The 511,942-nt window shown below is 37.7% G+C and overlaps 1 protein-coding gene, 1 long non-coding RNA gene, 1 other non-coding gene and 2 pseudogenes across 6 annotated transcripts; 2 read left to right on the forward strand and 3 right to left on the reverse strand.

The window, feature by feature from the left end:
- Positions 1 to 18,434: 18,434 nt before the first annotated feature.
- Positions 18,435 to 326,975, reverse strand: Pde7b (phosphodiesterase 7B). 3 transcript variants are annotated; one of them, XM_070010919.1, is made up of 14 exons: positions 326,580 to 326,974; positions 230,400 to 230,460; positions 121,251 to 121,528; positions 95,312 to 95,395; positions 58,267 to 58,418; positions 56,205 to 56,268; positions 53,384 to 53,479; positions 52,048 to 52,148; positions 50,038 to 50,169; positions 38,655 to 38,746; positions 32,691 to 32,835; positions 30,088 to 30,184; positions 25,762 to 25,842; positions 18,435 to 22,144 (listed from the first exon to the last, which is right to left on the reverse strand). In XM_070010919.1, the coding sequence occupies exons 3-14, from the start codon at positions 121,252 to 121,254 to the stop codon at positions 21,909 to 21,911; spliced, it is 1,284 nt and encodes a 427-aa protein (XP_069867020.1). In that variant the 5' UTR covers positions 121,255 to 121,528; positions 230,400 to 230,460; positions 326,580 to 326,974; the 3' UTR covers positions 18,435 to 21,908. The 3 variants fall into 3 exon arrangements, with proteins under 3 accessions (XP_069867020.1, XP_069867019.1, XP_069867021.1); XM_070010918.1 differs by lacking the exon at positions 121,251 to 121,528 and having other exon boundaries at positions 326,580 to 326,975; XM_070010920.1 differs by lacking the exons at positions 121,251 to 121,528; positions 230,400 to 230,460; positions 326,580 to 326,974 and adding an exon at positions 164,831 to 165,279.
- On the forward strand, positions 231,000 to 231,106 carry LOC138819561 (U6 spliceosomal RNA). The gene has a single exon (XR_011369484.1). It is a non-coding gene; the product is annotated as a U6 spliceosomal RNA (small nuclear RNA).
- Positions 326,976 to 396,398: 69,423 nt separating the features above from the next.
- On the reverse strand, positions 396,399 to 450,873 carry LOC138819182 (uncharacterized). 2 transcript variants are annotated; one of them, XR_011369346.1, is made up of 4 exons: positions 450,676 to 450,873; positions 400,253 to 400,509; positions 397,753 to 397,846; positions 396,399 to 396,600 (listed from the first exon to the last, which is right to left on the reverse strand). It is a non-coding gene; the product is annotated as an uncharacterized lncRNA (long non-coding RNA). The 2 variants fall into 2 exon arrangements; XR_011369347.1 differs by lacking the exon at positions 450,676 to 450,873 and adding an exon at positions 406,146 to 406,229.
- On the forward strand, positions 446,648 to 447,370 carry LOC138819314 (phosducin-like protein 3 pseudogene; annotated as a pseudogene).
- A 3,811-nt stretch (positions 450,874 to 454,684) lies between the features above and the next one.
- On the reverse strand, positions 454,685 to 454,783 carry LOC138819545 (small nucleolar RNA SNORA40; annotated as a pseudogene).
- Positions 454,784 to 511,942: the final 57,159 nt, after the last annotated feature.

Consider the following 511,942-nt stretch of genomic DNA (forward strand, 5'->3'; position numbering starts at 1 on the left):
TGTGTGTGTGTGTGTGTGTGTGTGTGTGTGTGTGTGTGTGTGTGTGTGTGTGTGTGTGTGTGTGCCTGGGTACTATCCCTCAGCTCTTCAGCTCAATGCTAGCGCTCTACCACTTGAGCCACAGCACTACTTCTGGTTTTCTGAGTGGTTTATTCGAGATAAGAGTCTCACAGACTTTTCCTGCCTGGGCTGGCTTTGAATTGTGATCCTTAGTTCTCAGCCTCCTGAGTAGCTAGGATTACAGGTGTGAGCCACTGGCGCCTGGCTTTCTGCCATTCTTTTACTAGGCTAATTTAATTTTTTTTTCTTGAAAATGATTGCATTCATGAAATTGGGACTAGAATGATGTAGAGAAGTATTTGTCTCTAAAGACTGTACAAGGTCTCAAAGCAGTAACCAGTTTTAATATCCTAGAACAGTAACAGGAGAATCAAGTTGTCACTTCTCTGGACCTCCAACTTCTCCACTGTAAAATGAGGCCAAATGGAATATACTGAGGAAAGATATCTAATGTCATGTTCTATGGTTTGCCTAATCAGTTCAACTGGGTTGCCAACTAATTGTACCACAGTGATTTGGTCATGAGCTGACCACAGGTGGGGAAAGGACTGAATTCTGTTATATTGTCCTTGCCTGTGGGCTAGTTTACCTTGAAGGCTACAATAGTAGTATGTTGGGTGACACCTGCTGTTCCTAGTGCTTCCCATATGTTGCTTCCCTTCAAGCCACACAGAACCCAACATGGTATAGGCTTTGGTTCACTTGGCAGATGAAGATCTAGGCAGAGAGAGTGCTTCTCTAGCTCAGATTCTCATTGCTTTGTTAAGTGGCAGAGCTGGACTCTGAACATTAGGCATATGGACTTTCTAACCTCCATTTAAACCCAAGATAGGGTCAAATTTATCATTTATTCACACTTTGCATTATTCCAGAAAGTCTTTAAAGCAGTTTATGAAGTTATTTAAAGCATGCAAAAATCATGTTGGTAAGAAACTGAAAGAGGGTTGCCAGGTGCAGGTGGCTCATGTTTGTAATCCTAACTACTCAGGAGGTTGAGATGTGAGGATCATGGTTCAAAGCCAGCACAGGCAGAAAACTCCATGAGACTATCATCTCCAATTAAGCACTAGAAAAGCTGGAAATGGGGCTGTGGTTCAAGTGGTAGAATGCTAGCTGTGAGCACAATAGCTCAGGGACACACACACACACACCCCAGAGGAAAAATAAATATGTCTGTAATTGTCCATCTATACCACAAGAGGGAAGTATAACACCAAGCACACCTTAGCTAATAACATGTTGCCATGTTCATATGACAAATAATTAGAAATTTTAGACAATTGCAAAAGCAGCTTATTAAGTGCCAAAGGGCACTCATGAAGTATAAATATCCACATCCTTGATAGATTACTTTATCATTAGGCTTATTCAACTTGCTCCCCAGCAAAGAGAGATTCTGTAAAATCCAATGATGGAAGCAAACAAAAATTTTGCTTATTGTTAAACTTCAAGATTGCATTTGGGATTCTCCTAAGTTCTTTGGCTTGAGCTCAACTATTTATTTCACATGAGGCTTATTTTGAATTATATGGGTATATATATATATATATTTTTGTCTTGTAAGGACTGGTAAATTAAAGATAGTGGATCTTCCATTAGGCACACCATAACTCATACATGCAAATAAATGTGTCCAAAGATACTGTCACACAGTTTAAAGATCACCCTTCCATCATGTTTTTCCCTTGTTCTCCCCATGTTGTTTCACAGGTTGGATGTCAGTATTTGGGCCCCTGTCCTGAGGCATAGAGTTAAGATGGTGCCGTGGTCAGTGTGTAAAGGTTGCGCTGTTTGGTGACTCCCACTGAAAACCTTTTCCATTCACCTTACTCTGCTCAGGTTTCCAGCCCTGGTCCTAACAGCAAGTAGCTAAAGGACCTGTGCTGTGCTTATTTATGCTAGTCCTTCCCTGGACTATGTATGCCTTCTGTCTTCCATAGCCTTGCCGCCTGTACTCAGGTGTTGATGCAACTTAAAGCCCAGGCCCATTCTATCCCCGTAGTCTGAGCTCTTCCTGTTAAACCACCTGTCCCAATGGCAGCTACCTCATCTGAAGTCAGAGGTGTCTTCCATTCTTAAGAGCAGCACACACCTTCCAGTTCCCAAAGCCATGTGGTAGCAAAACCTTGCATATGCAGGAATGTGGTGGCTCTACCACATGGGAGTTCCTACTCCTTCCTCAAGACACCGTTAAAAAAGTGATTTCCCAGAAGCTTTCCTTCCATCTGCCTGTCTCTCCTAGCAGCAGATAAGACCATTTCCTGCTTTGTTTTATACAGAACCATGAACTTTTCTCTGTAGTTATAATTACTTCACCATCTGTCACTCCTCAACTTTCCAACTGGGCTCTTTTGAGCAATTTGCGGGTAGGAACTGTATCTTATTTATCTCACTCTTTTCTGTATCCAAACAACTGTGGCCACTTGAACGTGTTAAGAGTGGTTCTAAGTATATAGGTGATCTCCTCAAAACAACCATTCAAGGGAGGTATTATTAACTGTTGCAGGGAACTTGAACAGAGAACAGAGAACTTGAACAGAGAAGTCACATTTTGAAAGGGTGAATTGGGAGTCTTTATTGGAGAGTTGGTGACCACAGATGGACACTTGTCTCAAAGACCTGCAGCCGGCCGGACGCGGGTGGCTCACACCTGTAACCCTAACTACTCAAAAGGCTGAGATCTGAGGATCACGGTTCAAAGCCAGCCCAGGCAGGAAAGTCCATGAGACTCTTATCTCCAATAAACCACTAGGAAACCAGAAGTGGCGCTGTGGCTCAAGCGGTAGAGTGCTCGCCTTGAACTGAAGAGTGCAGAGACAGTGCCCAAGCCCAGAGTTCAAGCCCATGACCACAGAAAAAAAAAAAAACAAAGACCTGCAGTCCCTCGAATACACTTCACATGGTCAGAAAACAGCCATGAGAGCAGGAGAGGAAAAAAAGAGCAGAAAAGCAATACCAACAAACCAGATAAACTCCAAGGGAGAGCTGAAGTGGGACGCCATGGTGATTCAAGGCGAGCCAGGAGACAAGAGATGTGAGGCACGGCGTCATGGTGCCTGAACTGGTCCAGGCCTGGATAGCATCAGGGGCAGCACAGGATTGACAGGTCCAGTAACCTCTTATCCAAGTCCCTGCCTCTGGCTCTGGGAATTCAGGTATATCCATCACCTGGGGGTGGAACTTCCTTGCCTCTACTATGAAGACAAGATGGCACCTGTTAAACCCAATTATTCCCTATCATCTACCACGTGGCCAAGATGGCGCCCATTCGACCCAGTTTCCTTATTTCAAACCAAGGCAGACAGAGAAAAGAGGGTCCGTGGCTGCCATAGCCACTTGTAAAACTGACTCATCTATCTGCCTTTGCCTGAGAAATACTCCAACACCCCTTCTAACTTGTTGCCTCATGACTATCAAAAAAGTACTGATAAAATGTCTTGTGGACCAGACACATGAGACCACATCTTGATAACAAGGATGCTTGCACAGCAAAATGAAATTTCCTGTGATGAGACTGGTACTGTCCTGGGCTCTCCTTTACACTTTGGGGAGAGACCTCCTAACTGAGGCCTTGGGCTTATACATTTCATATAGTTAATATCATTACAACAAAATTCATTGTAAAAAGGGATGTAAACAGTTACAAAGCTGCTCTGTAACCGCCACCTGCCACTGAAACCTGCCCATCACGGAGGTTCTCTCCTGTGGGAAGGACCCTTCACACTTAAAATTTTTTTTTTCTTCTTTGTTTTTTCTTTTAGTCTATTGTCAGGTTTGAACTCACAGCCTGTTAAATGTCCCTGAGCTCTTTTGCTCAAGGCTAGCACTCTATCAGTTTGAGCCACGATTCCACTTCTGCTTTTCTGGTGGTTAACTGGAGATATGAGTCTCATGGACTAGCTTGCCCTAGCTGGCTTTGAGCCAAGACCCTCAGATTTCAGCCTCCTGAATAGCTAGGATTACAGGCATGAGCCACCAGCACCTGATCTAAACCAATCTTAATTTGTCTCAAATACCATTGCTTGGGGCTTTTGAGCTGTCTCAACCAGGCCTGATTCCTTTTGTGGAGCATAATCCCCTCTACTTCCTCTTTACTAAACCTGTCCTTCTCTCATTACTCTTGTGCGTTTTGCTCAATTCTTTGCCCAAGACACCAAAAGCCTGGGATTACACCTAATCAAAACCACTGTCCAACTGGAGTCTACAGTGGAATTTCTAAGAACCCAACTAGCTTGTCTGAGGCCATTTCTGCTAAGTGTGAGAGCTGGGCCAGCCTAGGATGTCCCCATGGAGCCTGGGAACACGATAGTCAATGCAGCCTCTGCGGATGGCCGGTGCAGGAAACAAACAGACCTGACATGACGTGTTTAGTTAAAACTACATCCGTTATTTAGTAACAGCTTTTATCCAAGGTTAGAAAGCAAGTTACTTTCTCAAATTCTCACAGCCAGAGGTTTACAGAGCTGGGATTTAAACGGACTGCCTGAGGCCAGGGCCGTTTCTCCATGTGTATGGTTTTATTTGAAGTTTTGCAGAAGTCTCAGCCTTCCTGGCTCTGTTGCTCACTCTGGAACCATGCATGCTGGGTCATCCAGGAATGAGATGACCCTGTCCACGCAGAGCAGGACCTGAACAGGGCCATCAGCCAGTCCTCAGGGGCCTGGTTAACATTTCTGACCACACTGTAGACCTGCTGAGCCGGCTCCTTGCTGGGCTCAAGTATTTTTCTCCTCTAGCTTGTTCTGTGCTCTGCCCTGTGTCACGAATCTGCCCAAGAATTGCCTCAGACTCTTTGAGAAACTAGTTCTGTAAGAGTAATTATTTTTTCCTTGAGGATGAATTTAATTTCTAAAATAGCCAACTGAGTACGAAGTCTGATAAAGGAGTGAATAATCAGGTGGGATGATGTCACAGCTGGCTACAAATTGGGTGTAACTTTCAAGTGATTTAAGTGGGGAACGTTTATCTTTTTGTTCGTTTGTTTGTTTGTCTCAAGGATTGAATTTTGGCTCTGAGGAGTCTTCTAAAGACTAATTCCAAAAATATTTTGAGCGATGGGTACATTGCTGCTATTACCCTGGGGCAGTACTCATTTGATTTCATGGGGGTGCTGGAGTAGAACCTGAGGTCTCACACATTGCAGGCAAGTTCTTTCCCACTGAGCTTCGCTCCTAGCTCACAATCCTCATTTTAGTTTAGAATATCTGTGAAGAGTGTCTGTCAGTCACAGGAACTATAAAATCATCAATACACAGATGTTATTTCCCTGCCTTAGACAGCAATGCTTCTGTCAGGAATCCCTGACTCATATCTGTGTTCTCAAAGGGGTTGGCAGCATCGTGCAAAATGATTTGAGTGCTGAATGGGTGTAGAATCATTCTTTAGCACTTGGAAAAGAATTTCTGTTCTTAAAAGTAATGACAATTTTCAGTGTTACAAAGGAAACAAAGGCACTATTTAAAAATGAACACATCAGTAGTGAGTATATAAACATAATCTGAGTGGCAGAACAGGCCATGGAGGACCTTATCCACACAGGAACTGATTTCGGTGTATTGGCTGTGTAGCTCAGGGAACCAGTATGTTTGTACCTTGTATAGTATTCTTTTGCAGAGTGAGTGTAGGTGTTTAACACAGTCAGATTTTCTAGAAGCCGTGTGAACCTGTTTAGACAGCCTGTGAGAATTCTGTGTAAAGTCAGTGTGGGTTCCCAGATCTGTCTGTGGCCAAGCAGGTCCCATTCAGCAGGTCAGAATCACTTTATTTGAACTCAGATCTTGTGTCAAACACAGTTGTGCCCTTTCTATAGTACTTTATTTACTTTCCCTGTAGTATATACCTTTCAATTTCCAGCCTTACACTTGCTAGGCATGTGCTCTATTATTTCAGCCATGCACCCAATCCCTTTTTACATTGGTTATTATTATTGTTATTATTTTGATGCCAGTCCTGGGGCTTAAACTCAGGGTCTGGGTGTGATCCCTGAACTTTTGTGCTCTACCACTTGAGCCATAGTTCTCCAGTTCTGGCTTTTTGGTGGTTAATTGGAAATAAGAGTCTCATGGACTTTCCTGCCCGGGCTGGCTTTGAACCACTTAGATTTCAGCCTCCTGTGTACCTACATTGGTTGTTGTTATTATTATTATTATTATTATTATTATTTGGTTGGTCGTGGGGCTTGAACTCTGGGCTTGGGAGCTGTCTCCATACTCTTCAGCCCAAGGTGAGTGCTCTACCACTTGAGCCACAACACCACTTCCGGTTTTCTGGTGGTTAATTGGAGATAAGAGTCTCACAGACTTTCTTGCCCAGGCTGGCTTTGAACTTTGATCCTCAGATCTCAGGCTTCTGGGTAGCCAGGATTACAGGCATGAGCCACCGATGCCCAGCACATTGGTTATTTTTATGTAGAGGCCTGAGCTGCAATCCTCCTACTTAGGCTTTCCCACGTTGGGATTGACAGATGTTTCAACCAGTCACTGCACTTTCTTGGTGGTGGTTGAGCTATCAGGCATGTGCCACGGAACCCAGACATTAGTTGAGATGGAGTCTCTCTTGAACTTCTTTCTGTGCCCAGTTGGCAATCCCTTTAACATCCTCCTCCCAAGTAGGTAGGTAATTTGTGTTCTTATTTTAAAAGGTCAATCACTTTTGTTCTCTGATTGCCTGATAGGCATAACAAAGACTGTGAAGTCTGGGGTAGGAAAAAATGTTTACATGAGAAAATTAAAAAATGATTTTTCCTGGAAATCACAAAGATAGTACAAAACATGGTTTCCCTACTGAGAAGATTCTTGATCAAACCTATATACACTTTGTTTTTAACCATGAAGGGTCATTTCATAATAATAAGATGGTGAGGTAATGATTCATGTTTGTAAATGTTGTTCTGTTTCTAAGTCTCATACACACAGCGTCACTTATCTTCCTAATTGCATTATGAAGTGAGATTAGCTGGAGTCAGAAAAATGACGTGTGTGTTTTTTGACCTAAAAAATAAAAATTAGCGTGGCTCAGTGGTAGAGCGCTTGCCTTGCATGCATGAGGCCCTGGGGTCAATTCCTCAGCACCACATAAGCAAAAAGAAAAAAGCTGGAAGTGGCGCTGTGGCTCAAGTGGTAGAACGTTAGCCTTGAGCTGAAGAGCTGAGGGACAGTGCCCAGGCCCAGAGTTTAGGCCCCATGACTGGACCCCCCCCCCAAAAAAAAGAAATAAAAGGCAATTAAAAAAGGTTCCATTAAACAGAAAAGTTTGATACTAAAGACCACTTCCAATCCTACACCATAAAGCCAAGTTTGTTTTTAAAATCTGGAAATATTGAATATCTGAGCTTCTATATTCTCCAGGATTACCAAGCACATGGGTTTTCCCAAGACCAGGGTATGTGTGTGGTGGGTCCAAGGACATAGGATTTTCCATTCTGAAATGGGGCCAGATCTGGCCAGAAAGCCCATCACCCAGCCACTCTCTGTCACCCCAAGGAATACCTGGTGCCCCTCAAGCTAACCTTGCTGACCTGTCTCCTTGACAGGCTGCTGCAGCTCTGTAAGAACAGCCTCCCAGCCCCTCACCTGTGCTCATCCTATTTGTTCAGAACCACACTTCAGTCATCCAGGTCTCTTATTACAGGGAAAAGAGAATGGAACTTGAAATCAGAATTTGCCCCTGTCCATGGTTTATACTCTGTGGGGCTAATGTCTATATTCTGTAATTTCCTTACATAGAATGGGGGCAAAAATTCGTACCCTATCTATTTGATAGTATCGTGTGTGTGTGTGTGTGTGTGTGTGTGTGTGTGTGTGTGTGTGTGTGTGTGTAGAATGGGGGCAAAAATTCGTACCCTATCTATTTGATAGTATCGTGTGTGTGTGTGTGTGTGTGTGTGTGTGTGTGTGTGTGTGTGTGTGTGTGTGTGTGTGTGTGTCTTGGGCCTTGAATTCAGGGCTTGGATACTCTAAGCTTTTTTGCTCAAGGTTAGTCATCTACCACTTGAGCCACACCTCTGCTTCTGGCCTTTTGGGTGGTTATTTGGAGTCTCATGGACTTTCTTCTCTGGACTGGCTTAGGTTTCAGCCTCCTGAGTAGTGAGGATTACAAATGTGAGCCACTGGCAACCTGGCTGATAGCATATTTGAAATGACAATGAATAAGGTTCTGAAGCCTGAATTTGCTTCACTCCCTGCAGTTCTGTGCTAGAAGCTTGGTAGTGAGGCAGTGCTGAGGTATAATATATCCTGAGCTTACAGGAATGAATAAGAAAGAACACAGAAGACTAGAACTAGGAACATCAACTCCAAGGTCATGGTAGTAATCTTGGAACATCTACTGAAAGAGAAAACTGTTTCTAAGCATGTAGGGGCACATACAGGAATATACCCTGAAATTATTATGTACAGGGATCCTCCTTATTTTAGTTCTGAGTAAATTGTGAACAGGCCAAGAGGGCTTGATTTTGTGGTTTCTATGCATATAGCACATACCTTGAAAAGGTATCATGATGTTAGTAGGTGCCGTGCCTGTTCTAAATCATTTGATCTAACAACTCTATAAGAGGTGCAATGAATAGCACATTGAGGCACAAAGAAATTAAGAAACAATCAAGGGATGAACAAGCCAGTAAGTGACTGATCCAGACTCCAAGTTCAGGCAATCTTCCTCTAGTTCTACTATGCTTCTGTTGATTCACCTTAGAAACTGCTGGTTAATTGTAACTACAAATCTGTACTACTGTAAGGGAGGCAAGTAACTTCCAAAAATCTATAATTCTTTTGGTGAAACGTTGGTGAAATTTTAGTAATTACCAAACCAAGCCATCTTCTTATTTTTTTCCCCCTAAAGTTCTATTGGACTAACTCAATGTGTAACTTTAATCCATTGGTATGTTTCAACATGATGAGTAATGATTAAGTCTCAATTTGGAAATTAAAATCCAATTGAAATTGGGGCTTGTTGTGGACATGATTACCTATTACTCTTTTCATTGTAGAACAATGGATTCTATACCTTTGCATTCTAGGAGGAAGAAGGGGTCTGCATGTTATGTCAGCAGAAGATGTGGTTACACATTTCTTCATTGAACTTTTCTGAAATTCTAAACAAAAATTCTAGGAAGGCTTTCACCAAGGTCAATTTCAGGGAAAAAGAAATATTTAATCTCTAGCAAGTTCTCAAATTCTGAGAATGATCTCTTTGAAATTAAGTGTTAACGAAAAAAAACAAAGCACAATAGGATGCTCTCAAAGCAATTTCTTTTTCTTCTTTGTCATTTAGGACTTGATTTTGATCCAATGTAAGAGGATTTGAATAGAATCATTCTAGCAGTTTTCTAGTCCTTTGTAGACACAGGACCCTAAACTTTGATTAAAATATAGATGTTGTTTGATTATACATTACAAAGAAGTTGTCTATATTTGTAAAAAATCAATTACCTTTAGTACTGACTTTTGGTCTTTGCTGCTATATGACATGCTTTATTATTCAAGAATGGCATGTTTGGATGGTTAAGGGTAGATTTCCTTCCATTTTTCAAACTTATCATGCCTCTTCGTTTCATCAGAAAAGTGACAGGTCTGGTGATCTTTCTCAAGCAGCATACTTCCTGGGTTCTTGGTTGACTTCTGGGGACATGGTAGGAAAAGGAGCTAAAAATTAGTCACAGATCCTTATTACTGCTTTCAGATTGCACATACACTGTCTAAAAGTGGTCCCTGAGTCTGGAGCTCGAAGGGGAGATGCTGAATGGGGTCTGTGCTGTCATGGCTCCTTAGAGAGCCTGTAGTCACCACTGCCCACAGCCCAGGCTCTGGGGGGGGGGGAGGTGGGAGGGTGAGCTTTCTGATCATTCTCTAGGTACCTGAGTATAGGTTGCCTCATAAGGGCTATCCTAGTCAATCCATACCAAAAGCCATTTCTTCTAGTAACCCAGTTTCCTTTGAAGGTTTTAATTTTCATCTAAGGGGGCTCTGACAACCCCATCAATATGCAGAATGTTCCAACTAATTTTCTGGACAATCTAATAGTCAGCTTAATATCCCCTGCAGCCGAGTTAAGCACTTTCATCCAGTATCTCCGCCCCAGACATTCCTTTGTCCTCTGTGTTATTTGAAACCTGTCCCTTGACACACTGCTTTCTGAAAGTCTCTCAAGTGCCGGCTACTTATCTCTTTCTTGTCAGAGTTGGGAAATGGGATTAGAGTCTCACACAAATCTTAGTGCCCTTAGTCTTCTATTGGATCATGATCCTTCTTTTTGGAGGGATCTGCCCCTTCCATCCTTTCCTTAGCATTCTTGTCACAAAACATTACCACTTTCTGGTTTCTGTCATAATCTGACATTCTGTTCCCTCTACTTCAGTTACTGGAAAAGCTCCAGGCTTCTTCTCACCCCAAGTCCTGCCAACACCCAATGTGATATCAACAACAAAGTAGATAACTCATCTATCATGTCCTTAGGCTCCTTAACTACAAGACCCTCCTAAAATTCACGAGATTCCATCTCCAAGTGAGAAGGAAAATGCTAAGCTAGAAGTGTGGCTCAAGAGGTAGAGTGCCAGTCATGAGCAAAGAAGCCAAAAATGTAAGGCTCTGGATTCAAGCTCCCGGTACCAGCCCCACAAAAGACTAAACAGACTAATTATATACATAGAAGAAGGCAATAAAGTGTGGGCTAAAGACATAAGAAATGTATTCAAAATAGTAAGAAAAACATTCTCAGATCTTTTTTTTTTTGTTGTTTTTTTTTTTGGTCTGGTCGTGGAGCCTTGAACTCTGGGCCTGGGCTCTGTCCCTCAGCTCTTCAGCTCAAGGCTAGCACTCTACCACTTGAGCTACAGTGCAACTTCTGGCTTTTTTTCTTTTTGCTTATGTGGTGCTGCGGAATTGACCCCAGGGCCTCATGCATGCAAGGCAAGCGCTCTACCACTGAGCCACCTTCCCAGCCTCCATTCTTAGATCTTAAGAAGACCAAATAGGTACAGGGAAACACAAACAATCAAGACCAGAAAAAAACTGCTCCACAGAATATTATACTTGAAATATTAAAATACAGCTGGGTGCTGGTGGCTCACACCTGTAATCCTGGCTACTCAGGAGGCTGAGATCTGAGGATCACAGTTTAAAGCCAGCCTGGGCAGGAAAGTCCATGAGACTCTGATCTCTAATAAACCACCAGAAAACTGGAAGTGGTGCTGTGGCTCAAGTGGTAGAGCACTCACCTTGAGCTGGAGAGCTCAGGGACAGAGCCCAGGCCCAGAGTTCAAGCCCCACAATGGACCAAAAAACAAAAACAAAAGCAAAAACAAAACAAAATCAAAATAGAATGATTAGTAAATAACTTTCAATTATAACGCCAAATGTCCATTTTCTCAATTCTACAATGAAGAAATACAGACAAGTGGACTGGATTTAGAAACAAAGCATGATCTTTGGCAATATTTCTGGCAAAGGAAATCACAGGTTTAAAATGAAGATGGGAAAAGATAAGAAAATGAAACCCTAAATAAGGGAGCAGCACCAATGTTCCTAGGTGAGAAAGCAGACCAAAGGTAGCCAGTGGAGACAAAAATGGTCACTTCATATTGATAAAGCTAACAATGTACCAAAAGGATAAAACAACTGTAAATAGTTATGCACTGAATACCAGTGCACCTTATTTTCTAAAATAAACATTACTGGACCCCAAAAAACCCCACCCATGATTTGACTCCAACATGATAATGCGGTTGACTTTAATATCCCACTTGATGAACATATAAGTCTTCTAGACCAAAGCCCACAAGTATCAATGTTTGCACTCAAACATAGGGAGGCAGGGACGGCTTCACTACACAGTGATGAAGGCCTGGGGTACACGTGGGGGTTTCCTGCAGTGACAGTTGGCAGTCTACGCCCAGGCCGTCTATTTTACCTGCAAGCTCTTCAGCTTCTATATATGCCCCTCCTGGGAAACCTGAGAGCTGCTTTTCTTCTGCTGGGTTTGTTTCTCTGTTTTTCTGTAACTTTCTTCCTCCATGTTACCTCCTGATTCTCTTCCTCTTCTCTCTTAGACTTTTTCTTTTTTTTTTTGGTCAATCCTAGGGCTTGAACTCTTGGCCTACGTGCTGTCCCTGAGCTCTTCAGCTCAAGGCTAGCACTCTACCCTGAGCTACAGTGCTACTTCTGGTTTTCTGGTGGTTAATTGGAGATTGGAGTCTCATGGACTTTCCTGGCCTGGCTGGCTTTGAATTGGGATCCTCAGATCTCAGCCTCCTGAATAGCTAGGATTACAGGCGTGAGCCACTGGTGCCCGGCTTCAGTAGGTGCTTTTAATCAGCCATCTTACCCTGCGTCTTATGAGAACTCTCTGTAGTATTCATCTCAGCAATGTCAGAACTAGAAAATTTGTAGTTTCTGTAATTACATTATACTATATGCCATTGCATAACATTACAGGTGCTTTGTTTTCATTTATAAATCAAGTTCTTTTTACATTTGGTTGGAGTCAGATGGTCTGAAAAAATGAGTCTGATAGTCTTTTAAACCATTTTTCAAACTAAAGTATAGCTATGGTCAGTTGTGGTGGTATACACCTGCAAATTCAGCTATTTTAGGGACAGTGTAAGAGCACTGCAATCTGAGACTGGCCCTGGGAAAAAGTAGCTCAGGGTTAGCCATATAGATGGACATATTGGTATGTCTACAGGCACACACACACACACACACACACACACACACACACACACACACACACACACACACTCATGGGAAATAGGAAGTAATAACCCCTCAAATGAATCTGCCAACCTTAGAAATGTACACATACTGTTTATTAGGAAGAAAAATGTGAGTAAGTTTTGTATGACATAAGTATTTTTATTTTTTAAATTTTATTTATTTATTTTTCTTTTGTGTTGGTCCTGGGTTTTAAACTCAGGGTCTGGGCATGTCACAGACTAGCTAGCTCTACCACTAGAGCCATGGCACCACTTCTGGCTTTTTTTGAGTAGTTTACTGGCGATAAGAGTCTTACTGACTTTTCTGTCCTGAGTAGTTTACTGGCGATAACAGTCTTACTGACTTTTCTGTCCTGGCTGGCTTTCAACCACAATCCTCAAATCTCAGCCTCCTGAGTAGCTAGAATTACAAGCATGAGCCACTGGTACCCAGCACCTAAAATATTTTTAATATTTTAACATAATGAACCTCACCTGTCACTATTATTATTATTGCAGAATTTCTCCACATATCCTAAGCTGTCCTTGACCTTGTGATCTCTTGCTTTAGTCTCCCACTTTCTGGGATTACAAGTACATGCCACCATGCCTCGCTCACTCATGTTTTTTTTGAAATATGAACCATTGGAATTTATCTCTGTCTTCTTGGGTTTGGCATTATAACAGAGGGATAGGTATACCTCACAAAGTCAAATGATACTTCTGTAGGCTTCTTTTCCTTTTGAATATCAAAGCTGTTGGGGAAGTTATTTTTTGTCTTGTCACTTAGAAAAAAAAGAGTACGTTCATAAGCTGGAAGGAGAAAACTATTATCTTCTTAAATTATGTTTCTTAAAACATCCTACGTATTTTGAGTAATTGTGGACCTGAATTTAGGTACTGGGATATTTATTGCTAACACGTTTGTTTTGTCTGCTTGTTAGGATTTAAATGTTAACATTATTTTGATATCGTTTTCAATCCATCAATCAAGCACAGAGTCTTTAAGAAGTCTTTCTTTAATCCTCTCTGTGCTCCAACTGGAGGCTTTGTATCTTCCTTATTGAGGAGCTTATAAATCAGGTTTGTGAGGGTGGTGTGTGTAGATATTTGTTTTCACCAACACTGTTTTCTAGCAGGAGGCACTGTTCCAAGTGCTTATACTGTGAACTCTTGCAGTCTTCAAAAGCCCTTTTCATAGGTCATATTATTATGTTATCATTTTACAGATGAAAAAGCATAGGATATTTGTAAACTCACCAAATCTTAGTAAGTGGCAAAATAAAGCTATAGTGGGTAACTGACAATGTTATAGAATGCCCAAAGTTTGGCAAAACACACAAATAGACATGGACACCAATAAATAATAACCACTAGCAATACTAAATCAGTAAAATGATAAAAGGGGTTATCTTTCTGGGTTGGGATAGTTAGTTAAAGAAAACTTCCTGACTTGAAACCGAAACTAGATACAAACAAGCGATATCCTCAATATTATCTTCTTGGAGTTGCTCATACTGCACTAGGGCTCCCAGAGGAATAAAGGATAGAATCAAATCTGTCTGGCCCATTCTTTCTCAAACTTCCTTGATCTAGAAGCCATTATTTTTCTAGGAAACAGTTAACATAAATCTTTGGCATATGCATTCTTGTATAAGTTGTGAAATGATAGTTTAGGTGAACTGGATCATCTATCTGCAGAGACTAACCTGAAGCTTTATGTGGCTGTTAATAACCAGAAAAGACCCAGTAGAGAAGTTACAAGGGGAAGGCTGTTAGAAACTTGGGCAGATAACATGTGTGAGATTTGAGTGGAATTCATGAATAAGGCAGGCTACCACATTTTATTTTATTAACCCTTCTGTCTATACAGAGCTGAATTCTTGTCAACGCTAAGAAAGTGTTAGAATAACTAGACTGGTTCTCTGTGGCTGAGTTGAGGAGTATTTATTTAAAAAAAAAGCAGCATATCTAGGGCTGGGAGTGTGGCTCAGTGGTAGAGCGCTTGCCTTGCATGCATGAGGCCCTGGGTTCGATTCCTCAGCACCACATAAGCAAAAAGAAAAAAGCCAGAAGTGGCACTGTGGCTCAAGTGGTAGAGTGCTAGCCTTGAGCTGAAGAGCTGAGGGACAGTACCCAGGCCCAGAGTTCAGGCCCCACGACTGGGTAGGAATGGGGAGATGTAGCTCAGTGATAGTATGCTTAGATAGCATATGTGTGGTTCTTGAATTCAGTACTCAAAACAATAGGAAAATATATATATATATTTGGAGGGCTGGTTAGGTGGCTCAGTGGTAGTGCTTAGCTTGCATGCATGAGGCCCTGGGTTCGATTCCTCAGCACCACATAAGCAAAAAGAAAAAAGCCAGAAGTGGCACTGTGGCTCAAGTGGAAGAGTGCTAGCCGTGAGCTAAAGAGCTGAGGGACAGTGCCCAGGCCCAGAGTTCAGGCCCCACGACCGGACCAACGACCGGACCCCCCACCAAAAAAAGCATATCTATTTTCTGTCTCCAATCTTATCAATGAATCCTGACTACTCAAAAGCACTGCCTTTTTTTCTTTCATCATTTTGGACAGTATTTTGTCTTTAATATTAGGCTGATTATATGATCAATCTAGCTACCTATAGATATAATCATGCTCAATGTCTATTAACAACTCTTGTGTTTTTATTTGCACAGAAATGGATCCAACTTATAAAAAGATACATTGCAAACTCTCAGGTGCTAGGTTTGTTTTCCCCTTAAATGATGTAGGAATTTCCATTTGTCAAAACACCTAATGTAATGAACTTATACAAGAAAGGTTTGTTTTGGCTCATAGTTTACAGTCAGTTGAGACTATGGTGGGAGTTCATGGGAGGTACAATTGTTCACTTCATGGAAGCTAGGAAATGAACGGATAGGATGAGGTCAGAGCCCTACATGCCCTTAAAGAACCTGCTGCAATGGACCTTCCTTCCTTCCACTAGGCCCCATCCATAAAAGTTCCACCACTTCCCAATGTGCCCAGTTGAGGACCAAGCCATAAACAAATAAAACTTAGGGGAACATTACAGGTCCAAATCACAACAACCCCATTTCTGCTAGAAATTGTGCTGTGCTGTGCTGTGTGTGTGTGTTTTCTTGTGCCAGTCCTGGGGCTTGAACTCAAGACCTGAGTGCTGCTCCTCAGCTTTACGTGCTCAAGCCTAACGCTCTACCACTTAAGCCACAGCTTCACTTCTGGTTTTTGTGGTGGTTAATTTGAGATAAGTGTCATGGACTTTTCTCCATAGGCTGGCTTTGAACCATGGTCCTCAGATCTCAGCCTCCCGAGTAGCTAGGATTACAGGCATGAGCACCCAGTTTGTGCTTTGTGTTTTATATTTGTTACTTAATTTTTGACCTCATAGACATCCCAAGAGGGATATATTAGTATCATTTTATACATAAAGGGATAGAGACTCAGAGATAATAAATTATTTTGACTAGCATTAAACTAAAAATAATAAGGAATTTAAAATCTTTGTCTATCTTACTCCAAAAGCCATACTTGATAAACTCTACCACATTGCTTCCCTAAAAAGGAACAAAAAACCCCACTGGAGATTAAACCAGCACTTTCAGTATTAAGATTTGGAGCACTGCAGGCAATTGAATCAATGATACATCATTGCTTAGAGAACTAAGACAAGGCAATTTTCAAACCCTATCAGCTGCAATGTAAAATTTTGCTAATCATCTCTCTGGCTTAACTGAAAACTCAAAACTCCTTGTGGATGGAACTAAGTAAGGAGTTAAAAGCTTCTTACTTGGTTACTACTGGAAGGTTCCATTGTCCATTGCATTCTCTGAGAGCAGGAAGGAATTTTCTCCTTTCTTTCATAGGATCCTCACAAGTGGCTCTGCTTTGTGTACTCCTAGAGTTCAGACAACAAGGAGTAGCTGAGAACATGTGTGTGTATGTGTGAGTGATTGGATCTCAGTACACTCTGAAAGCTGTTGTTTGTGTCCTATCTGTAAAAGTCTCACAAAACCACAAGGCCTGCTCTAGAGAACCAGAGCTATCACCAGCAAAAATTGGGCTTAGGTGGTAAAAAGCATTAGGGAGATAAATGGTACTCATTTTGTTTTTCAGGGCTGTTTTCTTCACAGAAACATTTGTGCAGAAACATTTTCGCCTTTGACTCTATGAGACTAAACAGAAAAATAGGCTGTGGTTGGTATAAAGCTTGTATCTAGCAACAAGTTGAAGGGCTCACCTATGTGCTCAGCCTTGCAAATTCACAAGCACATAAATTAACCAATCTGTCAAAAACTTTGTAATGAGTTTGACTAGAACTTCCTTAGTGTCCCGACCCTCCCACTAGACTCTTCCCCATTCTTACTAACGTGTGAGTGCTTATTTGCCAAGCCTTTTGCAATTTGAGATGAGGGAAGTTTTATGCATTGAAAAGTCTATTGTGTATTAACAAGAGAGCTTTGTGCTTTTTTAAAAATATGAAGCCTTTTTTAATCACCATAATAATACTATGAAAGCTATTACTGTGTGGAAATATTGTAACTTCCCTTAAGTCACAGAATAAATTAGCAACAGAAGCATAGTTGGGATCCACTTTTGTCTTTGAAGCTTATCTGCTTTCTAGTATTTTGGGCTCCAGGAGGAAGCTTTGGTGCATTTGAGCCCCCTCTTTGTGAAACCCTTAGAAGCGTTTCCTGTTAATGGCCTAGGTCCAATTTCTCCTGGAGGGCCCAGGTCTTTTGATATCTCAATGCATAGTGCATCATTGGGCATGTGGTTGGGTCTTCAAGCAGCTTTTGTTTTCTTGAGATTTAACAGATCATGTAGCTTTTGCCTAATTAACAATGCTTCTAGCTAGGGTTCTGTGTCTCTCTGAAGGTCACCTTTGACCTTTGCTTAGAATACCACCTAGTTCTCTCTTTTAATTATCATCTACTATGTCTACAAGTGCAAAGTAGCCTTTCACTCCAACATGGGGAAGCATTCAGGAATCAGTGTATTTGAATAGAAACATTAATCAAGTAGCTATGGGAGAATCAATAGAGATAGGATGAACAAACACTATAAGGATATGGAGAGAGGAAGAGAGGGGAAATACTGTATATGTGTAAAGATTGAGCCAAGTAACTTGAGGAGATTGGTGGGCTTGGAGAGATGGGGTGGGGGAGACAATGGGAAGAGTGACATGGATCAAGATGCATTGTGCTCATTAATTGTTATATTGAATTGGACAAAATATATAAGGCTGTTTCTAGGAAACAAAGGTGGTAATATTTTCTTCCTGTGTTTTAGATGGATTTAGTATACACAGTTGTCCTGACTGACCTGTTTCATTGTCCTTATGACCTCCAATCCCGAAATGTGTGACTGTTTTTCAACGTAATCGTTGAGTCTGGCACATTTTCGTAACCTAAAACATTGTGTCTTATTTTCATATATGTGTGCATTTCAGAAGTGTGAAGTTGCAGAAATGTAGAGCTGAGAGAGGCCCATTTCTCTGCCTAGGTAGTAATTGTTGAGTAATGTCTTCATTGAAATGGGTGCTTCTACGGCCTGTCGATGGGCCATGTTTGCATCTGGGCTCTGCCTTGAACTGTTTCTTCTCATGAACATTCCACTTGGTTGGCTTGTAGCATGCTTCCCAGTGAGAGTCAGAATATTTTCATGGTGTGATATTTTTAAGAAATTCTTTTTATTTTCAATTGTTCATCTAAACATGCCAATGGATATTTAGGCCACATTTTGAGCAAAACTCACAAGGTGTAATTTTTTTTCCTCAAACTTTACATGTGTACACAAGATGACACAACTGAAAGAATTTGCCAAAGAGAACAAAGCATGAGGAATACCAAGGAATACAAGCTGATAACCAAATCCAAACCAGTGAGCATATCCGATTCAATGCAAGAAAAGATTACAAAACAAGCCTGTGTTTTGTCGGAAGCACTATCTAAAGACAGAGTTGCAGGATGCGCTCCAAGGCCCTTTGGGAGAAGGTATAAAAGCAGGGAAAAACAGGGATAGTCTTTACTTAGTCTAGCAGGGAACTATGGATAGGTTCTGTGAATTGGATCTGACTATTCATTGCTGCTATTGCAAGTCAGGCCTGGCAGTGATGTACATTCTCTCTCTCTCTCTCTCTCTCTCTCTCTCTCTCTCTCTCTCTCTCTCTCTTGCTCATTCTCTCTTTCTCTTTCTCTCTCTCTCTGATCTTCACTTTAGCTTACTAAAAATAGCCCTTTGAGACTTATCTTCACAAACACTAGAAGAATTAAACTTGGTAAATCAACAAATTGATGATCCATGGAGTAGCAGAATATGACTACACATAAAATCCATGGGCAGTCCAATAATCATGTCTCAATTACTAACTCGACTCCATCTTTTGGACCAGTAAAGCCACTGGTAGGCAAAAAAACTGACATTTCCACAAAGGAAGAATCAGCAATTGCTAGATCATTGAAAGAGACAGATGCATCTAGTTGATATATCATGTCTCATTTTACTTCAGATTTGTATTGTACTATTAGATAGTTCATAGACTTTACAGGTGGATATCTGGAAGTTTTCTCTGTGAGCTCTTCTTCTAGATCTAATTGTAACATGAACACTTGTGTCCTATAAACTTCAAACGACTAAGAATGCCCTTGATCTTACTTATTTAAATTAGGATATAGTTATAATTAAACAAAATCCAATTTCTAAAGTCAAGATAGAAGCTTCAATGGCAAAAAAGTCTCCTTTTGCATCTCAACTTTCTTATCCCCGACATTTACATTAAAGACAGACTGTTCAGAAGCCCTCTCTTTCAGTGACCCAAAGTCAGAGTGGTTTAGAAGCAGGAATTCATCCAACATGTTTTTTTTTGGGTCTTACCAAGCTCCAGAGCTTCAGAATATTACAGTGATAAAGCAACATGTGTTGGTTCATACTTACTCCAAAAATAAAAGTTAGTATTGAGTTTCTAGAACTTCCCTTCCTATCCCAATCAGCAATTTCACCTTTTCATCTTCCCATTTCAAAATACCTTCACACTTCCCTTACTACCATCTGACAATCTACTGATTTTAAGGAAAAATACAACCCACTTTCCAGTTCTCCCTGCAAAACCTTAACTGCAAATCTCAGTCTCTCCATAGGAATATATTAAAGGCCAGCCAAGTATCTAATGATTCATTTGATTGTTAGGAGGAAAAAAAGGAAAATCAAACCCAGTTATGCTTAGAAATGAGAGCTAGCTGTCATTCACATGAGCTGGAGAAACAGCTTGATCCTGGCAGCAATGACCACCTTACAGTAAAGAGAAAGGGGCATCAACAATTTCAATCTCACGTTAGTTATTAAGAGTTATAAAGAAAAGGTTCAGCACACAGAGTTTAGCAGACCAGAGAAGAATGCAGTAACAAATTGGATCTTACAGCCAAGTGTCTACAGAAAAAAAAAAGCAACAAAATTTCAGGGTGACTCTGCTGGTTATAGCCACAATGACCTGCCAGGAAGGTAAAGTCTGTCGTAAAACCGAACTAGTTGCATTACTTAAATAACATTAACTTCAGCCAAACAGTCAGGTAGTTGTTCACATGAAACTAAGGAAAGTAAAATATCCAGTTTCTATTAACACTAAAAGGAACGCACGCCAGCCATGATGGACCAAGGTACTTTGGTACAGTAGCCATAGCAGAGACATGAGTGGCCCGAAAGCGGGGAGTCATCCCCGGATGCTTGGGTGACAGGGTCATAGATGGTTTTTGAGACTCCTTACATCTCCTTTGAGGTTGATGCACTGCCACATCCTGTCACAAGAGTCACATCAACAACTTAAGGTTATCGGTTGGCTTGTTACAACTGTGTGCAACATTGCTGCGTTGAAAAGTGACTTCAGGCTTGTTGAAAAGTCATGGTCATCTGAGGAAACAGTGCTTAGCGCCACAGATGAAACACTGTGGTCTCAAGCGGAATGCGGGAGAAGTTTCCAAAAATGCTTCCTTCAAGAATGTATTCAGTTTTGGTGTCAGACCTTAGCTGGAAAGCATAAAGTTTGTCAGGGGGTGGGGGTGGGGGTGGGGAGGAGGGCAGGCAGGTCAGAAAGACATCTATGAGGAATTAAGTTGGGCAGCTTTCAGAAGATGAAAGATGTTTAAAGTTAAGGCCTTTATCTGCAAAACAATAGTATATTAATAAACTCTATACCATATTTACAAATGCATTCTGGTATGAAAACTAACAGTATTCTGTTCACAGTGCCATTGTTTATACAGGTAGCAATCCCATAATAATACTAACGTATTTTGGCATGGGACTCAGTAGCGCTTGGTATTTACAGAAAATGTACACGGGTGAATATAAACAGGTCGTTGAATCCAGAAAAGACAGATTGGTTAATGGTGCAAAGAAACAAACTGTACAGCACCTGCCCTGGATGGCATGAGAGACACGGTTTCTGAAGTTGAGAGAAGATACCAGATCTCTGACCCAAAGTGGCATAAAGTCATTAACAGAACAACGAACCCCCTTGTTGAAATTTGGGTACACTTGAGTAATCGTAGTCCCAAGTTTTAGATCCATTGTGTAGTGTATAAAATAGAAAAGTTAAAAAAAAGATTTATTATTATTTGTATCATCATCATCATCACCATCATCGCCATTATTATTATTAAAATAGAAGTTTACTTTCTGCCAAGCTCTTACTTGTGCTCTTGCACTTTAAACCCAAGTCCTTGGAGCTGCAAAGATGCTGGTGTGTTTCTCTGCGGTGGGAATGGCGAACACGGAGATGCTCTGGATTCAGATGCTGCTGGCTTGAGTCACACAGAGCCACCCAGGGCCTGGGCGGGCCGGGGAAGGGGGGACAGGCAGAAGCACCTCTTTCTCACTCCTGATCTTCCGGGGGTGGGGGGGGTTCAGCCTACCCCCGGGGTGGGGGGCAGGTTTGGGTTCCCACATGACCAAATGGAGTCGCTCAATTCCGGCAGCGAATGCTGGGGTGACACATGGCTTCTGTACACTTGGAGAAGAACACGGGGCAGGGAAGTGGCAGGCGGGAGGCCTGTGAAAGAGCCCGGGGACAAAACCCAGGACGGCTGGGCTGGCCGGCCCGGCCTCGGGGAGGAGGCCTTCCTCCAGGCCAGCCGCTCCTGTGGTTCTGCGGGGCGCCGCCCTACGGAGTGTGGCCTTCAGCCGCCGTCTGCTCGGCCTTCTCGGCCTTCTCAGTCCCCGGGCTCGCGTGGTCCGGGCCGCCGGCGCTGCCCCGGCGTCTGTGCTGCTTGGACTGCAGGCTGTGCCATTGGGCCTTGTTGTAGGCCAGGTGGCCCAGCATGTTCTCCGACAGGGCGCTGTGCCCGGTGAAGCGGGCCCATTCCCGGAAGAGCGGCTCCACGATGTAGGTCATGAACCCTGCAACAGGCAAAGGCACTCATCACCACGGGACCAACACCGCTTCCCCTCCGCCTCACGAGTGGGCACCCCCGGGGGTGTGACCCGAGGGACCACCGTCCAAGAGCCGAGGAGCTCGAGACGCGACTCACGGGTCTTGGGCCTCAGTGTCCTCATCTGTGCAAAGGAGCTGAGAACCCAGGGGTTGTGAGGACCATGAAAGGAGTCAGCACGCGGAAAACACGGAAATGCTCCGGGCACAGAGGAGACAACGGACACTGCTCGTATTCTGTGCAGAGGAAGAGCCGGCTGGACCTAAGCCGGGCCTGCGGAAGGGGCCTCCAGTGTGGGAGGCGTCCTCGGCCCGGACGCCACGGAATTCATCATCAGCCCCCTGTAGAACTGTGTTTTCAAGACGATTGACTCACAGTTTGGTCTTGTCTTCAATTATGTTGTTAAGCAATTACAATTAAGATAAACATCCACTGACAGAACCGATTTTCCTCCCCAAATTACTGATCTTTTTGCTATTAGACTTCCCTATTTGTCTATTTTTTCTCCCATTTGTTTGTTTCATTTTGAGACAGGTTCTCTCTAGGAACCCTGGGCTGGCCCCAAAGTCCAGTTCCTTTTCTCTCAGCCTCTCAAGGGCTGGGACTACAGACATGTTGAATGACTGATGACTCATTGTTTTCTAGTCCTGTTTTATTGTTAATGTGCTTTCCAAATTAATCATGATTTGTTTAAAAAAAGAAGATAGTAACTTTCAGACTAGGTTGTGATTATTGGAAGTATCACAAACTGGGGGTTATTTAGATTTCATTTCCTTGAAATGTAAGTATGGGGAGGGAAAAAAAAAACCTAAATGTTTTTCAGCATAATACAATTTTTAGCTTATTCACCATTTACGTAATTATAAAATCTACTTTGATGAGTTTATCATCGGACAAATGGCAAACATTTAATCCTTGAGGATGCTGGAGAGATAGGACAGGATGCAGCGATAGAAAATGTTATTGTGTACTTCTGCATATTTTGTCATATATGAAATACGATTTAAATATTGTGAGATCATTTTAGATAACCTGAACCCCAGAAATAAAGAAGAGCCAATGGGCTTAGGATAAAAGGAGACAGAAAATTAAGATTTCCCATTTTACTTGCTATTTTTTAGTTTTCTTCATCTTTTGAATTTTCACCATCCAATATCTTTTACTTTGACAAAAGGTTAGATGAGATAAAAAATAGTCTGTAGTGGGTACCAGTGGTTCATGCCTGTAATCTTAGCTACTCAAGAGATTGAGATCTGAAGATTGCAATTTGAAGTCAGCCAGGGCAGGAAAGTCAGTGAGACTCTTATCTCCAATTAATTACCAAGAAAGCTCAAGTGGTACAGTGCTAGCCCTGAGGGGGGAAAAAAGCTCAGAGATGGAGCGTAGGCCCTGAGTTCAAGCCCCAGGACCAGCACACACACACACACACACACACACACACACACACATGAATGAATCTATAAATATATGTTCTACAAAATGATACTATCCTAATATTGTAAGTGTATCAAATTTATGCAAATATAACAAAGTTACAGGTATTTAAAATAATTAACTCATGTTCTTGAAATTGCCTGGTATTTTACATACACTTTGCATATATACATGCACATATATACTTGTTAGATACAAAGACTTATTATGCTAGGAGGTTAAATGATTTTAAAGTCTGAATAGATCCCAAGATTCTCCAAGGCTGAACTGACTGCTAAAGTTTTGTCATCCCAGAGGGATTGCAGAGGGGGAAGGGAGAAGTGGTAGCCGCAGAATAAACAGGGATTACAGAAAAATCTTTTCCTCTTCATTTTCCTGTAGATTTCACCAGTTCAAGATTAATTTGATTTAACATCTTTTTCAAATGCAAGCAGGGAAGTGAAAACAGGAGAACTGAATGGGGCTAGGGAAAGGATATTAAGTCCCAAGTCCTCCTGGATAAATTACTTAAATAGAAAATCAGATGTAAGCCAAACTGAGATCTGCACTCAGGAAATTCTCCTTCTGGATTGCAGTGGGAGAAATGAGAGGGGGCATTGTCAGTCAGAGAGGAGTCAGGACAGAGGAAGTAGCTGCATTGTGTAGGGACCCAGTGGAGAAATCATTGTGTGGGTGGGTGAGGGAGCCTGTGGCATCCATTAGATTGTTTATCTATTTGGCTATTTCCAGTTTAGCTTGAGGTGTGCTTTTCACATCTCCCAACCCTGGGCTGGCAGATGTCGAACAGAGGCAGAGAAGGACTTATGAACTGAGCATTGTTTTATAATCACCTTATCATTCTCTTTAGCACAACACGGGTATGCTGGTATAGCATCCACTGGAATCCCTAGTTACTCAGCCCCTCCCCTATCCCATTTTAAAAAATGGTATCTATGGTAACCACATTTTCCTGAGCTGAAAATCAGGACATATGATCTGACAAAATCAGTGTGTTCTCATGACAACAACAGGACAGAATCTATGAAATCAGGCCAGTCTTGCAAATCTAGGTAGAGTGGTTAACAGGGTAACTACTTTTGTCTAGGGTGCATGTGGTTCAAAACATTATTAACAGTTGCCTGGCAAATTTCTTCCCAGCCAGAGCTTAACTCAGTGAGTCTCTGGATTAGACACAACTGTAGAACTAGACCACTAATACACAGGACAGAAGTGAACCCATGGAGGCTGAGGCTGCATTTCTGTTGGGTTTTCCTTGTCTCCTAGATTCCACCCAACCTTGCAATAATTCTGAGTCCTCCTCTGTCCTGGGAATTACTTTTTAGATCCCTTTCATTGTTTGTTTGTTTTTTTTTGATAAAAGAATGGTTTAATTGTTAAAATAACCAAAAATTATTAAAGGATACTTTGAAAAAGATGGATTATCTTTAATCTCATCATTCCAGCATGCCTATTTGAATAGGTGAATATTCATTCAAATCTTTGTAGCTGGGTGCTTAATTCAGCCTGGTTCTTGCAGATGACTTGAAGACTCTTTTGTGGAACAATTACCCTCAATGGTTAGAATTAGATTAAAATAGATTAGAATGTCATTCTAATTTACTCTGACTTTCTTCATTTTCAGCTGATCTCTTTTAATACCTATTTTCCTCCCAGTGTTAAGGCATTAGGTATTAGATGTCTGTCGCCATATGAATGCGTGAAGCTGACTGAGGACTGTGCAGACAGATAACAATATGAACTGCTACACAGCAAACCCAGAGTTATAAGGAAAAGATCCATGCTTAGTTCCAGGGGAGGAGAACAGCAAGGGAAAAAGGTTGGCTTTTTGTGCAGATGGAATTACTGGAGGGAAAAATCTCTTCCATTTGATTTCCTTAATGGTCTTATGTCTACTGCAATTAGATAAAAAGAATAGTTATTTGGAATGCAATGATACTACTCTTTTACAGTTTACTACAATTGACATTTGGAAGGGAGAATGGCTTTAAGAGAACAAGACTGAAAATGTAGTAGCTCAGTTATGATGAAAGTGTTTGGGTGGCTTCAGCCATTTGGACCTTCAGTGTCGACCTGGGAAAGCTGCATGTGTATCTTCCATTTGTGTCTTTTCAAAAGGTGCCAAATTGTAAACTGACATGCAGTGTAACTCACCAATTTGTATACTAGGGATGGAGTCTTTCTGTTGATTACAAAGAGGACTGATTTCCAGTTCAAATTTCTGTTCAAGGTCACCTAAGAAGAAGAAGAAGAAGAAAAAAAGGACAGATTAATTATACCATGTGTGTCAAGGGTTTTAATGACTGTTGGAAGAAGTTGTGGTAGGGATTACAGTTCCCTGCTGTTATCATCAGGAGCCATTTAGCACCAACTTGCTCTGGTAGCTTGCCTGAAAATTTAATATATCAGAGTGTCAATGACCATATATAATGGGCTTATTGCAAATGGATGTATTGTTAGATTGGACTAAACTTTTGCATAAGGTCTATACAAACAGGAAAACAACTCAGGGGCAATTGTCTAACATGAAACAGAAGTTCTGGCTTTAAGTACAGGTTAGGTGACAGATTTTTATCCTCCTTCCCCTCTACTTCTCCACCTTCACATATCGTGACCCTGCTTTGGTTTTAAGAATACTAATTCAGGAGGAAATGGAGGTAAAGTAGGGAGATCTTCATTTGTAGTAACCATCTGAAACTACAAAATCAGAAGCAAGGGCAAATATCATTAAGTATTAAGTTAGCTGAAAGCCAGCTTCACTCCTCACCCACCTTTGTCTATGAATAGTGATTTTTCAGGCAGGTGTGACATTCTGGAGGAGTCATCTTTGATTTCTACCTTCCCTTCACCCTTCATTTCAGGGCACTCAAGTCCCTTCTTCCTGTCTTAGAATATCTTGTTTTTCCTCTTTCACACTCTTTGATCTTAGTCTGGTTTTATAATAAGTCATTCTTAGTTTTTGCTTCTAAGTTCCTCCAGCATTTCTTCTACTTCAACTACCTACATAATATAAGGTCTGCTCCTGCATGGCGAGCAGACTCCACCCTCCTCGCAGCAAAGTCTCTGCCCAATACCTGCGTTACTTAGGCAACTGGCACACCTAGAAGGGTCACATCTTCATCCGCTGAGGTCATATCTGGATTTGATGTAGCCATACCCCTTCCCTTCCCAGGGCTAGAGTCTCTCTTTCCCAGGCCTTTCCTAGCTGTGTGGAGTGCTAACATGGCCTGGTGCCAGCCGGAACGATGAATAAACCTACCCCTGACCTGAATACCACGTGCGTGGTGTGGTTCTCTTTTTAAAAACCTAACACATCCTGTGGATGTGTGCTCTACTTTGGCTTGATGTACAGAAGCCTCTAAGATTCTTTCATTCTTAACCTCTACAGCCTGAGCCAGACTACAAAGTGGGACACGCCCCCATCACACTGCCTTTTCATCTCCATTGCCCTCACTGGACCAGCCCCATCTAGTGGGATGCTGTGCAGTGATGGAAATAACTCTCTGCACGGCTCACTTGGGTAGCCCCTTGAAAAATGATCAATACAACTGAGGGACTGAAGAGTTAATTTCATGACATTTTAATTAATTTGAATTTGACCAGCACTTGTTTGTTTTGCCTACCATAGGAAGCATAGAGCAACACATATCCTTCAGTACCCAGTTCAAATCCCATCATCTCCAGCACTAATTCTCCAGCTCTAAACCTTTTCTGTCATCTCTCTAATAGGAGCTCTTCCAGTTATATCACTTACTTAATAGGCAGTTATATAACACTGCATACTTTAGGTACTTTTCTACTCAATGTAAAGAATATGAACAGAAAGAAACAAAAATGTTTCTTCTTCTCTAGGAACCTTGCTGGTTAGTATTTTGAGGGAGCAAAAGATAAACTAGCTATGTTAGGATTCTTTGCATGAATTGTAACATCTCCTGGGTGGCTTTGCTCATAGAAAAATTAGTTGAGGATTAAACAAGGCTGGAAACAGATGGTCCACTAAAGCTTTTGGGAAACTAGGTTGATGGGGTAGATATGAATCTATTGTCACCACAGGACAGAAATTCTACTTTCTTAAAGTGTTGACGGGTGGGGAGGCAGGTACATGGTATTTAAAATCCTAGTCTCTGAGAATGGAACACTTTTTCAAATGATAGGATATAGTTTCCTTCAACCTTGATTTTAAGGGTTTTCCTTTTCTCAGCATTATAAATCATACTTTTTTTGTCAGTTGCAGGCCTGAACTCTGGGCCTGGGCGCTGTCTCTCAGCTCTTCAGCTCAAGGTTAGTACTCTACCATTTGAGCCATAGTGCCACTTCTGGTTTTTTCTGCTTTTGTGGTGCTGAGGAATTGAACCCAGGGCCTCATGCATGCAAGGCAAGCACTTTACCACTGAGCCACCTTCCCAGCCCCTATAAATCATTCTTATGATATTTGTCCAGGACTTGGATGAGTTGGAGTCTGAGTCCAAGATCCAAACAGAAAGCCCTATCTATCAAAGTGATACAAATTATCCTTAAAGAATTTTTAAAAATTACTAAGAATAAAGGATAGTTTGGATGACCAGAGAGTGCAGCGATCTCTTCTCAAAACAGGTTTAACTTCCCCTGGGCCATGAGGACTGTAAATAGAAAGGATCAGTTGCCCTCTCTGTTCCTTTGTTAGAAAACATGCTAGAGTCTTTGTTAGAAGAAAAAGCCAGTGGCTCACGCCTGTAATTCTAGCTACTCAGGAGGCTGAGATCTGAGGATTGCGGTTCAAAGCCAGCCCAGGCAAGAAAGCCCATGAGAGTCTTATCTCCACCAGAAAATGGGAAGTTGCACTGTAGCTCAAGTGGTAAAGCGTTAGCCTTGAGCAGAAGAGCTGAGGGACAGCCCCAGACCCAGACTTCAAGCCTTCTGACACACACACACACACACACACACACACACACACACACACACACACACACACGACATGCCAGAACAAAGGGGGTGAAAATTCACCTTCAGTGATCAGAGCAATTCTAAATGATTCCCAGCTCACAGAGCTCCACGTGTGTATCTTATTAGGGTTCTATCTTATCAAGGACCTCTTTGTGCAAGAGGTTACTTAATTGATGCTATCTGCCCCACTTAGTTAACAACTTTAAATAATTAACTCTACCACCTTACTATCTACCCAAGTGACATGGCTTCTTCTCCAAGTTGCCCAAAATCTAGATGAGCAAATAAGAGGAGGTTCAATGGCAACTGACACCAACAATAATCCAGAATTGAGTCAAGAGAGGAGGACCTTGTCTCTATTCCATTGTTTGATTGAGCTTCTTGTCCCCTCTTACTGCTGTTGCAGTAGTTTGTATTTCTTACAGGAAAGAAAGATGATCATACCTAATCTAAGACCTCTTTGCTCCAATTTCATCATATTTTCTTTTGTTCTGTCCTTAGTGGAGATTTTTATAGCATAGGCAACTAGAACTGAGCTTTTGATTTCTAAGCACTCACATTCAATTCAAATGAAATTACCCAGAGTTTCGGGAGCTACGTGAGCACTTGGATTGTGAGTGAGAGAGAAAGCGTGATGGCAAGCAGAGCCTTCTGGCCCCACATGAACTCAGTTCCTCTTTGTCTTCTGTCTTTGGGGCCATCCCGATGTCACTGACACATCTTTCAGTGGAGACTTCTTCAAAAGGCTCACTGTGGCTGTCTGCCCTCCCTACAGAGCTGGTATGTGGGACACTTCAAACTTTATTTGCTCTCAGTCTTTCAAACACGATGCTGTCACTAGCATGAGGGGACCATTGCTGCCTGAACAAACATCCTCAACATTGAAATGGAGCCTGAAGAAACAAGACTATGTTTTAAAGGCCCATATCCCACCCAACGTCAGGATCCTGCATCTAATGCATTGCCTTCCTGATGAAGGAGGGTAATCTTTGTAAAAATTACACCCTCCCTCAAGACCATTTGTCTTTTCACAGAAAATTCATCTACCTCACTGCTGAAATTGTCCTGGAAAGGTAGAACGGAATATTTGGAGAACTGGGAGCTTTGCTGAAGAAACCAAGGGGAAGGCAGACAAAAGGATCTGAGTCCTTTGGTCAGGAAGAGATTGACCCCTAATGGTACTTGGCTTTTAGGCTCTGCTTAGCTCATTGAAGAGAAAGTCAGAGTAGAGATCAAACTGTACATCACATTATTATATCTGCATATGTATCCTGAGAGGCACGTATATAAACAACTACTTATCTATTTCCTGTTTTTGCACATGTTGCTAATTTTCACTGTGCATTATTATTACTTGTTTCTTCGATATGCCAATGTTATTTATTAAAATTCTTTCTTTTCTTTCGCACAGTGAAGATGGATGATTTGCAAGACAGTTAAAGAGAAAGGTTAGGATAATAAGCGTTGATGGGAGAGCAAACATCACCTTCATGAGCTGTTTCCTGTTTTACTAGGATAACTCTCTGGAAGAATCTCAGCTGACGGGTCACCACTAACCTTGCCGGTAGAACTCTTCGCAGACTCTTTCACTCCACTGTTTGCTCATCTCCCAGATTCGACAAGGATTGCAAATGTCTGCACACTTCAATGCGATCTGAAAGAGAACAGGGCAAGGAGAATTTGTCAGTAGATGACCCTTCAGAAGGCTGAAAATGTCCCCAAAGCCAAAGGGATGCCTGGCCGGTAAGGTACCAGGCCCATATTTACTGAGGGCCTTCCCAAAGTGTCCCTCCAGGAAACAGCCCTTATTCATAGGTTTTGTGAACCCTTCATCCAAAACCCCTGCTTTGTAGCAGCCAGAAGGAGAGAAGAACCACAATACAAGAACACAGAACTTCCTGGAGGAGACTGGAGCCTTTTGCTTCACCTTTCTCAGGCAGAGCAAGATTGCAGGGACATGGCCAGGATCAAGGAGAATCATCAGGAATTGATTCTATGTACACCAACTCTATACATTATTTATATTACGTGTGTTTACATTGATGTTCCTATGACTGAACAAAATGAACTCAAACTGCCAGTCAAGATGCCAACGTACCCCAAACTTAGGTGCACAAACTTAGTTTGCATAGCTAACTCCGAGTGGTCTTGACTTACTTTATACACATCTGGATCAGATACTGATTTTTGCTAGCGTGATGATCCTGGAGGTATTACCCTGAGTTCCCAGATAACTTAATTTTCCTGTTTAACAACCACCTGCCAAGAAATCTGCAGTACCAGTTTTGGGGATCATAGAATAGTGGCATGTGTTGTGGCCTCAGACAACGGTGGATCATGCTAAGCTGCAAATTTTGTCATTTGTTTCCTACCTAGTAAGGCTATAAGTACATGTTAGGATGCAGGTTTTCAGGTTGAATCTTGTAGTTATACCATGGCTTAAGTCTCTCAAGCCAAATGTTAGGTTAATTTTTGAGCATTCAGGGACTAGAAGACCAGATTGGAAAGAAAGTAGAGCTGGGAATAGGGTGTTTCTTGGCAAAGATAGAACACTTTGGACAGCTACAAGGGAAACTGAAGACTTGTATGAATCAGCCTCCAGTTCCTCATTAAAGCTGGCCTGTCTAGATGAGTCCAGGGCCTAGGCTTGTAGTCTTTCGTGCCAACAGGGAAGAAGGAAGACAAAGGAAAAGGAAGATTAAGATGGTTTGGAACTGCATTCAGTGATGTAGGCCTTTTAATCTCAGCTGTTCAGGAGGCAGAGGTGGGAGAATCATGGGTTCTAGACCAGCTTGATAAAATTAATAAGACTTTAACTCAGAAATAAGATTTAAAAACAAAAGAACTGGGGATGTTGCTTAAGTGGCCAGTAAATGCAAGGCCTAGATCTCTAGTGTTATTGGCTTAAAAAAATACTGGCTTAGATTCCAGATCAGAATTTTATTTGAGGCCTACACTGCCTGTTTTTCTCCTGACACAAATAGGTTCTTGCCAGAGGAAAACAGAAATTGTTGGGCTTGATCCAATTCAATCTGATTCAGTTCAATTAAACTTAAGTGAACATATCTATTGGTGTTTAAAGCAGTAGGGCTCAGATGAAAATAGGAATTTAAGTAATAAAAAGAAGCAAACAAAATCTACTGAAGTAAATTTTAGGAAAAGGAAAGCTACATGTTTTCCATTTTGGTGGTACTCTAACACAATATATTTATGAGTAACAGAAATAGTTTTGGGCTGCGAAGGTGGCTCAGTGGTAGAGCACTTGCCTTGCATACATGAGGCCTTGGGTTCGATTCCCCAGCACCACATAAGCAAAAAGGAAAAAAGCCGGAAGTGGTGCTGTGGCTCAAGTGGTAGAGCGCTAGCGTTGAGCTGAAGAGCTGAGGGACGGTGCCCAGGCCCAGAGTTCAGGCCCACGACTGGACCCAAAAAACAAACAAACAAACAAAAAACAAATAGTTTTTGAGCCAGGTGCCAGCAGCTCACGCCTGAAATCCTAGCTACTCAGGAGGCTGAGAGCTGAAGACTGCAGTTCCAAGCTACCCGAGGGAAGGAAAGTCTGAGAGACTCTTATCTCCAATTAATCACTGAGAAAGCCTGAAGTGGTACTGAGGCACAAGTGGCAGAGTGCTAGCCTTGGGCAAAAGGAGTACAGGATTAGTGCCCAGGCCTAGAGTTCACGTCCCACGACTGGAAAAGAAAAAAAAAGTTTTTGAAAGACTGCATAGCAATCGTACTGTTCAGTAAATCACAAAGCATTGTAAATACTCGGTCTAGGAGTATAGCTCAGTGGTACAGTACTTGCTTAAGAATGCCAGGCCTTCCTGGGTTTGATCTCTAGTACCATCCATCTTTCCCTTGTCCCCAATAAATACTGATAGACTCTTGTTGTAAGCAAGCAACCTTCCAGTAGGGATTGCTTTGTAGTTACTGATCAAGGAAAAATGAGATAAATGGATGAAAAACCTAGATTTTTTGCTTGCCTGAAAACCATTTAACAATTTTACCATGTGGCAAAGCTTTTAATAAAATAAGTCACTACTCAGTCTTCTGCCATAGACAGACAACTCCTTCTCAAACGTGCTAAAATCATCAATCATGCCCCAAGTGTTTTAACTTAGTAAAGCAAATGGCTTTTTGTTGTTGTTGCTGTTGTTTACCTGAAGCATAAAGTGTCTGTCGTGTGCATCTTCCAGTCTCAAGTCTTTATTGTGGAGGTGAGCTTGCAATCGGGTCAGAAATTCATTCTGCCTGTTGATGTCTGTGGCCAAAATCAGGGAGCCCAGCTGCTGTTCAATATTCTGTCTGCAGCCACAAGAATGAAAGAGAAAAACATACAAAGCCAATCCCTTTGAGGAGGATGATTGATTCTCTCATCACAGGTGGCTTGTCATCTCATTTATGCCTTTGTTTCTGTTTATTACACAGGGTTTTAGTCCCTTACAGCCCAAGAGTGAGTCTCCGCTCTTGGACAGGAGGTGTCGTAGACGTGTATGGAGTTATTGAAGCCTTAGATGAACAAGGCGGTGGAAGTTTACACATCCCCACGGTTACTATGGGGGGAAATTCAACGTCAAATAGGAATGTGTGCAGGACACAAAATGTCATGCAGAATCACAGGAATTTGGGTTGTGCCTTGTGAGAGCTCGTTCAAGAATTCTTTTCATGGAGAGAGGGAAGTAATAGTCATAATAATGATGAGAGTAACAATGACTCACTATGGAGTGGAGAGGTCCAGTAATAGCACAAAATACATAGTCCAGAAAAAGATAATGGGACCAAAAGGGGGAAAAAAGGGTAATCAGACACCATTATCAACTAGTGGGCAAGAGATGTATTAGTCAATTCGAAGTACAGGGGAAATGTCAGATTTTACAAGAATAGCATGTTAGGACTTTATTCATATGTATAAACTAAGTAATAGAAGAAAGGGTTTATAAGTATGTTTAAAATTCACCTCTAAAAATGACATATATGTAAGTAGAATACATAGAACATACATATATAGTTTAGCGAATAAATATAAGCATCCTATAATCACTCTCTGGGTTAAAAGCATTTCCTGCTAGTTCCCCAGAATACTCCCTATTACTTCCCCCATTATATCCTTCTCCCCGCGGTTTGAACAGACTATCCTCTTGCTACTTACAAACATTTTTGCTAGCCAGGGACTGGTAGCTTACACCAGTATTCCTACCTATTCAGGTGGTTAAGACCTGAGAATCATGGTCCAAAGTTCAGAAAAGTTCATGAGACTACTGTCTCTAAATTAACCACCAAAAAGCTAGATGTGGAGTTGTGGCTGAAATGGTGGAGTGTCATCCTTGAGCAAAAATACTAAGAGATAATGCCCAGGCCCTGAGTTCAAGCCCCAGAACTGGCATACACTTAATTTTTCTTTTTATTACCTGTGAATACATACTTAAGCAATACAGTTTTGAGCTTTAAGCTATATGACATGTATTAAACCATGTCTTGTTTCTTTTTTTTAGTATCATACTAAGAAAAATCTATTTGTAGCATTTGTTTTTTGTATATATTTTTTATTGTAAAAATACTGTACAGAGGGGTTACAGTTACATGAGTAAGGTAATAAGTCCATTTCCTATCGAGCATTGTTACCTCTTCCTTTGTTTTTCCCCTACCATCCCTCCCCTCCCCACTTTACCAACTCCTCTCTCCTCTCCTCCCCTCTGAAGTTGTAAAGTTCGTTTTCAACATAGTGTCTTGTACATCTCATTGTTACAATGGGCCAAACTGTTTCTCTAGCTTAAAAATATGTTTTAAAATTCTTTCATGTAGATGAGCAGGCTACAGTTCATTCACTATTATATTGTATTATACTATGACAATATTCTACAATGTCTACTTTTTTTTTTTTTTTTTTTGGTCGGTCATGGGGCTTGAACTCTGGGCTTGGGCGCTGTCCCTGTGCTCTTCAGCTCAAGGCGAGCGCTCTACCGCTTGAGCCACAGCGCCACTTGCGGTTCTCTAGTGGTTTATTGGAGATAAGAATCTCTCGGACTTTCCTGCCTGGGCTGGCTTTGAACCGTGATCCTCATATTTCAGCCTCCTGAGTAGCTAGGATTACAGGCATGAGCCACTGGTGCCCGGCTACAATGTCTACTTTTGATGGTCACTTTATTTGTTTCTAGTTTTTGACTACTATGCAAAATGCCTCATAAATATCTTTACATGCCCCCAGTTATGTATGAGCAGAGTTTGCTCTGAGGTATATGTCCAGGAACAAAATAAATAGATACCAAGGTTCATCTACTCCAATTTAGTAGATATGTTAGTGCAATGCTTTCAGGGAGGTGCTTTAGGAATTAAGATTAAAAGTATTTAATGGCAAAAGTAATATAACCATCAGTTCATCACAGTTAATGTTAGTAAGGATATAATTAGTAAGAATATTTGTTCTATAAACACTTATCGTAGTGTTTATAATAGTGGGTCATTTTAGGAAGGAAAAAGTCACAAAAATTCACAAATAGGTGCTCAATAACTGCTACATTAAAACTGTGAAGCTATTAAACATGATGAAGTACATATTTATTAATCTAAATGTCATGATTTATTATTATATTAACTGACACAACACATGCACACTGTGATCCCAATGGTCACAGAAAAGAAACTGGAAAGACATAGTGGGATTATAGTTTATTTTGTTTTTTTATTATATTTCTCAATAATGTATAAATTTTTCTAAAGTATGAACATATATGTATATAAATACATATATCATGGTCAGAAAATATAATTATTTTAGTTAGGGGAAATGTTTCATGAATCTAATTGAGACAAGTTAAAAAAGTAATATTTCAATATATAACAAATGGTTACTAAGCTAGGCATTAGTGGCTCTTGCCTCTAATTGTAGCTACTCAAGAGGCTGAGATCCAGAAGAGGACAGTTCAAAGTATGTCTGGGTAGCAATGTCTGTGAGACTCTGTCTCCAAAAAAATCAGTAAAAGGTATGGCTGCAGGCATGACTCAGGTGATAGAGTACCAGCTAAATAAACAAGCAAGCAGAGTAAGCACGAAGCTCTGTGTTTAAACCCCACTACTGAAAAAAAAAAAGAAAAAAGCTTACTCTACATAATATACAAAAAAGATCTTAAAAATGCATAATACTGATTAGAAGACAGAAAATGAGCAAACACAAAATTTATTCTTTAAATAACAGTGGCCACTAACTATATGAAAATTTTCAATGTGACTACCTAAAAATGCATAGTAATTGAATTAAAATTCTTTCTGTATAAGATGTGTGTCTATGTGTGTGTGTGTGTGAAAATTGTAAATATCTAAAAATATGAAAAAGGGTAAGCTCAAAGTAGGTGATATGTCATGGGTGTATTTTCTTATAACTCCTTAATGGAAACATTAGATACAGTGCTTTTTGAAAAAAAAACTTGAAAATAATCTGAGCAATAATTTCTATTTACAGATTTGGTTTTAGAAAATATAGTTTGGGGTAGAGATATATGCTTAAAACCATTTGTGGAATGTTATTGTAATGAAAAGATTTATTGACCACCTAGTTTCAAACAATAAACTCCAATTTATGCATAATAATGCCATAGAGCCAATAAAATAATTTTTTTTTTTTTGGTCATAAGGCTTGAACTCTAGGCCTTGGCACTGTCCCTAAGCTCTTCAGCTCAAGGCGAGTGCTCTACCACTTAAGCCATAGCACCACTTCTAGTTTTCTGGTGGTTAATTGGAGATGAGAGTCTCGTAGGATTGAGCTGGCTTTGAACTGCAGTTCTCAGATCTCAGCCTCCTGAGTAGCTAGGATTATAGGCATGAGCCACTGGGTGCCTGGCCAATAAAATACTTTTAACCTAAGTAGCCGATTTAATGGTGTGGAAAAACCTTTATAGTAGTGAATAACATCAGAATACAAACTTTTTTTTTTTTTTTTTTTTTTTGTCAGTTGAAGGGCTTGAACTCAGGGCCTGGGTGTTGTCCCTGAGCTTTTTTGTTCAAGGACAGCACCCTACTACATTGAACCATAGCTCCACTTCCCATTTTCTGGTGATTAACTGGAGATGAGTCTCACAGACATTCTTGCCCAGGCAGGCTGGCTTCGAACTGCGATCCTCAGATCTCAGCCTCTGGAGTTTTACAGGCATGAGGTATCAGCACCTGGCTGCCACAGACTTTTAAATTCCCTCATTTTGCTAAAACATGGTTATATTGAAAATGGCTGAAAGGAATTAGCCAACCAGGTGAACATGAGCTATTCTATTTGTCAGGATTCCACCTTTCCTCTTTGAATCAGATTGAACCACCTGAAACTGCTAATGTTATGCTGTTTTTGGCACTTCAAAAACAGTAACTTCATAGAATTCAACAAATTCTATGTTTCATTTTCTTTTGTTTCTATAGTTAACCTCTCTTGTTTTTCTTTAAATCATAAAATGATTTAAGAGCATGTGTGCATGAGGATAGAAGAATTAATAATGATGATCATGATGATAACCTTTGTTATAAAGTCCTTTCACAATTGTTGTTGAATAATTATTCTTCTAGCAAAAGCAATTTATAACACAATGTCTCAGGAAGACAGTGATATAAATGGTATTTTATTCAAAATCCATATAGATGAGGGAGAGTATCTGAAAGTAAATATGAAGTGATTAACAAGCAGGATTAATGTGGGTGTTCACCTAGGCAATCACCAAGTCTGGTTAAACTTGGATTCTTGCCTCTTTTTCTCCCCTTTTATTCTTTGTCTTCTCCCTTTCCTCCTTTTCATTTTTCTTTATCTCTAATCCCTCTCACCTCCACCCTTCCCCCACCTCTCCTTACTTGATTTTTTGCTCAGCCTTTGTTCTTTATGCATTTCATTCTTTCTGTCTTTGCAGTTCATTATTCTGCTAAAGGACACACATTTTTACACCATGTTGTGAGGGTAAAAAGTTAGGAAAACCGCAAATTCCATATATGGCTGGGTGTTAGGAACCAGCAGGAGATGGTAGAGAGGACCAGGAACAAAGCCACCACCCCAAAGCCTGCTGCCTGGTCTATGGAGAAAACTCACTTGGTCCTTGACTTCAAGTTCAGTGCTTGTCCTTAGGAAGGGTGCAGTGATCTATTTTTGCCCCTCACCTGGCTCCCATGGCTTCTGTACACTTTCATTAAGCAGATGGGAAGCAGAGGTAGCCTTGGGGGACAGTATAGGAAATAGCCTTGAAGTTAGTACAGTTTGATCTACGCACCAAGCTGATTGATAAGACAGTAGACCAGGAAAAGTCATGTATTTTCTCCTATTTAAAAATGTAAGCTGGGGCTAGGAAGGTGGCTCAGTGGTAGAGCGCTTGCCTTGCATGCCTGAGGCCCTGGGTTCGATTCCTCAGCACCACATAAGCAAAAACAAAAAAGCCGGAAGTGGCGCTGTGGCTCAAGTGGTAGAGCGCTAGCCTTGAGCTGAAGAGCTGAGAGATAGTGCCCAGGCCCAGAGTTCAGGCCCCACGACCGGACCCCCCCCCCCCAAAAAAAAAGTAAGCAATGTTAGGCAAGGTAAAGGTGAAAAGATTACTCAATCCAACCAGATCACAAAAGGCATTTTAGAAAAGAACTTCTGAGATTGAAGGTGTGCCTCAAGTGGTAGCGTGTCTATCTATTCAGCTCAAGGCTCTAAGTTCAAGCCTTAGTACTGCAACAGACCAACAAACCAAAAAGAACTTTTGACTGCTACTTTTGCCATGAGTGGCAATTACAAAACACACTTTATTGAACTGGTCTTGAACCTAGCTTGAGAATTCCTGTGTTCTTTCTGGACAAATATTTATTCTTTGGATCTAAACAGGGGGACAGTTTTGCTAACATAAAGGACAGGAATTTGGCAAAGCAGAGTGCTGATGTTGAAGACAGTGGACTCCAAGAGTTGTTTAGTATTCGTTTTCCTGACTTTAGGTCATTCACTGTCTAAGTACACACAGTGTCTGGTTTCTGGATTGCTACCTGACACAGAGTCTCCTGCTAGACAACCAAACGCATGCAGGCAGCGCAGGACCAGGCCTGGTCCCCTGCCACTCAAGCAGGGGGTCTTGGACACCACTTATCTTTACTGAGTGCCCATCAGTTTGCTTTATCTCAGCAACACTTACGTCATTTCCTTTGGCAGGTGAGCCAGAAGCCTTGATTCTCGAAGCATGCCGATAGTAGATCGCCAGTGATGATTCTCCAGCACAGACATATTCTGCAAAGGAAGAAAAGAAACGCACTCATGGAGGGAGGAGCAGATAGTAATCTTGAAAGGCAACACAGTGCCAAGGTGGCCAGCATCTCCTCTTCAGCCAGATTGTAGCTGGTGATACAGAGGCAGACCTGAAAGGAAATCCAAACTGAAAGCCATTCCAGGCCTGTTCTCAGAGTTATGACCAGGCAGGCAGAGTGCGAGAGCCTTGCAGAGGCTCTACTGCCCCGTTGAGTGAGGTCTGTATTTCCAGTACCTTTGTGGGAAGCGTTCCATAGCCTGGTCGGACAACACTAAAGGTAGGAGAGTTTTAAGAGTTTTATGGGAAACACTTGAAGCCAGGTAGTAATGGGATCATGACTGTGGTCATGACGTCAACCAAGATTATCTGACTAAACTGAGCAGAGGCCAGCATTACCACCCCTGGATCGAATCACCTGCACTGAACCTGGACTTTCAACTTTGATTACAACCTCCTGGGGCAGCTCTGACAGTTCAGATTCCTAAGCTTGTGGAGATGAATTCAATGTCCACCAAAGTTTGAGAAGCACCATCATGGAGGCAAAATCTTGGCGTTGAATCCATTAGGTCTATATGTTGGACTCTATAGTGGCTTTCCTTATTTGATTATGTTGGTATTTGTTGCCATGTGGGAACCTCTGCTATGTTCAGTCTCCCCTTTGATGTTGCTGCTATTATAAATATGCTTCCTATCTGGACATTTAACTAGCCCTTTAAATAGTGAGTCTCTCTGACAACCCATTGCATCTTATTTCAGATGAGCAAATATTATGATCTTACTACTGACTTGATATATTTGATATACACACACACACAGAGAAAGAGAGGGAGAGTCAGAGAGAGAGAGAGAGAGAGAGAGAGAGAGAGAGAGAGAGAGAGAGAGAGAGAGAGAGAGAGAGAGAGAGAGGATAGAACTCTCCATTCCAGACATCCTTCTTCTTACCTGTTTTTTTAAATTGTTTGTTTGTCATATTGTTATAAGAGCAGTTATAAATTTACCAAAAATATGAAAAGGTAACATCTTTACAAGTGAGGACGAACTGTATAATTTGATTTAAATGAAGTATCTAGAGTAGTCACAATCAGAGACAAAAAGCAGAAGCATGTTTCCAGCTGGTGTGTGTGTGGGGAGGAATCCTCAGATGAGTAGCTAGGATTACAGGGTGAGCCTGCAAAATAATATGGACATAGGCAGGCACAGGTGATCACACCTGTAATCCTAGCTACTTAGGAGGCTGAGATCTGAAGATGAGAGTTGGAAGCTAGTGCAATTAACAAAGAGAATGTCAGGAGTAGAGTTGGGGCTCAAGTGGTAGAGCCCCAGTAGCAACACACACACACAAACATACACACACACACACACACACACACACACACACACACACACACACACACACAAATGAACACTTAATGGAACCAGAAGTGGCATAAATTACCCTTTCTTAATGCTTCTACTGTATTCAGATCATTCATATAACCTTTACCTTTTTCAGCAAATGAAAAGAGAACCTTCATGAACAACACATCTGGCTTCATACAGGAAAACACCGTCTCAGAAAAACTGTAGCTATTGGTGAATTTTCTCAAAGTGTGCCATGTACATTTTTTTTTTTTTTACCACAAATAGATGGTAAGTCAAACATGAATTAGAAGAATAAAACCAGACAAAGATTTCTCTGCAGGACTTCATTATAATGAATTTTCTGAGTCTGTGCCTCACACCCCTCCCTGTATGGCTATTACTTAGCTCTTTATCTCTCTCATTGCCAAAGAATCATTATTCTTTATTCACAACTTGCCATGTTTGAACCAGTGATGAGATTTTATTACTTTCATCCACTGGTCTATTATCTACTTTTGGGCATGAGCCACACACAACACAAGAGAAAGTTTGTTAGAAATAACATGCTAGACTAATTTGTTTTGATTGTAAAGATTTATGAGTGCAGACAGTGATAGGTTAGTGTGATGTAACAGATGCTCAATCTTGCAGTGACATTCAGTTCAGTTACTTATGAGTTTGCTTGCAAGATTAATTCAAGTAGATGTGAACAAGTGAATGCTCTCATGTGAGTTTTTCAAGGGACCAGAAAACTGTAACAAGACCTGATGATAAATGACACTAGATCCCTGTTGAGTGAAACAAAAATGTCAGGAGGATGGCCTAAAGCATTGTTATTTATGCCAGCCTGACTTAACATCTTCATTAATAATCTTCCTGCAGACAGGACACCAGGGTACTTGGGAAATGTGCTGGTGAGACCATATTTGGAGAGAAGCAGCAGAAAAATGGAAGAAAATGGAAGCTGATACAGAATAAAAGGCAGTGGAATTTAGGATCACAAGAATACCCTATTATAAATGAGTCTTTATGCAAGCAAGTGAGTTTTGGGCAGAGCCATGATGGAAGCAAGGGCGTCCCAGTGGTTTCCAGGGAGAAAGAGAGGAAGGAGGTAGAGGAGGAGCACATCAAATAGGAGCTCTGTTATGACCTCATTTCACTCTCATCCATGCCTTTTCTATTCCTAAATGAGGAGAGCTCAGGTCTCCTAGAGTGGCTACGCAGCTTGGGAAGGGTTGAAGAACATTGTCGACTCAGGTTAGCAGGAATTAAGACTTGTACTTCTTGCCTCTCAAGCATTTCCTCTGTGCTACCACATCAAGGTACAAAGAGTAGGAAATTTATAAGATGAAGATTGCCACAATTAGACTTAGCCCGACCCCCTGCTTTTTAGAGTTGGTATCAGAATTTTAAAAAACATCACTTTAGGGGCTGCGAAGGTGGCTCAGTGGTAGAGTGCTTGCCTCGCTTGTATGAGAGCCCGAGTTCGATTCCTCAGCAACACATAAACAGAGAAAACCAGAAATGGTGCTGTGTCTTAAGTGGTAGAGCGCTAGCCTTGAGCTGAAGAGCTGTGGGACAGTGCCCAGGCCCAGAGTTCAGGCCCCAGAACCCCCAAAAAACATTAATTTAAATTATATTAAATTAAATTTATATTTGTATATTAATTATAGTTACAATATGGGTATTAAAATCTCCCCTTTATGTTTTATTTTTTTATTTATTTTTATTTTTTTATTTTTTTTTGGTCCGGTCATGGGCCTGAACTTTGGGCCTGGGCGCTGTCCCTCAGCTCTTCAGCTCGAGGCTAGCGCTCTACCACTTGAGCCACAGCGCCACTTCCAGCTTTTTTCTTTTTGCTTATGTGGTGCTGAGGAATCGAACCCAGGGCCTCAGGCATGCAAGGCAAGCCCTCTACCACTGAGACACCTTCCCAGCCCTATATTTTATTTTTTTGTGTTAATTTTTTAAATAAAAATTTTTATTATTATTATTATGTCAGTTGTGAGGCTTGAACTCGGGCCTGGGCGCTGTCCCTCAGCTCCTCAGCTCAAGGCTAGCGCTCTACCACTTGAGGCACAGCGCCACTTCCGGATTTCTGGTAGTTTACTGGAGATAAGAGTTTCATGGACTTTCTTGTCCGGGCTGGCTTTGTACAGCAATCTTTAGATCTCAGCTTCCTGAGTAGCTAGGATTACAGGCGTGAGTCACTAGCACCAGCAAAAAATTTTATTATCTTTAAGTAGTTGTACAAAGTGGTTTCAAGTCATCCTCTCAATTTATGAGTACAATGCGTCTGGATCAGTGTCACCCCTTCTATTATTTCCCTCCATCTCTCCCAACCCCACCCATCCCCTCAAGTTACCTGGTTCCATTTTTATATATGCATATTGAATATCATAACTGTATTTGCCTACTCTTCCTCTTGCCATTTGTCTGCTTCCCCATTTTTGTTTTCTAAGATGGACTTATTTTGGTATGCTGTTTATGCTGATCTTGGACTCTTGGACTCAAGCAATTCATCCAACCCCAGCCTTGTGAGTAACTGGGATTGCAGGCATGTGTCACCATAACTGGCTAAATAATTTATTCTTTAAGTCAAAAGTTTTAAATAAAAACTTGAGAGTCCATTATTCATTTTCAGACAACCAGGATCAGGTAAATGACTATAGATGTAATGTTTCAATTAGCATTTGTCATTTGTAAGATGCAAATGAGATCATTATGAAGAATTTAAAATTCATTTCCATTCAATTTTCGAGGTATACTCTTAGTCAGAATATACTATCCAGTATGAGATGTTCACTGAACACCAGACCTGTGCTGAGAATAATCAGGAAATAATTGCAAGTTAGATTGACACATATTGTCATAAGAAAAGTGAGAGAGGCTGTGAAATCATATAGGAAGATAGATTGTGGAGGGAAAGGGGGCTCCCGGGATAAAAAGATGGCCAACTTGAGATCAAAAGGATGAACAAAACTTAAAAAAATAAATGCATTGGGTGGAATCTAAGCACATATAAATGCACTAAATACAGTACTGAATGCACTGAATGTATAAATATACTGAAATACAGTAGATTCAAGGAAGAACTCAAATACTGTAATTCCTTAGAAAGGCAAAATCAGGGCTGGGAATGTGGCTTAGTGGTAGAGTGCTTGCTTAGCATGCATGAAGCCCTGGGTTTGATTCCTCACTACCACATACACAGAAAAAGCTGGAAGTGGTGCTGTGGCTTAAAGGACAGAGTGCTAGCCTTGAGCAAAAGAAACTCAGGGACAGTGCCCAGGCTCTGAGTTCAAGGACTTACAAAAAAAAAAAAAAAGAAAGAAAGAAGGAAAGGAAGGAAGAAAGAAAGGAAGAAAGAGAGAGAAAAAAAGAAAAAGGCAAAGTCAAAGTTCTGCAAAATAAAACACTAGGAAGCAAGTACTAGAAAGGGGTGGGGTTAAAGGGAAAGAGGAGGATAAATGAAGAGGAAGTTAAGAAGAATATCTTCACAGAAAAAAGTCAAGAATCCAATATATATCCTACAAAATTAAGAAGAGTGAAGAAAGGGGTGTGTGGGCAAGGGATGGGCGAGAATGTTGAAAGGCAAGACCTTGATCAAAATGCATTGTATTCATAAGCCACTTTGTTACATGGCAACTCCTCTGTACAACTACTCAAAGATAATTAAAAAGAGAAAAGCGAATCCTAATAAAGGAGGAGCAAGTTATGAGTCTGAGATTATAAGCAACGCACTATGTTGTAGATTATATGTGAACAAAATACACAGCATTTGGGTACCATGGGCAGAAGGAAAAACATCTGTGAATGGTACATGGAGGGACATTTACAACTTCCTTCCCTGGCTTGTTATTATTTTTCATCTATAGAATCGATTACTTTCTAACATAGACTGCCAATTTTACTTTTATTATTCTGTTTTCCCTAGGAGGGGAAGGAGGGATTTTTATTTGTCTTGCTCATCTTCGGGGCTGCCAGCACCTGGCATGCATTAAGCCGTAAACATTTGAGCAATGATAAAGGAATGAGTGATCTGTTTGGGAAACTGAAAGTAGTGTCGACCTGACGATGGATTGGAAAGACTGCGAGGAAAAGCAGGGCTCAGATGAGAACCTAGAGAACGGGGCTGCGCCCACGGCGTTTGGGCTACGTGCTCAATCTTGGGAGCAGTGGGATTGTGAGTAGGAATGCATGTGGTCAGATTGGAGTTTCAGTGCTCTCTCTGGCTGCGCTGCAGAGACAGGGTTCAACCCTGGAAAGGAGGAAGGAGGATGGGAAGCTGCTCTGAATTGGGGTGAGGCAGAGGCTGGGCACAGGCCAGTCTATAGCCTGCCAATTGGCCCAGCCAGTTTCCCTAGCTAGCATAGAGACGGCCCTACGTTCACAGGACGCATCTGGTTTTCACAGTGGCTCAGGCCACTCGGAACTCACCAGAAATGGCCAGAGATAGGACTCTAGGGTGACGTGGTTCCCTTTGAAGTCCCAGCAGGTTTGGGAGGACACCACAGGTTGCCCATCTGTCCACAGGAAAGCATCGCTCAGCAATTTCACATTACCCAGGGGTAAAATGTTCTTGGGTTTCAAACAACACACTTGGAGCAGTTTTAAGAATCAGGGTCAAGTTTAAAGAGGAAATACCCATCTTTGTGGCCACAAGGCTTATTAAAGTTTTAATTTGGAAGAACCCCCCCCCCACACACACACAAATCTTGTCAATTCTAAAGGCAAACCCTTTTCCTTTTTGTATGAATTATGAAGTAAGACCCAAGATAAGAACAAAGCAATTCTTCGGCTGGCTAAGAGAAACACGTCTGACATCTAACAAACCAATCACACAGGTTTTCTGCTTAAGTCAAGAGGTTATCTGTTAAGAAGAATCTAGCATGGCCACTCCCAAACAAGGATCTTTCCTTCTCTTGTTTTGTCAGTACCGGGGTTTTGAACTCAGGGCCTTGCACTGTGGGACCAGAACTCTTACCATATGAGCCATGTTCCTAGCCCTTTTTGCTTTTATTTATTTTTAGATAGAGTCTTGGCCTTTTCCAGTGTCTGGAAGATACTCCAGTGTCTGGAGATAGCCTGATGCTATCTCTGCTGCCTGAGTAGCTGGGATTACAAGAGTGCTTTACCAAACCATGCCTGGTCATGTACAAGGAGCTTTAACTGGTTCCCCACTTCTATTTATTGGACCCCTTCTTTGATTAGAGTGATCTTGATAAACTGAGTCTGTTGCAGATGAGGAGCCAGAAGTTATTGCATCTTTTAAATCCAGAGGATAAAGAAAAACCACAATAGGAATGTGATGGGTGTTTTCATTTTTAATTGCCCCTCAACATTCTGGGACATAATGGATCTTACTGAATTCTCCCCTTACACATCAAGTCATCTTCTTGGTGACACTCCACATCACAGAGGCAGAGAAACATCTTGAATCCTGAACAGACTTTGACCCTTGAAAGACCTATGGCCCTGTCTTGTTTACAGCCTTGTTTGATGATGTCTCTCTTATTTTACCCCAAGATTTTGGCCTCAGAGCAAAGTGTGTGGAATTGTCACTTGCTGCCCCCATGGCAGGCCTGGGTTTAGATCACTTCATGAACTGAAAATCAAACCCAAGGCTCCCTTCTCAGATTTGACTACTATTTTGGTATTACACCTTCCATTCTGTAGAAGAGATGAGCTTGTGCAATTTGATGATCACAGGACTATACAGAAGAGGCATTCCTCTTGCTTCTGCTTGTGTGTGTGACTCAGTCATGTAGAAAAGAAAGGGTTAAAAATGCTGACTCCTCTAAGTGCCTGAAGGTAATTTTAAAGAAAAAAATGGTAATTTTTTTCCCAGTGCTGGGGAGTGAACCCAGGGCTTCATGCATGCTGGGTAAGTGTAATATCACTTGAGCCATATCCCTGGGCCTTTTGTTTATTTTTGAGATAGGGTCTTCCCAATTTTTCCTGTGAACCTCCTTCTTCCACCTCCCAAGTAGCTGAGATTACAAGTGTACTAGCATGTCCATCTTAGAAAAATGATATAAACTTCTGCAAGACATCATAGAATGTCATATGTATAATTCTTTATGGAATAATTTTTATTCATTATGTGATTAATGTAGTATGACCTATGTCTAGTTCATATATAGTTGGACTCTATCAAAAGCAATTGAAATTCAAATTGAAATGAAAGTGTATGATTTTATGCTTACTTTGTGTGTGAGCGTGTGAGCGTGTGTGTGTGAGCGTGTGTGTGTGTGTGTGTGTGTGTGTGTGTGTGTGTGTGTGTGTGTGTGTGTGTGTGTGTGTGTAGTGGGAGGGGGAATGCAAGGAAGGCTGATACATCGTAAGAATTCTCAAATGTTCCTTCTGTTTTGGTGTACCTTGAGACTTGGCTGGATTCCAGTCTGATGAGCAAAGTGTCAGGTGGAAATATCTGCGGGGCCTTCAGGCTGAACTTGGTTGGCAGTTCAGCTTGGGCCAGACAGCAGACATGAGAAGGTGGCCTTTGACCTGACCTTCACTCCCGGTGCACTGGCTCCCTCTTTATCTCAGGGCAGAAACACATGTGCACATTATGTAATGATCCTATTTATCCGAAATAAAAGAGCACAGCCAACAGGAGGGAGAGGAAGCTCTGTTGCATTTTATCTCATTTATAGTAAGCTGGCTTGCAGTGCAGTCACGCACAGGGCGTCCTCAAAGCCCCAGAATTCCTGGAACATCCTCCCGAGGGTATACTTGTTGATTGTTGGGCATGTGAGTATATAATTTTTGTGCATGTATGTACACATGTTTATTTCACTTGTTACCATGGTTCTTCTGATTTCCTGAATCTGAAATTCCCTTGAAAACGTGACAATAGATTCTTTTTCCTAAGAAAATGTGTATATAGGTACAGCCTGTAATTTGCACATGGTTTCCGGAAAGTCCAGTTATGTCTCAAATAACAAGCCCTTGATCACCCTTGTAGTTAAAAGGCTACATTGTTAAAGATTTGAAAATAGCATATGTCACTCATGACTTATTCAGTGGATGGCTTTTTGTCTTAGATCAAAAACCGGAAGGATTATGCCTTTTTTTTTTCCTACACTTAACACAGAGTGATTTGTACAGGTCATGTCCTGTACAAGACATTTGCAATTTCTACTAGAAACACAATATACACCTAACAATAACATGTCCAGGACACCATTCTAAGAGCAGGGGACTTGCTGGCAGAGCCATTCCATCTCACCTACTAAAAAGTGTACATATTAAGCTGAAAGGAGTAAGGCAGATGCTGGCCCTAATGTCCACTTTTCATCTTTGTTATTTAAAATAGTACTCACACTTGAAGGCTCCATTTAAATTATTCTTCCTCCATCACCTACCTTCTCTAACTCATCTGCAGGACAATTTCCCTCTCCTCTCTGTCTTCCCATCACGACTCTTTACAGCCATATACTTTAAAGTGTTTATCGAAGTCTGTAATGCTCTTCTCCCCCTCTCTAGAAGGAGGACTTGGAGGACAGTACTTAGCTTCTTGCACGTAGTAGGTCATCAGTATGAGTAGCATAGGCAGTGTGTATAGTTCTTACACACTTTAGCTCTGTAGATAAAAGATTTTAATTCTAATTCCAGTTTTTCCATTAATTAGCTGTTTAATCAGGAGGAGTATTTGAAATTTTCCAGTATGAAATTACCTGCTTTCTGAAGAACAGGCATGTTAATAATACCACTTCACTGGGCTACTGTGGAGCTTAAGCATGATAATACATAGAATGTACTTAGCACAGTGTTTGGGTCATAATAAGTGTTGAATAAAGATTAGTTATATTATTTACTGAACAGGATTTTACAATTATTTTTATTTATTTATTATTTTTTTTTGCCAGTACTGGGGCTTGAACTCAGAGCCTGGGCACTGTCCCTGAGCTTCTTTTGCTCAAGGCTAGCACTATCTTTCTTGAGCCACCGTGCCACTTCCAGCTTTTTCTGTGTATGTGGTGCTGAGGAATCGAACCCAGGGCTTCCTGCATGCAAGGTGCATGCTCCACCACTGAGCCACCTTTCCAGCCATTTATTTATTTTTTCTGCTAATGTGGTGCTGATGAATTGAATCCAGGGCCTTATGCATGCAAGGCAAGCGCTCTACCATTGAGCTACCTTCCCAGACCCCTTTATTTATTTTTGACTGGTCATTTCCTTGGTGTTTTTCCAGCCAGATTTTTTTAAAATAAGGAATTATCCTTATCTATTTTGAATTCCATAAAGTGAGTAAAGAACAATTACAGTCAGCCATAAGGTATAAATTATTGGATGAAATTGAAGATTTTATATTTTTTTCAGATTTTTAAAAATAATTTTTACTTTCAATATGTAGAATATCAATTTTGCTTATTTTCAGCTTTTTAAAATTAAATCTATTTTAAAAATTATCATTAAGTAGCTGTACAAGAGGTTTCAGTTTATCATATCAGTTCATGAGTACAGTGCACCTTGATCAGTTTCATCCCTTCCATCTATCTCAATTCCCCCCACCCCAATCCCCTAACGTTACTAGATGCCATTTTCACGTAAGTTTGAGCTTTTATTCTAGTGGCTTTAGGATACTGGGTGTGTGTTTGTGATATTGATTTGTTTTGATTTTGATCCTTAAAATTGGAAGACAGCTTCCAAGAGATCGTAAGACCAACTGAGTAGGTGGCTGACAAAGATAATATCTTGAGCGTTGATTTTGAGCCTAGTATTCCAATTTCTCCATTGCCATATCTTTCTCTTTCCTATTTGGGGCCAGGCTAACAGTTCAGATGATATATTTCCTCTGGGAAAAAAATAGCTCGTTTTATTGTAGTAACTAGCATTTTTTCTCATTTAAAAAATAGCTCAAGGGCTGGGAAGGTGGCTCAGTGGTAGAGGGCTTGCCTTTCATGCCTGAGGCCCTGGATTCGATTCCTCAGCCCCACATAAGCAAAAAGAAAAAAGCCGGAAGTGGCGCTGTGGCTCAAGTGGTAGAGCGCTAGCCTTGAGCTGAAGAGCTGAGGGACAGCGCCCAGGCCCAGAGTTTAGGCCCCATGACCATACCCAAAAAACAAAACAAAAAAAAAAGCTCAAGTATTTGCTCTTTAAAGAGTAAAAAAAATCTATCTATAGATGTACCTTTATTTAACTCCTCAAACCTTTTTCAAACTGGAATTAAGTGTATCTGGATTTTGCTAATTTGACATTTGAGTTTGACCAGATGTTTAATAACAGAGATTGTTTTGTTGATTTTTGTACCTATACATCTTTGTATATCATTCGATGTAGGCAGTGAATAGCAGCTGATTAAAAACATATAAGATCATATGTTGCAAAATTTGTAGAAGCTGGTTATATTGGAATGCTTATTTTTAGAAAAGAGATTAAATTCGCTGAAAAATATCTGAACTTAAAATTGAGTAAGGAATTCCTTGGAGACTGTTATTCTAAACCATGAGAGAGTAGGATCAGGGATCATGTTTGATTTAGGACAATTTCAAACCTACTTTGGAATAAGTTGCTTGCTTATTTATTTATTTTTGCCAGTCGTGGGGCCTGAACTCGGAGCCTGGACGCTGTCCCTCAGCTCTTCAGCTCAAAGTTAGTGCTCTACCATATGAGCCACAGAGCCACTTCTGGTCTTTACTGTTTATGTGGTGCTGAGGAATTGAACTCAGGGGCTCATGCATGCAAGGCAAGCACTCTACCACTGAGTCACCTTCCTAGCCCTAATTTGCATTTTTGATACCCTTGCACATAAGTTTAATCTTCTTTGAAGGATAAGCTGGATCCATGGGTTTCAAACCCATGTTCTTTGGATGTGATCTGCATATCCAACATGAAGTTATCTGCACTGGCAGAATCCAGACTGGAACCCTGGACCTCGTGCAATTGACTCTACAGGATCTGATGGCATGCTGGGCTTCCTTACCTGATACAGGTTGGCAAGGTGATGGTTAGTTTTGATCAAAAATGGCTGGTTCACCCCTGGGTGGTCAACATCATGAGTTGCTGCAGCCAGTAGTCCGAGCATGATGTCCAGAGGAGTAAGGAAGCTGGCCAGCTGTCAAAAAATAAAAATAAAATTTGGGGATTGATGAGTGTGCTTCCATAAGTGGTGACATTTGTTCTGGCTAAATCAATCACAATGAAGTGTTCTTCGGGCCTATCAGCCAGACCTCTCCTCTGAGATATTCATCGAGGTGATATCCACATAGAACTGTAAGGACCAAAGAAAAGGCTCTGTGGAAAGTAACTGCACAAGGTGAAATTGTGCAGATTGTTCCAGTGCCTGCTTTTGACTGCCACTCAATTTTGTTTTGTCGCAACAGCATGGCTTGTTGGCAAACTGCTACTTGGTGGGCAAGGAGAAGGCAGGAATTAACATCAGCCTTGTTCCTAAAGTTGTAAATCAAGGAAAATGTTGAAGCCCAAGTAATAGACACATTTGAGGAATTACTTGTGTATTTCAACTCCTGTATCTTTTCCACTTCCTTGAAAGAAGTGGGCCGAAATGTCAGTTTTTTGTGTGCTGCTTTTATGTGCAATAAATAGTTGGGGGAGGGGACAGGATCATTAATTTGTTGGTTAGCCAGGAAAACAAGCAGAAAAATGGGAAGCACACACAATTAACTATGTGATATATTGCAATTTTTGGACTAAAAAGAGATTAAAAAGTAAAACCATTAATGCCTTTGGGATATTGGAGAGGGATGAAGCATCTACTTTATCTACTCATCATTGTCCCAGAGTCTACCTACTTGACATCTGTATTTTTAGTGGTTGTTGTGAAACATCGGTAAATTTAATGGCTTGTTAAAATTGATCAAAATAAGGGAGTCTTAGACTATATCATTTCCCCCCAAAATCTTAAGAAAGCTTACACTGTACATTCTACCAAACACCCAATTCATTCTGCAGCAAAGAATTGCCTAGATTGTTAATAATAGGCATTACCATTTTGTTTTTATTTTCTAACTTTCGATTGGTTTATTGAATCAAAGTTGGCTTGCTAAGACAATTTTGAATCAGGATTTCTCGTTAGCTCAGTACAGATGGAGCTTTAACCTTGAGGAATTCTGAGGCTATTTGTTGGTCAAAAGCTAGAAAGTAGGAAGTTTTTCCTAGTAAAGCTCAGTGCCAGTGCTATTTGTGACAAAAGAGCTGGTCTCTGGAGCCGCTGAAGATGTCTCGGAAGATTTGTCTGTCCATAGAGAGGGTTGCTTTTTTTTTTTTTGGGGTCCGGTTGTGGGGCCTGAACTCTGGGCCTGGGCACTGTTCCTCAGCTCTTCAGCTCAAGGCTAGCGCTCTACCACTTGAGCCACAGTGCCACTTCCGGCTTTTTTCTTTTTGCTTTTGTGGTGCTGAGGAATCGAACCCAGGGCCTCAGGCATGCAAGACAAGTGCTCTACCACTGAGCCACCTTCCCAGCCGGAGGGTTGCTTTTTGTCCTTATGCTGCCTTGAAAATAAATATGGTATGAGACGGGCATTGGTGGTGTATGCCTGTATTACTAGTTATTCAGGAAGCTGAGATCTGAGACTCCCAGTTCAAAGCCAGCCCAGGCAGGGAAGTCTGTGACATTCTTATCTTCAATTAAGTGGGAAGTGGAGCTGTGGTTCAAGTGGTAGAGTGCCAACCTTGGAGTGAAAAAGCTCAGGGACAGGAAACACCCAGTCCCTGAGTTTAATCCACGCAATGGGCACAAAAAGCAAGAAACACATAAAAATAAAAAAAAAATACAGTATGAAAGGGAACGTCAGCAAACCCGCATTCTTTTCCATGCATCTATTATCTCAGAGCTGACACGGAAAGTTCAAAAGCAATGATTTGCATGCCTTGTTGTAAATGACTACTAACAGAGTTGTTCAGCTACATTGTGTAACGTGGAGCGAGGGAGTTAGTGGCTGAGGAGGAGGGGGATGGCTGGTGCGTGCTTTACCTTTGGCTCCCTCAGGTAGCAGTGCATGGCTTGAGTGACATCAGCTGCATGAACAGCGTTGTGATATGGATTTTGACCATGGTAGTCTTCTTGAACCATGACTAGGAGGCAAGCAGATAACTCAGTCAGTTAAAATCTTATGAGAAGGGCATAGTAGGTCAGACTTTTTGAAGGTGCTTTTTGCTGAAAAATATCATTGACCCCACCAATGTATAGCCGGTGGATCCTTGGAAGGCCATTCACAGTTTTGGCTCTTCTGCTAAGTTATCTGTAGTGAGGAAGAGAAGGAGAGATAAGCAGAGAAAAGCTAAAAGGAATTAGGAAGCCTTTGGGATGTTCCAGCTCCCTCACAAATCATTCTTTTCTGGCATTCCTGAAGGCTCTCAATCATAGGAATAATAAACATGTAGAAAAAAAGAGACAATATTACTTTACAACATAGTTTAATTATTCAACGGTGCTGCCATATGGCTTAGGAATACTAAGTCATAGATGAAGCTTCCATTCAAAATCTCGGGAGGATCAGGCTCCTCTTCTCCAGGGACTGGATTATCTCTTGACAGTATTAACAAATACTTATCCAAACAAATTTGGATTATCTTCAGCTTGGACCGACCTGAGGCCTCTTTGGCTTTGTCTACCTTATTCAAGGTATCATTTTTCATGCCCCTCCACTGTAACCCAAGACTTAGAGTACTCTTAAGCTCAAATAATAAAACAGTCCTAGATTGTGCTGGTCATTCATTTTTTTGAGACTATTTTCACATGTTCTCAGGGCACAAACATGTGTCCAAAGAATCTTTACAAATCATAACTATGTGGACCTATTCATGGTCATTATTTTGCTCATGTAATTGAAATACTATCAGCCATGGGAAGAAGCCATGTTGAGGCTAGATCCAAATATTTCTGTTGTGCTTCATATACTTTTTTCTCAGTGTGTAGGCCCATAGTTCAAGGCCTAGGCATGGCAAAAAAAAAATTAAGGTAAGATCATTTAAGATTTGAGGCCTTGGCTGGGAAGGTGGCTCAGTGGTAGAGCACTTGCCTTGCATGCATGAGGCCCTGGGTTCGATTCCTCAGCCCACATAAGCAAAAAGAAAAAAGCCGGAAGTGGCGCTGTGGCTCAAGTGGTAGAGTGCTAGCCTTGAGCTGAAGAGCTGAGGGACAGTGCCTAGGCCCAGAGTTCAGGCCCCACGACCGGACCCCCCCCCCCAAAAAAAAGATTTGAGGTCTTTATCTACCATGCTGCTGTTCTCCATGCTTCATATCAAAGACTATTGTGTTCTGCCAGTTTTCACAAGACTGAAGTAGAAATCTGGAAAAATAGACTTACCTAAAAATCTATGCAAGGTCACCATATCCAGCTTGAAATGGTGAATGAGTCCATGGGTGTTGAAGAGGTGGCACAGCAGTGTTACCAGGCTGTTTCCTAGAGAAAAGCAGTCACCTGTTTTGACTTATTTTGTCACCATTAAAGTATCAAGACTAAAATAAGATCTAGTCTCTGTGATAATATCCTCTGATTGGATAATTTTTCTTCCTTCGTATTTGAAATGATTCACACATAGAGGATATTATCACTAGGATCTGGTCCTAGGTTTGTCTTATTGTAGAAAAAGATGAGGCTTTCTCCCTATGCCAGAGGGCATAAAAAAGTTAAAAGGAGCTTGCCTACTGACATATGAAGAACACTCAGTATATGGGAATATATAAGCATGTTCTTTTAAACCACAGTTATAACCACTTGAAATGTGCCGTAAGTCACTTCCTGCTGACTGTGACATTTAGTAGGGTATCCAAAGAAATGTATTGATTAACAGTGATAGGCTATTTATTCTTATTCCTATGAAAAATATTGACTAAGAGGCAATTTGACTAGGAGGTATTTTAGAACTCAAGCAAGGAGAGATGAAAGCTATAACTGCATGTAAGCATTTAAGACATATTGTTAATTTAACAATAATAATTTTGAATATGAAAAGGATTGTAGAGTTTAAGACTTTGAAATGGGCCAAGAAGATGCCTGAGTTTAGTGAATGAAAAACTACTTGCTGTCTAAACATGTATTTCTGGTATTCATAATTTGCCTGTTTCATTGTGTTTGAATTATTTCACAAGTCTCAATTTAGAGTTAGTTTAATTAATCAACTGCAAATGATTCTTGTTTATGGACTGCTGAATGAACTTAGTCTGCTAGCAATAGATTTCATTTCTCCCTCCCAGTTTTGCAGCTAATTAGGAACTCATTTCTTTGTTTATTTTTTTTATTAAAAATTGTTATTATAAAGGTAATGTACAGAGGGGTTACAGTTATGCAAGTCAAGTAAAGAGCACATTCTTTTAGGACAATGTTATCCCCTTCCCTCTCTCTCTCCCAGTTTTTCCCTCTCATTCTGACCCATAAGTTGTATAGTTCATTTTCAACAGTGTCCAGCGAGTACCATTGCTGCATCTGTTTACCCTCTGTCCCTCCATTTCTGTGCCTCTATTACTCTCCCAAAGACAGATAAATGAACAAACAAGACAAAAAGAAAAGAAAACAAAAACAGCAACAAAGATTTAAAAAACCTCTCATTTCCATTTCCTGGAGTTCATTTCAATAACTATTATTTTATATGATCAGCTGCACATAGATGTTGCACCTTTGTGTTCCTCTCCTAAGAGTACCCTCCTGTGATCTCACTGTGAGTGAATGCCTAGAGTCCTGTATAATTCATCAAGTCCTCATGTATTTTAGATCTAGCTTCTGCATATGAGAGAAAACATGTGCTATTTGTGTCTGCACTTTGCTTACCTCACTTAACATGATTTGTTCTGTGTCCATCCATTTCCCTGAAAATGATATAATCTTATTCTTTCTAGAAACTCATTTCTTACTGCATGTGTGCATGTGATTCATCAAAGTCTCCTTTTGAACTAGTTGTAGCATCTTATTGGACCTCAAATGTACTGAGTTAAACTAAATATTTATCATGTTCACTTTACTTTCGATGATAGTCATGACGACATAATTTTTTAATTAGCACTATTAAACAAGTTCTTTTATTCGCAGTTACTTTCATTTACCAGTTTCTCCATTAATTTGAGCAAAGTAAAATGCAATCTTAGGGGATCCATCCATATCTGGTCAAGTTATAAAGTTATATTTCCACGGAGTAAAGTCACATTTCATGATTCTAGGCTATATCCTTTTGACTGCACAGTCTCAAGTCATCTATAATGACTTAATGTAAAAAATAACACCAAACATGATGGTAGATGACAGGAGAGAGTAACACCAGCACCAAATATGAGGTCCTTCATAGGTTTCTTAAGCTTGCCTAGGCTTGTTTAGTGGCCAGATGAAAATACAATAATAGTGTATTATTATTATTTTTTTGGGTCCGGTCATGGGGCCTGAACTCTGGGCCTGGGCAATGTCCCTCAGCTCTTCAGCTCAAGGCTAGCGCTCTACTACTTGAGCCACAGTGCCACTTCCGGCTTTTTTCTTTTTGGTTATGTGGTGCTGAGGAATCGAACCCAGGGCCTCAGGCATGCAAGGCAAGCGCTCTATCACTGAGCCACATTCCTAGCCCCTATTGTATTATTTTTGATAAAGAAGATTTTTAGAGGCACAGAACCTTAAAGCAAAACTCATGAGTATTCCCTTTTCTCTTTGGCTACGTGTAAGCATTTGCACTTTCTCCTTAGCAGTCTTTTTGCTTGTGGTGATTGCAAATTTATCTGAGCAACACCTGCAATATGTGGACTGAGCTCACTAAAAAAAATTGCACAAGGACCCTGCCTTGTAAAAGTTAGGACTAGACTGAAGTGCTCTTGTGTTTTTAGCTTTCCAGTAGCAATAGACGTGTCCCTTTAGAATGTAACATAAGTATTCTTCAAGGAAAGGAAGGTGATCTGCCAGTTCCTAATTCTTTTTAGGAATTCATCATAGTCAGGAGGAAACTACCTTGATTCTAAAGTCAAACTCTTAAGGTCTTATTCTTGGTCTGAATTAACTTTTCTTCATCCTGGTCTTTCTTGAGAGGTGCAGGTTTACAAAAATGGGTAAAGAAGAAAAAAAGAACAGTAGTGTTTAAAAATAAACTTTAAAAAATGCAATGATTTCCCCTTTATCACGTGCATTTTGGTGACACTTCTTCTGGGTAACTTACCATTTGTCAAACGATCAAACAAGAAAATGTCAAAATCCCACATTCCCACTTTGGAGAGCATGTGCTGCAAAGGCAAACAGAAAATAGCGCCACATGAATCACGTCTGACTCAAACATTTACTTTTAAACAATTAAACAATTAAAAGGTTAGGTATAGAGCAGATGGCTCTCGCTACAACAGGTTTGGAGTAAACCAAATCTTACTTTACTCACTAATACCTATTCAGGAGACAGGCTGGTTCAATGTCACCCACAACTCTTTCTGGCTACAGGTCCTTGTACACATTCTTTAACTTCTCAGAACCTCAGTTTCCTCATCTGGAAAATAGGTTGCTAATCCTTCAGCAAGCTGCTGTGAGGAGGACACTGTTAATGGTATGGTGAGAGTGCACATAAAGTGTTTGGAGCAGGCTTATCCTCAGTCACATTGAAGCTTGGTAAAGTATGCCATAGACTATATTTTAGGGAGGAAGTTTGCAGCACATTCTTTGAAAAATGAAGTGAAAACCATTGGCTCAGTGTGGGCTGAATGTAAAATTAACCACTGCACAGGAAACTGAAGAGTAGGTAATTGAAAATATTGGATAATTTAAAGGCCTATTGTGTAATGCAGACTTATTCTGTTTTCCTTTTTGAAAAAACACACCTTGGCTAGCATTAGACGGTGACATAAAAGTTACAGTAGTTGATCCGACTCCTCCTCAGCAACATTTCTAAACTTTCACCCCTTTTAAGGGAGGGCATTCACAAGAGGAGCTGCTCACACTTCTACCTGCCTCTGAATGGCTTGACCTACCTGAATCCTACTCTAAGACCTCATAATTGATCAGAGAAATGAGGGTCTGAGAAGTTATTTTTGAGGTGCCAAAGGCAGATTCAAGACCTCACTTCTGACATTCAGACCACTGTTCTTTCTGTATCCTCAGCATCATCTTTTTAAAATGTAGCTGCTTTGGGTAGAGAAATGATCGAGTGCTCTGTCATGGTGTTCTAGTACTAGAGGAGTTTAGTCTTGCTCTCCTCTTAACCTATCACCTAATCACCTACTAGCCAACCAGTCAATCACCAATCAACCATACAAACACCAACCAAGAGAGCACCAAACAAACACTACCCAAACATTTGTCCAATCTCAGACTCTGGGTTGCTATAAATAATGACTTTTTAAAATTATAGATACCATACCGGGAATTAGTTCTTTTGACATTACTACTCATTTATTAACAGTATCTATTAGTAATATATATATATATATATATATATATATCTTAGTAGTAGATAATATAATATTACTCAGTAGATAAGTTATAAAATACTTCCTTTAACTTATGTTCAATAGCAACAGTTTGTTTCTGAAATTTAAATTCCTTTGGCAATTTAGGCTAGAGATAACTTGTAAACATTTTTTGGGGGGGCAGGCAAACCTTAATTTTAGTTTTCAGTCAAATCAATGTCTAGAAAAAATAATTGTAAAATAATTAAAAATAGGTAAATGGATTGAAAATAATAAAATAAGAATACACTATTTACAACCTTGTGTGAAATCAACAGTTGATAATTATTGGATTATTTTCAGTGTCCCCATAACAATGAGATAACTTAATGAATTAAAAAATGTAGTTATTCCCTCATTAGTGATTTTTGAATCCAACATTTAATTTTACTGACCTTTGCACAAATATATTTTATACATTTATAGAAATGAAAATAGCATGAGCCAGGCGTGAGTATATTAAGCATGTAACTATGTCTTACCTCTGGGCTGGGGATGTAGCCCAGTGGTAGAATGTGTGCTTAGCTTGTGTGAGACTCCTGGGTTCAAGACCCAGCATTTGTAAAAGAACAAAAACATATTCTCCTTCATTAATCTCTGCATTTCTTCTATAAGGCAGATGTTTTCTCTTGCTTTCATTTGATATTTGATGAAAAGATCCAGATGTGTTGAGCCACTCACTAACCCAGGACCACACAGCTTCTCAGAGGCAGAGTAGGGCTCAAATCTACGAGAGGCACAGGTTCTTGGCCAGTGGCGTAATGCAGGGAGAGAGGGGTGACTGCTTACCCGTGCTTGTCCAAGGTAGTCTTCATCCAGCAGGTGGAGGGGGGCTTGTGGTATAATCCCACGAAGCAGCCTCGACGCATGGAAGTATCTTTGGAAACTTAACAGTCTTTTCACCTTTTTCTTAGTGCCAATTTCCCCTGAGTGTGTTGTATCTGTAGAAAGTAAGCAGATGCAGAAGTTTAAATATCTAAAAGAGAGCCTGTTAACTCCATTATGTAAAGAGTAGTGTATTAAAAAAGAGAGACATTGGGGCTGGGAAGATGGCTCAGTGGTAGAGCGCTTGCTTTGCATGCCTGAGGCCCTGGGTTCGATTCCTAGCACCACATAAGCAAAAAGAAAAAAGCCAGAAGTGGCGTTGTGGCTCAAGTGGTAGAGCACTAGCCTTGAGCTGAAGAGCTGAGGGACAGTGCCCAGGCCCAGAGTTAAGGCCCTCGACCGGACCCCCAAAAAAAAAAAAAAAAAAGAGAGACATTGCCAGGTACCAGTGACTCATGCCTGTAATCCTAGCTACTCAGGAGGCTGAGATCTGAGGATTGTGATTCAAAGGCAGCCCAGGCAGGAAAATCAGTGAGACTTTTATCTCCAATAAACCACTCAGAAAACCAGAAGTGGGGCTGCGACTCAAGTGGCAGAGCACTAGAATTGAGCTAAAGAGTTGAGGGACAGTGCCCAGGCCCAGAGTTTAAGCCTCAGGACCAACAAAGAAAAAAAAAGAGATATTTAAAAGATAATCTCAATAATTAGAAGTCTAAGTTGGGTATACTTGAAATTCTTCTAGATCTGGAGCATATATCATATTTTGTTGGTTTGTTTTTTGAGACAGGATCCCACTATGCAGCCCAGGCTGGCCGTGAACTTGCCGTCCTCCAGCTTCAGTCTTCTGAGTTCTGGGATTACTAGAGTGCATTACCACACCCGGCTTCATATTTTAATATAGTCTAAATATATAGGTATTTCTAAATATATAGGTATTTCTTCTTTTTCTTCTTCTATTCTCCTCCTTCTCTACCTCCTCCTCCTCTTCTTCCTTTTCCTCTTCTTCTTCTTCCTCTTTCTCTTTCTTTCTTCTTCATGCTGGTCCTTGGCTGAGTCTTTCCCTAAGGTTTTTGCTCAAGGATAGAGCTTTACCATTTGAGCCACAGTTACACTTACAGCTTTGTGCAGTAATTGAGAGATAAGAGTCTCATGGACTGTTATCTGTGTCTGGCTGGCTTTGAACTGTGATCCTCAGATCTCAGTCTCCTGAGTAGTTAGGATTACAAGCATTACCCACCAGTGCTTGGCTCTCTCTCTCTCTCTCTCTCTCTCTCTCTCTCTCTCTCTCTCTCTCTCTTCTCTCTCTCTCTCTCTCTCTCTCTCTCTCTCTCTCTCTCTCTTTCTCTCTCTCTCATATAATTTATTGGTTAAAACATCAGGGTATTTCTGAGTGGACTTTTGGAAGACATGAACCATTTCAAATGCATGCAACAAATATAAGCATGCCAGCCTCATTATCATCAACAAGGACACAAATGAAGTTTTGAAATTCATATAGTTCATGTCCTCTAAAGATCTCGAGAAGTGCATGTCCCACAGTAGGCATTCCATTTCTTACATGAATGAAGGAATTGAACCTATACTTTGATATGATAAACTGATGAAAACAAGTGAGAAGCCACTGGCAGAATGGAGCCCACAAAGACCGCTTGTAGTATTGCTGTATGTCTAGCCACACCCTTGGTCACAGTATACTTATTTCCATGTGCACTTGTTTCCCTCTTTTCATGGGTAAAGTCTAGATCTATATTAGAAAAAATTTCACTTTTATAATTTTTAGTCAGGAGCACATGCAGAGGAAAGCAGGCCTGGCTGCTCTGAATCTTGGCTTTGTACGCACAGTAAACCCCAAACAATGGGGCCTGCATGTTGATCATCTGGGAATGCCTCATCTTTCCTCTGTTTAGGGTATTTGTTATAATTTTGAGTTCCATGCAGGTAAAAGACAAGATAGAACAAGGTATGACAGAAGCAAAATTACTTAATACATGAGCTTTGCATTTTCTACTAGACTACAAAATGGATACTACATCCAAAATTGGCAACAGGCATCACTTTGGTGGCCTGTAGGATGACCCACAGTATTTCAGCTGGGACGAAGCATTCCTTACAGACAATCAACTAAATATGCCCGGCACATTCCAGGAGAGTCTCCATGATGTGAACAGTCAAGGTTTGAATGTCACATGTGACATGAGTACTGAAATACCTTCCCTGTCAAGATAAGAGGTTGATGGCTACCAGGAAGCGATAACCTTCCATTAGAAAGGAATCATCCTCTCTTGTTTTCCAGAGAGGGGAATTACTAATCCTTTTTGCATGGAGAGTATTGATTCCTTTGTCGATAGTGTTTCTGAAATATTAAAGAACATTTGCCTCACCACACTTCGCCTTCTGGTGAAAGAGTTCATCGGACTACAGAGAGAGAGAGAGAGAGAGAGAGAGAGAGAGAGAGAGAGAGAGAGAGAGAGAGAGAGAATGTAGGATGAGAAATGAAGCTACATTTTTAAGTCTCCATTTCAGTGTAGCAGGAAATCAAGCCAAAAATTATAGGATTATTTAAAAATTACACAGAAGATAACTTTTCAGGGATTCCCTGAAGTAAATATGGGAAAATTTGAGCTCAAAATAAATAACGAAGAAGAGTTTGTAAACCACTGACAGAAACAAGAAACAATGCATCTACAGTAGGACAAGCTAGTAAGAGAATAAATTCATAAGAAGGGAAGGCCCCTCCTTACAGAGAGCTCACCCAATAAACACAAAAGGAATAACAGGGTTGGAAAATGATCATTTTTCAGTCATCACAGCAATAATTGAATTTGCCTAATAGATACTAAAATGCTTAAGGGAAACGTAAAAAGCAGCAAGAGAATTGCACAACATCAAAGTGTAGGTGCTTATTACTTAGAGAGGGGGCAATGGAAGTTTTTGTAGTAGTGAAATGGATATGGAATTCCATTCTCACTAAACATTCAGTACTCACTAATGAGATAAACTGACATTTGTCACTCAGAATATATATATATATATAGATAGATAGATAGATAGATAGATACATGCATACACATACACATACATGTATACACACACACATACACATACACACACACACACACTGAAGTTACAGAATCACAAGAGTTTTTCTTCCCAAAGGGCATATGTGACTCCAGTAACAAGGATACTGAAAAACACAGGGAGAAGGACACTGAACAAAACAAGTGGCCTGTAAGCTTAAAAAAGTCAATATTATGAAATATAATGATAGTGTAAGGTATTGTTCCATAACAACAGAGATGCTAGATTAAATGTAATGGATGAACCTTGTTTGGAGCCTGAGTCAGAGACACAATTTCAGTAAATGGCACTGTTGAGATAATTTGACCATAGTAATCAAAACAGCTTGGTACTGGCACAAGAACAGACCTCAGGACCAATGGAATAGAATTGAAGACCCAGAAATGAACCTACAGACCTATAGCCATCTAATCTTTGATAAGGGAGCTAAAACAATAGAATGGAAGAAAGACAGCCTCTTCAGTAAATGGTGCTGGCAAAATTGGTTAACTACTTGTAGAAAACTAAAGCTAGATCCTTATATATCACCCTACACCAGAATCAACTCCAAATGGATCAAAGACCTCGGAGTCAAAGCAGACACTCTGAAAACATTACAGGATGGAATAGGAGAAACCCTAGGTCTCCTTGGCTCAGGCCGAAATTTTCTGAATAGAGACCCGGAAACACAACAAATCAAAGAAAGGTTTGACAAATGGGATTGCATAAGGTTGCAGAGCTTCTGCAGGGCAAATGACATAGCTAGCAAGATCAATAGAAAGCCCACCGATTGGGAGAAGATCTTTGCTAGCCATACAACGGACAAGGGTCTCATATCTAAAATATACTTGGAACTCAAAAAATTAAACCACCCAACAACAAATCCTCAAAGAAACAACTGCCCAATAAATAAGTGGGCGAAAGACTTAAAGAGAAGCTTCTCTGAAGAAGAAAGAAGGATGGCCAATAGACACATGAAGAAATGTTCAACATCCCTAGCCATAAAAGAAATGCAAATCAAAACAACATTGAGATATCACCTCACTCCAGTTAGAACAGCAAAAATCAAGAACTCTAACAACAACAGATGCTGGAGGGGATGTGGACAGAAAGGAACCTTACTTCATTGTTGGTGGGAATGTAAACTTGTTCAATCACTTTGGAAAGCAGTATGCAGGTTCCTCAAAAGACTTCACATAGATCTCCCTTATGATCCAGCAATCCCACTTTTGGGCATTTACCCAAATGTATACAAACAAGACCACACTAAAGCTACCAGCACAACTATGTTTATTGCAGCATTATTTACCATAGCTAAGATATGGAACCAACCCAGATGCCCCTCAGTAGATGAATGGATCAAGAAAATGTGGTATATATACACAATGGAATTCTATGCCTCCATCAGAAAGAATGACATTTCCCCATTTGTTAGGAAATGGAAAGGCTTGGAAAAAATTATATTAAGTGAAGTAAGCCAGGCCCAAAGAAACATAGGTCCCATGGTTTCCCTTATTTGCAATATCTAGTATAGGTATGAGTCAAGCGGAAAAGGTCAGGTAATGTGATGTTAGGAAAACGAACCCTTAAATATGTATTTTAATGTTTTCGTTTCTTTCATGCATGTGTTTCTAACGCATTTATAAGATTATTTCTTTGTTGCTTTGTATGTCCCTCCCCCACAGTGTAACCCCCGCTTTCACTTTATTTGATGTCAGTATAACATGTGGAGGAGATGGGACAAACAAGTCGTTTAAGGATTCAGGTGGACCTGTTGCAAAATGAATTACAAAATGTCATGTCAAAGCAAACTTTACAATGTCGGTGTGGGGGGGGAGGGGGGTATGATTGGGTGGGGGGGAGGGTGGAGGCTGGGAAGGGAGGTGAAGGGTAAACAAAGGAGGAGGCTGCAATGCTTGGTAAGAAATGTATGCATTATCCTGCCAATGTAATTGTAACCCCTCTGTACAGTATGTTCTCAAATAAAATAAAATTAAATTAAAAAAAAAAGACAAAAAAAAAAGGCCGAAATTTTCTTAATAGAGACCCAGAAACACAACAAATCAAAGAAAGGTTGGACAAATGGGATTGCATGAAATTGCAGAGCTTCTGCATGGCAAAGGACATAGCTAGCAAGATCAATAGAAAGCCCACAGATTGGGAGAAGATCTTCACTAGCCATACAACAGACAAGGGTCTCATATCTAAAATATACCTTGAACTCAAAAAATTAAATCCCCCAACAACAAATCTTCAAAGAAACAATTGCCTAATAAATAAGTGGGCTAAAGACTTAAAGAGAAACTTCTCTGAAGAGGAAAGAAGGATGGCCAATAGACACATGAAGAAATGCTCAACCTCCCTAGCCATAAAAGAAATGCAAATCAAAACAACATTGAGATACCACCTCACCCCAGTTAAAATGGCTATAATCAAGAACTCTAATATCAACAGATGCTGGAGGGGTTGTGGACAGAAGGGAATCTTAACTGCATTGTTGGTGGGAGTGTAAACTTGTTCAACCACTTTGGAAAGCAGTATGGAGATTCCTCAAAAGACTCCACATAGAGCTCCCCTATGACCCAGCGTTCCCACTTTTGGGCATTTACCCAAATGTTCACAAACAAGACCACAAAGCTACCAGCACAACTATGTTTATTGCAGCATTATTTACGATAGCTAAGATATGGAACCAACCCAGGTGCCCCTCAGTAGATGAATGAATCAAGAAAATGTGGTATATATACACAATGGAATTCTATGCCTCCATCAGAAAGAATGACATTGCCCCATTTGTTAGGAAATAGAAAGACTTGGAAAAAATTATATTAAGTGAAGTAAGCCAGGCCCAAAGAAACATAGGTACTATGGTTTCCCTTATTTACAATAACTAGTATATGTCTGAGTCAAGCAGAAAAGGTCAGATAAGTTGATGTTAGGGAAATGAACCCTAAGATATGTATTCAAAAATGTTTTTTCTTTCATGCGATTGTTTCTAACACATTATAAGATTATTTCTTTGTTGCTTTGTATGTCCCTCTCCCACGATATAACCCCTACTTTCACTGTATTTGATGTTGTTATAATTTGTAGAGGGGAAGGGAAAAAACAAATCGTTTAAATAGGGATACAGGTGGACCCTTTGCAACAATGAGACATACAAGTTGTATGTCGAAAACGAACTTTACAACTTTGGTGCAAGGCGGGGGGGGGGGAGGGGGGAGGATTGGGTGGGCAGGTGGGAGAAGGATGGGATGGGAAGGGGAAACAAAGGAGGAGGCTACAATGCTTGATAAGAAATGTACTCATTATCTTGCCATGTAATTGTAACCCCTCTGTACAGTATTTTCACAATAAAAAAATTTTTAAAAAAGATAATTTGAGAGTAAGGCAATGAGCCTTTCTCATGTAACTGTAACAGCATCTTTACAACAGAATAACAGAAAAAAAGATAATTTGTAAAATTTCGATATGGAAATATATATGTGATAATAATGCTACATTTGTAAATTTATTGAGTTTGATAATTGAACTACACAAAAGAATGCCCTTGATTTTTGGGAAATACAGGCTGGAATATTTAGAGATGCAGGAAAATGATGTGAACAATAAATTCTTAAGTGGATATTTTTAATATATATATGATTTTAGTCAGCAGCACTTCCACAGGAAGTAATATATGTAATATATAAATAGATAATATATTTATTTATTTGTTTATTTGTGTGTGTGTGTGTGTGTGTGTGTGTGTGTTGGTACTGGGGTTTGAACTCAGGACCTCTGATTCCCACTTGGCTTTTTACACTCAAGACTGGCCTTCTGTCACTTGAACCACAGCTCCACTTCCAGGTTTTTGCTGGCTAAATGAAGATAAGTGTGTCATGGGCAAAAAAAAAAAAAGTGTGTTATGGACTTTTCTTCCAAGGCTGGCTTTGAATCACAATCCTTAGATCTCAGTCTCCTTAGTAGCTAGTATTGCAGGCTTGAAACTCATGGCTAACCACATATATATTTATATAAATAAATTATTTTAGTAGTAAGGCAGATATTACAGAATATAACAATGGCTGCATATGGAAGGTGAGCATATGAATTGCTTTATCTTTGGAAATTTTCCATAGAGTTAAAATGTGCTTATAATAAAAGTTTTATGGAAAGAGGGAATGAGAAGAGAGTGATGTGAATAACACGAGGAAAGACAACTTTTTACAGAAGTTTAACTTCAGAGGAAGTAGAGAAATGTGATGACAGCTTGATAGAAAATGATGTAAATTCTTCCAATAAATAAAGGAAATCCATTATTCCTGCTATGTGTAAGGCAAACCTCAAAAGAAATATTCATATATGACATATTCTTGTTTTAATGTTCTGTGAAAATTTTCAATTTCTAAAGTACTATGGGGAAATTTCCTTCTAGCTGAACAATAAGCAATCAAGATACCTGGAAAGAAAGGTAATGATAATTATCTGTCCCCTTAAAGTAAAACTTGAGCCTACTGCCTTATTCTCCAACCCAACTCCTCATCTGTTCTACATCTTTGGAGCAGAAGCTCAGATATTATTTTAAAAATACACTAATAAAGGCTGGGAAGGTGCCTCAGTGGTAGAGTGCTTGCCTTACATGCATAAGGCCCTGGGTTTGATTCCTCAGCAGAAAAAGCTTGAAGTGGTGCTATGGCTCAAGTGGTAGAGTGCTAGCCTAGAGCTGAAGAGCTGAGGGACAGCGCCCAGGCCCAGAGTTCAAGCCCCATGACCATCAAGCAAGCAAGCAAGTAAACAAACAAACAAACAAAAAAACACTAATAAGCCAGGTGCCAGTGGCTAATGGCTGTAATCCTAGCTACTAAAGAGGCTGAGAACTGAGGATCGCTGTTCAAAGCCAGCCTGGGCAAGAAAGCCTGTGAGACTCTTATTTCCAATGAACCACCAGTAAACTGAAAATGGCACTGAGGTTCAAAGTGGTAGAGCTTGCCTTTAGCTGAAGAGCTCAGGGACAGCACCCAGACCCCAAGTTCAAGCCCTAGGACTAAAAAAAAAAAATACACCGATAAAAATAATCTCAACAGAGAATCTTTTCATAATCAATTTTTAAAAGTGTTTGGATTTAAAAATGTACTATATGGGTTAGGTACTAGTGGTTCATGCTTGTGATCCTAGCTTCCTAGCTACTCAGGAGACAGATCTGAGGATCAAAATTTGAAGCTAGCCTGGGTAAGAAAGTTTGTGAGACTCAGATCTCCAACCATTAAAAAAAGGTTGGAAGCAGAGATGTGGCTCAAGTAGTAGAGTACTAGATTTGAGTGAAAAAATTTAGGGGCAGGGCCCGCCCTGAGTTCAAGTCCCTTTCCCCCCAAACCCCCCAAATAGCATACAGTGCTATTCACCATAAGATTGTTCAAAGTTGTCTAACAAATTGGTTATCCTGATACATCTTTATAAACTTTCAAATGTACTCTCTGAGATGGCCCACAAGGTATCTTCCAAGTTATTTTATTATTTGGTAGCCAGTATTTTCTATAACATCAGTGACTATGCTATTTAGCATTTTCATGTAAGTTATTCTTTAAGAAGAAAATCATTCAGAAGTGATGTTAGTAGTTAGTAAAAATCTTAATGTTTAATTTTCGTCAAGGACATATCAAAAAACAAAATGGAAAAAATCTCAAGGCAGTTTAAAGAAACGTTCAATAATGCCAGAAAAATAAATTTATTTAAAATATTATTAGTTAGCAGTCAACTGATGCTTAGGAAATACTTTGTGCTAGATGAGATAATGAGATTGGGTGTAAGAAACTAAAAGTTTTGTTTTAGGAAAAAAAATTCCATGTAAGAAACTATCTGTAAGTAAATTACCATTCTGTATAATTGATCAGGAATTATTTTGGAAGGTATTAAAATAAAATATACACATTTATTCTCCCAAAGACTTTAAATGCATAATTAGAAAATTTACTTTGGAGCGGGGTGCCAGTGGCTCACGCCTATAATCGTAGCTACTCAGGAGGCTTAGATCTGCAGATCGCGGTTCAAAGCCAGCCTGGGCAGGAAAGTCCGTGAAACTCTTATCTCCAATAAACCACTAGAAAACCAGAAGTGGTGCTGTGGCTCAAGTGGTAGAGCATTAGCCTTGAGCTGAAGAGCATAGGGACAGCGCCCAAGCCCAGAGTTGAAGCCCCATGACAGACAAAAAAAAAAAAAAATTACTTTGGTAATTAGGAGTATGATTATCTCTATTCTGTATAGAAACATAAATAGTTTAGAAGAACAAAGGAATATTAATAATATAGTAAGAATAAGACATCTATGTAATAAAACATCATTATTTAAAGGTACCCATCCTAATACATATTTGTTTGTTTCTTATTGCTCTATGATCTGCTTCTCATTTGGAATAGTTATACAGAACCCTTCCAAAGTGCTCCATTGCTTAATCTATGCGAGCATTGATCTGAGCTGTGAGATTCATTTTTGTTCACTTGTTCCTTTATGAATAGTGCAAATATGTATTAACATATGTTTGCACTACTTTGGGACTAATTTTAGGGTGATGAAATTTGTATTGGCACTGCTAGTCTAGTAATTTAAAAATTTTACAAGTTGGGGTTGGCCTAAGTGCAAAAAAAGTTAATAAAAACTATTTTCCCTTTTGAGTACCTTCTCCATGGCATAAGGGACTGATGAAATGTTGGTAGTAGGAGAAATGAATATCTACAATGAAAAGGATATACGTACACTCCTTTGATGAGGATGTCTTGGTTTTGTGTAGGAGGTCTGTATCAACCTTCTCAGAGATCAGACACTTAGAGACCGGTACATAATCCACCCCAGTGATATCAAGGACAAAGAAAAGAGAGCAGAGCTGGTCACAAGCAAATGTGAATACCAAACTACATAAACCTAATATCAGCATTTGTGACCCTTAATTTAATGGAACCTCTTAAAGAATGCATTAATAAATGCCCTTTCTACTAATGATTGTGCCAATAATTATGAGAATGAAAATCCCTGTTGAGTTAGAAGCTATTCATAGCCTTTTAAAATTCTCTTTTCATATGTCTTTTACCATAGATTTATCGTGTAAATGACTGGTTATACACAAGTTCCCATTATTCTTTTCTTTTCTTTATTCTCTTCTTCTTTTATTTCTTTTCTCTCCTAGCTTGGGATCTCTTGTGAAGTAGTCGTTCACTGTATGCACGTGTTGAAATATCACATTTGTACCTCATTAATGTGGAACATTTTTATAACTCGTAAAATAAGGTTAAGTTAAAACACTTAGTTGATGTAATTTGAGCAAATTCAGGTAGTTTACAGAAAAACCATGGTCCAATGACCTTGTTTTGAATAATAAACTAACTTGTAAAAGACAAGATGACAAAACTTACATTTGGCTTGAAATAATTTTCTCCATGGGTCCAGATACAGATATTTCAGCCACTGCCCTTGCTTTAAGTAAACCTCTGTTCTAACAACTAAACTCTACCCCAAGTGGTGCAAACTAACTCTCATTCACAGGTCTGATTTTCTTATTTAGGCTGTAAGGTCTAGGAGATCAGATTTTTGTTAGTTTTCTTTGAATTTGCACAGTATCCTGGAGGTGTGAATACATGTTGACATTCCTTCCCTGATGTGTATACTCCAATCTAAGTTCAAGAATGTTAAACCCTGGAAAAATCATGGTGAAATTCTAGCATTCAATATGCAGCTTTAAAAAAAGATGAGACAAGAAATTGAGGGGGCACAATTATGATATTCAATGCATATCCTGTGAAAGGAAAATTGAGAGGACTGGTAGGTTTGGGAGGTATGGGGTAGTAGGATGATATAAGGGGTGGTATTGGTTAGGATACATTGTACTTACAAACTGACATTTGAATGGTAACCACTTTATACAGCTATATATATATATATATATATATATATATATATATATTTAATTTGATTTTAAGTATCTAGAAACACAACTAGCAAATTTACAACAGAGTTTTCCTCTCTTGTTATTCATTCTAATAGGTAAGGGTTTAGGATCCTAGCAAAGATGGAAGGCTAGTAGATTATTGAGAATGGCAATTTTCTTTAAAGCAGGCATAAAGATTTGGAGATTGAAGGTACCTAGTCTAAGATGTACTAAGATGTGATTTTTTAAAAAGTAGATTACTTTAAGAAATAGGGAAAAAAGAGGCAGTATGTAGAAAACAGTATTGGTGGATTTCCAAAACACACTGTCGGCTTCTTCGTTTTTTGATGAGGTGCTAAAGATGTCAGTGTCTGAATGAGACTGGTGCGCGTTTTGAATTATTAAACACTTTGGTTCATTTTCATGTACTCTGAACAAAATTCATAAGTTGGTTTTGGCTACCATGACTTCACTATTCAAATCTCTCTTTTCACAGTTTAGCATCTCTAGACAGTAAAGTTTCCATTTATTCATAAGAAAATCCAGCTGCCAAAAAAATCTTTTAAAATAAAATATGATGTCTTCTTCAGCCCCTTAGAAATCCTCAGTGGCCATAAATGACCATATTTGTTTATTTCTACTTGGGCTCATTTTCTGAGTCAGAAAGTGGGATGTAGAGACTGATAATGACCAATCATATTATTTGGCCTGTGGAGATTGTTTTACCCAAGAGTAGACATATTCTTAAGACGAAGTCACTACTCTCTTTTGAGAGCTTGAGCAATTTGACTGAGATAGAACTAAATTCCTAACCATCCAGAGCCTTTGCTAGCCTCAGAATTTAATACAAGAGAAAACAAGTTGTAAATATTATAAAACAAATAAAAATACCAACCACAAAAACCATGGGCAATAACCAAAACACCACAAAAGTAAGAGAAAATTTAAAAAGAAAGAAGAAATCAAAACCCAAAGTGAAATAAAACACAACATCCCCTTAAAACTTTGCTTGAAGTCGGGCAATCCATTTGAGTTGGGAGGATCTAAGAAGTTACTTTAAGTTTGCGAAACTCAAATCTTGACTAGAATGTATTCAAGCTCTATGACATTAGCAGTTCTATGTACGAAAGTTACTCACGACTTCTTGACGATTGTCACTAGGAGAGTTTTGTTTTGACACCACTAGAGTGGGAGGAGGAAAAGGAGGAGAAGGAGGACAGGAAAAGGAGGAGGAGGAGAAGGAGGAGAAGGAGGAGAGATGGAGGAAGAACAGTCTTCTGTATGGCAGAGTCAAATTGTTTCTTTAGCTCTAACTTCTTCACATTTCTTTTTTTTTTTTCAGTTGCGAGTTTTCATTTATGTTCTCCACAGTGATGAGAAACCAACCTGGCTGTTGTGAACAACGGGGTAGGAGGGACTTGGTTTTCCCCAGTTGTCTATGTTCATACCTGCCGCATTCACAAAAGAAATGTCATCAAGAGGCTCAAAGGCTCGTCCTTCTCAACACACACATTTCTGGCAGAAAAGCTTCCTGGTTTGCCTACTGTAAAAATCCATTCCAATCCACAGAGTGTGAATTCCAGGGTTAGCAAGGGTTCGAAAACTATTGTTTGCTTTTTGTAAGGATGGAAAAGATCTTCAAAAGTAATTTCTGAAAAATTCTTGGGGCAGTAGATTTAAGAAAAAAAATCTGTTTGAATGAAATTTAAATAAATTAGTATGAATCAGATCAAATTTCCTCAGCCCTCACCGAGAAACACATGCCAGGCGCAATGTGGTTTTATTGAACCCTCCGCTTCTGAGTTTGAAATGTTTAGCAAATCCAGAGTTTTGAGGGCAATGGTTTGTGGTAAGCAAATTGAGGTGACCAAACTTTTAGTTGATTTTATGTCTCCTGAGGTTAAAAACTGCTACATAACTCTCTAGCTCTCAGCATAAATTTTAAATAAATGTGGTCTTTTATCTGGAGATATGTATTTCAATTGTTAAGCATTACTACCCGAATTCCAAACATGTGCTGTAAGGGAGGTCCACTTCTCTGCCTTTCCTTTCATGCCCACATCCCAGAAATTGGACTAATCCTTTGTTGTAGTCTTCTTTTCCAATCTATCTCACCTATGCCTGACAGATGTATTCCTCTAGCACCGTTCCAACCATGTCATCTTGCTGTCCCAAATCCTGCAATGGCTCCTCAAAGTCTGCGAAATTCAGATGATTTAATTTGGCGTTTGTGGTCTTCTACGATATGATGCCAATTTATTGTTCCATTTTGATCTCCCACAGGTCTCTGGCTCTCGCCGTTGCTCCCCATGGTTTTCTGTCGCAATACACAATTGAACTTTCTCCACCTGCTGAAGTCCCTTCCGTCCTTTAGCACCTTGATTCTCACCTCTGGCCTCCTGGTCTGATGCATACAGACACCTTTGGGTATGAATGCTTTGCAGTTGGTATTGTAGTAATTTAGTTTGTCTTAGTCTGTAGATGCTGCACACCATGAGCACTTTGAGACTGGTGAGCAGGACCTTGTCTTATTTATTATGATGTTAGGCTTAAAAAACATCTACCTACAAATGGGAACTTGCAAGATGGGATGGTGGGGCGAAGGGAAGCAGGGTGGAAGGATGAAGGGGGAAAGGAATAGAATGAAGGCGAGAATTCATTGTCTATACTACAGAATTGAGAAATAGAAGGGAAGGGGTGGGTTGAAGGGTGTGTGTGTGTGTGTGTGTGTGTGTGTGTGTGTGTGTGTGTGAAAATGTTGAAGTGATGACACAGACCAGATGCACTGCATACATAAACTGCTTTATTGAGTGGCAAAAAATTCAATATATACCCTAAAAATTAAGAAAAGTGAGGGAATGGGTGGTTGAATTACTTGGCTAGAGGGGGTAAGATTCAGTCATGTAAAAGGACAGATAATGGAAGTGAAAGACTTTGAATCTCTGCTTCTTTGATGAATATGCTGGATTTTCTGAGATGATTTCACGTGTTTTTAGAATGGCGGTAGGTCAGTGTTATGCTTCCTAGACTCATGGGCAGAGGCTTGCATTTGTGCTTTATTCTTTAGAAAGTAAGTATATTCTAAACAAATTAGTTTTTCTTTGCCAGTTACAAAGTTGGCTAAAAATTCACTTCATTTATGTGAATCTTCTAACTTAGTTTAGTGGGTATTATAGGTAATTCTCTCCTCCCTCCCTCCCTGCCTCCCTCCTTCTCTCCTTCCTTCCCTCTCTCCCTTTTTTCTTTCCTTCTTTTCTTCCTTCTCTTTCCTCCCTCTTTTCCTCTCTTCCTCCCCTCTTTTCTCTCCCCCCCCACCTGCTTTCTCTTCTTTCTCTCTTTTCTCTTTCTCCTCATGAAATACCAGAGATTGATCTCAAGGCCTTGAGCCTGTTAGGTAAGTACTCTATCCTATAGACAAAGAGTATGATTCTTTACATGTAAATATTCTCCCTTCAGTCAGTAGAGAACTACAGATGGCCCCTTGTGCATTAAGATTGGCCCCTTGTAGCCATGGTTACATATGGATCATAGTAATCACAATCATGATCAGTAATCAAGAGTAATCATGTCTTGGTGTAAGACATGTTTAAGGAACATTATCCCATTAAGACACTCACAGGCCATGGGACAGCTATGTTTTCACACTAAACCAGATTAGAGAGGGGAAAGACTTGTTAATGATTACTGCAGGGTCCACTTGCATGACAGGTCTTGACCTGTGACAGCTGTACTTATTCTAGAACAAACACAGTTGGTTTCCAGTTCCATGCATTCAATCACAGCCAGAACAGTAGTGGGGGCCAGGGGTGATGGAGCTAAGAAGTTTTGAGCTTGTTTGAGATTGTTTACAATTGTCATGTCATTTAATTTTCATAAAGGTGGGGATTGTGCTGGTAGCTTTAGTGTGGTCTTGTTTGTAAACATTTGGGTAAATGCCCAAAAGTGGGATTGCTGGATCATAGGGGAGATCTATGTGAAGCCTTTTGAGGAACCTCCATACTGCTTTCCAAATGAAGTAAGGTTCCTTTCTGTCCACATCCCCTCCAGCATCTGTTGTTGTTAGAGTTCTTGATTTTTGCTGTTCTAACTGGAGTGAGGTGATATCTCAATGTTGTTTTTTTTTTTTTTTTTTGGGTCCAGTCGTGGGGCCTGAACTCTGGGCCTGGGCGCTGTCCTTCAGCTCTTCAGCTCAAGGCTAGCACTCTACCACTTGAGCCACAGCGCCACTTCCGGCTTTTTTTCTTTTTGCTTATGTGGGACTGAGGAATCGAACCCAGGGCCTCGAGCATGCAAGGCAAGCGCTCTACCACTGAGCCACCTTCCCAGCCCCTCAATGTTGTTTTGATTTGCATTTCTTTTATGGCTAGGGCTAAAGCTACCAGCACAACTATGTTTATTGCAGCATTATTTACCATAGCTAAGACATGGAACCAACCCAGATGCCCCTCAGTAGATGAATGGATCAAGAAAATGTGGTATATATACACAATGGAATTCTATGCCTCCATCAGAAAGAATGACATTTCCCCATTTGTTAGGAAATGGAAAGGCTTGGAAAAAATTATATTAAGTGAAGTAAGCCAGGCCCAAAGAAACATAGGTCCCATGGTTTCCCTTATTTGCAATATCTAGTATAGGTATGAGTCAAGCGGAAAAGGTCAGATAATGTGATGTTAGGAAAACGAACCCTTAAATATGTATTTTAATGTTTTCATTTCTTTCATGCGTGTGTTTCTAACGCATTTATAAGATTATCTCTTTGTTGCTTTGTATGTCCCTCCCCCACAGTGTAACCCCCGCTTTCACTATATTTGATGTCAGTATAACATGTGGAGGAGATGGGGACAAACAAGTCGTTTAAGGATTCAGGTGGATCTGTTGAAACAATGAGAAGTACAAAATGTCATGTCAAAACCAGCTTTACAATGTTTGTGTGGGGAGGAGGGGGGTATGATTGGGTGGGGGGGAGGGGGGAGGCTGGGAAGGGAGGTGAAGGGTAAACAAAGGAGGAGGCTGCAATGCTTGGTAAGAAATGTATGCATTATCCTGCCCATGTAATTGTAACCCCTCTGTACAGTATGTTCTCAAATAAAATAAAATAAAATTAAAAAAAAATAAAGGTGGGGATTGTGAAGTTGGTATGTGTAGTTTCATTTTTTATAAAGAAATGGATTTGGAATTACACAAGATCATCAGCTCAGCTGGTAAGTAACATAGCAGGGACTGGAACTTCAGTGTTTCTGATCTCCACTATGACTCCCTGGTCATTATTTTCTATACTTTACATGAAAGGGTAAAGATTAAGAGAAAGATGACTGCATACATAGGACCCTATTTGCTATAGGGGCTAGTGACACATTTCACGCTGAAGGGCTTTCTTTAAAAGTGTAACAGAAACAGAAAATGAAATGATGGACATCATGGGGTGGGGGAAGTAGAAATGGGAAATTGCTGTTCAATGCATAGAGACTTCCAGTTCTACAAGTTGGAAAGTTCTAGAAATCTGTGGTACAACATTACTAACTAGTAACAATATTGTACTGGACACTGAAAGTTTAAACCAGGACATCTAATATGTTATTTATAATAACAAAAAGAACAGCAAAACAAAAACAGTGAAAGGAAATTTTAATATAACTCATAAATAGAAGCATTTAAAACTCAATAATGATGTAAAGGATGAAGATTAAAATTAGCATCATTGAGTTGGAATGTCATAATGAAAGATATTGTAATGTTAATCTTGATAACTCATAAAACAACTAGAAAACATCCAGAGAAATAACTGCATAGCAAAAAATTGGAAGTGATTCTGTATATGTAACTTTCCTGTTTCGCCAACTGTATAAATGTAGTATTAGGAAATGAATAATAAATCACTTGTGGGTTCTAAAATTGAGAACACATGTCTTACTGACATGACTTAATGTGATTTGGTTATTGTTACCCAAAGCAATTCACAGACACTGGGAACTGCCTGCCGCTTTGGACAAGACAAACATTTTTGCTGTGTATATACAGCAGAGCCACTGGTTGTGGGGAAAGCAAAGAGTGGGAGGTACTTGGGCAAAACAGCTGCTCAAAATAAAATGGACGGGATGTGCCCAGGCCTCTGGTTTAACAAAATCATCTAAAATTGTACCCAGAGAGTTTGCCGATTGACACACGCCTCAGAGCATAATCTTGCTCATTTCATGTGGTTGGGCCATGGTCATTCTCTGCTTTAGGTTTTTCTTCTTCAAACACATATCTTTTATATGTTGTCTCAACATATCTTCCTACTTTTATGCTGTTAAGTAATATTCTAATCAGGAGTGGTTATTTAATGATGGATCAGATTCTTTGGTGGTTGTCAATGACTGAGTTGGAAGCCTTTGAACAGAGAGTGCATTGGATGTTTGAGCTAAGCCATGTGGAAAGTCTCTACCAACAAACACCCATTTGAGGACCTACTCTGTTCAAGGGACAGAGTATGGATGACAGGATTTCTGCGCTCAAGTACCCAGAGGAATATGTTGGCATGGGTTCGTTCTTCTTTTTTTTTTCTTCCGACGTTTATTTCTGCCTTAGCTGTGTATGTAAGGCTAGGGGAGGTGTCAGTATAAAATGCCTAGGAACTGTAATCTAAGGTGACTGACTCTGAGCAAGAGGAAGTTATTGTGTAGGAAGTGCTCCACCCTCAAGAGGGAGATCATTAATTTTGCTTTTCAGCCTTGATGGGAGTCTGAAGCCTGTCTTCCTATGGGAGAGAGGCAAGATGGTGCCTGGCATGTATGTGGGGGGCCTGGCAGGGTGGAGAAGATCTAACAGCAGAAAAGGAGTGAGAAAGGAAATCAAAAAAGAGGGAAGGAAGGGATGGTAGGGGAAAAACAAAGGAGGAGGCAACAATGCTTGATAAGAAATGGACTCATTACCTGGCTCATGTAACTGTAACCCCTCTGTAAAGAATTTTCTTTTTTTTTTAAATTTGTTTTTTAAATTAGTTTTTCATTGTGAAAATACTGTACAGAGGGGTTACAATCACATGAGCCAGGTAATGAGTCCATTTCTTATAAGCATTGTTGCCTCCTCCTTTGTTTTTCCCCTACCATCCCTTCTCTCCCCACCTCCACGCTACACTCCCTCCCTCCCCCTACAGTATTTTCACAATAAAAAACTTATTAAAAAAAAAAAAAAGACAAGGGACATTCAGCTCCTAGTGGAGGCGCCTCAGTGAAAGGGAACCTGAGAAAATGTGGGTGGAGTTTCGGCACCACTCTCTGATCCCACAGAGATCCTGCCATTGGCCAGGATCTATTGTTTTTGTTAATCGGTCCTATCTTCTCTTGCACATGAAGTTAAGCCTAGGAGCAGGGTTAGAGTGGTTGGTCAGAAATGAGTTGCTATTTTTAGGACTATAGAGACCATAGAGTTCTAAAAACAAGTTTATATAAGCTTCTGTTGGGAAAAAAATAGATTATCTTAACCTGCTAAAGCCATAGAGAAGCCTACTCAAGCAGAATTTGCAGGCACACCTATGGCAAGGAGAGAACATGAAATAGCATAGAAATGCACAAGGAGGCATGGGTACAAAGTGTGTGCTAAGACTTCTTTCTCTTGCTTTGTCTCCTCCTAGCTCACTGGCCCTGGACTTCTCAGAATGAAGATTGTCATTGCTGGCCCTCAAAGAAGAGAAATAGAGGATGAGGGAGGCAGAGTTATGAGTTATGGAACAAATTAGACTAAGGACTTGCAGAATGACCAAAAAGAAGGGTTGTGCCTTTTTGTTTCAATAGCTCATGAGTCCTTTCCTTCTCCTTAGCCAACGTTAACTGAAATTTTACTTTGGCTCAAGTACTAAGCTAATTGTTGGCCATTCCAAGATAAGAACTTCAGCCTCCCAAGTAGCTAGGATTAGAGATGTGAGCCACTGGCTAGAAAGCTTAAAACCCTTGCCTTAGCTTTACATACCAACTCATTTTTAAAATGAGTTCTATTATGTCTCACAAAGAAAAAATACCAGCTAACAAAGAGTGTAGGGACTGTTCATGACTATTTTATGTGTTACAGATTCTCTACTGGTTTTTACCCTGTCTGTTACTGTTTCCTAGGCTCCTAAACTTGAACTAGTGATAATTATTAGTTCACTTTTCTTGTAGGCACTTGGACTCCTATGAAAACAAGTCCATGAAGGGTTTTCTTTGACTTGTACCCTTTCCTTACTCATTCTATCCTGCTAAGCACTTGGGATTAAGAGATAAAGAAAGCACAGCCCCTATCTTCAAGGAACTATTAGCTAGTGGTTTAGAAAAACAACTAACTATGACAATCCTGCTACACATGAGTAACTGCTTTGTTGAGGATGAGTAGAGTGTTATTACTACAGGGTGATGCCTAGTATGGAACAGGGCACTGGATAAGAACACGTAGATTTCATCCAGCCACCTTCTTTCCCCTCTCTCTGTTCCTCTGCCCCCATATCTTCTTTTTTTTTTAATACATTTTTTTATTGTAAAAATAGTGTACAGAGGGGTTACACTTACAGGAGTAAGGTAATGAATACATTTCTTATTGAGCATTGTTACTTCCTCCTTTGTTTTTCCCCTACCATCCCTTTCCTCTCCACCTTCCCAATTCTTCCCCCCCCCCACAAGTTGTAAATTTCGTTTTCAACATAGTGTCTTGTATATCTCATGGTTACAACGATCCCCATATCTTCTATCTCATCCCAAAGCCCAGCCACTACATGAGTTTCCTAGGAGACAATGCCAAGCTGTAGAGCCTTCTATCTTTCTCATCTGAACCACCAATCTGGTATTGCTTACCAGCACACACACACACACACACACACACACACACACACACACACACACACACACACACACACACACACACACACACACACACACACACAAATCTGGTTATTATTTTCAGTGATCAGCTTTCTGATCAAAATTAAGGGACTGGATGTCCAATCATCCCTGCTGACTTGTGTGGGACATATTTGATTCACACATATGTGTTAAGAGAGCTTTCTAAATGACTAGGAATCAATATCCCAAAGTGCCAGGCTCTCAAAGCCAGACCTGTCCAGCTTTTCAGTGTTCCAGAAAACATGCTCTCGGGGGTGACAAGTGGCTGTCTGCCCTCGTGATGACCTGGTGGGCTTGACAGATGTCACATGCTGGGAAATGAAGAGTGAGGAGTATGCTACTTGGAGACAATCCAGAACTATTCTTCAAAGTGTCAGAAGCATCACAACAGGGTACAAAGTTCAGAAGTTCAGTTAAGTTCAAGGTCCTTCACCTTGGAAAGTTCTCATTAATTTCTTTCCTCTCTTCTTTGTACATCTCTATAAATGCTGCAGTTGCAAATTTCTCAGCACGACTTGGTCAAAATCCACTTAAATGTGCCAGGAATCTGTTAAAGCTATGCTGTCAAAAGTTGAAGTGTATGATCCTGAGAGGCTTAGATCCCTTCAAAAGTATCTAATTTTTAGCATCCTGATTTTTAGTGATGTTGAATTTCAGTTTCTTTTCAGTGTACCAGCTCTAAAATAGTTTTCTTTAGAACAAACTTCCAGAAATTTGATGTTGACTTTTAAAAAATTGGTATTTAGAATTTATTATTGTTATTGTAAAGGTGGTGTATAAAGGAGGTACAGTTATGTAAGTAAGATAAAGAATACATTTCTTTTAGAATAATGTCACCCCTTCCCTTACTGTGTCCCAGTTTTCCCTCCCATCACCACCTACAAGTTGTATAGTTAATTTTCAACATAGTATCTAGTGAATACCACTACCGTATTGGTTCACGCTTTGTCCAACCATTTCTGTGCTTCTCCGTTATCCCCCCTACCACAGACAGATAAACAAGACAAAAGGAAATGAAAACAAAAACAGCAACAAAGAAAAAATCTCATCTCTACTTCCTGGAATTTATTTCGATAAATATTACTTTATATGGTCTGGTGCACATAGTTATTGCACCTATGTGATTCTCTTCTCTGAATATATATTCTTTTTTTTTAAACCACCTTTAAGCCTAAAGAGAAAATGGAAACCAATGGAAACTTATGATGCAATCAATAAAACTTCAATAACAATAATGCTAGAATAATGTAATAGTTTTAGAAACTATGTTTTAGATTTAAGACATTTTTAATCCAAACCCTAGCCCTGAAAAATAAAAATCCCAAAGCCATTTAGTGACAGATAAGGTAGTAATGAACAGCTTAAGATACAAATAAAGTCAAAAGTACCGTTGAGACTTGTGAGTTTAGTGTGGGAGGAATAACTTCTTTAGAAGCATTGGAGAAATGGCATGGGACATTTTTGGTTGTCAGAATGAGGGCAAGGGCTAGAATGAGATTAGAAGGAAGCCAGGGATGCTCCACACAGTGAAAAATTGCCCTATTCCTCCTTCAGATTTGTAGCATCTGTTCAGGTATTCAGGTATCCAGCAAAATGCCTGTTGAAACCTAATCCCTTTTCTCTGTTTTATATATTAGCATACAGTGTTCTTTTGTATAGCTTAATTCTGTTGTTAGGAATGCAAGTACTTCACAAATGAGCAGGGTTTGTGTGTGTGAGGTGACATAGAAGGAGGGAGTGTTGGAAGGATTTTTCCAGGCATTGCTTTCCACCTAGATTGCTTACAATATTTGACTCTGCTTCCAATACAGCACACCTGTGTCACATTCACAGGATGTAGCACATAGGCATCATATGTGCCTTTCCCTCTTTATGCCTGTTAGGATGGTTACTCCTAAGCATTTGCATGACAAAAACATTATTGAAGATCTTACATTGCTTGTCTTATCTTTCTAATTTATAACACAGCTGGGATATATTTATATGCTAGTCCTGGGGCTTGAACTCAGGGTCTGGGTGCTCAAAGCCTGCACTGTACCTCTTGAGCCACAGCTCCACTTCTGGGTTATTTTAAATTGTTGTTGTTGTTGCTGCTGCTGCTGCTGTATTTTAGTGGAGTTAAAAGAGTCTCATGGACTTTCCTATCCATGCTGGCTTCAATCTGCAATCCTCAGATTTCAGCCTCTTGAGTGGTTAGGATTACAGGTCTCAGCTTCTATTGATTTTTTTTAAAACTTAGGTGAATAAGGAGGCTATAGTTTTTCTTAAAAGACAACAAAAGAGATTGTTAATAAAATATGAGTGATAAAAAAGGAGCTGTTGGGTTTGAGAAGATCAACATTTTCCCCCAGTTTTGACTGCCATTTCTTCTATTTGCCCCTTGATGCAGCGAAGGGACCTTACCCAAACTGAGCAGCTGTCAGGACCAGGCTCCTGACCCTCCAAAACTGAGATACATGACCCCTCTTTCTGTATAAAGTGCCAAGCTTTGGGCATTTTGTTATAGCAGTAGAAAACAGATGAATATAATTGAACTCATTTTGGAGAACTTCTCGTAATAAGGCAAACTTTGCAACTACTGTTATCTTCACATTATACATAATCCAACTTCAGTAAAAGGAGAATGTGCCATCCATGACAAAAAATCTTTTGGAATAAGCACCTTAATTTTCATATATAATTTAAATTGTCCTCAAATCACCTTTGAGTCATCCTTTCCTACTGTTATGCCATTAATATCATTGATAAATAGTTACCAGGGCCTTTTAATTATTACTTAAAGAAGTATAGGTATTCATTTTCCTAATCTCTATTTAAGATAATTAGGAATAATCTTGAAAGGTGACTTAAGGTGGTGAGAGCTCTTCAATAGAGAGTTCAAAACTATTCTGAGAGAATCATTCTTGTTACAAGACAATGGTGACACATCTTGTTATTAATTCCCACAGAGTGGGTGTTTCTTACATATCTAGCTATCACTGCTAGATGAAATTCACCCATTGTATTCTTCAGCTAGTCATTTTCAAAGAGCTGAAATAAAAACCCACGGCTTTAGAATATTTTCAAAATCTCAGGTGGTACTGCTGGCCTTTATCAATTCAGCAAGTGGAAATTTTAATGATAACAACACTTGACTCTTCACCAAGATGGTTTTGAAGTTCAACTTAGCAATTGCTGTTTAAAATAATTGACCCCGAAGCGTTCTAAGAGCATGAGAAGTCATGAATCATTAAAGAAACATTAAGTTCAGTCCTGAATAGCTTTTATTTATTTATTTTTTGGTTAGGGTTTTTGAATTATGCTAATTATTTCAAAAAAAAACAACCTTATCTATCTTTGGCAATTCTCCATCAGGAGAACTTTCAACTGATGAGAACCTGCCTGTTGCTCAATATATTAAGCAGCTCATTTTAAAAGACATTTTCTGTTGAAGTATCATAGTCTATTTACCTATGAAAACTTAAGGGCAATTTTAAGGTATTATAGTAGTGATAGGGAAAAGAATGTCCCAATTTGGAGACCTGGTAGTGCCTGTTAAAGAATAATGATTGCTGAAATAAGAGAATAATAAATGTGATAGAGAAAATACTGGATGAAAAGAGATTACTTAAAGAAAGCAAGTTGCTGGGCTCAGTGGCTCAAGCTTATAATCCTAGCTACTTGGGTGGGCAGAGAGGGGGTTGAGGTCTGAGGCCAGTCAGCATAATAATTCACAAGATTCCATCTTAACCACTAGCAGATCTTGATTCAAAGTCAACCTGCGCAGGAAAGTCTGTGAGACGTTAGCTCCAATAAACCTGTAAACCTGAAGTAGAGTTGTGGCTCAAAGTGATAGAGTTCTAACCTTGAGCAACAAAGCTCAGGGACAGTGCCCAGGCCCTGAGTTCAAGACCCATGACCACTCTCTGCTCCCCCACTGAAAGAGAATACTTAGTGTAGCGGGCATGGAAGTACATACTTGTAATCCATCCACTGAGATAGGAGGATGGAGAATTTAAGGTCAGTTTGTGCTATATAGCAAAACTCTGTCTCAATGAATCAACCAAAGCTAACCAAATCAAACCAAGCCAAAAGGTGCTCAACACTTAGAACACTTTCAATAAAGTTCAGTTAATATGAGGATTACAATATATAATTATACATTCTATGTTGATACTGGATTGAAATTCTGGATTGTATAACAAATTTGAAGAACTGAATGCTGATTGGAGTATATGCTATTGTTACAATGCATTTTGTTTTTTAAAAAAGTCAATCTCAAGATAGAAGTTTGGAGTAGTGTGTTGAAGAGAGACTATATTTTCTTTTCTTTTCTTTTCTTTTTTTTTTTTGTCGGTCATGGAGCTTGAACACTGGGCCTGGGCACTGTCCCTGTGCTCTTCAACTCAAGGCAAGCACTCTATACCTCTTGAGCCACAGCGCCACTTCTGGTTTACTAGTGGTTTATTGGAGATCAGAGTTCACGAACTTTTCTGCTTGGGCTGGCTTTGAACCATGATCCTCAGATCTCAGCCTCCTGAGTAGCTAGGATTACAGTTGTGAGCTACTGGTGCCCAGCTGAGAGACTACATTTTCATAGTTCTCAGGAATAACTAGATATTTGTAACTTAGTTAGAATATTAAGCATAATAAACCAGTCATTATGAAAAAGACAAGAAGGAAAGAAAATGTGTTTTCCTTATTCACAAGTTCACAAGCCTTTAGGAATCCTCTCTCTCTCTTTTTAAACAGAGCATATTATAAACTGTCATTGAAGAAGTCCCTGGGCTAATTCCAACCAATCTACATTGTTATACTAAAGGTTTTGGCCTTATTTTCTATCACTTCGCTTCTCCTTCTTAAATATATATATATATATATATAATATTTTTCTTAAGTAATTATACAAAGGTTTTGAATTCAACAAGTTAGTTTGTGAGTTCAATGCATTGTGTGTGTGTGTGTGTGTGTGTGTGTGTGTGTGTGTGTGTGTGTGTGTGTGTGTATAAGGTCCTGGGACTTGAGCTTTTGAGCTTTTTTTTGCTCAGGGATAGCATCCTGCCACTTGAGTCACAGTTCCATTTCCAACTTTTTGGTGGTTAATTGAAGGTAAGAGTTACAAGGACTTTCCTGCCAGGCTGGCTTTGAACCTGGATCTCAGCTCTCAGCCTTCTGAGTAGCTAGGATTACAGACGTGTGTCACCAGTGTCTGGTTAGCATAAAGTATCTTAATATTTTACCAACTTTCTGCTTCAACACTATGCATCCACTCCGGGATCCATATACTCTCAACTGTTTGAATGAAGTCAAGCTTTTCCTTAGTCCTAAGGTAGATTTGAATACATCTGTAAAAAATCTCCACTTAAAATATGCAGTTATTATCCAAGTGCCAAGTCACCCACTTGACAAGAATGCCAGGTGCTTTCTCTGCTGGGGTCTCTGTGCATCTGCCAGTTTATCTGTGTTTCTGTGAGTTGTGTAGCAATCCTTTTTCCAAACTTCCATTTTTTTTATTAAAAAAAACTCCTATCATTTATGGCCTGCATACAGTAATTGCTCAGTAAATGTGAATTGTTAAATCTAGTTTATCTTTATTTCTTAAAAAATGATTTGTTTTGTATCTTTTAAGATAAAGATTCCTTGGATCGGGAAGTTTTAGCTTTTTGTATTAAAAAAAGCAATCTCTCCAAAAATAGAAGATTTGGGGCACAAATGAAAGAACGAGGAGAGAAAGGTGATGGAGTATTTTCCTTCGTCAGACAGCAAGCATTGTCAGAAAAGGGAAGACAAAGGTCAGCATCTTTTCTCCTAGGAGGCAGGAATGTCTTGGTGCCTCTGGGAGAAAAGATACTAGAATTTCAGGTCCAGAGTGAGGGCAATGAGAAAAGGAATGATATTGATCAAGATATATTATGTTCATGGATTGACAAGTTGAATCAAAACCTCTTTATATGACTAAAGGTAGCAATAAAATATAACACAACAGCATTTATTAATTTTTAATATAAAATGCAGATTTGAAAACCCACCCCAATTTTTCCACCTAAATTTCTTATCTCTTAAAAATAAAAATGAAGCACTAGTTTTTTTTTTATTGTCACCTAACTTGACAATTTCCAATCTTTTTGTCTAAAGTGACCTATTAAGTAATGTTTGCTATTTCCAATTTTCTGCATCTTGATATTGCTTTATTTAGGAACAAGATCTATTTCTGGTGGACATTAAAAGATAAATCAATTTTTTTTCTCATTACAAGAGTAACACATGTTCTGATAGAAAAAATAGAAAAATAGGAGCAAGTAATCATCATTTGAGCCATGATAAAATTATGATATAGTTTTATAAACACAGATAATTTTAGATATAGAATTTTGTATTCTGCTTCTTTTTATTTAATATGTTATGAACACTACAAGGCATTTTCTTTCCGTGATACACAGTTTGCATGACGGGAAATAAACAACTCCCTCTTGAGAAAAATTAAAGCAGCCAGTGCCAGATGCAAATCTGACTTTAATTGGTCACATTAGTGATTCCATTTCCCCCTTTTTTGGGGACAGCTTACAAGTTTCCTCAGTCGGCTCCACCACACCTTCTCTTTCTTATCAAAGGATACAAGGTTGGGCGATGATATGAGTCACTTGTCATTTTGAACCTTCTGTCACAGCAGCAGGAATATTGAAAAATAAAGTAGAAAAGCCAGAAGATCTAACATTTTAGATACTTAATGATATATCTTACATTAAGTTATAGAGGTATTTGTTCAATGGTTTTGAAGTAATTTGATACCAAAGGAAAACTAAGCACCATAAAATAATCATAGCACACACAAAATATATAAATGGAATAATTGCCACATATATTCTATTATGCAAAAGGAACATATTGCATAGGGGCATTGCATTTAAACATTAGCATTCATGTTTGAAGTTTGGCTTAAGAAGTGCTGGTTATCCTTGGGTGAGCTATATGTGTCCCATCCCGATCTCAATTTTCTCATGTTAAAATGCAGTGTCTACTTCAGAAGGATTTTGTGGGGATTTGATGAGCTAGTCAGTGGGCTGAGGGTGTAGCTCAATGATAGACAGAGCACTTGTCTAGTTCTAGCCAGCATGAGGCCATGGGTTCAGTCCCTAATCCCATCACAGAAAAGACAGAAAAGAAAAAAAGACAATGTAAGACAGTCTGTCCAAAGAACCTAAAGCTGTAGGTAGCTCCCAAGAACTCCACACATGTTAGCTGTTACAGTATGGCTACAACATGGGAATGCTCTAACATACCGATGCTTGTCACCGCCAAATACTCATCAAAGCCCTGGAACCAGGTTTGTTGCATTCGATTGCTTCAGGACAATTTGCAAAGATACTGAGCTCTACTAGCTATTCAGGTTTCCTGGGGTGAACATTTACATTTGGATGCTGCTCTAGTAGAGATGGGCTGAGAGAATTAGCAGTTTGGCAGCTGGGAGGGTTGAAGATGGTAGCTGTAAATTCATGGTTGTCTGGGCTAGGGCTCCAAAGGCTTAGCAGATGTTTTTTGGGTGGCTAGGGAGAGCAGAAAGAACACCCAAAGTTCAATGTCATTTATTATGGACCTCACAGGGGGACAGGCTGCAGGACACGTTTATTTCATGCATTTCTCAGCACAAGCTGGTGAAGGTGATTATCATCTCCTTCCATACACAAGGACCGCTTTCAGTAGTTTCGGTACCTTTTCTAACGTCACAAAAGAAGTAGGTTCAAACCCAGGTCTAAGGTCAGATATACTGTTTTGCTGTCAGTTTTCTCTGTTGATGATGGTCTAGGGGGCAGAGGCAGTTTAGTGAGCTCTGAGTGGGACACAGCATGATAGCAGAGGCTGGGAGACAGCCTAGGGCCTGATTGCAAAGGGCCTTTTTGTTATTTATAGGGTTTCCAGCAATCCTTCTATTCTTTGAGGGACCTGCAACCTAGGGTGTCTTGCCTGAGAGGCATTCAGCACTTCCCCACAGAATGCTGTTAAAGTGGCCCTTGTTAGATGCAGTGACAGTGGCCACTTTCCCCGTGGGACTTCCTTTCATAATTGCTGCCCTCCCTCCCAAGGTTACTGAAAAGCAATAATCCCCACCCAGGTTCCCCAAGGCAATTTGGTTTGCTGGTTAGAAAGAAAACAAGACCTTGTTGATTATGTGTGCTAAGGCTGAGATGTCAGTTTGGCAACATAAAAGGTATTAAGGGCGAGTTTTCCTCCACAAGTGTAAGAGAATGGGGACCACAGTGAATCTCTTAGATTTTTCTAAATCTAAGAAGGAGGGTGGGGTGGCAAGGAGAGGAAATAAGCCTTCATTTTGTTTATTAATGAAGTCACAAGAGATAAGCTCTGCCCTGTCCTGGTAGGAGATTGAATTAAATTTTATTGAACAAACAAGCCATTCTAGTTCAGTGACTCATTGGGTGACTTAAATCAAAAGAAACCTAATTTACTCCTCTTTCTCTTTATATTTTACTATCTCTAGAAATCTAAAGAGGTCACCAATACCAAGAATATTCCAGTGGATTAAGGGTTGTCCAATCAAGTGCTGCTCAGTAGAAAACAGGGATTTCTCTGTGCCCTGTGAAGGTGGGTTAAGTCTGACACACATGTTCACTTCTGTACCAAATAGAATCAGTGTTGTGGGGGAGGGGTCAAACTTGTATCTGAACTGTAATGTCTAGGTAGTTTCCTATTTAAAAAATCACTGTAGGCTTTCTTGTTGTTATTTTATAGTGTATTTCTACACCAGGCTTATTATAAACTAAAAGCATAGGAGCCCTTGAACCAACTCATCACTGACTCCTCTGCTCCTTTGTGTGTGTGTGTGTGTGTGTGTGTGTGTGTGTGTGTGTGTGTGTGTGTGTGTGTGTGTACCGTGGCTTGAACTCAGAGCCTGAGCACTGTCTCTTAGCTTTTCTGTTCAAGGATAGTGCTCTACCACTTGAGCCAAAGCCTTTTACTTCTCACTTTTTGTTGGTTAAATGGAGATAAGAATCTTACAGACTTTTCTGCCCAGATTGGCTTCCAACTGTGATCCTCAAATTTCAGACTCCTGAATGGCTGGGTTACAGGCATGAGCCGCTGGTGCCTGGCACCACTGACTTTTTGATACCAGTTGTGACCATGTGGTTCATGGATGACTATGATTTTCAAGCAGAACCTTTGAGAGAAGCCTCTGTGCTTCTGTCTTTTATTTCAAGCCATCTTCTAGATATTTCCACTTGACTTTACTGCAAACTCAATCTGCCCCAGTTTGTCATCACCGTCTTTCCCTCAACTCTTCCTTTGACTTTGTTTAGCATTGACCTCATCTCCAACTTTTCAGATGGGTGGACCACCTCCCAGAGTTTCCAATATGCAGTGTTATCAAGTTGTAACATCCAGGTCCATCTGACTTCTCTGATTTGCATTTTCATTTCTGTTAGCATCACCGGCTGCCTGATTATATTTCTCTTGATTTATTGTCTGTCCTTCCTATATAGAAATATTGATTAATCTTTTGAAATGCTATTTCATCCTATCCAACTATTTTCTTGAAATTCTCTAATGATCTTCTTTGAATCAAGTTCAAATTCTTTTTTTTTTTTTTTTTTGGGTCCAGTCGTGGGCCTGAACTCTGGGCCTGGGCGCTGTCCCTCAGCTCTTCAGCTCTACCATTTGAGCCACAGCGCCACTTCCGGCTTTTTTCTTTTTGCTTATGTGGTGCTGAGGAATCGAACCCAGGGCCTCATGCATGCAAGGCAAGTGCTCTACCACTGAGCCACCTTCCCAGCCCTCAAGTTCAAATTCTTTACCTTGACATTCTAAGGCTTTCATTCTTCTCTCTAGCCAACACACTTTAGACCTTTTTCTTCACTGACCTTTAGCCTCCGGATTGTCAGACATGTCTCATAGGCAATTTGTTAGCAAGTGGACATTTTTCCTTGTGCTTTAGGGTTTAGCCCAAGGCTCTTCTCTTGTTTAGTCATTGCTGCCTTCTCTTGTATCCTTTTTAATGTTTATGTTAGTTATTTATGAATGAGGTTATTTGTCTCTTATTTAATGTTTATGTTATTTATGAATGAGATTATTTATTCTCTTTTATGGTCCTTGAAGTCATATATTTTTGTTCTTGTAATGAGATTGTTGATTTTTGGAAGATAGAAGTTTCCTTTCTTGTTCTTAGAATTGTCAGCACAGGATTGCATATAGTAGGTTCCAGGTCATCTACTGATTCTGGTCATTTAAAAGGGAATCATGCAGGTATTTGTTTGCTGAATCTACTAGGCCCCATTTAGCCCCTACTTCAGAGACAGAAGTTACTCACCATAAATCTATCTTAGTTCCATTGTTGTTGTATGGCTTAGGGTAAGTTGGGCTCATTATTCTTGGTATATGTGTGTAAATTTGGTATTTTGAATGAATGAATGATAGCCAGGAGGAAATGCTGGGCTCTCAGATTCAATTTTCTATTTTTCCTCACTCAGATCAAAGTAAATCCGTTAAATGATGTCAGCCAGGGTAACTGGAAGGCAATGGCTGTTTTCAGCTCTAGCTTTAGAAGGTGAAAATTGTTTCTCTTTGAATATGATTTTACTCTGACAGGTATTTAGAATGATCTTTCAACTTTTCTGCTTAGATCTGACTTGAATAACCTGTCTTTCAATAACATCTTTATCTCGTTGAGTATATTTGTGACAACTCTACCCTGGTTTTGTAAGTCTGGATGCATATTTTTAAGTGGCACTAAATGTTGGCCTTGGCCTGCAGCCCTTCTTCATGTCACTATGGCTTTAGTCTGCCCCTGCTCAGTTCCTGATAACCCAGACTTACTGATCCCCAGAATTCTTCCTCCTTTCTCCAATACCTCTGAGCTGTAGCATTTCTTGTAGTATATATACTCTCATTACGCACGCATGTATTATTACAGCATATTATTACCATAGCAAAGTGTCTTTGCTCATGGGTAGTACCATGGTTGCATTCTTCCTTGCATCTCCAGCACCTGCCACAGTGCCTTCCATCCGTGCGTTCCAGTGGAACTTCACTGACAGAATAGTGATGGGGAAGAAGCGAAACACTGAGGACACTGTCGACTCTTGTCTTGTGCGATGAAGTGCCCTTTCAGTGGCTAACCATGCTGCGGGTCTGGCACTTCCGCAGCTGAAGTGCTGGGAATCTTGAGCCAGGGCCCCAAGAGCACATCATTGAGTCCCATCCAGTGGAGCCAGGAAGTACCATAACCACAACCAGATCCCTGGCTTTCTTCTAGAGGAAGGTAAATATTGAGCCTTGAAACTGTGGGGCGTCACATGCTGGCACACCCAAGGGTGAGAAGTCTGGAGGAGTCACACTGCGGTTTCCTTTCTCTGCCTGGGGAACACAGGGCTGGGGGTAGAGGTCAGTAGCATCTTCTCAGCGAGACTACTTCCAAAATGGACAAGTTTGTTGTTTGTTTGTTTTTGTTGTTCAGGTTCTTCACATGGCCTGTGGCTCTTACAGGTGATGCTAAACGATGCCTTTAAGATTAGTGCAATGTGGCCACTATTTGCTACCAGCTCTCTCTTAGATGATGGATGCTGCAAGGAAACTCCCTCATCCATCTTTAATAACTCAGTGCGGACAGTTTTGGAACCTGCTGAGTGGCTTTTGATCGACAATCTTTACTGAAAGTGATATATGTAGCAAGAATGGCTATTGGATGCCACTTTTCAGATGGCAGCTTAAGGAAAAGAATTGAATCTCTGGGTCATGTCTTCATATAGGTTTTTGCCTATTTGGTTCTACTTCGGAAATCCACAATCACGGTGAAATATTTTTGTCATTCTTACTAAAATGACCTTGTGCTTGTGCAGCTAACAGGATCTTGCCTGGAGAGGCCAGTTTAGAGGAATACAGCTTTAAAGATCAAGATTAGCAAATTAACAGGCAGGAAAAGCCAAATAGTCAATTAACCTACTACTGCAAAGCCCCTGGCTGGTTTGGAGCACCAGGCTGTCTGAAATTTTTGCCCTGAATCCTCCCTCTGGAGCACTGGGCTCCTTCCCTCATCCTCGCGCCCCTCTCCCCTACCCATCCCTGGGAATGTTTTCTTTGTATGTCACTTCCTCTGCTGAGCCAGTGTGGAAATCACATCTTGTTGTTCTGAGACGTTGCCATGGGAACATCTCAACCTAGTCATTATCTACTCAGGCTACTGATTATATTAAGTCAGGAGGCAGAGCTGCCTGCTCTCTGAAGTTTGCGATTCCTCCACCATTCTCACCTCCCTGGCTATATCTAAGCATATTTCTTATCAACATAGTCTCTCCTGTTTCCCCTGCTCAACAGAGCTGGTAAATGAAATACATCCACAGGAAGCTGGCACTGGGATAATAGAGCTGTTATATTTCCATTGCTCCTGACCTCCTCCACTTGTCTGTTTTAGTACTTCTTCAGGACTGAAATATAATTGTTTCTCTCTTCTATACTTTTCTGCTCTGCCAAGCTTAGGGTGCAAAGACATCTCTCTTCTTTAAAGTTTTATGGGGTTAGAGCCACAGTTTCTTGCTACTTCTGCAGAGAAGCTTCTAGAAACTCACAAAAATGCCTTTCTTCTCCATTGGGTAAAATGCAAACAAAAAACTCAAACTGGCTTTCATCAAGTAATTTTGTCTTGTGTATTTCCATGCTTTGAGAATCTTGGAGGAAGATGTTTTAATCTTAATTCCTGGGGGGTACATGTTCTATATATTTTTTTAACTAACCCATAAAAATTGTATATATCTATGATACACAGGATGATATTTTGAATTAACTATATGTGGTGGAATGCTTAACTGAATCTAAGTGATCACCTCACATACTCATTTGTTTGTGGTAAGACATATAACAAATGTATTTTCAGGAACTTTCAAGTATATAATGCATTTTTTCTTAACTATAATCACTGTGCTATGCATAGATCTCTTGAACTTATTGTATGTGGTCTTTAAGAGGCATTGTTTTAAAGTACCTTTTGTGGGAAAATCTTATAAACAGTTGGCCTATAATTTATTGTGTAACCAGGACACCCTGGGAGTAAAAGATGGTTTTATTATTAAGAGTGCTTGGACAACAGGTGCAAAAAAGGACTGTACCAAGCAAGTCAGGTGTTTAACCATTTTATATTTAGAACAGGGACCTGGGTACTATATAATTATATAATATATATTATATAAATGTATATATATACATCTCTCCTAGAACAAGATTGTTTCTGCAATTAGAAATTATAATTTCAAATCGGAATTTTAAATCTAGATGAACAGTGAGATTCATATTGTTTCTATTTCCATACTCTGTAAGCTTGGTCAGTGTTAAGTACATTCTTGAAAGTAAAGCAATGTTACTTGGAGTTCAAAAGAAAAAAAGCCACTAACAAAGGGAAATGGACTGGATTGAGTGTCATAAAACAGTTCTATTTTTTTTTATAAGCTTGTAAGTCAGAGGTTGACAAGCTTTTCTAATGAAGGACTATGTATTAGATACTTTGGTTTTGTGAAAGTAGCCCTAGATGACAGACATGAAAAGAAATGTGCATAACAGTGTTCTCCAATAAACTTTTTGATCCAAATCTGGCAGGGGGGGTGGGGGCAGATGGGCTAGAACTTGCCTACTTGTATTCTAGTTATAGTGTGTGTGCGTGCGTGCGTGTGTGTGTGTGTGTGTGTGTGTGTGTGTGTGTGTGTGTGTGTGTGTGTGTGTGTGTTGGTACTGGGTCTTGAACTCAGGGTCTCATAATGTCACTTAGCTTTTGTGGTATTCTAGCACTTGAGTCACTCCTTTACTTTCCAGCTTTTGCCTGGTTAATTTGCCTGGTTAATAAGTCTTTCAGATTTGTCTACTTATGCTGGCTTTGAATATGGATCCTCAGATCTCAGCCTCCTTAGTTGTTAAGATTACAGGTGTGAGCCACCATAGTCTGGCTTTCATGATCTGTTCTAATATGTAGAAATCTCGCTCTGAGAGAGGATAAGTTATTCTGGGTATTAATCATGCTGTCCCCTGTCTGTTGTGACAGATTGGGGCTATATCTAAAGGAAGCAATAGAGCAATACAATGAGCCTTACTATTAGTCCAGTTTTCCTTATACCCATTCCAGTGCTTTAAGGCCAGTTCTGAAGTGGGTGGTGGAGAGGGAACAACCAGGGGTGTTGTGCATAGTGAAGAGCAGTTATGTAGATGTGACCAGGCATTTTAGAAGGAAGGCTGTACAAATGGTCAGCTAGGGAATAGATGCTAGAGTGATTTTTCCCCCCTGTAAATCTTAGTTTTTAAGTTGTGGATCAGATTCTACCTAGAGAGAGTGCAAACTGCAAACACAAGAAAAAAAATGAAGCCTTGGTCTATGAGCATCTGTGGAAGAAATGGACTCAGAATTAAAGTGAATGACATGAAGAGTTGCTTTATGCTAGTTTGAGGCTTACCATGTTGAGTTGGAACCGGTTGGTTAAAAAATAAAAGTTTTAGGAGAAAATCTCCAAATATTCCAAAATGCTTCCCTTTAGGCAGAAAGAACATACTAATATGCAAGCAAACCTCAACAAGAACATGAATGAGATTAAAAAGAATTAGTGGATGGTAGACTTAGGAAATAGCAGGAGCTGTGCCATGCATATATAGTTCCTGTGACTATGTCTACATCCCTACTGCTACAGTGTGTGGACAGATGTCCACATACCTAGTGCTACATGATCATGACTGCTGTAATTGCTAAGTCAGGAAACTGGAGGACAATCATAATCATGGTAGGGTTTTAATTTTAAGTAGACAGGGTACACATAGGTATTTTAGAGAGGGATGGGAAGGAATATAAATAAGGGAAAGATCAGAGGTGTTCAGTCCTTTTTGTGATGTTCAGTTAAAGGTGAGTAGTGGATGATTTTCATTTAGATCTAGTTCACATAATCTGTTAAAGGAGATTCTTCAAAGCAATTGGTATGTTAACTATATAGTTACTTAGAGGCTAGGAATTATAAAGGGATCATTTGGCATCTTGTAGCTTATTTATGATGTGTTTTATGCATTTGGAAAATGTGGAGACCACATATAAAGTACAATACAATGAAGGTAAATGAATGTCCCCTTCATGTATGTTATATGCAAAGGGACAAGAGTGAATGCGTTTTCCACAATAGCATGATGAAAAGAATGGAAAGGGACACATGGGTGGGTGATGAACATTGTCACTCAGTGATGAAGGCTCAAGATCACAGGTGGGGAGGAATGGAATGGAGCCTAGAAGGCTGGTAAAGGAAGCTGGGCAGAACTGAGCTCTCAGAAATCCGTTCAGCAGGAGGGTGACAGGATGGGAGGAACTCAGGTGATTTTTTATATAGTGACTTCTGTGTCAATGAAATATTTCTTGCAAACAATTTCTCTTTAAATATATATATATATATTTATAGTTGTTTCAGATTAAGAATAAAAGAAGCAATTATCATTAAAAGAAAACCACCTACAGGCATTTTTACATCCAGATGCTTGTGATGAAGACAATTAAACATTCCCTAGTCACACCTGCAAAGATCATTATGTAGAACCTTGAGATAATAAAGATATGGCTTATGTTGGAAACCATGAAATAACATCTTTTTCCACTATTGAGAGATTTTTGATTGTTTTGTTCTTCTGATTTTCAGAATGTGATATCATTGGAAAGTTCTGGCCTACAGGAAATAGTGAACTGGACATATTTGTTCATCTTTTCCCTGCTTGATAGACTGCCTGGGACCTAAAAATTCATGCAGTTAAGACAATCAAAGGTGTGACTTCCATCAAGAAGTTAAAAACAACCTATTTGGGGTCCTAGAGAGAGGTGAGGTATAAGGGGCTCCCTCAGGATGTGTCTAATGTCTAATGGCTCAATTCTGAATTCTAAAAAGTATCTCAGGGAGTGTAAGAGGAGTAATTTGTCTGTTGCACAGAAAGAGTTATTCCAAGTCCCTGTATCTCTGAAAAAGCTTTAAAAAAGAAAAAAAAAACCAGACATGCACATTGATAGAAGAAAAATGATCCAAGAAAAATACAAACATGTCCATCTGCCATTGACCTTTGAAGGACCTAAAGATCAGCAATAGCAAGTTCTAATTTCTCCTAGTAATTTCCAGAGGTCGAGGTAAATCAAATTACCCCTTGAGCTGAGCTTGTTTATGTCAAAGGAAAGTAATACTTTGTGGATGCAGTCCAGCACTTTGAAATTGATAGATTGGGTATGATAGGAGAACCAAACACTGAAAACCTTGCAGCGAATTGTGAAATTTATCCATTTGCTCCCTCCCTGCCTGCCACAAGTTCAAGGTGAAAGATGGTTAGGAGAGAAGATACGAAATTGGAAGACAGGACTGGTCATTGGCTTGGGTTTCCAAAGGAACTTAAGATTGAAAAAAGAAGATGAATCCACGTGTGAGCAAAATTTCAAATGAGTAGTAATGGAAGGGGAAGGGAAAAGCAGTGTGTTTGTTCAGAAGTAATACAAGGAGAAAGCTGCAGGTGCAGAAGAATTTCATCAGGAAGGCAAGAATATACCTCAAGGTCTTGGGTTATGTTAGAACCAAGAAAAATAAGGGGAAAAGTCAACGTAGTTAGCTGCTTGTCTTCACTGTCTTGGTATAGTGGAAGTCAGTTGCCATGGCTAATAAATGATTCCTAGCCTATTGACTGAGTGTTGGTGACTCCTTTCGCCAATTGTGGGTTTGAGTCCCACCGGCTCCAGCAAGTTGGGATACTTCAGGTTAGACAAGAGGGAATAAGACAATGGGGGTATAGAAATGGCAGATTGTGGCCCTGAGTTCAAGCACCATGACCAACCAAAAAAAAATAAAGAAGAAAAAAAGAAATGGTAACTCTAAATAACATCTATTGTAAAGTTCTAACAATAAAATAGGGCGGCATGTAGGGACGAGATGCTGGAAAGTGAAAAGATGACCTTCCTTGTATACCTCTTTTGCAATTTTGAATCTATGGCCTCTCATTTGGCCTCCCGGCAGCTTGGAGCCGTAAGGCCTAGCTTGTCTCTGGAATTACTTTACCAGGATGGAAATCAAAAGACAAAGGTTTCGCTTCCCGTTATGGGGACAGACATGGAGGATGGAAGGCAGACCTCAGGAGGTTTTGACGTTGAAAGGGGAAATAAGAATTTTTCTTTTTTCCATTTGTGAATATTAAAAAAAGAGAAACATTTGTTCCTTCCTAGGTCCACTTGATTACTCACTGTTAAGCAGGCGGAAGTCAATGAATGGGTAGGAGCCACGGCGTTCGGCAGGAACCCCAGTCTGACCCCTTAGTCGTACATCTCCTAGAAAACAGAAAATCCAAACAAATGTTTGACGACATTGGCCAGTGGACTCACTTTTCCTCTGTAAATCCTCTTTATAACACAGAACCCACACCAGGTGTGGCTTGAAAAGTAACTCCCTTTCGCCTCACTTAGAGAGAGATAGATAGGAAGGGATGTTTAGGGATGTTTAATTAATGCTGAGGGCAATACACTTGGCAATTCTCCAGCAAATGAATGATTGCTCTCTTGTATTCATCTGTGAAAGTGACAGCAATCGATGGAGTTTTCAAAAAATACGTCCCAGAGCCATATGATGAAGTCCCTGGGCCTAGAAGATCAACTGGCTTGCTGGGATTGTAGCTTTTGTTCTTCCCTTGCTTCTAGCTACCAGCACAGTGTGTTTTGGACTGGCTTGTCCCTTTCCTTCCCCGCAGGCTGTGTTATTGTTGTGCAATCTGCTCTGAGGTCAGCTTAGCTCCTCCTACCTCAGACCCTCAGCCACCTTTGCACCTATTGTAGTCTGTAGACTTTCCGGTGCTCATTTCTTTGCAGGTTTCCTTGAATGGCAGTGTTCATTTTACTTTTTCATGTGTATATCCTGTCTTCCCAATTAGAATAGATAACAAATAAGAGTGGAAAAGATGGTGGCCTTTAAAATAAGACAGCTTTGGGGCTATCAGGCTTGAGCACCTTTTTTTTTTTTTGTCAGCTGTGGGGCTTGAACTCAGGGCCTGGGTGCTGTCTTTGAGTTCTTTTGCTTAAGGCTAGCTCTTTTTGAGCCACAGCACCATTTCCAGTTTTCTGGTGATTAACTGGAGATAAGAGTCTCACAGGCCTGGGAAGGTGGCTCAGTGGTAGAGCGCTTGCATGCATGAGGCCCTGGGTTCGATTCCTCAGCACCACATAAGCAGAAAAAAAAGCCAGAAGTGGCGCTGTGGCTCAAGTGGTAGAGCGCTAGCCTTGAGCTGAAGAGCTGAGGGACAGTGCCCAGGCCCAGAGTTCAGGCCCCACGGCCGGACCCAAAAAAAAAAAAAGAGTCTCACAGACTTTTCTTCCTGGGCTGGCTTTGAAGCTCCATCCTCAGATTTTAGCCTCCTGAGTAGCTAAGATTATAGGTGTGAGTCACCAGGGCCTAGCTACCCGTGATCTTGAGATCTAACTTCTTTGCATCTCAGCTGCCTCATTGTAAATTGCATGTCTTAAAGTGCCATTGTCAGAATATGGAAAATAACCCTGTTGCCTGGAAATAAGTACTGGTTCATATCTTTCTGAACTGTCAAGCACACCATGTGACTTGCATTTCTCTATCATGCTTTGTGTGCTGTCTGGTTCATGATGGACTCTAAAGGCTTGTTCTCTGTTGACAAACAGTAGAAGACCAGAACCATCAGTCATTGCATATCCTAGCAATTGTATGGGTAAGAGTCAGAGAGGGCTTACATTCCAGGAGTGTCAATGAAAGAATCAGCAAAATCCACCCATAAACCACTTTCCCTCAGACCTACAGTAGCATGGGAACTCAATTTAGGAGGAGAAAAGAGGGACAGTGTTCTTGTTTACTTTCCTAATCCTTGTTGTTAGTAGGACCGGGTGAGATCCCATCCATTGTGACCCACACTCAAAATGCCCCCCCCCCACAGGGTCTCTAGTGTTCTTGAAATTCTACAGTACAAGTAGAGCTTCTAGCTCTTGAGCTATTCTCTACTTTGAATTTTATGTTGGTGCCTTATTTCTTATGCTTGAGGTTATTTGCTGTTTTTATTCTGGTATTGATATTAAAGGATGTTACAATTTGTGACATAAAAGGAGATAAGTGGATAAAAAAGATATTAAGCAAAATGAGAGGAGGAAGGAAGAGATTGAAAAATACACTTGAAAATCTGAAAGGCTAGGCATGGTTGTATACATCTGTAATTCCAGCTATTCAGGATGTGGAAATAGGAAGATTAGTTTGTGGTCACCTTGGACAAAAGGCAGCAAAATTGTCTCGAAACACAAGCCAAGCAGTGGCGGAACACACCTGTTATCCCACCTACTCATGAGCCAGAGATAGGAGGGTGGTGGTCCAAGGCTAACCCAGGCAGAAATATGAGACCATATTGGAAAAGCAAAACTGGAAGCAAAAAACTGGACTGGGGGCATGGTTCAAGTGGTAGAATGCTTGCCAAGCAAGCACAAGGCCTTGAATTCAATCTCCATATACATACAAACAGTATATATATTAATGCTGTTAGCTTTTGATAAGCTCATGAGTTGGGTGGTCAGTAGTAGAAGCAAAGTGCCAGGAAGACTTGAGGACTATCTTCCTCAGAGTCCCCTTGAACACAATATGTTTATAATGCTCTGGAGTTTACAAAGCACTTTCAAAAGCATCACAGTGAGTTTATTGTCTATTTTTTTCCCCATTGGATGATCACAGTCTGGCCAGGAGAGCTACTTTTACCCTTCTTATTTTATAAGTGAGAAAATAGCAGCTTAGGGAAGAATAGCTTAGGGAAGAATTAGCCTTTAACCCCAGAAAACGGGTCAGGCTGCTAAAAGGCACTTAGCAAAAATCTGTTGACTTTCTTTGAGTTTTCTGAACTGATAGTTTATAGTTCAAGTTTATAGTGAGTAGGATGCGTGTTAACTCTAGATGCTTAGATTTCACAAGCAGAGAGCTCTCTCAATATTACCCATGTCTTGTCCTTCTAAAAACATTTTTATTAGCACGTGGCTTTTCCACATAGGTATACAATGTACCCCGATCAAACTCACCCTCCATCACTCTCGCTTATCTAACCCCACTTCTTAAAATAATTTCCATGGATTTCATTGTTTTATTTTTGCATATGAATATACAGTACTTCTACCATATTTGCCCTCTTTCACCTACCTACTCCTAAACAGGGCCTGTTTTACATTCCTGTCATTTCTTTTTCTTTTTTTACATGTATGTTAATTGTTCAAAGTAGTTTCTCCATGGTATTTTACACATACACATAGTTTAATCTGATTAGCTCCATCCATCTCCTTCCCTATCCCTCACTCTCCCTATTTTCAACATCTTTCACTGAGTTTCTTGCAGGCATGGATGCAATGTATTTCAATATTATTCATCTCCTATCATTCCGTTTTCTTCTCCTAGTCCCATTATTTCATGTATGTTCTCTATTTATAGGTATATATGATCATATACACATGCAAACACACATACACATGTTTTGCATGTAGATCAGCTTCTATATGATTGAAAACGCTTGATCTTTGTCCTGCTAAACCTGGTTAACTTTGCTTAATATAATCTCATCATTTAGTTGCAAATGATTCAATTCATTCTTCTTTATAGCTAAATAATACTCCATTGCATATAACTACCACATTTTATTAATCTATTCATCATTTGTAGTCTGGTTCCATACTTTGGCCATTGTGAGTAGTGCTGCAGTGTAAATGTCTCTATTGTACCCTGTTTTACATTCTTGTAGATAAATGCACAAGAGTAGTATTGGTGGAATGTATGATAGTTCCATTTTTAGCTCCATACTGCCTGTTGAAGTTGCATTAGGTAACAGCCTCTTTTTCCTCTGAATACTTGCCAGCTTTTGTTGTGCACTTGATAATGGCCATTTGCCATGTCTAATCTTATGGAGTGTGCAGACTTGTCTCTCACAATGAAACAAATCAACAACAAAATGAAATCTTAGGACCCCTCCAGGCCCAATGTGTGATAGAACTTGCACTTTTAATATCCACTTGAGAAAATATAGCATGTTAAAGTAACAACAAATTCAGTGTTGAACAAATGAATTTATGTTCTATGGTAGAGCTCAGGTAGACATATAGATTTAAAAGCCACGTATATTTGAGAATGTGGGCATTTGGTCTACAAAGGTGTCTCGGCTAGTGGATTTGTTGACTTGCTACTAAAATTCTTTTTTTTTTTTTTCCCAGAGTGTTCAAGGCTTACCATCTGGAATTTCTTTATCTATTAGTATTTCTCTGTCAGCATTGCCAAAGATTTGCACTTGACTCTATCATTATGAGGGCACCATTTCCCCACCCCCTGAAAATGTCTGTGTGACATTGATGTGGGTTCTGAATCCTTTCACAGGAGGACTTGTCTACCTGAGAGTGTGAAGGACCATGATCATATAAGCCAAGTAGAGAGATCGCACTACACAGGGGAAAGGGAAAAGGGAAGGCAACACCATAGAAACTGGGGGACTCCTACACTGACAGGGGCAGCCTTTTGCCATGTTGATTAACTATGGACTAACCACTTTGAAAACTAGTTTTCTAGTATTCAACTTACATAACTATATTTAACTTATATAACTTATAGGGCTGTTGCAAGGAAATTTTAATTTGTGTGAAACTAACATGATTAAACATTTACTGAATACTTACCTTGTGCTAAACATTCCACATGCATTATAATATATCATTAATTCATAACCCAAAGTAGGTATTTTATTATCATCATCACCACCACCACCATCTTCTTTCCTAGATTATCAGCATTAAAAATTTCATAAAACACTTAAAAAAAAAACAAACCTGAGACCAGAATTTGGTATCTGATGAATTTGCTCATTGGCTCATGTTTTACCACTTGAGCCATGCCTCCAACTCCTGTGTAAACACCTGTATAAGCATTACATTTTCCTTAATGAAATAGATCCTCTGATTGCTATTTTCCAATCAATCAACTACACAACCCTTGTAATTCCTGAACTCTGAATACAAGAAGAATCTATTGCCCTGACAAATTTAAGCTTTTGTCAAATAAATGTTACATATGCAAAGAGCACTTGAATTGAAATGGGCTGTGTGAATAAGATAATTAAATTCTATTCTGGATCAGCAGGGTATCTATCTTTCAAACCAGAAATAGAAGGTAATCATTAGAAATACTATTCAGTAGGACGGAAATTTGTTGATAATTAATTTACTCCAGTACTCAATCAAGCAGGATTTTTACAGTATACCCCATTTTACAAAAAAGAGAAAATGACAAAACAAGCATCTGACCAAGGTACCTAAATAAATAAAATAAGTCAACAGCAGCAATAACCAGGGAATCACAAACTGAAGTTTCAGGGCCTTATGATGTCTGTAACTACAATAGGGTCTTAGAAATGGATTAGTCATAAATTTCAGACAAAAAATAAGGGTTGTAAATAACTGTTTTCAAGAAGTATTGAATGAGGGGCTGTTGATGTAGTACGTGGGTAGAGTGCTTGCTTAGTCTGCACTAAGCTTTAGGGTCTAGCCCCAGCACAGTAACAAAACAGAAACCAAAACAACTTCTTGTCTGGCACAGAGAAATGGAATTGTGTTAAAAATACTAGTATTGGAAGAGGCAAGACAGGCATTTTAGAAATTTTCATCATGACAACCGTGTAAGAAATTATAACCTATTAAAATTGTAAAACATTATTAAAAAAACTCAGTCCATGTTGTGAATATTCTGTTTAATTGAAGCACTAATGTAGTCAAATGAATGCTTTGAGCATGTATTTCTTTTCTAATATATAACATGTCTAATATATCTATATATAATCTATGTATCTATCTATGTATCTATGTATCTCTCTATGTATGTATGCATGCATGCATGCATGTATGTATGTATGTATGTATGTATGTATGTATGTATGTATGTATGTATGTATGTATCTATCTATCTATCTATCTATCTATCTATCTATCTATCTATCTGTGCCAGTACTTGGGCTGAAATAAGGGCCTCAAACTGTCACTGAGCTTTTTCACTCGAGGTTAGTGCCCCACCATGTAAGAAGTCATACCTCCACTTCTGGCTGGCTTCTTGCTGGTTAATTAGTGCTAAGAGACCCATGGGCTGAGCTGGGTTGACTTTGAACAGGGATCCTCATACCTCAGCCTCCTGAGAAGCTAGGATTATAGTCATGAGCCACTAGTTCCTGGCTTACATGTTCCTATTATGTGAAGTTCTCTTTCCTTTTCCCCTGCTTCCATGAGCCTCTTCTGATGCTAAATTGCTTCAATATGCCAGTGAGACAAGAAAGAACTCAGTACCCAGGCCCTGGAGGAGAAGAGGCCCCTGGGCTGCTGTCCTAAGGACAGAATGAGTGGTGTCCTGCTGAGCTGCTTTTACTGGCCCTTGGTCTCCGGCAATCATCTGTTTACCTAAGACCTTATATCCAAACTAAACAATTATTTTGACTATTCATTAAGTCCTTGTTTAACTTCAGCAGCTATTTTTTTTTTCCTGGCAAAGGAAAGGTGCGGTGGAAGCTGAAAGGAGGCGTTGACAGCTCCGAGTCATGTCCTCAGTCTGTTCTTATTGTGTTCCAGAAGGAAATCAACAGCAAGGGAATTCTTATTTTGAAAGGACTGTTGCTCTTTTGCTTCTTCAGGCTGAAAACATAACATATCGTCCTTTGTACTGAAGGCTGTGCAGACGGGGAGCTGAGCTAAGTCACTGCTGGAGCCAACACCGGGCTCCTGCCTCTCCCTCAGGGGACGTGGCTCCAGATGGACCTCTTGCCCACTTGGCCATCACGCGGTGTCTGTTTAGTGGAAGCCTGTGCTCAGGAGTAGACATTTATGTGGCCTCTTATGTAACTGGCAACGAAGGGCGGAGGCTCTGACAGTGATGACAACTTACAGTGGCTGAAACACGGGCCATATGAAGAGAACCAGACTCAGGCCCTGGGCGTGGTGTGTCAAGGTCATTTCAGGATGGGGAGATAGGGACAGAGCAGAAGCTACTGTGCTCCTAGTGCATCTGAGAAAAACGAAGAAATGATGAATCTCTTCCTATAAACAGGTTTCAGGGAGCATGAAGGAGAGAGAGAGGGTGGGGGAGGACTTCTCCAATGAGCAGGAAAGACAGGATGGTGGTGGAGTAAGAACAAGGGCCACCCAAATATGGTGGGGAATCTGCAGCTCTGGTGAAAACTATTTCTTTAAGCTTCCTGAGCACATTACTGATTCATGGCACTGCCGCTTCTAGCCAGATGAAGACACACACAACCAGATCCCCACATCTCAGATCCCCACTATTATCACATGGTGATGTCTCAGCTGCAGGTTTTGTTTATTTTAGCTGACTGGTCTTAGAATTACTTAAGAGAATGTTTTCTCCTAAGGATGTTTATCTAGGCCTATGGTGGTGGGGGGCAGGAGGAGGGTTGTGCAATTTAATCACTCCATAGATTTATGGGAGAGAGCAAGCAGCCAATTTAGATAACTCAGGCCAAGATGATTGTCCCAAGTTCTGTGATTTTACATGAAGGAGCTGGTGCAGCAAATAGACCCAAATCCCCCCCTTCGGAGGAACAGCGGCCTTCTATTTTCCCTTCTCTTCCTTTCATTTTCCTTTATTCCCCTTTCCTTTCTCTTCCCCTTCCCCTTCCTTTACCCCTCCCTCCCCATCTCTTCCTCTCCTCCGTCTTTCCTCCCTTTCCTCCTCTTCTCTCCCCTCCCTTCCTTTCCCTTCCTTTCTCTTCTTTTCTCTTCCTTTCTCCTCCCTTCTCTTTCCCTCCTTTCTTCTCCCTTCCCTTCCTCTCCCTTCCCTTCCTTTCCCTTCTCTTCAGCTCTGCTTTGTTTCTGGGTGTTTGATCTTAGGGACTTGCGTTTGTTAGACTGATATTGTACCTCTAGTTCTGTTTTTCACTTGTTATTTTTAGTTTAGCGTCTTGTTTCCTGTCTGTCATGAGATTGAGTCATATTTCACCTGCTATAGGTTTCCCATTGTCACTGGTCACTGCATCCATCTTCCATTTTTCTCTATGGGAATGGTGTGCCAAGGACTTTTCTGTCTGGGCTGGACTTGTACCATGATCCTTCCAATCCGGGCCTTCTCTGTTGCTTGGGATGACATGTATGCACCACTGTGCCAAGAAATGAGTGGAGAAGAGAGTCTTGTGAACTTCTCTGCTTGAGTTGGCCTTGGATTCCTTTTGTTCTCAGCCTTTGAAGCAGGTTGTGTTATAGGTGTAAGTGATTGGCACACAGTTCTTCTTTTTCATTTTTTATTTTTCTGAGTGATGTTAGGCTCAGGTGGTCACTAAGGATGTGCTGAGTTGGATAACAAGGGGGTTTTTATTTCTATTGCTTTGTCTGTTCCTCTAACTATTTGCTCTTACACTGTCACTGGGAGAGAGCTTTGTATATAGGAAAGAGAGAAGGTAGGAGTTCATTATCTAGAAACCTTACTTTTGGCAAAAAATCCCCACAAATTTTTTCAATGTGAAAAAGTTTTCTAGTCTTTATTGTTTAAGTGCATTTTTATTGTTATGATTAAGGTATTATACAGAAGTTAAGTTTTTAATCCTTATTAAAAAATCTTAAGGAATTCTTATTAAGCAATACTATACTACTACCTTTCAGCTTTAGTACAGGGTTATTGACTATTTGGGGACAAATGTGTACTTCAGGATTATGAATATCACAAAAGTGAAAATAGCAGTGCTTTATTTTCCAAAGGAGGTAAGGCAAGTTTTAGCTCAGACTGTAAACAACAAGAGCTCTTCTCACTTTTCAGCTTGATAGTGTTTCAGAGGGAAAAAGTGAAAAAAAAAACCCTAAGTTCCAATCAATGGGAACACAGGGGTCTAATAAAAAAGAAACTGAACAAGAAGCAGCAAGATTGACTAAGGAGACTTCCAAGAAGCTGTAAGGATACTTAAAGAATAAAAAAAACTCAACCACACAGGTCTTACAAAGACTGAGAGAGGGAGACTGATCTGAGGAGCTACCAGAAACCATGCACTCTGGGTCAGCTTAAGAAACTCAGGTGTCACGGTGGGTTCCTGCCTGTAATCCTAACTACTTGGGAACCTGAGCATAGGAGGATCATGGTTTGAGGCCAGCCTAAGCAGAAAAGTTTGTGAGGAGCCCTTGTCAATTAATAGCTGCTGGGGTTCAGGGGTGTGTGTGGTTCCAGGCCATCTCAGGCAAAAGAAAAAAAACAAAACACGAGACTTCACCTCAACAAAAGAAATTGGTTATGACAGAATATGTCTGTTATCCCAGCTACGTGAATAAAATATGTAAGAGAAGAGATGAGTCTGAAGAAAGAGAAAGTGGCTAAGAAAGAGAAGGAGCAGGCAGGAGAGGAGGGTACTGAGAAAAATGTGTATGGGGAGGAATTGAGTATGGGGGTGAAGGAGAGTCAGACGCGGAACATAATGTGCTGTCTTGAAATCCTGGAGAATTGGTTGTGCCTATCACAGAAATAAGAAGTTCTTAGAGAGAAGTGATTTGATGCCTTTGTGTGATCAGTGAGATGTCATACAAGTGCTAGTGAAGTCTCGTGGCGGGAAGATTCAATGGGGAGGCACATTGTCTAGGCCCCCTGCAGCTTCAAGTCTCTTGGAAGCACAGGACAATCCTAATTGTAAACTCAAACTTGTAGCTTTGGTTAGTGGAACAACAGGGAAGTCTATTGTCGAAGGAAATTTCTAAAGACTTTTACCAAGCCATGGAAATTGCTATGAGCTAATTTTGAGAAGGCAATATTAGATTTGAGCTCTGATAAATGGTTCGGAGTTCACTTAAGGCAAATATATATCTCAGTTTGCCCTGGAAAGTCCTGACTTATGTGTGTTGCCTAGTACCCATTTCCTCACCCTCAAAACATTCTGGTTTGGATTACACATTACACGGTTGCTCCAGAGATCCAAGCAGAGGGAATGCATAGACAACAGTTTCACAGCCAGAGGATGTCAGATCTGAGAGGCCACAACTAAGACAGCATGTCAGGGCAGCGAGGGTGGCATGGCGTGGATGCAAAATGAAGTTGGATCTTCATAGGATAGCCTGGGGAATATGATTTTATCCCAAGAGTATAAGGAAGCTAGGAAAATAGATGTGACTATTGAAAAAAATAAACCCAATAATATAGAGTGTGAGGTAAAGAATGAACTGGAGAGGGTTAAAAAAAACCTAGCTGAGAGATCAGGTAGGGAAGACAAGATGGGAGTTTACAGAAAAGGGTGGTGCAGGGAGAGAGAAATGAATAGATTTTAAAGATGTTTAGTAGGTAAACTGGACTTGATATAGTGATGGAGAGGAAAATATCAGAGATAAATATTTAATTTCTAGTTTGCATCATTGGATGACAATTCTAGAAGGACTCAGATAGGGGGAAGGTGTCCATGCACTCAACTTTGGCCACATTGAGTCTTATTGAGATGTCAAAGCAGAACGTTACAATGGGTTGAGGGGTATCTCTCTCTCTCTCTCTCTCTCTCTCTCTCTCTCTCTCTCTCTCTCTATATATATATATATATATATATATATATATATATGTAATTAAAGGAAGCTGTGGCCGTAGGTGAAGTTGTTCAAGGAATAAAGTAAGAAATGAACAGGGCTTAGCATCTAGCTTTAAGTGACTGTAACATTTCTTGTTAGGAAGAAGCTATCAAGATGGTGGTGGGAGGAAGATCAGAGGTTGTGTGTCACAGAAGCAAGCCCTACAATAGGGAAGAAATGGTTTCCTGGTAGACACTCCTGCAAAAGCAAGAGGAGTAATGTTGGAAGAGTCCATTGGGTTTGATTGAGTGACCAGGGTGTGAGAGAGAAGCAGAGCTCTTTGACCATCACACAGAATGGAGGAATTGGGAAGCTGTTTTTTTTTTTTTAAAAATCACATAGCTGATATTCAGAACTTAAATGATAAGTAGATCTTAAGTGACAAGTAAAAATTTAAATACAGCACTTGATAATATTTGCTTGCAATTGGCCCAACTATTATGATTGAGATAATGGGATTTCTTTTTAGGAAAAATATTATTGTGACTTTAAGAATTGTAGTAATCCTTATGAGTAATAAAATATATTTTGAAAATTGCCCTGAGAATAGAACAGTCCAGGTCATGAAAATGCCTATGAATTTTTGCAAAATGTAGTAATCACCTGTCCAACCACTTCTCATTCTTAAGTATACTTCAAGGGAAAAAATGGCTAGTGGAAATCCCTCCCACAAGAACTTTTAAGAAGGAAAAGATGGGCCTATTGCTATACACATAGTAAGATACAGTACCAACCAAGTTCCAATATTATGGAGTAATTTCTTGGTTTTTATTCTTTGGATAATTGGAGAGAAGCATTTTAAACATATTGTTTGTTTTCATGTGCTTCTGAATTTCGTGATTCTGGCTGGATACAAGAACAAACTTGCCAAAATACTGCAAGAAAAAAGATGTTGCTGATCATGGATAGGAAATACTCCAAGTCCCACGAGATGGTCTGGTCAGACTTCACCAAGTCTGCTGGCCTGAGAAGGACAGAGGCCACCACACTTGTGGCTAGAGCCCGCTCAGTACCAAGAAATACCTGGGAGTTCTTTATTCCAGTATCTGTGCCAACATGGCACTTGAGGTTTTCTTAAGCTCCAAGTGGTGGTCATTTTTCTGTTTGTTTTTCAGAAAGGAAACAGATGGCCAAAGCTGGACTTGGTAGGGAAGTAGTTGACTCTACTATAGTTTAGCCATAATATAGAATATTATATTGTTATTAAAATAGTAACTGAGTCGAACACTGGTAGTTCATGTTACTCAGGAGGATGAAATCTGAGGATCGCAGTTCAAAGCCAGCCCAGGAAAGAAAGTCCTGAGACTCTTATCTCCAGTTAATCACCAGAAAGCCAGAAGTGGCACTGTGGCCCAAAATGGTAGAACACTAGCTTTGAGCAAAAGAGCTCAGGGACAGCACCCAGGCCCCAAGATCAAGCCCCATGACCCACGAAAAGAGACTGAGATGTTAGGTTACTTCACCCAGATGGCATGATAGAATGTAAGTCAGATTTGGAACCAAGGTGATGTGTGTGGTACCATCCCTGTTCAGATATGCCCTGTGTGGAAGTGAGAGGGTGGGCATTCTATAGTATTTAAAGCCGTTTCACAAAGGAAAAAAGCAAAAGCTAGTTATTACCTCTGTGACTACACATTCTGGATTTCATTACATCTTCTGTTTTGTGGAATAGGGATGCTCATATCAAATTACTCATAAAAGTAATGATCAAATGAAATCATATGGATTCGATTTTTTTCTTTGGCAAATCCTTTTGTAGTAGAATCTTATTAGTAAGAAAATCTTTGGGGTTGCCATGCATTTTCGGGTAAGGAGCCTGTGTGGGGATCCAGTGCAGAAAGTAAGGGTACCTAGAAAGACATGCCTGAGCCTGGTTCACATAGCCAGCCCTGAGGAAGAAATCAAGATGGATGTTGAGTAGTTTCCAGAACATTCCAGAAGCATCTTGTTAAACCTTTTGATGCTTCTCATGTGAAACAACTTCTTTCCATTTTCAATGCCAACTCATGCTCAGGGCAGCCCGAGCAGAATATGGATGGAACTAGAGAAGATGTTTTAGCCACCAGGAAGTCCATGCTGGCTTCTCAATACCAGATCAGGCCCGACTTAAAAATGGCATCCCCATTGCCCATGTGAGGAGAAGATGCCATCACAGGCTCTGCTCATAAGAACTGTAGCATCTGATTGAGAATTGCCTGTTAGGATGCTTTAAACATTTTTTTTCCCCCAACCTGACTATGAAAGAATTCAGGCACCTGACCTTTGGCCTCCTGATTCCAGGTAACTGGCCTTAGCCCAGGCTGCAGCAAACAACGGGTGAGCTGTGACATGAGCTGTGACACGTGACTATACAAACAACCAAGCAACAACAAAATCAACCTCTATGAAAAAAATCACTAAGTAAACTCCCTTCTATCAGGCAGTAGTGCAAGTGCTATGGGAGGAGGGCAGAGGCTCACTGATGGGGTTAGAGCCCTTACAAAAGAAGTGGAAGGGAGTTGCTTTGCCTCTTGCACCCCATGGGGACACGTAGAAGGGGCCATTTTAGAAGAAGTTAGATCTACTTTACTTTTGGACTGCTTATCAGTACTGTTTGCCATTTCAGAAAAATATAGTAATTTTCATTAGCATGTTGTTGCAAAATAAAGTTGTCCTTTATTACCAGAAAAAGAATAATCTTATTGATATTGCCGTATAAATATTGACCATACTAATATTATACAGATTCTATATTGTCTTATTATGCTTTATGTATTATATAAATAATATTAATATTGATATTCCTATTAAAATCTGGGTCAGTGCTAATTAAAGTAAGATTAACGGAAGGAACATTATTAGTCTTTGAAATACAATTAAACAATAGGTGATTTAGAGGCTAATATAATCTAATGCAGTTGAAACATGGAGGTTTACATAATATCTCTTTTTAGTAGCAAGATTTCTTAAACTCTTCATATACTAATGTGCACTGAGAATATCCAGATGGATGAAATTAATCAGCATTTCTCAAACATGTTCATCCATTAAATATATTTTCTAAGGATCTTCTGAGATGATTGGGGGATGATAAGTAGTAAGGTATATATTTCACTAAGCATGTGTGTGTGCAGGCGCGTGTGCGTGTGTGTGTTTGTGTGTGTGTGTGTGTGTGTGTGTGTGTGTGTGTGTGTGTGTGTGTACCGTGTGGATCTCTATATGATGCTTAGATCATTGGAAGAAGGTTAGAGACCCACCCACTAGATCCATTTCTCTTTTTTTGTTTGGTTCCAGTTCTTGAGCTTGAACTCAGGGCCTGAGTGCTGTCCTAGAGCTTCTTTGCTCAAGGCTAGCACTTTACCCCTTGAGCCACAGCTCCACTTCTGAGTTTGTGATGGTTAAGTCTCATGGGCTTTCCTTCCCTGCTTGAAACTGTGATCCACAGATCTCAGTCTCTTGAATAGCTAGGATTACAGGTGTCAGCCACCAGGGCCTGGCAATTTCTCGTGCATTATCATCCCCTTATCCTTATCTTGTGTGACTGACTCTGTACCTCTGGTTTAACCTTTTTGTTTTGGTTGCAGTCCAACTGTATGTGTATTTGTTTGTTTCTACAATCTTGTTTTGATTGTTTACTATGTGCCAGACCTTGTTCTAGACTCCGGGAGACAATGACAAAATGCCCCTGCCATTATGAGACTGAGATACAGGAATCCAGGAGAAGACACACAATAAACAAAATCACCAAGTGAAGTGCTGTCTATCAGGTTGTAGTGCAAGTGCTATGGGAAGAGGGCAGAGCCTCACTGATGGGATTAGAGCCTTTACAAAAGAAGTGGAAGGCAGTTGCCTTGCCTCTTGCACCACATGGGGACACATAGAAGGGGCCATCTCAGGATGGGACATCTGCTGATGTCCTGAGCATGGACTTCCTGGCCTTGAGAACTACAAGCCATGAATTTCTACTATCTCTGTTGTCACCCTGAGATATCTTGTAATAGTAGCCTGGAAGAACTAAGACAGAGGGGACTCAGCGGGAACCAGGAAGCCACAATAGTTTATTGAAAGAGAGTGACACCATCAGACTAAAGTTATTATTATTTTTTAAAGGATTACACTGGTGCTTTGTTGAGAATGGATTCTCACGATGCTTCATACATTTAGCTGGTCCCCAAATGGTGATGACATCTTTTCCTATAACTCATGTCCTGTCTGTCTTGCATTTCCTATTCTAGTTCTGGTAAGTCCAGTCAGTCAGCACACTGGTTACTATGACACCTCTCTCCCCCACCCCTTCTCTCTCTGCTCCCAGTCCCAGCGGTGGTTTCTTCACTTAGTGCTCTGTTGAAGAGGGTGTGTGTGTGTGTGTGTGTGTGTGTGTGTGTGTGTGTGTGTGTGTGTGTGTGTGTGTATGTGTGTGTATGTGTGTGTGTGTGTATACTGACTGAAAACGGATGCTAAGCCACTAAAAATGTCCTCTTGGTGGCACAGAGGAGGAGGAAAGTGGATTATGACATACTGCTTTGGGTCTTTGTTGTTCACACAAGTTGCCTATCAATTTCATTAGCCTGAAGCAGATAGAAATTGGAGCAACAATGCTTGAATTAACTGAATGATTCCCTGTTACCATAAAATTATCTTTTAGAGTTTCCTGTCCTTATCAAGCCATATTGTCTTGTAGAATCTCTGTTAGTTAATGCATCTATATCTCATTTTTTGAATTATCTTTTCTATGAACTGAACTATGTCATTTTGCCCTCTGTGATAAATGACCCTGGAGAAGTAGTTCTTCAGGTCCAGATTCAATTACATAATTTTATTCTGTTTGAATTTGAGAATTACACTTGAAAAATGACTCTAAATATAGTGAAACAATTATTTTAGAAGTTATATGTAAACAATATTATTTATTCTTAATCAGTATTCACTGAGTACTAATTTTAAGTCTATTGGACTCATGAATGATTATATTAGGGATTACTATCACCATGAGCAATATAATATAATGATAGTGGTTTTTAAGATACCACAAGGAATAATTTCTTTTACTACTAACTAGTTAGTTTTTCATATCTGATATGATGATGCTTATGGCTTTGCTATTATATGTGTAATTGTTGGTACATACCTGTACATAATTTTGTACTAAGTATATGTTTGGTATAACATGTAACTTTTCATTTCATACACTCCAAAGCCTACCCAATGTATCTCTCAAGGGCATCTCTGATTTGTGCTCTACAGCATACACACACACACACACACACACACACACACACACACACACACACATACACACACACACACATTTGCTTCTCACTGAGTTAAATGTATCTGGTTGCTCATGTCCAGAGTCTTTTGAACTGGGATAGTAACTGTCCTAGGTTTGCCTGGCCACTCACTGTTCATAATATTTCAACACACTGGAAATCCATGCAGAATATATTGATTGTGAAACTGATGTGCATAATTAGTATTATCTGGAAACAACTCTCAAAGCATAGCTTATCATGTGTTTGATTTGTGAGACTACCTCTCACAATCATAGAATGAATGTTCAGAAACTCAGTGGTTGGGGAGGTTGGGTGGGTATTACTGAAACTTCTAGTGAGAAGGAGAAGAGGAAAGGAAACATCAAAAAAACTGAAAAACTGCATCTCGAAGGTCTGGACCAAGACAGAGATGGCCACTTTGACCACTTTTATTCAACAGTTTTGGAAGCCCTAACCAGAGAAACTAGGCAAGTGGAAGAAATACCAAGCATCCAAATTGGAAAGGAAGAAGTCAAATTGCCACTGATATAGATGATGTAATCTTATATATAGAAAATCCCAGAGACTCCACCATAAAGCTATTAGGATGAATAAACAAATTCAGCAAGTTTGGATAGAATATACATAGTTTTATTTGACAGATTCTAGCTAACTCTGTATGGGCTGGCCTGGAATTTGTGATTCTCTTGACTCTGCCACCTGGGTTTATAGATGGATTAGAGGCATGTGAGGCTGTACCTGGCTTACGAACAGTTGTTTTCAATCAAATATTCTGATTTAATTGATCTGGAGTGAATCTGGGCATCTTTTTATAGTTTCCCCAGTGATTTCAATGGGGAGACAGTACTGAAAGCTACCATTGGGTATTATCCCACTTTGTAACTGTACACAAAGATTGAAGGATACAGTCCAGTATACTCTGAGGTAATAGCAATACAGAAGATAGAAGCATACAGTGCAGAAAGTATTTATAACATGTAGTCTTTGGGCATTTGTGCACGGTGTCTGATTGGAATTTGGGTGCACTTTGGGGAACTGATTCTCACTGCTCAGGTGCTTTAGAAGAATCTTTGTGGCACAAGGCGAGCTGCAGAACCTTTTGAAAAGGAAGAGGTGATGAAAAGTGAGACCATTAACTTCTCATGGGTGGGAAAAAGAAGAGCCAGAACAGCAAACATAGAAATTGGCAGTGGAGTGGATTGTTTGTCAAGAGGGAACTTGTGGGTAGTGGAACGGGAGACAGAGAAAGGAAGGTTAAGTAGTCTGTGGTGTAAGAAATGCTCTCCTGTAAGGAGAGCTTTAGTTGTTGAGCTAAAACAGGGCCTTCAATGTCTGGTTGGGACAGAGAGGGGAACTGGCACATTTTAAAGAAACTGGATGGAACAAGTTAGTTCTCACACTCAAAACCAAATTATAACTAAGTAAAATGTACTCTAGCTATAAAGTATTTACTGACAAGATTAATAAGATATGCATTATATAATTTACTATAAAGAAGTTGCAACTCAAATTCTAAGGGAAAATCTAGGTAACAACACAAAGCCTGACTTTATCAGGATAGTATCTATGAGGCCATCTCTAATGGTCACAATCGCCTTAAGTGAAAGTACAATGCTTCATACTCCTAGGGGCTGAGAATGTGGCTTAGTGGTAAAGTGCTTGCCTAGCATGCATGAAGCCCTGGGTTTGATTCTTCAGTACCACATAAACAGCAAAATCCAGAAGTGGCACGGTGGCTCAAGTGGTAGAGTGCTAGCTTTGAACACATAGAAGCCCAGGGGACAGAGCCCAGGCCCTGAGTTCAAGTCAGGACCCGCAAAAAAAAAAAAATCATATGTGAGGAACTTCAGACTTGTAACATGCCTTCAACACTCATTACCAACTTCATTTGCTTCTTTCTGGGCAGTTTTAGTATAGCTTTTCTCCTTGAATCTTGATGTTGCACATAAATCCAGCTATTCTTTTCTTTCCTTTTTCTTTCTGTCAGTAGTGGGGGTTGAACTCAGGCCTGGGTAATGTCTCTGAGCTCTTTTGCTCAAGGCTAGTGCTCTACCGCTTTGAGCCACAGCTCTGCTTCTGGTTTTCTGGTGGTTAATTGGAAATAATAGTCTCACAGGGACTTTTCTGCCGGGCTGGCTTTGAACCTCGATCCTCAGATCTCAGCCTCCTGAGTAGCTAGGATTATAGGCATGAGCCATCAGCACTGGCAATCCAGCTTTTCTTTTTTTTTTTCTTTTTTGGGTCCGGCCGTGGGACCTGAACTCTGGGCCTGGGTGCTGTCCCTCAGCTCTTCAGCTCAAGGATAGCACTCTACCACTTGAGCCACAGCGCCACGTCCGGCTTTTTTCTTTTTTTTGCTTATGTGGTGCTGAGGAATCGAACCCAGGGCCTCAGGCATGCAAGGCAAGCGCTCTACCACTGAGCCGCCTTCCCAGCCCAATCCAGCTTTTCTTACAGGCATATGAAGGGATTTCAGTTAACCCTCCCCAGTGGAAGATACTATCCCTGGCAATAGTTCTGATGGGCAGTCAGTTCTGGGTCATTCAAGGTTAATATTAATCTGAGACTTTTTAAGTCTTAAATCCTGGCAATGATAGAAGGGATGGCATTAATCAAGAAGCATTATACTCTACACTTACTGGTTATATTCAGATCAGTTTGTACAACTACTTCGAGGTAATAAAAAATTCTCCTTCAGTTTTCTGCAGTATCTCAGAAGGCCTATATAGTTACTAGGAAAAAGTTTTATATTTTGTTAAAAAAAACTGCAGTGCTGAGAATCGAACCCAGGGTTTTGCCATACTAGGTAAGTGTGCTATTTACCTTGGCAAACCACTTCCCATATCATCAAGCCGGATAGCTTGAAAAGGCTGTTGGGTTGGGGGTGATATGCCTATGGTTGGATAGACTATGGACAGCTCCTACAAACAGTTACAAGTGTGTTTTCTGAGTGCTAGAGATAGAAGGCAGAGAGAGAGAAGGAGAGAGAGAACGAAAGAAAGAAAACACCCAGTGCTTAGAATGGAAGTCCTGGCAGGTAAGGGTTCTGCGTAAATGCAATAAATATAATGTCATAAATTTGAAATACCAAATATTATGCCATTTTATTTTACCCAAGTGTATTTCTTTCCACTTGGGGATATGCCTTAGATACAGATGCATAAAATGTTCACTTTGGCAAACTCATTTGCATTCACTTCTTGCTTTTCAGCATTTGGAAAAATCTACAACAGTGTCAATATAACATTCTGATTATGTTTTCAACATTCCCACTCATTTAGTTGGCTTTATGCAAAAATAATATTCAAAAGATGGCCCCAAAGAAAATACAGTGGGTACCAGGGTCATCAAATGAACAATCCCATCTTTCTCTGAGAAGGGAGCTAGGAAAATGGACCAATGGTCCATTGTTTTTGCAGGAGGTAGAGTGCTTGTTTGTACTGTTTTCTTTTCCCGATTTTTAATAGCATAGGACCATTTATTTATTGACTGCTTGAAATAAATTCAAACAGAAGAACTTTGTAAACGCTCTCGTCTCTGGTGCCAATCTTTTTTTGTTATTTATGAGCGAGCCTCTGAGAGTTTAGATGTCTATTTTTTTTTTAATTCCAAAAGTTTGTGTGGGGGTGAGCTAAAGCTCTTTTGTCTGGAAAAGAAGCTAGACAATAATTCAAAGCTCACAATTCTCCTAGGGCTGAGACACCACCAGGTCTAAGTGGGCTTCAGATGTGGTGGAAAATGAGGCACCTGTGTTCTTTCAAGCATTTAAGTTGGGTTTCTCAGCGAATAGGGATATTTTACAGTTCTGTTTTGTTTCCTGTGGGTAGGTATTGAGGGAGTACAAGCTGGAGTAGGGACCTAAGGAAGAAGATTCAATCCTGAAGTATTTATTGCTCCTTCCATTTACTTGGCTTTCTTATCCACACCCCAGATTTTATTACCTCACATTTTTAAAAATGACAGTTTTATTTGGATATAATTTACATACTTACACAAGTCACCCATTTAAAGAGTACAATTCAATGGTTTTTCATATACCCACAGACATGTGCAACCATCACTGTGGTCAATTTAGAACATTTTCATCACCTGAAGAAGAACCTGTGACCTGTGGTTGTTACCATTTTATCCCTCTAGCCTATAGTCCACAGCCTTAAGGAACCACTATGTTGCTTTCTGTCTTTTCCCTATCCTATATTCAGTCATATAATACAGTCTTTTGTCCAATGACTGTAATCTCATTCTGACTTAGGACGTTTGTGTTGATATTGTGCACTATACTTTGAAAACTTTTAATGGGTCCTTGATTTTCCTTGTTGCTTCTTACCTGTTTCCAGAGCTGGGACACTCTGCACAGCATAACATGTACAGCATACCCACAATTAGTGCTTGTGCATTTTTTCAACTAATTGCTGTTGCTTTGCAGAAGTTGTTCTATAATATCCCTCCAAAGGAGGTCACATCATTTCCCTGGCACACTGCAGAGTGGTGTCTCCTCCCTCTCTCTCCTCCACTATAATAACATGTTGCAACCTGCAACCTGAGATGACTTGGATCTTTATTCCCGGTACCAAGCCTTGATTACACCAATCCCCACTTGCTACCATCTCCATTCTGTCCAATTTTCAGGAATGCATCTTAGCAACCTACTTGCTAGTTTGAAGCTGTCCTTGACCAAAAAAATACTCAAAGTGACATTGAACTTTGGTCAGGGATGCTGGTGTACAGGCAGTGGAAGATGTCTGTAGAGAATTGCCACCAATTGTCCGCTATTCTTTATGTGATTTAGAGAGATTTTCTCTCACTGGTATTCACTGGTTGAAGCCATGAAAAATATAATTTTGTTCTGCTTATTTATCTGCTTCCATCTGGGATAGTTTTAAAAGAAAGTTTCCTGATTTCAGTTGCAGAATACAACTGTTTTCTACGTAACTCCATTGCAGTATGACCTCTAAGTAAGCATATGACAAACCTCAAGTTGGGTTTATGGATGTAGAGGGAATGCTAACCTTCATTTTCTGGACAAGACTAAGTTATTTTTTTTAAGGGAGCTTTGAATACCATAGACACATTGAAAAGAGGGAGACATAAACTATTGCTTTTGGATTGCTTGTCTAGCTTAATGCTTTTAGATCTAATGTAAACAATGTACATATAGCCACAGAAGAAGCAACTAAGCCTCATTTTTGTGGAATTAACTTAAATTCCAAGTTAGAATAAATTATGAGGGAAAATGTCTCTTGTTCTTTCTACTTTTGGTAAATAAAATTTGTTTTATTCTCTCTGTGTTTGGAAGTAACATTCTTCGAGACATTCTTAAGAACTATTTTTCTTTTGCTTAGCACAATTTCTGGTTCCAGATAAGGGTAATGGAAAACCAATTGGCTCATTTCGGACAGCCAATTAGTCACCTCCATTTATCTATATTTATGTCTACCATTAATATAAAGTACTCATGCCATAATCAATGCTTAAATAATAAAATTATCTGTTATAAAAATGTAAAATGAAAGAGAAAGGTATTTCTTTCTCAATACCTTTTCTTTATCATTACAATCTGAAGGGAGAATGAGTGGCCAAAGAGAAAAAGGTAAACAAACCATTGCAGATATAGTTTTGACACATGGAAACAAGAGTCTTTTCTAGTGGGCATGTGAAGATACTCTTGCCTCAGACTCTGGCGTACACCTCCCACAGCGTGGGTGGTGATTGGCACCTTCTTGTGCCACTGGGAATAACAGCTGGCTTTCCAATAGTCCTCCAAAGCAGCTGCTCCATCTACCTTGGCACTGAACGCACATGGCTTTAGTTGCTGACATTTTCAAGTTGTTGCCAAGGCTCTAAGAAGAGAATTTTCCATTTTATATTTTATTCTGAGTTAAATATGATCATCCTTAGCTCTATGGCAAAGGAAATGTACCTAAATCACCCTAGGATAAAATGCACATGTGGACTCAGGTGGGTGTGGACATTTTGGTGGAGAAAAGACTGGCTATGCCAATATAGGATATGTGCCTTTATGGGAAATTTTCCATATGGAATCATAATAGCATAAAGGTAGAAGATTAAAGGAATAAAAGCAGAGAGTACAAAGAAATATTGTAAAGTCACTATGAAAATAATGAGAACACTGAATATGAATATGAATAGCGTCATACTAGAACTGGAAAAGAATATGAGAAGAGAAGATACAAATTAAAGGTCCGTACCATTTTGCTAGAACATTCTCTAAGTACATGAGTTATATTGTGATTATTCAGACATACAATGCAAATACAGCCAGCAAATTAATATGAAGAGTTCACCTTGGAGGGAGAGGCAATGACTACACAATAACTGTTGGAAAAAGGTTAAAAATGGCTAAGAAAGAAGTGACCACAATTTGCCATGAAATTGTAAAACTTAATATCAACTTATCTGCCCGTTTCTGCTTGTCTAAGACATATACTAGTTATTGCAAAATGAACCCCAAGATAAGGACTCAAGACGTTATGTCGGAAAACGAACTTTACAACTTTGGTGCAGGGCCGGGGTAGGGTGGGGTGAGGAGATGGGAAGGGATGGGAAGGGGAAACAAAGGAGGAGGCAACAATGCTTGATAAGAAATGTACTCATTACCTTGCCCATGTAACTGTAACCCCCTCTCTGCCGTATTTCCACAATTTCAAAAAAAAAGAAATTGTAAAACTTGGTTGATAAAGCACAACTGTAAGAATCCAATGATCAAACATTCTGAGGACGAGTAATCCAAAAACTTCATAAAGCTCTGAGCCTAATAATCACCGAAGCTGTCCTGAATTCCGAAATACTGCTTGAGTCTGCAGTGTTGCTCTGACAACTCAGCCACATTCTCCAGTTTGTCCCCCCAGTGAGTGCAAGTACTAAGATGCCAGAGATTAAAGAAGGAACAAAGACACAGCTAACAGGACACCTAGCATCTACATTTGGGGATTAGAAGTGGAGCTGTTCGGTAGAAAGGCTGAGAAGCTCAAGTCCTCCTTCTTTTCAGTACTGACAGGTTTTCCCCATGCTTTGCCTCAGCTCCTTTTTTCTTTTGGTGCAATGCTGTATCTCCTGGATAGATGCCAGGATCTCTTTGGCCAATGAATATCAGGCTCTCCTATCTGCCCTGGGGATGTTATCTGATTCTGTTAGCCAGAAGTCAGCCAGACATGGAGCTGTTTCTCTGAACACTCAGCTATCCCGTGAGTTTCAAAAGCAAGACAAAAAGTACTACCAGACTCAGAAGTTTTTATTTTTGATCTTTAAAATTACCTTGAATTGGGGGGAAGGGAGGAGGCTGGGAAGGGATGTGAAGGGTAAACCAAAGGAGGAGGGTGCAATGCTTGGTAAGAAATGTACGCATTATCCTGCCCATGTAATTGTAACCCCTCTGTACAGTATGTTCACAAATAAAATAAAATTAAATTAAAAATAAAATTACCTTGAATTAGTTGTGCAAAGTGATTTCTATTTCACATTTTCATTTATGCCACACTCCCATGTGTGCAAAGCTAAGATATCAAAAAGAATCTCCTGAATCGCTGTCTCTGTGGAGTTTCGATCAAGTATCATAATTCCCATTTGCCCTGTATGAGGGAAGTGAATGGCGTGGCAGCGAGAGTGGTAGACTGATTTTTCATTTCCATCTGCAGACTTGGAATGTTCTGTCAGACTGTGCAGTTAAATGCTAGCCAAAAAGATGATCTGGTGTCTCGGGTGCATCGGTTACCGACTCTAGACCTCTCAAATGTGCTTAATACAATACTTCACTTTTGCAAATATTTATTGTCACACTTAATCAGGGTGAGAAAAACACTGGAACATTCATCTGCACATCTGTGATGTGCCCATCACATCCCACCAGACCTCTGAAAGTACCAGAACTAAACCACAGGAACCAGCTGTCTGCCAGGAGCTGAGTTTCAGAGGAGGATGAGGGATTGAGAGGAAAGGTGATGGTGATGAATAATTTTGAGATAAAGAGAAGCTATGGAGGTTTTTTGGAGTGTTTTTTTTTTCTACCTTGGAATTTAAAGTGAACTTCATCCCCTTGAATTATTTGGAACCAATTTTTACTCTTTTGTCTACTTTACTATAAAGCACAATAAATATTTCTCCCTCAATGGAGAAAATAAAGATGTACACTTTAGATGTGCTGGCATTAGAGAAAGTTCCTTTGTCTAGCTAAAAGATGTTAGGATTCCACAGCATGAAATGGTTCTGGAATTTTTTTAATATGTAAGAAAGAATATATATAACAGACCACTATTAGGTGTGTTTCAAGATAACCTTTCTTTATTATCAGCCCTTGTGGCAGAGACTACTAATGTAATCTTGTACTTCAGAAATATGAAACCTATCCCAATTGTGTGGTATATTAATCACTGATGCCCATAGTATGATCTGTTTTTGCTGTTTTTGGCTGTGTGGATTTTCTCTATCCTATTTCCCCTTCCTTCCTTCCTTCCTTCCCTTCTTTTTCTTCCACTGTTGGAGATTCTATCCCTAGAATTCAAGCTGGAACTATATTCCTGGTTTTCAGGGCAAATGGATTTATTCCACATGTAACTGAACTCAGTTGATTTGACAATGCAAGTTTCTGGGTCAGAGAAAGCCATTCGTTTGCATGGAAGTTCATCTAATGTTTAATGAATTGTGGCCATTTAGGTTTGGACTCCTATCTCAGAGCACTGCGAAGCTTCTTGATTTTTATGTGGGCAAATGAATGGGAGATGTATGGATAGAAATTATTTTCTAGAGACCTTATAAAGTGTCTCAATAGCATTGGAAGAAAGATACTGGTTGTTTAATTTCTAGGTCAAATCAAATTTTACATAGAAAGTCCCTCACACTTGGACTTAGGATCAGAGATCTTATATCAGGTTTCTAGTAAGCAAATTTCTGCAAGGATAGGCAGCAACTTAAATCAACAACAGTAACACTATTTTCAGAAACAGTTGTTTGTTAACATCGGGAAGAGGTGTCTGCTGTATCTGATGAGTTTGTTGCTTTCTGAGAAAGAAAAAAAAGTGGATGGGGGAGGAGAAAGAAAGAGAGAGGGAAAGGGCAAGGAGGGAGAAAAGAGAAGAGGTGGGGAGGCCCCAAGGAAAATGGTTAGTCAGTGAAAGAGAGCCAATCATAATCAGGCTATTCCAAGCCAACCAAAGCATCTGGTTTCTTTAATTTAGTACACTTCATACTAAAAGGCCAGTTTGTTTACACTGTATATTTTGAGTTATTTGAAATATCTCTTCCAAACCATTGGGTTTGCAACTTCAGGGGAGGCTTTCAAATGTGGCTGGAAAGTATCCCTACATCAGTATCACATGGCATGAATGGTATGGAAAAAAAAGAAGAAAAGCTACAGACGTTTTAATGGTAGTTAGTATGCCATTTAAGACTACCTCTATTATGCCTTTCTGAGAACTGAAAATGCCCCCTATTCAACCTTTAAAATATGCAACAAAGCCAGGTTTTTTTCTGTACAGGTGGGGCCACGTGCAGGCATTCAGCAGTACATGCTAAGGCACGGGGGTGAAGGGGTGAGGGGTGGATTTCTCATGTCTGCCGTATACTATGTGCCAGGAATACCACTCACATTTAAGCTGAAACATGAAACTAAAAATAAACAAAGATATCAACTCTGAGAAGAACTTGTTTGTAACCCTTCTGGAAGGGAAAACTAGGGTTCATACTTCAGTTTTCCAACTGTTCTCTCGTGGATCTTGTCTCTGAGAGCACACCACTAATAAGGCTTTAATAACCAATTCTAAGTGATAAGTATGGGTTTCTCCACTCACTGTTCTCGCCCAGACTCCAGCCTTGGATTTCCAAATAATTCAAGACACCGTCCCTTGCTTATCCTACTATTACATGGATTACCAACAACCCAGTTGTTTTTACCTAAGCACAATCTCTATATTTCTGCCACTGATGCCATATTTCTCCTAGTCATAAGAAGTATCAACTTAAGGAGTTATTTTCACTCTCTCTTCTTCTTTCATAGTCTCTTTTTTAGAAACCTCATCTTTTGCTATTTATTTTACAATACTTTTAAAATGTGTCCCCCTTTTCTCATTGCTCTCTCCTTATTCTTGAAGAATTCAATAATGGTTTGATTTTCTCATGTATGAAGTTGAAAAATATGTAATTGAAGGCAAAGACTAAGAAAAAAAATCCCCAAATATTGTAACTGAACAGAAAAGCTTTTGCTCTACCTACAAGAGACCCAGGGTTCAAAACCATTCACAAGAAAATAAATTCATAGCTCAAACCATTGACAAAGCCATTCAATTCATAATGTTATAGCAAGGTAGGTAGATTCTTACCCATTTATCTTTATTGTGGTCCAAGCTAACTGCATGACTGACCACAGCAGGCTTTCCACTGTGTGTTAGTATTTGGGAGATCTTGCCACCATTTCCAGCTGATTAGGTTGATTCGTCTTTGATGTTGGAGCTCAGGTAAAACAACAGAAGTTCAGACAGAGGAGCATTTGCTCCTCATTCTCAAGGCTCTCCAACTGGGACTGTTTGACCTCATCAGGAGCCGTAACTGCAGAAACTTATGAGGAAATAGCAACAGCAGTGCCCAGTGGGGAATGCAACTGAAAAACAGGAGGTAAGAACTAGGTAGTAAGAGGCTGGGCATAAACACTTAAGGCCTCTGCACGGCACCTCTGTGCCTGTGCAATCCCCACTGACGTCAATTCCATCCTGTGGATAATACAGAACCGCAGGAAAGAACCTGACATTGCTTCACACAGTTACCTTAACTCTCTAAAGTAATAGTTCTCGGAGTGTGGCTCTCAGACCCGTGGTCTGGGCAGTACATGAGATCGCTAGAACTGTCAACTCAAGGTTCTCCAGATGCAGTGAATCTTAAATGCTTGGATTGGGGCCCTATAAATTATAGCTTCAATAGCTCTCCACGTGATTTTTATTCATACTACAGTTTGAAGATTACTGTTATGATAGAGAACGAGAATAGGTAGACGTAAGCAAATGAGTAAGTGAGTGTATAAATATCCCAAATACACAACGAAAATGGGCTTATGAAGAATTTGGATGTAGGTTCTAGCTCTTTTTATACTTAGACGCTCAGCACAGAGTAGCTCTCACTAAACACTATTGACTAATTGATGACAGGATTCAAAATATTCTACCTAGCAAATGATGGCTAAAATTATTTTTTGTTTGTTTTTAGTCATTGACATCTAGGAAATAGAATACTAATCTGAGAGGCACAACTTCCCAGAATAATGAGAACCAGTTGTGATACACATGGAAAGGGTTGACGGTCGGAGTAGTGGAGCAGGCTGCTACTCCCAGCTACTCAGGAGACATAGGTAGGCGTACCAAGGCCCAAGGGAAGCCTGTTCGAGAGACCCTTTCTTGAAAAACACTCAAAAAAAAAAAAAAGGTTGGGTATGGTACTGGTAGAGTGTCCAGCCTCCCAGGTGTCCAGTATCCCCCAAAATGTTGATGCATACTTGAATGGGTAAGGTAGATTTCAATTAATAACCATCCCTTCTTCAAAGGGAAAATGAATCTTAAAAGACTAGTTTAATTTTCAATTCCTCAATTGTTTTAATATTATCCTTTCCTCCCTTATCCAATTTCATGATCAAATCTTGAAAAATTTACTTCTTCTTATGTACATATGTGTATATATATGTATATTATTTATATATGTATGTATGTATGTATGTATGTATGTATGTATCTATCTATCTATCTATCTATCTATCTATCTATCTATATATTGTTTAATGCTAGTACTGGGTCTTGAATTATGGGCCTCTTGTCAGTTGGCTTTTTCACTTAAAGCTGGTGATCTACTACTACTTGAGCCACACCTCCATTTCCAGCTTTTTTGTTTTTATAGTCAATCACAGATAAGAGTTTCAAGTTTTCTGTTCAGGCTGGCTTGGAACTGTGACCCTCAGACCTCAGTTCCTTGATGAATAGCTAGGATTATAGGTATGAGCTACCATCACCCAGCCCTATCTCTTATTTGCTTGAATTCATCTCATTTCTTACTTTCTAGACTTCCAATACTCTCTTAGTTTAGGCATTAGTTTCTCCTCTGAGACACTGTAGTAGCCATCATTTGTCTCTCTCCTTGTGTATGTCCTTCTTTGATCCATTCTTTGTAATTATATCAGTCTCTCAAATGATCACCCTCTCTTGTCATTCTGTCTTTAAACCTCTTTTCATGGCCTGATCTCACCTTGAGGATGAAACAGAAAGCCCCCTCTTATCTGACCTTTCCTAATTAGCCAGCTGTGTTGTGCCAACCCCATGATTTATTTGCTCCTCTCCCTTCTGTATGCTTGAATACTATTCACCTTCACCAAGTGGTTAGTTTACACAGATATACTATAAGACTCAGTTCAAGTACTTCTCTAGAGAGATCTTCTTTTGACCACACACCTCTCACCCATTTTAAAGAGGGGCACCCCTCCTCTGTGCAGTGCCCTATCTTGGTTTATCTCCTTATGTGGCTTATCTCTAGACAAGATTTTCTTATGTGGCTCAGGCTGGTTTCAAACTGATAACTAACTGTCCTGCCTTTGCTTCCTGAGTGATGGAAATACAGGCATGAGCACCCCACTGAGCAAGGCCGTTCCACCTCTAGTACATAACAGCTGCTCAACAAATGTTTATTAGGCAAAGAAATGAACAAATTAAAAATAAAGCTGCTAGTCCTTCCACAGGCTGCCCCTGAGGATAGAGTTGGATGGGTCTCCATGACAAATGGGTACCCACTGAACAAAATTGCCTTAGCAGAGAGATAAGACAGTTCCCAGCAAATGAGAAATGACTTCCTACAGACCTCAAACAGAATCATTTTTGATAGCCCATAGGGGGCTGGGAAGATGGCTCAGTGGTAGAGTGCTTGCCTTGCATGCATGAGCCCTGGGTTCAATTCCTCAGTACCACGTAAGCAGAAAAAGCTGAAAGTGGGACTGTGGCTCAAGTGGTAGAGCACTCGCCTTGAACTGAAGAGCTGAGGGACAGCAGCCAAGCCCACAAGGAAAACCCATAGAAATGGAAACTTGGAAACTTTCTTTTCATGCTGTTAATTTCTTCTCATGGTTCTATACTCCTACTAAGAAGGAGGGAGACATGTTGAAATGGAAGCCCTGAAGCCCATTTTTGAGGAAGTTAAAACTCAAGAGGAAAGAGGAAGGATTAAGAAAAAAAAAAAAAACTTCTGTGAGAATGTTTTTGTTTTCTTTGCCATGTTTTTAGCTTCCAGAGATTTGGGGGTAGGGTGGAATGGGGAGACGTGACACTGGACAGCATGTAACTTTAGGTGCTGATTCAAACTGATCATAAATTCTTTAAAAATAAAAAGGAAAGCAAATGGAAGATTATCTTTTCAAATGAATGGAAAAAGCCTGGAATTTAATTTTGTGGTATGTTCTCTAGAGACACAAGGACCTAAAAAGGGGAGAGATATTTGCTCAGCTTGAACATGATAATGAACACACGGAGTTTTTTTTTTCTTCTTCTTTTTCATCTTTCCCCTCATGGTTATAGCATTAAAATCTGGGGGAAGTGCAGGTGGGTGGTTGGTTGGGATCCAGTTCCCAGACCTTGATGCTCTTTTAATTGTCCTTGCTTTATTTATATTCTGACTTTTGGAGTGGTTTTCCCATGGTGACGTAGGACAGACTCAATGTACTAGTGAAGACCTATCCTTAAACTCTCATACTTATTCTCAGTGGGCGAGAGTTGCTATGTCCCAAGGGAACAGAGTGTTAAGGGGAGTGTTCTGATCTCCAGAGCAGCAGGAAGCCATGTTCTTCCAAAAGTCATCATCATCAACAATGAGGAAGCCTTTCCTTTTGACTTTCTTCATCCAAACAGCTGAGATTTGCGTTGTGACTTCTGGCTGCCAAAGTTGGGGTTTAACCCTCTATAATGTTGCCAAGTCCAAAGTCAAAGTGTTGGAAATTTTAGTTATGCAAATTAGACTTCACACCTTCTAGTGGCTAATACAGCCTCATCCAATAGAACTTTCTGGGATGATAAGTCGTGTGTTATCGAACACTGCAGCCTCCAGCCACAGGTAACTACCAAGCCCTTGAGATCTGAACTAAAAATTCAAGATCTGAGTTTTTAATTTTACTTGACTCTCATTCATTTAAACTTATAGTAAGCACATATGAGTAATGGCTACTGTATTAGTCAGCACAGTTGGAAGATAAGGTCTTAATGTGTAAAGCAGATTGAAGTGTACAAAGTGATGACTTTAAAATCAGAATTTTAAAATAATTCCTAATCAAGTCAGAACACTTTCATGCTTGATGGAGTTTATCTAACCATTTAAAAGATTTTGGATCTCTAGGTTAGGCAGTAGTATGAAGGCTATGATCTGGCTATTATGAAATTGCATGTGAAGAAGAATTATTAAAATTGCTTTTTCATGGATGAAGAGATTAGGGCTACTTTCCACTATATATATGTATATATATAATTTTATTCATTAAATATATGTAGATATTTAAAAACATGAGTCTCTTTTATAGAGTATACTTTTCTACATTACTGTTTCAAATGTATATATACTTCCTAAACATAAATTCTGCTGCTATACACTCTACTTTGGCCAAAGAAGAATATCTGAAGTTTGGGAAGGTTTTTTTTTTTTTTTTTCATATAAAGATGTGGACTTGTTGCAAAAAAAAAATCCAAAGAAAAGTGTTTTTTCTAGTTTGTTTCCTTTATATACCGGCTTTATTTTAATTTATTGTTTTGGATATTAAAGGTTTTCATTTGTATTCTAAGATAACCTTGTATTATCATCACCTATCGACTTTAATATTGAGCTGTTTTAGGAAATTAATTAGGTGGGAACTAAAATGGATCCCGTAGGCAAGGACACAGTGTCTGGTTGCATGAGAGTCATTCAGACAAGTACTCTTCTCTATTTTTCTTAAATCTGATGTGTAGAGAATACAGTTATTTATCAAATACCTATTTAAAGTGGGATGTAGCTCAACCTTTACTAGCATAGGAAAAATTTATTTTTCCTGATGAGTTGGTCCTTTGAATTCTGTCTTTTTTTTTTAAGCACAAAGCTGCATCTTCTTTATAGCTGACCCACAATGTTTTGCTCAGTATTTCTTCAGAAGAGGACCATGTGCCAGTGCTAAGACGTCAGTCTCATGTGATCTTTTTTTCTTCAATTTATCACCTGGCACCCTAGAGCTCTCAGCTCACATGTAGTTTGGCACTAGCTCACATTCAACTGAACTGAACATTTCATCCCGTGGCTAACCTCAGTTCACCCTGGGATGAGATTAGAATCAGGAAGCCAGGCCAGCTTTGAATCAGCAATGGATGACTCCATAGGCTCTCAATGATCATGGAAACCAGGACTTCTGAATAAATTCATGTTCATTACTGAGTAATTCAGCTTTTCAGTGAATAGCAAAAGAAAACATGCCACATCTTTGAATCATAATAAAATCTAGCAATCTCACAAAATTCCATAGTAATTTTCAAGATTTACTTTTATAAAACTCTCTTTTTTTTTTTTCTGGTGCCTATCCTGGGGTTTGAACTCAAGGCTTATGCACTTTCCCTGAGCTTTTATGCTCAAGGCTAGTGTGCTACTACTTTGGCCACAGACCTACTTCTGGCTTTTTAGGGTTTGTCAGATAAGGGTCTCATGGCCTTTCCTGCCTGGGCTGGTTTTGAACCACCATCCTTACATCTCAGTCTCTTAAATAGCTAGGATTATAGGTGTGAGCTATTGGTGCCTGGCTTAAAATTCTTCCATTTGAAAGATCTTAAAGCTTTTAAGATTCATTAAAATGCTTTTTAAAAATATAGAAATACAAGCTAAATATGGACTTCACATGAGTTAGATAACCTTTTATTTGAAATTTAGGTTTTTGCTAAGTAACATCAAACATGGGATAATTTAACAACTAATATTATAAGGGTTACTACAACTAAAATGCACCCCAGGACCAGCTTATTTAACTAACATCATTACAATCCCAGATCATACATCCCACTGGAAATTACATTCAAGAGTCTCTGATATTTAATTGTGTTTTAATTACCCTCATATTTATCATATATTTATGTTGTCATCTTTTGATTTTTTTAAATTTTAGACATAATTATGAATTTGTATTCTACACACACTTCTTACCCTCACACACTTCTTGTCCCTTCTTACCCTCACACTGCAATTCCTAATTGTTAAAATTGGGGGTTAAAGGGTCACAACAAATTGGAGAGAGACTCGAAAAATGGGATTACCTTAAAATAAAAAGCTTCTGCACAGCTAAATCTATCACAACCAAGCTAGAAAGACAACCAACTAATTGGGAAAACATATTTACCAGCAATATATCAGACAAGGGGTTAACATCCTGTATACACAGGGAACTCAAGAAACTAATCCCTCCCAAACCTAACAAACCCATTACTAAATGGGCAAGGGAACTAAAGAGGGACTTCTCAAATGAAGAAATTAAAAATGGCAAAGAAACACATGAGGAAATGTTCATCATCCCTGGTGGTGAAGGAAATGCAAATAAAGACAACCCTGAGATACCACCTTACCCCAGTCAGAATGTCCCACATCCACAAATCAGCCAGACAAATGCTGGAGGGGATGTGGAGAAAGAGGAACCCTATTACACTGCTGGTGGGAATGTACACTTATACAACCACTTTGAAAAGCAGTCTGGAGGGTCCTTAGAAAGCTAACGATTGACCTCCCTTACGACCCAGTCATACCACTTCTAGGCATCTACCCTGAACAACAGGAACCAATATACAAGGACACGTGCACCTCCATGTTTATTGCAGGACTGTTAACAATAGCTAGGATATGGAAACAACCCAGATGCCCCACCACAGATGAACGGATCCAAAAATTGTGGTATCTATACACAATGGAATATTATGCAGCCATTAGAAATGACAAAATAATGGCATTTGCAGGGAAATGGATGGAGCTAGAAGGAATCATGTTGAGCGAGGTAAGCCAAGAGCAAAGAGACAAACGGTACATGGTCTCCCTGATAAGTGGATGCTAAATCCAAAATGTTAGGTGATATGACAAAACTAACAGGACTTAAGAAACAAAGAACTCCCACTCATCTGGTTGAACCACTACCAAATATCCCCATGCTGCTGATCACATATATGGTATATAACATGTGAGCACTGTTATATATTACAGACTGTGATAGACAATTTGCTCCAGGAAAGTTAGAATGAACTTGTGACTTTAAATGAGCATCATTATTCCACAATACTGTGAAATTCGGGAAATTATGTAATCACTTAATCACAATAAAAAAAAAAGAACCTTGGGGAAGGTAGGGAGGGAAGGGATGGTAGGGGGAAAACAATGGAGGGGGTAACAATTCTCAATAGGAAATGTACTCATTACCTTACTCATGTAACTGTAACCCTCTGTATAGTATCTTTACAATAAAAAATAAAAATATTTAAAAAATTGGGGGTTAAATCATGCTCATTATGATAATCTTAACAGTTCGTAGCTGAGCCCACTAAGCATTATGCTTACATTTTATTTCTTGCATGATATTTATTTCATAATTTTATACACTCAGTTTTCTGGGTATGTGAAATAACGGTAAGAAACAGTAATAGTGTCAAACACCAGTCTGAAATTTTTATTATCTGGTCCATTTTACTTATTGACCTACTTCCTGTAGCTATTTATTACCATCTTCCTGGCCATTCTTCTTTCTCTCCATTGTCAGACTCTCTATTTCTCCCTGTCTCCCTGTGCTCCTCCTCTCCCTTTCTTTTCTCATACCCTGATTTTGATGGAACAGAGCCACTTGGAGAGGCTCTAGAAGAGGCTGTGTACATGAGAGACGTTGATATATTCCATATCTGGGTAAGTTGATTCACCTTCACTGTGATTAGAGGACTTGGCCATTTTGTCTAGGGGCCACCAAGTATGAGTGTCCGTCTTTCTCTCCTGGGGGGCTAGTGACCCCAGAGTCAAGTTCTGTTGCTTTATATTCACACTTTGCCTTCATCCCACTGATTTTAGAATGGTTCTTTTCTTCTTCTTTTGGCATCCCTAAACCCCTGTTTCCTTGTGCTATGTTTCTCTTTGCCTAGTTCTCTTCAGATGTTAAAAGTCTGCCTTCTTCTAAGACAAAAGAGGGTATTTTCTTGGATGTGTGGGGCAAGAGAAGAGATACGTGACGGATCCAATTCTACTTTTTGGTATTTCTTTGACCTCCCTTGCTGCCCGTCTTTACAGTACACGGTGGCCTTCTATTCCTGAATTTTTCTAAGGTTGGGCACCAATCAACTTCCTTCCTCCAGGTTTTTCTCTCATGCAGGCCCATGGTATTACAAAAAAATAAATATAACTCAGCCACTACCTGCCTACCCATGTTCCATCTCCAAATGTACTTCTTGTTTATTGTTGGTTCCCATTTCATTCCTTGATCTTGTGGGTTTACTCATTTTAAAAAATGTAATCTTATCCTGGGTTTTTTTGGGGGGTAAAACGAATATTTTTGATGTATCACATTTATCTGTCCTCTAAAAATTAAACATAAAATATTTCATCTGTGCACAGATGCAGACATTGAGATAGAAAAGAAGACACTTCATTGAAATTCCTGATAAAGGAGTGATGTAGGTAGGGCTGGAGGTTAATCTCCTTGGCTCTGAGCAGTCATGCCCGACTTGTGCATTGTTCCACGAGGACTCTTTATATCTCCCAGGGAATTCTTCTCCATGGTAAAAACCATGCTCAGGGAGTGTCCTAACACGATGTGAACCATACAGAGGGAGAGCATCATAGAGAATGGGCAATTAGAGACAAGAAGACTGACATTAAAAAAAAAAAGTATGCTGTGTAATAGGCAGCCATATCTCACCTAGAATGAGGTTTCTAGATGCAAAAGCAGCCCCATGCAAATGTGAACTCATACACTCTAGACAGCTGAGCTGGAAAAACAGCACAGGGCTGATCCTTGTTGGACTGGCTCAGAGAACAAGGAGCACCATGTCCTTGAGTGTGTCACAATCTCTGTGTCATCTGCAAACCATCTCATCTAGTATGCACAAAGGAAAGCCATCCATAGTCCCCAACAGTACAACTCAACAGGCATCTTTTATTCCCCCCTGTGAGAAGCCAGTGGAAGGGCTGGCCTTACACCTTGTAGTCTTTGTATATTAGTAAGAATTTAGATAGTCTTCCAGCTGTCAGAGAAGATCAAGCAAAATTTGTGATTCTCTTTCCTGTAATACTTGGAGGAATTCAAATTTAAAAACGTCTAAAGTATGCTTTCACAGGGCTGAAGGAAGCACTTGGGAGAAGAAAAAAACGTAAGAAAAAGACAGTGAGCCTGTAGCTTGAACGATTTAAGTCATTATTAAAAATGTCAATAGATTTTATGAAGTTGTTTTAGAACAATCCTCACTAGAATAACAACTGAATAATCTTTTATAAGAGGTTAGGAATCCAGATTTGTCCCCCATTAAAAATGTTTTTTGGTTATTCAAATGGATTAGGAATGTGTTTTCTACTAAAAAGTTAGGTCTAACATGAGAAATACGTATTTCTTTGCTTCAGGTGTAGAGCTTCTCGTGAAATTGTACTTCTCATTTGCATTTTACTTTCATTACACGTTTTATGTTTTATGTATGTTGAGATCCCAGCTGACAAAATACAAATTATCATCAGCATTGGATACTTACATTCTGATAAATTAATATCTATCTATCTATCTATCTATCTATCTATCTATCTATCTATCTATCTATCTATCTATCTATCTATCTATCTTTCTATCTATCTAGATATAATCCTTGGGGCTGGGAAAGTGGCTCAGTGATAGAGCGCTTGCCTTACATGCACGAGACCCTGGGTTTGATTTCTCAGTACCACATAAGCAGAAAAAAGACAGAAGTGGTGCTATGGCTCAAGTGATAGAGCACTAGCCTTGAGCTGAAGAGCTGAGGGACAGCGCCCAGGCCCAGAGATCAGGCCCCACAACCAACACCACTACCACCAACAACAAAAAAAAAGAAAAAAAAAGAAAAAAAAAAGAAAAAGAAAAGAAAAAAAAGAGAGAATCCTTAATTTGTAACAAAGGTAGCTGTAAATGTCATTATAACCTTAATTGTGTATTTTTGAGTCTGAAACACCAGCTCCGCAAAATGGGGCCTTGGTGGAGCCAAGGTCTTTCAAAAGTAAGTGAACTGGAAGACATCAGTGTGGCTCTAACCCAACATGACTGTCCTTAAGAAGAGAAAATCTGAAAGTAGATTGAGCCGAGGGGGCACTGTGATGATCTACAGACAAGGCAGAAAAGCCTTGAATGAAACAAACTACAGACACCTTGCACTTGAACTTTTAGTCTTGTTTAAGCTTCCTGCTCTGTAGTATCTTGTTATGCTAGCCCTTGAAAAGAGTCCCTTAATTCTGTGGCTCAAGAAACGGTTTCTTTTAACTTTTGCACAATTCACTCAATCATATCCTTTAAGCAAAAGGCAGAATCTTTAAGATGCATGACCCAGACCCTGTCACTGTACGTACAGATTAAGCCTCTCACAATGCGTATTAGGTTATGTTTTCTCTCTTTAACATCATCTTCACGCAGGCTTTTGGTTGTGACCCTGGTGGTGTGATCTTGCGGTACAGGAGTCACGACTCTGCTCTGGACCCACTCCTGTTGAAAACCGTCTCAGATATTCATCGACACACTTTCATGCAGAGAGTAGGCCATACAGATTGAATAACCGGCCATGTTCTTGGAGCAGCCCCGCCACAAACAGCACCATTCCCTGGGGTTTCTCCAGAAAAAGAGAAAGGGCATGCCGAGTCGCTCTTAGCTGTTCCAACCCGAAGGTGCAGGTGAGCCAACAAATGCCAGATGACCTGCTTTATCGAGAGCTGTTGACAAGCTTGAGACGTCCAAAGTGGACACCTGACCCATGTCTGTTGTCAGAAATTAGCCACCATAGCAACCAGGCAGGCTTCCTTCACACATGCTGGCCTTCAGCTCCACAGCAAAGGGTCAAGAAAGGCAGGATTCTAAATATCAACAGCATCACTCTGTCAGAACCTCTCCCTCGACCTTTCTCAGAGAAGGAAATGCAATGACAGGTTGAAAGTGAGCCAGGCCATCCAAGCCCAGAAAAGCTGCCAGTGATTCAGCAGAGGTCTGAAATACTCTGGCCTACATGATGGCCACACACTTTTGACAGGGGCATGCAGGCTGTAAGACTTAAGTGAAAGCTGATTAAGGTAAAATATATAATCGAAGACATGAAAAGTCAATCAAGGAGCAGAGAGCAAAATTAGAGTAAGCTGCTTCCTCTCCCTGAATCCTATTCAGTCTCTTCCAAGCACTTACAGATGAGTTAAAACTCTTGTTTCCTTTTCTTACCTTCTTCCCTCACCTCTCTCCTTGCTATTTTCTTCATCAAAATTATATCCTCTCTGATGCTAACCTTAAGCACAAAAGCTCAGGTACAATGCCCTGAGTTCAAGCTCCAGGATTGGTATACATACTGCCCCCCCCATTATATCTTCTCTGAGAGAGGGGACTATAACTGTTGTGTTTATCAATGCCAGTGTATATTCAGGACTGAGTATAGAATCTCCCATATAATACATATCCAGTAAATATTTGTAGACTAAGTAAAACTATTAATGCAACCAAGGAAAAAACTAAAATAGATTTATTTATTATTATTTTTATATATTATATTTACTATTATCTTATTCTGCTATATACTTTGTAAGAATACACTGTTATAAACATATCTCATTTTCTTTTTGAGTGCAGGTCTTGGGCTTGAACTCAGGGCCTCATACTTTCTCAGTTTCCTCTCTTCCTTACTGGTGCCCTACCACTTGAGCCACGCCTCCAGTTCTGGCTTTTTCATCAATTAATTGTAGATGAGTCTGGAGATTTTGTCTGCTCAGTCTGGATCTGATCTTCAATCTTCACATCTCAGCCTCCTGAGTAATTAGGATTATAGGCATGAGGCATCAGCACCTGGCTGTGATATTTTCTTAATATTGTTTTATTTTTTCTGATAAGAAAATTGAGATCTAGAGAACTACTATTTTCTCATGTTTCTGTCATTACTGAAAAATGAATCTAAAGTTACACTGATCGATCCTCCTTTTGAGTACTTTGAAACTAAAGTTTCCAATACATTGGAATTGAAGTTTATTGTATATATCTTTACTTGCTCATTTTTTGAGATGTAACCCCGGGCACTGAGTGTGCTCGGTAAGTGCTGTACTGCTTTCTGATGCCTCATGATTCTGAACTTTGTGCAACACTGAGGTGAAGGCTGAGGTTGGCTGAAGAGCCTGTGCAGCTGAGCTACAAGGCAGTCTCTGTAATTTTGTTTTCATTGGTTATTTTCAATCTATTTATTAGGTTGTTAAACTGAGCCATCTTGACTGCTCTTGGCCCAGGGTCTGACAGTGTCAATGGCACATTAACTATGCAACTATAGTGAAAGTAGTCAAGACTCCTAGGTGAGCGCCCACAGCTGCAATCCTGACAAGCAAGTTGAGAGGGGGTCGAAGGTTCAAGGAGATCTTGTCCAAACCTCTCTGGTTTGGACATCGAACTAGAAACCTCCTGGGGTCAAGGCTTCTGATGAGATTCCTGGAGCTTCTTGGTCCAGGCGTGGGTTTGGAATACTTGGGAAACAGCCGACCACAAAGATCTCAGGGCTCCTTGTTCTGGCTTGGTTTGGAAGTGCTGAGCTGCTTGAAAAGTAGGACACTTGAGGGGGTGGTGGAGATGCTTGAAAACCTCAATAGGAATTCCAATTGTTCATTTTGGGCAAGAGTTTGAGTTTGGTTCCTATGTAAGCCCAAAGAACTTGTTTTCTACTGACTGAAGATGCTTTGGATCCAAATCTTTAGAGTCCAAGTAATGTCATCATGTAAGAAAATTAGTCCATTATAGGAATTTGGTTGATTCTAATGTAAAAGTCATTATTGTTCCAAATTAAAAAAATAAAATCAGAGTTCTAAATGATCAGTGTGCTTAAAGCAGAACAAAAAAAAGTATCATTTTTCTAAATTGAGTGAATTAACATCTAAATGAATGTCTAAACTATTATCCTATCCACATCAAGTATGTAGCTTTTAAATAACAAAGTACAGTTGAGGCTGCACACATTGGCTACTTACTATCTGTAGTACAAGCTCATTAGGAGGTGGAGATAGGGAGGATTGTGGTTCCGTTTCAGCCCAGGCAGAAAGTTAGTGAGAGCTTATCTCAACGAACAGCTTACAATCCTATTTATTTAGCAGGCTGAGACTTGGAGGAGTGTGACTTGAAACTAGCCTAAGCAGAAATGTCCATGTGACTCCCTCAATGCACCAACAATATGGTGGATTGGAGGTATGGCACAAATGTTGGAGAACCAGCCACGAACAAGAAAGACAGGTCAGAACATGAGACCCTGAGTTCAACCACAGCACAAAAAATAACCCCACCTCCTGCCTAAAACAACAACAACAACAAACAACAAAATCCCACAAAAACCAAGCCAGTCATGGTGCGGCATGATTTAATCCCTGTTATATAGAAGAAGGTAGTAGGATGGTCACTCTCCAAGATTGGCTCCATGTAAAAGCATGAGACCCTATTGGAATAATAACTAAAAGGGAAGTGTGGCTCAAGTGTTTGCCTACCAAGTACAAGGCTCTAAGTACAAACCTCAATAGTACAAAAAAAAATGCCAAAAGAAAAATATAAGTCTAACAGAATGACTTAATAAATAATGGAACTTGATATCATAATGAGATTACAAATAATTTACCATCATACTACCCATAATCAATTCTAGCTCAGGAGAATTTAAGTGAGCAAACTTTCCTGATTAACTGTTTTTGAGTTTTAATTAGCTATTTCTTATAGTTCACTTTAAATCTTGCTTTTGTTTTCTTTAGGCTTGCACTGTTTAAAACATAATGTTTGTATTAAGTTGATAGGTCAATTCCTGAAAATTTAATCAGTATACTCACAAAGAGTTGATTTATAGGTGACTTTCTATATATTTTTCTGTGTATCAGTTTAACATCCTTTAATTTTAGGAATCTTTGTACTCACTTGAGATCAGATTTGCTGTTTGAACTTTTTTTTTCTTAAAAGCGACTTAAAAAAAGAAATACCCTTTCTTTAATCCATTGATATTTAAAAATTATATTTTTTGTGTGTGTGATAGTTTTACCAGGCATTTCATCTCCAACTTCTTTTCTAATGAAGATAATATGATTTTTAACACAGTAATTAAACACAAATAACATGAGGACCAGAGATGTGAGCTGAGTGGTAGATTGCTTGCCTAGTGTGTCCAAGACCCTAGATTCAATCCTCAGACATCAAGAGACAACAAACAAAATTAAAGATATTTTTTCATATTTTATAATTATATGTTATAGAACTAAATTCTCCAAAATGCTATAAATGATTCATTTGAAAGACTAAGTTTATTTTAGCTAGCTAAATATTAATTTAAAACATTCATGACAGGCATTATATTACTAATTTTAATTTGGGGACTTTCAAAACTCTGAGCATTTATGTAATTAATATTTTTTTTCTTTTCTTTTTTCCCCCCTCTCTTACCGATCCTGGAGCTTAAACTCAGTGCCTGGGTGCTGTCCCTGAGCTTCTTTTGATCAAGGCTAGGGCTCTACTAACTTGAGCCACAGCACTGCTCCTCCTGGCTTTTACCGAGTGGTTTATTGAAGGTAAGAATCCCAAGAACTTTCCTTTCCTGCTCAGGCTGGCTTTGAACTGTGATCCTCAGCTCTCAGACTCCTGAGTAGCTAGGATTATAGGTGTGAGCCACCAGGACCCAGTTTATGTAATCAATATTTAAAAAAAAAGAAAAAAAGAAAAAAAGAAAAAAAGACCAGTCTTGCATTTCTGAGGCAGCTTTAAACTGTAGCTTATTTGAAGGACTGAAGTGGAAGAGAAAATATCAGGACACATTGTTGGAGGATGTCCTCACTACTGATTAACTTTGAATTTCAGCATGGATTTGATGAGAGCCTTTTCACCTGTCTATATTCAAATACACACACACACACACACACACACACACACACATACACACACAGAGTCATCTATACTCCTTCAAATTGGTATGCAGATGGCTCACACTGAGGGGACACCTCACTGATGGTTCATCCTTGCCTATTCACATCTTGTAGCTTCTCAGCCTTTGCAGTGTCAGAAAGCATACCCCAAAGTTATTTCAGTATTGTTCCTCCCTCGCTATGTAGATTAATGGAGTGTATGCAGCCAACAACTGCACTGTTTTTTTAGGATCAAAATATGAATCACAAACTTTTCTTTCAGGGGTTGTGTTTCCATTTTTGATTCTCCTGAAGAAAATCATGAACCAGAAATTCAGTTACTTCTAAATTAATTAGATCATTGTTTGCTGCCTTGCCCCTTTCTGACCTTCTCCTTTCATTGACTCTGGAAGGGAAGTACATTCCACTCATTTCAAAGGAATGCCTGCAATTTGGCAGTAGATTATGCAAACTCCAATTAGTAATCCACAAGGTGTTGAAAAAACAGGCTTCTATGTGTGGGAAATTGTTGGCAGCTCTCTTCCAGCAACTTGAAAAGCATCTTCCTTGCTTAGATGTGAAGCTACATTCCCATTAACATGACCAGAAGGTCAAGATCACAACTACAATAGGTGAAATGGAATGCAAAACTAAAAAGCAAAAGCAAAAGGAGAAAAACTCAAATAGTCTATTGCTAAGTGTGTTTGTGTATGGTGAGTCCTTAATGCGTTGCTATTCAAATCTTAGAGTGTCCCGTATGGTTTGAGGTTTTATCACCTGAATGCTATTAATTTTTCATGCATTTTTTTCAATGAAAAATGTTTATGTTTAGGCTGGCTTTTCTAAGGTCTAGTGGAAGAAGTCAGGTTCAGTGGCTCATGCCTGTAATCCGAGCTATTGGGGAGAAAGAAGTAAAGTCATCCTGGGCAAGGAGTTAGCAAGACTCCAATCTTAACCAGCTAGTTGGGTGCCAGTGACACAACTATATGGGAGACACAGGAGGATCACTGGTTGAAGCTGGCGCTTCAACCTAGAATTAACGTAAAAAAAAAGGTGGGGAAAGGGTTGGGGATGGGTAGAGCACTTTACTAGAAATTATGAGACTCCAGTCCCAGATACAAAACAAAAGCAAAACCCAAAACCTAAACCAACCAAGCAACCAAACAAATGAAAAAGGAGAGGGATGAGAAAAAACAGTCAAAGCAATAAAGACAGATAGGGCTGAAACACACACACACACACACACACACACACACACACACACACACACACACACACACACACACACACACACACACACACCTTAATAAGGACTCACGTAGAACTGGGATTGTTTACTTTGGAGAAAGATGGGTAAAATTTTCAAATGTCAAGATAGTCTAAGCTGGAAAATTTCATCTGCATATCTCATTTTGTTATCCAGAACATTTTTATGACTAACGGGGGAAGACACATTTGCATCATGTAAAGGAATTTCTACAGAGATTAAAAAGTGATAGTCAAAGAAATACTTGGGGGTTCTAGACAGAGATGTGAATAGAATTTCAGTTTTTCTATCTCCAGATTTGTGCTCCATCTCCTCATCTCCTCTGCTTTGGTTGCTAAGTGATGTTAATTTTTTTTTTTAAATCTTCATTATGGTGCTTTATGCAAGTGAATATCCTAGTATGCTTCCAAAATTGGCTTTCATCTGCAGAAGAGAAAGAGGATTTGTTCTTTTTCATCTGCTCAGGCCATGTCTAGTTCATTAATTTATCTGAAGTATCATGCTTTAAGGGCTCTGCATTTCTCATAATTTATGGATGCTGGAATAAAAGGAATCATTTCCAAAAAAAGTTTTCATTTCTGTTCAGGATTTAGTGTAGAAAACTTCCTACCTCTCCCCTAAAATGACCAAACCCAACACAAATAGCACACAAGGCATCCAGATGGCACCTGTGGTTTGCAGGGATATTCAGTGAATCTGAGGAAGCCAAACTTCTGTGCCTAGACCACGGGCAGAAGCTTCCTGCTGCTGTGTAATGGGGATGGCACGGAGTGTGTTGTCTTACTTTCTTTGGGCTTCCTACTAAGCCTGACTAGAAATGAGAAAAGAGTCACATGTGGACAGGAATAGATAAACATTAAAAAATAAGATAAAGAAAGAAGAGAGAAAAAGAGAGGCTAGAAAAAAAAAGGAAGGGAGGGGTGGAAGGAATGAGAAAGGAATGGAGGAAGAACAGAAGAAAAGAAGGAGGGAAGGAGGGAGAAAGAGAGGAAGGGAAAGAAAGGAGGAGGAGAAGAAGAAGAAGGAGAAGAAGAAAGAAGAGGAGGAGGAGGAGGAGGAGGAGGAGGAGGAGGAGGAGGAGGAGGAGGAGGAGGAGGAGGAGGAGGAGGAGGAGGAGGAGGATGACCTTTGTGGAAATCCTTGGAATTCAAGGAGATTTAAAGAAAGCTTTCACAGTGATGTGTGAAATTGATGACCTGATTGTAAACTCCCAGATGAAACTCTGAAAATCACAGGGGAAAAATGTCATTTTCATATTGTTATTAAGGAGCTGGCTGAAAAATTCTGAACTATTAACTATTTAATGACCACCATGGTTCTGGAAAACTCATCTTCCTGACATTTATGCCTGATCAGACCTTTTTCAAATAGGGAATAAAACATTTAGATGAAAACATCATCTAACCATTATTCAACCGAATCTGATATACTTAATTATACAATTGGAAATGACTTAATACACAGTTGTGCTCTCCAGAGTTCTTATTTGCCATTTGGGTCTAGTTTCACTCTTTTGGAAGCACCATGTGTGGCCTTAGGCTATGTACAGGGTATGGGGAAATTCTGAGGGGAACGTGGCAGTGTTTCGGGAAATGGAGTTGGTGGACCCTCAGGATGTTTGCTGCCTTTGAAGCCTCTTCACACTGATCACCATAGCGCCATTAACTATGACACAGCAACCATCTTACAGACTAGCCAAACCATGCAGGACCCATCATAAACATTAGCATGACTTCTTACATGACAGAAAAGGGATAGCAATTTCATTCTTTTTACATACTTTTGTAACAGCCTCAAAAGTAAGTAACGTGATGTATTCTCTTAATTTGACTCCCTTACTTATATATAATTGCAGAAGAGAAACGGTTAATCACATGATTTCATGGCATCTCCACTGCAAATGAAGACAAGCCTACAAGCCTAGTGTTTAGCAATCATCCCATGTGGTGACTGTCAAGTCTTCCTGGCCTCAAAAGAGTTCACACAAATGGCTCTCCTGTTGACTGTCAGGTGCATGTGCCTTTGTGTTCTGTGGTGCTTGAGGTATAGGATTTTTACAATGATGAGGTATTCTATAGTTGTGTCTGTGAACATGTGCTACTTTTGTAAACCTACCAGTGGTTGGACTCTGTTATTTGCATTTGTTCATTCATTCATTTATTCTTTCATTCATAATAGACATTGAGCATCAATTATGTACCTTGCATAAAGCAGTGATGAACATTGTTTTTTTTCTCTTAGTGGGAGTCCCAGTGTTTATTTTTTTGGAAGGAAGACATAAATTAAACCAGTAATTGAAGTATGGATTAAACAAATAATTTGAGTGAAGAATGAAGGGCAGGATAAAAGCCCCCACTAGAGGGTGTCCTTGCTTCCAGAGCCTTCCCTAGCTAGGGTGCTCTGAAAGTTGAGGGCATCAAGCATAGCCATCCAGAAAAAACTGACAGCTAAGAGAAAGACAACAGAAGCCATGGCTTACCAGCCACAGGAACTGACTTGCTTGTAACAAGAAAGGAAATGGATGGAGATGTTTTATCTTGTTCTAAAGATTTTGGTTGCAGACAGATATGAAGGAGGAGGTAAACTGCATAGAAGAGTTGGAGGAGGAGGCAAAATGACAACTGGAAACAAGACTTGCTCAGAGACTGTCAAGCTTCCAGAGAAGAAATGGTCTCCATGAAGCCCCTTATGAAGGGAACTGGTTCGAGCTAAGTGGCCTGCTGCTAATGCATCTTTGGATCAGCTTATGTCTAGCCTCACCGTCAGTGAACTGGCCACTGACAGGGAAGCAGTGGGCAATTGGTGCATTTTTGACATAGAAAACCAAAGTGTTTATTGATGTTTGGTGCTTTGTACACAGATAAAGTAATAAGTGATTAGAATTGACCTGTATGTTCTTTTCCTCTCTACCTTCAGTGTTAATACACCTGCACTTCCAGAGAAATCCTAACTGCTAATTGTCTTCAATCACACACTAAGACAAATCCAGGAATGAAAAGTTCCTTACTTTAGTATTCTCACAGTTTCATCATATGGTTCACTGGGAACCAGATAATGTGTACCCAGTCAACCAAATAAAACTATGTGAGCATTTAAAAAAGCATTAAATAAGTATAGTAATATATGAGCCAGATGACAAAAGGATCCAAACAGATACACACAAATGTATGCACACACACACACACACACACACACACACACACACACACACTCACACACACACACACACACAAATAACTTTTTCTAATCTCCGATCAGACACTTGCAAACAATGGCATTGACACAAGGAGTGATGATTTCAGAAATGAAGCTGCTCGTTATACAACCAGATAATGATTCCATTTACTAAGAGTAAACTGAAACAGAGGGTGGCTATCAACTTCCCAATTTCTCTCATTCAACAAATATTATTGAGCATCTATTAGGAGGCAGCAATTATACACAGAACAATGTTGTGGGAAATAGAGTGACAATCTTTCTACTAGTATTTGTCTCAGAGAAACACTTCAGTCTTCCTTTCTGTTTTTCTATCTTTCTCTCCTCTCCTTTCTCTGCCTTATTTCCTCCCCCTCCTCTTTCTTTCTTTCTTCCCTTCTTTTGTTCCTTCGTTCCTTCCTTTTCCTTTCCTTTCTTTTTCTTTCTTTTTTCCCTCCTTCCTTCCTTCCTTCCTTCCTTCCTTCCTTCCTTCCTTCCTTCCTTCCTTCCTTCCTTCCTTCCTTCCTTCCTTCCTTTCTTTCTTTCTTTCTTTCTTTCTTTCTTTCTTTCTTTCTTTCTTTCTTTCTTCATTCTCTCCTTTCCTTCTTTCTTTCTCTCCTTCTTTTATTTAATAAGGGAAATATCTCAACAAATATTTATAAATCAGGAAGAACCCTAGACCCTAGACTTACAATCAGAAGCAGAGTTTCAATTTTGTCACACAGTGATAAAACATGGAATGTGCTAAGCATACAACCAGGCAGGCATTTGTTTAAAGTCTCCTCATATCTGCTAGCATGTGATCACTGGCACAAGTCAGTTATGCAGTCTGGGCCTCAGTTTCCCATTTGTAAATGCAAATTACAATTCTGTACCTACTTTCACTGAATTACTACAGAGTTTGGAGGAGGTTATGTATATCCAAAAGCTCCTTGCACACTTTAAGTTGCTATCTTATGGTATTTATTGTAATAAACATCTATATATTGTAATAAATATGTATATATTGCTACCATTTAGATTTTCTTGTACTTTATACTTTTTTCTTATGGCATTTTTAGTCTGCTAATGATATGATTTTGTTTTTTGTTTATGTGCTTGTCTTATAAACCCAAAATCTATAAAAACTTGACTATTTATTAATATGAATTTAACATAGTATATTGTTTTTATTTGTTTACTTTATTTATTAAAGTGGGCATTCAAAGCCAATCTGGGCAGAAAAGTCTGTGAGACTCTTATCTCCAAATTATCACCAAAATGCTGGAAATGGAGGTATGGCTCAAGTGATAGAGTACTAGCCTTGTGTGAAATAGCTAAGGTACTACACTCAGGCTCTCAGTTCAAACCCAATACCAGCACAAAAAAGAAGAAAAAAAGAAAAAAGAAATAAAAGAGAAGGCAGAACCCAACACACACACACACACACACACACACACACACACACACACACACACACACACACACACACACACACGGAAAAGAAAAGAAAAAAGAATAATGCTGCGATAAACATAGTTGTGCTGGTAGCTTTAGTATGGTCTTGTTTGTGATCCTTTGTGATCCTTTGTGATTGCTGGGTCATAGGGGAGCTCTATGTGGAGTCTTTTGAAGAACCTCCATACTGGTTTCCAAAGTGGCTGAACAAGTTTACACTCCCATCAACAATGCAGTAGGGTTCCCTTCTGTCCATATCCCCTCCAGCATCTGTTGTTACTAGATTTCTTGAATATAGCCATTCTAACTGGGGTAAAGTGGAATCTCAATGTTGTCTTGATTTGCATTTCTTTTATGGCTAGAGAAGTTGAGCATTAATGTGTCTAGTGGCCATTCTTTTTTTTTTTCCGGTCGTGGGGCTTGAACTCTGGGCCTGGGTGCTGTCCCTCAGCTCTTCAGCTCAAGGCAAGTGCTCTACCGCTTGAGCCACAGTGCCACTTCCTATTGACCATTCTTATTTCCTCTTCAGAGAAGTCTCTCTTTAAGTCATTAGTCTACTTTTTTTAAAAAAAACATCAGGATGTTATTTCTTTGAGGATTTGTTGTTGAGGGATTTAATTTTTTGAGTTCTAAGTATATTTTAGATATGAGACCCTTGTCCGTTGTATGGTTAGTGAAGATCTTCTCCCAGTCTGTGGGCTTTCTATTGATCTTGCTAGCTGTGTCCTTTGCCATTCAAAAGCCCTGCAGCTTCATGCAATCCCATTTGTCCAACCTTTCTTTGATTGGTTGTGTTTCTGGGTCTCTATTAAGAAAATTTTGGCCTGTGCCAAGGAGCCCTAGAGTTTCTCCTCTTCCTGCCTGAAATGTGTGTGTGTGTGTGTGTGTGTGTGTGTGTGTGTGTGTGTGTGTGTGTGTGTGTGTGTGTGTGTGTTGGGTTCTGCCTTCTCTTTTATTGAGGTCTTTGATCCGTTTGGAGTTGATTCTTGTGCAGGCTGATATATATGGATCTAGCTTTAGTTTCCAGCATCATTTACTGAAAAGGCTGTCTTTCTTCCATTCTATTTTTTTTTAGCTTCCTTATCAAAGAGTAGGTGGCTATAGGTCTGTGGGAACCAACCCAGATGCCCCTCAGTAGAAGAATGGATCAAAAAAATGTGGCAGAAGAAAATGACTAATAAAAAAGTAGCACAGTTCTGAATATACTTACCACTTGTTTGTGACCCTAGTTTCTTATATTTTAATGAATGGTGGATGGGGGGAGGGGCGGGGTATATCCCTAACTTCTTATAAGCACAGATATTGGCCACTATCTTCTATGCTGTAAGCCAAGTAGATTTTGGAAAGATGGGGCTGAGTTTCTGCCTCCATCAGAAAGAATGACACTGCCCCATTTGTTAGGAAATGGAAAGACTTGGTAAAAATTGTATTAAGTGAAGCCAGGCCCAAAGAAACATAGGTCCCATGGTTTCCCTTATTTGCAATAACTACTATATGTCTAGGACAAGCAGAAAAGGTCAAAAGTTATGTACATGTGACCATATAAGATGATGCTAAGCAAAATGAATCCCAAGATAGGGCACAAGTGGTTTTATCTTTCTTGCTGTTGTTTTTAATGTATTTATAACGTACCAAGTGATTCTTTTTGTTTCTTTTGTATATTCTTGCCCCATGGTATAACCCCTGTTATCACTGTATCTGATTCTGGTGCCCTGCATCTTGTTTATACATTTTTCTAATTTGGGGAGGGGAAAGGAAATAACAAAATGCTGAAATAAGGATACAAGTTGACCTATTGTAACAATGAGATGTACAAGATACTATGTTGAAAATGAACTTTACAACTTCTGTGTGGGAGGGAGGAGTTGGGAGCTGGGGAAGGAAGGGATGGTAGGGGGAAAAACAAAGGAGGGGCTACCATTGCTGGATAGGAAATGTACTCATTACCTTAGTCATGTAACTGTAACCCCTTTGTACAGTATTTTTACAATAAAAATATATATGGAAAATAAAGAAAAAAGTGAAGAGAGGGCAGAGCATATGGATAGAAAGGAAAAAAAGCATAACGAGAGAAAACGATAGAAGCAGAATGGTAATGAAAGGACTCATTCCTGTTCTCTGGACAGTCAGGGACTGGGTGAGGGTGTTAGGTTAAAACTCAGACTTGGAAATAATGTTTTTCTGGAAAAAACTCTGCAAAATAGTGATTTGCTAAGGAAGACAGAAGAATAAATGAGATATACATTTGTATCAACTGAATTTAAAATAACCGTTTTAATTTGGATGTGTTTTTAAGCTTTTTAAATGAATATTTTACATATCGATTTGAATTGTCACTTAGTATTTCTATTCCTCATTAAAAAACGGAACCATAAATTCTCTAAGGGAGACATTGTAGTTTATGTTTCTGCCCATTGCTCTCCAAGCTTGGCAGAGTTCAGGAGATAGAGGAATAGTCAATTTGCAGCAAAGACTTTCCACACACTATTTTCTTAAACACGATGCAGAATTATTAGACTTTTACTTTTATTTTATTTTTTATTATTTATCATTATTGTCAAGTAGTTGAACAAAGAAGTTGCCATTCTAGATCATTCTGGATTTGCAGAGTTATTAGAGTTTTATTTGTGGATGGCATCTATTTCAGTTGTGAGGAGGTAAGAGCTAAAATTCTGCATGCAAAATAGCTATAAAAACAGAACGGCATAATTTTAGGGAAATGAATCAAGTAAACATTAGATAGTATTCAAGGATGTTCTTAGAGCTTGCGTAATTAAAACTTAGAAATTTATGCCTTATGTCTAGGCTTCTCTTGCTCAAATGAAGCAAAACTACCCTACCCCTTTGCCAAAATTGTCATTCAGAACTTAAATCAAATGTGAACTAGATATCAAATGTCTGAGCTTTCCTAGCAGGGTTTCGCCCTTGCTTGGAGCTCCACAACTTCTAGTTTGGCTGGCTCTCAAGCAGAGAGAAGGAAAGTTTACATCTGCATAACAAGTAGGAAGGTACCTTTTGATTTGATGTCTGGGGAGTTGATTAATTCTGTATAATTGCTTTCAGGAGCTACTGAGCAATTGGAGCCAAGGATGGAGTCTGCATTCATCCTTTTCCCTTTTCCCTGCCTTCAAAAAATGAGTCACTTTTAACTCCTCCCCTGTAAAAATCACTGTTGATCACACTGGTCCAAACGACAGGTCAATGTGACATGTCAACTCTGCTCATTGCTGAATGATTTCAGAATGGCTCATTCATAATTCATGCATCTAAAAAAGCAGATTGTATGTTTAGGTTACTAACTTTCCAATCCTGTTTGATTTTTCCATAGCAGAACTTAGATGTCTTGCTTTCTGCTAAATTATTTCTATAATAAATCACTGTTCTTCCTCTTTTGTATCAGTATTTTCAATGAAATTCCTCTGGCCTCATAGTCATTGAAAGTAAATTGGCATAGGATATATTTTCTCTTAATTCTGTAAAACAACATATGTTAAAAATTCCCCTTCCCTCAGCCCCATCTTTCTGAAATCTGCTTGGTTTACAGCATAGAAGATAGTGGCCAATATCTGTGCTTATAAGAAGTTAGGGACATACCCCGCCCTGCCCCAGATCCACCATTGATTAAAATATAAGAATATCCCAAACTAGGGCCACAAACAAATGGTAAGTACATTTAGAACTGGGCTATTTTTTTATTAGTCATTTTCTTCTAAAAGCAATTAACCATATCCTTTTTTTCTTATTATTTCTCTTTGATTATTGTTTCCACTATACTCAGAATTTTCTGGAAATATGTCTTAAAGGCAGGATGGGGATATAGTCTTTGTCCAGCAAGCATACTGATAATTCTGAATATTTTTAGGGTTCTTTGGACACTTTTGGGTAAGCATATATTATATGTTTTCAAGGTGTCATTTTTCTCAGTTTGAGAACATCCAAACTGTAAATCTCATAGGGCAATATAATGGCTTCAATTAGACATCACTAGAAGACATTGACCCCTGCCTGGTTCATTAGGAAATAAGCTATTGTGTTGATCTTCTTACAAAATTCCTAGTTTCTGAGAAGTTTCTCCGATTATAGTTCTTTGGAAAAAGCCTGCGATTTGCCAATCTTAAATTCCTAAAAAGCTGTGGATGGAAATCAATAGCAAAGTACTAATTGGCCTTTTGTATTAATAAGTCTTAAGGGGGTATTGTCCCAATGAAATGGTAATCTAGAGACTCAATTCAAGAAAAATCTTTGTGATTAAATAGATCATGAATCATTAACTATTCAAAAATAAAAACAGAAGACCTTCATATTTATTTATTATTTTAATCCAGGATTTAGTTAACTACAAATTACTGGCAAATTCTATATGCTCTTAGAAAAGTTACTCCTATATGTAATTTGACCCAAGCTAAGTTTAACTTCTGTCTTTCTATCCTAATGCCTTTGGGACATCTTGTCACTTGCATGATTAGAGCTATTCCTCTTTCACTGTACATGTTGATGTATATTGGGTTAAAATTTAATAAAAAAATAGAAGTAAAAGTCACTTTCAATATTTATCAAGATTTACAAATAACTTCTTTCTACTGTGATTCAGAGTGATGAAGTTCAGATGAGGGAATTTAAACTGAGTATGTGTTTTTTGTAATCCATGTCACTCGGTAACTTTCCTTTCTGAGTTTACTTGGAAATACACTCAGAGAAGATGTCTGAATTTACAGGCCTCAATACATTTGACATTCAGCCACCCATCAATTTTGTACTGCATTGGAAGAAATCCATTCATTTTTGTATTTGTGATGTTCTCTTCAGTAAAATATTTACCTTTCAACATGAACACATACATTCTTTCCATTTTTTCTGAATCCTTGGAACTATTAAAAGGGTTTTTATTGAGCAGAATATTAGGTATCCTTGGAAATATTAAAAGGGTTTTTATTGAGCAGAATGTGATAAATGGGCTCAAGGAAGATGAAAAATACATTCTGGCTGGGCATGGTGGAACAGGCCTATAATTCCAACTACACAGGAGGCAGAAACAGAAGCATTGTGAGTGGAGGCCAGCCAGGCAAAGTTTAGTGCAAGTCCCAGAGCAAGCTGTTCCAAAGTATGATAAAGGGAGAAACTTCTCAGCAACAAGAAATTCTGTAAGATGACCAACACAATGGCTTATTTTCAAATGAGTCTGGAAGGGGGTCTGTCTTCTAGTGATGTTTAATTAAAGCCATTCAATTTCTTTAGGAGATTTCAGAGTTTGGATATTTTTTTTAAAATGGGAAACATATATAACATCTGCTTACCCAGAAACAACCCACAAAAGATATCCTGAAAAGCAAATTAAACGCAAAGGGAGTGGAGTCATGGCTCAAGTGTTAGAGACTTTGCCTAGGATGTATGAGGCCTTGAGTTTAATCTCAAGTGCTGTAAAGAGAAAAACTCACTCAGCTATTTCATCTGAACATTGAATAGAACAGTCACTGGGACACACCAGTGATGCAAAGGACTTAGTGCTTAGAGTCAAGGTAAAGAGTAAGACGGAGAAGCCAGGTAAATACTTAGGACACATCTCTGAGCTCATTAGACCTTACAGTGTACATACAAGTGGACTCAAATGTCTATCTCAGACCAAAGATAAACACATAAACATATAAACATTTATACCACCTAAAAGAAAGCATTTGCTTCTTAGTCTTTTTGTCCTCCCTCCCTCCCTCCCTCCCTCCCTCCCTCCCTCCTTTCCTTCCTTCCTTCCTTCCTTCCTTCCTTCCTTCCTTCCTTCCTTCCTTCCTTCCTTCCTTCCTTCCTTCCTTCCTGCTTCTTTCTCTCTCACTCCTTCTTTCTTCAACTTTAAAGATTTGAATGGCAGTCATACCCATTATGGTATTAACAAGAGGACATGAAGCAGGCATTTCAGAGAGCTGCGCTGTTCAGTTCTGCACACTTCAGAGCTGAACTGCCTGTGGAGATTTGAATTTCCCTCTCAGGGCTGTATATTTCCATTCCAATTCCCACAACTGCGTGCATGTGCTCCATCCCATAAGCAAGGCAACCCAAGGTTATGAACTGGGGTCACAATCTCTTTAGCTCCTCACGACAGGGTCTCTATGGAACCATCTTCCTGTGAGGGGATCTATAAGGCTCCCCCAGGTAGCATGTCTCCACATCTGATTAAATTCCTTGGAAGAACATCCTCCATCTCCATACAAAGAGTTCTCATCAAAAATTGTTCCACACACCCAAAGCCAGGGAAAAATGCTTTCTTTCCTAAGAAATCTTCCTGGAAACAGTATGTGCTGCCATCATTTCAGTTTTTCTTTGTCCTATCTGCTAAGAAATTCAGATCTTACTTTCTTCAACTCTTTATGTTCTTTTTCTCCTATTTTACACATGGCTTCTTTATTTCTTTTCTTTTTTATTGTCAAGGTGATGTACAAAGGGTTACAGTTACTTAAGTAAGGTAATAAGTACATTTCTTGTCAAACATGTTAACCCTTCCCTCATTTTTATCCTACCTTCCCTCCCCTGCCAACCCCCCCCCCAAAGTTGTACAAATCATTTCCAACATAATGTCTTGTGAATATCACTGTGGCAGTGGTATTTACACATGGCTTCTGCCACTCCTGACACAATCATTTTATGTCTTTGTGTATGTAGGTTTTGTTGTAAACTTTTTACAAACTTAAAAATACTTTTGGAGTACCAGAATCAACTCCAAATGGATCAAAGACCTGGAAGTCAAAGCAGACACTCTGAAAACATTACAGGATGGAATAGGAGAAACCCTAGGTCTCCTTGGCTCAGGCCGAAATTTTCTGAATAGAGACCCAGAAACACAACAAATCAAAGAAAGGTCGGACAAATGGGATTGCATAAAGTTGCAGAGCTTCTGCATGGCAAAAGACATAGCTAGCAAGATCAATAGAAAACCCACGGATTGGGAGAAGAATTTTACTAGCCATACAACGGACAAGGGTCTCATATCTAAAATATACTTGGAACTCAAAAAATTAAATCCCCCAACAACAAATCCTCAAAGAAACAACTGCCCAATAAATAAGTGGGCGAAAGACTTAAAGAGAAGCTTCTCTGAAGAAGAAAGAAGGATGGCCAATAGACACATGAAGAAATGCTCAACATCCCTAGCTATAAAAGAAATGCAAATCAAAACAACATTGAGATACCACCTCACCCCAGTTAGAATGGCAAAAATCAAGAACTCTAACAACAACAGATGCTGGAGGGGATGTGGACAGAAGGGAACCTTACTTCATTGTTGGTGGGAATGTAAACTTGTTCAACCACTTTGGAAAGTAGTATGGAGGTTCCTCAAAAGACTTCACATAGAGCTTCCCTATGACCCAGCAATCGCACTTTTGGGCATTTACCCAAATGTTTACAAACAAGACCACACTAAAGCTACCAGCACAACTATGTTTATTGCAGCATTATTTACCATAGCTAAGATATGGAACCAACCCAGATGCCCCTCAGTAGATGAATGGATCAAGAAAATGTGGTATATATACACAATGGAATTCTATGCCTCCATCAGAAAGAATGACATTGCCCCATTTGTTAGGAAATGGAAAAACTTGGAAAAAATTATATTAAGTGAAGTAAGCCAGGCCCAAAGAAACATAAGTCCCATGGTTTCCCTTATTTGCAGTATCTAGTATATGTGTGAGTCAAGCGGAAAAGGTCAGATAATGTGATGTTAAGAGAATGAACCCTTAGATATGTATTTTAATTTTTTTTTCTTTCATGCATGTGTTTCTAATGCATTTATAAGATTATCTCTTTGTTGCTTTGTATGTCCCTCCCCCACAGTATAACCCCTGCTTTCACTATATTTGATGTCAGTATAACTTGTGGAGGAGATGGGGAAAAACAAGTCATTTAAGGATACAGGTGGACCTGTTGCAACAATGAGAAGTACAAGTTGTCATGTCCAAAACGAGTTTTACAATGTCGGTGCGGGGGGGGGGGGGAGGGGGGGAAGGGGCGGAGGGGAAGGATTGGGATTGGGATTGGGATTGGGATTGGGAGGGGGGAGGCTGGGAAGGGACGTGAAGGGTAAACAAAGGAGGAGGCTGCAATGCTTGGCAAGAAATGTATGCATTATCCTGCCCATGTAATTGTAACCCCTCTGTACAGTATGTTCACAAATAAAATAAAATTAAATTAAAAAAATACTTTTGGAAATAGGTAGATGTTGCACAAATAAACTCTTCTCTTCAATCTTTTTTTTTTTTAACTTGAAATTTCCATGTAATATTTAACGTAAATATTCACTTAAGCCCTTACATCTGAACAGATTATACCTAGGTCTCTGGTTTCTCTAGAATGCTTGAGTTTGATCATATGGTTCTGAAGTTAAGAAAACTTCTCTGAGGGAATCCTACTTCTCTTGTCACTTATTCTTAATCATTCCATTACTATCTTGTTGTGAGAGGCAATGGAAGAGGGTAAAAACCAAGGAAAGGTGAAAATAGTGAAGATATGACCAAATATATTAGATATGGGAATGCACTGGTTAGTGTTTTTTTTTTAAAGTATATTACCTAAGACATTACATAGGCAGTAAAATTAAACTTGAGGAAGCAAACTCCTTTTGAGAAGAACCAGACTTAGTTTTCCTATGTCTCATAAACAGTCCGCTTCATCCAAGATTTATAGTGCAACCAAGCTAGATGAATTAGCTCTAGGACTGATTTAGAAGCCCTGTGTCATGTCTCTGAACACCTTAACACTAAATTCATCACTCACAATTTCAGGATGTGCTTCTTGAGGAAAGAGAAGAGGGCAGGGACTGAACAACAATGTGAGTTCAAAAGGGTTGAAGATGCACGTTGGGTATTTGGGTTGGCACTGGGACCTGGCGGATGCTTGTGATTGCTTATCTGACTTATCTAAACTGCTGACGTCAAAAGAATTAGGCTAGAAATCTTATGATTACAGCTTTTCTTGTGATCTTTTCTGGTATTTCCTGTTTCCTGTCAGGCCAAATATACTTCGAGAGAGGGTTATTTTATGGTATTTCAGTGTTTCTGTCTCAGTTAGAGCCAGAGGCACAGGGAGCACGAAGTTGAAATAATTAATAACATCAGAGAACCCTAGTGTACCCCTCCCCCACTCCCCTCACTCACTGGCATTTCTCTTTTAATGCATCAAAAAACGTTGCTGCAGCAGTTCACAGTAGAATCTTGTTTTCAATGGAGCCAGATTTATTGTTCATGAAAGAGAAGAAGCCATCTCAATTGTGTTGCTGTTAGCTTACTGGGTGGCAGGCAGGCTGGGAATGACATTACGCAGGAAGCCAAGAAAGCTGCACGGAGGGAGAATTTTAGAGGAAAAAGTAGCCACCGAAGGACACATTTTTCCATAAACACTTTATAGAAGTGGAAAAGAAAAACAAATGACTGAGGATGGGCCTGTCCAGGTCATACAACCTTATCTGCATGTTGTTAAGTGCTCATTAAATGACTGGGCCCAGGCCACTGGATGTGCTCAGCACTGATTGCAGGGATGCTGCAGAGTTGAGGTGAGTCGCAGTGGTTTATGGGTAAGCATTCTATAGCCTCACTGCTACAGCCACTATGCTGGGCTTCTCTGGCATACACTGTTCCTTTACCCTCACAGTCCTGGTTCAGTTTGCATCGTGACATTCTCTTTAGTGGATGATAACCCTTCTAATACACTGCAGACAACCTAGAGAGGAAAATTTGCAGGCGATTTGGAACTTGCCCAGATTGTTTATAATCAAATTTGGAAAACGAGAAAAAAAGTAAATGTTTACAGTGTAAGAATATGTTTGCATTATATATAACTGGAAACGCTTGGGATCTGAGTATTTCAAATGTTTTCTGTTTGTGGAATATTTTCATATCCATGATAAGATGTCCTGGGGATGGAACTTAAGTCTAAACATGAAATTTGTTTATGCTTCATATACTCCTAATATACATAGCCTGAAGGTAATTTTATATAGTGTTTGAGTGTGTCTATCTGTTATATGAGGTCCAGGTGTGAAATTGTTTATTTTGTGGTGTTTGTTTATTTTATAGTTATGATGATGGTGCTCAAAAAGTTTCAGATTTAGGAGGTTTTGTTTTGTTTTTGTACCTTCTTTCCACATCAGTTGTAGGGTTTTAACTCAGGGCCTGGATGCTATCCTTGAGCTTTTCTGCTCAAGGCTAGTACTCTCCTACCACTTGAGCCACATCTTCACTTCCTCTACTGGTGTTCTGAACTGATAGGCATGTGCTTCCCCACTTTAACCACACCTCCAGTCTAGATTTGGTCGTTTTCCAACTTGAGATGCTTAACCTGTGAATGTATATGTTTTGCTTATGAAGAGATGAGCACCACCCCTGAACACAGATGTGGAGCTGTGAGGTACTTGGAAAAAAAAGAGAGGTGAAATTTAGAGGGACTATTGTGCAGAATAGCAGTGTGTGTGTGTGTGTGTGTGTGTGTGTGTGTGTGTGTGTGTGTGTGTGTGTGTGTGTGTGTGTGTGTGTGTGTGTGTAGATGCTTGAGGCTTGGCTATAGCAGGCCATGTGATTGAGTTAATGTCATGGAGAGATATCAAGGGACTCTGAGCTGGCTGGCCCTTGTGTAGCTCTGTGGCCCTATGTTGTAAATCTCTGTGGAGGGGGCTCTCAGTTTTTTCACTTAAAAAATACAGTGGTTTCATCAGATGATTCAGAGTAATCTTTAATTTTCTACTGAATCCTCTGTGTGTGTGTGTGTGTGTGTGTGTGTGTGTGTGTGTGTGTGTGTGTGTGTGTGTGTGTGCACGCCAGTATTAGGACTTGAATTTAGGGCCTGTGAACTGTATCCTTTAGAGTTGTTTGGTCAATGTTCACACTTTACCACTTAATCTACTCTACTTCCATGCTTTTTGGTGGTTAATTGGAGGTAAGAGTTTCATAGACTTTGCTGTCTGGGCTGTCTTTGAGCTACAATTCTCAGACTCAGCGTCTTGAGTAGTTAAGGATGACAGGCATGAGTCATTGGTGCTCCACATTGAATCATTTTCAAAAGTCCTAAAAAAGTTAAGACTTTTTTTATTCTCATGTTATATGGTCTCTCTAAAATCTTTTTGTTGCCTGATACTCTTCACTCTAAACACTGCAAAGCTAAATGACTAAATTTCCATTCCTAACCATTTTATGTGCTATCTTATCTTTGTATCTTTACTATCATTAATCCCTCCACCAAAGATGGAACTTGCTCACATGTTATTGATACTTTGTTTAGTCCACTTAAATACATGGTCGTAAGTGGACATTCCAAAATATAAATCTTCCTTGATCACTCTAGGAAGGCCTAGTTAATGTCTAGTCTTAATGGAATATCTACAGTACTTGGTTTGTTTATAAATACATGGTTTTATGTCACTTGCTACTTTATAAGCTGCAGGAAAATGTGTTCTTAGTACACATTTTCTAATCTATTTTATGGTTCCTATCTTTGAAAGATTTGTTTGCTTGCAAAATGGCTGTCTCAACTGGTCACTGGTAGCTTACATCTGTAATCTTAGCTCTTAGGAGGCTGAAATCTGAGGATCATAGTTCAAGGCCAGCCTGGGAAGAAAAATCTGTGAGACACTAGTCTTCAATTAAACACCAGAAATCAAGAAGTGGAACTGTGGTTCAAGTGGTAGAGTGTTAGTCTTGAGGACAAAAGCTCAGGAACAATACCTAGGCCCTATGTTCAAGCCCCAGGACACACACACACACACACACACACACACACACACACACACACACACACACACACACACACACACACACACACACACACACACACACACACACACTTGGTAGCTCAAAACTGGAAGCAACATAACTTGGAAAAGTAAGAGAGAAAGACTGCCTTAGGTTATGCGACAAAGATTCAGGATTATGCCTTGAATTTGAGGAAGATGAGCATGTCTAGAATGTCAGCGTGGAATGGAAGAATCAAAACCAGAAATCTTTTGGAGGGTTTGGCATGGTTCAGGTGGTACAGTTCCTGCCTACCAATCACAAAGCCCTGAGTTCAAACCATAGTACTGTCAAAAATTAATATTAATCTATTAATTATCACAACAGAATACATTGTGTTGAAAGATTTGGGTTGATGAATTATGTAAACTTTCATGGAGTTTTGTGTAAATTACTATGTAATCCAGGAAATACAGATTGTAGACTAAAGGTGAAAAAAAATTCATCTTCTCAAAATTCTCAACATCTACTAAAAATGGTCACTAAACACGAAACACAGTTATAAAATTAATCTGCATCTTCACTCCATGCCTATTTCTTTTTAAAAATCAACCACTGTTGTTAGAATGACCTTTGCAATGTGGGAAATTTATCTTATCACTTCCCATTAAATTTTCTCATTGTCTAGATGTTGGATGTACCTTTTGGAAATGTAAGTGAGGTCCTTGGTAGGCAATTGATCTCCAGTGTATTTTTCTAGTGTCATCTCTAGCCCCTAACCATATGCTGTAATTTGTTATTCCTTAGCATTTATTGCTTTTAGTACAATTATTTTTTCTCCTTTGATGTTTCCCAATTAATTATAGTTGGAGAAATGCAGTTTACCTTGAATAATATCTCAAAATAGTCGCCTCATTGTTGATCCTTTACTACCAATTGTAGAGTCTACATTGATGACTCTGTCATGTGTTGGCAGTTGTCACAGACTTTGTACTGCTAATTCTCTTTGTCTCTCTTTTTCTTTCTTCCTCCACCACCATTATTGCCTTCTACCATTCACATATATCTATCCATCCATCCATCCATCCATCCATCCATCCATCCATCCATCCATCCATGATCGATCTTAACATTTTTGGGTTCAAATATTTTTATTTTCTAAGGAACTAAAAATAATGTCTAGATAGCCACTAAATAAACTTAGTTGAATAAATACTCTTGATCCTTCCTCCTGGCCCTAGAGAGTATGTTATTTTTGTAAAACATATGTAATTCTTCTTTTTTGTCATTGAATTGCTCGTATCTATATCTTCTAACAAGGCATACTCTCCCTTCTTTCATCTTCCTTTCTAGGATGATAGTATAATGCAATGTACTGAATAAACAATGAGGTAGATAATTATCCATCATAATTATTTATCTTAGATAATTATTAATCTTGATTATTAATTATTGAACTAATTAATTATTCAGTTATCTCAACTGAATAATTGAGTTGTTTTAGAAGAGAAACAGGATTTGTATTTTAATTTCTTTTTCTGCATATCTTATATAAATAACCAGTAAATTTAAAATCTCAATTTTTAAAATTTCTAAGTTAGAAATAAATATGTACTTGTTTAATGATCATATATAGTATTTAAGAATATTTTCATAAAATACTAAAAATATTTTCCATTCTGTGATTTTCTGGCATGGCCCAATTATTTTTGGAGGATTTGAAACATTTTCAAAAAAATTTTTAACACAAAATTTTAGTGAAAAATTTTTTATTCACGTTCTACAATGAATACTCACCAAATCAAGTAAATGTATCTATTATAAAGAGGGTAGGATTTACTTAGAGCTTACAAATTTGGTGAACTAACCATTTCCTAATTTTATTGACAACAAAAGTGTTTTCTTTGGGAACTGACTTAGGAAAAGCCATATGGACACAAGTTCAGAGGAGACAGGTAACTACACCTGGAGTGAGTTAAAGAGAGGAGAAAAGAGAAGAAGCAGATGTCTCTCTCATATCAGCCACTTTGGAAAAGGAAAGCATTATTTCTGTTTCAATGCTAGAATAACATAGGGAACCTATCCTGTCAGTGCTTTCCATCCTAAGAGCTGGGACCAGAAAGGAGAAAATCTCTCAGAAATAACCAGTTAGCACATTCAAGGACTGACAACATGTCAGACCTGCTCAGAATAAAATGAACTGTGTTATGATCACAATTCCAATTAGTAGCAGAGACAAAACCTCAGCTTTCAATGTGGGAACTGACCAGAAAGGTAAGAAACACTTCCTATTTCATTACACTTATGCAGTAGAATACACCAATGCCCAAGTCCTAAGGTAGTTGTTGAAACACATGCATACATTTTGAAAGGGAGGGAGGGGGAAGAGAAAAAGAGAGGAAAGAGGAAGAAGAAAGGGAAGAGAAAAGGAAGAAAGCAAAAGTGTAAACAATGGAGTAATCATATACTAGGTGATAAATAAGTAATATCCCATACTCAGGTATGGGAAACACAGTTTGTCAACAGAATATGTCCTGGCAATAAAGCTTGATGATAGATTAGCTGTGTTTTAGTCAATTATTTTGTACCCTAGTGGATTCTCTAGTAGGTTAGGAATATTATAGCAACAATGACAACAATTCCCAATTGTTTTTTCTTCTTCTTCCAGTTTGATTGTTTTGTGTGTGTTTGCAGTTATAACCCTTATTACAATAAGGGTTATTACCCTTATTAACCAGCCTTTGTAGGAAGACAATGGGATTCTCTTCATTCTTTTATTATGTAATACAGTAAAGATCTCTTTAACATATTGAGAGGCTGGCCAGTGGATAGAGTTCCAGATGGAGAATTCCTTCTCCTATGAAAAAAAGATGAAGGCACAGGAGAAAGGCATGTTCAAGAAGGTGAGAGGTGGAGTCTACACTGTGGAAGTATGGGGAGATACTCAGAGGTAGAGCCAATGGCACCTTGCAGATGTGTGGAGGAAACAGGTAGATTTGTATGTGCGATCCTGAGGCCCACATGCACCTCCATGTCATCTTGTAGAAAAGTTTATTCAGAAGAAGTAATTTAACCAGAAGAGACTGAGCACAATACTAAGAAAGTTTACATTTTTCTTATTGTCCATGAGGATGAGTAAAATAGCAAGATTTGATTAGTTGAGAAAGGAAACAGTATATTTTATTACATGGTTCCTTGCAGACATTTGAAATCTCTGACATCAATGTTCTAGATAGCAGTTGTTTCCTCATTTATGTGTGTGTTTTATATCATACATTTCCATTTTCCTTTCCTTTTCTTTTTTTTTCCTATTTGGTGGATCTGGGGTTGAACTGAGAGCCTTGTACTTGCTAGCAGGTGCTCTACAACTTGAGCCATGTCACAGCCCCATCTATTCCACTTGATTTTCTGTCTATTTCTTTCCCTCTCTTTCTAAATCACGTCCTTCAGCAAGCCCAATTTACTTTTTTGAGTCAGTTACAGTTAGAGACCCTGAAGGTGGATGTGTGTTTGGATTTTCTAAAGTGCCCCTTATTATGTACAGAGATTTATTTGAGATACTCAGGACCATCCCTAAAGATTTGGAGAAAGAGGCATGAAATGCAATCTTGTCCTTTGGCTTTAATTCTAGAAGTGGAGAAATATCTAAGAATACAGCTAGCAAAGTTTTGTAACCCATGGCTATTTAATTTTCATTTTTAGTGTTTTACTAAAGATTTATACTCATCCCCAATTGAAACTCCCTTCTTGATTTTATTTGATAGTTTTTATCTCTTATATCTTTCTGTTTCTATTACTGAGTTGGAGCAATTACCACTCAATCTCTGTTGAATTTGTTCTGTTTTTCCTCTCTAGTGTTTTTGCTTTTCTGCAGTAAGTTGGGACCCTTGGACTCAGGCCATCTGCAGCTGACCTCTGCTTTGTCTTTGTCAACCATGCCTTCTACTTGCACACAAAGCTGATTTAAGTTTTCTCTTGTTGCTGTAGAGGATATTCAATGTATTGACTCTAGAATACCCACAGCACCTGTGTGAGAGCCAATGAAATAAAGAAATGCTCAGAATAATGGCTTAGTTTATAATGCATAAAATATATACTATATTCCATACTTGCTTCTTAGAGGAGAAAGATTTTGAAGGAAGGGATGTATGATAATTTTGAGGAAATTTAAGAAAAGTTCAAAGGGATAATACTCATCTTTTGCAGTGACCTCTCAGAATTTTAGAGATGTCAATTCTAAAGAGAAACTTATGGAAGGAGAGCAAGAGAAAGAAACAGAGACACAGAGAGACACAAAGAGATAGGAAAAAAGGAAGGAAGGGAGGGGGGAAAAAGGAGGGGAAAAAGGATAAAATTTCCTGTGGAGTGGAGTTTTGCTTACTATTTCAGATGTGATATACTTCCTACATATTAGAAATACATTGATAGCTAAAGAAAGATGAGTAGTAGAAAAGAGTACACTTTCAATTGTTTCTGTGAAAGTAAATTGGCCTTTTCATGATAAAGTTCCTAATGCTTTTCCTTTGGGAATATGCAGAAGGCAGGGTTTTACTATTCATGTACATCAGATGATGTAGAAAAAGAGAAAGGAAGGAAAAAAGGCAAGCAAGGAATAAAACAAAAAAGAAAGGAAAGAAGAAAGAAAACAAAAAACTACTTCCAAATAAATTGCAGCAGAGAAGGTGCAAATAGCACCTTCTATTCAGCTTCACCCCCTCGCAACTCATCTGTAGGACACTGTGAACACTACCTCATGTACTCTATTTTTGTATTATGTCGAAGAATAGACAGGCTTATTGTCTATAAAAGACATGCCTTGGCTTCTTAGTGTAGGTAAAGTACTCCAAAATGCACGAACAGAGCAATTCTTTTAGACGTGTAGAAATGCATGTATAATTTGAAATGTATGCATTTACTCTTTTAGAGCAAAACTTTAGTTTTGTCTTTATCAGTAAATCAAACTTCTCTATAAGAACTATCTCATATTAGTTTTGAGTTCTGAAGTTCACCTAGTATATTCTTTTATTTTAAAAAATCAATAATGACTAATCCCGATTTTCTGCTATATGTTTAAAAACGATTCCATTAAAAGGGAGAACTAGAATTCATGTTTCCTGAATAATCTGTTCCAAGGGAAAAAAATATCATTCGTGCACTCACTTAATGGCAGCTTGTAAGTGATTTTATTCCTTCGGATAATTTCCTTTAATTTTTTTTCTTTCACATATGAAAATGTACTGAGTGACTGACATGTAGGATGAAAAGAAGAATACAAAGAATGTTCCCCAGATTCCCAAAGAACAGGGAGTTGAGGAGGGGCAGAAGGAAATGTACACTAATGACAGCAAAATAAAGTGATTTTCTATAAAATAAATACAAAGAAAGTCTGGAGAGAATACAAGAAAGGAAGACACAGAGCAGTGTCGCTCCTGGTCACCCAGAGGACATCAGCTCTAGGATCCCCTCTCCTACAGAGACCCCAAGTCCTTTGATGCTTCATGTCCTTTCTGGAAAATGGCTCTGTTTGTACATAGGCCATGTAAATCCTCCCATACCTTTTTTCATGTCTACATTATAGGTAATTCCTAATGTAATGTCAAAGCTGTGCAGTTATTATACTATTGCTGTGCAGTTATTATACTATTGCTTAGGGAATAATGGCAAACATTTTTTCTTGCCATGTAGACATTTAACAAATTATTCTTTTTTTGGGGGGGGGTATGGTCGTGGGGCCTGAACTCTGGGCCTGGGTGCTGTCCCTCAGCTCTTCAGCTCAAGGCTAGCGCTCTACCACTTGAGCTGCAGCACCACTTCTGGCTTTTTTCTTTTTGCTTATGTGGTGCTGAGGAATCGAACCCAGGGCCTCAGGCATGCAAGGCAAGCACTCTACCACTGAGCCACTTTCCCAACCCAACAAATTATTCTTATTTTCCCTTCACAATTCAGAACCCACAGGTATGGAGGTCCAGCTGTATTTTTCTTCAGTGACCTCAGGAAGGCTTTTTAAAGGGACTGGCATTCGGGAATAACATTAAGGAATCTGGAGAAATTGGGAACATGGAGGGAAGTAATTTTAAGCATTAGGAACATTGAGTAGAGAACAAAATAGGAAGTAGTGGAATGCTTGTCTGGGTAGAATATGAGTGCTCAGAGCACCACAATAACAAATATGATTAGCAAAGCGGGGAGAGCTTTGAATGCAGGGTGGAAGAATTTGGCTTCTCTTTGCAAATACTGATAAATCATTGGAGGGTTGAGAACATTGTTTTGTTTTTTAATTGCAACATTATTGATACCTCTAACTGCAGAATAGACAGAAGAGGGACAGGGGTAGAGAAGGACTGGAATTGGAGGCTACCACAGATAATAGATAAAACAATGTAAGGCTTGACCAAGAATCTTGTAACTGAATAGAAAGGAGGGAAAAGGCATTGAGAAACTAACGTGAACACTCAGAATTCTGATTTCCTGAGAATGTAGTAGTGTTTGAGCTCCTTCTAGACTGTTTTGGGTATTAGCTCCCTTGATGCTTATAGTAACCTTATATTAAAATGCTATTATTGTTATTACCTTTTTGTAAAGGAGAAACCAAAGTGCCAACAGAGCAACTTGACCATGGTCAAATCATCCAGATGGAAAAACTTTAAAATCTCAATTGTGCAAATATAGTCTGGCTCTCTGAATCTCTCTTATGGTATTGGGAACTGGAGAATGGCATTTTAAACCTGTGTTTCTATCATTCACAGAACAAAATCAAGTGAAAGAAAGGTTTGGGTCAAGGTGAGATGATGTGTTCCAGTTTTTATTTAATTTCGAATTCCCATTTAGATGATGTATTACGTCATCAGTAATTATTATCCAGTATAGCGACAGACTATTGTTCGTGAGTAGTTGTTTTAGAAATATATTAGGAACACATATCAGATTATCTGCTGTTGAGACTAATTGAGTCTTTTCTAAAGGCTATTTATTTTACTTTGAATGAGATCATTAAGAACTGATGAATATTTGAAGTATATGTGATTTTTTACAAGTGTTTTTCAATCTCACTGGTTGTACAGTCAATATTTTGAGTGGATAGAAAAGTTTAAATGAACAAGTGTTTATTTTCACACTGATGCTGTGGACAGAACTTGGATTCATAAATTCACAATTGTTCTTTTCTCATGAAACCCTTGATTCATAGATTCTTTGAGTTTATGTTGCATAGCACAATCTATGCTGTATAAAAATCAATTTTCCTTGAATTGAATATCAGTGTTCAGTCTTCAACATTTTAAATTTATGTTTGATAATTGAAAACATTTAAAAAATGTACTTTATATGTAAGTTTGAACTGTAGAGTTCAGGAACAGAACTCTTTTGGAGATTTTGTTGTCTAATATTGTTTGATATTCAGGGATGCAAAGCAAATTTTGGCTCTTTCTATTCTCCTTGAAGTATAGGATAAGTTGAAATGGCTCTAGGGAAATGAGTTGTGTTTTTTCTTTTCTTAAGAGAAAGTTGCATGTCTTACATTTTCCTGGAACCAGAAACTATTGAAATGCAAACAAGCTTAATAAATAAATAAGATAAAATGTAAAATTTAGACCAGAGGCACCAAAAAGAAAAGCAAGTTCCATAGCTGCAGAGTTTGCAGTCATTCGGTTGAATTTCAAAAATCAGATTATTTATTCAAGGAAGAACAAGTCCTGCTGGGGATGTCTGGTCTTAAACTGATTGCTGACTAGAATCACAATTGGAGTAATATTTGTACTTACAGCATGTGAGAAACCACCTGTTCCTTCTCAGCCTTTTTCCTTCTCCCCACCCCCACCTTGGTGCACTTGCTCATCACTGTGCTGTGCTGTAAGTTACTTCCTGTTGATCAAGAAGACCATACTCTGGATCTTTCCAGCCTTTGAACATTGGATCTAAAACTAAGACTGTCAAAACAAGCAGAAAAATGTCAAAAAGACTCAGTTCTTTGACTTATTTTGTAAGGTTTGCATTATGAATTCTCATGTTTGCCCATCAACGTACAATTAAGAAAGCCACACCTTACTTTAAATGTAAATTTGAATGACCTTGGACCTGCTTGGACTGTGGGAGTTTTGTGACCCAATAGAGTCACCAATGGAGATATGTCTCTGGTTCTGACACAATTTCAGTGTGACTCCCTTGTTTAAGTCTCTCTGATTCACCTTATTTCTAAATTACAGAGCTTGGGTTACTTGAAAATCTTTTGTATCAGAAGACAAAAAAATATGAATTTTGATGTAGTTAAATAATAGGGTGCAATCAATGAGCTGATTGACATCACCTCAAATATGCCAACAATGGCCAGAACCCCCTTCTAGAGCACACAGAGCCTTGACCAATGCCCAATGCCAGGAACTCCAATATGAAAGTGACCAGTCTTCTTTTCCCCCTGCCCTCCTCTGTCTACTGATATAACAGTCATTTAATAGTCTCCCGTAAATGCTAATCTTAAGAGAGTGGACTAACCCCGTCCCTCACCTGATCACCTCCTTCTTGCCACTTAGCTCTCTCCAGCCCACATCCCTCCTTTGCCTTCCATTGCGTATTATTCAGTGTATTTCATTTTAAAGTCTCTCATAAATACATATTTACATATTTATTTCACCATAACTTCTTTTGCTCTCTCCCTTTATTACCTAAAAAAATACCTCAAAATATTTTTGTATTTCACTTGTGAAGAACAAAGTTTCAGTGTTGTCTAAGAAGCAGGAGCAAAATAATCATGCCCTTCATGGGGGAAAATAAAAGAAAAATTTAAGGTTTTGTTAAATATAGTAAGAATCAGCAACAATGTTCTCTAGGGGCCTATGAAGCATCTATTGGTCCAATTCAGATTTTCTGCAATTTCATGGCTTCTAAACACTGAAACCTCTTCATTTGTTATCATGGGAAGTCCAAATATACACAGAATTTATACTATTTCATTTTTACTGTTTTCAGTTATAAGCCTGGCCAAAATGTTATATGCTATATATGCAACATATTAGACACCTGTGTAATAAAGACAGCAAAGCTGGGGAAAATGTGACTATTGAGGAAGATGGGCCCAGGGATGATTGAATTAGATTTTATAGTGCTCAGTTGGCTGAGCCAACTAGAAGTACTCTAAGTGCATGGCAATGCTTGGAGAGAGGCAGCACCTGATGCCTGGTAAGTTATTTCATTAAAGTTGTTTCTGAGGAGATGGAAGCAAAGGTGAGATTCAGAGGAGTGGAGAGAAGGAGAAGGAAGGAGGGGGGAGAGAGACAGAGAGACAGAGAGACAGAGAGAGAGAAAGAGGGACAGAGAGATTTTGTGTAGCCTCTTTATTTTTAAAGTCTACCATAAGCATCCATACATAACTGAAAACTGACAAAACATCGCTTTCAGACATAGAAAAGTGCTAGACTGTGTTTGAAATACACTGTAGATGCTCCTGGGCCTCACTGCCATGCTTGAGTGGTGGAAGTGGCACAGTTGGAGCACCGGTGTTGGGAGGACACAATGAATGAGGAACAAGAGGCAATTTGGAAAGTAAAGCATTTCATCTCCAGGGCTCATCATCGAGCCTTCTGCTGCTGGATGGGAGAGTTTCATGTTCATACCTGAAAGCTGACCCCCTCATCTCTGAGCTAGACAATAGTAATTTGTGCAAGTGTGTGATATTAATAATACATGATGTAAATAATAATATATACATATCCCTACAGATATGACAACATTTGTTGAATTAGGTAGTTTCATCAAAGGGTGCCATAGGAAATAGGAGTTTTAATCACTTAATTTCATGAAACAAACCAATATGGTTAACAGTTGAAGTGTCATAGTTCCATTTTCTTCCCAGGTGGCTTTCTCCATTTTTCTTACCCTATTCACATGAAATATGCAATGGCTTTTGCGTTACCCCATATCTTCTGACCAAGACCCATTTCTATGGGCTCCCATCTTCCAAATTCTACATAAACCTCAGTCTGATTGGTTTCCTTCGCTTTTCTAAGTCCTCAAGTCCTTATTGTTTACTAGAGACCAACATTTATCTCTCCCCTTCATGTCTTTTCTGGTCCAGAGCTTGACTTTTTAAATAGTACTTGTTCAGATATTTTAGGCAACTTAACTGCACAGAAGTTTCTGTCATAAGTTTTTGTAAAGTTTTTATAGTTTAGTCTCTGTGTGTCTGATCTATCTCTCCCATCCCTCGTCTTCAATGCTGTTTTGAAATGTACTCTTGTCCTTCTCAAGTGACCCCACTGCTTCCCAAATGTTTACCAATATTTTCTCCAAAAGAAGAGAGCATCTTGTCATCGGCGATGGCATTGTGTGGTTTACAGAGCCCGTGGGGGTCTTTTACAGAGCTCCCAGGCATCTTTCTGCCCTGCACCCACTGGGAGAAACATAGCAGGCTTTCCCCACAACTGTCCCCCACACTGCACATTCTTATAACATGACAGCACCCCTGTGATTCATCATTTCCACATTTGTGGGTGAGCTCTTTCTCCTCACATCAACGGGGCTGTTTGGATTATTATCACTTCTCAAAGGGGAAACTGAGGCAAGAAAGTTTACCAACTTGCTTAGGACATATGGGGCATGCAGACAAAACTAAGGTCTGGGAACATCAGCCATGCCGTAGTTGCCTACTTAACAATTGGAATATCTATGTATCTATATATATATAGATATCTGATATATATTTCAGATATATAGATATCTGATATTTCAGATATCTATATATCTGAAATATATATTTCTCTCTCTATCTATCTATATATATATCTGAAATATCATTTTGGAAGAAAAAAAGCAGCTCCAAGAAAATCTTCTGTTGGAAACGTATCTCTAACTTGTTGACAAGAAATGTCAGAGTCAGGATGAGCATTAAGAAGCATCATCCTATTTCACCTCTCCTCTTGGGGACTGGACCTCAGGAAATCTGACTATATAAGCTTGGACCAGACCTGCTGCACACGGAGCCCAGAAATCGGGTTTCTCAATTTCCAATGCAATGCCCCTCCTACCGTATCGCTCTTCATCCTAACATGCACTTCTAACCCAGCGCGATCGTTGGCAAGTCCCAGCCCTTGTACTCTCTTTGTACCACTTAGCTTCCTTTCCCCCTTTCGATGACTTTTAGGATTCTGCAAGGTAGGGATCAAAAGTGATCAGAAGCAGCCCCTGCACCTTCCACACCGCACGGTCCGTTTACCTGCAAAGCTCTGAAGAGCATCTTCGTGTTCCAGAATGCCTCTCTGTTTGCTTGCCTGTAGTTCACTTTTGGATTTCCAAACCAGCTTTACCATTCTGATCATCTCTGGCAAGTCCCCGGGCAGCGGCCCCTGCTGGCACCCGGGCCGGCCGCAGAGGGTGGAGGGCAGCACACCTGGGGCCGGCCACCTCCTGCCTAGCTCTGCCGAGTGGAAATACCGCTCTAGCACAGGCATTCTGCCCTGTTCCCCAGAAAAGGAGGTAGGGCTGCCGCTGCCGCCGCCGCCGCCGCCGCCGCCGCCGCTGTAGCTCCGGCTGCCGCTGCTGGGGCCCGGGCTGCTGCCACCAGACGGGAAATTCTTCCTGGGCAGGGGTAGGCAGCCCCCCGTGAAACCCTCTGCAGCTCTGGAAAGCCAAGCTTCCTCCAGCCTGGCATAGCCTCTCTGGGCTCGCCAGAACCTGCACCCCACGCTGGCTAGGGGCTCGCTGGTGAGGAGCTATGGCTCTGCTCCCTCCTTAGAGAGAGAGTGCTTTCCCGCTTCCTCTCCCAGGCACTGAGTTCACAGCACTTAATTAATCCCAGGCTACAGCTGGAACGACAGCAGGGGGAAAGAGGAAAGCCACTGAGATGGTAGCCTTTGCTTCTCCCTCCTCTTCCTCTGGATTTGTTTGTGTTCAGTTGGCTTTTCGTGCTTGTCAGAGTTTGTCAGGTGGCTGGGCTCTGAAGGGCTTCAGGCTCAGAAGTGGGGCTCCCCCCCCTCCGAGATGTCAGGCAAAGCCACTGCTTGGGGTGCAGCCTTTCAGGCTGGAATGCTGCAAGCCCCAAGAAGCTCCCAGAAAAAACTAAACAATAAAAGAGCTAAGCATCCACGGCACCAGTGGGCAGCTGCTTCAGTGGAGGAAGGCCTGGTGTGTATGGGAGGGGGACACCTTGCCCAGCCACTGTATCCAGACTGAGATGGGGTTGGTTTGAGATCCTTAGGACCCAGTTCAAACATTCTCCCTCCTTCTCCACACTCCTCCCACTTTGCTGTCATTTGGTTCTCAGCAAACTAACCAAGTTTTGGCCTCTTAGTCAAATCCCTTTGTAACCTCAGCTGCCCTTGAGCTGGAAGGGAAATAACACTGAATCACATTCCAAAGCCAACTTGAAAGAAGTGGATTAGGGAAGTGTCAAGGTCCCCGTGTATATGTGCAGTGGGTTTGTATACTCTGGACACTTGGCCTAGAGATGGTAAAAAGCTTGGTTTAAGAAAAGTCATCATTTTAAAGCATATTCTTAAGGGGGTATAACTGGTAGTGAAAAGACAGGGAAGAAAGTGTGGAAGTCATTTTACAGAGAGAGAGAGAGAGAGAGAGAGAGGAGAGAGCGAGCAAGAGAGACAGAGAGACAGAGACAGAGAGACAGAGAGACAGAGAGACAGAGAGAGAGAGAGAGAGATCATTGTGAACTTAATATCTGGGCCACTGACTACTGTGTCCCCATCTGAGCGTGGGGAATTGAGGACAACAGTGGGTCAGCCTCTTGTTTCCTGGAGCTCTGAGATGAAGGCACTAACCCTGGAAGTCAGAAGCAACACAGCAGCAAGAGATGCCCCCTGTCGCTTATGTGAAAGGCCTTGGACATCAACGAAAGTGGGTAGTATTATGCTTGGTACTTTTGTCAACAAATTGGGTTTGTAGGAATGATTTGAACTTGGCCATTCATGTGGATAGCCCCTGTTTTCTCCAAGGACATTGTAACAAGCCCATCTTAGTGCTTTCTTCACATCTCTGCCTTGCACAAGGCTTTGTTTGGTTTGGCACTCTATTTTGTGGACGTACAATCTGTTGCTCCTGTTCTACATTCCTTTCAGGCCTGGTTGATCACACAATCATTTGATGTTTCTTTAGGGGAGCATGAAGGAGGTTTGGAGAAAGGAGAGGAAAACCTGTAGAGTGTGTTTTGTTTTCACTGCTCTCACTTCATTATTTTTAAAACATTGAAAGTAGGAAAGCCTACAATAATCTTATTATTCCTCTCAACCCATCATTAATAAGCTTGGTTTTCCACACTGAATTAAGTGAATTTTCTTTTTTCTTTTGGTTCTGGTTGGGAACATATACTAGCAAAATTATTTTCTTTCCTAATAAGTGCAAAAAGACCAAATTCCTTTGAGGGTGCAAAACAATAATGAAAAACATTTGAAGACACTACTTTCTGTGAACTTTTAACATGGCAGTTTGGAGTGACTAATTCTTGTAACTAGCAGCTAATTGTCTAACTCAACGAGAGAGGAATCTGTGATCTGCTTTCTCAGGAGGATGTACCTTCTTTATTTCCCTCTTTGTGAGGATTGAAAGGATTTCTGCAGCGACACATTCCTCCTCACGGTTTGACAGCTTTTCCCATCCAAGGCTGTCTAGGATGGAGACAATTTTATTTAATAATCACATGTAAGCTGCTGTATCCCATCACCATGTTTCCTGAAAAATGTCTTAAACTCACTCCTCAGTCACAAACTTCCTTGACAAAACAACTGAAGAGTTCCCTAAGTGTTGGACTATTTTTATTTTTGTTCAGTTATTTTGCAATAGCACCAGGATATCCTGACCCTTGGAACAAAGGGGTGAAGAACAACAAAGAAAACAACCATATGATATAACATATCACACGCATGACTGCATTAAGAACTGCACATTTCTTTAGTACTGATTTTAAACATAATCCAAGGGTATAAATTTCAACTGTATCCACTACACTGTTTTACATATTCCCTTATATAAATATTCAGGAAACGTTACAAAATGTTGGATCATCGAACTTGACTACTTCCTATGGGATAGGAGTTAGGGCCAAGCAAACACTATTTCAACTTTTCATTTCTAAGGAGTAACCCACTTTAGAAGGCTTGAAAGGTGAAAATGTTTGCATAATTTAAAAGTTTTTCCCCAATATGGGATTATCTTCATCCCAGAGTAGAAGTGCAAAAATACCACAAGAAAGGTCGTTCTCATGGTATTTCTGGCTCACATAGAAACAGGAAGTACAGGAAATCTTGCGAGAAAGCTTGGCTCAGAAGATTTTTGGCTCAACTGAAGGCTTAGGAGACTGAGACGGACTGTTGAGATATTAGTATTTACTGGACACACACAAAAAAATCTCTACCACACTATGCCTCTGAAAGGAAGTTTTACTACATTTTTACCTTGCTTCTCATAGGCCTGCTCTCCTTGGTCTTCCAGCTAGTTACCTTGAAAGAGAAAGCTAATAAAGCTCTGATCTTCCCTTTACTTGATTGTTTATCTTGCTCTATTTTTCTCCAGCCAGAAGTCTGGATTACTAGGCATGGGGGAAAAAGGTGGAGGCATTCTATGCTCAGAGGAATCATGAAGCAAAGTCTCATTTATCTGAAGTGTAAGACTTCTTATAAATGTTAATATCAGTAATTAATGTGCTATAGAAAAGAAATGTTAAGATTAAGTCTCCAACATAAGCAAGTTCTTTGTTTAGGCATTGTGAGTCAATCTAACATCCCATTAAGTGGAAAACAGAGTTCTCTCTTCTTCAGTGAAAGAAAAGGGAACGAATATTTGCCAAGTCAAAATAGCTTGTTCATAATGGAAACTGAGATTAGATAGGATTTAAAAAATAACATCTTAACAATGTGAAATACTTATATTCCTTTCAGAGAAGGTAGGTTTATAACACGAATTTAGAAACCTGTATTCATTGCCTCTTTTGAATCTATCTGTAGAATCTTAAAAGTCCATCTTAATGAAAATCTCACTTCAGTTACTTCAGAAGTATGCTTACCCTCTTATTGACTCTCATCTCTCTTATTTATTTATTCATTTTTAAAGAAAATAGTGCAGGCCATTGAAGGAGTTTAGTCATTTTCTTCTGGACTTTCCATCAATTCAGTTCAGATATAAATGCATAAACATATGCTCTCTCTCTGCCCCCCCCCAACCCCCCCCCCCACACAATTAGGACCACCTTGTTTTCACAAATGTAATTCACATGTAATCTAAAATGAGCAGAGGAAGAAAAACAGGTCTTTCGACTTTGTTTAATGTAGTCTGAGTAGAAGAAGCTCAAATAATTTACAGTGTCCTTCAGGAGAAATAGAAATGTAATAGCTTTAGCCTTAGTTAATCTCAAGGAACAATGCCAGCAAGTAGGGAAAAGGATTTGGTCTCCGGACTGACCATACAAGGCAGTGCACATTTCCATTGTCACATAGGGGATGGGAAGAGAAGGTAGGGCAAGATGAGGAAAGACAAGGTGGGGAGAAGCAGATGGGTTGACCTGATAGTCATAATTTCATGTCACAGCAGATGTCTAAATGATACCCAACTGATCTCTAACTCACTCTGAAAACATGCATTAGCCTCACTGAGAGGTCAGGATTATCAGGGAGACTCTCCTGTGACAGCACTTCCTCATGTTCTGGGACCTGCTGGACTCCATTGCCTAGATCCAGGTTTTTGTTGCCAGTAATCTCTTCTGTTATTGTTGTTGCTATTGTTAATAATAAATAAATAAATAAATAAATAAATATATATCTAAAGGGAAAAAACTAGGATTACAGCTTGCATCAGACCTCTATCCTGGCTTTGTATATCTTGCCTAGTGCTAAGTTTACTATCTCTGAGGATTTTCCAGCAGCAAGTGAGTCCAATGTCACAAGCTTTGAGATCAACGTGGCAAGCAGACTTACTTTCCTCCCCTGGCTCTCCGCTGCTGGTGAACATGGATGGGTTCCTGTTCTCCCTGGTAACTGAACATCTGATGTCATGGCATGTGACAAATGGCCTCTAACTTCAGGCTTTGTGGGGTTTTCTGATTGTGAAGAAGCTTAAGTGGTGGTAGAGGACACATCTCATAGTTGGGTTACCTGTTTGTTTATTTCTAAACAGCTACAGCAATGAAATCTCCAAGATAACCCTCTAAAACTATTGGCTTTAGGTTTATAAAAGCCAGATTTCAGTCTGTAGTCACCACCAAGCTTTGCCTTAAGCCTAATGCCTTACCTATAAATGGGTATGAGAGAAATAAGAATTTTTTCCATCACACTGGGGTCATACAGGAATTAGGGTAAGATTGAAACATGAGCTCTTTTTAAAATGATAATACACTATGAATTTAATATTATTATTTTAAATTCTTCGAAGACATCTTACTTGATAATTTATCTAAATGCAAAGTTTGGCTACACTCTTTAAGGAATTGATTAGGAAGTAGAAAAGCCAAATCCAACCAAACTTGAAGTAAGTCTCTTCGGAAGTTCCCGTTCCCCATGAAAGCAAAGGCAGAAGTAGTGAACAGAGAAATGTGAGAGTGACCCATGGGAAATTAGTAAGAGATTTTAATGAAGGAAAGCAGACAAAGGCAAGCAAAAACATTGGTGTGTGAATGAGCAGATAGATAAAGAACAATGTGTGATCATAGAAATTGCAAGTGTATTTTGGAGGTGCAGCAATCTAGAATTCATATCTAGGGCGAAGCTTGTGAGATGGTTACCGTGGCTTCTTTAGTGCTGAAGTTCTACTGTGCACGTTCTCTTGATGGGGAATCGAGTTTCCACAATAACTAATGGGTATGTTTGATGTTTGTGAGTTACACAGCTTTGTGACATATGCTCTGGTAGTGAGCATGTGTCTTCAGCCTGCCTACTGGCCTCATTTCCCTAGACAAACTTATGAGAGTCTCACTCTTTTTAATTTTTGGCCTGGGGTTCTTTATTCTTCAAAGAATTTTAGAATTTCAGATGATCTTAACTAACCTCTATTTTAGTCTTCTCCTCCTCCTGCTCCTTCTTCTTCTCTGAGACAGGATCTTATTATGTAGCCCAGGCTGGCTTCGAACTCATAATCCTCACTGTCTCTGCCTCCAAATTGCTGGGATTACAAGCACACTCCACCATGCACAGAGGTAAGTGTTTTCTTTTTTAAAGAAGTGCATTTATTAAACCAAATATACAACTTAAAAAGTAGTCTAATCAAAGCCAGAAATATATATTGACATTTTCCTTTCTGTGTAGATATTGTGCATGACTTCTAAAAGCTCTTAATAATTAGGAAGGGCTCAGAAGACTCTAAGGAGGGTAGAAGGGAGATTATTCTCAAAGAACTGCTGGAAAATGCCAGGAAGGAGGCTTCCCCCTTAGTATAATAAAAATAAACGAGCTCTCCAAAAAGATATAGAAAGATTATTGATATAAAACAATACCACAAAAGGAAAGAAAAGTAAGGAATAAAGCCCTCCAACAATCTTCACCCTTGATAATATTCATTTATGGAGTTCAAAGTCAATTTGGAAGGAGAAAGTTTCAACTGCCCTACATGTTTAGAATCTAATCTTGCCACCCTTTTTAAGGGTTCTTTATTATTTCCTCTTCTCTCTTTCACCTATAACTTGCTGGCAGTTATAATATATTATAGCAAAAAGTATCTCTGAATGGTACATGTTAATGTGTACATGAAAGTTGATTGTGACTTGGTAGGTCTATTTAGGGACTGATCAGAGACTGCATTTCTAGCAAGTTCCCTGAGGACACAGGGATATGATCTTGTGACCACACTGAATGACAAGACCATAGCTCTCACAAGTGACAGCTATTTTCTGTCCATTTTGTATCAGGAATTCAGGAAAGAAATTGCAGCAAATGTCCCATTCTTTACAGGTAAGCCAATTAAAACTTTTAAAAACAATCATGTTGGCTGAGGTCAAGTATTCTCTAGAGAAATGAGCAACAGGAATTTCTGGGAAAGAACCAAGGTTGTATTCAAAGATTTTCATGACATTCAACTTAACATTGCTTGCCTTTTTAATTTGGTTTCATTTATTTCTTTTCCCCTATGGGTTAACTTTAAAGACAAGGTCAACTATTAGGTATAAGCCATTATGATCAACGCTTATGATAGAGTCTAAAAGAAATTTCTAACTAAATGCTATTTTAAAAAAGTCACTTTTCCCCTTTACCAAAATCAACTCCAAATGGATCAAAGACCTTAAAATAAAAGCAGACAGCCTGAAAACATTACAGGAAGGAATAGGAGAAACTCTAGGGCTCCTTAGCACAGGCTGAAGTTTTCTTAATAGAGACCCAGAAACACAACAAATCAAAGAAAGGTTGGACAAATGGGATTGCATGAAGCTGCCGAGCTTCTGCATGGCAAAGGACTAGCTAGCAAGATCAATAGGAAGCCTATGGATTGAGAGATCGTCACTAGCCATATAATGGACAAGGGTCTCATATCTAAAATATTCTTAGAACTCAAAAAATTAAAGCTCTCAACAACAAATCCTCAAAGAAACAACATTGCAATAAATAAGTGGGCTAAAGACTTAAAGAGAGACTTCTCTGAAGAGGAAAGAAGAATGGCCAATAGACACATGAAGAAATGCTCAACCTCTCTAGCCATAAAAGAAATGCAAATCAAAACAACATTGAGATTCCACCTCACCCCAGTTAGAATGGCTATAATCAAGAAATCTAGTAACAACAGACGCTGGAGAGGATGTGGCCAAAAGGGAACCCTATGTATTGTTGGTGGGAGTGAAAATTTGTTCAACCACTTTGGAAAGCAGTATGGAGGTTCCTCAAAAGAGTCCTCATAGAGCTCCTCTATGACTCAGCATCCCACTTTTGGGCATTTACCTGAATGAACACAAACAATATCATACCAAAGCTACCAGCACAACCATGTTTATTGCAGCATTATTCGCCATAGCGCCAAGATATGGAGCCAACCCAGATGCCTGTCCCTCAGTAGATGAATGTATCAAGAAAATGTGATATATATATATATATATATATATATATATATAATGGAATTATATGCCTCCATCAGAAAGAATGACATCTACCCACTTGTTAGGAAATGGAAAGGCTTGGAAAAAATTATATTAAGTGAAGTAAGTCAGGCTCAAAGAAACATAGGTCCCATGGTTTCCCTTATTTGCAATAACTAGTACATGGCTAGGACAAGCAAAAAATGTCAAAAGCTATGTACATATGACCATATAAGATGATGTTAAGAGAAATGAACCTCAAGATAGGAACACAAGTGGTTTTTTCTTTCTTGCTATTGTTTTTAACGTACTTATAATGCACTGTGTGAGTCTTTTATTTCTTTTGTATGTTCTTCCCCCAAGGTATAATCCCTGTTTTCACTGTATCTGATTCCAGTGTCCTGCATCTTGTATATACATTTTTATAATTTGGGGGAGAGGAAGTGATATAACAAAATGCTTAAATAAGGATACAGGTTGACCCAGTGTAACAATGAGATGTACAAGACACTATGTTGAAAACAAACTTTACAATTTTTTTGGGGGGGGAGGGAAGACTTAGGAGGTGGGGGGGAAGGAATGGTAGGGAAAAACAAAGGAGGAGGTAACACTGCTTGATAGGAAATGTACTCATTACCTTACTAATGTAACTGTAACCCCACTGTACAGTATTTTTATAATAAAAAATATATGGAAAAAGTCACTTTTCATCAGATATCTAACAAAACTTCAGCCAATATTTGTCATTCCACCCGTGCCAGTGGCTCACGCCGATAATCGTAACTAATCAGGAGACTGGGAGCTGAGGATCACTGTTCACAACCAGTTCAGCAGAAAAGTTCATGGGACTCTTAACTCCAGTGAACTAGCAAAATTCTCATAGAAGAGCTATGGTTCAAGTAATAGAGCCCCAGCCTTAAGTGAAACAGCTAATGGGAAGTACCCAGGCCCTGAGTTCAAGCCCCAGTATAAGCATAATAAAAAAATAAAATTTGCCACCTCTCCTTTCTGGCATTTTCTTACCCCCTGATTACTCTACTCAGAATGATTAGAATGTAGGAAAAGCTCCGAGTCTTGGGTTTCCTTCACTGGGGACATTCTCACCAAGACTAGTTCCTTCATTTAAGTTTTTAAAGTTTTATGCAAAGTGAACTTCGAAATGGAGTCTGGTAATCTTTCCCACTGTAATATTCTAAGCATGAATGAATGGTGAGCAGATGATTCCACAAAGAAATAACGATGGAAAAAACGAAAAGAGGCATTCATGGCATTATAGCTAGTGGCCAACCATGCTGCTGACTCAGATAAATGTACCGCAGTGCCATCTCTCATTTTTGTCTTAGCAAAACACACACACACACACACACACACACACACACACACACACACACCACACACAAAGTCAAATAAACTGTACCACTAACTGCACATTTTAACAGGTACCATGCAGTTCCAGTCGTAGTATTTATGAGAAAGTCATGCCAGAAGCTAGAGGCATGTGAAATCAGCTGGAAGATATGGGTAACAAAGAGCAGGAGGCTATAATGCCACCACATTTATATGATTAAAAATTTGTACAGTTAACTAAACAAGAACGCTTAGAATAAATGAAAGCATCTGTTGATAATTGGAAACACAGTTTGTTGTTTATTTTTTTTCCATTATCTTTCTTGGTTCTTTCTAAGCCTAAGTGCTTCTCTATGGTGGTGTACACCTATATTTCTCTTATTCAGGGGGAATATTTAGAAAAGAAGACAGAGAACGTTGGAAGGTATCATATTAACAATTAATGGCATCCCTATTCAGTTACAGGGTTTTAGAAATTGTCCTCTTTAATGGCAGGAGAATTGAGGGTAAGAATAAAGGGAACACATTTACTGTATACTATATTCAACAAACCCTATATAATACTATGTAGGGATTCCTACCAAATCCTTCTTTTTCTTTTGTTCTAAGGTGTTGCTGCAGCAACAATAGTATCATATCCAAAGAAATAAAGCAAGAAAGACTCCTCCACACTACAAAATTTGATAGCAATTCAAGATTCCCTAAGAGTTTTTTTTTTTTGGTAATTTTTTCCCCATTTCCCACTCAAAACTCTAGTGATAATTTGTTTCTTTCATCCTGTAAGTTACCTAAAATGCTATGTATCCTTTTTTTTCTTTTTTCTTTTGTCAGTCGTGGGGCTTGAACTCGGCCTGTGTACTATCCCTCAGCTCTTCAGTTCAAGGCTAGCACTCTACCATTTGAGCCACAGTGCCACTTTTGGTTTTCTGAGTGGTTTATTGGAGGTAAGAGTCTCACAGACTTTTCCTGCCTGGGCTGGCTTTGAACCGCAATCCTCATATCTCAGTCTCCTGAGAAGCTAGGATTACAGGTGTGAGCCACCAGCGCCTGGGTGCTTGTGTATCTTTTTGTCTCTAGGATATACTAATTGGTGTTCCTCTACTCTTATTTGATCTCTTGAGCTATCTATTCTTTGTCCTTCATGATCACCTCCTTGAATCCATTCTGTGGTCTGCTAATATTTACATTCCTTTGCTCATTAAAATGCATGGTAAAGTATACCTATCTGTTAAAAAATGTTCATGTCCCTCTTATGTTTATGCTTCTTAATGAGCGTATGGGGGCTCAACTTCAGAATCACAAAACTAGGCCTTTATTTTATTATTTTTTTAAGACAGAGTTTACTATGTTGTTCAGACTGGTTTCCATCTTACAATCTTCTTACCTCCATATCCCAAGTATCAGAGATTATAGTATATCACACCACATCCAGCTTAAAAAATAGGCTTTTAGTCAATATCTTTTAATGCTGTCATTCTTTTCTCCTGCTTTCAAACTTTGAGGAGGTAGTTAATTAAACTCCTACTGCGTTCCTGAAATCTCTCACTAGCCATTAAAAACTCAATCAAATCTTGTTTATCTTTAAAAGTTGTATCATGGCTTTGACATATAGTCAGGTTATTTTCAGATACATAACATATGAAAAGTGATGCCAACTATTTATATTAATTTGACACATGGAGAATGCAAAAGTAGTCCAAATCCCTTTATGGGAAATTCAATGCTTTCAAAAACAGGCTCCCACTCACCTTGTCTTATGAACACAGCCACACTTACAGTTCATGCACAAAAACATCAAGAAAATTATTTTTCTCTCTCCCTCTTCCCTCTTCTTTCCAATCTGTCTTTCTGTCTGTCTATCTCCACCTCTTTCCTTTTTTTAAAAATTTAATTTAATTTAATTTGTGAACATACTGTACAGAGGAGTTACAATTACATGGGTAGGATAATGCGTACATTTCTTACCAAGCATTGCAGCCTCCTCCTTTGTTTACCCTTCACATCCCTTCCATCTCTTTCCTTTGGAACCAGGGTCTCATTGTATAGCCCAGGCTGGCCTCTAGATCCTTTTGACTCAGGCTCCTGAGTGCTGGGATTACAGGCAGTGTTCCAGGCCTGGCTCACTTCAGTACTTTCTTTTTGGGGGGCCTGGTCATGGTGCCTGAACTCTGGGCCTGGGCGCTGTCCCTCAGCTCTTCAGCTCAAGGCTAGCACTCTACCACTTGAGCCACAGCGCCACTTCTGGCTTTTTTGTTGTTGTTTGTTTGTTTATGTGGTGCTGAGGAATTGAACCCAGGGCCTCATGCATGCAAGGCATGCTCTGTACCACTGAGCCATCTTTCCAGCCTACACTTCAGTACTTTCTTGATGAAGGTTATGGTAAAGGTGACTGTATTCCTCATGGACTGACCTTGGACCATCACTGTGATGACCACTGCTGTGTACTGAACCTGTTGGGGTTAGCAGGGGAAGATCATCTGAGCAGATGAAATAATAGGTAAATAGAATCGCAGCAGTGATTCTGTTGTCTCTGACCTTAATTCCAGTCTCTGAAGCACCAGAAAGTGACAATGTGGAATTGGTCATCGATTGGCTCTACAGATTTACCCAAGATATTGAACAGATTTTCCTTTTGGAGCCAGTTAGTAAGGCTGCTTACCACACCACAGTGCCAGCTGCATCTGTTTCTAAACAGCTTGACCAGAAATGGAAAGAAAAAGAGCCTTAAATGTTTCCAAGTGTTAAGGAAATAGCTTGGGTCACTTTTTGCATGGACAACAGTCCATGTGGCCATTCCGATCTGGCACCCAGCTGAAGTCTGACCTGGAATATAGATGAAGGCATGAAGCTGGGGACAGACACGTGTCCAGTGCACAAGACATCAGCTTTCTGCCTCAGATACATTGGCTTTACTTTCTTATGGCAAAACTAGTCTCATAAATATTTGTGCCAGAACTAGGGCTTGAATTCAGGGCCTTGATGCTCATGGTCTCTCACTTGCCCTTTTCCCTCAAGGTTGGTTGGTACTGCATCATTTGAGTCATACCTCCAACTTGTTGACTCATTGGAGATAAGAGTCTCATGGACTTTTTTTTAGCCTAAGCTCTCTTCTGTGATCCTTAGAGCTCAGCCTTCTGAGTAGCTAGTATTACAGGAGTGAGCCACCATCATCTGGCTAGTCATTTATTCTAACAGCCTCCTTTTCTAGGCAACTATAAACCTATCACTTCTCCATCACTTTTATAGAACAACTTTTTTTTTTTTTTTGGTCCAGTCATGGGGCCTGAACTCTGGGCCTGGGCGCTGTCCTTCAGCTCTTCAGCTCAAGGCTAGCGCTCTACCACTTGAGCCACAGCGCCACTCCCGGCTTTTTTTCTTTTTGCTTATGTGGTGCTGAGGAATCGAACCCAGGGCCTCAGGCATGCAAGGCAAGTGCTGTACCACTGAGCCACCTTCCCAGCCCCAGAACAACTTTTTTGCATGTGAAAGTTTTACCTCAGGAGCCTTTCATGTCTCCATTGAAAGAAAAGAAGAAATGAAGGGCTTCTGTATTCTTCCTCCTTGTTCCCTGTAATAATTTATTCATAAATCCATTTACGCATATGAAATAATAACTCAATTCTCAAACTCATTTTCTAACTAAATCCAATCAAGCCTAATCATTCTCTCTGATATTCTACATGTATAAAACATTATAATTTCATGCCTTGTTTTTTGTAATTGTTTATAGTCTGAGAATTCAACCTTTGATTTGATGACATTCGATTTTGAGAGAGCAGGTATTTGTCCCTCTGCTCTCTTCTATAAAGGATTGCCCAAGTGGTCGCAATTATAGTGGACGCTGAATTAGCACTGCTGTGCCTCTGATAGAAATATGGAGAGAGTTCTGTGTGGGACAGCCACAGCATTTTTGGGAAACCTCAGAAGGGATATTTGGTGTTGCAAAATCAAGTACTCCTTTCAACCTAAACCATATTCTGGTTTTCTTGAAATTATTGAAGGGTTAGAACTTTCCCTCCATTAACATGGATTGAAAAGTCACGTTTTCCCCCAAAAGTACAAACGTGCAAATGAAAGGAATTGCTTACAGAAATCAATGCAGGGTTTCACTCAGGATGCACCTCCATTGTCATATCTTTCTTATTTCTAGCTTGTTGAGCCAAACATGCCATTCTATCTATTTTCTCCAAGTTGTCATTTTTTTAGGGGGAGAGCCTTTTCTCTAGAACCTTTGGAGATAGTTTTCAGCAATGCAACAAAACATAACAAAACGAAACTGCTTGTATCCCTAGTAGAACTAGGGTTTGGATAAGCTGAGTTCTTAGGGCACTTTAGAAGATTAAATGAGAACACACGTGGGAAGTATACAGAGTAAGGCCAAGCACAAAGCAGGCATTCAATAAAATCCAGCCGTTATCATCTCCTGCAGATTACCTGCTCTCTTCTCCATGGAGCTGGCATCAATAACCCTTCTAGCCCCAGGTGCCATCAGTAGAACCAGCAGGGGTGAGACGAAGGTGATGGATGGAAGGGCAAAGACAGGACAGGTAAGTGAGGAAAAAAATAAAGGGTATATATTTAGTGTGGAGTTGTCAAGGAGCTGGAAGAAAAAACAGATAAAGATATAAAAGAAAATAGAGAAAAAAAAGGAGTCCAGATTTTTCACTAGCAATGATCTTGAAGGTTGCTCCACGACATTGCTGGCCCTTTCATCTTAATACTGGGCTACTGCAAGTTCTTTTCCTCATGGTCTACCTTTGAACATGGACTTCAGATTGTTTAGAAACTTCTCCAGATCGAACTATATAAAGTGCAGGGTTTAAATATTATTTGCAAATTTTCTAGTGCAAGCTAGACACTCATACACAGTGAAAACTGAGCTAGTTTATCTCTAAATCTCTAGAAATCCATTACAATGTAATTATTCCCCGAGAGGAATGGTTAGAAATGTCATTCTTTCATAGCCTATAGCTCTCCATCCAAAGATGAGTGTACTGAATTGTCAAGGGCTTTCCTGGTGAGATATTATCTCTTATAAGCAAGTCCCTTAAGAATATTGTAAAAACTCTACCCCTGGTTGGTAAATAAAACCTCTGGAAAGCTCTTTACTTTTTAGATTTTAAGAACATTATTTAGAGCATTATAATAGCAAGTTTCTGAGTGATGTCTTTGTGGCCTGAGAAATATAAAGCAAATAAATGAGTATCTCTCTTCCTTCTTTGTTTGCTTGCTTCCTTCCTCCTTCCCTTCCTCCTTCTCCTTGTCTCCCTTTCTCTCCCTCCCTCCCTCCCTTCCTCCCTCCATCCTTCCTTCCCCCTTGCCTCTCTCCCTCCCTCCGTCCCTCTCTCTCTCTCCTTCCTTCCTTCCTTCCTTCCTTCCTTCCTTCCTTCTTTCTTTCTTTCCTTCTTTCTTTCTTTCTTTCCTTCCTTCTTTCTTTCTTTCTTTCTTTCTTTCTTTCTTTCTTTCTTTCTTTCTTTCTTTCTTTCTTTCTTTCTTTCTTTCTTCCTTTCTTTCTTTCACTTTCTTTCCCTCCCTCCCTCCTTTCCTTCCCTTTTTTCCTCCTTTTTCTCCCTTTGCCACGGGATGGCTTCTGTGAGAGAACTCAGAAGTTTAGGGATGCTAGAATTGGTTGTAGAGACTATGTCAAAAGACAGTGAAAAATAGCTTTCTTCCCATGGCCAGAAAGCAGACTGTGGAAGAAAATCATTCTACTTAAGGGCAGAGGGGAGCCTGCCTGAAGGAGCCACTCTGTACTTTCTTTCTTGGCCTCCTTGTTGAAGAGTGAGGTTAGTGGTGTGGTCCAGGGGACAATCAGCTTTGGTGCCTTCTGCCATGGCAAGGGTTGAGATAGCATGGTCTGAAGCACTCTCTTCTCTTTAAGATCCTGTCCAGCTCAAAGAGGCAAGATTCTCCTTTGCTTATAGGCTATTCCTAAGCTTGCTGGGACTGGTCATGTCCTGCATTCTGGACAGTGTCATGGGCCTTTTGAACTGAAACATAAGTCAGGACAAACACTGATGAGACTATAACAGCTGCAAACCTTAGCAGGTTGCTTATTGGATACAGTGTATACTTGCTCAACAAATGACCATGTGATGGGGGAGGAGAGACTCATTAGGCCCTGCAGAACAGACCCATTCTTTGGAAAACAAGCAGTCATCTCAACATGGCCTCGTGGAAACTCAGTCAGTGTAGAACTGCACTATCAAATAACTAGATGAAGGAGGGGTTCAGAATCACCCTGCCCGCCGGGTTAAATGAGAGACAGTGGCAAAGAGCCCAAAGGAAGAACTTATGCTATGTTTTAAAAACAAAGCAGCGCAGAGTGAGGAAGGAGAGGATTGCATGAGATAAAATTCCAGCCAGACAATGTTGGGCTGTATAACGTACAGAATGACTTTGGATATCATTTGACGTGTGATGACCAGCTATTCGGAGGTTTTAGGAGAGTGGCACAATCTAAGGTAGTTTTCAGAAATCCTCAGTGGTAGCTCTGCGAAGTGCTTGCCTATCAGTCAGATTGGAGGCAGAAATGAACCAAGAGATGATAAAATTCAAGGAAGAAAGGATGACACCTTGGCTAGGGCAGTAGCAGTGAGACTGAAGGAAAGTTAAACAGTTTGAGAAAATATTTTGGAGGTAGGGTCTCTAGCTCATACCCATGGAATAGTGTGTGTGTTGGGTGGGGAGCTTGGGGAAGGGAGACGCTTCCCATTTCTTCCCATTTGTGAGATGGGAGGAAATAGATTCACATATCAAACATTGGGTTGGATACTTTGGAATGATTTTAGATAATCAAATAGATGGCTGGTAGGTATCTGAGTAAGAAGTATAAAAGTCCATCTCTAGATATTAATAGGAGAATTCTTGGCACACGATGTTTAAAGAGGAGGAAACAAAACCTTGTGCTAATCCAGGCCAATCTCATCTTCCTCCAAATCAATATTTAGGGGCTAAGAATAAGGAGATTGAATAGACAAAGCCCTTCTACTCAGGCATTCCTATTCCTCATTCCTAGAGGAAAGGCAGATCATATTACTATCGCTTTAATGAAGCTGTAAAACAGAGGTGGATATTCAGATAATGAAAATGATAACAAGTTGCTTTGCTTTGAATTATCAGACAGCAGAGACAAGAGACGACTTGAAAGAGGGTCATCTGATAGGAACAATTTCTTGTAAGTCCCTTAATACAGGAGTTTAATTAGAGACTATAACAAGCTGATGGGGTTGGTTGCAGATATTATATGGATAAAAACATTGCAGAGTTTAGACACTGTTTGATCTGGGGAAAAGCAATAAAATTCTGGAACTCAGTCTTCTTCCCATTGAAGACAGAGGTTGGATTTGATCTGCAGTCTTCTGCTGCAGAAAGGAAACCATGCTAAGGAATCAAGACCCATAAGCATAGTTTTTTCAATATAGTTAAAGGCTGTAGTATAATATTTTCAGTATATGGAATGGCTTACTATACATATACATAAATGTTTTCAAACATAAATGGATCTACATATATCCAAATGCTAATAAAAATCAAATACTTAGCTTTAAAAAGACTATGTAGATTGCCAAAAATTTTAGGTTCTTTGAAATTAAAAAAATATTGTGGGTGTATGTCCTGGAGCTTTAACTCTGGGTCTGGGTCCTTAAGCTTTTTAGCTCAATGCTAGCACTCTACTAATTGAGCCACAGTTCCACTTCCAGCTTTTTTTGGTGGCTAATTGGAAATATGTGTTTCATCGACTTTCCTGCCTGAGCTGGCCAGATCTCAGCCTCCTGTGTAGTGAGGATAACAGGTGTGAGGCACTGGTGCCTGGCCTTTGGGTTAATTTTAATTACATTAATTAGAGCAAGATGGTGGCTAGGACTCTTCAGAGATCTCCCCCACTTCTACATAAATGTTTAAAAATAACTGTTTACACACAAACATACTTTCATAAAGACTTGGAAAAATTATATTAAGTGAAATAAGCCAGGTCCAAAGAAACATAGGTCTCATGGTTTCCCTTATCTGCAATAACTAGTATATGTCCAAGACAAGCAGAAAAGGTAAAAAAAACTATGTACATATGACCATATAAGATGATACTAAGTGAAATGAACCCCAAGATAGGGACACAAGTGGTTTTTATCTTTCTTTCTATTGTTTTTTAATGTACTTAAAATGTACTGTGTGATTTTTTTTGTTTCTTTTGTATGTTCTTCCTCCATGGTATAGCCCTGTTTTCACTGTATTTGATTCTGGTGTCCTGCATCTTGTATATATATATTTCTAATTTGGGGAGGGGAAGGGAAATAAGAAAATGCTGAAACAATGATACAGGTTGATCCATTGTAACAATGAGATGTACAAGACATTATGTTGAAAACGAACTTTACAATTTTGGCAGGGGGCAGAGGCTGGGGAGGACTTGGGGAGGCAGGGAGGGAAGGGATAGTAGGGGAAAAACAAAGGAGGAGGTAACAATGCTCAATAGGATATGTACTCATTACCTTACTCATGTAACTGTAATCCCTCTGTACAATATTTTTACAATAAAAATATACACAAAAATACTTTCATAAGAGTTAAGGAAAGTAAAGGAGAGATTATAGCACCTAGTTCTTGCATGATAATAGGAAAAGACACTTTGAAGAGAGTAATTATTTCTCTGTGAAGTAGTATTGTCATTCTTTAATTATGGTTAATAAAAAAGAGGAATAAAAACAAAATAATGATAGCCAGTGTGGTAATTATTATTTATGCTTCATAGACAAGTATTTCAAATTATAAGATACACAAGGGGAAGATAGTTATAAGCATATTTGGTGTTTTCTGAATATCTATTGGATGAACATCAGCCCTAGTAGATATGCTTCAATAGATTGATACCTCTTCTTATTCTTTTTCTCATCCATCTTAGCTGTACTAATGGCTCAATGTCTTTATTATTTATTTCCATTATTTGTAAAATTATGTAAAAATTTGCTTTTGGGGAATCAATTCATTATTCACAGGAAACAATGCAACTTTTACAAGGCATTTTGTAATTTACTAGAAGAAAATTGGCTAAATGTTTTTGCATTTATTCATTCATATATTGGTTGAACCATTTATTATTGAGGATCATTTATTAATCTCAGAAGCAGGTCAATTTTAACAACAGTGGCTTTGCACTTCTGTAGTTTTTATTTTCATAACTACATCAAACAGCTTTAAAATTTTTGTAAAAATGGATACTAGCTATGAGCTCATAGTTAGGAGAGCAACAAAGCAGAATCAACAAAAAAATTAAAAGTATGGATTTAGCAGGTCTTTCCATTTCTTTATAAATAATACATTAGCATTCTTTCTAGTAGATGAGTAAAATTCCATTGTGGATATACACAACATTTTCTTGATCCATTAATCCATTGAGGGGCATATGGGCTGATTTCATACATTGGCTATGGTAAGTAGTGCTGAAATGAACATGGTTGTGCTGGTAGCTTAACTGTATCCTGGTTTGTAATGTTTTAGATAAAATGACCAGGAGTAGAGTTACTGGTATCATTTGTAAAAAAAAAAATGGAAAGACCTGGAAAAAATTATGTTTAGTGAAGTAAGTTGGGTCCAGAAAGACAAAAGTTTCATATTTTCCCTCAGATGTAGGAGCTAGAATCAGCTTATAAACTTATAAGTAAATATGTTTGGTGGGGTGGGGTCAAGGGAAAAGGTGTAGATGAATGAAGAGGAGAAGTGAGGGAGAATGAAGTCAAGAATTCGATGTATATCCTACAAAATTAAGAAGAGTGAGGCAAAGGGTCAGTAAGGGAGGGATGGGTGATGTGGGATGACATTGATCAAGATATAGTGTATTCATAAACTGCCTTAATAAATAAATGGCAGTTCATTTGTACAATTACTTAAAGATATATAAGGATTTAGCCTTGAGATATATACTTTTGTATAACTGTAAGTAACTATCTTCAGTAGTTAAGATTTTTTCTATTGTTCTGCTTTTATTTACTTGTGGTATACGTGAAGTACCAGTCTGTTTTCATAGCATAGGGTGTTCAGAACCTCTCCTTTACATGATGGTGAAGACATATGATAGGTTCAGGTATATTACAATGTTGGAGAATTGATTTCATTTCTATTCAGGTTACCCATAATGTCTATGTGCTAGGACCACTGAATGATATTCCTATATCTATCCAAGACTATTCAGAAGGAAACAAAGTAGTAAATCAAGCTTCATATCAGCTTATACCTGTAATTCTAGATACTTAGGAGGCTAAGAATGGGAGGATCATGGTGTTAGGCCAGCCAGAAAAAGCTCACAAGATCTTTTCTCAGCCCATAGCTTGGCTTGGTGGTATGCATCTTTTATTCTAGTTTAATGGGAAGATGAGATCAGGAGGCTGGTAGTTCTAGGCCATCCCAAGAAGGAAAATCCATGAAACTCTGCCTCAGCAGTAGAAGCTGGGTCTAGTAGTATATACCTGTCATCTCAGCTATCATTGGAAACCTACAATAAATAGGCAAGTGATGCTCCATCTAAAAAATAATCAGTGCACAAAAGGGCTGAAGGTGTGGCTGGTTCATTGGTATAGAGAGCCTGACTAGCAACCATGGGGCCCTGACTGCAAACCTCAGTATCTTTCTGTTTGTGTCTCTGTCTGTGTCTCTGTCTGTCTGTCTATGTCTCTGTCTCTGTCTCTCTCTCTCACACACATACACTATAAATACACAAATAAGTCAAATTATAGAAGAAAATCAATCCATTTGTTAGTGGCAACTTTGCCTGGCTCTTATTTTATGGACTGCTCAAGGGCTGGCCAGGTCTGTGAAAATGGAAATGTGTCTCCCTGATTTATATGGGATTAACTAACTTCTCCCTGAGACTCAGTATCCTCTGTCTCACCATTCCATCCTGTCGATTATGCTGTCATGAGATTTCAGTGGGAGTCACCTGATTTCTCCCAAGCTATGTGGCATGGTAGAGATGTGGGTCTGAAGGCTCCCACAACTTTTTAAATTCCAAATTACCATTTAATCCTGCTGAAAACTTTCCTGGCTCCATATTGACCACTGCCCCCATCTCTTGCTTCCTAGGGCTGTGCAAGGAATGCTGTAAAGAAATGCTGAAACACAACACAACCAATGCACAACGGTCAGGGGGTAGTGTGTGTGTGTGTATGTGTGTGTGTGTGTGTGTGTGTGTGTGTGTGTGTGTGTGTGTGTGTGTGTGTGTGTGTGTGTGTGTATTTCCAGGAAAGATGCTGCTTTTCTTTTCAACCCTAGTTTGAAATTTTAATGGTAAAATAAAAAGATGCTGGCTTTTTCTTAAGCCAAGCAAGAGCACATTGGTCATTCTAATCAGTGATATTTACACAATCCTTGTGTGCTTCAGCTACTATAAATAGGGGAGGTATTTTACTGAAATGATTTTATTTTTCATTTACCCTTCTTCCTTTGACACTGAACTTGAGAAAAAGATTACTGATGAAATTTGTTTTATAACAATATGTGTAATTTACTCCTATTTGGACCATTTAAATGACTCTGATGGTTATCAATTATTACACTGCAAATGACTATTAGGCTATTTGCTCTTATACTACATGGCCCTAAGATTGTATTATTTTTTAAGGTTTTTATGTCAGCATTTGGAGGGTTTTCAGTTCACTCTTACTATTTTCAGGGTAATTGGCTGTGGTAATCTTTCTCCATCTTCAGTTCCATATTTCAAATCTTCTGGAGGCAGTATAAGCTCAAAACCTCTGATAATAGTGTCAGTGTTCTTGTAAAGAAACAGGTTCAGAGTTAGCTACTTTCTCAGCTACAGCTAAGTTAGAAATTATAGTATCTCACTAGGAGAATTTCTTTTAAAATACACAGATGGAAACAATAGCTATTTTTGTCCTAAGGCCTGTTGTGGATAATTGAATTGGCTCAAGGCCTGCTTGTCCCAGACTTAGGTAGAGCTAGGGCACACTGTAGAGGCAAGGCCAGGTCTGGAGCAGATCCTCGAGTGCTCTGTGGGCTCTGTCATCATCCTGCTGTCTGACTGCCTTACCTCCCAAGCCTGAGTTTCATCAACTGGAAACTCAGAATTCAAACCGGTGCTCTCCAGAGGATAGTGTGAGGTGTGTGAGATAGTTCCTTGTTTGCTGAGCATCTATTATATGCCAGGTGCACAATTCCCACTTGTAAAGGGCAGGTCCTACTGCTTTGTAGCTTATCTAGTTAGGCTTTATTCTTTTGGTTTACTGAAGTTCTCACACATTCTTCAAGTAGAAAACAACAAGAAGGGAAGAGAAGGAATCAGAAATACTCTATCTGATACAGATACTGTTGTAGACATTTGTGTCTTATATCATCTGATCGTAACAATAGGACCTATTTTCCTCATTGTGTAAGTGAGAAAATAAAGGCCAAGAGATACTGTTATATACATACGGAGAAAAGAATGAGATGAATAGAAAACATTTAGTACAATTGGGAACTTAATTCTTAATCCTTTACAGCAATAATCTAGTGGGCCTCTTAGTAACAAAGCATCAATCATGTCTTTCTTTTATAGAGTTAAAATGGTAAAGTGAAAAACATCTTTGTCCACACATTAAAAATAGCTATATCAAATTCATTTCATTCTGCTTAAAGAAGTGTTCCATAGAAAACTTTGCATGAGTTAAAGACTAAATTACTTTGTTTCAATCATAATATATACTGAGGCTTGTTTTTTCCTGCCAAAATTGTTCTTTGGTTTAGAAAATTTCCCCTAGGTCATTTAGAAGTATTCCCAGAAAAGATGAAAATGCCAAAAACCTGGTCAATTTTTTTCAAGTATTGCACCAAGAATGGAAGGAATCTGGGCATCAACAATGTATATTTATCTGGTCACAAGGGAAAGAAGAGTCATCTGAATGCAAGAGGCTCAACCTTTGTCACATTGTCTCATAGTTCGCAATTTTCCCTCCCATTTTCTTGCTAACTGTACATATTATATGGCCAATCTTTCTGCATTTCTTATTGTCACTGTTACCACTTATTCTTTGGAGTAAAAGGCACTGAAGAAAAATTTGTTTGGGAGGGTCTCTACATTTTCAAAGGAAGGTGTCAATTAGATGTAACAAATTTGTAATTCCATTTCCATCTTAAAAAAAGAAATACAATTCAGGCATTGGTCTGCTCTGTCACCTTGAATCAGAAAATGGCTCCATCTTTTTTTTTTTAGTTTTTGATAGCTGGCACTTCAAAGGAAGGCAAGGGCTCTATCCGCTGACAATTGTATAAGCCTGCACAAGCAAAAATAAAATTCTCCCTCGACCCCTGCAGGGATCAGTGTATATATCCTGAAGCAGGAGAGATCTGGTGACGTTTGTTGTGGTTTGCTGACTCCCAGCAGGCTGGATTTTGCAGACTTGTCAGGAAAAAGAATCCCACCACTTTCTAGCAAAATTGAGCCCAAGAAAAGATTACAAACACAAATCCAGTGAAATAGGTTCTGGTGTTACCTTTGGTCTTAAAATTCTGCTGGTGTGTCTTTGCATACATGCACACACATGTATATTTGAACTCCAGGATCCATTTTAGAATCCCTTAGAGCTTGAATTCCATGTTTATTTAAGCTTCCAGGCAAAATGCTGGCAGCAACTGGCTTAACTTTCCATTGGCATCCACTTGGGCTCCCAATGGTCAGATTTGGTTCTTAATTCATGGAAAAATAACAGAGGGCCAATGTGTTTTATGCATTATCATTTCAAAGAGACAAGGCTTGGGTAGAAATACAAATCACTAATATTTAATTTTGTCTGTGATTTTTATTTTACTTATCTTCAGAATAACCCTCACTTGTTTCCAGCCCTGTCTCAGTTATACAGACATTGTTGGCTTTGCACCTTTCATCACGTCATAAAAGTGTTCGAAACTAGCAACTAGAGGACTGCATTAGGCCCAAGTTCTCTGAGACACAACAGGCAAAAGATTTTTAACAGGGAAAATAGTTGCATCCTAGATAAAAGTGAAAACCTGCAAACTAAGAGCATATTCATAAATTATATAATCAAAATCCACTCTCTTTCTCCTTATATTATATTGCCATTCCCTTCCTGAGCTCTTATACCTCTGCTAAAAGCCCTCTGATTCATCAGTTGGCTAAGTTCTTTATGTTTATTAAAATGGATGAGGCAAAAATGAGTGGAATATATCATATGTATATACATATTAGGAAATAGTATGTATACTGTGTGCAAGTTAATACTGTTTATTGCCAGTGATGGTATGGTTAAATGACTATTTTTTTCGTTATATGTAGTTTTAGTTTATAGTTCAAGTTTTCTAAAATGAATATGTAGGTCTTCTCAAAAAAAGGAAAATAATTTCAATCAATAGCTTTTAAGAAGTTACAAGGGCGAAATTACTCAGATGCAATATAAATGTCCAAACTTTTTTTTTTTTTTTGTTGATCATGGGGCCTGAACTCTGGGCCGGCACTGTCCCTCAGCTCAAGGCTAGCACTCTACCACTTGAGCCACAGCACCACTTCGGCTTTTTCTGTTTATATGATGCTGAGGAATCAAACCCAGGGCCTCATGCATGCACACTACCACTGAACCACCTTCCCAGCCTTCAATGTCCAACCTTTGAAGAAAACATTACTCTGAAGTTAAGATGAGTGAGTTTGGAATTGGTGCATTTTAGTGCCAGTTCTAGAGTTTTAAACCAGTTTGTAATAGGAAGAACCACATCGGCAAAATGTATCATTTAAGACTATTCAGCCTTTGCCCATATCTAAAGTCTTTACATTTGTCCACCAGTTTGCACAGTATATTGGCAGTTAGTTCTAGTCTTGGTTATTCCATCTGACAATGGACTATGTGTCAATAAATTTAATGCATCCACAAAGCACAAAAAGAAGAGAGGCGAGTTACCCCTATTTTCCACTAATGCTGGATTCCTTCTGATTATTATAACTGTTGCAAACGTTCTCAGTTCTGGTCTTCTAGCATGTGTCTAGAATACTCCTACCAGGAGAATTCCTACACTTATTGTAGGGATGAATTTGGCTCTTTCCCAAGTCCCTTCTTGGTTCCCAGCACCAATTGTGATGGCCTTCAGTGTGCTACAGCAACCATCCACGTTCACCAATCATAGCCCCCTCATGCGCCACCTCTGATTGGAAGGCCATGTGAAACAGATGTTCGTGCCTGGCCCAGAGTAAGTAGGACAAGGACTTCTCTGACTTCTGTCAGTCAAAAACTCTGTTCTACAGGATTTGGGAAGACCATTGTTTTGGCCATCATCATAATGCTAGTGTTTTTCTCCCATAAAAGAACTGATGAAAAGAGGAAGAACCTTTTAAGATTTATTACAAGGAAATTTTAACTTATTGCACAATTTACTTAGTCAAATTTGTTATTCATAAAAAAAATACCTTGGCTTGCCTTAGAGAAGTGACTACACACACATTGGAATTTTAAAATAATAAAAAGATGAAAAAGATTTTTTTCCACGCTGACTATTGTAATTCTCAAAGGCAAACATTTGTGTTAGTTCTACACATGTTACATCAAAGATAACATGATTTGTGCTTCTTCTTTGAAACAGACCCTACATCTGTAAGCTATTAGCTTTTGTCTTTTTCTTCGGTTATATTGGAAGAGATCCTTGAATACTTTATGTCTTCATCTTTCTTGCTGTAGAATGGAGCTAATTCTGATGTCCACAATGTAGATGATGACTGCCTACTAATTAACGTGGGGGAAATTATTTTCATGTTGTACCTTATTGACCAGGATACTCTCTATAACTGAAAGAATTCTATCTCTTTTCATTTTATATGTTTAATAACCTCTTTCTACATAGACTAACATATCTCTTCCTCAACTCACAGCTAAAATGACTGAACTGGCAAAATCCAGGGTATTATTAAAGGTGAAATTATAAGAACTCCTCGTAATGGGAGGCATATTAACTGATACCCCTCATTCCCTAACTTACCCCTGTCATTACTCTAAAACTATTTTCAGCCCTCTGTATCTGCTAGTTTCATAGCTGTGGTTTCAACCAACTTTGGATTAAAAACACAATATTTGTCTAAGATGAACATATATTTTCTTAATATCATCCTTGAAACAATATGGTAGAATAATTATTTATGCATCATTGTATTCAGTGTTACAAATAATGTAGAGATTATTTCCAGTTTGGGGGAGGATGTGCAGAGGTTATGGTTATATAATGGACTTGAGCATCAATGGATTTTAATATCCTTAGGATGCTGTATGACCCATTCTCCTGGACTGTGCTTATCAGTGTACATATTAATAAAATTAATAAGTAAGGACAAAATTATCTAAACCAGGCAGTTTCTATTACTCTAGGCTGAGTCAACATATCACTCTCTGTAGGAATCTTGACTTCTCTTTTCTAGATGTTGTGGTTAATGAGTAGGATCTAAATTTCACTATGGGGTCATATCCAGTTGAAAACAAGAGCAAACAAGCAGTGACAACTCCAGGAAAAGATGAGCCCTGAGGCACCATTTTTTTTTTTTTTTGTCAGTTGTGGGGCTTGAACTCTGGGCCTGGGCACTGTCCCTCAGCTCTTCAGCTCCAAGCTATATAGTTCTATCACGTGAGCCACAGCACCACTTCCTTTTTTTTCTGCTTATGTGGTGCTGAGGAATCGAACCCAGGGCCTCATGCATGCAAGGCAAGCACTCTACCACTGAGCCACCTTCTCAGCCCCCTGAGGGGCCATGCCAGAGGTTCCTCTACCTCAGTCAAATGGTGGGTAGGTGATCTGTGAAGGTTGTCTGGGAAGGGACGTTAAGACAGAAAGTAAAACAGGGAAGGAAATCAAAGGAGTTGTCAAAGTGCTTGGGGGGGGGCGTATTTTCTTTTATTAAACTGTCACAAGTATGTTCCAGACTTAGAATTGAATCTTTCAGCTCATGAAGTAGGCATACACAAAACAAAGACTCTAGTTAGTTTCTTCCAAGGCATGAAATAACTATATTCTAAATTATTATCATTTCTAAACGAATTCATTCTCCATAAATCATCTAAGACATTAAACTAAATGGGTGAATCCTACCTTGTGTCTGGTACAAATTGAATGTAAACTTCAAAATGTCAGCCTTTGGTTGGAAGGCAGACTGGCCACACAGTGGGACCTGGGATCCCCCTGGGTGAATGAATCTCTGGGTAGTAAACCTGGGAGTGCCATATGCAGCCTCTGGGGCCCATGTTAAGAGGTTTCCCTCACAAACTTGTTTCTCTGTCCTAGCTTGTTCCATCCCTGGAGTCAGGACTGGCATCATTTCCGCTTCGCCTCCTCTGCATCTGTGATCTCAGGTAGGGAATCTAATTCTCATCCCTGTGCTTCAGATCTTATTTTCCATTTGCAGCTTCTGGCTTCCTCTGATTCAGCTTCCACATGAGAAACTGACTTAAAGGCTGATGAACTTTGTCAAAGTCTCTGCCATGCCTGGCATGTTTCTTCTAGAACACTACAAGAAAAAGCTGGAATATGAATTGAATGATGGGGAGGATCTAGTACTGCTATTAGGTCTAATGCTAAGTCATGCCCTGGGGGTTAGAAGCTCCTCAGTGTTGGTATAGATTATTTAAAGGGTTGACTTCCCAAAGTCAATCTGAGATTCTATTGTTTACAAGTCCATTTTTGAAAAAAATATCACCTGATTGTGAACGTGTTCAGAAATCTCTCAGTATATATAATATTTATGTCCTCAAAATACATTTTTTGTGTGTTTGTTTTTTGGTCATGGGGCTTGAACTCTGGGCCTGGATGCTGTTCCTGAGCTGAAGAGCTCAAGGCCAGTGCTCTACCACTTGAGCCACAGTGCCACTTCCAGTTTTCTAGTGATTTATTGGAGATAAGTGTCTCACACACTTTCCTATGCAGGCTGGCTTTTCTATGCTGGCTGGCTTTGAACTGCGATCCTCAGATCTCAGCCTCTTGAGTAGCTAGGATTACAGACGTGAGCCACTGGTGCCTGGCCTCAAACAGACAGCTTATTGGTCAAGATCTTCTGAATCTTGGGGGTCTAAAGACACATTGCTTCTCTCTTCACCTAAGAGTCTATGCAGAGAAAAAGGGATAGGTTCACCAGTCAGTTTCCTCTTCCTCAGCATATATAGAAATTATGATACCCAATCTCCCTTTCAGTAAAGTTTGGAGACACATTTTCCCCCCACATCTTTCATTCCCTCCTTTTATCCTTCCATTATTTCTCACTCCCTTTTTCCTCTTTCCTTCCTTCTTTCCTTTTTTCTTCTTTCCCTTCCTTTCCTCCCTTCTTCAAGTAAGTCAGTGAACATAATGGATTGAGTCAGAATGAGAATTGTGACAGCCTAGAAACACTTAATGGTGTTAAAGCTATAGGTGTTCATTTGAAGACAGGATTGAAAATAATTCAAGGTGTTTAAATCAATTAAAACACGTTGACTACAACAGAAATAATTTGTATTTTTAAAATTGGTATCAAGGAATGGGAAAGTACAATGTGTTATGGTATATGCCACCATTTTTTTTGTGGTTGTTAGGATTCTAGGTGGCAGAAAACATGACAATAAAAGGCCATTTTTACTGTGTAGGCTGACCTAAAAAAATATGGAAAAGCTAGCTGCTTCTCCTTTGAATAGTATTGTTACATAATTATATGGAACTTTCTATTAAGAAACAATTAAAATATATCAGTTGACTCAAACAGTCTTTATTAGACATGCTTTTCTCTATTGAAAGATGACATTATTAACCCATACACTGAATTAGAGACATTTGTTATAACATTTATAGTAGAAGTTAAGAATATATAGAATAGCTTGGAAAATGAGTTTTATGATTCTATTTCCAATGGGATGTAAACTGTGTGTGTGTGTGTGTGTGTGTGTGTGTGTGTGTGTGTGTGTGTGTGTGTGTGTGTGTGTGTGTTGGTTATATGAAATATAACAATCGCATCCTCTAATAAGTTGAGGATAAAAAGACAGTGTTAAGAAAAGAATTGTGTATAGCCCTCACTCACTGACAATTTCTAACATTCCCTGTTCCAGTCATCTCTCAGTATATGTTACATAGTTGATATTTTATATCATTTTGTGTTCTGTTTTCATTCAACATTATAAGGGAAACAGTTCTTACCATTAAAACTTTGCAAAATACAGTTTTTAATGGCTACATGATGTCTCAACATATGTTTCCATGGTAATTAAAATTGTCTCTTTTCTATTCTTAGGCATGTAGAGTGTTATTAAAATTTTAGTTCATATAAATAGTGCTGCAGAAACATCTGTGTTCAAACAACTTTTTTTGTATTTTAGATTATATTCTTGCCAAGTACTGGGGTCCTAGCTGCTCGGGAGGCTGAGATCTGATGATCACGGTTCAAAGCCAGCTGGGACAGGAAAATCCGTGAGACTCTTATCTCCAATTAACCACCAGAAAATTGGAAGTGGTGCTGTGGCTCAAGTGGTAGAGCCCTTGCCTTAAGCTGAAGAGCTCAGCAACAGAGCCTAGACCCAGATTTCAAGCCTCACAACCACTACCACCACCACCATCACCACCAACACCACCACCACCACCACCACCACCAATAACATACAGATTATATTCTTGGGAAGAGTCTTTGTTATGGAATTTCCAAACAAAAAGAACAAGTGAACATATATGCTCTTTTCACTATAAAAACTGCTTCCCTGAATTTTTTACCTAATCGGCAGGAAACCAAAACACTAAACAACAGAAAGAAAACTTGGATTGTCTTTGAAATAGAGTCATAGTCATAAAGAGAATGGTGTCTTCCAGTGTTTGAAAGTGGTTACTTCTCATGAACAGTTCAGAGCCTCAGACTTTCTTATCAGACTTAAGAATTAATCACAGTAGCATATTTCCATTTGACTACAATCTGAATTTAATGTTGCTTATTTTCCCAGCATCCCATGCTCAGAGAGGGAAAACTCCAATCAGTATATTTACGATAGTATACCCTGGAGCTTTCAACTTCATCACACAAGACTTCTTATCTTGAAAAAAAATAGAAGTAGGGTAACTGAATGAAGTGTTTAAAAATACTTTTTGGTACCAGATCAAAACAACAAGGCCAAGATAAAAGACTACATTTTGAATCAAATGGGCATATGTCTTCTGTTTAATATTCTACAATGGGACAGAGGATGAGGAGAGAGGAAAAGGGAGAGGATACTTACAGCAACAAAGCTAGATTGTTCAAGTGGGCTCACGCACAGAGAATGAACCTAGAACCCCCCCCCCACTCCTCTTTGTCCCGTATTGATAAAAATCTGTACTGTTTGTCATTTGCCTTTGTAGTGATAAAGAACTCATAGGGTTTCACTCTGTTTCTGCTTATTGGAAGTGGCTATAATATATAAATTAAGGAGAATCTAACTATTACATTTGATAAATCAGTGGGCTTCCAAGTGAGATCAAATTTTGCTCAAAAATATTTATGACCTAAAAAAGAGCAAGTATTTATTTGAATAGATAAATTAAAAAATCTAGAAAAACCAGTTTTATACTTGATTATTTACAAAATGCCAAAGCATAAAGTCATGATTTTGAAATCAGTAAACTCTATTTAGTAACTCTATGCTACTGTTCTCAGTTAAGTTGATTTAGGTTGACCTTCTGAACCTTAATTTTTATTTTATTTTAATTATTCCTCTGACAAATATGTTTGGATTTTTTGTGCAGAAAGATTTGTGAATTTTATTATTATACTTATTAATGTATACTAATTGTACATTGGGGTTCATTCTAACATTTCCATACATGCACATAACAGTTTTGCATTTACCTTTTCTGGTATAAACTTTTTTTTAATGGAGCACTCAAATTGTCTTATTTGTAAGGTGCATTTAGAAATTATAGATATGTTCAAGTCTGAGCTTGTTTTCCTCGACTGTTAAGTATTTCTGCCTTAGACCAGTCAGCTTACTTACTTTGTCCATACCTGAGGTCACCAGGATAGTGGTAGTTTTTAAGAATTTCATCACGGAATATTTTTCTAGTCTCTTCAGAAAAGGCTGAAGTTCTATTTGTACATTATTTAATGACTTTCCCTTTCTGTAGTGCTGTCCCTGAAGTGGCTCATAATCAGTATCTTTACTGGCTAATTAAGCAAGAGCTAGCGATTTGTCCTGACAAAAATCAAGCACAAACAAACAAAAACTCTGGGTATCTCTTAGAAACTCAGACATTTTGGTGGGATTCAGACACATCAATGAAAACTGTGCTGAAAGAAGCTTTTCAGAGGAAGTCTCTTGTCTGTTGATAGATTTGAAGGAACAAGTAGAAACAAAGTTGCAGGGGGTGGGTAGGTAGGTGTGTATGGAGGGTAGGGGCATGGAAAAGGATAAAGTTTGGGGCCTTGAGGGCTTAAGGAAGTCTTTATGCTATCCAAGGACAGAGCAGTAGGATTACAAAACATCATAAAGAGCCAGAATAACCACCAAACCATAGAGTTGAGTGGGAACATGAGTATGAGGACCAGATAGGTCTAATTCTCTTACCCTTTATCTGCAGAAGCAGATTTAGCTACTACTGATACTAATACTGCTTTAGAAAGATCTGTTAGAATGAGGATAGACCAAAATGGAACCCTAGTGCTCTGGTTATCTTTTTTTTTTTCCTATCCTTTTTGTGCCTGATAGGATTCACTTTTTCCTTTCTTTTTTGTAATAGCACAGATTTAGGTGAGTTGTTTTTAATGCATTCCATTTTATGTAAGAATTCTTAGCACTCTGGTCATTTCATATGTGTGGTAGTTAGGATGTGATTGTGCTAGATCCTTAATAAGTACTAGTTTAAGAATTGAGTTTCTTTAACCCTTCGAATACAATCACAGTAAGTTTTTGAGTGTGAAAAAGTCTCGTCCATTTGGCTTATTGAGCAAATTATGGTTTTATTTGTCCTTGTGGCATTAAATTGAACATTCCAGTTGGATTTGAGTAGAGTATTAACATTCTGATTATGAATTCACATATGCCTGTGTGGAATTACAAACAATCAATCAACAATTAGATATTTCTTTTCTCAGCGATGGTAAATAATGCTGCAATGGACATGGTTGGGCTGATAGCTTTAGTGTGGTCTTGTTTGTGGTCATTTGGGTAAATGCCCTGGGGTGGGATTGCTGAATCATAGAGGAGCTCTATGTTTAGTCTTTTGAGGAACTGCCATACTGATTTCCAGAGTGGCTGAACAAGTTTACACTCCCACCAACAGTGTAATAGTAGAAGAAGGTCAAAGAAATTATATTTGGGGAAATAAAACTTTCAGATTAAATTTATATAACTAACAGTGTTGGGGACCACTGTCCATTTTTTGTTTTCCCATCCCTAGATATGTGACTTTGAATGATAATATTCAACTTCTCATTTTTATATGAAGTGTGAAATACATAGGTACTTTAACAAATTTATTTATCCTTAAGTGTTTCTTTAATAGGATTTACAGGACAGGTAAACATTATTGTCTTCTAATCCATGGGTCCAATACAAGGAGAGACCATTTTAGTCATTGCTGTAATTTTTGGGGTGTTGTGTGCAGGAGACTATTCAAGGAAGGGGTAGTTTGAGGACAGAACTTGGTCCCTCTTAGATTTCTAGAAGCTGTTTTTCAGGCTGCTGTTTATCCTTTTGCTTACTCAAGCTAATTTTACCTCTCCTCTTATGTCTCTCTGGATAGCCCCAAGTTTTTACAAGGGTTATTCCATTCACTCCTGGCCAGTAAAGGAAAGAAAGCATCATTTATTCTCACCAGTCCTTGTCTTGTGAAAGATAGGAGACTCAAAGTTGAACTTGAAATCTGTACCTCCACATCGGTCACTTTGTTAATCTGCCCAACTTCTGAGGTTGAATCTGTCTTAATACTCACCATTAATTTAGTGCATCAGTAAACCATAAACCCTTTAATAATATGCCACAGGAATTCCCCAGTAGACACAACTCCCTGGCTTCCCTTGAAGTTACACAAGGCCTCCACATAGAAATGGTTAGGACTTTCAACAGACATGCTTTTTTACTAGTTTGAGGTGGCAAATAGGCTACTTCTAGGCTTGGTTTTAATACTCTCGCTCCCATTTCAGCCCTATAGAGGAGTTCAACCTAACTTCAATTCCTTGGGGGCAATTTTACAAGTATTAATGCATGAACCCCATTGTCTAGCATGGGCTAGGTTTACTAGGGGAGGAGATGGGGACATTTGAATCCTTAAAATTCTCTCCCCAGATAATTTCTAAGGGCTAGCCAGTATTGAAACACATTTAGTTTAGGACCTAACTGATAGTTTCCCTAAAAATGTACATAGTTGGTATTTCTAACTATTGAGGCATACTGAGACAGACATTAGCTTTTTTGGGGGGGGGTCCAGTCGTGGGGCCTGAACTCTGGGCCTGGGCGCTGTCCCTCAGTTCTTCAGTTCAAGGCTAGCACTCTACCACTTGAGCCACAGCTCCACTTCCGGCTTTTTTTCTTTTTGCTTACATGGTGCTGAGGAATCGAACCCAGGGCCTCATGCATGCAAGACAAGCGCTCTACCACTGGGCCACCTTCCCAGCCCCTAAGACTAGATTTTTGATGCTTGCCTTTTGAATTAGAAATCAAGTAGCTTCTGATTCTTTCCAATCAAGAGTCTAGCATCAAAGAATTCTTTGCATTGTCTTCCTTGCCTTCATCCTTCCTTTTTCCCCCTTTCCTTTCCTTTCCTTTCCTTTCCTTTCCTTTCCTTTCCTTTCCTTTCCTTTCCTTTCCTTTCCTTTCCTTTCCTTTCCTTTCCTTTCCTTCCCTTCCCTTCCCTTCCCTTCCCTTCCCTTCCCTTTCCTTCCCTTTCCTTTCCTTCCCTTCCCTTCCCTTCCTTTCCTTTCCTTTTGCCTGATGAAATTGATAACTCAATACAGCAGAGGCTGTCCAGACTCCAGAAGAAGGGGAGCTCAGCTCATAAGAGGACAGAGGGATAAGTCAACATAGTGACAGGAACATTTAGCTAACAGTAGGTTTCACAATTCACTATGACATTGGACGAGTCATCAAGTTTTCCTACACCCTTTTCTTTAGCCAAGTAAGAGGTAAAAACACCATGCTTTCTTTATAGGGCTATGAGGAGGGTTAGAGGATTATATACTTAAGAACAGTTTTATAAACTATAAAGTTTTCAACTTCACAGAAATTACTTTCTCACTTGTGTAACAGAGTTATTTTGAAGTTTCTTAAGTATGTTCTTTTTATGAGCCAAACATTGGAAAATAATATTTTAATATCTATGGATGAAACATGAATAGACATGTAGCACATATTTTGAGTCATATTTTCCTTCATTTATTTTTTATTTATCCTGATTACAAACTAACCACAAACTCTAGCTACAGGGAAAAATTAAGTAAAAAAGAAAGCTGATTTGTTTATTCTAGTATTCTGAAGTTCAGACATAGAGAATTCAGTATCATCACAATTGCTGTTAAATGCTTATTTCAAAACACCATGCTAGGTCTTGTGCTGTTCTGTTTTGATTTGAACTTTAAGATTACAAACTTTATTTCAAGCTAAAAGTAATGCAAAGCTTGGACACATATTTGCAATCTAAAATGATCTAGAATTATTGCCTCAAACTGAAGATGAGATTGAATGATTCTCAAAGGCTGCTATAGTCAAGAATTCTGTAGTGATATTTGTGGGAAGAAATGGAGAAGCAGCCCTTTCCAAACTTGGCATTTCAGATGTATTGTCAAGTAATGCAGAAGGAAAACCCTTTGAAAACTATTGGTTTTGCTTTCCCTCCACCATCTTCTCAAGGAATTAACTGGAGTCCAAGATATTACACTAATGATCTAAGGCTCCTACTCAAGGCAGTGTTTTTTAAATGATTTCATGTAATGAAATTACATATATATGTATATATATCTAATTTTCTCACCTCAAGACACCTGGATGATTGTCAAACCAGATTGCTGGGTCTCAATTCCAGGTTCTTATTGAAAAGGTCCAGAGTTAGACTTGCAGAAGAATATGCTTTTACTTCGTAGAAGATACATAGTCATGCAATAAACCAAATGTGTGCCCTTAACCAAAACCCCCCCCACAAATTGGTAATAACAAACTTTTAAGATTTTTCTAATTTCCAACTAATTCATAGGAAGAAAACTCTCTACCCATTTGATCAGAACATTTATATATGAATGCTTCATCTGGATTACATCTCAAGGAAAGAACATATTTTTACATCTCCTTTATTATCCTTCATTTAACACAAAGATAATACTATGGATTGCTTTAGTCTTTAGGTTCATCCACCCACTCATGTGCAAACCATTTAACTAATGATTATTATAGGGTAAGCTCTTAAAACATACTATCTTAGAGTCAGAAGGGACTGTGGAGATCCATCTCAGATTTCAAAGGAAGCATTTAAATGTGCTTCTCTCTCTCTTTACAGGTAGCTCTTTTTATTAGAAAGTTATGCTTTGTAATTTTCTAAAATTCGCTGTATAACCGCGCTTTATTCCAACTGCTGAAACCAAAAGGAAGCCAGTTCCTTTTTCAATATACAAGTCTCCAAGAAACTGAAATATGTTTTGTTTTTTGACACTGTCCTCTGCCTTACTTTGTCTTTTATAATTAAGAGATCTGTTTTCTGTAACTTCACTTTCTCCTATGATATAGTTTCTGTAACTTAGTCCAGTTAATTTCTTTCCTATGGATACAGTTCTGTTTTTCACTTTCATATAAAATAAACAGCTCAGAATACAAAAGACACAATGTTACAGGGGAAATTTCTGTAACACACAAATAGGATAAGCATGTGTTATGGGCTGACTGTCTATATCCACCTAAAATTCATATATTGATGCTGTACCCTGCAATATGATGGTACTTGAAGGTAAGCCTTTAGGAAGGAATTAGGGTGAGATGGGTCATGAAGGTGTGACCCTTATAACTGGATAAGTATTGTTTCAAGAGGAGATACCAGAGAGATTGTTTCCTTTGTTTCTCTGTCTGTCTCTGTCTCTCTCCCATGTAGAGACACAGGAAGAAGGCAGCCATCTGCAAACAAGAAGAGCTCCCTCACCAGAACCCTACCATGCTGGCATCCATACCTTAGCTTTCCAACCTCCAGAATAAAGAGAAAATAAATTTCTATCATTTGAGACACCCAGTCTATGGTATTTTGCTTCAGAAGCATAGAGAGACTAAGTCAACATACATTTTACACAATTAAAGAAAGAAAAAATATTTTTATGAATGTTATATAACATTCCTATACTTTATTCAACAAATTGTTTGAATTTAAAAATATGTCCGTAAAATCTACTTGCTTTATGATTTATAATTTGCACCTTGTAAGGTTATAGGACTGAGTTTTGGAACCTTATAGGAAAAATTAATAGTTTAGGGAAATGAGTAACTTTGTGAAAATGAGTAACTTTGATATATCCAGTATTTTGCCTCCCTTTTATGAATATTACACATGATATTTAGATATATGTTTATATATATATATATATATATATATATATATATATATATATATGATATTGAGTGGTCCACAGGGCCTGTATTAAAGTCCTGTTCCTCTGGCCTCTTGTGACAAAGAGATACTAAGGATGTTTAAAAGATAGGGCCTATAGGGAGGTTTTTAGGTCATTGGGTCAGTCCCTGAAGGATTTTGTAGGACCTAGCTTTTCTTTTGCTTGGTTTCCTGGCTCAAATGTAAGGGGTTTACTCTGTCATGAACTCCTGGATATTTTCATTCAGTGCCCCTGCCTGGTTTTGTACTGGTACCTCTAGAACCAAAGGCTAAATAAAGCCTTTCTCTTTACATCTTAATTGAGTTATTGTAGTACCTCAAAGCTAACTAATCATATATGTATGATATGTGCATTTATATTGTGCATATATACACATGTGCAAATATGTGCCTGTATCATACACACATATTTATATCATCTTTTTTGTTGGGCTTCTTGTTCAGCAAATATTTGTCTTCTTGTGTACTTAGTGAATAAAAGCACAAAGATGAGCTACAATATTTGGAAAATTGTCAAGGCCTTGCTTTATTTTTTTTTCTTCTTTGGAGGAAAGAAGTAGTAGGTGCTCTGTTGGGGGTGAGCAGATAAACACCTTTAGTGATAAATGGAATCTGTCTGTGCGAGCTAACTGCTATTACTTTGGGAGTTACTGAGTAAAGAAGTCTCAGATCTGGTGATGTCCATTTGATGTAGCCCACTCGCAATTAAATGTGAATGTTTGCAGTGCCCAAGTCTTCCATTAACTATGCAAGAAATTTCCTGCTCACCAAATCTAGTAGCTATACCATTCATCTCAAAAATCAGAGTCAAGAGACAGGGGAGCTTCCATATTTGACATTCAGTCTAAGAAACTCTTATGAATTAGTAGCACCTTACTATGTCCTAGAGGTAATTCCTGAAATTTGGACTGGATTTTATCTTAATCAAGATGCTGTTGAATGGTATAAAAAGGGTTAAATTCTATCCAGCACTATCTGTTCTCATTTTTCCATGATATGCAGAATTAGCATAGTTCTTTCTAGGGCAGGTTTCAAAACTCTTTGTAAGGAATCCTATAAAGACAATCCTGTCTCTTTTTACTATACCGATTTGAGGCTTGGACCATTCACACAGTAGGATACTCTAGTCTCTTCTCACAACAGCATACAAATCTCATCAGATGCTTGATTTGGGATATGTTGGAGATTTGGAGGAGTTATTTTTTTCTTAATAGCCATTTCTGTAAGAAAAACTGTGTGTGTATGTGTATGTGTATTTGTGTGCATGTGCATGTGCACATTGACACAGAAACTATGTATTTGGGGGGCACTATGTGATGTTTTGGTACAAATGTCTATTGTATAATGTTCAAATCAAGGTGAGCATGTCTAGCCTTCAATATTTATCACTTGAGAAAACTTGGAAAAACATGACACTAATACAATTTCATCACATGCTAAGAACTAGGATTCTTTCTTCTTTCCTTACACCTGTATTTTTCAGACCAGGCAGATTTGGTGTCATGGTATGAATGAAGGACCCATGTCATCTTGCTTGTGTCATAGTTTAACTTCCTAGTCTCCATCCTGTTCTGGTTCTGGAAGCCAGGCTGGATGGAGTTTCCGTTAAGTGTCCAGATTATGAAAAAGCTTTGCTTCATTGTGTGGCTATTACAAACCTCTATGATTCTCTCTGAATAAATACTGAGTTGTTCTAAAGGCCTACCTTCTGGAATGTTCTGAAAGAAAATTTTTGTTTGTGTAGATATCTTCCCACACTGCACTGGGAAGAGGAAAGCCAAAAGGAAAAATGCCATTACCTCAATTACTAGAAATTCTCAAATTTTATAGATGCTATGATAAACAAGTTAAGCAGCTCACACCTGTTAACAATGAGACTCACTCCCGTTCTCTACAGATCTAGGAATGTGAAAGCACCCATGACGAGGAGCAGATGCTGAACAGAGCCTTAATTCTACTGTCTCTGGGTACTTTTTATAATGCAGGGCTGAAATCCCCACTAAGAAGCAACTGCACTATAATTGGATCCCAGGGGTTTTATTAGCAGTGGGATAGGAGGGGAAGAGAGAACATCACCAGGTGTCTAAGCAACCAGTTTCACAAACACCTTGCTGTAAGGGATCTGGAGTTGGAAAAGAAAATGTTCTCAAGGGCTCAGTGGCCTCCATCTGCTGTCACTGTGGATGGGACCACCAAAGCTTGTCCTTCTCTAAGCTGCTTAGCTACCAGGACACCGAGGAAGGTTCCAGTCATTCTGAATTGACAATGCCTGGAATTAAGGTGAACACAGCCAGATACAAAAAGATTATTGGATCTATTTTTCTCATATTTAAGATTATCCCAAAGACTAGAAATAATTTTGAGTTTTCTCAACCATGGAGGTCTGTCATCTTTTGTGACCAGTCAAGACATGCGGCTAGGTGAATTAAAGTTATCAACAGTGTAGCATTCTGATATAGCAACTTAGCCAAAATGGAGTTGATTTCCAAAGACATCATTCCCTTTCAAGATAAGAAGTGTGATTTATTTTTCAAAGCTAATCTTCCTGTTCATCCTCAGTCCCTGTCTTCCTACCTAATTTCATTTTTCTATGTGTATAGGGGCAAAAAATCCCCTTTGGACCCTGCAGAAGCAGCATTTCTGGGAGAGCACAGAGACCACTGCTCACCTTGGGTTGTCCAGTTTCAGAAAGCTTCAGGACATGGCCTGGCACTGCCATCTGCCCTGCTCTGCTTACTTCGAAGGGCGGATGGCTATACAAGACAGGGTTGAATAGGGGAAATGGAGCTATTTGGAACTATTCTGTTTTCTTCCAAGTGGATTTTCCCTCTGAGTTTGCGGAAAATACAGACACATGACACTCCCTTTCCTTTGGAGAACAGTCACTAGAGAGAGGAATGCAATCATAATCCAAGTATGAAGTCTGGTGCTTAAACTGAGTTAGCCTCATTGCAAAAGGACAGGTGAAAGAGAGGCTTTCCGTTCCTTCCATTATGTCTAAGGGATGGTAGTGTTTCTAGAAGTTCTCCAAAGTTCCTTCCACCCTACTTCTTACCTAGCCTTTGCATGTATTCCCTTTCTTTTCTTTTTCCACTGGGTGACTGAAGACTGAGTGAAGTGGACCGGCATGCAGTCATAGGACTCAGGCTCCAAAGCTCTGAGCACTGCCGTAGTGTAGGCTCTGTATTAAGGAGATCAGACATCTGATCTCAGTGGATCCTCCTAACGACCATTCCCATATTGCGGGTCAGGAACTCACACACATTGCAAGTGTAAGTTCATGACTGATTCCAGAACACAAGCCCAAGCTAATAACCACAATAAGGAATTTTCTTTCATCTCCTCATCTTTCCCATAGGAAGACCCCGTCTAAATTTTATTTTCTATGTGAAAATTCAATATTTGCCTATTTTTGCTCAGAATAGCCATTGGTAAAATCTAAATGAGCTATATCATGTGCCATGTGGGACTCTATTGGTCATCAACTAGGCCCTTTGAATTGCAAAATGAATCATTTGCCAATCGGTTTCTGTAACTAATCGAATTAACTGCTCAAATTGAACATGTCTGTACTTCTTTGATTCGATGAAAATCTTTTGAGGGATGAATATGAACATGAAGTGGGAAACTCAAAGTTAGCAGTTGCCTAATATATGTTCTCACTGGAATGACATTAGCTGTTTTTAAAGGAATATTGGGAGACTACAATTTATTTCCAGGTCCTGTGATGAATAACTTTGATGTCTCAGGCCGGTTTTCCAACATGCGTCATTCTTCACTTAAGCTGACTGTTGTATCAACAGCCTGGCTGATGAAAAACCTTCCTGCAATTGTTGTGTTCTTATTCAAAGCATTCCTCTTTCCCCCATTCCAGCTGGTCTAATAGGTAGAGAAAGAGTTGCCAAATCCACCCGGTAGGAGCAGCTCCAGACTCTTAGCCATGCAACAGGCTGGTTCAGCTTCAGACTTTGCGTTACATCGAGGAAGTGTATTTTGTAAGAGGTTACTAATGAGGGGTGTAAGTGCTCCTGGCTTGGCGTGAAAGCACACACATATGGGAAATGAAAAAAAAAATCCAAGTAAGCATTGATCTTCCCTGGCAGCAACAACAGCTTCCAAAACTTCCATGCAAGAGGCAACCACATCCTGAAATATTTAGAAATGGATTCGGGGTGTTTATATTGAAAATCAATACCTTGTTATCTTTGGGAATCAGTGAAGCCTTACAAAAGCTATGGAGAGTCACTTGCTTGGGAAGGCTTAGAGAAATGTCTACAGGGTATTTAGGAAGTATTTTCCTTAAAATGCTTCATAGATGAGACAAGAAAAGCAGTTCCTGCTTAGAAAACTTTAGTGCTATGATGAATTTACTTAAATTGGATTTCAAAAAAAAGACGTATACCTCAAAACAAACTTGATATTTGATATCTCGTAGATAAAAAATGTCATTTTAAATTAAGGGGCTTCCTTCGCCCAACTTATTTGGACGAGTTTAGCTGGAGTGTGAACAGGTATCTTTGATCGCCATCCTTGGTTCTGAAGTCAGTTCAGCCCATGGTGGTTATACCTGAACCAACAATGAACAGTATTGTGCCAGAATTCATGGTGTCTCTAGATTGCAACTGACGTGGGTGCTTTTAACTAATTTTGCAATCAGTAGGTAATACAATGTTTGTCTAGTGTGTCTTGAAAAATTTCTCTTTAAGTATACAACACTATCTTAAAGAAAAAGTGAAATATGCAACAATAATTTATTAATAGTTTTGATTGTATTTTTTAATTAAAAGGATCAATGAGTATCAAAGAGCTAGAATTTTTTTTTAAAGCCTTTCCAAGTTTGGGGAATGCCCCAGCCCAGAATTTTGATCTATATGATTGTAGACAAGCAGCAGTAGTATCAACTGCAGACTTATTAAAAATGTAATCTTTCAACCTTCATCCCAGACTTCAGTTTTTTTTTCATTTAAACAGCATAATCAGGTAATTTGTATGCATGTTACAGTCTGAGAAACACAGGTCTCTAAGACTGAATTCCTCTGACCCTCTTAGTTGCGACTGATTGGATGAGGGAAGCATGCTGGATTTACCTTTGGCCAATCAGATTCTTTCCCTGCATTTGTAATTTAGGGAAGAAATGAAGAGGGACAGAAAGACAGAGATGGAGATATGTAGACATCAGAGTCAAAGAAGCCTGTCTGCAGAAAGAAAAAAGAAAATAAAGCAGATTTCAAGGAAATAGCACTTGGCTCTCTAGTTCTTTTTTTTCAGCAACTTTCTAAGTCTGGGCAAGAGATTGATCAAACCTGAGTTACACAAGCACCTCAGAGTCCCTATTCAAATCCTTCTGTTATGCTTAAGCCAGCCTAGCAATATGTTTTTTGATACCTGGAACTGATTGCTCTAGCAAAAGTGGGTGCCATGAATTGGATATTGAAAGAAGATGCAGGTAGGGACCTCAATCTATAGAATTTTTCCTGATTTAGTCCAAGTAGATACAAGTAATAATATACTCATTCTTAATTGGTGAAGTATTATTCTCAGTCTGTTGGATTGTACTTTTATGCTGTCTCATGCAATCTCACTTCAAACTGGGGCCACTTTGGGGATGGTTATCTAAATTGGTCAGTTTTAAATACAAACCCATCTCCTTTTTTTCCTCTCCTTTTCCTACTTCATCCCATCCACTGTTCAGCTTCTTGGAATGATCAACTTAGTGGTAATATCTGGGCCTGCCAAATTAGAAGACCTACTTACCCCCACCCAGGATCTGGGAGCTAGGCTACCACTGCCTTGTCTTCAAAGTGTCCGCAAAGATCATAACTAGGATCTGGGTGAGAGCAAGGTGTTGTTCTTCATGCCAAGAAAAGTCAGACCATTTTGCTAGTTTGGGTTCTAGAGTTTATTCAAGACTCCTGTGGTGGAGCTGCAGCTTAATCTGAATCCCAAAAGATGGCAAAAAGATCCTAGCTTTTCTCACAACTTCCTTCTAGAGAAATGGGAATGAAGAAAGTTCTGAGGAACCCAGATCTTTTTGCTATACCAGTATCAGGGTTGTATCCTTAGATCTATAATGCTTCTAGATATCAATAAAACCCTTCTACCCATGTCTGCTCCAGCAGCAGCCATGGTGGTTGTCTTAATAAGAAGCAGGATGATTTGACCTTCATGGACTAGATGTAGTAGATTTCAAGGGCTTCAGCCCTGTCCCAGCCAGCCTGAATTTATCCCCCTCTCTATGCCCATCATAATATTGGCAGTTGTAAACACACAGACAGCAAGCTTTCTCAGAATACACGGACTCTGAAGGATGGACTTTTCTTCCCTCATGTCTGAACATCTGAGCAGAGGTCCAGGGCTAGGTGAAGCTATCTGTGCCCATTCACTGCTGCTTGTACGTGGCAATGAGTGCATGGGAAGTATATGTTATTAAGGCCTGAAGTCAGAAGGCCTGAAAGAAGTCCAAATAAATGGAATGTCGAGACTCCTATCCCCAAAGTTATTACCTTATTATCTGAGATCTCTGAATATTTGGCTATCTCCAGGAACCCAACTGCCAAGAAGGAGGAGAAAAGGAAGGAAAGAAAAAAAAAAGAAAGACAAGAAAATCGGGAGAAATAGCCAAATAGCCCCAGGTGAAGGACTCACACAAGATCTCTGAAGTATGTTTTGGCATTTGTCTGCAGTTTAAAACATGGGCTCTGCAATCTTTACATTTTATATAATTTAAACCCTAAAAATGCCTTTTCACAGAAAATGTTCTAGAGAAAAGTATAACGAGTAAGTTCTAGGGACCTGGAATTAACAACAGCAAAAAAGACTGGAAAGCTGTCTCTCCATTTTCCTTGCAGCTGCTTCTGTTCAGCCCTGTTCACAGGTGTCTTCAGCGCATAGATTCTCCAGTGAGAATCCAGTAGTTCCCCAGAGAGGCCCCAGTGGCTGTCATCGAGAGAACAGGAAAATTGGCCCCCCAGGGCAGTTATGAGGACTGAGAGCCTTCTGTGACGACTGAAGGACCCTCACAACTCTCTCTGCTCCTGCTACATCCCCAGGTGGCCAAGAAAGCAAAAGTTGAATTGTGGAGAATGATCCTTAATGAAGAAAAAGTATTATGTTAAGTGAGGTTAAATCAGGCCCAGAGGGACAAACATGCATACTCACGTTTCACCTTATATGTGAAAAGTAGATTTAGCTTATAAACTTATAAGTAAATGTGTTGGGTGGTATGCAAATATATACACATGTATTGACTGAAATAGGGTAGATGCAAGGGAGAACTCAAATAGTGTAATTCCTTAGACAGGCAAAGTCAAAGTTCAACAAAATAAATACCAGGAGGCAGGTAGTTGGAATCAAGGGGAAAAGGGTGGACAAATAAAGAGGCAGAGAGGGGGAAAATGTAGTTAAGAGTTCAATGTATATTCTACAAAATTAAGAAGCTAAGGGGTGGGGAGGGGAGGGATGGGTGAGAATGTTGAAAGGCGTGACTCCGGTCAAGATGCTTTGTTAAATGGCAACTCCTTTGTACAACTACTTAAGCTAATCAAAAAAGCCTTTGATTAAAATGTAATAATTGCAAAAAAGCAGTTCAGAAGATATTTCAAATATCTAGTCCTCCTTAATAAAGTTCCTTCTAAGGGACCTGATTCCAAGGAATTCATAATTCACTGCCTTCTAAGGGTATGCTAGTTATATTTTTAACTACTTTGATTGGCTGGCATCTAGTAAATGGGCTGTTTTCCAAAACCTTCCAGAAGTAGATTTTTCTGGTGTGTGCTGCAGGTCTGAAGAGGAGAATATCGCCATTTCTGGGGTCCCTGAGGATAGTCTTTTCTTTTCCTGCTATCTAGGTCATGAACTCGATCTCTTCCACTACCACTGGGGTGAGATCCATTCTCAGTTTCTCAGTCCTGTGCCTGGCACCAAGCCTGGCACCCAGGCTTGATGATGTCAGCTCCTGTGGTTTCAGTTGTTCTCTCTATTCTCATACCTTCCATATTCATAATTTTTAGCCTTGAATCTCATTTAAATTTCTTAAGCTATTTTAATTTGGAAGTCTTGTTCTCTTGAGCCCACAGAAAACAGAAGCCTCCTTGTCACTTTCCCTACTCCTTTATATTAGTCCAGTGCTCCAAAGTGCTCTGGAAGAAAATGCTGAAAGGCTGTCCTTCCTTGGGGAAATACAAATGTGCACACATTCTCATCTGCAATGTTCCTGAGTTCAGTAGGGTTCATTTTTATTTTTATTTTATTTATGTATTTATTTTTATTGTAAGGGTGAGGTACAAAGGGGTTACAGCTACATTCTTCAGGTAATGTGTTCATTTCTTTTCGAGCAGTGCTACCTTTCCCCTTTTTTTCTCCCAGTTCCACAGGGTTCTATCCAAAGGAAGGGAAGGGTCTGGATTTGGGAGTCCAAGATTTTCTTTGAAGGGCCTAGTCTCTCTCCACTTTCTCCAAAGCTCAGACTCTTCCTAGTAGAAGGGAGATTCTTCTGGTGAAGTCTCTCTGAGTATCATGGAGTGGGAGACTGGCTATCCATAGGAGGAGCAGGCATTTTTACAGTCTCTAAAGCATTGCAGATGGTGGTCTGGTAGACATGGCTATATTGTATTTAAAAGTAAGGAAAATTATTTTAGCTGCTAATACTTAAAATATTTTATACACATATCTGAATTTCAAGTTCTTGGAAAAAAATGGAGTTGACCGTAGGGAACCTGCGTTCTCTTATAGCACTATGAGACAGTGCTCTTATAGACACTATGGGCTGTTCGCTGCCTCATAATGCCAGGGCTGGGGTTCACACCCTCTGCATGGCCTCATTGCCACTATCTCCTGTTCTGAAACAGCCAGCTTCAATCTTGCACATCCCCTTTCTGCGTCCTGGAGGTATCTAAATGCCTTGTCTTCAGGAGAAACATTGGAATAGAACAATTAAACATTTGAAAATTTACTCATAAAAACACCAGCATCATCTTGGACACAATAAGTACTTGGCACATACTGAATTGATGCTATTTTGAATCCGTACCAGAGAAGGTTAAATGAGAACCAGGAAGAGGCTAAATCTTAAGATAATGGTGATTGTATAGCTGTCTAGGTTGCTACAATCCTTGATTTTATTACAAGTACAAACAGTATCTGTTACATACTCCTGACATATGGAGAAGACGTGTTCTGGAATTTAAGTGCCTGTACATCTTATCAGACATGTTGTGAAGAATGAGTTGTTTTCGTGCTTCTCTGAGAGGAGGAACAGCCAACATGACATATGCAGTTAGTAATTACTCTCCACTTGCCACCTAAATTGTCACGATCCTAGTGGGCATCTTCTAACGTAATTTATTATAAAAAAATAGAGGGCAATACTAACTGCATGGAAATAAGATACAATGTACACACAAATGGTTAGTGGACATCCAAAAAGAAAGTTCATGTGTTTGTGCAACTCTAGAGAAACTGGAATCCTGTATATTCATGGGACTGGAAATATGGGTGAAGCTGCTATAGAAAACAGTGGGAAAGTTTCTCAAAATAATAAAAATATAACCATTATAGGATCCAGTAATCCTTCCCTGGGTATTTAGCCAACAGAACTGAAATCAGGATTCTACGACATATTATGATATATTAGCCCTGCTGTGTTTGTTGAAGCACTAACTGTCATCCTCAAGATGTGGAAATTACCTCCTATCTACTGACAAGGGAATGGATTAAGAAAATGTGGTATATACAAATAATGGACTGATAATCAATCTTTATTTTTTTACTTGATTTTTGGTGGTACTAGGGTTGGAATTCAAGGCTTTTGGCAAACACTCTACCATCTGAGCTACACCCTCAGCTCTGCCTGGGTGTGGGGGTGATATCTGTAAACACAGCTACTTGGGAGACAGAGATGGAAGAATCAGAGTCTGAGGCTGGCTCCAGTGGGGGAAATGAAGGAAAGAATGAAATTATATTTAATAAGAAATAAACTAAAGCAAAAAGGTCTAGAACATGGCTCAAATGACAGAGCTCTGGCTTAGCAAGTATGAAACCCTAAATGTAAATCTCAGTTTCTGTTTTTAAAAAAAGGGGGGGGGGAATTTTGCAATGCAAAAGAATCTTGAGGACATTATGTTAAGTGAAATAAGCTAGACACAGAAAGACAAATATTGCACAATTTTGGCTAAATGAGATGCCTAAAATAGCCCAAGTTTTAGAATAAGAGGATAGAATGATGGTTTACAGTCTAGGAGAAGGGGGAAATGGGAATAAAATTTCAGTCAAGCAAGATGAATAAGCTCTGGCGATTTGCTACACAGCATAGTCAACAGTACTCTGTTGTGTACTTAAGTTTCAAAGAACAGATCACCTCTAAAGTATTCTTACTACACGAAATAAAAGGAAACAAATTAGAATCTGCTACAAAAATACAATACACACACAACACCCAGGCTTTTAGGAGGTAGTAGATTGTTTTGAAGACAAATTCTGCCTCTTTTCTTTCTATAGCCATTCCTATACCCTCTCAGCTGTGCTAAAGGCAGTGTCGCTGTCTAAGGTTTCCTTTCTTACTGGTCTATCATCAACAGTCAGAAAAACATCTTGCTCATTTCAGTGTTACAGAATTTGAGGCAATCGTGGTAGTTAAGATGGTTTGCTGTTGACCAACTGAATGGTGATTTATAGCACAGTCACTGAAATTATTTTTAAAATAAAAATTCCTGGAAAAAACAGTACTTCCTGTCCAAACAGTTCTAAGAAACGTAACGAGATGTGTGTGGAGAGGGAGGAGGAGGATTAGCAAATAAACACACTCACTTCAAAGGCTTCCATCTTGTTTTCATACAATCTAAATGAGATTAGATGACTTGGTGATTTATGCTACCACAATCTTCCGTTGCTTCCCACTTTAAATACAAGTATGGTTATAATTACGATCACATGAACTTGGATGCTTTAGCTTCTAAAGATGAACATGGATGGCTCAATGATGAACAAAACAGATTCTTAACATCTTCATGGCAGCAAGGCTCATGGCCTCTGAGTTGTATGTCTGGGTCCACAGGTCCTCTTATGCCCATTTACTACCTTATAGTGTCTTACCTATTCTAGCCTAGACAATAACAATAGTAGCAATGGCAACAAGCTACTGAAAAGTAGTTTTAGTTGTACTTTTATTAGCCTTTACAGAAGTGGCCTGGTAGGGTAGGTGCTATGGGGACTGTTATTTCTGCTTACCATGAGGAAGCAGACTCAGACCATGGAGAGATTTACTCTATAACATGCAGCTAACAACTGGCAGAGCTAGAATGCCAGGCTATATCTTTGAATCCGAATCCAAGTACATATTCACTCTAACACTTTAATTCAACAATGTGACTAGTTTCTGGATCTGTACTAAAATTTGATTCTATTGGGTGTCCATGGATCACACCAGTAATCCTAAGCTTTTTAGGAGGTTGAGATCTGAGGGTTGTAGTTCAAAGCCAAACCTCGACAGAATAGTCTGTAAGACTCCAGCTGCAATTAAACGAGCAAAGAAGCTAGATTGGAGGCATGGTAGAGTGCCAGTCATGCAAAAAAAGCCAAGAGAGAATGGGACACCTGAAGTTCAGGCCTGGTACTGGATAACACACACACACACACACACACACACACACACACACACACACACACAGTTGATTCTACAGCATCTATTCCCTTATCATAGATTCTATCTATGTTCATGTGCTATTTTCTCTTTCCAAGAGCCTCTTTTTTTCCAGACCTGTGAAGTTAATTCTGCCAAGAAGGTCTGCCTAAAAGAGCAATCCCAAACTACTATACAGTGGCTTGTCCACGTCCTTTGATTCAATTAGCCATGGATAAAAAGTATTAGGAAAAAGCAATTTGAATCCATACTGAACCCATGCATACATTTTTCCTTGTCATTATTTGTTAAACAATATAATTGAACATCTACTTCCATAGCATGTACATTGTATTTTATGTTATAAACAATCTAGAAAATGATTTTGAATATAGATATATAAGAATATGTATAGGTCATATATAAATACCATTTTATATCAGGGAGCTTGAGCATCTGTGAAGATTGGTATCTTTGGGATTCTCAAAAGATACTGTGTCAATATGTCCAAATTTCCCTTTTTAAAATAATCACCCTAATAATATTAGATTAGGGCCTACACTAATGGTCTCATTTTAACTTGATTAACTCTGCAACAAGTCCAAATGAGATCACATTCTGCCATACTAGGGATTAGGAATTCAGTGTATGTGTCTCAAGGGGACGCAATTTAATCTACAACAATGTCAACCTCTACCTCTTATCTCCCTGCCCCGTCTCAGTTCAGAGCATCCAGTCAATTGCTTAAGTAAAAAATTCACAGCATTGTCTCTTCCTCTGTTTTCTGCATCCAATCCAGAGGAAAGAATGACCAGTTCTACCTTCAAAATATTGCCTGACTCCAAGCTTCTCACTGATCTACTACAGCCTTCCTAGTCCAAACCATTAATTTCCTGTTCAGATTAATGTCATCATTCCTTCTAAGTGCCCACACTGAATCTATTTCCCACACAGAAGTCAGTTTGATGTGTTTAAAAGATAAGTTATGTCATTCCATCTTCCTCTTTCAAACACTGAATTTAGAACAAAATCTAAACTCTTATGACATTCATTAAGGACTTAATATTCAAAGTCTATTCTGGGACCAGAAATATCAGATCACCAGCTGTTTATTAAGATACACACATAACGAAACGCTGAGCCCCATTTTAGACTTATTGAACCCACATCAGCATTTATTAATAACTCCAGGAAATTTGTACGAATACTCAAGTGTGAAGTACTTGCTTAGAAAACCTTGCCTGTATGATTTGGTCCCATCTTTGGACTCCTTTCTTTCCTACCTCTCTTCCATTATTTCATCCGTTTCCATGCTCTGAGCTCTATGCTATTGTTATTCTGAGCTGTTTCTGCCTCTCAATGCTTCTTAGTGACCTTCTTTGAAAAAAAGCTACCCTCCACTACCAATACATCATCCTTTACCCCTCGACACTATTTTTTTTTTCTTCATAGCCTGTATTCCTACCTGAAATTAAGTATGTGTATTTTTTAATTTTACTTATCTCTGCCAGTGACATGTAACCCTTTATGAAATCCAAGAGATCTAGTTTATTTCATTCATTGCTATTTCTTCCCAAGCAAAAAAGCAGGCTGGCATTTAGTAGGTGCAATATTTATTGGAATATTAAACAGTTACACTTTGCTATAAAATAGGCCATTGTTTTCTGCTGACTCCATTGTTTCCTCTAGAGAATACTCTTAGTCTACTGCTGACTATCGAATGGCATTTTACTAGTTCAATGTTGTCTTCATTGTTTCACCTGGGTTATTTTCCCTGCTCATTTCTTCTTCCCCTTTCTTTCCTGGGCTTTTCCCCATTAAGAATGAATCAGGATAAGCCAATGAGCAGCATGAAATCATATGCAGTATATTTAATAAGGTTTTTATGGCATTGCAGATACCTGCTAGAGCTACTGGTCTTGAAGTTCATGAAATCAAAGAAAATGGAAGTACTTCAACCTTACTATAAAAGTTTGGCAGCAAACTCTGTCCAGATGGTGGCAACATTTCAAGCTTTGCTTAGGAACTAGTCATCTTATCTCTTCATCGTTGAGGCCTTGTGCTCTCTAATGAACCAAGGAAGACTCTGGAATATGGTTACATGCCAATGAACCTGAATCAGTTTCCTCCTTAAGAGAAATTTCTTTTTAAAGCTCTCTTTCTCTCTCTCCCTCCCTCTCCCTCTCCCTCTCTCTCTCTCTCTTTCTCTCTCTCTCTCTCTCTCTCACACACACACAGTATATGGAAAACCTGTTTAAATTGAGTTTGGATATGAATTTGAATCCATTTCAGTGTTGCCAAAAGGCAAGACTTTCCTTACAACACATGTAACTCTTTCGAAGTCTTTAGAAGAGAAGAGGAAACTAGGAAACTACTTTTATAGGAGTCATTGACTTTCTCTTAGCCTCCTTGGTCTGGAAATTTACAGTCTTTGTGGGCCTTCAGGTCTTGCCCAAGCACACTAGATCCTTTTAATTGTTCTTTCTGTTCTTTCTCCCAAGACCTTTTCAATCTCTTTGTCACACCCAGTCTTTATCCTGTCATGAGATTTACCACAGGATATAATTTGGGGAAAGCAGATAAGCCAAACCATTCGGGCTCATATAAAATTAAGCATTTCTAATTATGAAAAAGGACAATTATGGACATTGACTCTCAGCAGCTTATTAGGAAGCAAATGGCAAGGGCGTTTGCTGTTCATTCTGATCTTGGCATCTAGTTGCAGAGATGTTGCTGCATTTGCTCTGAGCTCACAGTGTTTAGGGCTAACTCCTTTATGCAATATTTTAGCAATTTGAAAGCTATAATTCTAGTGCTGGAAATTCTATTGACTTAGTTACCTTTCAATGAAGGCAAAGCTAGTTTACTAAATTACCAGGGTTTCTGTAGAGAGTGAACGGTGCTCACAAACAGCTGGCCTTGGTCTAGACAATATCTACCTTCTCCTGGCGCTTTATTTACTTCACCTTACTTTATTCAAATTCATTGTTGGGGCTACTTGTTGGGTTTTTGGATGTGTTGGAAAGAAGGAACTTGAGACACTGGGAAGTTATGGCATACAATCTAAGGGGAGAGATAGGATACAAAATTAGACCTCTAGATTCTCCATAGAATCTACTGGTTAGGAAATTTTCTGAACTTTCAGTGTTTTAACCAGGACAAGAATAAAACAACTCTGAGAGGAAGACCAGGCCCCAGGCTGACATGTGTCCTAGAATATCAACACATTTTTAAGAAAAATGCCACTACAGGGAAAGAAGGAGTCATAGTCTATTCTCTGCTACCACTTTAGCTTAGAATGCTCAGGAGGCTAGCTACAAAAGACTAGAAAGTAGGAATGCTGGGGGATGGGACATCACTAATTTCTTCCTATTTCTATTACCAAGCATAGTTCTAGGATTATAGTTGATGGATGGAGAATCATGCACTGTGTTTTGGGGCTAAGTTTCTCTTTGTAAATTCTGTACAAATTCGACTTTCTTAAGAATTGCTTCATTGTTGGTGGGAGTGTAAACTTGTTCAACCACTTTGGAAAGTAGTATGGAGGTTCCTCAAAAGACTTCACATAGAGCTCCCCTATGACCCAGCAATCCCACTTGTGGGCATTTACCCAAATGATCACAAACAAGGGAATAAAGCTACCAGCACAACTATGTTTATTGCAGCATTATTTACCATAGCTAAGATATGGAACCAACCCACATGCCCCTCAGTAGATGAATGAATTAAGAAAATGTGGTATATATACACAATGAAATTCTATACCTCCATCAGAAAGAATGACATTGCTCCATTTGTTAGGAAATGGAAAGACTTGGAAAAAATTATATTAAGTGAAGTAAGCCAGGCCCAAAGAAACATAGGTCCCATAGTTTCTCTTATTTGCAATAACTAGTATATGTCTGAGACAAGCAGAAAAGGTCAGATAAGTTGATGTTAGGCGAAATGAGCCCCAAGATAAGGACTCAAATGGTTTTTCTTTCTTGCTATTGTTTCTAACATATTAATAAGGTTTTTTTGTGGCTTTGTATGTCTTTCCTCCTCGGTATAACCCTTGTTACAGTGTATTTGATGTTGGGGAGGGGAAGGGAAAAAACAAATTGTTTAAATAGGATACAGGTGGAACCATTGCAACAATGAAATGTACAAGATACTATGTGGAAAAACGAACTTTACAAATTTGGGAGGGTGATGGGAGGGCAGGGATAGTAAGGGGAAACAAAGGAGGAGGCAACAATGCTTGATAAGAAATGTACTTATTACCTTGCTCATGTAATTGTAACCCCTCTGTATGGTATTTTCACAATAAAAAACTTATTAATATAAAAAAAGAAATTGCTTCAAAATTTTCCTTAGAGTTAAAATGAAGTGAGATGAGAGGAGAGAAATGCATTTTCACTCCCTAACTGAAAGCACCCACCAAAGGGCCTTAGGCCAGTCTGCTACTTGCATTGTTGAGACAAAATATTGGACAGAAAGGATTTATCTTGCTCAATTTTATTGGGCTCAATCCATGCTTGGTTGATTTTATAAGATTGAGGGAAACATCATGGTGGAAGAAAGTTCTTTAATTATGAGGGATAGGAGACCAAGAGAGAGACAAGAAGGGATCAAAAACAAGATGCACCCAAGGACCCACCCTCAGTGACCTATTTCCTCCAGCTCACTCCCATCGTCTAGAATTTGTAGAACTTCCCAAATTAGCACACCAGCTAGGGACCAATCGCCTAGAACATAAACCTTTTGGGAAACATTTTCTGTGTAAACCTGAACACCAGGGCATTCAATGTGGCTTTCAGAGATGTCATCACCCCAAGCCTACAATGAACCACCTAGTCACTCCCAAGGCCACCATGGTACAACCCCAAATGATGCCTGTTTAAGTTAAGGGCATCTGTGGGGATGTGGTGCACAAATTCCCAAGAATTCAGGCTCACTCTTTCTCTCTCTTTTAAAATAAAACTCATCTCCTCAAGCATTGACTGTGACTCTATGCTACTATTTAGGGAAGCTAGGTAGTCATAAAGGGAAAAATAGAAACACAGAGAGCCTCCTCTTCATTAAAATAAAAGCTAAGCTGGAGTCCTGTCTAATTTATCATTTCCAAGTATAATTTTTTTTTGTCTTTTATCACCCATTGTGTTTACTTGAAGATTCATAGGCACATTCAAATAAGGGAAACCATGCAACCTATGTTTCTTTGTGTCTGGCTTACTTTGCTTAGTATAATTTCCCTCCCCCCCCCAAGTCTTTCCATTTCCTTACGAATGGTGCAATGTCATTCTTTTGATGAAGGATATAATTCTATTGTGTATATATACCACATTCATCTACTGAGTGGCATCTTCCATAATTTGGCTATGGTAAAACAATGCTGTGCTGAACATTGTTGTGCTGGTAGCTTTAATGTGGCCTTGTTTGTGGTCTATTGTATAAATGCCCAGGAGTGGAATTGCTGGGTCATGGGGAAGCTATATATTTATTCTGAGGAACCTCCATACTGCTTTCCAGAGTGGTTGAACAAGTTTGCATTCCCACCAACAGTGCAATAGTGCTCTCGGGCCACATCCTTGCCAACATCTGTTATTGTTAGTTTTCTTGATAATAGCTATTCTAATGGGTGAGGTGGGATCTCAATGTTGCTTTGATTTGTACTTCTTTTATGGCCAGAGATGTTGAACATTTCTTCATGTGTCTATTGGCCATTCTTACTTCTTCTGAGAAGTCTTAATTTAAGTCTTTAGTCCATTGAGGCTTATTAGTTGGGTTGTTGTTTCTTTGAGTGTTTGTTTTGGGGGATTTAATTTTTTGAGTGCCAACTATGTGAGACCCATGTATGATGCACAGCTAGTAAAAATCTTCCATTCTGTGGGCTTTCTATTTATCTTGTCCTTTGCTATACAGAAACTCTTCAGTTTCATGCAATCCTATTCATTCAGTCTTTCTTTGGTTCACACGTTGAGCCCAAAGGAGGATATTCTTAGAAGATCACAACAGTTCAATGGCTTTATGCATATAATCATATAAAATGATTTTTTAATGGAAATGAACTCCAAGGAATGGAAACAAGAGGTTTTTGTTATTTTGCTTTTTGGTTTTGTTTTCTGTTTTTTTTCTCCTTTGTCACTGTTTTTGAGTTCTGTACCTTTTGTCTTGTATGTAAGTTTATTTGTAGAGCCTATGTTGAAAATGAACTATACAACTTGTGTGGGAGAGGGGTTGGGGGAAAACACTGGGAGAAAATGAGGGGACATGTCACACTATTAAAAAAGAAATGTACAATGAGAAGTACAAGTGGTCATGTCCAAAACGAACTTTACAACGTGAGCATACCTATGCTTACAACGTCGGTGCGGTGGGGGGGAAGGATTGGGATTGGGATTGGGATTGGGAGGGGGGAGGCTGGGAAGGGATGTGAAGGGTAAACAAAGGAGGAGGCTGCAATGCTTGGTAAGAAATGTATGCATTATCCTGCCCATGTAATTGTAACCCCTCTGTACAGTATGTTCACAAATAAAATAAAATAAAATAAATAAAAAAGAAATGTACTCATTACCTGATGTAGGTAACTGCAGTGCCTTTGTATATCACATTTTCAATAAAAATAAATAAAATAAATAAAAGCTATGCTAAATATTGATTTAATCAAGAAGGAATTTCTCATGGAGGAAAGCATTCTAGGGGAAAGTTGGCCAATCACTTTTCCTTTTTGAGGCCTAACCACTGAAAAGTGAGCTGTCCTTAGTGAGCTTTGTAAGTTAAATGCATAGTAATCACTATTTATCTGGAGCATCTGGTATTCAATCTGTTTATCACAATTTCCTTGATTATATCCTTTGATATTCACTTCAGGACAATTGCTTTTCCTTGTGTTGTCAATTTTTAAAAATGATAATACATCAGGCATTTTTAAGTGGTAGTCAGATCATGTGATATCCAGACTAAAAAAATGTTCTTGGGATCCTCATCTCTAATGACATTAAAATCTATCTTCTGTTCCTTACTTCTTCTCTTGTTCTTCTTGGTGCTTTCTGGGCTTGTTTATGTATCCTTCTTCTCAGCATGGTTGCTATGCTCAAGCAAGGTGAGCATACCTATGCTTACCTCAGGAAAAGATTGGTTATCTATTGGAAATTTGAAGTACTACTTCTATCCCTTTCCCCATTACTACATTTCTTACAGGACCTGCCCCCGCATCTGATTTCCCCTTTATCTGTGGCTTTACTTTTTGAAGTTTCATGGTCTAGAAACATTAAATGGGCAATTCCAGAAATAATCCTTAACAATTGCATGCCATTCTGAGTAGCATAATAAAATACCATGCCACACCTTTCTTATTCCATCCAGAAGGAAAAAGCATCTTTTTGTCCAGTGTATTCATATTACATATAGTACCCATCCAGTAGTCACACAGTAGGTAGCCTAAATATTAGGTCAACTGTCATAGAAACAGGGTATAGTGTGCAAGTAACCCTTATTTTATTTAATAATGACTCCCATACAAATTGGTGGTGCTGGCAATTTTATTAACACTTCTTGTTAGAATGGTTCTATGTTATTACTAGTTATTACTGTGCCTTATTTATAAGTTAAGCTTTCTATCACTAAGATGTAGTAAGTAGCCCACTGGTTATAAAACAGCCCAAGTCCTGTTTTATACCACATTTCCATTCATATACTCTATATCCCTCCACAGGAGAGAGTTATCAGGGCTTCGACACTTGTCATGTGTGCGTTTTAGTAGCACAAACAAGTTGTGTGAAATAATCTTTGTTTCCTTAGAAATGAGAGAAATAACCTGAACTCTCTTTTATTATAAGACTACTATTTGGTGAACATTTGGCTATTGTAAAGAGATCAAAAAAGGAAATTACAATCATGCCTCATTCTACCACCTGGAAAGACAAATGCATTTCTTGAAATATTTTTATTGGTAAATTATAATTCTCTCCTTCAGCTCAGTGGTGATATTTTTGCCTAAATGTAGATCTCTTGTCCCCACAAGCCTATATCCAATACTGATAAAGAGTGAAATGAAAGTGCTTTGCTGCTTCATTCCTAGAGTAAGTGTGTGTAAAGTCCATGAAAACTACCTGTGGGGGGAGGGATGAGAAAGAGCAACAGAAGGGTGAATTGGATCAAAGTATATTATGTGCATTTATGGAAATATCAGAATGAAGTATTTTTTACAATTGATATATGCTAATAAAAAACATGCAGGGCTTGAGTCTGTAAATGCTTATATGATTTCATAATAAGTGTCTAGACTACTGATTTCTTAGAATTAGATTTATTAACTGCAATGTTGAAGTAGTCAAAAATAGTGTTTGTCTTCTGAATGTAGACATGTAGGAAAGTTTTTGACATTGTGTGTGTGTGTGTGTGTGTGTGTGTGTGTGTGTGTGTGTGTGTGTGTGTGTGTATGTGTGTGTGTGTGTGTGTTGGTCCTGGCGCTTGAACTTAAGGCCTGGGCACTGTCCCTGAGTTTTTGTGCTCAAGGTTAGTGCCCTAATGCTTGAGGCACAGCTCCACTTCCAGCCTTTTGGTGGTTAATTGGAGATAAGAACCTCAGGGATTTACCTGCCCACGTTGGCTTTGAATTGTGATCCTCAGACTTCAGCTTCCTGAGTAGCTAGAATTATGGGTGTGGGCCATTGGTGCCCAGCTGTAGTTTTGCACTTTTAAGAGCAAAATTGAGAGGGAAGTCTGAAAATGGGCCACCTACCCTCACATATATACAGACATATTATCCTAATTCCCTACCAGGATAGAATATTTGTTACAATGAACAAATTGACACAATGAATAAATGCAAACATTGACACATCAGAATTGCCCAGAGCCTATAATTTATATTAGTGTTCACTCCTGGTATTGGTTCATAGACTGGGTTTTGACATAGTCACCATTGTAGTATTGTACCAAATATTTTTACTGTTCTCCAAATTCTCTGTTGCTTTTCCTGCTGACTTCCCATATTCATATTATAACTTCCCATATTAATACTATAACTTCATATCTGTAAAAATTGTATATTTTGTAGTGAAATAAAAAAATGAAACCCAACTGGCCCAGTAGAGAGATGCTTTACTTATGATCCAGGGTTTTGCTTATCTTTCACTGTGGATAGGTGATGCTTACTAGGATCATTTGTGGACAAACTATTACTTTGATTTAGGCTATAAACTCATTGAACTCTCTCAACTCAAATGCTCATTGACAATCAGCAAATAAAACTTACCTGCTTTATTGCTACCATCAAGCTGATGATTTGTTTACCTAAAAGATAATCATAATCTTCACTAGAGGCTATTACATAAAATGTTGTTTGTATTGAGTTGAATGATGAATTATGCATCCTAACTTTTACTGAGGATAATTACTGAGCAGTAAATTGTTTATTGGGCTCTTCACACGCAGCTGGTTGGGAGGGGAAACTGGCAAAGCTACTTTGGAAAACATTTGAGAAAAGCAGTTAAAGCTGAGAAGATATCTGTGTATGGCCCTACAGTTGCAGTTCTGGGTAGATATTTGAGAAAAGATAGCATTTTGTGCACAAAATGACACGTGCTAAGATCTTAATAACAGCATTATTTGTAGCAATCCCTAAATTTACAGAGATATTGAATAAATGGCTAGTCACACAGGTGTGCAAAGGTAGGCATGCAAATATGCATATGCATACACACAGTGGAATAATCTATGGCTGTCATCAATAATCTTTTTTTATAAAGGAACACCCAGTAAACATATCAGGCTTTGGAGATTACCACTCAACTCTATAGAATGAGCAGGTCTATGTTCTGATAGGACAGATGACAGGTCAGATTTAGTCTGTGAGCTATAATTGGTGGGTCTTGCTATAGAGTGAACAAACCAAAAGGATGAAGAACACTGTGTGTGACAGTGTGGTGAGACCTCACACACAGAACTGGGGGAGAGAGAGCAGACACTCTTCAAATTCTTTTGTGTAAACTTTAAAATTAAGGACTAGTGATAAAGACTAGTCAGGACAGAATCTTGGGAGGTAATGTCTAGGTATCAGGGGATAGGGAAACTGTTGGGCATGGGGTAAGCAGCTGGGGAATGAGAGATTGTATTGATGGGAGTGGTCAAAGGTGAATAGATACACTGGCAATTTTAGATTTCAAATAACTTCATACTACTTGGGAACACGCTATATAGGAGTTCTTCTGTAGGCCAAGACAGGCGAGGAAAGAGTTTTCTAGAGGCACGATCAGCTGGTGGGAGAGGGTTAGGGATGAATACACAGTTTTAGAAGTTTCTCATATCTTCAGTAGGAAATTTTTTTGCCCTTCTTTGGAATTGGAAGTCAATGGTGGGTGCTAAGGTAGAAAGATAAATAAGAGAACACCCCAGCTGGCTGGAGCACAGAGAAGGGATTCAGTACTTGTAGTATGGGGGTGAGGAAGCATCCCCATGCAGGTTACCTTGTCCAGCCATTGGCGGCGGAGGAGGAGGAGGAGAAGGGATGAGAAGGAGGAGGAGGAAAGGAGGCAGCTAGGGAGAAAAGAGAGGGGAGGGCCTTTATGAGCAGAGAGCAGTCACTTTCTGATATGTATACTGTGCAATAGCTATAGTTTGAATTTTCTGCATTTTTAGTTTTAAAGCATGGGCTATGTTGCAATGGTTGGTTCACAGTTGCTAACCTCAGCCCTCTGAACAGTGGGGGTATGTACACACACACACACACACACACACACACACACACACACACACACACACACAAACACACACCTACCTCTGATCTCTTCGTTTCATGTGACATTACTTATTAGTTTCAAACTATCCTTGATGTTTGCTTCTATTCCTCCTCTCCTTGTTCCCCTCAAAGTATCACACTTTCTTTTTCTTTTTAAAAATGGAAGTGATTAGATGGCTGCTCCACTCTGTCTCTATTTTTCCCAGTCTCTCTTGACCACTTTTTCTTACATACAGGTTGAAGGTTCGCAATGACTGTCTTGTCTCTTCAGAAACGTTATCAGTTTCTACCACTTCCTTTTCCCCCCATCAGAACATTCCACGAAGTCCTTCTTCAGTCGGGATTTTGGTAGGTACCATTCTATCTGTGCCTCCCTTTCTCAGAGAAGCCTCCTTTCAGGAGAATGCCCTACCTCAGGTCTCTGCCACTTGGATCCATGACACTTTTTGCCCTCTGCTGTCCTGCTAATTATTCTCTTGTTGAATAGAATGAGTTCCTTTTAACTCTGCCTTCCAAGGGCAGAAACCAGAACAAGTACACAGCATGTGCCTATAAATGTTTGCTGATTACACAAACTTCTGAAACACAGTTTTGTACAAAGGGTAATAGATACCACTGAAAGACCCTTGCTCTACTGTTAGGCTGAAAATGAAGGGAGTTTAAGATCAAAACGTCTTGCACTTCGGGGTTTGACAGCTTCCCTTTGCTTGTGGTGTTATTTTTCAGCTAGCTCTCACCTGAGCCTTGGTGCTCAGCTGTGTTCAAAAGTGTGGCATTTTGTTGCTGTGGAAATGGAACAACATTCCACAGAAACCAACTGTAAAGTAGGAAGTTGTTTCCCCATGAAAGTAATATTGATTTCCAAATATACATTTTTGGAAGGCAGCAAGATTACCTAAAACTTTTCAACCATAATCCTCAGGATGAAAAAAATCTGTATTTTATAAATCCAGAAAAGACAAAAATAATGGATCTCCTTCTGCCTTTTGGACACCCTCTTCTACCTACCCAAGAATCCACTGGGGCAACAGATTCTGCCTTCCTCATTATTCTATGAATGTTTATAGCACACACAAGTAGAAAGCTGGACATACAATGGTGCTCAGACATATTTGCTCATCTCTTTACTCTTAGGATAGGTTCTGATGGCTTACTTGTGACCTATGTTTTTCTTATCCAGGAATATACATCAATTGGCTTAGGGAACTGCCACACATCCATGCAAGGGCTGACCCTTGGCCTTGGCTGTGTTAGAGAAGAGTTGTAAATGTTGGATCAACCTGACTCAGTTATGCCTTACAGGTTTATGTGGTCCTCATAAATGCATCAGCATATGCCCAACTGGGCAAAAGTTAAATTCTTATTAGCTAGATGCTGTAGTTGATACTCAGTGGGAGTAAAACAATGTCCTTCCTTTCATCATGTAATGAACACATTCAGTGTCTATAAGTATGCTTTGGTGTGAAGCTGGAGAACAGCATGGAACAAGTAGACAAATATAAAATATGCCATTTGGTAAAGAAAAAAAGTACAATGAAAAGATAAATCAAGGCTTGGGAGAGTTTTGGGCAGGTGGGGGGAAGGTGTCTCCACTGTGTGTTTATGGAAATACTCTCCAAAGGTTTTATTACTTCAACATTCCTACAGGAAGAATGAGTTAATATATCTAAGGTTTATGAGTGAAGTACTTTGTATGTACAAGTTAAACATAATTCAAACTTCTGATATTTTCTATCCTTGATAAATTCAAAGTAAATAACTTAAAAATGTTTGTCTTTCAACAGAAACCTTATTTTTAAAATCAAGTGTATATGAAAAACTGCTTACAATAAGCTTTATTTAATAACCTATGATTGTTACTATCATATGTTAATACTATTATGTCAACTATTAAAACTTTCATACTATTTTCAGGCAATAATTCTGGTTATATTTATATTTATGTTATTTCTAATATTATTTCTAAATTGTAAACACTTGAAAATACTCAAACCCATCGAAATAGTTTTCTATCAAAAACATACCAAAGAAGTCAATTGTGTAAAGAAAAAACACTGTAACTAATATGAAATGAAATGCAAGGGCTTACAAAAATGCTATCGTATTAATAAAATTATATTTACAGAATTTCTAAAAGTTTGCTGACTGTTCTATTTTTTATTGTCATTTTACCCTCAACAGATTTAAATAAAATTGTTGCTAGTACTTACTACTCCATTTTAGAAAAAAGTAAAGACCTTAGGTGACTTGCCCATAACTGCACAGTAGTTAGCTGGTACTAAGCCTTTCAATGGAACTATTCTTTCTACTATGGTGTATATCTAATTTTGCCTTAGAATAGATTATGAATTTAAGAAGCTATCTATTGACCACAAAAAAATGTCCATAAACTGGGGCCAGAAATGAGAACAAAGTATTAGTATAAAAAGCTTCCTAATTTTATTAGGTGTTGAGGTTCCAAAAAAAAACTTTAAAAAAAGAAAGGTATAACTTTTCTCTGTCTTGCTTCTTAACTGAGATTCTATGATATCATATACCAATGGGAGAAGATAGACTCAACATGTATTTAATAAAATCAAACCTAGAGTTCAGGTAATCAGAGGCAAGAACACATTTGATTAAAATTATTTGAATTCTCAAGTACGTAGTTAATGTCTGTACTTATTAGTACCTATCCAGAATGAATTAATAGCATATTCTATAATACTTATAACTAAAATTTAAAAAATGCTATCTTACTAAATGAATGAATCCAGAGCTTTTTTTAAAAAAATAAAACAACAACAACAACAAAAAACTTCTGTTCTTTTTGGAGCTTATGATAATAGTCAAGTAGTACTCTACACTCAGTTCTCAAATTTCTTTCCAGTATGTTCTTTTTTCTTCTTTATGAACAGAATCACTTACTATTGTTTTTATAGTTCCCAGATTCCTGATATTTGGTCTTGGATCCCTGAAAATACTGCTACTTGCTTCACTTTTGTATCTGAATCCATGTGTCTGTATATCCCAGATATACACACTTCCTCCAACCGTTCACTCATGAGCTCCTACTGCATGCCTCAAAGTAAGATTAGAATCTTTTGATGGGTTGGAAAGCTTTGGTGTATAATCTGTGCCCCACTGGTCTTTGGATTCCTAGTGTTTAGTTCACTACCTTGAAGATGGATGGAACTTGATATAATTTGATTAACAAAGTTTACCTGAATGTTGGGTTTTGCTGTCAACATATCACGTAACTTTGAAGAATAGGTTTCTTATTTTTCAAAATTGCCTTCATATTTGTATTTATGAGGATCTAAATAATACTGCTTTTCAGTTGCCTTTCTAAAAACTACCAATGCCATAATCAATAATTAATCTGTTTCTGAATGTAAAATGTTCCATGATTTATTATGTATCCATCAACGTATTGATGGGGTAATGATGTTCAGGGCTGGCTTCCTAACAGGCATCTCCTCACAGAACATTTCCTTCTATCACTGGAAAAACCCTGAGGCTATGAGGGACTGATGTTATTATTTCCACGTTGTAGGAAAACTATCAGTGGGAGCTTAAAACGAAGAAGCAGATTTTTCAAATGCATAGCTTCTTTTCCTTCCAGATCCAGGGCTAGAAAGATGCCTATGCTCTTGTAAAGTGATTTCAAAGGATTAATTTACCATTCCATTACTCTGAAAATTATAAATCTAGTTTAATAATTTATAATAAATCTCAACCCAAATCTGAGTAGTATGAATATCGCCACCTGAGCCAGGAAGGAAAATGGGTTCTTTGAGTACCTTCAAGTGGCCACACCATTCAGCAGGATTGGGGTCAGGTGTGAAACAGAGGCAGAGCTCCAGAATATTCCCAATTAGAAAACAAAAGTAACCTTGAAGGGCTGGGAAGGTGGCTCAGTGGTAGAGCGCTTGCCTTGCATGTCTGAGGCCCTGGGTTCAATTCCTCAGCACCACATAAGCAAAAAGAAAAAAAAAAAGCCAGAAGTGGCGCTGTGGCTTAAGTGGTAGAGCGCTAACCTTGAGCTGAAGAGCTGAGGGACAGCGCCCAGGCCTAGAGGTCAGGCCCCATGACCGGACACCCCCCCACAAAAAAAAGTAACCTTGATAAAGAGGATAGAGAGACTGAGCCAAAAGCATCATAAGTTATAAATTAAAAGTTTCTGTTTTAGAGAATCTCTCTCTGAGAATGAGGGACACAAAGAAGCAGAAAGATGCACCAAGTTTGACTCCAAATTCTCTTGTGAGATTTCTTTTCCCAAGATGGGTCATTTCACAGAACAGGTTAACGAATTAAGTAAGAATTGAGTTGACATTATTCATTGTTCATAGTTTCCTTAAATATACCTGACTCTTTTAACCAATATTTTTCTTATACTTTTGAAAACATTATTTTATAATTTACTATACAGTATACATTGATTATATGACAAGAGAGAATTGCTTGTCCACTTTCTTTTTCTTTTAGTTTCAGTTCCACTACACTTAATTAAGGTATATGTCTTGTATATACGTGGTTATACTTGTACAGATTTTGGAGGCCACTTTGAATTTAAGAGTATTCATTTAGCTAAATTTTGAAAAAAGAGGGGACTGGTTTGAGGAGATGTGAACTTGAAACCCACTAATTTAATCCTGAAGAAAAGAAGAAAAACAACGATTTATTACACTTTGGTGCTTAATTTGGTTATTATTCTTCTCAGGACAATATTAAGGAATAGAAAACACTAATGATTAGTGCAGCCGGCTCCACATATAACCCATTACCTTCATATGTAACACAAATTATTCTCCTGGAACCAGAAACAAGTCTCTGTAAGGAACATATGTAACAGTTATTTGTTCTCACTTAATATTGCATTGAATGCAGTGTTTTGGAGTAACTTCAAGGTGAATTTTACACTTACTTGTCATTGAATGTAATAAGCCAGACACATAATTTTCAGTGAGGATGCATGGAAGTCATGAGGTAGACAATTCAAAGCATAAACTGCATTTTTCAGAATGATCTGAGGATTCAAGACTGAGAGAAAAGACCTGCAAATATGACCCCAGCTAGACTAGTGTATTCTGTCTCCAACTGTTCTGGAACCAGGGCACAGCTGGGATCCTGGCAGTCTCTCAAACCTGAAGTATGGATGGGCAGAGATGAATTGGCTGGAGGGGGAGAGCCAAGACTTTGACAATTTAATGACAAGGATGTCTCGGGGAGATTCTAACAGGGATCTTGATATTGGAGCAGACTAAATATCAAAAAATATTTGTAAACATGCAGGCTGTATATATTTGGTGTTATTGCTTGGAAACTTTAACTCATAAAAGTGTCAGAAAATTATGTGTAAAAATGCAGAATACACTATACCTGTCAACACTTGTAAAACATAATTCTCCTTTTAACTATCAGACCTCGAATCCTCTGCCACTGGAGATAGAAAGTTTTCTGAAGAAACGCTCTAAGAAGTCCTAAGAATACCATGTCAGGTCTGTCTTAAAGGAAGCCATGAACTACTAAGACAGAAAATGTAGAAGAGATTTGTGTGTGTGTGTGTGTGTGTGTGTGTGTGTGTGTGTGTGTGTGTGTGTGTGTGTGTGTGTGGAGGGTGTTGATACAGATATTCTTTCTTGAAGAAAATAGAAGATGTCTCAGTTTTAGTGCTGCAGTTATTTATCATGTGAACTGTTCCTGTGGATTTCAAGTGACTGAGCCACTCAGCTTCTCTACTTATCACTATGTACCACATTGATGTTAAACACCCACCCTCAGGAGCATGCTTGCTAATCGCAGGATGATCCACGTCTATTGATGTCGCCAATAATTTTATTTTGGTATTATTTCATCTACTAATTCAAAGGGCTTTATAAATCTTGAAAAGGTCTCAGAAATCCTCTTAGAAAGATTAAGTAGGAACAGTCTAAGCCTTCTTAGATGTAAGTTCCTTGAGGGCACAGGTAGTTTTCACTATGCATAGCTTTAGCTTCAAGCATTATAGACTGTGAACAGGTAATATTTAAAAGTAAAAATAAACATGCATTCTTCTTATATGTCCTCAAATGAATAAAATTTCCATTCTCGTGCTTCTATGTGTATATATATATATACATATATTCTTTAATTCTATATTTTAAAAGAAACAAAAATCTGATAAATGAATGAAATCCACAAGGGTAATGATGAATGTTTGCTCAGACAATGTACTGTTCTTGCCAAACAAGAATGAAAAGGCAGACATCTTTTAATTTGCTTGGAATAAGAGACCTAATATTAGAAGACTCATAGGATGGATTTTTACTTGTCAGGTGAGTGCTCAGTTGCAATTGATAGACAGTAGTGGTAAAACAAAAATAATTTATATAGCCACTTTCCTATTTTGAAATCTTGTGCAATCAGTCAGATTAAGCATAAGGTTCTGAGTTCAAACCTCATTCCCACCAAAAAGAAAATAAAGATACCACATGTTTTTAGCCTTGTTTTCAGCCTCTTATCCTTTTTCTTTAGTTCTTTTGCAGGTAGTGTCTTTTTTGGGGAGTGGGGGGGGGTGGGTCCAGGACTAGCTTGATGCTGTAATCTTCCCATGTATACCTTCCACATAGGTGGGATTATGAGCAACTATTAATTGGATCAGCTTATTTATTGGGATGGAGTATTGCTAACTTTTTACTGGTTTGGCATTGAACTTTGATGTGCATGATCTCTGCCTCCCAAATAGCTGGGCTTTTTAGATGTAAACCACTGTACCTGGATTTATCTTTTGTCTTTTAAATAATGAGCATTCTTGGATTGTTTGTGTGAAAATCTTGAATTATAAATAACTGAGATCATTCCCTGTCTCTAGTATTTGTTTTATTGCTATAGCCAATGTAAAGTTCATTCAACATACTTCAGTGCCTTATATGAATTCTAAATGTTAGAACTAAAATTTTATACTTTAGAAACTTTCCTATCATGACTTGACCATTTTGACCATAATTTGACCATTCCTCACACTGACGCTAGTATAGAAGTATTATCTACTTATTCTAACCTACAAAATGAGGAAAATAATACCACCTTTTTTTCTTAGCAAAATAAAAAATGAAGAGGTCTCAAAAGGCAATGATGAGGTACCCTCTCATAAGAGCAAATGATTATTTACAACAGCATTGCTATTTGTTACAAATGCATTGTGGGTAATTGTGCTGGCTTCAGATTAGTTCAAATGTGTATTTCTCCCACAGCTTTTATGTGTTGTAAATACTTCATAGCTTAAGATCAATCTAAACATTTCTGACTTGGGAACAATGTGATTCTTCTTGCCTTTTGATCAGCGTCCTCTTAAGCCACAATACTCAACTCTCTGTTTATATTGATGATCCAAAAAAGTTTTGAATGACTCTGAAGCGCGGGTCCACACTTAGTGGACCAAAATATTTTTTTCATTGTTGTTGTTATGTAACATTCCACAAATGTGTTATAGCACTGTATAAACCCACACAACCTCCAATTCTCTTGTAAATAGAGCAAGAGTCATTAAGGCAACAGAATAGTGACTTCACAGGACATCAAATGCTTAATAAATGCAAAATGAGAAGCCTTCTTACCTAGCATGCAAACACATTTGGCATTCTGGTCAGGGCTCTCAAACAAGATTTCGCCACACCTCTGAAATAGAAAAATAGATGTAATTATTTTAAAATTTCGAGTCGGGATTCTCAAGGAAATACGTCCATGTAAATATAGATGACCATAGTTCATTCTACTCTTGTTTTGTTCAGCCATCTGGTGCTAGAACCTTTTGTCGTAAGAAGAGACTTCTCTAGTAGTAAAGTATTTGGGAGGTAAGTTGGGATAGACCATTGCTGCCTGTTGCCTGTTCCTGCCTACAGGTGATTTTGCGCTAATAGTTTCTATTGCCATGGAAGACACACAATGCATTGGGCCAAAGGATCAGAGGCTAATCGCTCTCCAAGTTGGTTCTATTCACTTTTATAATTTTTAAGCGACTCACTCTGCAATCAGCACACAGAGTAGCCAACATATAGCTAGGTGGCCAATTCTTAGCTTTTTAAATTCATTCAAGAATAAAAACAACGGAATGAAATAGTGGTGTTTATAATGTTTTTGTGTGTCCACAACTCATAGAAATGTCAACTTTGTTATCTACATTTTAGTGTAAACTTGCTTGTTAAGATGTAGATACAGTGTTCGCTTCGGCAGCACATATACTAAAATTGGAACGATACAGAGAAGATTAGCATGGCCCCTGCGCAAGGATGACACGCAAATTCGTGAAGCGTTCCATATTTTTTATTTTAATGTTTTCGTTTCTTTCATGCATGTGTTTCTAACGCATTTATAAGATTATTTCTTTGTTACTTTGTATGTCCCTCCCCCACAGTGTAACCCCCCGCTTTCACTTTATTTGATGTCAGTATAACATGTGGAGGAGATGGGGACAAACAAGTCGTTTAAGGATTCAGGTGGACCTGTTGCAACAAGGAGAATTACAAAATGTCATGTCAAAGCAAGCTTTACAATGTCGGTGTGTGGGGGGGAGGGGGGTATGATTGGGTGGGGGGGAGGGGGGAAGCTGGGAAGGGAGGTGAAGGGTAAACAAAGGAGGAGGCTGCAATGCTTGGTAAGAAATGTATGCATTATCCTGCCAATGTAATTGTAACCCCTCTGTACAGTATGTTCTCAAATAAAATAAAATTAAATTAAAAAAAAAGATGTAGGTACAAAGCAAGCTCTAGAGAACCAGTAAGTTATGAAAAGATAGGCCATATTTGGGTAATGAATGTAATTGGCATATTTAGTTCCTGAATCTGTAACTAAAACATATAAATAAAAGCCAGAAAAATAATCCAGTTAGAAAAAAAAAATAAAGGATGCAAGCAACTCACAGGGGATTTGAATAATTAATAAATACAGAAATTATATGTGGCAATGCCCACAATCAGGATTGAGCAAATTATATATAAAATGGGGTTTCTTTTGAGGTAAGCATTTTGACAAAAATTTAGGTTTCATTATTATAAAATGTTTCCAAGAAAGTAGAGAAAGATGAAACTTTCACACTTAGTGGGTTAGTGTACAAAACTATAAAATCACTGGTGAAATCTGTCACACTATAACAAGTAATTTTCTAGAGTTTTAACTAGAGAATTTTTTATCTACAACTTTAATATTCTGATTAACAAAATGTAGATACCATTCAAAATTAGAATGCTATTTGACAGTTAAAATGAATTAGAGCTTCATATACTCAGACATGAAATATATAAAACCTCTAGCATTCAAATTGTAAAGTATTTAAATCACAATATGTGATTTTCAGTTTTATATAAAACATATGTTGTATGCAAGCCACATGAAAGTTAAACCAGGAAAAGATCTCCACTTTATATGAGCTTGAAGTATCTAAAAGTATCTAAAATATTTATAAATATATTAATTTATAGAAAAAGCAAAATGAAAATAATAACATTAATAAGGCATCAATTATACAATAGGAGAAAGAGGAATGGAAAATGAGTGTGGCTCACACCTGTAATCCTAGCTACTCAGGAGGCTGAGATCTGAGGATTGTGGTTCAAAGCCAGCTCAGGCAGGAAAGTCCATGAGGTCTCCAGTTAATCACCACCCTCTCCCCCCAAAAAAATAAAAAGAAAGGCTGGAAGTGCGCCTGTGGCTTAAGTGATAGGATGTTAGTCCTGAACAAAAAAGCTCAGGGCTAGCCTCCAGGTCCTGAGTTTAAGCCCCAGGACTGGCAGAAGAAAGGAAAGGAAGGAAGGAAGGAATGAAGGAAGGAAGGAAGGAAGGAAGGAAGGAAGGAAGGAAGGAAAGGAAAAGAGGGAGGGAGGGAAGGAGGAAGGAAGGAAGGAAGGTCAGAGGAAGGAAGGAAGGAAGGAAAGAAGGAAAGGAAGGAAGGAAGGAAGGAAGAGAGGGAGGGAGGGAGGAAGGTAGAAGGGAAGAAGAGAAGAAGGAAGGAAAGAAGGAATTGAAGAAATTGAAATATAGAGAAGAAATACAAGGATTTCTAGCTTTTTCCATAATAATATTTTTTATGGTCCTGGGGTTTTGAACTCAGGGCTTTGTATTTGCTAGGCAGGTGTTTTATCAATTCAGCCCAGCAGTTTTTTTAAAAAAAATCTTAGTTACTTTTAAAACATGATCTCATGGTTTTGCATGGACCACAATCTTCTTACCTATTCCTCTTGTGTAGTTGGGATAAGAAACACATGCCACCAGTTGAGATGGGGACTTCCTGTCTTCCTCCTGGACCGGTCTCAAATCACAAGCCTCCTGATCATCTCCTCTCAAATATCTGGGATTATGGGCAGGAGTCTATCATTACCTTTGCCTTGAGTTACTCTCTCAACTTCTTTCTATGCAAAAACATTTCATAATATGCCCTCATATATAATCCTTTGAATATAAAAATGTCTCATGGTACCAGGCGCTGGTGGCTCAGGCCTATAATCCTAGCTATTCAGGAGGCTGACATCTGAGGATCTCAGTTCAAAGCCAGCCTGGTCAGGAACATCTGTGAGGCTCTTATATACAATTAGCCACCAGAAAACTGGAAGTGGTGTTGTGGCTCAAGTGGTAGAATGCTGTCTTGAGCTGAAGAATTCAGGGACAGTGCCCAGGCCCAGAATTCAAGCCCCACAACTGACCAAAACAAAATGGTTCATGGCACGAAGCATGGTTGTACCAATAGCCTTATATAACTGCTTTTGGGGAGACCAGTGTCCCTCTTTCTTTCACAGTTCACAGCTTGGCTAGTTCCATTTCCATCAGCCTTTGTTATAACTATTCTTCATATAAGACAAAGTAATTTGAAAGGAAATCTTTTTACACTAAGAGGGGTGAGTTGAGAGAAGAGTAGATGACTCCATCATTTCCAAGTCATCCCATTGCTAAGGCTGATCCACATTGTGTGCAAGGAAATGAACAATTGGCTCAGCGGTCCAAAGAAGAAGACACTACTGTGGGTCAAGAGGATGGCCTGTGCAGATGCCTGGAATTCTGAAGAGGATGGCCTGTGCAGATGCCTGGAATTCTGAATGCAAGAGGTGTTTGTTGAGGTCAAAAGAGAGAGCTCCTAGCACAAGAGCTTTTCCCAACTACTCTGCAGACCTAGGGTGATTTTTATCGTGACACTTAATCTCTCTGAGCTTCATTTCCTTGTAAGTAACATGGGGTTGTTGATTATGTGCTACCCAGTTGGGTCAGGGAGCAAATGCATGGATTAATGGCCCATGGAACTAATCCGACTGTTCCTGATCAGTTTGTATTTGGCAGAGGGTAAGTCTGTTCAAATAACCAGGATCTATTTTCTGCCTCACCTACTTTTTAAAGTGGTATTTTTATGACCTGAAAGAGTTAATAATTATTTTAAAGTGGAGGGTCAGTGGTTTCTTAAGTTTCCAAGCTTTTGCAGAACCAAGTGCTAGGAGGCTCTTTTCCTGTACACTCTGGGACCCACAAGGACATTACTTGGGAGTGGTCTCTTACCCTTGGTTAACAACACCGCTCCCCAGTGTGCTAGCCTGGAGGAGCTGAGCCTTCACTGCATGACCTTCCTGAGGGCAGGGTTGGCAGCTATGGCTACAGTAGGCCAAGGTTGTGTCTGTGTGGTCCTTTAGGGTCTTGCTCTTGTCCCTGTGTGTACATACAGCTAGGAGTACTTTCTGCAGCTCCCGTGAAGCATGCATTCCTGAACAGTCCTGGCCTGCCTGGGTTCATTGGCTAGACAAGTTCATTATCAAGCAGCAAGGGCAGGTGCAGTGGCCTTTCCAATGAGGACGGCCCAGTCTCCTTCCTGGTCTTCGTCTCTCTGTATGGGACAGCTGAGACACCTTTAAGCAGCTCTCTAATTGCCCTGCTTTGTAAAGTTACCTGATGATGGAGCAGATTTTTTTTAAAGCAGTGCCCAGCAGGGAATCTGATTGTACTTAGGACTTGCAAGAAACCAGATTCTTTCCAGTGATTTTTCTTATTGATGCCATTGTTTACTTGGGTTTGGCTGCCAGTCTCCTGCTTTCTGTGCTACCCATGATGATAACTCAATTTAAGTGATTAATTAGGCTAAGCCAGAGGGTCTTGGTCTCAGAAAACTGTAGTTTCTGTCACAGAGGAAGATACCTATGGGTCTTTCTGGGGTCTGAGGTATTGCATCCCTTCTCCTTAATGTCCTAATGTTTGCTGGGACTTCCTGGCCTAGTACCCTCTGACTGAGGGACCCCGAGTTTGTGCCTGGTTCTGTTCATCAGTATTCTAATTCTTAGGTTCTCATTTATCATTAGGGACTTTATCATTGTTATGTCTTCTATACCTGAAGCACGGAGACTACCTTGTTCCTGTCCATCTCCGCCAGAGAACATTGACTCCTAAAATCAGGCGGTAGCTTTTGCAGTGTCCATCCAAGGGGCTGTGGCCTCTCTAGCAACAGAGACATCATCCTGGCTCATGTTGCCCTTCTGTAGCACATAGAATAAGCTGCACATGAATTCAGGTATATAACCCAGTTCCTGTACAGAACATGAAGAATCAAATCACGTTCATCATCGATGTTCCCAAGATGCCTCATTGCTTTATAGCTGCCTTGGAAGACTACATAGACTAAATATTTGTTGATTCTTAACATTTGCTGCGTCCACATTATGGGCTAAGCATTATTCTAAATGTTGTATATTTACTATTTCATACTCTCATTATAATATATACTTATATGCTTATATACATATATCTATATGTACTTACACACATGTACACACACCTATCTGTCTATCTGTCTGTCTGTCTGTCTATCTATCTATCTATCTATCTATCTAATGAATTGGTTATTAATCCCTTGGCCAACATTTTTTTATATTACATTTAGAATTCAACTGGGCACCAATGGCTCATGCCAATAATCCTAGCTACTATGGAGGAGGAGATCTGAGGATCATGGTTTGAAGCCAATCTGAGTAGCAAAGTCTGAGTCTTATCTCCAATTAATCAGAGAAAAAGCCAGAAATGGCAATGTGACTCAAGTAGTAGAGCACTAGCCTTGTTCAAAAGGAGCTCAGGAACAAGGTCCAGGCCCAGAGTTCAAACTCTAGGACCAGAAAGAAAAATACTGCATCTATTAGTCAGATAACCAATGTATATTATCAACCTCAGTGTTCATTGGTGGTTCAATGGGTAGACAGTGGCATAAATACAAAATGACAATTATTCAGCCATAAAAAGTAAAATTCTGGGTGGCACACGGTAGCAATATCCGTAATCTCAGTTACTTGGGAGGTAGAAGTACAGAAGATCATTATCTAAGGCTAGCCCAAGAAAGTTAGTGCCAGATTTTCTCTACAAAACAAACTAAAAGCAAAAGGATCAGGCACTATGACTCAAATGGTAGAGTGCTGCCTACTCAACCCACAATGTGGAAAAAGAAAGGAAGAGAGGAAGGAAGAAAGAAGGAAGGAGAGACAGAAAGAGAAAGAAAGGAAGAAAGAAAGAAGGAAAAAGAGGAAGGAAGGCAAGAGGGCAGGAGAGAAGGAAGAAAGAAAGAAAGGAAGGACATTGGCATTTTCTGTAATACAAATGAACATGGAGAATATCCTGAATGAAATAATCCAGGCACAGAAAAGCAAATGCCATATGACCTCACCTATATGAGACATCTAAAAACATTGCCTTCATAGAAGCAGAGGGTGCAATGGCAACCTCTTATACATGGTTGGAGAAGAGGAGCAGTTAGAAATTTTTGGTTAATGGACATAAAATTCTCAGATAGGGAGAGTAAATTCAAAAGTTATATCATATATTATTGTAGCTACAGTAATCACAACACATTGTACAGTTGAAAATTTGAGAGAGCACATTTCAGTGTTGTCACCTTGAAAACTGGCAAGTATGTGAGATAATACATGTGATAATTGGCTTATGCAGTCATTCCATAATGTAGACATTTCTAAGTGTTCCATCATATCACACAAATGCATACTATTTTATCGACTTAAATAGAAATGGAAATACTGATTTTCTACAGCTGTTAGCAATCTAAAGTTAAAACTATATAATTTCCATGAACAACAGGAGAATGCAGACAAGAATTACAAAATTGAAAATGAGGGAAATGGTAGGTAGAAAAGGAAGGGGTGAGAATGTTGAAAAGGTGACAGGGATCAAGATCTACTGCATTCATAAATTGCTTTGTACAGTGACTTAAAGACAATAAAAAGCTCTCTTAAACAACTGCCCAATAAGTAAGTAGGCTAAAGACTTAAGGAGAAACTTCTCTGAAGAGGAAAGAAGGATGGCCAATAGACACATGAAGAAATACTCAACCTCCCTTGCCATAAAAGAAATGCAAATCAAAACAACATTGAGATACCACCTCACCCCAGTTAGAATGGCAAAAATCAAGAACTCTAATAACAACAGATGCTGGAGGGGATGTGCACAAAAGGGAATCCTACTGCATTGTTGGTGGGAATGTAAACTTGTTCAACCACTTTGGAAAGCAGTATGGAGGTTCCTCAAAAGACTCCACATAGAGCTCCCCTATGACCCAGCAATCCCACTTTTGGGCATTTACCCAAATGATCACAAACAAGGCCACACTAAAGCTACCAGCATGACTATGTTTATTGCAGCATTATTTACCATAGCTAAGATATGGAACCAACCCAGATGCCCCTCAGTAGATGAATGGATCAAGAAAATGTGGTATATATACACAATGGAATTCTATGCCTCCATCAGAAAGATTGACATTGCCCTATTTGTTAGGAAATGGAAAGACTTGGAAAAATTATATTAAGTGAAGTAAGCCAGGCCCAAAGAAACATAGGTCCCATGGTTTCCCTTATTTGTATTATCTAGTAAATATCTGAGTCAAGCAGAAAAGGTCAGATAAGGTGATGTTAAGAAAATGATATGTATTCAAATGTTTTTTTTTTCTTTCATGCGATTGTTTCTAACACATTTATAAGATTATTTCTTTGTTGCTTTGTATGTCCCTCCCCCACAGTATAACCCCTGCTTTCACTGTATTTGATGCTGGTATAATTTGTGGAGAGGCAGGGGAAAAACAAATCTTTTAAATAGGGATACAGGCGGACCCATTGCAACAATGAGATGTACAAGTTGTTATGTCAAAACCGAACTTTACAACTTTGGTGGGGGGGGCGGGGAGGATTGGATGGGGGGCGGGGGGAGGATGGGAAGGGATGGGAAGGGGAAACAAAGGAGGAGGCTACAATGCTTGATAAGAAATGTACTCATTATCTTGCCCATGTAATCGTAACCCCTCTGTACAGTATTTTCACAAAAAAAGATGATTTCTTTGTTGCATTGTATGTCCCTCCCCCACAGTATAACCCCTGTTTTCACTGTATTTGATGTTGGTATAATTTGTGGAGGGGAAGGGAAAAAACAAATTGTTTAAATAGGGATACAGGTGGACCCATTGCCACAATGAGATGTACAAGACGTTATGTCAAAAAACAAACTTTACAAGTTTGGCTTGGGGACGGGGAGGGTATGGGAGGGGGAGGTGGGAAGGGATGGTAAGGGGAAACAAAGAAGGAGGCAACATGCTTGATAAGAAATGTAGTCATTACCTTGCTCATGTAATTGTAACCCCTCTGTATGGTATTTTCACAATTTTTTACAAATCTCTCTTAAATACACTGCATTTTTTCAATACCTTCGTTTTATTTTAAGCAGTTTATTAATTTATTTTTGTACCAGTATTTGAACTCAGGGTCAAGTGCTCTCCCTTAGGTTTTTCCATTCAAGATTGGTATTCTGCCACGTGAGTCATAGTACCACTTGTAGCTTGCTGGTTAATTGGAGGTAAAAGTTTCATAGACTTTGCTGCCCTGGCTGGCTTCAAACCACAATCCTCGTATCCTCATTTGCTAGGATTACAGACATGAGCCATCAGCACTCAACTTCTCATTATAAATTTGGTTATAAAAATTGATATTTGGTGTAACGTGTGTGTGTGTGTGTGTGTGTGTGTGTGTGTGTGTGTGTGTGTGTGTGTGTGTGTGTAGTGCTAGGAATGGAATCCAAGGCTTTGCCCATGTTAGAAAAGTGCTTTCTAATGAATTTAAAAAATTTTACTGAACAAAAGGGAAATGTACAATAAAGTAGACAAAAGTAAATGCACAATAAACTAAATGTACAATTTTTTTAAAAGCTGGAAAAACTATACTTTTTAACCTTTATAATGAGAACTGGTATGGCAATATTAGTAAGCTACTCAAATGAAGTTCTTAAAGATAGTGACAAATTAATTTCATCTTCATTGCTTAACTGACAGCTCTTTAGGTTTCTTAAACCAGTTGCTGCTCTCCCAGTCTTTTTTAAAATTAATTAATTGCTGAGCACTGATGGCTTATGCCTGTGATCCTAGCTACTCAGGAGGCTGAGGTCTGAGGATCATGGTTCAAAGCCAGCCCAGGCAGGAATGTCCGTGAGACTCATCTTCAATTAACCACCAGAAAACTGGAAGTGGTGCTGTGGCTCAAGTGGTAGAGTGCTCGCTTTGAGCTGAAGAGCTCAGGAACAGTGCCCAGAGCCAGAGGTCAAAACCCCCCCAAAATTAATTAATTAATTTTTATTGTAAAGTTGATGTAGAAAGGGGTTACAGTTACATAAGTCAAGTAATAAGTACATTTCTTTTTGAACAGTGTTACCCCTTCCTTTGTGTTCTCCAAGTTTGTTTCTTCCTGACCCCTCCCCTTCAATGAGTTGTGTAGTTCATTGTGTAGTGTCTAGTGAGTATCACTGCTGAATTATTTCAACCTTTGTGTCCCCCATTTTCTGTGTTCCTCCTTACCGTCCCCAAACAGATAAACTTACAAATAAGACAAAAAGTACAGAAATAAAAAGGAGACAAAGGCAAAAAAGATCCTCTCCTAAGAATATACTCCTTTGGTCTCACTGAGTGAATGTTTAGAGTCCTTTTTAATTTATCATGCCCAAGTATAACTTTTTTTTTCTTTTACCATCCATTGTGTTTACTTGTAGATTTGTAATTACTACAAACAGGGAAAGCCATCCACCTTTGTTTCTTTGGGTCTGGCTTACTTCACTTAATATTTTTTCCAAAACAACAGTGAGATTCACCGCATCCCAGTTACAATGGTCATTCAAGAAAACTATCAATAATAGATGCTGGTGGGGATGTGGCCAAAAGGGAAGGCTACTACACTGTTGGTGGGGATGTAAACTTGTTCAACCACTTTGGAAAGCAGTATGGAGGTTCCACAAAAGACTAAACATAGAGCTTCCCAATGACCCAGCAATTCCATCCCTGGGCATTTTCCAATAGACCACAACAAGTCCACACTAAAGCTATCAGCACAACCATGTTCAGTGCAGCATTGTTTACCATAGCCAAGATATCAATCTAGATTCCCCTAAGTGGGTGAATGGATCAAGAAAATGTGGTGTATATACACAGTGGAATTCTATGCTTCCATCAGAAAGAATAATATTGCACCATTTGTAAGGAAATTGAAAGAGTTGGAAAAAATTAAGTAAAGTAAACCAGCCTTTTTATTTTTTGGGAGTAGCTACTATCACTGGAATGTGCAGGCCTCTCCTAGACCATAGGGGACTAATCCTTTCAAAGAAAGTCCCTTGATCTCTTCAGAGCTAAAGAAACATCAGCAAACAAATAAAACCAAATACAAGATAGAACTCCATTATTGCTTAGAATTTTGCCCAGCATCAGTTAGACAATAACAGTTTTTTTTCTAAGTACATAATGTTGTTATACAACTAATTAATAAAAAAACAAATAATTAATAGGTTATGATTTTTGTTCTTTCCACATTTACAGGATTTTCTTTTGAAAAGCAGAAAGGAATTTGATGAAGATAATTAGGTGCTTATAAAATTATTGGAGGACCAAGCTAGACTCTCTCCCTTCTTTTCCCCCTCCTGTCCAACTCTGCCCTGAAATGACTGTTAGAACAAATGTTCAAAACTGGTCTAGCAAACTCTGCTCATTAGTCTGGTGGCCCACAGCTGGAAAAGTGGGAAACCAGGAGGTATCACTGAACTGTTGATTCAATGAACAACACATGACAGTGATTCAGGGCTTAAAAAGCTTTAGGCTGGATTGTGTCTTGGGATCCATGAAGCTGGTGACTGAACAGTGTCTATTACTGCTGAAATGCAGAACACCAACATCTCATAACTTGAGAACTCATTAAAACAGAAGATGAAGAATCCTTGACATATGACTAGATTCAGTTCGGAAAAAAAAATCACCAAAGTACAATTTCCTCAGCCAAAGAAAGAGCTATCATTCAGACCATTGGGAAATTGCTGGAGACAATGAGGAGTATGAAAACATCTTTAGCCTGGGCTGCCTTCACCCCAATCAAATTCCCTTTCTCACAAGAGAACTGAGATCCCGCAAGTTTGCCACATAGTACACATTTCTCAAGTGAGATTTGGAGAAAACAAGACAAATGCCTGCATGCTGACGTGTTCGTTGGGATTGCATCTGTTTGATTTGCTTACCCTGGAATCCCTCAATGTCTAGGATGGTGACTAATGTGTAATGGGTGCTCTCCATGTTTACTAAACCAAGGAAAGACAGATTCCTTGCCTGCACTCTGTGGGACATACTGATATTATCTGTGTTAGCATGAGAAGAGATATTTTCCTGACATTTATGCTTACACACTAGTAAGCGCTGTCAGGACATAGGATGTAGCTACAGTGTGTGTGGCTTCAGTGGAGCGATAACAGACGAAAACTACCAGTGGGAGGATGTTTCAAAATGGCAGCACTGATGGAGCTCAGAACTGAATGGCACTAATCAGATTCCGATCCTTACAAGATAAATGTGGAGGGTAAATGGTTTTGATCTGCACAGTATAAAATGCTCGCTTCTGGTGAGACTGAACACCCCCAAATTTAGCAAGGCCTCCAACTTTGGAATTCTATTAATTTTTAATCAAATAATTGAGTGACCAAAGGAATATTCAGAAAAACAGTATTGAGTGCCCAGTCTATGCAGCTATGCACTATACCGTGAGTGTGGTTATAAATCCAAATGAGATTGAGATTCAGGCTAGATCGTGTCCTCAAGAGAAACTTATAGCACAGTCTGAAGTCAGAATATAGAAAACTAAGGAATCAGTCAATGGTGGGAACCTGCCCCTTCGGTGATGGGCCATACACAAAGCTTCCAAAAAGAGATGAAAGTAAAGCTTGAGTCTGGAGGATAGGGGAGGGTTGGCTGGAAAAAGGGAGGGCTCCTGGAGACAGATGCTTAAGGAATTAACACTGGAATTACAATTGGATGGCAGAAGATAGTGCTCATCAAGGGTATGGCCTGGAATTTTCTTTTTTCCTTGCCCATTTCTGTCTCAAAGAATGCACAAAGTCTGAGATGTTCCTTACTCCTTTCTCTTCAATGATTCCAAAGAATGGCTATGACTGAAAGAATCCCCCCAGCCACCATCAGAAACCTCAGGAGAGGCTGACTTGTGTGACTGCGGAAGCCATTAGCACCTCCCGTGGCACACATCACACTTTCTCTGCTCCCGAAACAAGCATTTCCAAGTTCTCCTTCTTTACTGCGGCCCAAATCCACAGTGTGTTCTGCAGCCCTGTCTACCGCGTGGGTGGCAGAGTCAGACCTTCCTCTCTAAACACTGTGGCAGCCCTCAGCCCGCTGGTGCCAGAGGACGACAGATTTGGAACAGGGGCCTGATTTCAGCTCAAGCTTGTATTTTCCTTCCTAAGCTTTTCCAGTGAAAGAGCAGATTTCCATCCTATTGCAGGCTGTTAAAACGTCAGCCTAATAAGTTTTCAACGATCTGTCAGTGCAGATCTTCGGCAACAACCTGGCACTGCCTCATGGTCCAACCCAAGCTCAGCCAGTCAAAATAAGAGGCATACCAGCAAGAGAAAAAAAAAGAAAATAAGATAATCACCTCAAGCTAAGCAGAAATTCTTAACAAACCCATTGTTGCCAATAGTCAACAGCAGTTCTGTGGTCTCCATTCCCTGGTATGACCCTTCAGGAAGAACCATCCTTCCTAAACCTCTCATTAGCTATGGTTAGGAATGACTTGAAAGATATTAATGCTATTGCTATTGGAAAATGAGCCTACTAGCTTTTAACAGCTTTGTTTTCTTCTTCAAAGAACAAAATGTTAGCTCAATGCGTATGCTTTCTATTAGAAAAGAGCCAACAGCAGCAATCTCCAGAGATTCTCTCAGCATTTTATTACAGACCCCTATTTTTAAATGTTTAAAAACTACTTATTACGAACCAAAACTTGGAAAACCTGGTTTCAGCTGGAGTATTTTTTTCTCTTTTTTTTAAGTTTGGAAGAGAAGAGGCAGAAGGCAGAACTGTATCGTCTGTTATTCCAACCCCAGACAATAGAGGGCACTGGAAAAGTTGTGGGCTTGCATCTGGCATCTGGTTGACCTCCCCATTAGCGTGATCCTGGAGTCACATGGCACACAAGTTCAGTCACCATGTCTTCATTCCCTTATACACACTGAGATGAATATCGAAGACTGCAATTTTCACTATACAGTACAATGACTTGAGCTCCTGAGCAAGCATCATTTTAGCAAAATCTGTACCTGAAAACTTCATGGATGGGAAGATCACCAATACATCCAGTTATAGGAGCTGGGAAAGCATTGGGAAGTAGGAACTTGGGAAGAATTCTGGTATGGACTCAGAGAATCACCCTATACTGCATGACAATATATGCCACATATCTGAATAAACGGCAATTATTTTCGAGAATTTCACAGTGCAACTTCATCTTTTATTTAGCAATTCAGAGTTCTAAGAACTGACAAGTAGCTACAGTAAAAAAAACAATGTTTAATGTATAGATAGTGAGTTTTTAAGGTGATTCCCATAGATGATTAGTAATAGAGAAAATAAGAAGTGGTACAGAACAATTAATTGGTGCATATACTGGAAAACATTTAGCATATGGAGGTTAAAATCTCAAAGCTTTTCCTTATCAGTTGTGTTATCTTTGGTTCATTTTACTTATTTTTTAACTCCTTGTATTGCTGCTGAGGGGGTTACAACACCTACCTCTCTACTGAATAGTGTCATATAGAAAGAATCATCTTGGATACTCTGTGGTCTATATGCTGGTGGTTTTGTGGAAGGAAAGGGTTGTAAGTAGGATATGACCATTTGGTGGGTCCCTGTACAAAACACAAAGCACAGTTCTTCCAACTAAGTCATAGGATGTTAAGAAAGAGAAAATATTCTTCCTCCTACAACAAAAAGTACTGGTACTTCAGAGAGGAGGGACCTTGAGAAGCCAACAGTTCAGAGAACAGAGCTTTGTGGGGCATGATGAGGATGGAAACACTTACTAATGAACCCTTGTCATTGGCACTGAGAAAGGAAGGACCCAAATGGCTAAGAAAGAAATTCCCTTATGGATGATCAGAATAATTTGTCACATTTTGATAAGCATGGAAACATTTCTGAATAATGTATTCTTCCTAGATAAAGGAGAAAGGAACTGACACTAATAACACGCCCTCCCCCACATACTCCTCGCTGGAAGCTGAAGCACAAGATAAACTGGGTGGCTGTTTATTCTTAGTACCATAAAAATGTAAAGGCAAAAATTCAAAAGGCAAAATGAGAAAATGAAGGGACTTAAGAATGGCATCACGAAGAGGGGCTACAGATCACAGGAGAGAAGGAAAGTGGAGAGACATGAGGCTAGGAGAGGTTGCAGAGACAAGATCACGACCTTGCAAGACTCCATTGGGTGACTGGACACAGGCCTAGGTTCTGTAGGCTATGGATCTGAGTCCTTGCAAGACTCCATTGGGTGACTGGACACAGGCCTAGGTTCTGTAGGCTATGGATCTGAGTGGAGTCACTGCAAGTCACAGACCCACTCAGTTGGAGAGTAGACCCACAAAATGTTCAGGAATCTTTTGTAATGAGAGTACTATGGAACAGCCACATTTGATGATGATCAAAGCTGTTCCTTACTTTCTCGACATAGTCTTAGGTAGAACAAAGGTTCTGTGAATTGGGGTACCACCTGGTTAGTGAGTTTAAAGCTATCATCTCTCTTCTTAATGCTCATAGTGTTGACAATCAGCAAGGTTGGGGAATACTACCAGAACTACTTGCCCCTTCAGACTCCCACATTGTATGACCTTACACAGGTGTTCAGAACCAGGTTTCTTTAGGTGAAGTATCATCTGTGTGGTCATTATAAAGAGTAGATAGTAGAGATGAGAATGACACTTGTCATATTTTCAAGTATAGTATGGCTATATTGTGAAGACCATGACCTTCTAACCCACGCATGGAGTAAAGGTTGAGAATGCATTAAATAAAAGTGATGATCAGACAAAGTCCCTGCATCCTAAAAGATGGAGGAATTAGAATCTGAGGACAAGAATGCCTTCCCAGTGCTTTGAAGGGCAGCCTACTCTGAGAAACTTCTAGGAATGCATGCTTGCTATATCAACTGTCACCTTCAGAGTATGGTCTGAACTAGAACGGGACTCTACTTCTTCCCCCTGCAGACAGGTAGCAATGCTTTAGCATGAGACCCTGCCACCCTGGGAACACCAACTCAGCTTGCAACAATCTATATTCTTGCTTTATCCAGTGTGTTGTCAACACATATGTATTCACAATTGTTGTTTAGCAATCTGACCATCGTTTCCAAGCTTTAGAAATTGGTTTTCCTGATTTACACTGTAATTTTCAAGCTATGTTATAAGACATGGCAGACAGCAAAAGTTTCATAGGTAATATGAGCCTTGTATTCTAATCTTTGTAAAGGTATCATGATTCAGAGATTCAGGGATCTTACCCAGCCTGTTACTGAATGAATATTTACTCAAGACAAAGAAGTATTTATAAAGGGCTCCTTGCAGTTCAGTACAGCAATCCTCCTGTATGTAAACCAACAATTAAATGTAATCCTATATACTTAAGAGTTTGAAAAGAAATTCAAACCGGTCCTTGGAATTAAATAACCCCAGTGCTAGAGAAAATGACTTCCAGAACATCAAGCCCAACATGGAAACACAGGGCCTCTGAGCCACAAAGGAACAAATACTTTTCCACAGGGATAAGGCTTGCTGTGTAACTACTTGTGAGGTCAAAGATCCCAATGTTCCCATAGACAATCAAAAAACTATGACTGGCCGAAGTGTACAGGCCATGTCCATATGGACAGCTCTGAGACATGGATTTGGTCTCTGAACAGAGCCTTCTACTGGCAATCACTGATAACTCTAAGTGAGCTTAGTGTTAGGAAATCCAGTATTATCTTAGGGAAATGACTGACAGGTTTTATGAGCTATCAGTGAAAACGGAATCAGATATATTTTGCTAGTCATATGTTCTGCTTTGATATCAGTTTATTAAATGGCAAAATATACTTGGACAAGAGTGCTACTTGAAAGACATCTTCTTTTGGGTCTTCCTTTTTCAAGGTAGGAATTGTCTGTTTAATTTATAGCCATTCCCCAATATGCAAACAATAGCCATCATATTGTAAGTTCTCTATAAATATTGCTTGGTAGAAAGAATGAATGAATAATCTAGGATGAAAATATACCCAAATTATTCATTACTTCATGGCAGACAAGTAAAAAAAAAAAACACACAAACCTGTAAGGCCAGGTGATGGTGGCTAACACCTATATAACCCTAGTGACCCAAAGGCTTAAATCTGAGAATTATGATTCAAAACCAGCCAGGGCAGGAAAGTCTATTGGACTCATCTCTTTTTTTTTTGGGGGGGGGTTCTGGTCATGGGGCCTGAACTCTGGGCCTGGGCGCTGTCCTTCAGCTCTTCAGCTCAAGGCTAGTGCTCTACCACTTGAGCCACAGCACCACTTCTGGCTTTTTTTCTTTTTGCTTATGTGGTGCTGAGGAATCGAACCCAGGGCCTCATGCATGCAAGGCAAGCGCTCTACCACTGAGCCTCCTTCCCAGCCCCTGGACTCTTATCTTCTTAACCACCAGAAAAATAGAAGTAGAGCCTTGGTTCAAAGTGGTAGAGTGCCAGCCTTGAGCAAAAAGAGTTCAGGGACAAGGATTATAGTTTTGAAAGAATTCTCCAAGAAAATTAAGATTGTCAATCATCTATCTATCTATCTATCTATCTATCTATCTATCTATCTATCTATCTATCTATCTATCTATCTATCTATCTATCTATCTCTCTTTTACATATGTGCTTGTGTGTGTGAAATTTTACCAGGATTAAACAAAGAAGTAAACAAATTTTGTTTTAAATGGTCAGGCTCCATGCCCCATAGCAAGACAACAGGGGTTCTATTGTCTATACTCTGTCTCACTGGCATAAGCTTAAAAATTAAAATAGCAGTGTTTCAAGTGCCTGGGTAGAAAAACTGTAAGGGTCACTTGGGAATTTCTTGTAGTAGTAGGTGTTGTACTGCCATGTATTGAGTTCTCCTTCTAGTCGTTGCTTGAAGACCATCTTAGAAATAAGAGATGAGTACTTCTTTGAGGTTTGTTTTTATTAGTATGTATACTATCCTAGAAACACTTAGTGAAATAATTAAAATGAAAATACCAGAGAGGGAGGCACCAGCAAGGTAAGAGTTCATTATTTTTAGTCTATTGATCATCAGCCCCAAATCACTGAGATATTTTTAATTATTAAAACTAGGTGGGATGAATTGAATCCTTTGTGATCATAAGAACTGTAAAGTTTATGGGAATTATTTTTTTTAAAAAGGAATATTAACAAATGGGCACAAAATTAAGAAGAGGCTTGTGAAGTGTCAGTAAAGTGGAGGAGTCTTGAAGAATCATGCTTCATGAGCTTTCCAGTAGGTTACTCTGTGAAACTTTTAATATGACCTGATGATATTTATTTACTGGTACCTATTTAGAAAGCTAGTAGCATTTTGCATATGGAAATGCAATCTTAGCAAAGTAAAACATGGAACACAATCATAACAAGCAATAGAAATACAAGAAGGCACACAAATCCTATTTTATTAATTTACTAGTGTTAAAATTGAAAAGCCTAAGCTATCTTAGCATGAAGACTGTGTCTCAACTTTGTACTGGTATGTGTAGTGATACCTAAAGGATGTTTAACATAAAGCAGGTACCTCATAAATGCTCTTTCGTGTAAGGCTGAAGGAAAATAATTGCATACTAAGAAATGTGACTATCAGTTTAACAAGGTGTATTAAATTTAGACATACCAACTCAAGCATTTATAGAGATCACTGTTGGTATGAAATGATTGTGTGTGTATGCAAGGTATATTTTCATATATATATATATATATCTGTACACATACAATGTATGTGATATAATTGTTTCTGGTATTCTGAAAGCACAATGATTTAAAGTTTAGGCTTTTATCTGAAGTCTAATAACAATTAGTATGAATTTCAGCTCCTCCATTATTCAGTTCTTTGACCTGGAAATTGACTTACTTATTCTTTATCTCTAGGTCTCTGTTTTCACACACACACACACACACATGCACATGCACACATGCAGACACACACACACACACACACACACACACACACACACACACACACACACATGATACAGAGAGGAGTTGCCAGGAGGTCAAGAGAGAACACATATTAAGCTCTGAGCACAGTGCTCAGAATAAAACCAGACTTTTCCCTCTGGGCATTGTACTACCTTTCCTTCTAGTCAAAGTGACCCTTGGCTTTTCCCTTTGTCCTAGAAGATCATGTCTCCTGATCTTTGGGGAAGTATACAGGAGAGACAGGGAGTTGGCCTTAGAGTTCAGCAGCTTATGTGTGGCACTGACCTGAACTTGAACTTACTTCCTCATCTCTAGCATGACAGAAACCCTGTCTACCTCACAAGCCTGTTCTAAGTCCAAATGTTAGCAGAAAAGTTCCTGGTTCAATAGTTTGACTGTATGTATATGTGTGGTGGTATGTTCTCTCTCTCTCTCTCTCTCTCTCTCTCTCTCTCTCTCTCTCTCTCTCTCTCTCTCTCTCTCTCTCTCTCTCTTTCTCTCTCTCTCTCTCTCTCTCTCTCTTTCTCTCTCTCTCTCTCTCTCTCTCTCTCCATCTCTTTAATTTTAATGTCTATATTTCTTTTCACCACAGGTTCAAATTTTCCCCAGTACTCAAGGGCCCAATATAATAAGGTTATTTTTTATCTTTCCTGATTTCTTTTAGCCTAAATTGATCTTTTAGTTTTCCAAATTTCTTGTAATTATTTTTTTAATTTTAAATTTTATTGTAAAGGTGACGTACAGAGGGAATACAGTTACATAAGTGAGGTAATAAGTATATTTCTTTTTGAACACTATTTACCCCCTCCTCCATTTTCTCCTGCTTTCCCCTCCATGACTCCCCTTCCCCCAAGCTGTGAAGTTCATTTCCAACACAGTGTCTAGTGAATATCACTGTTGCATTGGTTCACCCTTTGTCCCACCATTTCCCTTTCCCTTCCCCAAATCAGATAAACTTATATGCATATATATAAGTAATTGAAAACAGTGACAATGGGGAATGAAACAAAGGGAAAATAAGAAGACAAAAAGAGAAATAACTAACAACGGTACAATGAAAAAAACCTCCTGCTTCTATTTCTTGGAGTTCATTTCGGTAAGCATCATTTTATATGGTCATATCCATATCGCTATTAAGCCACTGTGATCCTTTGCTAAGAATATCCTAGACATATTCTAGTTATTACAAATGGGTGGCTCACTTCACTTAATATAATTGCTTCCAAGTTTTTCCACCTCTATATGAATGGGGCAATGTCAATTCTTTCTGATGGAAGCATAGAATTCCATTGTGTACATACACCATATTTTCTTGATCCATTCACCACTGAGGAGCATCTGGTTGGTTCTATATCTTAGCTATGGTAATCTTGTCATTCTTTCAGCCACCTTTATGAGGTTCTTAAGAATTGAATCCAGGCCTGATTTATTTATACATTCTGCACTGCCTCTGAAATATCTCTATATAAGTAATACATGTATCCATGTTTGTGTATCATAACAAAAAATATTTAACAAGCATCAGGCATCTGCTTTTAAATTCATGTTACTTTATTTTACAAAGAATTTTGTGGTTGATGGATATTTCTCTTTGTGATGTTTCTCTCTGTCTCTTATATACAGGTCACATCATCTGCCATTCACATATGCTTATACACCTACACATTCACACATTGCAAGGAGTATTAAACCTTTAAAACCTGTCAAAGCTTTAAAATCTCAAACCATTCCCCTCAAATGGTGTGTTACAGAGTACTGAGTTCATTGTGCAATTGTGTTTGTGATGGAATCTCTTACGTATTTTTCAGGTTTCTAAGAGAGGAGACATTTCCCTGTCACATTTTCTGCAATACATTTTCTTGTTATAACTCCAGGAAAAAAATGTGACTATGGTTACTTATTTATTATAAACGAACATATTAAACTCTTGGAATTAGGAAGTAATATTTAGTCACTTTCCTGGCCCATTGCTACTCAGACCTTTGCTTTTATTGATGACTTCACTCTCTCAGGGCCTTTCTCCAGCTAAATCTCAAGTGAAGCATTGCTCCAGCTAAATTGCAAGAGTAATTCTTTTTCCTTTTTTTCCCCCAAACAAATGATTCTTATATTGGATAAAATGCTCAGTGTGATCTATACAAATAAGTCATTCATATTTCATTCACATCAGATGATCAAAAAGGACTTTTTCAGAGAACCAAAGTTAGTTGAAATTAATAAATAAGGAAGTAAAATTATGGAATAGTTCAAAATAAAGAGTGAAAAGCAGGATCTGGCTATGAATATCTTTACTCATTGAGATATGTGTTCATTGTGTGAAATAATTATTAGTCTTGTCATTAAAAAATTTTAGACTTGTATGTGGCTTTTATTTGCTAAAAAGGAAAGAGTATCTTTTCTGACCATTAGTGTAAAACCCTTAATGTAAAGCAATGGTAATGTATCAACTGCTTAACTGAATCCTTTAAATACATGGTTAGGAATTTTGTGAAAAATGCTTTCTCATAAGGAAACTATTTGATGATCAGAATAATTTTATCAAAGGGCTCTGGCAAATGATATGCTTAAAAATGAAATCTGACACAAGCTATCATTCACACATATAACTCCAAGTAGCTTCAGAAATCTTATGTTGAATTAGAAAGCAAATAAATGCCATGGTTTTACTCTTAGTATACTCCTAATATATCCAAAGGTGAATTCTTTGAAAATAACTTCCATAATATTTTAGTTAATTTTTACCACTCAGCTTTGTAAGCCAAAATCCTTAGTGGTTTGCTTGATTTTTCCCTTTTTTTCCTCACTCTACTACCTCAACTTAATGCATTTTGTATCCTATTTCTATTTCTAGAATCAGACAAATTTTTCTATTTTCTTTTGATACCAGAGGTTTTAGATCATCGGAAAATAAAGGTGTTTGGAAAACTGAGTGTAATGTTAATTAGATGCTCTGTGTATCCTATCTACTATATTGTAGTTAGTGCCAAAAGAGTACAATTGTAAAAGATCAGCATCTTAAAAAGGGGATGGTGTGAATTTCTTTTTAAAAACAAAAAGTGCTGCTGAGCGCTGATGGCTCACATCTTTACCTCTAGCTAGTCAGAAGGCTGAGATCTGAGGATCACGGTTCAAAGCCAAATCAGGCAGAAAAGTCCCCGTGAGACTCTTATCTCCAATTAATTACTCAAAAACTGGAAATGGAGCTGCGGATCAAAGTAGTAGAGTGTTAGCCTTGAAACAAAATAGCTCAGGGACAGTGCCCAAACCCTGAGTTCAAGCCCAATGAATGACAAAAAAAATTTTTTTAAAGGAAGCATAGAGTACATTGATTGTCTAACTCCATTTCTAATATGTTTATTAAAATGGGTGTTCCTGGGCTCTAAAATGAGAGACAAAGGTGAGGACCCAGGAATTTGGACAGATGAGATGTACTCTGGGGATGATGGCACCGGTGTCTCTGAAATGCTGGTGAAGGGGAATATGTTTGCCAAGAAAGAGGAGACCTGAATTCTACTGAGAGAGAGTCGGAGACAGCTTTGATTTTGGGTAAAGGCCTTAGCCTTTATGAGCCTCTCCTCTTCCTGGCAAGATGACTTAAACTAGGTGTTTCTTAAGTTCTTTTAGGCCTAAATGTTTGTTCTTTAGTGATTTCCTGATGAATGTAGCCAGATAACAAGCAAAGACAGATTCGTCACACTGCCCTAAGTCTCAGGAATCTAGAAACCTGAGTCCCAAGCCTAGATCTTTGACTTAGGTAGTATTTACTGAACACACTCCTTCAATTTCTACAATTATTTGAATTTATTCCAGCAGTTCTCATTTGTCCAATTTTGTAGACCTGACCACAAGCAAGGGAAGTCAAATGTTTAAAAAACTTGTCTAGAAGCTTGGGACCATGGGTGTAAGCCCTTAAATGAGGACATACTTGTGTTATTTTTTTAAACAAAGTAACTCCATCCAAGAAAATTGGACCTTAGAAAGATACTATCAAATTTCTTCTCCAAAATGAGTATAAAATACAGCCAATCAATTTCCCTAACAATAAAACTACTATACTTTTATAATATACTTAAAAAAGTTGCTAAAAAAAGTATAACAGAACTCCGATCCTGGTGGCTCATGTCTATAATCCTGGCTACACTGGAGACTGAGATCTGAGAATCATGGTTCAAAGCTAACCTAGACAAAAATGTCCTTAAACCTGTCTCCAATTAAATGCCAACTGGAAGTGAGGCTCCCAAGGTAGAATACTGGCCGTGAGAGAACTGATCAAGAACATAAGGATCTGAGTTGAAGCTCTGGTACTTGGCACACACCACACATTTTATAATATACATACATACATACATATATATATATATATATATATTCCTATTTGCCCTCTTACAGACTGTAGGTGCTAAAGATATGATATGCAACTCAAGTCTTCTTATACCTTATAAGATAGCAACTTGTCAGATAGTCTCTATCTAAAAATTGATTAGCACACATAAACCACTGAAGTCAAGAAAGTCCAATAAGCTCAGTCTCTCCATCTGGATATAATGCAGCACAGTGGAATAATACCTTTTTGTTTGTTTTATTTGCTATTTTACTGCCCAATGAGGACTCTTGTTAGTCTATTAAGAAATCTCCATGTTGATATTCAATTCACCATTAAAGCAATCTTATTAGTAGCTTGCTTCTTGAAAATAGAAACTTGGATCTTTTTGCCATGTGGCTCAATATTAGAGAGCAATAGGATTTATAGTCCTTGGGAAGACAAAGATTATTTAGGCTGTCTCTGTGAACAGTCTACCAAATGTTATGCTAAGCTTGGTATCATATTTAGACATCGGTAACCTGTGTTGTGCCTGGTTAGACAGTTTCCAAGTTTCTATGCACTTCTGGAAGACCAGGATCGTTGACAAAGAATCCCTCCTCAGGATGGGAGTGTGTGTATACACAGAGGTATCTGTTCCCCTCCACCCCCAGGGAAGGTGGTACTTTCTCCCTGATCCACTCTCTATTCACTGTATACATGGTTTCCCACCTAAGAGCTTTCTCCCAGTACTTGGAGTGGTTGATCTGCATACATGGATTCTAAAATTCACAATTAAATGCAACAATTTAAGAATTCACTCCAAATAGCAATGAATGGAAGTCCATTGCTATCCTTTTAAGTCATTGACTATTCTTTCTCAGACCCTACCATCTGTTGCAAGATCCACTTTCTTAATCTAAATACAGCATCTGAAGAGGTCTTTGAGATAATAAGGATTGGATGTCAGGGTTTACTAGGTATATTTTCCTCCGTGGGCATCTCAATGGGACAAGGATCACTGGGTCAGAGTAGTTATTGGGTCAACAAGTCACTGGTGGTCAGTCTCCAGCTACCACCAGAGACTTGCTGAATGCAGCAAGCAGAATGTGCCTCTGGTGGGCTCTGTAAGCTGTGTTCATAGCAAGTGGTCAGTGCCATCCATGCACAGGGCAGTGGAGAAGCGCTACTCTAAATCACAGAAGGAAGAGAAGACTAAGTCAGACAAACATATTCATTAAAGTATGCGTGAAAATTCTTTTAAGAGCAGTAATCTTTAGATGAGTTTTGTGGAACCATATGGTTTATCAGATGTGAGTTCAGATGGGGTATATATTTGACTAAATTTTCTGCTAAACTATTTTAAGACTATAAAGGGATGAAATAGAACTACTAGGTACAGATAAGTGGTTTTTAAGGTTTTTTGAATGGACTTAGTCCAGTGTACATTTAGAGCGTGCCACCTCCTGTCATTGGTTATCTTATAATTGAACTTGAATGTGACTATTTCCCAGATTAGAGAAATTACAGTTCTGTGTGCGTGTGCTAACATGAAAGTAAGGCAGTGGGTATAGTAGGACATATTCTCAGTACTTCAGTCAGTTTACTACCTGGTGAAACCAGGCATCTTGACTCAACCTGCCCATGGCATGAATTAGATACGTGCTTCATATTGATGATGTAACAGAGACAAAGCTGTCTATTAGAAATAGAATATAAGCCACATAAGCAATTTAAAATTTTCTGGCAGCCACAAAATAGGGAGGAAAAGGAAACAGACTTTTAAAAAAAGATAAAAGCAAAAACTAAAAAAGTAAAAGGAATTTGTTACCATATTTCACTGAACCAAGGATATCTAAAATATTATCACCTCAGCATTAGGTTAATGATGAGATACTTGATGGTTTTTGAAATCTGGAATATATTTATACTCACTGAATAAAGCAACTTTGGTTAACATCATCTTACATGGCCATATGCCATAGCTTTTGGCCTTTTGTGCTTGTGCTACACATGTACTAGTTATTGAAAATAAGGGAAAACATGGGACCTATGTTTCTTTGGGCCTGGCTTACTTTACTTAATATAATTTTTTCCAAGTCTTTCCATTTCCTAACAAATGGGGCAATGTCATTCTTTCTGATGGAGGCATAGAATTCCATTGGGCATATATATATATATAATATGAAATTATATATATATACCCATTTTCTTGATCCATTCATCTACTGAGTGGCATCTGGGTTGGTTCCATATCTTAGCTATGGTAAATAATGCCGCAATATACACTTCTCTAATTTGGGGAGGGGGAGGGAAAAACAAAATGCTTAAATAAGAATACAGGTTGACCCATTGTAAAATGAGATGTACAAAATACTATGTTGAAAATGAACTTTACAACTTTGGGGGGGGTGGGGATAATTGTGGAGGTGAGAGGGAAGGGATGGTAGGGGGAAAACAAAGGAGGAGGCAACAATGCTCAATAGGAAATGTACTCATTACCTTACTCATGTAACTGAACCCCTCTGTACAGTATTTTTGCAATAAAATCATACAAAAAAAAGAAAAGCAACTTTGGCCTTAGGTTCATTTCTTGTACTCCATAACTACATCCAGACAACAGAGTTTTAGATCAAAAGCTTTTGCATGAAATATTAGGCCCTTTGGCCTTCCTTTTTAAATTTCCAGTCAGCTCATTGTTGGTTATGAATATTCTTCTATTCTTTTTTTTTTTTTTTGCATGTGTAATTTTAAAACAGGTGAGAGTGCTCCTAAATTAGAAATAGATCACCTTTAATACTGGAAACTTGAAAAGAATATTTGATAATGCATTGGTCAGAAGGATGCAAATGAAGCAGAGCCTGGGTATGCTGACCCTGACGGCTTCTTCACCATCATTCACTGTGGCAGCTGCATTCATAGCGAAAGCAACATTCAGATGCACCACTCAGAAAGCAGCTTAGAAACTGCTTTTTTTAAGTTATGGAGATCATTTTTTTTGCCAGTCCTGGGGCTTGAACTCAAGGCTTGGGTGCTGTCTCTGAGCCTCTTTGTGCTCAAGACTAGCACTCTATTGAGCCACAGCACCATTTCACAGGCATTCATTTCCCAAGGCCAGCTTGGAACATGAGCATTAGAACTCAACCTCCTGAGGAGCTAGGATTACAGGTGTGAGCCAGCGGCACCTGGCTTGGGAATCACTTTTTAATGGTGGTAAAAACCATCCAAGACCTCACAATATTCTAGGCTGTGGAATTTTTGCACAGTAGCTCTATACTTTCTGCCAGGTTTGTTAGTTTAAAAGAAAATGTAGAGAGCATAAAGATAAGATTGTCAGGTTATTTTGGCCTGTATGCTTTAAAGCCACGAGGAAAGTATTTATTGTTTGTGAGGAGAAACATTTTTTTTTTCAGGAACAGCTCATTAAGCTGTATGCTAACAAGTATTTTATATGTGTTGGCTGTTACTAAAAAACAATTAGAACCAGGGTGTTGGAGACCAGGGAATAAGAACATGAATTCAGTAGAAGATACAAATTAGCTCAAAGACAAAGATTGTGTACAATCATTATAAATTCAGTGTTTTGAGAAAGTCACTGCTGTTGATTTTCTCTCTTTGTTCAATAGGTTTGTGAGGGAAAAATAGGAGGAAAATGTACTAAAACTGGTCCCAGAGTTGGCGTGAGTAGGTTGGATTTGATGATGTTCTGAACATAATAATCCAAAATAGTCCTGTGGCATCAGAGAGAATGCTGAAACAGGGAGGTCTCTCTGACCTTATTCCCCACTTTCCTTCTCTAAAGAGAGTTATATGTAGAAGGGATTTCCTGACCCTCCATGAAACAGCTCACAATATATTCACCCCTTCCTGTTCCTAGAGGAAAGGAATCAAAGACAGAGATACAAGGAAGAGGCTAGATCTACAGCATTACATAGTTTCCCCATTATGGACCATTAGGCTACTGTCCTCTAGGCCTGCTTTGTGCATTCAAACCTACAACCTACAAATACACAGGTTGACCTGATTCTCTGGGTCTTCATTTTCATAGGAAGAATCTGTGCCAGGTAAAAGGCATATTAAACAAGTTCAAAGGCTTTTGTCATAGAGGTCTCAGCTATACACCAAGTAAGAGGTTAGGAAAAGATATTTCGGTTTCCCTACAATTTTTAACACACCAAAAAACAAAAGGGCAAAACAGTTAAATACAGAAACATGAGAATACCAGGAAGATAAATACTAAGGAGATAAATACTATTTCAGAGTTTGAATTCAAGAACTTAAGCACTTAACCAGTTGAGACAGATCCTATAAGCCTTTTGCCTTTTTTTTTTGGATAGGGTCTTAAGTGACCCCCCCCCCAGTCCACCCAAGGCCAGCCTCAAGCCATGATCTTTCTATCTCTATCTTCTGTCTTGTGAGGCTATAGCCATATACCATCATGCCCCACTTGTTTGTTGACATGAAGCATCACTAACTTTTTGCCTAGGCTGGTTTAAACTATGATACTCCTATACTTTGTCTCCATGTAGCTGAGGTTACAGGTATGAGCCACTGTTTCTAGTCCATAAATGCTATTTCAGGAAACCTACTTAAGTGAGATAGTAGAATATAAGCTGCCCCAAAGAACTTTCCAGGTAATGTTTTAAGCTTATCCTATTATTATTCTAAAGTGTTATTAAACCATTGTTTTTTTTAATTGCAGATGCACTTTTGTTATTATTTCTATTTTTGTAATTTTCACAATCTGTGCACCATTAGTTCCAGAATTAATTTCTTTTATTCTGAACCCCTGGTGTGTTTGGGGTAAGGTAATGGTCAAACTCATTTTTGCTGAGTTTTCCTTAGTGAAATATTTCTCAAATAGTTGGTCTCACTAATTTTTGTGCCTATTTAAATTTTTTTCTTTGTAAACCAAACAAACTCAATCTGGCAATGCAAGATCACATCACAGTCTCACTAATACTGCTAATGAAGGGTCACCAATGAAGCAAATATGAAAGTCAGTAAAGTAACAGAGGTCGACTGAGATATCACCTTATTGGAAAATCTGAGGGTTTTGAAATGACATTTGAATAGCTCACAATGGACAAATAACAGCTCCTATAGTCACTAAACTTTTTCAGGACCTTATTGATATTGTTTTTTTTTCAAACTAAATTCTTAGCAGTCAAGGAATGTAATATTTCTCCAAGCTTGGTGGTGCTCACCTATAATCTCAGCTACTCAGAAGGCAGAGATAGCAAGATCTTAGTCCTGATGGCAAATACTACTGGTCCCAGCTACTTGAAAGGCGAAGGAAAGGGGATCACAATTCAAGATTAGTGTGCCATAATTAGTCTGACCTCTATCTGATAAACAAATTACAAACACAGAAGGGCTAGCTGGGTAGGTGGCTCAAGTGGTAATTTTCCTGCTTGGAAAATGTGAGGCCTTGAGTTCAATCCTTGGTATTGAAAAAAAAAAAGAAAAATACAACATTTTAGAGTTTTAAATGATGTATTTAAAAATACAAGATCTTGTGTTTTTTCAGCATATGTTTTGATTTAATAAAATAATATCAGGAGATGCCAAACTATAACATTTGTAGCAGCTACTTACTTGTATAAAACAGAATCTTCCATGTGTTACAAGAAAACAGAGAAACATTAAATGCTGAATTTGATATAAAACTACAAATATCACCCATCACGTCACTCAGACTTTGCATTTCTGTGCTATTAAAACTACCTCTTTCTGTTTGGTGATGTGTGAAAACCTCACCTACTCAACCTAATCACTTCATGGTGTGACTAGACTTTAATAAATATTCCCTGTGTTTTCCAATGCCTTTCACTGACTGACATTATAAATAAAATTCTACTTTGATTTCATATAAAAAACAAAAACTATATACTATTCCAATAGTTGGAGCTATTTCATTTGTTGCAAATTTAGAATAAGATCCTGCCACTCAAAAAGTGTGAAATCTGATGTCCTAAGTGCATGCCACGTGGTAAAGCAATTCCAATCATGGTGAAACAATGGTATGATTCTCAACCAGACACCTCTCCTCTACAGTCTCGGATGGCTCATCTCTACATGGGTGTCTCTGTACTTTTACTGGGCTTTGAGGCCATACTCATCATGCTTCTGCATGCCTCCTCTCTGGCTCCATCTTGGCCTTAGGTTCATGGATTCTCCCAGAACACTAGTTACCCTGCCACCAAGAAGGACGTCTGTCCCTCTATCTCAAATAAGCTTGCCTTTTCAGTGAATTCTTATTCTTGCTTAAATTATCAACTCAATTATTATCCCCCGAAAGAAACATTCATTCAGCTGCTCCTCACCCTCCCTAGAATGGACCTCTACATCATGGGTTATTATTGCTGCTATATATGTTGCTATTTATTTTGGTCATGTATTGATTACCTTCTTTCCACCTCTCTGTCTTTGTGCAGGTCTTGGGGCTTGAGCTTGAATGCTGTCCCTGAGCTTTTGTGCTCAAGGCTAGGACTCTACCACTTGAACCACAGCTTTACTTCTAGCTTTTTGGTGGTTTATTAGAGATAAGAGTCTCATTGACTCTCTTGCTTGGGCTGATTTCTAACTTCAATCCTCAGATCTCAGTCTCCTGAATACCTAGGGTTACAGGCATGAACCACTGGCAATGGCTTTAGCTTGAATCTTTTAAATTATAACTTTTATGATATGCAGAAGTCTATTTGTTCCTACAGTTACTGGATGATAGTAGAGAATTTTTAAGCAAGAATCTCAGTTTTCCCACATTTATGATGAGGACAGAAATACCAACTCCTTCCTAGGGGTCTTGTGGATATTAAAAGATAAAAAGTTCTGTATAGTACACTAAGAACAATGCCTGCCATGTATTAAATATTTAATTTTATTTGTTTTATTTGTTTTTTATTTTTATTTTTTGTGAACATACTGTACAGAGGGGTTACAATTACATGGGCAAGATAATGAGTACATTTCTTATCAAGCATTGCAGCCTCCTCCTTTGTTTACCCTTCACATCCTTTCCCAGCCTCCCCCCCGGCCCCTCCTTACCCAATCCCTCCCACCTCCCCCCCCCCAAAGTTGTAAAGTTCATTTTCGTCATGACAACTTGTACTTCTCATAGTTGCAACGGGTCCACCTGTATCCTTAAATGACTTGTTTTTCCCCATCTCCTCCACAAATTATACTGACATCAAATATAGTGAAAGCAGGGGTTATACTGTGGGGGAGGGACATACAAAACAACAAAGAAATAATCTTATAAATGAGTTAGAAAACAAATGCATGAAAGAAAAAAACATTTAAATACATATCTAAGGGTTCATTTTCCTAACATCACATTATCTGACCTTTTCTGCTTGACTCATACATATACTAGATTTAATTTTATTTGTTGAATGAAAATACACATTTAAAAATTTAGTGTACCTATGATTTGTTCCCATCAGTATTTCAAGAGGTTTCCTTCTTGTAACCAAATTACTTTCAAAAATTCTATCTATATGTATTTCTCTATAAAAAACAATGACCTTCGATTTCAATAATTAAAATTATTGTGATGATGTATTTTACATAAAATTTTTTTGAGTTTAGGATTTTTTCTAGACCTGGATTTATTGGATGCAAGGATAATAACATGTTTCTTTAATACTGCTATGAAACACATTCTTAAAAGTTTGTTATAGTTTGGGACAGCATTACATGAGATTGCTTGTATATCTGTATCACTAATTATTGTTATGTTAAAAACATTAGCTAATTTAATAAGCAAAAAAAATTACTTGAAGCCAGACACTGGTGGCTCATGTCTGTAATCCTAGCTACTAAAGAGGCTGAGATCTGAGGATCATAGTTCGAAGCTGGCTTGGGCAGGAAAGTCTGTGGGACTCATCTCCAATAAACTACTAAAAAAATCCAAAGTGGTGCTGTGGCTCAGGTGGTAGAGACTTCAGCAAAAGAAACTCAGGGATAGTGCATAGAGTTCAAGAACCAGGATCAGAAAAATAAGATTTTATATGTGTGTGTGTGTGTGTGTGTGTGTGTGTGTGTGTGTGTGTGTGTGTGTGTGTGTGTGTGTGTGTATGTGTGTATATATAATTTGAATTAAATTTTCTAGCTTACAAATAATATTCATGTCCATTGCTCAATGTGCATTTCTAACCACACTATTATGTTTTTTCCATGTATGGTTGGGAATATTAGAATAAGAAGAGTCCCTTATTACAGATATTAACTAGTATCCTATGTAGTTGGTATTATATCAAGTTCTTGTTGTGTTCTAATTTTATAAAATTTTTGTGTGTAAGCTTAAGTTTTTATGTTGCCAAATCTGACATCTATTCTCTCATCAATAACTTCTGAATTTAGTCCCTCCTCCTTTATCCTGGGACCATTGCATAGACACAATAATATATCTATTTTCTATGGTTCTTAAAACAAATAGCTATTCATCTTTATGTAGCATTTGTCTTGTATATTCTTCTCCACCTCTTCTTCCTCCTCTTCTTCCTCCTCCTTTGTATCTTTCTCTTTCTCCTTCTCCTTTCTCCTTCTACTCCTTTTTAGCCATACTGAGGTTTGAACTCAGTCTTATGTATTGGAGGCAGGTACTCTACCACTTGGGTCATGCCTCCAACCTTTGTTTTGCTTTAGTTTTCAGATGGCATTGCGCAATTTTTCCCTGGGCCAGCCTGGACTCTCACCTTCCAATCTATACTTCTGTGCAGTTGGGATTACAGGCATATACAACTGCATCTGGCTCTATTTTATACACTTTCAGGCAGTCTGTACAAGGATCTCTGCATATTTCACAAGTGAATTTTGAACCTTTGATTCAACTTTTTGTTGTTGTTGTTATTTTTTGGTTGGTTGTGGGTCTTGAACTCTGGACCTGGCCACTGTCCCTGAGGTCTTCAGCCCAGGCTAGCGCTCTACCACTTGAGCCATAGTGCAACTTGCATTTTCTTGTGGTTCATTGGAGCTAAGAGTCTCATGGACTTTCTTGCCCAGGCTGTCTTTGAACTATGATCCTAAGATCACAGCTTCCTGAGTAGCTAGGATTACAGGCGTGAGCCACTGGTTCCCAGCTTGATTCATCTGTGTGACTCCTCCAGGGCCGGGCATGCACCTCGTTGGTGTTGCCCATGCCTACTGCAGATTTTGTTATAAAGTACGCATTCAACCTATGGTTGTGGAATGGCATGAAAATTTTTCATGAGAAATATTTCTAGGTAGCAAAAGAAGGGGCATGAAGTTCACTACCTAGACTGTGTTGGCTACTTGTTTCTTTTTTCTTCTTTTTATTAATAAACACTAATAAAACAGGATGGATAGCTCTCAAACGTTCTAGTAAAGCATGGTAGAAGGAGGTTTTCCAGAAGATAGTTACCTCCCTTTTTTAAAAGCATCTGTGCTATGGCATGGAATCTGGCTGAGAGCCAGAAAGGGCTGGCTGTGAGACATAGAATGGAGCCAAATTCTAAGATGGAACAAATTGTAAAATCATACAGCATATTACTTTGATGACCAACAGGAAAAGTTTTTCTACGTCATCGAACCTTGTCCAGCAAGGTACCTATGGTGTTCTTGTGAGCTTAATAGATAACAACAAAAAAAAGTACAAATACACTAGTATCTAAAGAGTTTCTTAAGACAGTTTATAAGTAATTTTGTTTGGTGTTCATGTTCTGTAATAGATATTCATCTTCAGTGAAAAATTCCTCCAGTAGGTAAAGAATCCCCTGGGAATACTGGGTCAGTGCTTAGTGATGAAATCAAATAACCTCAAAAGATGAAAGATGCCCTACCGTTGCTCTGTAAAACGATGAATAATTAGAGTCAAGCTAGATTAACTACACAGTGGGGTGGAAGAAGGCATTTAAAATCACAAGTAAACTCAGTCTCATTTTTGTTTTGGAATGGTTCCTGCACTTACATATGAATAAGAGGGTGACTCATCCCCTTGGGAATTCACAGTACATCAAACCAAATTAGGAAGCCAGGCAGCTGTGACCTGGTTTTTATAAGGGCCAAGAAAGCTACAGAGTTTCACTCCTGAACCTTACAACTTCTGATTCTTTCCCTCTGTCACTTGAGATGAGGGCAAAGCCTTATGACCTAGATCAGACATCACTCTTGCCTTGTCTTTTCTTACATTTTCTCAAGTTGTCTAAACTATAGTGATAACAACCCCTCATAAAGTGAGTTCTAGTCCCAATGCTCACTCTAGGTGCATTGAAGTGTAGATGGGAGAAAGCTCTAGAGTGGTTACTCTGTGTCTGTAAAAATGCTTTATATTGTTTGGGGGAAGAGTAGGAGTGAAGATGCTAAGGAGAATAGAAGGAGATCTGAAGTTTTGGGGTTCTTTTTTATTTCTCAGTCGTGGGGCTTGAACTCTGGGCCTGGCGCTGTCCCTCAGCTCTTCAGCTCAAGGCTAACGCTCTACCACTTGAGCTACAGCGCCACTTCTGGTTTTCTGGTAGTTTATTGGAGTGAAGTTTCACGGACTTTCGTGCCCGGGCTGGCTTTGAACTGCAATCCTCAGACCTCAGCCTCCTGAGTAGCTAGGATTACAAGCCTGAGCCACTGGCACCCGGCTGGGGTTCTTTTAGTAAAAAAGTAGGAATTGGAGAACAGGTCTAACAGGTTGTAATCATTTGGGGTGTGATAATATCCCTCTGAAGCACTTACAATTTACACAGTCAGTATGGTTTTGGGTTTTGTTTTTAGAACCTGGTTTTTATCTAACCTGTTGGAATACAATTGTGAGCTATCTTTTATTCCTTTATTTTCAGTGACAAATCAGCTTTGTTTACTTGGAGAGAATAAAAACTCCTTGTAAACAACAATTATCTAGGTCGTGTAGCTTTAAACACTAAGAAAAGTAACAAAGTTCCAAACAAAGACCAAAAGAGAAAAACAAAAGGCGAAAAGAAAAGAAAGGTCAGAATGCCAGATGATGGGGTGCATTTTTGCTACTGAAATTTTAATATAAGGCAATCTATTATGGAGTCAGCGTGACAAACAGGAAATTTCTGTAATAACACTGGTATTTATATTCTAGGTTGGTGACAAACAATTCTCTCATGGATGTTATGTAGGGGAAAGCTTGCTAACTATTGAGCTCCTTCATTTCTGAGAGAGGGACTTTTTTTTTTAACCATTACTATTACAACCTACAGCCTTCAGAAGCCATCATTCATCTAAGTATTCAAATTAAGAGAATCAGATCCATCTGCTATCTGCAGTATTAGGATGACTGCTGAAACAAGACACCAATTGTGGGAGGGGAGAAACATCTTATTTTTCAATAAGCTCTAGTTATTTCTTGATATTCTCCTCACAGAGGAATGGAGTTAAGCCAAAATATTGTTCTCCACACTCAAGTGCCGGCCTTGGCATCTGGTCACCCTTTCTTTCTTACCCATTCACATTCTTCAAAGCTTTCACATGAACAAGGAACTGCGCTGACACTTCTGAAGAGAAAAAGAAGTCACCAGTGCTGGCACCTCCCACGAGAAAAAGAAGTCACCAGTGGCAACTCCAGCCGCAAACTGTTTATCAGAACACAAAGTTCGGTTGAAATCCCACAGTGACGTCATTGCTCAGCACTTGCTGATGAAGCTGGAGACATTTCCAAGGCTGCTTCATGGGGACTGGGTATTCTGCACCGGAAATGGTCAACCAGCTTGCACTTCAAAGACTTCTCTTTACTAGGTTGTGTTTAGCTCTTAAAAGAAATGGAAAGTAACCTAAATCACAGACCCAGGCTAAATCTGTACTTAAAAGGATTCCAGAAGAACTTTGAATGCTGTGGTTATTTTTCTATGGGTTGATAAGTTAACTATAATTACTGATATTTAGGTGACGGACTTTCTGAAACAGCCTTAGGCTAGGGCAGCCCTACTATGGAGTGGAAAGCAAGTTCCAAGGAGAAGGAACTGCCCATGATTTGAAAAGCAAATTGTCCATTGTCCGTATAGACGCTTGGAAGTGGAAAACCAGGATAAAAATGATCGCTTCTCAAAAGATTAAGCAATCAAAAATTTAGGATTCGTGTATTTAGAAAGATAAAAGAGTTTGGAAGGGAATTTATTTGCTTGCTATGTGGCAGTCAGTATGGGAAACAACCTTTTTCTGTGGTTTTGCATTCTAATAGGAAAATAAAACAGATATAAGCACTTTCTAGTAGGAGAGATAGGTGATCATCTTAAGCTCTTTTTCCAAGAAAAAGCTTGAATGATGTTTAAATGTCTTTATGAAATTTTTATTTGATCGCAGAGGATCAAGTTAAAGGTTAACATAGTCTTGTCATCAGCATTAAAGAACTTTTTTTTTTTTTTTTTGTATTATCTAGGACAATGGAGACTACAATATATACAGCCTTCAGAAGTAAAAGAGCTAGACTTTGATTTTCTTGTCTGTAAAATGGGGTTCAGAGATATATACTTTAAAGATCTATTGTAAAGACTGAAGGAATTAAATTTTAAAGAGCTCTGTAAGCAGCACTAGAAACAATAACAGCAACAGCAATAAGTGAGGTTAATTTTGTGCCAGATACTGTTCTGTCCGCATTAACCTTTTCATTCTCACAATTCCTCTGTGAAGCGGATACTATCTCAAAAACCATTTACATGTAAAGAAGTCATGGAAAGGTTAATTGACTCAAGGTCATTCAACTCATCACTGGTACTGTCAGAACTTAAACTCTCAGTTCTCAGTCTAGAATAGCTTCTGCCTACACAGTATATCTTGAAATATTAGGGAAGACAAAATACATTGTGCTTTGCCGAAAGACCTTCTCTGTAATATATAACACACATAATGTAAGGGGGTTTAGGACATGTAACTATCATGCCAAGGAAAATTCACAAGAAGGACACGACTATGAATGAATGTATTTTTAATAATTTTAGTCAAAAATTTTAAGTGGCTATATTAAATATATAAATATTGCTAAATAAGTTTCAAGAAGTCAAAAAGGATTCAGAAAAGCAACGATAACAAGTGAAAGAATGGATCCTTAGGTGAACCTCTTAAGACGTCCCTTGTTAGAGCAAAATGAACAAAGCGCTCATTATCTGCTGCCCTTATTTTTTCAATGGAAATTGAAGACTTGCAAAAAAAGGAGGCGTTGGGTAGCATGAGTGGAAAGATTGGCTCAGATTGTTCTCTTCTCATATTATAGCCAGAGGAGTTCTTTTATCTTGAGAAGACATTTGTGATTCTATGAGCTGAACACATATTTACCCTGGGGAATGACTTTCAGACTCAGTTGACCTGAAAATGTGATATGATATTTTGATACTTTCATATTTCTCCCTATTAGAAGTAATAATTTGGGGAGAATTTTAAATGAATACACAAAGCAGTCAGCTCTTTTTTAAGTTCCCAGAAGACCACAGAGAAAATAAACATAACATAAAACAATCCTCATGTAAAAACATAGCAGCAGAGTTAGAGAAATAATCTGATTAGAAATGCTTTATTTGTTATTTATGTCACTGTATGGGATGGGAGTTACTGTATTACCCATACTGTATGGGATGGGAGACTGTACTTATTCCTCATCTAAGCATAAATGAACATTTAAAAATATCAAAACCAGCCAGGCACCAGTGGCTCATGCCTGCAATCCTAGCTACTCAGGAGGCTGAGATCTGAGGATCGAAGTTCAGAGCCAGCCTGGGCAGGAAAGTCTGTGAGACTCTTATTTCCAATAAACCACCAGAAAACCAGCAGTGGTGCTGTGGCTCACATGGTAGAGTGCTAGCTCAGGGACAGTGGTGACCAGGCCCAGAATTCAAGCCCCATGACTGACAAAACAAAAAACAAAACAAAACAAAAAAAAAAAAACAAAGCCATTGTGTTTCTGCCTAAATACCTTGTGACATGTATTTCCCTAAGTTATATCCAAAAACTATTTTTACAGCAAATAAAGTAACTTGCTTCAAATGAAATTTAAAATTCCAAATAGTTTTAAAGCTTCCCATAAACTACATTTTAATATGGCATTTCATCTTGCAGGAGTACTATCTGACTTTAGTAAAACATATGTCATCCTTTGCACTTTCCTTGACTGCTTCAGAGCTTCATGTCTCCTGGCTTCAGAAATGATACCGAATGTGGGAGATTTAAAGTCTGAGGTCTCATACACATTTCTTTCACTACGAGACTCATAAAAAGTGTAGGTAGTTTCTACTCTCAGGCACAATGAAGTAATTGGTCACAATGAGTGTATCCAACCATAAATTACTGAAAAAACTAGATAAAACACTTGAAACAATGCTTCAGATGTAAAAGACACAACAGATAATGTGGTCCCTGAGAAACAGGAATCCCACAGTAGAAGTTCCTAATGCCCCAGCTCTCTGTCTAGGCCTAGGGTAGACAGATGGATGGCTAATTGGTAAGCTACATTGAACCAGGACAGTGAGCAGTAATCTTGATGAGCAGAAGAGGCAGATACTAGAGTTTGGGGCTGCTAGAATAATGAGGACTTTGGAGAAGACAAGAAGTAGGAACTATAAAGAGATGAATTTCAAAGTTCTGCAGAAAGTTCCTTACTAACCTCCATGTGTCCAAGAAAGATGTGAAGTATAGTATTGAGGGGCTGTGATGGAACTATTGACTGCAATGAAAATGACAAAACAGTCCATCAAATAGACATGGAAGACCATGACCAACTTCATTCTGTGAAGTCAATACTATCTCAAGAACAAAGCCAGATAAGGACATAGCCATCAAAGAAATTAAAGGACCAATTTCCTTGATGAACATAGACATAAAAAATGATCAAAGTACTTGCAAATCAAATACAGCAACACCTTAAAAAAAACACAGTATATCGTGATCAAGTTGGTTTTATTCAGAAATTCAGGATGGGTCAATATATGAGAATTGATACATGTAATCTAGCACAGGGACAAAGTAAAGAACAAAAAATTACATGATTATCCCAGCAGATGGAGAATTGACAACATTGACAAAATGTGGACAAAATTCAACAACTCTTCATAATAAAATTCAGTATGAAGCTTGAAGTTAGCCAGATTAATAAGGCAATTTGCTTATGCAAGGAAGAAATTAAATTATCCCTATTTGTAAATGAAATGGTTCTGTATTTAAAGACCCTAAAGATTCTACCAGAAAACTCTTAGAACTAGTAAACAATTTGAGCAAAATAGCAAGACTTAAAAACCAACTTGCAAAAGTCAATAGCTTCTTGTATACTGAACAGGCCGAGGAAGAAGTCAGGACTACAATTACATTCATCATAGCCTCAAGAAAATAAAACACAGGAATAAACCTAAGGTAGTAAAAGACCTGTATAGTAAAAACCGAAATGCTAAAAAATATTAGACACTAAAAGAAAGACCTTTAATGTTCACAGACTGGCAGAATTAATATTATGTGAATGAGTGTAGTACTGAAAGGAGGCTATAGATTCAATGCAACTCATCAAAATTCCAATGTTGTTTCTAGCAAAAATACAAGTCACTTCTAATGAACCCAATAGTCAAAGCAAATTTGAGCAAAAAGAGCAATGCTAGTGGTGTCATAATAACTGATTACTTATTACAGAACCACAGTATCAAAAATATCATAGTTATAGCAAAAAAGACACCTAGACAAATGGAATAGAAGATTGAGAAATAAGGTTAAACAGCTACAACCATCTGAATTTTGACAAAGAAGCCAAAAACATACACTGGGGAAATCACAAATGTTGTTGGGAAAACAGAATATTCACTTGGAGAAAAATAATACTAGACATCTGTGAACAAAAACCAACTTAAAACAGAGGAAAGTTCTTAATTTATGACCTGAAAAATTCCTAAAGGAAAACATAAAGGAAAGCATTTGAAAATCTAGGTAAAGGCAAGGAAATTTCTGAATAGTATTCCAAGTGCTTAGGAAATAAGAGCAATAATTGAAAAATGGAATTGCATCAAATTAAAAAGCTTCTGCATAGCAAAGCAAATACCAGAATCAAGAGATAACCGCAAGATGAGAGATAAAAAATGAAAAATAATATAAGAAATGGAAAATTGAATTAAATGCAGTTTTCAAAAGAAGTGTAAATGGCCAATAAATACATAAAGAAACGTTCACCATCCTTAGCTAAAAAGGCAATGTAAACCATACCAATACTGAGATTCCCTCTCACCCCAGTCAGAAGGTCCATCATCAAGAAAATAATAAATGCTGACAAGGAGGCAGGTGAGGGAGGACAGAGATGACCTTTATATCTGTTGGTGGGAATGTAACTTAATAGGGCCACTATGGAAACCAGTATGAAGATTTCTCAAGAAACTAAAAGTAAAACTGCTTTATGATCTTGCTATAATGCTCTGGACACATATCATAAGGACTCCAAGTTCATCTGCACACACACACACACACACACACACACACACACACACACACACACACACACACACACACACACACACACACACACACGCACTGGAGTATTATTCTGCCCTAAACAATGCAATTATGTTGCTTGCAGGAAAATATGTGGAACTGCAGATCATCATATTAAGTGAAATAAGCCAGACCCAGACAAACTTTGCATGACACAAATGTAAAACAGGTGATGGGTATTGTTTGAGGAGGGAAAAAAATAAGAGGTGGTAAAGGCAAAAGGCGAGGCTTCTGGAGGAGGGTGATTATGATCAAAATATTTTGCATACATGTATAAAAGAGAACAATAAAACCCAATAAAATAAGAATAAGAGAATAATAAATGACTATAGTATATTATATACAAATATGGAAATATAACTCCTTTTGTACAATTAATAGGTGCTAAAAATTCTAGAGTATAAAAATTCTAAATATAAAAGAAAGTAAGGACAAAGAGTGAACAAATGCAGCAATGATATTCACTAGACACTGTGTTAAAAATGAACTATATAACTAATGATGGAAGGTTGGGAGGGGAAAATTGGGAGAAAATGAGGGAAGAGGTGACACTGTTAAAAAAGACATATACTCATTACCTACCTTATGTAACCCCTCTGTACATCACGTTTACAATAACAATTTAAAAATAAAGAGAGAATAAAGATGTTGAGTAGAGTATAATAGAAGGTAAGGCACTGAAGAAGTTAGAAAAAATTAAAATTAAAATAAAATAAAAATAATAAAAATAAAAATTGTAGAAAGTAAGCCAAAAAGGGTTGAAAATCCTTGTAGATTTTTTAATAAATAAGTGCAATTCTAAAGTGTAATTCTAAAGTGTACATGGAAAGGTGAGAGACCTGCACAATATTACTTTACTATACATATTTGCACATACACACACATATGCATACCCACAGTAATTTTATCTATCTTAGACCTAAATGTAAAAGTGAAAAATGAAGGAAGAGAAAAACACAGACTATCTTTGCAGTCTTAGGGTATGCAAAGATTTCTTGGATGGAATACAAAAAAGTTACTTTTTAAAGATAAATTAGACCATCAAATTAAAATTTGTTGTTTAAGCATGTATTTGTAGCTTATAAAATTTGTTCTAAATTAACTAGGTATTATGTTATATGAACTATATGTTATAAATACTTCAGGAGGTTATCATTTGGCCTAGACATGCAATAAGGAAAAATATCCTCAATAAAACATTTTATGATACTGTTCAAAAAGAAATGTACTCATTACCTGACTTATGTAACTGTAATCCCTCTCTACATCACCTTTACAATAGCAATAAAAATTGAAATAGAAAAAAATGTGACAAAGGAATTGTATATAGAATAGCAAAAAGATACTACCAGTTAATTGCAGTTCAGTATTAACCAGATTACCCAATACAAAAGGACAAAGGAGTTGGGTAAGTGCACTGCATAAGGAAACATGGTAATGTTCCTGTGATCAGTCACCAGAGAAATGCAAATTTATATCACAACAATTTATCATCACACACCCATTAGAAAGGCTTAACTTAAAAAATATGAAAAACCTAACAAACTTTGGCAAGGATGCAAAGCAACTGCAACTCTTTTACGTTGTGGCTGCAAATGCAAAATGGAAAAGCCACTTTGGAAAACAGCTGGGCAACTTCTTACAAAGGTAAATATTTATCTACTCCATGACCTAGTAATTCAACTCCTCGCTGTTTACTCAGAAGAAGCAAAATGTGTCTTTACAAAACTACTTGTACAACAATGTTTGTAGGATCTTTACTCATCCTAGACAAACACTGAGAACCAACATGTCTATGAGCAGAACAGATAACTTCATCCATACAGTGAAAGTTGTATCACCAAGGAAATGTGAAACAAAATACACACTTCAACTCAGATGACCTTCAGATTATATCAGGCTGTATGAAAGGAGCCACACACACAACCCCTCCCCTCCCAGCACATTCTGTTGAAATCCACATAAGTTCCACAACAGGTGAAACTCATCTATGTGCAAAAATTTAAAAGAAAAGAAAGAAAAAATTGCAACAGATTTTGTTTACAGTGGAAGGAGATTAGACAAAGTCCAGAGGGATTTGGGGGAGATGTCTGTAGCCCATTCCTTAATGTGCTGTGTGCTATGAAAGGCGTGAACATTTCTCAAAGCACATCCAACTCTAAACACATAAGATCATTGTACTATATGCAAATTATATGCCTTCCCGCAACAAGGTTTAGCAATGACATTTCCATTGCGAGAATGAAAATGAAAACCAAATGAGACACACTTACTGGACACAAGGACAACTGAAATTCAGAAGATTGATGATACTAAGTTCTGGCAATGATGTGAAGCATCTGTAAGTCTCACGTCTTGTTCACAGGAATGTAAAGTGTTGCAAAGTCTTTGAAAGCAGTTTTGGAAGTTTCTAATAAAGGTAAACATACACCCAATCTATGACCCAGCAATTTCAAGAGAAATAAAAACATATAGCCACATGAAGGTTGTCAGCTTTTTTTTTTTATAGCAATGTTGTATTTACTTTTATTCTTTGGAAGACAAAGCCCTACATGCCTATTGACTGATGAAAGAGCTACATTCTGATGTCTATATATTAGAATAATGATCAGGAACAAAAAGAATGATAGTGGATGTAGACAGCATCCACAGCCACACCAACAGAGGGAAAATCTCCAAGGTAAAAGAAGCCAGGTCAAGGCTAGCTGCTGGATGGCTCCTGGTCTCAGAAAAGCAGATCTGTGCAGGCAGCAAGCAGATTACTGGGAAATGGTTGGCAGCAGAACAGGGAATGTCATGGAGAGTGAGAATGCTCTACATGCAGATCATGCTTCTTGCACCATTGCGTATGTTGATCAGAATTTAAAGAATTCAAAAGAGGCAAATGCCAGTGTTTGTCCATTCTACTTCAGGTAAATGGTCCAAGTTGAATATCAGTTTTTCCTTCTGATGGAGTAACTATCTAGGGTCATCTTTGTAACCATGGAGGGATTGATCCCAGGCCCCCCAAGGATTCCAGAGTCTACAGATGTGCAAATCTGGTACAATATTTACCTTTGAATTCCCACATATTTAAAATAGTCTTCAGATACTTGTAATTCCTAATACAGAGCAAGTATTATATAAATAGTTTCTATATTCTACTAGTTAAGGAATAAAGCAAGGGGGGGAAACATGTACACATGTAGTACAGAACCATTTTTTCCCAACTATTTTTAGTCTTTTCGACTGGTTCAGTCCCTGAGTGCAGAAACAAAGACTATTCCAAACCTGTTTTAAACAGGCCACTGTAGAAGGTTGAGCTATGAGGAAGAAGTGATAAGGCTTAAAGCTTAAGCTACAAGAAAATCAGATAAGTCCTCAAGCCTCTTCTGAGCCATATAGTGCCAACACTGTATTGCAGTCTCCTCTGCATTTCTGGAAAACATGGATTCTCGTAGCAGTAATGCGTGTGTCACAGTAAAAGGAAAGTGCCATGATCATCTTCTTGCAGGAGTTTCAGCCTTAGGAAACTGACATGTTTTCCCCCTCTTAATGAGAACGGTGGCGTAAAGGGAAGGCGTATATCTGTTCTCATACTTTTAAATGGTGCCAACAAGTCCTGCTGTGATGTAAATAATGTATCTTCTTTCAAAGACCAGTTAAGAAAAGCAAACCACATCCAAGATGATGACAAAAACTAGGAACATCTACACTTGATCTGGAGACTTAAAGTATGTTTGTTTGTTTTTCCTTCAATTCAGTATGAGGTGGTTGGAGAAGAGAAGTTAAAAGGAAATCAATATTTAATTTATGGAATTGTTTTATAGATGAGACAGGTAATGATGGCAAGTCCTATAGACTTCCAGGCACATAGAAAGCATTCAGTGAATGTTTGGCACTATGATTCATGTAAAGTGAATGGGATTTAGAGTTAGAAGATAAATGCATCATGAAGGGTTATGGCAGGACCCGGTGTTTCTCAGACATTCTCACTTATAATACTGAGAAGTCCTGTGTGCTGTGCAACTTTACAGCCAGGTAAAATAATGGTTCCCTAAGCTCTGGCACTACCATCAACCAATTGTGTGATCTTATTTCTTTCTAGGTTCTTTAAATGTGAGCCTCAAGTCCTTATCTGTAAAACAAGAATGATAAAAAGAAAAAAAAAGAAAATAGATGCTGATGACACTTAAAATAATGCTTGAGAAGAAATTACCATATCTTGGAGACCCTCACTCATTTTTCTTCATGGCTTTTGTTCATTTTCTTTTCCTTTGCTGCAATGCCTGTTCTCCTTCCTGTCCACTCTGTTGACTCTGCTTGTTCCACGAGTTTCTTCTTCTCTTAGCTGCTCAGCTAGCAGACTAACAGAACACTCAGAAATAGGACGCTGGATTTTGGGCATTTTACCCAAATGTTTACAAACAAGACCACACTAAAGCTACCAACACGACTATGTTTATTGCAGCATTATTTACTATAGGTAAGATATGGAACCAACCCAGATGCCCTTCAGTAGATGAATTGATCAAGAAAATGTGATATTGCCCCATTTGTTAGGAAATGGAAAGACTTGGAAAAAATTATATAAAGTGAAGTAAGCCAGGCCCAAAGAAACATAGGTCCCATGGTTTCCTTTATTTGCAATATCTAGTATATGTCTGAGTCAAGCAGAAAAGGTCAGATAAGGTGATGTTAGGGAAATGAACCCTAAGATATGTATTCAAATGTTTTTTTTTCTTTCATGCGATTGTTTCTAACACATTTATAAGATTATTTCTTTGTGGCTTTGTATGTTCCTCCCCCACAGTATAACCCATGCTTTCACTGTATTTGATGTCTGTATAATTTGTGGAGGGGAAGGGGAAAAACAAATCGTTTAAATAGGGATACAGGTGGACCCATTGCAACAATGAGATGTACAAGTCGTTATGTCAAAAATGAACTTTACAACTTTCGTGCTGGGGGGGGCGGCGGAAAGGACTGGGGAGGGCGGGGAAAGGATGGGAAGGGATGGGAAGAGGAAACAAAGGAAGAGGCTACAATGCTTGATAAGAAATGTACTCATTATCTTGCCCATGTAATTGTAACTCCTCTGTACAGTATTTTCACAATAAAAAAAAAAAAAAGAAACAGGACGCTGGAGATTTTACAAGTGATGTCAAATAGCTCCTCACCTCTTCTGATCATAGTTGTCGGTGTCTAGTGTGTGTGTGTGGTGGGCGCTGGGTTGATATTAGATACTTCTAAACACATTCACACCATTTACTGTCAGAAATTTCTTTCAGCAAGGAAATTTAATAGTTCTTGGCCTCTCCATGTCTTTTAGAAAATATTTCCACATGTGCCTTTTAGTCCACAAATTCAAGAACACTTTTATCAGTACGATCCAATATAAATATTAGGCAAATTAAAAATGCAAGGCACATACAAAATGAAAAAAAATCTAGTAGCCAAGTATTTCTAGTGGTCAAAAGTGATCACTTCAATGTACAAACAATGCAAAATTATTAATAATTTATTTTTTACCAGTTATTTGAGAAGTTTTTTTCAGTAAATCCTAATTCAAGGCCCCAGAGCAAATGCTCAAAACCCACCAAAGTCTGTGGCCAACTTATCAGGCTGTGTAGGTTTGGACCTTTGTGGTTTTCTGCAAAAATTCCAAGTGTCTAGGCCTCTACCAGATTAGAGCCCCTAATATATAGCAAACACAGAAACACAAAAGACGCAGATAGCATGGTGGAAAAAAAACATATTCAAATATAGACTTAGGAAATTATATGATAAAGCAGCACAGTATTCCTGGATCTATCTAAATGTGAGTTGTTTATGTTATATCGGTTAAAAAGTTAGGTCAAAGATAGAGAAGCTGCTGGCTGAGTATTGAGAAATACTACTTTTGTTTATAGAAAAAGAGAACTTTCCTTTCCCTTGGGGAAAGGAAATACATGATCTGTGGTGGGTAAGTTGGCCCAGTTGGTCACTGGAGAAAGTCCATCACTCCTACAAAAATTAGGGCACTGAGGATTTGCTTATACTTTTTCTTGAACAGCTGTGGGTGTAGAGATTTAATAGACCACCTAGAATTTTCCTGTCACAGCTAATTATTCATAGGGATAGTAAACGACTTAATTAGAGTTCTCCCAGCCTTCTTACAAAGAAAGATTGTGTTTAATGAGATGTTCACTATAATCACTGAATCATTGTTCATAGCCAAATGTTTTTGCCTTTTTACTCTTATATCTCAAATATTTTCCTTCTGTGAAAGATTTACATGCACAGGAGATAGAAATTTGTGCTATCAACATCATAATTTCTGCCCTCTGATCTAGTTTTAACTCTTTAATAGTCATGCTGATATTTGAATGTACATACAGAGTAATGGTCAGATGTACTTTAAGGATATGGAGTAATTTTAACACCATTTTCTTCACATTATTTAATAATATCTTTGGTTATGAGGTAAGGTAATCAGAGAAAGCTTTAAAAGTTTGCAGGTGTTAGGGGGAATGGGGATTTTAGAGGAAGAAGGGGGAAAGAATAAATAAGCAGAGCACAGAATTTTTTAGGGTAGTGAGAGTACTCTGAGTGCCACTAGAATGGAGGATTTGTATCTTTATACATTTGTCCAGATTTATGCAATGTACATTAACATCTAAGTTAAACTACACACTTTGGGTGACCATGAAGGGACAATATAAATTCACTGATCATAAATGTACCACTGCAGTCGGAGATGTAAAGAATAAATGAAACTCTACCTATAATTTTATATCTACTAGTTTATGATTCTATGAAGAAATACCGAGGCTGGGTATTTATTATAAGAAAAATAGTTGATTTAGCTCATGGTTCTGAAGATTCAAGGGCATGGTGCTGGCACTGGCTTACCTTCATATGGCATAGCAATGGTGGGAGCATGTGTGAGAGGAAGATAGCACGTGGTAAGACAGGAAGGCAGGGAGAGCTTCGGGGTTAGGCTTGCCCTCTTACAACAACGCACTCTTGCAAAAACTAACTCAGGATCCCACAAGAGGTTCTTAATCCCCTTTGAGGACAGCAGCCTCAGCTACTTGAACAACTCTTCCTGCTTTCCACCTCTGAAAGGTCAGCCTGCTTCTCAACACCACCACACCGGAGCCCTACCTCCCACACAGACACCACAACCAAACCGTAGCCACAGTTGGTCTAGAGAAAATCTCCTTCCCTATTGCCCAATTTTTCTATAATCCTCCAATGTCTCTAAAATAGACTTTTAAAGTAAAAAACAACAAAACCAAACAGTGTCTAGATGTTTCCACAGGAGTTACTGAGTAGTAATTACAAGCCATTCTGATGTTCCCACTGCACATTGTGGAGGATCTCAGTGCTGTGTGTTACAGACCTTGGATGCTGTGCCTTATATTCTTGCCCCTGCCATCCCTGCCATTGTCGACAGGTATCTGAGTTGTTTCCACCTTTAAAACAAGATCACAACACTTTCAAGTATTTTTTGTACAGCTCCTAGATAAAAGCTGCGGGGGGGAAAAAATCAGCTTTTCAGAAGCTGGGAAGAGTAGGTAAGTAAGAATTAGGAATCAGTTGAATGGGTTTAGTTTGGATACCCTAATAACTAAAACTTATGGTTTCTAAGATTGTCCCAAGGCCATCTTAACTCAAGGTATCAGTGACTGGTAAGTTGTAAGCCCTGTTGGATTTTGCGGTGGATCCTTTTTGGAGTCCACATACTGAGCATTACTATCTGATGAACTGGTCTATAATCACAGACCACCATGCACTGGTAGCATTCAAGGTCAGAAACAGTCCTAAATTTCAAATGTATCTTTCCAGTGGCCTTACTGGTCCCTATCTGTCCTACAGGCACTTCTGAAGCAATCCTATCTGTCAGGTTTGGGGTCCCAATCCAATAGAAAGTTACTTTTCATATGTAAGCAGCAGAGGACGCTATTAAAGGATAACCAGTACCTGGTACAGTTTGTAAGTGTTAGAGGCCAAGGTTTAAGCTTCTCAACCTAGATCCATCCCATAAGCACAACTGTTGAGGGTCCTAGTGCTGTGCCTTGAGTTGCAGTACCTGCTACTTTGTTCCCACCAGCTCTGACATCGTTGATAGACGTTTGACTTGCTTCCAGCTTTTTAAAAAGGGCTGTCACAATATTCTTTTGAACATTGTAATTCAGCCACATCTTTGTCAAGAGTTTATAAGCTGGGAAGAAGAGGTAGGTGAGCCACTAGGAATCAATTTAAGTGATTCAGTTTGGTTACCCTAACAACTGTGACACGGAGGTTAAGAATGCATGTGGACTCAAGTGAAATCCCATTAACCACATTTGTATAATGACATCCTGGGAAAAGTATAGAAGACTGAAGAAAAAGGAAAGAAAAAGAGCCTCACTATATTTTGAGTCAAAATAAGGAATGTAAATATATTCATTTTGTGACAAACTTTGCAAAATAGGGAGGGCATTCGAATCATTTCCTCTAGCACAGTTTTATCCTGAGCACAGGCCTATCCTGAGCAAGAGCTGTAGGTTTTACTGTGGAGTGGTCTGGTTAAAATGATGAATGTTTAGCACACAGACAGCCATGCCGGCAGAGTGAGAGCTACACACTGAACAGCAGGATAAAGGCAGCTCTTGGAGTGCCTCCAAGTTCGTAAGACTGGAGCCAGTAGTCCAATGGGTAAAGCCCTTGGTTATTGTTTAGTAAAGATTTTGAAAAATTGCTTGATAAACTTTAAGATACCATCAAAAAAATCACTCTGGTCTCTTTTTCGCCCCTGAACATTTATTTAAGAAGTTCCATAAAACACTATTCAGTACAAGCTCTTTGCAATCGTAGCCTGGGCTTGATCCATAGACCCTGACTAATACCCCAAATCTCCCTGTAGGCCTGTTCTGCCCAATGTCCCAGATCATGGCATTCTGGGCACACTTCCTGAAGACCCAGCAAAGATTGTGCTTTGGAAACTATCGCATCTAATTGAGAAAACAAGGTGGATGTTTTCTGAATGTCTGAGATTATTCTTTCTAATTTGAACAAAGAAGTGGAGGAAAATTCCAGGGCCCCCAAAGCCCAGGGCAGGCAAGTTCCTTTCTGTCCTTGTTCCCCTACTCCTTGAACAATCTAGCAAAATGATGCCTGCTAACACCACTCCAAAAAGTGACCCGCATGCATTCCAGCTGCTCACCACACAATCAGTTCTTTCTGTCTGCAGAAAGGCCTGGGATTCATGCTGGCTTCTGCAGAGCACAGTTAGCGTCACATTGGCCCACCCCCCATACCCGTGCACCCACACAGAGAAAGAAAGAGAAACATGGGAAGACTGGTTATACTGGCTGTTAAGAAGTTGTCCAGGTCCCAGGTTTCTGAGCTGTTTATCTGCCATGTTTCAATCTCAACTTAGGTGATACTTTGAACATCTACAATATTTTTATAGAATACAATGATCTAAAGATATGTAAGAAAGGACAATAAATTCCCAGAACGTGAGGGAGATAATGTAACTAGTACAGTGAAAACAACTGATTGCTGTGTTTAGCTACAACTAAGCCAAAGAGATTTTGGAAGCTGGCTGATTTTTCTCTTTTTTCACTTATACTCAACTTATTTTCATTTATCAGCCATGAAAAATAAGACTTTTCCCTCAAACCCTATATACATATACACATATGCATGGATTTTACAATGTATATGCACATATGTATATGTATTCTACATTATTTGTCTAAGTAGAGAGTAAAGTCTAAAACATCCTTTTACAAAATTATTTTATCAACATAATGTAATATCCAGGTACATTTACTAAAGGCAATGTCTTAGTTGGGAAATACAATCCTCAAATATATTAGCAGCACTTTGGTTAATTTTTTATTTCATAATTTAAATCATATTTTCTATATTTGTAATATAATCTGATTAAGGATGCCTATATAATATCTAGGTCTTAGTACAAAATGAAAATGCAAGGCCCCTTGTTTAAAAATTATTAAGGATTTCAAGGTGGTGAAATACTAGCCCTTCAGAATGCAGGGCCTTGTGCAAGCTCTATTTCTCTGGTTATACTCAAGAAGTATCCCTGAATGAAACTTTAGGGTGTCACAGAAGTTTTTCACCTGGCTTTACAAAACCCTATAGCATGTTGCATGTTTCCCAGATATATTTGTGTAGAGAGCTCAGTTCCCCAGTAGCATCATTGGGAGGTGTTGATCTTCGGGAGGAGGGGCCTTATGAGAGGTTCTTAGGTCACTGGGGATGGTCCATAAAGGGGATGATGACACGCTGTCCCATTCCTCTTTCCTTTTCTGCTTCTTAGCCATGAGTTGGGCAGTTTTCTCTGTCACATACTCTCCACTATTAACAAACTGTCACCCCCAGCAGAGATCTGAAAGCAATGGATCCTCCCATAATGAACTGGAAGCTCTAAAACCATGAGACAAAGGAAAACTTTCCTCTTTAGAATTTAATTATCTCCATGGTTTGTTATGGTGATGAAAGCTGACTGATGTGGCAAGTGAATTTTGCATCATAGAAGGAAGCTAACTTTGTGAGGTTAATCTTGTGTCACATATGCAGGATGGATAAGAATGACAGTTGTTGATGTTCAGCAACCATAGACCTCCATAGATACAGCCCACAAAAGATAGAGACGTTAAGGCGTGTATTAAAGTTGTACTGATGTTATGATTGATAATAGTACCATGTTCCTACACATGTCAAGGTTACTTTATACATGGTGTTGGATGTAATGTTAGAATACATCTAGTACCATGCTATTATGAAGATCATTAAGATTCTTTTGGAGGGAAGTTGGTTGGACATGACATGAGAAGAACATATGGATCAAGGTAATCTGTTGTTTATAAGCATTTCTTGTTTTATTTTAGAACTGTAGTAGCGCAGAAGGAGAAATTGCAAGGTCAAATACTTTAATGCTGTGGGCATGTGTTATGAAGACACAATCTCCCCATACTTTAAATATGTATAATCAGGTTTTGCCATCAATGAGCAGAGAGCTGTCCCCTGTCTAATAAGTGACGTGCTAGAAGCATAGGAACATTTGCTTCTATTTCCAGGTGGAGACATTTACTTATTCTGACTCACCATGGAGTCAGGTGCTTGCTCCACTTTGCAATAATTCAAACTTTGGCAAAGCAAATTCTGGCCTTAGCAGCCCTGAGAAAGTCCAGTTTAAACATACAATTTCTTGCCCATTCCCTGTGGTATTCGAATATAAATAAGACATTTGGTGTGATGTGCACAAACTCTGAAAGACAGACAACTTAAACCCCAATTGCATCTTATTTAATTTATAAAAAAGTGATTTAAAGTGGGCTGGGGCTGGCTCAGTGGTACTGTGCTTGCCTGGCATGCACTAGGTCAGGAGTTTAATCCCCCAGCTCTGCTAAACAAAAGCAATTCAAATACAAAAATGGAGTAATAAAATAACTTTATATTGACAATACAGTTTGCTTTGGAAAATCTTCTGGTGTGTTCTCACATATTTTTCATACGTTCATTTTTAAATACTTAACAGAATAACCCTTCTATGGGGGTATCATATATGTGATACTAGGTTTTTATTTTCATGCATATTCACAAACACTATAGTATCATTTTTTCCAAAAAAAAATCAGATTTCTATGCAACATGACTAACTCACTTATACTTGCTCTAGAGAAGCAGAAGAATGTTCTGATGGTGTTTTAATTCAAATATGTGCTCTTAGTCAAAATTATATCCCAATTTGTTCATGGTCTTCCTTGGACTTAGACATCAATGTAGCTCTTCCAGAATTGTTCTAAATATCTAGAAATTCCTTTGGTTGACATCGCTCCTAAAAAACATGCTGAGAGTTACCCAGATATTGGAAGAACAGAGAAACCTGGGCAGAGCCAGTGTACTGGGATGAAAAAAATTTACCAGCGGCTTTGGAACCAAGCATTTTCAGCCGTCTCCTCTTTGGCGAGTCACAAACACCTGTGAGTTTTAGGAACTCAAGCTCCTCATCAGTAAAATTTCATGGATGCAGTTTTATTCCCCTCAGATGATAATTTTTATAATGATGAACTAAGATGGTCTAAAATATGGCATATGTATGTTTAAGATACCATGGTGAAGAATTAATATGCACTTTAACAAGGAATACCAGGAAATTGAAACAAATCTTGTTTGGAGTATAGGTACAGTAGTGGGAAGGGGGGATGTGAACGTAGAGGAGAGTTAGAGTGAATGCAGTCAAAATCCTTCATGTACATGTATAAGAAGGAAAGCTGCTGAGACTGGTTTAGGAGGAGGAAAAGAGAGGAGGGAGAAAGATTGAGAGGGTGATTATGACCAGGATGTATTATATACATAAATGGGTGTGTTAAAATGAAATCCCTTTGCACACCTTACTGATGCTAATCACAAAGAAAGAAAAGAAAAATAGATATCAGTCATCTGATAGTGACTAGTGCAGTATAGTTAGAAGTGAAATCTAAACCCCCAGTTTTGACATTGTTTTCTATGTCGTTTCACATTACTTAGTCATTGATTCTACTCACAAGCCTTGAATAATGCGGCATCAAGAATTGCTTTGGGAATAAAAAAATAAATTATTATCTGAATATCAAAATGGTTAGGAATATAGATCTTGGAGTCAGAGGGCCTGATTTGTAAACCAAATGTTACTTATTCAGTTTTGGACAAATCACTTAACCTTTCTGATTCTGTTTTCTAGTGGATGGAATGAAGGGAATAATACTACTGCTTTACAGGTTTGCTTTAAAGGCATCTGTGTGGCCAGAAACAGGCTAGCTTCCTTCCTTATGTGCCAATCATATTAAAAGCTCCATGATGACTAGCAATTATACTTCCTAAATCGTATTAATTTTGATTGATTTAACTGTATCCTGAAAAAGCACAAATATAATACAAGTTATATTTTCTTGTCAGGAGAGTTACTTAAAATACTTCTGAGGTATATACTGTCCTCAAGATGTACACTATTGATTGAAAAAGGAAGGGGACAAAACTAAGATTCAAATAAAATCGTTACGTTTTCCATTTGTCATATGGGTCCTTTATGAACTTTTAATAGTGAGTCTGAGAGGAGGCTGTGTCAAGAACACTGCTTAGAAAGTGCTTAGGAATGGGTTCGATTCCTCAGCACCACATAAGCAAAAAGAACAAAGCCGGAAGTGGTGCTGTGGCTCAAGTGGTAGAGCTCTAGCCTTGAGCTGAAGAGCTGAGGGACAGCACCCAGGCCCAGAGCTCAGGCCCCACAACCGGACCCCCCACCAAAAAAAAAAAGATTTTGGTGGTCTTAATCCTTTGGTCAAATTGACTTTGAGTCAGTGTGGGATTGAACAGTGTAAGGTACACCCCAGGAGGGCTCCATGCAGATGACTACCCCCCACCCCGGGCATCCTATACATCTTCTACCACTACATGTGTGAACTATATAACTAGCATACCTGGAGGCAGTTGTCTCCCCCTTCTATGAAATCACATATTGTTCTGCCCCCTGGTCACTCCTCTCATCTGACTGTGGGAGTGTCCCAGGCTCTGAGATCATAGCCACATATGAGGTAGCCACACCTGCCACAGATTTCCCCCACCTGACCACAACTTCCCTCACCTAGCCACACCTTCTCCTCAACCCTGCCTTAGATTAGACATGGCCCAGGGGGGATTTGGCCATTTCTAGCCACCTGGAATCCCCAATCTGGCCTGAAATCAGAAGTTCAGAAATAAACTGTTCTTTGCCTGAATAACATGTGGTGTTCTCATTGACCACCTACCTAATTAACCTAACATGAAAATTTTCCAGTGTAGCAAGTGCTTAAACATCACAGAGTGATTATGTGGGCAAATACTTTCACTGAGAGCAGTCCACATAGAAAGAATACATCAGACAGAGAAAAGGGTGACAGGAATCAAAGGGTTGAGTTCTGGTGTCCTGGAATCAAATCAAATATGGAATCTATACAATGTATAGATTACTCTGTGCAAAGCTCCATGTTTGGAGTTGTCTGTCTATGTTGTTCCAATTGTTTAACCACGGGGAAAGACAGGTGAGCCTTAAGTTTACTTTCTTTATGTGATTAAATAATTTGCAAGTCATAAAAAAAAAAAAAAGAAAGTGCTTAGGAAGCTTAGAAACTCTATGCTTCACATAACTGCCCTGTTTTACTTGATGTGTAAAGAGGCGATCTTGCTTTATTTTCCACATTATGTCTGTTGCTGACTCAGTGCACAAAAAAGAACAAATTGTGTAATTTGAGTTGAGAGCAATCATTTTTTGCAGTTGTTCTTTTAAAGAGAGAGAGAGGAAAAAAAACCCTTCACATAAAGAGCCAAAACTTGCTTAGAGATCTGTGTGCTCAACTGCTATTGACGTCACTCGGAGGTTGTGTGGGCAGAAATTGGCTGACTTCCTCCAGCATGTCTTTTGAAAGCTGAACATATTGAAAAAGGGGAAAAAAGCACTCTTTAATCTCAAACAACAGTAGGGGAGAGGAGCACCATAAACCGTTCTCCTGTTGATATCCAAACACCTATCTGGGTGCTACATATACAGAATGAAACTCTATAATGTCCAGAGAGGGGGAATGAAGTCCTTTCTATCTGAAAAAAAAAAAGAGGACATGAGGTATAAACACCGAACTGTCTTCAGAAATGCCCTTGCTTAATCAGATATGGAACCTGAAATGCAGACAGATTGAGACACGTGCCCAGGTTAGAGTGCCCAAGGCTAGAGGAGGAGGACATATTCTATTTTCTAGTTCCTTGATCATTCAGGGTGATGTGACAGGTGGAAAAGGTCTCCATACTTCTCTCTCATCGTGTAAATCCAGAGTGTTGAAGTGCTACCTCATGAAGATAAGGACTTTGGTTTATGGTAGAAGATACAATAAGCTGTGCATAGTCTGTTGGAATTGAAGGGGCTGTCTGTACAATGGAATGTGGTGCTAGCTCTCCATTTGGAGCTTGATACTTCCCCTCCGATCTCAACTCTGTGAGCTCTACATCCCACAGCTCAGGAAGGCTGCCTCTTGGGACAGGAACATTGTCAAGTCCATACTTTAAAGAACCACTTAATAAGAGGCAACACTGTTTCCCCCATCAAATAACAGACTTTACATCCACCATAATGAATCCCAGCAGGCACTCATCTCCCATAGCGGAGTACAGAGGTTTACTATGGTCTTAAGTATGGATCATTACATTATTTAACTAGCTGCATAAACTTACATCCATGGGAAAAGTCATACAGGAATGCACTATTTTTACATTTCTATTTCTATCTTGTTTCATTCTGCTTTTTTTCCTAAACAAAGACATCTTTCATTGGAGGAGGTCACCTGTAGCCAGCTAGTTTGACTTATAGTGACTGTGGTATTCAAAATTCCTTGGGAAAAAGACCTAAGAAGGCTTTTAGGAAGACCAATGGCGTTTGGACTCAAAGAATTAACTACTGGGATAGAAGATGCTTTCCTTAACCAGTCTAACTATTCCAGTTGGCTATGACCTAGATGCTATACACGGGGCTAGAAGAACCTGCTGTTATCCACAATGACATAGCTGAGAAGGTCTGAGTTCAGAAATCCTACTAATTGTAAAAACTGGGTATGGTAGACTCTCTTACATGTGAGAATTTTGAAAGAATTACAAGGTCAGGAAGTCATCTTAATGATACCATGGAAAAATAGTGTTTGTTTGAGCTAAGAGAAGATGTTTAAACATTTGGCATCTGAAGTAGGCAGCAAATACACATACCTCCCTGGCAACAGAAGCAGAGAGACATGAAGAGACAGAGAAGATGAAAAAATAGATCAATAAATAACCAAACAGTTGGTTTGGAAAGAAATAATCGTAAGTGGAATGGGAAAGAACTGGATAAAATAGGCTCGGCTTGGAAGAAAATGATAAGTACCACAGAATTACAAGAATTCTGCTGGAAAGAATAAAGATCAGAATTAGTACCATCTAAAGCTTAATCTGACACATAGGCAAATCAAATGAAATGAAGAAAACAGCTGAAGGAACAGAGACTTGAGGACAAAAATGGCAAATATGATAAATGGATCTTAAAAATCCAACCTAAAGTTTATTCATGATCCTAGCAAAGAAATAATTAAGGAGCAATGCTGACATCCAGTGAACTATATTTCTATATTAAACATGCTGACTATATTCAAGAAATTAAAATTTAAAAGTAAGAAAGAGAAGTATTTGGGCTGATACACTCCTAGCAGAGGCTTTCGCTTATGAAAACAATAAAGTCTTATGAAGTCCAGAGTTGGAGCTGTAATTCAGGCAGTAGATTGTGGGGGCTTTAGGCGGTATGTGGAGATTTGGTGCAGTCAACATTGACTTTGGAGCCAGCCGGATTTGGTTTGATTCTTATCTGTGTCCAACTTAGGCAATTTTGTTTTGCACACTTGGGTAATTTTTTAGAGCTTTCTGTTTCTCTCTTCATCTGTAAAATGAGACTAGTGCTACATACATTAGAGTTGCAAAGGTAAAAGTTGATAAGTTTTGAAGACAGCAGGTATATATCACATAATTTATACTTATAAATCATTATTCATAGACATACATATGTGCGTATAGATATAGATATAGATATATTGAAGAGCTTAGTTTCCTCATGATCCATGGCAAGATAATTTTTGTTTTTTAATGGCAGTAACTCCAGGGCTGGGCTGATTGGTTCCTGTATGAACAGGTTCATGTGAATCAAGGTTTGCACATGGAAGCTGCACGGCTCTAATCCATCCTCCCACTCTAGTCTTGGGCAGATTGTGACTTCCTCTGCACAAGGAGAATGGGCTGTCCTCTCCCATTTTCTCACATAGCTATTTTCGGATCTCTCAGGAGATCTTCTATTAGTCTAGTAGCAAATGGCTACTAGAGTTGAGGCTAGTCACATGGCAAAATATTCTAGATGGCGAGAAAGACAGGTAAGACATTCCTAAGACATCATTCACAGACAATAAGAAGATCAGACCACTGAAGCAGACAGGGAAGGTGGGTTCAGGAGACCCTGTGTAGGATGCAAAAAGTGAAGGAGCAAGTCTTTGTTTAAGAGGAAGTAGTAAATCCAAGGCAAAGGTTTCTTCTTTTTCTCCCTCCTCCTCCTTCTTCCTTCTCCTCTTCCTTATCTTCCTCTCCTCCTCCTCCCTCCTCCTCCCCTTCCTTTCCTCCTCCTCCCTCCTCCTTCTCCTCCCCTCCCACTTTCCTTCTCTTCCTCCTCTCCCCTCCTCCCTCTTCTCCTCCTCCCTCCTCCTTCCCTTCCTCTCCTCCTCCTCCTCCTCCTCTCTCCTTCTCCTCTCTCTGCCTCCTGTCTCTTCCTCCTCTCTCCTCTTCCTCTTATCCTCCTCCTCCTCCTCCCCCTCCCCCTCTCTTCCTTTTTCTTTCCTCCTCCTCCTCCTCCTCCTCCTCCTCCTCCTCCTCCTCCTCCTCCTCCTCCTCCTCCTCCCCCCCCCTCCCCCAAAGAGCAGAGCACAGACAGGAATGGCTTACCAAGGCCTCACAGGATGTAACTGAAGCCTTCATTTACAAGTATAGAAAACTCTTCTTGGTCTTAATGTTTGAAATGTTTTCATGAGGTTTTATTTCCATTCCCAGGTCACAATGAGTTGACTTGGTAGCAAATAGTTTCAAAACATTGCTGCCCATAATATCCCTGGAGCATCTTGTGACCACATTTAATTTTAAGCTTTGTTCAAACTTTTACAGGCAGGCGAACACTGAACTCACATTGGATAAAGGTCTTTTGGGGGAGGGGGATGTGCTGAGAAAGAACATGTTGGCGTCTATCAGAGAAGCTAGGGTACAGGGCCACTTTCTGGTTCATGAGCAAAATCTTTCCTCCCTATTCCAAACTATCATAGTACTTTGTGTTGGGGAGTTTGACACACTACATCTGGTGTGTCAGGAGTAAATATGAGTTTATTTTCCAGTGCTTGAATCAACAACAGTAACTTTGAGCATGGATTCATTAGTTTTCACTAAAAACAACCACTGTTGGTACCCTGGTTATTATGGATTTCTTTTGGATGACATTAACAAGTCTGACTTTTAAAAAGCTAAAGCCAATCTGCATATAATTGTCAGTTCTACCTCTTTTACTTGAATTTTATTATATATTAGACAAAGGGAATTTGCCTGCTTTTTCTGATTTGACCACTTAATGTGTGACTTCTGGTAGGAATTTATTAATAATTTATTAATAAATTTATTAATAAATATCCAATCATCTCACCCAATGTTTACAATTAAGCTATGATTCTTTTATGACAAATTTTTTCTTTAAAGAAAATTCTAGAATCAATTGTTAGGAATCAAAAGCTACTTTGAAGTTTTATTTCACAGAGTAGAAATTATGATTGATCCCACCTGGGTAAATATGTTCCCATATTTGGCAAGACCCATCTTATACTGATGTGTCCAAATGTTTCATTTTCAATTTAAATGACGTGTTCAAGATGCGCTGTACATGGCCATCGAGCTGGGTGGAAAGTTCAGCAGCTGCACATCCTTTCAGATAGCTTGACTTTGCCAAACTCATTGACAACGTGGGAGTTGTAAGCGTGCTTTGGGGGAGAGCAATGCAGGGGTCTTTTATCCTTGGGTTTTTCTATCCTGTGCTTCCCATTTGCCTTCTGTTTCTTTCTGAGAACAAAACTCTTATTCCAAGTCACATTTTAAGGAAAATAGGAAGTGGTTATAACTGTTGTCATTCTGAGTCTGCACAGTTTTTTTGGTGTGGGTTTCTCAGCTCCTTAGAATCTTTTTTTTTTTCTGTGAATTTAAATTCATTTGAAGTTGGTAGTTAAGGTACTTTTCACGCGACTTAGTAAATCTATACTTAAACTTACTCTTTGGTTCTATTAAAATAACAGTGTAAATTAATGGTGTCAAATAAAGAAAATCACATAAATGATGTTTGAAATAAAATTATCTGATTCATTAATAATTCATTTAACATACAAATAAGCCTCTCAGAACTTTGTTTAGTATAGAGACAATGCTTTAACCTACAAACATGTAAAATATTAAGCTGAAGCTGAGAATAAAGTTTTTCTTATGGTTGTTTTCGCTACTGACATTTTAGTGGTTTCTTTAATTACTATTACTTTAATAGCCCTTCAATTAATTTTTGGAAGTAGGTGGTATATAAATTCTGTATGAATATAGAGAGGGATCAGGATTTTAACTAGAATGAACATCTTGGTGACAGCTTAAAAGATTCATTTTAATCAACCTATCTATTTTTAAAAACCTTCGAAGTTTGAAGTTAAATGTTCCTTTTACTTCAGTGACAATGGTGTAGTTATTCTTAGGATCAGGAGTTACTGTCATTATTAATTTCTGGATAAGGGATTATCAATTCAAAGAGCCTATAATTGGGTATCTGCTATGTACTTGTCATAGAAGGAGACATGATATAAAAAGGAATCTCCTATCCCTCCAGGTATTTACAGATAGGCTGAAATCTAAAAGAATACAAACCACGGTAAGCAGCAAGTGGATACAAAAGAGGAGTGAGACTTCATGAAATATAAGTTCCATAAGAATATGGAAACAAAGCACAGAATGAAGATTCACACATTTTTCAGCTTGGTCCATTGTAAATATATAATTATTACCTAAAGCATCTTCCGAAATAACATTGTGAAATAGCTTGTAATAATTCATAAGAGAGTGGCTAGTTGAACACTTCCAATCTTCCATATGTGAACTTATTATAGGCTATAATATGTAACAGACCACATCTGATGCCAACCAACTTTACTCTAGTACTTTATAAATAACATGGAAGATCTGGGCTATCATAATATATTCCCCTCACCCGATATTATGCCAGTACTGATTACAGTAACTATTTAATGATTAGAACCGCTTTATTTCATTCCTTGCATATCTCTGGAAAATCTAAGAAGTGAGCCTGGCATGGGTGACTCACATCTATTATCTTGGCTAGGGAGGAAGCAGAGTCCTGGAGGATCATGATTTGAAGTCAGCCCAGGCAGAAACATTCCTGAGACTACATCTCTGGCTAACCAGCAAAAAGCCAGACTGGAGGCATGGCTCAAGTTGTAAAAGGCCAGCCATGAGAAAGGAAGTGGAGTGAGAGTATGAGATTCTTAGTTCAAGCCACAGAAATGGCATGTACCCCAACCCTTCCATATCAAGCAGATAGTATAAGAGGTGCATCATGATAATAGAGTCAGGATTATAGTACTAGAAGTTATATAGTTCAAATACTTTTCTGATATATCTGTTATAAAATTAATGTGCTGTCTCTTCTTCTGGGTTAAGACACATCAACAATCAACAGTATCATTTGGAGGATATTTGGGGTCATGGTACCAAATGAATTTGCTGGTTTTGTAACTTTAGATTAGTTGCTCTTGCATCCCCATATTTCTGAGTTATTCTCAACAGTTGAGTATAGACCAAACGAAATCTTTGACAGGAGTCCTTCTTCTCTGAGAAAGACGACAGGAATATAAAGCAGCAAGGCGGATTCTGTAAGTACTACTTTTATGTGCATTCATCTCCACAAAGATTTTCATCTTCATGAGTCTCACTTTTATTGATTGTCTTTTACCTATTACTATTATTATTCTTTAAGTTCTCATCTTGAAAATAAGTATCCTGCTTCCTCTGAAATCTCAGTTGTCAAACATGGCATGATATGTAATATCCCTGCTCTTCGGTCTGTGTGAGAGAAAACCCACCGTGGCTTGCAAGCACACCAGCTGTAGCACGGGGACCATGAAAACCCAGGCACGTGGCTCTCCACAAAGGAGGCCAGTGAGAGCCAGTCTAAGCAGGAACACTGCACACTGAGGGGCACATTAAATGAAACCTCTTTGGCATGTGACTTGTGAAGGCAGGAAGAGAGAAATAGGCCTCTCCTCTATATTCTAGATGTTTATAAAATGGCGTGTGAATAAATACTTCATTTGGGGGGGGAGTAGCTTTTCGTAGAAGATCTGGCTCCTGAATAGAGCAACAAACATGGAGAAGAAGCACCCCCAATATTGCTGTTGTTAGGGGCTGTGGCCATTTTCTTATCAGCACTTTCCGCATTTCCTTCTAGGGATTTTGAGAAGTTTCCTTGTACTTTTCTGGACCTGCTGTGACTCGTTTTGGATCCACAGAAGCAGATGAGTTTCCCATGACCACTTCTTTTGATCCTTCTCCAGGTTCTCCTCCTCCTATTCTTTTTTGTTTGTTTGTTTTGTTTTGTTTTTTTTTTCTGTAGATACATAATGATCTCGAGGAAGATGGTGCTGATTCCTTGGAGAGTTTGTGATGCATATTTGATGCTGGTTTTCATGCTAGATTGCCAATGGAGTCAAGCTACACCTTTGAAGCTGTGCATATATTCCTTGTTTTATCTCCAGGAGGACAAGTGCTGCTGCCCATGAATCATTTATATTCACTGGAGTGGGGAAAAAATCAATAGGAGCTCTGAACTGTTACTTCGACCTGCGTGAGTGCACAGGAGATCTGCAGCTCAAAGCACCACAGGGAAGCCTAGAACCTGTCTTATAAATTTACTGTCATAAACACATTCAGAGTAAAGGACAATTTTCGAAGGAAACTCTTCTCTATCACATCCCGATGTTATATTTCTTCTGAAATCTCCAGCGAGGGAACTTCATATTTGAAAATGTCAGTTTCATTAGGGTGAGTTTCTAAATTATTTTGAGTTGTGGATAATGCAAAGTAAAATCAAATTTTATAACTCAAAAAATGGGTATCTTATGTCCCTGTCCTCTTTATACATTGGAATGGAAATTGGAAAAGAAAAAAAAAGAAGAAGATAGCACTATTGAATAGCTGCAGTAAGCTGGCTGGTGTATAAACCAGTATCAGAGTCCTCCTGGTTCAGGCTGACCATGGGTCAGTGAGAACCTGGATCTGGTTAGACTACACTCTTACCCAAGTGTGGGTTAGGCAGGGGTGGAGCTTCTTTCAATGAGTGAGTTTGCTGCAGAGAACCTAAAGACAACCTTAAGAATTTGTAATTTAATATATCTAAATGAACTCCCAGAAATGGAACAAGAGGGTTTCTTTTCTTGTTGTTTTTGTCTTCTTTTCTTCATGTCTTGTCTGTTTATCTGTCTTTGGGAGGGTAAGAGGAACGTAAAGGTGAGACAAAGTGTGAATAAATATAGCAGTGGTACTCACTAGACACTATGTGGAAAAGGAACTGTACAACTTATTGGTGGGGACAGGAGGGACACACTGGGAGAGAGCCAGGCAAGGAGTGGCATTGGCAAAAAAAAGAAATGTTCTCAGTTTCTGCCCTATGCGACTGTAAGCCCTCTGCATTAGTACCTTTATAAAAAAAAAGAAAAAAAAAGAAAACTAAGAATTTGTAGTTGAAGTATGATCCATGGAAGATCAAAATGCTTTTATTCCCAGGTAAATTCCAGAGCTAAATTTTACTTAAAGCTGAAGTGGAGTTCATAACATAAGCAGAATTTATTGTTACTATAATAAAGACCATCAAAAATGAAGATGGCTGAAAGGTGTGGGGTTCATCAAGAAGGAGTAGCATCTTGTTTTAAATAAAAGGTTCACTTAAATTCACATTTGCATACCATAAATTTCACCTATTGTGTACTTGCAGCTAGTTAACTCATCCAGTCATGTACCCATCTCTGCAAACCACTTTGATCATGTTTCTGTCACCCTCCAATTCTTGATCATTCAGCCAGACCTTGCTCTTGTCCCAGTCAACAGCCATGGAGCTCCTGTCTTTGTAAACTTGCTCTTCGATAGACACAATATAGCGGAATCAGAGGACACATGGTCTTTTGTCTGGTTTATTTCACTTAGCCTAAGGTTTTGGAGGATCATTCATATCATTGTAAGTATCAGTATTTAATGTTAATCTTTTTCTGGTGATGAGTACTGTTCTATTGTACGAGGATGCTATATTATCATTTGATAATTTTCTAGTTTTGAGATATAGTGAACAACGTTTTTATGAACATTTGCACTTAAATCTTGGTGTGGACATGCTTTTCATTTTTCTTGCACAGGTGCCAAGAAGTGCAATTGCTGAGCCACGTGATGAAAATCAACAATTTCCATTTTTTTTTAAACAGTCAATCTGTTTCCTACAGTGGCTGAATTAATTTATATTTTCATCAGCTATGAATAAGAGTCCAGCATCTCTTTATATTCATCAACTTTTGGTATTGCCAGAGTTTTTGGACTACAGTTGTTTTTAATGGGAATGTAATGGCATTGCATTGTGGTTCAATTCTGTTTCCTGATGGATATTGATATTGAGCATCTTATACCTATACATTCTACTTATACCTATATATTCTGTTTGGAGAGGGAAATACACAGACCTCTTCATATTATCATAGATGGAAGTCCATCCATTGCCTTGTTGAGATGTTCTTTTGTTTTCTGAACATTAGTTACTTCTTGTTATCTCTCTAGCTACTCTGTCTTCCTTGTTGACATCTCTTCTTCCACTTGGATTTCAAATGTTGTTTTGAATTCTCTTTGTTTCTTAATTTATATGTTCTCACTCATATCATCTTACTACAAGTGCCACATTCATTATGTTAATTTTCCAATTGTTTTTCTGTAACTCTGATTTCTCCAGAGAGTTGCAATTAAGGTATTGGCTGCTTCCATGAAAACTTCACTTGGCTACTTCATAGACACCTTAAATTCCTGATCATGCTCAGATCTAAACAATACTTTCCCAATACTGTCCCTTTCTCTTTCCTTTCCTCCCTCTTCCTCTTTTCCCTTCTCCCTTCTCCCCTTCACTTTTCTACCTCCCTCCCTCCATCCTTCTTTCCTTTCTTCCTTCCGTTCTTTCCCTCTAGGTCTCTTTCTAAAATAAAATTATGACCTCATTATCCTTTCATGATATATTTATTTTTATTAAATTCTTAAATCTACAACAAAGCTTATAAGGCCATCACTTAATTCTTGATCAGACTCTCTTTAGCTCTGGCTCTCCTTTGGTGTTCAGCAAAACTGGACTTTTCCTCCTCTCTTGATTGTTTGCTCTCAGTAGTGCCTCTGCCTTGCCTGTTCCAGCTGGTCAGCTCCCGCCAGCTTTTGGATCCCCACTTAAAGACCTTTTGACTCACTTGGTACTTGTTTCTGCACTTAAATACTCTGATTATATATCATATATATGATATATATCATATATATGATATAAAGGATTATATCATATATATTATATGACATATTATATATAATAGCCTCATTTACACACTTTTTTTTCCAATAGCAAGAAAATAGTCATTTACCTGATTATTGATGTGTAATGGATATAATGCTTATTTTTCTGATTCTAAACTCCATGAGGACAAGAGGTTTTTTTTTTTTTTTTTTTTTTAGGACAAGAACTTTATTGCTTCACCATTGTATCTTCTGAGCTGAGCAGAGGAGTTAGCTCCAAGTGGGGATAATGGATATTATTTGTCTCATGAGGGTTCAGAAAATGGGGCCCTCTAATGCTCTGAATTGAAGAGGACTGAGAGGGTCTCAGAAGCAAGAAGGAGGCTCTTTGCTTCTTCCAGCTGTCGGTGTGAAGCATAGTCACAAAGAAACTCTCTGATATAACTTGCCTGAAAACATAGCTCATTGGAACCTCATTCTGGAGGGGTCCGGCCCGTACCCTAAGGGGAAGGAAAGCTATACAGAATCTGCACAAACAAATCTAGCTGGGCTTCTCTTTCCTTTCATGACCATTAGATCATATCCTTTTATCCAATCATGTTTTTCCACAACTAGCCGCTTCTTTTATTATTAGATTTAGCAAAAACGTACAGTTTTCTCTGGGTCTCAGGTCTTTATTATGAAGGATCTCCTGTCACATAAAATTTTATTAAATAGAATTAGGCTTTTCTCTTGTTAACCTGTCTTATTACATATAACAATATGATGAGCAAAGAAATCATATTTTTTAGCTCATGTAGTCTAAATGAATTAATAAGTAAATTAATGTTTCTAAGAGTTCTCCAAGAATACCCATAGATTACACAATGAAATCTACAAGTGAAGGCATAAGCACTTTGAGTTCCAGGCCAGCCTTGGCAAAAGGAAATGACAAGACCTTCTCTCATACACAAAAGGGATGGAGGCATAACTCAAGTGGTAGAACATTTGCCTAGCCTTTGCAAAACCCTGGGTTCAACTGTGTGTGTGTGTGTGTGTGTGTGTGTGTGTGTGTGTGTGTGTGTGTGTGTATGTGTGTGTGTGTAAAACCAAAATTGTTGCCAGACACATTCCTCTCTAAGATGCACACATAAATGATAATATTACCTATACTAGATATTTATTAAACTTTACATTTGGCTTTTGGAAATCACACAACTTTAGATATATTTATAGTGTTAATACTTGTTTCTTTAAGTGTGTTTTGCTCTGAGAGGGCCATATTCATTTAGCTTCAAAGTTTTATAGTTGGAAAAGTATTTGTCAACACTAGAAAATAAAGCTAGCAATACTTGACTATTGATATCAATTATTGTTCTTTGATATATAATTCTAAAAAATTCAAGCTTGTGACATTTCTTTCCTATCCACAATAATCATAAATAAGCAAAAACATACATAGATTCATCTATCTATCTATCTATCTACTATCTATCTATCTATCTGTCTATCTATCTATCTAATCCAAACTTTTTTGGAATTGTGAGGCATTAGATAATTTATCTGAGATCACAAAGATAATTATCCAGAAGGATAATTGCAAGCCTTAAGAAGCCACAGAACATAACCATTAGATATACATTTGTATCTACCCAGATCTGGCTCAAGTTTTGGCACTTACTATTGGTGGTGTGATCTTCAGTAGATTGCTAATTTCTCTTAGCCTCAGTTAATGTATTATTATTCAGTGGGCTCATAGTGCTAACCACAAGAATTGTTTGAGATAAGACAGGCAGGGCGCTCAGCACAGTAGCTAATGTATAGTCCGAATCAGTAAACGTGACCTGTACTACAGATGGAGAGAACTGAATGAGGAAGAATGACATGAGGATCACAGATCTCAGGGACCAGTAGGAGGTGAACTGTTAAAAGACAGACATAGTAGCATCAAGCCGAAAGACAAAATTTGGTGTTACAAACAATGAGAATCCATTCAGAAAGGAGCATGTAAGAATGTGTTTTAGTTTATAAATTTAGATTTGACAGCACTAAAGTAATTGTGAATAGTTATGCTTATTTAGACCAACAAACTTTCCCCAAATGAGATCATTCAAAAGGTATAACTTAGTACCTATAATTAAACCACTTCAATATACAATAAAGACTAAATTAAATATTTTCCATAAATAACAGATAATTACTAATTACAGGACTTTGCTTAATAATTCTGAAAGCAAAATACAGTACATTGAATTTGAATAAATTTACCACATTTGCATATATATTCAGTATATATTTAGCATCTTTCCTTTGTTAACTTGTAGTTACTCTTTTCTGCTCTAAGCAGATTCTTCTATGTTCTTGTACTTTTCCTGGTAGAGTTCCAGGTTAGGGAAGGATTCCTTTCTCTTAAGTCTGTACAATTAATCTGTACAAAAATTAAAAAGTACTAGAAGCCAAGACCATTTATTTTATCTCCAACCCATAGTTTAGGGTCTGGCACAGTATAAATGCTCAGGAAGTATTTGTCTGAAAAAGAACATAGAAAGGAAGGAAAAGGATAAAAAGGAATAAAATACTGTTTTAAAATGTTGTTACTATCTTGAAAAGCTCCTTGGGTTCTTACACATCTTCACAATAGAAGTATTACTGAATCAAAACTCTACACTCAGAACAGCTCCCATTCTCTCCTTTTTTTTTTTTTTTGTCAGTCATGGGGCCTGAGCTCTGGGCCTGGGTGCTGTCCCCAGCTCTTCACCTCAAGCCTAGTACTCTACCACTTGAGCCACAGTACCACTTTTGGCTTTTTCTGCTTATGTGGTGCTGAGGAATGGAACCCAGGGCCTCTTGCATGCAAGGCAAGCACTCTACCACTGAGCCACCTTCCCAGCCCCTCTCTCCTTGTTTTTTACTGGTGCACTCTTTAGCAAAGATAGCCATTGCCAGTCTTGATGGATATAAGGCCCTTGTATATTCCATAAAGCACAGTGGAGGTTAATGTTAGGTTAGGCAGGAAACTAGCAGCAAACTTCACTGAGTCAGATTATGTGGCTAACTCAGAGCTGATAATACTATCCACCCTAAGAATCCTCAATGATAGACTAAGTTCGAACACATAATCAAACTGTGCCTGGATGCCTACAATTAAATAGGGTTCCATCAGAGTACTGTATCCAAACAACCCTGAGCAACTATTGATTGGACTTAGCTATGCTCTTCTATGCCAGAAGTCTCCCCAACTTGAGGAGATACCAACTTGGTATCACAGGTTCTTTCTTCTGCTTATCCCATAGGATTATACAAGTTCTCTCATGTTCTCTTTCTAACTAGTTTTTTAGTAGCCAGCTATTTCTTTTCTTTAAGTAACTTTTCAAAGCAAAAGCCCTTGGAGTGGGGTTCTTTACAACTAATATCAGGTTGTCTGTATTTTATTTTTGTCACAGATGTTAACCTGTCCAGAAGTCTATCTTTTCCTTCTTCTGAATGTTTATAAACATTAAAAGACTAGAATATATCAATGGAAGTAAGCACTGGATTTTTGAAAGGGTGGAGGAATAAAAATGACATTTCAGATCGTTGTTAGACTGGACATTCTTCAGGGAACTATTGAAAAGATGCTCACCATTCATTAGACAGACTCGGAACCATGCAGTCTGATGGTTCAGGACTAAGATGATAGCAGTGAGAAACAAAGAAGCAAATTCTCAAGGCACCATGATGGAGAAAGGCCCAGAATAGTTTGCTCTGACAGCAGGGAAAAGGAGAAATGGGAGATATCATATGCCATTAAAATCAAGACTCTAAGGTAGTGAAGAATAGGAATGTGATGACGAACTAGGAAATTGGGAGGAGAGTTATTTTGGGGCTTCAGAATATCCTGCATCAGGCTCACCTCAGAGGACAGAAATCGTCCTGCTGCTCACAGGAGTCAGGATGGGCTCTGCCACTGACTAGATGTGAGGTATTAAGGAAGCACTTAATTGGCCAGGTATGATTTTCAGGACACCAAATGGTTTCATTGGTTACTACTGCCTGTCTCTCCTAACTCAAAATTTGTCATTTTGCTCATTTTGATTTTAGGTGGACAGCTAGAGGAAGAGAATAAAAAGCAAGAACTGGAGCTGAATTCAAGAGAGAGAACGGTGCCTGGTAGATCTCAGTGCTCAATAAACCCCTAGTGACTAATTGGTATGTTTTTGAGCCATGTATTTAACAGGTCTTTGGTGGGGGTATTTCTTATGTGCATATATGACATGTACTAATATTTCAGTGGTAGTTAAAGAAATTTAAAGATTTAGAGAGAAAACGACATATTGGAGTCTCCCTGATGCACTGGGCCTGGACACTGGTATTTGAGAAATGCCTGGAGTGACGGAGGAGTCTTAGTCTGAAGAAGAAGGAGTTTGTTCTTTTGTATTTCAACATCTGCCTTGCAAAAGTGAGGACATGTTTTTTTCTCCAATGCACTGATGATGATAGATGCACATGGCTTTCAGCTCTGGGCAGGCTTTCCAATGTTTGGAATTATTGAACTATTGCACATGTTGGGAACTGTTGAAGTATCCTTTGGTCATCAGAAGTATTTACACAGGAAAATGTGATAATCTAGCATTGTCACTGTAAACTGCATCTCATTACCAATATAAAAAGTGCAAATCAAATGAAATAAAGAGTCTCCAAAGCTTAGTGGCATATACAAGAAAAAAAACAACATCCTGCTTAAAATTGGATGGACACTACAAGCAGTGAGTACTTTATCATCATCATCATCATCATCACTGTTATTTTGTTTGAGAAGTGAAAATCACTATACATGGAAATATTTGGGGAGAAAGCCTAGAATCGATACATTCAGCTTATGAAGAATATTTTCTTATTAAATAAAGTCTAGATTGAAAAGACAGGGAAAGAGTTGCAGAAGAATTGATAAATCCAAAGGGAGAACTGGAGAATGTTTAAAATAAAAGAAACAGTGTGGACTATGATTTGATATTGAGGAATAAGAATTAAAAGGGCCAGAAGTGGCAACAACACAGAGTGAAAGAAAGATGAAAATACTCTTTGCTCATTTGAGGACTTTAAACACGACACACAGAATATTGTAGCACACAGAGAAGAAATTTAACTGATGTCCTTGTTGCTAGGTGGTCACATTGCATGCCAACAAACAAAAACTCACTGAGCTGTGGATCAGTAGAAGAACTGGCAACAGATTAATACCAAAAAGCATGGGTGATTCCCCCAGAAAATCAAGCCAGCCGCTCCTTCCGCCTTCACTTCTAATTCCAAATCTAATCAATTCTTGCACATTTGTCTGAATTAAAAAACCCTTTCAAATTGTATTATAAAAATTTAGCAAAAATAATTTTTAACTCTATTAACAAAGATTGTAGTTGTCTTAAACCTGGTCCACTTGGGATTAAAAAGTACTTGGAGGATGGGAGAGATCAAAACAGACATTCCCCCCCTCTTAGGATTGTTTTTGACAAATTTTCAAATTTATTCGTTTGAAAAAAAAAATGATGCCTAAGAAAGAGAATTGAACAAATTATTTCAGTTGCCCAGTGTGACTACTTCAACTGTACTCATCTAGAGTATTTGGAGTTTTTCTGAAATAAAATCTCATAGAATGTGGAGAAAATCAAGGGAAAATCTACAGAGATGATAATGACTTGCAAATGGATTCAGTTCTGGTGTCTGCGTAAATTCCTTTATTTATAGTAAACTCTGGCTAGCCTTTATTAGTTTATATCCCCTTAAGGTTTTTAGGCCTGCGGCTGTTCTAGATTAGCAGGTCATTGTGGTAGGTATTTGTTATTAAAAAAAAATAAGCACTTTACAAGACCTTGCAGTTAGTATACAGACTCCAGCCATGACCTTACTATTTTTTGTATAAATCAACTTTGTGATTCCAGCTTAGACATTCTCAGAGATATGCCTCCAAGTAGCCTTATACAACAGCACAGAGCAGAGCATCTAGATGTTACAGAACTTATATTCAAATAAAAACATGTGATGCAGACTCCCCTCCTCCCTTCCCCCCCTGGGCTGTCTATAATTTCAAGCTCTGAAATACACAAACAGAGGTAAATGTGTGACACTGAACTTGGCCTGAGTCTTATCCTCACATGATTATCGCCTGGAAAATAAAAGGTAACTACTTTCCTGTTTCTGGGATTAGCACTATTTGCAAGCTTATAATTTTGTTGATCCATTTGCTGAGCTCTAGTATTATCATGATTGCAAGGCTTTCTTCTTCCCTACTTTGTCCATATCCCAAATGGGAATCATTCAACTGAGCACTTGGAAACCTCTTTTGCTGAACAGACTTTGTTTTGTTTTGCTTTGCTTTCTTTTAATACAGAAATCTTGGTTTTAACTTCCTCTACCTACTTCAGGGTCCAGTGGCAGATCACCTCCAAGTTCTGTCTTACATCCCAGAAAGGAATAAGTACAAATGTACCTCACCATGCCCAGGGACATGGTCCCATGCATTGCCTCCAATCCTGTGTCACTCAGGTTTTCTAGTTCAAACCTGAAGCTTCCTTCCAGCCCCAACACTGCTGTGATGTCATCCTTAGCTCCAACGGACATCTCAATTCATCCTACTCTTGCCTGAGCTATTTCTTTCCTAACTCATTAATATATGCTGCTTGGCTCCATCCATTTAAACATATGCTACTTGGCTAGTGGTAGCAATGCAATCAGTATTGGCTGGACGAATAGACTCGAGAGACCGTAAGTCACTCACTAACATTCCTGCACAAGGGCCCCCAGAGCAGAGATTTCCTAGGCAGATGTTTTTTTGTTTGGTGGATTATCTGAGGTACCTCTGATGTCCATCAGAAACCCAACTTACTCTTAAACAACACAAGCCATAGAGAATCAGTCTGGCATGTGTTGGTGGGGAAGAGGGTGAATATCAGCAATGTCGGTATATGGTTTGTAGATGATGCTTTATTATGAAAATAAAGAGAGGTGATTTTTCTAGAGCATCTGCCTTCATAACCTGCTCACTGTTCTGCTTTACCACGTACACTAAGATTGAAAAAGAAATCTACAAGAGGTGGGGTTGACTTTTTTCTTTAAATTCTTAGCATATGTTTATGTCTTTACAGAATTTTATATCTATGAAACTTAATTTGTATTTGGAGTTTTCCAGTGTTTAAGCATTCCTTATGTCAGCAAATGCCAAGATGAGCTACAAGATTGTAACTTAAGGAATCGCTACATTGGGTTAGGAAAAACTGATTGTCATGAGGACCTGAAGTCTCCTTTTCCTAATCTCTGCTAGTGTGTACACACACAGTTCTGTCTTGCTTTTTTCCCCTGTCTTCAAAATATTCTTCAACTATATTCTCCAACTATATTTTCTTGATGTGAGAACCTATATTTTCAACATTATTGCTCTTACATCAACATTTAGCAAAATCTGCTGATTATACTTAGTGTTTAAAATGTTAGTGAGTGGAGTATTAGATAACCACTTAGAAAAGTACATTAAAAACATATCTCTCTGAATCCTACGAAATTGGCTCCAGCTAATAAAGAAGTGGCAGAGTTTGACAGTCTTACAGACTCACTGTGTAAACAGACCTTGAATTCTATGCCTGGCTTTCTTGCTGATTAGTTCTAAATATTATTATTTACTATACTTGTTGATGTTTTGACTAGTTTAAGTTTTTCTTTGGAAAATTGTTATCTGTTTTCTGTTTGTTTGTGGAGTGGAAAAATCTATTTACCTCATTCCTTCCACAGAACAAAATATTTTATATTTAATATGATACTCTTTGAAGCAATAAGAGTTTCTTATTCATCTTTGTCCCATACTATGACATGCCCAACTCATAGTAAGCATTTAATAACTGCTTAAATTTAATAATGGCTTAAATTATGGTAGGCTCTTTGAATATATGATATAAAAATGAGAAACCACAAAGCCAAAAATGGATGAAATTGGTTATATCAATTTTTACATGGACTATAAAACACAGTAAACAAATTCAAAAGATGAAATATATACATATATATAAACTTCAAAAGGCATACACAAGATATGTGACTAAGGGCTAGTGTTCACAAGGTTTTAGGATTCAAATTTTAAAAGCAGGTTAATAAGAGTATGAGCAAAAATCACAAAAGTGCATACCAAATGACCAGAAATATATAAAATAGCTTATTGTCCCTGATAATTAAAATAAAGCTAATTAAATCATCTATCAATTTTCAATCAATAAGAGCACCAAATAATCACATGATTGATTTTTGGTGACAGTAAAAGTAAAATACATTCTTCATGTGGTGGGTAGGAATAAAATATAACAAAAATAAGTTAGTTAGATCTGTTGAAATTTCCATGTCATAAAATTTTTACTCATTCATTCTAATGCTAGGAATTTATACATGGGACAAAAATTTTAAGATAGCGATGCTTAGTATAGATATGCTAGTATAATTATACAATATTTCAGTTAAATAAGGTTTAGCACATTTTTGTAATAGTGATATCCTAGAAACAAGTACTTATATTATTTTGAAAAAATAAAAAGAACACAGTAGAATCAGATGTACCATTATGGAAAAAGTATTGAAGTTGTGTCACATATTTAGTATGATTTTACTGGGAATTACTAAGGTCTTTGGCATGCTGAACCACTTTGAGACATATTTCCAGTTCTTTTGCTTGTGTTTGGTTGTGTGAGAAGGTCTCACTAATTTTCTCAGCTGCCCTTGAACGCGATCCTCCCTGCCTTCACCTCCAGGGTAGCGAGGATTACAAACATGTGCCACCACACAGCTATGACTTTAATTTATATCTATTAAAATACCTTAGAATTTTGTTCTCAACAACATGATAATTATCTTAGTAGGCCTCTTTGTAATTAAAAGTATACTTTTTTTCAAGAACTAATAAGATATGTGAAAAAATGTAAATATCCCATTAAGCACAAAACAAAGAAAAGAAAATTTCTAAGCACCAAAGCAAAGAGAGAGCTTAAATCCAAGTGTCACAGATGTGAGAGAACTTAACTAACAGGGACAGCACCTGAGGGTGAGATTTCTTGGTCCACATTCTTAGGCTTTTTGGGTTCTTCTATTGATGTTCAACTGCCAAGATCTACTTCTCTATAACTTGGGATTTTCCTTCCTGAGAATGCTAGGAGCCTGTTCTGGTTTGTAGATTTCATATTGAAAATATGACATTAAATATGTCACCATTTCCATATCCTTCCTCCAAAGACTTCCTAGAAGAGAAGACAAGCTCCTTTATGTCCCTGGGCAAGTTAATACCCAACCAGGTTTTATACTATTACCTGACTTCCCGTTTCACTCATCCACTTAGATCCATGGCTGGCAATCACATTATATTGGTTTTCTTTCTCCTCCTCCTTCTTCCCTTCTGAACCAATGGAGTTCTATGGACTTCTCAAGGAGTCCATGCATTATTGAGTCCTCAGAATCTGCTTCTGGGGAAGCCAAAACTAAGGAAGAAGTGAATGACTTCTGGGATCTCAGGCATAAGAGCAGGGTATTCATATCTACTCAAGGCCAAAGTGAAGAAAACAAAATGCCAGAGCCTTGCAATATCACAGTTCTGGGCTGCAGAAATAAAAGGGCTGGCTTATTGTTCTAAGGAAGTGACAAATGAATTCATTTTTCTCTTATATAGGAATAGAGGGAAAAAGGTTTAATCCACCAAACACCTTAATTGAGAAATTAAAAACCAAGACCAAGCCTGGCATCTGAATAGCATTGAAATCTAAATGTAAAACATTAATGTGTAAATTGGTTTTAGAAAGGCAAAATATTTAAGACACTATTTGGAAGCAAGCCTAAAGTACCTAAGAGACAAAAAAGCAATTTCTGTTTAATATTAAGTAAATAATTAAAAAATAATACAAAGGAAACAAATTCACCTAGTTAGCAGATAGGAGAATCAAAACATAAGTAAGCAGAACATTTGAAAAGAATCCACAAAATACAGCCAGGTGCTAGTGGCTTATACCTATAATCTAGCCACAACAGAAGCTGAGAGTTGAGGATGGCAGTTCAAAGCTAACTTGGGCAGGGAGGTCTGTGAGACTCTTATTTCTAATTAACCACCATAAAACCAGAAGTGGAGCTTCATGGCTCAAGTGGTAGAGTGCTATCCTTAAGCAAAAATGTTCATGAACAGAGTCCAGGCTCTGAGTTCAAGTTCCAGGATTGACCCCTCACCCCACCCCACCCCTACAAAAGGAAAAAAACACTACAAAATAAGTGTGCCAGAAATTGCTGGCACTAAATTTGACTAAAATTGTATGGTATGAATGGTATTCAATTTATGTGTACAAGATGCACATTCATTTGCATATCAATTCACAAGATACATTGTACTCATAAATTGATGTGTTGAATTGAAACCCTTTTGTGTAAGTGTTTAACGATAATGAAAGAGTGGTACTCTGAAAGAGGAATGGGTTAAATATTTTTGAAAAACAAATGTATCTTCCAGAAATGACATATATGGTGATTGAAAGTGAGAACTCAAACACAGAGCTAAACATTTTAGATATAACTCAAAAGATTATTGAACAGGAAGAGAAATCCATGAAAATTGTTTGTGATCATGTAAAGAAATCATAAAGAAAAAAGAGGCTACAATGTTTAATGGAATGAAACTGGTGGATAAACATGTAATAGAAATTCAGGAAAGTGACACTAGGTAGGAAATAACAATTTTCAAAGAAAATACGCCTGAAATCTCACTGGGTTTAGTGAAATATAGCCCAGGAGACATAGGAAACAGGAGAGATAAAGTATTGGAGTATAAAGCAGGATAAACACACATAAATCTAGATCTTTCCATGAACCTACAGAACATGAAAAGACAGAGTGTGGCACCTCAGCTGTCCCCTTAAAACAGATGCTGCAAGATGTGCAGGCAGGCAATGGGCTCCAGCCATAGGCCTCACAGTGTGTTCCTGGAGTCCCCTGTGTCCCCAGGACACGGTGGGAGGCTGCACTGTGGCCCTTCTGTCCTGTGACAAGCTCTCCTATCAGGCATTTCTTTCTAAGAGAACCCATGAGTTGAGCTGAGTTGTGGTTCTTGGGCATCAGCTAAGCCTTTCCTGTACCAAACTCCTTTCTTCTCCCTTCCCTTTCATGATGTCAGAGAATCTGTACTGTGATCTGAGGCTGTTCCTTCAATTTCCACTTTGCTTCTTCGTCCTCCACAGGCACGTCCCTTCAGGGGCCTTTGGTATTTATACTTGGTCTTGGCGCTGATTTAGAGAAGACCTGAACTTTCACAGAGAAAAGCAGAAATGACATAGTGCCATGAAGTCACGTCAGTTGGCTGCACAGGATTTTTTTATCAGCAAGAGATAAAATGGCAAGTGAATATCATTTTCAAAGTTTTGGGAGAAAAGAAATGACTGGAACTTACTGAATTCGATCAAATGCTAAATTATCATTCAAGGTTGAGGGTTAAATAAGAATATTTTCAGTCTAAGCTTTGAATGTATTTACCATTTATAAATTCTCAAAGTTTGAATGTGACCCTAAAAAGGGAAAAAAATGAAGTGTTGGGAGCCATGTTAAGCAAATTTGAAAACCTGTAGCTAAATTTATGTAAGCATTTACTAAAAATTCTTAAGAGATAATCCTTGGGTTTAAAAAACAGTAGAGATGAGAAAGGGACAATAATTACATAGTGATAAGCATGGACACATTCTCATTTTAGGATGACTTAAGTGAGTTATTATTCTGGAGAGTGGTGAGGATACTGAATACATGTAAACTTATTTATTTTAATTGCACAGTGATATGCAAAAATCATAAGACCATGAAAATGAAATGCTCAGTCTCCAAACCAGTAGAGAGAAAATTAATTGAAACATTCATCCATCAAGTAAAAAGCAGAATATGTGAAGGAGTAAAAAAAACCCCACCAAACACAAATAGAAATCTCTTACTCTATAGATATATGTATAACACACACACAAACACGCGCGCGCGCGCACGCGAAAATAACACAAGGAACACCACCAAAAACTGCTAAAATGAAAGCAAGAGAAGGGAGAGAGGCTAAGAAAGAGTAATATATGAGCTGAACACCTGATGGCCCATGCCTGCAATCCTAGTTATTCAGATCTGAGGATTGCAGTTCAAAGCCAGTTTGGGCATGAAAGTCTGTGAGACGCTTACTTCCAGTTAACCACCAAAATGACAGAAGCAGAGCTGTGGCAGGTGGCTCAAGTGGTAGAGTGCTAACCTTGAGCAAGCTCATGGGATAGTGCTCATGCCCCGAGTTTAAGCCCCCAGGTCCACGTGTGGGCCCACACCCATGTGTATGCATACCCACATGTAATACAGATGGAGTAAATTTGATCAAAGTACATGATGTGTATGTTGTAAATATTACAGTGAAGCCCTTTTGACAGGATCTTGTATGTAGCTCACACTGATTTTAAACTTGTCCATCTGCCTTAACTTCCCACGTGCTAGGCGTGTATTTCCATGCCTAGCTCAGATAGGACCACTTGCCTTGCCTCTCTCGCTCTGGCTCTGCTACACTCATCTTCTCTTTTCCTTCTTCAGTACTGGGGATTGAACTCAGGGCCTCATATTTGCTAGGCAAGTAGTCTACCACATAAACCATGCCCCCAGTCCCAGATGTATTTTCTGACAGGGGAAACCTACAGGTTTGTGGTGAAGAATAAAGAAAGATAAACAGTAATTGTCACATACTGATAGATCATTAGATCAGTTTTGCTCTCGGCTTGAGACCCCAGCTCCGATGAAAGCATTGTAATAAGGAACTTCCTTTTGAAGGAATAATTGTATGCCTGGACCAGTGTTAATTTTTTCCATACTCATAAAAAGGAACTAATTATAGAATATTAATTGAAATCAGAAGATCAAAACACTAGCTTGTTGGACAATATATCAAGATATACAAAATGATATGTTTCTATTTAGAGGATCATAGACAAAATCATCATGAAGTCCCAGATAATTTTACTCTACCAGTTCCGAGGTTCTTGGAATCAGAGTTGAAGTGAAAGGTTTAAATATGGAAAAATGAGAAATAAATACAGCACATTCACCCAATACTACTGTGTACATGGATAGCGTTAAATCAGGTTATATTTATATATATTTTATAGTGTTAAAACAGGTTATATTTATCAAAGTTCAGATGCACATTGAATATTTTATTGTATATTAACCAACTGGAATGTTCATTAACTAAGCAGAGTCTACTGCAGCTGATCTAATTTCATGTGTCTACATATTCCTGACTGTTCGCATCTAACAAAGAGAAGAAACTGACCTTGTAAACATTTGTTATGTAGGGAGGAGTCACAATCTCTGGTTTCTGTCGATCCAATTTTGCAATGAAAATGATTGATCAGAGCAAAGAGGAAGATGGTTTGGGTAGTACTAGGGACTGAACTTAGGTCCTTGGGTTTACAAGGCAAGCCCTCTACTGCTTCAGCTACATATTATTCCCTCGACTTTTAATTTCACTTTTAAGATAGGGTCTTGCTAATTTTGTCCAGGCTGACCTTCCAAGTAGCTGAGATTATAGATGAGCACTACCATAATAACTGACAGTTCCCATTTGAAGAAACTAAACAAACTTTAATTACAAAGATAGATAGATAGATTTTTTCGATATGACTTTTGCTTTTCAGTATCTTATGGGAAATAGTCATTATGCTCATAAGGACCACATGGTTCAGTGTAACATGGAGGATGCTGCACAAGAAATGTATGAGCCATGTTTGGAAGTTATTAATACCATTATGAAATCTTTAACCAGGAGTTTATTCTAGTTTAGCGTAGGTAGCAATGCTAACACTGTAAATAGCCATTTGCAGTGAAATTCTAGATGGCTTTCTTAAGACAATTGATCAGAATGCTACTGGTTGCAACTATAGAAAACAGCGGACTGCCTTGTGCAAGCACCAAAGCCCCAAAGAGAGCTGGAATTGCACCATTTTTGACAGCTCACAGAAGCATCTGTTAGGGAAAATTGGAAGAGCTAACGAGAAACTGTTGCCCTAATCACAATGTTACTATGCATAAAACTTCTCATGTGCTGAAATCAGTTGTTTTCTTTGAAATATCACTTCTGTTATCATTGTTCCATTCAGTTTCCTAAGCATGATTCATTAAAAAAAAAAAAGAGATGATATGAGGCTCCAAGGCAACAACAATGATATAACGAGCAGCAATTAATATAGTTACTTAGATCCTCCCACAACCTACAGTGTTATATTTGAATACATACACACATTCAAATGTGAACATATATGCATATTTTATATACAAACATCCTCTGACAACTACAAATGATTATTATAGCTGCTAAAAATGAAAGGAAAATGAGTCACAGAACCATAGTAAATTTTTTGAGTGACAGACAGCATCAAGACTAGATTTCCTATAAGAATGGCCAATAGACATATGAAGAAATGCTCAACCTCTCTAGCCATAAAAAGAAATGCAAATCAAAACAACATTGAGTTCCACCTCACCCCAGTTAGAATGGCTATAATCAAGAACTCTGATAACAACAGATGCTGGAGGGGATGTGGCCAGAAGGGAACCCTACTGCCTTGTTGGTGGGAGTGTAAACTTGTTCAACCACTTTGGAAAGCAGTATGGAGGTTCCTCAAAAGACTCCACATAGAGCTCCCTTATGACCCAAATGATCACAAATAAGACCATACTAAAGCTACCAGCACAACTATGTTTATTGCAGCATTATTTACCATAGCTAAGATATGGAACCAACCCAGATGCCCCTCAGTAGATGAATGTATTAAGAAAAAAATATATAAAAAATATATATATAATGGAATTCTATGCCTCCATCAGAAAGAATGACATTGCCCTATTTGTTAGGAAATGGAAAGACTTGGAAAAATTATATTAAGTGAAGTAAGCCAAGTCCAAAGAAACATAGATCCCATGGTTTCCCTTATTTGCAATAACTAGTGTATGTCTGGGACAAGCAGAAAAGATCAAAAGCTATGTACATATGATCAGATAAGATGATGTTAAGCAAAATGAACCCCAAGAGAGGGACACAAGTGGGTTTTTTTCTTTCTTGCTATTGTTTCTAATGTATTTATAATATACCATGTGATTTTTTTGTTTCTTTGTATGTCCCTCCCCCACAGTATAACCCCTGTTTTCACTGTATTTGATGTTGGTACCCTACATCTTGTATATACACTTCTCTAATTGGGGAGGAGAAGGGAAAAAACAAAATACTTAAATACTTAAATAGGGACACAGGTTGACCCATTTGTAACAATGTGATATACAAGACACTATGTTGAAAAATTAACTTTACAATTTAGGCGGAGGGGAGGAGAGGGGGGAGTGTAGTTGTGGAAGTAGGGGAAAAACAAAGGAGGAGGCGACAAGGCTTGATAGGAAATGTACTCATTACCTTGCTCATGTAACTGTAACTCCTCTGTACAGTATTTTTACAATAAAAACATATTTTTTAAAATGACTAGATTTCCAGTCTTTGCCCGGTGATATTTTCTGTGATTAATATACTTGTGGTTTCCATAAGTACTGACTACTTTATAGATACGGAGATAACCAAGAATAAGGTAACTCTTTATCTTTGGTTTGCTAGGTCTAAATAAAAAGTGAATAAAATGTATTCCTAGAATCTTAGGAAAAAATCTTTTTTGAAAAAAACCCTCCAAACTCCACCAATCCCTTTGCTTCTGTTATTTCAAGTCTATCTATTCTTTGCACTTTGGTTTCATAGCCTCATTTATAGGCTAGCTAGACTTTTGAGGACTGATGGGAAATCAAGCTTTCATGAATCAAATGGTATCTATAGAACCATTCTTAGAACTCTAAACAAAAACAACTTCATAAACTTGAAGATGTCCATATTGTCAAGAAGAGAGAAGACAGTCACAATGATACAATTTGGAGTGACGGCTCTAGTATTTGGGGCCACTGTAACCATGACTGCACTAAAAATTTCTTAGAGTTAACATGGAACAGCAGATTAATTCCACTGTTTCTTTGTGCTCCTCTCAAGTATAAATGGAAAATTCCTGTCATCAGGGTCCAGGCCGGAAGCCACAACCCCTCACTCCTAGCGATGTATAAAGAAGCTTTCATGTCTGCAGAGCCTTCTAAAGCATGAACTCTGGCTGAGCTCCAGTGCTATAGGCAGTATGATGTGAAAACCAGATGTGTGTGCACTGGAATCATTTCCTGGCTCCTCCTCCTCTCTGACCTTGCTGTAATGGAGGGGCCCCTGCCCTCCACCCTCTTCCTCTTTACATTGTCTTCCTAGGTGAGCTCATACTACAGCCAGGCTTTAAATAGCACCTAGGCCAATAAATTGAAGTTCAGTTCTGATCTTCCTTCTGAATCCCAGACTTCTACATCTGTTTCATTAATAGGCATTGTATGTTAAAAAAACAACACAAAACAAAATAATGTATCTTAAATGCAACTCTTAGCTGCGGCCCTCTATTCACCAACCTCGTCCTCCTTCAATCTTCTATACCTCCATGAATGAAACCACTGCGATATACAAGTTCCAAATACAGAATTTATCAGTCATTCATGAATTTGTTTTATGTAGTTGATATGTACACAATAGGCAGAATTTATTCATGAACACATTTCTAAATCTGTGAGTGTGCACACATGTACATAACATACATAATCCTTAAAACAAACCTATGAGGTTGATATTATTAATAGCACCTCCTTTAGTTTTACAATTGAAGAAAATGAGAAGAAATTCCATGTCCAAGGTGACAAAGGTATTAGGCTCCTAAGCCTAGCCTCAGAATCTGGGCACACAGGGCTGTGTGTTGCTGTCTATTCTTCCAATCCCATCTCCTCTCCTGCCAAATACCCACATCTGAACACTGTCCACTGCTTCATTTCATGGCTTCAGTCCTCATACAAGCCACCTTTGTCTCCCATCTTGCTTGCAATAACCATGAGCTACTCACACCAGCCATCTTCCTCACAGGCAGGGTGATCGTTTTAAAACTGTGTCTCTACAGGGACTTGTCATTTTTTGTTACCCTGCCCTATTTTCCTCAGCAAAACCTGAAATAAACTGCTATATCTACTAATTTATGTGCTGTCAATATTCTCTAGAATACCAGCTTCATGGTGATAGGAACCTTGTTGGCTTTAGTTCCTTTTTTTTTTTTTTTTTTTGGTCATGGGGCTTGAACTCTGGGCCTGGGTGCTGTCCCTGTGCTCTTCAGCTCAAGACGAGTGCTCTACCACTTGAGCCCCAGTGCCACTTCTGGTTTTCTAGTGGTTTATTGGAGATAAGAGTCTCATGGACTTTCCTGCCCCAGCTGGCTTTGAACTGCAATCCTCAGATTTCAGCCTTCTGAGTAGCTAGGATTATAGGCATGAGCCACTGGTGCTGGGCCCGCTTTACTTGTATATCCTGAATTTCTAGGCCATATTAAGGTCCCAAATATACAATGATTAAGTAATGAATTAGGCTCTAACACTTAAAATCAATGACATTATCTAATCAATGGGAGTCAATGATCTAATAAAAAGGAGGGAATTATGTGTATATGTTGAAAGTTCATTGAAGCTGCTTGAGAGGCATAAACAAATTAGAATTTTTCATCACTAAATAAATATAACACACTATTCATCTATTCATGAATAGGGCAATGTATATGTATACATACATATACAAAAATACATGTAAATGCCTATCTGTGTATATGTATTTTATATATATATATATACTTAAGAAAATCAATATCAAAAATTAGAGCTAATTAATGTCATAATTTGTTAAAATACTTAGATAATTTCACATCAATCAAAATAAATCTATATCCATTCCAATTCTAAGGTCTATCACAACTACTTTTAAAAGTGGTTTTATACGTAATTTTTTAAAGTTGTTATAATTATAGTACCAGTTCGAAGAGTACTTTTGCTAGTTGTTTTTTAAATTTACTTTTTTTTTTTTTTTTTTACTTTAACTAGTTTAAAAACTTTTAGGATAGTATGTAGTGGTTGTCAAGTTATATACTCACATGTATACACAAACAGTTCAATCTTAAATTTTCTGGTATTTGACTGTTTCTGATTAAAAAAAGCAATTCAATGATTTAGTCATTGAAACATACATACACAAGCACATGCAACAGGAAACAAAAGCATTTGAATCTCTGAGACTTTTACAATGAAAAAAAAATCAAGTAAAGCATCCAGACAAAACTAAACAAGACAAGGTAAAATATTGGGTTCAGTTAAGCATGTTTAAAAATTCACTTGGAGTTGATAGTGAACACAGTTCTGTGCTATTTCTGTACTGTGGAGAAAAGTTAGAGTGATCTACCAAATCACAATTCAAAATGTTCGTGGTAGCTCAACAACCAATAAACTTTAAAAAACCACTTTGCATGTACTCATTTGTTACATCTTTGTTTGATAAACTACAGGAATTAGAGGGGTTGACAGTCAAAATATTTCACCACTAGCTTGAGATGATTGACATGCCATCTTGGCCTCAACCCGTGGAACAAGAGCTAGGACAAGGGCAAGGACTCAAAGAACCCTCTGCTATGTGGAATTTGAAACTCATCCTAGCTGCAGCAAAATAACTTCCCCTAGCCCAACTGGAAAATAAAAAGCTATGATCTCAGACCTCTTTGGTGATAAGTGACATCATTTGGGGACTATTTCCCTGATCGAAAATAGTTGAACAAATCTTGCTTATCAAGATATAAGTAACACTTTTCTAAATAGAAGCCCCATTGCTCAGAAAATAAGAACAGGAATTTAAAAATGTGATTGTATTGAATTAAAAAAGGAAACAATGACTAGAATCAGAATAAAACCTATACAATTTGAGAAAAACTTTGCCAGTTATTCATTGGATAAAGGATTAATATCTAGAATATATAAAGTGCTTCAAAAATTAAACAGTAAAGGGATAAATAATTCAATAAATAAATGGTCAGATAAACAGTTTTCAAAAGAACTACAAATGGCTAATGAATATATAAAGAAACACTGAACAGTCTTAGCCATAAAGGAAATGTAAATCAAAACATCACTGAGATTCTATCTCAACCAGCCAGAATGGCAATCATAAAGGAAATAAGTAATGATGTGGGGAAAATGATGATCTGAGAAAACAGGAAATGGGGACTTTTACATACTGTTGGTGGGAATGTAATTTGCTGTAGCCACCCTGGAAATCAGGATAGAGGCTCATCTAATAGTGTACAAACAAGGCCACACTAAAGCTACCAGCACAACCATGTTCATTGCAATATTATTCACTATAGTGAAGATATGGAATCAGGCCATATGCCTCTCAATAGAGGAATGGATCAAGAAAAATGTGCTACATACACACAATGGAATCTGCTCATCCACCAGAAAGAATTGCATGAGAAACAGGTTGCATGTTTTCCCTCATTTGTAGTAGCTAGAATGTGCCTATAAATCTATAAGTAAACACACTTTGGTGGTAATCAATGAATTAACTGAAGTGTGCTAGACTTAATGGAGAAGACAAATAGTATAATCTTTAAAAAGACTAAGTGAAGGCCCAACAAAATAAGTATCAGGAAATGAGTACTCGCAAGAGGGGAATGGGGACTGAGAGAAGAGGGGTGGAAAAATGAAGGGGGAAGGGGGAAAATGCATGCAAGAATTCATTGTATGTACCATAGAATTGAGAAAATATAAGGGAAGGAGTGGCTCAATGTGCAGGGGGTGAAAATGCTGAATAGGTAACATGATCAAGACGCATTGTACACATAAACTGCTTCATTAAATGGCAAGAACTTCAATATATAACCTAAAAATAAGAAAAGGGAAGGGATGGGTGAGAATGTTGAAAGGGATAACATTGATCAAGGTGCACCATATTTACAAACTGCTTTGGTGAATGGCAACTCCCATGTACAATTAATTACAGATAATATATTCAACAATAATAATTTTTAATAAAAAAGATATGCCCAGTATGGTGGTTCACATCTGTAATCCTAATAACTCAAAAGGCTGAGCTCTGCAAACCACAGTTCAAAGTCAGCCCAGGCAGGAAAGTCCATGAGACTCTTATCTCCAATTTACTACCAAAATGCCAGAAATGGTTCTGTGGCTCAAAGGGTTGGAGCACTAACTTTGAGCATAAAAATGTAGGAACAGTACCCAGGCCCTGAGTTCAAGCCCCAGGACTGGCACAAAAGAAAAAAAAAAGGAAAAAACTAAAGATAGAACTAGCATATGATCCTGCTACACTATTACTAGCCATGTATCTAAAGGAATGCAAATCATCATACAGTTAAGATAGCTGCATACCCCTGTTTAGAGCAGCACTATTTATAGTATAGAATCTGTCTATATGTGAAAACTAGAAATAAGTCTCAATTTATAAAAGTAAATTATCCTAAAAAGATAAACAGCGCATTTTCAAACTGATATTTTCCTTTAAATACATGTATATCTAATCTTTTGTATATTACAGTAATTAGTGATTAAATTCTAAAGATTTAGCACATTTTAAAAAATAAACATTGTTTGTGCTCAAATACACTGGAATAAGTCTAGAAAATAGCACAGGACAAACTCTCATAAAGAACTATTAAACCAGACACAACCAAGAAAAGATAACAAATTGTGAGAAGCAATAGTTATATAAAATACTATTGGCCTGGTTTTACATAACTAAACCAGAATTTAACCTAACTAAATTTACTCCAGTTTTTGTAACTATCTATATAGTCAATTCACTAATTCCACAGGACAAGTAGAGTACTGAAAATATTAAAATACACATGGACTCTCATTTTCATCTAGTAACATTAAATTTGCCTGCATAGACTATAATAAACTGTTAAATAAGATAGTGAATAAAGTTGCTAAGAGGTCATTTTTGTTAATTTATAATAACTATGCTAGAATATATTATCATGAAAGTCATAAATCAGGAAGTGATATATTTTGTGGATATCTTTGACTGGAAATGTGAGGTACAGATGAAAAGCAATCCACAATGAACAGTTCTTTGACCTAGGAGCTGTTTAGCATATTAACAATCTTGTAAATGGTGCTTGTCAAATTCCTATAGGCAAATAACAATTATAAAATAATTTCTCTGATGAAATTTTAATTATTTTCTTTAGAAACTCTGTAAACTATAACATACATATTAAAACACAGAAGGTGATTTACTTGGCTGCAATTTTTATGGATACAACTTACTATGTAAAATTCATTCCAGATACACAAGAATAAAACAGAAAATCATGATTTGAGAATTTACTTTTGGTGGATAGCGGAAGACATTTTCCTGAAGACTGTCTTCCATAACTTGATGTATACATCCTTTGACATAGGTGCCAGTGGCTACTTGAGAGGCTGAGGAAGAAAGGATTATGTTTGAGGCCAGCCCAGGCAGAAAAGTTTATGACTCTTTCTCAATCCATTGATGGTTGCAGTGGCATATACCTGCTCTTCTAAGCCACACTAGAGGCTGAGATTGAGAGAGTAGTGGTCCAGGTCAGTCCATAAGATTCTATCTCAATGGAAGGAAACTGGAAGGTTGGTGTACGCTTGTCATCCCAGCTATGACAAAGCCTAAAATAGGTGAATTGTAGTCCTGTGCATGCCTGAGCAAGAAGTGAGATGTTATCTCAAAAATATTAAGAGTGAAAAAGAGCTGGAATAAAGTTATTAGTATACTAAAGAAAACCCTATACAGGGCTGGGAAGGTGGCTCAGTGGTAGAGCGCTTGCCTTGCATGCATGAGGCCCTGGGTTTGATTCCTCAGCACCACATAAGCAGAAAAAAAAGCCGGAAGTGGCGCTGTGGCTCAAGTGGTAGCTAAAGAGCTGAGGGACAGTGCCCAGGCCCAGAGTTCAGGCCACACGATCAGACACCCCCCCCCCAAAAAAAAGAAAACCTTATACAGAAACTCAGGGATTGTAAGAAGGAATGAAAAAGACATGATTGTATAAAATAATAATCATCATTACTATTTTAACTGATTATTGAAATATAATAATTATTATATATTATATAATTATATAGAAGTGAATACCTAACAATAAAGAGACACAGCTGAAACACAGCACATAGACATTTTAAAAGAAACAGAATGGATATTTTGTTTTATAGATTTTAGTGTGGTCAAAGTAGAATTAAACGCAAAGGAAATCAATTGGATGTTTTATTATGATAGAATTTCTATTCAATTGGAAATTACTACAAATCTAAATTAACATCTAAATTTCAGTCTTTTGTATAGTCATCTTTCTGAGATATTGTTTCTTAATTGTGAACCTCCAAGAAAATTTTAATGCCACATATTCAGTATGTATGTGTGTACATATGGGAATTCACTGAAAATTTTTAGAGAGCTGTAGATAACGACTATCCCTTAATATCCAAGAACCAGTTATTGTCCCCATTCTGAAGCCAGACTTGAACAACACAGCATAAAAATATTAAATTGAATTCTATTACATTGCCGATATTCAACCCTAATCTATGAAAATGTTAAATTAACATTGCTTTTCACAGTATGTAAACAAATGTTAGGAACACTAAAAGGAAAAGTAGACAAGCCTTCATTGTGAGAAAGTTTTAAATATACTTATTTTAGTGATCATATTAGTAGAAAATCAGTAACAATTCAGATTGGAATGACATGTTGATGACCCATGGATCAGTCGCTAATATTGACTGCATGTTAGGTTATATGGATGTTTCAACAATATTTAAAAATCTAAATTTTGTTCAGTATGATCTAAAACCATAATAGTCATCAGATGCTGGTGGCTCATGCCTTTAATCCTAGTTACTCAGAAGGCTGAGACCTGAGGATTGCAGTTGGATGACAGCCCAGGCAGAGGTCCCCATGAGACCTTTGTCTTCAATTAACTATTAAAAAACTGTGGAGGTCGCGCCGTGGTTCAAAGTGGTATAGTACTAGCCTTGAGCAAAGGAGCTCAGAGACAGCACCCAGAGCATGAATTCAAGCCCTATGACCTACAAAGATAAATAAATAAATAAATAAATAAATAAATAAATAAATAAATAAAACCAGAGTAGTTACAGTAGTTACATAATTAGAGATTCTAATACATTTACAAATTAAAATATAAACATAAATGGCCTATGGATCCTAAAACAAATTGAAATTGAAATTATTTTGGGCTGATAAAGAAACAATAACTTTTAAAACTTAGGAGAATCAACTAATACTATGTTAGGGTGATATTTTTTGCTTTGAGTGTATATATTCACAAAAAAGAAAGAAAAATATTAAAAACCCCAAAGCCTAAGAAATTTACCAAAATTCACAATAAAAGTAGAAAATCTGAGTAGGCCATATAAATTAATTGAATTAATTTAATTAAAATTTTGAGTAACTATCCACAGAATGGAAGAAGATTTTTATAGGGCCTCATATCTAAAATATATTTAAAGCTAATAAAATAAGCCTTCCTAAAATAAACTCTCAAACAAACTCAATTAATACATAGGCCTAAGACTTAAAGAAAGACTTCTCAGAATAAGTAAGAATGTCCAATAGACACATGAAGAAATGTTCAACAACTCTGATCATAAAAGAAATGCAAATCAAAATGACATTGAGAGTTTACCTCACCCTAGTTAGATTGATCATTATCTAGAAAACTAACAATATCAGATGTTGATGGGGATGTAGCCAAAAGGAAAAGCTACTACACTGTTGGTGGGAATGAAAACTTGTTTAACTACTCTGCAAAATAGTACGGAGGTTCATCAAAAGACTAGACAGGCCAGGCAATGGTGGCTCACACCTGTAATTCTAGCTATTCAGGAGGCTGAGATCTGAGGACTGTGGTTCAAAGCCAGCTGGGGCAGGAAAGTCCATGAGACTCTTATCTCCAATAAACTACCAGAAAACTGGAAGTGGTGCTGTAGCTCAATTGATAGAGCACTAGAGCTGAAAGACAGCGCCCAGGCACAGAGTTCAAGCCCCATGACCCACAAAAAAAAAAAAAAAAAAAAGACTAGACATAGGATACCCTATGACCCAGCAATTCTGCTCCTGGGTATTTATCCAATAGACCACAAACAAGGCCACACTAAAGTTACCAGAACAGCTATGTTCACTGCAGCATTGCTTAGCCAAGATATGGAATCAACCCAGATGCTTCTCAGTAGACAAATGGATCAAGAAAATATGGTATATATACACATTAGAATTCTATACATCTATCAGAAAGAATGGTATTTTACCATTCATAAAGAAATGGAAAGACCTGGGTAAAATTATTTTAAGGTAAGTAAGCCAGACCCAAAGAAACATAAATTGCACTCTTTCCCTTATTTGTAGTAATTAGAATGTACCTATAAATCTACAAGTAAACACAATGGATGATAAACGCAAAAAATTACACCTGTACATAATAACTTATACAGGTTTCTAAACATTCACACAGTCAGACCAAAGGAGGATATTCTTAGGAGAGGATCACAAAGGCTCAACAGCTATGTGCATATATGATCATATGAAATGATGTTTATAGAAATGAACTGGAAACAAGAGGGTTTTTTGTTATTTTGCTTCTTGTTTTGTTTTTTAATTTTAAAATTTTTTCTCCTTTGTCATTGTTTTAGATTTCTGTACTTTATGTCTTCTAGACAAGTTTATCTATTTTGGGGAGAGCATGGGGGAGCACAGAAATGGTGGGAGAAAGGGTGCAGCAAAGGGTATAAAAATACCCACTAGACATTACGTTGAAAATGAACTACACAGCTTGTGGAGGAAAGCGGGAAGGAGGTAAAACTCTGGGAGAAAATGAGGGAAGAGGTGACAGTGTTCAAAAAGAAATGTATTCATTACCTGACCTTTGTAACTGTAACCCTCTGTACATCACTTTTATAATAACAATAATAAAAAAACTTTCAAAATAAATGAATAAAAATAAAATAAATAAAACTGTAACTAAAAATCTTAACCACAAAATATTCAGACATATGGATTTTTACAAATATTTAAATATTACCAAGTATTTGTGGAAAAGTGAAATTATATAAACTCAGAGAGTTTTTTTTAAAGAATACCATTTCCAAACAATAAAGTCACAGCAAGAGCATAATGTCCTGGAGAAATTTTGATAAAAGACAGTTTGGGGCCAATTATGTCCATCAACAAAATTTCAATTAAAAAATAGTAGTAATTCAAATATAGGATAATGGTATTTTTTTTAAATAAAGGAATACAATGCACAATGACCAAGTTAGATTTATTCCAGGGCTACAAGTTTGATTTTATATTCTAAAATCATCCACCACTATATTAGTGAAATACACCATTCACTTTCAACCACCACTATAATCAAATAAAAAGGGAACAGTTAGGTCAGAATAAATGTTTTAATATGTAAACCACATAGGAATAAAAGTATACTTCTAAGTGTCATAGAAAATATACTTAATGGTAGGATGTTGAAAGCATCCTTTTAAGATTGGGCATAATATAATATAATATCATCCACCAATATTCCTAGCCTGTACAATAAAACAAAGTTAATTAGCATTTAAAAGGAAGATATGTAACTACCAATATTCTTGGATACTACACCTATGCTATGTAGAGGATAAAAAGAATCTACAAAGAGTCTTTTGGAAGGTGGAGGTAAAAGGATTATAGTTTTAGTCCACTCCAGGCAAAAGCATAAGACCCTATCAAACACAAGTTAAAACTAAAAAGACTGGGCATGTGCAGCTCAAGTAGACTAAGGCTCAAAGTTTGATCCTCAGGACTGTTCAACCCTGCCCCTCCCCCAAAAAGAAAAGAAACAAAATACAATTATATGCAATAACCTATGGAGTCTCAACATGCAATAATGAAATGTGGACAACATTATGGAATTTCTGACATGATGGAAATATAAAAATGTCATTTCTTAACTTGTTATACAGAGGTTCACTTTGAACAAGTAACACATGTTTATATATTAGGTAATTTTCAGTTCTGTGTGCTATAGTTTAATACATAAAATTTTTTTTAAACTTCCAATCCTACTTGTATTATTCTATTTTTTGTTGCTACCACAAAACACACAGTACTGAGTAAATTATAAAGAAAAGAAATATAGTCTCCCCATCATAGAGATTAGGAAGTACACAGCCTGGCCCTGGCAGCTGGCATGGTGCATAATAACATGGCAGAAAGAGAAAGGATGAGAGTAGGCCTGAAAGGGAGGAGGAGAGCAACCATTTCTATAGCAATCTCTTCTCAAGATACCCAACCACTAGTGTGGTGATGACACTAATCAATTCACGGGAGTTCTGTTTCCAAAGCTCCACCTCCTGGCACAGCTCTATTGGGAATCACATGCCCTGAACTTGAATTTGGGAAGACATACATTCAAACAGAAGCAAAACTCTATGTCTCTTTAATATTTGAAGCATACAACACTGTACACAAAAATGATCAATGGTTCAGCAAGTATTTGTTTGGTGAACTGGTGTTTGAACTTAGGGCCTTACCAGTTGCTCAGCAGGCATTCTACCACTGAAGCCATACTTCCAGACTTGCTGTTTTTGAAGTGGTTTGGTGATGGGTTCTATTGCACATATTTTAATCTCAGCCTCTTTAAGCCTCATGACCTAACAAGAATGATCTGGTGAAGGACTTTGTTTGCATATGGGAAAATAGAACAATGAGATCTATTGAAAATGTTGTATGGAGTAGAGGAGTATGGGAGGGTGGGGGAGAAGTGAGCTTGATCAGGACACATTGTCACAATGAACCTTCCCTTTTACAATTAATCTATGCTAATAAGAATGCTTTTATAAAACAAAATAAACTCATCAAAATCCAAAAAAGAACTGAGAATGAAGTGATGTGACATTTGTATCTTGAACTGAGTATAAAAGTCAGAAATTTCACCTGGGTGCTGTAATCCTAGCTACTCAGGAGGCTGAGATCTGAGGATCGAGGTTCAAAGCCACCCCAGACCGGAGCGTTAGTGAGACTCTTATCTCCAATTAACCAACTACCAGAAAACTGGAAGTGGCACTGTGGATCAAGTGGTAGAGCGCTAGCCTTGAGCTGAACAGCTGAGGAACAGTGCTCAGGCCCAGAGTTCAAGCCCCACAACTGACAGAAAAAAAAAATAGATTTTTTTCTTTCTTTTTTTTTTTTTTTGTCGGTCATGGGGCTGAACTCTGGGCCTAGGAACTGTCCCTCAGGTTTTAAGCTCAAGGCTAGCACCCTACCACTTGAGCCACAGCACCACTTCTGGCTTTATTATGCTTATGTGGTGCTGAAGAACCGAACCCAGGGCTTCATGCATGTGAGGCAAGCACTCTACCAGTGAGCCAACTTCCAAGATGAAAGTTAGAAATTTTAGAATCACACCAAATTATTGTTTTAGAGACTTATTAAAAGCCCACATTAAATAAGTTGGCAAAAGTATCATTCTGAGCGTCTGGAATTTGAACTCAGAGCTTTAGCTTACAAAATCAAGGCACTTTGAAAATGTTTGATCCTGTTTGTTTGAGTTTTTTTTTCCTTCTTTGATTTTTCTTCCTCTAAACAAAATATACAAGTAGTTTTAAAATAACCCATGATTGCTTTTTTTCATTTACTAAGTTAATTTAATTTATTTAGTTTTTAAAGATTTACATTAAAGGAGCCCAGGCTCCAAATACAACAATAAATGTCTAAAGAATTAGCAAATAAAAATTTTAAATGATGAATGATTACCTTTTCCAAATGGAACAAAAACAAAGTTGAACTTATATTTTCATTTCATTGAAAAATCAAGAACACTAATCTCAAGAACAAGGAAATACACTATATTTCTACTGCATAGAAAATACCTCTTCCTTGCGTTCAATGACCTTCTAGAAGGAGGCATTCCCCGGACCTCTGTATTACTGCAGCCTCTCTTTTCATGAGAATGCTGTCCACACTTTGTGAATGACTGAGCTCTTTCATCTGATGGGAGACCCAGCTGGCAAATGGCATAATAAGAAAGGGAAATGAAGGTCTTATTTTTTCCCCTCCTGGAAACCCAAGAAATGTATAAATCATATTTGAACTAAAGCAGCATTAATTACTTGTATAACTGCACAATTTTCCTATATAAGTAGTGTTTCCTACTGTTTTGTGAATAACTGATTTTATAGCATAATTTTAGTTTCCTTCAACATTATTTGGGAAAAATAAAAGTTTTGCATTAATTCAAAAAATCCATATAAACCAATTCTAAAACAGAAAATTTAGCTAAACTATAATAAACCAGGAAAATATCCATAGAATAAAACATGTAGATTCGGTGTATGGAGACAGGTCTCAAAGGGCTGAGCACACAATGGAGTAAAAGCTTCTTGGACATTTCTCCATGCTGTAAATACCTTTGGGGTTGATGAAATTCTTCATTTTCTACTTGAGGAAAGTGATGTCAAACTACTCAAGCTGCATGATAAGCCAATGGGGTTGAAGGAAGAAGCTAGTGAAGGAAACTAGAAGCAGAACAGAGTATCTGGTTGTTTTGTTCATTTGTTTGTTTTTGGTTTTTTCCTTTAACACTTCTTTCAACTTGAAATGATCATGAAATGATTTTTAAAATGTTGGCAGTTTTTCCACTAAAAATGAAACAAAATTTATAAGGGGAAATTTATAGTTGATCAATTCCTCAGAAATGCAGGAAAAGTCAGTTTTTCTCCCTTCCCATATTCCAGTTGCCCTTCCAGAAGCTACTGCCCTATTTTCATCTGACTCAGCAGACATTTTCTATGAATGTGTATAAATGTATATAACCATGTATACCAGTGTTAATGCAGTATTTTTCTGATTAATAAACACATCTGGTAAATCATTCCAGTTTTTTGCATATAGATCTATCTCATTCTTGTATGTAACTATACTGTATATTATTATATGGATTTAAAGTGATGAATTCAATAATTCACTATTGTAGGTTCAGATAGTTTCTGATTCTTGTATTAAAATAGTGTAAAAAGAAAGAATTATAAGTGCTCTTAGACTAAGATTTGCTAAGGTCAAAGAGTATGCAACCATTTACCATTTGGTATCTTTAGATACCAGGTTAAGGCTAAACTAAAAGAGTGACTTCTCATTTACACATTTGGACCCATGGAAACACATTCCTCATGCCAAAACAGATGTGAACTATACCTCCCATACCAGAAAGAAAATTTGGAGAGTATATCTAAGTCATGTGTAATTGTTTACTTTTGAATAAACTCTGTGTGTGTGCGTAGAAAAATTTCAAAGAAAGGATATTTTATGTATTTCTTATATCTATGATATTGTGACAATGTAAAACACAAAATATATTAATAACAAAAACACTGAACAGAATTCAATGGAAAAAAGCTTTACATGAATTTACTAACTACTTGGAAGGAAAAATTAAATATTACTACTTTTATACAAGGAAAACCCACCAAAACCTCTCTAGCAATCTTGTTTTTCTCTCTCCCACTTCTATATATATAAGGAATATGCTAATGGTTCAGTCCTGAGCTTGTCTAGGTAGATTACAGAATTTGGAAAGACAAAGGCAGCCAGCAAGGAAGACTAGGAAACTGAGCAGAGTTTAAGAAATCTGCTTAAACTCCTACTATGATCTCTGGAAGTTCAGAGCCACAACCTGAAACTTCCCAGCAACTTGGCAATTTCCCGGCACATTCATACCATGGTGTGCCAGCGCTCCAGCCCATCACTGTTCTGAATCTTCCTAATTTTCATCAAACGCCTGCTGGGCTGTGGAACTTCGCTCAATGTTCTCAAATGACTCCTGCTTCCTGTAATTCCTAGACTTCTAAGTTCAAGGGACAAAGCAGACAATTCCAAAGCAAAATGTGATTTACCATCTCAGGCAGGTGCCGTGGCTGAACCAGCTTATGGTCAAACTTCCAATACCATTCCAATTTTTAAAGAGTGCCACTACAACTATGAACTCAACAGAATAGCAACATCCTCAATGATCATATCAAAGCATGGTATAAACAAGTATCTGCATGGATACAAAACTGCATTTCTTACATTTCAACTTGCATCAGGCTACCTCTTCTGTGTAGATTTTTTTCATTACTACCTCTCCCATATACTTTTCTTGTTCCTCCATTTGTCTGTACAGGTCTACTCCTTTGTATTTATGTTCAAGCAGAATGAGTTTCCTGCAGATTGGAAACACTGTTTACCTCTCTTCATTTTCAGTTCAGCTCCACAAAACTCATGACATATTGAAAAAGTGGGAATGAAAAGTTTGTCATTTTCACATTTATATATATAAACAAAGCCAAGGATGAGGCTAAGAATATTCTATAAAGTCTAAACTAAACAAATGTTTAGTTAGAAGTAACCCAACATAAACAGTTCCTTCTTCAGGTGAGGAAATTGAGGTCAAGATTAAGTGGGTGGCTTAGAGACAGTGGGTAAGTTGCTGTCTGTGTGAGGATATCCACTCTGGTCCTCGTCTTTGTTCATTGCTCTTTTAGTTTGCGCCATGCAATCGCTCAGTACAAATTAAACCATTTAGATATTTCAGTACTTCTTGGCAAAGTTAAAAGCATGAATGTATTGATTTAACACTAGAACTTCAACACACATTTCCTTCTATTTGAAAGCACTCACTCAGTTGGTCTAGTTTCTTATGGCATTTCCCTCTTCTTTTACTTAGATTTGCCTATCAGTTACTTCTAAGACTCTTAATATAACAAGTAGATATGTCATGAGTCAAAGCAAGGATGTTGACAGACCTATTAGAGATGCTTGGAGAAACCTTATGGTATTGAACCCTAGTCTACTCTCATGTGGAAGATGAGGCCTTGTTAGAGATGGTCTCACCAGTGTGTGAGGAACCAGGTAAATCTCCACCTGTCAGGTCCTTTCTTTGACAGTAGTTGTATCTTCTTGGAGAGACTCTTCCTTTCCGTAATATCTTTGGGATGCATGAGCTGAACTATGAAGGTGATGAATTCTTTGGGAAATAATTTATATACATAGAAGTTTCCCTCCTGTTACCTACCTCAGCAATGTGCATTGAAGCTCATGCAATACTGTTGTCTTCCACACTAATGTTCCTGCCTGCTCTGATCTTCACATTTGGCAATTGTCTTTACTCTAGAGAAGCCCTATTAGTCATGCTTGAGATTAGTTTACTACTTAATAAATTCCTTCCAACACCATGTTCTGTGAGTTAACAAGCCACTTCCCCTGTGATTTCAGCCCGGCTCACAACAAATTACACTTTGGAAAAACAAAGTCTTAGTCCAAAGCATTTTCCAGGTAGCACATTTCCACGTTGAGGAACCTTGGTCATTTTTACTTTTGGACTTTTGGCGTCCTTTTGCTGAAAGTAACACGTCAAGGTGTGCAACGCCCTATTCTTTCAAAAGTTCTTCTCTAGATAATATTTTAGACCAGACTACATTTTTTCAAAGTGGTTTTTAAAAAAGCCCTGTTTGGAAATTATTTATATAATTTACAATATATGCTAGGTAAATCCCCAGCAATCGTTTTAACTCGGTTTTTATGGAGTCCCCACAATGGATAGCTTTTGTGCCAGACACGGAGTAAGGCTATCATATAATTGTTTTGTCCATGACACACCTTGGATTTTTCCACCCTTTTCTCAAGTAACTTGATTTAAAGGAGAGTTTTTGTGTGCTACTTTACTGAAATAATGTTTGTCACAAATAGTTCAACTAAATGAGTGTCTGCTGATATCAGGCAGCTCTAGTGTCAAGTAAAAATTCTTATAAAGAAGAGAGGGGTTTTGCAGTTGCAGCTAGTTAACTTCAGACCTCTCCTCACAACAAAAAGGAACTTCATTTTATTACAGCCAGTGTCTATCAGGTTGTAACCACTGACACCAGTCTTTGTTTCACCAGCCAGTAATAAAAGATAGAGCAGAGGAAATGGAGGAGCTGCAGTTAGGCGTTTGCAACACACCAAGCCCTTGTTTTCCCACTAGGCGCTGCCGAAAAGCAATTGTCCATTCACAGCACAGCCTCTGCATTTCAGAGCTAATATTTTGGCAGTCCTAACTTGGTACATTACAGTCTTCTGCAGTTAATTTTGTTAACCCTTTGAAGTGTACTACATGTTTGATAACCTTGTTTCGTAGCCCTGCCAACATGACCCAGATTGACAGATTGCTGCTTCTCACAACTGAGAATAGAAACTTCAGGAAATCAAATAAGACATTTGGGAGGGAGGTAATGATTTCAAACAGCCCTGTCTTACTTACTATTGCCTAACTTTGAAGAGAAGAAGGAAACCATGACAAGCCATCTGTGACTTGAATTGCCTTTGAAATAATTGTTTCTCTGAATAAGAAGTTTTTATTTTAGCAGAGCCCCTTGGGCCTATTATAATGTCTCACTGAAAACAGCATTAGCCCTATGTTCGTCTCTCTCTTGCAGCATTTAGTGTGTTTCCTGGATACAAATGCACAGGACTGCCTCCTGGTGCAAACAGCTTTCCTCTATCACTGCAATAGTCGCCCTGGACAGACCAAATGAAGAACAGAATTTTCAGATGATTAATTAGTCCCCAGGCTCAATCACTTAAGTCCCTAATTAAATATCTGGCTCTGCTTTCAACTGTTGTAAGAAAAGATAATTAGCAAAATTTGCAGTGGTAATAAAGTTTTATTTTCCTGAGTGAATAATAAGATCTGAATCACTGGCCGGGTAACTCAGTACCAACATCTAGCCTGTTGACTTTGAAATTCAAAACATTTTTAAACTAGAAGACAACAAGACAAGAAAGTCATGTTTTCCCCTCCAGATTCTAGGATTCGGATACCTTTGATCAATTTGTGCCCAGCTGCTTCCTCTTTCCCACTAATGTCTTAAATTAGTCATCTGCTACCCACCAACATGATAAACTCAAGGAAAGCTCCGACTTCTCTTTTTGTTCCTGTTCCACAACCCTCACCAAACTCTTTACCCACATTTTCCTACCATGTTCCACCATAAATAAGAAAAAGGACCCAACTATAAGATGTACATTGGAAAACAAATATTGCACTCATTAAAAAGGATTTTTTTTTAAGTACAGAGAAAATGCCTGAGTCTCTCATTGCACTGATTAGAATGCAATCCTATTGCCCTCAAACAGTTAATTCAGGGTAAGGGAAAATGTTTAGTCAGTTCGCCTAGAAAAAAGGAAGGAAATTCAAAAGCTGGTTGCTGGAGGAACAATCACAGACAAATACATATACATATATATAGATATATGTACAGGTTCATTTTAAGTAAAAATCCTGCCATCTCTCTAATGAGTCTGTCCTCTCCAGAGAAATGAGCTTGCCGTTTAAATTTGTTGTACATACCTCAACCATTAAACAAGACATTTAACCATAGTGGCTGCTCTGTGACCTTTGAGTGGCGTGGAATCGCTGAGCGGTGCTGCTCGTTCATGAAGACTTGTGCTGCAGAATCCAGCAACTTCATCCAGGATTAGGAATACAAGTATGCCAAAAAATAAAAATAAAAACTAAAAAAAAAATAAAACAAAAGAAAGAGGGGGGAAAATAAAAGAGAAAGAAAGAAACACAAAAGCGCACAGAGAGATCAAGCAGGAAGGGAGGTCAGAAAGACTCTCTGGGTGAAGACACTTTGCTCCCAGACAAGTGCTGGGACCGAGCCGAGCCTGCTGCAGCGCCCAGACCGACCAGTGACTGGCTGGGTGAGCAGGCAGGCGGCCGGCCTGCGAGGCTGGGAGGTGCTGTCGGTTGCCACAGGCAAGGAAAAGCAGAGACCAATCGGCTTCAACGCTGGCAGCTCGCTGGAGTGGAGCCTTTTCTGTTTATGTTTCCTCATTTCAAGAGTGACGTCAAAGGGTTTAGTTTTTCCTCTGCATGTGCTATTAATTTTCAAGTACTGTACTATGGGAAGAATGTGTGTGTCTGTGATTCGCCAGGGTGCTCTGCTCTCAAGAGAACCTGAGGAACACTTTCTATATTCAGAAATACTTGTTTAAAAATTTTTTAAGATAACTTGTGGGATGGGTGCCACCATAAATAAATACAAACGTACCTAAATACATAAATAAAAATTTCCTAAGCTAAATAATAGCAGGAAGAATTCCATTTTCTGTGTGTGTGTGTGTGTGTGTGTGTGTGTGTGTGTGTGTGTGTGTGTGTAGATGTCCCCTTCCCTAGCTGTTGCTTAGTTGTGAACTAATTTGGTTTTACCCTTGCCTAAAAATACATTATTAATAAATCCCGAAAGCCATGGATACAGAATTGTACGTAATGAGTAGATGAGCCACAGCACAGGTAGTGAGTGATAGAATTTATGTGTCAGTTGCTGCATCTGCTCCTGCTTCTGTCTGCTTTTTGCAGCTTCTTGGGTAAAGCCTCAGGATTGTTCACCTTGGAGATCTTCAGGAGGAGGAGGAGGAGGAGAAGGAGGAGGAGGAAGTGGAGGAGGAAGAAAGCAAGGTGAGGCCATGCAGGTATGCCTGGGGTAACCGCGTGTGCTTTCGTGGAGTGTGTGAAGGTGCAGTTATTTAGAGATCTTCTTCTGCCAGGAGCTCCAGTTTATCCCTGTACTTTCCTTCCCACTCTGGAAAATCTCTGTGGCTCCCATCTGTTGTGTTTACCTCCCCCAGATACTGTCTTTCCTCTACCCCACCCTGAATTCTACCAACAGAAGCTTTTAAAAAAAATTCAAGAACTTACCTCTTCTATCTATGAATTGTTTTGGTAACTTTTCCTGCCAGCTCCACGCCAATGCCAGAATGATAAGGGAACACGTGACTCATGCTGGCTAATCAGAAGTCTGCATTGCTATAGGCACAATAATGTTTGAGGGGTAGGCATAACACTCAACACTTAATCCCTTTTTAGATACTAACACTGATTCTTTGAGAAAGAGGGTACTTGTATCTAAGTTAAGTAAGGTTAAGTAACCTTGTTAAGGGTTAATTTCTGGTGCTGAGAATGTGGCAGTGAATTTAGTATTTTCTCCCATAGATTTTACGAATTTTGAGAAGTAGAGAGACAGGAGATTAAAAAAATTAGTAACTATAAAATATCAAGTGGTAACAAGGGCATTGAGATGAAGGAAGATAGGAATCCAGTGTGTGTGTGTGTGTGTGTGTGTGTGTGTGTGTGTGCTATTTTAGGTGCGATGATCTGGGAAGCACTCTGATTAGGCAATTTTGAGCTGAGGCCTACATGAAGGCCAGAAGCAAGTCACATGTGTCTGCATTCCAGGTAGAAGAAGCAGCATCAGGATCAAAGACATGTGAAGAGATTTGGCAAGGGGATTGGGAGGCTGACTGGGAAAAAATGAGCAAAAGGAAGAAATAGCTTTAGGAAGGTGTGTCTGGGACAAGATTTCGAAACATATGATAGCTAGATAAAAGATTTAGGCTATAGTCTAGGATGGAAACTCTAACCAAGTGTTTTGACCCGAAAACACTCACATTCTCACATAAATTCAGCAGCATTTCTCTTTCTTCTGTGTAGAATATAGATTTCTAGGGAGCATGGGCAGAAGCAGAGAGACCAGTAACAAGGCCATTGCAATAAAAGTGAGTAAATGTCGTGGCCTAGGCTTTGGTGAGAGCAACGAAGAAAGTGAGAGGGCCAGAGTCTGGAAGGCTGCGTGTGTGCTTGTCGGTAGAACTATCAGGGTTTGAAGATATGAGATGTGAAAGACAGGAGTCCCACATTCCTGTTTGAGCAAACCAGGAGAGGATTGTTGTTTACTCGTTTGGGAAAGACTTGATGAGGAAACAGATTTTTGAGGTGAAAGTGATTCTAGAGCTTCATTTAACATCAATGGATATTTATTGTATACTCTGGACCAGTAACAGTATTAGATACTGGAAATATAGTAATAAAGAATGCATATGCAGACACAGACACACATACACATGTGCACACACATTTATATAATTCTTTGCCCTTATGAAACTGAAATTCTCTTGATGATGGTAAGAGTATATTAATAAATATAAAATTTAGGTAGGATATTGGATGGTAACATGGTGGAGAAAATAATAAAACGAAGAAAGTCTCTGGTCAGATAGACGCTTACAATCTTCAGAGTACCTAGGGTGGTGAGGGGGGAGGGGTGGGAGGGAGGGTCTCACTGCCGGTGTGATATGGGAAGATCATATAAGGCTTTCTAAGCCATTATAAGTACTGTAGCTTTTTAAAAAAATCAGCCAAGGTGTAAGATGATCTGATTTAATTTTAACATTCTCTTTACAGAAGGTGTATAAAGGCCAAGGTTGATGAGAGGAACTAGTAAATAGACCGTTTTGATAAAATAGAGTGATCAAATTGGTGGTGTCCAGCATGCTGTCAGCAAGATTCTATACTTTGGTGTTAGCATCAACAAGATTTGTTAAATGAATGCTAAGTATTATATATATATATATATATATATATATATATACATATATACATACATAATGTATATATGTATGTATGTGTATATATACATATATATATATATATATATATATATTAGTTAAAAGAGGCAATGACCTCTCCAAAAATGGAGGTGTTGTCAAATGGAAGAATGGAGCTGATATTAGCCAAGGAACAGTTCACACAGAGGGGTATGTTAACTTTTCCTATACAATATCACAGAGCTGTCCCTGGAATCCAGGGGACAGTTCTGAGCTATATATATATACATCTGTAAGTCATTAATACATGCACACACTGGGAGGGATTACTAAAATAATGAGTGCAGACAGAAGAGCTGCAGGCAGTCCACAGTTACCAGGAATATGAAGAAGAACCAGAGAAGGGGGCACCTCCAATAGTACCAGAAAAACCGAGAGAGCGGTCACTTGGAAGACAAATTAAAGAGTTGAGCAATTGCCTATATAAAATAAATACTAAATGAAGGCCAAGAACCAACCACTAAGTTTAGAATGAATAATCTAAACTTTGATAAAAGCAGATATGGTGTGGTAGAATCAATAGAAAAGGTGAAAGATGGAGAATGGAAGAATTGGGAATTGGGTGTATAGATGGCTCTTTCAAAGGTGTTGCATTCACAACTCCACCAAGAAACACAAATAATTGGAAGCGATATCTTTTATTATGGGTAAAATATTGTCATCTTTATATTAGTTGAAAAGAACCATTTGTGAGAAGTAATTGAGGATGTAGAAGAGAAAAGGGGAAATTTTTGGAGCAGAAGTGCAATGTGGGACATGCCTCCCAGAATATTCACATCCAAATCTCTGGGACCTGGAAATATACTACCTGATGCAAGAAAAGGGACTTTGCAGATATAATTGAAGTCATAGATATAATTGGAATTATAGATCAGAAAGCAGGGAGCTTTCTCCTGGGTTGTTTATATGTGCCCAATCGAATCTCCTGAACCTTTAAAAGCAGAAGACACATTTTGTTTTCTGGATGGAAGCAGAAGAGAGATCTTGTAAAAGGAGAAGTCAGAATGTTCCAAGTTTGAGAAGGATTCAACACACTGTGCTGTAGAGTCATGTGCAAAACCAGAGAGAGGTCTTTGGCAGTTCAGAGTGGTTTTCTAGTTGACATCCAGCCAAGAAATGAGAGCTTCAATCTGATCACTGCAAGGGATGGGATTTTACCAATGACCTGGCTGGATGTGGAAACAGATGCTTTTCTAGAGATTCCAGAATGGCTCATACCCTGCTGCACTTTGCTGTCGACCATACGTGATGTTAAACAGAGTACTCAGGCCAACATGCCTGAGAGCCAGGACCTAATGAATACGTTGTTTTAACCATGATATAAAACTACCATGGAGTTACTGGCATTGGAAAGAAGAAAGGGAAACAGAAAGGAGGGTGTAAGATTGTGAAAGTTCGCTGTAACTTCTAGCTCTTCAGTGAATTTGGAATTTAAAAACAATATTGATTAAGAGAAAGGATAGGAGCCGTGGTGGAGGTTTGAAAAGATATAAAATAATTTTCCAGAAGAAAACCCCAGAATTACCAGCAAAGTATTACTAGGATGACCAACAGCAAGAGGGCCAATTTGAGTATAGTCATTAGAAATTAAAGTGATACTACATAGTATGCTACCTTTCCGATGCCCAGGAGGTGTCCAAATAAAATGATAGGGAGTTTATGTGCAATTCTGGAGAGCTACGGCTAGGTGAAACAGTATTGAAAGTCACGGGAAGGCATGAGACGAAGGAATAAGGATAGATTGAAGGACACTCCAATGTTTAAATATTATAAAAAGTGAATAGATCTAGCAAAGGGTACCAAGAAGGGGTTGTCATAGAGGTGGAAAAATAAACAAAATAATGGTTTCTTGAGCACTAAATTGTAGTGATGAGTGGCATGGATTGAATTGTGTCACCTTACCACCTACATTCCTATGCTGAAGTCCTTACACCATTTGGAAATAGGGCTTTTAAGGAGGCAATTAAAGTTACATGAGCTACAGAGGTGGTCTAAACCTGATGACTCTGGTGCCTTTGTTAGAAGGAAAGCTTGCTCTCTCCCTCTGCCATGAAGGACATCAAATCAGGACTGAAACTTCAGCAGACTCTAAGCTTTACTGGCACTTAGAGTTCAGACTTCTAGTCTCAGAACTGTGAGGGGAAAACTTCTATTGTTTAAACTATCCAATCTATGGTATTTTTGTAATGGCAACTTAAACAAACTAATATAGACAGTTACATTGGTCAATGAACTCTTTTCAATTTCTTTTGCCAGATATCATGATGTCATTTAAGTTGGTTTCCTGCTACTTATTATAGAGAGAGTCCTAACAACTTCAGTCTATGTAGTCCCTTTTCCAAGAGGTGGATGTGATGCTTTCCTTCCTCATATAATTTTGCTACCACTTGCAGTTTGAAAAAAATCTAAGAATATATCTGTATCTATCTATCTATAATCAATATTTATATTTGTGTCTATGTATCTCTAACTCTACCAGATGAAGCAATATTCACTGAAGACTACTAGATTTAAAATATTTAGTATGAGGAGACATTATTATTAAAATACTTTGGAGTGTTCTTTGAAGCACAGCATTGGAACTGACCACATTTTCTGCAATTTATTAGTTATAAAAATAATCTAAAAGGAGTGACCTTATTTCAAGCCTTTTCATTTCCTTTCTTAATCCCCTTCTTCAATAGCTCATGATCCATGACTCATACATATGACTGCTCTTAGTCATTTTCTTTCCTTTATAATTCAGCTGTCTATTTTCTTTATAAAGGGATTAGAAAATACAATTTTTCTCTCGTTGACAAAAAAAAATCAAGGTCATTTACCTGGTAAGGAGAAGAACAACGCCTTTTTTAGTTGAAGATCAGAGATAAACCTTATTTTATTTTTATTAGTTTTTTCCTTTTACATTGTTATTATTAAAGCATTGCACAAAGGGGTTACAGTTTTATATCAGATCATGAGTACAATGCTTCTTGGACATTTACACTTCTTCCTTTGCTTTCTCCCCATTTCTCCCTCTCATCCCTACCCAGCTAACATAGTTTATTTTATAATGTAGTATATGTTGAGTTCAATGACTGCCTTTGCTCATCCCCCGTTCCTATGCCATCCTTTGTATAGACCCCCCCAAAACAAAACACAAATAACCCAAACAACTGAAAACAAAACAAAACAACATCATTTTAAAAATTATTGGAATTCATTTTCATTAGATAGTACTTGAGATGTTTAGAGGAGTTACACATTTGGATTCCTCCCTTTCTATACTTCCTCTAGACAGTTTGTATGTAAATATATTAAGCCCTGTATGTTAACGTGTTTAGTTGTATTTTAGATCTAGCTAACAGACATGGCTTTTTTAAAGTGATAAAGGAAATAGGAAATGAGAGTTCTAAAGGGAGAAAAAGTTTAATGGAAATTCAAGGAGATCACTTCCATTTGGGGGACTTTGGGAAGACTTGGCACAATGTAGGAGGCTTCCTTTGTCATTAACCAGGAAGATACACGTCATATTGAGGGATGGACTGGTGGGTTCAGAATGATAGGAACACAGGATGTGGGAAAGGAATAATGCATTGTGTCCCCACATGGCAGTTAAGTGACAATGAGATTTGAAATTTGAATTTTACTCTGGAGAGATTAGTGAAGGCTTTCAAGTAGGGGGTTGAAATAGCAGTACTCTTTCCCTATTAGCAAAATGCTCTAATGATGGATAAAGAAAGACATATGATTACAATACAAAAGAATGAGTAATGTGATAGGGGGAAATCCAGGGTGACTTGAGAGAACATTAGAGAAAAATCAAAACCAGATTTTGAGCTAAACAATGCCTGTATTTGAGGACACCAGTGTCTGCATTGAAGTGAGAACACTGGATACAAAAGGAAGGAAGCTGTAGATTGTGGGAGACACTCCACTATAAATAAAAAGGATCTTGGATGGGAAACTGTTCCCATCTCAGATGATGGTACATGCAGTAAGAGCATATAGATGAAGATGAGTATGGTCCATTCCTGGAACCAAAGCAAAGGCAGTTTGTCTGAAGTGATAAAAGGTAAGACAGGACAGAGCTTTTTCATCAAAGAAATTGAATTTCGTCCCAAGAGAACTGGAGAATAAACAATAATTGTCATGCTTACATTTGCACCTTCTGATAATCACTTAGACAGTTATTTGGAGACCAGAGGGAAATCTGGAGACCGAAAGACCAGGAGGAAATGTGTCTGTCTTGGATGGGGTTAGACATGGACACATACAAATATCTAGCAGTTGCTTAAAAAGCAGCAGTCTAAATCTCTGATAGATTGAAATAGAAGATGAGGGGTTTATTGTGGAGTGAAAGTAAAGCATGAGATAGCCAAGGATGACACCCAAGTTCCATTTATGTCAAATGAATATTATTCATTCCAATATGATAGCTATGATATACTATTTATTTCAGTAAGTTCAGTTTTAATGTTAGTATCTGAGTGGAGTTAGATATACCATTATAAGACAACAGAAAAACAGACCACAACAATTTTTGAGGAGCATCATGTTGGCGAATAAAGCCATCGGAGCTCAGGAGAATGTGTCCCCTGAGAGGGGAAAGGAGAGTTAGGGGGAAAGGAATATCATTAAGAGCTAGACAAGCACAATAAGCCTACAAATAGATGGCAAATGAGTGGAAATACAGGAAGAAAAACATAATGTGATCTTATAGAACCCAAGGAAAATAGTATTTCAAAATGTAACATAGTGATTAATGCCAAGGTTACAGACAGAAAAAAAAATATATATAATAAAAATATAATATAATATATATTTATTTATAATTATATATAATATAATAAATGAAAATTTAGTGTATATAAAGGTAGTATTATAGGTGAATGGAGAAGGAATAAATTACTGGTAAATGAAGTTGAGACCAAGACTACAACATTAAAACAAACTAAACTTAGACTCATTCCCAAATCCAAAATACAAACACCAAGTACAGACAGAAAAAAGGGACTTAAACATAAAAAATCAAAATGTAAAATTTTCTGAAGATGTAACAGGAGAGAGACATGATCTCAAAGTAGGAAAGATCTTTATAAAATAAAAAAAGATATCAAGCAAATTCTACAAAGGAAACTGATAAAGCTGCCTATATCCTAAGTCTTCTACTTGATCAACAATGTTTCAAATAAAGTTAAAAATTAAAATATGCCATTATATAGGAAGATATCTCTATTGGGCATCTGAATCTTAGCTTGTGTGGTTCTAACAAAAGTGAACGAGGCTACAAAGCAGGTATTGCTACCACAGATTGTTGGTGGGAGTGAAATTGGCTTAAAGCCATCATCAAAAACATTTGAGGACAGGTTTCAGAATGCAAATTGTAATATTTCTTTGAAAGATAATACAACCAGGCCTTTAAAATTCAGGGTATTTGAAGGTATTGAAGGGTATTTGAAAGATAATACAGACTTAATCTCCACCCTCGGTGAGGTGTGGGACTGCTGTGCCTTCTCTCCAGACCTAGTCTCTGAACTTAGTACCATTCCTAGAACCATCCTGGACCACACCCCCCAGCAAACTCCCTTTCCAAATCTATGTGACAACTCATCATCTCTGTCAACTGATGCTATAGTTTACACCAACTTGTTTGTCACTTCGCTCTAACCTGATCTACAAGGGAATTCTTCCTTCCTGTTGGTCATAGGGTAATGACACAGTGAGAGTACATCTTACTCCCTTTAGAAATAGAACTGTTATTTACCTATAGGAAAGTTAGTGGTAAGCATAAAATAAGCAATATTTACAAATATTGATTAGGGTAGACATTCTAGCATCAACATCTTAGTCAAAGTTCTACAAGATAAACATTAAGAAGTAGGTACTTCTAAGGGGTGGGGTCAAGGGGAAGGGGGTAGAAAAATGAAGGGGAGAAGACGGTGAGACTGTAGTCAAGAATTCAATGTATATCTTACAAAATCAAAAAGAGTGAGGAAAGTGTGAACAAATGCACCAGTGATACTCGCTAGACATGATGTTGAAAATGAACTATACAACTTGTGGGGTTCAGGGATAGGGAGGGAAAAGTGGGAGTAAAAGAGACAAGAGGTGACACTTTTCAAAAAGAAATGCGCTCATTATCTGACCTATGTAACTGTAACTCCTCTGTACATCACCTTTACAATAAAAATAAATGTAAAAAAGAATAAAGGAAGAGGTGGGGAGGGGAGGGTGGGTGAGAATGTTGAAAGGGATGACATTGATTAAGAGGCATTATTTCATAACCTGCTTTGCTAAATGGCAACTCCTTTGTACAATTACTTGAAGATTACAAAAGAATGAATCATTTAAAATCTGAGGAAAGAAATGATCAGCCTTATTAGTCGATTTTTCCTCCCCTGCCTGTAAAACACTTTTCATTTTAAATTATTTTCTCTTTTCATTCTACCACCTACTCATCTTTCATTGAAGCTGTTTCTCAAACCAACAGACTATCTTAGGACTATGTCTCCAAAGTGCTAATTTAGCTTCGAATCATGGCAAGAATCTCAAGCAGAAAAGGCAATTTGCAAACAAGAAAGAGGAGGCGGCAGGGGGGGAAATGACAAAGAGGAGGAAGAGGAGTTGAAGAGGAGGCAAAGGAGGTAGTGGAGGAAGAGGAGGAAGAGAAGGAAAGGCAGAGGAGGAGGAAGGGAGGAGGAGGAAGAAGGAGAGGATGAGGGAGAGGGAGAAGAAGAGGACGAAGAAGAAGGAGGAGGAGGAGAAGGAGAAGGAGGAAGAGGAGGAAGAAGAAAAGAGGAGGAGATATCTTCTAAACTACCATTTAATGCTTATCATCAAACATTCACCATCAGGGAAAATTTGTAAATCACAACTTAGTGCTCGTGAGCTCCCTTCTGAACCTTGGGTAACTGAACTTCCCTTCAGACTTCCTCTGCTGTCCTTGTTCCAGCCACATCCAGCTCCTTGTGAGCACACATACGCGAACATCAGTCCTCCTCCACCCAACTTCTAAGTTCATTTTTCATTCCTTTGATCTATTTCCAAGGTAAAACTATTACCACATCATTTACAAACCTCTAGAAAGTGCTCATTTGGAACATGGAAGTTGTCTGATAACTTAATCCACATTGGTGTTTTTATAGGAGAGATGGAAAAAAGGAGGAAAAAATTGTGTCACTACTTCTCTGGCCATAATTGCCCAAACGGGTATTTTTTAATCTAGGCATATGCCATGCTATAAATTTTAATTGTACTCCCCAACACCCCCTCCGTCTCTCTGTTTCTCTGTCTCTCTGTCTCTGTCTCTCTGTCTCTCTCTCTCTCTCTCTCTCTCTCTCTCTCTCTCTCTCTCTCTCTCTCACACACACACACACACACACACACACACACACACACACATCCAAAACATATTTCCAAGTCTCAACTCCCAGTTCTTCAGACTGTAACTATGTTTCTATCATTTAGCACATAGTAGGCCATTACTATGTTGACTGAATTGATGAGAAAATGGGATTGGTGAGAGACATTGTATGTAAATCAAATATGTAATTTGAAGAGACTGAAAGGAGGCCAACATCAGCTGCTTCGTAACTTGGCAGTCAAATGTACTGAGAGTCCAGACTACATGTACCCAAGGGAAAGAAATTATATACTTTATTTCATAAGCAAGACATGACACTTTTACTTTGCAAGACAACAAAGATTTGATGTGCAGGGGCCATAGAAAAGATATTGCAGGTAGCATTAATGAAGAGACTAAGGGATTGTGTCGCAGCAGAGCTTTTGTAGGAAATGCCTACTAAGGACTTTGGGAGGACAGTGGAAATACATGGAAAAGTGAATAGGGCAGATGTTGAACAGTGAGAATTTGCTACTTCTAAGCAAAACAGATACTTATAAGCAAAAGAGCGTAAGGTCAGTTTATTTACCAGAGATCTCTCATATCAAATTCACTAAATGACTAACCAAACATTTCAGACCCTAACAAGTTTTTGCATCTTGTAGTTTTATGAGTGGAGCAGTAACAATTTTGATACCACCTGGGCCACTTAGGATAGCTGTAACTTACCAATTTTTACAGAACCAATCCTTCTGACAAAAACCTTAGGAATGTAAGATGATGACTTTTCACATCTATATTCACATTTACTTGAAGACAGGGAAAGGTGGAGGGGCCTGGGTATAGTGTTCTTTGGTCTTGGATACAATTAATATGCTTTATCACGTTTTGGGGAAAACAAGGAATTTTTTTTTAGATTGTATTAAATGAATCAGACATGAAGTTGATTTTGTAAGTTGAAAACTCTTAAATATGTATGATACTTAGCATGGCACTTTCATCCTATTTATTGAGGAAAATGTTTTGATTCTCAGCTTAAAGAATAATAGCATATTTCAACATAGGCTTGAACACAGATGATTACCCTGAAACAGCCAAGCCCACTTGACCTGTGCTGCATGGCTGCAACTTAGTACTGACATGTGCACTTTCTCCCCTGCTCTCACAGAAATCCCCATGCACATCCTAGTTCAGTTCATAACACACATCCACTGCCTTCCATGAATGGATTCTTTCCATTCATTCTTTCCTTCTTGTTTTCTCCTCTGAGCACACTCTCCACCTCCCACCTTCCCCCTCTCCCCCATGGCAGCTCATTCACCTCTGATTAAATCAACATACTGTAGAAAACTTGCTTCTCTAGTTATTTCTGTTTCTCTCTAGCTCTGCCTCACTTCTTGTCACCAGCCTCCAAAGCTGCTATGAACTGTTAATTCAATTTCTAGAGCTCTTGGCTTTCTTGCTTAAGTATTGAAAAGTCAGGAAAATTCCACCTTCTATTTAACATCATTTGGATTTTCTTTCTAAACCAAAGCAGAGCTTAAACTTAAAAATTTGTGATAAGGACATTTTTTCATATTTTTAGAGATACTATTAGAGCTTTAAGAAAAGCTAGAATGGTAAAGATTGCCAAGATTCTTAATGGAAATAAGTGATTCATAGTCATAATCATTTGTGTGTATTCCCTATCCTTTCTTGTACAAATCATGATTTCCTATACAAGACAGATACTTGATTAATTATTCAATACTTTCTCAAGCACTTTCTGTGAATCCTAAGTGTAGCATCAGATTGGGTAGATAGCCTTTATCACTGCAGACAATATGTAACCTCGGCATGTACTGTGCTTGTCTCCATGGATACCAAATTTCTGTGAATGGTGCTTAGTGGGAAAAAAATCTATAGGGGAAAGCTAAATTTTGCTCATTCTTTTGACTCAGGTCTTCTCCTTCCTGATCCTTCTACCCTCTGAAAATTTCCATCCGAAGTTGTGAGAAACCTAGCACATGGGTACAATAGAAAACCTTTGCACTTAGATCACAAGGTGTTTTGCTTATATCTTGTTGTCTGTTCAGTAAACACTGAAACACAGAAATTGAGGTGGCTACAGGAAAATGGGGAAACAGAAACTGAAGCTTGTTTCATATATTCTACTTAGGAATTGGGCTCAATGAGAACAGTACATGAGGGAAGGTGGCCTAGGGCAATTTATCTTTGTTTGTTTGTTTGGTAGAAAGCTAAATTGAAATGATAAACACTAACAGAGCAACAAAATTACCAAAGGTGTTTTCATTTGGGGATCGAGCATTATTAACTTAGTGAATTCTGAGTCTCGAGGAAATGTACCATGTCATGCTGTTCAAAGCTCTGGTGGATTGTTGTTTCTTGTTATTAAATAAGCAAAACAGAAAGCATTTTTATTACTGTAGAAAAATGGGATATATTAGTAAGTTGTGAAAAGAAACATAAGAAGGGAATAAAACAATGGAGTATGTAGTCTGCTTTGTACATGAAATTTCTCAATTCTGCATCTATTACCAAAAAGAATAGGATCCTTGATGTTTTGTTTTTGTTTTTTTTAAATTTGAGAATCATTGTCCTGCTCAATGCTTTGTTTATTTTCTGGTTGGTATTTGATTTTATTGCTGAAAGTTGTTTTAAGAGCAATAGATACACTAAAGTTAGTTTCTGATATATTTTCATCTTGGTCATTTGTTCATCCTGAATCTAAGAAGGAAAAGGGGACCTGAGACAATTAGGTTAGGAATCATGGAGGAAGACTTCATACCAAGACACTAAGAGGCAGGAGAAGAAATCCCCAAGAAACTTCAAGTGAGGATCACAGAGTCTGTGGGCTGCTGGTAGCAATGCTACTAAGCATGGTGTCAAGGCTACTCCACAGTGATCCGCCCCCCCTCTCCCGCCACTACCTCCTGCACTCAGAGTGAAGTCAGTTGAAACTTCCTGGCAGGAAATGTTATGGCTTTCCAGAAGGCGTGGGTAAGCAATCTTCTGGAGACTCAGTGCTCCTTAGGGATCAACTGGATTGTGTTGAATCCACTACCAACCATAGGTTGCACATCAGGCTTCTTCTTCTTTTCTTTTGGTGAAAGACATGCTAAATTTGGGATGTAAGGAATTTTTCCCATTTAAAAAAATCTCCATATTAAAAATTCATGCCACTAATAGTGAAGATAAGTAGAGGTAAGAGTGAGTATAATTATCTCCCTGCAGACACCTTTTTATCAAGCGCGCGCTCTCTCTCTCCCACTGTAGGGATGGTAGAGGGAGAAGGGAGTCTCAGGAAATGTTCTTGCATAAACCATCCTCTTTGGCATTCTGAAGCATGATTCTCTCTCCCCCTTTTCTTTTTAAGTTAGGCAAAATAGACATTCAGATATTTCTTGATCAGTCATAAGTCAGTATCAGGTTTGCCTGAGAGAGAAACAGACTTGGTTTCTGATTCAAAATTTAATGCTCCGAATAACATTATTAAAAAAGATACAAAAGTAGATGAAAAAATAGAAGTAGCCATAATTCTAAGTATATTCTGGATTCAACATTAACATACCCAGTAGGTAGAAAGGAACATGATGGTTCTCAGGACAATAATGGAAACATTTATTGAAAATGAAGGATTTATGAATTGGATAATATCAGCCAATTATATCCTTGAAAGTGTCTGTCAACTCAGATGAGAACAATTCAAAAAACTCTCAGAAATACAGACTGAGGCAAACAGCAAATTATTATTATTTACTTCAATGGAAACTTCAGTGTACAATCTGCAAACCTAAGGATAACTTAACTCCTACAGAAGAAGGTGATGTCAGAATTTTATCTGGTACCCTATGAATAACTAATGTACCTCATGACTATTTTTTTACATATGTCATTTTCATATCAATCAGCTTTCAAGAATACAATAAAGACTAATTTTTCTGTTTATTTTTATCTTTTCTTTCCCAAAGCTTTGGCCTGCCTCATTGTTCTCTCTACAACTAGACATCAGTTGAATAGTGAGGGAAATTAATATGTTCCTGCTCTGTGGAGTAGCATGTCATACATTGCTTTATAAACTATATCACTTCCTGCTTGGCAGACTCAGTTATTCAGATGGTATTTCCACACACAGCATACATACATACATACATACATACATACATACATACATACATACACATACTGAGTAAAACTGTTGCCTCAATATTTATTGTAAAATTATTTTCCAGTATCTGAAGTTGTCAGATCAACTAGATCTTGTAGAGATATAAAGGAAATACTAGCTTTTTATATATAAAACACAACCCAGGCTCTCATTCTTCATAGTCTACATCAGAACTCTGTGGGACTTTGCTATATACTTTCATAAATAAGTAGAAAGCATCAAGAGAGACTATTAACCTGTCCAAAATTGTATGGTTAAAGTCTAACATTTAAGACCTGGACACTGGTAGCTCACTCCTGTTTGTAATCCTAGCTACCCAAGAGGCTAAGACCAGAAGAACATGGTTTAAGACCAGCGTAGGCATGAAAGTCCATGAGACTCTTTATTTCCAATTAACCACCAGAAAATTGGAAATAAAGTAATGGCTCAAAGTGGCAGAGCACTAGCCTTGAGTGAAAAAGCTCAGGGACAGCACCCAGACTCTGAGTTCAAGCCCCATAACTGACTAACAACAAACAAAACAATCTAACATTTAAACTCAAATGCAACTATCTCGTCATGCTATGGGTTTTGCTCCATTTTCTCTCTAAACACCAATGGTTAAATCACTAAGAAATCAAGCCTAAATATGTTTAAAACAGTATTTTAGTAGTCCTCCTAATTTATTATTTATTGAGAATTCAAGTCAAGATACACTTGGAATTCAAAGGAACATCAATTTCTACCACCTTTTTCTGGGGACAATTTAAATCTGCCATCCAAAGGTCTGAATAATACAGACTAATGCTGTGGTTTCAATGTGTCTCGTTCAAACTTCAGGCATTGCCAATGTAGTGGTGTGAGGTGATGGCTATGAATGAGATCTTCTCCCTCAAGGATGAGATGTGGCATCTTCTGCCACACGAGGAAGCAGCATTTGTCCTCTCTGGAAGATTGAGCCTGTGGAAGCAGAGACCTCACCAGAGAAACAAACCTGTTGGCATCTTCTTCATCTTTGTTTGCCCAGCCTCCAGAACTATAAAAAATAAATTTCTGTTATTGATAAGTAAGGCTGCCTCAGGCATTTTGTTGTAGCAGCACAAATAGAATAAGATAACATTTTACCTATGAAACAGTGAAGGCAAAGAACTTCAGTATCTTCTGAAGTAATAAAAAAATCATCTGTCCTAGAATTAATACTAATTTCTTTATCCTTATTAACAATTGTGAAGATAACTTTTCCAAAGCTAAAAGCTCATTAAAATTAACTTTTTAAAAGAAAAATGGTTAGATATTCAGAATTCTTTTGGATTTATCAGTGGTACTTGGATGCTGTCATTTACTGAAGTTTGATGACTGGTGTCCTGTTGGCCAACTCCATCATAGACAAACCATGGAAACATGGAAAAACCATAGAATGAGGGTAATTTCTTGGAATCTCCAAGTATATTTTGATAAGCATATGAAGTGAGTATATTGTCAAGGATCTTAGCCTTCCAAAATTTATCTGTCATTCCTGATGATAAACAGTGAAGAAGAACAGTGCTGAAGGTGAACCTTCTGCCCAGAGTCTTTACCTTCTTTCTTCTTTTTGTCCTCAGCCTCTTTAAAACTCCACATGCTCTATCTGAACAGGGAAAGACTTGAGGCAAATTGGCATCATGGCTTACAAGCCAGGAGCTGGTTGATGGCCAGCTTAGTGGCCTTAGGGGGGACTGAGGGACATACAGGGGCAGCTCAGATCTGATATTCTATGGACAGCTTAGAAGTGACACCAATGACCTAAATAATGCCAGTTGATGCCAAAGTTTGGATATATACCCTTTAGAACTTAGGGGTTTCCAATATGAAGGGATTAAGTGGACACTCATACATAAAGTCCTGGGGACAGTGCACACTTCCAGACACGGTCAGGGTACAAAAGGGACAGTGAATGGTCCATGCCTCCACAGGAAGCTGAAAAGCTCCTGGAGGTGGGTATGGCTAACCCCACAACTGTGCTCCATCCAGGCCTCTCAGTCCTGGGCTGCATAGCCACAGGGAAAGGAAGGGCCTCTGAGAAAACACAGCTCATCTTCAGCTAATGTTTACCTGGGTGATGGCCCAATTGGAGCTGGGACATCGAAGTAGAAGAAAAACCAGTTCCAGATCTTTATTCTGCCACCAGCTCAGAAGGCTGCTGATTGTTGAGGTCTGGCTGACTCTTTCTGAAAGAGCACACAGAGGAAGCCATTGTTCTAAGTCAGATCTAGCATCAGAGGAGAAATTTGACAGTACAACCATGTCTGTAGCCAGACTTTTAGCACTTGTCCAAAATGCTTGGTTGCAACACTTACATTCTTACTTGGGTTTGAAGAGTCTTCTGTTCTCTTTATACTGTCAAAAAATCCCTAAATTATATGATATACACAGTACCCTAGATGCCAAGAGGGGGATGTTCTGTCTCTCTCCCCAAATTAAAGAAATGATTACAGGAAAGTTTTCTATGGAAAATCCACTCATTTTTTAATCACCTCTTCTTCTAAGCCTCTAATTTTTCATAGGAAGCATTCATTTTCTGCATGCTTCTTGAATAATAAAATCTAGAAGGAATGAGTTAATGTCACCATGTTACATAAAACCTTTCTTATAAATGAGTCTCAAGTTATTAACAATAATGTATGTGGTTTATTGAGTGCAGAGGACAGTGGTAAGAACTAATTGAGGATTTCCTGTACTGTCTGGGGCTGAGAATAAGGGACTGCATTGTGACCTCCTTGCCCCTTTCCTTCTGAGCCTAATATATCAATCATATAAAATTAGTGTAATTAGAAAGCTGCCTTAACACAGAAGGATTCTTCCTCTAATTTTTTATTAATGAAAACTTAAGTGCTACTATAAAGTAAATAAAATTTCCTATTCATTGAAGTTAAATGAATGGGATCATTGTAGCTTTAAGGGACTCAAACAATTTGAGTCTTGGATTGTTCAAAATGCAAATGGGTTCTCCCAGAATGAACACAAGTTTTGCTTAGAAAATGATGAATGCCTCCTCCTAAGCTTGATAACTGCGTGACTCCCAAGTTTGCAATTTGTTTCTCCAGCATACATATCTGTTCCAGTCTCATTTCTCAGTACTACTCACCTGCTGCCTACCTCAGAAGGCAGGCATTGGTTGTAGGTGATGCCTGGCAGAACTGGAAATGTCGGCCCTGGTTGAAGGTAGTATGCTGTCGGGAATGTAGGAAGCTTCTCTATCTGAAGTCCAAGGTGCCAGCTCTCCTCTAGCTGGGCAGACGAAAGAGGCTGGGCTGAGAATGAGATGGGAGGAAGTAGATTTCTTCACGAAGGCCTCCTTAAGTCCTCCTCTGGGCTATTGTAGAAGAGGAGGGCGTGACAGGAGTATCTTGACAGAGGAAGCCATGTCATCACCATTAGGTTATTCTAGGCTGAGCATGAGTTTATTAGGCCAAGAGTTGTAAGGGAAACAGGAAAGATAAGGACCTAGGGCTCTAAGTTTCTTCCAATTTTTCCATTGAATTAGGATGGATTTTAGATCACAAGATATTTGACCTGTCATTTACGTAAGTGTGTTTTAAGAACAGGAAATCTTGTTAAGAGAAAGAATGAGTCAACAATTGGGAGCCCCATGAGCCATGCTCCCAGAACTGCAGGTGCTGGGGTCTCATTAGTGGAAAAGAAGGCAAATCTCTGGCAGTCATAGGGTGGCCAAAACCCCCACACAAGAGCTTGTGATTTTGAATTTGATTTTAAAGCATTTTAAAATAATGATGTACTTTTTCATATTGTTTTCCCCTTTCACAATTGAGTTCACATAAGGCACTTTTGAAAATGCTTTTGCTTTTCTTGCAGCACTCCTTAGATCTGGTTTGTTTCTGAAATAAACAAAGCCAGAGAAAACTTCTTTATGAAATCTAAAGTTCTTCTAGTTTTACAGCCACTGCTCTAGATAGAATACCCGTAAGTGTGGAAGTGTAAGTGGTGAATATCTTCCTAATTATGTGCTGTTTCAAGTACTAATTTTAAGAGTTGTAATGCATGTTAACTAGCTACTGGAAGATTTCCAGCTTGTGTTGCCCACTGATTCATTCTATCAAAATGGCCTTGCTGAGTACTGGTGACTCACACCTGTGATCCTAGCCATTCAGGAGGCTGATATCTGGAGATGGTGGTTCAAAAATTGTAGAGTGCTAGACTTGAGCAACAAAAGCTCAGGGACAGTGCCAAGGTCCTGAGTTCAAACTTCAGAACTGGCAGAAAGATAAATGGTCTTGATGTCCTTGTGTGAGATGTGATTATGTAGGAAACGACTCTTTCCTCAGGTAAGCCTCAGAGGTTAGTGGTCTATCTAAACTCATGGCACCCTGTGAAGGATCAACAATCACAGAGAGGCTATGGCGCCCACACACATCACATAGCTAGCTGATGTTATAGGAAGTCTAAAACCCAGAAATGGCTACCTATAAAGCTTGATGACCCCTTTTGTGTGTTGTATGCAGCTCTTGTTTTGTAGGGGAGAGGAGATAAAATAGCCAATGTCACGCTGCTCAACAGCAGATGCAGACTTGTTCCAGCAGGTCCCCTCTGTACTAGTAGCCACACCAGAAGATCCATTTGATTATAAGGATGTTCTGGCTCAGCCTGGCTAGGGCTTCTTCATCTGCTCAGACCTCCTCTTCATGTAACCCGATCGCCAACGATGTCTTCTATTTACTACACAAACATGTCCACTATAAAAAGATGTCATCTAGAAAGATGAGGTTTATATTCTTTCCCACATCTGATTGTTTCTGTCTCTTACTCCACAATCTTTATAACATTCTCTAAGTCTTATTTTGAATTCTTATTGGCTGAAATCTAGGACATCTAACTGACATACAAAATTGTATCCTGTCTGATCCTTTCAGAGCCAAGTGAGGGGCAGGGATGTGAAGTGGGTTGTCTTCATTATGTGTCTACAGTAAAGTTGCTTGGTAGAAATTTAAATGTCTCTTTCTTAGGCTGACCATGGTTTTCTTCTTTACCTCTATGTAGCCAACAAGAGGACAATGCTTGCCATTTAAAGAGAGTCTTGTTGAATGAATACACAAAATCATCTCAAGGAAACTTTGATACAATAGCATATCCCAGCAGAAATGATGATCTGGGATAGTCATGCGAGCTACCTGACTCAATCCTACAAACTTATTTTTGTCAATTTCCTTAAATCCTTTTTAATGTCATAAAATAGATAAGGATAAAGTGTTTATGCATATTCTGATAGAGTCATGAAAAGCCTAGCTTTAGATTTTTGCTACCAGGTTGGTTCTCACAACAAAAGTTTGTACAATATCAAATCATCCTTCCCTTCTTGTCCTTTCTAGGAGACATGGAACAATTTCTTCATGAAAAGAAACACATTCTAAAGAATGGTCTCTGAAATTCTAAAGAACTTTGAAGAAGCATCTTGAATCCTGAATCCTGATGGTTCTAATGGCTTTCCAACTCATGGCCTCCAAATTCTCTATCCCTAATTTTTTCTGGTGAGTGTTTCTTTTCCCTCAGAGGGTTTTCTCAACTGGACTCCACAGCTCGTGTCAGCAAAGAGAGAGTCAAAAATATCCTTTGTGTGTGCCAAGAAAGCGGTAACCACACATAGACAAAATAGAGCACTTATCCAGACTTTTGACACCAGAGAATTGAGGCAGATTGCTAGTAGGCTAGCTGGAGAATTGGCAAGATAATTGTCTTCAACACAGGAAAAGTGAGTTCAATTCTCTGAAGTCTTGCATACGTTAGCAAAGACAGGATAAACATGAACCAGGGCTTGGTGGGTTTTACTTCTGGCGGCTCATGGTCATTTATGTGCCACACGTCTTATGAAAATAACACTGGCAAAAATGTAGCCACAAATATGTTTTGAGAAGTAAGCTATAGAGTATGTACACACTCTGACACGTAATTACTATGTGGGAATGCCAAGTTCTGTGGAGAATGTTTTGCATTTGCAACGTCAATGATTGGCCTGTGCCTTTCTTCCTCTACCACCTCCAACTATGCGGCTTCCCTGCCGCCCACCACTGCTGTCCTGATGCTTGCTAACCTCATTACTCTAACAATTTTTTTATAGCATCTACCAGTCAGATCAATAAAACATTAAGTTAAATTGGATATTCATTTACTAATTCAACATCTACTTATTGAACTGTTGGTACATGTGGTTATGGCCTAGTATTCTGTTCACAAGAATAAAATGTTCCACAGAGGCTCCCAGATGCCTCCTAAGCTTGAGTGGAAACTAATAAGCCCAGTGCAGTACAGTACAGTGCAGAATGACAGGCCCAATCAAGAGCAGGAAGGACAAAGTAGGTAAACAAAGAACTTGGGCTATATTTGCAAGCACTATGAACAATTACTTAAGCCTTGTCATTTCACTGTGTTTGTGAACATAGTTTCCCTTTTATTTCAATTCAATTCAATAATGAATATGTAACAAGCTTCTAAAAGGGGGTGGGGGAGAGCTGTCACATAGCCAGACAGAGAGCTGGATTACCCATGTTCTACTCTGTAGCCAGTTTGAAGATAAGACAGCAAGCGATAACCCATCTTGAGAAATGTCGGACAAGAGGCCCATGCTTGGAAGGATAGAAGGTCAGGGGTATGGCTTGAGTCACAGAATGGTCCCCTACACATCAGGAGGAAAGATCTCATTTAGCTGATGATTAGGCCTTATTTCTGAGCATTCTCAATAAACTTTTCTACTAACCTTTTTTCTTTTTAAGCGAGATATCTTAGAGAATATGTATTCAGCTTTTGTATCAATTGTTGACAAATGTGATCATTTAGAGGAATTTTTTCTTATCATATTGAAGTCAATTAACATCTTTCCTATGTGTCAGGAGCTATATTAGATACATAAGGAGTAGGAAGTCTCTGCTCTCAATGAGCTTATGTCCAAGTTGGGGAGATGGCAATGGCTCTCTCTCTCTCTCTCTCTCTCTCTCTCTCTATATATATATATATAGATAGATAGATAGATAGATAGATAGATAGATAGATAGATAGATAGATAATGTACACTCTCTCTCTATATATATGTAAATGATTTATTTGCTCTGAATATGTTTCTGCTCTGCTCTTGATTAAGTTCAAGTTATAAAAACAAATTCTTTTATCACACAAGACCAAATAAGGTTTTCTTTCATAAGTAGCTACATCTTGAATTATTATTTTTCTGAGAAATTCATGAGGGATTTGTTGAATTTTTCTTGGCACAGGAGTGATGAAAGATCATTCAGGAAATTTTGTTTGCTAAATATGGAGAAACTAAGATTGAGAACCTTTGTATTGGCTTCTGAGCACCTACTGTATTAAAAAAGAGAAATGGTCTTGGATAAGTTAATTTGGTAGAGGAAAAAATAACAATTTGTTACTCATGGGGGAAAAAGACAATCCAGAGTCTTAGAAAAAGATAAGCCAATGGAAAGAAAAAAAGGGATGGGAACAGGATAATGTGAAGATATACTTACCAATAGAAATTGAAATTCCAGTCATCTCTGGGAAAAATTATTCATAGAACTGATCTTAGGACTGTTGTGTTTTAGTTGTGATTGGTTGTGATTTTTTTCTTTTTTAATGCAAAATGTTAACATTTTGGAAAGCTGCGTGAAGAAAACATAGAAGGTCTTTTGGTAATTTTATAATATTTTTATAAGCCTGAAACTATCTTGAAATAAATCTCTAAAACATAGGAACACCTAATAAGTTCAAACAGAAACTAGAAGAGCAACGGAATAGATACCTCAGCAAAAATTTCATCTTTGACAGGTAGATACATTTCTCAGGAAGACAATGAATAAACTAATAAAACCCAGCTTCCAGGAAGTAAAAGCCATCATGAATTCTTTCTACAAAACAAGCAAATACCAGCACTTCTAATAAAGAAAGCCTTGTCCCGTACCTTGGTTCTTACTGAGTGGTATGAAGGGCTTCAATGGTAGGCTTCTCCCTGGGCTGTCTGAAGTCTGGGGACTTCATCACCTGGAGTGTCTAAGACAGGAGACAGAGGGGGATTTTACTGGTTCCTTTCTGGAATTGGTGAAACTCAAGGAGGTACTTGGAGAACCTCACCATCATGAAGTTGTTGACTCCCAGACTCTGTAGGTCTGGATTAAGCATGTACCTTACATTCTGGTCATCCATTCACTTAAACACATGTGCACTCACATATGCATATATGTGTGAGCACACACACACACACACACACACACACACACACACACACACACACACACACACACACACACACTGAGTAAACACCAAGTGCTTTAAGGATGAGTCCTGGGAGGAGGACTTGATCTTTGTACTTGATCTTTGCCCAGCCTTCCTGGTGATGATTTGCTGAAGTCTCCTACCCATTCTTTCAGGCAGAGAGCTCACTGTGTTTCTCTAGCTTTTCTGTTCAGCAGTTTGCTTGGCCTAGGGTCTCTTCACTGATAGTTTACCTTGACGTCAACTAAGCACAGCCATTAAGAGACAATTTAAGCAAAAACTTAGAAATAACATGACAAAGAGACTGCCCTTTCAAAAAATACTTTTTTCTGGCCAGATACCAAACAGCCCTTAACACTTCATCCATTGATAAACTTGTCCTTTGTCTGTATCCATCAACAAGCCTGAGAAACATATAGATCCTTTGGGGAAAGCTGGAACCTTTATTGACAATACAGAAATATAGGCCTGTGTCCTTCCAAACATTAGCCCTGTGTATAGAGAGCCTTTTTGGTGGTGTTGTGTATGATATTCTCCATAACAACATTGTCTCGGTAAGGGCATTAAAAGTCAACTGCAACCCTTTGGCCTTCAGGTTTTAACACTCTCAGCTCATATGCAAACACTTCTCTTTCGAAGCCACCAAATACTCATCGGGGAGATAGTTTAAAAGAAAACATGTTCACAGTTATTATCAACAATTCCATTTATGGAATTGTCCAAGACATTTAGATAAAATAAATCAAAGAAAAAATGTGTTTTCATGATCTCAAAGAGGTTAGAATGCTAGTCTGAAAACACTCACAAGGTCACAGTACTTAGTCCTCTAGCATAAGGGGCTCTCTGAGTTTGTGTTAATGGGCTGAATAAGGTCAGGAGATCTCCCTAAAGCTGTAAAGAAAGGGGATAGTCAGAAGGGTGAGATTAATCCAAGATTCCAGGCGAGTTCCAGAAACTAGGACCAGAAATTTACCAACAAATGGGACATAACAGATGCTGAAAATGGTAGCTGATGCCAGGGGACCAGAGCCAGATGAGACAGGGAATGAGAGGGCACTTTAGCTTATCAGAGCAGTAGAGAGGGTTCTAACAGGGGCATAATTGGTATGAGAGCATCCTTTGCTCACTTTTTCATGTGTGGGTTGTATTCATTTACTGATTAATCTATTAACCTGTGTTCTAGGCCCTTGACTTAGTATGAGAGCTCTAATATGAAATAGTTTCAACACAGATGATCAGAGGAGGCAGACAAATAGGATTATCATACTGAATGCAAATACATGCAGTGGCGGAATAAGGGCAGAGTGCTGCAACTAGCCTGGGAATCTCTGCTTAATCCAGATTTGGGGGAGTGGGAGGGTATCAAGGAAAAGTTCTATTCGGAGACCTGAGTAAGCTAGCCATGCATGCTGGCGGGTCAGGCTGGATCAAAGTTCAGAGAGTGGACATGAATTGCCCAGAGTACAAGGAAGGATTTAGGAGAGACACATTTTCATTTTTATCACTAAATGTCAATGACCAAATACTAGACTTAAAAGAGAAATACAATCTTTTATATTTTGATTATAAAATAAGAATCCTCTGAAGTTATGCCAGAATAGACATTGCATTGTGGACAATTTTGTTATTTTGAGTTAATATTTAATAGCAAGTGAATATATCTTAATGTGAAATAAATTCCAAAACTTCACTAGCATATTGTAGATCAATTAGGCTTTGGCTGATGTCTGTGACACACTCTGCTTCCCAACATTCAATAACAGTGTAGTTCTGACCACTTTTAATAATGATCATTAAAATTTAGAGATTAGAGTTCACACATGTAAGATGCTGCCCCAAGTATTTCCTTTGTTCAGATAACAGCAGTGAGGATGATAATAATGACAGAACATTTAAGAACTTAACTGTGTGGCAGGAGATTGCTGTAGACTAAGAACTAAAACCTGAGGAGATGTCACAGGACAGAAGTGAGAGCATTTGTAAGACCTGGGACTTTTGGAAGCAGATGGGAGATGAGAAATTCACCAAGTATGAAATTGTTTTTGTGATTTCAGGTACCACCATTTTATTTCACAACAGGATTTTGACAACTGTGGAACTAAAGGATGATGTACTGATATTGTGATAGCAATGACTGCTCTGAGACTGTGTTAAATGATCAAGAAAAGTTCTTAGGAGCTCTGACTACTGAATAGGTCTGGATCTTTCCATTTGATAATTCAAGGTATCAGTAATGTCTGAGGCTGCTCATAGATTTGGTGGGCAAGACAACATAATATTGGTTTGTACTGGTTCACAAATTTTGAACATGGAAGAAATAACACACTAAAGGGGGAAAGTGCAGAACAAAGACCTGGTTGAGTTACAGGTGATGCTGGTAGGATTGTTTTCTAACTTGTATCTATGTGAGAGTTCCTGGGAAGGAGAAAAGCACTTTTTCCTCAAGTTCCTACTTTTATATAGAATCTGATTCTGTTGGCAGTGGCTGAGGGTAGAGGCCAGGAACATACATTTGTAACAAGCACAAAAGTAAGGAGCAAAGGTGGCAGGAGGGGAGGGAGGGTGAGAAGAGGCATCTGTGCAGGGAAGATGGCAGGAGAAATACAGAATCCAAAGTGACTAGAAGATTAAATGAAAATGATATTACAAAGACAAGTTATCTTAAAGTTGACAATTATAATTTCTTGTGTAGTTATTGTTTATTCTTTGCTGTAGTTTATTCTTCTTTGGGAAGAAACAATGGAAAAGGGACCCCTTATTATTCAGTGTGTGCTGCATGCTTATAGGATACCAATCTGCTTCAATTACTTGCTTTCTGAATTTCTCGATGGTTTTCCAGTGGCGGGAGCTAGGGGTGGATTTCAGGTGTATGGTCAGACTGAAGCAAGGCTATAGAGTAAGAAACGCACAGAGGTGAGTCTCTACTGCTAAAACTTCATCTCCAAGGAGAAGGAAGGTAACAGAGAATTACCTATGAGGACTGTAAGAGAATTTCTGGTTTAAACAGCTTTTATTAAATTCCTAGAAATATTAAAATCTAGTAATTACTTCTAGTATTATATAAAATAAAAAATAAATGGTTAAAATCAAGTAGTAATAACAAATAACCAAAGTGACAATTTAATCAATGTGATTATTTGATTATTGTTAAAAGGTTTTAGATATGTAACACATCAAGTACCAGAGCAAATGCATGCAGGAGAGATTTTCTACCTTGAGGAGTACATAAAATAAATTGATGGCCAGCTAATATGAACAAAAGTATAAAAAGTATTTAATACATTTTACAAAACACATTCCTTGTATTTGAAACACTTTAAAAAATTAATATCAGTCCTGCTACATACATTGTAAAGAAAGGTTCGTATACATTTTTCCAGTAGCACCTTCTTAGACTATTTCACCAAACACATTACTCAATAAAATAAAGTTCCCAAAGAAGAGCAACGAACCATATTTGATTGAAGCAAAGAACAAACTCAGTGAAAATATCTTACTGTGAAAAAAAATAGACATAAGTAAACTGTTGCCTTTTTAAGATCATTTTCCCCTGTAATTCAGAATCCCTTTTCTGTTTTCTGCCACACAGTCCCATGGGCCACTGCGCTGCCAGAAAGAACCATAATCATGGGCAGCCCAAGCCAGACACGGGGTCAGGGCGAGCTGGAGGCCAGAGTTGGCTGGTGGAGGGGCTGAGCCTCCCTCACTGGAGTCAAAAACTTGACTTGAAAGCAAATTACTTGTGAAGGAGAAGCAGATGTAAAGGTGATAGAAATTAGTAACTCCTGCTGATAGTGAACTTTATTTAAATAGTAAATACTCAAAAAATAAAAGGAAAGCAAAAAGGCACACCAAAAAGCCCCAGAAAGCACACCAAAAAAACCAAAAAACAAAAAACAATCTACCACCAATAAAATGAACAAGGGAAGAATACCAGACAACCTATATCTTAGGTCAAACTACTCTTTAACAATGTTTTATAAAAATGAGCAATTATGAAAGAACTTAGACCTAGATGCACATTTGTTTTGATAGAGAAAAGTTGTATGAGAGTTAAAATACACCAAGCTTGTCTACCACTGAGTGGTAATAACCAAGCGGAAGGGCTGGGCATAGTTTTGGCATACAGAGAATAGGACTCCAGGGTCTACTTACTTCAACCTATTTGCAAAGCCTACTATTAGTGGCAAGTGACAGGGGAAGGGGTGAGCAAGCAAAATGTGAAGGCCTTTCCCTTAACAGCATATTGGCAACTGATATTATATAATTTCCTTTTGCTAACCACAGAATTACTGGTCATTACAGATTTGAGGCACTGTGCATTGTTGTTGTCATCTATTACCCTGCACAATATAGTTTACCACAAATATAGCAATGGAAGTTTAAACAGTGAAATCCGAGGAAAACGCTACGATTTGCAGAGTGATAGTTCAACCAGAAGGAGATGTGTGACTTTCTATGGGAATTTACAATGAGTGTGGGATCCTGGACGATGGTTGAAGATGTTCAGAATGTGCTTTTAAAAGGAAAAAAAAATCAGCTGGGCACCGGTGGCTTATGCCTGTAATTCTAACTACTCAGAAGGCTGAGAGCTGAGGATCATGATTCAAAGCCAGCCCAGGTAGGAAAGTCCATGAAACTCTTATCTCCAATACACTACACAGAAAACTGGAAGTGGTACTGTGGCTCAAGTGGTAGAGTGCTAGCCTTGAGCTGAAGAGCTGAGGGACAGCACCCAAGCCCAGAGTTCAAGCCCCATGACTGACAAAAAAAAAAGGAAAAAAAATCAAATTAAAGGAAAATAAAATAAAATATTATAATTCACTCTGATCATCTCATACAAAAGTTAATCATACTTTACAATCATACTTTTAATCATCATACTTAATCATACTATTGTATGATTAACTTTTTATTTTATTTTATCCTTACTTTTTATATTTGTCTTTATTATTCTGGGTATACACATGAATTGTTTGAAGTTTAATTTCATATTCCCCATCTTCCCTTCTCCCCTGAATCCTTAAATATCCACTCTATACAACCTAAAGCTTATTCTCTTTGACACAAACAGATTCAAATTCCCCTTATAAATAGGATCTAAATGATCTTGATATTCCATGTGTTTCAAAACATTTGCAATTTAAGTTTTAGAGGGCTCACATCAAAAGAATGATCATAGCAAAACAAGAATTCCTGTATAGATTTTCTTGAATCTCAAAATGCAGTCTGTATTGGCTCATCCTAGCCTCTTGAAGCAGGGCCATTATACTGCAATTTCTAGTTTAGCCTTATTAAAATTGTCAATATGCTTGGAAGGAATATGTGTTCTGCCTCATTAGAAAGTAATAGATGAGTTGGATTTCTAGGATCTTGTCATTTCTGAAAATGACCCAGAAGTGGTCCTCTTAGGAAACAAGATGGCAAGATCCTTTCCCATGGGGAGGTACTGATACATGGCAGGTGCCAAACACATGCCACATGCAAGTAGTTTAGGGACACATAGGAGTTTTGGTTTACTTCTTACGTAAGCAATGTGATGTGGGTAGTTTCTCCATTTTGTAAATGAGAACACTGAGATTCAGAGCAGTAAATCTAATTGTTGAAGCTTACAAGTGCTAGAGTAGAAGCTGCATGAACACAAAGATTGTGCTGTTTTCATTCCTGAAGGCTGCAAGTATGCAAACCCCACTTGGAGTACAGTGAAGCTGGCCTGGCCAGTAGTCCTCAACACTAGAGCTGAAATATATCTGATTTCTTGACTCCCAGTGAGTCCCCAACCCCACTAGACCACACAGAAGGCTTTGATGTAACAGGATCTGGATTTGGCTTATTTGTCCATGCATCTACTCTCTTTCATCTCCATGAGTCAAGCAGATTTTTCATTCTGCTCTGGGATGACCAGAGCTAAAGAGTCTTGTAGAAATGGTGAGATAAAGGAAGCCTTAAGAATTTGATTCCCTCTTCAAATGCCTTTAAAAAGTGTTCAGTCAGGCTGGGAAGGTGGCTCAGTGATAGAGTGCTTGCCTTGCATGCAGGATGCCCTGGGTTCAATTCCTCAGCACCACATAAGCAGAAAAAGCTGGAAGTGGCACTGTGGCTCAAGTGATAGAGTGCTAGCCTTGAGCTGAAGCTGAGGGACAGCACTCAGGCCTAGAGTTCAGGCCCCACAACTGACTAAAAAAAGTGGCCATTCATCCATCAAGGCCATTGTTCTTACACATGGCCAAGAGTAGGATGTAATTATTATCAGTCATCCAGGCATCAGTCTGGAAAGGAACACAATTAGTAGGACCTGAAAAAAGACAGGCAAATGGAAGATTAGGGTTCAAACTTTGTAAATAGGGCATTGCATTATCAGTTAAATTATTAGAAAGTTTCAAAAACATCCATGTTTTACTTTTTGTTACAAATCTGCTCAGAATATATTCCCATAACTCAATTTCTTCCACCCATCTATTACTACCAACTTGATGAAGTGCAAATAAATAAAGGGCAAATAGACTTTTTCTTTCTTTCCCCCTGAGGTTGTGAGTATTGAATCGTGGGCCACACATGTGCTAAGCAACTGCCCTGCTATTGATTTGTACCGCAGTCCTCACTCTCCAAGATTTTCTTCCCAGGAGGAATCATTTCTTAATTGATTTTGATATCAGCTCATCTCAGTTCAGGGGGCTAGGAGATGGAGATGGCTGTACTAGGCATCGGCGATTTCCCTTTTAATACCATCTTCCCAGGAATTCTATGTCCATTCCCATCATCATCATCAGGAATTTGTATAATTATATTTATCTTCATGACCCTCAAGAAGGAAGCCAACAGAGGAATATGACATTGTTGTCCCTTTTTTCCAATAAAGCTTTGAATTGTGACATTGTTGTCCCTTTTTTCCAATAAAGCTTTGAATTGTTATCAATTTGTACAGATTCATTATATTTTGAATATACTAAGCATTGCAGATTTTTGTGCAATTATTTCCCTTTTGTGCTCAGGCTGGACTCGAACTAGAATCTTCCTGATCTCTGCCTCCCACGTTGTATATGTGTGACCCACTGCAGCTGGCTGGATGTTTCTATGATGGCCTCTTTATGCGAGAGTGGTATTTCCCTCATACTGTGAGTGAGCATGATCCAAGTAGCTGAAGGCCTGAATAATACTGACTGACCCTCCCTGGAGTGTGAGGGAGTTTGACTTGGCCAATGCCTTTGAACTTGAACTGCAGCCTTGGCTTACCTGGGTCTTCAGCCTGCTGATCCATCTGAAGATTTAAATGTGCCTGTTTCTGAAATCACTGGGATTTCAGATAGTCCTATCTACCTACCTATCTGTCTATCTGTCTGTCTGTTTTATCCAGCCATTCACCCATCTATCTTATTGATTCTGGTTCTTGGAGAATCTTCACTTACACATATGAATTAAGTCTTTATTACAATATCTTCAAGGAGTAACCATATTCCTCTGTTTAGTGAATGGATGAGGATACTGAGGTCTTTAAGCTTCAAGTGCTTATCTGAGATTATTCAATTGGTGTACAAGTATAGGACTGAGTAGGGATTCAAACTCAGTTGATTCTTTTATAATGCAAACAAAGGCATTCCAGACCAATTCTGCCTTCCTACTAGTTTCTGGAGAGTCTCTTTCAGCACTTCCATCCTTCCTTATGTTGGCAGAGAATGTTATGGTTTACAAAGCACCCTCTTCGTGGGCATGCTGTGTCGTAGGCCAGGCTGGACTTGCTATCTTTATAGATCACAAGACTGAGAACTGAGAGAGACAGTCATTTACTCTGGGTCATATGCAGCAAGAGCCTTGGTAGGCATGGAAGGATTCCATGTGGTCACCATCTCACATCAGGTCTACTGGGGAGGTAGGTGACATCTGCTTGAAATGATGGAACTATCTGCATGGTTTTTGCACAAATGTATTTGGCAGGAAGGTAGACCAAAAAAAAAAAAAAAAAAAGGAAAGGAAAAAAAGTGGAGACTGAAAAGCAAGAGAAAAATAATCAGGCAAAATATTCATTCTTTTGTGAAATTTGTTATAACACTCACTTCTTTATTAAATACACATAGAAAATCTAAATCATCTTTGCTGGCTTCCAGATACTTTTTTAAAAAAGCAGTTTTGAGTCTTCACCACAAGCACCATTGGAAATAGTATGAAAATATCTTTTGGCACCAGTTTCCTTGCTGTGTGTCAGTATTCAGAATGCATGCGAATGCCTAGGAGATTTCAAGCTGGAAGAGGAGTCAGTGACTTCATCAGGATGCTCTCTCCATGTTCCCAAACATGCAGAGGCAGCAGCCTGGGCTAGGAGCTTATGCTGAATGCACAATGGATTTGTGCAGGACGTGCTGGATTTTCTTTAGCAATTAATTACTTTTACAGCTGCTCTTCTAAAAGCAGAAGAGACAAAATTGCACTGTTTGTTCCACTGAAAGTGCAAAGTGAACCAACCAGCAAAAAGAGATCCATAGGCTCTGCTCGCAAATAAACCAAGCTTTCCCTTTAATGTTTTTGCTCATTCAAAAATCACTTATAAAAGGGTAGCAATAAATAAGAAAGCATCTGCACATTTTTCCCCCCCAAAACTTCAAAAGCGTGGTGAATAAGGTAGTAAATGAAATCTGATGTTCAGTGAGTGGGAACTTAACAGTGAGCATGTTATCCCTGAAGGACATCTAGATGAGTGTATCATGGTTCTGTTTGGTCAAGTGAGAGCTCATAACAGAAATTACAGGATAGTTTATTTAAAAATTAAATACATTACATCTTCACTTAATTCTCCATTGTGCCCCAAATTTAAATCTGCCCACTGAATGCCATCATAGCTGGGAATAGCTATCACACAGAGGCTGTCTCTGCTACCTTAATTCCCATTCTCTCTCTGCTGTCTCTGCTTCTCCATTCACTCAAAGCATCCTTTCACAGCTGTAGTTTCAGGGCCAGCCTCTCTTTCTTCCCTCTGAGGGATATTTATTTGCATAATCATTTTCAGTTTCCAATTACTCCACTGAGCAACCACTACTTAGGATTCTCATCAGTCTGTTGTTGCTATTATCCCTTGAATACCAGACCTGAAAAACATATCGGAAAGTCGGAAAGACATTTTAGAGGAAATTAAATGAGATAGCGACTCTTCCAACAATTCCCTTGTGTAGGTTTTCAAAGGAAGAATTGATAAATAATATGGAGTTTATCCACCACACTTTTAAGAAGGTGTCATTAAATTACAGATCTCTGGCACACTTGTTGATGCTGGTTGATACCAGCTTTTCAAAAACGCACTTCTCTCTTTTTTATAAGAAAACAGAATTGTCTTAATTCTTCATTATTATGTCCAAGAGTTTACACTTGAAACTACGTTTACATTTGAACTAAAAGTAAATATTGGCTGGAATTCAAGATTTTTAAAAAACAAAAATCTGAAGGGAAATACGTTAATCCATGTTTTAGTGTATTAACGTGTTATAACAGTTTTTGGAAATATACAAAACAATTAAAAATACAGCAACACTCCTATTTGATCAGTAAATTACAGCCATAAAGAAGCTATTACTGGGCTGGGAAGGTGGCTCAGTGGTAGAGTGCTTGCATTGCATGCATGAGGCCCTGGGTTCGATTCCTCAGCACCACATAAGCAAAAAGAAAAAAGCCGGAAGTGGCACTGTGGCTCAAGTGGTAGAGCACTAGCCTTGAGCTGAAGAGCTGAGGGACAGTGCCCAGGCCCAGAGTTCAGGCTCCATGACCGGACCCCCCCCCTCCAAAAAAAAAGAAGTTATTACTTGTAAAGAAAGTCAGAGTTTTCCTCATATCTCTTCGACTGAGGAGAATTGAAAATGACTTTATAATTCATTATCTTGCTATTATTAATGATTTAGATACAGAATCTGGAGGTGCCCATCAGGAAATATACTATTAGACTTACCACTTTTAGCTTGGAGGAAAGACAACTTCTTCCTAGTTTGTCATATTCTACAACTTGAGCCTACAAATTTAACTAAGGATGCATCAACAGAAAAAAATATACATTTTATTTGATATTAGTATTTTTACATATGCAGGGCTTCACAAGAAAAAAATGTAGTGAAAAACCTTAAAAAGTGGTAGGTGTGGGAACTTATATGGCATTTTAACCAAAGATGATAAATTACAGAGGAACAACTAGCCAAAGGAAAGGGGGACTGGGCTTCCATGGGTGGTACATTATGGGCAAGTAGATACGTGAGGGGACTAACTGGGAATAAGAGCTATTTAGTAAGGTTTGTTTGTTTATAGAATCAGTACGTATTGTTTCCTATAATGGTAAAGGAATAATCTCCTTTTCCTGACAAGAGGGTTTTATATTCTGCTTTTATGAATATCGAGGGAACACCGAGAATGACTCTTCATTTTAATGCATATTAGCATATTTGAGGGTGACATATTCAGATTCCTTTCAGGCTCTGTGACCTTCCATAGTTCTTCCAGTAAGCCAGGCCCAAAGAAACATAGGTCCCATGGTTTCTCTTATTTGCAATAACTAGTATATGTCTGGAACAAGCAGAAAAGGTCAAAAGCTATGTACATATGACTATAGAAGATGATGTTAAGTGAAGTGAACCCCAGGAGAGGGACACAAGTGATTTTTTTCTTTCTTACTATCGTTTCTAACATATTTATAATGTATCATGTGATTTTTTCGTTTCTTTGTATGTTCCTCCCCCACAGTATAACCCCTGTTTTCACTGTATTTGATGTCGGTGCCCTGCATCTTGTATATACACTTCTCTGATTTGGGGAGGGGAAGGGAAAAAACAAAATGCTTAAATAGGGATACAAGTTGACTCATTGTAACAATGAGATGCACAGACACTATGTTGAAAAATCAACTTTACAATTTAGGCGGGGGGGGGGGGGAGGAGAGTGTAGTTGTGGAGGTGGGAGGGAAGGGATGGTAGGAGAAAAACAAAGGAGGAGGTAACAATGCTTGACAGGAAATGTACTCTTTACCTTGCTCATGTAACTGTAACCCCTCTGAACAGTATTTTTACAATGAAAATGTATAAAATAAGATACAGATACTCATAGCACCTGCCTCATGAGTTTTGGTGGGTGTTAGATAATCCACACAAGGAACTCAACACAGAGGTTGGCACACAAGAAGAGTCCAATACAGGTGTTTATCCTTATCTCCACTAGCCTTTTTGTGCTTTCTCTATCTGAGATAAGAGTACAGGCCTATGAACCGTGCCTGATAGTAAGCATCTACATGAACATGTGTTCAAAAATGTAGGAATAAGTAAAATAGTAACAAGATCATTTAAAGTGCCAATGGTTCATGAGGGATTTAAACATCAATGGAAACAAAAGATAATCATGATAGAAGGTTTAAAATGAAGAATACAAAATTTAAGTTTAGATTAAGTAACTGTAACTCCTTAGTTACTCGGTGTGTGTGTGTGTGTGTGTGTGTGTGTGTGTGTGTGTGTGTGTGTGTGTGTGTTCCTCATTGTGTCCTCTTGAAACCAAGGTATCACTTCTTTTTACATAGCAGTCCAATCAGTCTCTAGGTCAGGCTGGTGTTTCCTGCTCCTATCCATTACTTCCTGTTAATCCTCAATCTTGCCCGTGTAGACTCAGATTAATTTAATCCTCTCATAGATAGTCTTTTAAAATCTTCAGTTTTGCATATCCTATATTCTTCCAAGATATTGCTTTTCTTCTAAAACCATCTCAATTATTTAATGTCTCTGATTTTGTGTTGCTTAATTCTAAGTCCTTGGATTCACTTTCAGGGCATCATACTCTCCAACGGTAACTATTTTCAGGCTGTACTACTTCTTCCTCACAGTCACTAAACCAATAATCTACTCTAGTAAGAGGGCCATGCTCTAGCATATGAAGATAAAACAAACCTCAGGAGCAAACTCCCTACATGGCTTCATCTTTACAACAAACCAATTTTTAATAAATATACTTAGATATTCTGAATTGTGGAACAAGTATTAATATACCTGCTGTGGTAGCAATGTGGGCTTTAGGATGTAAGACCACTTGTAGGGAAGGGCATTTCCTATATCTTATTTTCATATTTGAATAAACACCTGAATAGAGATGCCAAATGTTCCAATTCTATAATAGAGAGACAGAGTGGTGGGAAGAGAAATGAGTTATGGTATTAGCAATAAGAATGTTTAAGTCTCTTGGTTAAAGTTATGAGACTTGGAAAGTCAATGGAGGAGAAGACAAGGATGCAAAAAAACTAAAACTGGTGCAGCTAAGAGAACAAACCTTATTAGAGGGTTAAGAGTCTGCCTGCCTTATCAATACTCCCTTACTCTTCCAGTGGGAAAAATGCTAATTAGGATGTCCTAAGGTCATCAATTTTGGGATCTGGGCTTCTTTAAACAGGAAATAGTGAGGAGAGCAGAGGGACTTGGGAAGGCTTTCTGACCCACTGAGGCATAACTCCCTTAAAATCCGCCTCAGGAGTTCTCAGTTTTCCTGAGCTGCAATTTGAGTTGCTCATGAATTGACTTTAGGAGTGGGACAATTTTCTGCTCATAATCATGCATGCATGATTTTTGTCAGTACATTTTTATGTTACTAAATCTTCTCTGGAATCATAACAGTAAGATAGTTGGGCTCCCATTATATTTAGAGCTTTCTAGAATCTTCATAACTTAATTATTCTCACTGTATAAATAAACTGAAGCTCATTTCAGTTAAGTGGTAGATCCAGGACTGCAATCTAACCTGTCTGTTCACCTCTAGGGTCCTAAGTTTTGTAGCTTTCTTCAGAAAGATCTGAATGTACCTTATGGGTATCTCTTGTTGGTCCTCCTCCCCTCTCCCTTGGCTTTGATCTTTCATCTTCAACAAAAATATGAATGTAGCTTCTGCTTCTGAGTTGAATGCATACTTCAGGAAGGCTCCTATTGCTTTTGCTCCATATTCTTTTAGCACAGGTTGGGCTGAGAGACAGACTTGGATGATAAAAATATAGTTCCCATGTAATCCCTTGTAAAGATTTAAGAGAAACTGTAGAAAGAGAGCAGAGCTAAGCTAATAATTCAGTGTACATCTGTTAGTTATAACACAATAAAAGAGAGAGCCAGGTACAGAATATAGCCAAAAGTTACATTTAGAAGATAAATGCAAGATATTTAGAAAGCACCTCATAAAAAATTTATGCTGTACTACGACGGCCTTCAAGCCAGACTGTGGATGCATCAACAAATCTTTATAGAGAACTATTATGTGACAGACATGGTCTAGGTGGCTTGCATACATCTGCCTTGTTTTATGAGCTTCATCTTTCCTATGGAGTTTCTTATAAACTTCACAGCATTCCTGTGCTCAGACTACCTACCATAAACTATGAAATAGATTACATTAAAGGCTGGGCCAATAGTATCAGTGAATTTTTCAAAGTCTGTACTTTATTGTATTCATTCACTTTTATTACTATTTTATCTGGAAATATAAGGTACTTTTTCATTTGTAATAGCATTCTCACAACTTATAATTTGGCTAATTATACCTTAGAACTTTCAGTTCATTTTGCTTTGAAGACTATTACTGAATGTTGGATCAAAACATTAATGACTTTTCTAGAGCTTTCAATCCTTTATAACTGTTTAAAAGATATGAAAAAATCCATACTGCTTTGGTATTTGTTTGCCCAGACTGCATCAAATTCCTTGAAATGTGTGTGTGTGTGTGTGTGAAAGAGAGAGAGAGAGAGAGAGAGAGAGAGAGAGAGAGAGACAGAGACAGAGACAGAGACAGAGACAGAGACAGAGACAGAGACAGAGACAGAGACAGAGACAGAACAAGATTGGAGAAAGGAGAAGGGGGAAGGGGAGAGAGGGGGCTTGGGGAAGGGAGGGGGACAGATCAATAATCAATACTCTTTACCTATTAGAAAATATAACATTAGTGAACAAAAAATGTCTAATTTTTAAAATTTGACTTGGATCATTTTATTCTTATGATTTATGTCTTTTAACACCTACATTATTAATTTAGCTAATTGGATCCTGCACCAAGATACACTATTAAATCCTACTGAAAGCTGCCTTGATTCATGTTCCATTTGTCAGCCACTGATTTGGGCTTCTGTTTTATTTTTTTCATTTTTCATCTCTGATTGTTTTTAACTCATGGCCTAGTGCTTGTTAAAGAGGTGCTCTACCACTAAGACATGGCCCTAGCCCCTCTTTGCTCTATGTTTTGGATAGGGTCATCCTCTCTCTCTCTGTCTCTGTCTCTCTGTCCCTCTCTTTGTCTTTGTCTCTGTCTCTCTGTCTCTGTCTCTCTCTCTGTCTCTTTCTGTCTCTGTCTCTCTCTGCTTCGGACAAGATCCTCCTAACTCTCCCTTCCTCATAGCTGGGATTACCAGAGTGTGCAAACATGCCAGCCTTGTTTTTGAGCTAGGATCTGAATATTTTGCCCTGGCTGGCCTCACACTGTTGGCCCACTGCATTTATTTTTCTCATTCTTCCTTTCTGGGGAGAGGTGTGAATTTGTGTGAAGCTCTCAGTTACAGATGGGGTTACACACACAGAAGGTGTACACGAACAAATGAGTGAACAGAGTTCTTTTTCTGTGGAACTTAATGGCAACTGGCCTGCTTTGAAAAACACCAGGCCTCTTTTACTAAAAACTGGGCACCAATCCAGCTGAATCCAGTTGCTATTTTTTGGTCTCCATTCTAAGAAGTTATCATTTTCATGAGAATGAGGTGCTTATTTTACCACAGACATTCTCACTTTGGAAAGCAACTCTTTGTAGCTCTAATTTCTCCCAGAGCAGTATTTTCCAGGCTCATTTTTGTCTTCCGTATTTGGGCTTCTGCATTCTCACTTTTTTGGGTAGAGATACAATTTTTATTAGCATGTACTTATTGTACAAAGGGGGTTCTTTGTGATTTTCAGTTCACACCCCCACACATATATACTTTGATCAGTTCCTCTATTGCTCTCTGTCCTTTTCTCATCTCTTCTTTTTCTTTTTACAATTTTAATAGGTCTCATTAGGTTACTGTCAAACACACCTAGAAAATGCTTAAAGCATATTTACCCTCCTCAGCCACACCCTTTGCTTTCTACTGCTTACCTCCCTTTTTCCATTCATGTTGTGTGTGTACGTGTATGTGTATACATTCTGCATATAGAAGAAAACAGTATTTTTCATTCTGTGTTTAGCTAATGTCATTTAACATAATGTTATCCAGTTTCATCTATTTTACCACAAATGACATAATTTCATTCTTATTTGTTGCTGATTAGGATTTCATAATGCTCTATTCAGATGAATAGATATCCCATTTTACTTTGAGAATTTTTTATTAGCATAAATGTTATATACATTGTGATCCCTCCACACCAGCACACAATATATTACTGTCGATTTTACCATATAGGCACACAGTGTTTTTTGAACAAACTTGGCCCTCTCCACCGTTTCTTAGTGGTTGTACCTCCATAGTTGGACTACCATGAATAATGTTGCAATAAACATGGGTTTGCAAGCATCTCTATCTAAGTATGTGGACTTATATTCCTCTAGATGTATGTCCAGGGGCAATAGCAGAATCATTTTGAAGACTGTACTCTCTGTACTTCCTCTATCATAGCTAGGTTGAGACTTGGTACTAAACTATAAGTAGAAATAATAATGATTATTCATTTTAATTATTCCTATTTAATTCACTCAATTTTATTCCATTTAATGTTTGATTGTATTTATGAAATTGCTTCAAATCATGGCCTGATTTTGACAATGCTGATATTTTAATAAAATGTTAGTTTTTCTTTTTCTGCTGCATAGTTAATGGAGTATGTCCATAAAAATATGACTAACAGTTATTATAAGCATTGTTAGCATAATGGATATTACAAAAAAGGTGATTAACATAATTTTATGATTCCTGCTAACAAGAGAAGTTTTTTGATAGGCTTTTCTGGTGTTAAGTCAGCATCACATTTAGATAACATCTTCAATGTAATTCTTCTCTTCTTTTTTTTGGGGGGGGTGGTAATTGTATGCAGCACTCTACCACTGAGCTACATTCCCAGCGGTAATTATTTCTGCTAGATTAACTCAGTGGTCTAGTATACTTGTGAGAACTCAAATTTTGAGATTTAGAGATTGGCTATTTTTGCTAAATACAGCATAACATTATTGCTTTTGGAATTTAATCAATGGACATTTTCATGACTGTTATGAACTAAAGGTCTGTGTCCTCTCCAAATTCATGAGTTGAAGAGCAAGCCCGGAGTGTCACTATATTCATAGTCCTACAGAAGTAATTAAGGTGAAATGAAGCAATGGGGGTTTGGCCCTGATCCAGTCGAATCACTGTCCTTGTAAGAAGGAAGAGCAGCATGCTTACTCTTTCATGTTCTTCACCCCCACTCACTCTCACAAACCAACCGTGCTGGCCCCTTGATTGTGGATTTTCATATCCAGAGCTTTACAAAGATCAATTTCTTCAGTTTAAACCACTCTATCGTATTTTGTGATAAAATCCCCCATAGACTAAGAAAATAAGTATTTTCTTCACAAAGGCATTCTCAAATTGAACAATGAAGATAATGCAATGCAATAAAGATAATGCAACCTTGTGTTTTCCAAAATAAATTTCTGCATCGAAGTATTGAAAAACTGTGATTATTTTATGCTGCAAGGTTCTCTCGGGGAGCTTTCGCTATAAAATAAATCTCTCAAAAGCCACTTAAAACTATGGATTCTGGTATATCTCAGAGATGACATTCAAGCTTTATGATAGTTTTGCACTTCCAAATGCAGTGCAGCAAGGCAGTTCATCCTCATACATAGACCTATAGAAACTGCTGAGAAAATTTTAAAAAGAAAATATTCATTAGTTCTAGCTAACATTTCATTTTTAATACTTTGTGTTTCCATATTGAGAGTTCTTATTTTTATAGTCTTTACCATCTTGTCTTCCTTTAAGTCACTGAGTATTAATATAATAGATCTTTCAAAGAGATAGTCTATTAATTTCATCATCTGTTCCATTTCTGTGTCTTTCTTATTGAATGCTCTACTGGTTATAGGCCACATGCTTTTCAATCTCTTTGTATAAGGGCAAAAGGGAATACTACTCGTGTCCCATTTAAACACATGAACAGAGAAAAAGCACACAGGTTTACTTCATGCAAACTAGAGATTTGTAGCCAGGAGCCCAGGTGGTTCAGATACCTATACACCTTTCTATAGGGGTATGAAGGTGAATTTTGAGAGGAAATAATTGTTAGGGGAATGAGTGGAGCACAAGGACAGAATTAGATGCTATTTTTTGAAGGATGAATGGTTCCAGAGCCGTAATGACTTGTAATAAAATCTATACAGGTACAAAGACACCTCTTCATTTTCTTTTCTGTGATATTAGTTCATGAAACCTCAGGGTGTAGATCAAGGCAATTTTTTTCTTTCTTGGTGGTCAAGGCTTTAGGCAGATAAATAACTGTTGGAGTATAGCCTCTTCCATTATCTGCTGACTTTCAAGGACTTTAATATAAAATAGCAGCAAGGTGTTATATTTTAGGGTAAGTTCTTATTATCCTATGCTCCTTCATTTGTAATTTGTGGTAATTTTTTATTATAGTGTGTCAATATTTTTTCATTGACTGGATTTTGTCATCCTTAGTAGAATATTGAGTTTTTATTTCCATAGTTAGTAAATCAATGCACAGATGACCTCAATTCTTTTAAGGTAAGTCAGGAGTAACTTTTATCTGGGACTATCTTTGTGGAGGTTTTGCAGAATCTTCTGTATTTAATAAAGTCCTTTCCCTTTGGCAGATATGAAAATAAAAGGGAAAATTGCAATGAAGGCAACATTGACAGAGCTTTCCAAAATGGAGCGGGGAAGCCATAATGGCAACAGGATTCACACATTCTCAAGTTATTCCCTGGGAATTTGGGCTTTTGATCAACTTCATCTTTTGATTGCAAGCATCTAGAATGACCAGATAATTGCATCGTGTCTCAAAACTGTCCAGATGCGTGTCAGTATGTTATCTAACATCAATAGACTTAAAAAAAAACTATGTAATGCATTTACTTCCTACTTTCAATAGTTTCTGAATTTAATTTGATCAACACAGGTTATTTAAAAAATGTTTTCTTGCTCTGTTAACTCTGAGAGTTCAATTCCCAGTTCTCTCATTCTCATTCTTTTTCTAGAAAATATACTTAATCGTGGCTTAGGCAGCCTTGGTTCTTACATCTACACCTTCAAATGCATCTGGAGGCGGTGTGGGGGGACAACGATACACATTTCTGAAACTCTTTCTGCTCAGGTCATTGACCCAGTCATACAATTCTTGCCATCTGAATGGTCTTGAATTCAAATTTCAGTCTAAGCTTAGAGTTGCTGGGTTCTGTTTGACCTTCTCCCTAAACTATCACCTAGAAAGCAAGCCAAACAGAAAGAAAGCACAATTTCAGGGCAAATCTCATTTTTCTGCCCTTTTTCAAGAATTATTGTCACATGGTGTCTTTGGTTTAGTATCTAAAAGTTGTGATTTTATGTATTTTGTCCAGTTTCACAGTTGCTTTTGGCAGGAGGCCTACTGTGACAGAGTTCCTCTATTCTGGCTGGCAGCAAAATTCATTTGTTCTGCTCACTTGTTTAAGCCCCCAAACAGACAATTCTACTTACATATATTATGTTTCAGAGGTTTCATGCTAAACTAAATGGAATAAACTCCTCGACAAGCAGACATGCTTAAAACTCTCTTCTTACCATCCCCTTCCAAAATTCTATACTGTTATCTTAACAGCAGTTTGATGGTCTGCTTAGAAATTTGCCTGCAAATTTTATCTTGTTGCTTTTTGTCAGCTCAGGAGCTTTCCAAATTTACTGTGCCTAAGTATTACAATACAAAGCAATGATCCCCTTCTTACAGAAATATTTAAGTGTTATTCTAGGGTAGTTTGGACTGTACCTTATTTTACAAAGTCTGCTTTTATGCCTAATGTAAAATTTGATCCTATTTATTTCTTTGGTGATATTGAAATTATTTTTTGTATTCTTATTTGTTTATCCTATGTAAAGTTTCACAAGCAACTCAGTCTTGTGGGAAGAAGATGGAGGAAAAAAATCTACAGAAAAAAACTAGAACTAAGATAGAAAGGAAAAGGTGTATGTCTTAATTTCTCTTTGAGTGTAGATTGCAGAGGGGATATGAGAAGGTGGAGGTGAGCAGTCTCCTGTAGGCAGAAAATTGAATAATGATTTGTCCCAGGCACTATTTAGGTTAACTGGCCACGCTAGTATTTGTTCTATTGAAATTCTTTTAGGTTGTCTGTACTTCCAAATGTTTTCCAATTCTATTTTGTTGTTGTTTTGTTTTGTTTCACTTTTGTTTTAAAATTTGAAAGAAACTTTAACTTTGAATAAATAATTTTAGACTTTTAGGAAATGTATACAACCAGTACATAAAATTCTCTTACACATTCACTTAGGTTCCCCTAATTAATGTTTTATCAGATTTGTTTTCTGTAGTAGTGTGTGTATGTGTGTGCGTGTACACGTGCACGTCTATATTTGTGTGTGTGTGTGTGTGTGTGTGTGTGTGTGTGTGTGTGCTTGTGCTTTTTCTGACTTTATATGACACCTCAAGTTTCAGCTTTCTGGTATTCACTTTGTTAGATTGTACGTTAGTTACCAAGTTAGGCCATTGGAATTCTCCCTTACATATGACATAATTTAGTTAATATGTTTGTATATATATGCATACGTTCCTGTATATGATAACACATAGATTTATATATTAGAACTAACTTCCACAAATGAGGGAATATATATATACTTGATCTATTTGGTCCAGTGAAGTATATCTATTCTTGGCTATGGGGAAACAGTGCAGCAATGAACATGGTTATACAAGGGGATTCACTGTATCCTAATCTGTGGTATTTTGGTTAAATGCCCAAGAGTGGTATTACTGAATCATAGGATAATTCTATTTTAAAAACTTTCCAAATCTGGGCTGGGAAGGTGGCTCAGTGGTAGAGTGCTTGCCTTGAATGCATGAGGCCCTGGGTTCGATTCCTCAGCACCACATAAGCAGAAAAAGCCAGAAGTGGCACTGTGGCTCACATGGTAGAGCACCAGCCTTGAGCTGAGGGATAGCACCCAAGCCCAGAGTTCAGGCCTCACAACAGACAAAAAAACAAAAACAAAAAACAAAAAAAAGTCCAAATCTTGAAAAAGAGATGATCATCTAGGTATGTAAGGCTCTTTAGAACACCCAGAAGACCAGATCAGATAAAAAACAAAAACCAAACATTTCCTCAATAGAGTAGCAACAAAACTTTAAGTTTAGAAAAAAAAAAAAGAAAGGGAACTTTAGGCTGTTTGAAGCTACTGTAATTCCTAATGTGATATAATTAGAGTTATCCTTGATTTTGAGCTATATACCAGTGCCTAGTCTCATGGTGTTTATATCAATACACTGGTTTATTCTCCCAAGTGTGCTCATGTAGTATTCAAGATCCTTAAGCAGAGACACAGTGTATTTTAAAATACTTTGTGGAGAGACACTAGAAGTCTGTATTGGAAATTTGCCAGGTTTTCCATCCTAGGCCTATAATCAACAGCTGGCAGTTTAGGCTAAATATTTATGGTGTTGTTAATGAGAAGTCTTTTAGAATTTAATAAACAAGAAGACATAACTAAATTTAATTTATGGAAGTAATTTTTCTTAAACAATAAAAATACACTGATTTGAATATTATTTTCTAAATCTACATTAATCCTTAAGTTGACATATTCTGTGCTTTTATAGAATGTAACATTGTTTCTTTGTTCTCTGTTGGAATGAACATTTATATATGCTTATTCTTACACTTTAGGGAAACTATTTTTCTCAAATTCCTCTAAGATTAGAATTTTTACATCGAGTAGTTGTAATCTTAGCTACTTTTATTTATTAGTTCTGAGCAAAAGGTAATGCTATTATAATGAGTTCAGAAGACCCACTTTTGTGTAATAATCTTTTTTCTTCCTGTTTTTTTTAAAAGAACTGCATACCTTTTGCAAATCTAAGAAATCAATTGCTGTGAAATACTGTGCTTGGAATGAGAAAAAAATGAAACATGAAACAAGATTTTTACACATTTTCTAATTTACATTAATTTCAAGAGAAATTGTTCCATATAGTTCTGAAACATTAAATGCCATCAAATCAATGGTAACATAAAAAAGCATTGGTGTTGAAACCATGCTCATGGTTTTGGTTGAATAAAGGACGAGAGAACAACTTTTGTAAGGTAATTATTTTTTCTGCATTTATGCTTACTGAAGTCTGTAGCTCTCTGTTCTGCAAGTTCAATGAATGTTTGTAGCCCCTGGGATAATTTTAGAATTCACTATGTTTATTATATCCAATGTTTGAGTTAAATTATTGAGCATATTTAAAGAAGTTTCTTATTTTGAGTTATTAGACAATAAAGTTTTATTGCAAAATGCAAAACTTCAGATTATACAGAAAATTTCAATAATGAAAAATTAAGCAGTAGCTGGAATGGTCTGGAAAAATATTATTATGAAGAGATAAACAGATAAAACATGCTAAATATTTTAGTATTCTTTTTGCTATAATTCAGTAAGGTAAGCATAACTAAAACATCTTTCTGGATATAAATTTGATATTTAACAAATAAATTACTAATGTACAAAATGCAGTATTTTGGTAACTCTTCTGCAAATAAATATTTCTGTATGTTTTGGAAAAAAGTTGACATAGCCAGGATTAAACTTCAGTCATATTGAATACAACTACTCTGTCTGGGATTTCTATCCAGAAGTAAAAATAAATATTATGAGCTATGATCTGATTAACCAGGGAAACAATTGTAATCCAGAATTAGGCTAATTACACACCTAAATACTCCATAATGAGTAGTCCAAGAAGGAGAAAATTTCTTTTAATTAATAAAATAGGTAATTTACCTTGAACATACAGGCTTCAGAATATTACCGGCTTTCTTTCTATAGTGGTATAACTAATTAATAGAAATTATTATTTCAACTGAGATACAATCATTATTCCATTATTTTGATTTGGTTTGGCAGTGTGAGCTATGCCTTTAACTAGATTCAAAACATGTGTAAAAAAATTGAGGTTATTTCTTTAATTATAGTTAAAATAGTAATTTTTATACATGAGATGAGAAAAAGAAAATTGAAAAAATGGCATTAATCTGGTATATTAACAATGAAGTGTCTTATTAAGTACATTCATTATTTAGAATTCTTTTTTCTTCCCATGACCTTGTATAAAGAATATATAGCATAGTAGCTAGCTTTTACTTGGTATTTTGTATTTTTCAGAGTTTAAAACATGTAATTACATTCAGTTCTTACCACAGCTTCAAAATAAGTGCGTATACATTTGGTACATTTAAAGCTAGGAAGCTGGAGGGTGAGAGCTTAAGCATCTTGTTGTGATGACTCTGAGATGTGGGAGGAAGAGCCGTTGTCTTCTGGCTTTTAGATCGATCACACTGGTGCTCCTTTAACCATGGCTCTAAATTGTGAGATGCAGCCAGATGGCTGTCAAGTACTGTGCATGGAAAAATAATTAGCCCATCCTAATTTAATATTGTGTCTTTTCAGTGTGGATAAAATGTGAGTTTGTTTGAAGGACAAGAAAGAATGTGCATTGATGAACTGTTTTTCCATTCTGTTTAGGGTTTTAATTTGGCCAACAACATTTTTTCATCTTTAACTTATATTGTATATTTATATTTTATAAGAAATAATATATCCATCTTGTTATAAATCAATGGAATTAGCATTTCTTAAACAGGTATTTGTCTTCTAATTTGTTTCAGTTTGTCAAATATGAATTCCAAAGGGCCTGTTCTTTTATAAAGCATCTTTAAAACCTTTCTGAAAATTACCTTGCTGGTTCATTTTTCAGTGACATCTTCAAATCACAACCAATGGACATAAAATTTAAAAACAGTGTTTTTCATACATTTTTTCATTGCATTTTTTCTGAAAGGATTTGTGGCTTCTTTTTTCATAATTACATAAAAAAATAAATGTTAGCATTGAAGAAAATAAAGGCAATATAATCAATATAGTTCAAATAAACATTAGTGACATAAAAACTTTTTGAGCAATGGGAATAACTCTAGAATGACAATTTTATTTCCTGGCTGACTTCTAAAAAATTAGCATCAGGTCAGAGAAATTGCTCAGTTATCACAAAGCCTGCGTAGGATACATGAAGTCTTAGATTCATTGTCCACTACTGAGAAACACCAACAAAAGTAGGCCAAGGAGATGTACTTATTCTGGAATATTTTGGTTTCCTGAAGTGAATTGTTCAAAGCAATTGCATTTTGCTTGGAATTACATCTAACTGATGTCACTTAACAAGTGCTATCCTTCCTGGCTTACATTTTAAACATATGAAATTTGAAAACGTACGTGTTGTTGTTTAAGAAAACAAATTTCTCTTTTTTCTTCAGCTTTTACCATTTTGATGATGCCTTTCAACCTGTTTCCAAGTCCATGTAGAGTCTGTAAGTAAACCAATGTCTCTGATGCATAATCTCTTTACTCTCTTCCTGACTTTCTAAGAATGGAAATCTACCAATACGTCCCATCATGTGCCACTGTTTTTCATATATCATATTTAACCCTTAAATAAGACTTTGGAAACTGTCTTTCTATAGTTAAAGAATCTGAATATTATAAAAATTAAACAACTTTTTACCCAAAAAACAAAACAAAACAAAAATTAAACAACTTTTCAAAAGTAATAAAGTTAGTTAGTAGCATAGCAGGAATCTTGAGTTCAGCTGATCTAGGAGCTATCATTAAAAACTACCCTGCTATGGTGCCTCTGCTCTTGTGTGTAACCAGAGAGCTCCTGCTTACTTTTGTCCTCCCTATGTAGGCCAGCTACATTTTAAACTGTACTCAATGCATAATAAGTTGATTATTGAAATACTAATCCTCCTAAATTTTAAACTAATTGTGTTATGCAGAAGAAGAGTAAATTCTATAAGATCTCAGCTCTCCTAGTGTTGTTCATTCCAAATCTTTGCTGCATGTTATTTTCCTCTCTACTCTCTCTCTGTGTGTGTGTGTGTGTGTGTGTGTGTGTGTGTGTGTGTGTGTGTGTGTGTGTGTATACCATGTGACAATTTGGAAGTACATAGCACTGTCTATACTGCTACAGAAATAACTGTGATTGTATATAAAATAATATATTTCCCCAATCCTACTAACATTTAAAATTATTTTATGCCTGGGGCTAGTAGCTCATGATTGCTTTCCTAGCTTCTCAGGAGGCTGAGATCTGAGGATCACAATTCAAAGCCAGCTCATCATTCAGGAAAGTCCTTGGAACTCTGATCTCCAATTAACCACCAAAAAGCCTTAAATAGAGATATAGGTCAAGTGGCAGAATTTTCCACAAGGAAATCTTTTGGAATAATTCATTTAGTTCACAAATATGTTTTGAGCACCAACTACAAGTTAGGTCTCCAGGAGCACAACTATGGACAAAGCAGACAAAATTACTGGCACTGTTGGAGCTTCAATTTCTGGTCAAAGTTATCAAAAATATTTTCTACAATGTGTACTTGTATAAAGATCATTTTAAATGCCTTATATTCACAATTACCTTTTTTTTTTGTGACTGGTTCTCTAAGCAGCCTTAGTACATAAATACTGGAAGGAAAAGAAATAAATCAAGTCATGCCCCATCTAAATGGGACAGGCAGCATTTCAGGATTGTCCAACTGAAACATAAGTTTAAACATTAGAAAGTGACCAACTGCATTGAAGTCTGAATGTATTCACTTGTCCAGAATTACCAAGAGGTGAAGTCTAACCTAATTCCCATTTCCAGATGCAGTCAGGTTCAAGCTTGTCTCTGTAAAAGAGATGAACATGGCCAGTCTGAAACAAACTCTGCTGGATACAGAAGTAGAAAAGTAAAAGATTGAGATCCTGCCAATTGTCATTTGGCCAAATATTTTGAGACTTTTTAAGGTCTTTTACCAGAAGATTACCTATACAAATAAAACTTTGATTTAAAACATTGAATGATGAGACAGTAAGAGACATCTAGTTTGCTTAGAAATTGGCAATCATGGAGGACAAATATAAAGAGGAAACCATTTCTCTGTGATGTTTATTATTTGGACTGCTTTTGATTTAATCTCTGATATTTGTTCTCATAAATGTTCTTTCTTCTATTCTGCTTCCTCATCTTAAACTTATTATTATTTTATAATTATACTCAAAAAGCCAGAGACAAGTAGGGAGGTAATATGCCTGGATTTAAGCCAGGGCCACCCAAGCTTAAGATAGATAAGAATCTAGCACCATAGTCAAGATTCTTAGAAAAAGCCACATAAACTTTACTTGCAACCTATGGTAATATTTAAAACCCCGTTAAACTAGGAAAATGAACTTCATATTTAACCTAAATTTCCAATCCTATTATGGAGGCAGAAAACAGCTGGTTCTCGTGCTTCACATAAAAACAAAATCACTTTTGTTGCTTCGAACTGAATACTATGGCATTTTTTTTAAAGCTTTCTTATTATGAAATATTTCCAGAATGTCAAAGGGTAAAAGAAAACTGTAGTAAACATCCTTAAGTCTATTATTTGCTGCAGAATTATTAAACATTACAAATATAATCAAATATTTTTGTTTTTCTCTCTAGCTGGACACTTTTTTCTATCTATCTAATATAAGCAGTAATGTGATGTTATATTTATTGTTTACATGAATATTTTTAATCTTACATTTGTTGTTTACTCAATAAAAAAGATATAGTAGCTCTCAGGGTTTTTCAACCATTAACAATGGTATCACTGAAAGTATACCTCCCTGAAACTTTTGTTTGCTTTTTCTCAATTAAATGCTTTGGAGAGATTTGACATTGAGCCAAATTGCTCTCCAACCTTCTGGAACCAATTTATCCTTACTTAGGTATTTAAATTTTTTCCAGTATTTTTAATACAATCATATTATATAGGAAAAGGTAGTGAAGGAAAAGTGAAAACTAATATTAAATCACCTTTTGGTGATTTAACATGTTTGGGGGTTGAGGAGGAGCAAAGATGATTATTCGTGTCTATTGGACACAGTATTTTGTCACTTGTATTCTTCATAATTTTGTCTCAATGTTGTAATAAAGTTAAACAAGGACCTAAAATCTTACCGGTGGAAGCTAGCTGAGATACCATCTAGCTCCTGAATTTAGGGTATGGATTTCAGAACAACAAATAACAGTGTTTGAAGCAGGTATTTCTGACTAATTGAATCCCCAAAGAGTTTAAATTAAAGGACAGCACTTTAGTGCCCCCTTGGGATAACCAACCAGAACCACCAGGAAAAAAAAAAAACCGACAACCCCAAAGTAGTAGAGGAACTACTGGGAAAGTGCAAAGATCCTGGAGTCTAGTAGTACTCTAGTACTGGGATGGTGAATAGGTCCAAAAGACCAAAGCATAATATATGTATGAAAGGAACTATCACAGTGAAACTCAACAATACATATAGTCAATATTCCACCATTTAGGAATCAATATCGGTAGGTTCCGATTGATACCTAATTCTCTTGCTCTGTGGTTCTTAAATCATTTGTTCTTTCTTGGTGAGTTGCTTTATGAATCTATCTAGATTCTAAAGATAGTAAAATATATTTTCTCAAATTCTATTGCTTTTCATTGTGCATTGAAAGGTTCATTAGACTTATTTTTTTATATCTCTATGCTCCTCACTTGTAAGAAAACAATAGCATATATATTTTAAAGACTGGTTTAAAAAGATGATTTGTAATTTTACAAGACAGTGTTAATCTACATTTGGAAACTTTTATTTCAAGTACAGGCACAGAATAAAATCAAAGTAGCATTGAACAAGCTAGCACATTTGGAAGTGTTTATCTATTTAAAAATATTAAACTCGGGGACTGACATATCTGATTTGGCGGTGGGGGGTGGGTTGGTTCTGTATTCTCCATGAAAAAGGGTACCACCCATCATCAGCCATGAGAAGCATTATGTTCTAATATTTATAGCATACTTGAACTGCTTCTGAACTACTCATGAAAACCTTAACTTTGTGGTTTAAATATAATTTTTATAGAAACATTAAGAACAGATACATAAACCAATCAAAAGCCAAAATATGTAAATATGGCAATTAAATCAAAGTAGTCTAATTTTTTATCACAAAAAACATAAATCATTATTTACTCATCAATATAGACTATGTTCTAAAATAAAGATAAAAGCAAAGTGCCTATGCCTATATATTTTTATAATCTTATGTAATTTGATCGTATTAATGGAAATTATTATAGCCCAAGTAAATGGTAACTTTTCTCCTAGCTGTAATCAATATCAACTTATTTTTCATCCACTTCAGCATAAAAAATGGTTCCAATATCATAGACTACATTTCAACTGTTAAAACTGTGTTTGTGAATACAATATCTCTAGAAAATGTAATAATAAATTCTTTGACAAAATTTGCTTTGTAATCAGTAAATAGTTGGATGCCTCTATGAAGGATTATTTATTTATTTATTTGGTCATGGGGCTTGAACTCTGGGTTTGGACACTGTCCCTCAGCTCTATCAGCTCAAGGCTAGTGCTCTACCACTTGAGCCACAGCACCACTTCCAGTTTTCTAGTGGTTTATTGGAGGTAAGAGTCTCATGGACTTTCTTGTCCTGGCTGGCTTTGAACCATGATCATCAGATCTCAGCCTCCTGAGTAGCAAAGATTACAGGCGTAAGCCACTGGCACCCAACTGATAATTTATTTTTAATACTACTTTTCTTAATATTATGTTTTAATATAATTATGTTTCTTTTTTCCATTACAAATTCATGCTGTCAAAGAATTTGAAGAAGAAGAAAAAGAAGAAGAAAAAAGAAGCATAGAAGAAGAAAAGTATTTCATGTTTGAGTTGAACTACCTATTTCAATATTTGACATCTAAGCAATAACACAGTTAAGAGTGTAGAAATCAGATTTGGTTTTACTGATCTATATTTGTTTGGTACTTCTTACATAGTACCCATGACAGAAAAAAATTGAAGTCTAATAAATAGGTTTTACTCTTATAATTATAATATGGCCTTCTATCACAGATTTTAGAACTTTGGTAGTGGTAAGAAAAGTTTCAATTATTGATTATATTTCTTTTCACTGTTCTTAACCATGAATCCAGTCACTTCATTTCCAACATTTCTTCTTGGTACACATGATAAAAATTAGGCAGATGAAATGGTGAGATCAGTGGTTCATGATAAGTTACCAAAACCACAAGGCAAAAATAAGAAATTCCTACAAAGAAACATCTCCCTTGGAATTTCCCACTAACAATAAAAAAGGTATGTTTAATTTTAGAAATTCATGGGCCAGCCAAATAATATCGGTTTTTATTTTTAAATTTACTTTTATTTATTATTATTTGTTTATTCAACTACTCTATTGTTCAGTTTGTACCAGACTTTATTCCTCCATTGAATAATGTCAATATGTATTTTTAACCCACTTTCAAACAAAATACGGGCAGCCTTCTCCACACTTGCTTGTTTTTCTCAAGGCATCTGTTTTACATCCTACCCAGATTCCAAACACACATAATACTTATGTGCCACCAGGCTGATCAGACTAGATGGCAAGAAGTGAAATTTCAGCCAATTTTATTGTTGTCTCTATACATAATAACAGGTTGAGAAGGCTTTATATACTGTAAATCAAACAACCATTAACTGTAATTTCATATCACATATATCATTACTTACATTTGTTTTAGGCTTGTACTTTTATTTACAAGTAATGTGAAACTTTGAAAGGTGTGTATTAATTGGATTTTGGTAAAGTAGTAGTGGGGAAGTCTTTAGATGGACTTCTTTCAGACCTGCCATTTATAATTCCAATAGTAAATGATTTTAAAAATTGGTATATAATTACCTTAATTACTGAACTTACTTTATAGCATGATATTTTCTTTTAAAATCAACTTTATTGTGGTGTAATTATGAGTGATGAATTTTGGAAAATGCACATTTGAATAATGCTGTCCAAATTGGGATCTGGAGTTTGTTCATTCTACCACTAGGCTTCCTCTCCCCCCTTTGCAGTTAATTCTATACTACTCCCTGCTCAGCCCCATATAACCTTTGCTTGTTATAAAATTATATTTAAATGTAATTTCTAAAGACAGACTAGGTTCTGACTTCTTTGGCTCATTGTAATGACTTAAGATTCTTCTGCATTGTTGAATGTATCAATAAGTTATTGTTTTAATTGATGAGTATTATTTAATCATCTGAATACACCAGAAAATATTTTAGAAATCATATAAAAGCATTACTGCTTTGCCAATAGTTGTTACTGTATTGGATACAGATTATATAGATTATGTCTTTCCGTCTGGAGGAACACTGCTGTCAGTAAGGCCTGTTCATACCCTCTGTTTATTGTGTTGTTAATGGTAAATGTTTCCTTGGCTTTTTTTTTTTTTTTTGGCAGTTGTAGGGTTTGAACACAGGACCTAGGTGCTGTCCCTGAGCAGTTTTGCTCAAGGCTATTGCTCTACCACTTTAAGCCACAGCTTCACTTCTGGCTTTTGAGTGGTTAATTGGAGATAAGAATCTCACAAGTACTTTTCTGCCCAGGCTGGCTACGAACCACAATCTTAAAATCTAGTCTCCTGAGTAGCTAGGATTATAGGCATGAACCACCAGCACCTGGCCCTTGACATTTTTTTTAACTCTTTAGATCTGTGAGTACAAAGGAAACTTTGACACAAGAACTTAATAAGAATTGCCTAGAAAAGATCCTAAGTACAGTAAATTTACTCATATTTATCAAAAACATCTCACCTAGGAAGATTAAAGGTAGAGCTATAACATATCACATTTTACTATGTACAGTAAAATAAAATTCTAAGTCTTCAAATTTTTCTTGTAGAGAATAAAATTGCTTTAAGTCTTGCAAATGTTAATTACTATTTTTATGTAATAAGAGGAACTACATAGTATTTCTTTTTATTTGTGTATATTAAAACTCCCATCTATATACTGACTCCTAAGTACTTTCTATAGTAGTTGCATATGAAGGTTGAAGACTGAAATAATTATTACTATTTGCAACTGTGCCACTTCCTAACAAATCTCATTTTCTTGTTCTCTGGTACTGAATATGACAATTTTCTTGGATTCTGGATGTCAACATGACATAGCTGTCGCACATCTCTTTTGATGGATTTCTTGAACAAGGGAGAGTATCTGCAGTGTCCAGAATCGACTTGATGTCCCAGAAGTGTTAGAAAATTGTAAATCTGCTGTGGCACCAATGGACTCATGTCCCCAAAGCTCTTTCCTAGATATACAGCCCTTCTTGATATTTGAGTTTAGGATCTATATGTAGGGGAAGACAGAATTTACAGTACTCAAGATTTCTAATCTCATTGACTTCTGGAGGTCAAAATTATTGGTATGTCACTGTCAAGTAAAATATCTCCCTGTAAGGCTGTGACATTTAGGAAACTATACCAATTTTGACTTATTAAGCAGGGAACACCAGGTGAGAACACAGATACAAGATTGATGCTTTTATTTTTATTTTTATTTTTGTGCTAGTCCTGGAGCTTGAACTCAGGGCTTGAGCATTGTCCCCGAGATTTTTTGCTCAAGGCTAGCACTCCAACACTTGAGCCACAGCTCTACTTCTGGCTTTTATGGTAGTTAATGGAGACTCTCTTAGACTTTGTAGTTTGGGCTGGCTTTGAACTGTGATCCTCAAATATCAACTCCCTGAGTACCTAGGATTACAGGCGTGAGCTACCAACACCCAGCTAAAACTGATGATTTATAAGCCAAGATCACCAAAAACTGCTAGCAAGGCAAGAGAAATTGAACGACTCTTCCCTTTAGCTCCTTATTCTTTGACTGATAAGCTCAGCACTGATAGATAATGCATCCTTTTGCTTAAGTCTCCTTTCTTGTGGTACTTTACTATGACAGGGCTACAAGATAAAAACAGTGTCCTCCTCCATTGGCTAGTGTCCAGTATCTTAAAGGCTGCTGATTTATATTTTATATTTATTAATGCTGTTTCATATACTTAAATCATTATCTTCAGATACTTGTACAAAATGTATAATATAAAAATGTACAGTATAACACATCTATTTATGAATACATTGTTTCTCAATTCCACCCATTTTTCTTTCTCCACTCCTATCTATCCCATCCTCACCCATCTCCTGAAACTTCTTTTATATATTTTTTCTATTTTTTATTTGCTTCAGGTAGAATAAATCCACTGCTTATTAATATTTACCTTGACAAGAAGTTAAAGGCCTAAGATTTTTTTAAAAATTTCATTCTTTGTGTTTTCATGTGGAATTTTTAATAGATGTTTAGGCTTACTAAACTATTTATGAACTATGTCATAAATAGAAAAAATTATGATAGGATTCTGAAATATGCATGAATCTCCTATGTGAAAGTACTTTCTCAAAGGAAATACATATACACAGTACACAATACACACACATGCACACATATACACACACACTTTGATAACCTTACTGATCGTTTTTCAGCTGTTACTGTTTTGCTAAGTCAGATTTTAATATTAGTTTTATGTTATTTGTATATAAAAACATGGCACATTGCTTCACCAGAAAAATTATATTTGGGGGTTACAGTAATTATTTACAGTCCTATTTTATTTAATAAAACACAGTAATACTATATAAGTAGGGAAAAATCAAATATGTACACCAAAAAGTGAAAAGAGTCAAGCACACAGAAATATAATTGAATTAGTCAATTTAAGTTCAATGTTGTATAGTTAACAAATAAGTCCCAAATCTCAGTAACTCACAATCACCAGTTTGTATTTCACTAAATTATAGGTTATAGATTGAGGTTCTGCCCTAGTGTATTTTATTTTTAGAACAAGGCTAAAGTGAAGCCTTCACCTATGACAAAAGTTTAAAGAATGAGAGAATAAGAAGCCAAAGAGCTCAGGCAACAACTTGAAGATTCTTGACAGTGAAACATATTACTTCCATATATATTATTAAAATCCAAAGTAGGTTATATTGCCAAGCCTGAAGACAATGGGCTAACAATGGACTCAGAAAGTTCTAGGTTAAGAAAGAGTGGAAAGCAAAAAGTGGAATATTGTTATAATAATTATACAATCAACAAAAATTTGTTGAGATAGTCACACTAACTTTCTATAATTTGTCCCTTTTTCTTAGGCTGAACTATGACAAGTTGGACATAAGAATAAAGAGTGCATTTTAAGGGATGAGATTATTAAGCTAATTTTATGGAAAACTTCTTGAAGACTGACTAAAATATATAGAATACAATTATAAATTTATACTATTAAAAATATAATGGAAAAATTAAATCAATCATGCTAGAAAGAAAAGCTTCTCTCAAAATATCTACAAAGAATTAAACTTGTATACATGATTATAAAAATAAAGCATTATAATTTTTTAGTGCCAAAAAAAATCTACAAAGAATTATATGGTAGTTTTAAACTAAAAAAAAAAAACACTTTATAAAGGGTGTGCCACTATTTTAAAGGTGTCAAGAAACACTGGGTCAAGGATAACAATGATCGAAATGTGTGAGAGTACAAAAACATACAGCTTAAGTGTAGACAAATGATCCACTTAAATATCTAAATAAAATTTTGCTAGTATGATTAATTCAGTAAAGCTGGGTGCTGGTGGCTCATGCCTATAATCCTAACTTCTGGGGAGACTGAGATCTGAAGACCCTGGTTCAAAGCCAGCCTGGGCAGGAATGTCTGTGACTCTTATCTCCAATCAACTGCCTCCAAAATAAAAGCCAGAAGTGGTGCTGTAGCTGAAATGGTAGAGAGCCAACCTGAGTGATAACTGAGGAGAAACATCCAGGCCCTGAGTTCAAGCCCCAGGACTGGTACCAAAAAAACTATTCATTAGAAACTACAAAATCCTGAAACTGAAAACAGTTTTGACATACTTTAATACATAATGCACAGAAAACTGTTGAAAGTCTTTCTAGACTGATTCCATATCTTGGCTATGGTAAAGAATGCTGCAGTAAACATGGGTGTAGTGGTGGCTTTAGTGTGTCCTTGTTTGTGTTCTATTGGATAAATGTCAAGAAGTTCTATGTTTATTTCTCTGAGAACCCTCCGTAATGTTTTCCAGAGTGGTTAAAAAAGTTTACATTCCCACTGATCGTGTAATCGAGTTCCCTTTTGGCCACATCCACACCAGCATTGTCCCTCAATGAGTAATTGGATCAAAAATTATGGAATTCTCTCATCCATTAGAAAGAATGACACTGGACCATTCATAAGGAAATAGAAAGACTTGGAGAGGATTATGTTAAGTGAAGTAAGCCAGCCCCAGAGAAACTCAGGTTGTTGCATGGCTTCTCTCATTAGTGGGAACTAGAATGTGCCTATAAATCTAGAAGTAAACACACTGGGTGGCACTCAAGCAGTTAAAAATGAATTAATTGAAGGATAAGAGAATGTATGGCAAAAACAAATAGTATAATTATTTTTTTTATTTTATTTTATTGTCAGGGTGATGTACAGTTACATATGTAAGGTAGTGAGTACATTTCTTGTCAAACTTGTTACCCCATCCCTCATTTTCTCCCCCCCTCCACTAGCCCTCCCAAGTTGTACTGTTCATTTCCCACATATTGTCTTGTAAGTATCACTGTTTCATTGGTTCGCTCTTTGACCTTTGTCTCACCATTTTGTTTCCCTTCCCTTCCCTAATTCAAATAAATGTATATTCAATACCCAGGGTTCCAAAATCAAATGCAGTGACAACAGGGATAAACCACAGGAAAAAACACACAAAAGAAAAAAGAAATCATATAGTACATTACAACAAAACAACAAAGAAAAAACTCTTGTTTCCTAGGAGTTCATAATTTTTTAGAAAGACTAAGTCAAAACCTAACAAAATAAATACCAGTAAATGGGTACTTTCAAGGGAGGGGTCACGAGGAGTGAAGTAGAAGAATGAATCACTGAAATGAGTCAAATGCAGGCAATAATGAATTGTATATGCCACAGAATTGAGAAAAATAAGGGAAGGGGTTGGGTGGAAGGGGAGTGAAGATGTGGACAGGATGACACAGATCAAGATGCATTGTATACAGAAATTTCTTTGATAAATGGCAAAAATAATACATAATCTAAAAATTAAGAAAAGTGAAGGAATGGGTAGGTTGGGAGGGGTGAGTGAGAATGTTAAAAGGGGTGACATTGGTTCAGAGGCACTGCATTCACACACTGTTCAGTTGAATGGCAACTTTTGTACAATTACTTAAAGAAAAAAATATTTGAAAAAAGACCTTCTATCAGGATACGTTGAAAATTCTTTGTACAGCTTCTTAAAAAAACACTTGAAACACATGTTTGGAAAAAAATCATACCTCTTACTTCTAAAACTACTTTCCTATTTCTAAAGATTGTTACCACAAAACAAAACCCAGTTTTGATCTGATGAACAATTATCAAATTTATTTCATACTTAACTATTTGCAGAAACAGATATACATGTTTTAAAAATAATAGCATAAAAATAGCAAGCAATAATGTAGATTGTTACAGAAATTTCTAATACTGTAATGAATAGATCTGCCTGTTAGCCAGGCAGACAAAGCTCCAGTATATATATATATATATATATATATATATATATATATATATATATATATATACTATAGTATGGAGAAATATATACATATGTATACATATTGCTAGTATATATCTCTATATAAGTTTGCCAGTATGTGTCTCTATGTAATTTTGCAGGTATGTATCTCTATATAATTGTGTTCATATATATGTATAAAATTTCATTAGTATATATATGTGAAAATTTTCTAGTATGCATTTAATAATACACATATATAAAACAAACACATATCTGAGATTACATATATTACTATGCATAATATATGTATGTATAAGTGTGTATGGATGCCTCTTACACACCTCTCAATATAAGCAGTCAACTCAGTTATACAGTGGTAATTATTAAATTTCAGAAATAAGATATATCATTGTGGGACTGGCTACTTTTCAGAAATCAAAAACTGACCATATCTTTTCTTACAGGCTTCTTCTCTTCCCACATCTCCTCTAATTACAGAATACCTTTTTCTACTGTTCAAGCTGTAAAATGTGAATCTGTCTTGTATTTCTATTTCCTGTTTGTTTCCACAATGAATCATCAATCAAATTTTGATGATCCTATTTCTAAGCTAATTTTTCTTTAGTAAAACATTTCTAACTCGTATTTTCACCACCTCATTTCAGACTCGCTAGTTCCATCTTGCCTGGAAAATTGTGTCTATTTTCTAGCTGTTTTTAATCCTCAGCCTTGCACCCTCCAAATGAGCTTTTACTTTTCTGTCTGAGACAGTATTCTAAATTTTATTGGTTTATGTAACACATATCCTTAAAAGATTTAAGTCCAGACCATGTACCTAGAGTGAATTCAAATCTCAGCTCTGTGTTCAAGGCTCTCCACAGTCTTGCTGCAGGCTAGATTCCTAAATTTATCTTTTACTAAAACCTACCTTCCACCTACACCTTCAACTTCAACCAGATGAGACAGCTCACCTTTCTCCCACGCATCTCCCATCGCTGGGCCTCTGCTTATGCTGTCCTGTAAGAATGCCTTTCCCCAGGTTTTTCTGCTGACTTAGAACTTTTCAGGCTGCAATGACTTTATCAGACTGTAGAGAACTTCCAGGAAGTAAGAATTTCAAATCTTATCTCCTTTAAGTAGATTCTAAGATTTTTTTTCATTAAAATTTTATTTACTCACTCCAAATCAGTGGAAAAAATTTAAAGTTTCTATATTTCCAAATTTGCTTTATTTTTGTTAGCTATGATTACATTTATCTCTTTAAATATCTTGTTAGTTGTATAGTGCTCAGAATATATACAAGCATTTTATACCTACTCTAAATAAAACTTTACCAAGGTTAATACATGGGGAAAAAGTTGCAGATTCTATTGGGACTCTAGTGGTTACAAACACAGTTCTGCCACTAATAGAAATGTGACTTTGTGCCCAATTTACCTAGTTGCAAAATGGGAATGGTGATGATATTACCTATATCATATATGGATGTAAGGGATTTAATGACAATACATGTAAATTACTTATAATACCTAGCAGATAGTTATCTCAATGAATATGACTAATAAATTAGCAGGAAATGTTTCAAAAAGAGGTATGAGCAATCCTTCATTTAATTTTTGTTTAAGTCGCAATTTCCTTCTAGATAGAGATAAGCAATACAAGTCCTGTTTAGGTGAATAATATTAGTCCTGTTTTTAATCACAACTATATATGAAAGTCAGCTTCGTGAATTGAGTTATAAATGCAATTTTTCACCATTTCCCCTATAATAAATAGAAAGCATAATGACCATGGCTAAAAAGTTAATATTACACTATTATCTATTTGTATGGCTCAATTGAAAGCCAAAGTACAATGCTAAAGAGTTTTATAACCTAGTGAAATTTATTAAGTTGAAAATTAAGATACATGGCTAAATACAAATTTTCATATAAATGATCCTAAGTCCTAATAGGGATTAACAGGGTTTTACTATGCATCCCAAGCTGGCCTTGAACTCAATTTTCCAGTCTCAGCCTCCTAAGGGCTGGAATTACACGCTTCTAACATCATGCCCAAGAAATAAGTCTTTAATTTGTAAAGTGAGCATAATTTGAGAACCAGTTAGCTCAAATCACAAGTGATCTTTCAGCATCTTTTATAGGACTAATTCAAAATAACTTTTTTTTTTTGGTCCAGTTGTGGGGCCTGAACTCTGGGCCTAGGCTCTGTCCCTCAGCTCTTCTGCTCAAGGCTAGCACTCTACCACTTGAGCCACAGCACCACTTCCGGCTTTTTTCTTTTTGCTTATGTGGTGCTGAGGAATCCAACCCAGGGCCTCATGCATGCAAGGCAAGCGCTCTACCACTGAGCCACCTTCCCAGCCCCTCAAAATAACTTTTTTAAAAATTGTATAACTATGACAACATCTAAACTAAATAATGTTTTTCTAACTAGTGATTTTAGTTTAACAATAAAGGAATTTTATTAAATATACTTTTCTTGCTGTTTGTCTAACTATTTGTCCTTAAGTATATGTCCTAATCATTTGATTATTAAAGCAAAAGTTACAATGACACAAAATATACACTACTTAATAATCAACACTCTTAAAAGACAATAATGTAATAGTTATTTGATATTACTATACATAGTAAGTCATTGTAAAGTTATGTGATATAAAAGAAAACTCCCGTGAATTACTAATTCTTCTCTTGGAAGAATGACCTTATTAGTTGAGAATGATAAGGGACCCATTGGATTTTCTTAAAATCCTTCACAGTAGCCTTGGAATGCCTAGTGTAAGTACTGGGATGTTCCTTGACCTATTCAAGAGTACTAAAAATAGCACATTTTCCAAAAAGTTCTGTATAAATAAGAACAATAAGTAAAGAAAGAATATCTTTTTTGCTTGAAGAAAAATTAAGACACAGAGAGCAAAACTACTAAATTTTGCTTTTTCTTTTTTTCTCTCACAAATTGATCTTCAAATTGAAAAGTGTAGGATGGCCAGAGTCCCAACTAAAGTAAATTCTGGTTGATTTAGAGCATACACTTCCAAGAGTTAAATTTCTATTCACATGTCTCTAATCATTAAAGCTGTATAAAAATAATTGGAGATAGTGATTAGATGATGAATTAGAGGTGATCAGTTATTTCTGTGCTTATAAATGAGACAGAAAGAGGGACATCTAAAATCAAATGCAAGATTTCAGACCAGTTGAAAGGAATTGCAAATGATTCATCCATGATCTTAGGCCTGCCTAAACACTGATGAATAAATACTTCAAATTAAAGAATTGGGTGAGGGGACCACCTATCTAATAATGTATCTAAAAGTGGGCAAAGCTAGAAAGTATCTCATATCTCACTCCTGGACAGATACCTACTCACTTTAAGGTAGGCAAAAAATATTAATACCAAACCTAGTCATTTTGAGAATCTGTCAGATAACATTGCTGAGAAGACTAGATGTAGGTACCACAAAGTAGAAACTGAGCGTCAGGCCCTCACTTCTCTGTAATAAAATAGATAAAGAGAAGATAAAAGATTCAGGGCCTTCCTTCAACATGACTAAGAATATCCAATATCAAATAGTTCTCAAGTAGAAAAGACAATATAAAAATGTAGGAAACCCTACAATCTAGTAGAGACTTCTACCACAACTATGGGAGTAACCACAAAAGGTTCATTCTATATACTCTCCATAGCCTACACCATATCAGCCTGAATTACCAGGCTGAATTAACCATTCTTGAAAGACCTGTACGTTCTTAAGTTCTGATATTATACATAGTGTGCTAAAAATCACTCAACGCAGCTAAAGAATCCATAAGACAGCTGAACTATGAAGCCCAATTCAACACTACACACAGAAAGAAATACCTCCAGACATATTGTCAAGAGAAGGCCATTTATTAAGTTGGCCTTGACAGTAAAAGGCAAAATTTGTGGGTGTACAAATTTCATTATAGAAACACAAGAAATATGAAAAATAACAAGACATTTGAAACCTAAAGTTCATAATTATATAGTAACAGATTCCAAGATATCAAGGTAGATAAAATTTAAGATAAGGAATTCCAAAGAACTCTCAAAACTTTTTTAAAGGCCAGTAAATTCTTGTATAGATATGCATTTGAATTAAATAAGAAAGATAGCATAGGATATAAATAGGAAATTCTATAGAAATTTTGAAGAAGAGCCAAGCAAAACTCTTGGAATTGAAAAGAATGTCAGATAAGAACTCAGTTTAAAGCTTTATGAACAGACTAGATTAAATGGAACAAAGAATATTAGAAGTTAAAGACAAATATAATGAAATACAACATTCAGACAGTAATAAAAAAAGACAGAAATTAAACGTGTAATATCTCCAGGCACTAAAAACCAAATGTATGTGTAATTAGAATATATAAAGGAGCTGGGTGTCAGTGGTTCATGCCTGTAATCCTAGCTACTCAGGAGGCTGAGATCTGAGGATCATGGTTCAAAGCCAGTGGGGCAGGAAACTCCATAGACGCTTATCTTCAATAAACCATTCAGAAAACTGGAAGTGGCTCTGTAGCTCAAGTGATAGAATACTGGCCTTGAGCTGAAGAGCTGAAGGATAGCACCCAAGCCCAGAGTTCAAGCCCCACAACCAAAATACATATATATATATATATATATATATATATATATATGTATATAAAGGAGAAAAGGAGGGGCTGGGAAGGTGGCTCAGTGGCTCAGTGGTAGAGCACTTGCTTTGCATGCATGAGGCCCTGGGTTCGATTCCCCAGCACCACATAAGCAAAAAAAGAAAAAAAGCCGGAAGTGGCGTTGTGGCTCAAGTGGTAGAGTGGTAGCCTTGAGCTGAAAAGCTGAGGGACAGTGCCCATGCCCAGAGTTCAGGCCCCACAACCGGACCCAAAAGGAGAAGAGGAGTTACAGATTGATGGTATAGGATGCCTAGTCTGTGAAATAATAGCAGAAAATCTCCCAAATCTTAGGCAAGGCATGGACATCCATGTGCAGAAGTTATTATCTGAAATACAAATGCATAGAAAAGAACTTATCCACAATATTAGATATATAATGTATTATATAATATATATTACATATATAATTATAATATATAATGCATTGTTATAAATAATACATATTTTATTTCTTAGAAAAAATAAAATTCCATTATTGCTATTTCCAGAAAATGTCTTTTTCACAACTTAAGGAGAAATAAAGACATTTCAGGATGAGTACCACTTAAGTGACTTTATGAACACTAGACCAGCAATATAGAAGCTCCTATACTCAGAAGAGGAAGAAAGATAAACTTCATGAAAACACATGAACTAATAAATCCCACTAGAAGAGTAAGCATGCAAATGAAAAAGAGAAAGATTCAAACAATATTAATACCATAAGCTTCCAAATTTCTAAGATGAAGAAGAGCAAGAAACTGAATATTCAGAAAAAAAATAACAGAATTGCAAAAACTACACATCTTTCATTAATAATATTGAATGAGTAGTCTTAATTGTTTAATTTAAAGACAAAACCATCTGAATATGCTGCTTAAAAGAAACTCATTTTAATCAAAATGACAAAAAATTAAAAGCAAACATGATTATTTAAAGCAATTGGAATCTGAAAGCAAGCAGGTGCTGCTACACTTATATCAACAAAATAGATTTAAAACAAAATCAGAAAAGACAAAGAATTTCAATACATATTGATCACTGTAACTTTCAAAAGGAGATAAAAATATGTACGTATATGTTATATACATTAGATATGTGTACATAAATGCATAATATAAATAATACATATATGTGTAATATTATGCATATATACATATATGTATATATAAATATATATAAATTTTATAAAATGCACCACTAGACATAAGGGGATATAAATAGGCTTTAATGCAATAATAGCAGATGTCTATAATACTCTACTCCTACCATACATAAAGCATCTGGAAAAAAGTCAAGAAACATTAGCATTAAATCACAGTGTAGAACAAATGGACTTAATAGATATTTATGGAATTTTTCTTTTAATATGTATTCTTCACAAATACATATTCTTCTCAGATGCACATAGAACATTTTACAAAATGGATTAAGATTACAAGACTCTTTTTATTGTATTTTACCTGACCACAATGGAATGAAACTAGAAATCAACAGGAAGATAACCTTCAGAATCTTAACAAACAAACAGAAATTAAATAACATACTGTTGAATGAACAGTGAATTATTGAAAAAATCCAAAGGTTATATCTGAAAAAAATCTTTTAATAAAATAAAAATGGAAAACAACACACAGAGCTCAAAGAAAAATTTACTACAATGAGCCTTTTATAAAAGATATAGAAAGTTCTCAAATACACAACCTATTGTTACATTTTGAGTCTTACAAAAACAAGAAAAATCCAAACCCAGACCAGTGGAAAGAAAAAATAATAATAAAGACTAAGGTTAAAATTAATAAAATAGATTCTAAAAAGAATAATACAAAGGATCAGTGAAACAACAGTTGGTTCTTTGAAAAAAGAGAATTGATGAAATAATTTAGTTAAACTAACAAAAATAAAAGAGGAAAGCTACAAATAAAATTAGAGATGAAAAATTAGACATTGCAACAGAAACAACTGAAATTTAAAGACCTTTATTAAAGAATGTCTTTCAGTTCTATAATCGAAAACATTGGAAAGTCTAGAAGAACTAGACGAATTTTTAGATAGATATGACTTACAAAAATGAATCAAGAAGATATTACTCTAGGCATTGGTAACTCGTGCCTATAATCTTAGCTACTCAAAAGGGTTATAGCTGAGGATTGTGGTTCAAAGAGACTCATCTCCCACTAACAACCAAAAAATGGAAGTAAAAGTGTGGTTCATGTAGTAGAGCACTAATCTTGTGTGGAATAGGTAAGCATCCAGGCCGTGAGTTTAAGTCCAGAACCAGCAAATTAAGAGAGAGAGAATATTAAAAACTCATAGAATAAGAAATAATAAAGTTGGACAAGTTTTAAGTATCTACCACAAATGACTAGTTCAGAACTAGATCCATTAGGTACTAAATTTTAGCAGACCTCTAAAGAAGTAGCACCAATGCTCCTCCAAGTAGTCTATGAATCAGAAAGTAAGTAAATCTTCAAAATTTATTTAATGAATTATTACTCTTAAAGCAAAGCCAGACAAAGAAGTTACAATGAAAATAATATTATAGACCAATTTTTTTGATGAACAAAAATGATATAAATATGAATAAAATATTTATAAAACTGATTCAGCAACACACTGAAAGGATCATGAAACATGATCAAACTGGTTTCATTCAAAGAATGCAAGGATGGTTCAATGTACATATGCTATCCAGAGCCAATATCATACTAAATGGGGGACAATTCCTCTAATATCTGGAATAAGACAAATGTGTCATTTCCTACCATTAAAATCATAAATTTAAGCAGAAGTGATTAGGCCAGGTAATGAAATAAAAAGTCATACAAATAGAAAAATAGTAAATAAAATTACCCATCCCCCATGATAATATTCTATTTGTAGGAAATCCAAAGGCCTACCAAAAGACTTAGATCTATTAAATGGAATAAAGTAGCTGGATTAAAAAATTAACATAAAGTAGTTTTTCTATATACCAGTAATAGACTTGCTGAGACAGAAATCAGGAAAGAAATTGTATTTATAATAGAGAGAGAGAGAGAGAGAGAGAGAGAGAGAGAGAGAGAGAGAGAGAGAGACAGAGAGAGAGAGAGAGAGAGAGAGAGAGAGAGAGAGAGAGAGAGAGAGAGAGAGAGAGAGAGAGAAAATGAAAGAGACAAAGAGAAGGGTGTGGGAGAGAGGAGATATAGGGAAAGTGAGAGGGAGTAAAAATGGAGTAAAGGTGGGCTGGGAAGGTGGCTCAGTAGTCGAGTGCTTGACTCGCATGCATGAAGCCCTGGGGTAGATTCCCCAGCACCACATAAGCAGAAAAATCCAGAAGTGGTGCTGTGGCTCAAGTGGTAGGGCACTATCCTTGAGCTGAAGAGCTGAGAACAGTGCCCAGGCCCAGAGTTCAAGCTCCATGGCCAACAAAAAAAGAAGGGGGAGTAAAGAAAAAAATATCCAGGAATAGATCCAAGTAAAGATGTAGAAAATGTTTTAAATAAAATTACAAAACTGAAGAAAAAATTAAAGACACTGAAAAAAAAACTTGTTAACAAACACAGTTATTCCCCCTAAAATTGGGCATATAACCTTTTCAAAGGAAGAAATATAAATGGCCAATATAATATATGACAAAATGCACAGCGTAATTAGTCATCATAGTAATGCAAATCAAGCCAGGAGCCAAAGGCATATGCCTGGAATCCTAGCTACTGAGGAAGCTAAGATTTTGAGGACGGTGCTTCAAAGCCAGCCCAGGCAGGAAAGTCTGAGGCTCTTTTTAAAAAAATTTTTTTAATTTATTTTTTATTATTTTTATTGTGAAAATATTGGACAGAGGGGAATTGCATGGGCAAGATAATGAGTACACTTCTTATCAAGCATTGTAGCCTCCTCCTTTGTTTCCCCTTCCCATCCCTTCCCATCCTCCCCCGTCCCCCACCTAATCCTCCTCCCCACCCCCCACCAAAGTTGTAAAGTTCGTTTTTCCACTTAATGACTTGTATATCTCATTGTTGCAAAAGATCCACCTGTATCCCTATTTAAACGATTTGTTTTTTCCCTTCCCCTCCACAAAGTGTACCAACCTCAAATACAGTGAAAGCAGGGGTTATACCATGAGGGAGGGACATACAAAGCAACAAAGAAATATTCTTTTAAATGTGTTAGAAACAATCACCTGAAAGAAAAAAAAACATTTGAAAATATATCTTAGGGTTCATTTCCTTAACATCAACTTAGCTGATCTTTTCTGCTTGACTCAGACATATACTAGCTATTGTAAATAAGGGAAACCATGGGACCTAAGTTTCTTTGGGCCTGGCTTACTTCACTTAATATAATTTTTTTCTAAGTCTTTTCTAATTAACTCCTAAAAAGCTGAAAGTGGTGCTGTGGCTCAATTAGTAGCCTTGAGCAAAAAAACTCAGAAGCAATGCTCAAGTCCTGAGTTCAAACCCCAATACCAGCATATTTTTTTAAAGCAGTGCAAATAAAAAGAATGTTGACCTACCATGTTTCTCAGAATTGCTATTAAAAACTTAAAAATAAATGCTAGCAAGGATGTAGCACAAAAGGTATCCTTATATACTGTTGATGGAAGATAAATTAGTATAATAGCTGTGAAAAAAGAATGGAGGTTTTTTAAAAAGCTAAATAGAATGAGCACAGGATTCAGCTACACCATTCCTACATATAGAGCTGAACAAATTAAAGATACCATGCAATAAATTTATGTGCACATGCATTTTTATTGGCTGATTAGCTATTCATAATAACCTAGGTACCCATGGAATTAGTCTATGTGCAATCAATGAAAAATAGTTAAAGAAAATTACATAATTTTATTATATATGCATTATATTTATTTTATTATGTTTCATTATATGTTTCATATATATATATATATATATATATATATATATTCAGCTATAAAGAAAAGTTTTCCTGGTTTTTCCGGAAAGTATATAAAACTTGATACTATGTTCACCAAACAAAACTCATAAAAATAAATATCACATGCTTTCTCTCACATGCAGAATCTAGATTTTTTTTTGTCATGATATGAAAGTAGAAGGGAAAATATTTGGAAAGATAAAGGATGGGTAGTTGAGGTTAATATAATCAAAATACACTATATGCTTCTCTATATGGATAGAATTGTAGAATATCATGTTGAACAAACAAATCACTTAATGACAAGTATCACATGTTTTATCTCCTATGTATAATCTAAAAGATTGCCTGAGAAGTAGAATAGGAACTGTTAGAGACTGAGAATGTTTCCATGAGCACGCAGGAAAGAGGAAATGGCAAGAGACAGTGGAAAGAAGCCTGCATATAATGAATGCACAATATATGCATGCATAAAAAATGTAATGGGAATTTGATTAAGTTGTATACTAATATGTTTTTAATAAGGCATGTGAAGTAATAAGACATATTAATAAAAAATTATCATAGTGCTATTTGATAAATTCAACATAGCTTTTGTTAGTTACTTCTTTTATTGGATTTTCTTGTCTCAGCCAAGCATATATTCAGAAAGTGCATAAAATGCTATAGCTTACTAATGCCAGAAGCCTTTCTTTTGTTCTGCAGAACTTCCCCAGCATAGCTCTCAAAAGAATATCAAATTCTGACACATTCAGTTACTTTCTATGACCTTGGAAAGGTCAGATTCTTAATGCTTTCATTTTCCTTTTTTTTACATGTAGGATATAAAATAATAATATGGAACTTTTATATAAATTGTATTCCATAAGATTTTCAACATTTATACAGATAGCTTTATATTGCCAAAATCTTACTCTCAGTAATTCTTAATACTATTATTTGAATGAAGATAATTTTACTTTGGTCACTTGTTTATTTTTATAATGAATACTATAAATAACCACAGAAGTCTAATGGTATTTTTAAAAATATTAAGACAAAAATGTCGATTATATTTGTAAAGGGGATTTTAGTATCCATTTTCATGTAGTTTTATTAATAACTGTAGTCTAAGCTTATATAAAAATGGATGCCATTTTAAATATAATACACCATGTATTGTAAAAATATTTATTTCTCTGATGAATACTGTGGCATCTTTAACATGAAGCTTCCATTACTTCAATTACAAGTAGCTGAAAGAAGTAAAGGGCATGTGAGAGGTAAAGGGTGTGTAGGGTGGATTTTATGAACCACAACTGGAAATATGTATTTTCTGCTCCCAACTGCTAGAATGCAGTTGCATGTCTACACCTAATTGCACAGTAGACTGTATATATACATATATATGTATAAACATAATATGTACAGGTATATTTAATATACCTATATTTGTATATTGTATAAACCCATTTACCTATATTATATATAATAGATATAATAAATCAATATGCTATCTATGAGTGTTTAAAAATATCATCCTGATGAAAAGATATATGATGTTTTAAACAAAAGCAGTTATGGTTAAAGGAAGATCTACTAACAAATGGGGAGATTCTCTAGGCATCTTGTTAGATGAAAGCAAATATGTACATCATATGAAAACTACAAATATTTAATCAAAATACTTTTAATCCTAAGATTGTCTAAGTAATTTTTAATTTATATTTTAAATTATAAATTTTGTCCAGATATATTTATTTCCCTTTTTTTTACATACACCATTCTTCTATCATAAAATTTAAAGATAATTTTCCTTACTTTAAAATATTCTGTATTTTCCTGGCAGTAGTGTTTTATCTATAAATCTGTGAAAATTCTATTAATGAACTAATAGTTGTCAGCACTAAATGCACTAGGTACACCATCATGTAAAATAAGGTTCCAATGGACATTTCTTAATGTATATGCATTACTTTCTCACAAGAAAGATAAAACAAAAAAAGAGCCTACTAAATTGCTAAATTTTATATTCCATAAAATGATATCATCCACTAACATCTTTCTGCTCTTGGTAGTAGAGTGGTAACACATTTGTTACCCATTTGAAAGTGTAATTTCACTTGAAAAATACTGAAGTAAAATACTACTGTATAGTATATTGTATACTATTCCCTTTTGTTGTTTACTTAGCAAATACATCATTAATTTAGCATATTTCCTTTTTAAGTATGTATACACCTTTATTTTGTAAGTATTGTAGGGATTTAATTCAACCTTGTGCTTACAAGACAAGTACTGTGTCACTTATGCCACAGACAAGTCCATTTCACTTCATTTTTCATAATTCTCCTACCTCTACCTTCTGAGTGGATAGAATTATAGATATGTGTCATGATACCTGGCCCTGTACATACTTTAAAAGTAATCAGATGTAAACAAAATAAGGGTATTGATTTTAAGAACGTGGTCAGTTTCTTAAAACTCAAACACTGAAAATCAGCAAGAATATCAGGAAGAACTCTGAAATTGGAGAAAAAGCTTCCAAGAAAAAAAGTCAAATGGCCATTAATATGCATTTCATTCCATTTAATATGAAGTGTTGAAAACACAGAGATAAGACAATAGCCATAATAAAAATTAGAGACTAACTAAAAAAAGACATGAGTCCTAGATTAGAAAATTATGCCAAAATTTTATTTCTGTCTTTTAGGCTCCATTCCATCTTATTTTTTCTTTTTTGCCAAATAACATGTGCCATGATGTAATTCCTTCTCTTCTTCGGTATTATTTCCCTTTCTTAATACCTGAAGTGCACTGTTTCCTTTAGAAGTTTCTGTTTCCTTTAGAAGTCCGTTTCCATATGCTCCAGGATGACACAGTTAAGGTTCTCATCTGCAAATAGTCAACTCTGCCCCCGAAACAACTTTGTCAGTTGCTTAGTTCGTGCCAGAAAGAGATGACTCTGTGGTGTAATCCAAGCAAAATTAATAACAAGCAATTATTCTTAAGCATTCTTTATTTAAAAAATATTTTGTTACTGTAAAGGTTAGGTAGAAAGGGGTTACAGTTATAGAAGTCAGGTAATGAGTACATTTCTTTTTAAATAGTGTCACTTCTTCCCTTATTTTCCCAATACCCTTCATTTGTTGTAACTAGAATGTGCCTATAAATCTACAAGTAAACATACTGGATGGTTTAAGCATTATTTTTATACATCGGTCTATCTAGAGACATAGCAGTGAGGAACTAAGAGTCCTGGAGTGTTTTGAGAGAAAAAAAAAAAAAACTTTTGAAGAAAAGTGAAAAAGAAAGGGTTTCTTTTAGGTTGGAGGTGTGGGACTTAAATGCCTGCCTACCAACCACCAGGTCTTGAGTTCAAAATCCAGAATCACAAAAAAAAGAATGGATGGAATAACTAGTAAGTGAAAAAATGGAGGGAGTCAAAGTTACAAAGAATGAAAAACATATTTAAAAGTTCAAAGAATGCTACCGAGTAGCTTTTCACAAGTTTGTTTTGAGCAATGTTTTATTTCACTTTTCATGTTTTACATTTTTATCCCAAAATGCAGACGCATCACTGAAATTCCTGTAATGCACACTTGTAAGTGTGGACTGAGAAAATATTTCCATTGCTGTGAGTTTTGATATACTAAATATTCCCTTTTAAGCTGTCCCGCCCTGCCACAAGGGATATTCTGCCAAGGAAAGAGATGAGCTCACCATTTTTTGAGCTTGTTCAGTGGACATACTTAAATGAAGTCATCTGATGGGAAGCTGACCTCTTTGGTAGGTAATCTCTCATGGTAAAATGTTGTGCATGGTTAATAAGTCACTTTGTTGTAGGATGCTTTCAATGTGTTCATTGTTCATATTTGTAAAGGAATCCTCTCTCAAAATCAGGGATCATGAATGGCACACTAGCCTACAAAAATCAACCCATTATGTACAGTAGGTTTAAGTCTCATTCAAACTAACCAATCTCAGTTTAGATTCTGTACAAATCAATTTGTCCTGGATAGGAAGACGACAAATGAAGTAGGAAAAACAATCTTTCATTGTGTGGTTTTTTTCACTCACACTTTCATCTCAGTTAAATCTTACATTATTGCATTACCTTATATCTTTTTCTATACTTCAGTTCTGGTTTGCTTTTTTTAATGCTACTTGTCTTAGTCTGTTCTGTGTTGCTTTTACAGAATATCTGGAGGCTGTGGTTAACACAAGAAAGAGGCATGTTTAGTTCCCAATTCTGGAGGCTAGAAGTTCAAGATCCAGTGGCTGTATCTGGTGAGAACTTCGTGCTGAGTCCTAACATTGCACAGAAGTAGGAAAATCCAGTGAATATGAAAGGGAGAAAACACAAGGGACATCTCAAAACTCTCACACCAACTAATACAGTCTTATATGAGGTAAAACTCAATGACTTGTAGGCACAGTAAGTAACCCAGTCTTTCAAAATAAGCATAAATCCTTTCATGGATATAGAATCTTCGTGATCTAAACAGCTCTTCAAAGTTTCATCCTTCTTAACCCAGTTACCAGGGACCAAAGTTCAATATGAGTTTTGGGAGGAACAGGTACATACAAATGACTATGCAAAACCCTCATAGTAGTATCTTTAAGAACCTCAACCTCTATATTCTCTTTCCTTCAAATTAAAAATCTCACATTGTTTCAGTGGGTAATCTTGAGAAAGAATTAGACCAATTGCTTAAAATAATTTATATATTTTTTTAATTTAATTTTATTTTATTTGAGAACATACTGTACAGAGGGGCTACAATTACATGGGCAGGATAATGCATACATTTCTTACCAAGCATTGCAGCCTCCTCCTTTGTTTACCCTTCACCTCCCTTCCCAGCCTCCCCCCTCCCCCCACCCAATTATACCCCCCTCTCCCCCCCCACAAAATAATTTATATTTTTATAAATGTCTTCTAAAATGTGAATTTATGCACGGTATTTAAACTGGTTATCAATGAAGTTCACTAAGATATGGTAGCCAAGATAATAAAAATTGAAATTTACAAGTTTCCATGCTTCCTCAAAAATATTAATCTAATTTAGAACTGGAAAGAAAAGTCTGTCATCCTGGCTGTTAGGATAAAATTTAGGAGCCCCAACAGTGATCCTTTCAAAATATATGTTTTTAAGTTAAAAAATAATTTTAACCACTTTAATAAAAATACTTGTGTTCATGAAGCTCCTCTGCTTCACTATAAATGTATTTAGTTTAAAAATAAAATAGGAACAGATTTATGTGGTATAGTGTGATATTTCAATAGGTGTACACTATATCAATATCATTTATATTCTTATCTCCAACACTATTTCTTTGAGAACATTTGAAATTCTGCTTTCTATTTAAAAGTATCCAATTAATTGTGGTCAATCATAGCCACCTTACTATGCTACAGAACATTAGAAGTTATTCCTTCTATCCAACTGCATTTCTGTATCTATCAACCATTTTTTCTCCACTTCTCTTTTTCCTTCCCAACCTCCTAGCCTCTGGTAATAACTAATCTACTTTCTAGTTTTATGAGATCTCCTTATCATGAAGGAGAAAGAAAGAAAAAGGTTTGGAGTTTTACAACGGCAAAGTATTTCTAGTTGAAAAGCAGGAATAGAGTTAGAAAATACATCAATACAACCAGTCTTCTAGTCAGTGGGATGGATGATTATGTTTTACAGGAAGATATTTAGAGAAGATTTAAAACTAGGCTAAATAAAGGAAATAATGAGAGGTAAACCAAAGTATTTGTAAGTGGAGGATAGACTGACTTTAGGATTCAGGCTTAAAATTGAAGATCGATAATAACTATATAAAATAAGAATTATGATGAATTTTATTCATCTCACCTCCAAGTCTCTATTTCTGCATCTTTCCAATCCAAAATATATTTTCATAAAGGAATTTGTAAGTCTTAGCTTCTTATAGAAATATATGATTCAATAGGAAAGAAAGTAATAAGTGAAGTATTGGATCTACCCATGGGAACGGTATCTCCGTATGTCATCTCTCTATTTTCATCCACTAGAACATCTAAGCAGTTATGCTGATCACTTCCCTAGTATGGTTTGGGTCAGTTATAGATTATGTACTCTGTAGATTCATTATGGCATTTCCCAAAGCCTGATAACATTAACAAGGTTCGACTAATGTACTCTAACTTGGTGCTAGAAATATCCTTTTGTGCTGAGCCTCTGGCAGTATAAGAATTTTAAAAAAACAGCCAGCAGAGAACCTTTCTTTACTGTGTTTGTCATTTTTATTCAGGTGGCTATATCAAAATACCTTATTCTGGATAAGTTTTAAACAAGAGGAGCTGATTTTTCACAGTTCTGGGGTCTGGAAAGTCCAAGATATAGTCCAATACCATTACATGTCTGTTGCTCATAGACAGAGGCTGCAGTGGGTCCTCACATGGCAATCCCACCTTTCTAAAACCAATCCCAAAGAACCTTCCTCCCCCCAATTCCCTGCCCTTATAACACTGGGTATCGAATTCCAACAATTGAAAGAGGAAACCAATGTTCAAGGTTTGGTTAAATTTATTTTCTTATACTTACTTCCCCCTGAATCTAATATTTTTATTCCTAATAACATACCTCATTTATTGATACATTAATTTCATTTGTACTTAAAAGATGATAAATATGACAGTGTTTCAATTTAAGGAAAATTCAACTTGCAATTGCAAATTCCATCGAGTACTGGAAACTTTATTTCATGCAGTTCTTTTTGTTTCTAACTTTAATTCTGTTAGAGTTCTTTCAATTCTTGTGTTAGAAACATATCTGCTTCTTCATTATATTTTTTCACCTTTAGTAAATTGCTTCTCCAATAATTTGGATTTCATAAAGGCCTGGACAAGAAATATAAGGTGAAAATTCATGATATTTGTCTTCAAAGTTCCATACAAGTATATTACACATTACTATTTTGCTGACTTTAGTAATTAAAGGCAAAGTTCAATATTAGATAACAAAATTGCCTTTTGTTATCTAATATTGAGAAAAGAGGGGAAGAAAATGAATATCACTTTTTAGGAAATTACTTCATGAAACATAAATCACCTTACATTTGCAACATCTTTTCCTCAAGGTACTCAAGTTTTTTGTGAAACAGATTTACATTTTAAGTCTTGACTAGTTCAAGTTAGTTTCATAAACATGGAACACTTATTATGTGCAGGGTACTGTGCAGTGCCCTGCAGGGGATTCAATGATAAATAAGATTCATGCAGTTGAAGAATTTACCACTTGCCAGAGAACTAGCAAAACACAAAAATAATGCACAAGACAGATTATAGAGAGCCATTTGGCTTCATGGAAAAAGTATATAGTTTTTCCTGTCCAACACAGTTGATTTTCCTCTTTTACACAATAGATACTAGTAACTGAATTAAAATCCATTGTAAGACTTTTTGGGAGAAATAAAGTAGCCAGCAAAGGATAGATGTGTATGAAAAGAGGTTTCCATGTTAAGACACTAACTAGTAGGGTCTCAAGATAAATATAAGGAGTGAAAGAAAGGAGAATAAACAGGAGATGGTAGATTAGAAGGAAGTCTCAACAAAGATCTCAACTAATTTCACAGAGGAACTTGGAGCTAGGTAGTTGAGTAGCATTCTTTCATGTTGGCCTAAGGAACACAGACAGACCTTTAGAGTCATAACTGGGAGTGGATTTCCTACAGCAAAAGGAAATCACTTTGTAAGAGCCAACCATCTTTGCTCAAAGAAGGGCAAATATCAGAGTTGAGAAACAAGAGTTTTAAACGATAGCCCATCAGCCTTCATACCACCAGGAACAGGGAAATGCAAACTTAGATTCTAGTAGATGAGGACAACTGGAGAGGGAGGAGGAGGAAACAGAGTGGCATACCACACAGTCCATTTGGTATGTTGATATGTTGATATGTTAAATAAATTATTTATGGAGAATGCATATAAGACTCAGAAAAGCCGAGCACCGGCGGCTCACGCCTGTAATCCTAGCTACTCAGGAGGCTGAGATTTGAGGATCATGGTCCAAAGCCCAGGCAGGAAAGTCCATTAATCTTATCTCCAATAAACCACCAGAAAGCCAGAAGTGGTGCTGTGGCTCAAGTGGTAGAGTGCTAGCCTTGAGCTGAAGAGCTGAGGGACAGTGCTCAGGCCCAGAGTTCAAGCCCCATGACTGACGGGGGTGAAAAAAAAAAGACTCAGAAAACTCAGAAAATACAGAAAAAGTGAAAAAAATGTGAAACTTCATATTAGTTACAATGCATTTTTAAATTTTAATATTTTATTAGATTCAATGAACAATATGCCACATTTATCACTTGAACAATTAAGTGAAAAATTGAGATGCTTGATATTCTCACTCAGATGTATGTTTTCCCACTATAGGACACCTCCATTTGTTCTACTAATATTATTTCTTTTCTCCAAACTGTCAGGTTTGATAAACTTTTTTTCACATTTTGTAATGTTTTTCCACTTCTGTTATACCATCATCATAATGTATTAAAGTGCAAATGAGATAATCAGTGCTCATGGTACAGAATATGATTACAAAAGATTTCATGAATGCACCAACATATGATGTGAAATAATAAAATACCTCATTTTAGGAAATATGTTTCCTTAAAAATCCAAAGAATTATGAAAGTTGGTCCATAAATCATCATGAAAATAAATCAGAAATAATATAATGCTAATTATGGAAGTAATTTATAAAGTAACATCATACTAATACAATATGATAATAGAAAAGTGTGCTAACACTCCCTGTCTTCCTTTGTAAAGAATTGGCTCTTTGCAATAATCCTCACGTGGGCTCCTTTCCTGGCAACCAATGGACTAGAGTTTGGGCCACCTCCCAGCAGCCTCTGGCCTTTATGGCTTACACTTACCCCTTCCCATCACCACCTGAGAGAATGCCACCTCACTGCCATGTCGCGAAGGGCATGCAGGAAGAAAGGAGTCTCCAGGAGGTGGCTGCCAAACCTTTAGATCCCAATTACCTCAAACTCATCATTTGCATCAGTCTGGAGAAGGAAGGGAAGTAGGGTTCATTGCCCAAGCCTGCAAGCTCTTGGTGGTGCTGGATATTGGGCAGCTGTGGCTCAATCTACTCTATGGTGATGTTTTTCAGGGAATAAGACATCCCAGCCTCTCCTCGGGCAGGTTCCACATTGTCTTCAAGAAGCACCCCTTCAAAATCTTGCTGCTCCTCTATAACTTCCTTTTTCATGGGGCCCAACAGTTCTGAGGTAGCCTCAACCGCAGGGGTGTGGTGGTTGCCAGCATCTTGTCCTGGCACTCTATGCCTTCACCTGCAAGGTGCAATAGCAGCTCTTGCATCTCCTTCTTCTCACCCTTCTGCGACAGCTGGTTGACACACTCCTCATTCTTCTGATATAGCTCATCCAGGATTTCCATATGTTGGTTAGAAACTGTGGAGTCTTTACTGGCAGTCATGTGTTCTGACAGTTGGCTGCATCAATGATGGAGTTCATCCACTAGATTCTGGTAGTCCACCCTGTGTGGCAGGTCACGGATGAAGGAGATGTTTAGCCTCTTCTTGGGCTCCCATGTGTCCTGCTTCCTCCAGATGCACTGTGGTTCCAGCTCTAGGGAAAGAGGCCTGGGCTCCAGCTTTATCTGGCACAAGGCCACCAGGTTGACCAGTCATGTGCAGTGTCTTGCTGCTTCTGAAGCTTCCAGCCAAGTTTTACCTTCTTTGATTCAGCAACTGATAGCATTTCAAGGTAAAATCCCCACATGTTCTTTACATCCTCTGGGACAGTAACATCAGGTAGAGTGACCTCTTCTTCTTCGTTTCCTTCTTCTTTGTTCACTCCACCTTCTCTAGGGAAAGCCAGGAAGCTCAAGTGGGCTCACAGCTGTTCTTTCTCATGCCCTGTTGCCTCCAGGCACCTCAGCGTGTCCTGGAACTTTTGAAGTATCATATGGTCTCCCAACTTGCTCTGTACTTCCCCTTCTTCAGTTGTTCCAGCAACTGAGTCTGCCTCAGCAGGTGCTGCTGCAGGGCCTCCTTCTCTGAGGTCAGCTGCTGATTGGAGGCCATGTGCTGTTCACAGGTGGAACTGAGCTCCTGAAGCTGGGCCAGGGACTGGTCATGCAGCTCCTGCAGATTCTGAGCTGTGTGGCTCTTTAACTCAGCCATCTCTTCCTATTCTTCTAACTTCTCCTTTCGCCAGCCCAACTTCTCCTGCAGATGTTTCTTCCCCTGCTGCTCTGAGTGCAGGATGCTGGTGAGCTCCTCCTTCTCACTGCTCAACCTGTGGAAAGCATCCTGTAGCTAGGCCAGCTGATAATTTAGCTCTTAGTTGTGCATGTGTGTGTCTCATGGTCTCATGTTCCCTCTCTATTGTCTCAAGGATCTTGTGTTGCTCTTTGGCATGCTAATTCCATTCCTCAGCCTGCTTCTCCAGTATCCAACAGGCACTCCTGCTGCTCCAGTTCTGGAGAGTGGGGCTCTGATTTTCCTGTATCTGAATGTGAAGTTGTTCTCCAAATTCTTTAGCTCCTTTTGCATCTAGTAGGCCTGGGCCTGCAGCTGCTGCTCAGCCTGAGATGGCCCTACAGGAGGAATGGCGTGGCATCTGTGACAGCTGCTTTCTCAATTCCACAAGGTTACTCTCTCAGTCCAACACATGCCTTACACTTTGCTCTTTCTCCTCTCTGTCGGTTCATCTGCTGCAAGGGCTGCTGGACCTTCTCCTTCCATATGGAGCTCTCCATTTTCAGGTCCTCCATGGAGTTGTCTCTAACTTAATATTGTCACCAACTCTTTCACGTTGTTAAGTTGTCTTTCCAACTCTGCCTGCTCCTCTAGTGCTTGTTGTAACTAAAATTATGATCTCTAAAGAGCGAGACAAACAAAAATGACAAAAAATTTATTTACAGACTCAACCACCAAACCTCCAAGCCTCCAATGGGCAGCCCCGACCTTTATGAGTCGGTCTGCAAACCACCAATTTCTCCAAACCTCAGACCTCCAAAGCCCCAATGCTCCAACGGGGAAGGCTTCTCCCTTTCTTCCCCTCCTCCTCCTCTACAGGCCTCTCCACTCTCCACAGGCCTGCTGTGCTCTGCTCCAGGAGGCCTCTTCACAGGCCTCTCCACTCTCCACAGGCCTCTCCACAAGCCTCTCCACAGGCCTCTCCACAGGCCTCTCCACAGGCCTCTCCACTCTCCACAGGCCTCTCCGCTCTCCACAGGCCTCTCCACTCTCCACAGGCCTACCCTGCTCTGCTCTCCACAGGCCTCTCTGGAGGAAAGCTCCAAATGACCCCTCGAGGAGGCTTGCCCTGCCCTCCACAGGCCTGTCTCTGTTCCGGCAGGCTTTCCTGTCCTGCTGTCCCTCTCTCCACTGTCCCTCTCTCTACTCCCGGGCCTTGCAACACACAGCCTATATATAGGCTTCATCCCTCCCAACTCCAACAAGACTCATGGCTTCATCTGCCTAACGGTTCCCAACTGCCATTCATGCCCCTCCCCCAAGCTGCCCACTGTCCAATCATCTTGACAACTGCCATATGGGGCTAGACCCTCCAGCAAGCCTGGCCACGGGGCCACGCTGATTAGCTGATTATCAGGGCTGCTAGGTTATTACAGTAACTCATGAATTTTGATCTCCATGTTGGCCTTCTGTGTCAGAAGCACTGCCAGCCTCTCCTACAGCTTGGTATCATCTTCCTCCAGGTCATCATAGCTTCTGTCTTTTCCTGGAGCTGCAGCTGCATGTTATTCAAGGATTTCATGAGCTGGAGGTTGTTCCTGTTGGTCTCATTCTGCGTGCTGGAACCTGCAGCGACAATGTCACCTCTAGCTCTGTAATGCACTGCTGTGAAGCCTGCAGCAGACTCCCTGCCCCAGTTCTCTTTCATTGGCCACCTGCTGCATGTGGGCCAACATCTGTATGGACAGGTTGTAGAGCTCCAGCTCTGTTTTCAGTGCTTCTTGCACAGAGGCCATCTTCTCATTCTCTTTCCTCTGATGATCCTGCAGGTCTTCTTTTCCTGCTTCAGTTGTTTGACCTCACTGCAGAGCTGCTGAGTTCATGGTCTGCTGGAGTCCAGGGCAAGCACCAGGTGTAGGTAGTGCCTTTCCAGATCCTTGGTGTTATTGGCCTTGGCAGCTCTGACTGAGCCCAAAAGCAGGGGAGGCTCAGGTTAGTGTGATCTTTGGTCAAACCCTCAGTTGGATTACCGACCCCCGTGGTGTTTTAGGGTTACCTCCCTTTGGTTTCCTTTTCTTCTTGGATTCTGTAGGTCCAACAAGACAATTCCTCTGATGGTATTCTTGCAGTCATTTGTTTCCTGCAGATAATTTTTCTCATCTTGTTTGATCAGACATCCCAGCACTGGGATGGGGATGATGGGAGGGGGGCACATTCTCAGGCTCTCTGAAATCACCTCTATTCTTTCAATAAGGACCAACTAATGTCTACTTCCTACTGTATCTCCCAAATCATCTGATTCTCTCACCGTTCAACACTTCTACCTCCCTCAACTGCTGGTAGTGGTGTAAGTCAACAGAGGAATACCAGAGTAGGCAGCATGGAATGTGAGCGGAGCTCCAATTCTTGCATCCCATTAGTCAGAGAGAAACATGAAAATAGGGGGTGTGGCCAGAATATTGTGATTCAGGCAGAATGAGTGGAGTCACAATGAGAACTGAAACCCTGTCCAGTTTGGTTGGGGGACAGGTGGGACCTGCTCTAGCTGTATAGGTGCACAGTTTTACAAGTCACCTTTCCCAGCTTCCATAACACAATTGTGGTCACCAGAGTTTCTGCCAGGCTTCCAACTTCCTTCAGGAAGTGGTACCAAGAAACACAGCTATCTGTGTCACGTCAAATGTCTTCAGGTCTTCACTCCAAGCAGAAGTAACTCTCTTGTTCTACCATAATTGCTGACTTTTGAATTCTGATCAGAGAACCACTAAAGGTTCATAATGGCTTTGGTATAAACTTCTAGTTACTCTGGGGCTGAAGGGTTTAGGAATATCACAGGTCCAGGGCTCCTCTCCATGAATATTAATTAGCCATGATGCATACCTTGGCCATGCATAGCACAACACATGTTCTACACACTGGCTGGTGATCACAGAGGATTCAGAAACAATCATGGGGGGAATGAGAATTTCTGAGAATTCCAGCTGTTGCCTTCTTGAAATATGTGAAATCTACACCAGCATAGAAAGAAGAATAGCAGATGAGGGCAAACAAATCTGTTAACAGAAGTTAACTAGCCAGCTACATCCAAATGTTGTCCAGTGTGTCCAGAATCCAGGTTCTGGGGCAGCCTTCTACCACTCCGGAGCCTTGGACATCTACCTCATCTCGGGAGTGATTGGTTGTCCTCCAGTGCTCGGCTGAAGTGATCTATGGTGTGTAGCCAAATTTTCCTTCCAATGAAAAATTAGTGCTGGTTGTGGCAATACAAACCTGAAATCCTCTCTGATCAAGTCACTTCTTTGGATTAAGGTTGTGAAATGCGTGTTACCAGGACTCAGGGTAGCAGCATCCTCAGTCCCATGACTGAAGATGGCAGTGACCACGAGCCCTTGCCACAGGGATCCTGTAAGCATTTTTGACATATGCCTTTCTGCTATTTCCTGAAGTTATTTATTTTCTTCTGAAATGATGATATTATGGTGGATTTTTTGTGTCCTGTTTTTTCAACATCATGAACATTTCCTGCCTAAATAAATATTTTTCCCTAAGATGGTTCTGCTTTTATTATCTTTTATACAGATTTACCAGAATTTGCTGAACAAAATTATAATTTTATGATTTTTTTGTAACTTTTTAAAATGCTTCAATGAACAACATTGCACATTTTTCTGACCATTTCCTTAGGAAATTTTCATAAAAGTAGAACTGCCATGCCAAAGACTATTCGCATGTCTAAGGCATTGGTATATGTTGCCAGATTATCCTCTGGGAAATCTTGTCAACAGTGTTTGAGACTTTGTTTTTTCACCCTTGCCAAGATTGATAATTAACCTTCCTTTCAATCTGTGTGGTTTAAGAGGTAGCTTTTAATATTGTACATATAAATGCAATAGGATAACACAATTCCACAGCACTATGAAAATTCAGAAGTAGAAGGAATTACATTAAATCCAGGAGAATGAGAAAAGATTTCCAAGAAAAGGAGAAAGATGACTTTTAATACTGGACAGAATTTCAACAAGTAGAAATGGATGAGACCAGGTAGAGAAAACATTAAGAATAAAATTAATATCAAGAGTAGTTGAAATTCTTCTTTGATTGGACTATATGAGAAAAAGAAAACTGAAAATAAGATGAAACTAATATAACATGAGGCAAAAAGAACACAAATCCAAACAATAACCACTTAACTTTTGTGTTGATAAGAACTTGGAATCTATGATTAGAGCCATTTATTTCTTCTGAAAGCTTTGATCACTTCCACTGAATAAAAACACACAGAAATCCTACCATCCTTAAATGATGGAAAGAAAGCATATATAAAAGGAAGAGAGAAATAATGGTTAAGCCAAAAATAGTGGATAAAAATGGATCACCTTGACTACATTTAAATGTATGAAAAAGACACCATTTATATCTGAAAAAGAAAAGAGTTAGAGTAAAATTGCATTATATGATAACAAAGTCTTAGCATGCAGATTTCATAGTAATCACTGGAAAGAGAAACAAAGTTAGTTAATTCATACAAATGTAGGCAAATAACCAATAAATATCAAAAACATGCTAAGCCACACTAGTAATGAGATAAAAATATGTCTATAGAAAAATGAGATACCTGGGCTGGGAAGGCGGCTCAGTGGTAGAACGCTTGCCTTGCATGCATGAGGCCCTGGGTTCGATTCCTCAGCACCACATGAGCAAAAAAGAAAAAAGCCGGAAGTGGTGCTGTGGCTCAAGTGGTAGAGTGCCTTGAGCTGAAGAGCTGAGGGATAGCGCCCGGGCCCAGAGTTCAGGCTCCATAACCAAACCCGAAAAGAAAAAAAAAAAAAAAAGAAAAATGAGATACCATTTTGCACAAGAATTTATCCAACAATGTAACAACCTGTAATATAAAAAAGTAGATGAAGTTGAATTTAAATTTTGTCCCTTTTCTCTCTCTCTAATGGAGCAACATTTCTATTATTGAACAAGGACAATGGTGTTCAGGGGCTGGTTCCCGGTCTAGCAACATCAACATCACTTGAAATTCATTAAAAATGCAGATTCACAGGTCCTATCTTACAGCTAGGAAGATGTAAATTTAAGTGACACTGATGAATGCTAAAGTTTGAGAACCACTGGAGTACATAAATTAAGAATCATTAAGGAACTGAAGTAGAAAAGAGACATCACCACTTGTTTATGACAATGAAAAAATAAATGATTCAGAAAACATTTTGTTGGGGGAGTAAAAGAAATGTTAGAATTTGAGATATTAACAGTAATTTAGTGCTGAATAATAATGAGATTTAAATATTATAAATATTTATAAATATCATGATTATAAATAAAGAGAGTAAATTGAAATGGGGATGAAAATCATGAGTTTTATAAAGATCATAGGGATATGGCCAGGGAGCTGGAGGAAAAGGAAATAGTGTTAAAGTCATTCTGTGGTAACGAAGAACAGAGTATGGGTGTATGCTTCAATATTGAAATTAAAAAGAAATAGTGGAGTGTTCCTTGACTATCAGTCAACTGACAGTGAAGGGTCAGTATTCTCTAGTTAGAGTTCACTTGGAGAAGGCTGGGATGTTCATTGATGGGATGGGTACGTATTAGTGAAGAACAGTTTGTGAGCCTGTAGATGAAAGAGTAGAGGTTTCAGATGGAAATGATTCTGTAATATTACATGCTATCATTTTATTGTGTGCACTTTACTAATTTTAGATCTGTTTATCAGAAAAATGGTAACTGGATTTAGCATGTTATAAAACATGTTAATCAAACATATGCCTTCTCCTTCATACATTACTCCTGGTACCAGTGTCTAAATTGTCCAGTTTAGAAATTAGGAGAAAGTTGTTTCTTTTTATTTTCTTAAGTTGAAAACTTGAACCATTTGTACTCTTGTCCTACTTATCCCAATGAACTTTACAGTGACAGCCCAGTGACCTTTTTCTTCTTTCAGAACCTTGTGTACTGCCTTTCCATATCTGAGCAAGTGGCAGTATGGGAATTCTCTGATTAGAGCTTTTCTGTTCTTCCTACTTCTTATAAAGATATCAGGTAGAACAGGGTTCTTATTCTGAGAAGTTGACAGTTTATGGTGAAAACTTCAATAGATTTAGCTTGGAAAGAAGTAAAAGGGTCATTTCTCAAGGAGTGTCATCTTTATCAGTAACCCCACAAAATGTCAGTTTCAGGCAATCTCTTTTTAAAAGTTCAACTGGCTAAAGGGGATTGTAAAGATATTTTTTAAAGAAAAGAAGAACCACCAGATTCTATTTTCCTCAAAGACTGTGGGGGCAAACTTCCAATGCTCACCATGAGCCAATGTGTGTAAAAACTGTAAGATCAACTCAGGAATTAAAAAGCAAATAAGTAAAACACTTTATAGGGTCAAACTCAAAAGGACTGTACTGTTCTCTGTACAGAAATGAGGTTGTATGCTAGCTTTTAAAATGAACCACAAATTCTGTATCAGTCTCAAATGGGAAATATTATTTTATTGAATAATAAATTAAAAATGAATTCACTTCTTTCTACTTATAACTTAGTAAGGACTTATGATGTAGTCTTTACAGCCAGTGTGCAATTCTTCAGTTAACAAATAAAAGAAGTATTTATGAGTCTGTGTGTACAATCATCTAAAATGAGAGGTAGGGACAAAAAATGCTTCAAGAAGTATAATTTCTGAATTAAAAAAACAAACCAATGTCCTTCAGGGGTTCAAATATGCTTGTGGTATTAGCATTGCCCCCTTAAGATTTCAAACCTGGTGAGCAAGGAACAGGGTACCTTTGAATAACCCTCTATCTCCATTCACAAGAGGAAAATAGAAATACATTTATAAGGATCAGTTTGGAATTTTATTGCTTTTGGCTAAAGGCCATGTGAAGACTTACAAAGTAAAGAGTCAATGTTATACAATTATTTAAATAAGGATCAAGAGGGAGTAAAGTTGAATGCTTCCTAGGTAGGAATGCTTTGAATTTCAAAACAAAGATTATAATAGAAGCAAATAATTAAAATGTTTAGCTTACATGTAAAAATATGATTCTTGTTTCTGAAGCAGGAAATACAAGTAGGCTATTGTTCTATTCAGACAATAAATATTTTATTTGCTCTCATGAATAGTCTAGCTTTATTTCAATACATAGGAGACTAAAATTCGTGAATGGCCTATGAGTACAAAAGGTTTATATACACAGTCTGAAATAAAGAGTTTGTAGATACTTTGAGTTGTAGTGAACAGGATTTCAAACAGGTTTCTACAAAGTCAGTACCCTTAAAGGTCTAAGATGACAGAGATCACCACCAGTGGCTCACACCTGTAATCCTAGCTCCTCAGAAGGCTAAGATCTGAGAATAGCGGTTCAAAGGCAGCAGAAAACTCCGGGGGACTCTTATCTCCAATAACTTACTCAAAAAAGCCAGAAGTGGCTCAAGTGTTGTGGCTCAAGTGGTTGAGTGCTTGCCTTGAGCAAAAGAAACAGGGACAACGCCCAGGCCCAGAGTTCAAGCCCCAGGACTGGAGGGGGAAAAAAGGAATTTGTGAGAAGATATGGATTTTCTTCAATGAACAATATATATTCAAACACACATACAACATTCTGCACAGCAGATTATGGTGATTACAGATTCTTTGATACCTGTCTCTGGCCTCTTTATAAGTCTAAGTACTTCAAGTTAAGAATACCTGAGGAGCTGGGTGCCAGTAGCTCATACCTATAATCCTAGCTACTCAGAAGGCTGAGATCTGAGGATTGTGGTTCAAAACTAGACCAGGTAGGAAAGTCCATGAGACTCTTATCTTCAATTAACTACCAGAAAACCAGTTGATATAAAATCATATCAGATATAATGTAAATGCACCACATATACACACTGTGTAAGTGTGCATGAAAGGTGTTAGGTTAACCTCACATACTGTGCTTGTGTTCAGAAAGGCCTTTTGTTTCAGTGATAGAGAACTTCCTTCCAATACAACCTACAGTACTACTGTCAGTATGTTTTAATCTGTACTACAAAATGGGCAGGTGTTTGCTAAACAATAATGGCCCCCCTCAGCTGACAGAGTTAAATCAATGACATCAGTGCACATTAACTAAAATACATTTTCCTCTATAGCCGAACCTTCTATGCAATTAACCTGATGACTTTGAGAGAGCAGAGAGATTAAATATGGAATGTGGTCTTTTCAGTTGTGCCTTTCAGGCTGTCTCCGGCATATATTTTTCATATATACTTGGACCATTTTATGTAGCAAAGAGATAAGAACCATCAACAAAGCAATTCTATCCTAGCAGTTCCTCGTCTGAAATGTGTCTCTCCTTTCCCAGCAAGCTTCATTCTTTCATTTCAATTCTCCTATATTTTGCTATCACTCTTTCTGCTCTAATGTTTTAGTACATTTAATAGGCATGTTTTATTGGTTCTACTAAGACTATCACCATGACTTATTTTTGGTTAGATTTGTTTTTAATTTACAACATGGTTATTCTATAGGAAACATAAAACAGGAAGTTCTTGGCTTGTGGTTTGTTTCAGCACAATGATGACTACATCAAATGTACAGAAAGCACAGAATGAGCAATGAGAACCAAAAATGGAATAAGTCACTGTGAACCTGAAGGTATTATCTGGAAATAAAGTCCTCAGTTCTCATGTCCATTTTCAAAGCCCTACCTACCTGTGAAATAGCTTCATGAGCTCTATATATAGCAGGGAGAAGAAACACTGCCAATGAGATTTTTTCCTCAGGGCCAAATGGACTTCCTATTATCACTCATATCATTTGGAATGAACCAAAGCATTATCAGCTCTTAGTAACACTCCTGGATGTGCTGTCCCTCTGTGTGTGTGTGTGTGTGTGTGTGTGTGTGTGTGTCCCTGGATATATACATATGTGTGTGTGTGTGTGTGTATGTGTGTGTGTGTGTGTGTGTATATATATTTCCTATCTAACATGAGAGGAAATGGGAAGATGGAAAAGAGAAAAGTCAGTAAAATAGGAATGGTGACAACCTTGAATGCTTATCATATATTATATATATTATTTTATTTATTTATTATATATTATACTATTAGCCAGATAGCACAAATACAACATAAATAATGGATTTTTATTACTTCAAATACAGGTTTTTTAAAAAAATATTTGACCCATGTCCCTATAATACAACAATTCCCAAACACATAGGGAGTTCACAAAGTAAGACAGATTTTTAACTTTCATCCTAGAAATTCTGAGACATTGATTCTGGATACTATGCTACAGTCTTAGGTTGTTTCAACTAATTAGTTTTGGAAACACCAGGATAGTGAATCTGAGAACTAAATTTAAAATGTTTTTCTGCCAGAATTCTAGCAAGTGATCTAAGGTTACACAAAAGGGTTAACCTTGATTAATTCAATGAGAAAGGTAATTATATTAATCAAAGTGGCTAGATTCCTCTCAAAGGGCTCATTTCTAATTAAGCCTATTCATTTATATAATTGTCTTTCTCAATTGCGATGGCCGAAAAATTAGCATGCATGTTTTACTCGCTTCATAGAAACTAACAGAATGTTAAGTTTGCCAAGCTCACCACTGCCACTGCATCATTGGTACTGAGTGTGATTTTCAAGCATGATTTTGATCAATGAGTACATGGATTTTAAAGCATTATCAACTGTTATTAAAACCTCTGGATGTACTTTCCCCAGGGCCATGTTAGATTTGGATCTTTTTATGGGGGGGTGGGGGTGGGAATGACGGTTGTGGGGCTTGAACTCAGCCTGGGCATTGTCCCTGAGCTCTTCAGCTCAGGGAAAACACTTTTCTACTTGAGCCACAGTGCCACTCCCGGTTGTCTGGTGGTTAATTGGAGAAAAGAGTCTCACAGGCTTTCCTGACTGGGCGGTTTTGAACCGTGCTCCTCAGATCTCAGCCTCCTATTGAATAGTTAGGATTATAGGCGTGAGCCCTGGCACCTGGAGTTTTTTATTAAAATGTACATTTCCATCTGTTTCTCTATAACTTTCTGCATCCCTCCTTGGCTAATTTGCTTCTTCTAATTCTCTCTCCTAGAATTTCCAATTGCCATTTTCATTTAAGAAGACCTTGTATCTAGTAATAAATCTGGAATTAACAAACCTCTTTTACTTTGAATATTACCATGTTATCCAAATATTTATATATACACACACTTTAAGTATAGTGTGTGTAGGATTATATAATAACTCTCCTAGGAACAGGTCTAGGATGTTATCTCAGCCCACAAGATCCAAAATGGAATGTATGATTCAAGCATATTTATAGACTATAAAATCTGATTCCCTGTACAGAATCTATATGAAATGCCAAGTCGTTCATAATGGAAAATTAGTTAAGAGTGTAAAAGGAAAAGGACTCCATTTCAAACATCTAGATTAATCAAATTCTTAAAATTTGGAAAACAATTTTTAGGCTCAAACTTTGACTCTTTTGATTGCTACTTTTTTTCCATTAAGGAACTGTTTTGGAAAATTTGAGTAAGATCTGTTTAACAGCTTTCAAATACACAGTGAGCCAAAATAAGAAGTGAATAAAAGATGTAATGAGGGTTATTCAAAACATATTTTTAAATGACATTTTTACCAGAGATTCTTTTATACAGGGAAATGCATATATTCCTGAATGGTAGAGAATTATCATTTTATTAGTACATACTAATTGTATAAAGTGATATGTCTATATGTATTAGATATGTTTATAATGTGCTTTTGTTCAAATTCAAAGTATAAATTTTCTTTTAAAGTGAAATTTTAAGAGGGAAAGCTCACACCTGCAAATACAATATATGATGAAGAAAGACAAACTTTCTCCTAATCAAAATTAACATTCAAGAAGTTCAAATTTTTAATCCAAAATCATTAGCATAAACAGACATTTGCTATCAGCAAAGTATTGCTCTAATATAGGCATTAATATGAATTTAGAGCACATTAATTTTATCAGTAGGAATTTTCAGAAAGTCTTTTTTTAAAATTTTATTTATTTTTTATTGTGAAAATACTGTACAGAGGGGTTACAATTACATGGGCAAGATAATGAGTGCATTTCTTATAAAGCATTGTAGCCTCCTCCTTTGTTTCCCCTTCCCATCCCTTCCCAGCCTCCCCCCGTCCCCTCACCCAATCCTTCCCCCCCCCCACCAAAGTTGTAAGTTCATTTTCGACATGACAACTTGTACTTCTCATTGTTGCAATGGGTCCACCTGTATCCTTATTTAAATGGCTTGTTTTTCCCCTTCCCCTCCACAAATTAGAGCAAAGTATTGCTCTAATATAGGCATTAATATGAATTTAGAGCAAATTAATTTTATCAGTAGGAATTTTCAGAAAGTCTTATAGCAAATAAATATTTCAGATTTACAACTGAGTGACAAACATTTTGAATTACTAAATCATTTAAAAGTCTCATAATTTTAATTTAAAACAATACATACATGCACAATTATACACTGAATTCAAGGTCTATTTGCAAAGGCATATACACATCCCAGGATATTCAACAGTTTCTTTTGGCCTCAATTCTCACAAGCTATAAAATTCCATATGATATGAATTTGTCCTGTAGGTTAGTAGTTAGTAGTATAATGTTTGATAAAGGTAACGAAAAGAAAAAAGTCAGATTTAAAAAAGAAAACTTTCATCCCAAGGAAGTATTTTCAACTGATTTTCATGCATCATAGTTAAATTAAATAGAGAAAGTATATTAACTTTTTATCATTTCTGGTAAGATATGTAAAAAATACTTAAGCAATTAGAATTACCATAGAAAGTATTATTTCTATTTTTATGTGTTTTTCATTTTTTAATTTAATTTTCTTGTAAAGATGCTGTATCAAGAGGTTACAGTTACATCAATAAGGTAATGAGTACATTTCTTGTCCAGCATTGTTACCCCCTCCTTTGTTTTTCTCCTACTATCCCTTCCCTCCTCCCACCTCCCCTACTCCTCTCCCCCCCCCATTTCCTACACAGTGTCTTGTGAGTATCATTGTTCCAGTGGGTCATCCTGTGTCCTTGTTTCAGCATTTTGTTATTCCCTGTCTTTCCCCAAATTAGATAAATGTATATACAAATGCAAGGTACCAAAATCAAATACAGTGACCACAGGGATATACCATAGGAGGAAGAGCATACAAAGAAACAGAAAAATCACATAGTACATTAAAAACAACAACAACAAAGAAAAACCTCTTGTGTCTATATCTTGGGGTTCATTTTGCTTAACATCATCTTATAGTCATGTGTACATAGTTTTTGAGCTTTTCTGCTCATCTGATATGATTATCCTAGACATATGACAATTATTGCAAATAAGGGAAACCATGGGACCTATATTTCTTTGGGTCTGGCTTACTTCACTTTAACAAATGGGGTGGTGTCATTCTTTCTGATGGAAGCATAGAATTCCATTATATGTGTGTGTGTGTGTGTGTGTGTGTGTGTGTGTGTGTGTGTGTGTGTATGTGTGTGTGTATACACACCGCATTTTCTTTATCCATTATCTTTTAAGACTAATTGTGATTATTAAATAATTACATAAAAGTATTTAGAATGGTTAACACACAGCCTCACAAAACTGAAAAATAATTATTTCTTCACATTTGCTTTTTTTCCCTCTGCAATAGAAAAGGTTGACATCTCTGATTTCTAGCCCCAGTCTCTTGCTAGAGGAAGCTACATGAGTTTAGTGTGCCACTGTCTGGTTTCATGGTTCCAAATTTGGCCTTAAATTAGAGCTTTGGGGCTGTTCCTGTTCCATAAAAGTTAATTTTGAAGCCCATGCAACTGATATGGGCAGGGATCCAGTTCTTCATGGATGATTCTTCTTCATCATCAATTTTAACTGACTTAGACCCCTATTCCCAACCCCTTCAGCCTTCCACTGGTGGTCCCGTTCTGGTTCTCTACCCTTTTTAAAAACTGTCTCTCTCTCCCTCCCCCCCCCCACACACACTCTTAACTCCTCTTGAGCAGGTACTGAAACCCTAGTCCCTTTTGTTCTAATTTGATCACAATTTTCCAGTTAACCTGTAGATTTCCTTTTTTCTTTTCAAAAATATTTTTATTGCCAAGGTGATGCACAGAGATGTTACAGTTATATAAGTAAGGTAAAAAGTATATTTCTTTCTTAAGCCCCTAACTCTGATACACTACCTCCTCCTCCTCAAGATGTGGTTGAGAGAAAACATGTAATTGAGGTCCAAGAAATCAGACTTCATGCAGTAGGGTCATTCACCTACATGAAGAACATACTTCTAAGGTCCAGGCCCTCAGAATTCTGTATGTTCTCTCCAGTGTTTTCTACAGCTTAAAAAATTAAAAAAAAAAACAACGATTTCATCTTCCTATCTTCAAGTACATGAGTGCCTTTAATTGGGTACAGGTAGTCTAAAAGAGAAATTCCAAACTAGTGCTGACTAGCTTTCAGTGGCAAGCATTACTTCTTCTATATAGTACTTTAAAAAAATAAATCAGTATGTTTGAGCACTGAACCCTTTTCCCTAGCTTTAAAAGATCTCTGTAGCCAATCATACTCCTTTGTATGATTCTAAAGACCACTAAACCTGGCTTCAACACAACCTTGGCAACTCCTCATTACATCTTTACAAACTCAATGATGTGCCACAAATTAAACTTCTCATTCATGTACCACTATACTCATTATTATATCTGGGTCCATGACATTGCTTGTTACACAATAAGTTACTGAAACTCACTTCAAAAATTCTTATTGTTTCACACCAGTATTCCCTAGAAATTCACTCAAAAAAATAAACAGAAGCTGGGCAGGAAGGCCTGTTATCCTAGCTACTCAGGAGATAAAGATTCTGAGGATCATGGTTCACAGTCAGTCTAAGAAGAAAACTCCACAAGACTCCATCTCCAAATTAACCAGAACAAAACTGGGTTACAGGTATGGCTAAAATTTTAATGTTCTAGATAAATGAGCAAGCTGACCAAAACATGAAGCTCTGAGTTCAAACCCTGGTACTAGAAAAATAAAAACAACAATAGATATTTCAAGTGCTCACTTTGTGTCCAAGATGTTGAATTGATTGTTTCTACTGCCCTCAGCTGCATTCTGGCCATCCTTGCCCACATTAAGGCCTTCACAGCCATCCTCCAATTTGAATAAAAAAGGAAAAGCTACACCAGCCTGCATGTAAGCTTTCCGTTTCCTGACACACCTCATGCATATTTTCCACTGTCATAAGAATAATGTTCCCAAAATACAAGTTTATTATAACTATTGGCTTTCAAGCATTCCTCTCTCCCTTGGAGTCTCATAAAGTTTCATCTTAGAACACTCTCCAGCCTTCTCTTCCTGGCTCATCTTCTGACTCCACCTGCCTATGTTTAAGGTTTCTAAAAGGTCATTGCCCCAAAACAAGAGAGCATTCAATTTTTGGTTGCTACTTCCACTTCAGTACCAACCAGAGAAAGTCAGATACCGATGATATACGAAGTTCTGCTTCTCATTATCTCACTTTCAACTTCCCTATGACAATGGTCTCAAGTAAAAACACACCTGAAGCCTTTCCTTTCCCACTTTTCTGCCTATTGAATTTTTCATCTCTGCCAAAATGCAAATGGTGATGGCTGAATCCCTTGTTATAGAAAGCTTTTCTTGTTAGGTTAATTTTTTTAACTTATGTAGCCAGGTTCAGCAGATGATTTGTTTTGTTATCATTACAGTGGGTTTTGTTGAATTGATAATCCCTGCCCAGCATATATTTCATAATGGCTCATTTTTGTCATCATATATACTACTAATGTTATCATCCATTTTAAAGTTATGATGTCTCCTTTTTAGTTCTTGAAGTTAGTAGTTTTGTGCTTTTCCTCTTTTCTTTCATCAGGTTAGATATTCATCTACATTATGGATGTTGAAATTTCAAGACCTAGCTTTGGATTTCATCAATTTTTTCATCTTAATTCTTTTTATTCTACTTCAGGTTTAACTTTTCTTCTCTTGCTAGTTTTCTTATAGTAAAACTACTAAATTTTGATCATTGATATTTAATATTTCTTCTTTCCTAAAAGGAGTACACAGATTATTTAAGGTTTATTGTTAAGTTTGACTTGATTAGATTCATAGAAACATTCACTCTTGGAATAGTATAGTCTACTATTAAAGAAAAACCCTTGTTGCGTCTTAACTGCACATATGAGTAATGGTACTCCATGAGAACTCTTCATTCTATCTAGTACCAATAAAAATGATTTCCTTGTCCGTGTGAATCATTGGAACCTGTTCATCTCACAACTTTTGGTCTTTTCTATATATGCTTGTCTCTGTATCTTTCAATACTCCTAAAGTCCTCCTATGTATATTTCAAGTACTCTTTGTCTGCATAACTCTGCCTTACCTATTTACTGATAATTCAGACTTCCTACACTTGAAGCTGTCTCCTCAGTTATACAAGGACAGCTGTTTCTTATTTAGAATCTCCCTGAGCTCGTATATCTGGAATGTGCTTCCAGGTCTTGGACAAATGTAGGACTTACCTCATTTGTTTCCCTTTATTTAGGGTTCACAGTCCTATTTTGGCTTTTGACCAATGTCTGAATGTTTTTCATATTTTGTCCAAGTGTTACACTTGATTACTCCATAGTGATCTTCACTTTTGGCCTATGAAATTTCATCTTCTATGCTGTGTCCATGTAGCTGCATAATTCTGACAAGTGAGTTTAACTATGCCACTCTCTTGGTAACAGTTTCTAATAATCTAAAAGTTTGATAATCTTCACAGTCCTCAGGATGTGTTCTAAATATTTTAACATGTATGTGAAGCATTTATGCTTCAAATTTCATCTTTCTTCTTAGACTTACATCTTGTTATGGATCCCTACCCTCACATTTCTTCATATTAGACCTCAGTTTGCATGTCTAGTTCCTCAAACTTCCATAATTCTTTTTGCATTTTGTCCTTTGTACCTATACACTGTTTCATTTAGCCAAAATACTCTATACCCACTCAAACTAAAATGTTGAAACTTGTTTCAAGTTTTGTTTTTCCAGAAAAGCATATCTGATCCAAGAATGATGTATTCAAGGGACATGCCTCAAAAGAATATTCCTTCCATTTGCTTCCTACAATTTCCTTGGATGTTTTTAATTTTAGCGAACATTTTCTTTCAGATTTCCCCATAAGGCTGTCAGTTCCTTGATGCAATGATTTTATTTTATTTATTTTTTATTTTTCTAGACCTGGCATCCCCCAAATGGGCCAACCAAGCTAGATATCTCACATGTCATAGGAACTCAACGAACACCTGTCAAATAAATGGAAAATAAAAAAATAATTTTGCCAATTGATATAAACATCTGATTTTAGAAAGAAATCTGGTATAATACTATAGAAAGAACAATTTCACTAGATGAGCAGTCCACAAACATTTTTAACAAAGTTTATAACAGTATTATAGCCTTCACAGACCATGTACAGTAATGTCTTATTTTCTAAACCTATTTAAAAATACAAAAATTGTTCTTACTTAGACAACTATTTGTTCTAGACACACTTTGAATCTTGGCTTTTAAATATTAGCAATGAAAGTGTGGTCACTTACCAAATACTGGCTCAATCACTAGTTATGAAAATGGGGTCACTTTTAAACTTCTCTGATCTTCCATATGCAAATAATAATTTATCTTCCACTAATGTTCTAAGAGTGAAAAAACTGTGTTAAGAGTATAGCGTAACTAGGCATTGGTGGCTCACACATAATTTTAAGGACTTAAAGGCTGAGATCTGAGGTATGGGTTTTAGCCAACTGGGCAGGAAAGTCCATGAGACTCTTATCTCCAATTAATCAAAGAAAAAGCCTGAAGTGGAGCTGTGGCTCAAGTGGTAGAGCACTAGCCTTGAGCAAAAGGAGCTCAAGGACGGTGCCTAGCTTAAGTTTAAGCCCCAGGATGGACAAAAAAAAAAAGAGTACAGTATAGTGTTTTTCACACAGTGATATAAAGTTCTAAATTATATTAAGTACTCATTGTGTGCCCTGAACTCTTTTATATTATTAAACCATTTAGTTTGGCCTTTACTATAGCATGTCTGCTATAAACAGACACAAATATCATTCTCATCTTACTGGTAAAAAACAAAAGGCAGAAATTAACTGACATGCACAATGACAATGTATTTAAAGGTAGCATAAAAACCTCACTAATCTCATATTCTAACCTAAAATTTCAGCAAATTTTATTTATTTATTTATTCATTTATTTATTTCAGCCTGGGTGCTTGCTTAAGGTCAGTTGCTCTACCACTTGAGCTCCAGCTCCACTTTCAGTTTTTGCTGGCTAATTGGAGAGTTTCATGGACTTTCCTACCCAGATATGTGCATCCTGTGTAGTTAGGATTACAGGCATGAGCCTCCTTTACCTAGATTAATCATTTCTTCTTTTATTTCCTTCTTATGAAGGGAATCTTTCCTTCTTCTGATTATATATGACCAAGTTTTCAGTTCTTAACAAATTCTTTCAGACATTCTTTTAGTTTCTGAAAATGTGGTTACAACTTATGAATTTGTGTGTAGTTACAATTTATTTTAGTTAATAAATTTTTCTGCTGTTCCCACCCGCAAGGACAGATGTTTATAAACTCTATATATGTGGTCTTTCCCTCAGAATAATATTCTGTGAATTTTTTTCTTTGGTGTGGAATGTGATTTAATTCTTCATTATTCATACATTAAAAATATCATATACTAACTTGAGTCGAGTTTATTTTCACAATTGAGATGACTATATCATTTTTATGCTGTCAGGTTTTTGTTTGTTTATTTGTTTTTGTGGGTCGGGGCATGAACTCTGGGCCTGGGCGCTGTCCCTGCACTCTTCAGCTCAAGGCGAGCACTCTATCTCTTGAGCCACAGCGCCACTTCCGGTTTTCTAGTGGTTTTTATTGGAGATCAAAGTCTCATGGACTTTTCTGCCCGGGCTGGCTTTGAACCACAGTCCTCAGATCTCAGCCTCCTGAGTAGCTAGGATTACAGGCATGAGCCACCGGCACCAGGCATGCTGTGAGTTTTTAAATGTTAAATTCTTGGTGATAGTTTAACTTGTACATTTATATGTTGCTATCACCGTAGTCACTTTCTAGGGGAAGTGTTAATAAACAGTAGAAGAAAATGCAAACATACATAGCATGCACAGTCCATCAGAGTAATTTAATTTTAATTTTTATTGTAAACTCATGATTTGCATTTACAACAGGTAAATTTTATTCTCTTTTGAACTAACTAGTTTTCAAATAAATCTGGTTCATTTTAAATACTACCACCATGTGCCTGCCACATAATGACATTTTAATGAATAACAGACTACATGTATCAATAATAATGGTCTCATAAAATTACAAAGTAGATGGAAAATTCCTATCACCTAGTGGCTTCATAGCTGTTCCAATACAGAACAAAGCATCACTCATATGTTTATGATAGTGTTGGAGTAAACAAATTTACTGTCTTGTGATCCATATAAAAATATAGGTCATACAATGTTGTACAATACTTCATAATAATAAATAAATAAATATATTACTTGGTTATGTATTTACTATGCTATCATTATTTTAGCGTATATGACTTCTATTTATTTTAAAAAGGTTCAATATAAATTAGTCTGCTGTATCACTCTGTCAGCCACCTTCTACAGTTTTATGTACTATATCTCACTATATCTCTGGACTGAGTCAAAAGGCTACATATAGGAATTGACCTGTACCATCTGGCTTTGTGTAAGTGCTTTGTGTGATATTTGCACAATAATAAAACTGCCTGACAATACATTTCTCAGAATGTATCCCAAGCATTAAATGATTGCTATTAATCAACTTTTCATATATAATATTACAATTATAATAACCATGAATATCATTGTGAAATAAAATAATCATAGACCTTTTTCCAAATGGAGATATAAAATTTTCCTGGAATAAATGTACATTTTACACTAGACAGAAATTCAAAGCTATACATAGCTTCCCAAATACTCATCAACCAGGCTTTTTTTTGTTGGTTTCTATTTTTTTTTAGACAGGACACAACTATGTAGTCAGGTGAGTCTCAAAGTCAAGAACCTTCTGCTTTAGTCTCCTGAATGCTGGACTTACAGGCATGTTACATGATGCGTGTAACAAGTTTCTAAGAGGGAGAAAACTATCCCCACACCTCCATCCTGATCTTCTGCTCCTTCATTGTCTCACATCAGATCTACTTCAGTCTCACTTGCCACAAATGTTTTGCCCTAATTTCTATGACAGGTCTCTACCTTAGATAGTGAGGATTAGTTACCTCCAAACCATCATTTTGGGGCTCAATTTTATTTTACCCTTTACTAATCCTAGAAATTAGCCTTGACAAGATTTTTTTTCTCCTTGTTCCTGAGCCTCCATTTCTGTTTAACACCTAGAATGCTATCTTTTTTTTTTTAATAACCAAGTCTCCATCTCATGAGATTCTATGTCTTCTTTTATTTTCCTTGTATGTGCCTTCCCTTGAAAGCCAGCTTGGTGGTTAAGACTATTGCATGCTTGCAAACTTTCCTAAAGCCAGTCACTTGCCAAGAAAAATAAAAAAGGTAAACCTCTAAAGCTCCACACCAAAGATCCATTTTTTTTTCTGTTGATCCTACTCAGGACAACTGCCAAATGCTAGAAAGTAGCTTTCACTAATATACATATAAAGAAAGTTTCTCCTGGCCAGAATGCCATTTCTGGCATCTACAACCACTTTGTAGGCCTGGGGAAGATATTATTGGGGTCTCCCCAGTGTCCCTTGCTAGAAGACTACATCTTTTGACATAGCCCCATTCCACCCTGAATTGCATAAGATGCAATAGCTCCAGCCAGAAACAGTGGGACCCTTTCTTATTAGTATTTCCAGAGAGCATGGTGCATATCTTTAAAAATGCACGTATCTTTAGTTTAGACAATGTGGTTGTTTCTTATGGTCAAAACTTATATCTTACTCTTACTTGTCACTGCATTAACTGATGTAGTAGTTAGAACACAAAAGATGTGCAACTGATTATTTAGAGAAGGATGGAGAGCAGAAGAAATGAATGTGTGATAGGAAGTCAAAAGTTAACAGGGCTTCCCAAAATGTTCTATTCTTTGTAAATGCCTTGTATGTACACATTCTCAGCAAGAAGATAAGGAAACTGAGGACAAGAGAAGTATAGTAGCATGCTAAAATTCAGACATTAGCTAATACTAGAGTTGAAACAATTTTGACCTAAGTCTTTCTTACAAACTGTATGGTATCTTCATAACTAAAGAGAGGTATCTATTTATCTAGAGAGACATATAGATATAGATATTTTGCTTCACATTTATATATGCCAATACTGTAATAAACTATAATGTGGCTCCTGAAGGAAATATCTGTCAGGATGCCATCCCTGCAAAGAATTTCAATCTAGTTTTCTCTCTCAGTACAACTTAATGTGGTTCTTGAAGGTGACACACATGCCTTTTAAATATTGTAGTTGTTGTTTTGTTTGTTTAACAGAAACTTGGTGTCTACTGCCAAAACTCTGTGAATTGTGTGGTGCATGACAAGGCTAAGAGTGGGGAGAAGGGTTACGTAGTCTCCAAGTCCAAAGCACTAATGGAACAGACTTGTCTAACAAGGAAACCAGTGAAGGCCTTTCTCTTTTCAGATGCAAAAGACTGTCAGAGGGACAAGTCACAGGCCATGAAGTAGGGGCTGGCTATGCTGCAATTTGTTGCTGAAATGACAAAGAACAGAAAGTACAAAGTGGGCAATGTAGGAAGCCTCAGAAGAGGCAATGGGCAGTCCCAGGATTGCCAAGTGCCTGACTTGGGTAGTGCAACATCTTTGCTTGGAAGCCTTCAATCAAGAAGGACTTCTGAAGTCTACAACTGTAATTTCAGACCACAAGAGGAAACAGGGCTCTCTTAAACTTCTATTTTGCCGAGGAAGTAGATGATTTAAATAAGTCTGTTTGACACATGCCTATCTGACTTCCCAGTTCCCTTGGGTTTCTTGCAGGTCAGCCGTAAAGCTATTCCCTACTTGTTCTAACAGGATTTATGCACTCTACATCTGGTATTCAGCAAACATACTTTTCTTCCTTTTTCATTGAACTTCTGCCCATACACACATCCAGGGCCTTATTTTAATAGCGGGATTATTCCCTGTGTATTTAAATACACAGGAAACAGGAAATCATCTGAAAGAACACAGTGATCTCATGGTTATATCACTTTCTCCCACAAGCCCATTTGGAGTCAGAGACAAAGACAAGATTCTGGAGCTTATAGCTTGGAGTTACTCAACCTGAGAGACTGACTGACCTTAAATTCTCTCCTGGTTCTTAACATAGTACAAATTAAGAAAATTAAACAACATTTTCATTCCAAGAGATAGAACAAACAGTTATTTGAAGAATAACTTTTACTCAGCTCTCAGAAACATAAGAATTTCTTCTCACACAGGTGCCTGTAAAAAAGGACCTGAGGATGAATATGGTTTTTATGTACACAGACACAGACTCAGACACAGACACACAGACACAGACACACACAAATAGAACAACGAAAATTTTTGTTCTTAGTGGGGAAGGGAAAGGAGGGAGGAGGGTAAATGAAGAATGTAGTTACTTTGCCAAGGTGTCTATTCCCAAATCAAGATTCTGAATTGAAATCATCTTTAACAACTAATTGGTACCCCCCCAATTATAGTAAGTTCAGAAGCACACATGAATTCTGAAATCTGAAATTCCAGTCTAAAGTAATAGAAATTTTTAAAATGCTGTTCTCTGTTCCTTGATGTTTATGCCTGCAGAATGGAAATATAAGACTATTGCCTATCTCATCAGACACAGGGCTTCTAAAGAACCGAAGCTGTAATTAAGCTTACTGACTCTGGAGCCAAACTTCTTTGTTTATACCTTGGCCCTAATACCAAGTTTGTGAGTCAATGGCCCAATCTATAGGTTTGAATAGAGTAAATAATCAATTTCTATATAGTGCTTGGAAGGACCCTTTGATGGAAAATGACAAACTGAAAACACTCATCTTCCCCCTGACAGCCACATCCTGAAAAATACCAAAATTACCCTTGCTTCAGATCTTGCTGAATCATCCCCCCTCTTCTTCCTCCACCCTAAACATACCTTGTGAACTGAAGACTATACTATTTGTTGACATGTTTGCTAAAAACGGATGTTGTTAAAAAACAAATAAAAACCTTTCCTGTAACTCAAGACAAGATTGCTCTCCGGCTCCACCTCCATTTTGGCACAAAGAGCCCCTTGCCCTGGTCCCATCCCCCCATGCAATAGGAACTACCCCTGATATCTGCCCCCACCTGGCTTTATTTTTCTGCCTAATAAAGGAGACCTTAGTTGTAAGAGAAATGGGCCATTTCTTCTTTTTCAGTCCAATAAAACCAGTTGGTCTGTCAAGTTTGCCTTTCTGGTTTTTTCTTTAGTCATACTCATAGGACTCAAAATATTTCCTTACATTTGGTGCTGAAACCAGGGACTTGAAATATTTCCTAATACTCCTATCCCAAATTAAAGCTCTCCAAGTATATTTCCAAACAGTTCCATTAAAAGCATTTTTTTTAGATTTTCAACTTGCCATTAAACAAATCAGCCTGAGTCAGAGAAAATAAAAAGTATATTTGCCCCCATCTCTGTGGCTCCATAAAAACAACTGAAAAAAGAAGACTAAATCTAAGGGAATTGTTCAGTGATTAAATGCTTCTCTGGCTTTCAAGATGTCCTGGGTTTAATCTCCAGAATTGTAAACAATAACAAAAAACAACAATAGCAACAACAAAACAATAACCCCAGGTATATATGTCCTAGGTATATATATACAAGAGAGATTAATAACCTCAGTCAGTATGTTCCAGTGTCTTCTGGAGAGCTTTGAAATTACTGACAACTGGGTCCCTAGCCTTAGTCCCTTAACCCTACCCACTACTATCCAAAGATCCTGATGCAATTAGCACAGGCATCAGGATTCCAAAAAGCTCCCCAGGTAATTCTAATGTTTAGCCAGGATTGAGAACATCTGGTCCAGTTTCATGATTAGGCAGATGTATAAACCAATTAAGTAATAAACAGTACAAAAATTTGGGGGAAGCAGATTGGCAAACTGGAACAATGTAGATGTAGCTGCCTTTTGTTGTTTCTAAGCCTGAAGGCTCTGTAAGTGTTGAATCTTGATGGTAGCATGCCTCCTTCAGACTAACTGACCTGGGTGGATGAGGGAAGGGATAATTGCCTCCCACTCTTAGATTGACCAAGAACTAATTTAACTAGAAAGTTAATAATTTATAGAGAATCCACTTCTTTCTAGAAAGAAGATCACTTACTTGGGAAAGTAAATGAACATCAGAAAACTGCTTAACAAATCTGTGAAATCAGAGTCTTGGGATCTGAGGGACAGTGTGTGTTTGGACTGAAGTAGTATGACTGGATTCTTAATTGTAGATTCTTAATTGTAATTGTATGGTTTTCAACCTTGCTACATCTTAGCATCACCCAGCTTGGGTCATACTACAGAAAAGTCAAAGGCGAAGTCCTGAGTCTTCTTTTTTCAATTTTTCCCAAATGGTTTTACAGCACAGCAAAGTTTGAAAACCAGCAAAATTATTCTTCCTTCACTGCTCCCAAATTCCTCTTTTCAAAGTTTCAGTTCACTTGAAAACACACTTACCTATATATTAGAAACAGTAAGTTAAGATAGAAAACACGTTAATATGATCTAATCCCTCCAATACAAGCAAGTTTCTGATTTGATGTATTCTCTCTCTTTTTTTTGGAGAAGAGATAAAAAATAAATGTATTTAACTTTCTGAGATAAAGTCCCAAAGCTTGAACATTTTCCACATTATAGGATTAGGTTTTTGATGGTTCAAAACATTATAAAGATAAGAACAACAGTTTTAAGATAATGTTAGGCTATCAGGTTATGGGCTGCACAAAATCCCTTAAGGCGTGTAATGCATTTGAAATGACAGATATGGAGATGAAACTTCAAGTTGTATTTACTACTCAAGAATATTCATTTAGTTTTTTACTGTTGGAATGTATAAATTCTTCTAGATTATGAGAACACGGTTTCTTGTTCAATTCAAATACTCTTTTAGGCATAAGGGAAAAAATCCAAATTCTGGAATTACAGGAACTATTAGACCGTGCATGGTTTTTATAAGACATTAGCTAATTGAAGTTAGTTTGTATTTATATTATATAGATTTAAAAATTATATAGAACCAAGCCGTAGGTTTTGTGACTCACTTTATAATATCACATTTCAATTATAAATGATCTTTTAATGGTTTGAATACTCCAATGACACAATGAGTTAGTTCTTCCGCTAGGCCACACTATTGTGAAAATACTGTACAGAGGGGTTACAATTACATGGGCAAGATAATGAGTACATTTCTTACCAAGCATTGTAACCTCCTGCTTTGTTTCCCCTTCCCATCCCTTCCCATCTTCTCCTGCCCGCCCAATCCCCCTCCCGTTACCTACCCCCCCCCCCCCCCCCCCCCCGCGCGCCTCACCAAAGTTGTAAAGTTCGTTTTCGACATAACTACTTGTACATCTCATTGTTGCAGTGGGTCCACTTGTATCCCTATTTAAACGATTTGTTTTTCCCCTTCCCCTCCACAAATTATACCGACATCAAATACAGTGAAAACAGGGGTTATACTGTGGGGGAGGGACATACAAAGAAATAATCTTATAAATGTGTTAGAAACAATCACATGAAAGAAAAAAAAAACATTTGAATACATATCTTAGGGTTCATTTCCCTAACATCAACTTACCTGACTTTTTCTGCTTGATTCAGACAGATACTAGATATTGCAAATAAGGGAAACCATGGGACCTATGTTTCTTTGGGCCTGGCTTACTTCAGTTAATATAATTTTTTCCTAACAAATGGGGCAATGTCATTCTTTCTGATAGCAGTATAGAATTCCATTGTGTATATATACCACATTTTCTTGATCCATTCATCTACTGAGGGGCATCTGGGTTGGTTTCATATCTTAGATATGGTAAATACTGCTGCAATAAACATAGTTGTGCTGAAAGCTTTAGTATAGTCTTGTTTGTGATCATTTGGGTAAATGCCCAAAAGTAGGCCACACTTTTTAAAGTTTCTAACTCCCAATAAGTGAGTACCATACACTGGCAACCAAGCTATCAGCTCATGGGATTTGGAGATCTTTGACGATCCAAATTTAAGCAAGTGTGGAGTGAAGAAAGCATGAAAGTGGCTAGTGGTGGGCATGGATTTACATTTATTCCATATCTGCTCAACTTTCTGGCAGTGGCAAACATTCCTCTCTTTAAACCTGGAATTAGTGGTGAAAATAGAGTTTCCAGAAAAAAAAAAAACAGTTGGAGGGAATGACCCGTGAAGATTGTAAGTAGAGTCAAAGGTACTAATGAGTTCATCAATGCTGCTACTTTCCCCTTTCATCTTGATAAAATTTAAATTCTCCAAGAAAACCTGACAAATACAAATATGCCTTTAAAAGTGCAGCCATAGAGATGAATTTCACTGTAATTTGAATTACTAAATTAAATTAATAAATTACTTACTAATCCTTCTGTATTTCTGTTTTCCCCACCAGCAAGTGGGGGATAAGAGCAACATCACAGGATTATATGGGTATTATGACATAACTGTAAAAAGAAGAACACAGCTTGCCATAAGGCAAACGTGAAATAAATGGTAGCTATTATTTTTATTGATATATATCCAATAGATTACAAATATCTGACTAGAACTAAAATATTTGTACCATGTATTTTATAGACAAAGCTTTAGGGAGCAGAGGTATGCCCAAAGTATTTGAATTTAGAGTGAAAGGTCATTTATATACTCATGTATCTGGAAAGGACATAACCTTACCTGAATTTTCTTTATAGAGTCTGTTACTATATTAAGATACCTCTTAAATTGCACCAAATTACACAACCAGGTCTCTTTAGAACAGGGTGTTTATTTTTAATTTGAAGGTGCCCTTGGGTGTTTCCATGTTCACAGTCAAAGCCAAAGACCTCAAAAGTGTTCAGAGTTTGATTGGCTGGTTCAATGTTGGAATGCAATTTGCATCCCTTACCTTCCTAAGCTCCCATGAACTGGAACTCCCTGTAAAAGTAGCTCTGAGAAGCAGCTATTTGCTTATTCATTTACTCAGGACCAAAGACTAAGTAGACATCACAAAAGTAGCTACTTCTTCCTACTTTAAGGAACTTTTTGTAGTTGTTGTTGGCACAAACACATCCCTTGGGATTGAGCTAGCATTAACTCTATACTACTTGATACAAGCCTTACTTCTCCTTTAAAACCTTAGGATTTTGTGTGAAATCACTCTGGCCTTGTATACTCATGAACCTTGAGTAAAATGAGCAAGAATTAAAACAAGAACAAAAATTCAGCCAGGTGCCAGTGGCACACATCTGGCTACTTAGGAAGTTGAGATCTAAGGTTCATAGTTCAAAGCTAGCCTGACCAAGAAAGTATATAAGACGTTTATCTCCAATTAAGCACTAAAAAGTGAAAGTGAAGCTGTGTCTCAAGAGGTAGATTGCTAACCTTGAGCAAAGAAGAGCTCAGAGACAGTACCTCTGCCCTGAGTTCAAGACCCAGGACCCACACTAAAGAAGAAAAATAAGAAATCTAAGAAATCATATTTTCCTGGGTTCTTGAATCCTTTTAAATCAAACCTTTTAATTTTTCTAAAATAATAATTATTTTGATTTAGTGTATCTTTTATTAGGAACAATTTATTATATGAACAGTTTTGTTGTAACTATGCACAAATTCAAGAAGTTAATAAATACTTCAAATTTTGCAGACCTTAAAATTTTACAAGAAGATGAGTATAATAAAGTAATTACCACAGAAAAGAAACTAATTAGGGGTTAATTTGGTTCCTAAGGGGGTAAAAACAAAACACTAAAGAACTTATTTTCGGTAAGTTCTTAAGTATGGAAGAATGAGTAAATTTGCAAAATACTGAGGTGATTTGAGTTGTTATTCAAAATGGAGATAATAACAGCAACAAAAGACTACATTTTAAAGAGTTGAAAAATAAGCCAGCCCCCGTGGTTCATACCAATGATTCTAGCTACTTGGGAGGCTAAGATCCAAAGAATCAAAGTTCAAAGCCAGCCTGAACATAAATGTCTCCAAGACCCCATCTCAAATTAACCAATGAAATTCTGCACTGGAGATACAACTTAAGTGGTAAAGCATCAGCTATGAGCAAGAAATCCAAGGAAGAACATGAAGACCTGAGTTTAATCTGTGGCACGTGGGCAAAAATAAATTGAAAAAATTTTATATAGGTAGTTGGCAGTTCCCTATAAGTAATAGTGCTGAACACATTTCCAAGCATATAGAAATAAGGAGAAAAGTACTTATGGATATGGACCACATCACAGAATTCAAAAACAAGAAATCTCCAAAATGCCAAAACATCTAAGAAGCATAACAATGACTTCAGAACTGGAAAAGATGACAGGTCTCAAAACCTGAGGTTTTCAAGGGCCATTTACTACCAGAATCTGGCCCAGGAAAATATATTTACAGCAAGAGTAAGCATTGGGCTCCCTGTGCAATGTCAGAACCTCAGAAAACACAGCACTAATCCTGAAGGAATCAGAATATCTGTACATATATGTCAAAGGTGAATGCTGGAAATAAGCCAACAGCCCCACCATGAAGGTAGAAAGGCTCTTCTAGGAAGAGGAGAACTCAAGATTGAATGGCGGGTGGGAGTAGGGACTGAGCTCTCATTATCAACACACTTAGAATTCCAGGCTGAAAAAGTAATAAAATAAAAAATATCACCTTAGAATGTTTACTTGGGTCTCCAGTAAATATCATTCATCTGACTAAAACTCATGATCAAATTAAAACCAAACAAGGTACCAGGCATTATTAAAGGCAGTTTGGAAAACATGGGGCACAGTGGTAATAGAACAACACAAAATGGAGTTCAGAATAAGTGTGCTAATCTTATTTAAAACATAAAGAAAGAAATATATAAAATATATTATACAATTATGTAAAATATATGTATATAATATAGTTATATATTATATAAATATATAGAAATATAACATATTTGTAAATAAATATAACATATTTATATATAAATGGTATATAAGTATATATTTATATAATGTTTGTTATATTATATATTTATATAAATATAATGTTTGTTATATTATATATTTATATAAATATATTCTATAATTATACAATATATATTATACATATCATTATATAATATATAATATATAAATATATAAATGAAGTTATGAAAAAAGTTCTAAAGGGCCAAGTAAAAGTAGAGTTATTCAAATTTTTCATTTTCTTCAGATTGTGCAGCAGACAAGTTATACTTGAATTCAAATATATAACAGAATATGTTTGTAGTACAATGGAGAAAGAAAGTGATGAAATAAGTAAAAATGTTAACAGTCACAGAAACTAACATCCTTCTCATGAGTTCCAAAGGTGTAAATGAAGAGTGTATATATAACATTTCAAGATAAAATGATAGAGAACTTTAAAAACAAACAAAAGTATAAATCCTCACATTGGAAATTCCCACCTATGGCCAAGTAGAATAACTCTAACAATGCAGAAAAAAGATTTAAATGGCGTACAAAAATAATATAAAAGAACAGTTAGTGATGTGGTTGACAAACTCATTTGGGGTGAAATGATAGAGGTTCTAAATAGGCCAAGTGTTTATCTTGTAGGACACCACAGTTCTTTTTCCCCCCTACTCTCTTCACTCCTTTTTGTCATTCTTGGTCTTATTATATTTTCCATTGAATATCTTTTAACATAAATATTTCTTTTTTCATATTTCATAATTTATATTTTAAAGCCGGTATCTTCCTATTGTTCATTTATTCCAAATATCATATTGGTGAAAGGTATTTAATCTAAAAATATAAAAGATAATTTTTATAAGACCCTGTCAATATTCATTGACCAAACTTTTCCAAATGAATCAAACATGAAATATCTATCATCTTAATCGCCAAAAAGGGTGACAAAATATTTATGTTCTTGTTGAACAAAAGACTGAGAGTCAAGTACCATGTCAAGGTTGGAGGAAGAATAGGTGACATGCCAGTCCCTTTCCTCAAGGCTTTCTCACCATCTAGTGAGAGAAACATCAATTAATTCAACAACATGCCTTATGTGCTGTCATGGATGTATTCACTTGTTTATAGGGAAGCCACAGAAGAGGACTTCTAACTTGACAAGAGGAGGTCAGAGAGTCTTTGAGGAGCAGGCTGTTCCAGAGCTGCAGCGAGAAGTTGAGCTAGCTAGGCACAAGACAGTCTGAATCTCCAGGGCGTAGTAAGTGCAAGTTGTTTGTTATGGCTAAGGAACACAGAACAAATATAGACCTTCTGAAAATGAGAATGGAGAGAGACAAGCAGATGCCAGATCACAGAGTGCTTAAAGTTTAACTTTATACAAATGGCGATAGGAAGTCAATAAATGCCCCCCACGGAACTTGGATTTGTGTTTGAGAATGATTAACTTCGCAGTTTTGTGGAGGGTGGTTTAGAAAAGGGCAGGACAAGAGGTAGGGAGAACAATGGGAAGAATAATCCCACTGAAGATAGAGAAGAAATATTTTGTTTTGTTTGTGCTGAGGAATTTGTCTTCTTAAATGAAATCTTACATGAAACCTTACACTATAGACAGAAAAGGATAAAAGTTCAAAATTCTGACAAAAAAAGAAAAGAAAAGAAAATTTTAAAGACTCCTTTCTAAAATACATATATATATACATATATATACACATATATATATATATATACACACACACACACACACACACGCACGATGGTACACCTTTTCCTAGCTACTTGAAAGGCAAGAGAAGGATCAAGATTAAAGGAAAACCTATCTGAGAAACTAATTAACAAAAAGAGATGAGAGAGAATTTCTAGGGTACTACACTTGCCTAGCAGGCATGAATCTTGAATTCTAAGTACTGGTATAGGAAGGAGGGAGGGAAGGAAGGAAGGAAGGAAGGAAGGAAGGAAGGAAGGAAGGAAGGAAGGAAGGAAGGAAGGAAGGAAGGAAGGAAGGAAGGAAAGAAGAGAAAGGAAGGAAAAGAAAGGAAGGAAGGAAGGAAGGAAGGAAGGAAGGAAGGAAGGAAGGAAGGAAGGAAGGAAGGAAGAGAAAGGAAGGAAAAGAAAGGAAGGAAGGAAGGAAGGAAGGAAGGAAGGAAGGAAAAGAAGGAAGGAAGGAAGGAAGAAAAAAGAACGAGAAAGAAAGAGAGAGAGAAAGAGAGAAAGAATAAAGCAAAGCTCTACTTTGTGAGACCTCACACTGGTGGAGGGGAAGGTAGAAAGTGTGAACCTCTCTTTCTACCTTCCTCTTTCATACTGCAGAACCCTCCCACCCTCAACACTGTGAGAAGCAGAGTCTAAAAACCACTGGACTGCAGGGATATATTTCAGGTGTAGAAGCAGTTTTTCCACTATTTAGTTTAATAAACTCTTTTAGTGTCTAATCATCTGTAGTATCAAGCTGCTCTTTGGTTTCTAAAGGCAATCTCCACAGGAGTTCCTAAGATGCCTTGTTTTATTCTTCAGATGGCAAATAAATATTGCAAATAAATCTCTCAGTGTGTCTCTAGCCTCTGCAACTATACATCAAAAACCAGTTATGTATAGTTCTATGGAAGCAGCTATTCTGACCCTCTCTTTCCTGGATTGATCAGGGTATGATGACTTTGGGTTCAGACCACATAAACAATTCAACAGCTTCTGATCTCAGTTAAGCTCAGCTTTTATTCTCTCTCCTGAGAGAATCATCTATCTACATGTTTTCAGACTCTACTCATTCCCATGAAATGAAATCCAGCTATCAACAGTGAGTCTTGACACTATTTTGAGCTCCATGCTGGTGGTTCTCCAAAACATGTTTAATTGGCTTCTGCATCCACTAGTATTAGATAAAGCAAAACTTGTAACTTCCTATACCATACCTGCTCCTCTACCCAGTTTCCTAACCAAGCCAAGTACCCAGAGTACCCAACAATTACCCTATGCCATTTCTCTCTAACCCCCACCAAATTGCCTCACTCAATAGAACCCGTTGTTTCCTAAGACTGCTCACAACTCCCTGCTTCTTTTCCTGCTTCCTGTTGCTTTCCTCTGACACCCTGAAACTATCATGATAAGGACTGTGGTAATTACCAAATACTCTATCTGCTCCTCATTTTGCTCTTCTCCTCCCTTTCCCTCTCCTCTAAAGTTGTTAGATGATATACTCTGTTGTAAATGATTATTAGATTCATTTGGTAGTCGAGGATGCAATTTAATGCTATTTCTTTGTTGACATTCTGGGTGATATGTCTATTACTGAAAGCAGGTTACTAAAGTCCTCTATGATTAATATTATTATAATAGAGTCTATTTTCCCCTTTACATCTATTCATATTTTGCCTTGTATATTTGGGCAAAAGCAGTATATGTTTGAATCAGGAAGTGTGATGCCTTAAACTTTGTTCCTTCTCAAGACTAGTATAACTATTCATAGTTGTTTGTGGTTCCTCTTGAATTTCTTAATTTTTTCTAATTTTGTAACCATTGTTAACATTGGTTTTCATTGTATCTAAAGAATACTTTGGGGACATTTTCAAATACATTTTACTATTTCTGACTCCGATAGACAAAGGTAGTCTTACCTTGCACCAAACCCTATGGAATTCAGTACTGAGCGCCATAACATGGTTCTTTTTCTTTCTATCCCTTTTTTTCCTGCCTTTCCTGCCTTTGGGCTTATGCTATTTTTACTATTCCTTCCTTGTCACACTAAGTGCAACATAATGAATACCACAAAACCTCTATCAACCAAATTGAACTAAACACACAAAAAATTTTATTCATTGCACTTCACAAAATTTTGTAAATATTGTGGCTTAGTGGTAGAGTGCTGCTCAGAATGCATAAAGCCCCGGGTGCTGTGGCTCAAGTGGCAGAGTGCTAGCCTTGAGCACAAAAGAAGCTCAGGGACAGTGCCCAGGCCTTGAGTTCAAACCCCAGGACTGGCAAAAAAAAATGCAACAAACTGCTTTTCTTTCTTTTAAACTCAATTTATGAAAAATAGAAAATGTTCTCAAGCTAACACGAGAGGACTACTAATAGGTTTAGATATTAGGCTTATTTCTTCTAAATAATGAACATAATTTTATAGAAGAGAAGAACCTAAAAGAAAAGATAAATTAAGTTAAATGTCTAATTTTATCCTTTGGATTACAATTTGCTACTGACGTGCAAAGCTTAAGAATTTCCATTGCTTATATCTAAAACCTATGTATTTGTAACTCTCATAACAATGTTTTTAACTTAGTAATATGTACTATTTGCTTTATTTTTATTTGTTTTCCATTCTTTTAGTCATTATGTTTATCTTTACTAAAGAAATATTTCAATAAAACATCAATTTCAGCAAATTTTGATCCATAATAAAATGTTTTATGCTTTTTAGTAGACATAGAAAATATGTCTTATGGGCTGGGAAAGTGGCTCAGTGGTAGAGCACTTGACTTGAATGCATGAGGCCCTGGGTTCGATTCCCCAGCACCACATAAGCAAAAAGAAAAAAGCCAGAAGTGGTGCTGTGGCTCAAGTGGTAGAGTGCTAGCCTTGAGCTGAAGGGCTGAGGGACAGTGTTCAGGCCCAGAGGTCAGGCCCCACAACCAGACCAAAAAAAAAAAAAAAGAAAATATGTCTTATAAGCCAGATGCTGGTGGCTACAACCTGGAACCCTGGTTACTCAGGAGGCTGAGATTTGAGCATTGTGGTTCAAAGACAGAAAAGTCTGTCAGACTCTTATCTCCAGTAATTTAGCAAAAAGCTGAAAGTGGATCTGTGGCTCAAATGGTAGAGTACTAACCTTGAGCAAAAACGTTCAGAGACAATATACAGGTCCTGCATTTAAGCTCCAGCCAGTACCCCTGAGAGCATGCACAGATGCACACACACACACACACACACACACACACACACACACACACACACACACACACACACACACACAGAGTTGATTAATTTTTACCTTATTTCTAATGTATCAGTAATGGGGATATAACAATGAAATCACTTCTTCTTCTGCTTTTGTTTTCTTACCAGGGTCTTCTTAGGAATTCTTACCTGGAAGTGGTGCTGTGACGTAAAGTGATAGAGCACTAGTCTTGAGTGAAAAAGCTCAGAGACAGCACCCAAGCACTGAGTTCAAGTCCCACCACAGCAATAAAAATAAAAGAAACATGGGGAATTCTTACCTACCATTTCTTGCTTTCAGCTACAGTAAGGAAAAGTATCTGAAACTAAATCGATTATTTCATAACTTGAAAAAAAGCTCGACATCTCAGAGATATGATTTTTATAGCTCCTTATGTTGTTTGACTCCAAAGCAAACAGATACAAAACTAAGCTTCAAAACCCAAAAGAAATCCAAATTTAGAAATTAAAATTAAAATTAAGGTTCATTAATAAGTTAAAGAATCCCTTGGCCCCATCAGTGTTGAACTACTTAAAATTCAATCATATCAAAACACGTGGAAAAATTCAAATTGAATAAAAGTTTTTTTCTTCTGAAAGATTCAAATGGTTACTTTTCACTTTGGTAATCTGATATTCACCTATTTATTTGGTAATACACTTTTTTCCATTAAGTAGCAATTTCTTGATCATGGAAAATTATATATGTTCCCTCAGATTAAAATAAGTTGGCCTACCTCCAGCTTGTAATTTATAGGAATTCATAAAAACAACATTATAAAAATGCTTGAATTCTTAACATGTTTTTAAGATCATATAAAAGAAATGCCAGTTAATGATCTGTGGTATCCACTGGCCCCATTTATTGGCTCTATGGAGTATTTTCTCTTCCATGTATACCCATTTAACTGTAATTCACAAACCTTTCAACTAGCTTAGACAATTCTGGAAGGATTTCGTTTGGCATCTAAATATATAGGTTGTCCTTGCCCTTGACCATGTAATATAGCATTCTATGGCTATAATATACAACCAACTTTCATGACCTATGGAAAATATGTGGGTATCAATGTAAACAATTTTTAAAGAGATGGAAGGGAGGGAAGGGAGTAGGCATTAGAAAGAGCACACACACAGTTTCCTCTTGTTCTGTGGGCCAGGCACATGAAAGCGCCTGGGGTAGGGTGAGCACCAGCTGGCCGGCAGCAGTTGTGCTATGGAGTCAGAGGCCTCTCTGCAGATCTGCATCCTCTCTTATCCCACAGCTCATTATGAAGTCTGCTCACTTGGCCTTCCTTATGCTGTTTACCTCATCTCAGTACAGAGGAAACCAACTCTAAAAATGTTTTCTGCACATCACATTAACTTTATTTCATCCTGATTAATTCTGAGGACAAATGGATTGTGGTTGGTTTTTTCCTTCTGATTTATTTCCATTAAATTCTATTCTTTGTCAAGTTAATCTCAGAAAGGGTTCGTAATAGGTGACTGTATACTGCTTTATGTTATTCTGTACCTTCATTTCCTTTCATGTTTTGTTGGTTCCACTTCAAATTTTGAAATGAACTACTCCCCAGAGTATGATATAATGCATTTTTAGTGGATGGGACATGGAAATTACATGCTTTTAAGCCCTTCTGAAACAGTAGTGAGATGAATTCATTACCACACTGGTTCCATTTCTAGTAAAACGTTTCATTAAAACTCTGTAGCAATGTATCAGAAAATGGTAGGGCTTCTGCTAGTGCTGTTCCTCTGATCTTTCTAGATAAAAAGTCTTTTGGCTACCTTTCTAACCTAATCCTCTACTGATCCGTCCTTACCCCAAATCAGTTCCAGTATATATCAGGTCCCTGTCCCATTGCTGGTCCCTGAGAACAAGCAAGGACATCCACACCTCAGAGCCTTTGTTCCTCCTGCCCTCCTGTCTAATGTGCCCTATTCTACTATATCTCTCTGCCATGGTTCCTGAGGGCTAAGCAGTCCCTGCTTGTGTAATCTTAAAGGTGTCATCTATAATCATCCTAAGTAAAAAAAGCTCATTTTCTGTCTATGACTGTAGGATGCTAACTCTACAAGAGTAAGAACTGTGTCTGTCAATAAATATCTGGAGAATAAATATGTGTTTGGTTAGCAAGATGTTCTGTAAGTAACATCTATGGTAGAAAAAAAATATTTGAGGGTGAAAGGGATTCAGTCCTGTAATTTACTAATTAAACTATTAGGCATTATCTATATTGAAGAAAGCATAAGGAACAGTAGCTACTGGAAGGATGAAGAGTGAAACAGACAAGTTTTTCAGAACATAAGCCATGCCTAGTTGGAGATGAAAAATAATAGGTTAGGTGTAGAATGAGATTTCTAAAACCTTGTGTTTATAATTTGGAATCTTTTTCAGATGCTTACAAAGCAATTAACTATAGCAAATTAATTGAAACTAAAAGTTCAGTTTTTAAAATTATAAATACTTTTAGAAAACCACAAAATACCTTTCATTTCACTAGAAGGAAGAGATGCAGGGCAATTTCCCCCCATCTTCTTTGAATCCCCTTACAAACTCCCTGCCCTCCTTTATGTGGTAGAGCTTCTAACCCCCTTTCCGCTAGGAATGGACATGCTACCCAGGCTAGCCAGTTATCATCCTTTAATCTAGGATTAATTTAATCACTGGCAAAAACTCAGATGTTTTTCCTTCTGAAAGACTGCATACTGATTGTCATATTTCTTACTACATGGAAAAGACCAATTTACATAGGAATAATGCCAAAAAAAAAAAAGGGAAAGTAGAATTGAGGAATAAAAAGAGAGAACAGCCTGACGACCTTTGAACATATCTGAAATCAGCTCTATACCTTTTCTATCCAGATTTTTCAAGTTACGTGGGCCAGCAATTTTGTTTCAGTCATTAAGTGGCTGAACAAACACAGAAAGAAATAGAAACACGGACAAGTCAGGGAGGCAGGACTGCAATCAAAGCATAGAAGCAATGGAGGAAAATGTGTTGAACTAAATCTTGCAGTTAATAAAATGAATCATTTTGCCAGCTGACATTCCAAAGTCTCTGTTTTTTATTCATGTTCTTACTTCAAGTGCCAGACTGAAGATGTTCCTACCTTCCAGTGCGAGCATAGAAGTAAAGACATCAGATATCACTATCCAGGAAGGCCTGATGCAAGGATAAGGACACCAAAGCCCTTGCCAGTCAGCAAGAAGATGGTCATAGTCTGTTACCCAGACTATGTTACCCAGTTAGTCTGGTTGTGTAATGGGATTTTAAAATTAAAAATAAGTAATATTTTAAATACCTCAATTACAATTATTAAGGTGAAAATTTTGATAGATATAACCCAAATAAACAAGAGACTTCTGAAGTCATCAGGAGTTTTTAATTCTTTTTTTTTGGGGGGGGGGTCCGGTCGTGGGGCCTGAACTCTGGGGCTGGGCACTGTCCCTCAGCTCTTCAGCTCAAGGCTAGCGCTCTATCACTTGAGCCACAGCACCACTTCCAGCTTTTTTTCTTTTTGCTTATGTGGTGCTAACGAATCAAACCCAGGGCCTCAGGCATGCAAGGCAAGCGCTCTACTACTGAGCCACCTTCCCAGCCCCAGGAGTTTTTAATTCTTAAGACAAAAACTTTAAGGATAAAGTAAAGATGTGATTAGAAAAGGGTATTGTAGTTGTCTTTTGCTGTTGCCATTACAAAGCTGATTCTTTGGTTTTCAGGATGATGTTTCCCAAGCTTTTATACAAACAAACTATTTTGGAAACAAGTTTAGGTTCTGATCCAATATATCTAGATTGGAACCCAGGAAACTGCACTTCCAGAAAGTTCAGGTAATGAAAAACAAAACAAATCAGGATCAGGATTCAGGAAAGGACTTCATTACACAAATTCAGTGAAAATAAATGTGCACAAAATAAAACTTGGATGTTCATAAAATTTCTAGATGATTCATATTCAAGTTTGAGATGGACTTTGATTTCTATAAACAAACTAAATAATTCTATACCAATAGGGAAACATAATCAGAGTGCCTTTGAGTAAATAAAAAAGAGAAAACGAGAATTCCCTTCTAAGACTAAATATGGGTATTGCTCTATCCTGAAGCACCTAGATGAGTTATGAAGTAGATCTGGCCTAATAACCATTAGTGATTCTATATTTAAATAAAAAAGCTAAAAGGTAATATAGAAGGTGAGCATGGTTGCTCAAGCCTGTAATCCTAGCTACTTAAGAGGCAGTGATTGGAGGATTTGGGTTCAAAGCTAGCCTAAGCAAAAGGAAACTTTCACAAGATGTCATCTCAATGGCTGGGCACATGGTGTACACTTGTCATTCTAGCTATGTGGGAAAGCACAAATAGAAGGATAAAAAGCAAGCTGACCTAGGCATCAAGCAAGATCTTATCTGGAAAATAAGCAATGCAAAACAAGGCTTGTGGAGTGTCTCGAATAGTAAAGTGTCCTAAATTCAGTCCCCTTACTGTCAAAAGAGAAAAAAAAAAAAACAACAACAAAACTGTCAAATATGTGATATCAGGCACTGACAAAAAGAAAAGTATAGTAGAGTCACAAGATGGCCTATCAAGAATGTTAAGGTTTAATGAATATATTCTCATGGAAATTAGTAGGCGCAGAGAAGTGGGTAATCATTAAAGCCATGACTTACTCAGACCACACATCCTTTGGGACCTAGTACAAAGTAGTAGTTAAAAGGATTGATGTTCGTTTCCCAGCCATAATTTGTAGAAGAGACACACACAAGTGAAGGCCATATGGACATTATACAGGCACATACATACTCAACCAAAACCATTTGAAAACACTTGATAATATTTCTTGAATGACCATGTAATTGTAACCCCTCTGTGCGGTATTTTTCCAATATAAAAAAAGAAAAATATATTTCTTGAATGAATTCAAGAATATCAGAATTCTGTTCTAAATAGCTGAATTTTAATTTGTGTGATTAGCATCTAAAGTGTTTGAGGGTGACAACTAACATTCTTCAGCCTCAAGAAAGCTAAGTCTCGTCATTATACTTTTATTTGTTTAGGATTACAAGAGGACCTGGAGGAGGGTATTATGTTTGTATTGCAAGTATTAAAAATCAGTAAGAAATGTTTAACAAAACAGTAAGGTGTTGGGTGCCAAGAAGATAAAAGTACACTTTTGTTGATAAAAAAACCCACTGAAATTTCAAGACTGGAACAAGAAAGACACAGCTTTTTAGAAGTGGCACCTACTCAAATGGAAGAGAGCAGCACAATTCCATTTGGTTTTGAGCCTAGTCTAGTCTGGCAGAGTGGAGCTGTCTGAGGGCTCTCGAGCCCTGGAGAGCACTTTCTGGCACTGCATGAAGGAAGGGACTGGTACATTCTCTTTGTTCACAGACTGGCTTTCTAAATCACCCAATTCTATTACTACTATTCTCTAGGTTCCTTATTTAATCCTTTAGCTACAGGCTTGTTTTCCCAACCACTCCCAATCACAATTAAGTTTTTATCTTTAGTCTTTAGGCATATTCTCCATTCTAGCTCTGACCCTGCTGATTCATGGTAATAGCTTTACTTCATTTTTCAAATGAACTCCTGACCTCCACTGAGTAATGCCTCTCTTTATATCACAGTCTCAGGATTGTTTGGCATTTATCATCTGGTCCAATTACCCCTTTTTTTGGTCTGTACTGAAGTTTATACTCCAGGCCTCATTCTTGTTAAGCTTTACTATTTGAGCCATGCCTCCAGATATGTTTTAGGTGATTATTTTGGAGATAGAGTCTATTGAACTTTTCTACCCAGGCTGGCCTCAAATTGTGGTCCTTCAGATCTCAGCCTCTTGAATAACTAGGATTATAGGCATGAGATACTACCACCTGGCCTCTTGTCTACTTTTTAAATAGGTTACACCACAAATCACTTCTTTGAGTAAAGGTCTTCTTTTACTTTTTTTATTCTCATAAATAATATAATTTTTAGATTGATTCCTACCTTAACTATTGTGAATAGTGCTACTATAAACATGAGTGCATAAGTATCTCTATTGTATGGTGTCTTACATTCCTTAAGATTTATGTGTAGACACTAAAGCTACCAGCACAACTACGTTTATTGCAACATTATTTACCATAGCTAAGATATGGAACCAACCCAGATGCCCCTCAGTAGATGAATGGATCAAGAAAATGTGGTATATATACACAATGGAATTCTTTTTTTTTTTTTTTGGGTCCAGTCGTGGGGCCTGAACTCTGGGCCTGGGCACTGTCCCTCAGCTCTTCAGCTCAAGGCTAGCGCTCTACCACTTGAGTCACAGCGCCACTTCCAGCTTTTTTTTTTCTTTTTTGCTTATGTGGTGCTGAGGAATCGAACCCAGGGCCTCAAGCATGCAAGGCAAGTGCTCTACCACTGAGCCACCTTCCCAGCCCGATACACAATGGAATTCTATGCCTCCATCAGAAAGAATGACATTGCCCCATTTGTTAGGAAATGGAAAAACTTGGAAAAAATTATATTAAGTGAAGTAAGCCAGGCCCAAAGAAACGTAGGTCCCATGGTTTCCCTTATTTGTAATATCTAGTATATGTATGAGTCAAGCGGAAAAGGTCAGATAATGTGATGTCAGGAAAATGAACCCTTAGATGTGTATTTTAATGTTTTTTTCTTTCATGCATGTGTTTCTAACGCATTTATAAGATTATTTCTTTGTTGCTTTGTATGTCCCTCTCCCACAGTATAACCCCTGCTTTCACTATATTTGATGTCAGTATAACTTGTGGAGGAGATGGGGAAAAACCAGTTGTTTAAGGATACAGGTGGACCTGTTGCAACAATGAGAAGTACAAGTTGTCATGTCCAAAACGAGCTTTACAATGTCGGTGCGGGGGGGGGGGGGGGGGGGGGAAGGGGGGGAAGGAGAAGGATTGGGATTGGGGGAGGGGGGAGGCTGGGAAGGGATGTGAAGGGTAAACAAAGGAGGAGGCTGCAATGCTTGGTAAGAAATGTACGCATTATCCTGCCCATGTAATTGTAACTCCTCTGTACAGTATGTTCACAAATAAAATAAAATAAAATTTTAAAAAAGATTTATGTGTAGATATGGTGTAGCAGGATTCTATGGTAGTTGTATTTTTAGCTTCAGTATAATTTTATTTTTGAGGAATCTCTACTTTGATATTGTTGTTTATTTTCAAGCATAATGAAGAATAAAATTATCTCCTTTGCAGGAAAATGAATGAAACTACAGAGCAACTGCATTAAGTGAAATAAGCCAGACTTAGGAACACAATTTATTATGTTTTCTTTCCTATGCAAAATCTCAACCTAAAAGAAAATATGACATGAAGGTAAAGGAGGATTGTATGAGGGGAAACCAGTGGGAGAGGAAGTAAGAAGAAGGGATGGAGGGGGATGAATATCATCATATGATCAAGGTACATTAAATTCATGCATGAAGATTGCATAATGAAGTCCATTGCATTATTTAAAATTGGAAAGAGTAATAGAGGGGATGAATATGATCAAAGTATATTATGTTCATGTATGGAAATATAACAAAATCTGTACATTTAATATATGCTAATAAAAAGATACCTTCCCAAAGTGTAAGCTGTTTAGCGCTCAACATGAAAAAAAAGAAAATCTATGTTCCATAATCATCGAATAATTCCTACATCTTGATGACTAAGTGGATTTAAGAAAAAATGCATATAAAATGTCAGTCATAACTGGGTGCTGGTGGCTCATGCCTGTAACCCTAGCTACTCAGGAGGCCGAGATCTGAGGATCACAGTTTAAAGCCAGACCAGGCAAGAAAGTCCATGAGACTCTTATTTCCAGTAAACCACCAGAAAACTGAAAGTGGCATTGTAGCATAGTGGTAGAGTGCTTGCCTTGAGCTGAAGAGCTCAGGGACAGGGTTCAGACCCACAGTTCAAGCCTCAGGACCAACAAAACAAAACAAAACAAAACAATGTCACCCATATGCCCAGACGGATGATAGCTAGATAGAGCTTGGGTAATATGTTCTCTAAAAAGAGAAGATATCTATCATTTGTTATGAAATAATATATTCCATTTGTGGCCATATTTTATACATTTCTTAGTTCAAAGTTAGACAGGCAGCTAAATTTAGATCAACATACATGCCTTTGCTTTGCAACTAAGATTACATGCTTGGTACCTGTGCTCATCAAATAAAACCCCTATAAAATTATTTTCCATTTCATTCGTAGCCTCATTGACTTAAAACTATTGTCCCTTATTCTTAAAATAAATTATTTTAATTTTATTTCATTTTATTGTGATTTTAAATGAATGCCTTTTTTAGAAATAGCTAATCATTTTTACACATACAATACTAATTTAAAAATCAGCATCCACAGACTATGCTCTTAGGCAGAGGCAGGATTGCAAATTTGAGGCTAGCCTGGGCTAGTGAGCTCTAGGCAGATTAGTCTTCATATTAGAAACTATTTTTTTTTAATAGGAGACTAAAGGGATGGATAAGACACCTATGCTCTTTTCCACCTCCGATTTCAAATTCCTTCTTGACAGCTGTCTTTCAAAAATAAAATAAGAAGATAAAACTTATAGACCACTGTGGGAACTTAATTTTTTAAACTTCAAGTTTCATAGCTTTTAGTCAGACCTTAACAAATTTTCTTTAGTGATGACTGGTCAGTTTAAGGAATTTTAAACTGAAATAACAATATTTCTTAATTGAAATAACAATATTCCTTAATTTTATAAGAAGTTCTAATAAATAATAATAACACAGGAGAACTCTTAATATGCATCCAGCCTGGAAGGATTGAAGCCAAAATGAACATCCCTGAACTCTGAATGAACAGTTCATTTACATGTGGATTTGCTCATTGAATTTGAAAAGTGTGTTGTTAAATCCATGGAGAAAAGAGCTAGTTCCTGTCTGTACTGATTTGTATCCAAACCATAAAGAAACTAACTATTAATTTTGGAATATAAATTCATTAAATTACATATTTTGCTATTTTTCATTATGGGAATACTGACTTCAAAATGTCTTCTAACAATACTAAGAAAAATAAAATAACATATTCATCTTGTACACTTTAAAACTATGCTCTCCAATATCTAATAGACATTAAAATATTGCATAATGACAATGCTAATCTCAAATCAATATTTCTATTAGTTCTGATAAATAAATGGAAATTTTTCCATGCCAATAAATTCAAGCCACAATTACATATTTTTGTATTTACCATTCAATGACTCTTTAGCTTAAATCTAAAAGTTAAGTGGGATGAAAGGAATAAAAGGTTCATGGGAGGAAGGGAACAGAATGAACAATAACTGAGAGGCTGGAAGAAGCTCTTGAAGAGGATCTGTGGATGGAATGTAATGAGGGACAAGGAAGTGAAAGAGGAGATTTGTGAAGTTAGCAGGGGCAGGATCATAGGCAATAATATTATGTCTTACTAGGGATTTTGGCCTGCGTGTTAAGAGCAAGACACTGTCCAATCAATCTGTGGATGTCTAGGCCATCTGCTGAGTTAAGCAATGCTGGAAAAAGCTGACAAATTTCTCTTTTTGAGAGATGGGGAGTGGAGCAGGCACACTGAGTCTGATGTGCCTATAAAATGTTTGAGCTGGGGGCATAAGACTGTAATCAAGTCTGAAGAAGTGCTGAGGGGTGGGAGGGCGCTGGCAGGGCAGACCTGAGCGACTGGAGGCAAAATGCAGGACCCCAATGCAGACACTGAGTGGAAGGACATCTTACGCAGAAAGGGCATCCTGGCTGCGAAGGAAAGTCTAAAAGAGTTGGAAAGGGAGGCAGAAGAGGAGGAACAGCGAATCCTCCAGCATTCAGTAGTGAAAACGTATGAAAATATGACTTTGGAAGAGTTGGAAGAGAATGAAGATGAATTTAATGAGGAGGATGAACGGGGTATTGAGCTGTACAAGCAGCGAAGACTGGCTGAGTGGAAAGAAACTCAACTGAAGAATAAGTTTGGATTAGTTTTGAAGATCTCAGGAAAGGATTATGTTCAAGAAGTTACCAAAGCTGGTGAAGGCTTGTGGGTAGTCTTGCACCTTTACAAACAAGGGATTCTCCTGTGTGCCCTTATAAATCAACACTTCAATGAGCTTGCCAGGAAGTTTCCTGATGTCAAGTTTATCAAGGCCATTTCAACAACCTGCATACCAAACTACCCTGGCAGGAATTTGCCCACTATATTTGTATACCTTGGAGGTGATATCAAGGCACAGTTCATTGGTCCCCTGGTGTTCGGTGGAATGACTCTGACAAGAGATGAGCTGGAGTGGAAACTATCTCGGTCTGGAGAGATCAAGACAGACCTAGAGGAGAACCCCAAGAAACCCACTGAAGACAAGCTGCTATCCTTAGTGCGGGGCTCTGTCCCCATGAGGAGCATCAGCAGCTCCAACAGTGACTGAACTCTCACAAGACTTCAGCAGCCATAACTTTCAAACTTTTTTGATGTGACATATAATCTGGATGTATCTTCAGAAGAAAAAAGAAAAAGCAAATCTTTTTTGGTTTTTAGCCTTTTCACAACTATACTTTAAATGTTATATATTTCAGAAATTAATGCTGAGAATTACATTAAATTTCTGGAAACTCAAAAAAAAGACTGTAATCATAGAATTTGGGAGGTAAGGGCAGGAAGCTGGGACAGGAAAATCATGAGTCTGAGGACAGCAGTGATAAAGTTCTTTCAGCCCCCACATCTTTACCCACACCTGTTGTTTCTTGATGGTAGACATTTTGCCTAGAGTGAGATGGGATCTCCATGTAGTTTTGATTTACATTTCACTGAGTAAAGACACTGAAAAAATTTTAATGTGTTTATTGACAATTTATACTTTTTCATAGGTTTATATATGTCTTTTAAATATAATCTTCTTGGTTATATTAATAGCTAAATGTTTCATGTGGTACAACAGGTACAGAGTCTGGGAGGGCTGCAATCGGGAAAGAGGGTTGGGTTTTGACTGACTGGAATTCCATCTTAAGCATTTAATTCTATGTTCTCTCCTTTACATTGAAGTGCTCAAGTGCAGACTAAAAACAAAAGTTACAGGTTGAAAATATGGCATTTGACTATATTCATTTTCTCCTTACTTTCTATCCTTAATTTCCCCTCAGTTTACCTGTATTCCCTTTGACCCCCAAGAGACTAAGAACAAAATGTTCTTTGAAAATTGTTAGGTAGGGTCAACAACTGCTAGTGATGAATGCATTTGCCAGGAATTATTGTTATAATGGGACTTTCAATAAGAACAGACTCTTTATGCTACTACTCTTAGCAGGCATTAAATCAAAAAGAGCAAAGGAAAAGGAAAAGCTCTGAATTCAAGCATATAAACATATCACCTCCCTTTCTAGTTTCTTGCCAATTTCCTGAATCTTGTCAGTATATATTGTGAGTGTTATAAGATTTAGGAGGTTTCTGGTAAGGAAAATTATTTGTACTTTTGAAAGAGAGTATGTGAGGAAATGGGAAGTTAAAGGCTAATTGCTTTGCCCAAGCAGGAACAAAACTGGGCTGCTGTTCAAGATTTCTTTTTAATTTTGATGCTAAATTAGCTTTTAAAATCATAGCAAAGGGGGAAACTAAGTAATTCTCTATGATACAGCAGATGTATTAAGAAACCATTCATTACTCTTAATAGAGAAAATAAATTTCCCTAAATAAAAATGTGTGGAAGAAAAATTGCTTTATCATTCAGAAATATTTTCAACCTGAAAAGTTTTAGATTTCTGGCCAGGCACTGGTGGTTCACACCCGTAATCCTAGCTATTCAGGAGGCTGAGATTTGAGGATGGTGGTTTGAAATCAGCCCAGCAGCATGGTCCATAAGACTTTTATCTCCAGTTAACAACCAGAAAACTGGAAGTGGCTCCGGGGCTCAAAGTGGTAGAACATTAGTCCTGAACAAAAGAACTCAAGTATAGTAGCCAGGCCCTAAATTCAAGCCCCACAACTGACAAAAAATATAGTGTAACTGTGACCCCTCTGTACATCCCCTTGACAATTAAAAAAAAAGTGAAATGCAAAAAAAATATAGTTCATGTGGGCACAAAACACCTAATTGCATGTAAATAAAACTTTTGAAGATATTCATCTATTTGTCCATCTAAAATTTCATATTAGATTTAAGGGGAGTCTGAAATTGTTTTCAAATAGATTTTGAACCATATCAAATTTGTTCCTTTCTGGTTGACAAGGAGAGAATATCAACAGTATCACAGTCACGATAAGCACATAGTGCATGATATGCAAGTGATAACTTCTTTCTAAACAAATGGATGAGCCTGAAAACTCAGACATGTATTTACTCTGCTATGTCTGAGAAATGAATTATAGAAAGAACATCAAAAGCAAGCCAGCTTCCAATATTAAACAAAACAGTTTTTGATTGCAAATTAAATATTATTCAAACACAAATGCTTATCTCAGTTGAGTTCTTTGCATTTCCTTGTAGTGTCAATGAAATCTAACTGTAGATCATTCAGAATAATCATTGGGTTGGTATTCTAAAATTGTCAGTCTTTATTTATAAAGATCAATTAAACACTAGCCAAACAGGGAGAAAGATCTTTGCTTAAGAGTTTACCTCCAATTACTGAAAGCAACTTTGGATTTTTTTGCCTCTCAATTTTATTTTCAAATATTATAAAAATAAAAGACCAGGGCAAGTTCATGAACTTTAAAGTAAATAAAATTTAACTTTCTAGAAGGAAGCATCGAATTTAAGGTTGAATGTTATTTTATACGTTCTTGAAATTTGAAGCTGACCATACTTAATACAAGTTGCATTTTTCATATTCACTATCTTTAGTGCTCTTATTGTGGAGTTGTTTTTTTTTTTACCTTTGGAAGTGCTAGGAGTTCAGATTTATGCATTAGAGGCCAAGTGACTTGGAAGTTTTGATCATCAAGGTGATATATAGAGGGGTTACAGTTACATAAGTAAGGTAATAAGTACATTTCTTGCCAAACTTATTACCCTTTCCCTCATCTGTAATCTTATAGTCAAAGTGTTCTCAATGTTCAGGTAGGACAGGGTAGTGAGTGTTGCAGTACAGTTTCTCATCACTAGACCGGCTTAGTTGTCAAAATTTTGCTCATATTCTCAGGGTATGATGTCTGATATCCAGCACCACACAGAGAAGGAAAACTGAAGTCTCTTGTATTTCTTGTATATGGGTTAAAGTTAAGTGGGTTGAACATAAGTCTGATGAAGGGTCAGGTGTCCACTTCTGCACTACCTCAACCTTAGAAGTTTTTCTTCTTTGTGTACTGGAACCCACAGCTGGCTGCTTGGTGCTTTTGGTCTATGGATCAGCTAGATTCCCACTTGCTTCATCCACAGTCAGCAGCTAACTACTGAATGTCAGTACTCAGCCAGCCACTGGTAGGTGTTGTTTCTCCAGCAAGTCTCAAGCTATGCAACTTGCTCTAGATAGGAAAAGTATAGCATAGACCACCATGTGTTCCATTGCCCAGGGACCCAGAGTTGCTTTAATTTCTCACTTTTCTTACATGAAAGTCCCTCCCTGTCCATGACCATCTATCACAGCTGTTGAACTGTAAGATTCTGTAACTGACAGTTTCAGGATTCCTGAGCTGAAAGTATTTCTTGTTTTACAAGTCCCCAATCTCAAATTCTGCTTCTCATGTATGCTAATTCAAAATAAAATAAAATATTGTTAAATGAAAATAACTACCCCTCACCTGCCTGGATTCTGATCTCCAAAGCCAGTTGGCAGTTCTTGGACAGTAAGCTCTCTACCAGCCAAGTGTCAAGTACTTTGTTGCAGAAAATGATTCTCAGGCATGAAATTTCTGTCACAGTGCAGGACAGAACCACTGAGTGCTGCATCTTTCACTTCTCTTCCTCCTGTTGACTTCTTAGCTCACCTGCCTCAGAACCTCTCCCTCTCCATGAACCTCTTGCTGTCTCCTTCCTAGGTTCTATATTAGGTGTTTCAAACAGTCTTAACTGTGATTTCTCCCTTTTCAAGACCCAACAATCTCAGTCTCAAACAGGATACCCTAACTCAAGATGACAGTTCATCACATGAAATATGAAGAATATTATGAAAAATATGAATAATATGAAGAAATATGAAGAATAAAAAGCTGCACCATCAGATGCTGACCTGTCATGCTGAGGGGTCACTGCCCCACTTGGTCCACATACTTGGGTTGAAGGGTCAAGGGATATCCCATGGCTAGGTCTGTCACCATGCTTACTTTGTGGTAGAGGTTACATTTGTTCTCCTCCCCATTGGGGGAGCTGTGGGTAGTCATAAACTATTTAATATATTTTGTGATCTTTCTGTTTTACTATACTTTTCTGCTGTCTTGTTCCTCTTCTGTGGTTCTTGGCACTTTTCGTCTCTGGTTTTTCTGAATATTGTTCCTCTTTGTTGCCCAGATTCTTTTTATTCACAAAGTCTGTTTAAGTTATCTTCTACTCCACCATCTTGCTGTTTTCCTCTGACTGTCACTTTTAAGAAAAGTCTTTTACTTTTCACTATAAAGACCTCTTTATTTACTGTGCTCTTTCCTGCCTGCTAGATGATCTTTTCACTGCTGTGATGATACCATAGTACTAAACACTGTATCAAGCAAGAACCAAAGCCACCACAACTTCACCAACTGCTGTCTGCCCACTAGTAACACTTTTTATCCTGCATTTAAAAACCTCATGGGATAAGTAAGTTCATGACTCATTTATAAACACTTCTCTTTACTTCCCAGTTATGATCTCCAATAGTTTCCTTAACTACAATGACTATACATTGCTTTCTGTCAAAAGATATAACTTCATACCTTTTCTCAACTTCCCTCGACTCCTTTCCTCAATAAAGTAATTTCTGAATGGCTTAACTGATTCCTGGGCAAATAATGTTTGCCTATCATGTTGAGGACACTTTGTTCATGAGACAGCTAAACTGGGTGCATCTATTTCTTACTCCTGAAGGAGTCAGCATTTGTCCTATCTATTTCATTAAATCAGAGCCCTAAAGGTAGATGCTTCACTATATTCTTAATAGTTACCAATTGAAAGCAAACTGAAATTTTATAAATAACTGTGCCATTCTGTTGAAAAGCAAAATCTCATTGACTAGGTCAACCAAACCTCTTCCTATATTAGGTGTTTGCTTTTACTGGTGGCCCCACAGTTCTCTCAAACAAGGAAGCACATGGTGTTTCCTGTCCTTCCTGTTACCTTGCAGGAAATGCTTACTTTGGGTAATCATGGATATACTAGATGGAAAAGCTAGCAGAGGAGACAGAGGAGAAGCTAACACCAAACCCAGATTTGTTGTGAGGCAGGGGCACTGCTTGGTAAGGTGTTTGTGTTTGGCTTTTTATATCCACTCCCTACCTGGTTCTTTTTCTAAGCCCAATATATACATAAACAGTAATCATGTACACTAGCACTACTTCGTGTACATGAGAAGTCAAAATGTTAGGTGCTAATGTATTTTCACTTTATATATTTTCTTCCAAAAATTCCTACTATGCAAATTCACTATCCATTGAAAACAATAACTCATTTCATAACTACCAAAGTAAAAATTTTTCACTCTGTCATTAAGAAAAAAGGAAAACATAAAATCTACATTACACCACACACACACACACACACACACACACACACACACACACACAATCACTAACATAAAATATTTTCTATCTTTCTTTCTTTTTTTTTTTTGGTCGGTGGTGGGGCTTGAACTCTGGGCCTAGGCGCTGTCCCTAAACTCTTCAGCTCAAGGCGAGCACTCTACCACTTGAGCCATAATACCACTTCCAGTTTACAGGTGGTTAATTGGAGATTAGAGTCTCACATGCTTTCCTGCCTGGCTTTGAACTGCAATCCTCAGATCTCAGCCTCCTGAGTAGCTAGGATTACTAGCATAAGCCATTAGCGCCCAGCTTAATATTATTTTCAACACAGAGGAAGGAGTAAGATAAAAGTCAGTAGTGGTAAGAGAAAAACAATGAGGAGGCAGCAATGCTTTTTAAGAAATGTACTCATTACCTTGTTCATGTAATTGTAACCCCACTGTATGGTATTTTCACAATAAAAAACTTATTAATAAAAAAATCAGTAGTACTCACTACAAGCTGAATATGATGTTGATTCATATTCTCCAAGAAGCAGGCTTCAAGACAGAATTAGACATTTGGAAGGATTGTAGGGGAAAAACAAAGGAGGAGACAACAATGCTTGATAAGAAATGTACTTATTACCTTGCTCATGTAACTGTAACCCCTCCTCTGTACAGTATTCTCACAATAAAATACTTATTTTAAAAAAGAATTAGACATATAGGAAATACACTAAGAAGTGCTATTCTGAAGCACAAGAAAGTGGCTGCATAGAAGAAGCTGATGAGGGCCTTCAGATCATGCTGCAGTTTTTTTTTATACTTCTTCACTTGTAACCGATTTAAATTGTTTGATTTTTGCTAGTTATAATAACTTATTTCTCATTATCAAACCAATAGAGTTAATTTGTCCCCAAAATTAATCATATTTTGCTTGCCATCAGTGACTCATACCTATGACCCTACTACTCAAGAGGCTGAGATCCAGAGAATCATGGCTCAAGGCCATGTTAGGCAGAAATGCCTATGAGACTCTCCAAAAACAGCAAAAAGCAGAGCTGAAAGTGTGGTTCAAGTGGTAGAGTACCAGTCAAGAGCAAGGCCCACGTTCCAACTATAGTACTTTCCCCCAAAAGGAAATATTTGTAAGGAACAAACCATAAGAATGTCATAGAATATTTTCTTTATCTTCATCAAAACAAAATGCTGAAGTCAAAAAGAAATAACATAAGCTAAATATTAGATGGACTGTGAAATAATAAAAACAACTCTGTAACTTAAATACCCTTAAGGCACAAATTCCAGAAAAATTAAATATCTACTTGAAAGAAGTTTGAAATTTCCTTCTAAGTAAGGAAAAGATAGTAAAACTGACTATTTCTGTTATTTATATCTAAATCTAAGTGTTAAAGGAGACATTAATTTAATAAAATACTAGAAAGTGTTGACTGGATACCCAAAGTGGCAGAGTCCAATTCCATCCTCATCACTTTCTAGATGTGTAGTCAGTTACTTAGCCATCGCATGTCTCAGTTCACTCATTTGTGAGGTATTTATATTAACTGGAATCTAATTACTATCATTTGTTTCCATTGCAAAAGATCTGTGAGAATTAATGGTTCATTTTTTGAATACCATAAACAATGGCTACATTAATTTAAAGTATTACCTATTTTTGTACCTCATGAATATTTACATCATGAAGCAGAATGCCTCTAGCAAGCAAGTATGGCACCACATAACTGATAATAAACACCAAAACAAATTTCTGAGGTTCAAAAATCTCAGATACTTGTAACATGTTCTTTTTAAAAACCCTGACATTTTCAAGTACAAAATTCATACTCAAAATGCATCCAATTAGGGTTTTTAAAACGTAACCACCTTCATATTAATCCTTGAATATGAGGGTAAGGAATTAGTATATGTCTAGGATAGTCCTAGCAGAGGATCACAATAGCTCAATAGCTATGTACGTATGACCATATAAAATGATGCTAATGGAGAGTTTTTTGGTTGTTGATTTTGTTTGTTTAGTTTTTCTTTTACATCAACTTTTTTCTCAGAACAACCTGTGTGAGTTAACCTACCCCCACATTGCCAACTGTTGTAGGAATCATATTCCTTTTTATATGTACCAAAGTCTCATATTCAGCAATGAGTTCTGGGTTGCAAAAGAGGATTTACTGTTTGCAACTGTCTGTAAGGCTGTTGTTGTTTTTAATGTACTGTATGAAGTTCTTTCTTTTTTCATATATATTTTTATTGTAAAACTACTGTACAGAGTGGTTACAGTTACATGAGTAAGGTAATGAGTACATTTCCTATGGAGCATTGTTACCTCCTTCCTTGTTTTTCCCCTACTATCCCTTCCTTCCCCACCTCCTCAACTCCTCCCTCCCCCTCCCCAAAATTGTAAAGTTGTTTTCAACATAGTGTCTTGTACATCTCATTGTTACAATCGGCCAACCTGTATCCTTGTTTTAGCAGTTTCTTATTTCCCTTCCCTTCTCCAAATTATAAAAATGTATACATATAAGATGCAGGACATCAGAATCAAATACAGTGAAAACAGGGGTTATACCATGGAGGAAGAGCATACAAAAGAAACAAAAAGTACATTATACATACATTAAAAACAATAGCAAGAAAGAAAAAACTACTTGTGTCCCTATCTTGGGGTTCCTTTCACTTAATAGTTCTTTCTTTCTTTCTTTTTTTCCTTTGGTTTATCCTCTGTAGTCACTGTTTTTGATTCTGGTATCCTGTGTCTTATATATATGTTTATCTGATTTGGGGAAAGGGAAGGGAATAACAAAATGGTGAAACAAGGACAAAGGCTGAACCAATGCAATAGTGATACCCACAAGATATTAGGTTGGAAATAAACGTTACAAATTGGTGGTGGGGGCAGTGAGGGAGGGATAATAAAACATAATAAATTTTAATATTCTATTTATTAGCACAATGGACAAATACTATAACTATTATACTATAAAATATAAAACATAGATACTAAGTTAACAAAAAGATTATTACGCCATTGCAATCTAATTAGTATATTCAAATTTTAAATGTTTAAATTCAATATTGTTTTCATTGTAATATACAAACTTTCAGTTGCTCATTACAGATCATTGCTCTTCAAAATCAATGCATTAGACTGAACCTGTTCCTTAAAATCAATTCAACATCTGTAGTATAAACTACTCTGAATTACAAATTTGGTGTTATGATGGACATGTCCAGTGAATTCCTTTCTTCACCCACTATTGAACATTTTTCCAAGTGCATTAAAAATCTCATTTATCATATATGTGAAATATAAGCAAAGTGGAAGCTATAGATTTTAAAGTAGCATTCAAAAGACAGGGCAGAATTGTTTCAAGTAATCATATTCTCTAATTTCTAGACACTTTATTCCATTGAGCATACTCTTCTAAAGCAAGAGGAATTAAATGAATTTTGAGCTGTTCCACACTGATCAAAAAATGGCAACCATGAACGCCTAGACATCATTTGGAGGTCAAGATGACCTTTTCAGAAAGCACAATCCAATTTAGTTCATAATTATTCTGCATGTCTAACAAAAGCGCATTCATGATTATTTTATAAAACTCCATCTGTCTAGATAAAGCAAACCATGTTTTCATGTCACTCCATAATATTAAGCAATGTGATTAAGTGTTCACATCTGTTATCCTCTTATTCTTCTCCTTTATCAGCAAATAAAAGGAAAACATGAAAGAACTAAATTGATCCTGAACCAAAGGAAAAGGAAAACACTCCACCTTTTTGCTTATCCACACTGACAAGCACATTGCTAAGATCTAGATGCGAGAGACAATTATTTTCAAGGTAAGGGAAAGTAACAACTTGAAAACTTCTCCTAACAGTCTTTACCACATACAATTTATCTTATTATCTCCTAGAAAAAAGATGCATAGATTGGGTTTACAGTGATAGTGTTATCCACCTGCTCTTCAGTCTCTCCAATACTTCAGTACTTTAAGAAAGGCATATATAACTATGCATTCAAGCTTATAGTCAGAATGTCCTTATATTCTAATTCTAGCAACTCCACTTAGAAAATGCACAACGATGAGCATCTGCAATATAAACTACTCTGAATTACAAATCTAGTGTCATGATGGACATGTCCACAAATTCCTTTCTTCACCCGCTATTGAACATTTTTCGGCTCTTGAATTTGGCGCTTTCATTCATAGCATTCATGCAACATACATGCAAAAACCCAGGTTGGATACAAACTCCTCCTCCCCCAAATAAAAAGCAACATTGTTATTACATCTAAATTAAAAGTGACAAGTTGATTTAGCACAGAAAGTGGGAATAATAAGCATATATATATATATGCTTATTATATATATATATATATATATATATATATATATATATATATATATAAGTGCTAGTTACTTTGAAGTAAGTTAGAGAAGAGAGCATTAGAGGGATAAATGTGGCCAGATTTGGTTATTCAGAGTAAGTCTTACTGTTATTGAGAAGACATTATTATTTTCTCAATCAAGCATATAAATGATTAAAATAATTTAGTGATAAAGGTGAGTTTGACAGTGATGAAGGGACTCTATGCTTAGTTAGAAATCAATTCTCATTTAGAATAAAGAAGTCTGTAATCTGAACTAAGGCAATGTAAGGAATTTACATAGTAAATTTTTATGCAATTCCAACATTTGAATTGTTATTTGGTTTATGATACTTAGCCTCTGGCCTGTGAGATATGGAGCAAGGAGAAAAGCATAGTATAATAATGCTCATTTTAGTTATTAAATTGAAAAGATAACCAAATCTTAACTCATCATATAATTTTGACTGGTACAATAGTGCTCCTCATGAATTCAATTTTTAGTTTGTTACTAGTACTTAACAATAGTCTAAAAACATGAAAAGGAAAATTCTGAAGATAAATAATCCATAGTTTAAAATAATTTTATTAGATTATTTTGTTATTAATTTTCTATTTTATTATTGTTAATCTCTTACTGTACTCAGTTACAAATTAAACTTTACCATAGGTATGTTTGTACAGGAAACAATATAGAATATCTAGAATTCAGTGTTAACTCTGATTTCAGATATCCATTGGGAATCTTGGAGTATATCATTCTTTATAAAGTGACATAAGTAAAACTAATAGAATAAAAGAATGAAGCATTAGTTATGTATTTGCAAAATGAAAATAATAATCTAATTTGTCATGTTATAAGGATTGAAATAAATATACCCTGAATATCAATGTCTGACCCATCCTTAGTAGTTTTAGCTAGTAATAGGAATGTTGGCAAAATTATTGTTTAGGGGCTGGGAAGGTGGCTCAGTGGTAGAGTGCTTGCCTTGCACGCATGAGGCCCTGGGTTCGATTCCTCAGCACCACATAAGCAGAAAAAGCTGGAAGTGGTGCTGTGGCTCAAGTGGTAGAGCACTAGCCTTGAGCTGAAGAGCTGAGGGACAGTGCCCAGGCCCAGAGTTCAGGCACCATGACTGGCAAAAAAAAAAAAAAAATTATTGTTTAGAAAATTATAACCAGTAGTTCCTCAGACTACTGTAGATTTTGTATAAACACTCCACTCACCCTTCCTTTATCATATAGCTTAGCAGGTCTCTCAAAAATCTTATAAAAATATGAAGATAGGAAAGCTAAAAAGCAAGTGTCACAGGGAAAGGAAACTGATGCTAATTTTATTTAGTTGTCTAGCATAATGAATGCATTGAATCCTCATAACAATTCCAGAATTATATGAGGATTTTGGGACACAAGTAAATCATTAGCATCATCTCCACTTATTCTCCAAGTAACAGCCACAAACTTGATCATAATGGGTTAATTCCAGCCTACTTCAGAGTTATGATAGTGTCTGGGATTAAAAAGTGTTTTTCAAATTCAAAAGAACTTTGGTATCTTCATTCTTTTTAATGAGATGCTAGTAGCTCTCAGGATTGCATACAGGATCTAACTGAACAGTTAGTGTCATAATATTCATAATAAATAATAATTCTCTTTTTTCTTTACAAGAAAAGGTTTAGTTTTCATAAAATTTGTGTAGACAGTACTGGAGAAAAAGAGGCTTAGCTGGCAAAGAAGAAAAGGAGATGAGAATTTTTATAAAGCTGGATGTAATGGCTCAAGTGGCAGAGTCAAAACATCAGCTTGTGGGGGGGATGAGAAGGGATGGGAAGGGGAAACAAAAAAGGCAGCAACAATGTGTGACAAGAAATGTACTCATTACCTTGCTCATGTTATTGTAACCCCTCTATATGGTATTTTCACAATTAAAAATAATAATAAATCAGCTGGTTGTCAGTGCTCATACTTGTGATGCTAGCTACTCAGGAGGCTAAGATCTGAGAATTGGGGTTCCAAGCCAGCTGGGGCAGGCAGGTCTATGAGATTCTTATCTCCAATTAAATCACAGAAAAAGTCAGAAGTGGTTTTGTGGCTCATGTGATAAAGGGGTAGCCTTGAGCAAAAGAAGCTCAGGACAGCAGCCAGACCCAGAGTTCAAGCCCCAAGACCAGCAAAAAACAAACAAGCAAAAACATGCAAATGCATATGAGACCAAGTTCAAACCCCAATACTAAATACAAACAAACAAATAAATAGATAGATAAATAAAATTTTGGAAGCCAAGTATAGAATTCTGTGGTTTGAATGGGACCAATAAAACTTTGGAAGCCTAGTGTAGATTGTTGTGGTTTGAATGGGACCTCCAAATTTCATATATTAGAAACAAAATCATCAAAGCCACATGTTCATAGGATTTATGGGTGGAGTTTTAGGGAAGTAATTAGGATTAAATGAGGTTGTAACATAGGTTCCTATGATTGCATTAGTGACTCCTGCAATAAGCACTCTAGTTCTGTATCACCATGTCCTGATCCAGCAGGAGACAGTACCAGATGCTAAGCAAATGCTGCATTGAGCTCTTGAGCTTCTAGAAATGGGAAGATTTCTTTATAAATTATTCAGTCTGCGGTGTTGTTAGATAAATAGATCAAGAGAATAATCATAACTTTTACCTTAGAAAATAGGATTTTACTTCATTTTAAGGCAGTAACAAATGGATTTGCATTTCTAATAGTTTTTAAATTGGCTTAGCTACAATTTCTCTATGGCTGAAAAATAAAAGGATTAGGTTTCACCCAGTTCTACATAAAAGTAATAAGCTACAGTTTTTCAGAACATTAGCAGATTAGATACACTTTTATATAGATGATAACTTTGGAAGTTAGTACATTAGATTAATGACAAAAAATTGATTTGTACCACTCAGAGTGTTCTAATAAGCATGTAGCTATTTCTATGAGGCTAGTAACTTTTATACTGTCAGTTCTCTTGATTCATCTTCTATATACAGTTTTTCCTTTTTTCCCTTAAAGTTTACAGATGTTTGGGTATCCATATAATATCTACCATGTCAAGACACTAAATCAAGGTTTATGAAAGAGTGATTGGGTGTCAATTAAAAAAATATCTATTATATGTATATCAATTACTAAGTACCTATCTCAACACTGTGGATGGTGCAATGAAAAGAAACAGTTCCTATCCTCATGAAACTCACATTCTGATGAAATAGAAATATATAATACATCAATGTTAATGATTGCTTAAAGAAAATAATCATAAAAGAAATTTCTAAGCTGGGTGTTGGTGGCTCATACCTGCAATCCTAGCTAATCAAGAGGCTGAAATCTGAGGATAGCGGTTCAAAGCCAGCCCGGCAGGAAAGTCCATGAGACTCTTATCTCCAATTAGCCACTAGAAAACTGGAACTGGTGCTGTGGCTCAAACAGTAGAGAGCTTCCTTTGAGCTGAAGAACTCAGGGAAGCGCCCTGGCCCACAGTTTAAGACCCACAACAACAAAAAAAGATTTCTAGATTGGAACATAGGGAAATGGCATAACATGCATACCTAAGCCCAGCTCCAAAATTTATTCTAGAATTTCAGAATGTAATATAAGTTTTGTTTTGTTTGTCACTGTTGTTTTAATGATACTTGGATTTGAACTCAGAACCTCACATGTGCTAGGCAGGAAATCCCACTTGAACCACATCTTCAGCCCCTTTTACTTTGTTGGCTGGGAGTCAAACATTTTTGCCTGTAATGGCCTTTAATCACAATCCTCCAGATTACTGCCTTCACAGTAGCTAGGATTATAGGTGTGCACAACTCTCATTGGGGCTAGAATAAGTACAGATAAACAAAGCCCTTACAATTTAATCCTGATGAAAGTCATAGAAAAGGCTTCTTTATTTATGGTGTGTGTGTGTGTGTGTGTGTGTGTGTGTGTGTGTGTGTGTGTGTGTGTGTGTGTTGCTAATTTCTAAATAGCAAAGATAAAATAATTTAAAGATTGTTTACAATCTTTACAATTTAAAGATTGTTTACAATCTGAAGTAATGCAAATGCCAAGAACTGAGAGTAAGTTCTGCCTAGGAATAACCTGTTAGTAGAAACAAATCAATGAGAGGCCATCAGCTGCTGTTTTCTGTGATAAACTTCAGCAAGGAAATGGTCAAAAAATGGTTAAAAAGATGATTTGAGGCTCCAAGTCTCACAAGCCCTGTGACAGCACACCAAAGATTCTCTTTGAAAAGTGCACAATTACCTAGTGGCCTTAAAATAGAATCCAGAAGCACCTGGTAGAATTTATCCACTGGTAACCTGCCTTACATCCACCTGAGAACCAGATTTACAAAGTGTGTATAAACATGAAACCAATAATGAAAGGTTGTGAGAACATGTAAAGAAAAATTTCCAAAACACAATTTTAGGATTCTGTGTGTGAATAAAATTGAGAGTTCAAGTAAAAAATTTTGTAACCCATTTCTAACATTTTGAAGTAATAATTAAAAGAATAATTTCTGAAACTATTTATTTATAACTATATTGTTATAACTATGTATTATAAGTTTATCATCATTCACAGGGTCCTGTGTACATTAAAAATAACAGCAACAAAGAAAAACCTCTTGTGTGCATATCTTGGAGTTCCTTTTGTTTGCATCATCTTATATGGTCATATGTACATAGCTTTTGACCTTTTCTGTTTGTCTGGTAAGATGTGTGCCTTTACAAAAAAGGATGCATTAACATTTTTTTGTACTTTTACTTAAAAAGTATTGTATAGTGAGAAATTCACAAAAAGTACAAAGAAAACAACTGCCAACATTCTTCAGCCCAGAGATAACCTATGATTTCTTTCATCATGATTTCTTTGATTCCATTCATGGTTTTCTATAGTTTACTGATGTTGAAAGGTGTGTGTGTGTGTGTGTGTGTGTGTGTGTGTGTGTGTGTGTGTGTGTGTGTGTGTGTGTGTGTGTGTGTGTGTGTGTGTACTGATAAAATGAAAGCAATGTGTGGTGGGGTGGTTCACAATTGTAATTCCAACTACTAAGGAGAAAGAGACCACAGATATCATGGTTTTAAGTGCAGCTAAGACAAAGTTAGTGAGACCCCATGCCAATCAAATAATATAGACAACATGATATGCATCTATAAACTCAGCTACTGGGAGGCATAGGTAGGTGGATTGCAGACCAGAGATAGTCCTGGGCAAAAGCACAGAACTCTATATGAAGAATGACTAAAGTCAAAAAAGAGCTGGGTCATGGGACTCAGGGGATGGAACATCTGTCTAGCATGTATGTGTCTCTGACTTCAAACCTTATTAATGCCAAAATCTAAAAAATAAAAAATACACTGAGATTTAACATCTGCCATATTAGTAAAGCAATACACAATTCAACATTCATAAAAATTTGCTTGTGCAAGAATCATTTTAAGTCCATGAAACTATAAATTAATACAATAACATTACTTTTACTTTCCTATGGAAGTTATTAGAAGTACAAGAAATACTATATGTTCTATGGTGCTTGTTTCAGCAATAAACAATAATGAAAATTCAGGATCAAATGTCTCATGTCAGAAAAAAGGTTAAATAAAATCTTGTAAGTGTATATAATACAATGCAGTGATAACTACCTGGTATTTCTTATAATATGATAGTAATGTCACAAAACAAATTATGATCCAGGTTGTATTTTTTAAAGACTGCCTGAAACCTAAGCTACTAGATCTTCCAGAGCCCAATACAGATTTTTTGACATGTCTTAATTCACAAGGAAAAAATATAGTTGCGGAAAGGTTCAGGCACACATTTTCCCCATTCTCTACCTCTAATAATAGTTGTAATTGAATTAAGCAAATGCTACTAATGTACAAACAGAATCTATAGCAATTCAGTGCATTTGAAAGTAATATGCTTTGCAAGGACCAATTCAAAGCCAAATATATCATTGACATGTGTTGTAAAAATAAAGAACTTTTATGCGTACAGTGTCAAAATTCTCTTTAATATAGCTTAGAGTTATAATTATTAAAACCCACCATAGAAAATACATAATCTGCACCATGTAGACACCACACCAATCTTGTAAAATCATACTAAAGCTTTCGTATTAATTAATCTGAGCTTTTACTGATTTGAGTTTGTCATCACTGCATGTATTCTATACACTGCTGTTTAGAGATCAATTATTGTTTCTAATAATAGCACTTCTAATAAAATTCTTTTAAAATTAAAATATGAGTTATATGTAACAACTTCCATGGTTTGGAGCATGCACCAAATAATGAAACGATAACTGCTGGGTGCTGGTGGTTCGTGCCTGTAATTCTAGCTACTCAGGTTCACATCCTAGCTATTAAAGTTAAAAGCCAGACCAGAAAGGAAAGTCCAGGAGACTCTTATCTCCAATTAATCACAGAAAAAGCAGGAAGTAACCCTGTGGCTCAAGTTGTAGAAGGCTAACCTTGAGCAAAAAGAGCTCAGGGACAGCGTTTAGGCCCAGAGTTCAAGCCCCAGGACTGGCAAAACAAGAAGGCAGAAAATGAAGGAGAAAATGCTTCAAAGAAGGAACAGGAGGAGTGGAGACAGGCACCCCATCTCACAGGCAGCTTGTCAAAACCATCTGAGTGTTTATTTTCTCATCGCAGACGTAGTGGTTTTGATATCTACTAAGCCTACATGACTAGATTGCTATGGTGACCAAAGCATTTTAGGAAATATGAAACTCTGCTTATAATCATTAGGCTAGAAGAGAAGTTGTTATGTTTGAATGTTAAATGTCTACCAGAAGCTCTGGGTTGAAGGTATACCTGGCAGCTGTTGATTCTATTAAATATAATAGAAACATTAAGAAGTGGGACCTAGTTGGAGGCAGCGAGTCACCAGGGATTGTGTCCTTCAAAGGTATATGGGTAGTATTGTGTGGTTCCTTTCCGTGCTCTCTTGCCCTCTGCCTATCTCCCAGAAGTTTCTTTCCCAGCAAACATGAGGTGAACAGCTCTAATTCACCACATTCCTGCTGCCATGAAGTTCCGTCTCAGTAAAGATCCAAAGTGACAGAGCTAAGTGAAAATAAACTCAATTCTCTGAAGCCATGAGCCAAAATAAATCTTTTCTTGTTTACTTTGACTTTCTCAGGTATTCTGTCACAGCAACAAATGCAGAAGTCTACTCTGAGTTTCAAAACTATTTTTCAAAGCCAAATAACATGAAACTTACTGTAAGATACAAGATCTATGAAATGAGAGCTACAATGGTAGATGTGACCCTGTCTTACTCCTCTTCCAACCACCCCCTAACAATACTGGCCACTACAATACTGCACAGAACTTTGAGGTTATGTAGAAATCACTTTACAAACTACTGCAGAAGTGGACACTTAAATTATGAGTCTTTCGGGGCTGGGAAGGTGGCTCAGTGGTAGAGCGCTTGCCTTGCATGCCTGAGGCCCTGGGTTCGATTCCTCAGCACCACATAAGAAAAAAGGCAGAAGTGGTGCTGTGGCTCAAGTGGTAGAGCGCTAGCCTTGAGCTGCAGAGCTGAGGAACAGCGCCCAAGACCAGAGTTCAGGCCCCACAACCGGACCCCCCCCAAAAAATTATGAGTCTCTAAAAAGAGTCTCTTATTTCTTCCCTACCTGCTCCCTACTTTCAATAGGCTCACATGGCTTTGAAAAATAAAATTGCCTGCTGCTCATTTTCTCTTTTTAAAATATAGGATGGCTGACTAAACTCTAAATTAATTTTCTTACTTTGTACTTAACAGGAGAAAATAATTAATAGTTCCTCAAAGAATTTAATAAGTAAAATGATTCTTAGGGCATTTTATTTTTAACTAGTGTTCATTAGTTTATGAAGTGTGTGCATTAAAAGGGAAATGTTCTACATACCTTTGGTTGATTAATGACCCTCATGCTAAGAGGAAGGCCATTCATTGAAGTCATGTGATAAATAAAAAAGTATAATGAGAAACAGGGATATTTTCTGACTTCTCACAAAGTTCCATTCATTAGATCATACTTATTTTTTTATTAAGCATGAAAGAAGGCATGACAAATGTGGAATCCTTTCCAAACCAGTTCTCTGTACCTCCAAAATGACTTTGCCATAAACCCTGAAGTATTTCCTCTTTTCATAAAATGAAGTACAGTTTTTTTTCTGGGAAATATAAGAGAGTATGTATATATAAACAGCATAAATGTATCCTGCTTTTTTTATTCATAGTTTATTTTCTGTACTTTGGAATATTCCCTATTAAATTTATTGAGTCATATTCTTTTTGTCAAGACAGGCTATCATTGGGAATTAGATAAGTCTTTCCATTGAGTGAGTTTCTATGAAATGTTCTAAGTTCATAATATGTAATATCATTTTAAAATATGTTTTTCCTCAAGTTAATTACAATAAAATCTTCAAGATAACACTTTTTCCCTTCAGTACCTCTGTTTGAATCCAAGGACTTGCACTTTTCATCTTTGTTTACTTCACTGGCAGTATTCCACTTGAACCATATCTCTGGCTCTTTTTTTTTTTGGTGAGTATCTTGGAGATGGAGTCTAGTGGATTTTTCCTGGTATGGCTTTAAATCCTGTGGATCTCAGCCTCCTGAGTAGCTAGTACTATAGACATGAGCCACCACTCCACAGTTACAATTGCTTCTATTTCAAAAATAACGTATTTTCAGTATTTTATGGTGAATAACAATGTGAGCTAAATGCATGAAACTTCAAATAAAATATATTAAATATCAAAAGAAGAATACAAAATTATCCTCAACCCTCAACTACCTGGATTGAGACTTCTTTTATATATTTAAGCTCATAAGACCATACATATTATTGACACAGACTCCTACTCTTCACTTAATATAGCATACATTTATAATTAAAGATTTTACTACAGGTGGACCCATTGCAACAATGAGATGGGGGGGGTTGAGAGGGAGGGAGATGGGAAGGGATGGGAAGGGAAAACAAAGGAGGAGGCAACAATGCTTGAGAAGAAATGTACTCACTATCTTGCTCATGTAATTGTAAGCCCTCTGTATGGTATTTTCACAATTAAAAAATGGGGGAAAAAGAGAAAAAAAAAGATTTTACTATTATTTGAGTAGCATTTTAGTATCATGTTGCATGGATGAAGAAACATTTTTTAACCAATTTTATATTAATGGAAATTGAACACCTGTTATCTGGACATTTGAAACCCGAAATGCTCCAATATCTGAAAAATTTTGCGGAAAACATCATATCATGAATGAAAAATTCTGTACAATAAAACTGTTTCATGTGCAAAGTTATTTAAAATACTGTATAAAACTCCTTTCAGCTGTATGTATGAGGTACCTATGGGACGTAAGTGGATTATCAACTGTTGAAGCTTTCACACTCAAAACCCAAGCTGCTCTCAACAAACCACCATCCTTGGACCAACCCTTCAACATAAGAACATTTTGGAGAAGATATTTCATATTGAAACCATAACAGGTATTGATTTTGTAATTACATATTTAAATTGCATTATTAATTCAGTAGATTTTCTACTGATTCTCTTTGCGCAATGTATAGGAAATATTTGCTTGTCAAAATATGGAGTTTTACTTTGCATTACATATATTTTAGAAAAAAACTTTGTAGAGATACTCAAAGTAGAGATTTAATTCAGGATTCACTCCATCTTCTTAGTTATAAAATTTTAATCTGTTCTTGATAACTCTTCTACTTGTACAAAGTAGCAGGACTTTATGCTTACAAAGTATGCAAAGATTTATACATTATTATAATTTTATTTCAGATAGAAAAACTTACTGGTAAGTATCTTCTGTAAGCTTTGATAATTCTGTCTTCGCAAGAGCTTTCTAGCCTGAGTGTTCTGGTGAGATCCTTCTTGAGAGATTAGGATCCAACTTGCAAGAATGTAAATACATATATAAAATATTTTCTAAGTCCAATTTTTTTATTTTGTTAGGCTACTCAGTTTAGAAATTAAGAAGAAATACAATAATTTACTTATAATTTTTATTTTTATTATTTAATAAAATGCTAAATGTAAAATTAAACTTGAAATTAAATTTATCATAAAATTAAATTTGTTGTGAAAATCAAATTTATCATGAAATAGAACATAACAAAAAGACTAGTTTTTACTATATTTTGTGCTGTTCAGAATTAGAACTACATTTTCACCTTGACTGCATTATCCATATTAACAACATCACAATGAAAAATAAGTGAGAGATAATAAAATCTGAATTATCTTTGGGCAAGCTGTGTGTTTCTAAAAAGCTACATATACAGAGAATTTCCCTAATTGAATAATATATTTCATTGACTCCAGAGCATGTAATTTAAATTTTAACATCTTTAAAATTAAATGTCATGTACAATAATTGATATATCACTGCATAATTGGCAACATTCCTCATATAGTGACAAATTAAATAATGACAATAATCTTACAATCCATGGTTTTAAGATTAGACATATTATGATATGTTTAACATGATCAAGGAGCTCAGTATTTTAAAAGTTAAACAGTAATTTATAAATGATTCTTTAGTTCGAAAAAACTATCTCTAATGTAGAATTTTTTTGCCAATTGGTGGATTATAATATTTTAAGGGTTTTCAGTTTTTCAAAGAAGTAAATCTGAACTATCAATTGATGGGGTGAACTATCAATTAATCACCTCCAGGTCTGTGCACACACTCAAATTCTGACCATTTCAATGTGAACTATCAATTGATGGGGTGAACTATCAATCACCTTACAGACTGTGCACACACTCAGATTCCCATACAATTTCACTAAGTACATGCAGGGCTGGTTGATATCATTACCTGTAGGGATGTGAAGACTATAGGTGCAGAGAAATATTATCTGTTACATGGGGTCCGGCACAACCCCCACCTTCCAGCTAAACCAAACTCTGGTCTGTGGATTATCTGTATCAAAATCATATTGAAGCTATGAGCATACAGCTTTCTGAACTCCATATCAGATACAATGAATACAAATTTTTGGACATTGTAGTTTCGGACTTGGAGAATTTTAAAAGCAATCTCTACTTGTTACTGAAGTATCAGCAGTATCTTCATCATGAATGCAGAATTTACACCCCCACCAAGAACTTCTGAATCAGCGGGGATGGGTGGCTCACGCCTGTAATCCTAGTTACTCAGGAGGCTGAGATCTGAGGATCACGGTTCAAAGCTAGCCCAGGCAGGAAAAGTCCGTGAGACTCTTATCTTCAATAAACCACTCAGAAAACTGGAAGTGGTGCTGTGGCTCAAGGGGTAGAACTTGAACTGAGGAGCTGAGAGGGACAGTGCCCAGGCCCAGAATTCAAGCCCCACGACCAAAAAACAAACAAACAAACAAACAAAAAAAAAAAACTTCTGAATCAAAATCTACACTTTTAATAAGACCTTTGGTCATTCATATATACACTACAATTTAAGAAGTTCAGATCTAGGAGATTCTAGTGTGCTGCTACATCTTTCTTCTTACTGTTTCTAAGTTTATTTTTCAAGGACAGCAAGAGGTTTAGCCTTGCTCCATAAAGAGAAATAAAGGAGGAAGAGAGTTTTATAACGGACAACAGCTCTCACTAAAATCCTAATTTCTCTTAGAATGTTAAGAGATTTCCCAAAATTGGAAACTTAATTACTACACTCACTAGAATGCTCTTCTAATTGGTCTAATCAGGAAATAAAGTATTTCTGATTATTCATGAATTGCTAACAGATTTACAACCTAGATCATTTATTGTTTTAATAAGGTTTCAATGATATTACTCTTTTTTATCAGTTATTATGAATAAAAAGTATATCGTATCATATCAATTATCCCTTCTCACATCAAAAATACCCAAAATATTCTGCGGCTTTTTTCTCAGGAAGTACATAGCTGAAAAATAGTTGAAAAAAGAAGTAAGAGGAGTGGGCTTAATTAAGAAATTCTTTTTGTGTCTTGATTATTTTCTTCATAGACTGAAGAGTATCATTCTGTATTGACGATTTCTGATTTTATAAAGTTTTTGTTTTGTTTTGTTTTTTACTTATAGAAAAGCCAGCTAAGCTTATAAGGTTACCTAGTTATTGTGCCACTTAAAAATAAGGCATATTTGTCAATTACACAATAACACATGAATTATTATAAATAAATGCTATCCAGAATGTTAGAAGAATTTTACTTTGTTCTATATCTGGCCAGATAAAGTGACCTCTAAATTTTTGCATAATCTGTACTTCTCCAGAACTTTTTTTTAAAGCCACAGAAACAACCACATTTATGCACATAGCACCATAGCAAAACCATGTGAGCAACAAGGTGGAAAGAACAGGCCTGGGCCGGTGCTGCTGGAATGTGCTTGTGATATAAACATCCAGAAGAATGACCGTCTAAATATAGCCCCAAGAACAACATTTAACCTGTTTACAGGTGAGGTAGATGATGTGTTTCCTCAGGCACAAGTGTTAACAAGAAGCCTCTTCATGTCATCTTTTAATTTTTAATATTCTTTCTCCTTTGGATAGGAACAACTATCAACATTTAACTGGTACAAGCACTAATATGTCAGACTGGCCCCAACTATATTACTAAGCTTCTCCAGGTCCTTCATAGACCAGTCTTCTGTTTACTATACAAGAGTGCCAGTTCTGTTATTTCTTCTGTCATGGTGATGGCAATGAAACTGTGGTGCAGTTTATAAAACCTACCCTTGGAAGTGGTCTGTGGTTCAATTGGTAGAGTGTTAGCCTTAAGCTGAAGAGCTGAGAGACAGAGCTCAGGCCCAGAGTTCAAGCCCCAGGACTAACAACAAAAAAAAACCAAACAACAACAAAAAAACCTTATCCTTAATAAACCCTGTGGATTTAACCCATGAGTCCTGTGAAGTTGGACTTGGCCTAACCAATAGAAGGAGAAATGCTGACCATCTCTTGATTGTTTTGTCTGTGAGTTGCATGCTCTTCTCTGGACTTGTTGTTGCTATTGGTTTTGGTAGTTATTTTTTGGATAGAGTCTTGTACTTTTGCTGGGAATCAGCCTCAGACTGATTTGCCCAGTTTGTAGAGATGGAGAACTCATTAACATTTTGCCTTGGTTGGCCTGATACTAGTAGCTACGATTTTTACTCAGCCCATTCTTCACCTCATACAGTCTGGTTCTTGGTTCTTGGACAAAGGGTACAATAGTTCAGTCTTTGGAATGTGTTTTTTAATTTTTTTTATCTTTAGCTAAGTAGGTGCTATTTAACAAAGCAGTTTATGAATATAATTTATCTTGATCAATGTTACCCACTTCAACATTGTCACCCCTCTTCTGCTCACCCCTTCTCTTACTTTTCTTAATTTTGTCATATATAAAATGAATTTTTGACTGTGTTCTCCCTTTTTCCCTTTTCCATTCACCTTCCCTGCTCCCCTTGGCCCCACCTACCACTTGCATGTATCCAATTCCTCATGTTGATTTTGTTGGGCTTTGACCTAGTCTTTCTAAAAGATTATACTACTTGAGCTCTCCTTAGAGTCTATTACACCTCAGTTAATTCATTTGTAGCCGCATGCATATCACCCAAAAATTTTACTTAAGAGATTTGCAAGGACATTCTACCTAGTAAGTAAGGGAAAATATGCAACCTTTGCTTCTTTGTGTCTGGCTTACTTCACTTAAGATAATTATTTTCAAGTCTTTCCATTTCCTTATGAATGAATGGTACAATAGCATTCTTCCTATTAGATGAGTAAAACTCTGTTGTGAGTATATAACACAATTTCATAATCCATTCATCTACTGAGTAGCATCTGGGGTGATTGCATACCTTGGCTATGGTGAATAGTGTTGCAATGAAGATAGTTGTGCTGATAGTTTTACTATAACCTTGTTTGTGTTCTATTGAATAAATGCCCAGGAGTGGGATTGCTGGGATATAGGGTAGTTCTATGTTTAGTTGTTTTGAGGAGCCTCCATACTGTTTTCCAGAGTGGTTAAACAAATGTATGCCAACTGTGTACTAGAGTTCCGTTTTGGCTTCATCCTCACCAACATTTGTTGTTGTTTGATATGTTTGCAGTGGCCATTCTAACTGGAGTGAGGTGGAATCTAAGTGTTATTTTGATTTGCATTTCCTTTATGTCCAGAGATGTTGAACATTTCTTCATGTGTCTATTGGCCATTTTTACTTCTTCTTCTGAGAAGTCTTTAAGTCATTAGCCCATTTCTTAATTAGGTTGTTGTTTCTTTAAGGGTTTACTCTTTTGTGTCTTAAGTATATTCTGGATATTAGGCCATTATCTAATGTATATAGAGCTGGTAAAAATCTCTCATTCCATATGCTGTCTTTTCAGCTTCCTGAATATGCCTTTTGCCATGCAGAAACTTTTTAGATTGATGCAATTCTGTCAATCAAGTCTTTGATTTCCTATGTTTCTGGAATTTTTTTACTTAAAAAATTTTGGGGCTGGGAAGGTGGCTCAGTGGTAGAGCGCTTGCCTTGCATGCCTGAGGCCCTGGGTTCGATTCCTCAGCACCACATAAGAAAAAAAATAATAATAATCATGGCGCTGGGAAGGTGGCTCAGTGGTAGAGTGCTTGCTTCGCATGCATGAAGCCCTGGGTTCGATTCTTCAGCACCACATAAGCAGAAAAAGTTGGAAGTGGGACTGAGGCTCAAGTGGTAGAGCCCTGGTCTACAGCTGAAGAGCTGGGGGACAGCGCCCAGGCCCAGAGTTCAGGCCCCACAACCAAAAAAAAAAAAAATTTCTATGGGCTGGGAAGTTGGCTCAGTGGTAGAGCACTTGCCTTGCATGCATGAGGCCCTGGGTTCTAGTCCTCAGCACCACATAAGCAGGAAAAAAAGCCGGAAGTGGTGCTATGGCTCAAGTGGTAGCGTGCTAGACTTGAGCTGAAGAGCTGAAGGACAGGGCCCAGGCCCAGAGTTCAGGCCCCACGCCGGACCCCCCCACCAAAAAATAAAAAAATAAAATTTTGACCTGTACCCAAGAGCCCTAGTATCTCTCCTACTTGTTCCTATAATAGTTTCATAGTTTATTACATCGAAGGCTTTGACCCACTTTGAATTGGTACTTGTGCGAGGTGATATAAGGATTTAGTTTTGGTTTTCTGCATATAGATATCCAATATGCCTGGCACCATTTGTTGAAGAGGTTGTCTTTCTTCCAGCCTATGGTTTTGGCTTACTTATTGAATATTAGATGGGTACAGGTCTGTGAGTTTATTTCTGGGCCTTCTATTCTTTTCTATTGGTCCTCGGGCCTATTTTTGTGTTAGTACCAAGCTGTTTTCATTACTATGGCTTTGTAATTGAGTTTGACATTTGGTATTATTATTCCTCTAACACTGCCAAGTTTTGCTTTTGCTCTTTGGGGTCTTTCGTTATTCCACATGAATTTTTGGATTGTTTTCTCTGTCTCTTTGAAGAATGTCACTGGGATTTTGATGGGTTTTTGCACTGAATTTGTAAATTATCTTGGACAGTATTGCCATTTTGACTATGTTAATTCTTCCAGTCCCAGAGCATGAAAGGTCTTTCCACATCCGTAAATCTTTTTCAATTTCTTGGAATATTCTTTCCTTGATTTTTGAGGATGCAATCTCTGCTGGACATTTGTGTCTTTCCAGACTACTACCCAAACCCTTTTCTGTCCTAATACTCTGCTTCAGTTTCTTCAGAACACACATCACTATTTAGTATGTTCTTTTTAAAATTTGTACATCGTCATGCTTTCCTCAGGAGTGGGTTTGCTCCAAAATAACAAGGAGGACCTTGATTGTCTTGTTGCTTTTGTATTTTCTGATCTGAAAGAGAGCTTAAAGGCTTTCAATAAATATTTATTACATAAAAGATGAGCTATGGTAGCCAAAGGAAAAAACTATTATGAATATATAATAATCAGATATATTAACTATTAACATTATTCTGTAATTTGAGAAAAAGTTGTGGTCAGGCAGAATTAGTTTAAAATGAAAACTTCACATTTATAAAATGTCCCATTTTTATTTTAGAATAGGTCTATCTTGTACTGTTCCTTTTCATCTACTCCTTCCAAGAAGTGTAGGCTCCCATCATTAAAATACAACTCTGTGGTTCTCATGCCTCAGGCTAAGTCAGGAAGGAACACACTGTATTAAAAATACTAGTACTGGTCCTATTCTTGCAAACTGCATGCAGGAATTCTTAAGTGAATGGGTTCTCAAATGAAATAAAACATTATCAGCTTGCAAATATTTTATTTTCCCTACAACTCTTTAGAAATGGATCCATTTCCAAATTTAAACAACATTTATTGGCTTGAAAAACTCACTGTATAACCTTTTAATCTAGGAGTTCTATATATGTTGAATGCAGAGTATCTCTGTAATAGCATTTTATGTTGTGTGGGTGAGAAATATTTCTTCCCCAGAGAGAAATGAATTTTGCTAGGCCTGCCCAGTCTAGGCACTAAAGTCTCTGTTCTACTTAAGGTGATAAATAACTGGGTTTGTTAAAACTGGCTTTTTTCTTAATATATATTTTTATTGTAAAGATACTGTACAGAAGGGTTACAGTTGCATGAGCAAGGTAATGAGTCCATTTCCTATGGAGCATTGTTACACCCGCCTTTGTTTTTCCTCTACCATCCCTTCCCTCCCAAACTCCTTCTTTCCCCTCGCCAATATTGTAAAGTTTGTTTTCAACATACTCTCTTGTACATCTCATTATTACAATGGGTCATCCCGAATCCTTATTTCAACATTGTGTTATTTCCCTTCCCCTCCCAAAATTAGAAAAATGTACATACAAGATGCAGAACACCAGAATCAAATACAGTGACAATGGGGATTGCACCATGGGGAAGAACATAAAAAGAAGAAAAAATCACGTAGTACATTATAAGTAAATTAAAAAGAACAGCAACAAAGATAAAACCTCTTGTATCCCTATCTTGGGGTTCATTTTGCTTAGCATCAGGTTATATGGTCAGAGCTCCCCTATGACCCAGCAATCCCACTTTTAGGCATTTACCCAAATGATCACAAACAAGGCCATACTAAGGCTACCAGCACAACTATGTTTATTGCATCATTATTCACTAAAGCTAAGATATGGAACCAACCCAGATGCCCCTCAGTAGATGAATGGATCAAGAAAATGTGGTGTATGTATACAATGGAATGCTATGCCTCTATCAGAAAGAATGACACCACCCTCATTTGTTAGGAAATGGAAAGACTTGGAAAAAATTATATTAAGTGAAGCAAGCCCGACTCAAAGAAACATAGGTCCCATGGTTTCCCTTATCTGCAATAACTAATATGTGTCTAGGACAAGCAGAAGAGGTCAAAAGATATGTACATATGACCATAAAACTGGCTTTTTATGAACTGCCAATACAGTTCACCATCATCACCATGATAGAGGAGACAAAGTTATGGCCTGGAGAAGCTGTAGCTGTGACCAGATTGACATTTAATAAGGTAATTCTATTATCAGTTAAATGTTGAAAGTTGGTCCTATATTATATCTGGAGAAAGGATACAAAAAAGATGACTAACTTCTTTTTAGCATTTGTGCTGAGGAAATACCCTGCTGAACTTGACTGCAATCAAGTTAAATGTCTGCTAAGCGTGGAGCTTTGTTTGTAGGGCAATTATTTTCCCTGATATGGTCCATATTATCTGCCAGTAACAATAGCCACAAGTATTCTACACTTTGATAAGTTGCAGAAAACAAAGAAAATATTGTGTTAATGATACCTAATCTATAATCTGAAATTTTCTCTACTCACTACAGTCATACCCTCCAACCTCAAAGGTATATGTAGTATTGTGGTAAATTACCAGTTGTTCTTCATAAAAGAGTTGATGACTTTTAGTCAGTTTGGAAAGTAATACAGGGACTCAGGAATCAGATATTTAGTTTTGAATCCAGATCCTCCAGTGGTTTGCTATGGACATTGTTAGTCACTTGGTCTTCTCAACAGGAAAATAGGAGTGTTGATCTGAAAATTAAATATACCAAGGCACATAAACTGTTCAGCATAGTGTCCAGAAACTCAGAACCTTAAAATTACCTTTTAAAATTTTCTGTCCAAAACAAAACTTTAAATGTATTTGGCTATTTTTCATTATCTTTAAGTAGTTGTACAAAAGAGTTGTCATTTATCAAAGCAGTTTATGCATACATCTTGATCAATGTCACCCCTTTCAATATTGTCATGTAGACCTCTCAACTCAGCCCTTCCTTCACTTTTGTAAATTTTGTAGGATATATATTGAATTCTAGACTGCATTCTTCCACCTTCACCTCTTCATTTGTTTACACCTCCCCCCTTGACGTCAACCACTTTCAAGTACCCCTTTTCTGGTGTTTATTTTGTTGACCTCTGATTTTGCCTGTCTGAGGAATTACACTATTTGAGTAATCTACTCAATTTCATTTAATACATTTGTGTACCACCCAATGTATTTACTTTTAAGTTTATGAGCCAATTCTAGCTTCCACATATGAAGGAAAATATGCATCCTCTGTCTCTCCAGGCCTGACTTACTTCACTTAACACAACTTTCCCAGGTCTTCCCGTTACTTTACAAAGTATAAAATATCACTTTTTGTAATGGGTGAGTAAAACTTCATTTTATGTATATGTATGTATACATATACATATATGTATACTTATACATATATCATATGCATATGATATATATTGTATATCATATATCATATATATTACATTTTCTTGATCCATTTGTCCACTGAGGGGCATCTGGGCTGATTCCAAACCCTGGCTATAGTAAATAGTGCTGGAGTGAACATGGTTGTTTTGTTGGTTTTTGTTTTTGTTTTTACTGTATCCTGGTTTGTAAGCTTTTGCATAAATGCTCAGGAATCGAATTGTTAGAGCATATAGTAGAGCTTAGTAATGCAAACAGCTTGGTACTGGCATGACAATAAGTCTGAGGATCAATGGAATAGAATAGAAGATCCTTAATAAACTCACAGATCTATACTCATCTAATATTCAATAAGGGAGCGGAAACCATAGGCTGGAAGAAAGACAGCCCGTTCAAAAAATGGTGGGGGGGGGGTGGTGTAAGGGGAAGGGAATCTGGATATCTACATGATGTAGAAAACTGAAAGTAGATCCTCTTATATCACCTTGCACAAGTATCAATTCAAAATGGATCAAAGACCTCAGTGCATGAAACCATGAAACTATTACAGGAAGGAACAGGAGAAACATTAGAATTCCTTGGCACAGGCAGAAACTTTCTGAGTAAAAATTCAGAAACACAGAAAATCAAAGGAAGACTTGATTAATGGTATTGTATCAAACTAAAATGTTTCTGCGTGGCAAAGGGCATAGCTAATAAGCTGAAAAGACAGCTTACTGGAATGGGGAAGATTTTTACCAACTCTACATCTGATAATGGCCTAATATCCAGAATAAAAATGAACCTTCAAACAACTAATAGCCTAATTAATAAATAGCCTAATTAATAAATACTAAGCTAATGAGAGACTTCTCAGAAGAAGTAAAAACAGCTAATAGACACATAAATGCTCAATATCTCTGGTTATGAAGGACACACAACTCAAAACAACACTCAGATTCTACCTCACCCCATTTAGAATGGCCATTATCAAGAAAACAAACAATAACAGATGCTGATGAGGATGTGGCCAAAAGGGAACTCCAATACAGTGTTGGTGAGAATGTAAAATTGTTGAATTACTCTGGCAGTATGGAGGTTCCTCAAAAAAAACTAAACAATTTGGCTATTTTTATTGAATGTTTCTTTTCAATGTCTTTATCTGAAACTGATGTTCCAGTCTGTTTTTCTCTCTGCTTCATTTTGGATAATTTATTTTACAAATTTTGCCAGTCTTTTCATCTATACTGTTAATTGTATGATGAGCTCATTTGATACAACATGTTTTGGCCCTTGTCATTTAGGTTATTTCTCTTCTCATCATATCCATGTTTCCTCTACGTTCAATATGTGCAGCACACTTATAAACACTGCTTTGATTGTATTTTTTCATTTGTGGTCCATTTCAATTTTTAATATCATTAGAACCAGATTTTCTGCTTCTTTGCATGCCAGGTAGTCTTGTGTTTGATGTCTTTATGTTGAATTTAATGTTATTCTTGCTGAGTTTTGTTGTTTTCCTTTACATAGCATTGGGTTTTATGTGGTATATGGTTAAATTTACTTGGGAGTCAGTGAAATCACTTCAAGGCTAGTTTTGAATCTTTACTAGAGTATGTAGAGAGCACTTCATTGCAGTGTTAATATACCCCTGTTATGAATGTGAAATCCTTCTGAACATTATACCTAGTACCTTCTGCCTGACAAATTATTTCCATTTGTATAGAAGAAATATGAACTATTCCTAGACTATTTGAGCTTTGATTTAGAATTGTTCTGCTAATTTTCTTTGTGATATCTCCTCCCCCAATTCAGGTAGTTTCTCTTTGTGCATTGTAGAGATTCACATTCATCCAAAGATTTGTGTGGACCCTTATGCAGACCTCCAGAGTTTTTCCTCATTATTACTATGTCCTGAAAATTCTAGGTGACTTGGCTTTTGAATTTCAACCCTTTTATCTTCAACTTAGCAAGCTCTCTGGTCTCTAGAGTGCATCCTCTCTGTGCTATGTAGTAATTCAGAGTTCACTTATTTCTTTAGAGGATTCCTTTATCCTCTTTTTTCCAATCTAAAAAGCAAGAAAGAGAGAGAAACAGAGAGATAGAGACAGAGATGGTGAGGCAGAGAGACAGAAAGAGACAGGGACAGAGAAACAGACAGAGACAGACTTAATTTCCTATTTGCTTATGATATGAAATCTCTGTTACTTCAGTTAGATGGAAACAGAAGAAATACCTATTTCTTTCTTTTTCTTTCTTTTTTTTTTTTTTGTCGGTCATGGGGTCTGAACTCTTGGCCTGGGCACTGTCCCTCAGCATTTCAGCTAAAAGCTAACGCTCTACCATTCACAGCACCATTTCTGGCTTTTTATGCTTACGTGGTGCTGAGGGATCAAACCCAGGGCCTCATGCATGCAAGGCAAGTATTCTACCATTGAGCTACCTTCCCAGCCCAGAAATACCTATTTCTTTATAAAGCCTTTAAGTGTTCTCAAAAAGCTTGAAGAAGTGTGCTCAAAATTTACTTCTAATTATTTTGTGTCAATAGTGAAGCGCAGGAGTAGTAATAGTCACTATACTTAAGGCTAGAAAAAAGAAATATGTTAAGAAGTAAGAGAACATGTTATAATATTATGTAAAACATTCCTTCAAAGATTTTAGTAACTAATAACAAAACATAAATGGGTGTTTTTAACCTAATTCTAGTAGTTTTAGGAAATGAAGCTATTTGATAATTTTATTTACTCTGGAATCACATGACATTTTCTCATCTTTATAGGGAAAATTCTTTCTGAATCAGGATTAACAACTAATTGAAAGACATTTCAGTGAAAAATCCTGCCATGACTCTCTCTTTACTTCCTAGAAGGAAAAAAAGATTTCTAGAAAGTCAGTTTTGTTCTATTGTCCTTATGGAATCAATTAACTGTTCTACCATGTCAAAATAAATGTCATTATAATTTTGCCATGCCCTGTCTGTCTTGTAGTACTCAGCTCATATTAAAGTTGTTCTCTAAAGGCATTGCATAATTTCTCCCTCTTTTCACTAGGTTGGCAATTTCACACTTGTGAATTACCCAAACTTAGACCCCCAAAGTCTTAAATGCCTACATGTTCCCAAAGACTCATAAACTCACCAGCTTTCCTCAGTGTTACTCATCCTTCTTGCCAAGCCCTTGTCAAATAATTCATTTTGCCAATTCATCTCTATTTTTGTTTAAAGATTAAAATCGCTTTGATGAGTGCTCAGTTCTGTAAGTCTATTCACCAAAATGATGCCAAATCTGATGCTGTTAGTAGGAACCAGTATGGGATGGCAATTTATCCCTGATAGCCTTAATGCTGCTGTTTGTAGTATGGTTTAGGATGCACCATAGCATTTAAAGTTTTCCCACTGGTGCCTTTTCCTCCCAAAGGGTTCAATAATATTTATTCTTCTTTTCATGCAACCAATAAAAAATCATAAATAAACAGTACTGTGACCTTAATAGGTTTGTGAAAGTAAATATAATTTGAGTATTCTTTAATAAATTATTGAACTCATTAACAAAGAAATATGCTAACATTTATAACAGTCATCTTAATGGATGAGTTAAAAACAACCACAATCATTTCTCAAAATCATAAGCTTTCTTTTAATTATATGTATACTATTATATTATCAAATTATTTCTTCAAAGTAAGTGCCAGTATAATCTGTACTGAAAAAGAGACACAAATAATGAGTTGGTAATATTTTTCCCAGCAAAGTTTTAATGTTTCTCAGATTGTTGTTTTTGAATATATAAGATAAAAATTACACAAAAGACAAGATAGTAATCCATCATTTTAATTATAATAAAGAATTTAAGTTGGAGTTCCACTTCCAAATGTATCACTGACCATTTATACTTAAAATAGCTTTAAAATAATTTATTTGTCTATGTTGTAGAAAGTAATAGTTGTAATTAGAATAGGTAACTCCACCAGAGATGCACAGAACCAACAGTTTTGCATTGTTGGGCCACTTTTACTATATGGCATTCTATGACATATTGTAAAGTAACCAGATTTAAAAATTAGACAAGCATTAGTTGTGCATTATTTATACATTTCCTTAGTATGCTGTCAAAATTGCCTGTCACATAACCAGAGCTAAATAAATTCAAGAGTAAAAGAATGAATCAAATAAGTGGCATACTATATTTTGCCATTAAATAAAGGGAATATTAGTTAATTTTCAAGATAAATATGATAGGTTTGAAGATTATGTTTATAGTTTTATTTAGTTTATAAGATATATAAATATACATTGTTACTATATACAAAATTATATATGTATAGGCTGCTATTATATATGCATATACCATGTATATAATATTTATATTATGTATAATATAAATGTTATATATAACATATAATATATATATTTCCTATCAGTTCTGTTTTTCTGGAGAACTCAGACTAACACCAACCAATACCCTACAAGCCCAAAGTGGTATCATAGGAAACACAAAGGCCCCTGGTGACTCATTAGGGTGAGTACACCTGGTTCTATCCTTTGATACTTAGACTCCGGGAATTCTTCCTATTGTGATCACAATGCCATATGAAGGTCTCTGTTGATGTACATAACTGGGTATCTGTATATACATTCTGGAGGAAGTCATCCTGTCCTTGCTAAATGTTACCTCAAAGCTAGAATTTCCATTGTGTCTTTAGAAGACTATTCCAGTAGTCTGTGAAGCAGCTACTTCTAGATGACACATAGTGATGGTCCATAGATTTAACAGCCTCAACTACACCTCCATCAATATAAAGTACATTTCCTTTCTGATGTCATGATGTGTAGAATTTTTACATATTCTGTAAAGCTCTGAAAATAGTGCTACTTAAATCTCAAAATGGGAGCGATAAATCCATACCCAAAAGTCTGGATAAACCAATGGCCTTTTGAGGTCAAAGGTCCAATATGGCCGATTTGCCATCAAGTGGCTATTTGATGTCCTAGAGTAATGTCATATTAAGGGTTCCTTATTGTTTGCATTTTGCAAACTGCATGTTCAGATGCAATAGTAGATATGCAGACTTTGGTAAGTGGATAAGTACTGCTGTCAACTTAGATATTTCTCTCATTTATTTTCTCCATCCTGCTATCATGTCATTGTCCTCATGAGCTATCCATTGGTTCCTGATAATGAAGACTTGATTATATGAAATTGCCAAGTCGCCTTGTCTTTTTAATTATTCAGTGCCTCTTGCATGTGGTTTCCTTTCTTGTAGGCACACAAAAAAATTCCTTCACTGACTTTCAGCTGACTTTCTTCAGCTCTTTAATCTTGCACCCTTCTTTTACTGTCTGTCATTTCCATTTCATTCTGATCATTGTTTTCTCTAGGTTTCAAAGTCTCACCCCAGCAGAAGTTTGTTTCATTACCTCTCCAGAGTCTCAAGAAACTATTCACAAGTCAACAAGTTTTTATTTATGCAATATCTTTTCTGGGCCTTTCAATCAAGCCTCCTCAAAATCCAATCAAAAGAATACTCCCCCAGCCTCTGTCACTACATGCAACTTCCTTTTTCTCTCTTATCAGGGCCAGCTCATTCCCAGTGAGTTGTGTTGGTTTTTAGCTCTAGCTGTCAGATTAACAATCAGGAAAGAGTATAGAAGCAAACCTAAGGGTGAAATTGTCTTAGAGAGAGCTCTGCAGTATCTTCCAACAGAAGGAAGTTTTCCTTTAGAGGAAGGAACTATTTATATAGGCTCTGAGATTGTAGGAATACCTTTAGTGCCAAAACCTTTTAATGACATTCTCCAAGATGTTCTAATTCCATGGATCAGGGTCCCAGGACCTCCTTTTACTGAGCACTTAACTGTCTCTGAAGTTTTTTGACTTAACTACAAAATGTATCTCCTTCTTGGTGGAACATATTCCTTTACTTGGGAGATAAGGGTGTGTTTAAAAATTCCCATTGGCAGTTGCATTAAGCTCATAAATATTTGTTAACCAATATCCGTTTTCCACTATCCTTTGTGGGACATCAGTGCAACTTAGCAATCAATAGTCACTACTTTGGCTAGGCATGTTGACTCACCTTGTAATCCTAACACTCTGGAGACTGAGGCAGATAGGTTGTGGGATTGAACAACATGGTTATATAATGAGTTTGAAGCCAGTTTGAGATACACACACTTTTTCTCAAAAAACAAAATAAAAAAAACCAATAGCTGAGCACTGGTGGCTCACGCCTGTAATCCTAGCTATTCAGGAGGCTGAGATCTAAGGATCATGGTTCAAAACCAGCCCAGGCAGGAAAGTCCATGAGACTCTTATCTTATCAAAAAACCACTAGAAAACTGGAAGTGGCGCTGTGGCTCAAGCGGTAGAGCACTGGCGCACAGCCCAAGCCCAGAGTTCAAGCCCCACAACCGACCAAAAACAACAACAACAATAATAGTAATAACAAACCAAATCTCTGTTTATCTGGTTTCCTAAGTTACCATGAATGAAATCTTAAGTGGTGGCCTCCAAGTATATCTAAGTCCATGGAACCCACAGTCCTCTTCACCACATGGTTGAAGAGTTAGCCAATTCCCACATCCTATCTTTGTGTCTATCTTCTCAGATCCCTGCATAAACTATCTATGTCCTCTTAAAAGCAGGTGTCAAAATGAGATTAGTGCAAGATGCTTATAGGGTGGCAACGTCTGTGAAGAATAAGGAGGTTGGACCAAGAGCAGGCATGGGCAACCTTCAGACTATATGGCAAATATGACTGATTGATATGAAAGGAAAGAAGGCAAGCAGGACTGGGCATCTCCTCAGCCCACAGCACAATTATGATGAAGTTTTGGCCAGGTCATTTGGGAGCTCCCAAGCAAAGCATGTTCACTGGTGCTAGGGCAGGAATGGGCCCTAATACCCCTGCCAAGTTCACTCACTAATTGGGAGAAACCCAAGGCAAGCATGGCTACAGCATTCAGAAGAACAGTGATTTGTGGTTGATTACTGATTTTCCTACAAAAGTTTTCTCATAAGAGCTCTGAACAATGCATCTCAATTTGTGAACATACTGAGAGATGAATGGCTATTGGAGGTAATTCCTGAAAGAAGTTTGAGACAAATTAATAACGGCTGCATAGAAAACTAAGCTTGACAAAATGCAATTAATAGGAAAAATAGTTATACAAGAAAATATATAATTCACTGTGACTCAGTGGTGAATTGTATTTGAATAATCATAATAAACACGGAATTTAACCAAGAAGAACTTACCATACAATTTAATCAAAGACTATATTGGCAGGTTAAAAAAGTATGAATAGAGAAAAATGAAGTAATAAGAACAAAATTTATGTATTGTAAGAGATATTATCTAGATATTATCTAGAAAGGAAAAGTTAAGAAGTAATAGAAGCAGATTTATTTTAAGATACTAAGTCAATAATAGGAAAACAGAAATGATTAACTCTTTTGACTTTTTTTTTTGTTTCGGTGGTACTGGAATTTGAATTCAGAACCTCCTCCTTGCTAAGAGGGTACTTTACCACCTTAGCCACACCCCAGATGACACTGGTATCTGTAGAGAAAATAAATTTATAGTGGGGAGAAGTATAGCAGCAAAGTGCTATTTTAAAATTCATTGCATTATTTGATTTAGGAAAATTCTGCCAATGTAAAGCTTTGACTAAAACTCAATTATGTTTTTAAAGTCAAATAGTGTCTAATATATAGTTGTAAATCCAAATTAATGGTACTAATTCCATGCAATTCTCAGATACTCTGCTAATAAAAAATATATTAATGCTCCTGTTATGTATGGTTATTAAAGGGACATGCTTTTAATCTTACTTGAGATTTCACTGCAAGTATTTTAGCATGCACAATTAAAAGTATTGTGTACTATGTCATCACAAGATTGCAAAATAAGTATTTTCAAGTCAGGCAGTAGGGAGTTTTATGGGGATTTTAGCTCATTTTTCTGATAATATTCACTTGGCTTAATGTTCACATGTGTCAGCTGTTATCAGCTGTCCATGTGCGTCATTGAGTGAGTTTTGTGGTATTATTTGCAGCCAAAGGAAACACAAGGGAAATCATCACAGCAGCCCCACACATTTTAATCAGTTAAAAAAGAAGTCTGCCCTCTCACTGGTATTTTCACACAGATCCTCAGCAGCAAGCCTATTATACCACAGCAATCAAAAATGCAAAACAGAATAACTGTAGATGAAGTCAGATAGCTGCAAATTCAATCTTAACTTCAAAACAACATAGTTCCTATGAAGTCAATAATCCTGGAAAACCCTCTAAGTTTGAAAGTTTGCATTGACCCTTTTATTAGTTACTTTCACTTTTGTACAGATACATTTCCACAGATTTTTCCCTTTTCTTTCTTTCTCACACATTTGGTTCATATTACACATACACACACGTATAAATCAATTTCTAAAAAGGAACATTATGAAATAGCCATCATCCTATGTAACAAGAACAATTTGTTACCTAACATAAGGTACTAGAGTTTAATTTATTTTCCTATATTAAATTATTCCTGGTTCTGACCCTTCATCACATAGATAGGAAAGCCAATGATTCGTATTAAGTCATTGATTCTTACTGCTCCTTTTTTTTAGGGACTTCACAAGGATTCCAGGACTGAGAAGATCCAAAATTTCTATCCCTCTTCTGAGTCCTATATTCTACTGTAGCATAAATATTCTTCCCTATCTTGGAGAACCAGTGATGGAGCAGCACCTAGAGATTAGACAGGTGCTTCTCTGTCTTTGGTCTTCCTCTATCTTTGGTCCCCTCAACGATGCATCCCTTCAATCACAGGCTACCACTCCTAAGGTATTACCTTTACAAATACCCTCCTGACAATCCTCCACAACAGCAGCCAGCTCCTACATTTTTTTCCCTTTTTTTCTTTCTTTTTTTTTTCCTGATAAGGAATGGGGAGAAGGTGAGGTATAGAGAAATTACCCCTTTAAATGATTGATACCTTGGCATGCCACAATTATTAAAATGTTTTCAGTTACTTGTTCAATTTTTCTTAAGGTAATAAAGAGTAAGTGTGGAGTGCTTGCTTTCATGCCTGAAATAATTACAATGATTTCTTGCTAGCCACGGTAGCTATACTCATGAAAAGTTTTGGGGCTGGCAGAACAGTTGGATGGCAATACATTTTTACAGAAAATAAAAGGCTGAACAGAAAAAAATATAATGGCTAAATATACACAAAACTTTAAAACAGACTAAATAAAAAATTTAAACCCTGAGTTAATCCCAAAACAAATCATACCTATCATTAAAGTCTTGTTCTGCTAAGATGCCAGTTGCTTGTGCCTGATATTCTTGCTAATTGGGAGGCTGATAGCAGTAGGATTATTATTTGAGGCCAGCTCAGGTAACATGTTCATAAGACACCTTCTCAAATCATAGCTGAACATGGAATACATACCTATCATCTTAACTATGTGGGAGGCTGCTATTGGGAGGATCCAGGTTGCAGGCCAGCCCAGGAAGAGTTGGGGAAGTGGGGAGGAAACGGATGGTAAGGGAAAAATAAAGGAGGGGGTAACAAAGCTCCATAGGAAATGGACTCATTATCTTGCTCATGTAACTGTAACCACTCTGTACAGTATCTTTACAATAATATATATATATATATATATTAAAAAAAGAAAAGTCCATCCTAATGAAAAAGCTGTGTGAGATGTTGAATATATTATTCCAACTACTTCAGGAAGCAAAAAAGTCCATTCCAATGAAAAAATCTATGTGAGGTGTTGAACATATTATCCAACTACTTCAGGATGATCACAGTACAAGTATGAACCTGAGCAGGAAGTGAGACCTATCTCAAAAATAACCAATGCAACGAAGGCTGGAGGCATGGTTTAGTGACATAGTACCTAGCAAGCAAAAAGCCCAAGTTCAAACCCTAGAACAAAAAATACAAGTAAACACACAAAAACTGGTTTGAATATGAAATCTTCTATCAGAGCATTTTTTAATTTGTTTCAAAACTGCTATTGCTGTCCATGATCTATGAGTCAAATATGAACATCAACCTGACCATCCAATTAAAAATGTTGAGAACTGTTCTCTATTGACTTTAAATTTAATGTTTTCAGGGTAGGTATGGGAGTGGATGTAGTAAGATCATAGTTTTGAGTCCAGCCCAGGAAAAAAGAAAGTGAGATCCCCATCTCAACCAAGAAGCCAAGCATGATGTTCTATCTATAATTCCAGCCATGCAGGAGAGATAGGTAAAGGATTTCTTGTCTAAAGCCAGCCACAGGCAAAATACCCTACCTGAAAAATAACTTAAAGTAAAATTTTTACAAAGGGTTAAAATTATGATTTGAGTGTTAATTCACCAACCTAGAAAATACAAGGCTTTCAGTACCATTTCAAAAAAACACTTAGTACCATTAAAAAAAAATCATGTCTTTCATCTGTACTCTTTCTCTCTCTCTCCTCTCTCTCTCTCTCTCTCTCTCTCTCTCTCTCTCTCTCTCTCTCTCTCTATATATATATATATATATATATATATATATATATATATATATAGTCAAAGGTCCTGTCTACACAACTCTCATAAAGGGCACTTAAAAGAATTCACAATGTTGCTATTATTACATTATTGTAATAACTAATGTTATAATGTTAATAGTATATCTTATAGTAATATCTGCATAAATTTCTTCATAATGCTTGAGCTGTTATAAATATGAAATTTCTTTGTTTTCTAAATCAAATACAATAACTGTTGCTAAAATTTCATTCATCAAAAATGGAATCATTTCCATATTTGTTATTATTTGTACTCTCTTATACCCTTTTACAGAAAATTTGTGTCTTCCTATAAATTATCCAAACCCAGACTGGTTTTCTACACATTCGTTGAAAGAATAAAATTTAAAATATCTCCAACAGGTCTGAACAAGTAATTTGCAGAATGAGTATCCTTTTGTGCTGCATACAGAACTCCTGAAGCATATGCTAAAATACTAATTTTTGGCCCTATTCCTGAAGATTGTAATTTGATAGATCTGAGGCAGAGCCCAGAAATTTGTATTGTGCATATTTAAACAGTTTAACAAGTTACTTTGGTACCCAGGTTTAGGGATAACTATAAAGGATTTAACTAAAATTTGCATTACAAAAGATCTCATATCTTAATTTTTATATAAAACTTAAAATCACATAAATGGACCCTACAGCTCTAGATGCTATGGTTGAGAAGAGATTATTATAATTAGGTGAGATATATTTTTACACTTTATATGTTACATATATATGTTACACTTTTTTAATATATATATGTTACGCTTTTATTGTGGCAAAATACACATAGCAAAAGAATTTGTCATTTTAGCCCTTTAAGTATACAGTTTACTGTATGAAATGTACTCACATTATTGTGCAGCCATCAGCACCCATATATTTTTCATCTCCAGCTGAAATTCTGTACTCAGTAAGTACTAAATCTTCTTTCTTCTTTTCAAGTCTTCACATCTGAGTCTTTGCTCTTTTGTTTTCCAACTTTGACATGCTTTCCCATTGCAAAATCCCCATTCCATAACCAAATATTTAAATTCTTTCAAGTATTTTCTCTTCCTATGGCTTTAAAATTCACCATCATTCCCTGGACTGACTCTTCTAGGTTCTTGTGACTCTCCAGTCAAATCTTCACACATGAGTGATCTATTTCCCAGGAGCACTATTCTATAGCCTTCTTCCTCTCTCCTTCATCTCCATAGGCTCTGAGTCTGTTTGGGTCCTTCTGTCTTTTAAAGCAAACACACTTAAGTCTGTGGCCCATTTAGTAGTCCACCAGTTCAACTGCCAGACATAGGAATGTGGATGCATATGTTCACCTAGAGAGTGGTTATTTAATTAATGCATGTGATGCTATGTCCAATTCTCATTGTCCTAAGTAACAGAACCAACAACCAGGTACCTGATCAACATTCTATTTTAACATAGAAAAATATAGTTTTTTTCAGAAGGTGTTAGTCAGCTTTTTGTCACTTGAGTCAATTTGCATATAAAAAAAAGGTTTATTTTTACTAACAAATTTGGTAGTCTCAGTTCATGCTCTTTTTGCCCTGTTGCTTTTGAACCTGTGGAGAGGCAGCACATCATCATGAGTTTACAGCAAAGCAAAGCTACTCATGTCATGGCCAGGAAGCAAAGGAGAAAAGAGGAAGAGACTGGCATCCCACAATTTCCTCCAAGGGAATGCCCTCAATGACCTGAACACTTCCTGCTGAGCTCTTTCTCCTGGACGTTTCAACACTTATCAGTAGCATTTTGATTCATTTTCTCCTGCAGAATTCATGGAAAATGTTTACAAATGCTCCAAAAACCTTATACATTTTCTCCACTTAGCCTGTAAAAACAGTTATTTAACAACTTATTGCCCAAATGAAAGCTCTGAATGTGTGCAAATACCATGGTTTTCAAGCTCATTCCATTCTAACGATATATTCCGACTGAAGTTTGGAGCTTATGTTAGTTTCTCTAATATCTGATACTCATGAAATGGTACTTACCGCATAATTTTTAAGAAGACAAAAATGAAACTTTCACAATCAGATAGCTGTGAGACTTCATCACCATATACAGAAGAAGTACCAAGTGGCAGTAGAAATTATGAAAAAAGTTAAAAATCATAGTACAGAGACAAAAGATTTTGTTTCTCTGATAATGTTCTGGACAAAGACATGAAAAATAATAACATTGGCTTAGAAGCACTTTTGTTTTTAGAAGATACTAAAGGTTAGTAGCATATCTGAACAATTTCATGCCATTTGTCCTTCCTGTTTTCACATATTGTTAATGACAGCTACATCCTGATCATAGTCTTATATAAAGACCACAGAACAAAACATGAACCAAAAGTTGTGTGGGGTGGTAATATAGAAAGAAAGGAAAGAGTTGCAAAAACCTATTAAAAACATGAATTTCCTGCTGCCTCCCACTCTCCCTATTTTCTGTCTGAACTACAGTAAACAAAGTTCTAGATAGAGTGAGTTTCAGAGATCTAGTCATTTTTCTCTTTTGTGAATGAGTTTTTACTCCTGGAATAGAACAACAGGAACAAAAGATTTATGTTGGAAACATTATGAAGGTCTAGTTTCAGTCATTTCCTATATGTTTAATCTTTGCCAGCTTGACATTTCTAGGCACCGTGGTCCCTTCTCTTCCAGTTATATGGTTAGCAATTGGATAACAGCTGAAAAGAATATGTACTTCCCTCCTCAATGTCCACTTGGAAAATTTTGTGATATTTCAATTTATATTTTTGTAGTTTTATCATACTGAGACTGAAGGTTTTTTATTTAGAATTTGTGTCCTCAGTGGTTTCTGAGATTTCTCCAGAAATGAATTTAAATTTTTCATGAAAGGGATCAAAACCCACACTTAAAAGGGACAAAGCAAACATCTACTAAAACTTCATTGTTTTATAGATAATAAATCTTCAGTCCAAAAAAAAAGCTTCAAGCATTCAGCTTAGTTTCTTTAAGTTAAATTATTATTTAAAGTAATTGAAACAGGACAAAGACAAGGCAGAAAATTGCCTTAGTAAAGAATTCAAATCAAGAAGAAAAAGCATAATATTCCACTGGAAAATGAATGAAAGTTAATTTAGCAACTTAACCATCATACTGGGAATTTCCTTTGTTTTGTTTTTTGATAAATCTTCCATTTCTTGTATCTTCTTTCTTGATTTAGCCCCTCATTTTCAGAGTACATCCTCCAACAAGTTACTGAGAAAATTGGTAAGAGAAGGTACCTTAGAGGTCTGAAACTATCACTGTTTTTACTATGATATGTTTGGTCTCACTATGTGTAGATTTCTACCCTTGAAAAATAATAATACACATAAATTAAAATTTTATTTCATCCTTACTTAGGCACAAGTACTTATTAGTGGGATATATTTAAAGCTAGTAACTGGTATCTTCTCAAACAAACTTGCAGTAGATGCTGCCTGCCTCATGTTCTATCCTCATTGATTGACAGAGTACCTACTTGTTTATAATTGCATTAATCTAGCTTTACAAAGTTGACATCATTAAAAGGAATGGAATGCAATCTTATTTCAGAATTGTGATCTATTACAATATTAGTTTCCAAGAGATGTCAATACCACTGCATTTCTCTAATAATTTAAAAATTCAATGCCACCCTGTGAATTTGCTACTGTAAGGTCTTGTGTCTCGGTAAATAGTCTGAAAACTTTAGGACCAATCACTAAGAAGAAAATAAAAATTTAATTCCCTTAAATTCCCTTATTGTACATGTATATTGTTAGCATTATATATTATTAGCATTTTTGGTATGTGTATTCACTAAATATACTATATTTATGTATATCTACATACACAATGCAAATATGCACCATTTTCTATGTATAATATAAATGTAGATATATTATAGCTACAAACATATGTTCCATATAAAGTTAAATACTTTTAAATTATAGACAGATATATACCAAGATGATAATTATTTCTAACTGGTAAAAATTTTAGTATTGCTTAATTCTTTATGCTTCCTATGTTTTACATTACTAAGATGTTCTAACATACTGAGACAAAGCAGCAAACCTCTATTTTGGACAAAAGAACTTAAAATCATAGGTCCAAATTCCATAGAACTTCTTTTACTGAGAAAATTCAGTTTAGAAATCACTCAGGAAAAGAATTGTCCCAGGGCTGTGAAGGTGGCTCAGTGGTAGAGTGCTGCCTTGCATGCATGAGGCCCTGGGTTCGATTCTTCAGCACCACATAAGCAGAAAAAGCCAGAAGTGGCGCTGTGGCTCAAGTGATAGAGGGCTTGCAAAACAACTGTGGCAGAATCATCACACTTATACTCAAGTAATGCCTATTTTACTTAGTAATGACCCCAAGCACAAATTTACTGTCAACTTAATATCAATAAACTATTACATTTATTTTAATTTATTACTATTGCTGTTATCTTCTTACTGTGCCTAAATTAATTAAACTTAAAGGATATGGATATAGCTAAGTAGTAGAGAGTTTGCCTGGAGTGTGCAAGGCCCTGAGTTTGATCTCTGGCACTATAAAGAAAACAATTAAAGTTTATCATAGGCATGTATATATAGAAAAGAACACCAATATATATAATTTAGTATTGCCTGAGGTTTCATACAGCCACTAGAGGAGAGGGACAATATCCAAAAACCAAATAGATAAAGGGAGATTCCTGTGTTGTCAAGAAACAGATGAGAACCTCTCCTCTTCCTGTTATCATAGAACTTGATGAAATGATTTCTGCTACAAAGCTGGAAGAAATAGGAGGGAAAGGGAATTGAGAGATAAAACAACCACAAAAATCAAACTCACGCTTGGAAGCACACAAAGGAGGAACATGAACAATAAGCATGAGACCACTGAATCAAACCAAAAAGCTTAAAAAGATGAGAGACAAAGAACTCTAAAAGATAGGTAAAGAAATGAAATGCACACTAATTTAGCATTCCTAGAAAAGGGCATGAAGACAGGAAAAATATAATTCCAAAGCTATTTTTTTATAAATATTTGAATCTACCAATGTTTTGATAAAATGTTTCACACAATGTTTCAGTACAAATACATGCAAGAGATAAAAGAAATAAAGTAACTTTCCAGCCCCAGGCTGGAAAACATTTACCTGTATAGTAGTACCCTTAGCCTTCCAAAAGTCATACTAGTATCAAAATCTCATTTTACTTTGCCAGTGAGAAACTTTTACCATTATTCATTTGGTTGTTTTCTCACCTGGCTTTTGCCCGCGGTGAAAGATGGGAAAGGCAGCATCAGAAAATTGAGATTCTAGAAATAAAGTAGATTATTCATATTGTTCTTTAGTTGAGGAAAAATTATTTAACACAGTTGCTATGTTAATGTCCCCAGAAAATATGTTACATATTAAAGGAAGGAAACAATTATAAATGATAAATGTGTTTTTGTTCTATTATTTCATTAGTTTTGTGTTAAAGAAAATGAACTAAATATGAAATTCTCTCTCAAGAGCTCTGCAAGGAAGCCCAGGGTTCTACCTTTTCTCAATTAAAAAAAAAAAAAGCTACATAATCAAATGAATAAAAAGCTGCTCTTCAAATGAGCCACAGAATATTTTGGTACAGCAAAATCCAATCAGATGAAGAACAGATAACCTGTTCTTTTACCTGTATGTTCTTGACTGATACTCTTGATTTTCCACAGTAATGGAAATGAATATAAGCAACTTAGAAGATTCCCAATCTCCATACAGAAACCCGAGGGTATATAAACTATTTTATTTCACTCATCAAAATTTCTGTTAATCCCTGAAGCTGGGGCAGACGGAATATGGTGAAAATTTAGGATTTGCTACTCACATCAATATTGTTTTAGACTTTTGCCATTTCTCCAGGGTTCTTTCTGCTAAGGAAGGTCCCTCAGCATGAATAACATGGGACAAGAGAGGGAAGAATACAAATGGAGGACTGAGTTACAATCTTTGCCTTTCTCAGAAAGCAGCCCTATCACAGTAGGCTCCTTGTTTTCTTTTTGGGACCCACTGGATAGACCCAGAAATCCCTCTTGCAGGGAGTCAGGTTGGATGAAGGGGCCATTTCCTAATATACCCTGAAACAGGAACTTGTGGGAGTGGACAACAGGGTTGTAGAGATAGGAGGTGGAAGTGGGGTCTGTCTGAAATCCATGTTTGAACTACCATCACATTCTCTCTGTTCCTTTTTTCCTTACAAGCATACACACACACACACACACACACACACACACACACACACACACACACACACACACACACACACACACACACACACACACACACACACACACACACACACACACGATGGTTCTTCCTTTCCAGGAAGTAAGAGCAGAAACATATTTCTCCCCAAATATTTTCTCTCTATCCAGAGATTTCTTTTGTCCTATAAATGTGAACTTTTTGATGGGATGTTCCCTGTAATTTTTTTGCAGCCTCTTTTAATTTCCTGTTTATTACCATGTCACATCCTTTCCTTGAAATAGTCAGTAGAAAGCAACTTGGCTGCTTAAATAGTAAGGAGTGGGATAAATCAATAGAAAGAAAAACAGACATATTTCCTAAAATATTAGAACCAAACTATTACATGTATCAAGCCTTACTTGATAATAAACCTATATCTGATAATGGCTGATGATCTAAAAACTCAAGTTAAATAGTAAAAATTCATTCATTGTTAAATTTTTCTATCCTTTTCTCCAAGAACATTTTTCTAAATTCATTGGAATTTTAAAATATGGTAATATTGTTACCTTGTACATAGAAATTTAAAAGTGTATGTGATATAAATCAGATATTATATGGGTAATATTACTGGGAAGATATAAAAATCTTAAGTCCTTAAGTTCCCCAATATTTTTTACCTTGGGAAGCCTCACAAGGTTCGCATGCTGACTGGATGCTTGTGTTCTTGATTTTCTGTGGTTTTTCCCAGAACAGGCCAAACTGAGGTCCTACAGAGTGCTCAGACTGATTTCCTGTCTTCTGTCAAATGGTATTGTTTCCACTATAATGCAATGATCCTGAGAACCAATTACTTTTGTTCCTTCCCACATAGAATAGAATATCTCCCAAATAACTCTATCAGTTAAGTTTCTTTGACTGAAATAACTAAAAACAATTTTACCTAATTTAAGATTAAAGAGAATATATTGATTCTCATAGCTGAAAATTCCAAAGTTGGAATGATTTCATCCTGAGAGACTGTCTGATGGGTCCTGCCATCTTCAGGCTCTGGTCCTGAGACAGCAGAAGAGATAGAAATGTCTTGGATATTGTGCTAAACCATTCACTGCCATCGTGGTGCAGTGAAGGTCTTTGAAAATGCAAAGCCAGTTAGAAATACTTTAGGCTCTCTACTTTGGTCTCTCACATCTACTCAAGTCTGCCATCATAAAACAAAAGCAATCCTATATATAAATAAGCAAACTATATGTGTTTTTAAAAGAAACAACTTTGTCTGGGGGTATTGGAATTTGAATTTTATGAAATAGGGGATTTTATCCTTCTTGCTTTTTGGCTATCATTTACATAAAACACAAAAACCATTTTGGCTCACAACTTTATATAAACATGCTTTCAAAAGAGTGCCACTTTACTGGTAACATATATACTGAGAATGAAGAAGAATGTTCCTCAAAGTGAAACTAATTTAGTCCTGAACAAGAAACACATAAACACATAAACACTCACCCCACCACCATGTTTCATGATTTATTGTCACTAGGGCTTGAGGACATGCTATCTAGTGAACTCTTAACATTCATTTTAAGGTAGAAGCATGACAGCCAACCTTCAGGTTTCTAAGCCCATAACACAACACTAATGTGGTTCAGTTAGGGAGAGCTCATGTACTAGAATACTTCCTGTGATTCTTCAAAGCTAGTTCTGCACCAGTCTCCTGATTAGCATTGCCAAACGATGCTACAAGCACAGGTGCTGTAGTGCCACCTCCAGGCTAAGTTGGGAAGTGCCCATCTGGGTCCTGGATTGGAATTTTGAGGTATCTTTTACTTCCAAAGCACTCAAACTATTCCAGAAAAGAGATTCGTTATCCTAGAATCATAAGGTCTCAAGATCACTAAAAGTGTTTGGCAAATTCTAAAGATCATAAGATAATTCATCATCTATTTTCCCATCATATCTACCCAAATCAATGGTTTCCTCTGAAAGTTTTGAAAGATGTGTTGTCTGTGATGAGTTCTTGGTGCTTTCTCCTCTGCCCTAACACTCTTACCCCTATACTTATTGTATAGTATTGTCATAGTAGTGTCACAGGGTGAAGATTTAAAAATACAAATTAATTCTCATGCTTCTCACCAACCAGTAACACTGAAATTTCTGGGAGTGGGGTCCAGGCACCCCTGTAGCAATCAAATTATGAAGACAGGCCTGGGGACCCTAACCATCCAAATTAATTTTCTCATTCCTTTAGTGGGGCCAGCCTCATTCAGGAAAATTGGAATAGGAGATTTTTTCCCACCAAAGTTTCCTTTGATGTACAGAGGTACTTCTCTTTACCTTTTCTTCATCACAAAAGCAAATACCATAGTTACAGCAACACATAGCCAAGCATCCCCAACTGTATACCCATTCATAAGGAAAAATGTTTCAATTCCTCTGTCTACTTCTTGACAAGGAACTTTGCTAACTTGGTGGATGTAGTCTCTTCTCCTTAGGATGCTCTCTCCCTGCATCTCACTGCATACCAGTTTCATCTCCATCTGCTAATATTGCTCAAAATAAACCTTCCCTGATTGATCCTCTATTTGCTGTACAGCATTTCTTGCTTCTTGCTTTTATAATGTTTAGGACACATATTGTATCAGACTGCTTTTCATCAAGTCTTAAGAAGCAGCAATTATGAGACACATAATTAGTTGAAAAGCCAGGGAACAACAAAAGCTGCCAATATAAAATAACAAAAAAATGTTACTTGGAATTTTCATTTGATGTATATTGAAAGAGTTCTTTTAGTGAAATTGTGAATATTGAAGAGCCCAGTGTTTTGTTAGCATTTCTTACTTAACCAATTGATAGTCTCAATTTTTCTTCCATCAAATTACATGTCACTAAAGTAAAGCAGCCGCTGTTCAAACTCAACAGGAAGTTTCCTATAGTGAAGTCTGACATCTTAATGATAGTTCTACTTGAGAAATGAATTGGTCACATGAGCTTCTTGTTGTTTGGAAATTTCTGTTATCTCTTGAAAGGGATTTGACAACTTCTCTTGCCTTTAGTTGAATTGTTTGGCATGAGATACCAATAATTCTCACATTGTTTTGTGCACATAAATCACCTATGAAGCTTATTAAAATAAAGGTTCTGATTTTGAACATGTGGAATGGGGAATTTTGAACATGTGGAATGGGAATTTTGTAAGTCTGGGAGTCTACATTTATACTAAATCCTTGGGTTATTCTGATGTTCCTGGTCCAAAGGCTAACTGTGGCTCAACAAGGTGAAAGGCATCCCTTTTGCACACATCTTAGTCATGACACTTTGCACCATGCATTCAACTACACTTTCTGGGATCTAAAAACCATTTTATTAATTTGCAAAATAAAATAAAATAAAAGTGGAAGTTATTTTTCCAATTACATATTTACCTCATTGATATTAAATATACACTCCTACTATACTGTTTTTAACCTTCCTGCATACATGGTAACTCATTGTCCTAGTACTTAGTTAAAGTATAATTTTAAGGGCATTTAAAATTACAACTCAGTTAACTGTGCCATATCCAAAATTCACAAACCTCAGTAAGCAAATATACCCACACAAGCCAAGAACCATTAGGACTGCACCAGCCATAGTGGCATCAACACAAAGGTGCAAGCTATAGGATTGTTATAGAATTACATAGCTATGTTCTTGCTCCATTTCTCCAACTGTATGGTGAGCTACCTGACTGCCAAGACTAAGAAGGCCTTTGTACGAAGGGCATAATAGTATCAGGCCAGAGGTAAGTGTGTGAGATACAAATGAAGTCTTGATACTCAGTGTTTTAGCTGGACCAGATGCAGGTGTCTTATGCTTATTTGCACATATATGTACACATATGTTTGAAATGTTCTCTAGATGTATCTACCTCAAGTTCACTAGGATAAACTGGGAACAACAGTGTCAGTTAACAAAAGCTTTGGTGGGTAGAGTAGATGGTAACAGTATTAAAAATGGTGTGAGATTCTGACTATCGTGATTTGCTTTTGGTCCCTGACTGAAGTACTCTCCACTCTTGTAGTTAGCCTGTTTCATTTTTCTTCTTCATAAGTGATAGCATAAATCAATGAGAAATTCAAAATTCTTGTATTATTATTGGGTCTTCTAGTTCATGAGCATCTCTGATAAAAGTGTATAGCTTCCCTCCCAACTAAAAGAAATGTGAGAAGAATTAGATCAGCATTTTGCAAACACATTTCTTGAGATACTGTTCATTAACAGAGAAGTTAGAGATATAAATTAGGTAATTATTGCTGAGAAAATAATGTACAATCTTGGTAATTGTAGCAAAATAAAATTTAATGATCTTATTTTATTAGTGCCACAATAAGACAGCTATTCAAATAAGGAAAGTCCTCTATCCAAAGAAAGTTCTCATTGAAATGGAAATGAGATTTTTATAGTCCAAAAGTATGAGAATTTTGAGAGACTTGTTTCATTTTAGAGTTAAAGGAATCTTAGAAATGAACATGTAAGCCCTTAGTGTTCATTGGATTGGAAACTTTAAAGGTCTTTCTATCCTTACAAATTGTAATAGTCTTTAAAAGTTTAGCATTATTCATTTGAATATATGAGGTTGCTAAAATACTGGATTCACAAACCATTTCTTTTTAGGTATGCTTAAATAAATTATGTAAGTTAAATAGTTCCCACTTAGAAAAGGACAGGGAAAATATCAGTAGTGAAGTCTCTGGCTGCAATCTTGGTTCCTATATTATAGAACCTGTTTAAAAATGCAACCATTGCCCCTTGATGGGAAGATATACAACCAATAATTTTCCTAGCTTAGGGCATTAACAGTAGAATTTTTAATGATCTGTAAGATAGGGAAATAAGAAATGTTTCCTTTTTTAAAATATTAGGTCAATATTCTTAATATCCTTATTGATCTATAGTTGATATATTATGCCATTTAATTATATAACATATACAATAACTATATATTATTGTAAACATCCAGTTTTTAACCGTAACCTATGAGACATACAAAATTAATGCCAGCCAAATATTACCAATATACAGAAAAACTATAGATAATAAAACCCATCTTTCAGAGGATAGAAATGTCAAATTTTCTAGAACATAATCATTATTTTTTCTAAGAATATTCATGTATCCCATAAAGAAAGTAGAAGAGAATGATGGAAGGACTGATGCCAATCAAGAAGCTCTAGACACTTCAATCGACAAATTAAACTGTAATCCCCTTGTATGACTTTTGGAAGTTCAGAAAAACTAAATAAAATAGAAAACAAAAAAAGGAAAAAGGTAGTTCCCAAGAGATCAACTTTGTTTTGATTCAAATTTTTTATTGGTAGTGGTACAGGAGTTTGCACTCAGAGCTTTGCATGTGCTAGGTAAGTTTTCTATTACTTGAGTCTTGCCCCCAGTCCACTTAGACTTTAACTGTTTTACACATATGATCTGTTGTGGTTTTGTGTTAGCGCACTAGCCTCAGACCATGGTCCTCCTACCTATGCTTCCCAAATAGGTAGCTTATCAATATGAGCCATCATGCTTGGCCTTAACCAAATTCTTTATAACAGTATCTAACTGCTTGAGTCTAAAAGTCTTCCCATGAAGTATACTTAGATCTAGCAGCAATTTCTTATCGTTGAGAGTACTTTTAGCATTTCTTTGTTCATTCATCCCTACAGAGATATTTATGAAGAACAGGCCTCTTTTATATATTTGATCTCTCATTCTGATGTGTGTAAGAAATTGGAATATTGACTAATGGCCTGAAAAGCATTAAGGTTACTTTTAAGAGATCTAATTTATGTTAAAGAAATTTTGTTACTGAAGTCAGATGGTCCCTTGTAGTTTTTCATTTCATGTACAAATTGCGATAAGGGATGTTCTAAAGCCCATGTAATAGGTTCTTGAGCACCTCCTCTAGATTACAAACTTCCATAAGTTACCTCAGCCCAAACTAAACCCTGAGTTGCAGTGATTTGTCCTCATGTCTAGCTGAAGAAAACTGACAGACTTGTCGATACAGTACGTTGAAAGCCAGAAAAAAGAAAATCACACTTTCTTTGCAAGAAGGACAAAATGTCAGGAAAATAATACTCATAAAAAATTAGAACTTTGGTGACCTCTTGTGGAATAATTTATTAGCAGCTCAAAATACAACAGTTCCAGAATGGAACTGAAAACAAATTTTTCTTAGTAAGACTGAGGAAACATTGATGGGATTGCTGAGAGTCAAATGAGACTGTTAAAACTAAAAACACCTATACATACATAAAAATATCAATTAAATATTAATAGTTGTATTAGGCTACATGTTCAAGAGAGCTCTCATGTGCAATAACACACAAAAGAAATATTTAAAAGAAATGTTAAAATATCTTAGAAAGTCTCCTATCCTATGGTCTAACATTAATATAGTTATACCTATAATGATTACAAGAATGGAATCTTCTGGTTTGATTCTTGTGATAAAAATAGCCCCTGACTTACCATGGTTCAGTTTATGATTTATTTTTTTAAGTTCTTGATGGTGAAAAATGGTACCCATAGAGACATTCCATTTTTTACCTTCAGTATAGTATTCAATAGATTTAAAGGAATTACATATATTCATGTAACCTCTTCTATCTGTAGGATAAGAAATAACCATCCAATCACCTGTTAAATCTTTCATACTTATTGTCAAGAGATCTAATAATAGGGACTTTGGCAAGAGATTATGAGTTAACCAATACTAAACTACCAGAGATAATATTAGTGCTCAAAAATGAATAAGTAAGTAAAAAGAAATAATCTCCATCATTAATAGTCAACATTAATATTGCTAGGCCCATAATGAGTACAGTAATGGAAAAAATTAAGGTATTTCTGGTTTGATTTCAGCAGCGGATAATCGCTGACTCACTATGGTTCAATTTCTGATTTTTTTTTTTTTTTTTGCAGTACTACGGTTTGAACTATAAGTTTTATGCTTGTGAGGCAGATGCTCTACCACTTGTACCACAGTTCCAGCCCTTTTTGCTGTGGTATTTTTGAGATAAGTGTCCCCCATCCCCTGGGCTGGCCTGGACCACATTCTTCCTATTTATGCTTCTCTCCATAGCTGGGATTATCAACACATACCACCATACACAGATTTTTCTCTTGAGCTAGGATCTCCCATACTTTTTTCCCAGACTGTTTTCAAATTGTGTTTCTTCCAATCTCTACCTCCCAAGTAATTAGGATGCCAGGCATAAGCTACTAGCACCCAACCTCATTGTCTCTTACTTGAAAAGCATTTCAGAATTCTGGGGGGTTGAGGGAGAAGGAACCATAGTGCTATACCTTGCCATTGGATGAGAAGTAAAATAATAAAGTTAAATTCAAGTGTCAAGAAAGCAGATGTAGGCCTGCTATGACTTACACATAGTCTCTAGTATGTATATCTCTTGCATTTCAGCAGAACATCTCTATTGTGCATACACACTGAAACATCAATTTCTTGGAATTCCAGAAAAGGGCTCTTCTCTCTCAAGAGTGATTACTTAATAACTAGGTTTATTTGCAACTTTTTTGTATTTACTTTCTTTTTATTTATCATTATTGTAAAGGTGGTGTACAGAGGGATTACAGTTACATGTCAGGTAATGAGTACATTTCTTTTTGAATAGTGTCACCCTTATTTGTAACTTCTTGATTTAAAAAAAATCTAACATATGCATACTGGTCAGACAATTCATTCTTTTTAGGTTTTTGTCTTCTGAAATCTGGTGTGTGAGCAGCCATTTCTGAGTATACTAATCTGAAATATGAAATTTGAATGTTTAAGAAGTAATGCTGATAGAAATAAGGGTACTGAATACATATTGCAAAGCTAAGAACCAGGTTATCAAGTATAGCTACTGAGATATTAACAACTTTTCCTTTGCTTACATTTGATTCTAAATAAATTCTGATAAATTCTGATTGTTCACTTATGAGACTGTCTCTTGGTTGCAAATAATTACAAACTATCCATAAAACAATATTTTCTTTCCATCTACTTAAAAATAGTTCAACTTTGAAAGTCAGGTATGTTAATAATTTGTGGTTAGGTTTTATAATTTAGATATAAGAAGACTAATTTGAGAATTTACTAATTACCTTTCCCTTGCTTGAAGCATTTATATTGGCTTAAATATGCATATTTTTAATATCCTAAAACTTAAGTTCAGGGAACGCTTAAACTAATTTTAATTTTTTATTACATAAACTTACAACATTAAAAATAATCTGCAGATCTATACCCACACATAATTATTGTCATATTATCTCCTAAAACTTCTCTGATGACAGTTTTACTTTTACACAGTTACAATCTAGAGGCTTCCTAGACTGGACAAATTTCCATTTCCATGTTTTTCCACAATCTTCCTAAATCTCACTGTAAAGATGAACAATATTTTATTATATTAATGTCCCATCTTCTAGTTCTCATTTATTTATGGTTACACAAATTGTTTGCATTTATTTACTATTGACTGTGGTGAATATCTTCATATAAAAGCTTTAAACTAGCCGGGCGCTGGTGGCTCACGCCTGTAATCCTAGCTACTCAGGAGGCTGAGATCTGAGGATCGCGGTTCAAAGCCAGCCCGGGCAAGAGAGACCGTGAGACTCCTATCTCCAATAAAAACCACCAGAAAACCGGAAGTGGCGCTGTAGCTCAAGTGGTAGAGCGCTCGCTTTGAGCTGAAGAGCTGAGGGACAGCGCCCAGGCCGAGTTCAAGCCCCACGACCGACAAAAAAAAAAAAAAAAAAAAAAAGCTTTAAACTAGCTTTGTTATTACAAATAATGTATTGTCTATTTAAAAAATAGCTTTGGAACTGTCGAGGTCAGAACAAAGAAAGAGATGTCATACTACAAATGATTTTACTTGGAAGAGTTTAATGAAAGGACTACTTATAAATATATGGGCAGGACAGAGTATAATAACATGGGTAGGTGAAGCACACAGAGATTAGCAAAAGTGGGATACTATTACCAATTCATTAGGCCTGAAGTACAAGGGCAACTAGGATGTTAAGATCTAGAACTGTAGACAAGATAATACCTGATGATAAACTGTGGCTATTGAGCCTTTACTGAAACTATGATGAAGCTGAGAAAGATGGGGTAAGATCTCCTAATCTATTCCTTCCTGCCTTCCCATCTCCTGCTATGCCCCTAACTGGCGAAACTCAACTGAAATTGGAAGAGAAGAAAGAATAAGATAGGACAAGTCTCTGAAGCACAGAGACTAGATCTACATAGGGAGTCAGGGAGTCAGATGGAAGAGAATAATTAGCATAGAAGCTCTATGTTTCATTAATTTCAAACTGGAATTAGAACAATATTTAATTTCCAACAGCACTCTCTGCCTCTTTTTTTGGGGGGGGGTCCAGTCGTGGGGCCTGAACTCTGGGCCTGGGTGCTGTCCCTCAGCTCTTCAGCTCAAGGCTAGCGCTCTACCACTTGAGCCACAGCGCCACTTCTGGCTTTTTTCTTTTTGCTTATGTGGTGCTGAGGAATTGAACCAAGGGCCTTGAGCATGCAAGGCAAGCGCTCTACCACTGAGCCACCTTCCCAGCCCCTCTCTGCCTCTTTTTATGCTTTATTTTATACCCCATCGTTATCATTCTTTAATATATTTTCCTTAATATGTATCACTTTGTTTACTTTCCATTTCTCTCATAAGAAAAATTCCTTTACCTCCATGATCTCAAAATGTATTTATTGGATGCATAAGTAGATTAAGGGAGAAATGTAGTATAGGTTTCTAGGGAACCAACAGAGAAATCATCAGATAGAAGTCTTAAAAATATGAGGAACTTGTCTGTGATCATTTGGGTAAATGCCCAAAAGTGGGATGGCTGGGTCATAGGGGAGCTCTATGTGGAGTCTTTTGAGGAACCTCCATACTGCTTTCCAAAGTGGTTGAACAAACAAGACCATACTAAGACTACCAGCACAACTATGTTTATTACAACATTATTTACCATAGCTAAGATATGGAACCAACCCAAATGCCCCTCAGTAGATTAATGGATCAAGAAAATGTGGTATATATACACAATGGACTTCTATGCCTCCATCAGAAAGAATGGCATTGCCCCATTTGTTAGGAAATGGAAAGACTTGGAAAAACTTATGTTAAGTGAAGTAAGCCAGGCCCAAAGAAACATAGGTCCCATGGCTTCCCTTATTTGCAATAACCAGTGTATGTCTGAGTCAAGCAGAAAAGGCCAGATAAGTTGATGCTAGGGGAATGAACCCCAGATAAGTATTCAAATGGTTTTTTTTTGTTTTTTCCTTCATGCAATTGTTTCTAATATATTTATAAGATGATTTCTATGTTGCTTTATATGTCCTTCCCCCATGGTATAACCCCTGCTTTCATTGTATTTGATGTTGGTATAATTTGTGGAGGGGAAGGGCAAAAACAAATCATTTAACTAGAGATACAGGTGGACCCATTGCAACAATGAGATATACAAGTCGTTATGTTGAAAAACAAACTTTACACCCTTGGTGGGGGGGGGGTGTTCATGTGGGGGGAGGTGAGGGGAGTATGGGAAAGGATGGGAAGGGGAAACAAAGACAAGGCAACAATGCTTGAAAAGAAATGTACTGGTTATCTTGCCCATGTAATTTTAACTCCTCTGTATGGTATTCTCACAAAAAAAAAATATATTTAGGTAATGATGAGGAATTAAGAATAATGATAGGTAGGTAATATATTGGGACTGGTCTTTTATTCTATTTTACGATAGTAATAAAATGATAATATAAAATTTTTAAAAATGAGGAACTGTAAAGGTAAGAGACTTACTCTGAATGTCAAAGCCTTAGAACATGATTTTTCAAAGTAAAGTCTTTGTACCTAAAACAATTTTCAATATTTTAAATTCAAATTGATTGCATTATAAAATATCACATTAGTAAAATGAGTAGAGCGCTTACTTATTTAGAACTGTTTATATACTATAATGCTGAAACATAATAGTAAAGCAAGCAATGCTTTCTATGGATTAACTTTTTTAGAATGGCATATCTCTGAATTGAAAGTGAATACTTGTAAGTTCCATTTTTTAATGTTGCTTTCCTGTTTACCCATGTTCTTTATTTAAGGATTAACCTTTGGGTAGTTAATGGTTCTATGTGAAACAGATGTGTATGCATATCTAGTCTCTATCATGTACCAAAAACTATATAAAAACATCCTACTAGCCTGTATATTAGTGGCTCAAGCCTGTAATCCTGCTATTCGGGAAGCTGACATCTGAGGATTGTGGTCAAAAGCCAGCACAGGCAGTAAAGTCTGTGAGACTCTTGTCTTCAATTAAGCACCAAAAAAGCCAACAATGGAGCTGTGGCTCATGTGGTAAAGGGTTACTCTTGAGGAAAAAAGAAGAGTTCAGGGACAACACCCAGGTCCTGAGTTCAAGCTCCAGCCAGGACTGCCCTCTTCCTCAAAAAAAAATACCTACTAATGAAAAAGTTATCCAAATGCTTGTTAAAGATGTAAAGGTAGATTTTATTCAAAGGCATGGCAATAAGTATACAGAGTGCTGCAACAGGGTATCTCAGCGGAGAAAAACTGGAATCAGCCCTTACTTTAACAACAAAAGGAATGATTTCATAACCAAAGAGCAGTGTTAAAGTCTGTTGGTAAAAAGATAACTTAGGAGGAAATGTCAACGATAAAGGGTTTTTGGCTAAACTGACTTGACAGGATTATTTAGGAAATAAATAGGAAGTCAGGCTGAAAAGATGTGGAAAGTGGCCACATGTGTGTATGTTGGGGGAATGCATCCTACACTTACTTATGAGAATTCTTGCTCAAACAGGATTCAACAAGGACAGAGATAACGTGAGATCTGGTTAATTAGTAGAGGGACTTAGAGAAATTTGACCATAAACATGGTGAAAGGAGGGTTTCCATCACACACATAATTTATAAAAAGAATTACATTAACTGATCTTTCTCACTTCATCTCCTTCCACCCTCCCCAGCCCTAGACACCTACACTTAACTACTACATTGAAGCCCTATACTTCTTTTTAGGTATGACATCTACAAAAAAAATCACCATTGCTAGGAAAAATCATAAAGACTGAAACAAAGATAATGAAATATTGGTCTTTAACCTTGCGAAATTTCTAAAACAAAATAGTTCAGAAAAGATATGATGAACCATAACATCCCATCACCTTCTACCAAATCTCCTTCCTCATTCTAACTCCTTTACATAAAGTAAAAATTATCAGAGCTAAGGAGGAAAGTAGCAAAGATTAAGGATGACCTGACACCAGTCTTGGAATGAGTGGCAAAATGTGAGGATAGCATAGCAAAGGAAAGTATGGCTGGGTTAGCTCTCTGTGTGTGAGTGTGTGTGTGTGTGTGTGTGTGTGTGTGTGTGTGTGCGTGTGTGTGTGTGTGCGTGTGTGTGTGTGTGTGTGTGTGTGTGTTTCAACAATGGCTTAATTGTATCCCTTAAGGTTCACAAGTTGGAAGCCTGAGCCCCAGTGTGGCAGCGTGAGACATTCTCAGTCCTTTAAGAGACGAGGCCTAGCTGGAGGTGTTTAGTTTGGGGGTGGAACTGTCCTGAGAAGGAAGTAAAATGGTTTTTGTGAATACCCTGAGCTCTCCTCAGAGGAAGTTATTGTACAAGCAAGCTTGACCCTTGCAGTGTTCTCTGGCTTCCTGTTTTATGCTCACATTATTATAATGCCATCTGCCAAGAAGTCCTAACTAGAGCCAACCTGATAATTGTATTATGGCTTAATTTTCCAGGACCATAAACTAACCCTCTTTTCTTTATAAAATTAGCCTCCTTCCAATATAGTATCAAAAACAGAAACTAATGCAAAGCAGGTGACACAGATTTTAAAACATTCATGAGAAAACAGAGTTACACAAAGTCCTAATAGCAGAACTGTCAAGAATTAGACTCCCAACTAAGATAAATACAACTGGCCTTGAAGTCACTTTTTTTCTGAGATCACTCAGTAACATAACTATATGTGCAGAAAAGTCCAGGAATATGAGATTTGTGGGTGCTGGTGTAAAACAATTACTGCAACAACCAGTCACTTGGAGTCCAAACTGGAGACAGAAATAGACAAGTGGTGGAAAACTGGAATAACAAAGTCATGAATTGGGAGATCCTACGGCCTCATAGAGAAGTCTATAGAGAATAAGATGTAAGAAGAGAGCAAGAAGCATGCTGGTGAGATTATTGCCTGAGAAAACAAAGTTTAGAGTCTTATCTATAGTTGTCAGTGTTAAGCAGGGGAGAAATGAAGATTATTGACATTAGAGAGGTCGAAGAACATCAAAATTAGGGAATAGGATAACAGGATTTGGAAGGGAAGATGAGATGTCAGATTCTCGGGTAGAGGAAGTGAGTGTTCCAGAAGAGTTGTCTTTCTAGGAGAGCAAGTATTAGTTATGACCAGCAGGTAAATAAGTCCTCTTCTAACACATACACTTAAGGGTGAGGTAGAAGTATCTGGGGTGGTAGAGGGTATATCACATGTGTTGATTCATAGAGTCCCAACAACATAAGAGTGAGGAAAAATAATGTCCTGAAAGCGTTTAGATTTCGGCCAATCACTTAAGTGGTAAGAGTGTAAGGTAAAATTAGTCTCAAAATTTTAAATGGAAACTTTGATATCACAGTGCAACACAAGACCATTTCAATTGGAATAGTCAACTCATCGGGGAAGTCTGAAGTGATGAGGCTCACACAATCTTCCCTGAGTTTCAGATAGATAGACACGGCACTGTTTCATTGTGTTTTTAGCGTCTTCAAACTGGCCAAGTTTACATCTCTTTCACCTTCCAGGTTCTGCTAAATTTTAACTTCGTGGTAAGGCCTTCCCCAGCTGACCATAAGAAAGTGAAAACCTCTCATTCTAAATTTTACTACTGGGTTTTATTATCTGCATCACATCTATTACTTCTTTGTACTAGAACTGAGTTACGTAAAAAAGTCAACCTTGTTTTTCTCATTCACTTCTGTGTCTTCAGCTGCTTGGCACTCAGGAGATGCTCAATAAATATTTGCCGAGTGGATGTTTGCATTTGTTGGCAACAACTACACCAAGGGATTTATGGGCCATTTTGTTTATATCAGCATAGCAAATGACTTTGCTATGAACAAAGATTAATAATAGAGTCAATCTAATATAGTGGACCTTTAAATATCTTAAGAAATCATCTAATGTAGCCCTAGATAATCCTTAAAAAGTAAAAGGAAAATATTAATATATATATATCATTGTGTTTTTATTAGTACATTCTTTTGAAATATAAACACCAAATATGTTGATCTCTATGGGTGCCCAAGGCAAGCAATTAACATTAAGAATCAAAAAGGGTGGCCTTTCCTCTCAACAAGTTTAAAGTTAACAAGGAGGGAGTCTAAGACACAGTTTTGGTAGATAGATGACCACAAAATGCTATTGTAGCTCAGGATGCTGAGTCAGATTGCCCAGCTCAGGATCCCAATTTGTTCCAAAGCCCATTACTTTTTTTTATTTTTTTTTAAAGCATCAGCTTCAGCAACATTACAAATGAAGCTAACAAAAATACATTTTTCATAGGGCTATTTTATGAACTAAACAAATCAAAGAATATAAAGCGCTTAGCAAAATACCAAACTTATTGCAAGAATTCACTAAATGCCAATTGTTAGAACTTACAGTTCTTCCTAAAGGAATCTTTAACTTAATTGGCTGTTCTGAAGTGTTGTTCTTTCTTTAAAAAGCTATTCCTGGCACCACCTCTGAAAGTGACCACGTATTCTTATTTAGATGATTAGTTTTACTGTATAATCAGAAACCTATTCTAACCTCATATTATTCCTCAATAAGCAAATTGTCATTCACAATATAATTCAATAAGAAGTGACTATAGAGGAATCAACAGCTTTCTCTGCTAACATAACAGCCTGACTTCTATAAAAAAAAAATGGATAATTTTGTTAAGATTCCAGTCTGTCTTAATAATTACTAATCTGGAAATTTAGCACTAATTGTTTCAATCATGAGACTTAAAGATTACTTTTTTTAGTTTTTGTCAGCATAGAGGTATGAACTTAGAGCCTCATGTTTGGTAAGCCGGCATTCTACCACTTGTGTTATGTTCCCAGACTGAGAGTTAAGACTAGTTGTCTGCAAAAATGTCCATTGTAGGGAATAGGGAAAATGGCTCAAGTGGAAGAGTGCTTGCCTAGTATACTAATATCCTGAGTACAATCCAAATTACTGGGATGGCAGAGGCTATTGTAAAATATCATTTACCATTTATTTACTTCTAGCATTATCTAAGAACAAATGAATTCCTCCAGAAAGTAACTATCCTTTGATCTATAAAACACAGTCTTTAGCCAGATACGACTGGGTTAAAAAGTCTTGCAGGGAAAATATGCTAGTAAATATGCTGGAATCATGTCAAAATAAGCTAAAACCTGCATCATTTATTAATTATTTGAACAAGATTTCTTCCCAGACAATTATAGCCAGGTAGATTTTTATGTTCATAAATGTAACAACTAAAATATAAAATCAAAAGGATTGATATTTTTAATTTGACCATTATCATATAATACCATATAGCATATAAGAAAACATACACATATGTAAAATTACTGAAAAGCATTCTCTTGTATATCACATCCTTTGATTTATTTTTAACTCATATCTACCTGAAAAATAAAAGAGAAAGAAATCCAAAGCATTCAAGTCTATAATTAAAATTCAATACTAGAAGTCTTCTGAAAGAAGTTTGATAATGATGGAGCCAGCCTAGTTCTTATCCTATCCACAAATAATAAACCTTGTCTCTCTTTGTCTTCATTACAATATGGGTATTAGAAAATGTTCATGTGTGCTACGAACAACTATAACTCTGGAACAACACTTGCAATCCCAAAAGTCAAAGCTAATTTATTCCAGGCATCATTTAAGAAAATCAGCACATCAAAAAGTAGTAAAATATTATGTGATTTTTTTAATTGCAAATAATGCTCACATACATTTTTGAAGGAAGAGTTAGAAAAGTGAACATTTTAAAATAACTTCAAGATTAATGTTAAAACATTCTGAATTGGCCAGGTCACAAAATAGCAGAATATGTAACTTAATTACAGTCTACATATACATATACTATGGTTTTAGAGACAATTTTCACTTTGGCTATTTATTCTAACAGTATTCTATTCCCAACAATAATAATATTTTATTTCATTATCCTGTTGGAACCAAGTTTAAACACACAGCTGCAGTATGTTGAATTTTCAAAAAAACAAAGTCAGTCCAGTTTCATGAGTTTGGAGTTTCTATTCCATATTTGAATTTATTTTTATTGGAAAGGAAAAATAGTTATAGCAGCACCTGGTATAGTGCCATGAACATAGTAGAAGCTTAATAAATATTTATCACTGTAGAAGTTAGGAGAAATACTGGTTTGCACTCTCGAAGAGATGTTGGATTAGGAATACATTGCTTGCAAAAATACATAAACAATGAATGAAGTATCTGAATCTTGAACAAATTTTGAAAATGACTACTTTTCAGGAGGCCTAATATATAGCAAGGATGTTTCTTATAATTATGATTAAATGCATTAAAATACAAACAACTGTTTAGAAAAACAGACTATACTGAGTACTGGAGAGTCTTACTCTATTGTATTGTGATCTGAATGGTCTTGGCAAGAAAGCCAAAAGAGAAGTCCAGCTGTGGATCTGTACGAAGGAAATAAGCCAAGACTAGTGGGGACAAGGCCAGTCTGACTATATGACTATAGCACTCCCCCAATTTAGCTTCTAAGGAAACATACCAAACCTAAATCCAAACCAGATTAATGCTGGTAGTCACAATCTGGAATAAGCCATGTGAGAGCATGATATCAGGAATTGGTTATATAGGAAATGTTATATTACTATCTGATGGATGACAGTTTTATGTTTGGAGTAGGAGAGGGTTGTCTGGATTGTACAAAGGCCCTCTCCAGTGGTCTACAAAGGGAAGAACATTAGGATAAGATTCATATCCCCTAGAGAGAAGAAGTTGGCAAGAGTAGTCAGTTTCTCAGGCCCAGACTGTCTGGCTGGGGTTCAAGGCCAAAATATATTTCCAGCAGAGAATGATGTGCAAACAAAGAACAGAGGCACTTGTCTAAGTATACAGTGGGGTTAGGGTCAGGAAAGAGAGGATTAATATTAGCGGCCACATAGATATTTACAAAGAGCTCTCTCAATAGCAGATTTAAGGAGACAGATAAATTCCAGACTCTGTTTATCGATATGAATAGAACTTTTAACAGCCTGCCAAGCATGGGTCTCACTTGAGTAACAACTTGCTGGTGTAGTGTCTATAGGCTGACATTTTACAGAAGCTGCTGGGCATCTATTATTTAAAAACTGTCAGTTTGGGACATTCATTTTTGTTTTACCCTGGAGTAAACTTAAATAAAAAAATTATGTTACTGTAGACTGTTTACTGACATAATTGAATCCTTAAAAATGCATCTTTACTGTTTGTTCACTAGAGTATACTATATACTTGACTGGTACATAGTTAACATTTCAATAGGTATTTGTTGAACTAAAGAATGAATTACTTAGATACTTACTAAGCATTGCTATAGGTCTCCAAAAGTTGGAGATGACACCCCTTTCCAGTTAAACTAATATTCAGCTGTTTTTCAAGTCACTGTGATACTTAATTTTCAAATAAAAAATGGGAGAAGTATCAAAGGTATTTTTCATGTCTTTGCTCTATGAAAATAAGGAAATTTATTAATTATTTTATTAGATTTTATCAAGAAATCAAAACCATATGTCAGAGGCATGGTTAAGTGGTATAGCACTTGCCTAGCAAGCATAAGACCCTGGGTTCATTCTCGGAGTATCACCAGATATTTGGTCCAACATTATACTGGGTTTTTCTGTGAAGTTATATTTGGATGAGTGTAACAATTAAATAATCAGGTGCATAAATAAAAAGGATCTTTCTAACATTGATGGGTCTCATACAATCAGTGGAAGGTGTAAATGGAACAAGAAGACTGACCATCTCATGAATAAAAGGGAATTCGTTCAGCTTAGTTATGCTCAAGCTGAGATACTGTTTTTTTCTTACTGTTGTTATTTTTGCGGCCTTGTCCCCCTGCCTTTTGGATTCAGGTTGAAACACTGGCTCTTCCTAGGCGTGGGACATGCCAGTCTGTGGACTAAAACTACACCACTGGCTTTCCTGCATCTCCAATATGCCAACTCCTGTTTTATGGATTTAGCCTTTATACTCACATAAACCATTTCCTCATTACATGTTAAATATACATCCAATTGGTTCTGTTGCTTTGAAGAACCATTGCTCATCAGGGAGTTGTAGGTTTAGCTAATGCAGTAGCTCAACAACAATCAAGGGTCAGATTATTGCCACTTCATTATGCTAACATCTTAATATCTTGACTTGACAGCATATGCTAGATCACCTCATAGCCTACATAGCTGGTACAACTTAAACATCACTTACTAGCTACATCCAGAGTCAAAATATGGACATTGTTTCTTCTTTTTAAGAACATGCCTTTCTGAGAAGCAATCCCAGCCTACTTCCTATTGTCTTTTAATGAATAAAAATTGCATGACTCTTCTTAAACCAGTCTCTGCAAAGCAACAAATTACCACGGCAATTCTATCTCTTTGAGATAGGGGGTCTTAGTCAATTCCCTTGATCCCATAACTCCATAGAAGATAATCAACTAAACAAGTTTTAGCATCAAAAAAGAAGAATGGATTTTAGAGCCCACGTCTTGCCATATATGTCTTGCTTTTACTATTCATTTCTATGTAGGTGGTAGTCATGAGTTTCCCCAATAGTTTATTCTTATGCATTTCTATTGCTATTATAAAGGTAATATAAGTTAGCGTACATTTGGTACAGTGTCACCCCTTTCCTTGAACTTTCCCAGTTTTCTCTCCTGTCCCCACCTACAAGTTATATAGTTTATTGTCAACATAGTGTCTAGTGAGTATCCTTGCTGCGTTTGTTCACTCTTTGTCCCACAATTTCTAGGACACCCTCCCTTACTTTCCCAAAGACAGATAAATGTACAAGATGAAAGGAAAAACAAAAACAAAAACAGCAACAAAGGAAAAAAACCTACTGGGGCTGGGAATATGGCTTAGTGGTAGAGTGCTTGCATGAAGCCCTGGGTTGGATTCCTCAGTACCACATAAACAGAAGAAGCCAGCAGTAGCACTGTGGCTTAAATGGTAGAGTACTACACTTGAGCAAAAGAAGCTCAGGGAGGGACAGTGCCCAGGACAGGCAAAAATAAAGGAAAGAAAAAACCTCATTATTTCCATTTCCTGGAGTCCATTTTGATAAATATTATTTTATATGATCATATGCACATAATTATTGCACTTTTGTGTTCCTCTCCTAAGAATATTCTCCTCTGGTCTCACTGAGTGTGAATACCTAGAGACCTGTATAATTTATCATGGGTAATTTTTTAGTCATCCAGTGTGTTTACTGG

Source organism: Dipodomys merriami, unplaced genomic scaffold, assembly GCF_024711535.1.
Source record: "Dipodomys merriami isolate MVZ:Mamm:240054 unplaced genomic scaffold, mDipMer1.0.p SCAF_8, whole genome shotgun sequence".
NCBI classification, from domain to species: domain Eukaryota; kingdom Metazoa; phylum Chordata; class Mammalia; order Rodentia; family Heteromyidae; genus Dipodomys; species Dipodomys merriami.

Excerpts from the sequence above, each read along its gene's own strand:
- Pde7b (XM_070010920.1), bottom strand. The coding sequence starts at position 165,065 with ATGCCTGTGCTAGAGCGGTATTTCCACTCGGCAGAGCTAGGCAGGAGG. Across the intron at positions 56,269-58,266 it reads ACTACCTTGGACAAGCACGG|CACATGCTCTCCAAAGTGGG; the intron begins GTAAGCAGTCAC and ends TTGCCTTTGCAG. Across the intron at positions 32,836-38,654 it reads CACCTGCCAAAGGAAATGAC|ACAGAATATTGAACAGCAGC; the intron begins GTAAGTGTTGCT and ends TTGTGGCTGCAG.